The sequence below is a fragment of the Euprymna scolopes genome, chromosome 29 (assembly GCF_053919585.1).
Source record: "Euprymna scolopes isolate OS-2025 chromosome 29, ASM5391958v1, whole genome shotgun sequence".
NCBI lineage: Eukaryota > Metazoa > Mollusca > Cephalopoda > Sepiida > Sepiolidae > Euprymna > Euprymna scolopes.
This window is the reverse complement of record NC_136510.1, coordinates 59,534,465-60,111,180: the sequence shown is the minus strand read 5'-3', so window position 1 is coordinate 60,111,180 and position 576,716 is coordinate 59,534,465. Positions and strand designations below refer to the sequence as shown.

Here is a 576,716-nt window from a genome sequence, read left to right as displayed (position 1 = left end):
ACATATCAAAAAATTATGAAAAATGATGAAATGTGAGTTATTTGGATGACGTGTTTGTAATGAAAAACCAACCAATACAATGTCTTAAAGTTATTATTTTAGACAGGTGAGCGATAATGTGCATTAAATTGTCGAAATGTGTAACAATCCAAGAATTATGGGATTCAACGAGATACGTCAACATATATACTTACAGATTACCAGGAGTCACCCTGGATTCAATGAGATACATGCAAATGTATGCAAGCAGAATACATGGTCACCTGGGATGTAATGAGATAGATGCAAATATATACTAGCAGAATACTTGGCCTTTCTTTGGATTGAACTAGATTGATTGAAATATATACGAACAGAATACCTTGCGTCACCCAGGATTTCATGAGATTGATTGAGATATATACTAGCAAAACACCCAGCGTTGCCCGGGATTGAATAAATAGATGAGAATATCTATTAGCAAAATACATTGCATCGCTTGGAACTTGATGAGATAAATGTGTTGCATATTTTACTGTCCTTGCATATGCATGCTGTAAATTACCTACCCTAGGTAAGATACAATTATTTCATGTGTAATACCCGTCTTATGGAGGTAAAATATTCTTTTGCTCGAAATAGCAAATGATACATAAACGATAAACATACAAAATTCCTCTCTCATAAGAATAATAAATATATTACAAAACCAAATTCAATTTTTTCGTTGTGTATACGGTCCTGCGCAACACCGGGTTGCCCCGCTAGTATATATATAAAAGCGAAAATGTATGTATGTATGTATGTTTGTATGTCTGCTAAAAACTTTTGACCAATGGAACAAAAATTCACAAACTGGATTTCATATAAAAGCCCCACCCTCCGGACGACAAATATCGAAAAATTGGCCCAAAAGGATCATCAGAAGTGCGTCAGCTGATCAATTTTCTGCAGGGGTGGGGCAAAAAGTGATATTTTTATGTTAAACATTACATGTTTTTAAATCGATTTATAACTGCCCCCAAAAATACGGGCGCCCACTCTTCTACATAAAGTGTACACGGGGCCGTTTATTTTGGGTCAACTTGGGTTTAAAACCTGCTGAGTCATGTTACGTGATCTTGACGTCAGCAAGCTGTAATGGCAGTCTGAATTTAAAAACATTGTTGTTATCGATAAAAAACTTTTTAACCCTCACACAAGCTAAACTATGAACTTCTACGCTATGACAAAGTTACCAACGTTATTAGCACGTTAAAAATAGTTAGATACGATAGTTAAACGAAAAATAACAAGCCAAAAATATGAAGTAAAAAAAATACGCTTACAAAAAATATTAACAATCGAAGTTTTTACAAAAAAAACAGCCAGACGCCATTTTCTTTTTTAGTAACACTCTTTAGAGTAAGGAAGACGAAGTGAGAGAGAGAGAGAGAGACATACACAAACGCAAACAGAGAGAGAGAGAGAAAGAGAAAGAGACAGATAGAGAGGGATGTCGATAGGAAACGAAATACGTAAACGGTACACGCTGAATCATAAAAAATGTGAAGTAAAACAAAAAATAATACGCTTAAAAAATTATTAACGATCGATGTTTTTAGCATTACTTCATATTCTTTTTTTATCACTCATTAGAGTAAGGAAGACGGACATAAAGAGAGGGAGAGGGAGATAGAGAGAGAGACACACACACACACACACACAACAACAACAGATTGAGAGAGATAGAGAGAAAGAGAGAGAGAACGATCGATGTTTTTAGCATTACTTCATATTCTTTTTTATCACTCTTTAGAGTAAGGAAGACGAAGAGAGACAGACATAAAGAGAGGGAGAGGGAGAGAGAGAGGGAGAGAGAGAGACACACACACACACACAACAACAGATAGAGAGAGAGGGGGAGAGAGAGATGTCCAGACAGGAACTGTGTTTTAAAATGTAAACTAATAAGAGTGATTGTATTTGTTTTTCGAGTAACGTTTGTTTCTACGAAAGATGAGACCGCTGGAATTCTAAGAACATATACAACACTGATCTTAGCCAAAAGACCATGTAAACAGGTAATAAATGTTTTAGTTTCAAGAATTTATTTTTGTAAGACGAAAAGAGAGAGATAGAGAGACAGAGAAAGAGAGAGAATTCTAAGACAGGTTAATTCAATTTTCTCATTGTTTATATGGTCCCGAGCAACGCTGGGTAGCCCCGCTAGTCTATATATATAAAAGCGAAAATGTATGTATGTATGTATGTATGTATGTATTATGTGTGTTTGTATGTCCGCCCAAAACTTTCGACAGACAGAACAAACATTCACGAATTTGGTCTCATATTAAAGCCCAACCCTCCGGACGACAAATATCGAATTTTTAGCCCAAAAGATCAACTCTAAAGTATTCAACTGACCGTTTTTCTACATAGGGGCCCCTCAAAAAGGTGACATTTTAGCGTAATTTAATAAACGCTGAGTCATGTCACGTGACCTTGAAGTCAGCAAGCTGTAATGGCGGTCTGTATATAAAAACATTTTATATGATAAGAGATTGTTATCGCTAAAAAATGCAATCATATATATTACAATATTAACTTACACATTATGTAAACGTTACCAAATTTTTCAAATTGGATCTATACTGAACAAGCAACTTATAACTTTTTCAAATTGGACCTATACTGCAAAAGCACCGTCTAAATTTTTCAAATCAGACGTATACTGCACAAGGTCCTTCAAAATTGTCAAATGGGACCTTTACTGCACAAGCACCTTAAAAATTGTCAAATCGGCCTGTAATCCACAAACACCTTCAAAATTGTCAAATCGGACCTATAATGCACAGGCACCATCAAATATTTTCAAATCGGACCTATACTGCACAAGCACATTCAATATTGTCGAATCGAACTTATGCTTCATCTATATCATACAATCCCAGGCGACACTTGGTATTCTGCTAGTACACATCCACCTATGTCATACAATCCCGGGCGACGCCGAGATCACTTGCATATTATAGCAATGATTGTATATTAATCTAATGGAATTTGACAATGAATCTACTCCCAAGGGAGGTCACTTGCATATTATAATGATTGTATTATTCTAATAGAATTTGACAATGAAGCTACATCCATGGGAGGTGATTTACATATCATACCAATTATTTTATATTAATCTAATTGTATTCGACAATGAAGCTACATCCAAAGGAGGTCACTTACATATTATGAGAATGACTATATATATTAATCTAATGGTATTCAACAATGAAGTTACATCCAAGGGAGGTCAATTACATATTATGACAATGATTGTATATTATTCTAATGGTATTCGACAATGAAGCTACACCCAAGGGAGGTCACTTACATGTTATGACAATGATTGTATATTAATTTAATGGAATTCGACAATAAGGCTACACCCAAGGTAGTTCACTCGCATATTATAACAATGATTATATATTAATCTAATGGAATTCGACAATGAATCTACATCAAAGGGAGGTCACTTGCATATTACCCCAATGGTTGTATATTAATCTAATGGTATTCCATAATGATGCTTAATCCAAGGAAGGTAAGTTGAATATTATCACAATGATTGTATATTAATCTAATGGCATTTGACAATGACGCTACATCCAAGGGAGGTCACTTGCATATAATCACAATGATTGTATATAAATCTAAATGAATTCGACAATGAAGCTACACTCAAGGCAGGTCACTTATATATTGTAACAATGATTGTATATTAATCTAATGGAATTCGACAATGAAGCTACACTCAAGGGAGGTCACTTGCATAATATAACAATTATTGTATATTAATATAAAGAAATCCGACAATGAAGCTACACCCAAGGGAGGAAACTTGCATATTATAACAATGATTGTATATTAATCTAATTGTAACTGATAATGAAGCTACATCCAAGTGAGGTCACTTGCATATTGTAACATATATACTGCGCAAGCACCTTCTAATTTTTTCAAATTAAGCCTATAATGCACAAGCACCTTCTAAATTTTTCAAATTGGACCTATACTGCACAAGCACTTTATAAATGTTTCAACTTGGACCTAAACTGCACAAGCACCTTCTAAATTTTTCAAATCGGACCTATACTGCACAAGCACTTTTAAAATTGTTAAATGGGATCTATACTGCACAAGCACCTTCAAAATTGTCAAATCGGCCTATAATCCACAAGCAACTTCAAAATTGTCAAATCGGACCTATAATGCACAAGCACCATCAAAATTTTTCAAATCGGACCTATACTGCAGAAGCACCCTTAAAATTGTCGAATCGGACCTATACTTCACCTATATCATACAATCCCAGGCGACACGTGGTATTCTGCTAGTACACATCCACCTATGTCATACAATCCCGGGCGACGCCGGTTGTTCTGCTAGTGCACTACTTTATCCAATCTTGGGCTATGCTGGGTATTTTGCTAGTACATATATGAAGTTGCACTCAAAGGAGGTCACTTGCATATTATAACAATGATTGTATATTAATATAATGGAATTCGACAATGAAGCTGCATCCAAGGGAGGTCACTTGCATATTATAACAATGAGTGTATATTAATCTAATGGAATCTGATAATGAAACTATATCCAAGGGAGGTCACTTGCATATTGTAACATATATACTGCGCAAGCACCTTCTAAATTTTTCACATCAGACCTATAATGCACAAGCACCTTCTAAATTTTTCAAATTGGACCTATACTGCACAAGCACTTTATAAATTATTCAACTTGGACCTAAACTGCACAAACACCGTCTAAATTTTTCAAATCGGACCTATACTGCACAAGCACCTTCAAAATTGTCGAATGGACCTATAATGCACAAGCACCTTCAAAATTTTCACATCGGACATATACTGCACAAGCACCTTCTAAATTTTTCAAATCGGACCTATACTGCACAAGGTCCTTCAAAATTGTCAAATGGAACCTATACTGCACAAGCACCTTCAAAATTGTCAAATCGGCCTATAATCCACAAGCACCTTCAAAATTGTCAAATCAGACCTATAATGCACAAGCACCATCCAAATTTTTCCAGTCGGACCTATACTGCAGAAGCACCCTCAAAATTGTCGAATCGGACCTATACTTCACCTATATCATACAATCCCAGGCGACACTTGGTATTCTTCTAGTACACATCCACCTATGTCATACAATCCCGGGCGACGCCGGTTGTTCTGCTAGTGCATATACATCTATTTTATCCAATCCTGGGCTATGCCAGGTATTTTGCTAGTACAGATACCCACCTATGTAATCCATCCCGCGCGACACTGGGCATTTGGCTAGTACATACATTAACCAATTTTTTCCAATCCCAGGCGTCGCCGAGTGTTCTTCCAATCCCAGGCCATGCCGGGTAATCAGCTAGTATATATGTCATGCTAGTGCTATGTCATTCTATTACAGGCGACGCTGGGTATTTTGCTCCTACGTATATACCAACTCATGCCCTGTCCCTTCCTCCCTCTCTCCAATACGCATCTGTTTTTACTTGGTCGTTTGGCTAAGATCAAAGTGTAGCATCTGTTCCGACAGATACTGCAAGCTATGACTAGCTATGACTAGCTATGACTAGCAAAGACCAGATGTGGGGGCAACCCCACATGCCTGACCATTAACCAGCTCCCATTTCCCACCTCTCGGGAGCTGGTGCCCTTTTTCCCTTCCCCCTCCCTTCACTCCTCACATTAAAAATCGGCCTTGTGCCTAATTTGCTCGGTGGGGGAGCAAATAAATACCATCTGTTCCGGCAGATACTGCACTTAAGATAATTTGTACCAGTCAATGGAGGGGAAACCCTCTATACTGGGACAATTATTATTTTTGGTAACCAGAGTGACCCCTTTTAGGGGAGCTGGTTTTTACCTCACATTAAAAACGGCCTTGTGCCTAATTTGCTCAGTGGGGGAGCAAATAAATACCATCTGTTCCGGCAGATACTGCACTTAAGATAATTTGTACCAGTCAATGGAGGGGAAACCCTCTATATTGGGACAATTATTATTTTTGGTAACCAGAGTGACCCCTTTTAGGGGAGCTGGTTTTTACCTCACATTAAAAACGGCCTTGTGCCTAATTTGCTCAGTGGGGGAGCAAATAAATACCATCTGTTCCGGCAGATACTGCAAGCAAAGACAATATGTGGGGGCGACCCCACATATAAGACCTTGGTCAATGTAGGGGCAACCCTTCATACCAATTGTCACTATCCAGCTCCCCTACTCCCCGGGGAGTTGGTCCCCATTTCCCCTTCACTCCTCACTTTAAAAATCGGCCTTGTGCCTAATTTGCTCGGTGGGGGAGCAAATAAATACCATCTGTTCTTCAGTGCTCACTGCGGTCTGCCTTTAGTCCGAGTTTGTGAGCTCTTTAACCTTTGGTTAAGAGTTTTCTTGCTTGTCTTCTGCAAGGACCAGCCCCTTCTTTGGGGATTTGGACCCGCAAAGACCTTTTTGTTTACTGTTTTATTTGTTTTTTGTTATTGCCCATCCTGGGCAACTACTAACTGTTGTTTTCCTTCTTTTACAGATAGTCCGGGGTCCAGCTAGCACTTAAGCAGCCGGCAGGGCCAAGGGAAACCGACGTGCCTCTTTAGGCGAAGGTCCCCTTGGTTTCCGAATCGGCGGGTGTCTAGCCGGGCCTTGGGCCAACACATAGATGGAGCAGGCCTCTGCTCCTGCCACCTTGGGGGACGCCCCAGGTGTAGTGATCGAGATGGGTCCAGGGGGTGCCGTCCTGCAAGGCACCCCCAGTTCGAGAAGGGTTCCTGGGGTCGCCACCCCAGAGTGTTCGGTAGCGTCGGTAGAGTCGGTGTCCGGATCGCGAGCGGGGGTCGCCACCCCCAGTAGGGTCGAGTCGGTTTGTGGTACGGTTGTCGCCGCAAAAGGCAACCCCCGGTGGAGTCGGTTTTGCGTCGGTCGGTGCCCCAGCGGTCGGTAAGAAAAAGAGGCCAGTGAAGAAGTGGTGGGTCTTAGAGGAGGAGCCTAGAACCCCTCTGACAAGGTCCCAGTGGGCGAGGGGCAGTCCTAATAAGGATGTAGTGGAGGTCCTACGCAGAAGTAGATCGGAGGAGGTTATTGTAGTGGATGGGTGCTCCCCGGGGGTGGGGGTGTCCGCAAGTGAGACGCCAGGTAGTTTATTTGAGTGGCCAGCCCTCACGCAGAGTGATTGTTCACCAATACCACCTGGGCAGGAAAAGCAAGAAGTAAAGCAAGTTGTAGTAGCAGCAGCAGCCGAGACCAGCTTACCATCAACTGCGGCGAAGGTGACGAATGCGCGGGGTCAGAGGAAGGAAAACAAGAAGACCCCGGAATATTACCAGGAGTTGCTAGATGGGCGTTTTAAAGATTACGTCAGTGGTAATCAACTGGTGATGGTGCCAGGAGCTCTGGAAGAAATAAAGATGAGAACGGTCTCCCTAGTGACGCTGGATGCAAATGGGAAGGGGCTCATCGGCGTGCCCCTGGAAAGAATGTGTGATGTGCTGGGAGATTTGAAAATTCCTGCCCAGTACCTGGTAAGGAAGTTTCATGCTACGTGGGATCTCCTCCTGCCATCAAAGGAGGAAGCAGAGAAGCTAGCAGGAGGGGACCTCATTTGGAAAAACCTAAGACTCCGCCCCGAGTACTTGTCCAAAAGGAGAGCCGGAGTAACGGTGCTCGGGGTACCCTGTTTCGTCGGTGAGGATCAGCTAGGTGCCACGCTGGCCCAGTTTGGAGAAGTCGAGGAAATACACCCCACAAAGGGACCGCGGAATATCCAAACTGGGCCATACAAGATCCAGATGCGTGTCGACCGAGAGAATTTTCATAAGATCCCGGCGCAACTTTGCTGTGAGGGCTGGCAAATGGCAGTAATTGTCGAGGGAAGACGGCCATATTGCTGGCATTGTATTAAACCTGGACACGTGGCGCGTTTCTGCCCGCAAAAGAAGGAGAAAGACCAGCAGGGGACGAGTATGAAGCCAGCGGAAGAGGACAAAAGCCAGCAGAGGAACAAAAAGGAGAATGCCGAGGGTGGAGCGTGGAGCAAGGTCGTCGCCAAGAGGGGAAAAAAGAAAGAAGCAGAGGCCCCTTCAGCCCCAGCAAGATCGACGGCGGCAACCACAAAGAGAAAATTGAGATTGAGCTCCTCAGAATCCGAAGGCGAAGATGGCGAATCTCATGGCAGACATGTTGAAAAGAAGGAGCGCAAAGAAGCGGCCAAGGATTCTCCGAAGATGTCTCCCCCGCAAAAATCCCTGCAAGAGGTCCCAGCGATGGAAGAGATGCAAATATCAGTAGAGCAGCAGCATTCTGAGCCTCTAACATCAGTTTCCCCAGAGGACGCTCAGCCCACCCCTCCCCTATTCAATACCCCGGAGCAAGAAGCGATAGCTCCAGTCTCAGAAGATGTGGTAGCAGAAGGTCAGGACAAGGAGAAGACGGCCCCCAGGAAGGAAAAGACCAGAAAGTTTCCATTCTGGCCGGGGGTCCGTCTGTGTGAGGTGGATGAGGCGGTCAGTGACATAAGTGGGACGCAGAAAAAGTACCTGCGCGTCCTGGAGAGCCTCAAAATGGTGGAAGGAAAGGAGGTTACCGACCCCAGAAATTTTGCAGAGGCGCCACACCTAATAACGTTCGTGAGACCCAACAGGGGTGGGCGAGCGAAAGCCCTCTGGAGAATGTTGGAGGAGGGGAAGACCGCGTTTCCAGGACTGAAGCTAGTCGACGGGGAGCACCCATCCTTAGTTCAAATCGCAAAGCAATGCGAGGGGAGGGTCCCGTTATATGTTCACCCCTCCTTTTATAGGGCACTTAAGTTGACGTTCCCTCTGGACGTGGGAGGTCTGGCCAAAGACGGGCGGCTTACGCCTGTCCTGCTCACGGGCAGTCTTGGGCAGACCTTCGACGCCCTTACCCCCGAGGATTTCAGACCCTTGATAGAGGAATGTTACTAGTTATTTATGGTACCACATCTAAGACAGTAAACGAGCAAGTACTCTCCAATTCTCTCTCCTCTGATCTTGAGCATGTAGTACAATGGGGAAAGGAGTGGCTGGTTACTTTTAATGCATCTAAAACCAAGCTTCTCTCTTTACATCATCAACATTTTAATCCACATTTGTCATCAATTGAAATGAATGGCTCTCGTCTTCAGGAGGCCTCAAGTTTTGACAAGCTTCTGGGCTTGACCATTACTCCTGATCTTAAATGGAACACGTATATCAAATCTGTTGCCAAGGCCGCTGGAAAAATGGTGGGATCTTTCTATCGATGCAGTAGATATCTCACTGCTGATGCTATTCTCTATCTATATAAGAGCCAGGTACGTCCAAGGATGGAATACTGTTGCCACATCTGGGCAGGAGCTGCTAGAAAGGACTTGTCCTGCCTTGATAGAGTTCAAAATAGACTTCGTAGCCTCGTAGGAGATGTCCTTTTCTCCTCCTTACAACCTCTATCTCACAGAAGAGATGTTGCGAGTTTGTCTCTGATGTATCGTTATTTTCATGGAAAGTGTTCAACTGAGCTTCAATCTATGGTCCCCCCTCGCCAAACTTTCACAAGAAACACTCGTCTAGCTGTAAACACTATCAATAATTTCCCCCACTCTTTATCTGTGCCTAAACCTAAACATAGATTCCATGAACAAAGCTTCTTTCTTAGAACTGCACGCCTGTGGAATTGTCTTCCGTTTTCCTGCTTTCCGGCTGACTACAATATGGTTGTGTTGAAGTCTAAGGTAAATAAGTTCTTGATGAGCCGTTCCATATAAGTTATTAAATTTACCAAATTTTCATTACTAATGATTACTATATTGACCAACTTCTACTGTACACTCTTTAACCCTTATCCTTGAGTGGCCTCTGGGCCTTGATAATGTGGTGATGCCTTTGTAAAAAAAAAAAAAAAAAAAAAAAAAGTTAGGGAAACATGGCAACAAGCTTAAACCTAGCTCGTTTAAATGCGAGGGGCATGAGGTCTCGAAGCAAGGCTTCTCGCGTGCTGAGGGACCTCGTGGCCCTTGAGGTAGACATAGCTGCAATACAGGAGACCCACTTTGTTGGGGCTGGGGACTGCAATGTGCTGGTGAACGATTTTAATGTTTACTCAGCATATGACAGTATCCAGAGCCGGGGGGTTTCTGTGCTAGTAAGTCGCACCCTATCTGCGACGGTTACACTTGTTCATGCGGACGCTCATGGGAGGCTGGTCGTGGTCGATGTTGCCGTTAGCAGCGGCGCGTTCCTGATCATGGCAGTTTATGCGCCCAACATCCAAACCGAGAGGGTTTCCTTTTTTCGGCGGGTGGAGGTGTTTCTCTCTTCGGGTCCGGAGTGGGTAGTATTAATGGGGGACTGGAATGCCATCCTGGACCCCAAGTTAGATAAGGTCGGGGGGACTAGCGGGTCGGGTAGGTGTGATAGCAGCCTCTCTGACCTGATGGCCTCGTGCGATCTGGTCGACAGGTTCTGTCTGGATCACCCCGGGAGGGAGATGTGGACGCGGCATACTAGTGCGGCCGCCTGTCCAAGTACATACTTGGACAGGATGTTAATTAGAAGGGGCGACGTAGATTTTCTATCTTGTCCCACGTTCCACTGGTTAGGTCATTCGGACCACAAACTCGTGTTGGCCCGTTTGAAGTTAGGTAATAGGCCTAGGTTGGCTGGCTACTGGAAGCTGGAAGATGAACGCCTCCTTGTTGGAGTCGGTCGACTTCCGGGAGCAGCTGACGACACTAATTCAGAGGGAGTTAGTGGGGGCGGTTACCGGGAGTAGATGGTGGGTTAATCTTAAGGTCACCATTAGGCATTTTTGTGTACAATATAGCCAACGCCTCGCGTTAACTAGGGCTCGGACCAAAAAGCACCTAGAGGATAGATTGACCTGGGCAGTGGCAGGGGGGGATTCCCTAGATCTAGCACTAGTTAAGGGGGACCTCAGTCGCTTGGCTAGCGAGCGATATGAAGGTCAAGTAATTAGGGCTAGGTTAAATAGAGTCTCCAACGAAGTCGTGAACGTTGACGCTGTTGAGCGTGGGGCCGCTTTAAGACGCGGCTCGGATGGGTACATTCGGGAGGTGAAAAACCTGGAAGGACGTTCTCTCGTGTCGACACGGGAGATCTGCAATGGGTTTCGGCAACATTTGGAGGAGCGCTTCACCAAACTACCCAGACTCCGCAGCCAGGAGTTTGGCAGCTATTTAGCTGGCTCGCCCCGCCTTACTGCGGCCCGAGCGGCTAGTTGCGAGGGGGTGGTTACAGAGCGTGAGATCATTACTGCGTTGAAGCAGGTTGGCCACAACAAATCTCCGGGGCTCGATGGTTTGCCCTACGAACTGTACTTGAGGCTGTCGCCCATGTTTGTGCCCCTTTTGACGGGCGTGTTTAACCACTGGTTTGCCCAGGACTCGATCCCGAGGCAGGTAACCAAAGGAGTGGTCACGCTTCTGAAGAAGGGAAACCAACATGGAGGGGGGAACTTAGACGATTATAGGCCCATAACTCTGCTTAACCCAGATTTTAAGATTTTGGCCCGTATTCTTGCGAACCGACTGCAGGTCGTAATCGACGAGTTGGTTGAACCGGATCAGAACTACGCTGTGAAGGGTCGAACAATTCAAAACCATCTGCACTTGGTTCGCACGATAATAGAGGGGTTAGAAGACGACACAGAAGCCGCGCTGATCAATTTAGATCAGTCCAAGGCGTTCGATAGGGTGGACCATGGGTTCCTGAGGGCTGTTGTGGAAGCCGCCGGCTTTGGTCCGGACTTCCGCAAGTGGATCTTCGCCCTGTATCGTGATGCCGCGGTGGTGGTGCAAGTCAATGGTAGGTTGTCGGAGTCCTTTGGGGTCTCCCGGTCGGTGCGGCAGGGCTGTCCGCTGTCGCCTCTGCTCTATGTCCTGGCGTTGGAGCCCTTCCTTCGCAAATTAAGGGATGAGGCGGCGAGACCAGTCCTACGCGGCATTGCTCTACCTGGCGGCCGAGTTGCCAGGGTGTCCGTGTACGCTGATGACGTCACCGTTTTCGCAGCCAGTCGTAACGACATCGAAGCGGTGATAGAGGCGATCGCTGAGTACGAAGTTGTCACAGGGGCCGTGATCAATCGCAGCAAGTCTGTCGGCCTGCGGTTGAGCGCCTGGACCGGGGTAAACTCGCTTCCAGGTGCGTTCGGCTGGACTGATGGCCCGGTAAAAATCCTCGGTGTGTGGTTTGGGCCGGATCTCCAGCTGGACAAGAATTGGTCGGAGGTACAGCCTAAGGTCGAATCGTCTGTCGGGACTTGGATTCGGAGGAGATTGTCCTCGAAGGGTCGTGCGAAGGCATGCACCACTTACGTGTTTCCGTTGATCCTTTACCGTTTATCTGTTCTTCCCCTGCCTGCGGACCGCTGTAAGGCTTTAGAGCGCCTCCTTTTCAAACTGCTTTGGAAGGGAGGAAAGCCGTATGTCCGTAGACAGGTCTGTACGCAGAAGCTTAGCGAGGGAGGCTTGAGGATGCCTGATCTGCGCAGCCACCAACACGCAGAAAGATTGGCGTTCCTGAGTCGGATACTGATAGAGGAGGCACCCTGGGTACCAGCCGTGGAGCACGCTTTCCCACGGCTGTTAACCGACCCCGCCGCCGAAGGTCGACGAAGACCAGCGGGGCAGAGACGCTTCCTGACCGAATGCCGAGCCGCCCTTAGGGCATTGCTGGGGTCCAGTGACCTTGCACGGCCTAGGTGGAGGCTATATGAGGAGTTAGTAGAGGGTACCGCGAACGATCCGCTGATGGAGCGGCTACATCTGTCGAGGGGGGAAGTTCTCTCGCTTTGGAGTTGGGCGCCTGCCAGTAGCTACATTAATAATGCAGAATTTTCGATAACGTGGAGGCTAGTCCGGGATGCGTTGCCACTCTTCGACCGACTTGCCAGAGATTTTAGGGATGCTGATTATTACTATCCCCCGTGCCCACGCTGCAACGATGAGGACGAAGATGAAACGCGTGAACACGCGTTCTTTCTTTGCAGCGGGGTGCGGAGTCTCTGGAGGTATGTCGAAGAGGTAACGGCTCGCATCGACCCCGAGCAGTCGGTGCCACTTGATTTGGCATATGTGGTTGACAATGTGGACCCGCCGTTTATCAGGGAGAAACGGGCGGTGTTTCTGGCGATTCTGGCTGTAGCTGGGTTAGTGACGTGGGTTTCACGTCTGGGCATTGTCTATGAGGGGCGATCTGTTTCCGATCAGGATCTGGTTGTTTATTTTAAGCATCAACTTAAAATAAAAATCAGATGTGATTGGAGAAGATTGCCCCGCATAGACTTTGATAGGAGATGGGTGCACAACACTAGTTTGTGCATCCGACGAGGAGCTAGGTATGAGCTTGTGTTTCCACCCTAGTAGTATTCGTCTGGAGGTGCTGAAGTTTCGATTGTCGTGCACTCGGAACCCAGCCCCTCATATGTTAATACGGGGTTTACCCCGTAATCATGGGTAGGAGTAGGTTTGCTAGTTAGGCGGAGTAACCACCTAGAGTGGAAAGCATATATGTTATTTAGGGCCTAGACTAGGGTGTATGTGAGTTTGATCCTGTCCCCTATAGATCTTTGTTTTTTGATAGATTGGCACTAGGAGAGCTTCCAATGATGCCCAAAGTCCACCAGTTTTATTTTGTCCTCGGCCTGTTTTTTACCCCTTACGTACATTATCTTGGAAGACGCCATCCATCCCTGTTATCCCCGACCCTAATTTATTTTCCATACAAGTCCCTAGTTCCTCCACTCCCCCCTAGGGAACGACCTGCTTGCTTTCACCCTTTCCCCCCAGGGGAAGTGGACCGGAAGACAGTAGGCGTTTCATACGACAGACCAGCCGTTAGGTAGGGAGGGTCCCCTTACTAACCCGCCCCCATAGGCATTTTATTAAGTTGTTTTCTTTTTCTTTCTTTTTGGGTGTATTTTAGTTTGCCCCCCTCCCCATCATCTCACCCCCATTTATAAAAAAAAAAAAAAAAAAAAAAATTGCCTAAGTTTGTACATAAAATTTTGTTTTGTTTTGTATATAATCTCTTTTTTACAGAATGAATGTCGCCCGCCATCCCGTTAAGCTGGGGAGCTGTCATTTTAAGTAGGTCCTGGTAAGCATGTAGGCGGATGTGTTATGATAGGAACTAGTATAGGTTTTATTTTTCTAAATAAAATACTTGCTTTCCAACGCAAGTCTAGTTAGCAAATTTAGCAAAGTCCCGTTTTCTTCCCCACTTCCCCCTTACTGGCCTTGGTGCCTAAGTTTTATTGGACCCCAAATGAGGGCCTGGCAGTAGATAATGCCAGGTTCGGGGCCGGTACGACTAAATATCATCTGTTTTTTACTTGGTCGTTTGGCTAAGATCAAAGTGTAGTATCTGTTCCGGCAGATACTGCAAGCTATGACTAGCTATGACTAGCAAAGACCAGATGTGGGGGCAACCCCACATGCCTGACCATTAACCAGCTCCCATTTCCCACCTCTCGGGAGCTGGTCCCCTTTTTCCCTTCCCCCTCCCTTCACTCCTCACATTAAAAATGGCCTTGTGCCTAATTTGCTCGGTGGGGGAGCAAATAAACACCATCTGTTCCGGCAGATACTGCACTTAAGATAATTTGTACCAGTCAATGGAGGGGAAACCCTCTATACTGGGACAATTATTATTTTTGGTAACCAGAGTGCCCCCTTTTTGCCTACTTTTAGGGGAGCTGGTTTTTACCTCACATTAAAAACGGCCTTGTGCCTAATTTGCTCAGTGGGGGAGCAAATAAATACCATCTGTTCCGGCAGATACTGCAAGCAAAGACCATATGTGGGGGCGACCCCACATATAAGACCTTGGTCAATGAAGGGGCAACCCTTCATACCAATTGTCACTATCCAGCTCCCCTACTCCCCGGGGAGTTGGTCCCCATTTCCCCTTCAGACCTCACTTTAAAAATCGGCCTTGTGCCTAATTTGCTCGGTGGGGGAGCAAATAAATACCATCTGTTCCGACAGATACTGCAAGCTATGACTAGCTATGACTAGCTATGACTAGCAAAGACCAGATGTGGGGGCAACCCCACATGCCTGACCTTTAACCAGCTCCCATTTCCCACCTCTCGGGAGCTGGTCCCCTTTTCCCTTCCCCCTCCCTTCACTCCTCACATTAAAAATTGGCCTTGTGCCTAATTTGCTCGGCGGGGGAGCAAATAAATACCATCTGTTCCGGCAGATACTGCAAGCTATGACTAGCTCTGACTAGCAAAGACCAGATGTGGGGACAACCCCACATGTCTGACCTTTAACCAGCTCCCATTTCCCACCTCTCGGGAGCTGGTCCCCTTTTCCCCTTCCTCCTCCCTTCACTCCTCACATTAAAAATCGGCCTTGTGCCTAATTTGCTCGGTGGGGGAGCAAATAAATACCATCTGTTCCGGCAGATACTGCAAGCAAAGACCAGATGTGGGGGTAACCCCACATACCTGACCTTTAACCAGCTCCCATTTCCCACCTCTCGGGAGCTGGTCCCCTTTTTCCCTTCCCCCTCCCTTCACTCCTCACATTAAAAATTGGCCTTGTGCCTAATTTGCTCGGTGGGGGAGCAAATAAATACCATCTGTTCCGGCAGATACTGCAAGCTATGACTAGCAAAGACCAGATGTGGGGGCAACCCCACATTCTTGACCTTTAACCAGCTCCCATTTCCCTCCTCTCGGGAGCTGGTCCCCTTTTTCCCTTCCCCCTCCCTTCACTCCTCACTTTAAAAATTGGCCTTGTGCCTAATTTGCTCGGTGGGGGAGCAAATAAATCCAACCTGTTCCGGCAGATACTGCAAGCAAAGACCATATGTGGGGGAAACACCACATATAAGACCTTGGTCAATGTAGGGGCAACCCTTCATACCAATTGTCACTATCCAGCTCCCCTACTCCCCGGGGAGTTGGTCCCCATTTCCCCTTCACTCCTCACTTTAAAAATCGGCCTTGTGCCTAATTTGCTCGGTGGGGGAGCAAATAAATACCATCTGTTCCGGCAGATACTGCAAGCAAAGACCATATGTGGGGGCGACCCCACGTATAAGACCTTGGTCAATGTAGGGGCAACCCTTCATACCAATTGTCACTATCCAGCTCCCCCTACTCCCCGGGGAGTTGGTCCCTATTTCCCCTTCACTCCTCACATTAAAAATCGGCCTTGTGCCTAATTTGCCCAGTGGGGGAGCAATTAAATACCTCAAAGTGTAGTATCTGTTCTTAGAAATAAAGCGGTTTCATCTTTCGCCCCCTCCTCCCACTAACTCATAATATGCCTCTCACCTTCCTCAAAAATATATAATGCACATTTTATTTTTTACTTGGACTTTTGGCTAAGATCAAAGTGTAGTATCTATTCTTAGAATTAAAGCGGTTTCATCCTTCTCCCCCCCCCACTAAGAAAATAAGGAGAGAAAATATATAATACGCATTTTTTTTTAGTTGGTCTTTTGGCTAAGATCAAAGTGTAGTATCTGTTCTTAGAATTAAAGCGGTTTCATCCTCCCCCCACCCCCACTAATTTAATATAAATTATGCATCTTTTTTTTATAGGAGATAATGCTCGGGAGAAAATTAAGATGTATAAGACGGTTACTGTGTCTTTTGCCTAAGATGAAAGTGTAGTATCTGTTCCTAGGCCTATCACTCATGTTTGTTTATTTACATTTTAAAACGCAGTAAAACGAATCTCGTTTCCTGTCTAGACATCTCTCTCTCTCTCTCTCTCTCTCTCTCTCTCTCTGTGTCTCTCTCTCTTTTTCACACGCTCTCTCTCTCTTTTTGGGTCACTCTCTCTCTCTCTCTCTCTCTCTTCTCACTTCGTCTTCCTTATCCTGAAGTGTTACTAAAAAGGAAAATGGCGTCTCGCTTTGTTTTTTTTGTTTTTTTTAGTAAAAACATCGATGGTTAATATTTTTTGTAAGCGTATTTTTTCTTTTTACTTCACATTTTTTGCTTGCTATTTTTCGTTTAACTATCATATCTAATTATTTTTAACGTACTAAAACTTTGGTAACGTTCTCCTAACGTGAAATTTTTGTATTTTGATATGTATGATGTCTTTTTTACTGATAACAAAAGTCTCTATTCAATGTTTTCATAAACCTATCGCCATTACAGCTTGCATTACGTCAGGGTCACGTGACATGACTCAGCGTTTAATAAATTACGTATAAATATCATTAAAATGTCACGTTTTTGGGAAAATCGATCAGCTGACCCACTTCAGATGGTCCTTTTGGGCTAATTTTTCGATATTTGTCATGGAAAGGGTGGGGCTTTCATATGATACCAATTTGTTAATTTTTGTTGCGTCTGTCAAAAGTTTTTAAAAGACATACAAACACAGACACTCACACACATTTTGCCTTTTATATATTAGACTAGTGGGTGGTACCCGGTGATGCCCGGGTGTTTTGAGGTAAATCAAAACTCCGGGGGGTGTTAAATAATAAAAAAAAAAAAAAATGTTTTGGTAGGTTAGTATGAGAATCGAACCCGTACCCTTGAGTTGGAAATTAATGTGTGAAAAATAAAAAACGTGCCTTGTTAACCATTGAGCCACAGCGACAGACAACGTTAAGCAGGTTTTAATTTATTTATTTATTTAACTATAAAAATAGGCGTGTGCAATAAAAGTTAACTCTGCTGCTTCCATTTGACCTAATTAAGAAGGTCAAATAGAAGTCACGCAGTGTTTGGGTTTGTTTATCCAAATTTGACTGTTTCTTCCCCCAACAGATGTTGGGGAGGGGAAAGCAGCTCCCAATTGTCCAGATTGAATCTGATATACAAGATTGATCAAAGCTGATTGCTTCTGGACGTTTTTCTAGGCGCAATGTCGAGAATACGTCGTTTGAGTTTAGTTTACCTTTATTTATACTAAAAAGCCCGATCAACACGCGAGAAGCCAAAATAGTAATAATTTTGTAAAAATCGACATAAATAAATCTATACGCGCTTTTCTAATTCCTAGATATTATTATATAGGACCTATATAAACAGTTTTAAGCGATATTAACGAACCCGGGACTGTGTGCAATAAAAGCCTTTTGAAGACATACACAAAATGGTCACACATATTTTGCCTTTTATATATATATAGAAGAAAGACTAGCGAGGGGTACCCGGCATTGCCCGGGTGTTTGGTGGTGTGTGTGGAAACTCCAGGGTGGGGGGTGGGGGTTAAAAAAAGTAAGTATGAGGATCGAACCCGAACCCTTGAGGCAATATTGTAAATTAAAGTGTGAAAAATAAAGAAAAAAGTGCGACGTTAACCATTGCCCAACCGTGAGATGCTAACGGAAACACGTTTGAATTTATTTAATTACTTGGATTTGGCAGGTGCCTGTTTTAATGAGTTAATGAGGTCAAGTTTGACTGTGGGATAATATTCATTTACTGCGGAACGCTTTTTTTTATTTTTATTTTCCCAAGATGTTATAGAAAAAAACTAACCCACATGCGGCGAGCGACAAATGTTGAATATTTATCTTCCCGAAACCGAACAAATTAAATAGACAGGCAAATTTCGTTGTTAACTGTGAGATATTATGATTTATATGTGATATAAAAAGTTTTAAAAAGTTGTGAAGCGAGCGACCGCTTCTCTGAAAAAAGCCTTTTGTAGACATACAGAAAAAGCGAACACACATACATACATACATACATTTTCGCTTTTATATTTATAGACTAGCAGTGGGTACCCGGCGATGCCCGGGTGTCTTGAGGTAAATAAAAACTCCGGGGAGGGGGTTGTTAAATAATAAAAAATAATGTTTTGGTAAGTGAGAATGAGAATCGAACCCGTACCCTTGAGTTGGAAATTAATGTGTGAAAAAAAAATCTGGCGATGTTAACCATTACGCCACCGCAACATACAGCATACACAGGTTTGAATTTATTTATTTAACTATAAAAACAGGCGTGCGCAATAAAAGTTAACTCTGCTGCTACAATTTGACCTAATTAAGAAGGTCAAATATAAGTCACGCAGTGTTTGGGTTTGTTTATCCAAATTTGACTGTTTCTTCCCCCAACAGATGTTGTGGAGGGGAAAGCAGCTCCCAATTGTCCAGATTGAATCTGATATACAAGATTGATCAAAGCTGATTGCTTCTGGACGTTTTTCCAGGCGCGATATCGAGAATACGTCGTTTGAGTTTAGTTTACCTTTATTTATACTAAAAAGCCCGATCAACACGCGAGAAGCCAAAATAGTAATAATTTTGTAAAAAATCGACATAAATAAATCTATACGCGCTTTTCTAATTCCTAGATATTATTATATAGGACCTATATAAACAGTTTTAAGCGATATTAACGAACCCGGGACTGTGTGCAATAAAAGCCTTTTGAAGACATACACAAAATGGTCACACATATTTTGCCTTTTATATATATATAGAAGAAAGACTAGCGAGGGGTACCCGGCATTGCCCGGGTGTTTGGAGGTGTGTGTGGAAACTCCAGGGTGGGAGTGGGGGGGGTTAAAAAAAAAGTAAGTATGAGGATCGAACCCGAACCCTTGAGGCAATATTGTAAATTAAAGTTTGAAAAATAAAGAAAAAAGTGCGACGTTAACCATTACCCAACCGCGAGATGCTAACGGAAACACGTTTGAATTTATTTAATTACTTGGATTTGGCAGGTGCCCGTTTTAATGAGTTAATGAGGTCAAGTTTGACTGCCGGATAATATTCATTTACTGCGGAACGCTTTTTTTAATTTTTATTTTCCCAAGATGTTATAGAAAAAGACTAACCCACATGCGGCGAGCGACAAATGTTGAATATTTATCTTCCCGAAACTGAACAAATTAAATAGACAGGCAAATTTCGTTGTTAACTGTGAGATATTACGATTTATATGTGATATACAAAGTTTTAAAAAGTTGTGAAGCGAGCGACCGCTTCTCTGAAAAAAGCCTTTTGTAGACATACAGAAAAAGCGAACACACATACATACATACATACATATATACATTTTCGCTTTTATATTTATAGACTAGCGGTGGGTACCCGGCGATGCCCGGGTGTCTTGAGGTAAATAAAAACTCCAGGGAGGGAGTTTTTAAATAATAAAAAATAATGTTTTGGTAAGTGAGAATGAGAATCGAACCCGTACCCTAGAGTTGGAAATTAATGTGTGAAAACAAAAAAAAAAACTGGCGACGTTAACCATTAGGCCACCGCAACATACAGCATAAACAGGTTTGAATTTATTTATTTAACTATAGAAACAAGCGTGCGCAATAAAAGTTAACTCTGCTGCTTCCATTTGACCTAATTAAGAAAGTCAAATAGAAGTCACCCTGCGTTTGGGTTTGTTTACCCCAATTTGACTGTTTTTTCCCCCAACAGATGTTGGGGAGGGGAAAGCAGCTCCCAATTGTCCAGATTGAATAGTAACTGTCTTATATACAATATTGTTCAAAGCTGATTGCTTCTGGCCGTTTTTCCCGGTGAAATGCCAAGAACACTTCCGTTTGAGTTTAGTTTCAGTTTATTTATACTAAAAAGCCCAATCAACACGATGATTAGATTTCAAAAAGTCATTGAGTTTCTGAATATAGATTTATTCATGATTAGATATCAAAAAGTCATTGAGTTTCTGAATATAGATTTATTCACGATTATATTTCAAAAAGTTTTTGAGTTTTTGAATATAGATTTATTCATGATTAGATTTTAAAACGTTTTTGGGTTTTTATATATAGATTTATTCATGATTAGATTTCAAAAAGTTTTCGGGTTTCTCAATATAGATATATTAATGATTAGATTTCAAACAATTTTTGAGTTTCTGAATATAGATTTATTAATGATTAGATTTCAAAAATTTTTTGAGTTTCTGAATATAGATTTATTCATGATTAGATTTAAAAAATTTTTTGAGTTTCGTAATATAGATTTATTCAGGATTAGATTTCAAAAAATTTTTGAGTTTCTGAATATAGATTTATTCATGATTAGATTTCAACAAGTTTTTGAGTTTCTTAATATAGATTTATTCATGATTAGATTTCAAAAAGTTTTTGAGTTTCTGAATATAGATTTATTCATGATTAGATTTCAAAAAGTTTTTGAGTTTCTAAATATAGACTTATTCATGATTAGATTTCAAAAAATTTTTGATTTTCTGAATATAGATTTATTCATGATTACATTTCAAAAAGTTTTAAAATCTCTGAATATAGATTTATTCCTGATTAGATTTCAAAAAGTTTTTGAGTTTCTGAATATAGATTTATTCATGATTAGATTTCAAAAAAATTTTGAGTTTCTGAATATAGATTTATTCATGATTAGATTTCAAAACGTTTTTGAGTTTCTGAATATAGATTTATTCATGATTAGATTTCAAAATGTTTTTGAGTTTCTCAATATAGATATATTAATGATTAGATTTCAAACAATTTTTGAGTTTCTGAATATAGATTTATTCATGATTAGATTTCAAAAATTTTTTGAGTTTCGTAATATAGATTTATTCATGATTAGATTTCAAAAAATTTTTGAGTTTCTGAATATAGATTTATACATGATTAGATTTCAACAAGTTTTTGAGTTTCTTAATATAGATTTATTCATGATTAGATTTCAAAAAGTTTTTGAGTTTCTGATTATAGATTTATTCATGATTAGATTTCAAAAAGTTTTTGAGTTTCTAAATATAGATTTATTCCTGATTAGATTTCAAAAAGTTTTTAAGTTTCTGAATATAGATTTATTCATGATTAGATTTCAAAACGTTTTTGAGTTTCTGAATATAGATTTATTCATGATTAGATTTCAAAATGTTTTTGAGTTTCTGAATATAGATTTATTCATGATTAGATTTCAAAAAAATTTTTGAGTTTCTGAATATAGATTTATTCATGATTAGATTTCAAACAGTTATTGAGTTTCTGAATATAGATTTATTCATGATTAGATTTAAAAAAGTTTTTGAGTTTCTGAATATAGATTTATTCATGATTAGATTTCAAAAAGTTTTTGGGTTTCTGAATATAGATTTATTCATGATTAGATTTCAAAAAGTTTTTGAGTTTCTGAATATAGATTTATTCATGATTAGATTTCAAAAAGTTTTTGGGTTTCTGAATATAGATTTATTCATGATTAGATTTCAAAAAGTATTTGAGTTTTTGAATATAGATTTATTCATGATTAGATTTCAAAAAGTTTTTGGGTTTTTGAATATAGATTTATTCATGATTAGATTTCAAAAAGTCTTTGGGTTTTTGATATAGATTTATTCATGATAAGATTTCAAAAAGTTTTCGGGTTTCTTAATATAGATTTATTCATGATTAGATTTAAAAAAGTTTTCAGGTTTCTGAATATAGATTTATTCATGATTAGATTTCAAAAAGTGTCTGGGTTTCTGAATATCGATTGATTAATGGTTAGATTTCAAAAAGTTTTTGAGTTTCTGAATATAGATTTATTCATGATTAGATTTCAAAAAGTTTTCGGATTTCAGAATATCGATTTATTCATGATTAGATTTCAAAAAGTTTTTGAGATTTTGATATAGATTTGTTCATGATTAGATTTCAAAAAGTTTTGGTTTTTATTGAATATAGATTTATTCATGATTAGATTTCAAAAAATTTTTGATTTTCTGAATATAGATTTATTCATGATTACATTTCAAAAAGTTTTAAAATCTCTGAATATAGATTTATTCCTGATTAGATTTCAAAAAGTTTTTGAGTTTCTGAATATAGATTTATTCATGATTAGATTTCAAAAAAATTTTGAGTTTCTGAATATAGATTTATTCATGATTAGATTTCAAAACGTTTTTGAGTTTCTGAATATAGATTTATTCATGATTAGATTTCAAAATGTTTTTGAGTTTCTCAATATAGATATATTAATGATTAGATTTCAAACAATTTTTGAGTTTCTGAATATACATTTATTCATGATTAGATTTCAAAAAGTTTTTGAGTTTCTGAATATAGATTTATTCATGATTAGATTTCAAAAAATTTTTTGAGTTTCGTAATATAGATTTATTCATGATTAGATTTCAAAAAATTTTTGAGTTTCTGAATATAGATTTATACATGATTAGATTTCAAAAAGTTTTTGAGTTTCTGATTATAGATTTATTCATGATTAGATTTCAAAAAGTTTTTGAGTTTCTAAATATAGATTTATTCCTGATTAGATTTCAAAAAGTTTTTAAGTTTCTGAATATAGATTTATTCATGATTAGATTTCAAAACGTTTTTGAGTTTCTGAATATAGATTTATTCATGATTAGATTTCAAAATGTTTTTGAGTTTCTGAATATAGATTTATTCATGATTAGATTTCAAAAAAATTTTTGAGTTTCTGAATATAGATTTATTCATGATTAGATTTCAAACAGTTATTGAGTTTCTGAATATAGATTTATTCATGATTAGATTTAAAAAAGTTTTTGAGTTTCTGAATATAGATTTATTCATGATTAGATTTAAAAAAGTTTTTGAGTTTCTGAATATAGATTTATTCATGATTAGATTTCAAAAAGTTTTTGAGTTTCTGAATATAGATTTATTCATGATTAGATTTCAAAAAGTTTTTGGGTTTCTGAATATAGATTTATTCATGATTAGATTTCAAAAAGTATTTGAGTTTTTGAATATAGATTTATTCATGATTAGATTTCAAAAAGTTTTTGGGTTTTTGAATATAGATTTATTCATGATTAGATTTCAAAAAGTCTTTGGGTTTTTTATATAGATTTATTCATGATAAGATTTCAAAAAGTTTTCGGGTTTCTTAATATAGATTTATTCATGATTAGATTTCAAAAAGTCTTTGGGTTTCTGAATATAGATTTATTCATGATTAGATTTCAAAAAGTTTTTGAGTTTCTGAATATAGATTTATTCATGATTAGATTTCAAAAAGTTTTTGGGTTTCTGAATATCGATTGATTAATGGTTAGATTTAAAAATGTTTTTGAGTTTCTGAATATAGATTTATTCATGATTAGATTTCAAAAAGTTTTCGGATTTCAGAATATCGATTTATTCATGATTAGATTTCAAAAAGTTTTTGAGATTTTGATATAGATTTGTTCATGATTAGATTTCAAAAAGTTTTGGTTTTTATTGAATATAGATTTATTCATGATTAGATTTCAAAAAATTTTTGAGTGTTTGAATATAGATTTATACATGATTAGATTTCAAACAGTTTTTGAGTTTCTGAATATAGATTTATTCATGATTAGATTTCAAAAAGTTTTTGGGTTTCTGAATATAGATTTATTCATGATTAGATATCAAAAATTTTTTTGTGTTTCTGAATATAGATTTATTCATGATTAGATTTCAAAAAGGATTTGAGTTTCTGAATATAGATTTGTTCATGATTAGATTTCAAAAACATTTTTGAGTCTCTGAATATAGATTTATTCATGATTAGATTTCAAACAGTTATTGAGTTTCTGAATATAGATTTATTCATGATTAGATTTAAAAATTTTTTTGAGTTTCTGAATATAGACTTATTCATGATTAGATTTCAAAAAGTATTTGAGTTTTTGAATATAGATTTATTCATGATTAGATTTCAAAAAGTTTTTGGGTTTTTGAATATAGAATTTATTCATGATTAGATTTCAAAAAGTTTTTGGGTTTCTGAATATAGATTTATTCATGATAAGATTTCAAAAAGTTTCCGGGTTTCTGAATATAGATTTATTCATGATTAGGTTTCAAAAAGTTTTCGGGTTTCTGAATATGGATTTATTCATGATTAGATTTCAAAAAGTTTTCGGGTTTCAGAATACCGATTTATTCATGGTTAGATTTAAAAAAGTTTTTTAGGTTTTGATATAGATTTGTTCATGATTAGATTTAAAAAAGGTTTTGGGTTTATTGAATATAGATTTATTCATGATCAGATTTCTAAAAAGTTTTGAGTGTTTGAATATAGATTTATTCATGATTAGATTTCAAACAGTTTTTGAGTTTCTGAATATAGATTTATTAATGATTAGATTTCAAAAAGTTTTTGAGTTTCTGAATATAGATTTATTCATGATTAGATTTCAAAAATTTTTTTGTGTTTCTGAATATAGATGTATTCATGATTAGATTTCAAAAAGGATTTGAGTTTCTGAATATAGATTTATTCATGATTAGATTTAAAAAGTTTTCGGATTTCTGAATATAGATGTATTCATGATTAGATTTCCAAAAGAATTTGAGTTTCTGAATACAGATTTGTTCATGATTAGATGTCAAAAGCTTGTGGGTTTCTGAATATAGATTTATTCCTGATTAGATTTCAAAAAGTTTTTGAGTGTTTGAATAGAGATTTATTCATGATTAGATTTCAAACAGTTTTTGAGTTTCTGAATATAGATTTATTCATTATTAGATTTCAACTAGTTTTTGGGTTTCTGAATATAGATTTATTCATGATTAGATTTCAAAAATATTTTTGTGTTTTGAATATAGATTTATTCATGATTAGATTTCAAAAAGGATTTGAGTTTCTGAATATAGATTTATTCATGATTAGATTTAAAAAGTTTTCGGATTTCTGAATATAGATGTATTCATGATTAGATTTCAAAAAGTATTTGAGTTTCTGAATACAGATTTGTTCATGATAAGATTTCAAAAGGTTTTGGGTTTCTGAATATAGATTTATTCATGATTAGATTAAAAAAGTTTTCGGATTTCTGAATATAGATGTATTCATGATTAGATTTCAAACAGTTATTGAGTTTCTGAATACAGATTTGTTCATGATTAGATTTCAAAAGGTTTTGGGTTTTGAATATAGATTTATTCATGATTAGATTTCAAAAAGTTTTTGAGTTTTTTAATACAGATTTATTCATGATTAGATTTCAAAATATTTTCGGGTTTTTGAATACAGATTTGTTCATGATTAGATTGAAAAAGGTTTTTGGTTTCTGTATATAGATTTATTCATGATTAGATTTAAATAGTTTTTGGGTGTCTGAATATAGATTTATTCATGATTAGATTTCAAAAGATTTTTGAGTTTCTGAATATAGATTAATTCATGATTAGATTGAAAAAGGTTTTGGGTGTCTGAATATAGATTTATTCATGATTAGATTTAAAAAGGTTTTGTGTTTCTGAATAAAGATTTATTCATGATTAGATTTCAAAAAGTTTTTGGGTTTCTGAATATAGATTTATTCATGATTAGTTTTAAAAGTTTTTGAGTTTCTGAATATAGATTTATTCATGATTAGATTTCAAAAAATTTTTGAGTTTCTGAATATAGATTTATTCATGATTAGATTTCAAAAAGTTTTTGAGTTTCTGAATATAGATTTATTAATGATTAGATTCAAAATATATTCGGGTTTCTGAATATAGATTTATTCATGATTAGATTTCAAAAATTATTTGAGTTTCTAAATATAGATTTATTTATGACTAGATTTAAAAAAGTTTTTTATTTTCTGAATATAGATTTATTCATGATTAGATTTCAAACCTTTTTTGACTGTCTGAATACAGATTTCTTCATGAAAAGATTTCAAAAAACTTTTGAGTTTCGTAATATAGATTTATTAATTATTAGATTAAAAAGGTTTTTGAGTTTCTGAATATAGATTTATTCATTATTAGATTTTAAAAAGTTTTTGAGTTTCTGAATATAGATTTATTCATTATTAGATTTCAACAAGTTTTGGAGTTTCTGAATATAGATTTATTCATGATTAGATTTCAAAAAGTTTTTGAGTTTCTGAATATAGATTTATTCATGATTAGATTTCAACAAGTTTTTGAGTTTCTGAATATAGATTTATTCATGATTAGATTCCAAAAAGTATTTGAGTTTTTGAATATAGATTTATTCATGATTAGATTTCAAAAAGTTTTTGGGTTTTTGAATATAGATTTATTCATGATTAGATTTCAAAAAGTCTTTGGGTTTTTGATGTAGATTTATTCATGATAAGATTTCAAAAAGTTTTCGGGTTTCTGAATATAGATTTATTCATGATAAGATTTCAAAAAGTTTTCAGGTTTCTGAATATAGATTTATTCATGATTAGATTTCAAAAAGTTTTTGGGTTTCTGAATATCGATTGATTAATGGTTAGATTTCAAAAAGTTTTTGAGTTTCTGAATATAGATTTATTCATGATTAGATTTCAAAAAGTTTTCGGATTTCAGAATATACCTTTATTCATGATTAGATTTCAAAAAGTTTTCAGGTTTCTGAATATAGATTTATTCATGATTAGATTTCAAAAAGTGTCTGGGTTTCTGAATATCGATTGATTAATGGTTAGATTTCAAAAAGTTTTTGAGTTTCTGAATATAGATTTATTCATGATTAGATTTCAAAAAGTTTTCGGATTTCAGAATATCGATTTATTCATGATTAGATTTCAAAAAGTTTTTGAGATTTTGATATAGATTTGTTCATGATTAGATTTCAAAAAGTTTTGGTTTTTATTGAATATAGATTTATTCATGATTAGATTTCAAAAAATTTTTGAGTGTTTGAATATAGATTTATACATGATTAGATTTCAAACAGTTTTTGAGTTTCTGAATATAGATTTATTCATGATTAGATTTCAAAAAGTTTTTGGGTTTCTGAATATAGATTTATTCATGATTAGATTTCAAAAAGTTTTTGAGTTTCTGAATATAGATTTATTCATGATTAGATTTCAAAAAGTTTTTGGGTTTCTGAATATAGATTTATTCATGATTAGATTTCAAAAAGTATTTGAGTTTTTGAATATAGATTTATTCATGATTAGATTTCAAAAAGTTTTTGGGTTTTTGAATATAGATTTATTCATGATTAGATTTCAAAAAGTCTTTGGGTTTTTGATATAGATTTATTCATGATAAGATTTCAAAAAGTTTTCGGGTTTCTTAATATAGATTTATTCATGATTAGATTTCAAAAAGTTTTCAGGTTTCTGAATATAGATTTATTCATGATTAGATTTCAAAAAGTTTTTGGGTTTCTGAATATCGATTGATTAATGGTTAGATTTCAAAAAGTTTTTGAGTTTCTGAATATAGATTTATTCATGATTAGATTTCAAAACGTTTTCGGATTTCAGAATATACCTTTATTCATGATTAGATTTAAAAAAGTTTTCAGGTTTCTGAATATAGATTTATTCATGATTAGATTTCAAAAAGTGTCTGGGTTTCTGAATATCGATTGATTAATGGTTAGATTTCAAAAAGTTTTTGAGTTTCTGAATATAGATTTATTCATGATTAGATTTCAAAAAGTTTTCGGATTTCAGAATATCGATTTATTCATGATTAGATTTCAAAAAGTTTTTGAGATTTTGATATAGATTTGTTCATGATTAGATTTCAAAAAGTTTTGGTTTTTATTGAATATAGATTTATTCATGATTAGATTTCAAAAAATTTTTGATTTTCTGAATATAGATTTATTCATGATTACATTTCAAAAAGTTTTAAAATCTCTGAATATAGATTTATTCCTGATTAGATTTCAAAAAGTTTTTGAGTTTCTGAATATAGATTTATTCATGATTAGATTTCAAAAAAATTTTGAGTTTCTGAATATAGATTTATTCATGATTAGATTTCAAAACGTTTTTGACTTTCTGAATATAGATTTATTCATGATTAGATTTCAAAATGTTTTTGAGTTTCTCAATATAGATATATTAATGATTAGATTTCAAACAATTTTTGAGTTTCTGAATATACATTTATTCATGATTAGATTTCAAAAAGTTTTTGAGTTTCTGAATATAGATTTATTCATGATTAGATTTCAAAAAATTTTTTGAGTTTCGTAATATAGATTTATTCATGATTAGATTTCAAAAAATTTTTGAGTTTCTGAATATAGATTTATACATGATTAGATTTCAAAAAGTTTTTGAGTTTCTGATTATAGATTTATTCATGATTAGATTTCAAAAAGTTTTTGAGTTTCTAAATATAGATTTATTCCTGATTAGATTTCAAAAAGTTTTTAAGTTTCTGAATATAGATTTATTCATGATTAGATTTCAAAACGTTTTTGAGTTTCTGAATATAGATTTATTCATGATTAGATTTCAAAATGTTTTTGAGTTTCTGAATATAGATTTATTCATGATTAGATTTCAAAAAAATTTTTGAGTTTCTGAATATAGATTTATTCATGATTAGATTTCAAACAGTTATTGAGTTTCTGAATATAGATTTATTCATGATAAGATTTAAAAAAGTTTTTGAGTTTCTGAATATAGATTTATTCATGATTAGATTTCAAAAAGTTTTTGAGTTTCTGAATATAGATTTATTCATGATTAGATTTCAAAAAGTTTTTGAGTTTCTGAATATAGATTTATTCATGATTAGATTTCAAAAAGTTTTTGGGTTTCTGAATATAGATTTATTCATGATTAGATTTCAAAAAGTATTTGAGTTTTTGAATATAGATTTATTCATGATTAGATTTCAAAAAGTTTTTGGGTTTTTGAATATAGATTTATTCATGATTAGATTTCAAAAAGTCTTTGGGTTTTTGATATAGATTTATTCATGATAAGATTTCAAAAAGTTTTCGGGTTTCTTAATATAGATTTATTCATGATTAGATTTCAAAAAGTCTTTGGGTTTCTGAATATAGATTTATTCATGATTAGATTTCAAAAAGTTTTTGAGTTTCTGAATATAGATTTATTCATGATTAGATTTCAAAAAGTTTTTGGGTTTCTGAATATCGATTGATTAATGGTTAGATTTAAAAATGTTTTTGAGTTTCTGAATATAGATTTATTCATGATTAGATTTCAAAAAGTTTTCGGATTTAAGAATATACCTTTATTCATGATTAGATTTCAAAAAGTTTTCAGGTTTCTGAATATAGATTTATTCATGATTAGATTTCAAAAAGTGTCTGGGTTTCTGAATATCGATTGATTAATGGTTAGATTTCAAAAAGTTTTTGAGTTTCTGAATATAGATTTATTCATGATTAGATTTCAAAAAGTTTTCGGATTTCAGAATATCGATTTATTCATGATTAGATTTCAAAAAGTTTTTGAGATTTTGATATAGATTTGTTCATGATTAGATTTCAAAAAGTTTTGGTTTTTATTGAATATATATTTATTCATGATTAGATTTCAAAAAATTTTTGAGTGTTTGAATATAGATTTATACATGATTAGATTTCAAACAGTTTTTGAGTTTCTGAATATAGATTTATTCATGATTAGATTTCAAAAAGTTTTTGGGTTTCTGAATATAGATTTATTCATGATTAGATATCAAAAATTTTTTTGTGTTTCTGAATATAGATTTATTCATGATTAGATTTCAAAAAGGATTTGAGTTTCTGAATATAGATTTGTTCATGATTAGATTTCAAAAACATTTTTGAGTCTCTGAATATAGATTTATTCATGATTAGATTTCAAACAGTTATTGAGTTTCTGAATATAGATTTATTCATGATTAGATTTAAAAATTTTTTTGAGTTTCTGAATATAGACTTATTCATGATTAGATTTCAAAAAGTATTTGAGTTTTTGAATATAGATTTATTCATGATTAGATTTCAAAAAGTTTTTGGGTTTTTGAATATAGAATTTATTCATGATTAGATTTCAAAAAGTTTTTGGGTTTCTGAATATAGATTTATTCATGATAAGATTTCAAAAAGTTTCCGGGTTTCTGAATATAGATTTATTCATGATTAGGTTTCAAAAAGTTTTCGGGTTTCTGAATATGGATTTATTCATGATTAGATTTCAAAAAGTTTTCGGGTTTCAGAATACCGATTTATTCATGGTTAGATTTCAAAAAGTTTTTTAGGTTTTGATATAGATTTGTTCATGATTAGATTTCAAAAAGGTTTTGGGTTTATTGAATATAGATTTATTCATGATCAGATTTCTAAAAAGTTTTGAGTGTTTGAATATAGATTTATTCATGATTAGATTTCAAACAGTTTTTGAGTTTCTGAATATAGATTTATTAATGATTAGATTTCAAAAAGTTTTTGAGTTTCTGAATATAGATTTATTCATGATTAGATTTCAAAAAATTTTTTGTGTTTCTGAATATAGATGTATTCATGATTAGATTTCAAAAAGGATTTGAGTTTCTGAATATAGATTTATTCATGATTAGATTTAAAAAGTTTTCGGATTTCTGAATATAGATGTATTCATGATTAGATTTCCAAAAGAATTTGAGTTTCTGAATACAGATTTGTTCATGATTAGATGTCAAAAGCTTGTGGGTTTCTGAATATAGATTTATTCCTGATTAGATTTCAAAAAGTTTTTGAGTGTTTGAATAGAGATTTATTCATGATTAGATTTCAAACAGTTTTTGAGTTTCTGAATATAGATTTATTCATTATTAGATTTCAACTAGTTTTTGGGTTTCTGAATATAGATTTATTCATGATTAGATTTCAAAAATTTGTTTGTGTTTTGAATATAGATTTATTCATGATTAGATTTCAAAAAGGATTTGAGTTTCTGAATATAGATTTATTCATGATTAGATTTAAAAAGTTTTCGGATTTCTGAATATAGATGTATTCATGATTAGATTTCAAAAAGTATTTGAGTTTCTGAATACAGATTTGTTCATGATAAGATTTCAAAAGGTTTTGGGTTTCTGAATATAGATTTATTCATGATTAGATTAAAAAAGTTTTCGGATTTCTGAATATAGATGTATTCATGATTAGATTTCAAACAGTTATTGAGTTTCTGAATATAGATTTGTTCATGATTAGATTTCAAAAGGTTTTGGGTTTTGAATATAGATTTATTCATGATTAGATTTCAAAAAGTTTTTGAGTTTTTTAATACAGATTTATTCATGATTAGATTTCAAAATATTTTCGGGTTTTTGAATACAGATTTGTTCATGATTAGATTGAAAAAGGTTTTTGGTTTCTGTATATAGATTTATTCATGATTAGATTTAAATAGTTTTTGGGTGTCTGAATATAGATTTATTCATGATTAGATTTCAAAAAATTTTTGAGTTTCTGAATATAGATTAATTCATGATTAGATTGAAAAAGGTTTTGGGTGTCTGAATATAGATTTATTCATGATTAGATTTAAAAAGGTTTTGTGTTTCTGAATAAAGATTTATTCATGATTAGATTTCAAAAAGTTTTTGGGTTTCTGAATATAGATTTATTCATGATTAGTTTTAAAAGTTTTTGAGTTTCTGAATATAGATTTATTCATGATTAGATTTCAAAAAATTTTTGAGTTTCTGAATATAGATTTATTCATGATTAGATTTCAAAAAGTTTTTGAGTTTCTGAATATAGATTTATTAATGATTAGATTCAAAATATATTCGGGTTTCTGAATATAGATTTATTCATGATTAGATTTCAAAAATTATTTGAGTTTCTAAATATAGATTTATTTATGACTAGATTTAAAAAAGTTTTTTATTTTCTGAATATAGATTTATTCATGATTAGATTTCAAACCTTTTTTGACTGTCTGAATACAGATTTCTTCATGAAAAGATTTCAAAAAATTTTTGAGTTTCGTAATATAGATTTATTAATTATTAGATTAAAAAGGTTTTTGAGTTTCTGAATATAGATTTATTCATTATTAGATTTTAAAAAGTTTTTGAGTTTCTGAATATAGATTTATTCATTATTAGATTTCAACAAGTTTTGGAGTTTCTGAATATAGATTTATTCATGATTAGATTTCAAAAAGTTTTTGAGTTTCTGAATATAGATTTATTCATGATTAGATTTCAACAAGTTTTTGAGTTTCTGAATATAGATTTATTCATGATTAGATTCCAAAAAGTATTTGAGTTTTTGAATATAGATTTATTAATGATTAGATTTCAAAAAGTTTTTGGGTTTTTGAATATAGATTTATTCATGATTAGATTTCAAAAAGTCTTTGGGTTTTTGATATAGATTTATTCATGATAAGATTTCAAAAAGTTTTCGGGTTTCTGAATATAGATTTATTCATGATTAGATTTCAAAAAGTTTTCAGGTTTCTGAATATAGATTTATTCATGATTAGATTTCAAAAAGTTTTTGGGTTTCTGAATATCGATTGATTAATGGTTAGATTTCAAAAAGTTTTTGAGTTTCTGAATATAGATTTATTCATGATTAGATTTCAAAAAGTTTTCGGATTTCAGAATATACCTTTATTCATGATTAGATTTCAAAAAGTTTTCAGGTTTCTGAATATAGATTTATTCATGATTAGATTTCAAAAAGTGTCTGGGTTTCTGAATATCGATTGATTAATGGTTAGATTTCAAAAAGTTTTTGAGTTTCTGAATATAGATTTATTCATGATTAGATTTCAAAAAGTTTTCGGATTTCAGAATATCGATTTATTCATGATTAGATTTCAAAAAGTTTTTGAGATTTTGATATAGATTTGTTCATGATTAGATTTCAAAAAGTTTTGGTTTTTATTGAATATAGATTTATTCATGATTAGATTTCAAAAAATTTTTTAATGTTTGAATATAGATTTATACATGATTAGATTTCAAACAGTTTTTGAGTTTCTGAATATAGATTTATTCATGATTAGATTTCAAAAAGTTTTTGGGTTTCTGAATATAGATTTATTCATGATTAGATATCAAAAATTTTTTTGTGTTTCTGAATATAGATTTATTCATGATTAGATTTCAAAAAGGATTTAAGTTTCTGAATATAGATTTGTTCATGATTAGATTTAAAAAACATTTTTGAGTCTCTGAATATAGATTTATTCATGATTAGATTTCAAACAGTTATTGAGTTTCTGAATATAGATTTATTCATGATTAGATTTCAAACAGTTTTTGAGTTTCTGAATATAGACTTATTCATGATTAGATTTCAAAAAGTTTTTGGGTTTCTGAATATAGATTTATTCATGATTAGATTTCAAAAAGTATTTGAGTTTTTGAATATAGATTTATTCATGATTAGATTTCAAAAAGTTTTTGGGTTTTTGAATATAGAATTTATTCATGATTAGATTTCAAAAAGTTTTTGGGTTTCTGAATATAGATTTATTCATGATAAGATTTCAAAAAGTTTCCGGGTTTCTGAATATAGATTTATTCATGATTAGGTTTCAAAAAGTTTTCGGGTTTCTGAATATAGATTTATTCATGATTAGATTTCAAAAAGTTTTCGGGTTTCAGAATACCGATTTATTCATGGTTAGATTTCAAAAAGTTTTTTAGGTTTTGATATAGATTTGTTCATGATTAGATTTCAAAAAGGTTTTGGGTTTATTGAATATAGATTTATTCATGATCAGATTTCAAAAAGTTTTGAGTGTTTGAATATAGATTTATTCATGATTAGATTTCAAACAGTTTTTGAGTTTCTGAATATAGATTTATTCATGATTAGATTTAAAAAAGTTTTTGTGTTTCTGAATATAGATTTATTCATGATTAGATTTCAAAAAGGATTTGAGTTTCTGAATATAGATTTATTCATGATTAGATTTAAAAAGTTTTCGGATTTCTGAATATAGATGTATTCATGATTAGATTTCCAAAAGAATTTGAGTTTCTGAATACAGATTTGTTCATGATTAGATGTCAAAAGCTTGTGGGTTTCTGAATATAGATTTATTCCTGATTAGATTTCAAAAAGTTTTTGAGTGTTTGAATAGAGATTTATTTATGATTAGATTTCAAACAGTTTTTGAGTTTCTCAATATAGATTTATTCATTATTAGATTTCAAATAGTTTTTGGGTTTCTGAATATAGATTTATTCATGATAAGATTTCAAAAATTTTTTTGTGTTTCTGAATATAGATTTATTCATGATTAGATTTCAAAAAGGATTTGAGTTTCTGAATATAGATTTATTCATGATTAGATTTAAAAACTTTTCGGATTTCTGAATATAGATGTATTCATGATTAGATTTCAAAAAGAATTTGAGTTTCTGAATACAGATTTGTTCATGATAAGATTTCAAAAGGTTTTGGGTTTCTGAATACAGATTTATTCATGATTAGATTAAAAAAGTTTTCGGATTTCTGAATATAGATGTATTCATGATTAGATTTCAAAAAGTTATTGAGTTTCTGAATACAGATTTGTTCATGATTAGATTTCAAAAGGTTTTGGGTTCTGAATATAGATTTATTCATGATTAGATTTCAAAAAGTTTTTGAGTTTCTGAATATAGATTTATTCATGATTAGATTTCAAACAGTTTTTGAGTTTCTGAATATAGATTTATTAATGATTAGATTCAAAATATATTCGGGTTTCTGAATATAGATTTATTCATGATTAGATTTCAAAAATTATTTGAGTTTCTAAATATAGATTTATTTATGACTAGATTTCAAAAAGTTTTTGGGTTTCTGAATATAGATTTATTCATGATTAGATTTCAAAAAGTATTTGAGTTTTTGAATATAGATTTATTCATGATTAGATTTCAAAAAGTTTTTGGGTTTTTGAATATAGAATTTATTCATGATTAGATTTCAAAAAGTTTTTGGGTTTCTGAATATAGATTTATTCATGATAAGATTTCCAAAAGTTTCCGGGTTTCTGAATATAGATTTATTCATGATTAGGTTTCAAAAAGTGTTTGGGTTTCTGAATATAGATTTATTCATGATTAGATTTCAAAAAGTTTTCGGGTTTCAGAATACCGATTTATTCATGGTTAGATATCAAAAAGTTTTTTAGGTTTTGATATAGATTTGTTCATGATTAGATTTTAAAAAGGTATTGGGTTTATTGAATATAGATTTATTCATGATCAGATTTCAAAAAGTTTTGAGTGTTTGAATATAGATTTATTCATGATTAGATTTCAAACAATTTTTGAGTTTCTGAATATAGATTTATTAATGATTAGATTTCAAAAAGTTTTTGAGTTTCTGAATATAGATTTATTCATGATTAGATTTCAAAAATTTTTTTGTGTTTCTGAATATAGATTTATTCATGATTAGATTTCAAAAAGGATTTGAGTTTCTGAATATAGATTTATTCATGATTAGATTTAAAAAGGTTTTGTGTTTCTGAATAAAGATTTATTCATGATTAGATTTCAAAAAGTTTTTGGGTTTTTGAATATAGATTTATTCATGATTAGTTTTAAAAGTTTTTGAGTTTCTGAATATAGATTTATTCATGATTAGATTTCAAAAAATTTTTGAGTTTCTGAATATAGATTTATTCATGATCAGATTTCAAAATTTTTTGAGTTTCTGAATATAGATTTATTAATGATTAGATTCAAAATATATTCGGGTTTCTGAATATAGATTTATTCATGATTAGATTTCAAAAATTATTTGAGTTTCTAAATATAGATTTATTTATGACTAGATTTAAAAAAGTTTTTGGGTTTCTGAATATAGATTTATTCATGATTAGATTTCAAACCATTTTTGACTGTCTGAATACAGATTTCTTCATGAAAAGATTTCAAAAAATTTTTGAGTTTCGTAATATAGATTTATTAATTATTAGATTAAAAAGGTTTTTGAGTTTCTGAATATAGATTTATTCATTATTAGATTTTAAAAAGTTTTTGAGTTTCTGAATATAGATTTATTCATGATTAGATTTCAAAAAGTTTTTGAGTTTCTGAATATAGATTTATTCATGATTAGATTTCTAAACGTTTTTGAGTTTCTGAATATAGATTTATTCATGATTAGATTTAAAATGTTTTTGGGTTTCTGCATATAGATTTATTCCTGATTAGATTTTAAAAAGTATTTGGGTTTCTGAATATAGATTTATTCATGATTAGATTTCAAAAAGTTTTTGAGTTTCTGAATATAGATTTATTCATGATTAGATTTCAAAAAGTTTTTGAGTTTCTGAATATAGATTTATTCATGATTAGATTTCAAAAAGTTTTTGAGTTTCTGAATATAGATTTATTCATGATCAGATTTCAAAAAGTTGTTGAGTTTCTGAATATAGATTTATTCATGATAAGATTTCAAAAAGTTTTTGAGTTTCTGAATATAGATTTATTCATGACTAGATTTCAAAATGTTTTTGAGTTTCTGAATATAGATTTATTCATGATTAGATTTCAAAAAGTTTTGGGTTTCTGAATATAGATTTATTCATGATTAGATTTAAAACAGGTATGGGTTTCTGAATATAGATTTATTCATGATTAGATTTAAAAAAAGTTTTTGGGTTTCTGAATATAGATTTATTCATGATTAGATTTCAAAAAGTTTTGGGTTTCTGAATATAGATTTATTCATGATTAGATTTTAAAAGTTTTACAATTTCTGAATATAGATTTATTCATTACTAGATTTCAAAAAGTTTTTGAGTTTCTGAATATAGATTTATTCATGATTAGATTTCAAAAAATTTTTGAGTGTTTGAATATAGATTTATTCATGATTAGATTTAATAAGTTTTTGAGTTTCTGAATATAGATTTATTCATGATAAGATTTAATAAAGTTTTTGGGTTTCTGAATATAGATTTATTCATGATTAGATTTCAAAAAGTTTCCGGGTTTCTGAATATAGATTTATTCATGATTAGGTTTCAAAAAGTTTTCGGGTTTCTGAATATAGATTTATTCATGATTAGATTTCAAAAAGTTTTCGGGTTTCAGAATACCGATTTATTCATGGTTAGATTTCAAAAAGTTTTTTAGGTTTTGATATAGATTTGTTCATGATTAGATTTCAAAAAGGTTTTGGGTTTCTGAATATAGATTTATTCATGATCAGATTTCAAAAAGTTTTGAGTGTTTGAATATAGATTTATTCATGATTAGATTTCAAACAGTTTTTGAGTTTCTGAATATAGATTTATTCATGATTAGATTTAAAAAAGTTTTTGTGTTTCTGAATATAGATTTATTCATGATTAGATTTCAAAAAGGATTTGAGTTTCTGAATATAGATTTATTCATGATTAGATTTAAAAAGTTTTCGGATTTCTGAATATAGATGTATTCATGATTAGATTTCCAATAGAATTTGAGTTTCTGAATACAGATTTGTTCATGATTAGATGTCAAAAGCTTGTGGGTTTCTGAATATAGATTTATTCCTGATTAGATTTCAAAAAGTTTTTGAGTGTTTGAATAGAGATTTATTCGTGATTAGATTTCAAACAGTTTTTGAGTTTCTGAATATAGATTTATTCATTATTAGATTTCAAATAGTTTTTGGGTTTCTGAATATAGATTTATTCATGATTAGATTTCAAAAATTTTTTTGTGTTTCTGAATATAGATTTATTCATGATAAGATTTCAAAAAGGATTTGAGTTTCTGAATATAGATTTATTCATGATTAGATTTAAAAAGTTTTCGGATTTCTGAATATAGATGTATTCATGATTAGATTTCAAAAAGAATTTGAGTTTCTGAATACAGATTTGTTCATGATAAGATTTCAAAAGGTTTTGGGTTTCTGAATATAGATTAATTCATGATTAGATTAAAAAAGTTTTCGGATTTCTGAATATAGATGTATTCATGATTAGATTTCAAAAAGTTATTGAGTTTCTGAATACAGATTTGTTCATGATTAGATTTCAAAAGGTTTTGGGTTCTGAATATAGATTTATTCATGATTAGATTTCAAAAAGTTTTTGAGTTTTTGAATACAGATTTATTCATGATTAGATTTCAAAATATTTTCGGGTTTCTGAATATAGATTTATTCATGATTAGATTGAAAAAGGTTTTTGGTTTCTGTATATAGATTTATTCATGATTAGATTTAAATAGTTTTTGGGTGTCTGAATATAGATTTATTCATGATTAGATTTAAAAAGGTTTTGTGTTTCTGAATAAAGATTTATTCATGATTAGATTTCAAAAAGTTTTTGGGTTTCTGAATATAGATTTATTCATGATTAGATGTCAAAAAGTTTTTGAGTTTCTGAATATAGATTTATTAATGATTAGATTCAAAATATATTCGGGTTTCTGAATATAGATTTATTCATGATTAGATTTAAAAGTTTTTGAGTTTCTGAATATAGATTTATTCATGATTAGATTTCAAAAAATTTTTGAGTTTCTGAATATAGATTTATTCATGATTAGTTTTAAAAGTTTTTGAGTTTCAGAATATAGATTTATTCATGATTAGATTTCAAAAAATTTTTGAGTTCCTGAATATAGATTTATTCATGATTAGATTTCAAACAGTTTTTGAGTTTCTTAATATAGATTTATTAATGATTAGATTCAAAATATATTCGGGTTTCTGAATATAGATTTATTCATGATTAGATTTCAAAAATTATTTGAGTTTCTAAATATAGATTTATTTATGACTAGATTTCAAAAAGTTTTTGGGTTTCTGAATATAGATTTATTCATGATTAGATTTCAAAAAGTATTTGAGTTTTTGAATATAGATTTATTCATGATTAGATTTCAAAAAGTTTTTGGGTTTTTGAATATAGAATTTATTCATGATTAGATTTCAAAAAGTTTTTGGGTTTCTGAATATAGATTTATTCATGATAAGATTTCCAAAAGTTTCCGGGTTTCTGAATATACATTTATTCATGATTAGGTTTCAAAAAGTTTTCGGGTTTCTGAATATAGATTTATTCATGATTAGATTTCAAAAAGTTTTCGGGTTTCAGAATACCGATTTATTCATGGTTAGATTTCAAAAAGTTTTTTAGGTTTTGATATAGATTTGTTCATGATTAGATTTTAAAAAGGTTTTGGGTTTATTGAATATAGATTTATTCATGATCAGATTTTAAAAAGTTTTGAGTGTTTGAATATAGATTTATTCATGATTAGATTTCAAACAGTTTTTGAGTTTCTGAATATAGATTTATTAATGATTAGATTTCAAAAAGTTTTTGAGTTTCTGAATATAGATTTATTCATGATTAGATTTCAAAAATTTTTTTGTGTTTCTGAATATAGATTTATTCATGATTAGATTTCAAAAAGGATTTGAGTTTCTGAATATAGATTTATTCATGATTAGATTTAAAAAGGTTTTGTGTTTCTGAATAAAGATTTATTCATGATTAGATTTCAAAAAGTTTTTGGGTTTCTGAATATAGATTTATTCATGATTAGTTTTAAAAGTTTTTGAGTTTCTGAATATAGATTTATTCATGATTAGATTTCAAAAAATTTTTGAGTTTCTGAATATAGATTTATTCATGATTAGATTTCAAAAAGTTTTTGAGTTTCTGAATATAGATTTATTAATGATTAGATTCAAAATATATTCGGGTTTCTGAATATAGATTTATTCATGATTAGATTTCAAAAATTATTTGAGTTTCTAAATATAGATTTATTTATGACTAGATTTAAAAAAGTTTTTGGGTTTCTGAATATAGATTTATTCATGATTAGATTTCAAACCATTTTTGACTGTCTGAATACAGATTTCTTCATGAAAAGATTTCAAAAAATTTTTGAGTTTCGTAATATAGATTTATTAATTATTAGATTAAAAAGGTTTTTGAGTTTCTGAATATAGATTTATTCATTATTAGATTTTAAAAAGTTTTTGAGTTTCTGAATATAGATTTATTCATGATTAGATTTCAAAAAGTTTTTGAGTTTCTGAATATAGATTTATTCATGATTAGATTTCTAAAAGTTTTTGAGTTTCTGAATATAGATTTATTCATGATTAGATTTAAAATGTTTTTGGGTTTCTGCATATAGATTTATTCATGTTTAGATTTTAAAAAGTATTTGGGTTTCTGAATATAGATGTATTTATGATTAGATTTTAAAAAGTTTTTGAGTTTCTGAATATAGATTTATTCATGATTAGATTTCAAAAAGTTTTTGAGTTTCTGAATATAGATTTATTCATGATTAGATTTCAAAAAGTTTTTGAGTTTCTGAATATAGATTTATTCATGATTAGATTTCAAAAAGTTTTTGAGTTTCTGAATATAGATTTATTCATGATCAGATTTCAAAAAGTTGTTGAGTTTCTGAATATAGATTTATTCATGATAAGATTTCAAAAAGTTTTTGAGTTTCTGAATATAGATTTATTCATGACTAGATTTCAAAATGTTTTTGAGTTTCTGAATATAGATTTATTCATGATTAGATTTCAAAAAGTTTTGGGTTTCTGAATATAGATTTATTCATGATTAGATTTAAAACAGGTATGGGTTTCTGAATAAAGATTTATTCATGATTAGATTTCAAAAAGTTTTGGGTTTCTGAATATAGATTTATTCATGATTAGATTTTAAAAGTTTTACAATTTCTGAATATAGATTTATTCATTACTAGATTTCAAAAAGTTTTTGAGTTTCTGAATATAGATTTATTCATGATTAGATTTCAAAATATTTTTGAGTGTTTGAATATAGATTTATTCATGATTAGATTTAAAAAGTTTTTGAGTTTCTGAATATAGATTTATTCATGATAAGATTTAATAAAGTTTTTGGGTTTCTGAATATAGATTTATTCATGATTAGATTTCAAAACGTTTTTGGGTTTCTAAATATAAATTTATTCATGATTATATTTCAAAAAGTTTTTGGGTTTCGGACTATAGATTTATTCATGATTAGATTTCAAAAAGTTTTTGGGTGTCTGAATACAGATTTGTTCATGATTAGATTTCAAAATGTATTTAAGTTTCTGCATATAAATTTATTCATGATTAGATGTCAAAGAATTTTTGAGTTTCTGAATATAGATTTATTCATGATTGGATTTCAGAAAATTTTTGAGTTTCTGAATATAGATTTATTCATAATTAGATTTAAAAAGTTTTTGGGTTTCTGAATATAGATTTATCCATGATAAGATTTAAAACTGGTTTTGGGTTTCTGAATATAGATGTATTCATGATTAGATTTTAAAAAGTTTTTGGGTTTCTGAATATAGATTTATTCATGATTAGATGTCAAAAAGTTTTTGAGTTTCTGCATATAGATTTATTCATGATTAGATTTCAACACATTTTGGAGTTTCTGAATATTGATTTAGTCGTGATTAGATTTCCAAAAAATTTTGAGTTTCTTAATATAAATTTATTCATTAGTAGATTAAAAAGTTCGTGGGTTTCTGAATATAGATTTATTCATGATTAGATTTCAAAAAGTTTTTGAATTTCTGAATATAGATTTATTCATGATTAGATTTCAAAACGTTTTTGGGTTTCTGAATATAGATTTATTCATGATTAGATTTCTAAAAGTTGTTGAGTTTCTGAATATAGATTTTTTCATGTTTAGATTTCAAAAAGTATTTGAGTTTCTGCATATAAATTTATTCATGATTAGATGTAAAAAAATTTTTGAGTTTCTGAATATAGATTTATTCATGATAATATTTAAAAAAGTTTTTGGGTTTCTGAATATAGATTTATTCATGATTAGATTTAAACAGTTGTTGGTTTTCGTAATATAGATTTATTCATTATAAGATTTAAAACAGGTTTTGAGTTTCTGAATATAGATTTATTCATGATTAGATTTCAAAAAGTATTTGAGTTTCTGAATATTGATTTGTCATGATTAGATTTCAAAAAGTTCATGAGTTTTTAAATATAGATTTATTCATGATTAGATTTTAAAAAGTTTTTGGGTTTTTGAATATGGATTTATTCATGATTAGATTTCAAAAAGTTTTCGGGTTTCTCAATATAGATATATTAATGATTAGATTTTAAAAAGTTTTTGAGTTTCTGAATATAGATTTATTCATGATTAGATTTAAAAAGTTTTTGGGTTTGTGAATATAGATTTATTCATGATTAGATTTCAAAAAGCTTTTGAGTTTCTGAATATAGATTTATTCATGATTAGATTTAAAAAGTTTTTGAGTTTCTGAATATAGATTTTTTCATGACTAGATTTCAAAAAGTATTTGAGTTTCTGAATATAGATTTATTCATGAGTAGATGTCAAAAAGTTTATGAGTTTTGGAATATAGATTTATTCATGATTAGATTTTAAAAAGTTTTTGGGTTTTTGAATATGGATTTATTCATGATTAGATTTACAAAAGTGTTCGGGTTTCTCAATATAGATATATTAATGATTAGATTTCAAACAGTTTTTGGGTTTCTGAATATAGATTTATTCATGATTACATTTAAAAAAGTGTTTGAGTTTTTGAATATAGATTTATTCATTATTAGATTTCAAACAATTTTTGAGTTTCTGAATATAGATTTATTCATGATTAGATTTCAAAAAGTTTTTGAGTTTCTGAATATAGATTTATTCATGATTAGATTTCAAAAAGTTTTTGAGTTTCTGAATATAGATTTATTCATGATTAGATTTCAAAAAGTTTTTGAGTTTCTGAATAAAGATGTATTTATGATTAGATTTTAAAAAGTTTTTGAGTTTCTGAATATAGATTTATTCATGATTAGATTTCAAAAAGTTTTTGAGTTTCTGAATATAGATTTATTCATGATCAGATTTCAAAAGGTTGTTGAGTTTCTGAATATAGATTTATTCATGACTAGATTTCCAAATGTTTTTGAGTTTCTGAATATAGATTAATTCATGATTATATTTAAAACAGGTATGGGTTTCTGAATAAAGATTTATTCATGATTAGATTTAAAAAAATTTTTGGGTTTCTGAATATAGATTTATTCATGATTAGATTTCAAAAAGTTTTGGGTTGCGGAATATAGATTTATTCATGATTAGATTTTAAAAGTTTTTGAATTTCTTAATATAGATTTATTCATTACTAGATTTCAAAAAGTTTTTGAGTTTCTGAATATAGATTTATTCATGATTAGAGTTCAAAAAATTTTTGATAGATTTAAAAAGTTTTTGAGTTTCTGAATATAGATTTATTCATGATAAGATTTAATAAAGTTTTTGGGTTTCTGAATATAGATTTATTCATGATTAGATGTCAAAACGTTTTTGGGTTTCTAAATATAAATTTATTCATGATTATATTTCAAAAAGTTTTTGGGTTTCGGACTATAGATTTATTCATGATTAGATTTCAAAAAGCTTTTGGGTTTCTGAATACAGATTTGTTCATGATTAGATTTCAAAAAGTATTTAAGTTTCTGCATATAAATTTATTCATGATTAGATGTCAAAAAATTTTTGAGTGTCTGAGTATAGATTTATTCATGATTGGATTTCAGAAAATTTTTGAGTGTCTGAATATAGATTTATTCATAATTAGATTTACAAAGTTTTTGGGTTTCTGAATATAGATTTATCCATGATAACATTTAAAACAGGTTTTGGGTTTCTGAATATAGATTTATACATGATTAGATGTACAAAAGTTTTTGAGTTTCTAAATATAGATTTATTCATGATTAGATTTCAACACATTTTGGAGTTTCTGAATATTGATTTAGTCGTGATTAGATTTCCAAAAGATTTTGACTTTCGGAATATAAAATTATTCATTATTAGATTTAAAAAGTTTGTGGGTTTCTGAATATAGATTTATTCATGATTAAATTTCAAAAAGTTTTTGAATTTCTGAATATAGATTTATTTATGATTAGATTTCAAAAAGTTTTTGAGTTTCTGAATATAGATTTATTCATGATTAGATTTAAAAAGTTTTTGGGTTTGTGAATATAGATTTATTCATGATTAGATTTCAAAAAGCTTTTGAGTTTCTGAATATAGATTTATTCATTATTAGATTTAAAAAGTTTTTGAGTTTCTGAATATAGATTTTTTCATGACTAGATTTCAAAAAGTATTTGAGTTTCTGAATATAGATTTATTCATGAGTAGATGTCAAAAAGTTTATGAGTTTTGGAATATAGATTTATTCATGATTAGATTTTAAAAAGTTTTTGGGTTTTTGAATATGGATTTATTCATGATTAGATTTACAAAAGTGTTCGGGTTTCTCAATATAGATATATTAATGATTAGATTTCAAACAGTTTTTGGGTTTCTGAATATAGATTTATTCATGATTACATTTAAAAAAGTGTTTGAGTTTTTGAATATAGATTTATTCATTATTAGATTTCAAACAATTTTTGAGTTTCTGAATATAGATTTATTCATGATTAGATTTCAAAAAGTTTTTGAGTTTCTGAATATAGATTTATTCATGATTAGATTTCAAAAAGTTTTTGAGTTTCTGAATATAGATTTATTCATGATTAGATTTCAAAAAGTTTTTGAGTTTCTGAATATAGATGTATTTATGATTAGATTTTAAAAAGTTTTTGAGTTTCTGAATATAGATTTATTCATGATTAGATTTCAAAAAGTTTTTGAGTTTCTGAATATAGATTTATTCATGATCAGATTTCAAAAGGTTGTTGAGTTTCTGAATATAGATTTATTCATGACTAGATTTCCAAATGTTTTTGAGTTTCTGAATATAGATTTATTCATGATTATATTTAAAACAGGTATGGGTTTCTGAATAAAGATTTATTCATGATTAGATTTAAAAAAATTTTTGGGTTTCTGAATATAGATTTATTCATGATTAGATTTCAAAAAGTTTTGGGTTGCGGAATATAGATTTATTCATGATTAGATTTTAAAAGTTTTTGAATTTCTGAATATAGATTTATTCATTACTAGATTTCAAAAAGTTTTTGAGTTTCTGAATATAGATTTATTCATGATTAGAGTTCAAAAAATTTTTGAGTGTTTGAATATAGATTTATTCATGATTAGATTTAAAAAGTTTTTGAGTTTCTGAATATAGATTTATTCATGATAAGATTTAATAAAGTTTTTGGGTTTCTGAATATAGATTTATTCATGATTAGATGTCAAAACGTTTTTGGGTTTCTAAATATAAATTTATTCATGATTATATTTCAAAAAGTTTTTGGGTTTCGGACTATAGATTTATTCATGATTAGATTTCAAAAAGCTTTTGGGTTTCTGAATACAGATTTGTTCATGATTAGATTTCAAAAAGTATTTAAGTTTCTGCATATAAATTTATTCATGATTAGATGTCAAAAAATTTTTGAGTGTCTGAGTATAGATTTATTCATGATTGGATTTCAGAAAATTTTTGAGTGTCTGAATATAGATTTATTCATAATTAGATTTACAAAGTTTTTGGGTTTCTGAATATAGATTTATCCATGATAACATTTAAAACAGGTTTTGGGTTTCTGAATATAGATTTATACATGATTAGATGTACAAAAGTTTTTGAGTTTCTAAATATAGATTTATTCATGATTAGATTTCAACACATTTTGGAGTTTCTGAATATTGATTTAGTCGTGATTAGATTTCCAAAAGATTTTGACTTTCGGAATATAAAATTATTCATTATTAGATTTAAAATGTTTGTGGGTTTCTGAATATAGATTTATTCATGATTAAATTTCAAAAAGTTTTTGAATTTCTGAATATAGATTTATTTATGATTAGATTTCAAAAAGTTTTTGAGTTTCTGAATATAGATTTATTCATGATTAGATTTCTAAAAGTTTTTGAGTTTCTGAATATAGATTTATTCATGATTAGATTTCAAAAAGTATTTGAGTTTCTGCATATAAATTTATTCATGATTAGATGTCAAAAAATTTGTGAGGTTCTGAATATAGATTTATTCATGATAATATTTAAAAAAGTTTTTGGGTTTCTGAATATAGATTGATTCATGATTAGATTTAAACAGTTGTTGGCTTTCTGAATATAGATTTATTCATTATAAGATTGAAAACAGGTTTTGGGTTTCTGAATATAGATTTATTCATGATTAGATTTCAAAAAGTTTTTGGGTTTCTGAATATAGATTTAATCATGATTAGATTTCAAAAAATTTTTGAGTTTCTGAATATAGGTTTATTCATGATTAGATTAAAAAAGTTTTTGGGTTTCTGAATATATATTTACTAGCAAAGATACCCGTGCTTCGCACGGAGCTTTGTTGCGCACTCGGGTACCAAAATCTGTGGGCACCTTTCCAGTAAGTTGATGTTGTAAGAGCAACGATTGCATAAGGTGATTAACATTTTAACTACCTCTTGTAGTGACTGAAATTCAATCAGGAACTTCACAAAACATTTTCATCAAAAAGGAAGGTTACTTGATGTTACATAGTAAATTTTTCATTGAAGTAATTTTCAACTCTTGCTTAAATTTTATCTTGCACATTCAATACTAAAAACTTACCACAATCAGATCATGTCAGTTTTTCCTCATATCCATTTCTCGAACTTTTCACTGAAGAGCCTCAGGGTAAACTACATTTCTGCTGCTTTGATTTGGAGCCAGAATGTAGAGTTTTTCTGAACTTCCTGTCCGGCTGATGGAGACGTAGAACATACCGTGACTGAAGCAGTCTGATGTCAAGTCTACGCCAATGGTGTTAAATGTCTGACCTTGACTTTTGTTTATGCTCATTGCAAAACACACCTTCACAGGAAATTGGAGTCTCCGGAATTTAAATGAAAGTTCTGAGTCCGATGGAACTAAGGGGATCCTTGGCAGTAGAACGGTTTCGCCTTTGTAGGGACCACAGGAAATGGTGGCCTCAAGTACATTGGTGTGCAATCTGGTGATAACACATCTGGTTCCGTTTGTTGTTTTTGGCGGTTCCAAGGATCGAAGAATCATGATTGGCGATCCAATTTTGAGGTTTAAAATGTGTGGAGGCATTCCAGATATCTCCAAAGAGTTTAAAAACTCCACAGGGTAGTGAACAGCTTCATATTCATTAGTAGCCGAATCAACTGACTTGTATTGCTTTGTGTCTCCTGGAAATTCATCCATTATTGAATTGTTCAAATGATTCACATTGCTGTTTAATGGCGAAATAATAGCCCTCTCAGCAAGCCAATCCGGTGATTTTCCATTGTTTTGCAGGTCTGGGTACACTTTGTCTTTCAGTTGCTTCTGATTACCGACACATTTACCAAGCGCAGTTGGAATCTTAATTGTGTCAGGTGAAGAAGTGATAGGAAACTGACCATTACCGATTTGGAGAAGCAATTTTGAGAAGTCTGCTGCAGCTGTGTTATCAGAGATATAGGCTCTCATATTAGTAGTCAGTCTCTTCACTATAACGTGCCTCCAGAGATAGGATTGTTTCAAACTTGCATTGACAATGTTAGCCCTTGTGCCATTTTTAACCACTGGGAGGATTTGACGGAAATCACCGCAAAATAAGGTTGGAATGCCACCCATGGGATTCTTGTTTCCTGTGATGTCTTGCAGTGTTCGGTCAATTGCTTCATAAGCACTCTTGTGCGTCATTGGGGCTTCGTCTACAATGATTGCAGAGGTGTCTCTAATTACATTTGCCATGGCTGAGTTACCAGTAATTTTGCAAACTGGCTGATCCATTCGATGAGTATCCAAGGGTACTTTAAAAGTGCTGTGAAGAGTGCGGCCACCTTGTAGTAGAGTAGCAGCAATGCCACTGGATGCTGTTGCAAGCACAATCTTTCTCATGGATCTAATCTTTGCAAGGATCAAATTGATTACAAAAGTCTTGCCCGTACCACCTGGAGCATCAAGAAACATCATGTTTTTGTTCATTTCACCTTGTGCTTCCAACATTGCCATGAATGAATTGTAAACTTCTCTTTGAGAATCGGTCAGTTTTTCTTGCATATTTTCTGCTTGTAGGGAAAGTTCTTCAAGATTATAAGTAACTTCACGTTGATACTCTCTCGCGAGTCTTTCATCTCTCCCTTGCGTTGGTGCAGGTAATCCATAGCTTGCCAATGGTTGACCGCACATAAGGAGAACTTTTTTTTCAATTAGACAAAGAGTTTTATTGTAGATGTCCTCATTAAAATCTGCTTCTGGATTGTTAACTTCTTGCCTGTATCTGTGAAGAATGTCTTCAGATATTACATCACGAAAAGCCATCCAGATCTCAAGAGGATTGCTTGGCTCACAGGCTGTTAAAATTATCACAAATAGGCTTCGCAAATTTGAAGGTGATTGAGTGGCACTTGACTCTCCTACTGCTTGATGCAAGTGATGGTCATTTTCTAGAAGGCCTCGAGCAAGGCACGCTGCTCTGTATGTTTCAAACACCTGACCATTTTATGCTCGCAAATCTTGAAATGAAGTTGGACCAGCAACCTCATTGAGCAACAGGCGTAAGAAATAACACTCCCCTGCTTTTGGACTAATCGTGTAGATTCTCCCAATGCATGGTGCCTTCCATACATTTTCAGTACCTTCAACTTGTACCCCACGCATTCTTCTCATCCATTTCTTTGTCGATTTGTTCCAAGTTTAAAACTCAGGGACTTCTACGTATTTGAGACCCCTTGCAAAGTCATCCTCATGGCAGAGTTGAAAAAATGCTGTCAAAGTTGTGGCAGGCGGTGGACCTTGGGCTCGTTCCAGAGCAGTATCAGCTGAGAACATGACACGCTGCCCATTTTCAAGATGAACAGAAAGTTGTACAATTGGGGAGAAATGTTCATGGATGGGATGTTCCAATATCCTCCAGGCCGCCTCTGAACTGCCGACATACCTTGCATTCTGGAACTGCTGGATCTCATCCACAATGTGACTTTGTACTTGGCCTTGTTGGTTAGCTGCTCCATCAGTTCTTTGTAGTTCAAACACTGCTTGATCACATCCTTTATTCACGTATTTGAGGACATATTTGATGCTTTGGATCGAGCTGCAAATTTCTACGTTAATGTGAGCGTTGAACTGCTGAAGGAGGACCTTGTTGTATGGAACAATCCACTGGTTTGTTATTTCTTGATTAACATACCGACCATTTCTCTTCATCCTTATTGTACCAGTCTGGCCTCCATCTTCTGGTTTTCTTCGCCTGTACTTGGGGTAAGAGTCTTGGCCTTGCTCGGTACACTGAAGAAATTCTTTTGGGTATTTTTTGGAACATTTGTTGTCAATCATACATGGACAATTTGGATTAAATGGTCCACAAGGTCCATGCACCATATGTGCCATCACTTTAGCATGAAGATCAGGATCTTCCTCTTTGTCAGGGATCTCTGCAGATATGCAGAGATCCATTTTTTCTGGTAGAAGTTTGTCCTCTGGGGCCTGCCAGGTGAGGATGTGTGCATGCGGCAGTCCTCTTTTTTGATATTCAATACTGTACAGGAAAGCCCTCAACCTGCCAAATCCTCCCTTTTTAATAAATTCAAGTAACTTTTTTAGCTTCTGCCTGAAAACCCTGGCAACAATATCTGGACGATCCTGAGGGTCTTGCCCTTGAAGACAATTTTCTGTAATTTCTGTCCACTTTGGATTTGTTGTGAACGTGATGAAGAGGTCGGCTCGGCCCATTCGCCGAACATATGCCATGGCATCACTTTGACGCTCAAACATGTATCGAGGGCCTCCTGTATAAGTTGCCGGAAGTACAACTCGTTGACCAAACTGTTCTGGATTCCCATCCTCCCTAAGAATTGAATCTCTCAAGTTGCTATAATTGTCAGCTCTCAGGGTCTGTTGCTCACGCCTCAGGAACTGTAAACGTTCTGTTTCAATCTTGCAGTACACATCCACCAGCCATTGTTGAAATAGCCTTCGGTACCAGAGAAAATAGTTTCCAGGCCGAGTCATTAAATGGTACGAATAAAATTGCTGTTGGGTAACTTTTCGCCCATTGGATGCCTTCATGTAGATGTTGTAAGATGGAGAACCATAGGGGTACATTAACGGGTACATTAAAGTATCGTAGAGGGGATGTAGTTCGGAGATCCGTTTTAATGTATCATTTCTAAAACGCAAGACAATATCCCGGTTAGCTGTTGGTTCATTCTCCATTAATATTCCAATCTCATACGTTGTTGTTGGAGCATTGAATCGCCGTGGATGCTCTTCTTGCGGCCTTCGGTCTTCCCTTATGACAACTTTATGTTCTACCAAGTGTTCTTCTTCAATCCTCTCCTTTGTTGTTTTCAGTTGACAAATGAAGCTGTTGTTCTCATGTAAAAATTCAGTCAGACTTCGGAGAATGTCTCTATTGAGTCTACTGTCACGTCCCCGATTATGTAGTTCCTCTTCCAGACTATCCAAGAAGTAGACTTGAATAAACTTTGCTGTTTCATCTTCAGGTGGTAAAAGACTCCCAATCTGGTGGCAAACCTGGCCTCGAATTCTAAAAGAAGGATTCCACCCATGTACTGCCGCAATTTTGTGACCAAATGATGTCATTGCAAAACAATTGTTATAACTGCGTAGATTTTGCAGAAAATCTTTAGAGATGGGACCATTGCCGGAGAGCAAATCTTGAAGCAACTGAGGCAGTGGTGGAAAGCTATCAAGCACAACTTTGCCAGAAGAACAACAACAACCAGGGGTTTCTCCTTTAAATTTTACAGCTGAGCAATGTTGACATACTTTGTCCATTTTTCCTATATCAGCTGTAGTGAGAGAGTCATTTTTGTTGTAGAGCAATCCTTTTCTATTGCAGTGTTCTATTTCATGGTGTCTCAAAGCAGTCATTCGTTGTCTAGCTGCCTCGTTTTCTGTCAATTGCTGGGGCAAAGTCATACTCTCTCTCCATGCAGCCTCTCGTTGTTGCCCTTGGTATAGGCGAAAGCTTCGTTGGGTTTCCGATTCATTCTGATGTCGTTGAGCCACTCTCAACTGACCTTGTGTACGTCTACTTACCTCATATAATTCATTCGATCGTAATATTGCTTCTCTTTCCAGTGCATATCTTTGCCTTTCTTGAATTTCATCTTGTGATGAATTTAACCGCCTTACAGCATGTCTAGTTCTGTCAGCTTCACGTTGGGTTTCTCTTTCCAAATCTGACAGTCTTGCTCTCCGTTCTCTTTGACGTATCCTGTTAAGTTCTAGACGTCTTTCTCTATCTGAATTGTTTTCATTGGAGCGAATTGCAGCAACTCTTAGTCTATTAGCTTCCAATCTTTCCATTCTTTCTTCCTCACTTTCGTTTCTACTTCGTTTGGGTGGCATAATTTCGGTTTTAAATGGAATTGTTTAACGATATTAATGATTGTAAATTAATTAAGCGTAAAGGAAATGTATACTAACTGAAATGGACGAACTATAAATAATATTTCTGAATAGTACAATTATAAACAATTATATTGTAGCAAAAATGAATAAAAGCGACCTACTTGTGACTCATTACTTCCGGGTGTAAACGTCACAGTCTAAAAGTAATAATTAAAAAAAAAAGTAAATGTAAAATAAATGTAATACCAACTTAGGTTAACTAATATATGTAAACAGTACAATTAAAACAGTTCTATTAAAACAAATAATTACTAAGATCTAGGTAATTGTTAGTCTCATTGTTATGGTTTTAAAGAAAAAAATGTGTAAAAAAAATTCTGCTTTTGTGAGTACGTGTATTTCTTTTAAATTACATAACCTTTTTATTTTATTATTTATATCTCTTTTAAATTTATATATTTTGTTAGTAAACTGGAAGAAATTCAGTTGAATAAAACCTTGTTCGTGTTCTTTACGTTAAACTCATATTTTTATAAAAGGTTCATCCGGTTTAAAGAAAGCACTACGTTTAAATAAGACTGGAAATAACCAATTCAATATATAAATAGAAAAATGAAATAAATATAAGCTTTAAGTCTTAAGATAGTAATAATCAAAATGTAATAAATTATTTGTAGTTCAAATCTATGGTAAGACAGGCTTTCGAAATAGGCTCGACCAGAAAGATTAAATTGGAACGAAATTATAATCTCCGTGCCATTTTCAAAACAACCCCACAAAAGTAACGGTATCCTGCAGTTGGTTAAATGACAACGTTGGTTGTAAGAAAAATGTAAAAGAAAATGTGCTTATCTGTTTATTTTGAACTGTTTTATTTAATTAAAAAAAAATTGGCTATAACTGGAAGAGAGCGTTATGTTTTGGGGGTTGTTTAAAAAATAGAATGGAAATAAAGTTAGTTCCGTTTTAATTGTCTTTAATTGCGGCAAGCGCTAACAAAATCGAAAAATCACTGTTCACATTCGAAATGTTAACTTTTATAGGTTTACAGGTTTGCTGACAAGGCTGGGGGTGTTTATTTAGAAAGTCATACTTAACATGGGGAGGTTGAGATGTTTAATACAATTATTTTACTAAATTGATTTTTTTCATTTAAAAATAAAATTATTTCTTTTTTAATAAAGTTTTATTTTAAAATATTTGTTTTTGTTTATTTATATAAAATTACGATAGTTGAATTGTATTCTTTCAATTATATTGGCAAGTAAAATATAAAAGATTAAAACGGAACGAAATTGAAATTTCCATTACATTTTCAATACAATCCCAAAACATAAAGCTTTCCTCACCAAAAAATTGTTTTAGCAGTAGAAGAAATTGATAATTATGCACTGTAAGAACCAAGCTGTAATATGGGCATTAAAGTAAAATTTTATCCAACTTTTGTACTGGGAAAATAATATCTACGAAAGTATTCAGTTGCGAAGTGTTTGAATATCAGATTCGTTGTCGGCGATTATTCCGAAACCTTGTAAAAAAAATATTGGGGGGGGGGGCGTAATTCTTGTAATATGATGTTTTAAATATTTTTTTAGGTTAAATTAAGGTTTCACGATATTTTGTAAATAAGCAGATCATCTAAATAAAAAATATGAAAATTATTTGAAACTTTAAACTATTTTCAAGAGTTAACAATTTTTATTTATTTTAAACATTATTTTTTTTTAGCCAAAATTGAAGTTTCACGATATAATTTTTTTTTTTAATTGTTAGTTGGAAGCACAAAATAAGTTACAAAACATCTTTGCCTTCATGGCTTTCAAAATAGTAACGTTAATATTTCAGAACGGTACCACAAATACCGAAGGAACTGAACTGTCTATATTATTGGTAAGTGGTAAATTTTCACAATATAAATTTATAGGAATATAAACAGAACAGTGATATAAAAAATAATTTTGAAAGAAATATTGTTCACAAACCTTTTTTAATATTAATTTCAATTTTTTAATGTTGTATTAACTTAAAATCCAGCAGTTGATAGAGCAAACGTAGATATGTCTGTAGGTTTGGTAGCGCGCGGAAAGAATACGTTATTATTTCGAAAGGCATTCATAGTGTGAGGAGGGGGGTGGGAATTTAAATAAATATTGTGAAATTTCAAGTTTAGATAAAAAAAAAAATGTATTAATAAAGTTATGCTTAAAATAAATAAAAATTATTGTTTATTTTTGAAAATAGGTTTAAAAAAAGTGTGGTCGACCTAGACGAGAGGATCCAAAATGGCCGACCAGGACTGAGATATGACACGTGCCGTTGTTTCCTTAATAAATTATTTCAGTTAGGAAAAAAAAAAAATATCTGACAATTCATCGGCTCTAGCTGAAATAATTTATTAAGGAAACAACGGCTCGAGCTTATACTAATAAATAGCAACTTACACACAATTCATCGGCTCTAGCTGAAATAATTTATTAAGGAAACAACGGCTCGAGCTTATACTAATAAATAGCAACTTACACACAAATAAATGTTAAATAATAATGAAACCTTACCAAAACAAAACGAAGTAAAAAAAAAAAAAATATCTGACAATTCATCGGCTCTAACTGAAATAATTTATTAAGGAAACAACGGCACGTGTCATATCTCAGTCCTGGTCGGCCATTTTGGATCCTCTCGTCTAGGTCGACCAAAAGTGTTAATGCGTAAGCACCAGAAGTTAAAATTATAAACATTTTCATATTGTTATTTTTTTAAAAAGGTAAATTTAATAATAAAAATAAGTGGAAAAAAAAATCCAATAAAAAGAAAAATATCTATTACAGACAACATGTAATGACGTAAATCTCCGATTGCACAAACAGTAAACCTTTCAGATAATATACGTAAAGTGAAATAAATCGAATATAAAATTAAATGAAAATATATTAAATAATTAAATGTAAAATAGATTTTGTAAATAGTACAGTTGAAATGATTAGAATATTGCCAATATGTAATAAGGTTGAGGTAATTAGTTAAAGAGATTTAATATAATATGATATGCAAATGAGCATAAGTCATTCGATATGGGGGTGGTTTGTAGAATAGTATATAAAGAAATTAGGCAATGATTCTTACGTCTCCTATAACAGAAACATCCTAAAATGGGTTCTAATGTTTCTCTACCAGGAGAGATCTACCCTCTTACCTCCTTTATATTTCATTGATGATGGAGAACTGTACACACAGACAGAAACACACGAACCCTATTACTTTATAAAAATATAGATTCATGATTGGATTTCACAAAATTTTTGAGTTTCTGAATATAGATTTATTCATGATTAGATTTCAAAAAGTTTTTGACTTTCTGAATATAGATTTTGCATGATTAGATTTCAAGAAGTTTTTGAGTTTCTGAATATAGATTTATTCATGATTAGATTTAAAAAGTTTTTGAGTTTCTTAATATAGATTTATTCATGAAAAAATTTCAAATATTTTTGAGTTTCTGAATATAGATTTATTCATGATTATATTTAAAAAGTTTTTGGGTTTCTGAATACAGATTTATTCATGATTAGATTTAAAAAAGTTTTTGGGTTTGTGAATATAGATTAAATCATGATTAGATTTCAAAAAGTTTTTGGGTTTCTGCATATAGATTTATTCATGATTAGATTTCAAAAAGTTTTTGAGTTTCTGAATATAGATTTATTCATGATTAGATTTAAACAGTTTTGGGTTTCTGAATATAGATTTATTCATGATTAGATTTTAAAAGTTTTTGAGTTTCTGAATATAGATTTATACATTATTAGATTTCAGAAAGTTTTTGAGTTTCTGAATATAGATGTATTCATGATTAGATTTCAAAAAATTTTGGAGTTTCTGAATATAGATTTATTCATGATTAGATTTAAAAAGTTTTTGGGTTTCTGAATATAGATTTAAACACGATTTTATTTAAAAAGTTTTTGAGTTTCTTACTATAGATTTATTCATGATTAGATTTAAAAAGTTTTTGAGTTTCTGAATATAGATTTATTCATGATTAGATTTCAAAAAGTTATTGAGTTTCTGAATATAGATTAATTCATGATTAGATTTCTAAACATTTTTGAGTTTCTGAATATAGATTTTTTCATGATTAGATTTCAAAAAGTATCTGAGTTTCCGCATATAAATTTATTCATTATTAGATGTCAAAAAATTTTTGAGTTTCTGAATATTGATTTATTCATGATTGGATGTCACAAAATTTTTTAGTTTAAGAATATATATTTATTCATGATACGATTTCAAAAAGTTTTTGGGTTTCTGAATATAGATTTATTCATGATAAGATTTAAAACAGGTTTTGGGGTTCTGAATATAGATTTATTCATGATTAGATTTCAAAACAATTTTGAGTTTCTTAATATAAATTTATTCATGATTAGATTTAAAAAGTTTTTGAGTTTCTGAATATAGATTTATTCATGATTAGATTTGTAAAAGCTTTTGGGGTATTGAATATAGATTTATTCATGATTAGATTTCAAAAAGTTTTTGGGTTTCTGAATATAAGTTTCTTCATGACAAGATTTCAAAAGGTTTTTGCACTTCTGAATATAGATTTATTCATGATTAGATTTAAAAAAAGTTTTTGGGTTTCTGAATATAGATTTATTCATGATTCGATTTCAAAAAGTTTTTGGGTTTCTGAATATAGATTTATTCATGATTAGATTTAAAAAGTTTTTGAGTTTCTGAATATAGATGTATTCATGATTAGATGTCAAAAATATTTGAGTTTCTGAATATAGATTTATTCATGGTTAGATCTAAAAAGTTTTAGAGTTTCTGAATATAGATTTATTCATTATTATATTTAAAAAGTTTTTGGGTTTCTGAATATAGATTTATTCATGATTAGATTAAAAAAAGTTTTTGGGTTTGTGAATATAGATTTATTCATGATTAGATTTCAAAAAGTTTTTGGGTTTCTGCATATAGATTTATTCATGATTAGATTTCAAAAAGTTTTTGAGTTTCTGAATATAGATTTATTCATTATTATATTTAAAAAGTTTTTGGGTTTCTGAATATAGATTTATTCATGATTAGATTTAAAAAGTTTTGGGTTTCTGAATATAGATTTTATCACGATTAGATATAAAAAGTTATTGAGTTTCTGAATATAGATTTATTCATGATTAGAAGTAAAAAAGTTTTTGAGTTTCTGAATATAGATTTATTCATGATTAGATTTCAAAAAGTTTTTGAGTTTCTGAATATAGATTTATTCATGATTAGATTTCAAAAAGTTTTTGAGTTTCTGAATATAGATGTATTTATGATTAGATTTTAAAAAGTTTTTGAGTTTCTGAATATAGATTTATTCATGATTAGATTTCAAAAAGTTTTTGAGTTTCTGAATATAGATTTATTCATGATCAGATTTCAAAAGGTTGTTGAGTTTCTGAATATAGATTTATTCATGACTAGATTTCCAAATGTTTTTGAGTTTCTGAATATAGATTTATTCATGATTATATTTAAAACAGGTATGGGTTTCTGAATAAAGATTTATTCATGATTAGATTTAAAAAAATTTTTGGGTTTCTGAATATAGATTTATTCATGATTAGATTTCAAAAAGTTTTGGGTTGCGGAATATAGATTTATTCATGATTAGATTTTAAAAGTTTTTGAATTTCTGAATATAGATTTATTCATTACTAGATTTCAAAAAGTTTTTGAGTTTCTGAATATAGATTTATTCATGATTAGAGTTCAAAAAATTTTTGAGTGTTTGAATATAGATTTATTCATGATTAGATTTAAAAAGTTTTTGAGTTTCTGAATATAGATTTATTCATGATAAGATTTAATAAAGTTTTTGGGTTTCTGAATATAGATTTATTCATGATTAGATGTCAAAACGTTTTTGGGTTTCTAAATATAAATTTATTCATGATTATATTTCAAAAAGTTTTTGGGTTTCGGACTATAGATTTATTCATGATTAGATTTCAAAAAGCTTTTGGGTTTCTGAATACAGATTTGTTCATGATTAGATTTCAAAAAGTATTTAAGTTTCTGCATATAAATTTATTCATGATTAGATGTCAAAAAATTTTTGAGTGTCTGAGTATAGATTTATTCATGATTGGATTTCAGAAAATTTTTGAGTGTCTGAATATAGATTTATTCATAATTAGATTTACAAAGTTTTTGGGTTTCTGAATATAGATTTATCCATGATAACATTTAAAACAGGTTTTGGGTTTCTGAATATAGATTTATACATGATTAGATGTACAAAAGTTTTTGAGTTTCTAAATATAGATTTATTCATGATTAGATTTCAACACATTTTGGAGTTTCTGAATATTGATTTAGTCGTGATTAGATTTCCAAAAGATTTTGACTTTCGGAATATAAAATTATTCATTATTAGATTTAAAAAGTTTGTGGGTTTCTGAATATAGATTTATTCATGATTAAATTTCAAAAAGTTTTTGAATTTCTGAATATAGATTTATTTATGATTAGATTTCAAAAAGTTTTTGAGTTTCTGAATATAGATTTATTCATGATTAGATTTAAAAAGTTTTTGGGTTTGTGAATATAGATTTATTCATGATTAGATTTCAAAAAGCTTTTGAGTTTCTGAATATAGATTTATTCATTATTAGATTTAAAAAGTTTTTGAGTTTCTGAATATAGATTTTTTCATGACTAGATTTCAAAAAGTATTTGAGTTTCTGAATATAGATTTATTCATGAGTAGATGTCAAAAAGTTTATGAGTTTTGGAATATAGATTTATTCATGATTAGATTTTAAAAAGTTTTTGGGTTTTTGAATATGGATTTATTCATGATTAGATTTACAAAAGTGTTCGGGTTTCTCAATATAGATATATTAATGATTAGATTTCAAACAGTTTTTGGGTTTCTGAATATAGATTTATTCATGATTACATTTAAAAAAGTGTTTGAGTTTTTGAATATAGATTTATTCATTATTAGATTTCAAACAATTTTTGAGTTTCTGAATATAGATTTATTCATGATTAGATTTCAAAAAGTTTTTGAGTTTCTGAATATAGATTTATTCATGATTAGATTTCAAAAAGTTTTTGAGTTTCTGAATATAGATTTATTCATGATTAGATTTCAAAAAGTTTTTGAGTTTCTGAATATAGATGTATTTATGATTAGATTTTAAAAAGTTTTTGAGTTTCTGAATATAGATTTATTCATGATTAGATTTCAAAAAGTTTTTGAGTTTCTGAATATAGATTTATTCATGATCAGATTTCAAAAGGTTGTTGAGTTTCTGAATATAGATTTATTCATGACTAGATTTCCAAATGTTTTTGAGTTTCTGAATATAGATTTATTCATGATTATATTTAAAACAGGTATGGGTTTCTGAATAAAGATTTATTCATGATTAGATTTAAAAAAATTTTTGGGTTTCTGAATATAGATTTATTCATGATTAGATTTCAAAAAGTTTTGGGTTGCGGAATATAGATTTATTCATGATTAGATTTTAAAAGTTTTTGAATTTCTGAATATAGATTTATTCATTACTAGATTTCAAAAAGTTTTTGAGTTTCTGAATATAGATTTATTCATGATTAGAGTTCAAAAAATTTTTGAGTGTTTGAATATAGATTTATTCATGATTAGATTTAAAAAGTTTTTGAGTTTCTGAATATAGATTTATTCATGATAAGATTTAATAAAGTTTTTGGGTTTCTGAATATAGATTTATTCATGATTAGATGTCAAAACGTTTTTGGGTTTCTAAATATAAATTTATTCATGATTATATTTCAAAAAGTTTTTGGGTTTCGGACTATAGATTTATTCATGATTAGATTTCAAAAAGCTTTTGGGTTTCTGAATACAGATTTGTTCATGATTAGATTTCAAAAAGTATTTAAGTTTCTGCATATAAATTTATTCATGATTAGATGTCAAAAAATTTTTGAGTGTCTGAGTATAGATTTATTCATGATTGGATTTCAGAAAATTTTTGAGTGTCTGAATATAGATTTATTCATAATTAGATTTACAAAGTTTTTGGGTTTCTGAATATAGATTTATCCATGATAACATTTAAAACAGGTTTTGGGTTTCTGAATATAGATTTATACATGATTAGATGTACAAAAGTTTTTGAGTTTCTAAATATAGATTTATTCATGATTAGATTTCAACACATTTTGGAGTTTCTGAATATTGATTTAGTCGTGATTAGATTTCCAAAAGATTTTGACTTTCGGAATATAAAATTATTCATTATTAGATTTAAAAAGTTTGTGGGTTTCTGAATATAGATTTATTCATGATTAAATTTCAAAAAGTTTTTGAATTTCTGAATATAGATTTATTTATGATTAGATTTCAAAAAGTTTTTGAGTTTCTGAATATAGATTTATTCATGATTAGATTTCTAAAAGTTTTTGAGTTTCTGAATATAGATTTATTCATGATTAGATTTCAAAAAGTATTTGAGTTTCTGCATATAAATTTATTCATGATTAGATGTCAAAAAATTTGTGAGGTTCTGAATATAGATTTATTCATGATAATATTTAAAAAAGTTTTTGGGTTTCTGAATATAGATTGATTCATGATTAGATTTAAACAGTTGTTGGTTTTCTGAATATAGATTTATTCATTATAAGATTGAAAACAGGTTTTGGGTTTCTGAATATAGATTTATTCATGATTAGATTTCAAAAAGTTTTTGGGTTTCTGAATATAGATTTAATCATGATTAGATTTCAAAAAATTTTTGAGTTTCTGAATATAGGTTTATTCATGATTAGATTAAAAAAGTTTTTGGGTTTCTGAATATATATTTACTAGCAAAGATACCCGTGCTTCGCACGGAGCTTTGTTGCGCACTCGGGTACCAAAATCTGTGGGCACCTTTCCAGTAAGTTGATGTTGTAAGAGCAACGATTGCATAAGGTGATTAACATTTTAACTACCTCTTGTAGTGACTGAAATTCAATCAGGAACTTCACAAAACATTTTCATCAAAAAGGAAGGTTACTTGATGTTACATAGTAAATTTTTTTCTGAATATAGATTTATTCATGATTGGATTTGAAAAGTTTAATATAGATTTATTCATGATAAAATTTCAATATATTTTTGAGTTTCTGAATATAGATTTATTCATTATTATATTTACAAAGTTTTTGGGTTTCTGAATATAGATTTATTCATGATTAGATTTCAAATATTTTTTGGGTTTCTGAATATAGATTTATTACTGATTAGATTTAAAACGATTTTGAGTTTCTGAATATAGATTTATTAATGATTAGATGTAAAAAAGTAGTTGAGTTTCTGAATATAGATCTAGCCAAAAACTTTTTGAAATCTAATCATGAATACATCTATATTCAGAAACTCAAACACTGTTTGAAATCTTATCATGAATAAATCTATATTCAGAAACCCAAATAATTTTTTAAATCTAATCATGAATAAATCTATATCAAGAAACTCAAAAATTTTTTAAATGTAATCATGAATAAATCTGTATTCCGAAACCCAAAAACTTTTTTAAATCCAATCCTGACTAAATCTATATTCAGAACCCCAAAAACTTCTGGACATCTAATCATGAATAAATCTATATTCAGAACCCAAATACTTTTTGAAATCTAATCATGAATACATCTATATTCAGAAACCCAAAAACATTTGGTTAATCTAATCATGAATAAATCTATATTCAGAAACTCAAATAATTTTTTAAATCTAATAATGACTAAATCTATATTCAGAAACGAAAAAACTTTTTGAAATCTAATCATGAATACATCTATATTCAGAAACCCAAAAAATTTTGAAATCTAATCATGAATAAATCTATATTTAGAAACCCTAAAACTTTTTGAAATCTAATCATGAATACATCTATATTCAGAAACCCAAAAAAATTTTGAAATCTAATCATGAATAAATCTATATTTAGAAACCCTAAAACGTTTTGAAATCTAATCATGAATAAATCTATATTCAGAAACTAAAAAAAATTTGAAATCTAATCATGAATACATCTATATTCAGAAACCCAAAAACGTTTTGAAATCTAATCATGAATACATCTATATTCAGAAACCCAAAAACCTTTGAAATCTAATCATGAATAAATCTCTATTCAGAAATCCAAAAACTTTTTGACATCTACTCATGAATACATCTATATTCAGAAACCCAAAAACTTTTTTAAATCTAATCATGAATACATCTCCATTCAGAAACCCAAAACTTTTTGAAATCTAATCATGAATACATCTATATTCAGAAAACCTAAAACTTTTTGAAATCTAATCATTAATAAATCTATATTAAGAAACTCAAAAACTTTTTGCAATCTAATCATGAATAAACCTATATTCCGAAACCCAAAAACTTTTTGAAATCTAATCATGAATACATCTATATTCAGAAACCCAAAAACTTTTTAAAATCTAATCATGAATACACCTATATTCAGAAGCCCAAAAATTGTTAAAAACTAATCATGAATAAATCTATATTCAGAAACCCAAAAAATTTTGAAATCTAATCATGAATAAATTTATATTCAGAAACTCAAATACTTTTTGAAATCTAATCATGAATAAATCTATATTCAGAAACTGTAAAATTTCCGAAATCTGATCATGAATAAATCTATATTCAAAAACCCAAAAACTTTTTGTAATCTAATCATGAATAAATCTATATTCAGAAACTCAAAAACTTTTTGAAATCTAATCATGAATAAATCTATATTCAGAAACCCAAAAACCTTTTGAAATCTAATCATGAATAAATCTATATTTAGACACCCAAAAACTTTTTCGAAATCAAATCATGAATAAATCTATATTCAGAAACCCAAAAGCTTTTTGAAATCTAATCATGAATACATCTATATTCAGAAACTCAAAAACTTTTTGACATCTAATCATGAATAAATCTATATTCAGACACCCAAAAACTTTTTTAAATCTAATCATTAATAAATCTATATTCAGAAACCCAAAAACATGTTGTAAATCTAATCATGAATAAATCTGTATTCAAAAACTCAAAAACTTTTTGAAATCTAATCATGAATAAATGTATATTCAGAAACCCAAAAAGTTTTTTAAATCAAATCATGAATAAATCTATATTCAGAAACCCAAAAATTTTTAAATCTAATCATGAATACATCTATATTAAGAAACCCAAAAACTTTTTACAATCTAATCATGAATAAATCTATATTCAGAAACCCAAAAACTTTTTGAAATCTAATCGTGAATAAATCTATATTCAGAAACCCAAAAACTTTTTTGAAATCTAATCATGAATAAATCTATATTCAGAAACTCAAATACTTTTTTGAAATCTGATCCTTAATAAATCCATATTCAGAAACCCTAAAAACTTTTTTAAATCTAATCATGAATAAATCTATATTCAGAAACCCAAAAACTTTTTTAAATCTAATCATGAATAAATCTATATTCAGAAACCCAAAAACTTTTTTGAAATTACATCATGAATAAATCTATATTCAGAAACCCAAAAACTTGTTGTAAATCTAATCATGCATAAATCTGTATTCAAAAACTCAAAAACCTTTGTAAATCTAATCATGAATAAATCTATATTCAGAAACCCAAAAACTTTTTTAAATCTAATCATGAATAAATCTATATTCAGAAACCCAAAAACTTTATGAAATCTAATCATGAATAAATCTATATTCAGAAACCCAAAAACTTTTTGAAATCTAATCATGAAGAAATCTATATTCAGAAACTCAATAACTTTTTTAAATCTAATCATGAATAAATCTATATTCAGAAAACCAAAAACTTTTTGAAATGTAATCATGAATAAATCTATATTCAGAAACTCAAATACTTTTTGAAATCTAATAATGAATAAATCTATATCCAGAAACCCAAAAACTTTTTAAAATCTAATCATGAATAAATCTATATTCAGAAACTCCAAAACATTTTGATATCTAATCATGAATAAATCTATATTCAGAAACCCAAAAACTTTTTGACATGCAATCATGAATAAATCTATATTCAGAAACCCAAAACCTTTTTTGAAATCTAACCATGAGGAAATCTATATTAAGAAACTCAATTAATTTTTGAAATCTAATCATGAATAAATCTATATTCAGAAACCCAAAAACTTTTTGAAATCTTATCATGAACAAATCTATATTCAGAAACCCAAAAACTTTTTGAAATCTAATCATGAATACATCTATATTCAGAAACCCAAAAACCTTTTGCAATCTAATCATGAATAAACCTATATTCCGAAACCCAAAAACTTTTTGAAATCTAATCATGAATAAACCTATATTCAGAAACCCAAAAACTTTTTAAAATCTAATCATGAATACACCTATATTAAGAAGCCCAAAAATTGTTAAAAACTAATCATGAATAAATCTATATTCAGAAACCCAAAAAATTTTGAAATCTAATCATGAATAAATTTATATTCAGAAACTCAAATACTTTTTGAAATCTAATCATGAATAAATCTATATTCAGAAACTGTAAAACTTTCCGAAATCTGATCATGAATAAATCTATATTCAAAAACCAATCATGAATAAATCTATATTCAGAAACCCAAAAACTTTTTAAAATCTAATCATGAATAAACCTATATTCAGAAACCCAAAAACTTTTTGAAATCTAATCATGAATAAATCTATATTCAGAAACTCAAAAACTTTTTTGAAATCTGATCGTTCATAAATCTATATTCAGAAACCCAAAAACTTTTTGAAATCTAATCATGAATAAATCTATATTCAGAAACCCAAAAACTTTTTGAAATCTAATCATGAATAAATCTATATTCAGAAACTCAAAAACTTTTTGAAATCTAATCATGAAGAAATCTATATTAAAAAACCCAAAAACTTTTTGAAATCTTATCATGAATAAATCTATATTCAGAAACCCAAACACTTTTTGGAATCTAATCATGAATAAATCTATATTCAGAAACTCAAAAACCTTTTGAAATCTAATCATGAATAAATCTATATTCAGAAACTCAAAAACTTTTTGAAATCTAATCGTGAATAAATCTATATTCAGAAACCCAAACACTTTTTTGAAATCTAATCATGAATAAATCTATATTCAGAAACTCAAATACTTTTTTGAAATCTGATCCTTAATAAATCCATATTCAGAAACCTAAAAACTTTTTTAAATCTAATCATGAATAAATCTATATTCAGAAACCCAAAAACTTTTTTAAATCTAATAATGAACAAATCTATATTCAGAAACCCAAAAACTTTTTGAAATCTAATCATGAATACATCTATATTCAGAAACCCAAAAACCTTTTGAAATCTAATCATGAATAAATCTATATTCAGAAACCCAAAAACGTTTTGAAATCTAATCATGAATAAATCTATATTCAGAAACCCAAAAACTTTTTGAAATCTTATCATGAATACATCTATATTCAGAAACCCAAAAACTTTTTAAAATCTAATCATGAATAAACCTATATTCAGAAACCCAAAAACTTTTTAAAATCTAATCATTAATAAATCTATATTCAGAAACCCAAAAACTTTTTGAAATCTAATCATGAATAAATCTATATTCAGAAACTCAAAAACTTTTTGAAATCTAATCATGAATACATCTATATTAAAAAACCCAAAAACCTTTTGAAATCTTATCATGAATAAATCTATATTCAGAAACCCAAAAACTTTTTGAACTCTAATCATGAATAAATCTATATTCAGCCTTTTGAAATCTAATCATGAATAAATCTATATTCAGAAACTCAAAAACCTTTTGAAATCTAATCATGAATAAATCTATATTCAGAAACTCAATAACTTTTTTAAATCTAATCATGAATAAATCTATATTAAAAAACCCAAAAACTTTTTAAAATCTAATCATGAATAAATCTATATTCAGAAACCCAAAAACTTTTTTAAATCTAATCATGAATAAATCTATATTCAGAAACCCAAAAACTTTTTTGAAATTACATGATGAATAAATCTATATTCAGAAACCCCAAAACTTGTTGTAAATCTAATCATGAATAAATCTGTATTCAAAAACTCAAAAACCTTTGTAAATCTAATCATGAATACATCTATATTCAGAAACCCAAACATTTTTTTAAATCTAATCATGAATAAATCTATATTCAGAAACCCAAAAACTTTATGAAATCTAATCATGAATAAATCTATATTCAGAAACCCAAAAACTTTTTGAAATCTAATCATGAAGAAATCTATATTCAGAAACCCAAAAACTTTTTTAAATCTAATCATGAATAAATCTATATTCAGAAACCCAAAAACTTTTTGAAATCTAATCATGAATAAATCTATATTCAGAAACTCAAATACTTTTTGAAATCTAATAATGAATAAATCTATATCCAGAAACCAAAAACTTTTTTAAATCTAATCATGAATAAATCTATATTCAGAAACTCAAAAACATTTTGAAATCTTATCATGAATAAATCTATATTCAGAAACCCAAAAACTTTTTAAAATCTAATCATGAATAAATCTATATTCAGACACTCAAAAACTTTTTGAAATCTAATCATGAATAAATCTATATTCAGAAACCCAAAAACTTTTTTAAATCTAATCATGAATAAATCTATATTCAGAAACCCAAAAAATTTTTGAAATCACATCATGAATAAATCTATATTCAGAAACCCCAAAACTTGTTGTAAATCTAATCATGAATAAATCTGAATTCAAACACTCAAAAACTTTTTGAAAGCTAATCATGAATAAATCTATATTCAGAAACCCAAAAACTTTTTTAAATCTAATCATGAATAAATCTATATTCAGAAACTCAAAAACTTTTTAAATCTAATCATGAATAAATCTATATTCAGAAACCCAAAAACTTTTTACAATCGTATCATGAATTAATCTATATTAAGAAACCCAAAAACCTTTTGAAATCTAATCATGAATAAATCTATATTCAGAAACTCAAATATTTTTGAAATCGTATAATGAATAAATCTATATTCAGAAACTCTAAAACTTTTTGAAATCTTATCATAAATACATCTATATTCAGAAACCCAAAAACTTTTTGAAATCTAATCATGAATAAATTTATATTCAGAAACTCAAAAACTTTTTTGAAATCTGATCGTTAATAAATCTATATTCAGAAACCCAAAAACTTTTTGAAATCTAATCATGAAGAAATCTATATTCAGAAACTCAATAACTTTCTTACATCTAATCATGAATAAATCTATATTCAGAAACCCAAAAACTTTTTAAAATCTAATCATGAATAAATCTATATTCAGAAACCCAAAAACTTTTTGAAATCTAATCAAGAATAAATCTATATTCAGAAACTCAAATACTTTTTGAAATCTAATCATGAATAAATCTATATTCAGAAACCCAAACACTTTTTTAAATCTAATCATGAATAAATCTATATTCAGAAACTCAAAAAATTTTGAAATCTAATCATGAATAAATCTATATTCAGAAACCCAAAAACTTTTTGAAATCTAATCATGAATAAATCTATATTCAGAAACCCAAAATCTTGTTTAAATCTAATCATGAATAAATCGATATTAAGAAACCCAAAAACTTTTTTGAAATCTAATCATGAATTAATCTATATTCAGAAACTCAAATACTTTTTTGAAATCTGATCCTTAATAAATCTATATTCAGAAACCCAAAAACTTTTTAAAATCTAATCATGAATAAATCTATATTTAGAAACCCAAAAACTTTTTAAATCTACTCATGAATAAATCTATATTCAGAAACTCAATAACTTTCTTAAATCTAATCATGAATAAATCTATATTCAGAAACCCAAAAAATTTTTGAAATCTAATCATGAATAAATCTATATTCAGAAACCCAAAAACTTTTTGAAATCTAATCATTAATAAATCTATATTCAGAAACCCAAACACTTTTTGAAATCTAATCATGAAGAAATCTATATTCAGAAACTCAATAACTTTTTGAAATCTAATCATGAATAAATCTATATTCAGAAACTCAATAACTTTCTTACATCTAATCATGAATAAATCTAAATTAAGAAACCCAGATACTTTTTGAAATCTAATCATGAATAAATCTATATTCAGAAACCTAAAAACTTTTTGAAATCTAATCAAGAATAAATCCATATTCAGAAACTCAAATACTTTTTGAAATCTAATCATGAATAAATCTATATTCAGAAACCCAAAAACTTTTTGAAATCTAATCATGAATAAATCTATATTCAGAAACCTAAAAACTTTTTGAAATCTAATCATGAATAAATCTATATTCAGAAACCTAAAAAGTTTTTGAAATCTAATCATGATTAAATCTATATTCAGAAACCCAAACACTTTTTTAAATCTAATCATGAATAAATCTATATTCAGAAACTCAAAAACTTTTTGAAATCTAATCATGAATAAATCTATATTCAGAAACCCAAAAACTGTTTGAAATCTAATCATGAATAAATCTATATTCAGAAACCCAAAAACTTTTTGAAATCTAATCATGAATAAATCTATATTAAGAAACCCAAAAACTTTTCCGAAATCTAATCATGGATAAATCTATATTCAGAAACCCAAAAACTGATGGAAATCTTATCATGAATAAATCTATATTCAGAAACCTAAAAAGTTTTTGAAATCTAATCATGAATAAATCTATATTCAGAAACCCAAAAACATTTTGAAATCTAATCATTAATAAATCTATATTCAGAAACTCAAATACTTTTTGAAATCTAATCATGAATAAATCTATATTCAGAAACCCAAACACTTTTTTAAATCTAATCATGAAGAAATCTATATTCAGAAACTCAATAACTTTTTTAAATCTAATCATGAATAAATCTATATTCAGAAACCCAAAAACTTTTTGAAATCTAATCATGAATACATCTATATTCAGAAACCCAAAAACTTTTTAAAATCTAATCATGAATAAACCTATATTCAGAAACCAAAAACTTTTTGAAATCTAATCATGAATAAATCTATATTCAGAAACTCAAAAACTTTTTTGAAATCTGATCGTTCATAAATCTATATTCAGAAACCCAAAAACTTTTTGAAATCTAATCATGAATAAATCTATATTCAGAAACCCAAAAACTTTTTGAAATCTAATCATGAATAAATCTATATTCAGAAACTCAAAAACTTTTTGAAATCTAATCATGAAGAAATCTATATTAAAAAACCCAAAAACTTTTTGAAATCTTATCATGAATAAATCTATATTCAGAAACCCAAACACTTTTTGGAATCTAATCATGAATAAATCTATATTCAGAAACTCAAAAACCTTTTGAAATCTAATCATGAATAAATCTATATTCAGAAACTCAAAAACTTTTTGAAATCTAATCGTGAATAAATCTATATTCAGAAACCCAAACACTTTTTTGAAATCTAATCATGAATAAATCTATATTCAGAAACTCAAATACTTTTTTGAAATCTGATCCTTAATAAATCCATATTCAGAAACCTAAAAACTTTTTTAAATCTAATCATGAATAAATCTATATTCAGAAACCCAAAAACTTTTTTAAATCTAATAATGAACAAATCTATATTCAGAAACCCAAAAACTTTTTGAAATCTAATCATGAATACATCTATATTCAGAAACCCAAAAACCTTTTGAAATCTAATCATGAATAAATCTATATTCAGAAACCCAAAAACGTTTTGAAATCTAATCATGAATAAATCTATATTCAGAAACCCAAAAACTTTTTGAAATCTTATCATGAATACATCTATATTCAGAAACCCAAAAACTTTTTAAAATCTAATCATGAATAAACCTATATTCAGAAACCCAAAAACTTTTTAAAATCTAATCATTAATAAATCTATATTCAGAAACCCAAAAACTTTTTGAAATCTAATCATGAATAAATCTATATTCAGAGACTCAATAACTTTTTTAAATCTAATCATGAATACATCTATATTAAAAAACCCAAAAACCTTTTGAAATCTTATCATGAATAAATCTATATTCAGAAACCCAAAAACTTTTTGAACTCTAATCATGAATAAATCTATATTAAGCCTTTTGAAATCTAATCATGAATAAATCTATATTCAGAAACTCAAAAACCTTTTGAAATCTAATCATGAATAAATCTATATTCAGAAACTCAATAACTTTTTTAAATCTAATCATGAATAAATCTATATTAAAAAACCCAAAAACTTTTTAAAATCTAATCATGAATAAATCTATATTCAGAAACCCAAAAACTTTTTTAAATCTAATCATGAATAAATCTATATTCAGAAACCCAAAAACTTTTTTGAAATTACATGATGAATAAATCTATATTCAGAAACCCCAAAACTTGTTGTAAATCTAATCATGAATAAATCTGTATTCAAAAACTCAAAAACCTTTGTAAATCTAATCATGAATACATCTATATTCAGAAACCCAAACATTTTTTTAAATCTAATCATGAATAAATCTATATTCAGAAACCCAAAAACTTTATGAAATCTAATCATGAATAAATCTATATTCAGAAACCCAAAAACTTTTTGAAATCTAATCATGAAGAAATCTATATTCAGAAACCCAAAAACTTTTTTAAATCTAATCATGAATAAATCTATATTCAGAAAACCAAAAACTTTTTGAAATGTAATCATGAATAAATCTATATTCAGAAACTCAAATACTTTTTGAAATCTAATAATGAATAAATCTATATCCAGAAACCAAAAACTTTTTTAAATCTAATCATGAATAAATCTATATTCAGAAACTCAAAAACATTTTGAAATCTTATCATGAATAAATCTATATTCAGAAACCCAAAAACTTTTTAAAATCTAATCATGAATAAATCTATATTCAGACACTCAAAAACTTTTTGAAATCTAATCATGAATAAATCTATATTCAGAAACCCAAAAACTTTTTTAAATCTAATCATGAATAAATCTATATTCAGAAACCCAAAAAATTTTTGAAATCACATCATGAATAAATCTATATTCAGAAACCCCAAAACTTGTTGTAAATCTAATCATGAATAAATCTGAATTCAAACACTCAAAAACTTTTTGAAAGCTAATCATGAATAAATCTATATTCAGAAACCCAAAAACTTTTTTAAATCTAATCATGAATAAATCTATATTCAGAAACTCAAAAACTTTTTAAATCTAATCATGAATAAATCTATATTCAGAAACCCAAAAACTTTTTACAATCGTATCATGAATTAATCTATATTAAGAAACCCAAAAACCTTTTGAAATCTAATCATGAATAAATCTATATTCAGAAACTCAAATATTTTTGAAATCGTATAATGAATAAATCTATATTCAGAAACTCTAAAACTTTTTGAAATCTTATCATAAATACATCTATATTCAGAAACCCAAAAACTTTTTGAAATCTAATCATGAATAAATTTATATTCAGAAACTCAAAAACTTTTTTGAAATCTGATCGTTAATAAATCTATATTCAGAAACCCAAAAACTTTTTGAAATCTAATCATGAAGAAATCTATATTCAGAAACTCAATAACTTTCTTACATCTAATCATGAATAAATCTATATTCAGAAACCGAAAAACTTTTTAAAATCTAATCATGAATAAATCTATATTCAGAAACCCAAAAACTTTTTGAAATCTAATCAAGAATAAATCTATATTCAGAAACTCAAATACTTTTTGAAATCTAATCATGAATAAATCTATATTCAGAAACCCAAACACTTTTTTAAATCTAATCATGAATAAATCTATATTCAGAAACTCAAAAAATTTTGAAATCTGATCATGAATAAATCTATATTCAGAAACCCAAAAACTTTTTGAAATCTAATCATGAATAAATCTATATTCAGAAACCCAAAATCTTGTTTAAATCTAATCATGAATAAATCGATATTCAGAAACCCAAAAACTTTTTTGAAATCTAATCATGAATTAATCTATATTCAGAAACTCAAATACTTTTTTGAAATCTGATCCTTAATAAATCTATATTCAGAAACCCAAAAACTTTTTAAAATCTAATCATGAATAAATCTATATTTAGAAACCCAAAAACTTTTTAAATCTACTCATGAATAAATCTATATTCAGAAACCCAAACACTTTTTTAAATCTAATCATGAAGAAATCTATATTCAGAAACTCAATAATTTTTTAAATCTAATCATGAATAAATCTATATTCAGAAACCCAAAAACTTTTTGAAATCTAATCATGAATACATCTATATTCAGAAACCCAAAAACTTTTTAAAATCTAATCATGAATAAACCTATATTCAGACACCCAAAAACTTTTTTGAAATCTAATCATTAATAAATCTATATTCAGAAACCCAAAAACTTTTTGAAATCTAATCATGAATAAATCTATATTCAGAAACCCAAAAAATTTTTTAAATCACATCATGAATAAATCTATATTCAGAAACCCGAAAACTTTTTGAAATCTAATCATGAATAAATCTATATTCAGAAACCCAAAAACTTTTTGAAATCTAATCATGAATAAATCTATATTCAGAAACTCAATAACTTTCTTACATCTAATCATGAATAAATCTAAATTAAGAAACCCAGAAACTTTTTGAAATCTAATCATGAATAAATCTATATTCAGAAACCCAAAAACTTTTTTAAATCTAATCAAGAATAAATCTATATTCAGAAACTCAAATACTTTTTTAAATCTAATCATGAATAAATCTATATTCAGAAACCCAAACACTTTTTTAAATCTAATCATGAATAAATCTATATTCAGAAACTCAAAAACTTTTTGAAATCTAATAATGAATAAATCTATATTCAGAAACCCAAAAACTGTTTGAAATCTAATCATGAATAAATCTATATTCAGAAACCCAAAAACTTTTTGAAATCTAATCATGAATAAATCTATATTCAGAAACCCAAAAACTTTTCCGAAATCTAATCATGAATAAATCTATATTCAGAAACCCAAAAACTTATGGAAATCTTATCATGAATAAATCTATATTCAGAAACCCAAAAACCTTTTGACATCTAATCATGAATAAATCTATATTCAGAAACCCAAAAACTTTTGAAATCTAATCATGAATAAATCTATATTCAGAAACTCAAAAACTTTTTGAAATCTAATCATGAATAAATCTATATTCAGAAACCCAAAAACTTTTTGAAATCTAATCATGAATAAATCTATATTCAGAAACTCAAACACCTTTTTGAAATCTGATCCTTAATAAATCTATATTCAGAAACCCAAAAACTTTTTGAAATCTAATAATGAATAAATCTATATTCAGAAACCCAAAAAATTTTTGAAATCTTATCATGAATAAATCTATATTCAGAAACCTAAATACTTTTTGAAATCTAATAATGAATAAATCTCTATTCAGAAACTCAAATACTTTTCGAAATCTAATCATGAAAAAATCTATATTCAGAAACCCAAATACTGTTTGAAATCTAATCATGAATAAATCTATATTCAGAAACCCAAATACTGTTTAAAATCTGATCCTTAATAAATCTATATTCAGAAACCCAAAAACTTTTTGAAATCTAATCATGAATAAATCTATATTCAGAAACCCAAAAAATTTTTGAAATCTAATCATGAATAAATATATATTAAGAAACCTAAATACTTTTTAAAATCTAATAATGAATAAATCTATATTCAGAAACCCAAAAACTTTTTGAAATCTAATCATGAATAAATCTATATTCAGAAACCCAAAAACTTTTTGAAATCTAATCAAGAATAAATCTATATTCAGAAACTCAAATACTTTTTGAAATCTAATCATGAATAAATCTATATTCAGAAACCCAAACACTTTTTTAAATCTAATCATGAATAAATCTAAATTCAGAAACTCAAAAACTTTTTGAAATCTAATCATGAATAAATCTATATTCAGAAACCCAAAAACTTTTTGAAATCTAATCATGAATAAATCTATATTCAGAAACCCAAAATCTTTTTTAAATCTAATCATGAATAAATCGATATTCAGAAACCCAAAAACTTTTTTGAAATCTAATCATGAATTAATCTATATTCAGAAACTCAAATACTTTTTTGAAATCTGATCCTTAATCAATCTATATTCAGAAACCCAAAAACTTTTTTAAATCTAATCATGAATAAATCTATATTCAGAAACCCAAAAACTTTTTAAATCTACTCATGAATAAATCTATATTCAGAAACTCAATAACTTTCTTAAATCTAATCATGAATAAATCTATATTCAGAAACCCAAAAAGTTTTTGAAATCTAATCATGAATAAATCTATATTCAGAAACCCAAAAACTTTTTGAAATCTAATCATTAATAAATCTATATTCAGAAACTCAAATACTTTTTGAAATCTAATCATGAATAAATCTATATTCAGAAACCCAAACACTTTTTTAAATCTAATCATGAAGAAATCTATATTCAGAAACTCAATAACTTTTTTAAATCTAATCATGAATAAATCTATATTCAGAAACCCAAAAACTTTTTGAAATCTAATCATGAATACATCTATATTCAGAAACCCAAAAACTTTTTAAAATCTAATCATGAATAAACCTATATTCAGACACCCAAAAACTTTTTTGAAATCTAATCATGAATAAATCTATATTCAGAAACCCAAAAACTTTTTGAAATCTAATCATGAATAAATCTATATTCAGAAACCCAAAAAATTTTTTAAATCACATCATGAATAAATCTATATTCAGAAACCCGAAAACATTTTGAAATCTAATCATGAATAAATCTATATTCAGAAACCCAAAAACTTTTTGAAATCTAATCATGAATAAATCTATATTCAGAAACTCAATAACTTTCTTACATCTAATCATGAATAAACCTAAATTAAGAAACCCAGAAACTTTTTTAAATCTAATCATGAATAAATCTATATTCAGAAACCCAAAAACTTTTTGAAATCTAATCAAGAATAAATCTATATTCAGAAACTCAAATACTTTTTGAAATCTAATCATGAATAAATCTATATTCAGAAACCCAAACACTGTTTGAAATCTAATCATGAATAAATCTATATTCAGAAACCCAAAAACTTTTTGAAATCTAATCATAAATAAATCTATATTCAGAAACCCAAAAACTTTTCCGACATCTAATCATGAATAAATCTATATTCAGAAACCCAAAAACTTATGGAAATCTTATCATGAATAAATCTATATTCAGAAACCCAAAAACCTTTTGAAATCTAATCATGAATAAATCTATATTCAGAAACTCAATAACTTTCTTAAATCTAATCATGAATAAATCTATATTCAGAAACCCAAAAAGTTTTTGAAATCTAATCATGAATAAATATATATTCAGAAACCCAAAAACTTTTTTAAATCTAATCATTAATAAATCTATATTAAAAAACCCAAAAACTTTTTGAAATCTTATCATGAATAAATCTATATTCAGAAACCCAAACACTTTTTGGAATCTAATCATGAATAAATCTATATTCAGAAACTCAAAAACCTTTTGAAATCTAATCATGAATAAATCTATATTCAGAAACTCAAAAACTTTTTGAAATCTAATCGTGAATAAATCTATATTCAGAAACCCAAACACTTTTTTGAAATCTAATCATGAATAAATCTATATTCAGAAACTCAAATACTTTTTTGAAATCTGATCCTTAATAAATCCATATTCAGAAACCTAAAAACTTTTTTAAATCTAATCATGAATAAATCTATATTCAGAAACCCAAAAACTTTTTTAAATCTAATAATGAACAAATCTATATTCAGAAACCCAAAAACTTTTTGAAATCTAATCATGAATACATCTATATTCAGAAACCCAAAAACCTTTTGAAATCTAATCATGAATAAATCTATATTCAGAAACCCAAAAACGTTTTGAAATCTAATCATGAATAAATCTATATTCAGAAACCCAAAAACTTTTTGAAATCTTATCATGAATACATCTATATTCAGAAACCCAAAAACTTTTTAAAATCTAATCATGAATAAACCTATATTCAGAAACCCAAAAACTTTTTAAAATCTAATCATTAATAAATCTATATTCAGAAACCCAAAAACTTTTTGAAATCTAATCATGAATAAATCTATATTCAGAGACTCAATAACTTTTTAAAATCTAATCATGAATACATCTATATTAAAAAACCCAAAAACCTTTTGAAATCTTATCATGAATAAATCTATATTCAGAAACCCAAAAACTTTTTGAACTCTAATCATGAATAAATCTATATTAAGCCTTTTGAAATCTAATCATGAATAAATCTATATTCAGAAACTCAAAAACCTTTTGAAATCTAATCATGAATAAATCTATATTCAGAAACTCAATAACTTTTTTAAATCTAATCATGAATAAATCTATATTAAAAAACCCAAAAACTTTTTAAAATCTAATCATGAATAAATCTATATTCAGAAACCCAAAAACTTTTTTAAATCTAATCATGAATAAATCTATATTCAGAAACCCAAAAACTTTTTTGAAATTACATGATGAATAAATCTATATTCAGAAACCCCAAAACTTGTTGTAAATCTAATCATGAATAAATCTGTATTCAAAAACTCAAAAACCTTTGTAAATCTAATCATGAATACATCTATATTCAGAAACCCAAACATTTTTTTAAATCTAATCATGAATAAATCTATATTCAGAAACCCAAAAACTTTATGAAATCTAATCATGAATAAATCTATATTCAGAAACCCAAAAACTTTTTGAAATCTAATCATGAAGAAATCTATATTCAGAAACCCAAAAACTTTTTTAAATCTAATCATGAATAAATCTATATTCAGAAAACCAAAAACTTTTTGAAATGTAATCATGAATAAATCTATATTCAGAAACTCAAATACTTTTTGAAATCTAATAATGAATAAATCTATATCCAGAAACCAAAAACTTTTTTAAATCTAATCATGAATAAATCTATATTCAGAAACTCAAAAACATTTTGAAATCTTATCATGAATAAATCTATATTCAGAAACCCAAAAACTTTTTAAAATCTAATCATGAATAAATCTATATTCAGACACTCAAAAACTTTTTGAAATCTAATCATGAATAAATCTATATTCAGAAACCCAAAAACTTTTTTAAATCTAATCATGAATAAATCTATATTCAGAAACCCAAAAAATTTTTGAAATCACATCATGAATAAATCTATATTCAGAAACCCCAAAACTTGTTGTAAATCTAATCATGAATAAATCTGAATTCAAACACTCAAAAACTTTTTGAAAGCTAATCATGAATAAATCTATATTCAGAAACCCAAAAACTTTTTTAAATCTAATCATGAATAAATCTATATTCAGAAACTCAAAAACTTTTTAAATCTAATCATGAATAAATCTATATTCAGAAACCCAAAAACTTTTTACAATCGTATCATGAATTAATCTATATTAAGAAACCCAAAAACCTTTTGAAATCTAATCATGAATAAATCTATATTCAGAAACTCAAATATTTTTGAAATCGTATAATGAATAAATCTATATTCAGAAACTCTAAAACTTTTTGAAATCTTATCATAAATACATCTATATTCAGAAACCCAAAAACTTTTTGAAATCTAATCATGAATAAATTTATATTCAGAAACTCAAAAACTTTTTTGAAATCTGATCGTTAATAAATCTATATTCAGAAACCCAAAAACTTTTTGAAATCTAATCATGAAGAAATCTATATTCAGAAACTCAATAACTTTCTTACATCTAATCATGAATAAATCTATATTCAGAAACCGAAAAACTTTTTAAAATCTAATCATGAATAAATCTATATTCAGAAACCCAAAAACTTTTTGAAATCTAATCAAGAATAAATCTATATTCAGAAACTCAAATACTTTTTGAAATCTAATCATGAATAAATCTATATTCAGAAACCCAAACACTTTTTTAAATCTAATCATGAATAAATCTATATTCAGAAACTCAAAAAATTTTGAAATCTGATCATGAATAAATCTATATTCAGAAACCCAAAAACTTTTTGAAATCTAATCATGAATAAATCTATATTCAGAAACCCAAAATCTTGTTTAAATCTAATCATGAATAAATCGATATTCAGAAACCCAAAAACTTTTTTGAAATCTAATCATGAATTAATCTATATTCAGAAACTCAAATACTTTTTTGAAATCTGATCCTTAATAAATCTATATTCAGAAACCCAAAAACTTTTTAAAATCTAATCATGAATAAATCTATATTTAGAAACCCAAAAACTTTTTAAATCTACTCATGAATAAATCTATATTCAGAAACTCAATAACTTTCTTAAATCTAATCATGAATAAATCTATATTCAGAAACCCAAAAAGTTTTTGAAATCTAATCATGAATAAATCTATATTCAGAAACCCAAAAACTTTTTGAAATCTAATCATTAATAAATCTATATTCAGAAACTCAAATACTTTTTGAAATCTAATCATGAATAAATCTATATTCAGAAACCCAAACACTTTTTGAAATCTAATCATGAAGAAATCTATATTCAGAAACTCAATAACTTTTTGAAATCTAATCATGAATAAATCTATATTCAGAAACTCAATAACTTTCTTACATCTAATCATGAATAAATCTAAATTAAGAAACCCAGAAACTTTTTGAAATCTAATCATGAATAAATCTATATTCAGAAACCTAAAAACTTTTTGAAATCTAATCAAGAATAAATCCATATTCAGAAACTCAAATACTTTTTGAAATCTAATCATGAATAAATCTATATTCAGAAACCCAAACACTTTTTTAAATCTAATCATGAATAAATCTATATTCAGAAACTCAAAAACTTTTTGAAATCTAATCATGAATAAATCTATATTCAGAAACCCAAAAACTGTTTGAAATCTAATCATGAATAAATCTATATTCAGAAACCCAAAAACTTTTTGAAATCTAATCATGAATAAATCTATATTCAGAAACCCAAAAACTTTTCCGAAATCTAATCATGAATAAATCTATATTCAGAAACCCAAAAACTGATGGAAATCTTATCATGAATAAATCTATATTCAGAAACCTAAAAAGTTTTTGAAATCTAATCATGAATAAATCTATATTCAGAAACCCAAAAACTTTTTGAAATCTAATCATTAATAAATCTATATTCAGAAACTCAAATACTTTTTGAAATCTAATCATGAATAAATCTATATTCAGAAACCCAAACACTTTTTTAAATCTAATCATGAAGAAATCTATATTCAGAAACTCAATAATTTTTTAAATCTAATCATGAATAAATCTATATTCAGAAACCCAAAAACTTTTTGAAATCTAATCATGAATACATCTATATTCAGAAACCCAAAAACTTTTTAAAATCTAATCATGAATAAACCTATATTCAGACACCCAAAAACTTTTTTGAAATCTAATCATTAATAAATCTATATTCAGAAACCCAAAAACTTTTTGAAATCTAATCATGAATAAATCTATATTCAGAAACCCAAAAAATTTTTTAAATCACATCATGAATAAATCTATATTCAGAAACCCGAAAACTTTTTGAAATCTAATCATGAATAAATCTATATTCAGAAACCCAAAAACTTTTTGAAATCTAATCATGAATAAATCTATATTCAGAAACTCAATAACTTTCTTACATCTAATCATGAATAAATCTAAATTAAGAAACCCAGAAACTTTTTGAAATCTAATCATGAATAAATCTATATTCAGAAACCCAAAAACTTTTTTAAATCTAATCAAGAATAAATCTATATTCAGAAACTCAAATACTTTTTTAAATCTAATCATGAATAAATCTATATTCAGAAACCCAAACACTTTTTTAAATCTAATCATGAATAAATCTATATTCAGAAACTCAAAAACTTTTTGAAATCTAATAATGAATAAATCTATATTCAGAAACCCAAAAACTGTTTGAAATCTAATCATGAATAAATCTATATTCAGAAACCCAAAAACTTTTTGAAATCTAATCATGAATAAATCTATATTCAGAAACCCAAAAACTTTTCCGAAATCTAATCATGAATAAATCTATATTCAGAAACCCAAAAACTTATGGAAATCTTATCATAAATAAATCTATATTCAGAAACCCAAAAACCTTTTGACATCTAATCATGAATAAATCTATATTCAGAAACCCAAAAACTTTTGAAATCTAATCATGAATAAATCTATATTCAGAAACTCAAAAACTTTTTGAAATCTAATCATGAATAAATCTATATTCAGAAACCCAAAAACTTTTTGAAATCTAATCATGAATAAATCTATATTCAGAAACTCAAACACCTTTTTGAAATCTGATCCTTAATAAATCTATATTCAGAAACCCAAAAACTTTTTGAAATCTAATAATGAATAAATCTATATTCAGAAACCCAAAAAATTTTTGAAATCTTATCATGAATAAATCTATATTCAGAAACCTAAATACTTTTTGAAATCTAATAATGAATAAATCTCTATTCAGAAACTCAAATACTTTTCGAAATCTAATCATGAAAAAATCTATATTCAGAAACCCAAATACTGTTTGAAATCTAATCATGAATAAATCTATATTCAGAAACCCAAATACTGTTTAAAATCTGATCCTTAATAAATCTATATTCAGAAACCCAAAAACTTTTTGAAATCTAATCATGAATAAATCTATATTCAGAAACCCAAAAAATTTTTGAAATCTAATCATGAATAAATATATATTAAGAAACCTAAATACTTTTTAAAATCTAATAATGAATAAATCTATATTCAGAAACCCAAAAACTTTTTGAAATCTAATCATGAATAAATCTATATTCAGAAACCCAAAAACTTTTTGAAATCTAATCAAGAATAAATCTATATTCAGAAACTCAAATACTTTTTGAAATCTAATCATGAATAAATCTATATTCAGAAACCCAAACACTTTTTTAAATCTAATCATGAATAAATCTAAATTCAGAAACTCAAAAACTTTTTGAAATCTAATCATGAATAAATCTATATTCAGAAACCCAAAAACTTTTTGAAATCTAATCATGAATAAATCTATATTCAGAAACCCAAAATCTTTTTTAAATCTAATCATGAATAAATCGATATTCAGAAACCCAAAAACTTTTTTGAAATCTAATCATGAATTAATCTATATTCAGAAACTCAAATACTTTTTTGAAATCTGATCCTTAATCAATCTATATTCAGAAACCCAAAAACTTTTTAAAATCTAATCATGAATAAACCTATATTCAGACACCCAAAAACTTTTTTGAAATCTAATCATGAATAAATCTATATTCAGAAACCCAAAAACTTTTTGAAATCTAATCATGAATAAATCTATATTCAGAAACCCAAAAAATTTTTTAAATCACATCATGAATAAATCTATATTCAGAAACCCGAAAACATTTTGAAATCTAATCATGAATAAATCTATATTCAGAAACCCAAAAACTTTTTGAAATCTAATCATGAATAAATCTATATTCAGAAACTCAATAACTTTCTTACATCTAATCATGAATAAACCTAAATTAAGAAACCCAGAAACTTTTTTAAATCTAATCATGAATAAATCTATATTCAGAAACCCAAAAACTTTTTGAAATCTAATCAAGAATAAATCTATATTCAGAAACTCAAATACTTTTTGAAATCTAATCATGAATAAATCTATATTCAGAAACCCAAACACTGTTTGAAATCTAATCATGAATAAATCTATATTCAGAAACCCAAAAACTTTTTGAAATCTAATCATAAATAAATCTATATTCAGAAACCCAAAAACTTTTCCGAAATCTAATCATGAATAAATCTATATTCAGAAACCCAAAAACTTATGGAAATCTTATCATGAATAAATCTATATTCAGAAACCCAAAAACCTTTTGAAATCTAATCATGAATAAATCTATATTCAGAAACTCAATAACTTTCTTAAATCTAATCATGAATAAATCTATATTCAGAAACCCAAAAAGTTTTTGAAATCTAATCATGAATAAATATATATTCAGAAACCCAAAAACTTTTTTAAATCTAATCATTAATAAATCTATATTAAAAAACCCAAAAACTTTTTGAAATCTTATCATGAATAAATCTATATTCAGAAACCCAAACACTTTTTGGAATCTAATCATGAATAAATCTATATTCAGAAACTCAAAAACCTTTTGAAATCTAATCATGAATAAATCTATATTCAGAAACTCAAAAACTTTTTGAAATCTAATCGTGAATAAATCTATATTCAGAAACCCAAACACTTTTTTGAAATCTAATCATGAATAAATCTATATTCAGAAACTCAAATACTTTTTTGAAATCTGATCCTTAATAAATCCATATTCAGAAACCTAAAAACTTTTTAAATCTACTCATGAATAAATCTATATTCAGAAACTCAATAACTTTCTTAAATCTAATCATGAATAAATCTATATTCAGAAACCCAAAAAGTTTTTGAAATCTAATCATTAATAAATCTATATTCAGAAACCCAAAAACTTTTTGAAATCTAATCATTAATAAATCTATATTCAGAAACTCAAATACTTTTTGAAATCTAATCATGAATAAATCTATATTCAGAAACCCAAACACTTTTTTAAATCTAATCATGAAGAAATCTATATTCAGAAACTCAATAACTTTTTTAAATCTAATCATGAAATAATCTATATTCAGAAACCCAAAAACTTTTTGAAATCTAATCATGAATAAATCTATATCCAAAACCCAAAAACTTATGGAAATCTAATCATGAATAAATCTATATTCAGAAACCCAAAAACTTTTTGAAATCTAATCATGAATAAATCTATATTCAGAAACCCAAAAACTTTTTGAAATCTAATCATGAATAAATCTATATTCAGAAACCCAAAAACTTTTTGAAATCTAATCATGAATAAATCTATATTCAGAAACCCAAAAACTTTTCCGAAATCTAATCATGAATAAATCTATATTCAGGAACCCAAAAACTTATGGAAATCTTATCATGAATAAATCTATATTCAGAAACCCAAAAACTTTTTGAAATCTAATCATGAATAAATCTATATTCAGAAACCCAAAAACTTATGGAAATCTAATCATGAATAAATCTATATTCAGAAACCCAAAAACCTTTTGAAATCTAATCATGAATAAATCTATATTCAGAAACTCAATAACTTTCTTAAATCTTATCATGAATAAATCTATATTCAGAAACCCAAAAAGTTTTTGAAATCTAATCATGAATAAATCTATATTCAGAAACCCAAAAACTTTTTGAAATCTAATCATGAATAAATCTATATTCAGAAACCCAAAAACTTTTTTAAATCTAATCATGAAGAAATCTATATTCAGAAACTCAATAACTTTTTTAAATCTAATCATGAATAAATCTATATTCAGAAACCCAAAAACTTTTTGAAATCTAATCATGAATACATCTATATTAAGAAATCCAAAAACTTTTTAAAATCTAATCATGAATAAACATATATTCAGACACCCAAAAACGTTTTTGAAATCTAATCATTAATAAATCTATATTCAGAAACCCAAAAACTTTTTGAAATCTAATCATGAATAAATCTATATTCAGAAACCCAAAAAATTTTTTAAATCACATCATGAATAAATCTATATTCAGAAACCCGAAAACTTTTTGAAATCTAATCATGAATAAATCTATATTCAGAAACCCAAAAACTTTTTGAAATCTAATCATGAATAAATCTATATTCAGAAACTCAATAACTTTCTTACATCTAATCATGAATAAATCTAAATTAAGAAACCCAGAAACTTTTTGAAATCTAATCATGAATAAATCTATATTCAGAAACCCAAAAGCTTTTTGAAATCTAATCAAGAATAAATATATATTCAGAAACTCAAAAACTTTTTGAAATCTAATCATGAATAAATCTATATTCAGAAACCCAAAAACTGTTTGAAATCTAATCATGAATAAATCTATATTCAGAAACCCAAAAACTTTTTGAAATCTAATCATGAATAAATCTATATTCAGAAACCCAAAAACTTTTCCGAAATCTAATCATGAATAAATCTATATTCAGAAACCCAAAAACTTATGGAAATCTTATCATAAATAAATCTATATTCAGAAACCCAAAAACTTTTTGACATCTAATCATGAATAAATCTATATTCAGAAACCCAAAAACCTTTTGAAATCTAATCATGAATAAATCTATATTCAGAAACTCAAAAACTTTTTGAAATCTAATCGTGAATAAATCTATATTCAGAAACCCAAAAACTTTTTGAAATCTAATCATGAATAAATCTATATTCAGAAACTCAAAAACCTTTTTGAAATCTGATCCTTAATAAATCTATATTCAGAAACCCAAAAACTTTTTGAAATCTAATAATGAATAAATCTATATTCAGAAACCCAAAAAATTTTTGAAATCTTATCATGAATAAATCTATATTCAGAAACCTAAATAACTTTTGTAAATCTAATAATGAATAAATCTATATTCAGAAACCAAAAAAATTTTGAAATCTAATCATGAATACATCTATATTCAGAAACTCAAAAACTTTTTGAAATCTAATCATGAAGAAATCTATATTCAGAAACCCAAAAACTTTTTGAAATCTAATCATGAATACATCTATATTCAGAAACCCAAAAACTTTTTAAAATCTAATCATGAATAAACCTATATTCAGAAACCCAAAAACTTTTTAAAATCTAATCATTAATAAATCTATATTCAGAAACCCAAAAACTTTTGGAAATCTAATCATGAATAAATCTATATTCAAAAACCCAAAAACTTTTTTAAATCTAATCATGAATAAATCTATATTCAGAAACTCAAATACTTTTTGAAATCTAATCATGAATAAATCTATATTCAGAAACCCAAACACTTTTTTAAATCTAATCATGAATAAATCTATATTCAGAAACTCAATAACTTTTTTAAATCTAATCATGAATAAATCTATATTCAGAAACCCAAAAACTTTTTGAAATCTTATCATGAATAAATCTATATTCAGAAACCCAAAAACCTTTTGAAATCTTATCATGAATAAATCTATATTCAGAAACCCAAAAACCTTTTGAAATCTAATCATGAATATATCTTTATTCAGAAACTCAAAAACGTTTTGAAATCTAATCATGAATAAATCTATATTCAGAAACCCAAAAACTTTTTTTAAATCTAATCATGAATTAATCTATATTCAGAAACCCAAAAAATTTTTGAAATCTAATCATGAATAAATCTATATTCAGAAACCGAAAACTTTTTGAAATCTACTCATGAATAAATCTATATTCAGAAACTCACTAACTTCCTTAAATCTAATCATGAATAAATCTATATTCAGAAACCCAAAAACTTTTTGAAATCTAATCATGAATAAATCTATATTCAGAAACCCAAAAACTTTTTGAAATCTAACCATGGATTAATCTATATTCAGAAACTCAAATACTTTTTGAAATCTAATAATGAATAAATCTATATCCAGAACGCAAAATCTTTTTGAAATCTAATCATGAATAAATCTATATTCAGAAACTCAAAAACTTTTTGAAATCTAATCATGAATAAATCTATATTCAGAAACCCAAAAACTTTTTGAAATCTAATCATGAATAAATCTATATTCAGAAACCCAAAAAATTTTGAAATCTAATCATGAATAAATCTATATTCAGAAACCCAAAAACTTTTTTAAATCTAATCATTAATAAATCTATATTCAGAAACCCAAAAAATTTTTGAAATCTAATCATGAATAAATCTATATTCAGAAACCCAAAAACTTTTTGAAATCTTATCATGAATAAATCTATATTCAGAAACCCAAAAACTTTTTGAAATCTAATCATGAATAAATCTATATTCAGAAACCCAAAATCTTTTTCGAAATCTAATCATGAATAAATCTATATTTAGAAACCCAAAAAATTTTTGAAATGCAATCATGAATAAATCTATATTCAGAAACCCAAAACCTTTTTGGAAATCTAATCATGAGGAAATCTTTATTCAGAAACTCAATAACTTTTTTAAATCTAATCATGAATAAATCTATATTCAGAAACCCAAAAACTTTTTGAAATGTAATCATGAATAAATCTATATTCAGAAACCCAAAAACTTTTTGAAATCTAATCATGAATAAATCCATATTCAGAAACCCAAACACCTTTTGAAATCTAATCATGAATTAAAAAAAAGCTTCAACCAGAACTTGCTCCCATACTTACGAAACTATTTAAGCGCTGCCTTAAGGAGAAGTGCTTTCCGACCCCCTAGAAGACCTCATCAGTTTGCCCTGTATTTAAGAATTCAGGTGATAAGTCATCTCCCTCTCAATACAGACCAATAAGTCTTCTCTGTGTTATGAGTAAGTTACTGGAATCAATATTAAATAGAGAAATAGTCAACCACCTCAGCAGAAACAACCTTCTTAGTGACACACAATATGGTTTCCGCTCTGCAAGATCTACCGCAGATGTGCTGACGGTTATATCCCACAGGATTAGTGAATCTCTTGACAAAGGCTTCCTTTCTAGGGCAATTGCTCTTTACATATAAAAGGCCTTTGACAAGGTATGGCATAAGGGTCTACTTCACAAGATTTCCAGCTACGGTATAACTGGAAATGTTTTCTCAATCATTAAATCATTTCTCTCCGATAGGCTCATAAGAGTAGTGGTAGATGGACAAAAATCGGAGGCCTGCAATATAAATGCTGGAGTCCCTCAGGGGTCAATCCTCGGCCCAACTCTCTTCCTGATCTACATCAATGACCTCCCTAAACACATACTTAAATCATTTGTTGACATCTATGCTGATGACACGACCATCTACGGCAACACATCAAAGGCTGTAAATGACGAAGTTCTCTCGGATTCTTTCTCCTCTGATCTCGAGCGCGTGGTTCAGTGGGGGAAGATGTGGCTAGTTACCTTTAATGCATCTAAAACCAAACTCCTATCCTTACATCATCAACGCTCTGATCCCCAGCTGGCATCAATTGTGATGGATGGCTCTCGTCTGGGTGAGGCCCCGTGTTTTGACAAGCTTCTGGGTTTGACCTTTACTCCTGATCTGAAATGGAACACGTACATCAAGTCAAGGAAAGATGGTGGGATCCTTCTACCTCTCCAGAAGATACCTCACTACTGATGCAATTCTCTATCTATATAAAAGCCAAGTACGGCCAAGGATGGAATACTGTTGCCATATCTGGGCAGGAGCTGCCAAAAACAGCCTATCATGCCTTGACAGAGTACAAAATAGACTTCGTGGTTTAGTTGGGGATGCCCTTTTCTCTACCCTGCAACCCCTCTCCCACAGAAGAGACGTTGCAAGCCTATCCTTGTTTTATCGTTATTTTCATGGCAGGTGCTCGTCTGAACTCCAATCCCTGGTCCCCCCTCGCCAAACTTTCACGAAAAACACCCGTCTAGCTGAATCCACTGTGAAAAATTTCCCCCACTCTATATCTGTGCCTAAATCAAAACGCGGATTTCATGAGCAAAGCTTCTTTCTTAGAACTGCACGCCTGTGGAACTCTGTTCCGTCTGCCTGCTTCCCTCTGGACTACAACTTGGATGTCTTCAAGTCTAATGTTAACAAATTCCTAATGAACCGCCCCCCCTAATTAAACACTTCATAAAATCTCCTCACTAACGTGATGTACTTGCAATAACCCTTATCCCTGAGTGGCTTCCGGGCCTTGATAAGTGGTGATCACTGTGTAAAAAAAAAAAAAAAATAAAATAAATCTATATTCAGAAACTCAAAAACATTTTGAAATCTAATCATGAATAAATCTACATTCAGAAACCCAAAAGCTTTTTGAAATCTAATCATGAATAAATCTATATTCAGAAACTCAAAAACTTGTTTGAAATCTGATCCTTAATAAATCTATATTCAGAAACCCAAAAAGTTTTTGAAATCTAATCATGAATAAATCTATATTCAGAAACCCAAAAAATTTTTGAAATCTACTCATGAATAAATCTATATTCAGAAACCTAAATACTTTTTGAAATCTAACCATGAACAAATCTATATTCAGAAACCCAAAAAATTTTTGAAATCTAATCATGAATAAATCTATATTCAGAAACTCAAATAATTTTTTAAATCAAATCATGAATAAATCTCTATTCAGAAACCCAAAAACTTTTTGAAATCTAATCATGAATAAATCTATATTCAGAAACCCAAAAACTTTTTGCAATCTAATCATGAATAAATCTATATTTAGAAACCCAAAAACTTTTTGAAATCTAATCATGAATAAATCTATATTCAGAAACCCAAAAACTTTTTGCAATCTAATCATGAATAAATCTATATTCAGAAACCCAAAAACTTTTTGAAATCTAATCATGAATAAATCTATATTTAGAAACCCAAAAACTTTTTTAAATCTAATCATGACTAAATCTTTATTCAGAAACCCAAAAAATTTTGAAATGTAATCATGAATACATCTATATTCAGAAACCCAAAAACTTTTTTAAATCTAATCATGAATTAATCTATATTCAGAAACCCCAAAAATGTAGAAATGTAATCATGAATACATCTATAGTAAGAAACTCAAAAACTTTTGAAAATCTAATCATGAATAAATCTATATTCAGAACCCCAAAAAACTTTTTTAAATCTAATCATGAATAAATCTATATTCAGAAACCCAAAAACTTTTTTAAATCTAATCATGAATAAACCTATATTAAGAAACCCAAAAACTTTTTTAAATCTAATCATGAATAAATCTATATTCAGAAACTCAAAAACTTTTTGAAATCTAATCATGAATAAATCTATATTCAGAAAACCAAAAACTTTTTGAAATGCAATCATGAATAAATCTATATTCAGAAACCCAAAACCTTTTTTGAAATCTAATCATGAATACATCTATATTCAGAAACCCAAAAACTTTTTTAAATCTAATCATGAATAAATCTATATTCAGAAACTCAAAAACTTTTTAAAATCTAATCATGAATAAATCTATATTCAGAAACCCAAAAACTTTTTAAAATCTAATCATGAATAAATCTATATTCAGAAACGCAAAAACTTTTTAAAATCTAATCATGACTAAATCTATATTCAGAAACCCAAAAAAATTTGAAATGTAATCATGAATACATCTATAGTCAGAAACTCAAAAACTTTTTGAAATCTAATCATGAATAAATCTATATTCAGAAACCCAAAAACTTTTTGCAATCTAATCATGAATACATCTATATTCAGAAACCCAAAAACTTTTTTAAATCTAATCATGAATAAATATATATTCAGAAACCCAAAAAATTTTTTAAATCTAATCATGAATAAATCTATGTTTAGAAACTCAAATACTTTTTGAAATCTTATCATGAATAAATCTATATTCAGAAACTCTAAAATTTTTGAAATCTGATCCTGAATAAATCTATATTCAGAAACCCAAAAACATTTTGAAATCTAATCATGAATAAATCTATATTACGAAACCCGAACACTTTTTAAAAATCTAATCATGAATAAATCTATATTCAGAAACTGAAAAACTTTTTGAAATCTAATCATGAACAAATCTATATTCAGAAACCCAAAAAAATGTGAAATGTAATCATGAATACATCTATAGTCAGAAACTGAAAAACTTTTTGAAATCTAATCATGAATAAATCTATGTTTAGAAACTCAAATACTTTTTGAAATCTTATCATGAATAAATCTATATTCAGAAACACTAAAATTTTTGAAATCTGATCATGAATAAATCTATATTCAGAAACCCAAAAACATTTTGAAATCTAATCATGAATAAATCTATATTAAGAAACCCGAACACTTTTTTGAAATCTAATCATGAATAAATCTATATTCAGAAACTGAAAAACCTTTTGAAATCTAATCATGAATAAATCTATATTCAGAAACCCAAAAACTTTTTGAAATCTAATCATGAATAAATCTATATTCAGAAACTCAAAAACTTTTTGAAATCTAATCATGAATAAATCTATATTCAGAAACCCAAAAACTTTTTGAAATCTAATCATTAATAAATCTATATTCAGAAACCCAAAAACTTTTTCGAAATCCAATCATGAATAAATCTATATTCAGAAACCCAAAAAAAACTTTATGAAATGTAATCATGAATAAATCTATATTCAGAAACCCAAAACCTTTTTTGAAATCTTATCATGAATACATCTATATTCAGAAACCCAAAAAATTTTGAAATCTAATCATGAAGAAATCTATATTCAGAAACCCAAAAACCTTTTGAAATCTAATCATGAATAAATCTATATTCAGAAACTAAAAACCTTTTTGAAATCTAATCATGAATAAATCTATATTCAGAAACCCAAAAACTTTTTTCAAATCTAATCATGAATAAATCTATATTCAGAAACTCAAAAACTTTTTTGAAATCTGATCCTTAATAAATCTATATTCAGAAACCCAAAAACTTTTTGAAATCTAATCATGAATAAATCTATATTCAGAAACCCAAAAACCTTTTGAAATCTACTAATGAATAAATCTATATTCAGAAACTCAATAATTTTTTTAAATCTAATCATGAATAAATCTATATTCAGAAACCCAAAAACTTTTTGAAATCTAATAATGAATACATCTATATTCAGAAACCCAAAAACTTTTTGAAATCTAATCATGAGTAAATCTGTATTAAGAAACCCAAACACTTTTTTAAATCTAATCATGAATAAATCTATATTCAGAAACTCAAAAACTTTTTGAAATCTAATCATGAATTAATCTATATACAGAAACCCAAAAACTTTTTGACATCTAATCATGAATAAATCTATATTCAGAAACTCAAAAACTTTTTTAAATCTAATCATGAATTCAGAAACCCAAAAACTTGAATTCAGAAACCCAAAAACTTTTTGAAATCTAAGCATGAATAAATCTATATTCAGAAACCCAAAAACCTTTTCGAATCGATTCATGAATAAATCTATATTCAGAAACCCAAAAAATTTTGAAATCTAATCATGAATAAATCTATATTCAGAAACCCAAAAACTTTTTTGAAATCAAATCATGAATAAATCTATATTCAGAAACTCTAAAAACTTTTTTGAAATCTGATCCTTAATAAATCTATATTCAGAAACCCAAAAACTTTTGAAATCTAATCATGAATAAATCTATATTCAGAAACCCAAAAACCATTTGAAATCGAATCATGAATAAATCTATATTCAGAAACTCAATAACTTTTTGAAATCTAATCATGAATAAATCTATATTCAGAAACCCAAAAACTTTTTTGAAATCTGATCCTTAATAAATCTATATTCTGAAACCCAAAAACTTTTTGAAATCTAATCATGAATAAATCTATATTCAGAAACCCAAAAACTTTTTGAAATCTAATCATGAATAAATCTATATTCAGAAACTCAAATACTTTTTGAAATCTTATCATGAATAAATCTATATTCAGAAACCCAAACACTTTTTTAAATCTAATCATGAATAAATCTATATTCAGAAACCCAAAAAAAACTTTATGAAATGTAATCATGAATAAATCTATATTCAGAAACCCAAAACCTTTTTTGAAATCTTATCATGAATACATCTATATTCAGAAACCCAAAAAATTTTGAAATCTAATCATGAAGAAATCTATATTCAGAAACCCAAAAACCTTTTGAAATCTAATCATGAATAAATCTATATTCAGAAACTAAAAACCTTTTTGAAATCTAATCATGAATAAATCTATATTCAGAAACCCAAAAACTTTTTTCAAATCTAATCATAATTAAATCTATATTCAGAAACTCAAAAACTTTTTTGAAATCTGATCCTTAATAAATCTATATTCAGAAACCCAAAAACTTTTTGAAATCTAATCATGAATAAATCTATATTCAGAAACCCAAAAACCTTTTGAAATCTACTAATGAATAAATCTATATTCAGAAACTCAATAATTTTTTTAAATCTAATCATGAATAAATCTATATTCAGAAACCCAAAAACTTTTTGAAATCTAATAATGAATACATCTATATTCAGAAACCCAAAAACTTTTTGAAATCTAATCATGAGTAAATCTGTATTCAGAAACCCAAACACTTTTTTAAATCTAATCATGAATAAATCTATATTCAGAAACTCAAAAACTTTTTGAAATCTAATCATGAATAAATCTATATACAGAAACCCAAAAACTTTTTGACATCTAATCATGAATAAATCTATATTCAGAAACTCAAAAACTTTTTTAAATCTAATCATGAATTCAGAAACCCAAAAACTTGAATTCAGAAACCCAAAAACTTTTTGAAATCTAAGCATGAATAAATCTATATTCAGAAACCCAAAAACCTTTTCGAATCGATTCATGAATAAATCTATATTCAGAAACCCAAAAAATTTTGAAATCTAATCATGAATAAATCTATATTCAGAAACCCAAAAACTTTTTTGAAATCAAATCATGAATAAATCTATATTCAGAAACTCTAAAAACTTTTTTGAAATCTGATCCTTAATAAATCTATATTCAGAAACCCAAAAACTTTTTGAAATCTAATCATGAATAAATCTATATTCAGAAACCCAAAAACCATTTGAAATCGAATCATGAATAAATCTATATTCAGAAACTCAATAACTTTTTGAAATCTAATCATGAATAAATCTATATTCAGAAACCCAAAAACTTTTTTGAAATCTGATCCTTAATAAATCTATATTCTGAAACCCAAAAACTTTTTGAAATCTAATCATGAATAAATCTATATTCAGAAACCCAAAAACTTTTTGAAATCTAATCATGAATAAATCTATATTCAGAAACTCAAATACTTTTTGAAATCTTATCATGAATAAATCTATATTCAGAAACCCAAACACTTTTTTAAATCTAATCATGAATAAATCTATATTCAGAAACCCAAAAACTTTTTGAAATCTAATCATGAATAAATCTATATTCAGAAACCCAAAAGCTTTTTGAAATCTAATCATGAATAAATCTATATTCAGAAACCCAAAAACTTTTTTAAATCTAATCATGAATAAATCTATATTCAGAAACCCAAAAACTTTTTTGAAATCTAATCATAAGTAAATCTATATTCAGAAACCCAAAAACGTTTTGAAAGCTAATCATGAATAAATCTATATTCAGAAACCCAAAACCTTTTTTGAAATCTAATCATGAATAAATCTATATTCAGAAACTCAATAACATTTTTAAATCTAATCATGAATAAATCTATATTCAGAAACCCAAAAACTTTTTGAAATCTTATCATGAATACATCTATATTCAGAAACCCAAAAAATTTTGAAATCTAATCATGAAGAAATCTATATTCAGAAACCCAAAAACCTTTTGAAATCTAATCATGAATAAATCTATATTCAGAAACTAACAACCTTTTTGAAATCTGATCCTTAATAAATCTATATTCAGAAACCCAAAAACTTTTTGAAATCTAATCATGAATAAATCTATATTTAGAAACCCAAAAACTTTTTGAAATCTACTCATGAATAAATCTATATTCAGAAACTCAATAATTTTTTAAAATCTAATCATGAATAAATCTATATTCAGAAACCCAAAAACTTTTTGAAATCTAATAATGAATACATCTATATTCAGAAACCCAAAAACTTTTTGAAATCTAATCATGAGTAAATCTGTATTCAGAAACTCAAATACTTTTTGAAATCTAATCATGAATAAATCTATATTCAGAAACCCAAACACTTTTTTAAATCTAATCATGAAGAAATCTATATTCAGAAACTCAATAACTTTTTTAAATCTAATCATGACTAAATCTATATTCGGAAACCCAAAAACTTTTTGAAATCTTATCATGAATAAATCTATATTCAGAAACCCAAAAACTTTTTGAAATCTAATCATGAATAAATCTATATTCAGAAACCCAAAAACTTTTGAAATCTAATCATGAATAAATCTATATTCAGAAACCCAAAAACTTTTTTGAAATCTGATCCTTAATAAATCTATATTCAGAAACCCAAAAACTTTTTTAAATCTAATCATGAATAAATCTATATTCAGAAACCCAAAAACCGTTTGAAATCGAATCATGAATAAATCTATATTCAGAAACTCAATAACTTTTTGAAATCTAATCATGAATAAATCTATATTCAGAAACCCAAAAACTTTTTTGAAATCTAATCATGAATAAATCTATATTCAGAAACTCAAAAACTTTTTTGAAATCTGATCCTTAATAAATCAATATTCTGAAACCCAAAAACTTTTGGAAATCTAATCATGAATAAATCTATATTCAGAAACCCAAAAACTTTTTGAAATCTAATCATGAATAAATCTATATTCAGAAACTCAAATACTTTTTGAAATCTAATCATGAATAAATCTATATTCAGAAACTCAAACACTTTTTGAAATCTAATCATGAATAAATCTATATTCAGAAACCCAAAAGCTTTTTGAAATCTAATCATGAATACATCTATATTCAGAAACCCAAAAACTTTTTTAAATCTAATCATGAATAAATCTATATTCAGAAACCCAAAAACTTTTTTGAAATCTAATCATAAGTAAATCTATATTCAGAAACCAAAAAACTTTTTGAAAGCTAATCATGAATAAATCTATATTCAGAAACCCAAAACCTTTTTTGAAATCTAATCATGAAGAAATCTATATTCAGAAACTCAATAACATTTTAAAATCTAATCATGAATAAATCTATATTCAGAAACCCAAAAACTTTTTGAAATCTTATCATGAATACATCTATATTCAGAAACCCAAAAAATTTTGAAATCTAATCATGAAGAAATCTATATTCAGAAACCCAAAAACCTTTTGAAATCTAATCATGAATAAATCTATATTCAGAAACTAAAAACCTATTTGAAATCTAATCATGAATAAATCTATATTCAGAAACCCAAAAACTTTTTTCAAATCTAATCATGAATAAATCTATATTCAGAAACTCAAAAACCTTTTTGAAATCTGATCCTTAATAAATCTATATTCAGAAACCCAAAAACTTTTTGAAATCTAATCATGAATAAATCTATATTCAGAAACCCAAAAACTTTTTGAAATCTACTCATGAATAAATCTATATTCAGAAACTCAATAATTTTTTTAAATCTAATCATGAAGAAATCTATATTCAGAAACCCAAAAACTTTTTGAAATCTAATAATGAATACATCTATATTCAGAAACCCAAAAACTTTTTGAAATCTAATCATGAGTACATCTGTATTCAGAAACTCAAATACTTTTTGAAATCTAATCATGAATAAATCTATATTCAGAAACCCAAACACTTTTTTAAATCTAATCATGAAGAAATCTATATTCAGAAACTCAATAACTTTTTTAAATCTAATCATGAATAAATCTATATTCGGAAACCCAAAAACTTTTTGAAATCTTATCATGAATACATCTATATTCAGAAACCCAAAAAACTTTTGAAATCTAATCATGAATAAATCTATATTCAGAAACCCAAAAACCTTTTGAAATCTAATCATGAATAAATCTATATTCAGAAACCCAAAAACTTTTTGAAATCTTATCATGAATAAATCTATATTCAGAAACCCAAAAACTATTTAAAATCTAATCATGAATAAATCTATATTCAGAAACCCAAAAACCTTTTGAAATCTAATCATGAATAAATCTATATTCAGAAACCCAAAAACCTTTTGAAATCTAATAATGAATAAATCTATATTCAGAAACTCAAATACTGTTTTAAATCTAAACATAGATAAATCTATATTCAGAAACCCAAATACTTTTTGAAATCTAATCATGAAACAATCCATAGTAAGAAACTCAAAAACTTTTTGAAATGTAATCATAAATAAATCTATATTCAGAAACCCAAAAACTTTTTGAAATCTAATCATGAATAAATCTATATTCAGAAACCCAAAAACTTTTTTAAATCTTATCATGAATAAATCTATATTCAGAAACCCAAAAACTTTTTGAAATCTAATCATGAATAAATCTATATTCAGAAACCCAAAAACTTTGTGAAATCTAATCATTAATAAATCTATATTCAGAAACCCAAAAACATTTTGACATCTAATCATGAATAAATCTATATTCAGAAACCCAAAAACTTTTTTGAAATCTAATCATGAATAAATCTATATTCAGAAACTCAATAACTTTTGTAAATCTTATCATGAATAAATCTATATTCAGAAACCCAAAAACGTTTTTAAATCTAATCATGAATAAATCTTTAATCAGAAACCCAAAACTTTTTCGAAATCTAATCATGAATAAATCTATATTCAGAAACCGAAAACCTTTTTTGAAATCTAATCATGAGGAAATCTATATTCAGAAACTCAATAACTTTTTTAAATCTAATCATGAATAAATCTATATTCAGAAACCCAAAAACTTTTTGAAATCTTATCATGAATAAATCTATATTCAGAAACCCAAAAACTTTTTGAAAGCTTATCATGAATAAATCTATATTCAGAAACCCAAAAACCTTTTAAAATCTAATCATGAATAAATCTATATTCAAAAACCCAAAAACTTTTTGAAATCTAATCATGAATAAATCTATATTCAGAAACCCAAACACTTTTTTAAATCAAATCATGAATAAATCTCTATTCAGAAACCCAAAAACTTTTTGAAATCTAATCATGAATAAATCTATATTCAGAAACTCAAAAATTTTTGAAATCTAATCATGAAAACATCTATATTAAGAAACCCAAATACTGTTTGAAATCTAATCATGAATAAATCTATATTCAGAAACTCAAACACTTTTTAAATCTAATCATTAATAAATCTATATTCAGAAACCCAAAAACTTTTTGAAATCTAATCATGAATAAATCTATATTTAGAAACCCAAAAACTTTTTAAAATCTAATCATGACTAAATCTATATTCAGAAACCCAAAAAATTTTGAAATGTAATCATGAATACATCTATAGTCAGAAACTCAATAACATTTTTAAATCTAATCATGAATAAATCTATATTCAGAAACTCTAAAACCTTTTGAAATCTGATCATGAATAAATCTATATTCAGAAACCCAAAAACATTTTGAAATCTAATCATGAATAAATCTATATTCAGAAACCCAAAAACTTTTTTAAATCTACTCATGAATAAATCTATATTCAGAAACCCAAAAATTTTTTAAATCTAATCATGAATAAATCTATATTCAGAAACCCAAACACTTTTTTAAATCTACTCATGAATAAATCTATATTCAGAAACTCAGAACCTTCCTTAAATCTAATCATAAATAAACCTATATTCAGAAACCCAAAAACTTTTTGAAATCTAATCATGAATAAATCTATATTCAGAAACCCAAACACTTTTTTAAATCTAATCATGAACAAATCTATATTCAGAAACCCAAAAACTTTTTTAAATCTAATCATAAATAAATCTATATTCAGAAACCCAAAAACGTTTTGAAATCTAATCATGAATAAATCTATATTCAGAAACCCAAAACCTTTTTTGAAATCTAATCATGAAGAAATCTATTTTCAGAAACTCAAAAACTTTTTTAAATCTAATCATGAATAAATCTATATTCAGAAACCCAAAAACTTCTGGAAATCTTATCATGAATAAATCTATATTCAGAAACCCAAAAACTTTTTGAAATCTAATCATGAATAAATCTATATTCAGAAACTTAAAAACCTTTTGAAATCTAACTATCTATAAATCGATATTCAGAAACCCAAAAACTTTTTTAAATCTAATCATGAATAAATCTATAGTCAGAAACCCAAAAACTTTTTGAAATCTACTCATGAATAAATCTATATTCAGAACCTCAATAACTTTCTTAAATCTAATCATGAATAAATCTATATTCAGAAACCCATAAACTTTTTGAAATCGTATCATTAATAAATCTATATTCAGAAACCCAAAAACTTTTTGAAATCTAATCATGAATACATCTATATTCAGAAACTCAAATACTTTTTGAAATCTTATAATGAATAAATCTATATTCAGAAACCCAAAAACTTTTTGAAATCTAATCATGAATAAATCTATATTCAGAAACTCAAAAACTTTTTGAAATCTAATCATGAATAAATCTATATTCAGAAACCCAAAAACTTTTTGAAATTTTATCACGAATAAATCTATATTCAGAAACCCAAAAACTATTTGAAATCTAATCATGAATAAATCTATATTCAGAAACCCAAAAACTTTTTCGAAATCTAATCATGAATAAATCTATATTCAGAAACCCAAAAACTTTTTGAAATGTAATTATGAATAAATCTATATTCAGAAACCCAAAACCTTTTTTGAAATCTAATCATGAAGAAATCTATATTCAGAAACTCAATGACTTTTTGAAATCTAATCATGAATAAATCTATATTCAGAAACCCAAAAACCTTTTGAAATCTTATCATGAATAAATATATATTCAGAAACTCAAAAAATTTTGAAATCTAATCATGAATAAATCTATATTCAGAAACCCAAAAATATTTTGAAATATAATCATGAATAAATCTATATTCAGAAACTCAAAAACATTTTGAAATCTAATCATGAATAAATCTATATTCAGAAACCCAAAAACTTTTGGAAATCTAATCATGAATAAATCTATATTCAGAAACTCAAATACTTTTTTCACTTTAATCAGGACTAAATCTATATTCAGAAAGCCAAAAGCTTTTTAAAATCTAATCATGAATAAATCTATATTCAGAAACTCAAATACAGTTTTTAATCTAATCATAAATAAATCTATATTAAGAAACCCAAATACTTTTTGAAATCTAATCATGAAACAATCTATGTTTAGAAACTCAAAAACTTTTTGAAATGTAATCATGAATAAATCTATATTCAGAAACCCAAAAACTTTTTTGAAATCTAATCATGAATTAATCTATATTCAGAAACCCAAAAACTTTTTTAAATCTTATCATGAATAAATCTATATTCAGAAACCCAAAAACTTTTTGAAATCTAATCATGAATAAATCTATATTCAGAAACCCAAAAACTTGTTGTAAATCTAATCATGATTAAATCTATATTCAAAAACCCAAAAACTTTTTGAAATCTTATCATGAATAAATCTATATTCAGAAACCCAAAAACTTTTTTAAATCTAATCATGAATAAATCTATATTCAGAAACCCAAAAACCTTTTGAAATCTAATCATGAATATATCTTATATTCAGAAACACAAAAACTTTTTTAAATCTAATCATGAATAAATCTATATTCAGAAACCCAAAAACTTTTTGAAATCTAATCATGAATATATCTTATATTCAGAAACACAAAAACTTTTTTAAATCTTATCATGAATATATCTTATATTCAGAAACCCAAAAAATTTTGTAAATCTAATCATGACTAAATCTATATTCAGAAACCCTAAAAATTTTGAAATCTAATCATAAATACATCTATATTCAGAAACCCAAAAATATAGATTTATTCATGGTTAGATTTCAAAAAGTATTTGGGTTTCTGAATATAGATTTATTCATGATTAGATTTCAAAAAGTATTTGGGTTTCTGAATATAGATTTATTTATGATTAGATTTAAAACAGTATTTGAGTGTCTGAATATAGATTTATTCATGATAAGATTTCAAAAAGTTTTTGGGTTTCTGAATATAGATTTATTAATGATAAGATTTCAAAAATTTTTTGGGTTTCTGAATATAGATTTATTCATGAGTAGATTTACAAAACATTTTTGGGTGTCTGAATATAGATTTATTAATGATTAGATTTACAAAAAATTTTACGGTTTATGAATATAGATTTATTCATGATTAGATTTCAAAAAGTTTTTGAGTTTTGGAATACAGATTTATTCATGATTAGATTTACAACAAGTTTTTGGGTTTCTGAATATAGATTTATTCATGATTAGATTTCAAAATGTTTTTGAGTTTTTGAATACAGATTTATTCATGATTAGATTTAGAAAAAATTTTTGTTTTTCTGAATATAAATTTATTCATTATTAGATTTCAAACAGTATTTGAGTTTCTGAATATAGATGTTTTCATGATTAGATTTTAAAAGGTGTTTGGGTTTCTGAATATAGATTTATTCATGATTAGATTTCAAAATGTTTTTGGGTTTCTGAATATAGATTTATTCATGATTAGATGTCAAAAAGCTTTTGGGTTTCTGAATATAGATTTATTCATGATTAGATTTAAGAAAGTTATTGAGTTTCTGAATATAGATTAATTCATGAGTAGATTTCAAAAAGTTTTTGGGTTTCTGAATATAGATTTATTTATGATTAGATTTCAAAAAAGTTTTTGGGTTTCTGAATAGAAATTTATTCATGATTAGATTTCAAAAAGTTTTTGGGTTTCTGAATATAGATTTATTCATGATTAGATTTTTAAAGGTGTTTGGGTTTCTGAATATAGATTTATTCATGATTAGATTTCAAAAAGTTTTTGGGTTTCTGAATATAGATTTATTCATGATTAGATTTCAAAAAAGGTTTTGGGTTTCTGAATATAGATTTATTCATGATTAGATTTAAAAAAGTTTTTGGGTTTCTGAATATAGGTTTATTCATGATTAGATTTTAAAAAGTTTTTGGGTTTCTGAATATAGATTTATTCATGATTAGATTTCAAACAGTATTTGGGTTTCTGAATATAGATTTATTCATGATTAGATTTAAAAAAGTTTTTGGGTTTCTGAATATAGATTTCTTCATGATTAGATTTCAAAAAAGTTTTTGGGTTTCTGAATATAGATTTATTCATGATTAGATTTCAAAACGGTTATGAGTTTCTGAATATAGATTTATTCATGATTAGATTTAAAAAAGTGTTTGGGTTTCTTAATATAGATTTATTCATGATTCGATTTCAAAAAGTTTTTGGGTTTCTGAATATAGATTTATTCATGATTAGATTTAAAAAAGTTATTGAGTTTCTGAATATAGATTTATTCATGATTAGATTTCAAAAAGTTTTTGGGTTTCTGAATATAGATTTATTCATGATTAGATTTCAAAAAGTTTTTGGGTTTCTGAATATAGATGTATTCATGATCAGATTTCAAAATATTTTTGGGTTTCTGAATATAGATTTATTCATGATTAGATTTAAAAAAGTGTTTGGGTTTCTGAATATAGATTTATTCATGATTAGATTTCAAAAAGTTTGTGGGTTTCTGAATATAGATTTATTCATGGTTAGATTTCAAAAAGCTTTTGGGTTTCTGAATATAGATTTATTCATGATTAGATTTCAAAAAGTTTTTGGGTTTCTGAATATAGATTTATTCATGATCAGATTTCAAAAAGTTTTAGAGTTTCTGAATATAGATTTATTCATGATTAGATTTCAAAAAGTATTTGAGTTTCTAAATATAGATTTATTCATGATTAGATTTCAAAAAGTTTTTGGGTTTCTGAATATAGATTTCCTCATGATTAGATTTTAAAAAAGTTTTTGGGTTTCTGAATATAGGTTTATTCATGATTAGATTTCAAAAAGTTTTTGGGTTTCTGAATATAGATTTATTCATGATCAGATTTCAAAAAGTTTTAGAGTTTCTGAATATAGATTTATTCATGATTAGATTTCAAAAAGTATTTGAGTTTCTAAATATAGATTTATTCATGATTAGATTTCAAAAAGTTTTTGGGTTTCTGAATATAGATTTCCTCATGATTAGATTTTAAAAAAGTTTTTGGGTTTCTGAATATAGGTTTATTCATGATTAGATTTCAAAAAGTTTTTGGGTTTCTGAATATAGATGTATTCATGATTAGATTAAAAAAGTGTTTGAGTTTCTGAATATAGATGTATTCATGATTAGATTTCAAACAGTATTTGGGTTTCTGAATATAGATTTTTTCATGATTAGATTTCGAAAAGTATTTGAGTTTCTGAATATAGATTTAGTCATGATTAGATTTTTAAAAGTTTTTGGGTTTCTGAATACAGATTTATTCATGATTAGATTTAAAAAAGTTTTTGGGTTTCTGAATATAGATGTATTAATGATTAGATTAAAAAAGTGTTTGAGTTTCTGAATATAGATATGTATTCATGATTAGACTACTGCATGGTCCAGAGTCCATTCACCAAATGTCAATACAGTAGTCCCAGTACTTTGCACCTCCTGACAGAACAACCTTCTTAGTGGGTAATCCATTGTTCGGGTCCCTGACTATCAGGCGGATAACATCAGCCCAGACAAAACATTTACCTCCAGCAACCTTACTAGTGACATGGCCACAAGGATAGACATAGAGACAGAAAAATTTCCGACATCTCAGACTACTGTTCAGAAAGTACTACGGACCTTAAAAGTAGCTTTTTCTTCACCCTTTGTCAGAAAAGTCACTCCTTTGCATGAGGACTGAGGGACAAAAAAGCAAAAGCTAGAGTTACTGGAGCTGCCGATAACACATCCACTGTATTATCAACTCTCCATTAAAAAAATAGGGGGGGATAGGTATAAGGGACTTATTAATATCTACTTAGTAAAAGTCCGGGGCTCAATTATCAATTCAGGACGCTTTTGATGATTATCTCCCCCTGCCATATTAATGAGTGGATATTTTGGCATTATATATCTCGAGTTTGAATAATTCGAGCTTCACCTTATAATTAAAATCCAATAATTAACTTTTATCAATTTGTGAAGTCGGCTTAATATTAGTTTACATTTGAGTTTAGATAATTATTCAAGTTTTTAATTTGGGAGGTTCTCGTTTACATAGGTGACTTTTTTTTTCTTTTCGTTTTACATGTAACAAAACGATATTGATTAACAGCATATTTGATAAAGATTTCAGAACAGAACAAAAAAGCAAGACAAGATAGGTAAAATTTACTTACGAGTTTTTAAGTCAAAGCTGTAATAAGAAAACAGTTAGCGGTAATTAGTACAAATTAGGTTCAAAAGTTGGAAACATTTTTTAACCTTAGCTGAAGATTCTGGAAACAGCGACCTACTCTTTATTAGGGTCATATCGGAAGTGGGAACCTAGCAGACTCATTCTAGCTACATAAGGCGTTGTGTGTGTATTTTGGAGGCGGGGGGTAATGCTTTTATTTATTTTTTATTTTATTTCTTAGATTAGATTTCAAAAAGTTTTTGGGTTTCTGAATATAGATTTATTCATGATTAGATTTAAAAAAGTTATTGAGTTTCTGAATATAGATTTATTCATGATTAGATTTCAAAAAGTTTTTGGGTTTCTGAATATAGATTTATTCATGATTAGATTTCAAAAAGTTTTTGGGTTTCTGAATATAGATGTATTCATGATCAGATTTCAAAATGTTTTTGGGTTTCTGAATATAGATTTATTCATGATTCGATTTCAAAAAGTTTTTGGGTTTCTGAATATAGATTTATTCATGATTAGATTTAAAAAAGTTATTGAGTTTCTGAATATAGATTTATTCATGATTAGATTTCAAAAAGTTTTTGGGTTTCTGAATATAGATTTATTCATGATTAGATTTCAAAAAGTTTTTGGGTTTCTGAATATAGATGTATTCATGATCAGATTTCAAAATATTTTTGGGTTTCTGAATATAGATTTATTCATGATTAGATTTAAAAAAGTTATTGAGTTTCTGAATATAGATATCTTCATGATTAGATTTCAAAAAAGGTTTTGGGTTTCTGAATATAGATTTATTCATGATTAGATTTCAAAAAGGTTTTGGGCTTCTGAATATAGATGTATTCATGATTAGATTTAAAAAAGTTTTTGGGTATCTGAATATAGATTTATTCATGATTAGATTTCAAAAAGTTTTTGGGTTTCTGAATATAGATGTATTCATGATCAGATTTCAAAATATTTTTGGGTTTCTGAATATAGATTTATTCATGATTAGATTTAAAAAAGTGTTTGGGTTTCTGAATATAGATTTATTCATGATTAGATTTCAAAAAGTTTGTGGGTTTCTGAATATAGATTTATTCATGGTTAGATTTCAAAAAGCTTTTGGGTTTCTGAATATAGATTTATTCATGATTAGATTTCAAAAAGTTTTTGGGTTTCTGAATATAGATTTATTCATGATCAGATTTCAAAAAGTTTTAGAGTTTCTGAATATAGATTTATTCATGATTAGATTTCAAAAAGTATTTGAGTTTCTAAATATAGATTTATTCATGATTAGATTTCAAAAAGTTTTTGGGTTTCTGAATATAGATTTCCTCATGATTAGATTTTAAAAAAGTTTTTGGGTTTCTGAATATAGGTTTATTCATGATTAGATTTCAAAAAGTTTTTGGGTTTCTGAATATAGATTTATTCATGATCAGATTTCAAAAAGTTTTAGAGTTTCTGAATATAGATTTATTCATGATTAGATTTCAAAAAGTATTTGAGTTTCTAAATATAGATTTATTCATGATTAGATTTCAAAAAGTTTTTGGGTTTCTGAATATAGATTTCCTCATGATTAGATTTTAAAAAAGTTTTTGGGTTTCTGAATATAGGTTTATTCATGATTAGATTTCAAAAAGTTTTTGGGTTTCTGAATATAGATGTATTCATGATTAGATTAAAAAAGTGTTTGAGTTTCTGAATATAGATGTATTCATGATTAGATTTCAAACAGTATTTGGGTTTCTGAATATAGATTTTTTCATGATTAGATTTCGAAAAGTATTTGAGTTTCTGAATATAGATTTAGTCATGATTAGATTTTTAAAAGTTTTTGGGTTTCTGAATACAGATTTATTCATGATTAGATTTAAAAAAGTTTTTGGGTTTCTGAATATAGATGTATTAATGATTAGATTAAAAAAGTGTTTGAGTTTCTGAATATAGATATGTATTCATGATTAGACTACTGCATGGTCCAGAGTCCATTCACCAAATGTCAATACAGTAGTCCCAGTACTTTGCACCTCCTGACAGAACAACCTTCTTAGTGGGTAATCCATTGTTCGGGTCCCTGACTATCAGGCGGATAACATCAGCCCAGACAAAACATTTACCTCCAGCAACCTTACTAGTGACATGGCCACAAGGATAGACATAGAGACAGAAAAATTTCCGACATCTCAGACTACTGTTCAGAAAGTACTACGGACCTTAAAAGTAGCTTTTTCTTCACCCTTTGTCAGAAAAGTCACTCCTTTGCATGAGGACTGAGGGACAAAAAAGCAAAAGCTAGAGTTACTGGAGCTGCCGATAACACATCCACTGTATTATCAACTCTCCATTAAAAAAATAGGGGGGGATAGGTATAAGGGACTTATTAATATCTACTTAGTAAAAGTCCGGGGCTCAATTATCAATTCAGGACGCTTTTGATGATTATCTCCCCCTGCCATATTAATGAGTGGATATTTTGGCATTATATATCTCGAGTTTGAATAATTCGAGCTTCACCTTATAATTAAAATCCAATAATTAACTTTTATCAATTTGTGAAGTCGGCTTAATATTAGTTTACATTTGAGTTTAGATAATTATTCAAGTTTTTAATTTGGGAGGTTCTCGTTTACATAGGTGACTTTTTTTTTCTTTTCGTTTTACATGTAACAAAACGATATTGATTAACAGCATATTTGATAAAGATTTCAGAACAGAACAAAAAAGCAAGACAAGATAGGTAAAATTTACTTACGAGTTTTTAAGTCAAAGCTGTAATAAGAAAACAGTTAGCGGTAATTAGTACAAATTAGGTTCAAAAGTTGGAAACATTTTTTAACCTTAGCTGAAGATTCTGGAAACAGCGACCTACTCTTTATTAGGGTCATATCGGAAGTGGGAACCTAGCAGACTCATTCTAGCTACATAAGGCGTTGTGTGTGTATTTTGGAGGCGGGGGGTAATGCTTTTATTTATTTTTTATTTTATTTCTTAGATTAGATTTCAAAAAGTTTTTGGGTTTCTGAATATAGATTTATTCATGATTAGATTTAAAAAAGTTATTGAGTTTCTGAATATAGATTTATTCATGATTAGATTTCAAAAAGTTTTTGGGTTTCTGAATATAGATTTATTCATGATTAGATTTCAAAAAGTTTTTGGGTTTCTGAATATAGATGTATTCATGATCAGATTTCAAAATGTTTTTGGGTTTCTGAATATAGATTTATTCATGATTCGATTTCAAAAAGTTTTTGGGTTTCTGAATATAGATTTATTCATGATTAGATTTAAAAAAGTTATTGAGTTTCTGAATATAGATTTATTCATGATTAGATTTCAAAAAGTTTTTGGGTTTCTGAATATAGATTTATTCATGATTAGATTTCAAAAAGTTTTTGGGTTTCTGAATATAGATGTATTCATGATCAGATTTCAAAATATTTTTGGGTTTCTGAATATAGATTTATTCATGATTAGATTTAAAAAAGTTATTGAGTTTCTGAATATAGATATCTTCATGATTAGATTTCAAAAAAGGTTTTGGGTTTCTGAATATAGATTTATTCATGATTAGATTTCAAAAAGGTTTTGGGCTTCTGAATATAGATGTATTCATGATTAGATTTAAAAAAGTTTTTGGGTATCTGAATATAGATTTATTCATGATTAGATTTCAAAAAGGTTTTGAGTTTCTGAATATAGATTTATTCATGATTAGATTTAAAAAAGTGTTTGGGTTTCTGAATATAGATGTATTCATGATTAGATTTCAAAAAGGTTTTGGGTTTCTGAATATAGATTTATTCATGATTAGATTTCAAAAAAGTTTTTGGGTTTCTGAATATAGATTTATTCATGATTAGATTTCAAAAAGCTTTTGGGTTTCTGAATATAGATTTATTCATGATTAGATTTCAAAAAGTTTTTGGGTTTTTGAATATAGATGTATTCATGATTAGATTTCAAAAAGTTTTTGAGTTTCTGAATATAGATTTATTCATGATTAGATTTAAAAAAGTGTTTGGGTTTCTGAATATAGATTTATTCATGATTAGATTTCAAAAAGTTTGTGGGTTTCTGAATATAGATTTATTCATGGTTAGATTTCAAAAAGCTTTTGGGTTTCTGAATATAGATTTATTCATGATTAGATTTCAAAAAGTTTTTGGGTTTCTGAATATAGATTTATTCATGATCAGATTTCAAAAAGTTTTAGAGTTTCTGAATATAGATTTATTCATGATTAGATTTCAAAAAGTATTTGAGTTTCTAAATATAGATTTATTCATGATTAGATTTCAAAAAGTTTTTGGGTTTCTGAATATAGATTTCCTCATGATTAGATTTTAAAAAAGTTTTTGGGTTTCTGAATATAGGTTTATTCATGATTAGATTTCAAAAAGTTTTTGGGTTTCTGAATATAGATGTATTCATGATTAGATTAAAAAAGTGTTTGAGTTTCTGAATATAGATGTATTCATGATTAGATTTCAAACAGTATTTGGGTTTCTGAATATAGATTTTTTCATGATAAGATTTCGAAAAGTATTTGAGTTTCTGAATATAGATTTAGTCATGATTAGATTTTTAAAAGTTTTTGGGTTTCTGAATACAGATTTATTCATGATTAGATTTAAAAAAGTTTTTGGGTTTCTGAATATAGATGTATTAATGATTAGATTAAAAAAGTGTTTGAGTGTCTGAATATAGATATGTATTCATGATTAGACTACTGCATGGTCCAGAGTCCATTCACCAAATGTCAATACAGTAGTCCCAGTACTTTGCACCTCCTGACAGAACAACCTTCTTAGTGGGTAATCCATTGTTCGGGTCCCTGACTATCAGGCGGATAACATCAGCCCAGACAAAACATTTACCTCCAGCAACCTTACTAGTGACATGGCCACAAGGATAGACATAGAGACAGAAAAATTTCCGACATCTCAGACTACTGTTCAGAAAGTACTACGGACCTTAAAAGTAGCTTTTTCTTCACCCTTTGTCAGAAAAGTCACTCCTTTGCATGAGGACTGAGGGACAAAAAAGCAAAAGCTAGAGTTACTGGAGCTGCCGATAACACATCCACTGTATTATCAACTCTCCATTAAAAAAATAGGGGGGGATAGGTATAAGGGACTTATTAATATCTACTTAGTAAAAGTCCGGGGCTCAATTATCAATTCAGGACGCTTTTGATGATTATCTCCCCCTGCCATATTAATGAGTGGATATTTTGGCATTATATATCTCGAGTTTGAATAATTCGAGCTTCACCTTATAATTAAAATCCAATAATTAACTTTTATCAATTTGTGAAGTCGGCTTAATATTAGTTTACATTTGAGTTTAGATAATTATTCAAGTTTTTAATTTGGGAGGTTCTCGTTTACATAGGTGACTTTTTTTTTCTTTTCGTTTTACATGTAACAAAACGATATTGATTAACAGCATATTTGATAAAGATTTCAGAACAGAACAAAAAAGCAAGACAAGATAGGTAAAATTTACTTACGAGTTTTTAAGTCAAAGCTGTAATAAGAAAACAGTTAGCGGTAATTAGTACAAATTAGGTTCAAAAGTTGGAAACATTTTTTAACCTTAGCTGAAGATTCTGGAAACAGCGACCTACTCTTTATTAGGGTCATATCGGAAGTGGGAACCTAGCAGACTCATTCTAGCTACATAAGGCGTTGTGTGTGTATTTTGGAGGCGGGGGGTAATGCTTTTATTTATTTTTTATTTTATTTCTTAGATTAGATTTCAAAACGTTTTTGGGTTTCTGAATATAGATTTATTCATGATTAGATTTAAAAAAGTTCGGCTATAAAATATTTTAATTTTATCCTCTTTGTAAAATGTTTTAATTTCATCTTTTTATATGTTTATGTCGGCTACATAATGTTACATAACTAAGAGTAATAGATTTTTTTACTTATTTCATCCCTCATAAAATGATATCTGATATCAACATGCTTCGACCTTTGATGAATCATAAAATTATTTGCTAATAAGATACCACTCTGATTGTCACAATGAATTACTATAGATTTTTTTACTTGAATCTGGTTTTAAAATAGATTTTAGAAGGGTGTTTAGAAAAATTGCCTCCTGTACCGAATGGGTAAGGGCTACAAATTTTGTTTTACAAAGGCAACAATTTTTTTTCCAGAAGATCATAGATCTAGTCTTTGAAAGTCTAAAACAGTATCCCGTTATAATTTTTCTATTTTCAGAGTTACCCCAATCGGAATCTGAAAATGCTTCTAAATTTAGAGGATATGTTGACTTTTTAAATATTAAAGATTGTTCCTTGGTTCCTTTTAGATAACGAAGGACCTGTTTTGCACGAGTAAGGTCCTTAATTATCGGTTTTGATAAGTTTTAAGATAGCTTTGTTACAGTGTAACATATATCAGGCCTAGTGGCGGCCATCAAATAGATTCGATTTCCAATCATTTCTCTGTATAATCGATCGTCTATAAATTTAGTTTCGGTCTCTATATTTTTATTTATAGCCATCTCAATGGGAGTTGTACATGTTTGCAATCTTGCATTCCGAACTTGAGCAAAATTTTTCAATGTACCGTGATTGGCTCATTGTTATAGTTTCTTTTCACAGGTAAACCTTATACCGAGGAACCATGACAATTGTCCAAGATCGGCCATTTTAAATTTTTAAACATTGTATAATTAAGAGGGAAGGACTTCACTCATAAGGGAAAGACAACAAGACACAGTAGTTAGCCTCGATAAGCGACGTACGTGTGTACCTTTATTGGGTCCGCCATGACAGTCTCCTTTTCTCTCTCCTTCCTGGAGAGCTCGGGTTAAGGGTACATAACTCAGTGTTATGTTTACATGTTATTTTTATTTATTTATTTTTATTTTTATTTTTTTTATTTAAAGTCTTTTTTTTATTATCATTATTATTATTATTATTATTATTATTATTATTATTATCATCATCCAAGCTGGAAGTCCTTAAATCTAGACGGTAATCGTCTGTTACGGATAGGTCTAGACCTAGCTTCAGATCTTTCATTCTGCCCTGTATCTGTCATTTTCAGGAGTTCATTCTTTATTTGAGTACCTGGTGTGGAAGGTGGGGTTGGTGTTATTTGTATTTGAGGGTGTTGTTGGCCGTCTGGGCGTACTGGGTTTGAGTTTGTAGGTGACTGTGGGGAATGGATCCTGATTCTGTTTGGTAGGTCATCTGGTAGGGTGTAATCATGAGCCAGGTTGCGGCTATCCGTGCTTATTTTGCGAAGGTAACGGCGGTTTCGGAGTGTGGTTCTTCTGCTGCCATCAACTAATACACGGTATTGTCTGTGGGGGAGAGTTTCAACAATCGTGCCAGTGTTATCCCAGCGCAGTGGTTTGTGTCCATGTTGGTTTTGAATTGACACATGTTCCCCAATTCTTAGTGGATTGAGTTGTTGCCTGTTTTCAGTGTGTTTCATGTTGTTGAGGAAACGCTGGTTAATGGCCCTCTCGCGCATGTCGGCGAGTTCCAACCATTCACGGCGAAATTTTGTGGGGTTTGGTAAGTGGTCATTCAGGGGACGAGCGAATAGAAGTTCTGATGGTGACGCACCTATGTCAGGTGGTGGTGTGTTGCGATGGAGTAGCAGTGCTTTTGTCACTTCATCCGTATCCAGTGAACCGTTGGGGCTAACATTTGTTGTTAATATCCTCTTCATATGCTTGACAGCTGCCTCAGCTCTGCCATTGCTTTGTGGGTAATATGCCGACGAGACTCGGAGGGATATGCCCCATGTTTTGAGAAATGTCCTCCACTCATCAGAGTTGTATGGGGGTCCACCGTCACAAGCAATTTCCTCCGGCACACCATAATTCACAAAATATCTGCGTAAGATGTTGCATACTGTGGAGATCCTGGCGTCTTGTTGCATTGAAGATACCTCTGTCCAACCTGAATATCTGTCAGCATATATCATATATTTCCGTCCCGCCATGTTGAAAATATCTGTTACTGTCGACTGGAAAGGGTATTCTGGGTGGACAGGCTCAATTGCAGGTTCTTTATGGTTTGATGGGGCAATTTCGTTACAGCGCCTGCACTGATTGCGCTTTTCCTGCAATTGTGCTCCCATACCAGGCCAAAAAAAACGTTGTCTGGCGTTGCTTCTCATACTGTTGACCCCCTGGTGGCCAACGTGGAGTTGGTCGATGAGTTCGCGACGTAGGTTTTTTGGAATTAATATGCAGCCTTCCTTGAATACTAGAGACTGAACTGTGTATAGGTCGCTTCGCATATTCCAAAACTCTTTAATATTTGGCTGTAGAAGATCCTTGTGTTCAGGGAATCCTTGTTCTATTGTTTCCACGAGGTTCATGTATTGGTGATCCATCGCGGCTTCTTGCTGTATGCGCACCATCTTGATAGGAGATGTTTCTTGGTTGTATCGGGATTCTATTCTAGCTTGCAACGCTTCTTCCATGCTATCCAATTCCGCTGCTGTAACCTTGGTGGTATGTGTAGGGATACGGGACATGGCATTTGCTCCACCATTGGCGTCGCCTGGTATTGATATGGCCCTGAACTGGTACATCAGGGTCTGCTCTCTGATATCTAAAATCCTAGGATTTTTTATTTCGTCCAAGCTACGATCATTGAATATCGGCACAAGGGGTTTGTGATCAATAGCAAGTATCAGGTGGGGGCAGCCTAAAACAAACATTTTGCAGCTTTCCAATCCAAACTTTATAGCTAAAGCTTCCTCTTCAATTGGTGCATACCGGTTCTCAGCAGGTCTAGTGAATTGGGAGCCAGCATATACAACTTTCCAATGTCCTGGCCCACAACGGTGGTCCATTGTGGACGGGCATGCACAATGTTTTTGGAGTAGGGTTTGACTCCAGTCTGTAGTCAGACATGTTGGGCGATTTATTTCGAATGTTCGAACGCCATCCCGGATGTTTTCTAGGATTGTTTCCTTGGATTGCTGGAAGAATTGTTCCAATGTATCGTCCCAGTAAAACCTGCTGTTATGTTTCAGTAGTTCTCTGAAGAGTGACATGATGGGTGCTTGGGCAAACGCATATGAAACTTGGTTAATCAAACCAAAGAAAGATCTAACTCCTGTAATGTTTGTTGGTGATGGGAAGTTTCTGATGCCCTCAAGTAATTTTTGAGATGGTTTGTACCCTGTTAAGCTGATGTCGAAGCCAGCAAACTCTACATTGTCTTTTGCGAATTGGAATTTTTCTGGGTTCAATACTATTCCATTTTCAGCACATAGTATGATGTATCTAACGGTGTGCCAAAAGGATAGTGCCATATCATCATCCCACAAGATAGAGTCGTCCACACAGCGAGCAACACGAGGGAAACCTTCTGTAATGGTGTCGAATCTCTTTGTGTAACCATCATTGGACGCTTGGAAACCTTGGGGGGCTCGCAAATACCTGTATCTGCCCCATTCTGTTATGAAAGTGGTGGCATCCCGTGCCTTTACAGCCAGAGGAACACTGTGATATCCGTTCCAGGCATCCAGAATAGTTTTCTTTTTTCCTGGGGGTATCGTATTGACAAGATTGAATGGGGAGGATGTGTGGTGTGTTTCTCGTCTTGTCATTGCGTTTAAATTTTGGAGGTCGACCATTCTACGTGGGCTGCCATCTTTTTTGGGCACGGTGATCATTCTCGAACACCATGTCGTTGGTGTCCCTGCTGGCACTGGTTCAATGATGTTCAGTGCTACGTCTGCATCAAGCTGGGATTTGACAGCTTCTTTCCAGTGGTGAGGGACAGGGATTGGTTTGTGAACAGCCTTAGGTTGGTGGTTGTCGAGGAATGTGATAGTAAGCGGTTCTCCAGTCATGGTCTGCAATTTCTGGTGTGTACATGTATTAAATGCACTGCTGGCAAAATAGCATTTGATCCAGCTCTCTATCTCTCCTCGATATTCCGGTGTGGCAGGAAACGGGAGCTTGTCTGGCAGTGGTGGGCATGGTGATCTGTATGGGCATCCGCATGGGGCTAACATTCGGTCAGTTGGTTTGTGGTCCATCTTCGTTGTAGCTACCAGACTATTAATTTGTGCTGGAAAGTCGTCGTTGATAATTTTGAGTTTTTTCAGGGCCGTTTGTGATATATACAGGCCCTTAACCCTTGGGCTGATGTATATCACCTCCGAACATGTTGCCTTACCGAGTGACATCGTGGCAATTAAGGCCCCCTTAATGGGCAGGTTGTCATCATTAACGGCACGTAACCGATGTCTGGTGCGCAGCAGATGTTCAGAAGTGCACCCCAGATTGTTCAATAAGTCCACACCAGCTGTACTTGTCTGAGCTTCTGTGTCTGCCAAAGCGAGCAATTGGACGGGTTGGTGTTTCATATTTATATGTCTGAATCGTCCGAGATGTTGGTGGGCCTTTGTATCTAATGTGATAGTAACATTGAAAAATGGAGGTGGCTCTGGTCGGCTTGGTGTGAACTTGTTGTTGGTCCATGACCCATGCAGGATCCCCTCTTCTTCCTCTAGTCATTTAGGTTGCACAGTCATTGTCGATATGAACGAAGAATCTTCATCTTGGCTGTCATTTGGGTAGTCTCCCATTATGACATTTGACGATGCTGTGCCATGGCATGTGGTTGAGAAGTGGTTCTCTTTGCCACATTTGTGGCATGATTTGCCCCAAGCGGAGCATTGTCTTCGTCCTTTTGGGTGTGCCTTGTGTCCACAATCTTTGCATTTGCCATTATCATTTTTGGTCTTGTCTGGTGGTGGAAACTTTCTTGATGACGCAGATTTAAATTGGGCCACTTGTGTGATCTCTGCTGGTCGGAAGTGATTTGATGCTCTGGCGGTAGATTCTAGAGTCAAGAGACGTCTAGTTAAGTCATTTAGAGTTGGCAGGGACGTAATCTCTGCTAAAATTTTGCTCTGGTGGGAGGTGTCCCGTAATCCGGCAATGATTTGAGATTTGATCATGTCTTCGGAAAATGACATTGTACATTGCTGGTTGCCACAATTGAAAGCGCAGAGCATCGCTTGTGATTTCAACCGGGAAATAAAGGATGTGATAGTCTCCCCATCACTTTGCCTCATTACAAAGAACTGCTGACGGTATACCTCGGGATGGACGGTTTTCACGGCAACGGATTTAATATATTCCAGCAGCTGCTCCTCTGTAGCATTATGCAGGGCATCCGGACCAATAAAATTGAATAACATCTCATTGACAGATGAATTGCATGCAGATCGTAACTCATTCCGGATTTCTGTGGGGTCGTTAAGTTGTGTCATCTCCTTATAACGAAGCCATGCATCCTTAAAAATGATCCATTTATTGTCTGACGAGTCAGGTTCTATTACTGGTCGCTCGGGCTTCACCCGTGAATGGCGCGACAATGGGGTGGGGGCGTGTTGCCCGGTGGGCAGAAGGCGTGCCATGAGGTTCGTCATCTGTTCTTGCATGATGAGTTGTTGTTGTTGCATTTGTAACATGAAAGAAATTGGGTCGATTTCGGCATGTTTTGGTGAAGCTTCGTTTGGGTTAGACATATTTGTGTTTAACTAGAGTGTCAAAAAGTATTGAATATGTAGACTGACTGGATATTAAAAACAAAACAAACAAAGAAACCAAAAAAGTTTACCACGTGGTGAGGGTGCGTCCTTCATCGTTCATACGTATTTTCATGTTTTATTTTTTAGGATGGGTCGTTGTATTTTTCCTTTGTTTCGTTATTTTTCTTTTTATCCGACTCCTGACACCATGTATAATTAAAAGGGAAGGACTTCACTCATAAGGGAAAGACAACAAGACACAGTAGTTAGCCTCGATAAGCGACGTACGTGTGTACCTTTATTGGGTCCGCCATGACAGTCTCCTTTTCTCTCTCCTTCCTGGAGAGCTCGGGTTAAGGGTACATAACTCAGTGTTATGTTTACAAACATCTTTTAAAGTGTTGTCACAATTTCAGGCGAGTCATATATCGTCAACCCAAAAAACCAAAATCAACAATTTATTGTTGTTAGTTTAAGTTTGTTGTTATAAATAATTGATAACCAAGTTATGGTTTTATTTAATATAGAACTTTATTGACATATTTACATAAGAAGAAAGATTGAATGTACGTGTGTAGAGGTCTACGCCATGTTGTCGAATAGGTATGTATTAAGCGGTTGACATCAATATTCATACGCCATGATTTACTTGTTACGCGTATGAAAGTAGTTCTATGATAACACTACATCCCCCTTACCAGAAGGAAGAAAAGTAAGTACACATTGTTCAGATGTTTATTGTTTAAATCTGTTTGGTCTTTGGATTTCACGGCCATGTCTTGTTATGTTTGGTGCGTGTTTCTTAGTGTTTATTTGGTTTGAGATGCTTGTGTTAGGGAGTCCAGATTGAGATTGGGTTTGGTCACTGAAGTGAACATGTTTATGGGTGGCTTTTCCATCTGCTCTGATATGGACTCTGTTACGTCTATTTGACGATCCATCTGGCAATTTGAGGATGTACGATCTAGGTTCTGTACATTTGCTGAGAATAGTTGCTGGTTTCCATTTTCCAGTTTAGTTATCCCACATACGTACGTGTTGTCCAGGGACAAGTGCTGGTAAGTCATGGGCTGTTTTGTCGTGATAGGTTTTTGTATATCCTGTCTGTGCTTTAGTTCTTCGTGGATATGGTCACGGTTGGGAAATCTGTGATTCGTGATTTTTGCAATCAGGTTCGATTTCATGATGCGACTGTTTAGAAGTTCAGCTGGGCTTGGAAGTTTGTGGCTAATAGGCGTTGTTCTTAAATACAGCATTGTAAGGTTAACATCTCTTCTTGCTTGCTTTGCTTTGACTATTGTTCTTTTAATGGTTTGAATCTGTCGTTCAATAAAACCATTTGATTTAGGAAACCTTGGAGATGATGTGATATGATCGAATTGCCATTGTTGAGCAAATTCTTTAAATGCTTCACTGGAGTACTGTGGTCCGTTATCACTAATAACTCTGGTGGGAATACCATGTTTTGAAAATATCTGCTTCATTGTTGATATGACCATGTTGCTTGTGGCCATGCCAATCATTTTCCGTATGATTGGGAATTTACTATAATAATCGGCAATTATGAGGTATTCCTAATTGTTACAGCGGAACAAGTCAGTGGCAACAACTTCCCATGCTCTGCTAGGGATGTCGTGTGGTTGTGACGTTTCCTTTGGTTGTGCTGGGAGGTTTTCCTGGCATATTGAACACTTTTTGATCATGTTCTCAATATCAGTGTTAATTCTCTCCCAGTAGACAGTATCTCTAGCTTGCAGACGTGTCTTTTCGATACCTTGATGGCTGTAATGTAGTTGGTCCAGGATAGTTTTCTGCTGGTTTTCAGGGATAATAATCCTTGAGCCTTTCATGATTATGCCATCACTGACAGATAACTCATTTCTGTATGACGAGTATGACCGAATTGTCGGTGGTATTTCCTTAATTGAGTCTGGCCATCCTGTTGTTATGGTTTCATGTAATTGGTTGAGTATTGGATCATCCTTTGTTTCCTTTTTTTATTTCATTCAGGCGTTCGCTCCTGAATCTCACCAAGTCAACTCGAATATCTAAGTCGATCATGTTAGTGTTTTGAGTACTGGGGAGGCAACTTAGTGTATCAGCTACAGTCATTTCTTTGCCTGGTATGTATTCTATTTGTATCTGGTATCCCTATAATTTGGTCATCATTTGTTGTAGACTAGGAGGTGCACTAGTCAGTGGTTTCTGTAGTATCATGACCAAGGGTTTATGATCGGTGTGTACCTTGAACTTCTGTCCATATAGGTAGACATGATATCTGTGGACACCAAATACAATTGCTAGAAGTTCCCTTTCTATGCATGCATACCGTTGCTCAGCGTCTGTTAGAAACTTTGATGCATATGCAATAGGTTTTTTGTTTTGCATTAATGCTGCTCCAAGTCCTTTTAAACTCGCATCAGTTTGCAGTATTGGTACTTCATTCGTGTTGAAGTACGTTAATGTGGAGTCTTTGGTGATTATTGTTTTAAGTGTTTATGACCTTCACCGAGGTGCACGACTTATATGATCTTCACCGAGATGCGTGACTTGACACACAAAAAAAAACAGCCTCTTAATCACCTGCTAACGCACGCGTCACTGTAACGTCCAATGACAACAACAACAACAACCTTCTCACTCGACCTGCCTTTTATACCACTATCTCAATCCTTCTCTTGCACATGCGCCTGTAGATTCCTGACAACCTCGAGACTTCCGCTTATAAAAACCCAAGTTTTGTTGTCGTGCATGCCTATACAAGGCACAAACACGTGGGCGTTTGTTTTGTTGGTAAGTACTACACTCCCCCCTGATCTGATGATCACATAGAGTGCACTCCGGGGGTGGCCTCTTAGTTCGTTGGCTTCTGCGAAGGGTGGTATTTACAATCTCGGATTCAGGTTCTGGTTCTGGTTCTGGGTGTGGTTCTGGTTCTGGTTCTGATCCTGCCTGATCAGACGAACTACAACTACCACTCTCTTGCTCGGTGACCTCACTCATCAGAAGCTCATCATTTGATGATTCATCGCTCTCTGTAGTTGTGGGATGTACTTCACTAGCTGGGCGAAGATCGTGCACATGGCGTGGGGTTCCATCAACAAGGACCGACTGCTGGCTGACCACTTCAGATCAGATATTCGTCCTCGCTTGAACTTGGTGGTGCACCGGTTTCCAGGGGGTCTAACCCAAACTGGATCCCCTACCTTGTATTTGTCATGTCTCTCCTCGTCGATTGGCTGGACAGTGTCAATGCCCTTTATCCTAACACGGTATGTGTGTATGGCATTGGCCGGTGCTGTTGTTAGTGTCTTCCCATCCTTTGGTGTGATGTTATACCAATATGTGGCCTCCGTAATGGTGCATTGCTTTCTGGCAGCAATTCTCTTGATGTTGTGATGGCTCCTCTCAGCAATGCCATTCCCTGATGGCACATGAGCACATCGCAGTCATAGTCGGACACCCCACTCATTCAACAACTGCCGAACTTGGTGGCTACAAAAAGCAGCATCGTTGTCCGTCAATATCTCTTCCGGCGCACCTCGCTCAGAAAAGATAGATGACAGTTGGCGGACAACATTCGCTGAGTCCTGCCTGGTCATTTGCCGCCACACTGCAAAACGAATAGGTCCACAGTCGATAAGGGTTAGAAAGGGCTTACCACTGTAATGGGTAATATCCATCGCTAATCGTTGCCACACATGCTCAACCTCCAATCGCCCCTTCTGCCATTGCTCAGGTGCAGGATCGATAGACTGGCATGCCTCACAGTGCTTGATGATCTGCCTGACATCCGCCCTTGTCACTGCCGGGTCCACATGCCTCGCAAAATAAGAGTTCTTTTGATACTTGGATGTCCACTCTGCACATGAATTCTTTGTATTTGGCATGAGCTAATCGCGCCAACTGCACAAGATTGAGCAGCGAACTCCACGCCTGTTTTCACAGCTTCATACCATTTGTGAGGCACACGGGTTAGTTGGTCTGCACAATTACAGTGTGATGCTACGAGCGTTACACTCACCGACAGGTCATACTCTGATACCAGACTCTTCAGGGTGTTTAGCCTCCGCCGGATTAACATCTCACTGGCTGCCTTAGTGCGGACTCTCGTTCATCCCGAAAGAGTGTCGGACACCCAGTGGTAGACGCAGAGAGAATCCGTGTACAAGTGTAACTTCTTTGACTGCCATTGCAGTGCCAGATTAAACCCCTTCACAACAGCATCCAGTTCCGCCAGGTTGATGTGTTGAGCATCATTCACGGGTCGCAGCCAGCACGCGTCTTCAATTACGTTTCCACGTTGCTCCAATAACACTCCCAATGCCAAAGAACTAGCGTCAACCCACACATTCACAGTATCCCCATCGACACACCATTCTCCACGGGCAGGGTCCTCCTTGTTAACTCTCTCTAGGGTTTCTGTCATCATCAGAGTTAGAAGAGCATCATCAGATACATCATCCCAACCTGTAGTTACTAAACTTGCCCTGCGTTTGATGACGCCCACAGCTGCTTGGAGCCAGCCACACACTGGTAACTGACCAATAAGTTTCCCACATAAAGAAAAAATAGTCCGCCGCGTAATAACATCAGGGATGTTTGGAATCTCACTGCCACGCCTCCATCGTAAGGTACCGTCTTTCCCGCAAACGTCCAATCCTAATACCCGTGCTCCATCCCTCAGACGTTCGGGATCCTTGCACTCCAACCCGAATTGAGCTAACTTTTCTCTGACGTGCGACGCAGATTGTACATCTTCATTGACGTACACATCGTCAATATAGGCCGATGTTGCGTCCTCAGTGGTCTTTTCCTGGGACAACACTGCATTAACGATGGTCTTCATGATTTGCGGTGCCACATTCAGCCCAAAACCAAGCCGAGTAAGGCAGTATCTCTGACCTCGGAACCACACTGTCTGGAATGGCCACAATGTCTCATCCACTCGCACTTGCAAATAAGCCTTCCGCAAGTCTACTATAGACACATTGGAGTCCTTCTGGCGCCATTCTCTCAGCTTGCTGGCGCACACGTCAGCATCGGCAGTGTACATTTCAATGTATCTATTGAGTTCACGATAGTCCAGCACCGGACGAACTTTTGATTTGTTATGCTGGACTACTGCCATTAAGGGAATCAGACCCTTGGGTGGTCCCAGCTTGTTGGGGTAGGGGAGCAGCCATCCATCCTGGATCCATGCCTCAAGTTCCTTCTCGTATTTATTACGGGCCTTGTCGGGTATCGAGTACTCTGCAATGCTATTCTTGAGTTCGGTTGGTGCCCTTCCTTCTGTCCACTTCCACGATGCAGTCCATGTTTTTGGTGAGGGTCGTAGTCCACCTTAAAATCAGGCCGATCAATGTGAACTGCAACATACACTGGGGTTTCCAAAAATCGCACAGTCCCATCTCTTCCGATAACCACTCCCCCCAGTGCCTTAATAGCATCATATCCCAACAGTACATCGAATCCCAGCAAATCCCCTCGCATCACCAGCACATTAATGTCTGCGGCCACACCAGAGTCTGTGTGGACTCTGACAGTTCCGGCTCCACAGCAAGCTTGCGTATTGCCACCTATTGTGGTTACTTTGATGTTCTGCTTTGTCCAATTTCGACACAACTTGCCACTCATGTGTGTGAGCACCCGGAGTCGAGAAGAGCTGAACAAGGCACTTGGTCCACGTACACATTTACTGTCTGTTGCGCCTCAATTAAATCTTGTCCGGGGAACAGGGCGGCGCTGACGTCCTGCCCCCTGATGCATTTCCCGCACAATTTTGGGATAAATATCCATAACTACCACATTGGAAACAGCACGGGCGCCCCCGCCCCTTGTTAGTATAACTTCTTGTGAATTGGCCTCGCTGGCTGCAGCAGAAACATCTCCCATTGGTCGTGGGTCTCAAACTGGGACTCTTTTCAGCATTAGTCGTGGCTGCCTGCGCCATCATTACAACCGGTTCCCTCAGGTCCTCCTCATCTCTGATGATGGCTCAAGCGCGTTCTAACAAATGTTCCATGGGCGTTACAGATACGCTGGTGGAAGCCCTCATCAGTTGCTTAATATGGGTGGGAAGGCCGGCCACAAACGCATACGCCAGTGTTTGCTCTGACACTCCATTGCCAAATAGAACTGCAAGTTTCCTCAGCTCCGCGAAGAAAACGTCCACGGTTTCTCCTGGCATGAGCTTCCTAGAGGCAAATGTTTTGTAGGCCATGCAGGGATCCATGGCAAATGCCTTGTATAAAGCATTTTTTATACAGGTAACATCAGCCTTCTCCACGGCACTAAGTTTTTGATATACACTTAGGGCGCCTCCAGCCAATCTCCGGGGAATCACGGTATGCACCCTCTTTACTTCACAGAGGTTGCAGGTCAGCTCAACCCTTTCGACCCAGTTGACAACAGAAGTGGATCCATCGAATTCGAGTATCAGTTTTAAATCAAACTTTGCCCCAGCCATAGTTGTTCAGGAAAAGAGACAAAACCAAATGGCCGAAATAGCTTATGACCTTCACCTTCACCGTGGTGCACGACTTATATGATCTTCACCGAGGTGCGCGACTTGACACACAAAAAAAACAGCCTCTTAATCACCTGCTAACGCACGCGTCACTGTAACGTCCAATGACAACAACAACAACAACAACAACAACAACCTTCTCACTTGACCTGCCTTTTATACAACTATTTCAATCCCTCCTCTTGCGCATGCGCCTGTAGATTCCTGACAACCTCGAGACTTCCGCTTATAAAAACCTAAGTTTTCTTGTCGCGCATGCCTATACAAGGCACAAACACGTGGGCGTTGGTTTTGTTGGTAAGTACTACAGTGTTTCAAAGCATACCTTGTGATGCTCTTCCCAGAGAAAAGGTACGTCTTTCTTCAATAAGCCTCTTAATGTATGTGTCTTGTCAGACAAATTTGGGATGAATGGTGATAAATATGTGACAAGGCCTAAGAATTCTTGTAGTTCTTTTTTGCATGTTGGATATGGCATGTCTTGTAAGTCTTTAAGTTTTTCTGGGTCTAGGCTAACACCATTTTCACTATATATCATTCCAAAGAAAGATGTATTTTTTGATTTTATTTTGCATTTTGCTGAATTAAACACAAGACCATTTTTTGCAGCTACTTGCATGAGCCTGTACAAGATCTTATGCTCTTTGTCCGTTTTAATATAGACAACAATGTCGTCTGTAATTCCAATTGCTCCGTCACCTTGTTCGAGTATCTGGTCCATTTTCATTTGAAAAATGTCCTGGGATACACTTAACCCAAATGGTAATCTCTGAAAACAGTATCTGCCAAAAGGGGATTGGAATGTCGTTAGCAGCTGAGATTCCTGATCCAAATGTATGGACCAATAACCAGCTTTGGCATCAAGTTTAGAGAACAGCTTGGCACCTGCAAAGTGGTGTTTTAGCTCCTCCACTGTAGGGGTTGCATGGGGTGGTCTTTTTAGCGCAATGTTAAGGCGTTTTGGGTCTAGACAGATTCTCAGGCTTCCATCTTTCTTGTGTGAATAAGCTAGGCTGGAAACCCAGTCTGTTGGCTCTGTGACTTTTCTAATGATCTTGTTGCTGACCATTTTGTCTAGTTCCTGTTTTATCTTGTCCTTTAGGGCAATTGGGGTTTTTCTTGGTGGGTCAATGTGAGGTTGTACGTTTTTGCTCGTTGTTAATTTGACATGTCCAGGCATAGAGCCTATTTTGTCGAATTGATCTGGATAGATCTGTACCAAGTCTTCGATTTTGTTGATTGGTTTGACTATATTTTGTTCTTTCACCGTGCAGTGAAGAGTGACCATTTTAAGTATTTCCAGTGATGGTCGTCCTAGAATTGCTGGTCCATTTACATCTACTATATAGAAGGTGGTTTCGTGCCAATCAGAGGTTTGGTAGTTGCATGGTATACTGATATTGCCATAGCACTTTATCGGTGTTCCATTGTAGGCTATTCATTTTTTGTCCTTACTTTGTTTTTTAAGTTTTGGGAAGTGTAAGAGTATCTTGTGTAGGAGACGGTGAGACTCGTCGTGGGCGACGAAGCGTTTCACTGAAGAACCACGGCAACACACAGCAAACCAACAAACAATGACAGCCACGGCGCGAAGGTAACTAACAAAGCTCAACTGACTGCACGAATAGAAACGGAACCCAACGGTCACTGTACTGATCGCCACGAACGTCAGAACCCGACTGCCTCGCACCTCCAATGGACCGATTTTTATTACTCAAGATGGCCTAGCTAATTTGCATCCCCGCGAGATCTCGCGCGATCCTGCGAGATTCCGTCTCTAATAAAAGCAGGCAGGCGCCATCTTGAAACTCTTTCTTCCGCTGCCCCGACCACAGGATCAGCCACCACCCCACACGCCAGGCACACACGGACCCTCTTGCGCCGAGGGCTACGGTTAGTCTCACACTCCCCCCTGGTCTCCAGATCACATACGTGACACGGCGGACGTGGCCGTTTGATTCGAGCACTCCTGCGGAGGGGTATTGCCGGGACTTCCTCATCGGAGCTCTCAGAAGTGGCATCGGAAGCATCAGCATCAGCATTAGAGCTCGCAGTTGAGTCATCAGGTTCGTGGGGCACAGGTTGGATCCATCGCTCATCGTCGGATGACTCGCTCCTTCCACTGCTCGCAGTTGAGTCACCAGGTTCGTGGGGCACGGGTTGGATCCATCGCTCATCGTCGGATGACTCGCTACTTCCACTGCTTGCTGATTGGTCAGCGCTTAGAGCGGGCCGGACATCCCTTACGTGGCGCGGAGTATCATCGACTAGTATGGCCTGTTCACTGATGACGCCGGTGACCCGCCCCCTCCAAAAGCTGCTGGTGCACCGGCCGCCGGGTGGCTTCACCCAGACGGTGTCTCCCACTTGGTACGTCCCCTGGGGTTCTCGTTGGTCGGGTAGACACACTTCAACGTCCTTGACGCGCACGTGGTAGTGATGAATCGCATCAGTGGGCGCACTGCCGCCAGTCACGGTGTCCTTAGGCGTTGTGTTGTATCTGTAAACCGCCTCCACGATCGTACACTTCTTCCTGGCCGCGATCCTCTTCACAGTTCGGTGGCATCGCTCCGCTATGCCGTTGCCGCTCGGCACATACGCGCATCGGTGTCGAAGGCGGATCCCCCAGTTGTCCATAAAATGCCTAAATTCCCTGCTGCAGAACGCCGTGTCGTTATCCGTGAGGATCTCCTCAGGCAGCCCCCTTTCGTAGAATATGGATTCCAATTCGTGGATGACACTGGTGGAATCCTGCCTTGCCAATTGGCGCCAAATCGCGAACCTCGTTGGCCCGCAGTCTATCAGCGTGAGGAAGTGTTGGCTGCCGTAGTGGGTTATATCCATACCCAACCGACTCTAAGTCGCGTCCACTCCCAGCTGTCCTTTCCGCCATCTGGCTGGGGCGGGGTCGATGGACTGGCACGTTTGGCACTCCCTGACCACTGCTCTTACTGCGCTTTTTGGTATTGATGGTCTAGCCAACTTCACAAAGTAGTAGGTCCGTTGTACTCCGGGGTGCCCACTGTCGTGATGTATCTTCCTGATTTCGTCCTCCTCGACGGAGGCAGCACACAGAGGCAATGGCTTAGCTTCTTTCTTCATAGCCTCATACCATCTCCGTGGTACCCGAGTGAGCTTGTCGGCGAGGTTGTAGTCCGAGGTGATGAGCACTACGTCTATGGACAGGTTGTACTCCATCACCAGTTTTTTCACAGTCTCGAGCCTCCGTCTTATCAGCATTTCGCTGGCTGCCTTGGTGCGTGCCCTGGCCTTGCTCGTGAGTGTGTCTGACACCCAGTGGTGCACGCAAAGTGAGTCAGTGTGCACACGCAGTTTCTTCACTTCCCATTGAAGTGCCAGGTTAATGCCCTTTATTACAGCGTCGAGTTCTGCCAGGTTGATATGGGCAGCATCATTCGCCGGTCGCAGCCAGCAGGCATCCTCAACTACGGCCCCATCTTTCTCCAAAACTACACCGATTGCTAGAGAACTTGCGTCCACCCACACGCTCAGTTCGTCTCCCTGCACGCACCAGTCCCCTGTGGCGGGGTCATTCTTTTTCACACTAGCGACGGTCTCCTTTAACATTCGAACCAATAGTTCGTCGGTTATTTCATCGTCCCAGCCTTTGGTGACCGCATTTGCCCTCCTTTTTATGACGCCTGTCGCTGCACGAACCCATCCGCATACTGGAAGGTGCCCCACAAGTTTCCCGCACAGAGAGAACACGGCACGTCTTGTGTAAACGTCGGGTACGTCAGGAACTGCGGTTCCACGCCTCCACTTCAGGATCCCTCGCTCCTCTTGAACGCTCAAGCCCAATACGCGGGCACCATCCTCAAGCCGCTCAGAGTCCTTGCAGTTTAGACCAAACTCGGCAAGTTTGGATCTTACGCGCGAAGAGGACACTATATCTTCATTCACGTATATATCGTCAATATACGCCGATGTTCCCTTTCTGATCCATTCTTCTTGTGACAACACGGCATTGACGATAGCCTTCATTATCTGGGGTGCTACGTTTAGCCCAAATCCGAGTCGCGTAAGACAGTATCTCTTCCCGGAAAACATCACTGTCTGGAAAGGCCACATCGCCTCGCTGATCCGGACCTGCAAGTATGCTTTTCTCAAGTCCAGTAGGGACACATTGGACCCCTGCCGGCGCCACTCTCGCAGCTTGCTGGCACAGACGTCGGCGTCCACTGTGAACGCATCAACGTGCGCATTCAACTCACGGTAGTCCATTACCGGCCTCACCTTTGACTTGTTAGGTTGGGCAACTGCCATCAGCGGTATCAGGCCCTTGGGGGGTCCAAGTTTGTCGTAGGGGTATGGAATCAGCCAACCGTTCTTAATCCATTCACGGAGCTCGCTTTCGTATACAGGCCTTATCTGGTCGGGCATACAGTACTCTGCCACTTTGTTTTGTAGTTTGGCCGGTTCCTTGTCTTCTGACCACCTCCAAGTGGCGGTCCACGCCTTCTGTTGGTCGTCGAATTCCGCACTGAAGTCCGGCTGGTCGACTCTTAGTGCTGCGCACACCGGGGGCCTATCCTGAAACTCTACAACGCCAGCGCGCGTTATGCGCACGCCGCCCAGGGCTTTGATGGCATCGTAGCCTAGCAACAGGTCGAAACTCAGCGGCTTTTTGCGTGTCACCAGCGCTTCGACGTTGGCCGAGTTCCCAGTTCTCGTGCGAATGTGTACCACACCCACGCCGCAACACATTCGTATTTTTCCAGTGATGGTAGTTATCCTGACGTTCTTCTTTTTCCACGCCCGACAGAAGTCCGCACACACTATGGTGCGGGAGCAACCGGAATCAAGGAGGGCTGAACATAACGTGTCATTAACTCGGACCTGAATGACAGGGAGCGCCTTGTTTATTTTCTGTTCGGGGAAGAGGTCGGCACTGGCACCTTGTCCCCGTCCCCGTTTCCCGCACAGTCTCGGGCCATGTGCCCAATCTTGTTACAGCGGTAGCAGCGAACAGCCGTCGACCGCCTTCTACAATTTCTTGCCATGTGGCCCCGCCCGTTGCATCTGTAGCAGATGACATCACCTTGCGGGCTGGGTCCCTGAGACGGTCCTTCGCCACTTGGTGGGGCCTGTGCGACGGCGACTACCGGTTCCTGCACCGTCGAGTCATCCTTCATTATTGTCCTGGCTCTGTCCACTAGGTCACTCAGCGGTAGTGAGGACATGGTAGAGGTTGCTCGCAGGAGCTGCTTTGCTCCAGCGGGGAGTCCTGACAGGAATTTGTAGGCTAGGGCCCTCTCGGGAAGACCGCCGAACAACACCGTCAGCTTCTTAAGTTCGGCGAGATACACGTCCATAGTTTCGCCCAAGCGTATAGACCTCGTCTCAAACTGCTCCCATGCAGTGGCGGGGTCAGTGGCGAACGCCCTGTACAACGCCGCCTTGATACTCGAGTAGTCACACTTCTCCTCAGCGCTGAGTTGCTGATATACAGCGAAGGCCCCGCCGGTCAGCCGCAGAGGAATCACGCGCTCGACATTTTTCACGCCGGACAACTGACAATGTAACTCGACCTTCTCAACCCAGCTGAGTACCGGGTCGGATCCGTCGAATTCCGGTATCAACTTTAGATCGAACCTATCCGCCATTGAAGAAAAGAAAACCAAGTTCGGAGTGGGGGGGGCCGAAATAGCTTGTAAGAGTATCTTGTGTAGGAGACGGTAAGACTCGTCGTGGGCGACGAAGCGTTTCACTGAAGAACCACGGCAACACACAGCAAACCAACAAACAATGACAGCCACGGCGCGAAGGTAACTAACAAAGCTCAACTGACTGCATGAATAGAAACGGAACCCAACGGTCACTGTACTGATCGCCACGAACGTCAGAACCCGACTGCCTCGCACCTCCAATGGACCGATTTTTATTACTCAAGATGGCCTAGCTAATTTGCATCCCCGCGAGATCTCGCGCGATCCTGCGAGATTCCGTCTCTAATAAAAGCAGGCAGGCGCCATCTTGAAAGTCTTTCTTCCGCTGCCCCGACCACAGGATCAGCCACCACCCCACACGCTAGGCACACACGGACTCTCTTGCGCCGAGGGCTACGGTTAGTCTCACATCAGTGGTTAATTTCTCAGGACACATCCTACGGAATGTAGAAATTAGTAATGTATTACCTTGGGCTCCAGTATCGACTTTAATTCGTAGTCTGTGAGTTCTGTTTCGATTAGGTAATTTATATTTATATAAGCGAAGGCTTCATCTCTCTGTGTTTGAGAGGGTGTGTTAATGGTGGAAAAAGTTAAATTTTCAAATTGTTCATTTAGTTCCTGGCTGTTGTTCCTGGATAATATATCAGTTTGGATGAAGTGTTTTTTCTTGGTCTGGTTCATGTTTAATGGTTTTTGTTTCCCACGGTCTGTTTTGCGACCTTGACCTTGATCTTCTGTTATATAAACATACTGTTGCCCAATGGTTATATTTTCCACACGTTTTGCATTTGGAACCAAATGCTGGGCATGCTTCACGTCGACGTTCGTGACTTTTTCCGCAATTAAGGCAGTTGTTTGTCTTTCTATTTTGTTTATATTTTCTAATTGCTTGTATGTCAGTATTGGCGCTATTGTCCTCCTCGTTATTGGTGTTTAACATCTCTCTAAGCTGTTTAATATGTGCATTTGTTGTTTCGTACATTTTACCAATTCAGATGGTTTCACCCAGTGTTAGCGTATTATCTTTTCGTAGTAGTTCTTTCTGAAATTCGACAATTGGGGTACTCGCAATAATTAGTTCTATAATTCGCTGTTCTTGTTCAGTGTCGGTTAGTGAGCATTTTAACGTAAGTTGACGACATCTATTGACAAAGTCGTCTAATGTCTCATTTTGTTTTTGTTTATAAGACATTAGTTTTAGTCTGTTAATCCTAAAGTTTTCTTTAGGTCCTAAATGCTCCAAGAATCTATTAAAAATGGTGTCGGGAGAACGTTTTTCCTCATCTGTAAATTTCCAAGTGTTAAATTTTTTGAGATCTTCCTTGCCGGTCTTTAGCAGTATGTAATTCACTTGGTCGGTTTTTATTTCATGTATAGCAAGATATAGTTTTAGCCTCTGTTTAAAAAGTTTAAATGTTTCCACTGGATTTGGCATTTCCCAGTCCATAAACGGAATAATGTCATTATTGGTAGACATTATTATTAACGGCTATGTATTTTTTTTCGATACACAGAAAATTCAATATGTCTGCCGGTGTGCAAAAATCCACACGTGTTTACGGGAACATATACGATAACAACAGTTGACAAAAATTCAAAATGTCTGTTATTGTGCCAAAATTCACACGTGTTTATAGCATATACGAGAATGACAGCAAAATTTTATAAAATGCACAGGTGGGTAAATTAATGAAAATCGGTTTACATGTCTTGTTTTGTCTTTTGTAAACGTATTTTTCCTCTCGTGTCTGTTGCCGAAGTTTTGTCTTTTGTGAAAGAAATGTTTTACCTTTCTGGTCTGTTTTTTTTTCTTTTTTTTTCTGTTGTCGGTTGCGACTAGTCAATCCAACTGTGTGAGTTTTTTTTTTAATTGTTTTAAATGTTCAGTATCCATTTCGCTGCCACCATGTCGTTAGTTTAAGTTTGTTGTTATAAGTAATTGATAACCAAGTTGTGGTTTTATTTAATATAGAACTTTATTGACATATTTACATAAGAAGAGAGATTGAATGTACGTGTGTAGAGGTCTTCGCCATGTTGTCGAATAGGTATGTATTAGGCGGTTGACATCAATATTCATACGGCATGATTTACTTGTTATGCGTATGAAAGTAGTTCTATGATAACACTACATTTATTACCTATATTTTTGGTATATATGCACGCGTCTCTGGGCATTGCACGAAAGCGCGACTTCTTGTTCTATTAAATAATTATGGAGTGTTAGATTTCAATTGTGAGCGCTTTATTTTAGTCTATATAACGATTTATTCAGTTTCCATACGAAATTTTTATTTTTCATTTTAAATCCCTCTGGAGGGTAAATATAGATTTCACAGTCAATCGGAGCATTTAAATAAGTATTTTGTACATTCATTTGATCTATTTTTAAATTGTATTAAGCGGCAAATTGTAATAAAATTTTAATTGTCGTTAAATTTGTCGTTGGTGAAAATGTGGCAAAATATTCCACTACAGAAATTTGTGAAAAACCTTTTGCAACAAATCTTGCTTTAAAAGTTTCACTGCCAGAAGCTGTGATTTTTTTTGGGAAAAACCAGTGAGAAGAAATTATATTCTTATCTTTTGGTTTTGTCACTATTTCGTATGTGATAAAGCTTTCAATTCTGATTTCATAGCTTTTTTCCATTCTTGGTGATTTTCTAAATTATAACTTTCTGGTGCGCTTTTCAATGAGTAACAGTAATCCACTGTGTAGTCTTGCATCTTTTCAATTTTTAAGAAGTCTGGCATTTTTTGCTCCCTTATCGGGTATCGACGTGTCGGGTTAATATTTACGTCAGCAGTTTGACTGCAATTGTCAGTATTAATATTTTTGTGATGATCAAGTAAGATACTAGGTAATATTTCCTCACGTTTTTCGTCCACTGGTTCGTTATTTTTTAAATTCTAAAATTTAAAATTTTAAAGCTTTTTTATGGAATTTTGTTCTGGAAAGTAGATTTAATATGCTGGACTGCCTTTATCGTAACCTACGAGATTACTTTTTCCACTTTTAATATTTAATTTACGGGCATTTTCAAAGCAATTTGAACCAAATATATGCATTCGGTTCAATTTTAGTTTTACACTGCAATATGCTCCATACGGGGGTTTGCCCAATCTTCTATCAAACGGTCTATTTCTGATATATGCTGCTGCCATTAAAGAGTACGTCCATAAACTATGCGCTAATTTTGATTCGATAAGTAGACATCTTGCCATCTCAAAAATGGTCCACCATGCTCTTTCAGCGGTGTCATTTGAAATGCCGATTTCTCGTGTTTAATACGATGGTAAATTAATAGAAGTTCAAAGCCTTTACTAGTAAATTCAGTCCCATTGTTTAAGCAAATACATTTTACCGAGCCGTACGGGGCAATACCAGCTAAATATTTCTTAGTTTTCTTAGTAGTGAGGCTAGTGTCGGATTTGTTTTTTAGAAAATAAACTATAATTAAACCTCAATAAAGTTCAAAACACCTTAAATTGTTCCTTTCCATCGAGCTTATCGGGCCTGCCAAGTTACAGTGCACAAGTGAGAGAATTTTAGTGGCCTTTTTGTCTGGTGTTTTGCTTATATATTTTGTCATTTTCCCCTGTAGGAGATTGTCTGAAGGTATTATTTTCATGCCTTCAACTACATTTGATAATTTTTTAATATCAGATGTATTGTAGTGTCCTAGAATTTTATGCTAGGTTTCTAAGTCGTGACAGGCAGTTTTTGAGGGAACCATACTTTTTAAATAATATAGCCGGCCATTTTCTTTAATATCAAATTAGAGTATATCAATTTTGACTTGTGTTGGCCAAACTTTATGTTCGCACCTTGTTTAATGGCAACCTGCACGGAAAATGTCTTGCTTAAATGTAGGTATGAAAAGAGCAATTTTTAGAATACAGTTACAAATTTCGCCTTTATTATTTTTTAGTCATATTTTTATGATAGAGATATCGACATTGGAAACTTTTGTGGTTGGGTCATCCACAATTATAGCAGATCATTTTATTTTTTGGGGGAGGAAAATTACTTTTGGAGAAAACATTGTGGTGAGATGTGTAATTTAGTTGTGTCTGTTTTTGAGAAGCATTTTTGAAATTCATGATATTGCTGGAATTATTATTGTCTACGACCATCCAGTTCGTCTCTTCGTAACTGCGCAATGCCACTTTAAATTCACTGAAATTTATGGGGTTGTCTTTTTGCGTTATAACAGTTCTAAATGGTTTAAAATCGGCTGGAAGTTCCTTGAGAGCCATTGATATTAACAGGCTATCGCTTATTATTTCACCCAAGTGTTTTAAGGCATTGGCGATTGTTTCTGCCTTTATAACATAGTCGGTAATAGTTTCATCTTCGTTACGTTTTAGAGACGTTAGTTCTGTATATAGATATATCATTTTCGGTTTCTCTTTTGACAAATAATGCTCTCTTCTCTGTTCAATTCTTTCCATCCATCATCCAAGGCATTTATAATAAAAAAATAGACTTCTATCATCTAAGCATTGAATCAATTTTGCAAAAACAGTCGCATTCTTTTCTAAAAATTCAGGGTCGTTAGGATTCTCTGTTGGAGATTGTATAACTTTGTGTAGTTTCAGAATGCTTAAATACTCCAGAAATTTCATCTGCCACAATTTGAATTTAGATTCCGAACCGTCAAAGAAAAGACGATGGCTGGGCCCATAACCTGTTAAGTTTTGAGACATTGTGTTTGTTGATATATATTCAATTGCTATAGGGTTATCTGCCCCTTTCCAAAACCCTTTTACTGTGGGGATTCTCTCCCATTTTATTGTAACTCTTCGGTTCTCCATGTTGTAAATAAAATACACACACATTGTGTGCGTCTTAGTATTTCGTCAAACAAAATGTGTTCATAGTAATTTTTAAAACCTTTCTGGATGTCGCAGGCTCCGGTGATGAGGTAATGAGGTATGTGTCCACACATTTTTATTAAATGACTTCCACTCATTTTCAACATTGGTTATGGGCCCAGTCTACGTGATAACGTCTTGAAAATAATAGTGAAGCAAACACGTGTGGTAATTTTTCGCCATCTTGGATTTTTTTTTTTTCTTGTCGTCGAAGTTTTGTATTGTTTTTTTTTTTTCTTTTAAGTTAAATAACAATGGAAACAAAACTAAGCAACTTGGTTCAACTAAATGATTCAAACTATAATACTTGGAAGGTCCAATGCAAAATGGCATTAATTAAGGATGGACTATGGAATATAGTTAATGAAACAGAAATTGTTCCGGACAAACGAAATGAGCCAGCATCCCACGTGAAATATTTATCGAGAAGAGACCGGGCTTTAGCGACTATTGTGCTCTTAGTAGAAACCTCACTACTGTATTTAATTGGAGCCCTGACGACCCTGCAGTTGTGTGGAAGAAATTGGCAGACCAATTTCAAAAGAAAACATGGGCAAATAAACTAGCGATGAGAAGAAAATTATACTCCCTTAGATTAAAAGATGGCGACTCTGTCCATGAACACATAAAGACTATGATGGAATTATTTGACGAATTGGCTGTCATTGGCGATTCCATTGACGAGGAGGATAGAGTTGTTCACCTTCTGGCTACTCTCCCAGACGATTATAATATGTTGGTAACAGCACTTGAAGCAAGTCAGGACGTTCCTAAATGGGTGTTAGTGACTGAAGGATTGTTGCATGAAGAAAGCATAATTAAAGAGAGGGAAATTAACAGTACGGAATTGAAAGCCATGACATCAAAACATCATGTCAACAAACGGGGACCTAAATGTTTTCACTGTGGAAAAAATGGACATATTAAACGTGACTGCCGTTTACTTGAAACAAAGAATGTTAAGTCGAACCCTCCAAGAAAGAAAGTTTTCTTTACTAAGAAAATACAGGACAACTCCAGCGACTCTGGTGAGGGTGAGTGTATTGGACTTTTTACACATCATGCATTATTGTCTAATGGAAAAAGGAGTGACTGGATTGTGGACTCTGGAGCCACATGTCATATGTGTAATGATATTGAAAAATTTTCTAACTTTCGAAAATTGGATGTAGCTGAGGAAATAACCCTTGGTGATGGATTCTCAGTTGAGGCAATAGGAACAGGGAACAATAGAGCTAAAAGTGGGTGTACCGGACGGGAAACACCAGAAATGCAGGTTGTATGAGACCTTATATGTTCCTAAATTGTCCTACAATCTTTTGAGTGTGTCCAGAGCCACTAAATCTGGAAAAACCTGTATCTTCAGTGACTCAAATTGTCAATTTTTAGATAACAAGCCAAAGGTGGTGGCTACAGGTTCCAAAATTGGGAACCTTTATTATTTAAACTGTTCTGATATAAATGAATCAACCCATGCAGCAAACTCCTGTTTAGATGGTAACACAAAGGAGGAGATTTGGCATAGACGCTTTGGCCACCTTGGAGAAAAGAACTTGCAAAAACTAGTAAAGGACCAACTAGTTACTGGCCTTGACTATAATATAAACAAGGAAATTAAGTTTTGTGAGCCTTGCTTGGATGGAAAACATCATCGTTCATCGTTTCCAAAATCTGGAGGAAAGCGAGCAACTCAGCTTCTTGAAATTGTGCATAGCGATGTTTGTGGAAGGATAGAGGCAAAATCGCTTGGTGGTGCCGAATATTTTGTCACGTTCATTGATGACAAATCCAGATTTGTGTGGATATATGTGCTCAAAAACAAACGAGATGTCCCTCAAAAATTCAGTGAATGGAAAACTATGGTGGAAAAGTTCACTGGTAAAAATATAAAGGTTTTACGAACCGACAATGGAGGAGAGTATACTTCAAAAGAATTTGAAAACTACCTGAAGAAGGAGGGGATTAAGTACGAGTATACTGTTCCAAAAACGCCAGAACAAAATGGTGTTGCAGAGAGGATGAACCGAACATTGATGGAGATGGTTCGATCAATGCTATCGGATTCTAAGCTGCCTAAGAAATTTTGGGTTGAGGCATTATCAACGGCTTCGTATATCAGAAATTGGAGCCCAACAAATGCAGTAGAAGGTATGACACCATATGAAGTGCTGAAGGGACGTAAGCCTAATGTGAAACACCTACGCATTTTTGGATGTGATGCTTTTGTCCATGTACCGAAGGATGAAAGATTCAAAATGGACTCAAAAGCAAAGAAGTGCAAATTCCTTGGTTACGGGATTGGTATAAAAGGGTATCGACTCTTTGATACCAGAAAATCCAGAGTGTTCCATAGCAGAGATGTCATCTTCAATGAATCAAGTTCAATAGCTGAACAGGAGAAAGAAGAAATTGTAAATCCATCTCTGGTAGAAATTGGACACCAAGATAGCTCCGATGATGAAGACAACCCACAAGAGCTAACAGGACCCCGAAGATCATCAAGGCTAAAGAAAACCCCAGATCCGTATGGCGAATGGGTTTACATGGCTCATAACTTAAATGACCCATTGACCATGAAGGAAGCACTTTCTGGTCCTGAAAAGAATGAATGGTTGAAGGCAATGAATAACGAAATTTCTTCCTTACATTCTAATACAGTATGGGACCTGACGGAATTGCCCAGTGGACGAAAAACTATTGGTAGCAAGTGGGTGTTCAAGCGAAAATACGATGCTGATGGTAATATGGAACACTATAAAGCTCGACTTGTAGCTCAAGGTTTTCTTCAGAAGCAAGGAATCGATTATGACGAGACTTTCTGCCCAGTTGTGAGATTTGAATCTGTGCGAACAGTTATTGCACTAGCAGCACAGCATGATCTGAAGCTGCATCAATTGAACATAGCCACTGCTTTCCTGAATGGAGAGCTGAAGGAGGAAATCTACATGAGGCAGCCAGAGGGTTTCAAAGTTAAAGGCAAGGAACATCTTGTCTGTAAATTGAAGCGAAGTATTTATGGCTTGAAGCAGTCCCCAAGATATTGGAATGATGCACTGCATGGTCAGCTGAAGAAAATGGACTTCAAACAGTTGGAAAGTGATCCTTGCATCTACATAAAATCTTCAGGAGGAGACATTTTCATAACAGCTGTTTATGTTGATGACATCATTGTGGTATGTAAATCCACAAGTCTTATTGAAGATTTCATGAAAGCGATATCAAAGATTTTCAAAATAAAAGATTTGGGAAAACTACACCATTTTTTGGGTGTGAAGATTATTTATCCCAAAGCAGGAAAAATATGGATTGGACAGCCTACATACACAGCAGATGTCTTGAGAAAGTTCCAGATGGAGAATTCCAAACCTGTGTCTACTCCAATTGATCCCGGAACAAAATTGACGAAGGCAACGGAAACAAGTAAACTGGTCAACAAAGAGTTGTATCAGTCTGCAGTTGGGAGCCTATTGTACCTGTCGACAAGGACACGACTGGAGATTGCTCATGCCGTTGGAAATGTTTCGAGATTCTGCTCTCAACCTACAATGGAACACTGGAAGGCTGTGAAACATATCCTCCGGTACTTAAACGGTACACAAGGATATGGTTTACTTTATGACAAGAAGAAAGCCACCAATCTCCTGAGGTACTCCAATGCTGACTGGGCTGGTAATTTGGATGATCGCAGATCAACATCTGGATATGTTTTTAAGCTGAGTGGTGCGGCAGTCAGCTGGAGAAGCAAAAGGCAAACCTGTGTTGCTCTATCAACAGCCGAAGCTGAGTACATGGCATTGGCAAGTACAGCGCAGGAGGCTGGATGCAGAATCTTCAAAGTGCCTTGCTAGGATCCCCAGTAACACCAACCCTTATATATGAGGACAACCAGTCAACCATATGTATGGCAAGGAGTCCACAGTATCATGGAAGGGCCAAACATGTGGACATAAAGTTCCACTATGTTCGAGAACTGGTCGAGCGGGAAACTGTTAAGCTCGAATACTGTCCAAGTAAAGAGATGGTAGCCGACCTGCTAACTAAAGGACTTGGAAGCACACAGTTTGTAAGGCTCAGGGAACTTTTGGGAATCCATAAACTATAATGCAGACTGTCAGCAATTGAGGAGGAGTGTTGATATATATTCAATTGCTATAGGGTTATCTGCCCCTTTCCAAAACCCTTTTACTGTGGGGATTCTCTCCCCTTTTATTGTAACTCTTCGGTTCTCCATGTTGTAAATAAAATACACACACATTGTGTGTATCTTAGTATTTCGTCAAACAAAATGTGTTCATAGTAATTTTTAAAACCTTTCTGGATGTCGCAGGCTCCGGTGATGAGGTATGTGTCCACACATTTTTATTAAATGACTTCCACTCATTTTCAACAGTGTTGAACAACGATGGCGGCAGTAAATCAAATCGACGAAGAATCAATGTAGTCCCGAGCTTGAGTGTTAAGTAATTCCTAGTAACAAAGATGGCGGCGTAGAATCAAATGCAGTTTCGATCTTGAGTGTTAAGTAATTCCTAGTAACAAAGATGGTGACGAAGAATCAAATGCAGGTTCGTGACAGAGACGACGGAAAACTAATTGAATCTAAAAACGATATTTTTTATAGTAACTTTTGAAGCTTCTGATTGGTTGGTTATTATAATTTATGGTTATAAAAACGAGCGTCGAAATCATTGGAGTCATACCCCCCAATCATGAGTCCAAAACATTTTAACAGTAATTCTGTGTACTATTAATTTGCTAAATGCAATACTGGACAATATTTATTTGCTGAATGTAATGCATGACACTACTAATTTGCTAAATATTATACTGGGCACTATTAATTTGCTCAATGTAAAACTGTGTATAATCAATTTGCTAAATGTAATAGTAGGCATTTTTAATTTGCTGAATGTCATACTGGTTATTTTGAATTTTCAAAATCTAATTCTAATTTTATAATACTGAGCACTATTAATTTTTAAAATGTATTACTGGGGATTATACATTTGCCGAATATATCACTGGGTACTATTATTTTGCAAAATGTAATACTGGCTAGTTTGAATTTGTTGTATAGGGATGGGGTTATATTTAAGATGACGGGTACATATATACGATGGTGATTGAGAGAAACATTTATACATATTACAGTTCTGGGATGCTTGGGACTTCATATGTACTGACTGGAGATATATACAAGTTCTTTTAACACAGGAGGGGATAATCATTACTTATGATGGAGGAGGGGGACAAATTACTTGGAAGGAGGTTATACAATGCTCATATAAAGGTGATTACCTTCAATCGTTGAATGACGACAACAGTTACAAAAATCGTTGAATGACGACAACAGTTACAAAAATCGATGGTGATTCTTTATTTAATTTGACCGGTCGAAATGATAATGACGTCAGGAATTCAAATTCGGGATCTACATCGTTTAATGTTCTTTTCTTTGCTTCAAAAGGACCCTGACTCCAACTCTCTCTCTGCCTAGCAGACTCAACTGTTCTGCCTCCTCTGCTCGACTGCCGACTCTCCTAATCTGCTAATCCTAGCTCCTATTATTGAGAATTCCCGTTTTGCTATGACTTTAGATGTGTGGTCCCAAACGTGACCAACTCACGTTGCTCAGCACATGTTCTCCAAATACACTTTCGACAACAAAGAATTCTCAACTAACCTATTTTTTAATTCAGTTTTCACAACAGAACGAACCATTAAATTCTTTTTACAATACAAACAATATCTAACTATTTTATTATTTTCTACAAACAATATTTATTTCCAAAACAATAGCTAAATTCTAACATTCCATTTTCTGAATCTATTTCTGAACCTTGCTTACAAGGTTCGAGTCTCGGCTCATCCTAATCTCATTTTCCACTTATCTAATATTCTTCTTATTTACAGGAAAAGGGGGCAGCCTTTTCTTGTAACAAATTTGCTACATGTAATACTTGGTCTCATTAATTTGCTGAATGTAATACTGAGTACTATGTATTTGCTAAATGACTTTATTGCTTTCAGAACTCCGGATTTCTATGCCAATGGGATAAATAAACAGAATTTTTGTGTATTAAAACTTTAAGTTCTTTGCGATGCTATTTAGTGCTACGGGTAGCATTATTTGACCTACAAAATGGATTCTGTCTCCTATTACTGCATAGGCTGTTTTGTTTGTCTTTTTCGGTGTTTTTTTTGTGTCCGTGTGTGAAGATTAATTAATAATCAAGATGTTTGAACCCGTCCAGTTGCAGTTTATTTCAAATGTTGACTAAGATGTATTTTCATACATTATTTTTCTTTTGATCCAGCTTGTCTGTTTCCATTTTCTTTTTGTTTCTACAGAATCAATTTACATGTCTAGTTTCATGTCTGTCACCTAATGTTGTCCCCCATAATGACTGCATGGGTTTAGAAGTAATTTTTGTTTTTGAAACTAATTTTTTTCTTGTGAATGGACATGCTTTTTGCTTTCTCTACTTTCCCGGAGGTGATTTTTTGACTTGCACTTAATTTTTCTAACATATAATACACTAAACTCCTTGATATTTCTGGAATCACTTTTAACAGTGCCATCTTTGGCCAGTTTTGTAGCATGAGACCTGGTTCATTTCTTGATATAATAGAACTTTATGTCTTATCCCTGAATTTTTAGTGGATACAAATCCTTGAGTGAATATTAAGCATTTGAAGTCATCATCTGATAATTCTGAAAATCGAAGTCGTCTTAATTTACAATGGATACAAATGTCAGATAATCCTCATCATCTCATTTTGGCCAGTTGTAACATTTCCATGTTTTGTGAAATAGACTTTTTTTTGGGCTAAATAATTTCGACAAAAGTTTTATTGCTTCAGGGAATTATATTTCACTTGTTAGAGAACAGGTCGCCTGTTCTTGTAAGTAAAAATTGTAGTACTTACCAACACAACAAATGCCCTCGTGTTTGTGCCTTGTATAGGCATGCGCGACAAGAAAACTTGGGTTTTTATAAGCGGAAGTCTCGAGGTTGTCAGGAATCTACAGGCGCATGCGCAAGAGAAGGGATTGAGATAGTGGTATAAAGGCAGGTCGAGTGAGAAGGTTGTTGTTGTTGTCATTGGACGTTACAGTGACGCGTGCGTTAGCAGGTGATTAAGAGGCTGTTTTTTTTGTGTGTCAAGTCGCGCACCTCGGTGAAGATCATATAAGTCGTGCACCACGGTGGAGGTGAAGGTCATAAGCTATTTCGGCCATTTGGTTTTGTCTCTTTTCCTGGACAACTATGGCTGGGGCAAAGTTTGATTTAAAACTGATACTCGAATTCGATGGATCCACTTCTGTTGTCAACTGGGTCGAAAGGGTTGAGCTGACCTGCAACCTCTGTGAAGTAAAGAGGGTGCATACCGTGATTCCCCGGAGATTGGCTGGAGGCGCCCTAAGTGTATATCAAAAACTTAGTGCCGTGGAGAAGGCTGATGTTACCTGTATAAAAAATGCTTTATACAAGGCATTTGCCATGGATCCCTGCATGGCCTACAAAACATTTGCCTCTAGGAAGCTCATGCCAGGAGAAACCGTGGACGTCTTCTTCGCGGAGCTGAGGAAACTTGCAGTTCTATTTGGCAATGGAGTGTCAGAGCAAACACTGGCGTATGCGTTTGTGGCCGGCCTTCCCACCCATATTAAGCAACTGATGAGGGCTTCCACCAGCGTATCTGTAATGCCCATGGAACATTTGTTAGAACGCGCTTGAGCCATTATCAGAGATGAGGAGAACCTGAGGGAACCGGTTGTAATGATGGCGCAGGCAGCCACGACTAATGCTGAAAAGAGTCCCAGTTTGAGACCCACGACCAATGGGAGATGTTTCTGCTGCAGCCAGCGAGGCCAATTCACAAGAAGTTGTACTAACAAGGGGCGGGGGCGCCCGTGCTGTTTCCAATGTGGTAGTTATGGACATTTATCCCAAAATTGTGCGGGAAATGCATCAGGGGGCAGGACGTCAGCGCCGCCCTGTTCCCCGGACAAGATTTAATTGAGGCGCAACCGACAATAAATGTGTACGTGGACCAAGTGCTTTGTTCAGCTCTTCTCGACTCCGGGTGCTCACACACCATCATGAGTGCCAAGTTGTGTCGAAACTGGACAAAGCAGAACATCAAAGTAACCACAATAGGTGGCAATACGCAAGCTTGCTGTGGAGCCGGAACTGTCAAAGTCCACACAGACTCTGGTGTGGCCGCAAACATTAATGTACTAGTGATGCGAGGGGATTTGCTGGGATTCGATGTACTGTTGGGATATGATGCTATTAAGGCACTGGGGGGGGGGAGTGGTTATCGGAAGGGATGGGACTGTGCGATTTTTGGAAACCCCAGTGTGTGCTGCAGTTCACATTGATCGGCCTGATTTTAAGGTGGACTACGACCCTCACCAAAAAGCATGGACTGCATCGTGGAAGTGGATAGAAGGAAGGGCACCAACCGAACTCAAGAATAGCATTGCAGAGTACTCGATACCCGACGAGGCCCGTAATGAATACGAGAAGGAACTTGAGGCATGGATCCAGGATGGATGGCTGCTCCCCTACCCCAACAAGCTGAGACCACCCAAGGGTCTGATTCCCTTAATGGCAGTAGTTCAGCATAACAAATCAAAAGTTCGTCCGGTGCTGGACTATCGTGAACTCAATAGATACATTGAGACGTACACTGCCGATGCTGACGTGTGCGCCAGCAAGCTGAGAGAATGGCGCCAGAAGGACTCCAATGTGTCTATAGTAGACTTGCGGAAGGCTTATTTGCAGGTGCGAGTGGATGAGGCATTGTGGCCGTTCCAGACAGTGTGGTTCCGAGGTCAGAGATACTGCCTTACTCGGCTTGGTTTTGGGCTGAATGTGGCACCGCAAATCATGAAGACCATCATAAATGCAGTGTTGTCCCAGGAAAAGACCATTGAGGACGCAACATCGGCCTATATTGATGATGTGTACGTCAATGAAGACGTACAATCTGCGTCGCACATCAGAGAAAAGTTAGCTCAATTCGGGTTGGAGTGCAAGGATCCCGAACGTCTGAGGGATGGAGCACGGGTATTAGGATTGGACGTTTGCGGGAAAGACGGTACCTTACAGGCGTGGCAGTGAGATTCCAAACATCCCTGATGTTATTACGCGGTGGACTATTTTTTCCTTGTGTGGGAAACTTATTGGTCACTTACCAGCGTTTTTTTTCCTTTCCAATTACTTTTGGCAATTCTATGAGAAACACTGTTTTTTTTTGTGTGCCATTTGTTATTGAAACACTAAGGTATTTTCAATTCGAATTTCTGTTGTGATTCTTGAATCAACACATTATTATTTGATTTTTCCTTGCGGTTTTATTTTTTTGTACATTGTCTTTTTTTGTTTTCCTTTTAACTGATAGGTCTGCGCTTACCAATGCTTGGAGGGCCAACAGAAAATAAGGATTAAATAGATTGCTGGATAACAATCGACACCACAAGAGCATTAGACACAATAGGTGATAATCAATTTTCTGAAATAATCCTATTAGATTATTTCAGAAAATTGATTATCGAAGTATTTCACTTCAACAAGTATTTGTTTACAGTAGACTTGAAGATAAACTTGTTATAGTCAGTTGGGAAGCAGCTTCATAAAGTTTTGTTCCAAAAGTGCAATATTCTAGGAAAACAATTTTGTTTATGAAAATTCTGTTTGGGTTTTGGTACAGAAAGGAAAGTTCTTTGTTACTGTTGTAGCATGTATCTGTCTCGGCAAATCTCAAACTGTACCATCTGTGATGCTGGTGTGTTGCACGCCACCAGCATCACAGAAACTCTTCTTAAAAGTTTGGTCACATGTGCTTTAATGTCCTGCTGAGAAAGAATTCATCTGCAAGCTGATAGCTCCATTTGCACCCGTAGAGAGGCAGCCAACTGAAAATTGGATAGAAACTGAGGACAGATGTAGAACGGGTGGCTGGCCACTGCAATTTTGGTGTTCATCATTAAAACCAGGAATGGCTGATGTATGGAGAGGACTCAGCTGCTCATTGGCAGAGGTGAACTGCTTTGGTGTGAGATGAGGTGAATTCATTTTTTGCTGGTTGAATGCCATCACAGTTACAGTTCTAGTTAGGAGAGTTCTTGCTGTAAAGGTTTTATAAGGGAGGGACTGGGATTGGAACTCAGTCGAGCACCTACGATGAACATAACGATACAGTAAGGAGAAGTAACATTTAATCTGTGTGAAAGCAACTATAGGATAGAGAAATTGATCATTCTGAACTAGATTGCAAAGTCAGTTTTGTCAATTCAAGAAAAAATCATCTGAGCAGTACATCCCCGGGAAGGACAGCATTACTCTGTCTAAGCAGGGTTGCAGAGTCGGATTCGGAGGTTTTAGCCGGAGTCGGAATCGGATTTCTAAGAGTAGTAGGAGTCGGAATTTTTTATTTGACTCCGACTCCTTAAGTCTAATAAATTTATTTTTTTACATAGTTTTCCTGTTTGGTTTTAGCAGTTGCACAGTTAAGCAGTTTTTGTATGGTTTTGATTTTAGTTTTGGTGATATATCATATTTTGTACTGTACTGCAATGCTTCCACTTCATCAAGATATTTCAGTCCATCGGATCACTGCAAATCCTGTTTTTGTTTTGGTTGTGACATCACACAGGATCAATGAAAATTCTTACTTTGAGTGAAATCACTGTGGATTACATTGGATAACAATCAGATTGTAATCAGAATCTAGTTCCTAAATCAAATAGAATTTTGCAAGTGGATTATTCCGGGATGGAGCCGGCATTACAATCTTATCCGAAAAAAAACAAGCAAAAAAAAAAAAGAGGCAAAAATCAATAAGAAGCAACCCATGCTAATATAGCTCTTTAAAAATTTTTATTTAAAAATTTTTTTTTTTACATAGGAGTCACTATTTATCAAGGCCTGGAAAATACTCGAAGATATGGGTTAATGAGTCTACAGAAGTCAACGGGATAATATTGTAGTAATCATTAGTAGTGGAAATTTGGTAAATTGCATTACTTAAGGTGACAGCTCATCAAGAATTTGTTTACATTAGACTTGAAGATGACTAAATTGCAGTCAGCTGGAAAGTAGGAAAATGGAAGAGAGTTCCACAGGTGTGCAGTTCTAAGAAAGAAGCCTATTCATGGCATCTACTTTAGGTTTAGGCACAGATAAAGTGTGGGGGAAATTATTGATAGTTGTTTCAGCTTGACGAGTGTTTTTCATGAAAGTTTGGTGAGGGGGGGGATCATAGATTGGAACTCAGATGAGCACCTGCCATGAAAATAATGATAAAGCAGAGAAAGGCTCATAATGTCTCTCCTGTGGGAAAGAGGTTGCAGAGAAGAGAAAAGGGCATCCCTCACTAGGCTACAAAGTCTATTTTGAACTTTGTTGAGGCGGGATAAGACTTTTCTAGCAGCTCCTGCCCAGATATGGCAACAATACTCCATCATTGGACGTATCTGGCTCTTATATAGATAGAGAATTGCATCAGCACTACTGGAGTGGTAGAAAGATCCCACCATTCTTCCAGCGACCTTGGCAATGGATTTGATGTACGTGTTCCATTCTAGATCAGGAGTAAAGATCAGACCTAGAAGCTTGTCAAAACATGGAGCCTCCTCAAGACGAGAGCCATTCGTTTCAATTGATGCCAGATGAGAGTCAAAGCGGTGTTAATGTAAAGATAGAAGCTTGGTTTTAGATGCACTAAAAGTAACCAGCCACCTACATGTGCTCAAGATCAGAGGAGATAGAATCAGGGAGAACTTGGTCATTTACAGCCTTTGATGTGCTGCCATAGATAGTAGTGTCATTAGTATAAATGTTTACAAATGATATAAGGGTGTAATTTGGAAGATCATTGATGTAGACCAGGAAGAGAGTTGGGCTGAGGGACTCTGGCATTAATACTGTGAGCTTCTGATTTCTGCCCATCAACCACTACTCTGATGAACCTATCAGAGAGAAATGATTTAATAATTGAGAAGACATTTCCAGCTATACCATAGCTGGAGATCTTGTGAAGTAGGCTTTTATGCCATACCCTATCAAAGGCCTTTGATATTTCAAGAGCAACTGCCCTAGAAAGGAAGCCTCCATCAAGAGATTCACTAATCCTATGAGATATAACCGTTAGCACATCTGCTGTAAATCTAGCAGACTGGAAGCCGTATTGCATGTCACTAAGAAGGTTATTTTCTCTGAGGTGGTTGACTACTTTTCTATTTAACACAGGTTCCAGCAACTTACTCATGACGCACTGGAAATTTATTGATCTGTACTGAAAGGGAGATGACCGATCACTTGAATTCTTAAATAAAGGGCATACTGATGAGGTTTTCCAGGGTGTTGGGAAGCAATTCTCCTTTAGACAATGCTTAAACAGCTTTGTGAATATAGGAGCTAGTTCTGGTGAAATGCTGTCAGGACCAGTTGCTCTACTGGAATCAAGATAATGGACTGAACATACAACTCTCTTGCATTCTTTATTATATTGTTCTATTCTTTATTTTATTATTCTATTACAGTGATTGCTGGTGGTCCTGGAAGCGGCTTTAGTCTCAGTACAGTTTCCTGCTTTTGCTTTGATCCTCTTTCCATAAAGGCAATATTATCTTTTAGAAAATTTCAACTCTGTATAATATGTGTCTTTACTCCCTTCTTTGATGAGAAGTGTTTGGCTTCGAAATACTATGGCCTAAATAAATCCCTATTCTTAAATATTGTATTCCCTTTTGAACTGACAGCATAATAAAATTTAATGGTAAATTTTTTATTCCTTTGTTATCTTAATTAATTCGACAAAACTGGTTGAGTATATATGTGAGTATATTTACGAGGGGCGTGCAATAAGTAATGCCCCTGACCCAATTCCAGTCGTCTGATTAAGCTGAAATTTTGCATGTGCAATGATTTATATATCTACGGGTTATGTGGCAAATTATAGCTCTGAACTAATTGTGGTTTCTGTTTTATAGGTGTTCGAACTGAGTCAGGTGTGAAATGGAGCCTGTTGAATGTCGAGCAGTGATCCGGTTTTTGTATTTGAAAGGACGCACACCACAGGAGACTTTTGATGAAATGAAAGAAACTAATGGTGATAATGCCCCATCATATGACCTTGTAAAACGCTGGCATCATGAATTCAAACATGGCCAGAAGTCTGTGGAAACAGCTCCGTCAAGTTGAGGCTGCCATTTTGGAAGATCGGCGCATTACTATTCGCCAAATAGCCCAAGATGTCAAGATTAATACAAGGTCTGTGGAAACTATCATTCATGACCATTTGCATATGCATAAGGTGTCTGCCGGATGGATTTTCAGGTTGCTCATACCATTCCAGAAGCGAGAACGTGTCAAGTGCTCAAGGATGAATTTGGAGATGTGCCAAGAAGATGAGTCAAAGTTTTTCAAAAGACTGATTACACAGGATGAAACCTGGGTCCATCACTATGATTCAGAGACCAAAGCCCAGTCAATGCAGTGGAATCACTTGGACTCACCACCTACAAAGAAGGCAAGGGTGCAGCCCTCCGCTGGCAAGGTCATGCTCACAGTCTTCTGGGACCGGGACGGAGTAGTGATAACAGATTTCCTGGCAAAGGGTACCACAATTACAGGAGCCTTACTTATGCTTTACTTTTGAGGAAATTAAGGGAAGCTATCAAAATCAAGAGGCGGGGCAAGATCAGCAAAGGTACCCTCCTCCTGCAGGACAACACTCTGGTCCACAACTCGCATGGCGCCAAATTAGAAGCACAGGTGTGTGGTTATGAAATCCTTCTCCATCCTACCTACTCTCCTGACCTTGCACCCTCTGACTTTCACCTCTTCCCAGCCATGAAGTTGTTTTTGAAAGGAAAGCGTTTCCCAGATGATGCAGCCTTGATTTCTGAAGTCACGTTGTGGTTGGAGGACTAACTTGGGGTGTTCTACAAAAATGGTTTCAGAGCTGCATCAAACGATGGGAGAAATGCATAACTCTATGTAGAGAAAGACTAATAACTGTGCCAAGTTCCGTTGCTCTACTTCTATGGGAAGTGGGTCAGGGGCATTACTTATTGCATGCCCCTCGTATTATACAAGTGAATGTAAAACGTAAAAAATAATATGCATAAAAAGTAATTATAAAATGCTTGTTGAATAGGTGTGGAAGACTACTATAAGGATCTGCAGAATAGATTTCACATAAAGGTTAAGGAGTCAAGAATCTGGAGTTGGAGTCGGGAGTCGGATTCAAAGATATCAAAGGAGTCAACATTCTAGGAATTCTAGGAGTCTGATTCGGAGTCAGACCGTCACCATCCCACTCCACAACTCTGTCTTAGGATATATCTGACTTTTATAGAAGTAGGGAACTGCATCATGCGTGAGGTGCTTTCTAGAGTGGTGGAATGATCTAGCCATTTTTGAAGCAACCATAGCAACAGATTTGATGTGTCTTATTTCAGGTCTTGAATAAAAGTCAGTTTTTCAAAGAAGTGAGCTCATCAAAGGAGAGAGTTATTCATTTTTACTCAGGAAAAATGAGAAGATTAGCATTGATAATGAAATGAGAGAAGCTAGTTGTTAATGGTGTTAAAAGTATGAAGACAGGTTTTCTCCTATTGCATTATGTGCTCCAAGTTGAAACAAAGAAAGAGAGAGAGAGAGAGAGAGTGTGTGTGTGTCAAAGATATTTTTGTCATCAATACTATTCAAAGTTCTGTTAAAAATAGCTGTGTCGTTTGCATAGATATGAACGAGCGACCATGTTTTTGGAAGATTATTAGTGAAGATCAGGAAATGTTTTCATTGAGGCATGCTACATGCTTAAGATCTTCAACAACTATTATTTCAAATTGCAATTTCTTGAGTACTGAAATATTGTTTGAGCCAGTTGTCTTGTTAGCATCAAGGTTCTAGTAGATAAGTTTGACAATATCCCAAATAATTATTTGGATGTCGCTTAGAGTTTCTTTCGTCATAGCTTAAGGGTGATTAGCCTTATCATAAAGGATGAAATTTCCTGCAAAGGTGTCTGCAAAAACTTTGGCTCTATCTGATCCATTAATAATGATTGGGGTAAAAGCTTTGCATCTGCTCTGGACTGCTTGCTATTCTCTAAAATGCATGAGAGCCAAACTTTTGATTGATCATATTAGATTTAACAGATTGAGCATATAACTGACATTTTCTATAACCCCTTTGGTCAATTTTAAAAGAGATTTTGGCTTCAAAACACCCATTTCGTTAAAAATAATTGAAAGAGTAATTTCTAGTGACAGCACATTTATGACTGGCTGTTTGTTTTCTGTTGGAATTATTTGAAGGGTAAACATCTCTCAATGCAAATGATTGAAGTCACTCAGATGTATCAGAATGTGATGCAGGACATTCTTTTTGAAAATGGATTTCTGAAGTATTTCAGATATGAAGAGTCATAAATTGTTCCAATCAACTCTTGAATATCGATAAACTCTGCAATGGAAAGAGACATCAGAGTTGATACAACTGAATGATTGGTGGATTCCAGAAGAGACAAGACAGTAGATATGCAATATTCTGGACAAGTTTTCAGAAAAAAGTGAATAAGGAGGTTGTAAAGGTGTCTATATCAACATCAGACACACATGTGGACTTGTCAACAATTTGAGTAAACTAATATTCAAGGAAAAAGTTATGACAAAACTTCCCTCATTATCACTTGTGTGAATAGATTAGCAACTTAACCTTGTCAACATTGAAATCACCATAACTATGCATGCTAGTAAAAGAATGAACAGAGTATGGTCACTTGTTTCATAGATAATCTCTAAGATAGTAACACTATCATTGTCAAGATGAAAAAGGATGAAGATGAATGTGGTTGTATAAGCAAGTGCATATAGAGCAAATCAATGTGTTCATACGAAGTGTCCTCATCACATAGAAAACTGTCTCTGCTTTAGGTGCAGATTCCATGACGATCTTGGGAGTTTGGTTTTAAGTCTTAAGTTTGAATAATCTGTGATCATGGAGTCATTGATAGAAACTGAGGCGCTAATGTACGTTTTGCACAGAAACAACAGTTCAAGTTTGACCTTTTGTAAATGTATTCCAATCTGTTTAAAAAGAAAACCTAATAGCAGGGATCTATGCTAAGAGCTCTTAGTTTACACTTTTGTTATATTTTATGGCTTATGTTAAGATTAATTTGTGGAAGACATAAGCAGAGGAGTTAAGAAAATGAATAAACAAGATTATTTTTGTAAATCATTGAAACAACAAAAAAAGCTTTAGCAGTTCCCACTAATACCAACAAAAACTACTGCATGGTCCAGATTATTCACCAAATGGCAATAAAGCAACCCTAGTATTTTGCATCTGCCCACAGGACAGTCTCCTTAAAAGTTGATCCAAGGTTGGGGTCTTTTGGCAGATAATATCAGCCCAGGAAAAACATTTATTTTTAGTACACTAATTAGTGACATGACAACAAAAATAAAGAAGTTTCTCAAGTCATCTCCAAATACCAACTTACATAAAAAACTACCCCCCTTTGACAGAAACATCGTACATGGAAAATGAAGACTGCAACAAATAAGGAGTGGGGAAAAAGATGGTTTAAGCTTGCAACAAAGCCAAATATACTGGTTTTGTACCAGTAACAATGCAAGTTTTTACCTTCCTTTAGAAAAAAAAATGATTATGATCCTTTTCAGACACTAGGTGAATCATCAGAAAGGTATTTCTGATGTAAGCCAGCGAGACATATTGGTTTGTTCTGAATCGAATCATTAGTTCCAATATGTCGACCATAAGATTTACTCCGGGATAAGCTGCTTTGTTTAACGAGACAGAGTGTTTATGTTTATATGAACAATTAAACACAGACATAATACTAGTGGGGTCGATCAGCTTTACTACTGTTCAGTTCAGGGGCCACAATTATTTCTTTGATAATACTGTTGTTGTCGTGTTGTTCGAAAACTTGCAAGTTTTTCTTCTCCAGGTCTTTAATCACCTTCTCTAGGATCCTGAGAGCAGCATTGTACTTAGAAGGTATTGCTTTTACTTTATCTTCATACTATTGAAGCTGCACATAATAGAAACCATCCTTGTATGTAATGGAATTTCTGAACTGCCTTACCTTCTCTTCTGGAGAATTCTTAAGCAGCAGAATTCAAGGTTAGGCATGTTCTCCAACCCTTGTTAAAAAATACTCTCTTTAAATCAATTTCTCAGAGGGTCTGGGTGTCATTCCTCTAAGGGAACTATGTAGTTGATTCTAGAAGGTCAACAAAGCAACATAATAAACTTGTGACCTTTTCGGTTTTTGATCTGATCTTTGTATAGAAAACAGCAATCCTTTACAAAAGGGATTAATCTCTTTTGTATCTCAAATACCGCTTCATACTGAGGTTAAAGCATCAAGTGTTAACTCTGTCACACTTTCAACTGACAATTTCCTGGGGTTAAATGCAATACGTTTCTGTCAAGACTTACTCATCCAACATCCAACTCGCAAATCAACTCTGAAATCAATCTCTGAAAAGTTAGCCTTTTTTTTATATTTAAACAAGAAGTATCTCATTTGCATAACAAGATCGTCAGCACATGAAGAGAAACAGCAGTCATTTTTTTTCTTTTCTTCATTTTTGTTGTTTGCACTGGACACTATGAGCTGCTGGAAAAACAGGTTTATACCTAATTTTTAAGGCATTTAATTACATGCCTCTCTGATCTCTTGGATCATTCACGTCAAGGAGTCATCTAACCATCTCAGCAGACATTGCAGTATTTCTTGCTCGACTTCCTGTTGCTCATTATCCCATAGCTCTCTGGATCTCCCCCAATCAGCTTAATGTCAAGAAGGTGTCTTGGTATAAAGTTCACCTCAATATTGTCAAGCGATTGTGTCTTAGTAAGTGTCTTCGTAAGTGTCTTAGTAAGTGTACCTCTTGTCCATTTTGTTGTACAGTGGGCCAAAAGCGTTTTAACCCACACTTCCTCTCTGGCTCATCAGATCCTGACTTGTCAAATTTTTCTGCAAACACTGTAACTCTAAGGTGTCACCAATGGTACTTAAAGATCACCTAATGCGGTACTGTTTCTTCAAGCTGCCCAGATTTAGGTTTCATATTGAACCAAAACACTGCTTCTACATATGATATTCCTCCTCTCTCTGTAATGGCTTTTATAATTCTGTGGTTTTGTTCTACAATATCATTTTTGCTTGGCTGATAATCTGCTCAATAATACTGCCACTTATCCAACACACTTCGAAATATCTTCAAATGGAACACCACCCCATTGACTGGTCCATGGATAAATGCTTTCCATCCTATTAGAAGATTTAATTAGTCTGGCCAGTATTTAAAAATATTTTCCAATTCTTTTGCAATAATGCCCGATGTTTCTGCTTGAATCTCTCTCCAAATAGCAAATCCCCCATGAGCCATAATCTTATGGTAAATTGTGACTCATGGAGGATTGTGATTTAGAGAAAGATGCAGAAACAGCGGACGTATATTCCTCCTTTACAGTGTGTGACATTAATAGACAACTGCATCTAATCAGTCACTTGAACCTCTCCTGGATCATGAATGGTTGTTGAGTCGATCATCTGACATCGATCACAGTTTCTCACTATCTTTTGTACACTATCCCTCATCACCTCCGGGTAAACCTTCTGTACTGGATAAAGCATTCTTTCTACTCCTACATCGCGTAGCTTGTGCAATTTCTTTACTGTATCTAGTTTGACACAGCACGTTGCCATAATTGTTCTCTCTGGTTTAAGACAACTTTTTCCACTCTAGTTAGTATGTTGACCTTATTTTTGCTAGAGGGCACAAATGCTACAATTAACTTTAAGTTGAACTCATCAATCATTTCCCTTAGAATCCCTAAACTTCGTAAAATTCTGTTGATCCTTTTTTTTTTTAATCATTTTCTCATCAGCTATCATAGAATTAACCCAGCTATGAACAGTAACTGAATCAGTTCGGACCTCGATTTCTTTCAGACCCGATTTCAATGCCAGGTTCACACCTTTTATCGCTGCTTCCAATTCAACGACATTGATGTGATTATAATCATATTTCTTTCTTAATGTGGCTACATTCTCAACTATCACACCATCAATTTCAACACATGCGCCATGCTGCTTGCATCACACCATACAGTGTCTTTTTCTAATTTGGGAACATGCCATCTCTGTTGAACCTGGTCTCTTTGTAGAATCTCTTCCACAACTTCTTGTAACACACCAAGTGTCTTGCTATCCACTATATCTTCTGAATCAATTCCTTCTGCTTTTCTTTTTAAATAGCTGCAGATGGGTTTAAGCGATTCAGATATTAGGTAGTGGCCAACCAGTTTTTCCCAAGCAAGAAAACAGTTCACGTCTGCTTGTTTCATCATGTATCTCTGGCAGGTCTTTTCCTCTCATAAATATCTTCTTGCACTGCCTGTATTGAACCAGAGACTCAACGCTGTTCTTCACTTAAATGACTCTGGTAGTTATGCCGTTAGGTTAAACTGATCAGAATGATATACACGTTCCACTCTTAGCATTACTCTTTCATTAACCAGAATGCCATCTATATACAAATCTATGTTCTTTCTGATGAGGTCCTCTTTATTCAGCATACTTTTCTCAATTTCTTTGGTGGGGAGGACTTTGAATGTGAATATAATTTCTGTTTAATTTGACAAACTTCTAAATATTTTTCTCTTTTCTCTTTTCATATCTCCGGATGTGGCAGCAACGTTTTGATAAACTCATTATGAAATTTTTTTCTGTATTTTTCACTTGTGCCAAAACCGAAAAAGAAAAGGATGAGCATGTGAACTTTAGAATATCATAATTTAACAATAAAAATAAAAATTACATTAGAGTACTCAGAGCCAATATTATGCTTAGGAATGAGATTCCTCACTTTCACCCTTAGTCTTCTAATACATACTTGTTTTATTTTTTTGTATCAAGAAAAATTGTTAAATCTTCCAAAGTATTTAATGCATTTTGTTTAAAATATCTGTTGAGTGCGTAAAGTGGATTTGAATGTGTACCGCGTCTGAGGCAAGTGCTGAATTTATAACACCGCATGACGACTGGTGTTCCACTTTTTCCCGATCCGTCGGTCGTTCCCATTCTCTACATGCCCCCCCCCACCACCTTATCAACGAAACACCCGTGTTTTATGGTCACTTGTTGAGAAAGTTCTATGCAGTTGGGAGTTGGTCCTCGCATTTGTGAAGACAATGGACTTGGTGGTTGTGTTACTTTCATGCTGCGTAGTGGGATCGGATTCGTTGGTTTGTGCCTGATCGGGTCTTGGTTATCCATCTCCATATCTGCATCAGATTTGTCGTCTGCCATCACTACATCATCATCCGTCTTTTCCACGTCCATTCCCTCGTGTATGTCATACGGGAATATGCTGTCTTCCATTCTTGACCTTCGAGGAGGTGATTAAAGAGGTGGTTGTATGAGTGAACAATCTGGCGTATCTATGATAAGTTGGTTTTTCCAGAGAAAATGATGATTGCATAGTGTGATCCTGCCACTTCCATCCAACCATATCTGGTATTGTCTATTACCCATGGTCTCAACAACTCTTTCTGTTTTTGTGCATCGTCGCGGATATGGCCTCTCCTGATTCTGCATTTGAACGGATTCACCAACCTGAAGCTGTTGCAGTGGACGGCTGTGCATGTTATACTGTTCTTTGTTTAGCACATACCTTTTTGCCATCGCCCTTTCTCTTAATTCTTTAGTTCTGTCCACTGATCGTGAATATGGTGCTTCTTGATCCCTTATTGTTCGACCATATAACATTTCAGTTGGTGATAATCCGATGTCCTGATGGGGGTATGTTCCTATGAGTCATCGCCTGTGCTGCTCGATCGTGATGTAGGTGGCCGTGGCCACCAATGCAGTCCATGAGCATTCTTTTGGCCATAACTTTGGAGATAATGTGCAGATGATATACGTCTCTTTATACCCCTGTCTCCTAGGAACGATTTATACTTCAATGAGTCGAATGGTGGCCCTCCCTCGGATGATATCTCCTCCGGTGCACCATACAAGCAGAACCAACCCCTCTATGCATCGCATACTGCAGCTTTCCCTGATGGTAGTGGGACAACTTCAATGCAGCTGATGTATTGGTCTGCATATACCATGTAACTCTTTCCATGAGAGCCTTTTGGAATGAGAATTCTAGATTTGAGGTGGCATTAATGGTTCTCTTGGTTGGGACAGGACAATTGAATTGCATTTTCTACATTGTGCCCTTGTTTGTCAGATACTAGCGTCTAGACCGGGCTAAAATAATCTTTGTCTAGCTAGCAGTGCCTCTAGTATCTCAGCTCTAAGCTGCTTTGGTATGAGAATTTTATCCCCTTTTATACGTACCCCTTCCAAGCAATATAGTTGGTCTGCTATCACCCTGAATTGCTCGTGATTTTGGGATCGCTAATGTTCAGCATTCTTTGTCAGTGGCCACAGCTCCCACGATACTATCCCAGATTATAGCTTGAAATTTGGGTCCCTGTGCGTATGTAGCTGTGATTAATGCTTGCATTGCCCCCTCGATCTACTGAGTAATATCAGTGGTCCTTAATCTGCTATGTCTTGGAAGTGCCAAGTATTGAGAAGGGCAGTCTGGTGTGGTGTTAAAGTTTCCAGGAATGTGCTTAATCTGGAACCTGTATATCAATGACAGTTCTTTGAAAGAAAATAAGTAAGGGTTCTTTATGTTTTTCAGGACTTGAGCTGAGAATATTTTTACCAGTGGCTGGTGGTCTACTGTAATCAATAAATCTGTGCACCCCAAACCGAACATCTTACAAGACTCCAACCCGTATATCAATGCAAATGCCTCACCCTCTATGAGGGAGTACCGAGATTCTGCATCTTTTGTAAACTGGGATCCGGCCAAAATCATTTTCCAGTGGTCCTTACCACAGTCAGATCCTAATTCTGTTGGCATTGGCAGTGTTTCTGAAATAGAAAATAACCAACGCCAACCTTGCTATAGTCCGTTTATAGACAAGTTGCCCTGTTCATCTCAAATATTTTGACCCCCCTCCTCAGTCTTCCGAACAATGTTTTTTTTTTTTTTTTTGACTCTTCGAAAACTTGTTTAGAGTAGCATCTCAATAAAATTTGCGGTCACTTCGTTGGCAACAATTCTTGAAAGGGGGACATGATATCGGCCTGTGAAAATGCATATGATACCTGGTTAACCATTCCAAACCATGATCTGACACCGATGATGTTCGTTGGTGTCGGGAAATTGAGAATGGCTTCAGTCATTTTTTTAGTTGGCCTTATACCGTCAACTATTATTAAAAAGCCGGCAAATTCAACTTCCTCACCTGCAAATTGAAACTTATCAGTATTGAAGACGGTTCCATTTTTGCCACAATGGGTGATATGGTCCACTGTGTACCAGAAAGCAGATTCCATAGTTTTATCCCAGAGAAGAGTATCATCAATGCAACGAGTCCTTTGGGGCATGTCATCAAACCAGCAAGTGTATCAGAGGCATGGAAACCTTGAAGTACTCTAAGGTACCGATAATGGCGCCACTCTGTTATGAATGTGGTTGTCTCTCGAGTGGTTGGAGAGAGCAGTAAATTGTGATATCCGTTCCATGCATCTAAGACTGTTTTCTTGGTTCACATGGGCACAAGAGACACTTGATTAAATGGGGACGGTGTGTGATGAGTTTCCCTCATCATTGCGGCATTCAATTTTTATAGGTCCATCATCCTTCACGGTGACCTGTCCTTTTTTTGGTGAAACCACCATCCTCGAACACCAGACCGTAGTTGTACCTACTGTTACTGGCTCGATGATGCCCAATGCAACATCCTCATCTAAATCTTCTTTCACCTTCTTTTTCCAATGATGGGAGACAGGAATGTGAGGGGGGGGGGTGTACAGCTGATGGTTTCACTCCCAGCGTGAACGTTATATCCACTGAACGTTATATCCTGAGATAATATATCGTTATATCCTGTGAACGTTATATCCTGACATCACTTATAATAGTTGATGGAGGCAGGTATTAAATGAACTTGATTTAAAGTGCTCCCGTAACCATTGCTCCAAACGTTCCCTACTATTTTCAATAGGGGCAAACAGTATTTTTGTAAGTTTGTTCAGAACCGTTTCTCTTTGGGAACATCCACATGGTGCTATCACATTATTTGAGGTTGACATGTCAACTTTCAATATCTGGTGTGGAAAGTCGTGAGGGATTTATTCTAAGTCTTTCAGTGCCGACTCGGATAAATAAAATCCTGACGTGTTCTCTGATACAGAAATGACTTGTTTGATTTCTTTAAGGCCAACTTTAATACATGTAAAAATTATTCTCTTGATGTGTAGTATGTCGTCCGTCATCCCATGTATCCTAGTGCATCCCAATCCTTTCAATATTTAAGAGCCACTGGAGCATCAGCATCTGTAACCACCTGGATATAGTGTATTCGATTGCAAGTCCCAATATCTATGGCACACCCAAATTTGGAATGGGATTCTGGTTTCAAACGTACCTCAACTTTTATGGAGGGTGACGGTTTGGGGAGGGGGGTTCTTTTGAATCTACCTCTGCTTCATTGCAAGATGTGGTACTGCTGCTAATTTCTGTCTTCGTTCATCTCTGCTGCTAAGTATTTTTGACCGATGTCGTGTTGAATCACTCGACTCCATTGTCACTCTCTCTGGTTTTTGACACACTTTTTGTAAGCGTTCAGTAATTCCGCAATTATGGCATCTGAGCTCCCTCGCCAACAATTCTTCCGTCTGTTGCGGTGTGATGTCCTCCTACACCCTTCACAGGGTTTATTTCGAGGGGTTCTGAGTTCCTTCCTCTCCCAAGACAGTTTCTTTTCGGACCTCATTGAGCCAAACGTCGAATGCTCATTTAGGCTGCTTTGCATATGAGGAGTCGACATATCTGTTGTCTCTAGATTAACAAGTCTGTAGAATTTCTGTTCCACTGTTGTCAAAATATTAGCTTCGGCTAACAACTATTTGCAAGTCCAGCTGCGACTTGGCCAGCCAACATGTCCTCCAAATAGTTTATAGTTAGTGGCAGTTCTCGTTAGGACACTGGATAGTAAAATTGCAGAACTTCACTTGGGACGGAAGCTTTGCTAAAAACTGTGTGGGACACTCCCCTTCTTGCTGTCTCATATTGTTGAATCTATGTCTGTGCACCTCTTGATGTAGACCTTTCATCGCAATGAGTCATATACGGTGTAGGATCTGTTCTGTGCAGTTGAGAGTTTTATTAGTTCGAACAAAAGTCTGTTTACTTTGTTCGAACAAGCCGTTCTTAATTCATTGTGCAATTCCACAGGATCGGTTAAATTGCACATTTGTTTGCACCAGATCCATGTGTCGATGAATAACGCCCAGTCCCTGTCGTAAACATCTTCAATACCAGGTCTATCTAGTTTTTTAATGTGCGGTTGATTTGATAATTTTTTCCTTACCGGCACGAAGCTCATTGTTTTCTTTCTGTAAATTTATCAACTGATGGACTAGTTGCAAGTAATGTTTGTCGTCGTGCTGTCCTAACACCATTACTATTCCAATTTCAGTAAGAAAATAATCCAGTAAAAATAAATCCTGTAGAAATAGATCCTGTTCTTAGCACCATGTAAAGTGGACTTAAAAATCTATCGCATCATGACGACGGGTGTTTCGCTTTTTCCCGACCCGTCTCATCGGTCGTTCCCATTCTCTACAGAGTGGACCCAGATTTCATTGATCTGGTCATATCAAATCTCGAGTAGAAACAGATCGACTTTTTAGCAAGGTTTAGAGATAAGAAATTTAAAAAAGATAAAATATCTTTCTCGTAAAATACTTCATATTACATCTTGTAAAACCTATAGCTGAGCATTTTATTGTTTTTTTTATATGAACTTTAGAAAAAAAAACTATTTTGCGATGTGAATCATCTGGGGGGGGTTCAATTACGACGAAAATAATTAAATGAAAGACTTGTGTACTTAAAGTAATTAAAAAGTAAATTAATAAAAACATAATAAACATGTATGCATATATTTGTGTGAATATTGTTGGCAGATGCACACACACACACACACACACACACACACACACACACACACACACACACACACACACACAAAAAAATCTCTTCTAGCTGCCTCCCCAATCCCACTTCCAGTGGATTGTGCATCTGTTCTAAGTGCTGGCTATGTGAAGAATCATTTTTGAAAATCTTTTTGTTACCTCGTGGCCTTTGTCTTTTCCGTTTTTCGTTATAAAAAAGGGTTTAGAATAGAATGGGGGAGATCAACTGTCTGTAAGCTCAAACCAATGGGGTAGTTGACTGGCTATTAACACCAGCCCAGTTATGATTTCTCATTAAAATGTGCATATGCATAGATCCATGCATATGTATACTGTAGCTGCCAGAGATTGCATATAAATGCACAGATCAGTTGTAAAATCTCTATCGGTTTGCTGTGGTTTGGTGTCTGTTGTTAGACTTGGAATCATTTATTTGTTGATTTGAGTAATGTTCACTGAAGATGTTGATTCTTTATTATGGAAACAAAGGAAATGCTTGCGAGCCAGCTGTTGAGGTGTACATAGGTGAACATGCAAGTATATATGCAATGACCTACAATCACAGTGCATATGCAGTGTACATGTGTACTATAGAATTGTCATTGGTGTGTGACAAAGAGCGGATTTTACACAATCTTTCCAACAGAGAGGGATTATGGGTAAACATACATAGACATGTACATACTATATATGTATACATACACATGTACCCATATATATATATATATATATATATATATATATATATATATATATATATATATATATACTAGCATTTCAGCCCGACGTTGCCCGGGTGTTGTGAAGTGTGTGTTGAGCAAAAAAAAAAAGTGGTAGTAGGAAGGCAGGCTCGAACCCGTACCATGAAGGAGGAAAAGAACGGGGAAAAAACGTGACGTATTTGCTGTTACGACCACCGTAAAACCGGGAGTGATGTAGGCTTTAATTAAGGCTAGACAATCGAAAAGAGGGAATGACTTTCGAAAATATCGGCGAAAAAAGCGACCCCTCCCTGTAGAAAAGTGCCTAGTTGAGGGTGAAGTAATTAATGTTTTCAGCCAATTTTTCGGTATTTTTCGTCTGAAGGGCCGAGCTTCAAGCGATACTGATCTTGTGAAAATCCGTCGCCTCTGTCGAAATTTTTAGGCATACATACATACATACATACATACATACATACATTTATATATTGATAGCTCAAATTTTCGATCCAAACCGAATAAAAAAGCTTGCCCTATTTCTGAATACCCTTTATGTAAAATTTCAAATGTTTAGACCAGAAATTGAGTAATTTGGAAGAAACCGCAGAGATCAATTTTTTTTTTTAACTTTGACCCCTATTATGACACCTTAAAATTTATTGTTTTTGGCTCAAATCAAGTTATTAAGTTAGATCCATGTCCAAGTAACCTATATCTAAAATTTCAATTGTTTATACCCAAAATTGGCGGAGGAGTTTGGTAGAATTCTCAAAGGTCAAATCGTTAAACTAACTCGCATAGGGTTTTTTTCTGATGTTTTTATAATTTCACTTATAATAGCTCTACACATGAATTGAGCACTTTTGAAAAATATGTTGTTGTTTTTTAGTTCAATACATTTAAAGTTATTTAATTTATATATGTTTTGACAAAACCAAGAAAATAAAAAGAAAATAAAAACATTTTTGTGCTAATTGTTAGTAACCACAGTAAAATAGCGGGTACTGGCGGCTGTAGACAAAATTAATGTACCGTGCCAAAATAACAACGTTAGTATCTATAAATCCACTCTTAAAATGGGGATTTGATTATGTGCTGTCATTAATCTGTGCTTTCACCTAACTTCACATTGATTCACGTGAAAAAGAAACAATAAAAAGAAACACTGCTGTAGACCTAAACAATGATTCCCATAGCCTTTAATTTTTCCTTTTAACTTTGTCGTAATTTTTTCCGGCGATTATCATCAAGTACAGGGTTAAATTTCAAATATAAAAAGAAATTTAAGGTAGCGTTTTTAATGACTGTAATAGTCAGTGCTCAATTTGTCATGATAACGTTTTAATAAATGGAACGCACACTTTGTTTTCCACGTCAGTTGTTAACGCTGCGCTGCACCTAACCTTTAAATGTTTCCCTTTACTGTTGGTGAGATGTATTCAATTTTTTCCAAGATATTTTGGTAATGTGAAAGGTTGTGAAAAAATTGAAAAGGAAAAATCTCAATGGCAGCATTAACAACGGAAGTGTCCCAAAAGTGTGTGCTTCGTTGTTAATTTTATGATAAGTGCTTGCCTGAACTCCAATCTATGCTTGTAAAACGTTTGCAACAAATATTTGTCTATCTACAGCAACCGTCAACAACTTCCTTCACTCTTTGTGCCTAAAACTAAATTAAAATGCCATGAGTAGAGTTTCTTTTCTAGAAATGTCTGTCTGTGTAATACAATACTGCTTCCCGGCTGACTATAACATGCTTATTTTCAAATCTAATATGAGTAAGTTCCTTATGAGCCGTAATTTTAAATAATTAAGTTTTACCCAAGTTCCTTATGAGCCGTAATTTTAAATAATTAAGCCTTACCCAAGTTCCTTATGAGCCGTAATTTTAAATAATTAAGCCTTACCCAAGTTCCTTATGAGCCGTAATTTTAAATAATTAAGCCTTACCCAAGTTCCTTATGAGCCGTAATTTTAAATAATTAAGCCTTACCCAAGTTCCTTATGAGCCGTAATTTTAAATAATTAAGCCTTACCCAAGTTCCTTATGAGCCGTAATTTTAAATAATTAAGCCTTACCCAAGTTCCACCATTACTGATGGGGCGGGCCTTGATAAGTAGTGACCCCCCCCCTTCATTAAAAATAAAAATTAAAAATTAACATGTATTCATATGTGTACATACATGTATATGTAATATGTTGCTCAGACAAAGCATTAGTAATATAGATTCTGTGTTTAATATTAATCATCGGGAATTATCAGAGATGTAAATACCTATACTGTACATAGTTCAGCATTAATGCATAAGAAAAAGCAGAAGGTATGTTTTCTTTAAAGAGCACAAAGCAAATGTCAATGTTTTCACTATAGCTATATCAATCCTATATTATTTATCTAATAATTTATATGTGAATATATGATCGTATATTTGTCTAATTAAAATTATATCGTTGCTTTTAGTGTTTGTGAGTTTGTTTTAATTTTTATTTTCCGAATACATCCTGGTTCTTCATAATAGTTTTTCGTCCTCTTTTCCTTTCTACCTGATTCAAAGAAAGAATGAAAATCCCAAACGGATTTGATTCATTTGCCTGAACATGTTTTGCTTTTAAAATTTAATCACCGCAGCAGCTGGGTTTGGGTTTATATTATAGGGTGTCATTTGAGAATAAAGAAATATATTGTTTTAAAGTCTTTAATTTCTGTCAATAAAATAAAACATGGAAAATCAATATTTACCAATTAACAGACGAGACAAGATCCGCTATCTTCAGATTGTAGCGTTCTGTCTGGGCCAGTAAATTGTCCATAGCTTTTGAGATAGATTATATAAAGATTTGTGTAGAATTACAACTAATGTTGAGACTAAAGTTTACTAACCCACTCCCTTCTCTCTCTCTCTCTCTCTCTCTCTCTCTCTCTTTCTCTCTCCCTCTCTCTCTTGCGCACTTTCTGCATAACGTCAACGTAGCCCCCCACACACACTCACTTCTAACCAACTGACGGCTTTACCCAATAGGATGCTTCATTGATTTGTCAATAAAATGTCTGACAACGTGATAACAACGTTTCTATAGTTGCTAAGATCTTATATATCATTCATTCAATCATTTAGCACAGAATAACCAAAAACTAAATACAACATAAATGCGATCGAAATTAAAGAAAAACAAAAACTAAATATGAAGATTGTTTAAATAAAGAAACTATTTTTTCTGTCACTAGGTAAACAAAAATCACTTCAACAACAAGGTCATTTGATGTTAAAGTTTCTCCTACTTGTTGACAAGTATATCTCCTTGATAATTTGCACAGTTAGAAACCCACTTCACATACGTTATATAGCAAAGTTGCCTCTGACTAGCTTTTTTGCCATACTTGAACACTAAGCTCTATTTTTGCATTGAACAGTGCTGAGAAAATACTGAAAATATATACAAAAAATAAAATGATTTGTAAGTTTTAAACAACGAATTTATTATTTGTTTAAAATCTACTTAGTTTCAACAATATAACGTCTTCTCAGGTATCGAAATATTTTTCTTTTTACAACTTACAATTTTCACAATGCTTACACTGAAGAACACTTTCTAAAAATAACAACAATAATAATAGTAATAATACTATATTAAGTGTGTACTGATTAATCAGCCGGTAATCGGTAATCGGTCTAATCAGCCACTTTGCTGATTAATCGGTAATCGACCGAGTAATTACTTTTCTCTTTCCTATTATATTTAACCACCCCATCACTGCTAAGTGACTCAGCAAATAGCTTTGACGCATTAACATAGTAACTGGTAATTTAACTTAACATTCGTTAAGTGTCTAGCCACCATTATGTTTTTTTTTTGCCTTTATTAAATAAAATTACAAAATACAATTTCTAATTCTTAAATGAATATAATTAAACAATTAGATAAGAAAAAAAATTATCAACCAATTACAAAGCACAAATTGTAATTCTTTAAGTGAATAACTATAAGCTGAAGTTTTGCACCTGTTGCTGCTCTATTTCCTCTTCTATTCTTGCTGCCTGCCCCCTCTGCTCTCATAGTCTCCTCAGTATTTAAAGTTGAATACTTTTAAGTTGTAATGTAGAAACATTAGAGTTTATTCTCAGGACACAGCCTGTTCCTCATAGGCTCATACATACTACCACCTGCATTAAAGAACCTATCACTCTCCACAATTGAAGGTGGCGCAATAAAATATTTCGAAGCCAGTTTACTCAACAGTGGTAAGGTCTCCTGTGTCTTCTTCCAACCCTGAAATGGATCATCACCTCTTGCGAGTAGTTGTAAAGCTACATAATGATCAAGTTCTTTTGTGCACTTAAGCATAAGGGATTTACTCCTTTTGAGTTTAGATTGTGATTTTGTATTTCTGTTGTAGTTGCAGTCTCCAGGTTTGATTCAGCTTCTACCTGCTCTAAGTTTTGATTTGTTACTGTAGGCTTATTCGAAGCTAATTCATAAAACAGGCTTAAAAGAGATACAGTTTTGCTTTCACTTTGATCTTCTTGACCCTCAACAAAGCTCGGAGTGTATCTTGCTGATTCTGCTTCATTATCATCAGTAGAAGATGCAAAAGATGTAGAATCTAATTCTTAATAGTGCTTTCCATGTCATTCTTTTGAAATTTAAATTTAAATCTTGAATCTAGGAAAGTAGACACACAAGTTTTTATAATTTAGATAGGATGAAAATCTTGTTTCCATTGATTCATTGAATTGTTCAACAGTGGTAAGGATTCCACTAAAGTCAGAAATATCAAAATTAGATTGGACAGCTTTTGAAAGAAATAACCTCAAATCTAAAATTGTAGATATTATCATTGATATTGGTGAAGCTCTGTGACTTTGTTGATTTTTTTTTAAATTGACTCAGTAACAAGACAACTTTTTAACAAGTCCCCGTTGTTAAGTTGTTAAGGTAGAAATCTTATTATCATCAGTATATATTACAAGAGCTTTTCATCGTTATAAATTTATTTTCAGCATATAATATGTTGAATCTACCAAGTGGTCACATCTTAAATGAGTTTATGTTTTTCCAAATTAAGCTAATCCTATATTTGTTGAAGATTTTATATTCATCCAGAACATTGTGCAAGGGAGCATTATCTGTTGTAGTTGTCCAAATGTCTGTAATCCATGAAATGCTGCTAATTTCAACAAGAGACAGTTTAATTTTTGTTTTACTTTTGTAAATATATTGGGAATTATTTTTAAGTGAAGTACTTTTTTAATGGAATTTGAACAAAGATTTGCAATAAGCCTATTAAATCCAATGTTATATGTTACAGAATATGGTTGAATATCAACAACAATCATTTTCTTATCAGATAATGGATCTCTTGTGACTAAACTTTCTTTTTCTGCCAATATTGATTATATAGTAGTTTGTTGTTTCGCTAGAAGCTCGTACTTGCTGTCACTTGTTTTTAGAATGTCTGTCCTTGAACTTTTTGTGATATTTATCAAAGAAGCAAGCGGCCACGCATTTGAGCGCTTTGTGTGGCATTACAAACAGTAAATAAATAATCAACACTCACCTCAGAAATGTCCTGATGTCTGTCCTCTGGGTTGAAAAGAAAGAAAAATCAAAAAGATCCAAAATGGCGTCTGTGATCTTTTAAAAACCTCGATCTTGCACAATTCTTGCATGGTCACATGACATATTTGCGAATATGGCATGCCCAGACAGGATAAAAGCAGATTGCTGGGAGGAGTTGGAAAAAGCGTTCAGACCTGCATACAGTGAACAGTCAGACTTTTGAATACAACCCGTTTAGCAAAATTTGCTTTGCGTCTCATTAGACGTTTTCTTTTTGTTTTGTTTCTTTTTGTTTTGTTTCTTATAAGCTATTTTCGGTCATTTTTTTCAGTTAAGTGGTGTTGGAAGATAAAAAGACAATGACTGAATCAAAGTTTGATTTGAAACTGAATTTGATGGGTCCACATCTGTTACTGATTGGGTCGAATAGGTCGAGTTGACATGCAACCTTTGTGAAGTAAAGAAGATACACACGATGATTCCCTTGAGATTGGCTGGAGGCCCCTTGAGTGTACATAAACAACTTGGTGTTGCTGAGAAGACTGACTTGACAGCAATTAAAAAGGCACTGTACAACGCATTTGTCATGGATCCGCGTACAGCTTATGAGAAATTTGCTTCAAGGAGACTCATGCCAGGAGAGACTGTGGATGTTTTTTTGCAGAGCTGAAAAGACTTGCTTGAGCCATCATCAGATATGAGGAGGACCTAAGAAAATCAGTCATTGTTTGGCAGCACAGACAGCCCACAATAGTACAGGGGATACTCCAAGTCTGAGCCGCACAACCAATGGGAGATGTTTTCGGTGGGATCATTTTGCGAAAAGGTGTACTGACAATCACACTTACCTTGGAAACGTCCTTATATCTATCTGTACTGCAGATTGAGAAGAAAGCAAAATCAAAAAGATCCAAGATGGCCTCGATCTCGCGCAGTTCTCGCATGGTCACATGACACACCTGCTAATGAGGCATGCTCGGAAATGATAAAAGTAGGTCGCTGGGAGGAGTTAGGAAAGCGTTCAGACTTGTGTACAGTGAATAGTGCTCTGAGTCTCGTCAGACTTTTTGATACAACCTGTGTTGTGAAATTTGCTTTGCATCTTGTTAGACCTTTTTGTTTTGCTACACATTTATTGTGCTTCCTTTTCTTATCTGCAACCTTTGCTCCTTTTGAATGAACCTTTCTAAGATAGTTTAAAGTATTAGTAATAATATAAAAGATTTTGTTGATGTGATGATTTGACATAACTTACAAGCAGTTGTATTTTTATTCTTAGTATTGACATCCAAATATTTTTATTTTTATTCTTAGTATTGACATCCAAATATTTTTATTTTTATTCTTAGTATTGATATCCAAATATTTCTAGCAGAAATTGGTTGCCATAATAGTTGAAGATTGTTTTCAATATTTAGTTATATTTTTAACTTATTTGTGATATTATTATTATTAGTAGTAATTTATCTTAATAAAATATACATGATCTAAACCAGAAAAATATATATGTAATAGTAGCAAGAGTCCAAAAATGAGGAACAAGAGTATGACTGATGAAGAATGCTTTAGTTTCGGTTCGCATATCGTTGCAATTTACTATATAATTCCTCAACATGAAAACTGAAAGATGAATTAATAATTTCCTGTGACAATGATTTAAAGTAAAAAAAAAATGTTAATTCGATAAGAAGAAAAAGAAGGGAAGCTTTTCACATGTTTACATCTATTTGCCTCAAATTCAGTGAAGTTGTAAAAGTCTACATGTTAACAGCATATCATACCTGTTATTTAATAATATTTTAATAATAATAATTTTAATAATATTATTTGATAATATGGTGTAGACGATGCATGTTTCTTTAATAAATTTTCACTGGCATGCAAAAAAAAACGAGTTAACTTGTCTTTGTTTACAATATAATTTCATTAATATTAGTATAATTTATGACAAAATTTGCTAATAAATTAGCATTAGAAAACCTATTAATCGGTAATTAGTCGATTATTAAAGGCCAACTAATCGGTAATCGGTCAATGTGCTAATCGGGACATCCCTAATATATATATATATATATATATATATATATATATATATATATATATATATATATATATATATGTAACATTTTTATTTATTCATTATTTTTTAAAAACAGTAATTTGGAGTTGATCCCCATTTCCCCTTCATTCCTCACTTTAAAAATTGGCCTTGTGCCTAATTTGCTCGGTGGGGGAGCAAATAAATACCCTTTTGGCCAAGATCAAAGTGTAGTATCTGTTCTCCCAGCTACCTCATTTTTTATTTTTTTCAAAAGGTCCGCCACTTGACCCACCAGTCAAGTTTAACTTTGGTCACTTTTGTGACTTTACTAACCTTTGTTAGTGGGACCGACCCCCTCTTTGGGGAGTATGGACCCTATTCGCGCCCCCAGGACCGACGCCATTGTGTGGTAGTCTGCACCCAAAAACCGATCCCTTCTTTGGGAGTTTGCTGTTCTCGGGACCGACAACACTTTCTTTGGTAGACGCGACCTGGTCGGGTTAGCTTTAGTTTGTTGGGTACTTTGTTTCCTCCTCTCCTCTGAGGTTGAAATGGTTTATTCTCTGCTCTCAATTGCCTGAGCAGCACTCTGACCTGCCAGGCCCAAAACTTTGTCTTCCGTCGCTGCTCTCCCAGTGAATTGAGCAGACTGGGTTCACTTTCTCGCTTCCTTGGGGTTGTTTGTGGGTAGGGTGACGTGGGTAGAGCAGGTGTTTTGTTTCTGCTCCCCTCTCTGGGCAGAGATGTCTATAACCTCTCTCTCTCTTAATTGTGACGCGGCACTCTGACCCGCTAGCGCCGACTGTGTCTTGCTTTGCGGGGGATCTGAGCTGACTAATTCGGCATCCCCGTGAGGGGAAGTCAATCCACTTTCTCTCTTCTGATCTCACCCACTCCCATTTCCCTGCATTTTCTTTTCTCTCCCGCTACACTTTGGTCCGCGTCAGCGGCCGGTTCAGTTTTGTCCGCACGAGGCCGGGAAAAAGGCGTGTACCACCCCAGATGCACCACATCGACCCACTCGAGTACTCCCCATCAGAGGGAGAACCCACCACGAACGACGTAGAGGAGGAGAAGGCAAGGGTAGGGCCACAGCCCGCAGTGACCCAGGCAGGTCCAACCTCAGGAGGGCAACCAACCCCGTCCCCAGCTTCCCACGAGGGCCACTCCCCAGACCAGGGAGTCAAAGAAGTGGCTGATGAGGGAACGGGGTGCGATCTGGGTGGTACACATCCTGTGCCACCCCTTCCACCTCAATCCTCGTCGGTCGGAGATAGTACTCCCACCCAGGCTCCCCAAGATGACCAGTCCCAGATGGAAGCTTCCATGCCTGTGGCGGATGAGGGAACGAGGTACTGCTCAAGTGGTCCGCAACTAGTGGCACGCTCTGAATCTCAATCCTCGTCTGCCGAGGGTAACCTAGTCACCCCGGCTCCCCAAGAGGGCAACACCCAAATGAACAGGGCTAAGAGGAATGAAGAGACCAGAAAAACGGAAGTGTACCACGGCCAGTGTCACCCACGGCTCCTCAGCCACTGTTCACCTTGAACAGCCCACAGCTTCCTCGAGGAGAGGATCCACCAACCTTGAATGGAGAGGACAAAAGCAGCATAGCAGAGAGAACCCAAAGGCACATAGAAGAAGCGCTAGCTGCCCTAAGGAGTCTCAGCAGGAAAATCCAAAAGACTACCCCAAAAGTTTCACCCAAGAAGGACCAACAATCCAGAAGGAGCGAATCCCCAGCACCAGCCAGGGGAGCTCCGACTCCAGGGAAATCAACGGCCGTGGAGAAACCTAATGCAGAAAACTCCCTCATAGGTGACTCGGCAACAAGGTCACTGACGAAAAAGAAGGTGACCAGGGAGTCAGACAAAGTCAGGAAGCAACATCCGACGCTGACTGGCCAGCTCTGACCCCCAATAAGGCCAATACCAAGCCACAGCAACAATCAAACGCAGTGCCAGCAGATCCACGTCCAGGGCCATCCAACCCACCACAAGAGCCGGCAACAGCATGGGGCGCAAAGACACAGCAGGAGAACCTGACTCCGGAGGGATATAGGGAACTATTCAACTCCACGTACAAGGAGTACACGGTGGGCAACATTATCCAACCCTTCCCCAGCCAGATCGAGGAGTTGGAGAAAAGAGTTCTCTCGCAAATTATGTCAGACCTCAGGACCTGGTGTTTGACTGCGGTCGACAGGGACAGCGTGGTGGCACTCCTCCTGGAGCTAAATATTCCAGCCAGCTATATCAGCAGGAGGAGCTACGCCATGTTGGACGTGCTGCTACCAAGACCAGAAGTCACAGTAAGGCTCGCAAGCACTGACCACCGTGGTAAAAGAATAAGACTCCTACCGGAGTACTTAAGCAAGAGGAAGGCCAACGTCTCCGTGCTGAACGTTCCAGTCTACATGGGCGCCAAGCAGGTCGGAGCAATCCTAAGTCAGTACGGAGATGTGGAAACTGTAACACCAGTCTGCGGCCAACGAAACGTCATGACCAGAGAACACAAGGTCAGAATGGCTATGGACAAGGCCGAATTTGAAAAAATCCCAGCCATGTTGAAATTCGGGGATTGGACCATGACCCTCATAGTGGAGGGCAGGAAACCCCACTGCTGGTACTGCCAAAAACGAGGACACATGGCCAAGGACTGCCCCAAAAGACTCCTGGCCACAGTCCCTCCAAAACTGCAAGGGTTGGCCCCAACCATAAAGCCAACCCTAACCCTGGCTGCAGCCCAACCAACAACTTCCGCCACAGCCAAACCGGGTCAAGCAGCAGAGGCTGGATCGTTGACGGTCAGTAAGAGGGGAAGACATCCCCGAAGGGTTCCCGAACAAACAGTGACCATCGACGAACCAGACCACACACTCATGGACATCCTGGCGTCCTCTTCCTCGAACAAGAGGAAACTTCAAGACTCAGAGGAAGAGATTGCGTCGGAAGAAGAGGAAACCACAGCATCAGCAGTGGCAGACACAGAAAAGGCAGTAGAGACAGGTGAGAGAACGATGACAAAGAGGAGGAATAGCAGGAAGACGAAGGGAAACACCCCCACCCAAAAGACAAAGTTTCAAACACCGAGGCTGATCTCCCCACAACCCCAACCCCCAAACAGCCAGAGCAAAAGGCCCCCCCATCCCCAAACCCTCCAGAACTCTAGCACACAACTCATCCCCAGAAAGGACAAATAACGCCCCCAAAAAAGCAACACCTCCAGCACAAACACCCTTTTTGGCCTCATGCCACATTTGGAAAGTTTTATTTCCACATTTTATACTATTTTTCTTGTAAAAATTTTGTAAAGTTTGGAATATTCTTTTTGAATAAATACTTAAACCGAAAAGGCCGGTCTCCTGTCTTTTCTGTTTACCTTTGGCTGTCCCCGACATCCAAAGACCAGCTACCAGCCCCTCTTGGGCTGGTTAAAGCTTTGTTTTGCATTGTTTTTGATTTTTTCGCCTCCTGTTGAGGCCATTAACTGTTTTACATTTCTATTTTTTCCAGGTTTGTCTCTCTCCCCGGGCTCGACTTAAATAGCTGGCTGGTCTGTGTCTGAGGTGGTTCGGAGTCAAATCCAACAGAATCCTCAGCCAGGCCAAATCGGCGGGTCTGAGCCAGGGAGAAGACGCAGAGGGGGAGGGTAGCTGGTCCGGGCTCCAGTGCAGAAATGCCTAGCCCGGGGTCCAGTTCCCAGAGGGGGCTTCGGCCCAATCTGGGGGCCGCATCAGGCCCGGAAAAAGTTCCACCCCCACCGCCACGTGGTTCGGGCTCCGCTCCTTTGCCTAGCCCGGGTTCTGGTGGTCGTGTCCCTGACACGCCCACTGGTTCAGGCTCGATTGATAGACGCACAGGTACGGTCGGTGCTGCCCCCCGCACTGGACCCGGTGCTGGCCCCCGCACCATCACTGTAGAGGAGTCCGTCGCACTAGGCGGCGGCTCCTGGAGTATTACTAACACTGCTGTCCCCGGCAGTGGTAGATTTAGGCCAGCTGGGAGAGGTGATCCAGCTCGGTGGGATCGGCAGAGGAAGAGGGCTTTAACTGTTAGCCCTCTCGCCCATAGCAGGACAGAACTCCTAGGGACGGGATTAAGACCTTCCACCTCTGCCGATTTCTCCACTTTGAGAAGCACCGGGTTGGATCAGGGGTTTAAGAACGACTGGGAAGAGGCCATTAATATGCTCTCGCTGCTGGACTCTCAGCTTAATTTCACGGTGAGCCGGGATTTGCAGTGCAGCAGCGATGAGAGCAGCCAGGAAGAGGATCCAATGGCAAGAAAAGAAGTAGTGAGAGTATCCCGTCCCGGGAGGAAGAAGGGGGCCGCTCGCTCAGACCAAAAGAGTGGGGCGGTTGGTGTCACATCAACCCCAAAACTATCGTTCCCGGCTGAGAGCCCGGCAGATTGGCCTACACTGCCGGGAACCAGCACGCAGTCAACTTGCTCAATGATCCCGCCGGGGCAAAGAACACCACCCTCACCAAAATCGCCGATGCCAACAACACCAACACCAACACCCTCGGCAGCAGAGAAAGAGTGGGGTCCCCAGTCCCAACTGACACCAGACGATTATCGGCAGTTGTTTGACTCCAAATATAAGGAATACACTGCCGGTAATATTATTAAACCCCTGCCAGGCGTAGTTGAAAAGTTATCCAAAAGGATAGTGTCCGTAATAACCACGGACTGGAAGAAAAAAGGCCTGACAGGGGTTCCAAAAGATATCATGGCGGGGGACCTCCAAATACCTGCGACATACATTTGTCGTCGCAGCTATGCCATGTGGGACCTGCTGCTGCCGACTGACGATGACGCGATCAAATTGTCCAAGTCCGACTTGACATTGAAAAATCTGCGTTTCAAGCCGGAATATCTGAGCAGGAGGCAAACAAAAGTTAGCATTTTAGGCGTCCCCTGGTTCCTTGACTCTATGCAACTAGGAGCCATCATGAGTCAATATGGGGACGTCGAAGCTGTCCTCCCAGCACGTGGTCCCCGTAGCCTTATGGTAGGGGACTATACGATCAAAATGCGGGTAAACCAGGAGGGCTTTAGAAAAAAAAAAGTGACACTTGGACAATGAGTGTCATCGTCGAGGGGCGGAAACCGCAATGTTGGCATTGCCAACAGATAGGACACATGATGAGGGAGTGCCCTAAGCGGGTCAATCAAATGACAGCAGCAGAAAAGCCAAAGGGTGTGACACCAGCAGCCCCCGAGAAGCTAGCCGGAGGGGGCACAACAACAACACTTGAGGGCTGGAACACCATGGTCGGAAAAAAAGGGAAGACCGTGAAGACCCCCTCCACAAGAGAGCAGCCCCCTGATGAACAAGGTCCGCCAGTTCCCAAAGGGTCGTCCACGAGTTCTTCCACCAGTAAGACAAAAGTAGATACTGTGAGCGGCCTAAAGAGGAAAAATCCAGTCTCCTCATCTGAGTCGGACGGGGAGCAGGAGAAAGACAAAGTAGCAGCAGAAAAGAACGACGGCAGCAGTGAGGCTTTTGTGGCACAGTGCCAAGGCCGCAAAAACAACAAAAAGAAGCTGCAAAAAGCTAAAAAGACCAAGGAGGCTGGGTCCCGTTCCCCACCCCCCATGAATGTAGAGAAGACTGTCTCTACGGTTCAGTCACCTAAAACCCCAACCCAAACCCCATCAGCTGAACCAAAATCCCCACCCCTTTTTATTCCCCCCCCCAGCGGTCGCTAGATCTTTGTCCCGGGAGAGGCCAGAGACACCCTGCAACAGAAGAGCTGCCTCTGCTTCTCCTATATGGAGAGACAAGACGAAGAAGCTCCCCTATCTTCCAGGAGATCGGATATGCGACGTAGACCCCCTTCACGCTGATAGTTATATCATGCAGCGTCATAGGGGTCTACTTAGGCCGCTCTGAAACCTAGATAAAATTGGAGGAAAGAAAATTTCCAACCCCAAGAATTTCCCAAACGCCCCCTTAATCATGACCTTTGTGCGCCACACAAAAGTTGGTCGCACAAAGGCCATGTGGAATATGATTGAGGAGGCGAAGGGGGCGATCCCAAATATTAAACTGGTGGAAGAGGGGCACGACTCCCTTAACCAGCTGGCACCAAGATGTGAAGGACGGGTCCCTATTTACGTCCACCCTTGTTTTTATAGGGCCTGAAGTTAACCTTTCCACTGGATGTCGAGGGTATTGCGCAAGACGGACGATAAACGTCCGAGTTGCTTTCGGGCAACCTCGCCCAATCCTGCGGCACCCTTGGCACAAAAGACTTTAGGCTGGTGGTTGTCGATGCTTAGGAATAATGGCCACGTCATTAAGCCTGTGTAGTTTGAAAGTAAGGAGCATGAGGTGCCAAAGCAAAGCCGCTAGGGTACTGAGGGACCTCATGTCCATGAATATAGATGTGGCTGCGTTACAGGAGACTCACTACAATTCCGTTGATGATCATCGGGTGCTGGAGGGGCATTATGATGTCTTTTCAACATACGGTGATAGTCAAAGTAGGGGGGTTTCTTTGTTAGTTAGGCGCACCCTTTCTGCAACGGTTAGCGTTGTTCACGCGGATGCTGAAGGTAGACTTATCGTGGCCGATGTTGCCGTGGCAAATAGAGCATTTCGAGTCGTCGTGGTGTATGTGCCTAATTGCGTATGGGAGTGTGTTTCCTTTTTCCGGTGGTTGGAGGTGTTTCTTGGGGGTTCGGAACAGTTAGTCCTAGTGGGTGATTGGAATGCCATCCTTGATCCCAGGGTAGATAAGGTGGGCGGGACTAGAGGGACGGATGGGTGTGAAACCAGTCTGTTGGACCGGATGGCTAGATGCGATCTGGTAGACAGGTATCGGGTGGATCATCCAGGGTGGCAGATGTGGACGTGGCTCTCTAGCGGGCCTTCCGTTTCAAGTACTTACTTGGATCGGTTGTTAGTTAGAAGAGGCAATATAGAATACATATCTTGTCCCATGTTCCACTGGTTAGGCCACTCTGACCACAAACTACTTGTGGCCAGATCAGATTTAGATAGAAACCCCAAGTTAGCCGGGTACTGGAAGTTAAATACCTCCTAACTGGAGATAGATGACTTCCGGGAAAGACTAACTGAACACATCAAGAAGGGATTAGTAGGGGCGGTTATCGGGAGTAGGTGGTGGGTAAATGCCAAATCTAGTATTAGAGACTTCTCTGTCAAATATGGCCAACGCCTCGCCCTAGATAGGGCCAAGGCAGAGAAACGACTAGAGGATAGACTATCCCAGGCGGTGGCAGGGGGGGGGGTTCCCTAGAGATAGGCCTAGCTAAGGCGGACCTTAGTCGCTTGGCTAGTGAGCGATATCAGGGCTAGGTAGTTAGGGATAGAATTAAAAAGATGCCCAACAAAGCTTTGAATGTTGACAAATCAGAACGAGTCCATTCACTCGGGTGCAAATCGGATAATTATATTCGTAAGATTCAGAGCCCGGAAGGAGACTCCTTAGTGTCGGCTGGGGGAGATTTGCGAGCGGTTTCGAGTGCACTTTGAACATCGTTTCGCACAATTGACCAGACTCCGCGTCCAGGAGTTTGGCAAATATTTGGCTGGCTCGCCACGCCTGGAGGCGGCCGGAGCGGCTAGTTAAGATGGTCAGCTTACAGAGTGTGAGGTCGTAGCTGCTATGAAGCAGGTCGCCTATAATAGATCACCAGGACTCGATGGACTGCCCTATGAGCTGTACTTGAGGTTGTCGCACAAGTTGTTTCTGATTCTGACGGGTGTGTTTAACCACTGCTTTGTCACGGGATCTATCCCAAGTCAGGTTACCAAAGGTGTTGTCACACTTCTGAAGAAGAAGGACACACATGTTGGGGGTTGGATGGATTTAGGCCCATCAGATTGTTGAGTACAGATGTGGAAATCCTGGCCCGAGTTCTTGCGAATTGTTATCACTGACTTGATCGAACCAGATCAGATCTATGCTGTGAAGGGGAGATCAATTCAAAACAATTTGCATTTGATTCGTACAGTCCTAGAAAACTTAGAAGACGACAGCAAAGCCGCGTGGATCAATTTAGATCAGTCCAAGGCGTTTGATAGGGTTTATCATCGTTTGCTGATGACTGTTTTAGAGACTGCCAGCTTTTGGTCCGGTGTCTGCAGATGGATCTCCATTTTGTATGCTCGGCCGATGGCAGTTGTGCAGGTCAACGGGGTGCGGTCGGCGTCGTTCGCGGTTTCTCGGTCAGTGCGACAGGGGTGTCCACTTTCGCCCATGTTATATGTCCTCGCGTTGGAACCATTCCATAGGAACGTGAGGTACAGGGTGTCTGGACCGGCCCTGTGCTGTATTGCTCTTCCTGGCGGTGCACGAGCCAGGGTTTCCGCATATGCCGATGATGTCACCGTATTTGTTTCGAGCATCGTTGATATTATTACGGTGATTAAGGCTCTCAAGAGTAATGAAAAAGTTACAGGGGCCGTAGTCAATCTCAGCAAATCCGTTGGCCTGAGGTTGGCCGGTTGGTGGGGATCGAATTCTCTGCCTGGTGCATTTGTCTGGACGGATAGCCTGGTATGGATTCTTGGTGTTTTGTTTGGACCCAGTCTCTGTCTAGATAAGAATTGGTCGGAGGTACAGACCAAAGTCGAAGCGTCTGTGAGGGTTTGGCTTCGAAGGGGATTGTCCCTTAAAGGTAGAGCGAAGACATGTGCTACTTACGTGTTTCCGCTGATCCTTAACCGGCTGGCTGTACTTCCTCTGACTGCAGTCCATATGGTGGCCTTAATGCGTTCACTATTTTTACTGTTGTGGAATGAGTGACGGCCGCTTGTTCGCAGACAGGTCTGTACACAACGTCTTGTAGATGGGGGCCTGGGGATGCCTGACCTGGCAAGTCATAAAAATGCCGAAAGGTTGGTGTTCCTTGGTAGAACTCTGATTGAGGATTCTGATTGGGGTCCGCGGTTGGTGAAGCATTTCCCAACCTTATCCCCAATCACTTAATTGAATGCCAGAGAAGACCTAGAGGGCAATCAAAATTCCTCAACGAATGCTGAAATGCGCTTAGAGTGATGCCAGGATCCCTTGACCTTGCATGGCCTAGAAGGGCATTGTATCGGGGTTTAGCGGTGAGGACCGCTTCAGACCTGCTTGGGGAAGTGCTGCAGCTGTCGGAGGGGGAGGTCAGCTTTCTATGGAATTGGGCCCCATGTCGGGGATATCTTAACAATTCCGAATTTTCCCTGACCTGGTGATTGGTTAAAAACGCTTTACCCCTCAATGACATACTGTTCAGAATTGGTAGGACATTTAGTCCTTTTTGACCACAGTGGAAGGAAGACAGCTTAGAAACTGTAGAACATGCATTTTTTACTTGTTCCAAGCTCCGTGAATTCTGGGGGTATGTCGGCGAGGTCACGGCACGCATCGTCCCCGATCAGGTGACGATCCTGGATTTAGCATCCGTATAACGCAGATCCTTTGTGGCCTAGGGAGGAACGAATGGTGTTACTAGCGATCTTGGCTGTAGCTAGACTAGTAGTGTGGGTTTCACGCATAGAGATAGGGCGTGGTTGGGGGGAGCCGCCTTCTCATCGGGATCTGATTTTGTATTTAAACACCAACTTAAAATCAAAATCAGATGCGATAGAAGGAGGTTATCTCGCTCACAGTTTAGTAGGAAGTGGATTCACACCGCTAGTTTATGTGCATTCGTGTGAAACAGGCTTGAGTACGTGTTCCCTGCCTAGGCATGGCACACGCCGACTGAAAAAGCAATTCCCAGACCAGATAAAGACTATACCGTAGTGGATCAGTCCCTTAGCTAGTTGGTATAAATGAGCTCCATGTCCCCAATCTTTATTTTAGGTGTTAGAATATCTCCAAAGAAGCCCAGTCCTCATTAATTTATTTTAGTCCAAACCTGTCCCAATGGTATTTTTGTTGGAGGTCACTGAATATCCCCCCCCCCTTTATTTTGTCCGTAGTTGTGCCCATTTCCTCTTAGGAAGTGCTCCCTTGTTTTCGGCTAATACCGGAAAACAGGAAGCATTTCAAAATTAAATAGGTAAGGGTGGGTCCTTGCTAACATACTCACCACTTAACGTTTTATTTGGTTCATTTATTTTTTATTACTGTTATTTTTCTTTACTGTGGGGTGTTTTAAGGCTCTTATTACCCCCGCCCATCACCTGCATATATCATATGCATCACAATTTCATCCTTCATATATCATACGCATCACCTTCATTGTTTCATCGTAAATAAAATCATTACCAAAAAAAAAAAGAAAAGAAAAGTGATTGTTCATGTCATCTGGGGCTTTAAGTAGATCCAACCCCTAGAGTGCATGTGGTATTGTGGTGATTGCAGCTAGTTATAGGGAATAGACCAAGTGGACGACCCCCGACTCCCATTTTTCCCCCCACACCCTTTTTGGCCTCATGCAACATTTAAAAAGATTACTTACATATTTAATATAACTTTAATTTAAAAAATTTTGTAAAATCTGTGATTTTTCTTCTTAAATAAATATTTAAATAAACCGAAAAGACCGATCTCCTGTCTTTTCTGTTTAGCCCTTTGGCAGTCCGCGACATACAAACACCAGCTACCAGACCCTTTGGGGTCTGGTACAAACTTTGTTTTTTATTGTTCTTGTTTTTTCGTCCCTGTTGAGGCCACTAACTGTTTTTTACCTTTCGATTTCTTTCAGGTTTGTCTTTCTTCCCAGGCTCGACTTAAGTAGCTGGTCGGTGTGTCTGAGGTGGTTGGAGTCAAATCCAATATAATCCTCAGCCAGGCCAAATCAGTGGGTCTGAGCTGGGGAGAAGACGCAGAGGGGGAGGGTAGCTGCTCCGGTCTCCAGTGCAGAAATGTTTAGCCCGGGGTCCAGTTCCCAGAGGGGGCTTCGCCCCAATCTGGAGTCCAGATCAGGCCCTGAGAAAGTCCCACCCTCACCGCCACGCGGTCCAGGCTCCGCTCCTTTGCCTGGCCCAGGTTCTGGTGGTCGTGTCCCTGACATAGCCACTGGTTCAAGCCCAGTAGATAGACCATGTGGTTTGGTTGGTGCTGCCCCCCGCACTAGACCCGGTGCTGGCCCCCCGCACCGTCACTGTAGAGGAGTTTGTCACACTAGGCGGCGGCTCCTGGAATAAATACCTCAAAGTGTAGTATCTGTTCCGGCAGATACTGCAAGCAAAGACCATATGTGGGGGAAACCCCACATATAAGACCTTGGTCAATGTAGGGGCAACCCTTCATACCAATTGTCACTATCCAGCTCCCCTACTCCCCAGAGAGTTGGTCCCCATTTTCCCATCACTCCTCACTTTAAAAATCGGCCTTGTGCCTAATTTGCTCATTGGGGGGAGCAAATAAATACCTCAAAGTGTAGTATCTGTCGGAACAGATACTGCAAGCAAAGACCATATGTGGGGGAAACCCCACATATAAGACCTTGGTCAATGTAGGGGCAACCCTTCATACCAATTGTCACTATCCAGCTCCCCTACTCCCCGGGAAGTTGGTCCCCATTTTCCCGTCACTCCTCACATTAAAAATCGGCCTTGTGCCTAATTTTCTCAGTGGGGGAGCAAATAAATACTTGGCCTTCAGGCCGGGATCAAAGTGTAATAACTGTTCTGCAGATGCTGCACTTAAGATAATTTGTACAAGTCAATGGAGAGAAACCCTCTATACTGGTACAATTATTATTTTTGGTCACAACCAGAGTGGCCCCTTTTTACCCTACTTTTAAAACAACATTAAAAACGACCTCGTGTCACATTTTACTTTCGTGGGGAAGGAAATAAATACATTAAATAATTAGAAAAGAGGGTTGCCTTTTTTCTGTTGTTCTTGGCCTTTGTAGTATCTGTTCTCCCAGCTACCTCATTTTTTGATATTCCAAGACACCCACCACCGGGTTCTCAGGCTAGCTTTAAGGCACTTAACTTTTTGTCACTTTGACTTACTAACCTTGGTTAGTGGGACCGGCCCCCTTTTGGGGAGTCAGGACCCTTTTTGCTCCCTCAGGACCGACGCCATTGTGTGGTAGTTTGGACCCAAAACCGATCCCTTCTTTGGTGTTTTCGGGACTGACAACACTTTCTTTGGTAGATGCGACCTGGTCGGTTAGCTTTAGTCTTTGTGTTTTTTGGGAACTTCGTTTCCTCCTCCCCTCTGAGGTTGAAATGGTCTATTCTCTCCACAATTCACCCTAGAAGCACTCTGACCTGCTAGGCAACCACTGTTCTTCCTTCGCTGCTCCCCCTCTAGCGGGGGATTGAGCTGATAACCGGGGTACCTTTTTCGCTTCCGTGTTGGGGTATTTTGTGGGAAGGGTTTGTTTTTATTAACCTTCTTCGTTTCCACTCTCCTCTCAGGGGCGAAAATGGCTATCCCCTCTTTGTCTTAATTGTGACGCGGCACTCTGACCCGGTAGCACCATTCAAAAGATTTGACCTTTGCAGTCTCTAGCACAATATTCAGCCAATTTTGGGTCTAAACATTTTAAATTTCATATAAATGATATTCAGAATGCAGCAAGCTTTTTAATCAGTTTTTGGATGGAAATTGGCTGCCAAGAAGTTAAAGTTGAAAGAGTTGACCTTTGCAGACTCTACCAAACTCCTCCGCCAATTTTGGGTCTAAACACTTGAAATTTTAGATGTAGGTTACTAGGACATGTGTCAAACTTTGTAATATATATATATATATATATATATATATATATATATATATATATATATATATATATATATATATATAGTCCATCTATGAATTCTGACGAAGCTGGTTGGATCTCTCCTCATCTTCAGAGGATATCTTCCTAGCAGAAACAATATGTAAATTTATTCTGAACTAACTACTGTGGTTATCTTGAGTGTGATTTTTACAATGCTTCGGTCGATATAACCTCCGACCTTCTTCAGGTGTATCTTGTAGAACTTTGGAATGTTTCTGTCGAACTCGGAATTTGGATGGAATTTCGAGCAAATAACAAATAACCCTAATCTCATCTCAAAAATTTAGAAATATCACAATACTATTTTCATAGGAATGTTAAACTCATATTTGATGTGTGTTATTGGTCTTTCTGCCAAAAAACTCATTTTTCTTACTATCCAGAAAAATAGCTGCTTTATCAAAGCATTTTTGTTGATTAAATATATATCCCATTCCGTGGAATTTCCACAGGTTCTGCTAGTTTTTACTAATTCTGTAAGCGACTGGAGCTGTTTAGATGATGCCTCTATTCTATATAAATAGCTGAAAAACTGATTCAAATTATGTTTAGTGTAGGGAACATGCTAAAAGGACGAAGCGGAAGAAAGCATAGGCAAATATAGAATCCAACTAATTTTTCTGTACATTTACATAAGATTTCATGGATTTTAAATGCATTTTCTAATATCCGTTTTATTGTCTTTTCTATGTTTTTGTTTGTTGGAAGTATGAATAAAGCCAAAACCGTCCCAGGCAAATAAAATAAATCTAAATTGGTTGAATTTATAATGATGATAGAGCAAAAGAAACTTATCTTTTATGGTAAGCGAACGTGAGAAGAAGACAACTGCTATTTTCATCTTTCAATCAGGATTTCATGTAGATACGATTCTCGTCTTACCGGCCACAAAGAAAAAAATTAAAAATAAACAACAAAAATTACTATTAAGAAATGAAAAACGTTACTGAGTCTCATTTCTATGAGACGCTTAAGTGGCGTCATTAAGAATTCGTCCCCAGATAAAAAGAATCCTGGCAATAAGATGGACATATTCTCTATGTATTCAATAATTGTGACCCTCTTCTTTCTGAGCGGTAAGTTTCTTTGTAAATCTTTCCATTCATAATTAGGAATTTCTGTGAATGAAAGTAAATGATTATGAAACAACCATCTCCATTTATTCACTTAATTTGCCCCCCAAAAAATGTATTTTACACTTAGTTCCTCTCCCTCAAGACACAGGAATGGGTATGTTTGATCTGGCAGAACGGTGGTTCATTAAAATTGTGGGGTGTGCGTTCGCGCCTGGTCCACAAAGTATGGAAATAAAAAATTTAAAAATTAAAAAAAAAAAAAACGTTTACAAGTGTTTTTGATATAGATGTACATAAGAATTCTTTGATAAGTATGTTTTAACTTAAATAGGGATGGTAAAATAAAATTGTGGGGGCTGCGTTCGCGCCTGGCCTCCATATAATTGAAATAAGCACAAACTTTAATAAAGACTTTTCATATCTATCTGCATAAGTATACTTTGATAATTATGTTTCAGTTTGAAGAAATATGGTATAATAAAATTTTGGGATGTTCGTTCGCACCTGACCGCCATAGAATGGAAATATGTCACAAAGTTTAACAAGTTTCTTTTAATATAGATCTATAGAATATTGTGATAAGTGTTTCAGTGTGAACAGGTATGGTATAATAAATTATGGGGGTTTTCTATTTTATTTTTACTTTCATCATATTTTGCTTTGGTTTTGATACCCCCAAATTCGAAGCTATCTTTTTACAACCCTTTCTTTTCATAACCTATCATACTTTCATAAATCAGAGTCCATTTTCTGTAGGCTGTTTTTGAACCCAGTCAACGACGGGTACTTTTGCTAGTATATATATATATATATATATATATATATATATATATATATATATATATATATATATATATATATATATGCTTCACTATTTGTTACCAAGTAAGATCTATCATTTACTTGTAGTTTCATTAAATACTTTTGCGAGCAAAATCCGATCCCGCATTTTGCTAAATTCTACCCTCTGATGAGAAGTAAAGTATTTCTTCGAAACTCTGCGGATTAAGGACTATTCACTTATTTTGTGCTTCCTTTTTAAAATTAAATATGTTTTTAACTCTTTTTCAAAGTGTTTTTTAACATGTTTCATTAACTACTTGTTCTTATATATATATATATATATATATATATATATATATATATATATATATATATATATATATATATATATATATATTTACCAATGGTGAAAAAACCGGACTAGAGTGCTCAATGTGTAGTCAGAGCAGTATATAGGAAATTTATTACTGTGAGTCCAGAATGAGTTTACAAATTGTTTCAGCTAGAGGAAAATCCTCAAAGAGAGGAAAAAATCCAACTAGCATCGTCAGAATTCATAGATGGACTAAGTTATAAAGTCAAATAAGAATGGATAAATCATAGATAAAGGGGAGTTAGAAAAGAAGGGAGGAGTGGTGGGGAGAGGACGTTGGAGTTTAAAGTAGTAGGAGTGTATTAAAAAAAAGAGAGGGGTTTATAATTAAATATTAATTATGTGTAAATTCTTATATACGTTTTTTTTTGTTTTTTTTTATTATTTAATTAACTTACTGATATCCTTACTTTTTTACTTTATTAAATAAACCTATAACGTATAATTCACCTATTTACCCTTCTATTTCCCCTTTCTTTCTTTCAACTTAACGCCCGACAATTCAAAAAATTATAAATAATAAATTAAAAACAAAAAATTAATTTTTTCAATCTCTCCCTGCCCAGCTAATTTATATATATATATATATATATATATATATATATATATATATATATATATATATGTATGTGTGTGTGTATGTGTGTATATATGTATGTATATGTGTGTATGTATGTATTTATATGTGTATATATATATATGTATATGTATGTATATATATAGTTATTTGTATTTGTGTGCGTATCTTCTACATGTGTGTATATGTATGTGTTTATATATATATGTTTTTGTATTTGTGTGCGTATCTTCTACATGTGTATTTGTGTGTGTGTGTTTGTTTCTCTGTGTGTATGTGTTTTATTCACTTATTATAAATATGTCCCTAATAATTTTATGAATTTATTATTATTTGATTAAATTACTGATATTCTTACCTATTCCTATATTAGTAAAATAAACTTGTAACTTATAATTCATTAATTTATATTTTTTCCTTCTCTCTTTCCTTCAACTACAACGCCCGAAAATTTAAAAATTATTTATAAAATATTTTTCAATTTCCCCCCCTCCCAGCTAATTTATATTTATATATATATATATGTATGTATATGTATATATATGTATATGTATGTGTAAGTGTCTGGATGTATGTGTATTTGCATATATGTTTATATATGTATATATGCGTGTATTTTTATGTATCTGTGTATGTGTGCATTATGTGTTTGTGTATGTATGTTTTTTTATATATATATGTGTATATGTATATATATATATATATATATATATATATATATATATATATATATATATATATATATATATATATATATATGTATGTGTAATCACGCATGTGCTTTTCCCCCATTTACGTATGTGCATTTGCTGTACACATTTATGCGTGTGCTTGTATTTGTGTGTTACTTATTAAAAATGTTTTTTTTTGTTTTTGTTTTTTTCCTATTATTTAAGTTACTTACTTAAGCTTTCACCTATTTTATTTTATTTCATTAAAATAAACCTGTAACGCATAATTTCTGCCTGCCCGGCTAATTTATTTATATATATGTTATATTTAATTATATATATATATCATTACACTATCAAAATAAACCTGTAAAGTATAATTCATTAACTTATTTTTCCTTTTCTTTTTCTTTCCATTTTATAAACAATAAATATCTTTCAATCTCTCCCCGCCCCGCTAAATTACTTTAAACCCCATTTTCAACACGTTCCTTCACTAACTTTAACTCTCCAACCTGTTGCCATGTTACTTATGCCGTTATCAACCAAAAGTAGCGTCTTTTAAGTTTAAACCGTTAAAAAAAAAAAAAAAAAAAAAAACGTATATAAGAATTTACACATAATTAATATTTAATTATAAACCCCTCTGTTTTTTTAATACACTCCTACTACTTTAAACTCCAACGTCCTCTCCCCACCACTCCTCCCTTCTTTTCTAACTCCCCTTTATCTATGATTTATCCATTCTTATTTGACTTTATAACTTAGTCCATCTATGAATTCTGACGATGCTAGTTGGATTTTTTCCTCTCTTTGAGGATTTTCCTCTAGCTGAAACAATTTGTAAACTCATTCTGGACTCACAGTAATAAATTTCCTCTATATATATATATATATATATATATATATATATATATATATATATATATATATATATATATATATGTAATTGACATTCTCTGTCTGTCTAAGGCATGGTCCTATCAAACTCCTCCTTCAATTTTTGCTTACAGACTTGAAACTTGACATATAGAAGATTAAGACCTTTGGGACAAATTCGATTTGTTTTTTTCAGCTGGTAAAAATAGCTGCTAAAGAGTCAAAATTGAAAAAAAAATTGAAACTTCACATGCGTAAGTCGACTTAAATGCTCTTGTACACATGCGTAAATAGACATTTATATGTTATAGTCTGTTCATTTTTAACTATTTCGTATCCATCTGATGATAACTCAGACGGTAATGGAACACTATATGGTTTGATTTTGAGTTTAACTGATGGCACCCAAGTCATTTTTTTAACGTTTGAAATCACTTCCATATATTAAATACAATAGATTAATCAAAAGCATATTGGTTCTATAATAATAAATATGAAATCTATATAAATTAAAACATATTTAAGCCTATTTTACGACCAGGTCACACCAAACGGCACCATATTTTGGGTCTAAACACATGAAATTTTAGATGTAAGTTACTTAGACAAGGATCAAATTTTTGAAGTTGATCTGAGCACAAAGCAATAAATGTTAAGGGGTCAAAATTGGGGTCAAAGTTTAAAAAAATTGAACCTCTGCGGTCTCTACCAAATTACTCAGCCAATTTTTTGTCTAAGCATCTAAAAATTTACATAAAGTGTATTCAGATATAGGGCAAGCTTTTTAATCGTTTTTTCGGCGAAAATTTGGCTGCCAATGGGTCAAAGTTCAAAAGATTTTACCTTTGAGGTCTCTAGCAAACTATTTAACCAATTTTGGGTCTAAACATTTTAAATTTTACATAAATGGTATTCAGAATGTAGCAAGCTTTTTAATCAGATTTGAGCCAAAATTAGGCTGGCAAGAGGTAAAAATTAAAAGAGTTGACTTTTGCAGAATCTACCATACTCCTCCACCAATTTTTGGTCTAAACACTTGAAATTTTAGATATAGCTTACCTGGACATGAGTCAAACTTTTTAATATATATATAAACATATGCATAAAGTAATGAACAGTACATAGGGCCAGAGCAAAGCCGGGTTTAACTGCTACTATATATATATATATATATATATATATATATATATATATATATATATATATATATATATATATATATATATTATACGAAAATATTCATCTAAAGAGTCGATAGCCTGTTTCATAACCTTAAACAACTGTAAACAAGTTTCCTACCTTTCATACCTTGGGTTATAGTCTGATTTGAAATATTATCTGAAAATGACTTAAATCGTCAAATATATATATATATATATATATATATATATATATATATATATATATATATATATATATATATATATATATATATATAATTTTGCCAACCCTGGTAATTAGTAAAAACATGAAGAAGATGCTCAATAATATTGCAGAGCAAATATATTTTTTATTACCGTTTTATATGTTTTAGTTACACATGTTTCTCTTACCTGATCGTATTCACGATCCAGCAACTTCGTCAGACTTGAACAGAAGTGGTTATTATGATTTGAAAAGACAATATTAGAAGAAGACGGTGAAAAAGGGGGGAATCTCAATTTTGATCTGACAGCATGTAAGTTTTAAGATTTAATAATTAAATAAATAAATAGAACAACATCGAACACAGGTGAAGTTGAGTTTAAAAACTTTAGCTAGATAGACACGGATTTCGAGTATATATATATATAGAGAGAGAGAGAGAGAGAGGAAGAGGGGTAGGTGGAGAGAGAGGATACTGGAGAGGTAATGTTGTCGTAGTGCCATATGTAATTTGACACATTAATTGTTTACGCGAATTTGTGGTGGACCTTGTTTGGAGTAACTAAGATGCGTCCTCTTAAGGTAAGCAAAAGTTACAACCAATTTAAGTGAATTACCTATTTAAATACATTTGCTTTAAAGGTCTTTACGAAATCAAATGATTTAAATTAAATTAAAAATCGCCGGGCATGGATTGTATAGGTATAAAATTATAAAATATGCATGTAGATAGGTACACTAAACCGACTTTAGAAAATAAAAATAGGTGTAGAAAAGTCATTTCGTTTTACCCCCCTTCAATATAATGGTCAAAACCAACTAGGCAAAAAAAATTTCAAATTATAAACACCCACTTCCCACCTAATCACACACTACACAAAATCTTTAATAAAAACACAATTAAACTTAGCTACAGCTTGGAAAAAATAATCAAGAAACATAATAGGAAGATACTTAACATGGATAAAAATACAAATAACACTAACAATACTAATTGTAATTGCACGAATAAATCGGAATGCCCAATTAAACAACAATGTCTACTAACAGAAGTAGTATATAAAACTACTATTGCTTCCACAGAAAACCCAAACGACAAAAAAATACTATATTGGCCTGGCCGGCACCTCTTTTAAAGACAGATTTAGAGTACATGAATGCTCCTTTACAAACCCCAACAATCCTAACAAAATCTCACTAACTTCCCACTGTCTACATCTAATCCAAAATATTCGTACACTAACCATTGCTTGGAAAATCTTCAAAAAATCTAGCATATGTAAATCTTTAAATTCTCCATGCCTATCTCTAATTTCTAATTTTAAAGATCAATTACTTAACAGAAAATACAAAACTACCATAAACTGTCGTCATTACAAATCCCACCTTCTTAGCAACTATGCACCTTTTTGAAACATCCCCCAGACAAGGTTTTTAATCTACCAAACCATACATCCGGTACAACCATCTACCACATACAACTAATTACTGTAACATCTACACACTTAAACCCTCTAACCCTATTTTCCCTATACCAGATCCTATTCTACACTGTTATCCCGCCCCTAAATCCAGCAAAATAACCTATACTTCCGAATATTATCAATTGAAACCCCACTTAACTTTTTACCATACAATTACCTAGTAATCTACGTCCATTGATCTCTGAGTTAAATTTATACACCTATTTCCAAAACAATTCCCCAGTTTGTTGGAGAATATTACATTTATATACATATATATATATATATATATATATATATATATATATATATATATATATATATATATATATATATATATATATATCTTATATAGATATCTCCATATAAGTACGGGCATGTAATAGTTTATAATGTATATTAGAATATAGTTCAAATCAAATACCTCAACCTAGGGCCATAAGTGAAATATTTAACCTCCATAAAACTATCCTAGACCTCTCCACAAACTCTATAATGATACATTCCCGGGACCACCATCCCACCCAACTATTAACCATATAATCATCTAGAACCCACACTCCCTCCCTACTAGCTACGACAATAGCCTAAAATACTCATGAATACTCATAAATTAATTACATTACCAAGTCACCTACTTATTTATGCATGTATATGAGTATACTCAGAACACCATTATTAATATGCCTTACTCGATTTTTTCTTTCTTTTTTTTTACTAAGTTCAGGTTACTTACTTAGTCCCAAAATCTACGAGTATGCGTGTGTTTGTACGTTTATATTCTCCTGTATGTTCTGTATGTGTATGTATATATGTGGGTGTTGGTATATGTGTGTGTATATATTTATATATATGTATTTATTTGTATTTATATCGGTGATTGTATGCATGGGTCATATTTATATGTATATGTGTATGTGTGTCCATGTGTGTGTATGCACTTGTATATGCGTGCCGGTATACATGTATATGTATTTATGTATGTGCATGTGTGTGCGTGTATTTGTGTGTCCTTGCGTATATGTTTGTGCAGATATATATTTATGTATGCATACATACATATATGTACTTGTGTACACATGGATACATGTGATATATTTGGCACTAAACTCGCCTAATTAATTAGACTTACTGATATAGAACACTTTTATCTTCCTTCTTTTTTGCATATATTTATTCATATATATATTTTTCTATATTTAAAAATTTTTTTTTTAGATTTGTGTATATGTATTTATATTTCTGTATGTGTATGCATATGTTTGTATATGTATGCGTATATGTATGTGTATATGCTTGTATATATATATATATATATATATATATATATATATATATATGAACAAATGATTAATAAAACATGTTAAAAACATCTTGAAAAAGAGATAAAACCATATTTAATTTTAAAAAGGAAGTGTGTGTGTGTGTGTGTGTGTTTATATGCATATATATTTTTGTTTGCTTCTGTGTACAATGTATGTATATGTACTGCATTTGGCACTAAACTCGCCTAGTTAATTATAGTTAATTATACTTATATATATATATATATATATATATATATATATATATATATATATATATATGCACACACACATAAACCTATATACATAAATGTATACATACATACACATACAAATACATCGATATATATAAAAATAGAGATGGGATATATATATATATATATATATATATATATATATATATATATATATATATATATGTATGTATATATGTTTATGTGTATGTGTATATATGTATATGCATATGTATATATCTACCCAATTTCCTTTACTTTCATTTTTACTATTATTTTTACTTTTATCATTGTATTATTAGTATCGTCTCTGTTACTATTATTATATATTTTTGTTATCATTATGTTATCATTATCATTATGTTATCATTATTTCTTTCATTATTATCATTATTAGTGTTATTTTATTTCATTATAAATATACAAGTTATATTTTTTAGCTTTTATTATTATTATTATTATTATTATTATTATTATTATTATTATTATTATTATTATTATTACCTATATCTACCTAACTTTTATTTTATAATTTTATACCTAATTTTTAATTTAATTTAAATCATTTAATTTCGTAAAGACCTTTACAGCAAATGCATTTAAATAGGTAATTCACTTAAATTGGTTGCAACTTTTGCTTACCTTATGAGGACGCAACTTAGTTACTTCGAACAAGGTCCCCCTAACAATCCGCGTAAATCATTAACATGTCAAATTACATGACACCACGACAATATTACATATCCCGTCTTCTCTCTCCACCTACCCATCTTCCTCTCTACATCTCTCTCTCTCTCTCTCCTTTCTCCATATACTCGAAATCCGTGTCTATCTGACTAAAGTTTTTAGACTCAACTTCACCCCTGTTCGATGTCTTTCTATTCATTTATTTAATTATTAAATCTTAAAACTTACATGCTGTCAGATCAAAATTGAGCCCCCCCCCCTTTTTGTCATCGTCTTCTTCTAATATTGTCTTTCCAAATCATAATAACCACTTCTGTTCAAGTCTGACGAAGTTGTTGGATCGTGAATACGATCCGGTAACAGAAACGTGTAACTAAAACATATAAAACGGTAGTAGTAGTAGTAGTAGTAGTAGTAGTTATAATAATAATAATAATAATAATAATAATAATAATATATATATATATATATATATATATATATATATATATATATATATATATATATATATTCTTTATTTCAATTGTTATCTGGGAATGGGACATTTAACCGCTTCTTCAAGCACTCCAATATGTGTGTTCACGAGCGTACATTCATACATGTGTATAGCAACTTTGAAAGTTTAAAGCTACAGTTTTAAACTTTCAAAGTTGTTGCACACGTGATGAATGTTTGTGAACACACAAAGAAATACAGTTTTAAAGAAATGCAATTGTAAAATTATTACAGTCAAATATTTTTTGTTAATGGTCAAACTGTCTTTAGCATTTTAAAAACAATTGTTAGAATTATTACAGGTTGAAGAAATAACATTGCTACTGTTAAAATCAGTGACATGCAGGGATATTGGACGAAGGTGACGACTCCGGTTATTTACTTCTGTGGAAGATTCCAATTTTTTGAAGCATCGCCTGCACACTTGTTCGATTATCATACATCTACAATCGATGGAAATTATTACACACGTAAAATTTATCCTTTTTTCAAATTTCTGCTAATTATCAGTTTTTAAATTACTAAAATATATTGATGCATAAAAATGGCGAAAATGTGTTACGTTTGAAATATTTTATGTTGCCAAAATTTGCACACGAAATTTTACAGGGTCTTCTCATTGAAAGACATGCTGATTGAGATAATAAAAAAAAGTTCTTTTCATCCGCTTTTATATTTTTTAATGTTTTTCTCATATTTCTAAGGATTGGTTTATTTATTTAAAAGCAGGCTTAAAATGAAGAGAGGTCAACCCATGAGCGCCGCCAAACATTTGGACATCTTGGGGGAAAAAGATGACTTTTATTTGATAATTTTCAATTGTTATAAAGATTTTACTACTTGATTGGAAAATGATTCGCTTTTATCGATTTCTTCCTTTTTTTTATAATCACTAAATTTGTAAAAGATGTTCGGAGTAAGGTGTCTATGGGGTATTATTTTGCCCTTGTTTGACATAGAGCAAATCAATTTCATACAAATGAAAAGAATAAAGAATTGTACATTTTAAATAATTTTTACAATAGATTTATGCTTGGTATACATCATTTAGATAATTTTTGTTTTATATTATTACTATATTATTTTACATTATATTCTTACACAGTCTAAACATAAAGACAAACAATATATTTTTTAAGTAAGAAGGCAATATTAGTATACAGTACTGCAGGTTAGGAAATTATTTTCAATAGAATCTATTCAAAGCAGGTTAGCAAATTATTTTCAATAGAATCTATTCAAAGCAGGTTAGCAAATTATTTTCAATAGAATCTATTCAAAGAAGGTTAGGAAATTATTTTCAATAGAATCTATTCAAAGAAGGTTAGCAAATTATTTTCAATAGAATCTATTCAAAGAAGGTTAGCAAATTATTTTCAATAGAATCTATTCAAAGAAGGTTAGGAAATTATTTTCAATAGAATCTATTCAAAGAAGGTTAGCAAATTATTTTCAATAGAATCTATTCAAAGAAGGTTAGCAAATTATTTTCAATAGAATCTATTCAAAGAAGGTTAGGAACTTATTTTCAATAGAATCTATTCAAAGAAGGTTAGGAAATTATTTTCAATAGAATCTATTCAAAGAAGGTTAGCAAATTATTTTCAATAGAATCTATTCAAAGAAGGTTGGCAAATTATTTTCAATAGAATCTATTCAAAGAAGGTTAGCAAATTATTTTCAATAGAATCTATTCAAAGAAGGTTAGCAAATTATTTTCAATAGAATCTATTCAAAGAAGGTTAGCAAATTATTTTCAATAGAATCTATTCAAAGAAGGTTAGGAAATTATTTTCAATAGAATCTATTCAAAGAAGGTTAGGAAATTATTTTCAATAGAATCTATTCAAAGAAGGTTAGCAAATTATTTTCAATAGAATCTATTCAAAGCAGGTTAGGAAATTATTTTCAATAGAATCTATTCAAAGAAGGTTAGCAAATTATTTTCAATAGAATCTATTCAAAGAAGGTTAGGAAATTATTTTCAATAGAATCTATTCAAAGAAGGTTAGCAAATTATTTTCAATAGAATCTATTCAAAGAAGGTTAGCAAATTATTTTCAATAGAATCTATTCAAAGAAGGTTAGCAAATTATTTCCAATAGAATCTATTCAAAGAAGGTTAGCAAATTATTTTCAATAGAATCTATTCAAAGAAGGTTAGCAAATTATTTTCAATAGAATCTATTCAAAGAAGGTTAGCAAATTATTTTCAATAGAATCTATTCAAAGAAGGTTAGCAAATTATTTTCAATAGAATCTATTCAAAGAAGGTTAGCAAATTATTTTCAATAGAATCTATTCAAAGAAGGTTAGCAAATTATTTTCAATAGAATCTATTCAAAGAAGGTTAGGAAATTATTTTCGATAGAATCTATTCAAAGAAGGTTAGCAAATTATTTTCAATAGAATCTATTCAAAGAAGGTTAGGAAATTATTTTCAATAGAATCTATTCAAAGAAGGTAAGGAAATTATTTTCAATAGAATCTATTCAAAGAAGGTTAGCAAATTATTTTCAATAGAATCTATTCAAAGAAGGTTAGCAAATTATTTTCAATAGAATCTATTCAAAGAAGGTTAGCAAATTATTTTCAATAGAATCTATTCAAAGAAGGTTAGGAAATTATTTTCAATAGAATCTATTCAAAGAAGGTTAGCAAATTATTTTCAATAGAATCTATTCAAAGAAGGTTAGCAAATTATTTTCAATAGAATCTATTCAAAGAAGGTTAGCAAATTATTTTCAATAGAATCTATTCAAAGAAGGTTAGGAAATTATTTTCAATAGAATCTATTCAAAGAAGGTTAGCAAATTATTTTCAATAGAATCTATTCAAAGAAGGTTAGCAAATTATTTTCAATAGAATCTATTCAAAGAAGGTTAGCAAATTATTTTCAGTAGAATCTATTCAAAGAAGGTTAGCAAATTATTTTCAATAGAATCTATTCAAAGAAGGTTAGCAAATTATTTTCAATAGAATCTATTCAAAGAAGGTTAGCAAATTATTTTCAATAGAATCTATTCAAAGAAGGTTAGCAAATTATTTTCAATAGAATCTATTCAAAGCAGGTTAGCAAATTATTTTCAATAGAATCTATTCAAAGAAGGTTAGCAAATTATTTTCAATAGAATCTATTCAAAGAAGGTTAGCAAATTATTTTCAATAGAATCTATTCAAAGCAGGTTAGCAAATTATTTTCAATAGAATCTATTCAAAGAAGGTTAGCAAATTATTTTCAATAGAATCTATTCAAAGCAGGTTAGCAAATTATTTTCAATAGAATCTATTCAAAGAAGGTTAGCAAATTATTTTCAATAGAATCTATTCAAAGAAGGTTAGCAAATTATTTTCAATAGAATCTATTCAAAGCAGGTTAGCAAATTATTTTCAATAGAATCTATTCAAAGAAGGTTAGCAAATTATTTTCAATAGAATCTATTCAAAGCAGGTTAGGAAATTATTTTCAATAGAATCTATTCAAAGAAGGTTAGCAAATTATTTTCAATAGAATCTATTCAAAGAAGGTTAGCAAATTATTTTCAATATAATCTATTCAAAGAAGGTTAGCAAATTATTTTCAATAGAATCTATTCAAAGAAGGTTAGCAAATTATTTTCGATAGAATCTATTCAAAGCAGGTTAGCAAATTATTTTCAATAGAATCTATTCAAAGAAGGTTAGCAAATTATTTTCAATAGAATCTATTCAAAGAAGGTTAGCAAATTATTTTCAGTAGAATCTATTCAAAGAAGGTTAGGAAATTATTTTCAATAGAATCTATTCAAAGAAGGTTAGGAAATTATTTTCAATAGAATCTATTCAAAGAAGGTTAGCAAATTATTTTCAATAGAATCTATTCAAAGCAGGTTAGCAAATTATTTTCAATAGAATCTATTCAAAGCAGGTTAGCAAATTATTTTCAATAGAATCTATTCAAAGAAGGTTAGCAAATTATTTTCAGTAGAATCTATTCAAAGAAGGGTAGCAAATTATTTTCAATAGAATCTATTCAAAGAAGGTTAGCAAATTATTTTCAATAGAATCTATTCAAAGAAGGTTAGCAAATTATTTTCAATAGAATCTATTCAAAGCAGGTTAGCAAATTATTTTCAATAGAATCTATTCAAAGCAGGTTAGCAAATTATTTTCAATAGAATCTATTCAAAGAAGGTTAGCAAATTATTTTCAGTAGAATCTATTCAAAGAAGGTTAGCAAATTATTTTCAATAGAATCTATTCAAAGAAGGTTAGCAAATTATTTTCAATAGAATCTATTCAAAGAAGGTTAGCAAATTATTTTCAATAGAATCTATTCAAAGAAGGTTAGCAAATTATTTTCAATAGAATCTATTCAAAGAAGGTTAGCAAATTATTTTCAGTAGAATCTATTCAAAGAAGGTTAGGAAATTATTTTCGATAGAATCTATTCAAAGAAGGTTAGCAAATTATTTTCAATAGAATCTATTCAAAGAAGGTTAGGAAATTATTTTCAATAGAATCTATTCAAAGAAGGTTAGCAAATTATTTTCAATAGAATCTATTCAAAGAAGGTTAGCAAATTATTTTCAATAGAATCTATTCAAAGAAGGTTAGCAAATTATTTTCAATAGAATCTATTCAAAGCAGGTTAGCAAATTATTTTCAATAGAATCTATTCAAAGCAGGTTAGCAAATTATTTTCAATAGAATCTATTCAAAGAAGGTTAGCAAATTATTTTCAATAGAATCTATTCAAAGAAGGTTAGCAAATTATTTTCAATAGAATCTATTCAAAGAAGGTTAGCAAATTATTTTCAGTAGAATCTATTCAAAGAAGGTTAGGAAATTATTTTCAATAGAATCTATTCAAAGCAGGTTAGCAAATTATTTTCAATAGAATCTATTCAAAGAAGGTTAGCAAATTATTTTCAATATAATCTATTCAAAGAAGGTTAGCAAATTATTTTCAATAGAATCTATTCAAAGAAGGTTAGCAAATTATTTTCAGTAGAATCTATTCAAAGAAGGTTAGGAAATTATTTTCAATAGAATCTATTCAAAGAAGGTTAGCAAATTATTTTCAATAGAATCTATTCAAAGCAGGTTAGCAAATTATTTTCAATAGAATCTATTCAAAGAAGGTTAGCAAATTATTTTCAATAGAATCTATTCAAAGAAGGTTAGCAAATTATTTTCAATAGAATCTATTCAAAGAAGGTTAGCGAATTATTTTCAATAGCATCTATTCAAAAAAGGTTAGCAAATTATTTTCAGTAGAATCTATTCAAAGAAGGTTAGCAAATTATTTTCAATAGAATCTATTCAAAGAAGGTTAGCAAATTATTTTCAATAGAATCTATTCAAAGAAGGTTAGCAAATTATTTTCAGTAGAATCTATTCAAAGAAGGTTAGCAAATTATTTTCAATAGAATCTATTCAAAGAAGCCTCAATATTTACAAATAGTCAAAATAATTACATCACTAGATTTGTTTACTTACTTGTTTGCAGTTGTGTAAACAATTCTAAACATTTAAAGTCTATAGTTTATACAGATATAAAATAGATTTGGCACATTTTATCAACAATTACATTTTTACATTATGTATGCTACTAATCTCAGATGAAATTTCTAAATAAAAATTACAACGATTTAATACTTAATTTCACAGCAAAGATGAACATAGTATTTTAGGGTAGATCTTAAGTTTGAAGACATTATTTTGTTAAAATATATTGTTTTTTTTTATACATTTAAAGAATATTTACTCGTTATTAGATTATTGTGTTATTTTATGAAATAAGTTTATAATATATACATAAGTACATCTAATAAACTAAACATCATTATTTAAAAAAAATTATGTATATATCATCAATTATCCACAGCAAGAATGTAATATTTTAATCATTGTATATTTATTTGTTTATTTGTTATTTGTCTTTATTTATTAATTTTTTACACAAAATAATAAAATGGCTTGATTTTTACCAAAGCTGTGTCTTGGTCCAAGGAAGTTCTCATTAGATTCTAGATGTGATATCTGGATTCAGGATTCTTCCTTTTGATTTGGAAAATCGTTGTCTTTCATCATTGTCAATTTTTCAAAAAACTCATATCTCAACTTAATGCAGGTTCAAGATTTACCAACACTTTTCGTTTAAACATGGAACATTTAACATTTTACAACTTCAAAGGAATCTAAGTAAATATGAATTTCTCAGTGAATCAGTATAAACTTTCTTATGTTTATATAGGCCCTGATAACACAATAAGCTTCAGTGGAGGTTTGTGTTTTCCAAGTAATTTCGTTATTCAATTATTCAACTGACGAATTAGCACAAACTGTAGTACGACATTCTCCACATGCTGTTAACCTCATGCTTTTGACAGATACATCATATTGCAATTTACTTGGCAGTTTTACTGGATAAAGTTGAGAAGACTTTCTGGTATTACGACACCATTGGTCATCCCTCCTCCCAATCTATGAGATTTAGAAAACGAGTTCCTAATCATAGCTGTACTTGGTAGCATACACATTTTGTAGAAGTTGAAGACGTTCGAATCCACTGGGATTATGTCTTTAGCTATTTTTTTGACAAAACAGGCAATAGTGTAATTTTTCATTTTTCCTTTTAACATTCCTCCATATACAATCAGTAGCAAATTATATTAAATGCAATAATGCTTCACACTGACAGACCTCTGCAAAATGCTGAATATATTTTATAGCAACCACTTTTCCTACATTAAATAAACGCGTGAAATTGTATCATGACACCCAATTCCGACTTCTTTGATTTTGACGAGAGAGTGTGAACCACCAGGTGTAAATGGGCTCAAAAAGACTTGCCAATTCAACTCCACAACAAGGTTGCAGTGTACAAGATTCCTGATAACGTCAGAGGAGAGTACGAGAACGAGCTGAAATTTTGGATTACAAATAGATGTGATGCTTGTACAGTCTTGTCAGAATCATGCAGATTGCTTTGCCAGAGTAAAACGCAGGTGGCTGGATCTGCTAAAGGAAGAAGGAGGACTGGCACTTGAAAGCTTGCACAGTGGTGGGAGGACGACTCGAGCAAGACCAGTTGTCAAAGTCGACATCCAGGCATGAAGTGAACTCTGTACTTGTCAGATTAATCAAATTGCAAGTTTTCAAATAAAATGTGAAATCTGTTGTAAAAGCATGCATAACCTGCCATTCGAACAATCTGGCACCTGTTTGCTGAATTATAGGGAAACTGAGTGCAAAAGAAGTGTCCGACACATTCGAACAAAGTAGTGATGGATATAACTCACCACAATGGTGAGAATTTTTTAGGCTTATCAATCGCATCTCATCTAGGTTTGCAGCATGGCAGCTGTTGCTTCAGCAAGATGCAACCACCATCATCCAACAGTTAAAAAGTGTTTTCCTTGAGTGAGGCCTACCAATGGAGATACTAACCGACAATGGCACTGTGTTTACTAGTGAGGAGTTCAAGAAATTTGTGAATCGTTAAGACGTGCGTCTTCTATTTTGATGTACCTGTTTGCTGGGTGGGAACAGGATCATTGGACAAAACCACAGAACCGTCAAGACCATCACAGCCAAAAAGGACTCTGCTGAGGCAGTCTACTGGTACAACATCACCCCAAAAGATAACATTTCACTTACCACAGCACTGGACGATGTATTGCACAGGTACCATGTCGGGGTAAAGGGTAATGAAGCCAACCTGCTGCCCAAATTGGAAATGACCAGAGAGAATTTTAAGAAGAGATATGTCGTTTGGGTCAAAAACCTGCACAGCAGGTGTATGACAAGATACGGTACCAAATGCGTCACTAAGGTAACAAGCCCACAATCAGTTTTCCTCTTTTTCCTGTTTCAACTTTTCATGGATTGCAATTTAATCAATTAGGTTTCATTGCCAGATACAGAATTATTTGGCAGAAGGAGTTCCAATGTAATATTCCAACTTAAAAGTAATTATTTTTTTTATTATTAAATAGCCCAAGAAAACACATGCCCATGTGTAATCCTCTAATTATCATCACTACAGATTTCAGACAGCTACTAGATGGCTCATTAGATATAATAGTTTTAGCTTTTGAATGCAGTGGATGGTCCAATGTAATAATGAGTCATTATAATTTTCTTTTTCAAGCAGTAGAATGATCTATTTTTGCGGGACTGACATCGACACCCGTTCCCGGCGCAACAAGTGGTTGACTTGATGTGAGTTGTTCAGTCAATCAAGATGGCTAGCGATAACATCGACTACGATTTCTCCATCAGCGTCACTGTGCCCCTGACGCCCTTACTAACGTTCAGTGAACGTGGCCCAGGCATTACTTCCCACCATGGTCGACGAAGTAACCGGTACATTCGAACACGTCTCTCAACATGAACCGACACCAAGTTCTTGACTCCATGCAAGTTGTAAAAAGTCAAGCTTCACAAACAACACTTTTCAAACTTTCTCCGACTTATTCAACAAACCCGAACCCTCATGGATTTTCGACATGTGCATAAAATCCACAGACATTGATAACAACCACCAATAGAACTCACGCCAGTTTAAAACGAGTTAGCTGCGACACGCATAGTGAAAAACTCAACAACTGGACGTCCTGGAAGAATTCATACCAGTTCAAAACGAATTAGTTGCCACATGCACATTAAAAACTTGATGACATGCACATTAAAAACTTGATGACATGCACATTAAAAACTTGATGACTGGTCGTTTGTTGAGAAAAGAAAGAAAGAAAGAGTCTATCATGGCGGCCGTGACATTTTGTAGTGAACGAAGTCTCGCGAGATCACGTGCGCGTGCTTTATAAAAACAGGTCACTTGTCAGTAGGAAAGGAGGGAGAAATCATTTGACATTTGAGAAGCGGCAAAATCAGTTAAAAGAATTTGTGTCAGCAGTGATTTTTGCCTGTTGATTGACTGCACAACCAACGCATAGGAACCCGATCAACACGAACGATGCACACCGACCTCTGTACAGACTTGCTTGTACAGGCACTGCAAACTCGCTTGTAAGCCTTCGTGCAACTGACTTCAACCTTACTTCGTTAGACTCTGCAGACGCAATTGCAGGCTAAGATTGTGCAGATTCATTTGCACTCGTTTTTAATCTATGAACAAACAATCGTGCAAACCCGGTCATTCTCAACCAACCATGTCGAAATTATATACACCCTTTCTCATCGACAGGAAGCTTCAACATATTTTATTCATTTTCCAGACATTATAAATACGTGCATTTATTACGGAATTGATTTTTCCAATCAATTTTCTAAGGAGGGGGCCATATTGTAGCCTTGCCCCCTTCACGGTGAGACTACTCAAATAGAATAATGATACGCAGCCCCAACTGTAAAACCCTGTTGCGCGCGGCTGCACACACATCGCCTTTCCACACCCACACAAATTCTCTGGGTATATAAACGCAACTCTGTCTTTTCACGCGGACGTCTTGGAAAGCACCTTACATCATAAAGATGTTGTTTATTCATCCAATCGGATTACGAAGAAAACATATTTCCAAAATATTTTTTCAGACAATGTTCATGGAGCCGGTTGGAAATCAATAAATAGTGAATTTTGCACCAATCAGTCAACCTCCAACCAGCTGTAAACATCGACGTTGATCTCTGACCACAGGACGTTAAATGCTTGCACGTCCAATAACTAATTCTCCTCGTGGAGACAAACTTTTTTCCGTAATGGATTTTTACCCTTTTCTATTTGCTGAAGTAAGCGATGGACTTTTATGTTGTTTATTTCTTCCTAAAAATGGCTGGTTATGTCTAATCGAGAACTTTTACTTTTCTACTTCATTTCATTCTATTACCTCAGTCGCAGGAAGAGACTTTCAATTAAGAAGTCACTTTTCTGTCTGCTCTGTTCACTTATTTACAACTTACAAAAAAAAAAAATTTGTATTAAATTTATTCATCCGCCTCAGTCATCTTTGCTTGATTGTTCAACTCCATTTTACACACTTTATTTTCATTTTTATTATTATTATTTTTTGAGTTTGCGGGCTAACAACGACACCCGTTAGTCCTGCAACAGATCTAAGTAAATGAGAGACAAAAACATTATAATCGCCCTACTGAATTATGTTATTTGTGAACCATTTGTATAAATCTTGAACATTCTGGCGTGACCATTGCAGAAACACGAGATATCAATTAAATATAAGGATTAAGGAAAATGCTCACATAGGCATGATTACCAAAATCATATGTATATATATATATTGCCATCCATATACAGTACTGTTTCGTTGTATCACAACTCATCAGTGCAGCTAGACAAACACCTTTCCCCAGCCGTGGATTGAACCTACAACCGTCGCATTGACAGTCGGCAGCTCTCACCATTCGACTATGAATCAGTGCCGTAAATATTGCCCCTAGAGTGTGTATTAAATCCACACCCTCCCGTCGCAAAGTGCTTGAACCATCAGCTTGTTTACAAACAAATTAATAGTGGGCTTCGCTTAATCGCTTTAAATATGCGCCGGGTGAAAATATATTTACAAAGTGCTCAACCCAAAGATGGGGGGGGGGCTTTAATTGTCATCCACATACAGTACTGTTTCGTTGTATCACAACTCATCAGTGCGGCTAGACAAACACCTTTCCCCAGCCGTGGATTGTAACCTACAACCGTCGCATTGACAGTCGGCAGCTCGCACCATATATATATATATATATATATATATATATATATATATATATATATATATATATATATATATATATGTGTGTGTGTGTGTGTGTGTGTGTGTGTGTGTGTGCATGTGATGTCCCATAATACATGAAGTAGTTCAACCACTAACACCACCACTTTCTTCAACTTTTGCTGGATGCCCAGATACATACTGATTAATGTTGGGACGATTGATCGGAATCAGGAATTGGAAAAATCAGAACATTTTGGGGCTATTTTCTAATATCAAAACCGATTCTTTTAAGTGTTAGTTTTATTTGATTTGTTTAAAACAACATCTAAAACTCTTAGTAATAATGTTAAAATAATAAATATTCGTTGATTTTAAACTACCAGTGAAACTAAAACAGATCATCACCCACAAATATTTTTACATTTGAAAAATATTTGCACAATTAACATGTGTTTTTTCGGTAATCGACGGAAAATAGCAACTTTACTGTTATAAATTTAGAGATTTATAAAGAATTGGAATCGGTAATTGTATTGGAATCGAGAAATTAGTACAGAATCGGTAATTGTATCGGTATTGGGAAAAAATGTTGAAATCATCGCATCACTAGTAGTGATAGCATATCCAGTGCCAAATTCAATCTCTAGCTACTGGACTAACAGACAGTTACACCTATACCATGGTTTCATTCCTTGCATTAATACACTATTAATGGCTACAATGAAAGGCTGGTCCGTCACACCTAAGTATTGATGACAAATTCTTTGTGCATCCGGATAAAATGCACTGTGCTTTGATGAAAAGAACAAGAAAATCCTTCTTTATTGCCTGCACAATTAACGACAAAATGTTTCTCGTTTGCATGAGAGGGCATAATTTAAATACTGAGCATTTTCTCTTTCCTGGTAAGCAACGCATCTCACGCAATCATTCCCCCAGAGTTCAGCTGTTGCACAAAATATATGATGCTTAACAGGTCACTTGCCCAGCTTTGTCTTTACTCTTTTTTCCTCCCAACTTCTGGAGTTTGCAAGACAAACCATAGTTCTGACGTTTCTGAAGTTTTGAGATGAGGATTGGTTATTCGTATTATTTGGATTCACCAGACTACTGCTTTCATCTTGAGAAGGTGAGAACAGTAGTCCGATGAATCTAAATAATTCGAATAACCATAGATCATCCAACTTCTCTAGGCGATATACGACATAGCTACTTTCTAATATTTGTTAATGTTCCATGAACACACCTTCCTTTAGGTTGCTCAAACCTTCTATATGCTTTTGTATTTGAATGAAAAGGGAGAAATTAAATGAAAAAATATTTGTTTGAACTCCTACTTTCCCATGACTAAATTCAATTGCAATTTCCACCGTCGGTTCTCTCTCTTAGCTGTCGAAAAACTAATTGCTCGCCGTGCTACCAACTCATTCTTTTCATAACATTTTCTATCCTCTTCTGCAAATTTATGGCATATTTATGGCCTTCTACAAACCAAGATCTTTCTTTCTCTTTCCTTCCCTCATTCCGTCACCCGATAGGAAAGAGAGGGGCGCAGTCATTTGCATAAGACAATTTCTTCATTACTTTCACTACGTGATAAATTTCCCAAATGTTGTTGTTCAATTCTTCTACAGTATCTTTAATTTCGATCTAGTTTGTTACCAAAACAATCTTTTGAAGATTTTTAACAAAGCAAAAGATAAACGTCTTTCAAGTCTAACACAATTTCAAGTCTATAAAAGAGTCCAAATAAATAACTAAATTTTACCCAACCAGGAAAACAAAATGTAATTCAGAACGAATGTTTTTACTTACTAAGGCCTGAAGGCCACTCAAATCTAAGGGTTAATAAATGTAAGGTGGCAGTTGTTGCAACAACTACAAATATATTTAACAACTAAAAATAATATTTCATATTCAATCGATTCATCCAACAAATTATTTTTAACAAAATAAGAATGAAATCTATTTAAATGGTGTCGGAATTTATCTTGCTTCCAGATAAATTCGACGCTAAAGTAACTAAGCTGAAAGAAAAAAGTATGAAACAAAATAGGGGGAGGGGTAAAGAATAAAATATAAATGTCTTGATTTAAAACGAAGAAGAAGCTTTATTTACAATAAGTTGCAAATTTTTCCCTTTTAAACGCCAAGGTAACATATGAAAAAAGTAACATGTAATGAAAAAATAACAACACTGCTGGTTCTTATAAAGAAGTTGGTGTGTATCCATTAACGAAAACAACAAGAATATACAAAATAGTAGTATCTCCTAATCACACTCGCATATGAAATTAATTTTAGGAGCGTACTCACAATTGAAAGGCAGTTAGGCACGTGCCTTGTTCTTTTTTTTGTTTAAAGTTCTTTTAGAATTTTCCTTCCCTCCATGTTGCATGAAAACCGTAAACACACATGTATTACAGGAGCAAGACCTCGTTGCTTGTCCGGATAGGAAATTCCATAATACCTTGTCACGTAAAAGGTATTTTCTTTAATTCCACTCCTCCTAAAATACGTGCAGAACCGTAGTCACGTAAATAGTTTCCAGAAGCCTGTCTCGTCACAGCCGGGTATTAATTTCTTGCTGGGTTTACTTCTTTGAAGGAGGCTCATCAAAATTCCATTTTCAGCGCCAGGCAATGAACACGTTCACTCTCCAGGTCAGCAGAATTTCAAAAGAGCCTGAAATATGCGCTGAGCTTGTGACGTCATTACAGAGCTAGCATTTCCCTTTTCTCCAATTAAAGGGAGTTCCGTACAAACCGAAAATATACGAAACTAAAAATCATAATGGGTACAAAATACAAAAAATCATATATAAGAACCAGATAAACAATAATAAATGTAAACAGGAGGGATGCACCATTATCGGTACAAAAAAAATTCCAACATTCTCCCCCAACAGGAAATGGCAGTCAACCTACAGTTGGATGACACCTGTAAAATTTACAATACAAAAAGTTTTTTCTTTATATATACATATACTACACAATGTATGGTCAGGAGCTCTCCAGGAAACACATATTAGAACAAAAAGGCAGAAAAATTCAAATGGGCTTATTCTACAAAAATTCACATGAAAACATTCATGTTTTAGGTTAGAACAGAGGAGTACATAACTAAATTCAAAAATTTAAAACTAATGCTACGATGCTAGGCTGCAACAGAAGTTTGAACAGAGAATATTATGCCAGGTAATTAACTATTTGCATATAAGAGTATAAAGGCTTGAGAAGTTCACTTACCATCCAACCTCCTCATCCTTCTATTATCTCTGGCGAACACCAAAATATCTCAGCTCCCTCGTAACCACAAGAGCTCAGTGAGATCAACACCGGTGCTACAAGAGGGACGAATCCAATCAACCCTATCCTTTAATGAGTTCTTCAACTCGGTGGAATGAAATAAAACTGCAACCCAAATTTTGCACAAATTATTCAAGGCAATTACAGTTTTAAACGTTTGCATAGCCATATACATGTAGCCAAGCAAACAAAGTTGAATATAGGTGTCAGAAACACCTAGGTAGCTGTAGATGTAATACTTATGGAAGACCCCTATCAAGGAGAGATCCAATCTTCTTGTGTTCAGCACTGAAACGAACATCTCAGCATTAGAAAAATCATTTCTAACTAAGTATAGGATGGTTCTGAGCGCCTCAGAAACACCCCTGGACAAATCAAGCTTGACTTCGATAGCTCTTGCAATACTGCAGTAGGCTACGTCAAGGCAGATCTCCACAAAATATTAAAAAACAATAACACCTGCATGTGACCCCAAAGCAGGAAACGTCCTACTTAAAGGAGCAACTTCATAGAATGAAGGTTCTGCAAGCGTTCTCTGCCCAACATATCCTACACTCTCGTAGGAACTCGGAGAAGCTGAACTACACACCATGTAGTCAGCAAATTCAACAGGATCCCTCATAGGATTCTTTATCGAGTTACACTCAACCTGAATGTGGACGCCCCAGTCCAACTTGAGTTCACGCAACTCTTCAAAAACCATTCTCCTCTTGGTTTTTACACCTTCACAGGTGGATATAGTGCTTTCTGCCCTATACCCTTGATGGAGAATTTCTCTCTCAGTGCTAACATTAGCACTTAAAGTGCACAAAACTTGCACTTTCACACAGGATAGACTCTTTAACCACTGAGCATTGTCAGAACCACATGAACGGAGTAATATCCCACCGTCATGATTAAATTCCTCTGTATTCTGACAAGGTTGTGGAAGATAACCACACATGAGAGTTTTCGAACTCACATGGTTAGAGGGCAAAACAATTCCAAAATCCCATGGAAATCCCTCAATAAATGTCCCAATATTCATGCCCACACTTAACAAGTCGTGGACACGAGTGGTATCATTCATGATACCTGGGAATCTCACTCCCAATACCTTCTTTAAAATACTACAGGCAAACTGCCCGCCAGAAAAATCAAACTTCAGCGCCTGACTACGCAGATCCTCTAAAGTGGCACTTGCAACACTGCTTTCATACTGTGATGCAACATTTTCCAAGCCAAACTTGCCAGCACTCAGCAAACAGTTTTCTGAGTCTGGACATTCGGGCTTAGTAGTCGGAAACTCGCCAAGCATCTCCCTAGGGGTTTCAAATATCTCAGGGTTGCACAAGGAATCACACTCTACACCATCTGCCAACCCCGAAAGAATGAATCGAACCTGGGACGAGAACACTACAACATTAACAGCATCCGCTTCTACAAGCGAACAGTCCACGCCCTCACGTAAGGAATGATCACCCAACAACTCTGTAATATTATCTACCGATGACAACCATTCATCGACATCGGCCTTCATCGTCATAAAATAAGGCTGACGTAATTCCCTCTGCAACCGCAACAAATCCAAGACGGCGATAATTTTCCCCAAATAAAATTTTCGCTTCTTTACAAGGAATCCGGAAGAACGAGTGACCAACATCGTGCAGTGTTTTTTTTCTTTTCTCAAAAATATGGTATAAATCCAAACAAATACAAAAAATAGGCGTTCGAGAATTATACACAAAAAAAATGCGCACACAAAGGTTACAAAGGTATTCGCATTAAATTCCTTCCTCATAGCAGAAATAAAACAAGACCAATACAGCATATGGAGCTGTGAAAATATCAAGGGATACAATCCCCAGTTACAAATTAAAAGAGTCACTATGATTCAAAATTAAAATTAAGTGAATTTAAAATTCAAACTTCTATACGGAAGTTAATTCACTGGAAAATGAATAATAGCGTTTAACACTCTTATAGCAATATCCCCACTGAAATGTAACCTAGAAAAAAAGTGGAAAGAGAGTTTAAATATACAACTACGTCGGGGGAGGTTACGTACCACTATGTCACATGTGTATCTTCAAAGGAATTCAAATAATCAAATGCAAATACGAGCTAAGAAAGAAAAAGGGGCTTGTCATTTCACAAACTCTTAGAATAACAGTCTGCAAAGCAAATGGGTATAAACTCGCAATAGAAAATTATAATAAATATCTTCAACGAATAATATAATATTTCTAATAATGTTGTCTGGTTAATTCACAACCCGGAAACATTTAACACATGTGAGAGAACGCACGTGTTTATTAAATCAAATAATGGGGTATATACTTATTCCTTTTTTTCTAATATATTGAGGAAAAATACCAACATATAACTAACACCGGTTTTGGACACAGCGTCTCTATTTACTAGGCTCCCCACGAGGGTATAATTAGACAAAAGTCGTTTCTTAAAGTGGGGAAAATCCAGCTTCCGAAAAATATCGAACACGCTGAATTAGGACGAAAAATAAAATTACCTGTCTAGTAGGATTTCTTATTCGCTGACTAGGGACAGAAAATGCTATAGTTTCTCCCAACGTAACTCGCAATACCCGTGGAAATTCAACTAAAATTAAAATGTGTAATGAAAAATAAAGACCTTTTAAGATATTAGAAAGATTTTATTCAACATAAAATTCAGCAGGTACAACAACATGGTCGGTAACGAATGACTAAGCTGGGAAAAGGCGCCAATTTCGTTCTATTTGTAAACATCTGGTGCGCATGCGCACTAGCGCTCTAAACTCACAACACTCTCCACCACATTTTATTTATATTTCGGGTTGCAGGTGATCTTCCTTCCCCTTTTTGTTGCTTCTGGAAGAAATTTGAAAACGCCCTTCTTCGAGTCAGACTGTTGCTGCTGCTCTTCTATTTCTAAACACTTTGTTTTGTCGGCTGAAGAGAAAGATTCTCCATTTGGTGAGGTATTATTCTTTGGGGTCTCCTGTTGATCAATCAACTCTGGTTCGCGGATGTTTGATGGGGTAGTCGAATCTGGTGATGTACCATGATCAGGGGAGACAGGAGATTCCAAGTTTGTAGAGGAGGGGTCAGTGACAGGAGTGGGGGCTAGGTCTTCTGTTGAGACTGTTGACTGACGGCCGTCAGGGAAACGAATTCTAGCAAAGTTGGGAGTTGCAGATATTATATCTACTGGTTCCACTAGGGGATCTGACTTGTGTTGGCGGACAAACTTCCTAAGGAGGGCCGGTCCTCCTTGCAGCCACTCAGGTAAGGTATATCCGGTGCCCGACCTTCTGGAAAAGTTAAACATTCTCTCGTGTGGGGTTGAGTTAGTTGCTGTACAAAGTAGCGATCGAATAGAGTGCAAAGCTATGTCGAGTACTTCATGCCAGTGACGTTCGTCCAATTGCCTGGTTTTTAGTGCAAGTTTGATCATTTTCCAAATTGTGCCATTTACTCTCTCGCATTGTCCATTGCCGATTGGATGGTATGGAGTTGAGTGGGTAATCACAACTCCATGTTGCCAGAGAAACTCTTTTAGTTCACATGAAATAAACTGACTTCCTCGATCACTATGGATGGAATCTGGGCAGCCAAAAAAGGTAAATAAATTCTGGAGACAATTTATAACAGTTTTTGTTGATATGTCCTGACATGGATAGACAAAAGGATAGCGTGAATCTTCATCTACAATCACGAGTAGGTATTTGAGATTATTCGTAGATGGTTTCGGTCCCATGAAATCTATTGAAAGACGTTCAAAGGGGGATCGGGAATGGATTAATCGACCTGATGGAGGTTTGAAGAACCTTGGTTTTAGTTCAGCGCATATTTGACATTCAGCGCAGGTGCGCTTAGCATCTTCCATGGAGAATGGTAGATTCTTCTGCCTCACAAAGTGATAGAGTCTAGCTACTCCAGGATGACAAAGTGCTGCGTGCAAGTCCTTTAGTGATAATGAGCGCGAAGCAGAGCATGATCGAGAAAGGGTATCTGCAGAGTTATTAAGAGAACCTGGTCTATATACTATCTCATAAGAATAGTTTGAAACTTCAAGTCTCCACCGAAGCAGCTTATCGTTTTTAATACGATTTGGTGTCTGCGTGTTGAACATAAATGATGCAGCCTGTTGGTCAGTAATAATGGTAAAGTGTCGACCGAGTAAGAGGTCACGCCATATACGCACAGATTCTACAATGGCTGCCGATTCACGTTCCACTGCTGAATGTCGACGCTCTGACTGCGTTAGGGTTCTGGAAAAATATGCTACTGGACGTCCATTCTGGGAAAGGCAGGCTGCTAATGCTGTCGCAGATACATCAGTTTCTATCGTAAAAGGAACTTCATTCTCAATGGCTGCAACCGAAGCCTTGCAAATTTCATCTTTCATGGCTTGAAATTGATTTTTGAGTTTCTCAGTGATAGGAAAGGACGTAATGTTTAATAAAGGTGAAATCCGATCTGAGAAATTCTCTATCCATGGTGAATAGTATGAGAAGAGACCTCGAGCCCGCCTGAGTGACTTACTGCAGTTCGGAATCGGTAATTCTTTTAGTGGTGTAAGTCTGTCTGGATCAGGACTGATTGTTCCGTTTTCCAATAAGTGCCCTAGAAACTTTAGTTTGGTTATACCATATTCACATTTTACAGGGTTTAGTTGCAAGTTAAGACGGTTGATAACCTTTCTAAAAGCTTCCATATTTTCGTTTAATTCTTTATTAGTTTTTCCTCCGATGACAATGTCATCAATGTAGGCAAATGTACCTTGGAGTTCATGTTCTTGAATCAGATTATGCATAATATGTTGAAACACAGCTACTGAGTTCGTTAGCCCAAAAGGTAACCTAGAAAACTCGTATAGTCCTCCGTCAGCTTCAAATGCTGTGTAAATTTTCTCGTCTCTACGTATAGGGCATTGATAATATGCAGACTTCAGGTCCAACTTATTGAAAATTTTGTACTGTGATAGTTGGCGTATGATATCCGAAATTTTGGGAAGCGGAAAAGCATCCAAAAGTGTAAACCGATTTATAGTTGCAGAATAGTCAACGACCATGCGACGCTTATGTCTTTCATTTCTAGTTACTAGTACTTGGGCTCTCCATGGGGAATTCGATTTGATTATGATACCTTCTTTTAATAATTTTTGTATCTCATTCCGGATAAATTCGCAGTCCGATGCTGAGTAGTTTCTGCTTTTTGTTGCGATGGGTTTACAATTCTTTGCTAAATTAGCAAAAAGAGACGGTGGCTCGATTTTCATCTGAGTGACGTTACAAATCTGTAAAGATGGTATCTTTCCGTTATAACGGAATTCCACCCGGTTATGCAATTGCATGAACTCTTGTCCTAGTATAATTGGAGCACACAAGTTGGGAAGGATAGATAGACGCATATTAGTGTAGATTTGTCCATTAACAGCGATGGACGCAACACAGTGTCCTAAGGTTTTGCTCGTGAGATTCGAGGAAGCCATGCTTACCGTATCATTAGAAGGTAATATACTAAGGCCGAGTGATCACACGATGTTCATTCGTATAAAGTTATGAGTGCTTCCACTGTCTACCATAGCTTTCAAACAGGTACTATTAATTGTTGCATTTACTACAGAATATTGTGTGCATGGAGTGCATTGGGATGACGCAGTGAGGGCAATATATGCAGAACTAGTCCTGCTATTATAGGTTGTTTGTTTTATTTTAGATCGGCAGAAGTGGCCCCTCTTTCCACATTTAAGGCAGTCAGCATTCCGAGCTGGGCAAATATTTCGAGAATGATTTTCTCGTCCACAGAATTGGCATCTGGCGAAGTGAGTCGCCTGATTATTTCTGGAAACAGCAGCACATTCATTAGTTAGTTCCAAACTAGAGTTATTTTCAGATTCATCTGCATGAATAGATGCCTTTGCTACAATTGATGTGTCATAAGCTGCTGCATTATGTTGGGCCATTTCTAGACTTCGTGCAGTTGCTACGGCATGATCTAGGTTAATTTCAAAACTTTCAAGTAATCTCTGCCTAATAGTTGAGAAAGTGAGACCTGTGATAAATGCGTCACGTATCGCTAGCTCCGCATGTTGAGAGGCAGTAACATCTTCAAATTTACAATCCTTAGAAAGATTCTTTAGTTTTAGGAGAAACTGATCAATAGATTCACCTTGATTTTGTTTCCTAGTGGCGAGAAGGTGACGAGCAAACACAGAATTTACCGGTTTTACATAGTTTGCTTGAAGGATGCTAATAGCCCTCTCGAATGTTGAACAGTGAGATATAAGAGAATAGACCTTCGGTGAGATGAAATTAATCAGAATACTTAACTTATTCGGAGGATTTTGAGGATGAGCGACTGTGAGAGAGTCGATGCAGTTGATGAGGGTACGATACCAATGATTCCATTCGTCAGCGGTTGTATCTGACGATCCTTCGAATTTACCAGGTCTCAGTATAGCATCCATTGTTGCTGTTAATTTTTAATTTTATGTTGAATAAATTGTAATGAAAAATAAAGACCTTTTAAGATATTAGAAAGGTTTTATTCAACATAAAATTCAGCAGGTACAACAACATGGTCGGTAACGAACGACTAAGCTGGGAAAAGGCGCCAATTTCGTTCTATTTGTAAACATCTGGTGCGCATGCGCACTAGCGCTCTATCTCACAATAAAATGTAAATTATATTCTGAAATAGGGCTACGAAAGTTACAACGCCAAATTCTAAAGAATAGAAAAAAAAGAAAAGTGTATACGTATCACTTAATCTTTTTATTGAGAAAAATATTTATGAAAAGTTGTGCGTAAAATATTACTCAGATATAAATAAAGACACTAGACGCACATAAATGCTAAATTCGGGAATTTTTATTAAGCGAAAGTCAAACGTTGGAAACACTAAATTACATTACACGTTTCCCAAATTCCGGACATAGCAGTCGTCGAATATTTTAGGGGGACGTTGAGAGACGCGCTAAGTTACAAGTGGGAAGGGAACGCAGGTAATTAGACGGTCGTTGTGGACGAGGAAGTAACAGAAACGTGTCTCGAAATTGAAAGGGTAGGGCGCACGCTTCGTATCATAGTAACTTAGTTCGCCAAATTATTTGAGATAACTGACCACTTAGTTTGAAAAGTATTCTGAAATAAAGGAATACGAGTTTGTACAATGCCTTTAAATAACGGAAGCAATTTACAGTGGTCGAACGAATCTAAGTGACGTTGAAGTGTCCGGTAGCGAAGTTAACAGAAATTTCAAGAGGTTAAATTCAATCCTAACTTGAACGAAAATGAATTAAAGCGTATCTATTAGAAAAGGGTACACAATAACGGACAAAAAATGGCTAAATGTATTTAATATAGACAAAGTTTTCAAGATGCATTTACCGAAAGAGAATTAGCGTATCTCGATGAAAAAGGGGATATAATAACGGACAAAAAATGACTAAATGTATTTAATATAGACAAAGTTTGCAAAATGCATTTACCGAAAGTGAATTAGCGTATCTCGATGAAAAAGGGAATATAATAACGGGCAAAAAATGGCTAAATGTATTTAATATAGACAAAGTTTGCCTAATGCTTTCAAATAAAAGCAGAAATTTCCCAAACTACTTTTAAATAAACGAAAAAATTTGCAAAATGTCGGAATTTATCTTGCTTCCAGATAAATTCGACACTAAAGTAACTAAGCTGAAAAAGAAGCATGAAACAAAAGAGGGGAAGGAGGGTAAAGAATGAAATATAAAGGTCTTGATTTGAAACGAAGAAGAAGCTTTATTTACAATAAGTTGCAAATTTTTCCCTTTGCGGACATTAAACTTAAACGCCAAGGTAGCATATGAAAAAAGTAACATGTAATGAAAAAATAACAACACTGCTGGTTCTTATAAAGAAGTTGTGTGTATCCATTAACGAATACAACAAGAATATACAAAATAGTAGTATCTCCTAATCACACTCGCATATGAAATTAATTTTAGGAGCGTACTCACAATTGAAAGGCAGTTAGGCATGTGCCTTGTTCTTTTTTTGTTTAAAGTTCTTTTAGAATTTTCCTTCCCTCCATGTTGCATGAAAACCGTAAACACACATGTATTACAGGAGCAATTATTATTATTGCTTGCCCGGATAGGAAATTCCATAATACCTTGTCACGTGAAAGGTATTTTCTTTAAATTCCACTCCTTGTAAAATAAATACGTGCAAAATCGTAGTCACGTAAACTGTTTCCAGAAGCCTGTCTCGTCACAGCCGGGTATTAATTTCTTGCCGGGTTTACTTCTTTGAAGGAGGCTCATCAAAATTCCATTTTCAGCGCCGGGCAATGAACACGTTCACTCTCCAGGTCAGCAGAATTTCAAAAGAGCCCGAAATACGCGCTGAGCTCGTGACGTGATTACAGAGCTAGCATTTCCCTTTTCTCCAATTAAAGGGAGTTCCGTACAAACCGAAAATATACGAAACTAAAAATCATAATGGGTACTAAATACAAAAAATCATATATAAGAAAAATTCCAACAATGGTGACATTGGAAAGGAAAAAAGACGAAGTGAAATATCATTTATCCTTTATTGTCATGTGGTATCCTAGAACTCAGCCGCCAATTTCACGTGCTGTCAGAAAGATAAGTGAATGATTAAGCGTAACAACACTTTCTGACAACAAGCATGGGAATTGCTGGTTACACCAGAAAATATTTTTCTCATGAAAAATTCCCACCATCTGAAAACATGTTTGAAAGCTTGAATTTTCTGTGGATATTAGTTTTAATTTAAAAATAAAAATGAGTTGGTTGCTACATTCAATAGTTGCTATAATAACAATAGCATCATGACTGGTAAACAAGGGGTATTCAGATCAGTGGCGTAGCTAGAGTAAACGTCACCCGGGGCGGTCCGCTCAAATGTCACCCCACTGACGCCTACTTCACTCTATTCTAAAGGGGGGCGACCCCCCCCATGTAAACAGAATTTTTAAGAAATATTAAACGGTTTTCTCCTCGGTTAATGTCGGCGTGTTACTTACGGAATACGATTAATTAAACTGCAGAATCACATGTGTAGTAAAAAAAAAAAATCGTGCAAACCTTTTACCACTGGCAACGCCCGCTTCAGAGAGTGAAAGAAGAAAGAAGAAGAAGAGAATGGCCACTGCGTCTATTTATAGACTAGAGATCATGGGAAGAGTATGCAAATAACTTTGGACGGTTTTGTCCTATAAAAAGCCTGTATTTGGGAGAGAGGGTGTCTTTTTTGTTTGGCAGAAGCAATTGCTGTCAGAAGTGCATTGGACTGCAGGATTGAAGAGTGAAGATTGAGTTGTGGGGTCATTGTATTTAACCACAAGCTATTTCGGCTAAGAACAGATCATGGAATCTGGGATGCTGAGATTGGGAAAGATGTGATACCACCTTTTAGTAGAGGAGGTGATGTAGTCGGATGGATAAAGAAAGTAAAACTGGTGGCTAAGCTTCAACATGTGCCAAACCTTGCCAGTTTTATTCCATTTTTTTTGCAGGGAGATGCACTCGCTCTCTATCTTGAGATGAATAATGCAGAACAAGAAGATGCAGAACTGATAGAGATGAGACTCGTTACCGCCTTCACTGAGGGGCTTTTTGAGGCATACGAAAAACTGCAACGATTCAAGTGGACAGGAGAATCGGTGGATGTTTATGCTAATAAAATCAAAAGATTGGCTGGACTGGCGGGATATCTGGGAAGAGGGCTGGAACATACAGCCAAACTGGCATTCATAACTGGATTCCCAGACGATGTATCTGTGGCATTACAGCAGCTACCAAACATAGAGAGAATGGATGTCAGCAAACTGATACCGACTGCACGGCTTTTAGTCAGCAAAAGAGTCGTAGAAACTCGGACATTGGCCGCAAGTGCGCAAACTAATGAGACTAATAAGGGAAAGAAAGAATCAAGCCTTCAGTGCTTTAGATGTCAAGGACCGCACCTAAAAAAAGATTGCACAGAGATCCCTAGGGCCAGGGCAACATGCTACAATTGTGGAAAATTTGGCCACATTGCGAGATATTGTCCTCAGATTCAGGGAAACGGGCAAGGGGGAGCTTCTGCGCCGCAAGCTACCCTAGCAATGAAATGAAGGCGCGATACTGGCCTCTTCCTATAATAGAAGTAGAGGTGAATGATTCTGTAATGACTGCACTTGTCGATACTGGGTGCACCACTACTTTAATCAATTCCAAACTTTTGAAGGGATATGGAAGGAGCGGTACAGTGAAAGCAGTTGATGGGAGGAATATAGAATGTAAAGGAGCCAGACAAGTGGAGAGAAAAGTCTGTGGAATGCACGTAAAGGTGAGGGCAATCTTGATGAATCACATCGTTGATGGGATCGACGTCATAATTGGAATGGACGTGATTAATGAGCTGGGAGGTGTAACTATAAAGAAAGCCAAAGTGAAGTTTGGAGATATACAATGTGCCGTGGCTGCCCATCAGCTGAATGTTTGCAAAATCGAGGATAAAGACTTTGAAGCAAACTTCGATGGAGATAAATGGACATTAAGATGGACATGGAAGGGAGAGCCTCCAGTATTGCAGAACAAAGTCCAATATTATAAAAACTCTACTGTGGAGGAAAGTGGCAGAATACGAACAAAGGGCGCCGGAGAAGTGATAATAAAGCGGAGATTAGGGATGCTTAGAGAGTTGATGTCTGAATTGAAACTGCAAATAAAAGCAGTGTTTGTGCCTTCTGAAAGAAACAAGGCAGATGCGCTAACACGGATAAAAAAACAGTGGTTAATTGAGAAAGGCGCCGATATACTGTCTTGGAATTGGAGAAATTAAAGAGTTGCATGACATGCATCACATGGGAGTGGAGAGAACATTATATTTGGTGAGGCAAGTGGATCCGAATGTAAAACGGGAAGAAATTCAGATGATAGTAAAGAACTGTATTCGGTGTCAATCGATCGATCCTGCCCCAAATATACATAGTCCTGGGGAAATTGGAGTTTTAACGAACTGGACGAGACTAGCTATTGACATAGCACACTACCGATGGGGGAGCGTACTTATCAATAATTGATTGTGGGCCAAGTAGACTGGCGATATGGAAGGAACTGCGAGTGGAAGCCGCATCTGCAGTTGCAACTTAATTAGAAAAGGTGATGCTTGAACGAGGTCTAGTAAGGGAGGTGATAATGGACAACGGCACTGTTTTTCGCTCAGAAATCTTTCAGACGATGGAAAGATTAAAAGTTATTACAGGGCAGCCTACAGACCTGGAGGAAATGGCATTGTGGAGCGACATCATCGGACCGTGAAAGCAATAGCTGAGAGAGGAAGAAAATTGCCTGAAGAGGCCACATTTTGGTACAACATGTCCCCTAAGGTCGGGCAAAGAGATGACACAGTACCACATAGAGCAATCTTTAATTACGAATGGAGACATCCTAAAGACATGTCACCGGAAATTAATGATCAAGGACCAGCCAGAATCCAAATAGGAGAAGAAGTTTGGGTGAAACCGCCTAATGCCCGATGCACAACGCAGTGGGGAAGAGGAGTGATAACAGGAGTGCAATCCCCAAACAACTTAAGTGTCAATGGAATGCCACGACATGTTTTAGATTTAAGGCGTGTGGTCCATTTAGGTGATGAGGATGGTGGTACTGAGCCAGGGAGTGATGAAGATGAACCGGTGCCGATGCAGAGACCGCAAAGAGAACGCAATGCGCCGATCTGGACACGGGATTATGAGATGTGAATGATCTTTAATGATCATGGGGGCGTGTAGTAAAAAAAAAAAAATCGTGCAAACCTTTTACCACTGGCAACGCCCGCTTCAGAGAGTGAAAGAAGAAAGAAGAAGAAGAGAATGGCCACTGCGTCTATTTATAGACTAGAGATCATGGGAAGAGTATGCAAATAACTTTGGACGGTTTTGTCCTATAAAAAGCCTGTATTTGGGAGAGAGGGTGTCTTTTTTGTTTGGCAGAAGCAATTGCTGTCAGAAGTGCATTGGACTGCAGGATTGAAGAGTGAAGATTGAGTTGTGGGGTCATTGTATTTAACCACAACATGTTAAATGCTTCACAAGTTCTATAATTGAATATCCCCTCCCAAAAAAGAACGAAAGACATAAAAGTATGTTTTTGTGAACCGCTCGTGAAAACTTACTGATAGCATTATTGGAGTCCTAAATTATGGGATAAAAAAATGAACGAATCTCTTAGTAAAAGAAAGTTGTCTCTCTCAGAACAATGACAAATTCTAAAACAACGCCATTGTATACTATGACGAGTCACTTAGTAAATGGATGAATAAATGAATGAATTAATTGTTTTTATGAAGAAGAAAAGGGGACGTTAGAAACGCAGGCAAATAGAAACGCCGAAAAAGGAAAAATCAGTTAGTAATTAAAATCGGAAAAGATGATTTGAAAACAAAAAGACACGTAACAGCCGATCTGTTTTATCAACTCACAAAACAAAGCGTATAAAATAAATTAGAAGATGATCAACTGATGATAATAAATAAATGGGTGGAAAAACAAAATTACGAAGAAAAGAAGAAATAAGACACTTAAAAGAGAATAGAAAAAAGAAACTGTGAGTTAATGATCTTTTTGTTTTATATTTAAATCTACCCTAGAAAGAAAAACGGTACTTATGCAGTTTTATTACAGCGATTTTTCCGAAACTTCACAAGCGTTTCCGGGCAGATATCGAGAAGAAGTGGAATATGTCGAGCCACTTAGCCAATTGAATTCAAGTTAGCAGACGATAAAAAATTCAATTAATTTTTTTTATTTAATTATCTGTTTTTCACAATTCACACTTTAATAAAGTTCTTTTTACCAAAGTTTCCAGATGATTAAGATAATGAATCTATAAACTTTGTTGACCTTACTACACACACGACAACGAACCATGTCGAAAGAATGTGGAGGGAAGCAAAGCAATGAAACAAAATCAAATGTGAGACCAATAGGGAACTATTAGAAAGCTACCTGACAGACTTCATGTGGAGACAGAAATTCAAAGATCCTTTCGCCTGCATAATGAACCAGGTAGCTCAATATTACTCTCAGCTTCCCTCGACTTTCTCTGCGTACTCTTCTCTACTTTCGCGGTTATCGTCTGTTCTTGCAACAAAAGAAAATTTGCCAACCATCCTATCCTCTATATTTTAAAAATAAAAAAAAAATCAAACAAAACCTAAACATGACCATCGGCAAAAAATTAAAACTAACAAGAAAAAATTCATAACAATGTTCCCCCAGGAAAAAAAACAAAACAAAACAAAACAACAATAAATAAATTAATTAATTAAAAGTTTTCATAAAAAGACATCTACAATTTTTTTTCCATATCTTGTTTTACTTCGTTTTCGTATTCTTGTTAAAATAAAAGTTTAACATTACCAATAGTATTTTAATTTTCTCTTTAAGATATATAAGTAACTAATTTTCGTAATTTGGGGGTTTTACTCTTCTCAGAAACGCCCATGAAAATCGCGGTAACAAAACTAAGTACCAAAAAAAAAAAACGTTTATACTATTTTTTGTGTGATCATATAAAATTTGAAATAGACAAGTGCAAAAGAAAAATAAATTTTGGTTTCTTCCATTTTATATTCTGATTTGTAGTTGTATTTATATAAAACAAAAACAAAAAATAAATAGAATAGGGTTACAAATCGTGGACAAAACAAATCCCAATAAATATTTCATTAAATATCGGAACAATGCTTGTACTTTGATCTTGAAAAGCAAATATTCACTTTTAGAACATTTAAATTCAAAACACGGCAATTCACAAAAGGATGTACCTTCGATAGTATAGTCCTACAATGAATGTTTTCTTGTTTTCCTTGTAGCAAACTGGTCAATGGCATTGTCAAAATCTATTTGTCGTGTAAGTTCGTTAACTGGTGTAGGGGACTAGGATATATAAATCCCAATCCCGTTACAAAAGAATAATGAAACGAATGGAATTGAAGGAAACAAAGACTCAGTTGATGGATAAGATAAACGTGTCGTTTATTTACTGTTGAAAGAATGAATGTTTTAGATATAACATGTGTTCATATCCGCGCGGGTGTAACCATCGTTCGTTGCAGGACTGGTGTTGTAGAAAGAAAAGGAAATGTGTGTTCATCTCAAGTTCGGGTCACTATCGTTTGTTTGCGCGTGGGAAGAGAAGTGAGTAATGTAATGAGAAATGGCAGTCCATCGTGTAGACAAAGAAAAGGATAGAGGGTTGACGTCAGTTAGCAGTCAGCTACGCGAAGGTGTTCTCAGGGACCAGTAGTAGATAGAGATAGAAAGAGTGAGAATGTGTACGTACGGTCTGTTAGCTTTTTGTCCCACATAGTAGCAAGTAGTGTGAGGTACGCGCCTCCCTTTTGGGAGGCGGCGGTTCGTCGAACCTCTCAGCCCGAGAGCTGGTCCTAAAAGGAAGAAGCCGCTTGTTGCTCTTTCTTTTATAGGTGTTTCCGGTGGTCTTTTGTGCACGTGTGTATTTCCTTTGAAAAGGGAAGTGACTCCTAGGGGGGAATATATGCAGTTTATATATATTTATATATATTTTGTAAGTAATGTTTTCGACAATCGACTTTTCGTCCCGTTGTTTTTTTTTTTTTGCTGTTTGTGTGGTTGTTTAAAAAAAACGTCAAAAATGGAATGTCCAAAAACGGAGTGTGTTCGTAAAAAAAGTATTTACTTACGCATGGAAAAGCGTTTACTCTTTTTTTTTTAGGCTGACATTTTTTTTTTTTGTGCTGACATGTGCAAAGACTTGCTTGGACAGAGAAGTGAATTGTTCGTTTGGAAGGAAAATTTTTGTTTCGTTGACGGTGTCTTTGCAAGTGAGTCTGCGGTAATGTGTGCATTGTTTGGACGGTCGCTAGTTGCGCATTCGTTCTTGTTGAACGAGGTGTTTGGTTGCCGTTGTCTTCACATGTGAGTCTGCGGTACTGTGTGCACATTGTCTGTACAGGAGTTTGTTGTGCATTCGTTCGTGGTTGAACGATAGTGTCCGGTTGCCGGCTGTCAACGAAACTTCCAAGTTGTGAGTTTATCAGCGTGCATGGTGCATCTCAACTCGTATTGTTGATTCAACTTCTTCCTATGTGTTGATAGGGATGTCCTGTAATTGTTTCTTTGTTGTTGCGTCTGCTGTGTGGGAGAGAATGTGTATAGGCCTATGTGATTTTGCTCCTCGTGTTTGTTGCAGGGTAATGTCAGGAAACCGTGAAAAATGTTTGCCGAGCTCAAATTTTTTTTTTTTTTCTGCCGAGTCTGACGAGGGGTTTCGTCATTGTACTTCTTTGAGGTTCTTGTCGGTAGGAGGTTATTTGTCTTTCTTTGTTGAAAAGTTTGTTTTTTTCTTTATCAAATGAAATGCGCGTCTCGCTCAAAACAATTAATTTTAAAAAGGTAGGGTCGCCATGCTTGTTCGTTTTACGTCTCGTCGTGGTCGGTGGTTTGTTGTGAACTTGTGGCATAGGAGGAAATGCGTGTTCCTCTCGCGTTCGTGTCACCATTTTGTTGAGGTGGTGCAAATTAGGAATAATGAATTGAATTGAGAAAGAGACGAACTACGTGTTAAATTGAATTAAACGAACATGAATTTGTTTTGTGAAGAAACAAATGAAAGAAAAGGGTACCGCACGTGTTTAGTTTGGCGTGCGTCTCTCGTTGTTTACTGGTGAGAAGAAAAGTGCATTGTTGGGCGTGCGTCTCTCATTGTTAGCTGGTGAGAAAGAGTCTATAGTTTGCCGTGCGTCTCTCGCTGTTAGCTGGTGAGAGGGAAAGTATATTGTTGGTGAGAGAGAGAGAGAGTCTGTGTGTGTATGAGTGTTTCGTTCAAACACATCTATTCCACTTTTAAACAAAGATGTCACCATTTCATGTAGAGAGAATGGATGTTTTAAGTATAACACGTGTTCATGTCCGCGCGGGTGTAACCATCGTTTGTTGCGGGGTTGGTAGTATAGAAGGAAAAAGGAAATGTGTGTACATCTCACGTGCGGGTCACTATCATTTGTTCGCGCGTGGGAAGAGAAGTGAGCAATGTAGCTGAACGAGAAATGGCCGTCCGGCACGTAGAAAGAGAAAGAGAGAGAGAGTGAGAGAGTCAATCCAGGTTATGGAGATAAAAAGCGTATAAAGTGTACGTACGGTCTGTTAGCTTTTTGTCCCACATAGTAGCAAGTGGTGTGAGGCACGCAGTCGGTCCGTAGACCGACCAGCTCGAAAGCTGGTCCTAAAAAAGGAAGAAGCCGCTTATTGCTCTTTCTTTTATACTTGTTACCGGTGGTCTTTTGCGCACGTGTGTATTTCCTTTGAAAGGGGAAGTGACGTGTCCATGTCGTACGTGTGCGCGTGTGTGAGTACATGTGTGTACGTTAGCGTGTGTGTATATACACGTGAATGTGGGTGTATGTACGCGAACGTAAATATATGTGCATGTGTGGATGTGGGCGCGTATGTTTCTGTGCGCGTATGTATATGACAAGTAATATAGCTTGAAATGTGAATGTGTGTTTTTATGTGAAACTAGAAAAAGGCTCGCACACTGGTTAAACTTCTGTTTCACCGGCTTCCCTGCATCAGCATGTGTACTCCAGCGAGTTGTAGATAATCTCTTCACTGTAAGACCTGTGTACTTTACTAACACATTCCAGCGATGGGTTGACAGAGCGAAAAAGTGTACAGCGCTTCAAGACTGCCAAAAACTGTTACACAAGGGAGATTAATAGAAAACGACCGTTTCCCACAAAGTTTCAAAGAATGATTAGAACAAGGTACAAAAACAGCCCTTGGAATAATGTCCTTGATCTTTTTTTGCACACCACCATGGATTCTGGCCAAGATGGCAGCATTATCGTACCCTTAACCGCGACAGAACTTAATATCTAGTCTTTCGTTTTCTAATTTTTGAAGATATCGTAAGTCAATGCAGATGTAAAAATCCCAGGAATGACTCACGCACTTCAACTATACAATCGCTGATATGTACATATCTAATTACTGTTGAAATTTCATCTGCATGCGAAACGTCTGGTGTGCTATGAAAAAGTATACCAATTTACTTTGCATTCTTGATGTCAGCAACGAGTTTTCCAATCACATGTTTTGCCAAAAGAGAAATAAACTCGCTATGTGTTTCAGGCGACATGCATGAACATATTGCTTGTGTGTCCGCGCTTTGCTGCAGGCTGAACAGATGCTCTTTTAACACTACATCATAGTGAGATAACGATTCGACAAGTTCGAAGAAGTTACCTTCGTTTAATCGTTCGTATTCTCGCGATGTCCTCTAAATGCCAGGTTCTGTCATGCAAGAAAAAGTATCACGTCTAACACTCTGTGCAAAATGTGTCTGAACTTCATTTTCTCTTTTTCCATAAGAAAAATCTGCGCTGCATCAATAGTTTTTGCAGCTGGAGTCGTGAAGCCAGCGTTTTCCAATTCTCACAGCATAACAGATGGTCCTAAGACTGTTCCTGTTCATATATATATAAACTTCATTGGCTGTATCAGTTCTTCTGCTGCACCGAAGATGACCGAAGGATCGGTCGAAAATTTTGAGCTTTTGGGAAAAACGTTTTTGTTTGTTTTTTTTCTGTACGATTTTTGTATTTCTACTCGTCAACAAATAAGGTATAAATACAAAAAAGATATAAACATTTATATAGTTTTCGTATCGATTATATATATATATATATATATATATATATATATATATATATATATATATATAAGTGAACGTGTCTGCCTGTGTGTCTGTGTGTGCGTCTGTGTACATTTTCCTACTCAATAACTCTGTCAATTTTTAGACTACAGACTCGAAATTTGATATACAAGCTACTGAGATTTGGAAAAAAATCTTTGTAATCGGTTTTCAGCCAGAAATTTGGCTGTTAAGGGGTCAAAGTTCAACGATTTGACCTTTGAGAACCCTACCAAACTCCTCCGATAACTTTGGGTTTAAACACTTGAAATTCTAGATATAGGTTCCTTGGACATGGATCTAACTGAATCACTTGATTTGAGCCCAAAACTATAAATGTTAAGGGGTCATAATAGGGGTCAAAGTTTAAAAAAAATAGGACCTCTGCGTTCTCTATCAAATTACTCAGATAATTTCTGGCCTAAACATTTGAAATTTTACATGAAGGGTATTTAGAGATAGAGCAAGCTTTTTCATCGGTTTGGATCGAAAATTTTTAGTTACTAATATATAAATGTATGTATGTATGTATGTTTGTATGTCTGCCTAAAACTTTCGACAGAGGCAACGGATTCTACCAAGATCAGTATCGTTTTAAAGTTCGACCTTTCATACGACAAATATCGGAAAATTGGCTAAAAACATTAATATCTTCACCTTCAACTAGGCACTTTTCTACAGGGGGCGGGTCACTTTTTCGCCGATATTTTTTAAAGTTATCCTCTCCTTTAGATTGTCTAGCCTTAATTTTAAAAAATACCGCTTCCGTTTTGGCTGTGGTCGTAACAGCAGAGACGTCAGTTTTTTACCTCGTTCTTTTCCTCCTTCGCAGTTCGGGTTCGAGTCTGCTTTCCTACTACGATTTTTTTAAAAACTTTTTATTTGTTCAACAGAAACATCCAAACACCCGGGCAACGCCGGGCACCCATTCTAGTATATCTATAAAAGTAAACGTGTATGTGTGTCTCTCGGTGTGTATGTCTGTGGGTGTGTCTGTGTACATTTCCCACTTTTCTACAGAGTGGTCGCTTTTTTCTCCGATATTTTTTAAAGTTATCCCCTCCTTTCGATTTGTCTAGCCTAAATGTTCACATAATTCTTCTCAGGTTTGGCGGTGGTCGTAACCGCAAAGACGTCAGGGTTTTTTCCCCCGTTCTTTTCCTCCTTCGCGGTACGGGTTCGAGCCTGCCTTCCTACTACATTTTTTTTTTTTGCTCAACCGACACATCCAAACACCCGTGCAACGCCGGGCTGAAATGCTTGAATATCTATATATCTATAAAAGTGAACGTGTCTGTGTGTGTGTGTGTGTGTGTGTGTACATTTCTCTACGCAATAAATCTGTCAATTTTTAGTCTACAGACTCGAAATTTGATATACAGAGTACTGAGATGTGCGGAAATCTATGTGATCGGTTTTCGGCCAGAAATATGGCGAATAGGGAGTCAAAGTTCAACGATTTTACCTTTGAGAACTCTACCAAACTCCTCTGACAATTTGGAGTCTAAATACTTGAAATTTTAGATATAAGTTCCTTGGACATGGATCTAACTTAATAACTTGATTTGAGCCCAAAACAATAAAAGTTATTATAGGTGTCAAAGTTTAAAAAATTGACCATTTTCTTCTTTTATTTATTTATTGTTTTGTGCAGCATACACCTCCAAACACCCGGGCAACGCCGGGCACCCATGCTAGTATATATATATATATATATATATATATATATATATATATATATATATATATATATAAAAAATAACTATTATTATTATTATTATTATTATTAACTATTTGTTCTTATATATATATATATATATATATATATATATATATATATATATATATATTTTACACAGTGATCACCACTTATCAAGGCTTGGAAGCCACTCAGGGATAAGGGTTATTGCAAGTACATTACGTTAGTGTGGAGATTTGATGAAGTGTTTACTTAAGGGGGCGGCTCATTAGGAATTTGCTAACGTTGGACTTGAAGACATCCAAGTTGTAGTCCGGTGGGAAGCAGGCAGACGGAACAGAGTTCCACAGGCGTGCAGTTCTAAGAAAGAAGCTTTGTTCATGGAATCCGCGTTTTGATTTAGGCACAGATATAGAGCGAGGGAAATTTTTCACAGTGGATTCAGCTAGACGGGTGTTTTTCGTGAAAGATTGGCGAGGGGGGACCAGAGATTGGAGTTCAGACGAGCACCTGCCATGGAAATAACGATAAAACAAGGATAGGCTCGCAACGTCTCTTCTGTGGGAGAGAGGTTGCAGGGTAGAGAAAAAGGCATCCCCCACTAAGCCACGAAGTCTATTTTGTTCTCTGTCAAGGCAGGATAGGCTATTTTTAGCAGCTCCTGCCCATATATGGCAACAGTATTCCATCCTTGGACGTACTTGGCTTTTATATAGATAGAGAATTGCATCAGTAGTGAGATATCTTCTGGAGCGGTAGAAGGATCCCACCATCTTTCCAGCGACCTTGGCAACAGACTTGATGTACGTGTTCCATTTCAGATCAGGAGTAAAGGTCAAACCCAGAAGCTTGTCAAAACACGGGGCCTCACCCAGACGAGAGCCATCCATCACAATTGATGCCAGATGGGGATCAGAGCGTTGATGATGTAAGGATAGGAGTTTGGTTTTAGATGCATTAAAGATATATATATAAAGTGAACGTGTCCGTCTGTCTGTCTGTCTGTGTACATTTCTCTACGCAATAACTGTAAATTTTTAGTCTACAGACTCGAAATTTAATATACAGGGTACTGAGATTTGGGAAAATCTATGTAATCGGTTGTCGATCAGAAATTTGGCTGTTAAGGGGTCAAAATTCAACGATTTTACCTTTGAGAACTGTACAAAACATCTCCGACAATCTTGGGTCTAAACATTTGAAATTCTACATATAGGTTCCTTGGACATGGATTTAACTTAATAACTGAGTTTAATCCCAAAACAATAAAGGTTAAGGGGTCATAACAGGGGTCAATTTTAAAAAATTTACCTTTTCTTTTTTTTTTTTTGCTCAACATACACCCCAACACACTCGTGCAACGCCAGGCAACCATGCTAGTATATATATAAAGGTGAACGTGTCTGTCTGTGTGTCTGTGTGTACATTTCTCTACGTTATAACTCTGTCAATTTTTAGAGTACAGACTCGAAATTTGATATACACGGTACTGAGATTTTGGAAAATCGATGTGATCGGTTTTCAGCCAGAAAATTGGCTGTTAAGAGGTCAAAGTTCAACGATTTGACTTTTGAGAACTCTACCAAACTCCTCCGTCAATTTTGATTCTAAACACTTGAAATTTTAGATACAAGTTCCTTGGACAGGGATCTGACTTATTAACTTGATTTGAGCCCAAAATAATAAATGTTAAGGGGTAATAATAGGGGTCAAATTAAAAAAAATTGATCGCCTTTTTTTTTTTTTTTTGCTTAACATACACCTCTAAATACCCAGGCAACGCCAGGCATCCATTCTAGTATATCTTTAAAAGTGAACGTGTCTGTGTGTCTGTGTACGCAACTCTGTCAATTTTTAGTCTACAGACTCGAAATTTGATATACACGGTACTGAGATTTGGGAAAATCTGTGATCGGTTTTCCGCCAGAAATTTGTCTGTTAAGAGGTCAAAGTTCAACGATTTGACTTTTGAGAATTCTACCAAACTCCTCCGACAATTTTGGGTCTAAATACTTGAAATTTTAGATATAGGTTCCTTGGACATGGATCTAACTTAATAACTTGATTTGAGCCCAAAACAATAAATTTTAAGGGGTCATAATAGGGGTAAAAGTTAAAGAAATTTACGGGTTTTTTTGTTGTTTTTTTTTGTTTTTTTTGCTCAACACACACCCCAAAACACCGGGGCAACGCCGGGCTGAAATGCTAGTATATCTATAAAAGTGAACGTGTCTGTGTATCTGTCTGTCTGTGTGTCTGTCTGTGTGTACAGTTCCCTATGCAATAACTCTGTCAATTTTAAGTCTACAGACTCAAAATTTGATATACAAGGTACTGAGATTTGGAAAAATCGATGTGATCTGTTTGCGGCCAGAAATTTGGCGATTAACGTGTCAAAGTTCAACGATTTGACCTATGAGAACTCTACCAAACTCCTCCGACAATTTTAGGTCCAAACACTTGAAATTTTAGATATAGGTTCTTAGACATGGATCTAACTTAATAACTTGATTTGACCCCAAAACGATAAATTTTTAAGGGTATAGGGGTAAAATTTAAAAAATTGACCTTTTTTTTTTTTTTTGGCTCAGCATGCACCTCCAAATACCTGAGCAACGCGGGGCACCCATGGTAGTATATCTATAAAAGTGAACGTATCTGTGTGTCTGTCTGTCTGTCTATCTGTCTGTCTGTCTGTCTGTCTTTGTTTCTATGTACATTTTCCTACGCAATAACTTTGTCAATTTTAAGTCTACACTCGAAATTTGATATACAGGGTACTGAGATTTGGGAAAATATTTGTCATTGGTTTTCGGTTAGAAATTTGGCTGTTAAGGGGTCAAAGTTCAACGATTTGACTTTTGGGAACTCTACCAAACCCCTCCGAGAATTTTGGGTTTAAACACTTTAAATTTTAGATGTAGGTTCCTTTGACATGGATCTAACTTAATAACTCGATTTGAGCCCAAAGCAATAAATTTTAAGGGGTCATAATAGGGGTCAGAGTTAAAAAATTGACCGTTTTTTCTTTTTTTGCTCAACATGCACCTCCAAACACCCGGGCAACGCCGGGCACCCGTGCTATTATATCTATAAAAGTGAAAATGTCTGTGTATCTGTCTGTGTATCAGTCCGTTATGATTAATTCGTTATTACCATGAATGAGATGTATCATTTAACCTGTAAATGCATCTTTTCAGCTTCACCACACCTGTGATTCTGGTGGTCTAAGGAATACTTCTCTCTCCAACATATTACTTTGCAGAAATGCTGAAATAAAATCAAGAGTCTCTGCCATATCATAACCGAGGCTGCTACCAATACGAAATGGCCTCATGGTTGCACATTGGAGAGTTTTTAAGTTATGAGACTCTTCTTCTTAACCATGTGCAACAGGACGAGCCTTCATTATGGTTTTGTCATTCATAAATGTTTATGTTATCATTCATCTTGTTGATATACATTTTTGCCGCATGTCAGTGACACATTCATATACTTCATGTACGTTCATATTTTTCAGTTCCTTTTCCTTGCATCACATCTTGTTGTTCTTGTTCAGAAGTAAGCAAAACTGCATGTCCACAATTACTTGAGAAAGTTTTCTATATTGATCAACATGATCCCTATTAATACAAAAAGGCTTTCATTCCCTGCTTCTGCTTTTATATTTCATCGTTTACTTTGGTTGTGTACTCATGAGCATTCCTTTCTTCCACTCCCACTCAATTTATATTCCACAACTTCGTTTGTACTTGGCTTCATACTGTTATCTTTAACTTCCTTTCTATTTGTAGCAGAATTAGCAATGACCGAAATGAGGGGAAATAGAGAGCTTACCTCAGATACGTCTGTTGTGGTTCGGGCTGAGCGGAAGAGAGAGTTCCAAGATGGCATCCATGGGTTTTTATTAGCGTTGACCCCAGGCAATTCTCATAGAATCGCGTCTGCTCTCATGCGATTATGCAAATATATAATTCCCAACCGCTATAAAGGCATGACACTGGAAAGCAGTCAGGGGGTCGTCCTGCAGATTGTGTGTAGGTGGTTCTGGCGATTGGATTGTTCTTTGTGATGAACCATGTGTCTGCGAGAAGTGAGTTTTATTTTTCTTGTTTGTGTCTCCTTCTTTCCCTACAGTTATTACAGCCAAGAAATCCCTCTATTGGGCGATACTGACTATTTCCTATCTGTGTTCCTTATTTTTTTTTTTTTTTTGCCTACTACATTTTGCTTCAAGCTATTTCGGCCTTACTATGGCGAAGGTGCGGATAAGCGGCGATATTATCAAGCCGTTTTCTGGGGAGGGAGACGTTGTAGCGTGGCTGAAAAAAGTGAGACTTGTTGCACAATTTCAGCAGGTGGATGATGTAGCGAGTCTGCTACCTTTATATCTGGAAGGGATGCACTGGCCCTCTACATGGAAATGGAGGAGGACGATCAAAGAGAAATAGACTAGATTGAGGCCCAATTAAAGGAGGCATTTACTGGCGATACGTTTGCAGCATACAGAAAAATTACTATGGTTTGATGGGCTGGCGAATGTGTGGATATTTACACCAACAAAATCAGGCAGTTGATTGGATTGGCCGGATTCACAGGAGATGGCTTAAAGAGACTCACAAAATTGACTTTCGTCACTGGGTTCCCTGACGCCATCTCCATTGCTCTTCAACAGGTGCCGAACAGTGAGGCCTTGACCATGGGGGAGCAAATGTTGAGAGCGAGAATTTTCACAATGACCGGGGAACAAAATCAGGATGTGGTTGTGGCCACATGCTCACCCAACAACAACAGGGCCCAGAATATTCCTGTTAGTGTGACCTATTTCAAATGCAATGTTAAAGGCCACCTTGCAAAGGACTGTTCAAAACGCAGAACACAGTGTTACCGGTGCAGTGAGAGTGGACACTGGGCTCAGAACTGCTTGGAAAACGAGCAAGGGGAGGACGCATAAGTGCCTTTTTCCTTCCCAACCAAGATGCGAACACGACGCTCCCAATGATAAGCATTCATGTTGACGGGACGCAATGTTTGGCACTTATTGATACAGGATGCTCTAGGACGATTTTACATGCAAAACGAATGTGAATGTCGAAACGATTTTACATGCAAAACGAACGTGAATGTCGAAACGATTTTACATGCAAAACGAACGTGAATGTCGAAACGATTGGTGGAATATTCCATGTGTGCTGTGGTGTTGGAGCTGTCTCTGTATCCACTGTTGAAGGTGTGTCTGCCAGAATCGATGTGTTGCTGGTACGTGGCAAACCGCAGGGGTTTGACTTACTTCTAGGGATCGATGCCATAAAAGCTCTGGGAGATGTCGTTGTCAAGCCTACAGAATCAGTGCGGCTGGGTGACAGGAAAAATATTAAATGCGCAGCCATTTCTATTAATGAACCGGATTTCGCCACCACCTTTGACCATCAAAACCAAACATGGACCGCATCGTGGAAGTGGTCTGAGGACCACCCCCTGAAAGTCTACACAATCCAGTGTCTGAATACCCAGTGCTGGCAGAAATCCATGAAGAATACACGCAGGAGCTCCGCACCTGGATAGGTAATGGTTGGCTCGTGCCGAAACCTGTGATTGAACCAGGGACCTTTAGATGCCATTCCTGGCTGGAGCGTATGCCCAATGGAATCGCAAGTGAACTCCCCATTTTTGTACAAATGCGTGGAATGCATTGCTGCTGAAAGCCGTGTCATTGTCTAAAAGGATTTCATGTGGCGAACCATGCTCGAGGAACACTGCCTCCAATTGATGAATCACGCTTGCCAAGTCCTGCCTCACCAATTTCCTCCAAATGGAGAAACACGATGGACCACAAGCTTCGACAAGGTTGAGGTGACCAAGGTAATCAGCCCTCAATCGATTTTGGTGGATAGTGTGCCTCGCCACATGAAAGATCTGCGTCTCGCCATTATGTTGTTACATCAGAGAGGATTTTGAGTCATATAATGCACATACTGAAGAAGCAGAAGAGGGACCACCCATCTTGTCTTTATGAAGGAGTACCCGACAAAGACAGATACTGCCCTCCTACCCTGATTGTAAAACACTGCCTATGGAACAGACTTGTGGCAATAATGGTGGTAAGGAGGAAGTGCTGCCTCCGGTTCTTCAAAGAAGTACCCGACAAATATTAGCAATAACCGAAATGAGGGGAAATAGAGAGCTTACCTCAGATACGTCTGTTGTGGTTCGGGCTGAGCAAAAGAGAGAGTTCCAAGATGGCGTCCATGGGTTTTTATTAGCGTTGACTCCATGCAATTCTCATAGAATCACGTCTGCTCTCATGCAATTATGCAAATATATAATTCCCAGCTGCTATAAAGGCATGACGTTGGAAAGCAGTCAGGCAGTGTCCTGCAGATTGTGTGTAGGTGGCTCTGGCGATTGGATTGTTCTTTGTGACGAACCATGTGCCTGCGAGAAGCAAGTTTTTTTTTTCTTGTTTGTGTCTTCTTCTTTCCCTACGGTTATTACAGTCAAGAAATCTCTCTATTATAGAGGTGGGCAATACTGACTATTTCCTATCTGTGTTTCTTATTGTTTTTTAGCCTACTACATTTTGCTTCACTATTGCTTTTGTTATTATATCATCCTTCATCTTCCTCCTTCAACACTTCATTCATCTCATTTGAAGAATTTGTATTTTCTTCATTCCTTGAACTTTTCAATTCCTTGTCTACCTTTATCAAATGACATGGATGCATCCTGAAAAATGCTCCTTCGTGTCTGATCAATACAAATTGACCTTCTTTCCCCAAAACTTCAACAGGGCATGCCATCTGTTGCACTTTTCTCTTCTTTAGTAGATATGGTCTCTTGTCAAAAATCCTTTATCTGTATAAGTCTTTGCATTATATCTCAAGGCTCTTTGAATTCTTTCACTTGATTCGGTTTCCATGAAGATTTTCCTCACTGCCTGTAGGACAATTAGATTAGATTTATTCTAACTATATCACTGGTTGTTGCAGTTTCCAATGCAGGTAACCGATCATTCAAAACTGATTGAGTGTTAATATTTGATCCAAATACAAGCTCATTTGTACTATAATCAGATTTTGAAGTGCATTTTTGGTACTCAAGCTAAAACTATTTCTGGCTGACATTTTTTATCATCTAATGTTTTTACATTGTGAAAATACTATCTTAAAAAAAAAGGGGGGATACGGTCTGCAGTGCGCCTCCCGAGGGGGGTGGTCACCTCAAACACACAAAAGGGAATAAATCCGAGAAAGTAGAATCTCCACTGCCGTTGCACCTACTCTCCTGCCAGATCTGGAATCTCTCCAGCACCGAAAAATACAGCTCGTTTTGTAGTTTCCAGCTTCACGCACACACGAGATAAAATGCTGGTCGCCATCTTTGTTATCCTTTTCTCAGCCTGAACTCACTCACTGCACACCTACGATAAGACTTCTGTTTTTCTTAGCTTTTGACCACACGCCCCCCTGATCTCAAGATCATATTTCGTAGTCTCTCATCCACTGTGGTGGTCGCCTCTCTCTACTTGGACTCTGAGGTGTCTCGTCCTCCTCCTGTTGCTGCACATTCCCCTCCATTGCTTCGCCTTCCACTGGTCTGATGTCGAGAATATGCCTTGGTACTCCATCCACCACAATGTTGCTTCTGATGTTCCTCCCAGTCACGTGACCTCTACTCCATTGTGTGGTGCAGCGCTCCCCCGGTGGCTTCATCCATACCTCATCTCCGAGTTTAATGGTCCCTGTGGCCTCTGCCTCTCTGCTTGCCGGCTCAACCCTGGGATGTCTCCAGGAATATGCGAACGTTGACAGTTGCGGAACCGTCTCTGGTACTTGTCCCAATCTAGGCAACATATTATACCACAAGACAGCTTGCACTTTCCACAACTGCCTTTATGGTGTGGTGGTTTCTCTCCACAGTCCCGTTGCCACTGGGTCTGTAGGCAGCTCTGAAAAATTGTTGGATATTCTATTTCTTCGTTACTTCCATCACTGCTACTGACTTGAATGTGGTCCCCTTGTTGGTTAACAGCTCTTCCACGGGACCTCGCTCCAAAAACACCTCATCAAGTATTGCCACTATTTCATTGCCTGTTCCTCCACGTAGCTTCTTCCATAGGGCAAATCGCCCGGGCCCGCAGTCAATCATGGTCAGGTAAAGTCCACCCCTGTAATGGGTGACATTGCATACCAGTCTCTCCCAGGTCCCACTCATGCTCAATTGACCAGCTTCATGCGTGCTTGGAGCAGGATCAATCGACTGACATTTGTCGTATGTCCTGACCACTTGCCTCACTTGCTCCTTGGTGACACTCGGATCGATTTTCTTCACCAAGTATCACATCCTCTCTACCCCCATATGGTGCAGATTGTGCAGCTCTCGCATGCCAACATCATCTAGATCCGATGCAGCAACAACATCTTTCTTTGGCACAAGACAGCTCTTCTTCACTCGTGAGAGCATCTGCTTGGTTCTTCTCAGAAGCCACCATGTCTATGCGAAGCTTCAAACAAAACTCCTGCATCAGCTCAGCTAGCATCCCAAGCCTGCGCTTCACTAACATCTCTGCTGCCCCTTTCGTTCTTATTCTTTTTTTCGCTTGAAATGAGGGACTTTAGCCAAGCAAACACAGTGGTAGAGTCTGTTTTGATACAGATGTCACGCAGTCCCCACTTCAGGCAGATTGACCCCTTTGATTATCGCATCTAATTCTGCTACATTGATGTGGCTGACATTATTCTTCTTCCTTAACCAGGCCGCATCTTCTGCAACCACTCTTTCAACTTCCAAGACGACCCCTGGTGCAATGCTGCTTGCATCACACCACACGACTCCATCCAATATTTGCAGTACATTCCAGGTTCCCCGGACTGGGTCTTGCCGTTCTGCTTCTTTCAGGAGCTCTTCTATCATGGCGACCGTTCTTCCTCCCACTTTATACTCCCATCCTTTTCCTTCGGCATGCCTCTTTATGTAGCTGCATGCTGGTCTAGGCCAGCCAGCAACAGGTTAATGTCCGATCAACTTCCCGCATATGGAAAAAAGTTCCCATCTGTTGAGCTCCTGCTTCAGTTGCTGGATCTTGTTCCCCCTTCGAAACTCTAGGCTGTCCAACGCACCTCATTTCAGTCTTGGCCCCAAAGCAGCCCCTCCGTCTAATTTTTCCGGCGCTTTGGCGACCAACCCAAACCTCTTCAAATGAGCCACCACCTCCTTGGCAGTTACCAGAGTCTCATTCACAAGAATGTCGTCTATGTATGAACTCACTGCCCTATCTCCTTTTCCCATTGTTTCCAGAATCTTCCTGAGGATGGCTGACATGATCTTGGGTGCCGAATTGAACCCGAACCCCACTCGCGTAAGGCAGTAGGTTTTGCCTTTGTACCTGACTAACTGGTATTTCCAGAGATTCTTGGCGATGCAGAGTTGCAAATAGGCAGATTTTAGATCTACCAATGTAGACACCACATTCATCTGCCTCCATTCTCTAATGGTCTCACTGCACACATCTACGGTGTCGCCTCAAGTATGGCACTCAACATGTTGGTTCAGCTCTCAGAAATTCAGGAACAGTCTTACTTTCCCTTTAGTTGGTTGCAGAACGGCCATCAATGGCAAAATGCCCAACTCAATGTCATCCGTCCAAGGCAGCAGTATACCCTCTCCAATCCATCGGTCCACTTCTTGTTCAAACTCCTTTCTCGCCCTTCCTCTGAGCGAATTAGTGTAGCACGCCACCCTGTTTGTCAGCAATGGCGCTTGATGTTTCCATGCCATCTCCACCGTCCACTGCTCTCCATCGAATTCGGCTCGGAAGTCCTGATCTTTGATCGACATTTTTCTTTCCTCCCCGGCCATGTTGGTCCCTCCGGGAGCTTGCTCTGTCTCTGCGCACTAAGCTACTCCGAACCTTACGTTGTTGCAAGTCGGCATATCACATCCATTCCAATGATGGCTTGGATGCCAGGCACCAGATGATCAGTGACAATTGCATGGACCCTCATCCAGTGTTTAGCAATATCAATAGTGACGGTCTTCCTCCCTTGACACTTCACTCACGACCCATCGAATGCCACTACATCACCCTTCGCTTTCCATCTTCTGACCAGGGTTGTGTGCACCATGGTAGTGGTACAGCCAGTGTCGATCAGGGCCATAACTCCCCATCTTTCCACCACAGTCTTCTGCTTGGGCATCTGCTGTGAATCAGGGCGACCGCTGGCGCTTCGGCTTCCCCTTGCCAGTTTCCCAAACTCGTGCATTTCACTGCTAAATGGCCTCTCTGATTGCATTTATAACACACTATCTGTTACAAGAACTTCCTGCAGTTTCTTCTCATGTGTGGTCCTCCACATTCGAAGCATGCCACCCTTGGGTTCAGCGGACTCCTGCTCACATCCTGCTGTACCGTTGCTGTTGTCCCTCCAGACTCCGTGGGCTGGGTGCTCACCAAGATCTTTGCAGTTTTGAGCAGCTCACTCACATCCAATGTCTCCACTCCCGGAACCTGCTGCAAACGTTTCGGAACCCGGTAATGAATTTCATTTTGACTATGTGACTCGTGGCGTGTCTCCTGATGCCCGACAACTCAATCAATCTCCTTATCTCATTCGCGTAGACATCAACAGATTCACCAGTCCACCTCTTCTCCTTCAACTTATTAAAGGCCTCGAAAGGCCCCTCTGCAAAAGCTTTGATCAGTCGACCGTTGATGGCGTCCGCATCACCCTGATCTCTCTCGCTGAGCTCCAAATAGAGGGCCAGCATGTCCCCTTCTTGAAACGGTGGTATTACTGCGGCCACATCGTCCAACTTTTGAATCCTTGCCACAAGGTCTACTTTTTTAAGCCCCGCCACCATATAACCGTCACCATTAAAAGGCTTAATGTTGCTTAACCCAGCATTGGCCATCGCCGAAATAGCTTGAAAATACTATCTTTAAAAAAAAAGGGGGGGGCACGGTCCTTAAACTGCAGTGCGCCTCCCGAGTGGGGGGGGGAGCACCTCAAACACACAAAAGGGAATAAATCCGAGAAAGTAGAATCTCTACGCCCATTGCACCTACTCTCCTGCTAGATCTGAAATCGTTCTAGCACTGAAAAATGAAGCTCGCACACAAGATTTTATGAGAACACACATAATAAAATGCTGGTCGCCATCTTTGTTTTTCCTCTTCTCGGCCTGAACTCACTCGCTGCACACCGACGGTAAGACTTCTGTTTTTCTTAGCTTCTGACCACACATTGTTTTAGTAATTATTAGATCATGAGGTTCTACAGTGTCATTGCTAAATGAACTTTCTGCAGCTGTTGTGTATGTTTCAATGTTTAATTTTTCGTTTATCTGTTGTTGGCCCTCATTATTAAACTCGCCTCCATTATCACATAAAAACCGTTTTGGCGCTCCAAAATAAAATATCTACATTAAAATTATCCTGCAAACAATTTCTTGACTTTTCTTAGTCTTTATTCATTTGGCAGCCGAGTATTTAGTGGATGTATCAATTAGGTACAGAATCCAGCATTGGTTATGTTGATATTCCTTTAAATCCAAACATACAATGTCATTAAACCTGTTACCAGGAGCCAAACCTACAACTGGTCAAGGTGGGGGGGGGGTCTTCTAAACTAAATTGAACAAGAATCACAAATATCTTTTATCTGATTTAGAAATTCCTTGTCACGAAATATCTTTACTACCTATTAATTTTCCTTTAGATACATGAGCACGCCATGTAATTTCTTAGCCTTTCTTCTTTTTCCACTCAAGAACATCCTTTTAAAGTCTCACAATGTAAAATTATGCTTGATGCATTTTTAACCACCCAAAGCCTATGAGTTAATGGCAGACAATCATGTCCAGAAGTTGTTTGCAATTAAATATATCTCCCAAAAATATGACTGTTGTGCGTTTTTAAAATTTAGTAGTATTCCTGCAATTTCCCTAGATTTATGACTTAACAACATAGGTGTATCATTTTTGACGATGTCAGCCTCAATATAACCTCTGATACCTCTTATACCCCTTATTATCACAGGAAATATAACTGTTTTAATAAATATTATCTCGACTTTATCTCCAAAACAAAATATTCTGTTTAACTTAACAGTTTCCACCGATCGCTTATCTCGGTCATTTAATGTATCAAAGAATACATTAACCCAAATTTCCAGCAACAGTTTGTGAGCAGAATTCAACACTGCCATATCCAATGTCTCTTTCACAAGATTGGACATTTTTACATTAGAATAAGAATTATTTAGCAATGTCCGATAACATGAATCGACATTAAACAAAGTAGAGTTCACAAAAGTGTTGCTAATATTTCTAGAATTCGACTTCTTCCTTGATAGCAGGGATAGTTTTAGATTCTGAAATATCAGAAAACACTTTCTTCAGTGTATCTTTCATTGTTGCCTATGTTAGCTTGAACACGTGGTTCTTACTTATGGTAGATTAATTCCAAATTTCTGTAATTTTTTATACAGAAATTCATATCGTATTAAAAATTCATTTATATTAACTCTGGCCATTCTTTCGTAGGAATAAAATTCCTTACATGACATGTATGCCATTGTATTTTAGTCCATTACGTAAATATTGTCTAATATGCCAATTATTATATTCAATCCATTTGATCCACCGATATCCATTATTGCCAAGTGTCAACCGCATTCTCTTATATTTTATAGTAATGACAAAAAAACACAGCACGGTCCTGTTTCTCATTAGGTAAATCTATAAATATATAGATGATATGTCTATATCTTGCTTCCATTCTGTATATACTTCTTCATTCACCAAAATAGGTGGGTGCTTTGTGAAGGAAGTCATCTTTCTTTTAAATGTATTTCAGCGTTTGCTGAACAAGACAGTTTCTTATCACACAAAAGAGAACACCTTCTGCTACCTCCAAACCCACTTCCACAACAACAACAATCAAGAGCAGGTCACTGTAAACAAACTTTCACTTCTCTGTAGACAAGGGGAGATAACTTAACTGTTTTAATTCAAAGATTAACATTTTCAGCCCCAATACACATTTGAGAGGAATGTAATCGGAAACTGCAAGCATGGATCGATAATAGTTGGCTGTTGAGGAGGAACTCAATCTCCTAAAAGATTTAATACTCCTCATATGGCTGTTCTGCAGGAAAACAAACAGAATGTTCAGCCCATTATGGATTATCAGGAGCTAAATGAGTAAGTGGAAATGTATACAGCCAATACGGATGTTTATTTGCAAAAATTAAAGAAATGGCGACAGCAAGGAACCAAATGTTGCAGTGCTCGACTTAGCCAAACATATTTGCAAGTACATGTCAAAGATTCTTTTTGGCCATTCCAAACAGTAGAAATCAAGGAACAACGATATTGTATTACCGGCCTAGAATTTAGGCTCAATGTCATCCCTTTAATAATGCTGGCTATTGTTAATGCCATCTGTGCCTAGCATGTGCAGAAGCGCACAAGTATCAGAGTTGGGCTTACTTGTGGCAAAAAGCGAACCCGGGACCTTTCAATTGCAAATCAAGTCTAATAATAAGCTCCATCCATCTTACCCCAAAGCGACGATTTCGTTTCATAGAACAGCTATAAAAAACAAGCCGATAAATCATTTGGGAGCAGTTGAAAAATATTGCTCTCATAACGTCTTGCATTACTGTATTTCCTATCATGGTGTGTCGATTTGACAAGATTGTTCAATGTTACTCAGGAACGTGGCATGTTGATTCAACGATATTGTTTGGTAGCATATTGATTTGACAGTATTATTCAGTGGCGTGTTGTGTCGGTCGATGGTGTTGCTCAGGAACGTGTGTGTTGATTCAATGATATTGTTTGGTGGTGTGGTGTGTTGATTCGGTGGTATTGTTTGGTGGTGTGGTGTGGTGTGTTGATTCGGTGGTATTGTTTGGTGGTGTGGTGTGTTGATTCAATGATATTGTTTGGTGGTGTGGTGTGTTGATTCGGTGGTATTGTTTGGTGGTGTGGTGTGTTGATTCGGTGGTATTGTTTGGTGGTGTGGTGTGTTGATTCAATGATATTGTTTGGTGGTGTGGTGTGTTGATTCGGTGGTATTGTTTGGTGGTGTGGTGTGTTGATTCGGTGGTATTGTTTGGGGTTGCATGGACGAATTTGTTTAGGACCGTGCTGTAACTTGTGATATGAATATATATATATATATATATATATTTTTGGCACTCTCTTGTCCTTCGTGAAGCAACAAAGTATTTTGGCCGTCATGGCCTTTGATCCAAACCAGTATTTGACGGCAATGAATCTAAACAGTCAATAGTGGAGTTGTTGGAGAAAACTGAACTAATATGTCAGTTGAGTGGGGTGAAGTGCATCGAGTGCATCATTCCGATGTACTTGTTCGTTGGCACATATGCTGTGTATCAGCAATTAAGTGAGGAAAAGCAGGCCAATTTTGAGTGTATAAAGAAAACACTGTACACAGCGTTTGCTTTGGATCCTTTTGCTGCATGGAAGCAATTTGCAGCATGCTGTCTCCAACCAGGTGAAACAGTTGATTTATTTTTGGCAGAACTACGCAGGTTTGTGGTCCTGTTTGGCGGTGTATTGGATTAATGCCTGCAATGTGCATTCATTGCTGGATTGCCTGAACATGCGGAAGACTTGTTACAAGCATTCTCCAAGATGGATAACCTAGATTTGAGACTGGGCTCATGCTTATTGGGATTACATGTCCAGGAGGAGCACAGCAAATTGTTATGGTGACGTGGAAGTGACCTTCCAGCAATGCCCGATAGACTTACTCGCCAAATTATATTTTCATTGTGTGAGAAACTGACTAGTCATTTCCTGGTGTGTGGGTAGTTATGCGTTGCCACGGCATTTGTAAAATGAAGAGCAAATATGATGAAAACTGGAAGTGCGAGACCCTATTCTAGCACAGATGAAGACATTTGTTTGGGAGTAACCCAGAACGATATAGTAAAAGGTGACTGATGTATCTGTGGAGAAGATTTTACAGTGTGGGTGGATGCTAGTTCCATTGCTACAGGCATTGTTGTGGTTCCATGGCAGAGAACACAAGCTGGCTCTGAGCAGTGCATGAAGGCAAGCACATAAATTTGGCTGAGCTTGATGCTGTGCTGCAATGCGTCAAGCTTACATTAAAGTGGAAAGCCAAAACTATACATCTATGAACAAACTCTGCCTGTGTGTATCGGTGGATAATTGACACTTTGTCCGAAAAGACGAGAGTGCACACAAAAGCAGCCTCGGAAATGTTAATTAAGCGTCGCCCCTCCATGCTCCGAGATTTGGACTTGGAATATGCACTAACAATTGCACGATAACAGAGCTGACCAACTTACTCGATTACCACAGCAGTGGTTAAATGAGATCCGTAAAGCGACAGAACCCAGAGAACTTGTGTGTGCTGTGGCCGCTGGACATGAGCACGTGTCTCGATCTAGTGAACATCCCGGTGTGAAAAGAACATGATACTTTGTTAAGTTAGTCAACTCACCAATAACTGAAACTGAAGTGTAGTTGGTGGTTGGGAATTGTAAAGAATGCCAGTCCATAGATCCAGCCCCGGTGCATTTGAAGCCAGGTAGGCTTGATGTCTCGGAAACCTGGAGCAAGTTGCTATGTATATAACCTATCTATAGTGTGTATTGATTCATTGATATTGTTCGGTGGTGTAGCATGTTAATTCAGCAGTATTGTTCGGGATTGCATGGACGAATTTGTTCAGGACCGTGCCATCACGTGATAGAAATATACATATATATTTTTGGCACTCTCGCCTCTTTCATGAAGCGACACCATCCTAAACTAGATGAGATCATAAACGTGGCTATGTCTTCTTATCTTGACAACATTTTTGTGAATGAGAATGTGTGTTCTGTGACCCGTGTTAAGAAACATTTGGATAAGTTTGATTTGGCAAGCAAGCCCCCAGAACAGCTGAAACTGGGCTCATGCATGTTGGATATTATGTGTCCAGGAGGATTAAGGAAAACTGCTATGGTGGCATGAAAGTAAACTTCTCTGATAGACTTACACATCAAATTGTCTTTTTAGCATGTGGGAAATTGACAGACCATTTCTCAGTGCGTTGCTGGTTACATGTTCCCATGGTGTTTGTGAAGGGTAAATATTTTGAAAACTGAATGGGATGATGAAATGCAAGACCCTCTTCTAGCAAAGATGATCAAAGACATTTGTTCGAGTGTAGCTCAGGACAATTTGGTGAAAGATGACTGGTTACAGTTTGGGGAAATGCTAGTTCCTTAGCCATCGGCATGGTTGTGGAAAGCAATTGTTCCATGGTGGAAGATGCAAGTGGCTCTGAGCGGTGCTTGAGGACAAGCATATAAATTTGGGGGATGAGCTTGATGCTACGAAGTGTCAACCTTGGATTGCAAAGCCAAAATTATTCATTTACAAACAGATTCTGCATGTGTATATCGGTGGATAATTTAAACTTTGTCCAGACAGTTGAGAGTGTACACCAAAGCAGCCTCTGAAAGGTTAATTACGCTTCACCTGCCCATACTCCAAGAGTTGGTTTTGAAATATGCACTGAAGATTGAAGTGGGCTCATTAAGTCTCATGAAAACCGAGTTGATCAACTTACATGGGGACCACAGCGATAGTTAAATAAAATCCGTAAAATGATAGAACCCAGATAATCTGTGTGTGCCATAGTCACAGAATATAATGTTTCTCAAGTACAGGCAATACATCAGTCCAGCAAACATTCTGGTGTAAAGAGGACGTTGTACTTTGTAAAGTTAATCAACCTAGGAATAACTGAATCTAAGGTGAAGATGGTGGTTGAGGATTGCAAAGAATGTCAAACTATAAATCCAGCTCCAGTGTATTGAAATTTGAAGCAGGGTTGCAATGGATATAACCCATTTTAGCACTCAGCCGTTTTGCAATCTTAAAGCAGTGCATTGAAAAAAACTTTGCTAGCGTCATCAAGCAGTTGAAGACTGTGTTCTGTGAAAGGGGGCCGCAAATTGAGTTACTTACAGACAATCGTGCAGCATTTTGTGGAAAGAGATTTACTGAATTTGCATGGATGTGAAGTGTGCACATATGATTTTGGTGCGCCTATGTACTCTCAGGAAACAGAATAATCGAGAGGTCTCATCACACTAGGACTGCACCTGCGAACATAATATGCACCTATAGAATCCATATTAAGGATATCAGCGAAGTGTTAGTACCCAGCAATGCAATTACTAGTTCGTATAAGGAGAGAGATGCTGTTTGAGTGAAGAACCCACAGGGAATATGTATAACACAGTTCAGCAGCATGGGTACAGTGATGGAATTGATAGCCCACACTCAATCTTAGTTAGTGAAATGCCATGTCAAATAAAAGATGTGCTCCCAGTATACCGAAAAGATTGCTCCATCTGTGACGACATTGCCATTTGTGTGATCAAGGATTGGCATGTGTGAAAGTGCTCAAGAATTGTGTCAGTGTTTCACTCAGGCCCATCTACAGCGAAAATGAAATCGTCCAATTGCTAGAAAAAGACTAGTTGCTGTGATAGTGGATATTTAAAATGCACAAAAACAGATGACGCCAATTTTATTGTTGCCTCCAAGATGTGAATCACAACACTCTTAAGTAAAGCTATATCTTTAGTTTTAAATTCATTATTAATCAAATAAATAATTTCTATCTAAAAATAAAATTTTATAGTAATATAAACTTATTTTGTAAATAATTGATAAAGGATAAAATAAAATAAAAATTAAATAGCATAAATTCTAGTAAAAAGGTCGACTCAATCGTCATCTATGATTTTAGTATTTTATATAGAAAAATAACAGATAAAAAACGTATTAAAAATTAGATAATACTGTACATTTGGCTTAAGGACTCTTCTTATAAAACCAGGAAAATGAAACAGTGATTCCAAAACTGGTTTTATTAACTAAGGAACCATATTAAAGACAATTATTTTCAAATAGGAAATAAAATACTACTAAGCATTCCAATGGGTTTGGATCTACACAGGTGTGAATAAACGTATATGTTATTACTAATAAAATATGTTATTACTAAAATATATTATTACTAATACAATAAATGATATATATCTGGAACTTATTGCTATCATAATTGCATACGATTTATTGACAATCGTGTATGTTATTAATGTGTTAATGATAACAATTATGTTATTAATGTGTTAATGATAACAATTATGTTATTAATGTGTTAATGATAACAATTATGTTATTAATGTGTTAATGATAACAATTATGTTATTAATGTGTATTAATTATAACAAAGAGCTTGAAAATATAAAGCGTTTAATTAGAAAGTAATTAGAATTAAATTGTGATCACACAGAAACGCAAGCTATATTTTGTAGTGCCACAAACAATGTTACCTGAAAGAAACAGAAGGTGTGCTGTTTCTGCTACCAGCACATGGAAACCAAAGAAGAAAAAAACGTAAGAAGCGTGGCTTGTTTTATGGAGAAGAACGTGATAAACCCATGAAAAGTGGCGTTTATCACGCATAAAAAGAGGAAAAATATTTTGTCTATGACTGATTGGTGAACATCCATCAGCGTGTGTGAAAACTTGACTACATATATATTGATTCCACTTTGACAAAAATTCTAAACACGACCGAAGAAGCTATTTTGGTTAATCAATAACCAAACGCAACGCAAATGGCAGGCAAAACATTTGACATTCGGCTGATTCCCAAATTTGATAGATCACACAATATCCGAATAAGTGCAAAATGTGTTGACAACATTGAGCATGGTCTACGACTCAGGCCAAGAGATAAGGCTGCGTCAGTATAACCCGTGACTAGAGAGAGAATTGTGGCATGGGCTCTTAGTCGGTTTGAGGAAGGTCGGTAAGCATGTTGTGGAGAGAGATATTCGTCACCGATCTTGTATACACCAGATATACGTGTTCGTACGAATCCAGATAAAAAGGAATGGCAACATTAAGGGATGTACATTAAAAGGAGAGACGTCAAAAAGGAGGACGTTAAAGTTGAAGTATATTATATAAATATTATATAAATATTATGTAAATATTATATAAATATTAGATAAAAGTAAACATTTAACAAGTAAATTAATATTCGTATATTATATTCTCGGTATGTCGACATACGAACATGTGTAAGTTTTTATAAGTTTTTCGATGTTATCACGTAGAAATCATGAGTCAGTTCGTTGCATATAAATGCACGCAAACAGGTGAAGTTATGTGTACTAAGTGTTCAGATAGGTTCATTAATGTTGTTGTAGACATATGTGGTCTTACCTTGAGAAAAGATGTACCTTCGTTCTATCTTAAAACGAAGGCATCGCCTACTGAGGCGAAAGGAATGTATGTCTGATTAGATCTGCAATTCGAGTAAAAGAGAGCGAGGCAGATAGAGAAATACAAAGTGGAAATAGAGACGCCATCTGTTGAACAAATCGAAAACTATTACAAGGGAAAATAACCGGTGCATTATCACTGAATGTTTGTTTATGTGTGTGTGTGTATGTGTGTGTGTGTGTGTGTGTGCGCGCGTGTGCGAGATGTACCTATTCACATATCAGTCTGAAAAGCGTATCCTCAACAATACTCCCTGCCGGAAGCTAAGGAGAAAAGAGATAGCAACAGAAAAGGATATAAACAAGGAGAGTTCATGACTTGTCGAAGCTATGTACCTGTGTAGAAAAGTTACAAGACGACCGTTCTGAATTGTTGGACAGAGTTGGTCATCCATGGTCGCAAGTGATTCTGAGGGAAAAATGAGTCCATTCCGTTGAAGCGCATTATAGAAATTTGGCACACACGATCACAAGTGAGTTTGCAGGAAAATTAATCCATTCAGTGAAAGTGCATTATCGAAGTTGGGCACACACAGTTGCAAGTGAGTCTGCAGGAAAAGTAGTCCATTCTGTGAAAGCACATTGTTGAAATTCAGCGCGTGCAGTTGCAAGTGAGTCTGCAGGAAAAGTAGTCCATTCTGTGAAAGCACATTGTTGAAATTCAGCGTGTGCAGTTGCAAGTGAGTCTGCAGGAAAAGTAGTCCATTCTGTGAAAGCACATTGTTGAAATTCAGCGCGTGCAGTTGCAAGTGAGTCTGCAGGAAAAGTAGTCCATTCTGTGAAAGCACATTGTTGAAATTCTGCGCGTGCAGTTGCAAGTGAGTCTGCAGCAAAAGTAGTCCATTCTGTGAAAGCACATTATTGAAATTCAGCGCGTGCAGTTGCAAGTGAGTCTGCAGGAAAAGTAGTCCATTCTGTGAAAGCACATTGTTGAAATTCTGCGCGTGCAGTTGCAAGTGGGTCTGCAGGAAAAGTAGTCCATTCTGTGAAAGCACATTGTTGAAATTCAGCGCGTGCAGTTGCAAGTGAGTCTGCAGGAAAAGTAGTCCATTCTGTGAAAGCACATTGTTGAAATTCAGCGCGTGCAGTTGCAAGTGAGTCTGCAGGAAAAGTAGTCCATTCTGTGAAAGCACATTGTTGAAATTCAGCGCGTGCAGTTGCAAGTGAGTCTGCAGGAAAAGTAGTCCATTCTGTGAAAGCACATTGTTGAAATTCAGCGCGTGCAGTTGCAAGTGAGTCTGCAGGAAAAGTAGTCCATTCTGTGAAAGCACATTGTTGAAATTCTGCGCGTGCAGTTGCAAGTGGGTCTGCAGGAAAAGTAGTCCATTCTGTGAAAGCACATTGTTGAAATTCTGCGCGTGCAGTTGCAAGTGGGTCTGCAGGAAAAGTAGTCCATTCTGTGAAAGCACATTGTTGAAATTCAGCGCGTGCAGTTGCAAGTGAGTCTGCAGGAAAAGTAGTCCATTCTGTGAAAGCACATTGTTGAAATTCTGCGCGTGCAGTTGCAAGTGGGTCTGCAGGAAAAGTAGTCCATTCTGTGAAAGCACATTGTTGAAATTCAGCGCGTGCAGTTGCAAGTGAGTCTGCAGGAAAAGTAGTCCATTCTGTGAAAGCACATTGTTGAAATTCAGCGCGTGCAGTTGCAAGTGAGTCTGCAGGAAAAGTAGTCCATTCTGTGAAAGCACATTGTTGAAATTCAGCGCGTGCAGTTGCAAGTGAGTCTGCAGAGAAATAACAAAGAACGTATTAAAAATTCGATAATACTATAGATTTGACTTAAGGCCGCTTCTTGTAAAACCAAATCTGTTCTGTGGAAGCACGTTGTCAATGTTGTTCAAATGATTGATGTAACCAGTGTGGTGTTTCTCACTGAGAACGCAAACGCCGAGTTTGTTTTAAGACTTTATTCAGCCGAGAGCCGACCGCAAGTGTCTACATGCTATCTCTTTCTGCACCGCCCGTTTTTGCCGGTGTTCCCCCTGTTATCGTCCCCTGTGTACCTACGTACATTATATCTCGCCCCCCCCCCAAAAAAAAAGAAAGGTCCATTTATCATGGAAAAAGGTCAGGGTAGACTGCCCTTGTGACCCTTTTGTGGTCGAGGATTATTCTGCCTCAGTATGTTACCATTGAAATCCCCCCCCTTTTTTTTTTTTTTTAAAGTTAAGAAAAAATAAAAGAAGGTAATTGTTCAATCTTTAGTCAATCCGGACTAAAACAATTCGGTGGTCTTATTGTACGGCCCGATCGTCATGGCAGGGCTAGTGGGGTGTGCTCACTCACTTCTCTATCTGGCTGCTCATAATCGGGCGAATTCTCATGTGTCAATGGAGTCTGTGGATGTGTGTTATTTTCTGTTGTCATATCTGGAGGCATGTTTAGTTCCGTGAAAATGCGTTCTGGATTGTTTTCACTTGGGGATTGAGGCTTGGTGATACAACGGCGAGACCTGATGTGATCCTGATGACGACGAACCAACCGGCCATCCTGCAATCTGATTAGAAAGGATAAAGGAGATACTCTTTCCAGAATGTGACCAGCCAACCACATGGATCCGGAACCAAAGTTCTGTGCAAATACTGCTTGGTCTTCATCAAATGAACGCATCTGGGCAGATTTGTCATGGTGAAACTTTTGACATTCTTGGTTGTTATATACAACACTTGAGGTGGCGGGCTTCATACGATCCAGATTGGTGCACAATCTTCACTTCATCAACAACTCTGCCGGGGTAGATCCCGTTGTTGTGTGAGGCGTTGTCCGGTATGTCAGCAGAAAACGGGATATCTTTGTTTCCAGAGTTCCTCCCGACATTTTTTTAATACCGTTTTTAACCAGCCCAACTGAGCGTTCGGCTAGACCATTTGATGCCTGATGATGTGGACTGACAAATTTGTGTCTGATACCATTCCGTTTCATGAACTCTGCAAATTCTGAACTGGTGAAGCATGGGCCATTATCACTGACAACAATGTGCGGGAGACCATGAGTAGCAAAACAGCGCCTCAACCTTTCAATTGTAGTAGCTGAAGTAGCTGCACTTGTGGTATAGACGTCAACCCATTTTGAGTGTGCATCCGTAATGACAAGCAGGTAGTGGCCATTGTAATCAACATGAACTCGTTGCCAAGGTTCAGCTGGCCATTCCCAGGGGTGTAGTGGTGCCTTAGCAGGTAGGCTTCTGGAGCACTGGCAAGGGTAACAGTTGTTCACCTTTTTTTCGATGTCAGCATCTATCCCAGGCCACCATACATAGGTCCGGGCGAGGGCCTTCATCTTGACTATGCCAGGGTGGCATTGGTGAAGCTCGTCCAACGCTCTCTGCCTGAGATAGTGGGGAATTAGCACTCATGAACCCAACAGCAGGCACCCCCTTTCAACACTTAGTTCGTTTTTACGAGTGTGAAATGGTAAATACGGAGCATCATGTGGGAGATTGCACCCTCCATGTTGTGTGGCTTGAACAACCTTAGAGAGGATGGGGTCTTTGCGTGTATGAGCACAAATGTCAGTCGAGTCAACGGTGGAATTGTCCAGGTGATCCATGAGATGTATAATGCAGCCTGTTGTTGGGACATCTAACGCTTCCTGCAGGAGGAGACAACTCATTGCGTCGGCAATGACGATGTGTGAACCAGGCCTATATTCTATCGTGTAATCATAAGCACTCATCAACAGTGACCAACGTATTATTCTTGGTGGTAGGGTGTCCAATGTTGGCTTTGTTGGGCTAAAGAGGCTGATAAGTGGCTTATGATCCGTAATGATACGGAATGCACGAAACTTTTTAACCCCAAAGATAATACTCAGTCCCTCCTTGTCCAACTGACTATAATTTTTCTCAGCCGGTGACATTGTTCTCGAAGCAAAAGCAACAGGTTTCTCTGAACCGTCGGCAAAGATGTGCGACAAAACAGCTCCGACACCATATTGACTGGCGTCACAGGTCAGTACCAGTTCCTTCTTCGGGTCATAGTGAACCAGGATATTTGTGGTCTGCAATGCATCTTTGGCTCGCTGAAAAGTTGTTAATTGGGGGGGTGCCCCACGTCCAAGAGACACCTTTCCGCAGTAGATAATAGAGGGGGCCCAACTTAACTGCAACGTTGGGGACGTACCTAGCGTAGAACTGGAATAAGCCCAAGAAAGCCTTAAGTTCGGTCACATTGCATGGGGCTGGTGCATCCCAGATGGCACGGATCTTTTCTGCTGTAGGGTGAAGGCCTTCGGAGTCAATCCAATGACCTAAGTAAGTTACGGAGGGTGCCATGAACTTTCACTTGTCCAGACGATCGCGGAGACCAGCTTCTGAGAGTTTCCCTAACACTCGGTCAAGGGTGATCAAGTGTTCCACGTCTGATGATCCTGTAATTAGTATGTCGTCCTGATAGCATACAACATGTGGTTCATTTGCCAACAAATTGTCCATACAGCGTTGATAGATACCAGGAGCTGATTTTACTCCAAAACTGAGGCGGTTGAACCTGTAGAGACCCCGTGGTGTATTGATTGTAAGGTACTGCTTTGAGTTTTCCTCTAACGGAACCTGCAGGAACGCTGATCTCAAGTCAAGCTTGGTGAATTTCTTTCCCTGCACCAATTTTGCATACAAATCATCAATCCTGGGGATAGGGTACTGGTCGAGATTCAAACATTTGTTTATTGTAGTTTTATAATCTCCACACAACCGTATTGTTTGGTCAGTTTTGACAACTGCTACTATAGGGGCAGCCCATTCTGAATATTGTACTGGTTTGATAATACCCAGAGACTCTAGTCGATCCAGCTCCTTGTCAACCTTTTCACACAATGCAAAGGGCATGTGTCGAGCCTTGCAGAATATGGGCTTTGTTTTCGGGTCAACACTAAATTTTGCTGTGAAACCCTTCAGTGCGCCCAATTCATCCTTGAAAATATTGGGTTATTTTGCAATAATGTCTTCAATTGCAGATGTAGCATTTACTGCTTTCAGCTGATGGATGCGTTTCCAGCTGAGTTGCACTACTCGTAACCAGTTTCTACCAAGAAGTGCAGGGCCAGAACCAGGAACAATCACTAATGGCAGACGAAACTGTCAGCCATCATAGTCTACCGACACTTGACACGTACCACACGGCATGATACTTTCTCCCGTGTAGGTTGCTAGTTTCTGTGACATAGGCTTAAGTACCAGCTTATCAGGTTCACACCATAGTTTTTTAAATACATTGTGGCTGATCAATGAAACAGCAGCTCCAGTCTCGATCTCCATCTCGACATTGCGACCATTTATGCCCACCAACACCATCAGGGGCTCGGTTTTGCTATTTGCTGGCAGGTTAAACAGCCTATGCACCGAGGCGCAGTCGCTGCCTGTATCTTCGTCTACTGGTTCTTCACTGGTGACCTTGTGGGTTTTATGATTTCCAGCTCTGTCGTTGTACTTCCGGGTCAAACAGGCTGGCGAAATGTGACCGGTTTTGTGACAAAAATTACACGTTGCCTCTTTGAAACGACAGGAGTCGGGGTAATGTTTTCCGTTACATCGGAAACATGGTCTTTGTTTTTGTCTCCATAGTGGAGTAGGCCGTTCAACCTGGTTGACTTTCGTCTGTATTGTAAAATTGGACGTTGAACAGGCTGCCATGTCACTAACATTCCTGTCTGCACTTTCCATAGCAAGAGCTATCTGTTGGGCATAAGGAAATGTTAGTTTCCTCTCGGAAAGCAGTCGCCGACGGATTCAGTCATCCATCAATCCAACGACGAGCAAATCTCTCAACATCTCTTCTATCGTATTTCCAAACTCACAAAACTATGTCATTTTTTTTAAATGAGCAATAAAATCCGAAATGGACTGACCTGGTTGTTGGCGGCACATGTAAAAGTTGAATTGCTCAACAATTACGGATGGTGTTGGGTTGCAGTGCTCTTTTAACGAGAGCGAGAGTTCCTCATAAATTTTGTCTCTTAAGCTGTGCGGCGTAACGAGATCCTTCAGCAGAGTAAATGTTTCACCACCACAAACAGAAAGAAGGACGGCCTTTTTCTTTCCTGGATCTTGTATTCCGTTAGCCTCGAAATAATACTCCAATCTTTCTGAGTATGTGTCCCAATCACCTGCACTCAGCGAGAATTCATCGATTTTACCATAAGACGTCATGTTTTTAAAATGCGTGTGTGCAGGTAGAAATATGTCGCTATTTAATTTCTATTAAACGCGATGTTTTTCGGAGAAAAAGTTTAAATAACTTTCCCCTTTACGAGAAATGATCTCATCCTCGTCGCCATGTGGTGTTTCTCACTGATAACGCAAACGCCGAGTTTGTTTTAAGATTTTATTCAGCTGAGAGCCGACCGCAAGTGTCTACATGCTGTCTCTTTCTGCACCACCCGTTTTTGCCGGTGTTCCCCCTGTTATCGTCCCCTGTTTACCTACGTACATTACAACCAGCGAGTCGGTTGAATCATTGAATGAATTTTGTAGTGTGGATTTTGCAGATTAACTCTTGTTGGTTGGGGAAACTTCTGTCGGTGTGAATTCTTGTGGGTTTGCCTGCCGCATTTGTTGCTGGAAAGGGTTGGTATGTTGTAAGATGTTGCTGAGCTTGACTTTCTTAACATTGATATGAAGGTAAAACTCGGTGTAGTTGAGATAATGTGTTGTACATGAGATAACACGAGTTGTGTATGTCTGCACACATTTTATTATTTCTGTTTTTTTGTTTGTGTGCACACATTTTATTATTTTTGTTTTTTTTTTGTTTGTGGGCATACGTGGAAAGTGTGGGTGTCAGGTTGTTGCTTGTTCTCTTCCATATTGATGTTGTTCTCTTCCATATTGATGTTGAAACAGCATTTGAGTCACTATTTGTAGCTTTCGGTGAGCTTGTTGTCGTTCGTTTTCCATGACGATATAGAAAGCTGAGTGTTGAGGGTAAGGAAACTTGGTTGTGCAGACCAAGCTTTACTCAAGTTAAACCCAAGGTACAGCCTGCAATACAAAAGAACATAACGCTCCTGAGACATATTGTAAAGACAGTGACATATGAACACTGTACATATACAACAGTAAATAGTGAGGTAAAGTAAGTAATGAAAGCGAGACACCCATATGTCTGCACCGATGCTGAGCTTGTTTCCCGCCAGTCTCCAAAACATAAACAAATATGAAAACGCTCGTTAACGAAGTATGAAAATGTCACAGTAACAACAAAGTTAACCTACAAAACCAATATAACACTGAGATATTATTTTTTACTGATGTGTATATGGCGAAAAAATATAAAGATAGTGAGGAAAGATTAAAGTTTTTGACATATAGCTAAAACACATGTGATGGAATGTTTGCACTTCGTCATCACAGAGAAATTATAAATAAATTCTGACATTTCAGATGTAAGTGGAAATTAGAAATCAAAGAAAATTTCTATAGTTGATGTTGTGATAGACATAGAGAGGACCTACCCCAGAAACGGGCGAGAATCTGTCTCGGCAACAGGCTGAAAGACAGAAAAAGAAAAAAAGAAACCAAGATGGCGGCTGTTGTCTTTTAAAGCCTCCGGTCACGTGTAGATCTCGAGCAGTCTCGTGTGGTATGTGCTAATTGGGTGTGACCGAAACATTATAAAAGATGAGTCGCTGGGAGGAGTGGGAGAAGCGTTTAAGACATGCGAATAGAGAACGTCGATGTGTATCTCGTGTTGTGAACAACGAACTCTACTTGACTCAACTTGTGATTAGCGAAGTTTTGTTGCTTTGCATTAGACAAACACTTCTGATACAGATGCGTTCAACATTTTGCTTGTGAAAATGTACCCTGTTGTTGTGCGAGAAAATAAACAAAGTCGCTGTCAAGGGTCACCATTTGTGGCGTGCAAACTAATAAATTACTGAATAGGTTCTTACTAGGACACGATCTCCTATGACAGAAGAATTAAAGGTGGATAGGCCTGTTCCATGGCGGTCAGACGATGCAGAATTCTTCCTCTTGTGCCTGTGAACCCACTTTCAACTCCTTGCCAGTAAGATACAGTCTGTGTAATGCAGTGCCACAAGTGTGGAGGTTCCGATCACATTGGTAGAGACTGCTTGCAAAACAAGAAGAGTACTCCTGGAAACACACTGTTATTGGTGCCAGTAACAAAGACATGTCGCATTGAGATGTTTGGGAAACAAAGTAAGTGATTCAACCTTCTGCTGGAAATGGACACCATTAAGAAATTTGGTGGTGTGCATATCGACAAAAGAGCCAAGGTACATTTTGCTGATGTAGCTCTCACTCTAGGTGTGACACTAGGGCTGAAACAGCCTAACTTTCGCACACATCAAATGCTTCAAATCCTGAATGGAGTCATGAAAGTGATCCAGTGATTAGCTGCCAGAATAATTATGTATCAGAGTATTGGAGTATAATATCCCTGCAAAGGCTCGTTCAGAATATAATAAAGAGCTACAAGCCTGGATTAATAATGTGTGGTTGGTAAGATGAGCATGTAGATCCATTTACCAGCATATCATTGCTTAATGATGGAGCTGTATTAGAGGATGCGTTCTGGTTAAATCCAAAAAAAGGACTCCCAACATATTAATCTTAATCAATGCCGTTATTAAAGGAATAAAATTAGCAATCCTCAGAGTATGAACCAAAGCTACGAGTGAGATGCTTATTTGATGGCAAGTTGACACAATAATAAAATTAATGAAGGAAATCGCACAGTTAATAGATTTGTCTTTGGTTATATCTATCCAAAACAAGGGAAAATCGATTGATGAGAGTGCCTCAGAGGGAGTTTGATGCAATAAGAGGAACACTGAGACTGTGCAACCTGCCTGCATTGCATCCATAAGCTCATCCCAATTTGATCAGATCAATATTGTTCATTGACAACGCGGTCATCTCGATATAAGATGGACACTCTACTTACTTTATGAAACAGATTGATCCTAGGGTTTCTAGAGCCACTATGAAAACTGTCATCACAGAATGGGAAGTGTCAGTCGATCGATCTGTCACCCATGCGCTGGTCAGAGGATGTTTTGAATGTTAAACAAATATGACACCAGGTAAGGATAGATATTTTTTTTTTTTTTTTACATGGAGGTCACCACTTATCAAGGCCCAGAAGCCACTCGGGGATAAGTGTTATTGCGTGTACAGTAATCAATGGGATAGTGTTGTAGTATTCGCTAGTATTGGAGATTTGATAAAGTGTCATTACTTAAGGGGGCGGTTCATCAGGAATTTGTTTATGTTGGACTTGAAGACATCCAAGTTGAAGTCAGGTGGGAAACAGGCAAGCGGTAGAGAGTTCCACAGGCGTGCAGTTCTAAGAAAAAAACTTTGTTCATGAAATCTACGTTTTGATTTAGGCACAGATAAAGAGTGGGGAAATTACTGATTGGTTTCAGCTAGACGGGTACTGGAGGATGGCCCTAGTTGGCAGCTGGTTTACACATGCAGCAGAATCATGTTACACACTGACAGAAGACAAGGCACTAGCAGTTGCAGATGCCTTAGAAAAAGCTGCATACTTTGTCCTAGGTTGTTTAAACCTGATCGTTGCAGTGGACCACAAACTGCTGCTGAAAATATTCTTTGATAGATCATTTGAAGATATTTCCAACACCCGCTTAAGAAAAAACACTACAATACAGATTTACTATGATCCACATTCCCGGAGTAACGCATCGCGCCACTGACTGTTTGTCTGACGAGTGAACCTATAAAGTTTATACTACCTGACGACCTGTCATCCCTGTTCTTAGACAACAAATTTCTCGAACGGTGAATCCAAATACTATCTGACCTCAGAACCTACAACGCTATCGAATGTGACATTGAAGAAAGTAGCATTGCAACGGCAACTGCATCACTGGATGCACTAAAACTCAAAGCCATCACATGGGACAGAGTGCATACGGCCACCACTAGTGACGAACATATGCTTGAACTGGCCAACCTTATAGAATCTGGCATACCTGAGTTCACCACAAAATGCCACACCACATTCGCGAGTATTTCCCATTCCATAATGATCTCTATACTAAGAACCATATCCTCATCCCATCATCATAACAAGATGAGATACTCACTACTCTACACTTGCCTCACTAAGGTGTAACATCTATGATTGTATGGGCTGAAGTAAGGATTTACGTCAGCCATCACAACACACTGTACAAACTGCATTGCAATGTAACCAGAATGTACCATCAAACCCGAGAGCTCCACCAATTTCCCCAATGAGCCTGGAATACCCTTTCAGTGCTTCTGCACAGATTTCTTCACCTATCAAGGACGCCACTACTTAGTTGTGGGTGACTGCTATTCCAATTGGCCCATAGTTGAGAGATCCTTAGATGATGCCCAGGGACTAAGACGGATCTTCATAACCTATGGCATAGCTGTGAGGTTAGCTTCCGACGGTGGACCTGAGTTTATCGCTAGGCAATTCCTCACCAATTGGAGTGTTTACCACAGATTATCCTCGGTAGCATTCCACCACAGCAATTGCAGAGTAGAGATTAGCGTCAAGATTGTAAAACGGCTCCTCATGGACAACACAGGCCCCAATGGAACCATCGATGCAGATTCATCCCAACATGTTATGTTGCAGTGCAGAAATATGCCAGATCGTGATATGAAGCTGTCATCAGCCATGTGTATCTTCGGTTGTTTTATTTGTGACTTTAAACTCATTATACCTGGAAATTATTGATTGCAGTTACTTGCCCCTGGATCTTGTGAACTCTCTAACATTAAAACATATGATGAAATTCTATAAGTCGCTAAGCTTGATAATTTTTATTTTTTACTTGTAATTACTTTTCTGTTAGATTTTTTTTTCGTAATTTTTGGAATTTATATCAATTTCGACATGACATGTCTTGTTCATGGATAAGAGTGTACTCTATTTGTCCAGCAGCTGTTTATTGTCTACTGACGATGAACAAGACCTGAAAGAGGTAAAGACAAAACAGTTAGAATTACACAATTATAATTCTCAAGAGAATGGAAAGGCCAAGGAGAGAAAGCACTAGCCAGATCTCCACTGGATGAGTGCAAAGAGGACTAAGACCTTGGCGAGGCTTTTTGCCACTGAAATTTCAGTGAAGACTAATGGTCGCTGCCAACGATAAATCAATGGTAGGCAGCTGTTATGATAATGCAAATCCATCTGCTGACCACAGGATAAATATCGAAGAAAAGGAGAAGCAGAACAAATACACCGAGCTGGCCAGAGAACTGAAAAGGATATGTATTATAAAAAAAATCAAGATAGTACCTATAATAGTAGAAGCACACAGGAACAATTCCGAAAACTTTGAAAAAAGAATTGGAGAAATTGGAATCAGAGGAATGACTGGAAAGATACAACAAATAACAGTAATGAAAACAGCTGAAATACTAAGCAAAACCCTTGAATGCAGGGACACATGAGCCACATGTGCGGACCAGACGAGACAAAACATGAAGAAGCGTTACATGGAACCAAGAACATTGAAGATACATATCTATAAGTTCTCTATCCTTCCCCATCCTCTCTCATTACCCAATCACTGCTCCCACAAAAGAATGATGCCAAATAGCCGAAAAGGGTCAAGGAGGATGGAAAGACCAAGGAGAGAGCACTGACCAGACCTCTGCTGGACAAGTGCAAAGAGAACTATGACCTTGGGGAGGCTTATCATCACTCAAATTCCAGTGGAGACTAATGGCCACTGCTAGCGAGAAATTGATGGTAAGTAACTGTTGTGATTATGCAAATTCATTTGCAAATGTTATCAGAAGAGGTGGAGAGCACTGGAAAACTAGGGAGACTTGTTGTCACTCACCTTCCAGAGAACACCCCAGGCTGTTTTCAAGGAGTGATCCTTTATGACCTGTGTGAAAACTTCTTGTGAACCAATAATAATAATAAACAATGTACTAAGAAAATGCCAAGCGTGATACAAGTTCACTAATACAGATGAAAGAATGAACCACCTAATGTAAATGGAGCTGAAGCTGTTTGCAAAAACTAAGAAGGGTTTAGAGACGCTAATAAACACAACCAGAATCTTCAACAGGGATATCCGAATGGAAAAGTGTGCACTGCTGATCATGAAAAGAGGAAAACTGGAAGCAACTGAAGGTAGAATACTATTCAACCAAACGGAGCTGAGGGCACTAGGTGAACATGATAGCTACAAATATTTGGGCGTTCTGGAAGCAGGCACCATCAAAGCAACAGAAATAAAAGAAAAAACTGGAAAGGAATGTCTCAGAAAACCAAAAAAATTCCTTGAAACTAAACTATATAATAGAAACCTAATTAGCGATATAAACACATAGGCAGTGTCGTTAGTAAGATACTCTGGACCATTTATAGGTTGGACCAAAGAAAAACTGAGGCATCTTGACCAGAAGACATGCACAAATCACTACACACAAAGGATAATACTGATCGACTATGTAAAACGGAAAGAAGTTTAGTTAGTATAGAAGACTGTATAAATGACACAAGAACAGAGTTAGAGAAATACATAATGCAGAACACCAAAGGAACAATTATTGTAACAAAAGATACGGAAGAAACAAACAAGACAGTAATAGAAAAAAGAAGGATAAGACTTGAAAAGAAAAACAGGGAGAGAAACGACTACATGGACAATTCATAATAATAATAAAAATGAAACTAACGAAAACACTTGGATATGGCTACAAAAAAGAAAGCTTAACAAGGAAACTGAATCCCTAGTAACAGCTGCACAAAATAATGCAATTAGAACCAACTATATAAAGGCAAGAATTGACAAGACACCAGGAAACGGCAAATACAGACTCTTTGGACAAAGAGACAAAGCCATAAACAACATAATAAGCGAATACAACAAACTAGCCCAAAAAGAATATAAGAAGAGACACGATCAAGTCGGGAAGGAATTATGCAGACAACCGAATCTTGAACACACAGAAAAATGGCTACAAGTTGAGAGATCTTTTATAATGGCCTGTGTGACTACTTTCAATGAGTAAATAATAATAATAAAAAAGACAACAAAAACTATCAAGATATCTTTCAGTTGGCCCCATTTCAAGGTAGCTGTCAACAGCGAGGGAAATATCAATTAGAAAAAAAATTATCACGAGGAAAAAAGGAGAAAAAGGTGAAAGAGGCATTATTAACATGCGCATGTAAGTTCTATATTGTGTGTGTACTTTTTTGTTTGCACAGTTAAAATTGCCACAAGTTGATGGCAATCGCTTCAAGAATCGAGTCTTTGTTCAAAATAAAGAATACCTCACCCACAAATGCAAACTTGACAATAATTGATCACCAATGCCTGACTCGAATGCTTATGAATGCCCGGATGTTGACCACTGTCTGTGTCTGCATATCAAAAGGTGGATCTGTTGGGGAATTCTCACCTCCAAACGTTATGGATGGTACCGTAGACGTAGTCAGTCTTGCACTGAACATTAAAATGATAAAAATATCATATATCATATTGAGTGGAGGGGTATCATATTTCCGAAAAGAAGGGAAAGTATCCTCTGCAAAGTCCCTATGTCACATATGCATATAGACACCACAATGCCCCTACCTTCGACTCACAAACGGGGAGGAAAAAGACATTCTTCCCCCCTGGAAGAGATAAGCAAACCACAAATTGATAATGCTATCTATTTTAAAAATGCTCATCTCATGAAATTGATAAACTTTAGGGAGGTGGCTGGCAAGCCAGTAGAAGATCCCTCCCCAATTTCCCCATTAGTGAAAAAAGTACTTACTGGAATTTGAAAGGGGACGGAAAAAGATTTATCGCTAGCAGAAGCAAATAAAATGTTTGAACTCTTACTTCCTCTAGCAATCTTCAAAGATACACACATAAAACATTGATAAAGTTCTGTGTTGAACGGGTCCCTCAAAAATTGCACTCCTCCCTGTATGTAGTGAAACTAATCTAATGTGTGTATATATATATCTCATGATTGACTCATCGATACTCAAGTAAGCGCCTATTTGATTAGGTGAGTCAATGGCACACTAACAACTGCTACGTTTCTTTCTGAATCTCAACCTGAAAGCAACATAATGGCTTGCTAGTTTGAATGTCTAGGGGCTGAGGGCCGACTTGTGCAAATTTTGTTTGAGCTTGGATCTGCAACACCTCAGAGTAGTTGTATATAAGAAACCTACACATATGCACATACGGCACATACGCACATTGGTGTCTGAGCTGGATCCCTCACTCATCTACGAAACACCTGAACTCCCCACTGCAGAAGGCCATGGTGTTCTCCGTAAGGATCTCTTCAGGCAGCCCCCTTGTGTAAAATATGGACCAATTCATGAATGACACTGGAGGATGGGGTTTGGGTGGCAGATTGTGAAACTCGTCTGTCCACAATTAATCAGGGTAAGGAAGTGCTGGACGCCGTAATGGGTTATATCCATGCCCAAATTCTGTCTACTTCCAGCCAACTTTTCTCACATGTAGCTGGGGCAGGGTCGTTTGACTGGCATGTTTGGCATTCCTTGACCACCACTTTCACTGCACTGTTGAGCATCGACAGATTAGTCAACTTCACAGACAGGATGTACTCTGTTATCAGCTTTCTTATGGCCTCCAACCTCAGTCTGATAAGCATCTCGGTGGCTGCCTTTATGTGCACCCTGGTCTTGTCTGTCGGTGTGTCCAATATCCAGTGGTACATCCATAGCAAATCAATGTGGATGCATAATTTCCTGACTTTAGAGTGCCAAGTTGATGCCTTTTATTACTGCATAGATCTCTGCCAGGTTGATAGGAGCAGCAGCATCCTCAATTGCAGCCCCATTCTTCTCCAACAGTACACTGATCCCCAGAGAGCTCGCATCAACCCACACGTTCAGTTCATATCCTTGCACACACCAGTCTCCTTTGGCAAGATCATCCTTGCGGGATTGCGATGGTCATGCAAACCAACAGATCGTCTGCTGTTTCATCATCCCAGTCTTTGGTGACTGTGCTTGCCCTCCTCTTTATGATGCCTGTTACTGCACAAGTCCATCCACACACTGGTAAGTGTCCCACAAATTTTTTTATACAGGGAGAATACAGCTTGCCTAGTAAAGGTCTCTTGCTTTTGTTGACCGTTCAGGCCCTAGACACGGGCGCTATCCTCCAAACATTGTGGGTCAAATCAAACCAAACTCTGCCAGTTTGAACCTTAAGTGTGATGATGACATAACGTCTTCATTCACATATATATCATCAAGGTACGCCAATATCCTCTCTTTTATTGTTTCTTCCCGTGAGAACACAGCATTGATGATGGTCTTCATTATTTGGGGGTGCCACGTTCAGCCCGAGCCTAGTCTGAGAAGGCAGTACCTCCTGCCGGCAAACACCACCATCTGAAATAGCAACATCGCTTTGCTTATCCGGACCTACAGGTACGCTTTTCTTAGATCCAGCAGGGACACATTGGAACTCTGCTGGCACCATTCTTGTAGCTTGCTGGCACAAATGTCAGCATCTGCCATGAATGTATCAACATGCGCACTTAGTTTGCGGTAGTCCATCATGGCCTTACCTTTGTTGTGCTGAGCAACTACCTTCAGCGGGATCAGGCCTTTGGGAGGTCCAAGTTTCTCATAGGAGTAGAGAATTAACCAGCCATCCTTAATCCATTCATGGAGTTCCTCTTCGTATGCCTCATTTCGTTGGACACATGGTACTCGGCTACCTCATTCTGTAGTTTGGTGGTTCCTAGTTTTCTGACCACTTCCATGAGGCAATCCAAGCCTTCTGCTGCTGGTCAAATTCGATAATAAAGTCTGGCTGGTCAATCAGCGCACACTAAAGCATTCTTCTGAAACTGTACCGTCTCCATCTACGTTATGTGAACATCACCTAGGGCTCTGATGGCGTCATAGCCAAGAAGCAGGTCAAAGCTCAGCATTTTTTCGAGTGCTAATGACATTAGCCGAATTTCCAGTTCTTGTGTGAATGTTCACAGCGCCCACCCACAATATGTCTGTGTCTCTCTACTGATGGTGGTCACCCTGACATACTTCTTTTTCCAAGTGCGGCAGAGGTCTGTACACACTATGGTGTGAGAGCATGCGGAATCAAGGAGTGCTGAGCACAATGTCTCGTTGAATGGTTGGAGGTACGTCATCTAATTTCTGCTTGGGGAAGAGGTCGATGCTGGTACCTTGTACCCGACCCCTATTTCCCGTACATATGACCAGTATCATAAAACTAGTAGCAGCAAACAACTGTCAGTCGCTTCCGGTAGTAACTTGCAATGTGGGCCTGGCCATTACACCTATAACACATGACTTCACCATGTGGGCCAGGCTCCTGAGATGGTCTCTCATCACTCAGTGTGGACTGTGCAGCAGCGACTACCAGTTCTCTCATCTCATAGGTATTCTTCATCACGATTCTGGCCCGGTCTAACCAGGTCACTAAGAAACAATGAAGTTATGCTTGAGCTAGCTCACAGGAGTTGTTTTGCTTCAGTTGCCAGAAATTTGCATGCCAAGGTTCGCTCAGGCAGCCCATTGAACAACACTGTCAACTTTGTCAGCTCGGCCAGGTCGACAGTTTTGCGTAAAGTTCTTGCCTCAAATTTCTCCCAAGCAGTGGCAGGGTCGATAGCAAACGCCTTGCATATTGCTGCCTTGATCCTCTCATAATTATGTTTTTTCTCAGGACTAAGCTGTTGATACACCACGAAAGCCTAGCCGGACAGGCGTAGAGGAATCACGTGTTGAATGCTCTTCATGCTAGACAACAGGCAATGTAGTTCCACCTTCTCCACCCAGTCAAGTACCGGGGTCGAGCCATCGAATTCTGGTATTAATTTAAGGTCGAACTTGTCCCCCATTATGCTGAAATAGCTTGCAGTTAAATGAGCTGCTATTTTGGGAGAAAAAAAAACAAAAAAAAAACAGAAGTTCACAGATAGAATTCGTCACTGTATTTCCTCCTCCTCACAATTTTCTCTCTCAACTTCCAGCATGTGTCTGTCCCCCTCACCTCTGGCAATAGGCGTTTTATTAAAAACACTGAGTGCATTTCATCTACATATGTGTGTGGTAAGCGGTGTGATCTTGTGCGAGACCACACCTTAGAAAGCTATGCCTGCCATCTTTAATCTCTCTCTCGTTGTCTTTCTCTCTCTCTCTCTCTCTCTCTCTCTCTCTCTCTCTCTCTCTCTCTCTCTCAGATCCCACCTGAAGTTAAGTCGTATAGCCACACAAGGCACACACGTGGGTGCTTGCTTTTTTAATTATTACATTCAACTCTACCTGGTGGAAGCTTAACACATCATTGTTTGATGTGAAGGGTTATCATGAAAGACTATTACTAAACTTACAAAGGGAATTGAGGGGGGCATACTTGAGAATAAGGAATCAATTAGGTCATTTTTTGCTGACTTTAGCAGACGATTCAATCTAAAATCGGACAGTGGAGAAGGAGAAAACTGCTAATGTTAATATAATTAGGGCACAGCTTGCCTCCTTAGCTGAAAAGGAGCATCAAGCTCTAGCGATTAGAACTTGGCTAAAAAGAATGCCCCTGGAGGCGACAAGCATAGTTGTTGATCTTCATGTAGAGGAGTTTTGACACGTGGCATATTGTCACATTGCATATGTCACATTTGTATGTGTCACATTGCACATGTAACATTACATATTGTCACATTGCACATGTAACATTACATATTGTCACATTGCACATGTAACATTACATATTGTCACATTGCACATGTAACATTACATATTGCCACATTGCATCTTGTCACATTGCGTATGTCACATTGCATGATGGACGTGCTGTGACTACAAACGAAAGTATTCTAAAGACATTCTGGTCTCACTTTCAGGATCTTTTTTCTAGGAAACCTGGTCTATAATTTGAACAGTTCAACGTCTATTTGACTAACCTTTCTTCCCTTTTAGTGACTGATGTGGCTAGGGGCAAAGGTAGTATAATGGAGGATAAAGTCATTGAAGCCTTAAAACAGGTTGGCCTTAACGAGTCTCCAGCGATCGATGGTCTACCTTACGAAGAGTATTGAAAGATGTCACACATCTTTATTCCTTTGCTAATATTTTTATTTCATCTTTTGTTTAGGAACGTCTCAATCCCCAAATACTTTATCATGGGCATCCTGCAACTAGTATGCAAAAAGAAAGATAGCAGTGATGAGTAAGATAATTAGTGATGATTAATGCAAAATTAATGCAAAATTCTTGTCAATCGTCTACAGCTTGTTTTGGCTTGATTAGCCCCGGGCAACGTTGTGTTATGAAAAGCAGGCAATTCAGGATAATCTGCAGTTGATATGGTGATCATAGAAAAAATCGACACTGAGGTTGGGCTGATCAATTTAGATCAGTGCAAAGCCTTCGATAGGGTGGACCATTCTTACTAGGGAACTGTGTTATTGGTAGTTTTCGAGTGCAATTTTGCTCGTTGATTCTTGCGCTCATATTGGATACACTGTTTTATTGGCTCTTTTAGAATTCTTATGGCTTGGGAAAATTCCCATGGTATGTCATGAGTATTGTTATCTTCATCTTTCTGAAAGTGATCTGGGTATGCAATGTATTGAAACGCATCAACACATGCTTTCACTTAATTAATAATTAATTAAGGGAAACGCTGGCTTCTAGAAAGAAGACACTAAGAAAGCCTTTCCAGCTTTGAGAAGTGTGCACTAGGGTGAGGTTGAGGCTCACAGGTGGTCCTGATGCAAATGCCTCTCTATCGCGAGTATCATTGCCCTGTGAAGCTCCTTCTAAGGGTGCCAAAAGGCCTCTTTAACACTCTGTTGTGGTCCCGAAAAGCCTTATACTGAGTGTTAGTGAGGGAATCCATTAGTGATTATATGATTGAGGGGTTCACTAAGATATGAGGGCAGCATCACTCACTCTGACCATGAGCACATGGGCCAGAGTGTCTCACTACCAACAAATTCTTTGAATATTGGGCCTTACTGATAATCTGAAATGTGTTCTGGATTGGAAAGAGACTTCATTTAGCTGGCTTGGTAAATTTATAAACGTTTGAGTGATGTGGACAAGACTTTATCTGACACCTTCTTCTATTAAGTTCGATGCAGATTCATGATTTGTATGCTGAGCATGTCATTTTTCAATCTGGAACTCATCAATGTTTGTAGCAACTGGGCTCCAACAATTAATGGGATTAGAAGACAATTGTTTCTGACCTTGCAAGCGGTGATTCATTTAAGTTTATAATGTAGCTAGTATGTGAAAGCGATTATTAGTCACCATTTTTAGGATGTCCCATCTTATTTTTTAAATTCCTCTTCTTGCCCCAGATTATGTGACAGATCGCTTGATCTACCAGAGATGCGGGTCTCCTTTCAATGATTTCTTAAGAGGTGTAGCGTCACCCTTTTGACTGGCAAAACAGTGTATCAGTCACAGTTTAGTAAGCCACTGTCTTTTTTCTAACCCCATTTTCTTTCATCCATAATGTCATCTTTATTTTGTATATAAAATGTTTATACCCGTAATTAATAACAACTACATACGACTAACCTATTTCATTTTGTCAATGGAACGTGCATAGTAAACAATGACAGCATCAATACAATCAGGAGAAGGAATAGTCACACAACAATTCAAACTTTGAGAGCAAAACGAGTGAAACGTGTGGTTATAGTTCATAATAAGAGTCTGTTTTAATTAAACAGTTGTATTGGCTTAAAATTGAATGATACCTCCACAACTGATTGTAGCTGACATAACAAAAGGATGACATTGATACAAGAGATTGCTTGGTTTATAGGCAACAGAGGCATAGATAGTGGTAGGAAAGAAAGAAAGTCTCAAGGGTAGCATAGTTTTTAATTTAATTTATATTTTATTTATTTTATTTAAAAATAGATTTTCTTGTCCAAGGATGTACTGATATCTAACAATTTGATTTTAAATAAAGATTCGATGATTCTATTCTCTTTACACCTCCTCTTCACTGTTTCTTGTATTCCTTATACGTAACTACTCCAACTTTTGGAACAAGATCACGTTCCGACGGTTAATTAAAAAAAAAATTCTTAGAACGCTGAACATATTTAAAGCGATTAGTTGCGCTGGAACCAGAAGACTTTAGCAGTTATTTTTTTACACTATTTATTGTTATTTTTTATAAAATGCAAATGTTAATATTACCTATTTTATTTCAGTTTTTAATTTAATTTATATTTGAGTTGTTTTATTTAATAATAGATTTTCTCGTCCAAGGATGTACTTATATCTAGCAAGTTGATTTTAAATATTGCATAATGATTCGACAGTTCTATTTATTTTCAGTTAGTGAGAGGGGTATCTTTCTCCATACTTTCCCTTAAACATGTCAATTGGACTTTTAGGGCACGATCTAAGAAAATAAATAATTCAATACAAGCTTCTGAAATGACGAACGCAACAACTTCATAAAATGTAACACAGAAAAGGTTTATTAAGGAGAATGTTCACCGGGTGATATGTTCCTGGTCAAAAGCTGGACTCCGGCTATCTGGTGCTATCACGGTAGTTATTCCCAGTGGAATCGTCAATACCAGTAGAAATAACACCGAGGTGGAGAGAGTGAAGAAAAGGGGTCCATTCTGTTTGGTGTCTCTCTCAGTAAGGAAGAGTTCTTATCCTCCAAACCAGATACTGGCCGATTTCCTTAGGGGATAGAAAGGATCAATGCACCACACCCCTGATAAAGAAAAAAGTTCCATTTGTTTCTGCTACATACTTATATTAAGTATAATACTTAATGTTATTTATTTTTTAAATGGAGAGTAGAAAACGTATTGTGGATGCGCTATCGGCAGCTCCTGGTACTCTTACATATCCTAATTTGTCCTTCAGTCCTCATTTTAATGAATGATTTTCTGATTATCCTTCAGCTAACATTCACGTATGTGGTGACTTCAATGTTCACAACGTCGAATGGTTGACCCACTCTAACAAGACCGATGATGAGGGGAGGTTCTGTTATGATTTCTCCATTGCCTATGACCTCACTCAGATTGTTCAGGAACCCATCCGTGTGCCCGACAATGACGGCCAGTATGCAAGCCTACTAGACCTTTTTCTCACAACTTACCCTGAACTATGTTCAGTTTCTGTTCTGTCGCCTCTTGGATCTTCTGACCACTCTGTTGTATCAATTAAGATAAAAATGAAATGTAATAAGTCTTCAGATGTACCTCTCCATCGTACAGTATATCGATACACTAAGGCTGACTGGGATAGCTTCCGTACATTTATATCTGATCTACCTCTGCATTCCATGTTTAAAAAGGATGTGTCCTCTATAGTATTAGACCTGACGGAATGGTTAATTGTAGGTATTGACCGTTTCATACCCTCGAAAAAGTTTCAGCAAAAACCTAACAGCCAGCCATGGTTCTCTCCAGAATGTGCTGCTGCCATTGCGCACAGAAATCACTTTTTCCACTGTTTCCAACGTAATAGATGTATGAAAACTAAAGCCGCTTTCAGGACTGCCAGCAACCATTGTAAGAAAGTAATAAAGAATGCAAGAGAGTTGTATGCTCAATCTGTTAAGTCCAAAGTAGCTGAGCAGCGGCTGGGTTCCCACCAGTTTTAGCAAATAGCAAACAGGACCCTAAACAGAAGTGTGTGCTCTATCTCTACTATAATCAATGGACCCAAGGTAATCTTGTCAGCCTCAGACAAAGCCAAACTCTTTGTCAAGAACTTTGCAGCTAATTCGACCCTTTGCGATCAAGGCCGCCAACCCCCAATATTTCCTCCTGTATCAGAAAACACGCTATGTGATATACGTATATCTGTATGTGATGTTGCCAAGCTAATCAAAAACCTTGATTCCAGTAAAGCAACTGGCCCTGACGGTATTCCAATTATAGTACTCAAAAGACTTCAACCTGAGCTAGCACCCATACTTACAAAACTGTTTAAACGTTGTCTTAAGGAGAATAGTTTCCCATCTCCCTGGAAAATTTCATCAGTATGCCCTGTATTTAAGAATTCAGGTGATCGCTCATCCCCCTCTCAGTACAGGCCAATAAGTCTCCTGTGCGTCATGAGTAAGTTGCTAGAATCTGTGTTAAATACAGAAGTAATCAACCATCTCAACAAAAATAACCTTCTTAGTGACACTCAATATGGTTTCCGTTCTGCTAGATCTACAGCAGATATGCTTACAGTTATATCTCATAGGATTAGCAAATCTCTCGATGGAGGCAACCTTTCTAAGGCCTTTGATAGGGTATGGCATAAAGGTTTACTTCATAAGATCTCTAGCTATGGTATTGCTGGAAATGTCTTCTCAATTATTAAATCATTTCTTTCTGATAGGTTCATAAGAGTAGTAGTTGAGGGGCAAAAATCAGAAGCTCACAGTATTAATGCCGGTGTCCCTCAGGGGTCCATCCTGGGCCCAACTCTTTTCCTGATCTACATTAATGATCTTCCAAATCACATCCTTACATCATTTGTAGACATCTATGCTGACGGCACTACCATTTATGGTAGCACATCTAAGACAGTAAACGACCAAGTTCTCTCCAATTCTCTCTCCTCTGATCTTGAGCACATAGTACAATGGGGGAAGGAGTGGCTGGTTACTTTTAATGCATCTAAAACCAAGCTTCTCTCTTTACATCATCAACATTCTGATCCACATCTGGCATCAATTGAAATGAATGGCTCTCGTCTTCAGGAGGCCTCAAGTTTTGACAAGCATTTTGGCTTGACCATTATTCCTGATCTTAAATGGAACACGTACATCAAATCTGTTGCCAAGGCCGCTGGAAAAATAGTGGGATCTTTCTATCGATCCGGTAGATATCTCACTGCTGATGCTATTCTCTATCTATATAAGAGCCAGGTACGTCCAAGGATGGAATACTGTTGCCACATCTGGGCAGGAGCTGCTAGAAAGGACTTGGCCTGCCTTGATAGAGTTCAAAATAGATTTGTAGCCTCGTAGGAGATGTCCTTTTCTCTTCCTTGCAACCTCTATCTCACAGAAGAGATGTTGCGAGTTTGTCTCTGATGTATCGTTATTTTCATGGAAAGTGTTCGAGTGAGCTTCAATCTATGGTCCCCCTCGCCAAACTTTCACAAGAAACACTCGTCTAGCTGTAAACACTATCAATAATTCCCCCCACTCTTTATCTGTGCCTAAACCTAAACGTAGATTCCATGAACAAAGCTTCTTTCTTAGAACTGCACGCCTGTGGAATTGTCTTCCGTTTTCCTGCTTTCCGGCTGACTACAATATGGTTGTCTTCAAGTCTAACGTAAATAAGTTCTTGATGAGCCGTTCCATATAAGTTATCAAATTTACCAAATTTTCATTACTAATTATTACTATATTGTCCAATTTCTACTGTACACTCTTTAGCCCTTATCCTTGAGTGGCCTCTTGGCCTTGATAATGTGGTGATGCCTATGTAAAAAAAAAAAAAAAAAAAGAAAAAGCTGTATTCTAGGTTGGCAGCATTTTGCATGAACAGTCACCAGAGTTGTCGGAAATTTTCTGTTACTGTTCTATGTTTATCCTTGTGGCCATGTCACTAGTAAGGGTGTTGGAGGTAAACGTTTTATCTGACGTTATCCGCCAGATAGTCAAGGACCAGAACCTTGGATTAACCACTAAGGAGGCTGTCCTATCAGCAGGTTCAAAGTACTGGGGTTGCTGTATTGCCATTTGGTGAATGGATTCTGAACCATGTAGTAGCTTCTGGTGGGGCTTCTCGATGCCATATTAGTAGGTAATTGTTATGGCTTTATCTTATCATGTGCTACAAAAAATATTTATTTCTTCATTTCTTTTTCTCTCTGCACTGCTCTAAGCAAGTCTGTTGACCTATTCCACAAATCCCAAAGCACCACCATTAAAAGTTTCTAGAAAAAATATTCGATTAAACCTGGATCTCCAATATCCAATGCAGAGCCCCACTACCATGTCTCTTTCTCAAACATCAGGTGGACTACATTCTAACCTTCCAGATGTTGAAACCCAATTACAGGTGACTAAACCTGACCTATTATTCCTAAGTGAAACTGGCATTGGACCGACTATTTTCCTAGATGAGTTAGTAGTTAAAGGATACTCTAACTTAACATCCAAGATCGCCATGGGCATGAAATATGTGTTTACATTAGAGATGGCTTTCCATATGGCAGGGACTTCTTCAGAGAAGATCCTAACTTATCTATATGTGTTTCCGAGTTGCACTTGCTCACACTACTGCGTTTATATTTGCTCTCTATCGCCCCCACAACAGCAGAGTTACTATATTTAAAAGCATATCTGAGAAAATTGACCACATTCTGTCTGTTCATTCTTCGGCTAATATTCACGTCTGTGGAGACTTCAATGTTCAAAATGAGGAATGGTTAACTCACTCAAACAAGATAGATGATGACGGGAGGTTCTACCATGATTTCTCCATTGATTATGACCTCACTCAGATTGTTCACAAACCCACTCGTGTTCCTGACACTGATGGCCAGTATGCAAGTCTCCTAGACCTTTTCCTCACAACTTACCATTTGTTCATCTTTTGTTCTATCTCCACTGGAATCTTCTGACTACTCGGTTACAACTCGGTTGTATCAGTTAAGATAAAAACAAAATGTAATAAGTCCTCTCCATCATACGGTATACTGATACACTATGGCTGACTGGGATAGCTTCCATATATTTATATCAGATTTTCCTCTGTGTTCCATGTTTTAAAAGGATGTGTCCTCTGTAGTATCAGACCTAACAGAATGGTTAATTATAGATATAGATCATTTTACCCCTCGAAAAAATTCTAGCAAAAACCTAACAGCCAACTGTGGTTCTCTCCAAAATGTGCTGCAGCTATTGCGTACAGAAAGCACTTTTTCCACTGCTTTCAACGTAATAGATGTACTGAGACTAAAGCCGCTTTCAGGACTGCCAGCAATCACTTTAAAAGAGTAATAAAGAACGCAAAAGAGTTGTATGCTCAGTTTGTCAAGTCCAAAGTAGCTGAGCAGTGACTTGGTTCCCACCAGTTTTAGCAAATAGCAAACAGGACCCTAAACAGAAGTGTGTGCTCTATCCCTATTATCATCAATGGACCCAAGGTAATCTCGTCAGCATCAGACAAAGCCAAACTCTTTGCCAAGAACTTTGCAGCTAATTCTACCCTAAGCGACCAAGGCCGTCAACTCCCAGTATTTCCTCCTGTATCACAAAACACTCTATGCGACATGCAAATATCTGTGCGTGATGTTGCCAAGCTAATCAAAAACCTTGATTCCAGTAAAGCAACTGGCCTTGACGCCATTCCTATTATAGTGCTAAAAAAGCTTCAACCAGAACTAGTGCCCATACTTACAAAGCTGTTTAAGCGTTGTCTTAACGAGAATTGCTTCCCAACACCTTGGAAAACCTCTGCCCTGTATTTAAGAATTCAAGTGATCGGTCATCTCTCTCTCAGTACAGACCGAAGTCTCCTGTGTGTCATGAGTAAGTTGCTAGAATCTGTGTTAAATAGAGAAGTAGTAAACCACCTCAGCAAAAATAAACTTCTTAGTGACATGTAATATGGTTTCCGTTCTGCTAGATCTGCAGCAGATGTGCTTATGGTTATATCTCATAGGTTTAGCAAATCTCTTGACAGTGACTTCCTTTCTAGGACAGTTGCTCTTGACATATCAAAGGCCTTTGATAGGGTATGGCATAAAGGTCTATTTAACAAGATCTCCAGTTACTGTATAGCTAGAAAAGTCTTCTCAATTATTAAATCATTTCTGTCTGATAGATTCATAAGAGTAGTGGTTGCTGGGCAGAAACCAGAAGCTCAGAATATTAATGTTGGAATCGCAGGGCTCCATCCTGGGCCCAACTCTCTTCCTAATCTACATCAATGATCTTCCAAATCACATTCTTAGATCATTCGTAGACATTTATGCTGACGGCACTACCATCTATGGCAGTTCATCAAAGACCGTAAATTGCTAAGTTCTCTCTGATTCTCTTTCTCTCTGATCTTGAGGATGTGGTACAATGGGGAAAGAGGTTACTTTTAATGCATCTAAAACCAAGCTTCTGTCTTTACATCATCAATCCTCTGATCTCCATCTGGCATCAATTGAAATGAATGGCTCTCGTCTTAATGAGGCTCCATGTTTTGACAAGCTTCTGGGCTTGACCATTACTCCTGATCTGAAATGGAACACGTACATCAAATCTGTTGCCAAGGTCGCTGGTAAAATGGTAGGATCCTTCTATCGATCCAGTAGATATCTCACTGCTGATGCAGTTCTCGATCTATATAAGAGCCAGGTACGTCCAAGGATGGAGTACTGTTGCCACATCTTGGCAGGAGCTATTAGAAAGAACTTATCCTGCCTTGACAGAGTTCAAAATAGATTTGTAGCCTAGTGGGGGATGCTGTTTTCTCTTCCCTGCAATCTCTTTCTCTCAGAAGAGACATTGCGAGCCTGTCTCTGCTTTATCGTTATTTTCATGGCAAATGCTCGTCTGAGCTCCAATCTATGGTCCCCCTCGCCAAACTTTCACAAGAAACACTCGTTTAGCTGAAAACACTATCAATAATTTCCCCCACTCTTTATCTGTGCCTAAACCTAAACGTAGATTCCATGATCAAAGCTTCTTTCTTAGAACTGCTTTCCCACTGACTATAATATGGTCGTCTTCAAGTCCAATGTAAACAAGTTCTTGATGAGCCGTTCCCCTTAAGTAATCCAATTTACCAAATTTCCACTACTAAAAATTACTGCGACATTGTCCCATTGACCACTGTACGCTTAGTAACCCTTACCCTCGAGTGGCCTTTTGGCCTTGATAAGTTGTGACTCCTTTGTAAAAAAAAAATAGAGACTATTGGAATAGTATTGTATTATTGAATTGTGAGGGTTCAAAATGGGAACAGATAACAGAGACGAGAAGACATTTATAGTAGAGGTACTAGTTCATATTATTAATAGGGATGTGAAATAGACAGTTTTTAACACTGAAGGGAGATACATTATTGATGATAGCAAGAGGTTTATTATAAAGTTCTTTTGCACAGACGAAGACAAAAACACATTACCTTATGGTTGAAATGAAGACAATGACAAAAGCTTACAAATAACATGAAGACGTTTGTTCCAGCTGGTGATAAGAATGATCAGGTATTTGATTCTGCGTTCAGTTCCTACATTTTGTTCTCCCTTTCTGCCTCGCTTCCAAAAAAGGCTTTCGCTAACTCTCCTCCTTTGACTGTTCTGAACTCAACTTCTAAAATCTCAATGTAACTCACTTCCAACTCTAACTTTACTGAATCTATTGAATCTTTCTTTGTGACAACATGTGAATGTCTTTTCATGTGTATTTTACATATTACATATGACTCCAACACATTTTTGATGACACAAAAACATTCTTTAATTTAGATTGTTCAATTCTACCTCACTGGTTGTATAGTTATTTCTAATATAATGGACACATTGTTAGCAACGCATTTAATAGCAGTATGTGTTCTTTTTAACTATTAATCACTGAGTTCGATTCTCCTTTAATAAATATTATTTTTGATCCTATTTACTTCATTTCTCGAATTACTGTTCCCTTCAATGGAAGTATATAAGTATATAACAACAGTATTTCATGTTATTTGTTTCATGTTATTCATTTGTTGATCATTTTGCCAGAAATCGGTTTGTAGTATCTATTTGCTTGTCACGAATGAAAAAGGTACAATGAAAACAAAAGTAGAATAATGAAATTGAACATGCTGAAACCATTTCTTTTTCTTTTCTGTACTCGGTCTGAAAAGGAGAACTCGTTGTAGGCATAGGCAATTTTTTCTTTCAGTCCCAAGTGAGTTTTTTTTTTTTTCAGAGTAAAAATGATAATCAAAAATAATATTAAGAAAAATAATTCAAAACAAACAAAAATAAGAGACAAACTCGAAGGTTAATTGTTTTATTTGGATTGATCGGACTACTGTTCTCATTTTGAGTGTGATTTTCACGTTTCGGTCGATGTAACCTCGGACCTTCTTCAGGTGTATCTTGCCAAATTCGGGAATTTTTGTGTCAGACTCGGGAATTTCGAATAGAACCCTTTATTTAATTCACGAGGGTAGCGTGTTCTTGTTCCGTCAGCCATGACTGGATAGAGGTCACCCACATGAAGAATTGAACCTTCAAGAGAATGTCACTTTTACAATTGATTTTTCCAAATACTCTAACCACTGCGCCACGGGTCCTTGTGAACAATTCTAGTACGAATTTTAGGAGACTTAAACCACCTGCAAAATACAGACAGCTAGTACAGCATTACAGCAAGCTACCACAGCCTCCCTAAGATTCATAAGGTTGGTATTCCATTAAGGCCCATTGTCAGTACCTGAGGTTCAGCATGCCATCCATTGAGTCGATTCCTGGTAGATATAATCACCCCAATCATCAGCAAATCTCCATCATATGTCAAGAATTCAGCTCACTTCGTGGAAATGATAAACAATGCCATTCATTCCAACCAATAGTGCATCTAGATGTACTGAGTCTGTTCATGAAAGTTTTTTTTTTTTTCAATTTCACCCCAAACAAGGCACAGTGCCACTTTGAAATAGGGGGCTACTATCGGGGACATAAGTTGCAGGTGCATTATGAAGGGAGATGAGTAGCAAGATGTTTATCCACATTATACTTGAACTTCTGCATGTCAGTAGTTGGGAAAGCAGAATCCCGGAAGAGAGTTCCAAAGTCTAGCAGTTCTGGGTAAAAAACTATTAGAGTAGAAAGCTTTCTTAGACCTAGGGATTTCTATTGTGAAGGGGAGGGACTTAGCTGCTTGTCGGGTTTGTCAAGGGTAGTAATGTCGAGGGGGTACAAGTGCTTGTAGTTCGTCAGAGCATTCACCATCAAAATACTTGTAAAACAGGCAGAGGGATGCAACATTTTGTCGATGGGACAGAGGCTGAAGCCTAGATGACAGCTTAGGACCTATCAGGTTGGCGACTCTCTTTTGAACCCTGTCCAGGAGTGAGAGACAAGCAATAGGTGTATCAGAAACTTTGTGAAAAATATTGAATAATTCGACCCCCCCTGTCTTTCCAAGCTTATAACTACTCGAAAAATGTAATTCAAACCCTAATTTGTTTTTCAATTAAAGGAGCAAGGACTAAGGTTTCATTTAAAAAAAACAAAAAACAAAAAAAAAACAATGTGGTTTAAAAAAAACGGTTTTATACTTCGGACTTTACAGGTAAATTTCTAAAAAACACTACTCACGGGTTCTTAATTTCTGTTCTTCAATGCGTTTTCTTGTAGTTTCAGTGTATTCTGTCTTAGCTGTCGCTATTTCTATCTTACAATTACTTCTAGCTTCTATATACTTCTGTCTGTTTGAACTGAACATATGTCCGTTGAATATGTGGTATGCATGCTGCCTTTGAGCAATGGCAGCTGCACAAGTAGAAGTAAACCATTGGGGAGAGTGGGGCTTGCTATAGAATTTCCGTGTGGGAACATATGCTTCAATTGCACTTTTGAACCATTCAGCTGGAAGAGAAAAGATCTTTCGCCATGGGGCCTCTCTGATTAGTTCCCTGATGGCTTCCCAGACAGTTTTTTTGTAATACCTCGTTGTTTTGAACAGTGGGTCTTCAGTTTTACAGCGAGAATTTAGGGCGATTTCTACTATTATCAGAGCGTGATCTGCATTCCCGAGTGGGCTGTGGGCATTTGTTGTACAATCCTCGGGAACTGTGGTCAGAAATAGATCTAGAAGTGAGATATGTTGATCTTGCTGGTCTGGGAAACGTGTCAGAAATGTAACTGTCTGTGATAAGGAAGCTATGTGTTGTGCTACCAGCTACGTCTGTGTAAGTAGAGAATCCAAACCAGTTACTGTGGTGGACATTGAAGTCATCAAATATATGTACTTGTGTGCTAGGAAGAGTGCTATAGAGACTTTGTTTATTAGAGTACAGTCTGGGATTGAGGGAGAGCGGTAGAGTAGCTAATATTATGTTGAATGTTTAGCCTGAAGCACATAAAGGCATGGTCGTCTGATTCTAGTTTTGTTTCTCTAGTCAGGGGGAGGGTGTTACGAATATAGACTCCAAGCCCATGCATATGTCTGTCCGAGTCCTTACAGCAGAGTGGGAGATAACCAGGCATGTTAAAGTGGTTAGACAGAATGGAGGAGCGTAGGTTAGTTTCACTTAATCTGGAGGAAATGATTCAACGTCATCTAAGTTAGTTCTAAGCCCATGGATATTCGATATGGGCTTATCTATGGGATAAGAGTATAATCTAAAGAATGCCTTAGTAGAAATCTTGTTAATGTGTATCGATTACGAAAAGTCAGTCTACTAAGGTTAAGGGTTGAGAGCTAAGTTACGTGCAATGGATTAGATTTAATGGCAACTTGGGAAATAGGGCAGTTGGTTAGTGATCAGGAGAGAGGATTTATATAACAGTACAGTATAATTACATGTTAGGATATAGAGTTTAGGGTAGAGTTAAAAAAAAAAAAAAAGTTTGTCATGCAAAACAGACAAAGGCAGTCATCTTGGAGGTAAAGTATTATAAGATATACTAGCATACTAGCAGCGGTATTTTTACAGTTTTGAGAGAAATCATAGGTACATAGTGTCGTGGTTTATTGTTCTAGTTCGTAAACTAGGTCAGACACAAAGCACCTCAAGGGAGTCTCTGATATTGTAACTGCGTCTATCTGATTTTGTTTTTAAAGTAGTTGAATAGAGTAAGGTGTTCCTCTTAGCATAAGGATAGCATGAAAGTTTAAGGTAAAATTCAAAGTGATATAAGGAATTAAATAAGGATTAGATGTATGATCACTGGATGTGGAGCTGATTGGGAAAAATTTTTGTATCTATTCAGAAAATGTCTTAGTGATATAAGATTTTAGAAATTAACAGCACGAGGATACTGAAAGTAAGTAGTGAGCTGTTGAGGATCCAGTCTAGGCGATTAGATATAGGTAGCAAGATGGTCATAGTTTAGTACAAATTGTACATATTAATAAGTTCTTCTACTCTCTGTCGTAAAAGGAAATCCGTTTGTAATGGGGTTGGCTAATTTGACAAGAAAAAATGAAAGTTGTTGCAATGCTTATCTACTTATTTAACGATATTAATTTACAGACAATTAAACGAATTGATGAATTGTTGATTAAGACATAGGACCCCCTTTTCCTAGTGTTTCAATGAAGTGACAGATCAAAAGCATAAGCTTTATAACTAGGAAAACTCACATCCAGAATAGGTGTCCAAAAAGGAGATGGCAGAGCGCGAGGAGGGGATCACTTTAAATTTTTTATTTATTATTAAAAGATTTTTTTTCTTAGCGCCTTACTATGGCTGATTATATCATAAATAAAGTTTTTCCCTCATCTAAATAAGCTAGCATAAACTTTCGGGATTTCCCCTCTAACACATCATTATACTATCAACTTAGCATGGCAAAAGTTTAGTCAGGAAATTGTTTCAAAATAAGTGAAGAATAAAATGGTTAAAATATCTCTGAGAAATAACAAAAAATAAAATAAAACTGTAGAGAATGATATATATATACAAGAAAATAGTGTTAAATTTAGATTTGGTTTTTTAAGAAATGAGCGGATAAAATATACCCACTGATGAGACTCTAACAGTGATGCAGGACAAGCTGACTTTTGATGACTCACGGAAGGAACACACTTGCATCCTAATTGACAATATGATGAAGATGTTGACCTTCTACGTAGAAACTACATACTTTATGATGGGATCTGATATATACTAGCAGGAAGAAAATTTGGCGATGTGATCACCATTGTCCCCAGTACTGGCCAATGTATACATGGAATACTTTGAGGATCAACACCACTAAAGCCAACAATGTGGTTGCGATATGGTAATCACACGTTCATACTCTGGTCCGATCAGAAAGATGTTCAAACATTACTAAACCATGTGAAATTGATCCATCCAACTATGATGGAAAAAGAACATAACAACAAATTATCGTTCCTAGATGTGCTGATTACCTACACTGATCATGGGTTTATGTCATCCGTATATCGAGAGCCATCTTTCACTGCACAGTATCTAAACTTCAATTCTCATCATCCATATGTAAAGAAAGGAATCGCCTGTTGCCGACAACATCGAGCAAAAGGAATATGTACTAACAGCAATGCATATTAAGAGAAGGTGGACAGTTTAAGAGAAACCCTCCACCAAAACAAGTATCCAGAGAGCATGACATCAGCTCCAAGAAATCTGAACCAGACACAAAAGGACACCTCTCAGAAACTCACCAAATTTTGTATACCATATATGAAGAGCTTGTCTGAAAAACTTCAATGAATTTGTAATCCATATGACATCAGGACAGTATTCAGAAATGATTCAACTCTCCAGAAACAGTTTGTGAGGGTCAATCGCTCTACAGAAAAAAATCATGACTCAGAATTGTATACATGAGATTCCATGTAAATGTGGAAAACTATACAGAATTATACAGAGGTCCACTAAAAGTACTGTTAGAAGAACATCGAAAAGCCGTAGTATGTGAAGAGATTGAAAAATCAGGTATAGCTGATCATATCTGGAGGAAAAAGGAAATCTACCATTATGGGATGAAGTAAAAATTATAGACAAGAGAAGAACGGTGAAGAGTAAGACGACTGAAAGACGCAGCACATATACTGGAAGACAAAAAAGTTACTAAGTAGGCCTAGTATAGAATTTAACACACTATAAGGATGGTTAATTATAATTAATAGATAATATATAAAAGCCACTTGTGTGTGTGTGTGTGTGTGTGTGTGTGTTCCTTCCTCATAGATTCCCAAACGACTGAGCTTATCTTTTGCAAATTTCACACAAAGGTAATTTATATGTCTGACAGTGATCTTAGTCATGTTTCATACAGAAATTCATCCAATAACTATCGAAAGTCGAAAAAAATCCGATCATAAAATTTCCTTGTAGTTAAAAAAGAATAATTTTTACAGGGGAATTTTTATACATCACACCGGCAAGGGAGATAATAAAATCTTAGCAATGATTTCTTCTTAAGAAAAATAATTATTAACATCTGGTCATATAGCTCAGTTGTAGAACATTCAATCGCAGATTGAATGATACCGTGTCCAAGCCAGGATGTATCTCACCGTTTTATTTTATTTTTTCCTCATTAATGAGTTAAATTTACAAGAAAAGAAGAGGTATCAGTCAAAATCACTGCAAATCATTCCTTCGTTTGCATATTTTAAAACTAAACATTAATCAGAAGTGACTTTTCCAGAGCATTCATCATCAAGCCCAAATATCTGCGGACGTATTATTGTAAACAAACACAGACGAAATTCGATGAATCACATTATTATTATTATTATTATTATTATTATTTATTTATTTATTTATTTTTTTTGCGAATTCGTCCACAGAGCAAATTATTCCTTGTAATATGTTGTGGACCAGGATATAAAATACCTTAAACTCGCTACACGAAAGAAATAATGAAACAAATTGAATGAAGGAAACAAAAACTCAATTGATGGATAAGATAAACGTCGTTTATTTAGAATTTAGAAAGAATGAATGTTTTAGATATAACATGTGTTCATGTCTGCGAGGGTGTAACCATCGTTTGTTGCGGGATTGGTGTTGTAGAAAGAAAAGGAAATGTGTGTTCATCTCACTATCGTTTGTTCGCGCGTGGGAAGAGAAGTGAGTAGTAGAAATGAGAATGATAGTCCAGCGTGTAGACAAAGACAAAGGACAGAGGGTTGATATCAGTTAAACTGTGCGCCATGTTAGCCGTCAGCTATGCGGTGGTGTTCTCTGGCACAAGTAGTAGATAGAGAGAGAAAGAGTGTACGTACGGTCTGTTAGCTTTTTGTCTCACATAGTAGCAAGTGGTGTGAGGCATGCGGTCGGTCCGTAGACCGACCAGCTCGAAAGCTGGTCCTAAAAAGGAAGAAGCCGCTTATTGCTCTTTCTTTTATACTTGTTTCGGGTGGTCTTTTGCGCATGTGTGGATTTCCTTTGAAAGGGGAAGTGAAGTTGTCCATGCGTGCGTGTATGTGCACGTGTGAGAGTACATGTGTGTACGTTAGCGTGTGTGTATATACACGTGAATGTGAGTGTATGTACATGAACGTGAGTATATGTACGTGTGTGGACGTGGGCGCGTATGTTTGTGTGCACGTATGTATATGACAAGTAATATAGCTTGAAATGTGAACGTGTGTTTTTGTGTGAGACTAGAAAATGCTTGCGCAAATATATAATAATCATTAGAGGATTGATTATATATATATATATATATATATATATATGTATATATATATATATATATATATATATATATATATATATATATATATATATATATATATATATCAGGTTTGAGGTGTTCAAAAGTCGGGACTAATGAAGACAACGAGCTCAATAAAAAGAGCAAAATATTTTTTTTTATTATTATTTGAGGGTAAACAGTTATATATGGTCGCTAGATATAGCCATCTGTTTCAGTCAAAGAGACTACCTCAGGCGACCCAGACACTTTCGACGCCAAAAAGAAAAATGGGAAAGATATTAGAAAGAAATTGAAAAAGAAAAAAATGGAGCTTTCCAAAAAAATATAAAAAGATCATAAAAAGTTGCGAGCTCTCTAAAATAAAGGGGGGGGGGATAAAAAAGGGAAAGATCGCATTAGAATCTATTGGAAGATTATTCAAAATTATTTTAACAACAGGATATAAAACCGAAATGATTAAAGTGGGTCATAATTTTACTGGAACTTTAAATTGTATAGGAAAGTGGGTGGGGGGTCTGTTTGTATCAGGAAAAAGCTTTTACGTGAAGTTTTTGACGTCAGGAGTGTCGTTATAAGTTAAGTAAGGCGTGGGGTTATAGACTAATGCAGACATATTCATACCGAGTCATACATCTGTATATATACATACAAAATATACACATACATTACATATGTGTGCAATAGCAACACACACACACACGTAAATATATACATACAAGAAAATACGCACACACAAGATTACACAATGTATAGATACATAGATAATCACAGGTATAGATACATATACATATACATACAAATATACACACCTACACATGCATATACTTATACACACACACATATATATATACACACATACATATACATATACAAATATATATATACATATACAAATATATATATATATATATATATATATATATACTTATATACACACATACATATACATATACAAATATATATATATACATATACAAATATATATATACAAATATATATATACATACAAATATATATATACATATACAAATATATATATACATATACAAATATATATATACATATACAAATATATATATATATATATATATATATATATATATATATATATATATATATATATATATATATACAAAAATGTGGTCAATGTCATATTTCTTTCCAACTCCCCCAAAAGCTTAAAAATGACGACTTTTTTGTTTTCGGTGGTACTAAAAACAAATATCACATTTAAATTTGGGGCAGATAAGTAGTTTTCATGATATGAAGACATTACTTTTTCAAAAAATGGGGGATCACTTTCCTCTATAAATGTAACGTAAAATGAGCACCCACTTTCTGGTCACCTAGTAATTTCTTTATGTCATGAAGCAAATTATAGAACTTGTATAGTTTTTAACAGGTGCTTTTATAATTATAAGGCCGTCGTCTCTATATAGACCGATGTTTCCTACTTCGATGATACTAGTTAGGTTATATAAGATATACAAACCTACTAGGTCAGTCAATTCAGCTGCACCCAAAGAGCCCATCGACACGTTAATTGGCCTAATTTCTGCTTAACAGCGCAGTATTTCTGCAGAAATATTGTGCTGCTAAGCGGAAATGAACAGTGGGCCAAGGCAGACTAAATAGGTCAATTTAGATTCAGCTGAATTGATGACCTAGTAGGTTTGTATATCTTATATAACCTAATTAGGATCATCGAAGTAGAAAACATTGGTCTATATAGAACCGACAGCCTTATGATTATAAAAAAAGCTAACGAAAGCGAGAGAACGAAAAAATAATTCTCATTGAGTTTAGGAGGATAAAGCAAAAAAGTGGAAATTGTTTCTGATGTCAGAATAGTAATTTTTTTGGATGTAGAATTACATTTAAAGAAGGGTGTTATGAACCTTATAAGAAGGATAACGCTAATTCCATCTGAATAAAAAGTATGCCAGATTTTAATCTGTCATTTTAGTTTGCATAAAAAATATGCCAGTATGCCAGATTTCAATCTGTCATCTAAGTTTGCATAAAGGTGTGCCAGTATGCCAGATTTCAATCCGTCATTTTAGTTTGCATAAACAGTATGACAGTATACCAGATTTTAATCCGTCATTTTAGTTTGCATAAAAAGTATGTAAGCATGCCAGATTTCAATCCGTCATTTTAGCTTGGATAAAAAGTATGCCAGTATGCCAGATTCCAATCGGTCATTTTATGTTGCATAAAAAGTATGTCAGCATGCCAGATTTCAATCTGTTATTTTAGTTTGCATAAAAAGTATGCCAGTACATCAGATTTTAATCTGTCATTTTATTTTGCATAAAAAGTGTGCCAGTATGCCAGATTTTAATCTGTCACTTTAGTTTGCATAAAGGTGTGCCAGTATGTCAGATTTCAATCTGTCATTTTAGTTTGCATAAAAAGTACGCCATTATGCCCAATTTTGCATAAAAAGTATGCCAGTATGCCAGATCCCCATCCGTCATTTCGGTTTGCATAAAAAGTATGCCAGCATGCCAGATTCCAATCCGTCATTTCGGTTTGCATAAAAAGTATGCCAGTAGCCTAGATTCCAATCTGTCATTTTTATTTTGAGTAAAAAGTATGCCAGTATGCAAGATTGTAATCCGTAATTTTCGTTTGCATAAAAAGTGTCGCAGTATGCAAAATTTCAATCTGTCATTTTAGTTTGGATAAAAAGTATGCCAGATATTTATTTGTCATGTTATTTGGATAAATACTATATCAGAATGCCAGATTATAATATGTAATTTTAGTTTGCATAAAAAGAATGCCAGTATGCCAAATTTTACATTGTCATTTTATTTTTACCAAAAAGTACGTCAGCATGCCAGATTTCAATCGGTCATTTTAGTTTGCATAAAAAGTATGCCAGTATGCCAGAATTTAATCCGTCATTTTTTTTTGCATAAAAAGTTTGCCAGTGTGCCAAATTTAATCCGCCATTTAAGTTTCCAAAAAAGTATGCCAGTATGCCAGATTTTGATCTGTAATTTTATTTTGCATAAACAGTGTGCCAGTATGCATGATTTTAATCTGTCATTTTACTTTGCATAAAGGTGTGCCAGTATGCCAGATTTCAATCTGCCATTTTAGTTTGCATAAAAAGTATGACTCTGTGCCAGATTCTCATCTGTCATTTTAGTTTGCGTTAAAAGTATGCCAGTATGGCAGATTTAAATCTGTCATTTAAGTTTGAAAAAAAAGTATACCAGTATGCCAGATTCCCATCCATCATTTCAGTTTGCATAAAAAGTATGCCAGTATGCCAGATTCTAAGCCGTCATTTTAGTTGGCATAAAAAGTATTCTAGTATGCCAGATTCCCATCCGTCATTTTAGTTTACATGAAAAGTATTCCAGTATTCCAGATTCCAATCCGTCTGTTTTTAGTTTGCATAAAAGTAAGCCAGTATACCCGATTCCAATTTGTCATTTTAGTTTGCATTAAATGTATGCCAGCATGCCAGATTTTAATCTGTCATTTTAGTGTGCATAAAAAGTATGCCACTATGCCAGACTCCAATCGGTCATTTTAGTTTGCATAAAAAGTATGCCAGTATGTCAGATTCAAATCTTACATTTTAGTTTGCATAAAAAGTATTCCAGTATGCCAGATAATAATCCGTCATTTTAGTTTGAATAAAAGGTATGCGAGTATGCCAGATTCCAATATGTATTTTTGGTTGCATTAAAAGTATGACAGTGTGCTAGAGTCCAATCCTTCAGTTTAGTTTGGATAAAAATATGCCAGTATGCCAGATTCCAATCTGTCATTTTAATTTGCATAAAAGATATGCCAATATGCCAAATTCCAATCCGTCGTTTTATTTTGCATAAAAATTAGGCCAGTATGCCAGATTCCAATCCGTCAGTTTAGTTTGCATAAAAAGTATGGCAGTATGCCAGATTCCAGTCCGTTATTTTAATTTGCATTAAAAGTATGCCAGCATGCCAGATTCCAATCCGTCATTTTAGTTTGCATTAAAAGTATGCCAGCATGCCAGATTCCAATCCGTCATTTTAGTTTGCATGGAAAGTATGCCAGTATGCCAGATTCTAATCCGTCATTTTAGTTTGAATAAGAGGTATGCAAGTATGCCAGATTTCGAATCTGTCATTTTAATTTGCATAAAAGATATGCCAATATGCCAAATTCCAATCCGTCGTTTTAATTTGCATAAAAGATATGCCAATATGCCAAATTCCAATCCGTCGTTTTATTTTGCATAAAAAGTAGGCCAGTATGCCAGATTCCAATCCGTCAGTTTGGTTTTCATAAAAAGTATGGCAGTATGCCAGATTCCAGTCCGTCATTTTAATTTGCATAAAAAGTATGCCAGTATGCCAGATTCTAATCCGTCATTTTAGTTTGAATAAGAGGTATGCAAGTAGGCCAGATTTCGAATATATGCCAGTATGCCAGATTCCAATCTGTCATTTTAGTTTGCATAAAAGATATGCCAATATGCCAAATTCCAATCCGTCGTTTTATTTTGCATAAAAAGTAGGCCAGTATGCCAGATTCCAATCCGTCAGTTTAGTTTTCATAAAAAGTATGGCAGTATGCCAGATACCAGTCCGTCATTTTAATTTGCATTTAAAGTATGCCAGCATGCCAGATTCCAATCCGTCATTTTAGTTTGCATTAAAAGTATGCCAGCATGCCAGATTCCAATCCGTCATTTTAGTTTGCATGAAAAGTATGCCAGTATGCCAGATTCTAATCCGTCATTTTAGTTTGAATAAGAGGTATGCAAGTATGCCAGATTTCGAATCTGTCATTTTAATTTGCATAAAAGATATGCTGATATGCCAAATTCCAATCCGTCGTTTTAATTTGCATAAAAGTTATGCCAATATGCCAAATTCCAATCCGTCGTTTTATTTTGCATAAAAAGTAGGCCAGTATGCCAGATTCCAATCCGTCAGTTTAGTTTTCATAAAAAGTATGGCAGTATGCCAGATTCCAGTCCGTCATTTTAATTTGCATAAAAAGTATGCCAGCATGCCAGATTCCAATCCGTCATTTTATTTTGCATTAAAAGTATGCCAGTATGCCAGATTCTAATCCGTCATTTTAGTTTGAATAAGAGGTATGCAAGTAGGCCAGATTTCGAATATATGCCAGTATGCCAGATTCCAATCTGTCATTTTAGTTTGCATAAAAGATATGCCAATATGCCAAATTCCAATCCGTCGTTTTATTTTGCATAAAAAGTAGGCCAGTATGCCAGATTCCAATCCGTCAGTTTAGTTTTCATAAAAAGTATGGCAGTATGCCGGATTCCAGTCCGTCATTTTAATTTGCATAAAAAGTATGCCAGCATGCCAGATTCCAATCCGTCATTTTATTTTGTATTAAAAGTATGCCAGTATGCCAGATTCTAATCCGTCATTTTAGTTTGAATAAGAGGTATGCAAGTAGGCCAGATTTCGAATATATGCCAGTATGCCAGATTCCAATCTGTCATTTTAGTTTGCATAAAAGATATGCCAATATGCCAAATTCCAATCCGTCGTTTTATTTTGCATAAAAAGTAGGCCAGTATGCCAGATTCCAATCCGTCAGTTTAGTTTGCATAAAAAGTATGCCAGCATGCCAGAGCCTAATCCATCATTTTAGTGTGCATAAAATATATACGAGTATGCCAGATTAAAATCTGTCATTTTGTTTGCATAAAAAGTATGCCAGTATGCCAGATTCCAATCCGTCATTTTTGTTTGCATAAAAAGTATGCCAGTATGCCAGATTCCAATCCGTCATTTTTGTTTGCATAAAAAGTATGCCAGTATGCCAGATTCCAATCTGTCATTTTAGTTTGCATAAAAAGTATAGGATATGCCAGGTTCGAATCCGTCATGTTAGTTTGAATAAAAGGTATGCGAATATGCCAGATTCAAATCCGTCATTTTAGTTTGCATCAAAAGTATGCGAGTATGCCAGATTCTAATCCGTCATTTTAGTTTGCATAAAAAATATGCGAGTATGCCAGATTTCAATCCATCAGTTTTGTTTGCATCAAAAGTATGCCAGTATGCCAGATTCCAATACGTCATTTTAGTTTGCATAAAAAGTATGCGAGTATGCCAGATTCCAATCTGTCATTTTAGTTTGCATAAAAAGTATGCGAGTATGCCAGATTCCAATCTGTCTTTTTAGTTTGCATAAAAAGTATGCGAGTATGCCAGATTCCAATCAGTCTTTTTAGTATGCCAGCAATCCAGATTTCAAACTGTAATTTTAGTTTGCGTTAAAAGTATGCCAGTATGCCAAATTTTACATTGTCATTTTATTTTTACCAAAAAGTACGTCAGCATGCCAGATTTCAATCGGTCATTTTAGTTTGCATAAAAAGTATGCCAGTATGCCAGAATTTAATCCGTCATTTTTTTTTGCATAAAAAGTTTGCCAGTGTGCCAAATTTAATCCGCCATTTAAGTTTCCAAAAAAGTATGCCAGTATGCCAGATTTTGATCTGTAATTTTATTTTGCATAAACAGTGTGCCAGTATGCATGATTTTAATCTGTCATTTTACTTTGCATAAAGGTGTGCCAGTATGCCAGATTTCAATCTGCCATTTTAGTTTGCATAAAAAGTATGACTCTGTGCCAGATTCTCATCCGTCATTTTAGTTTGCGTTAAAAGTATGCCAGTATGGCAGATTTAAATCTGTCATTTAAGTTTGAAAAAAAAGTATACCAGTATGCCAGATTCCCATCCATCATTTCAGTTTGCATAAAAAGTATGCCAGTATGCCAGATTCTAAGCTGTCATTTTAGTTGGCATAAAACGTATTCTAGTATGCCAGATTCCAATCCGTCATTTTAGTTTACATGAAAAGTATTCCAGTATTCCAGATTCCAATCCGTCTGTTTTTAGTTTGCATAAAAGTAAGCCAGTATACCCGATTCCAATTTGTCATTTTAGTTTGCATTAAATGTATGCCAGCATGCCAGATTTTAATCTGTCATTTTAGTGTGCATAAAAAGTATGCCACTATGCCAGACTCCAATCGGTCATTTTAGTTTGCATAAAAAGTATGCCAGTATGCCAGATTCAAATCTTACATTTTAGTTTGCATAAAAAGTATTCCAGTATGCCAGATAATAATCCGTCATTTTAGTTTGAATAAAAGGTATGCGAGTATGCCAGATTCCAATATGTATTTTTGGTTGCATTAAAAGTATGACAGTGTGCCAGAGTCCAATCCTTCAGTTTAGTTTGGATAAAAATATGCCAGTATGCCAGATTCCAATCTGTCATTTTAATTTGCATAAAAGATATGCCAATATGCCAAATTCCAATCCGTCGTTTTATTTTGCATAAAAAGTAGGCCAGTATGCCAGATTCCAATCCGTCAGTTTAGTTTGCATAAAAAGTATGGCAGTATGCCAGATTCCAGCCCGTTATTTTAATTTGCATTAAAAGTATGCCAGCATGCCAGATTCCAATCCGTCATTTTAGTTTGCATTAAAAGTATGCCAGCATGCCAGATTCCAATCCGTCATTTTAGTTTGCATGGAAAGTATGCCAGTATGCCAGATTCTAATCCGTCATTTTAGTTTGAATAAGAGGTATGCAAGTATGCCAGATTTCGAATCTGTCATTTTAATTTGCGTAAAAGATATGCCAATATGCCAAATTCCAATCCGTCGTTTTAATTTGCATAAAAGATATGCCAATATGCCAAATTCCAATCCGTCGTTTTATTTTGCATAAAAAGTAGGCCAGTATGCCAGATTCCAATCCGTCAGTTTAGTTTTCATAAAAAGTATGGCAGTATGCCAGATTCCAGTCCGTCATTTTAATTTGCATAAAAAGTATGCCAGCATGCCAGATTCCAATCCGTCATTTTATTTTGCATTAAAAGTATGCCAGTATGCCAGATTCTAATCCGTCATTTTAGTTTGAATAAGAGGTATGCAAGTAGGCCAGATTTCGAATATATGCCAGTATGCCAGATTCCAATCTGTCATTTTAGTTTGCATAAAAGATATGCCAATATGCCAAATTCCAATCCGTCGTTTTATTTTGCATAAAAAGTAGGCCAGTATGCCAGATTCCAATCCGTCAGTTTAGTTTTCATAAAAAGTATGGCAGTATGCCAGATACCAGTCCGTCATTTTAATTTGCATTTAAAGTATGCCAGCATGCCAGATTCCAATCCGTCATTTTAGTTTGCATTAAAAGTATGCCAGCATGCCAGATTCCAATCCGTCATTTTAGTTTGCATGAAAAGTATGCCAGTATGCCAGATTCTAATCCGTCATTTTAGTTTGAATAAGAGGTATGCAAGTATGCCAGATTTCGAATCTGTCATTTTAATTTGCATAAAAGATATGCTGATATGCCAAATTCCAATCCGTCGTTTTAATTTGCATAAAAGTTATGCCAATATGCCAAATTCCAATCCGTCGTTTTATTTTGCATAAAAAGTAGGCCAGTATGCCAGATTCCAATCCGTCAGTTTAGTTTTCATAAAAAGTATGGCAGTATGCCAGATTCCAGTCCGTCATTTTAATTTGCATAAAAAGTATGCCAGCATGCCAGATTCCAATCCGTCATTTTATTTTGCATTAAAAGTATGCCAGTATGCCAGATTCTAATCCGTCATTTTAGTTTGAATAAGAGGTATGCAAGTAGGCCAGATTTCGAATATATGCCAGTATGCCAGATTCCAATCTGTCATTTTAGTTTGCATAAAAGATATGCCAATATGCCAAATTCCAATCCGTCGTTTTATTTTGCATAAAAAGTAGGCCAGTATGCCAGATTCCAATCCGTCAGTTTAGTTTTCATAAAAAGTATGGCAGTATGCCAGATTCCAGTCCGTCATTTTAATTTGCATAAAAAGTATGCCAGCATGCCAGATTCCAATCCGTCATTTTATTTTGTATTAAAAGTATGCCAGTATGCCAGATTCTAATCCGTCATTTTAGTTTGAATAAGAGGTATGCAAGTAGGCCAGATTTCGAATATATGCCAGTATGCCAGATTCCAATCTGTCATTTTAGTTTGCATAAAAGATATGCCAATATGCCAAATTCCAATCCGTCGTTTTATTTTGCATAAAAAGTAGGCCAGTATGCCAGATTCCAATCCGTCAGTTTAGTTTGCATAAAAAGTATGCCAGCATGCCAGAGCCTAATCCATCATTTTAGTGTGCATAAAATATATACGAGTATGCCAGATTAAAATCTGTCATTTTGTTTGCATAAAAAGTATGCCAGTATGCCAGATTCCAATCCGTCATTTTTGTTTGCATAAAAAGTATGCCAGTATGCCAGATTCCAATCCGTCATTTTTGTTTGCATAAAAAGTATGCCAGTATGCCAGATTCCAATCTGTCATTTTAGTTTGCATAAAAAGTATAGGATATGCCAGGTTCGAATCCGTCATGTTAGTTTGAATAAAAGGTATGCGAATATGCCAGATTCAAATCCGTCATTTTAGTTTGCATCAAAAGTATGCGAGTATGCCAGATTCTAATCCGTCATTTTAGTTTGCATAAAAAATATGCGAGTATGCCAGATTTCAATCCATCAGTTTTGTTTGCATCAAAAGTATGCCAGTATGCCAGATTCCAATACGTCATTTTAGTTTGCATAAAAAGTATGCCAGTATGCCAGATTCCAATCTGTCATTTTAGTTTGCATAAAAAGTATGCGAGTATGCCAGATTCCAATCTGTCTTTTTAGTTTGCATAAAAAGTATGCGAGTATGCCAGATTCCAATCAGTCTTTTTAGTATGCCAGCAATCCAGATTTCAAACTGTAATTTTAGTTTGCGTTAAAAGTATGCCAGTATGCCAAATTTTACATTGTCATTTTATTTTTACCAAAAAGTACGTCAGCATGCCAGATTTCAATCGGTCATTTTAGTTTGCATAAAAAGTATGCCAGTATGCCAGAATTTAATCCGTCATTTTTTTTTGCATAAAAAGTTTGCCAGTGTGCCAAATTTAATCCGCCATTTAAGTTTCCAAAAAAGTATGCCAGTATGCCAGATTTTGATCTGTAATTTTATTTTGCATAAACAGTGTGCCAGTATGCATGATTTTAATCTGTCATTTTACTTTGCATAAAGGTGTGCCAGTATGCCAGATTTCAATCTGCCATTTTAGTTTGCATAAAAAGTATGACTCTGTGCCAGATTCTCATCCGTCATTTTAGTTTGCGTTAAAAGTATGCCAGTATGGCAGATTTAAATCTGTCATTTAAGTTTGAAAAAAAAGTATACCAGTATGCCAGATTCCCATCCATCATTTCAGTTTGCATAAAAAGTATGCCAGTATGCCAGATTCTAAGCTGTCATTTTAGTTGGCATAAAAAGTATTCTAGTATGCCAGATTCCAATCCGTCATTTTAGTTTACATGAAAAGTATTCCAGTATTCCAGATTCCAATCCGTCTGTTTTTAGTTTGCATAAAAGTAAGCCAGTATACCCGATTCCAATTTGTCATTTTAGTTTGCATTAAATGTATGCCAGCATGCCAGATTTTAATCTGTCATTTTAGTGTGCATAAAAAGTATGCCACTATGCCAGACTCCAATCGGTCATTTTAGTTTGCATAAAAAGTATGCCAGTATGCCAGATTCAAATCTTACATTTTAGTTTGCATAAAAAGTATTCCAGTATGCCAGATAATAATCCGTCATTTTAGTTTGAATAAAAGGTATGCGAGTATGCCAGATTCCAATATGTATTTTTGGTTGCATTAAAAGTATGACAGTGTGCCAGAGTCCAATCCTTCAGTTTAGTTTGGATAAAAATATGCCAGTATGCCAGATTCCAATCTGTCATTTTAATTTGCATAAAAGATATGCCAATATGCCAAATTCCAATCCGTCGTTTTATTTTGCATAAAAAGTAGGCCAGTATGCCAGATTCCAATCCGTCAGTTTAGTTTGCATAAAAAGTATGGCAGTATGCCAGATTCCAGTCCGTTATTTTAATTTGCATTAAAAGTATGCCAGCATGCCAGATTCCAATCCGTCATTTTAGTTTGCATTAAAAGTATGCCAGCATGCCAGATTCCAATCCGTCATTTTAGTTTGCATGGAAAGTATGCCAGTATGCCAGATTCTAATCCGTCATTTTAGTTTGAATAAGAGGTATGCAAGTATGCCAGATTTCGAATCTGTCATTTTAATTTGCGTAAAAGATATGCCAATATGCCAAATTCCAATCCGTCGTTTTAATTTGCATAAAAGATATGCCAATATGCCAAATTCCAATCCGTCGTTTTATTTTGCATAAAAAGTAGGCCAGTATGCCAGATTCCAATCCGTCAGTTTAGTTTTCATAAAAAGTATGGCAGTATGCCAGATTCCAGTCCGTCATTTTAATTTGCATAAAAAGTATGCCAGCATGCCAGATTCCAATCCGTCATTTTATTTTGCATTAAAAGTATGCCAGTATGCCAGATTCTAATCCGTCATTTTAGTTTGAATAAGAGGTATGCAAGTAGGCCAGATTTCGAATATATGCCAGTATGCCAGATTCCAATCTGTCATTTTAGTTTGCATAAAAGATATGCCAATATGCCAAATTCCAATCCGTCGTTTTATTTTGCATAAAAAGTAGGCCAGTATGCCAGATTCCAATCCGTCAGTTTAGTTTGCATAAAAAGTATGCCAGCATGCCAGAGCCTAATCCATCATTTTAGTGTGCATAAAATATATATGAGTATGCCAGATTAAAATCTGTCATTTTGTTTGCATAAAAAGTATGCCAGTATGTCAGATTCCAATCCGTCATTTTTGTTTGCATAAAAAGTATGCCAGTATGCCAGATTCCAATCCGTCATTTTTGTTTGCATAAAAAGTATGCCAGTATGCCAGATTCCAATCTGTCATTTTAATTTGCATAAAAAGTATAGGATATGCCAGGTTCGAATCCGTCATGTTAGTTTGAATAAAAGGTATGCGAATATGCCAGATTCAAATCCGTCATTTTAGTTTGCATCAAAAGTATGCGAGTATGCCAGATTCTAATCCGTCATTTTAGTTTGCATAAAAAATATGCGAGTATGCCAGATTTCAATCCATCAGTTTTGTTTGCATCAAAAGTATGCCAGTATGCCAGATTCCAATCTGTCATTTTAGTTTGCATAAAAAGTATGCGAGTATGCCAGATTCCAATCTGTCATTTTAGTTTGCATAAAAAGTATGCGAGTATGCCAGATTCCAATCTGTCTTTTTAGTTTGCATAAAAAGTATGCGAGTATGCCAGATTCCAATCTGTCTTTTTAGTCTGCATAAAAAGTATGCGAGTATGCCAGATTCCAATCTGTCTTTTTAGTTTGCATAAAAAGTATGCGAGTATGCCAGATTCCAATCTGTCTTTTTAGTTTGCATAAAATGTATGCCAGTGCGCCAATTTTCATTTCATCATTAGAGAATTTTTTACAGAAAAAAAACTGGTTTGTACATTTCTAACCCTACACCTCCGGGCATATTTGTCGCAATTCTGGTTCACGGGACCATAAATATAACCCAGCAGGGGTCAGATTGTACACTTGGGTAAGAAAATGTGTACAGACCCCAAGTCCCTGTGGCAGCATCTTTATCTTTGTCTAGTGGTGGACTCTTCAAGATTGACCAGACGCTCACTGGTCACCGGAAAATACCAGTCAGATGGTCGGGACCTTCAAAATATGCATGACCCTAAGTCTGTGTGGCTACACTAGTTACTTCAACTGCTGTAGGTCGCCTCGACTTCATGTGTAGTTCTTTTCTCACAATGGCTTAGTCGTGGTTTTTCATACATAACTTTATGTTTATTGGCTAGATAGATGTATAAAGATTCTTGTAAAATAACTTTTATTCAATTTTAGTCACAAGAAAAGATATTTTCCCTGTACGCCACACAGAGATTTATCAAATTTTGTTTTTGAAGCAAAACATCGATTTCAGCAGCGTTGTTAGATTTTGACAAAAATAATAAACATGGTTTTTCATATGTACTTCTATGATTATTCACTAGATAAAAATGTAAAAAGTTTTTTTTTTGTAGAAATTTATTTCATATTTCATATTTTTTTCTCACAATTGTACACATTTGGTCGATTATTAGATTGATTTTTGTTACTGTAAAAGAAAAATAAATTATAGATACTACTACTACTACTACTACTACTACTACTACTACTAATAATAATAATAATAATAGCAGCAGCACATATATTTATCCCATTAGCTAAATCACTTCCCCAAAATGGGATTCTACATTTTTAAATGATTATGTGATGAAAAGAAAAAAACCCAATTATTTTAAAATTTCACAGAGGAAAACTGTTTCGCACATAAAATCAATCCAAAATGATACTTATTTCTGGCCCATGCTTGATTAATCACTCAAAAATCGAAAATTAAACAAAATACTCATACAACATAACATTTTCGATCGATTGTTAACATTTATGTGTCTCTACCAGCCAGCGTTTGTTTCATTTTCAATTTTGAGCGGTTATCAATGGTTCTTCTGGTGGGGTTATTGGGCAGCCATTTTTTAAATTTTAACTCAAAGAAGAGATATTATGTTTTGAACTAAAAACACATTTTAAAAGACGCTTAAACACAAATAAATGCAGGTATGTAGACGAGTCTTGCCTTTGGTAATATTTATTTGTTGCATATTTGTTTATCAATTCTTTTTATCCCTGTTAATTACAGTAATAAATGCCCCAATCCCACTCTTCTTTTTGGGGTAAAAGTTTAAATGTAGATATAGTTTCCTTTTTAATAAAGAAAATCTTCAAAACTTTTTTCTCTTTATGTATCTTATCCAAGATTTTGATAAACTCATCAAAGATTTTCATCTGTAGTTTTCACTTGCATCCAAAGAGAAGTGCCATAAAACTTGAATTATTTAAGAAGAAGCCAATAACAGACACCGCCAATGTACAGCTAGCGCTAACGAAATTTGAAAACCCCATCCAGAGCATTTAAAACGTTTTAATGATCAAATGAACTCCCTCGGATGAGGGCATATAGACATTTAGTAAATACATGCGAAAAGTTTACAAAAGAAATAGGCAAGTTATCTCTCGATAAATGACTAATAAATAAAATAAATTGAAATCTGCAAACCAATGTTAAATCTGTAAATGAGATGTATAACCCATTCTGTGGCCCTTTGCAGTCCTGTGTTGTAAATGAACAACTTCTAATAAAAGCACGTTGTGCTTGTTTCATTTTTGATTCTCAAGAAAAATTAAAAGAATCATTTTGGAATCGGAAATTTTGCTATCATTTTTCTGATTCTGATGCTGATTCCGATACCCCAAAAAGTTCTGCTTTTTCCAATTCCCAATTTCGATTCCGATTATAATTGTCCCAACACTAGTGTGTGTGTGTGAGTGAGAGAGAGAGAGAGAGAGAGAGAGAGAGAGAGAGAGAGAGAAAGAAAGAGAATTCCTTATAGATTCCAAAACAGCGTAGCTAATTTTGAAAAATATGTATACAAAGGTACTGCATGTGTCAGAAATGGTCTTAGATGTTTTGTATAGGAAATGCCCCTGAAAAGTATAAAAAATCAATAATCGAAAGTTTGGGATGAAAGAAGGAACAGTTTTGTTTTAATAAAATTTAACACCTTTATACAGCCTAACATTACAAGTGCATTTTAGAGCTTTTATCACTGTGCAAGTGAAAGAGCGCGGCAGATAAAATCAATAGTAGGTTCTTTGATAAGATAAATACACATTCGAAATGAATGTTTCTGTTTAGAGCCCAACTAAATCATGATACAATTTTGGCCATGAAAACAATTTGGAACACCGGATTTCAGTAGAAAAGAATATATTGTACAAGAAACTTAGAACTGCACGCCTGTGGAACTCTGTTTCGTCTGCCTGCTTCCCTCCGGACTACAACTTGGATGTCTTCAAGTCCAATGTTAACAAATTCCTAATGAACCGCCCCCTTAATTAAACACTTCATCAAATCTCCACACTAACGTAATGTACTTGCAATGACCCTTATCCCTGAGTGGCTTCCGGGCCTTGATAAGTGGTGATCACTGTGTAAAAAAAAAAAAAAAAAAAAAAAAAAAAAGAAAGTGAATACAAAGAAAGGTTGTTGATATTTTCTTGGATTGCAAGAATTCCCCAAGAGAGTATTAAACTCAGGATTTTATAATGATTAGAAGTCCATTACAGGTGAATGGGTAAGTCCCCTGTAGTCTAAAATGCTACCAAAGGCAAAATAAGTTACTCTTATGTGATTAAACATCTTTAAAATTGGTACATGTTTGTTTTTGTGCAGCCTGTATGGACTTATGCAGCCAGAAAATGTAGAAAAAAAAAAAATAGCCACTTTTTTTCTTTATATACTTGCGATATTGTCATCTAATATGCAAATGAGACACTTCCGGTTTGAAATAAAAAGCCTGATTTTTAGGAGACTGAAATGATTTTGGATTTAAATGTTAGAGTAGCAATTTTTGTCAGCGGTGTATTATGTTTTGGAGTTGAGAGTTTTTGACAGCAGCATGTTGAGTAATGGAGTTGAGTTTTTGATAGCAGAGCGTTGGGATTGAGGTAGCAAGTTTTTGGCAGCAGTGTATCAAATTTTGAGTATTGAATTTTGACAGCAGTGTATCCCATTAAACCTCAGAAATTGTTACGAAGAAGTGTAGAACAAGTAAAACGTGATTGTTTTAACCACAAGCTATTTCGGCATGACAAGATCATGGAATCAGATCTACTGAGATTGGGAAAGCATACGATACCGCTTTTGAGTGAAGAAAGTGATGTGTTCATGTGGATCAAAAAGATAAAATTGGTAGCTAAGCTACAAATAGTGCAAGAACTATTGAGTTTTATTCCCTTCTTTCCCCATGGAGATTACCTTGAGATAAGCAAAGACCAATTAGATGTGGAACACATAGAAATAAGACTAGTGACGGCATTCACTAAAGAACCTTTTGGAGCATATGAAAAATTAAAACGATTGAAGTGGGCAATGCAATCAAAAGATAGGGATAGGGCTGCATCATACAGTTAAACTTGCTTTTATTACGGGATTCTAAGATGATGTACCTGTAGCACTAAAACATTTACTTTAGGAAGAGAGAATTGTTAGCGTTAGCAATCTAATACCTATTGCACAGCTTTTAGTCAGTTAAAGAATTTGAGAGACTGGAACAGTGGCAGGAGTGTGCAAAGCAATACACAGAGATAAAGAATCAACACTCATTCAGTATTTTAGATGTGGAGGATCACACTTTATAAAAGATTGTAAGGAGATAGCTAGAATAAGGTGCTACAATTATGAAAGGTTTGGCCACATTGGTAGATATTGTCCTCAGAATCAGGGAAACAGGCTTCTGTGCCAGTAACTACCCTGGCAACAGAATAAAAATGCAGTACTAGCCTCTTCCTATAATAGAAATGATGATGAACAATATAGCAATGATTGCATTTGGGTGCACCACTACTTTATTCAAATCCAAACTCATGCACAAATGTGGAAGGAGTGACAAGGACATAAAATATAAAGAAGCCTGGCAAGTGGAGATCAAAGTACGAGTAAAAGTGGAAATGATATTAATCACATCATTGACGGATTGATGTCATAACTGAAATGGATGTAATCAATGAGATATGTAGCGGTAAACTATATATCCCATTGATTACATACGGCAATATACATCTCTAAACTTTATGTCAGCTTTCTTTATAGAGAGACAAAATTGGGACATGTATGCTGCCATAGCTGCCCATATATCGAATGTTTGTAAAAATGAGGATAAAAACTTTCAGGCAAATTTCGAGGGAGAGAAATGGATATGGAAGGAAGAGCCTCCAGTGTCATGAAATAGAGTGACAGATTATAAAATTTCACTTCAAGTGAGAAAAACTCAGAGTTTTAGAAGGGGGGGGGGAAGAAGGATAGCAGAAGGTATTTATTTGCCATGGAAGAGAGAAGGAAAAGATTTGTTATCATTGATGGCAGTATTCCAGGCCACAAAAGGGAAAGTCAGGCTAGTGTTAGACTTCCGTGAAGTGAACTGTTTTGTGGCATAGGGAGCAATATAATAGATGCGTGTGATGAAAAAATGACGAAGTGGAGACAGAGGTGGGTGGAATTGTGATTAAGTCTGCATACTTGCAGCTACATGTGGCAGAGGGATTATGGCAACTAGTCTGTTATAAAGGAAAAACTTATTGCATAATACGGCTTGGATTCAGGCTGAATGCTGCACCAAAGATTATGGCAGCTGTTTTAAAAACAGTGTTAAAGAAAGGAAGTAAAGCAAAAGAAGCCACCGATTCGTATATTGATGACATAATAGAACGATATAACGAAGATATCAACAAAAGAAGTTGTGGAACATGTAATGTGCATCCAGGAGACAAGCGCCCGCGTGTTTGTGTGTTGTGTGGATGCGTAAGAGAGACGGACGAAAAGGAAAGACTTACCTCAGGGCCGGCTCGGCGTTGCCGACCGAAAATAGAGAAAGAAAGATCAAGATGGCGGCCGCCGTCTTTTGTAAAGGATGATATCTCGCAAAGTCACATGAATTCTCGCAATATGCAAATTTAGCCAGCCTGCAACGGCCATAAAAGCGGGTGATTGAAAGACGTTGGGAGGGCGATGATTGACTTGGTCGGGAATTGTGTTGCTGTTGCTTCTCGTGCCGTGTGAGTGTGAGCATATCTTACCGTTGTTGGGACCGTTGTGAGTAACCGATTGTTGGGTCCATTCTGAGTAACCGTTCGCGTCCGTCTAGGTACCTTGCTAGTTGGATTCCGTGCAGAACCGGTGTTTACTGGTTATTGAATTGCTTTACGTTGCTGCAACATTATACATCTACAGAGGGCGCAGTACTTTTAAAGGATTTTCCTTATACATCTACAGAGGGCACAGTAATTTTAAAGGACTTTCCTTACACACTGTGATTCCCCTGAGATTGGCTGGGGGTGCCTTGAGTGTGTATCAGCAACTCAGTGCTGCCGAAAAGGGAGATGTCACCGCAATTAAAGCTGCACTGTACAAGGCATTCGCCATGGATCCTTGTACGGCCTATGAAAAATTTGCTTCCCGAAAACTTCTACCGGAGGAAAGCGTGGACGTTTTCTTCATGGAGTTAAAGAAACTCGCAGTCCTATTCGGTGGAGGGGTGTTGGAGCGGATGCTTGCGTACGCGTTTGTGGCGGGCCTTCCCACTCGGGTGAAGCAGCTATTGAGAGCCTCAACCAGCGTTTCAACAACGGGCATGGAACACTTGATGGAACGTGCTCGAGCCATCATAAAAGATGAGGAGGACCTGGGGGAACCAGTTGTGATGGCGACACAGGGAAGCCAGATTGGCGTTCGGGAGATTCCGAATCAGAACCCTGCAGGCAATGGGAAATGTTTTCGCTGCGGCCGACGTGGACATTTTGCAAGGAATTGCACCAACAGGGGGCGTGTGCGCTGTTTTAATTGTGGCGGTTTGGGGCATCTAGCCCAAAACTGTGCGGGAAATGTATCAGGGGAGAGGACGTCAGCGCCACCCTGCTCCCCGAGCAAAATTTGAACAAGGCGCAACCAGTGATGACCGTCTACATAAACAGGATACCCTGCTCAGCACTTCTCGACTCAGGATATTCACATACTATAGTGTGCGCCAGGCTGTGTCCAAGTTGGACTAAGAGAAAGATCAAAGTCACCACGATAGGAGGCGAGACCCAGACATGCTGTGGAGCTGGAACTGTCGAGGTCTACACGGACACCGGTGCAGCCACTAAGATCAATGTGCTCGTGACCCAAGGAAATCTCTTGGGGTTTGACCTGTTGCTCGGATACGATGCCATCAAGATACTAGGGGGAGTCGCAATTCATCGGGATGGAAAAGTGCGATTCTTGGAGGCCCCAGTGTGTGCAGCGCTCCACATCGATCGGACAGATTTTACAGTAGACTACGACTCTCGCAAGAGGGCCTGGATTGCATCTTGGAAGTGGACCGAGGGAAGGGCACTGACTAAACTCAAGAATGGGGTTGCAGAGTACCCTATACCCAGTGAGGCCCGAGCAGAATACGAAAGGGAACTAAAGGCGTGGATCCAAGATGGCTGGTTAATCCCCTACCCTGAGGACAAGCTTGGGCCTCCCAAGGGTCTAATACCCTTGATGGCAGTAGTCCAGCATAACAAGTCGAAAGTACGGCCCGTGCTGGACTATAGGGAGCTTAACAAGCATATTGAAGCCTACACTGCCAGTGCTGACGTATGCGCCAGCAAGTTGAGGGAATGGCGTCAAAAAGGCACTAATATCTTGATATTGGATTTGCGAAAAGCCTATTTACAGGTGCGAGTTGATGAGACGTTGTGGCCGTTCCAGACAGTTTGGTTCCAGGGGCAGAGGTACTGCCTTACACGCCTCGGCTTTGGCCTAAATGTGGCACCACAGATCATGAAGACTATTGTCAACACAGTATTGTCCCAAGAAAAGCCCATGAGGGACTCAATGTCAGCTTACATTGATGACGTATACGTCAATGAAGATGTATAGTCTGCGTCGTGTGTCAAAGAAAACCTGGCTCAGTTTCGTCTGGAATGCAAGAATCCCGAACGTTTGAGGGAAGGAGCACATGTATTGGGATTGGATGTTTATGAGGAAGATGGCACCCTACAATGGAGGCGTGGCAGTGAAATTCCAAGCATCCTCAACATCGTTACAAGGCAGACCGTTTTTTCTTGGTGTGGAAAACTTGTTGGTTACTTACTGGCCTGTGGCTGGCTCCGCGCAGCTGTTGGTGTAATTAAACGCAGAGCAAATTTAACAACCATGGGTTGGGATGACATATCCGATGATATCCTACTAACTCTGATGATTAAAGAGACACTGGAGAGAGTGAACAAGAAGGACCTTGCCTGTGGGCGGTGGTGTGTTAACGGAGACAACGTAGGTGTGTGGGTTGATGCCAGCTCTTTGGCGTTGGGAGTATCGTTGGAGCAAGGAGGAAACGTGTTCGAAGATGCATGTTGGCTGTGGCCCGTAACAGATTCTCAGCATATCAACCTGGTAGAGCTGGACGCTGTTGTAAAGGGGATAAATCTGGCCCTGCAGTGGCAGTCTAAGAAGTTTACCTTGTACACAGATTCTCTTTGTGTCTACCACTGGGTGTCTGACACACTTTCAGGACAGACACGAATCCGTACCAAGGCAGCAAGCGAAATGTTAATACGGAGAAGGCTAGACACGCTAAAAAGCCCGGTATCTGAGTATGGGCTATCACTGAGCGTCACTCTGGTGCCATCACATTGTAATCGTGCTGACCAACTGACCCGAGTACCTCACAAATGGTATGAAGCCGCAAAGATGGGAATGGAGATTACTGCTCGATCTTGTGCAGTTGCAATCGACCCATGTCAAATACAAAAAATTCATGCACAGAGCGGACATCCGGGTATCAAGAGGACCCTTTATTTTGTGAGGTGCGTATACTCAGCAGTGACCAAGATGGATGTCAGACAGATCATCAGAAATTGTGAGGCTTGCCAGTCTATTGAACCTGCACCAGAGCGATGGCAGAAGGGTCGATTGGAAGTTGAGGGTGTGTGGCAGCGGCTGGCCATGGATATTACCCATTACAGTGGCAAGCCCTTTCTAACTCTCATTGATTGTGGGCCTACGAGATTTGCGGTGTGGCGGCAGATGACCAGACAGGATTCGGCAAATGTTGTTCGCCACCTATCATCCATTTTTTCTGAGCGAGGTGCGCCGGAAGAGCTCCTGACTGACAATGATGCAGCGTTTTGTAGCCAGCAAGTCCAACAGTTGTTAGATGAGTGGAGCATCCAACTATGGTTGCGATGTGCGCATGTGCCGTCAGGAAATGGCATTGCTGAAAGAAGCCATCGCAGCATCAAGAGAATTGCTGCCAGGAAGCGATGTACTATTACGGAAGCCACATATTGGTATAACATTACGCCAAAGGACGGGACGTCTCCTTCAACCGCACCTGCGAATGCTATTTACATATACCGAGTCAAAGTGAAGGGAATCAACACTCCGCATCCAGCCGACAAGGGAACATGTAACAGATATGAAGTGGGAGATCCAGTGTGGGTGCGGCCCCCAGGAAATCGGTGCACCGACGTTTAAGCGAGGACAAATATCTGGAGTGCTTAGTCTGTTTTGGTCGATGGAACCCCACGACATGTGCGAGATCTTTGCCCAGCTACCGAGGGGCGTCACACAACTACAGAAGAAAGCAGTGAAGCGTCCAGTGATGAGCTGCCGATACACGGATTCAGTGAGCCCCCTCCAGAGACTGATAGTGATACTTCGTCTGATGAGGCGGAACCAGATCCAGAGCCCGAATCTGAAACAGTGAATGTACCTCTTCGCAGAAGCACACGCACTAAAAGGCCACCCCCACAATGCTCCCTATGTGATCATCAGATCAGGGGGGAGTGTAATGTGCATCATGGAGGCAAGCGCCCACGTATTTGTGTGTTGTGTGGGTGCGTAAGAGAGATGGACGAAAAGGAAAGACTTACCTCAGGGCCGGCTCGGCGTTGCCGACCGAAAATAGAGAAAGAAAGATCAAGATGGCGGCCGCCGTCTTTTGTAAAGGATGATATCTCGCAAAGTCACATGAATTCTCGCAATATGCAAATTTAGCCGGCCTGCAACGGCCATAAAAGCGAGTGATTGAAAGACGTTGGGAGGGCGATGATTGACTTGGTCGGGAATCGTGTTGCTGTTGCTTCTTGTGCCGTGTGGGTGTGAGCATATCTTACCGTTGTTGGGACCGTTCTGAGTAACCGATTGTTGGGTCCATTCTGAGTAACTGTTTGCGTCCATCTAGGTACCTTGCTAGTTGGATTCCATGCAGAACCGGTGTTTACTGGTTATTGAATTGCTTTACGTTGCTGCAACATTATACATCTACAGAGGGTGCAGTACTTTTAAAGGATTTTCCTTATACATCTACAGAGGGTGCAGTACTTTTAAAGGATTTTCCTTATACATCTACAGAGGGCGCAGTAATTTTAAAGGATTTTCCTTACACATTTTCTACAGAAAATTTGAAAGGATTTGGGCTGATAGCAAAAGAGGAGAAATTAGTATACAGAAATTATTTTCTATCTCTCGTAAATTGTTGGGATTTCTTCATGGAGAGATGCTGGTTCTCTACCTTGAGATGAGCAAAGAAGACCAGTTAGATGCAGAACAGATAGAAATAAGAGGGATGACGGCATTCACTGAAGAACCACTCGAAGCAAATGAAAAACTAAAACGATTCAAGTGGACAATGCAATCAAAAGATTGGCTGGACTAGCAGGATACATAGGGATAATGCTGGATCATACAACCAAACTTGCTTTCATTACGAGATTTCCAGATGATGTATCTATGGCACTACAACAGCTACCTCACGTAGAGAGAATGGACATCAGCAAACTGATAATAATAGCATGGCTTGTAGTCAGCAAAAGAGTTTGAGACGCTGAGATATTGGCAGCGAGTGCACAAAGTAATATGCTGAGGAAGAACATTGAAAAAAAAAGAATCATCAAGCCTTCAGTGCTTTAGATGTCAAGGACCAAACTTGAAAAAAGATTGCACAGATACCTAGAGCCAGAGTAACTTGGTAATGTGGAAAGTTTGGCCACATTCTAGGTATTGTCCTTAGATTCAGGGTAAGAGGTAACTTCTGCATCACAAGCTACCCCGACAATAAAATGAAATAAATGGGCCTCTTCCTATAATAGAAGTGGTGGTGGATGATTCCGTTATAACCGCACTTGTTGATACTGAGTGCACTACCACTTTAATCAGCTCAAAACTCATGAGTGGATATGGTAGGAGTGGTACAGTGAAAGCAGTTGATGGGGGGGGACATAGAATGTAAAGGAACGAGGCAAGTGGAGATAAAAGTATGTCGAGTACAAGTAAAAGTGGAGGCGATCTTGATAAATCAGATCATTGATGGGATCGACGTCATAATTGGAATGGCGTAATCAATGAGATGGGAGGTGTAACTATAAAGAAAGATGAGATAAAGTTTGGAAATGTACATTGTGCTGCAACTGCCCATCAGCTGAATGCTTGCAAAATTGATGAAATGTGAAGCAAATTTCGATGGAAATGGAAAAGAAAGTCTCCAGTGTTACAGAATAGAGTGCAGTATTATAAGAATTGCCTGGAAAGTGAGAAAAATTTAGAATTTCAGAAAGAGGTGAAAAGATGGATATCAGACGGTATTCTTTTACCATGGAAGGGAGAAAGAAAAGGTGTGTTACCATTGATCCCAGTGTTTCAGACCACAAAAGGGAAAGTCAGTTTGTGAGTTGAGCCGTTTTGTGGCGTGTCATACAGGGAGCGACATAACAGATGTGTGTGATGAAAAGATGACAAAATGAAGACAGTTGGTAGGAGGAACCGCGATTGTGGGCCTTAAGTCTGCCTACCTGCAGCTACATGTGGCAAAGGAACTATGCCAGTACCAGCTGGTCTGTTATAAAGGAAAAACATATTGCCTAACACAGTTAGGATTCAGACTTAATGTTGCACCGAAAATCATGGCAGCCATTTTAAAAACGGTGTTAAAGAAAAGAAGCAAAACGAAAGAAGCCACAGATTCATACATCGATGATATAATTTACATCGATGATATAATGGTGGATGCAACGAAGATATCGATAAAAGAAGTTGTGCAACATTTGAAAGGATTTGAGCTAGAAGCTAAATCACCAGAATCCTTGGATGAAGGAATGGCATTGGGTCGTAAGCTTATGAAAAAATAGGGTGGGAGCGCTGAGGTTCAGGAAAGGCAACGATGGTGATGTAGTCGGGTGGATAAAAAAGGTCAAATTGGTAGCTAAACTGCAACTTTGACAGTTTTATTCCACTTCTTCTACATGATGATGCACTCGCCCTCCATCTTGAGATGAGTAATGAAGAACAAGAAAATGCAGAACTGACGTAGAAAATCAGACTAGTGATGGCATCACTAAAGAACCATTTGAAGCAAATGAAAAACTAAAACGATTCAAGTTGACAGGTGAATCAGTTGATGTTTACGACAATGCAATCAAAAGATTGACTGGACTAGCAGGATACATAGGGAGAGGGCTGGATCATACAACCAAACTTGCTTTCATTACGGGATTTCCAGATAATATATCTGTAACATCATCTGGGAATCTGTAACATCCGTTCCTGGATGGCTATAATCAGCATGTAGTTATTTTAAAGAGGAGCAAGTGGATTAGAATGGGAGGGCAGAATTGATTGTAAAGTTGTCAAAGTAATACAGGATATTCCAGTTGATTAGGAAAAATAACCCTATTACTGGAGTTTGGCACATACCTGAAACAGAAATAGGAGTGGTGTTGTGTGATGCAATCAATATTGTAACAGGTGTGGTCGTAGAGATTGGAGCTTTGGTGACGGAAGATGCAGCATGGTTGAGGACTATAATCATATTAAGATGGTCGAATAAGATGATGCATAAATTTAGCTATAAAATGGAGGTTGAGAGAAATCAAAACTAGAACCAATTCAGCTATGGTACTAAAACAATGAACTTTACAGTGGAAAAAAAACGGAAGAGAGTGGAAAAATATGAACAAAAGGTGGTGGAGAAATGATTGTAAAACGGAGATTTGGGATACTTGGAAGTTAGTATCTGAATTTGAACTGCGAATAAAGACAGTGTTTGTGCCTTCAGAGAGAAACTAAACATGCATTAACACGGATAAAAAAATATGTTGTCTGGAATTGGTGAACTAGAAAACTTGCATGGCATGCACCATATGGGAGTGAAAAGAATATTATATTTGGCGTAAAAAGTTAATCCACACATAAAATAGGAAGAAGTTCAGAAAGCTAAGAATTGTGTTTGATATCAATCAATTTATCCCGTTCCAAATATACATAATCCTAGGGCCATTGGGACTTTGAATAATTGGACAAGCTTAGTTATAGATATAACACACTATTGTGAAGGAGCATACTTGTCAATGATTGACTGCGATTACTGAGGTGCAATTCCCTAACTGTTACTTCACTTAGTACATCCCATGATATAGGATAAACACGTGTTACTGTTGGTCGGATACCATATTGAATATCCACTTGAGACAAGGGACATAACTAAATATATAAACGAAGACCACCAAGTTCGATAAGTCCAACTTTAACATTGCTGGTGTCTTTGGTGTTAGGTGTAAGTCAGTTCCAACAAAAAGAAAAAAAAACAAAAAACAAAGGAAACGGCTTATAAACTGAAACAAAAATGTAGTAGGCAAAAAAAATAAATGTTCTGTCAGCAACAGTACAACTTGAAAATAGTCAATATCGCCCACCTCCAGAAGAGAGGGAATTCCTGTCCGTGATAACCGTGGTAAAAGAAGACACACTCCAATCGCCAGAAACACCCACACACACAATTTGCAGGACACTGCCGACTCGTCTCTAGCCTCCTGCTTTTATAGTGGCCGGGAATTATCCATTTGCATAATCACATGAGAAAGAAATGTGATTTTCCGAGAGTTACATGGGGTAAACGCTAATAAAAACCCCCAGACGCCATCTTGGAATTCTCTTTTCCCCCCAACTGGTGACACAACAGACGTACCCGAGGTAAGCTCTTTTTCCCCTCATTTTAGTTATTGCTACTTCTGCTACACTCCCCCCTGATCTCATGATCACAAATGGGGCAGGGGGGCAGTCGTCTCTGTCTGGTACTTCTCCGAAGAACCGGAGGCAGCACTTCCTCCCTGCCATCCTCCTCATCGCCATTATTGCCACCAGTCTGCTCCATAGGCGGTGTTTCACAATCAGGGCAGGGGAGCAGTATTCGTCTCTGTCGGGTACTCCTTCGTAAAGGCAAGACGGGTGGTCCTTCCTCCGCTTCTTCAGTATGTACATTATATGGCTCAAAATCCTCTCCATCATCCTGCATCATACTCTCTGTCTTTTCAGAAGACATCATACTGTCTGAGTCTCCCTCTTCCTCCGATGTAACAACATAATGGCGAGGGTGCAAATCCTTCACGTGACGAGGCACACCGTCCACCAAAATCGACTGAGGGCTGATCACCTTGGTCACCTCACCCTTGCCGAACCTTGCAGTCTTTTGACCCATACGCGATCTCCAACCTGGTAAAAGCTGTTCTTGGGACCTGGGGACACAGTTGCGAGATTGGTCTCCTTTACTCGAACTTCGTATTGATAAATCCTGTTGGCAGGCGCAGTGGAGGGAGATGTGTCATCTCTTGGTGTGATGTTATACCAGTAGACAGCCTCCTGTATGGGACAACACATTCTAGCCGCTATTCGTTTCACTGTACGGTGACATCGCTCCGCTATGCCATTCCCGGCTGGAGCGTATGCACAATGGAATCGCAAGTGAACTCCCCATTTACATGCAAATGCTTGGAACATATTGCTGCATTAAGCTGTGTCATTGTCTAAAAGGAGTTCATGCGGCGCGCCACGCTCGAGGAACACTGCCTCCAACTGATGAATCATGCTTGCCGAGTCCTGCCTTGCCAATTTCCTCCAAATGGAGAAACGCGATGGACCACAGTCTGTCAAAGTTAAAAAATGGAAGGTGCTATAATGCGTGATATCCATTCCAATTCTCTGCCAATTCTCGTTAACTTCCAGCTTTCCCTTTTCCCACCTGACTGGCGCTGGGTCAATGGACTGACATTCCTCGCATTTCTGTATGACCGTTCTGACAGTTGCTTTTGTTGTGGTTGGACATCTTCTCCTGACAAAGTAGGTAGTACGTCGCACCCCCGGATGTCCACTATCTTTGTGAATAGCCATGATTTGACTCTCATCCAGCTCGTCTGTGTGGACCGCGCATATCACTGGGTCAAGACCGTTTTTCTTTTTCATTGCCTCAAACCACCGCTGTGGCACTCGTGTCAGTCGGTCAGCAATGTTTCGTGCTGATGGAACCAGCGTCACATCCACTGTCAGCCCGTACTCTTTCACGAGCTCCTTAAGAGTGCTTAATCGCCTCCTAATAAGCATCTCGCTTGCTGCTTTGGTGCGTACTCGCGCCTTTCCAGTTAGCGTGTCCGAGACCCAGTGGTATACACAAACAGAATCTGTCTTTATGTGTAGCACCTTGCTCTGCCACTGGAGAGCCAAATTGATGCCTTTCAATACGGCATCCAGTTCAGCCAAGTTGATATGTTGAGAGTCATCTTCAGGTCGCAGCCAACATGCATCTTCCAACACAGTTTCACACATCTCCAAGGCTGCCCCAATTGCTAGGGAGCTAGCATCGACCCATACATTCAGCTCTTTGCCGTCCACACACCAATTTCCCTGTGCCGGATCATTCAGCTGCGCAGATTTTAAGGTTTCGAACATCATACGATGTAGTACAGCGTCCCTTGCTTCATCATCCCAGCTCTTCGTTACCGAACTTACTCTCCTTCTGAGTATTCCGCAAGCCACACGAAGCCAACCGCACACCGGAAAGTGCCCGACAAGTCGACCACACAGGGAAAAGATTGTTCGTCGCGTAACAATACTGGGAGCCTCCGGAATTGCATTTCCTCGCTTCCACCACAGTTCATTGCATTCCATCCTGACTACCAATCCCAGCACCCGCGCACCGTCCTTCAACTGCTCCGGGTTCTTGCACTCCAACCCGAACTGCGCGAGGTGTTCTCTCACACTGGTCGCGGGCACCACGTCTTCATTGACAAAAATGTCATCAATGTAAGCAGATGCTGCGCGGCTTATAACTTCTTCCTGAGATATTACTTCGCTGACAATTGCTCTCATTATCAAGGGAGCCACATTCAAACCAAACCCCAGACGGGTCAGACAGTATTTTTTCCCATCGATTTCCACAGTCTGGTATGGCCACAGTGTCTTATGGACACAGACTTGTAGGTATGCTCTTCTGAGGTCCAGTAGAGACACGTTAGCACCTTTTTGTTTCCACTCACGCAGCTTAGCCGCACAAATATCTGCGTTGGCCGTAAATGCATCTACGTAATGATTTAGCTCCCGGTAGTCCATCACCGGGCTCACTTTGGCTTTGTTCTGCTGTATCACAGCCATCAGGGGAATTAGACCTTTGGGGGGTCCCAATTTATCCTCTGGGTATGGCACGAGCCAACCATTATCTATCCAGGTGTGGAGCTCCTGCGTGTATTCTTCACGAATTTCTGCTGGCACTGGGTACTCTGACACTCGATTATGCAGCCTTTCAGGGGGGTGGTCCACAGACCATTTCCACGATGCGGTCCACGTTCGGTTTAGATGCTCAAAGGTAGCAGTGAAATCTGATTCATCGATAGAAATGGCTGCGCATTTAATACTTTTCCTGGCGCCCAGCCGCACTGATCCTGTAGGCTTGACAACGACACCTCCTAGAGCTTTTATGGCGTCGATCCCTAGAAGCAAGTCAAATCCCAGTGGCTTGCCATGCACCACCAACACATCGACTCTGGCAGACACACCTTCATCAGTGGATACAGAGACCGTTCCAACACCACAGCACGCATGGGACATTCCACCAATTGTGTTGACATTTACGTTTGTTTTTCTCCAAGACCGGCACCGGTCTGCATGTAAAATTGTCCCGGAGCATCCTGTATCAATAAGCGCCAAACATTGCGTCCCGTCAACATGGATGCTTATCACCGGGAGCGTCGTGTTCACATCTTGGTTGAGAAGGAGACTGGCGCTTATGCGTCCTCCCCTTGCTCATTTCCCGAGCAGTTCCGAGCCCAGTGTCCACTCTCACCGCAACGGTAACACCGTGTTCCACGTTTTCAACAGTCCCTTGCAAGGTGGCCTTTAACATTGCATTTGAAACAGGTCACGTTAACAGGATTATTCTGGGCCCTGTTGTTGGGTGAGCGTGTGGCCGCAACCACATCCTGATTTTGTTCACCAGTCGTCGTCAAAATTCTCGCTCTCGACATTAGCTCCCCCATGGTCAGGGCTTTGATGTTCGGCACCTGTTGAAGATCAATTGAGATGGCATCAGGGAATCCAGTGACAAAAATTAATTTTGTGAGTCTCTCTAAGCTTTCTCCTGTGAATCCGGCCAATCCAACCAACTGCCTGATTTTGTTGGCGTACACATCCACACGTTCACCAGCCCATCTAACCATAGTTATTTTTCTATATGCTGCAAACGTGTCATCAGTAAATGCCTCCTTTAATCGAGCCTCAATCTGGTCTATTTTCTTTTGATCGTCCTCCTCCATTTCCATGTAGAGGGCCAGCGCATCGCCTTTCAGGTATAAAGGTAGCAGACTCGCTACGTCATCCACCTGCTAAAGTTGTGCGACAAGTCTCACTTTTTTCAGCCATGCTACAACGTCTCCCTCACCAGAGAACGGCTTGATAATATCACTGCTTATCCGCACCTTCGCCATATTCGGGCCGAAATAGCTTGAAACAAAAATGTAGTAGGCAAAAAAAATAAATGTTCTGTCAGCAACAGTACAACTTGAAAATAGTCAATATCGCCCACCTCCAGAAGAGAGGGAATTCCTGTCCGTGATAACCGTGGTAAAAGAAGACACACTCCAATCGCCAGAAACACCCACACACACAATTTGCAGGACACTGCCGACTCGTCTCTAGCCTCCTGCTTTTATAGTGGCCGGGAATTATCCATTTGCATAATCACATGAGAAAGAAACGTGATTTTCCGAGAGTTGCATGGGGTAAACGCTAATAAAAAACCCCGGACGCCATCTTGGAATTCTCTTTTCCCCCCAACCGGTGACACAACAGACGTACCCGAGGTAAGCTCTTTTTCCCCTCATTTTAGTTATTCTTCTGCTACATAAACACAAAAAATCTCTTAGAATTTCAGTAGAGGCTCATATCTTTGTTAAACGGTTTACGACCTGTTCCTGTCCCTGATCCATTCAATTTGAATTTCTTCCTTTACCAACATTTCCTTTACTCTGGCCACATCAACTCTCAAATATCTGCTACTTACAGGATTGGGTGGTTTTAAGATCTCTACCAAAGATGCGTTATCTGTTTTGCAAAGTACTTCACACAACTTGGGTAATCTGAAAATTTCTTGCAGCATGGCAGCTATCAATACACCTGCATCAGCAGCTTCACTGAGTGCTAGAGTCTCGGACGCCAATCGGCTCTTTGTGACTCGATTTAGTTTTTTTGATGACCAGCATATAGGAGCCAGTCTATTCATCTTAGCATAAACAAAGATGATAAACTCCAAGCTGGCATAGGTAGCATCAGAATAGCAAACCACACTCAAATCTAAAGGATTTCCCAGCTGTGGAAAGGATATGAAACCTGTCTTTGATCTTAGCTTTAATAGTGACTTGTTGGCTTCAAAAAGTAACTTCACTTTAGGAGATTTTCCGGTACTACTCATCCTACACACATCAAAGGATACATCAGATCGAGTCTGGATAGATACCCACATCATTTGACATCATTTAGTCTTTTTAAATCTGTCTTCTCCTCTTTACTCAGCTCATCATTTTTCCTTAAGGATCTTCTTTTCTTTATATCTATTGGAGAAATAGATGACACATTACTGTTTTGGTTTATAATGATCCCATCTTCCGTTTGTCTAACGCACAATCCCAGAAAAGGCTCCATTTTCATGCATTCCAACCTTGATTATTTTCTTTAATTCTGAAATCACTATTTTTTTAAATAATCATTTTCACACAATATAAATGTCATCTACATGCATTGCCGAAAACCCATCAAATTTTCGGATAAATCATGCCAACGAAACATTGTCATATGCACTTACCATTCCTTTCAGTTTAGTTAATTCCTGAGTAAATCTCTTGTACCATGAACGGGACGCATCATTCAATCGATAAATATAGCTTTACAGCTGTAGCAGAAGTAGCAATAACTAAAATGACGGGAAAAAGAGCTTACCTCGGGTACATCTGTTGTGTCACCAGTTGGGGGGAAAAAGAGAATTCCAAGATGGCGTACGGGGGTTTTTATTAGCGTTTACCCCATGCAACTCTCGGAAAATCACGTTTCTGTCTCATGTGATTATGCAAATGGATAATTCCCGGCCACTATAAAAGCAGGAGGCTAGAGACGAGTCGGCAGTGTCCTGCAAACTGTGTGTGTGGGTGTTTCTGGCGATTGGAGTGTGTCTTCTTTTACCACGGTTATCACGGACAGGAATTCCCTCTCTTCTGGAGGTGGGCGATATTGACTATTTTCAAGTTGTACTGTTGCTGACAGAACATTTATTTATTTTTTTTTTTTTTGCCTACTACATTTTTGTTTCAAGCTATTTCGGCCCGAATATGGCGAAGGTGCGGATAACCAATGATATTATCAAGCCGTTCTCTGGCGAGGGAGACGTTGTAGCGTGGCTGAAAAAAGTGAGACTTGTCGCACAACTTCAGCAGGTGGATGACGTAGCGAGTCTGCTACCTTTATACCTGTAAGGTGATGCACTGGCCCTCTACATGGAAATGGAGGAGGACGATCAAAAGAAAATAGACCAGATTGAGGCTCGATTAAAGGAGGCATTTACTGATGACGCATTTGCAGCATATAGAAAAATAACTATGGTTAGATGGGCTGGTGAACGTGTGGATGTGTACGCCAACAAAATCAGGCAGTTGGTTGGATTGGCCGGATTCACAGGAAAAAGCTCAGAGAGACTCACAAAATTAATTTTTGTCACTGGATTCCCTGACACCATCTCAATTGATCTTCAACAGGTGCCGAACATCAAAGCCCTGACCATGGGGGAGCTAATGTCGAGAGCGAGAATTTTGACGACGACTGGTGAACAAAATCAGGATGTGGTTGCGGCCACACGCTCACCCAACAACAGGGCCCAGAATAATCCTGTTAACGTGACCTGTTTCAAATGCAATGTTAAAGGCCACCTTGCAAGGGACTGTCGAAAACGTGGAACACGGTGTTACCGTTGCGGTGAGAGTGGACACTGGGCTCGGAACTGCTCGGGAAACGAGCAAAGGGAGGACGCATAAGCGCCAGTCTCCTTCCCAACCAAGATGTGAACACGACGCTCCCGGTGATAAGCATCCATGTTGACGGGACGCGATGTTTGGCGCTTATTGATACAGGATGCTCCAGGACAAATTTACATGCAGACCGGTGCCGGTCTTGGAGAAAAACAAACGTAAATGTCAACACAATTGGTGGAATGTCCCATGCGTGCTGCGGTGTTGGAACGGTCTCTGTATCCACTGATGAAGGTGTGTCTGCCAGAGTCGATGTGTTGGTGGTGCATGGCAAGCCACTGGGATTTGACTTGCTTCTAGGGATCGACGCCATAAAAGCTCTAGGAGGTGTCGTTGTCAAGCCTACAGGATCAGTGCGGCTGGGCGCCAGGAAAAGTATTAAATGCGCAGCCATTTCTATCGATGAACCAGATTTCACTGCTACCTTTGACCATCAAAACCGAACGTGGACCGCATCGTGGAAATGGTCTGTGGACCACCCCCCTGAAAGGCTGCATAATCGAGTGTCAGAGTACCCAGTGCCAGCAGAAATTCGTGAAGAATACACGCAGGAGCTCCACACCTGGATAGATAATGGTTGGCTCGTGCCATACCCAGAGGATAAATTGGGACCCCCCAAAGGTCTAATTCCCCTGATGGCTGTGATACAGCAGAACAAAGCCAAAGTGCGCCCGGTAATGGACTACCGGGAGCTAAATCATTACGTAGACGCATTTACGGCCAACGCAGATGTTTGTGCGGCTAAGCTGCGTGAGTGGAGACAAAAAGGTGCTAACGTGTCTCTACTGGACCTCAGAAGAGCATACCTACAAGTCCGGGTCCATGAGACACTGTGGCCATACTAGACTGTGGAAATCGATGGGAAAAAATACTGTCTGACCCGTCTGGGGTTTGGTTTGAATGTGGCTCCCTTGATAATGAGAGCAATTGTCAGCGAAGTACTATCTCAGGAAGAAGTTATAAGCCGCGCAGCATCTGCTTACATTGATGACATTTTTGTCAATGAAGACGTGGTGCCCGCGACCAGTGTGAGAGAACACCTCGCGCAGTTCGGGTTGGAGTGCAAGAACCCGGAGCAGTTGAAGGACGGTGCATGGGTGCTGGGATTGGCAGTCAGGATGGAACGCAATGAACTGCGGTGGAAGCGAGGAAATGCAATTCCGGAGGCTCCCAGTATTGTTACGCGACGAACAATCTTTTCCCTGTGTGGTCGACTTGTCGGGCACTTTCCGGTGTGCGGTTGGCTTCGTGTGGCTTGCGGAATACTCAGAAGGAGAGTAAGTTCGGTAACGAAGGGCTGGGATGATGAAGCAAGGGACGCCACGCCGTACTACATCGTATGATGTTCGAAACCTTAAAATCTGCACAGCAGAACGATCCGGCACAGGGAAATTGGTGTGTGGACGGCAAAGAGCTGAATGTATGGGTCGATGCTAGCTCCCTAGCAATTGGGGCAGCCTTAGAGATGTGTGAAACTGTGCTGGAAGATGCATGTTGGCTGCGACCTGAAGATGACTCCCAACATATCAACTTGGCTGAACTGGATGCCGTATTGAAAGGCATCAATTTGGCTCTCCAGTGGCAGAGCAAGGTGCTACACATAAAGACAGATTCTGTTTGCGTATACCATTGGGTCTCGGACACGCTAACTGGAAAGGCGCGAGTACGCACCAAAGCAGCAAGCGAGATGCTTATTAGGAGGCGATTAAGCACTCTTAAGGAGCTCGTGAAAGAGTACGGGCTGACAGTGGATGTGACGCTGGTTCCATCAGCACGAAACATTGCTGACCGACTGACACGAGTGCCACAGCGGTGGTTTGGAGCAATGAAAAAGAAAAACGGTCTTTACCCAGTGATAGGCGCGGTCCACACAGACGAGCTGGATGAGAGTCAAATCATGGCTATTCACAAAGATAGTGGACATCCGGGGGTGCGACGCACTACCTACTTTGTCAGGAGAAGATGTCTAACCACAACAAAAGCAACTGTCAGAACGGTCATACAGAAATGCAAGGAATGTCAGTCCATTGACCCAGCACCAGTCAGGTGGGAAAAGGGAAAGCTGGAAGTTAACGAGAATTGGCAGAGAATTGGAATGGATATCACGCATTATAGCACCTTCCATTTTTTAACTTTAACAGACTGTGGTCCATCGCGTTTCTCCATTTGGAGGAAATTGGCAAGGCAGGACTCGGCAAGCGTGATTCATCAGTTGGAGGCAGTGTTCCTCGAGCGTGGGGCGCCGCATGAACTCCTTTTAGACAATGACACAGCTTTCTGCAGCAATATGTTCCAAGCATTTGCATGTAAATGGGGAGTTCACTTGCGATTCTGTTGTGCATACGCTCCAGCCGGGAATGGCATAGCGGAGCGATGTTATCGTACAGTGAAACGAATAGCGGCTAGAATGTGTTGTCCCATACAGGAGGCTGTCTACTGGTATAACATCACACCAAGAGACGACACATCTCCCTCCACTGCGCCTGCCAACAGGATTTATCAATACGAAGTTCGAGTAAAGGAGACCAATCTCGCAACTGCGTCCCCAGGTCCCAAGAACAGCTTTTACCAGGTTGGAGATCGCGTATGGGTCAGAAGACCGCAAAATCGATGTACCACGAGGTTCGGCAAGGGTGAGGTGACCAAGGTGATCAGCCCTCAGTCGATTTTGGTGGACGGTGTGCCTCGTCACGTGAAGGATTTGCACCCTCGCCATTATGTTGTTACATCGGAGGAAGAGGGAGACTCAGACAGTATGATGTCTTCTGAAAAGACAGAGAGTATGATGCAGGACGACGAAGAGGATTTTGAGCCATATAATGTACATACTGAAGAAGCGGAGGAAGGACCACCCGTCTTGCCTCTACTAAGGAGTACCCGACAGAAACGAATACTGCTCCCCTGCCCTGATTGTGAAACACCGCCTATGGAGCAGACTGGTGGCAATAATGGCGATGAGGAGGATGGCAGGGAGGAAGTGCTGCCTCCGGTTCTTCGGAGAAGTACCAGACAGAGACGACTGCCCCCCTGCCCCATTTGTGATCATGAGATCAGGGGGGAGTGTAGCAGAAGTAGCAATAACTAAAATGAGGGGAAAAAGAGCTTACCTCGGGTACGTCTGTTGTATCACCAGTTGGGGGGAAAAAGAGAATTCCAAGATGGCTTCCGGGGGTTTTTATTAGCTTTTACCCCATGCAACTCTCGGAAAATCACGTTTCTGTCTCATGTGATTATGCAAATGGATAATTCCCGGCCACTATAAAAACAGGAGGCTAGAGACGAGTCGGCAGTGTCCTGCAAACTGTGTGTGTGGGTGTTTCTGGCGATTGGAGTGTGTCTTCTCTTACCACGGTTATCACGGACAGGAATTCCCTCTCTTCTGGAGGTGGGCGATATTGACTATTTTCAAGTTGTACTGTTGCTGACAGAACATTTATTTATTTATTTTTTTTTTGCCTACTACATTTTTGTTTCAACAGCTTTCACACTTGTGATTCTTGACATGCTTCAGATGGTTGTCTGAGAACTACTTCTCTCTCTAGCATATCACCTTGCAAAAATGCTGAGGTGAAATCAAGGTCTCCGCCTGCCAATTCTTAACTGAGGCTGTTAACATTTCAAGACGCATAGCTTCACGACTGCATATTGCAGAGTCTTCATAGCTACATGCTACAAATCGAGCCTTCATTATCTTTTTGTTATAACCCATCTTGTTGATATGCATTTTTGACTTATGTTAGGGACACATTCATACACTTAAGTTTTCATGTTTTTATTTCTTTCTCCTTTGCATCAATCACATCTTTTGCTTGTTCAGTTGTGAGGAAAACAATTTATTCTTCATGATCTTCTTCTGTTGGGGAAGTTCTCACCACTGATCAACCTTATTCCAATTGATACACACTGGACATTCATTTTCTGCAGCTCATTCTATATTCCGCCAATGACCATAATTTCCAGTTGAATTTGGTTGTGTAGCCGGCATAAAACTAGCCGGCAAATCTCTTCTTCTTCTACGATATGAACTGAAGAACACAAGGTCACACTGTCTGGACAAAACGTTAAGCAATTTTTCTATTTATTTAACTTTTGAAATCTATTTGTCTTAATATCGCAAAGAGTTGTGTATTGAAATCATTTTTTCTTATTTCAGCTTTGAACGTTTCAATTTGTACTCATCTTGTAGTTGTTGTTTTTTTATAAATCTTTCTTGTATTTTTTTGTCAAATATGATATTATTAGTCAGTACTACTTCTCTTCTCTTATATCTAAAAAGAACAAAAGTCACCGATGAAAACGAGAATTTTCCAAATTAAAACTTGCACTGTCACCTAAACTCGGAAAACGCGGCTTTTTCTCTGCAGTATGCATTATTTTTAACTAGTCTAAACTGAATACTAACCTAAACTGTATTACTTTTAACCAGTTTTTAAATGAGTTCTTCTAATCTAAATTAATACAAAATAATCCGACTACTCAAATCGATGAAAGATCCATTACCATATTTTAATTATAAGGTAAAGCCGGCCTTAATCTAGAAGAAGCTAGAACATTCTAACTCGAGGTAGATAAAGCCAAAAACTAAAGAAAAAAACCCTAGGCAAAGTTAATTTTTGAATTTATCACAAACCCGGATTTTATTTTTCCTACATTAGAAGAAGATAGGACTTTATTTAAGTAATATACTTAATATCTACAATTACTATAAGCTTGTTTGTATTGAAAATGTGGCTTCCTTGCTATCTTTATCAAACCACTAAATATATTTTTCTTACTTTCAATTATATTTGTACCGGCAATATATAGTTATCTTAGATACGTCACTAAGACTATTTCTGAATTGATACACAATGCTTTGTGCCTGACCTAATTGACTATCTTTAACTACGAATTCCGACACGCCATGTACTAATAGTTTATCTCATTACGGTACAAACACCCCTGCTTGCTTGCTATGTATATTCAATATATACTTTACCTCCAAGACGACTGCCTTTGTCTGATTTGCATGGTAAATTAAAAAAAAAATGTTCTCTTTCTCTAACTAAACTTTACTTGACACTATAAATTCTAATAATTAATTCTACTGAATTCTGTAAGTTTAATCCTCTCCTGAAAACTAATGATCTGCTCTACTCTCCAAGCTGCCACTAATACTCATACATTACACACGCTGTGGAGGGAGGTTCTTAGCTCTCAGCCTTCGCATGCTGACCGATTGTCATCATCATTAAACATCTATCCATTTCTACCTCATAGGCATGCATTAGTTTATTCTTATCCAGGTAGACACTTACAAGCTATTGTCTGTACTTAGATTTAGTGCTATCTGCAATAGCTGTCTCTTCCTTAGTTTTGCAATGATAAATACAAAAACTGAACCGATACTCTGTAATGCAAAACATAACTTCCTGATTCTTTAAACGAAAGCTAAAGTAGAAGTGGAAACATATTTAATACCTACAACCTGCATATATTCGCATCTGCTGGAAATCTGCCCATATATCTATTTACTTTATTATACATACTGAATACACCATGGCTTATAATTTTCTTCCAATTACACCTGTACTGTCTTATACTTCATATCAAAAATGACGTCACTTGTATCTACCTTGAATATACATCTTAACCCTCCTGCCATCTAAAATACCCAGAGCTTGAGCAACAAAATTTTTAGTTTTTAAAAAAATTTTTTTTTTATTATATTTTCACCCCAAATAAGGCAAATTGCCACTTTGGTGTAAGGGGCTACTATCAGGGGCAAAAACTACTGGGGTACTATGTAGGGATTTGGGCAGCAAGATGTCGGTTCACGTTACACTTGGACTTCTGCACGTCAGTACTGTTGGGGAAGCAGGGACCTGGAATGGAATTCCAGAGTCTAGCGGTTCTGGGGAAGAAACTATTGGAGTAAAAAGATCTTTTACATCTAGAGATCTCTACAGTGTGGGGATGGAATTTAGCAGCCTGTCGGGTTTGTTGAAGGTGCTCACGTCGTGGGGGGACAAATGATTGCAGTTCGTCAGAGCATTCACCACTAAAATACTTGTAGAAAAGGCAGAGGGATGCAACATTTCGTCGATGGGGCAGAGGCTGAAGCTTAGATGCCAGTTCAGGGCCTATCAGGTTTGCGACTCTCTTTTGAACATTGTCAAGGAGCGAGAGACTAGTAGCAGATGCACCAGCCCAGATGTGACAGCAATACTCCATACATGGCCGAATGGTGGCCTTATAGAGGTACAGGATACTTTCGGGTGTTAGTAGTTTTCTAGCACAGTAGAGAGAGCCCACCTTCTTTGTGTGACCTTGACACGTGGCCTTACACGACCTTGAACCTCTGATCGCGGCCCAGTTATGATCTTAACCCTGGGTCGATGCCCAATTATGACTATACTAGTCACCGGGTAATTAATTATGTCGACTGGGCAACCAGGTCTGCCAACCGTTGGTACGTCGCGTCACCCAGTCATCAAGGCGTTGGAGGACTCTTCTCGGTTGCATGGTCCTCAAGGCCTGTTCTTCTTGATCGTCTAGTTGGTCGTCCTATTGACTGGGTGTTCGTTGACGGGAACAGGGTCACAAGTGGCAAGTAAAAGAATTAAAATTACATGGAACAACAGCACATCAGCAAACAAACTCCGGAGGTTGGTTGATATATAATGTATTTAGGAAATTCATAAATGATTATCTACAGACATATGTAAAATTGAATATTAAATGGAAGCAAGCAATTAGATTTGTGAATGAGCTTCTTGTTGTTGAAATACTTGGTCGGAGTCGCGGACCGTTGTAATTATCGTTAAGGTGTTCTGGCTGGTCTCTTCCTAGGTCCTCTGGATTCTATTAAGTTGCAAATTGAGCTCTCTGGCGACCAGCGAGGGGGGAGAGAGAAGTTGGGTGGCTGGAGTCCTCTACCGAGACCTTTATCTTTGTCTTCTCTCTTCTTCTAACTCTGCTCCTATCTGATTAAATCGAGTTTTACAGATCTTATATAGTAAAACCCTTGAATAATGACGACGCCTACGTTCGTCTTCGACCAATCAAATTGATGGATAACAATCCACCTGATTCCTTCTCATTGGTCAATTTGGCCTGTGGCAGGTATTATTTTTCGCCCACAATTTCCAAAATCAAATTGACTCCTCCCCAACTTGTCTGACTCCGCCTTCTTTATAATGGTTTTTTCCATATTATCAACTGATAATCAGAGGAAATATTATTGTTTAGCTTGTAATAGATCACCAGCTTTCATCTATTTAAAAATATCCGTTTGATATTCTTTCCCCTTTGAATTTTTTTGTTCTGTCAACATCCCGACGAAATATGTTATGGAAAACCGAAAAATCTCTTGATCTAAATTTCAAATGGCTTTATCATAGTCACCTGAATCAGTTAATATTTGATTCGAAAAAAAACATTCTTTGAAACCGACAAATGCGTGTGTTAAATTTTAACTCCAAAGAATTTATTTATCTTTTGTTTTGATCTTGTCACAAATATATTTTGTGAGGCCAACAATTATGTGTGTGTGTGTGTGTGTGTGTGTGTGTGTGTGTGTGTGGTTTTTTTAGTTCAAAGCAATCAAAGGGAAAAAATATTTCCCTTTTTTTTTTGCGCTGGATATGACTATCGGAATTTGTCACCATCACTCGACTTGAAACAAAACGTATGTTTTTTTTTAAGTTATCATTCTGTCCATTTTGGCTAAAGCATTTATTATTGTTTTAAGTGATCTTTTGCTTTGAAGTTTAGCAGGCGACCTCCACTTCTATCCCCCGACCATATGGTATCTCAACAACAAGATTTTGATACATAAAAATATCAACAAAAAAAATTATTATTTTTTTTTTGTAACCGGTGTTCGCCCGGGATTGATTATCACCTTTAACAAAAACGTCACCTCGACCCTACTGATCTGATGTGGCGCCTCTTTGGTGTTACAATCGCCCCCCATGGGGCGGCGCACTCAACAGGAGGACGACGCCCCATGTCTCTAACACCCAAAGAGATTCTCCCAACTAATAATACAATTATGGCCTACTTTGAAAGCGAGAATTAATTGCAGAATTACATGCAAAACAAACAACAAAAGATTCATGTCATGCAGAAGTGGAAAGTTCATAGTTTCGGATAAATGGCTACTGCCTTAACTCAGAGTGTTCAATAACACAGTTCGTGGTGGTGGTTTCATAAGCACAAAGTTCGTTTGTAAAATAAAATAAAAAATTAGTAAAAAAAAAAAAATGTTTTTTTTCCTTTTTGGGGTATTAAGCATGCAAGTAAGTCCTACATTTGAAATCACTAAATAATGTTAAAAATATTCAGTAGGTTCAAATTCTTGACGTAAGGGTGGAGTTGGGGCAGGTTCCTCGTCGCTCGTCTGTAGCTTCGCCAGGTTAATGCGAACCCTTTGTGATTCCTGACCAGGGCTGCTCCCTTCAGGGCCATGGGCTACCAAGAGGCATCTTGAACACTCACTTCCACTCATCCACTTCTTCAAACAACACATCACTACCATCACTAATACTACTATAACCCCCACTCCACCCGTCAAACCCCCCACCATTACCCACTTAGGAGGGTCACTCGTTGATTCTTGCTGAATTATGTGGTCCAACTGACGTTGTAAGCTATCTATATTGACGTCCTCAGTGGCTTTTAACAACTTGGGAAGTTTTACCCTTGTTTGTAATTTAGCCTTCCTAATTAGGGGGTCCCATAAACTGGTGAGATTAGCGAAATAGGTGTTCACCCGTTCTAGCCCTGGTATCTCGTTAAGGCACCTCTGTTCCGATTGATAGAAGGCAGGCAATACCACACTCTTACCATAAGCTCCACACGCCTTCTCCAAATCCACTAATATCATAGGGGGAGACACCCTAACGGATCCAGAGGGCGCATTCCCACACACCCTCGACATCTGGAATTCTCTCTGGGTGGCCACTGCCCAAGTGCCGTCTGTCACTCATATGGCCAGGGGCAATAAGTTCTTAGTCGCGATTTCGACCCGGCACACCTGGTTGATTTTATTGTCTTCCCACTGGTACAACGCCAGCACACACAACTCGTGATCTCCTGTTACATATATCGGGCTCGCTGATTGACAAGTGCCCAGCCCATTACTCTGGCATTTCTCAGCCTCCTCTTTATCCAATAGCATGAACCTGTCCCTAGCCATATTAAAAGCTATAATTTCTGACTCTACACGATATTTGGCCACCACACTCAATTTAAGAGCGGCCATCGGATAGGGAACAGGTAGGGGGATGGCTTGGTAGATTTCATATTTGCTATTTCTATCCCACAGAGGGAGAGAAACAAACACTAAGATCTTCTTATCTTCTAATCGCGCACTACAGCCGAGTGACTGATAGTATTTCCATAGTTCCGTCTCGGGGTCCATAGGCAGCCCCAGATGGCTGGGCAACTTCCGTTCTATGTCCTCCAACACTTCCTTCAAGTGCTCTGGAGTTATAACGCTGGGAGCCAGATGTCCCAACGCCAGTGCATCCAACTGCACTCTGAGGTGTGCCGTCCACAAGGTTAATGCTTGCTCTGTCTGCTTTAGGTGACTCAAGAAATTTGATACCCGGAGATAGTGTTGCAAAAACATCTCCCCCATAGACACCTCAGACTCTATCTTCCGGGAGACGTTAACCACTTCTTCCTGTAAGAGTTCAAATTGTTCGATAATGGTGTTCACTGCCACTCAGTTTTTGGTTACTGCCCTTCTCGTTATGTTGAGTATGGAGAGCCCTTCTTTATTCGCTTGGGCTAATGTCTTCTGCCCGTTTTCCACGGCTCTCAGCCTCTGTCGGATACGGTCGACATCTTCCTCAGCGACCACACCGAACAGAGCTCCCAGGGCCTTACCTATGATGGGTATTACTGCCCGTCTATATCGCCTCCCAAGTCTACTTATTCTTCCTAGATAATTTCGGTGATTCGTCCACCCGCGTTTTAAGTACCGTACTTCCTCTTCCAAAGGCTGTAAGATTCCAAGATACTCCTCCTGGTTCCCATAAGTAGCCACCAGACGTTGTCTCACCGAATCGAACTGCTCAATCCCTCTCATGAATTCTTGGCCCACTCGCTCCCCAGGTCCTAATTCGCTAACTAGCGTCACTAACCACTTCGACTGGGAGATCATCACCTCGCTAGTCTTTTTGAAGATAACACCTTTTCCGATTCTAAGGGCTCTTGCCGTCATCACCAGTATCGTCATTGTCATCAGGTACGTCATCCCGAGTCGAGTCATACCTGAAAATAGAGGAAACAGATCCTCTTTAGGTTACCGTATTCTACCAGATTGATATGTCTAACATTAAAGTCAAGGGCGATTTCGGTAACTTCTTTTCTTTTTCCCTACCACTTCTCCATCACATTAACTCGCCCCCAACTCTATTCCCTACACTGGCTTTGTGATACGTCTTTGAGGAAGCTCCGTCTCACACAGATGTCCGAACATCACGGAGTCCGGCGCCGGAACGCCCCATCCATCGGCAGCGACCTAGCCAGACAGGGCCCTTGCCCAGCCACGCCGCCTCACCGACAACGCAGACGGTCCAACCCCGAACAACCCCCGATGCCGATCGCCTTCCTCGTAGTTGCACTGCTAGCCAAGGGGCACCCTCTTATCAGAGGTCCCCCCTGTATTCAGCCACCGCCGCGGACATAGGGGCCGGTAACAACAGGCCCCCTTGGGACCCGTCCGTTCTCAGCACTTTCTCTCTGGGAACCGCCCAGGGCGGCGCCCCCCACCTGGTGGGACACCCTTTCGTTACGTGTCCATCAGGGTGGTAGGTGAAGCATAACCACTCACCTCTGCCGGGAGTCGGTTGAGAGCGGCCATGTTGGGGCTCCTTAGCTCCCTTGTTTGGCCTTGTACCTCTCTTCTGGGGCTGCACTGAAAGATTTTCTGCATTGCTCCCCAGCTCCGCGTCTCCCGCTGCTCTGCACCATCTGGTCTTATGACCGAACTGCCCGCATTTACTACAGCTCAGTCCCAACGAGCGAGATGGTCTCCCATACCTCGTGGGGCACTCTACAGCTCGGTGCCCTTCAACCTGGCAGGTCCAACAGACCAAGCCATATCTGCCAGGAGTGGGTTTGTAAAACCCATGCGCAAGACTCCAATCCCTTCGGTTGGGGTCAGCCTCCGCCTCCCAATCCTCCACGTCCTCCCCCCATGGTTGGACGTCTGGGACTTCCTTCTTCCGACCTTCTTCTGGGTCGAGTGTGAGCTGGGGTGGGGCTTCGGTGCTGACCTCTCCTAGCACCTCGGCCAGTTCTACCACCTCCTCAGCCACCTTCTGTAGGAGTCTGAGCAACTCCCTCATTGACAGTCCCGACACTCTCTCAGTCACAGTCGCCACCCTCTCTGGTTGGACGTCTGGGACTTCCTTCTTCCGTCTTTCTTCCAGGGCGCCAACCGAAACTGCCCCAGTCTCCGTTGCCACCCTCTCTACTCCCCCTAAAGCCTCACTCTTCCTCTCGCCCGTTTCAGACATTCTTTGTTTTTAAAATTAATGCCTCCAGGCGCCCCCAAACCACTGCGAGAAAACCCAAGTAAAAAAATCACAAGAAAAATAAGAGGGTCTCACCTATATTCCGCTTCGCTACAGGTTCCGAGGGTCGAGTTCCCGTAGTTCGAGGTCTGTAGATATATGCTCAAAAAGTTTCTAATGTTCAATGTCGTAGTTTGCGATTTTTTCTTCAAGACGTTGTGCCGTGGTAGTTTTTCGTGTTGATTAGTTCTCTCCTCCTAAGATGCTGTGTGGTCGTAGTTTTTTTTTTCTGGGTTGATTCACTCCTTCAATTTCGATGACTTGTGTCGTAGTTTATGATTTCCTCTCCTTAACAGACGTTGTGCCGTGGTTTTTTTCTTCTGATCCTTCTCTCCGGTTGATGTGCCGTAGAAACCTTTCAGGGTCAAGATCCTGGTCACGGCACCAGATGTGACCTTGACACGTGGCCTTACACGACCTTGAACCTCTGATCGCGGCCCAGTTATGATCTTAACCCTGGGTCGATGCCCAATTATGACTATACTAGTTACCGGGTAATTAATTATGTTGACTGGGCAACCAGGTCTGCCAACCGTTGGTACGTCGCGTCACCCAGTGAGTCCTCGTCAAATCGTTGGAGGACTCTTCTCGGTTGCACGGTCCTCAAGGCCTGTTCTTCTTGATCGTCTAGTTGGTCGTGCTGTTGACTGGGTGTTTGTTGACGGGAACGGGGTCACAAGTGGCAAGTAAAAGAATTAAAATTACATGGAACAACAGCACATCAGCAAACAAACTCCGGAGGTTGGTTGATATATAATGTATTTAGGAAATTCATAAATGATTATCTACAGACATATGTAAAATTGAATATTAAATGGAAGCAAGCAATTAGATTTGTGAATGAGCTTCTTGTTGTTGAAATACTTGGTCGGAGTCGCGGACCGTTGTAATTATCGTTAAGGTGTTCTGGCTGGTCTCTTCCTAGGTCCTCTGGATTCTATTAAGTTGCAAATTGAGCTCTCTGGCGACCAGCGAGGGGGGAGAGAGAAGTTGGATGGCTGGAGTCCTCTACCGAGACCTTTATCTTTGTCTTCTCTCTTCTTCTAACTCTGCTCCTATCTGATTAAATCGAGTTTTACAGATCTTATATAGTAAAACCCTTGAATAATGACGACGCCTACGTTCGTCTTCGACATATCAAATTGATGGATAACAATCCACCTGATTCCTTCTCATTGGTCAATTGGGCCTGTTGCAGGTATTATTTTTCCGCCCACAATTTCCAAAATCAAATTGACTCCTCCCCAACTTGTCTGACTCCGCCTTCTTTATAATGGTTTTTTCCATAATATCAACTGATAATCAGAGGAAATATTATTGTTTAGCTTGTAATAGATCACCAGCTTTCATCTATTTAAAAATATCCGTTTGATATTCTTTCCCCTTTGAATTTTTTTGTTCTGTCAACATCCCGACAAAATATGTTATGGAAAACCGAAAAATCTCTTGATCTAAATTTCAAATGGCTTTATCATAGTCACCCGAATCAGTTAATATTTGATTCGAAAAAAAAACATTCTTTGAAACCGACAAATGCGTGTGTTAAATTTTAACTCCAAAGAATTTATTTATCTTTTGTTTTGATCTTGTCACAAATATATTTTGTGAGGCCAACAATTACGTGTGTGTGTGTGTGTGTGTGTGTGTGTGGTTTTTTTAGTTCAAAGCAATCAAAGGGAAAAAATATTTCCCTTTTTTTTTTGCGCTGGATATGACTATCGGAATTTGTCACCATCACTCGACTTGAAACAAAACGTATGTTTTTTTTTAAGTTATCATTCTGTCCATTTTGGCTAAAGCATTTATTATTTACTACACTGTTGTAGATTTTCCAGAAGTCTCGAGTTCCTAGTTTTTGTGCTTCAATGTGTTTTTTAGTGGTTTCCGTAAATTCTCTCTTAGCTGTCGCTATTTCTTTCTTAACGTTATTTCTAGCTTCTATATACTTCAGTCTGTTTGAACTGGACTTATGTCGGTTAAACCTACCGTATGCATGCTGCTTTTGAGCCATGGTAGTTGCACAAGTCGACGTAAACCATTGGAGAGAGTGGGGCTTACTATAAAATTTCCGCATGGGAACATGCGCTTCGATTGCAGTTTTGAATCAGTCAGTGGCCTCGTTTGCACATTGTTCAGCAGGGAGAGAAAAAATATTTCTCCATGGGGCATCTCTGATTAGTTCCCGGATGGCTTCCCAGTCAGCCTTTTTATAATATCTCGTTGTTTTGAGCACTGGCTCTTCAGTTTTGGCTCCAGAGTTTAGGGCGATTTCAACCATTATCACTGCATGATCAGCATTCCCGAGTGGGCTGTGGGCCTTCGTTATGCAGTCATCGGGAACTGTGGTCAAAAACAGATCTAGAAGTGATGCATGTTGTTCTTCCTGGTCAGGGAAACGGGTTGGAAACGTAACAATTTTTGATAGGGAGTGAGATATAGTGAAGCTATGAGTTGTGCTGCCCGCTGCATCTGTGTAAGTAGAGAATCCAAGCCAGTTTTTGTGGTGGACATTAAAGTCACCAAATACATGTATTTGTGTGCTAGTGTCGAGGGACAGTGCCGTGTCTATGTTGTCAGAGACTTTGTTTATTATGGTGCAGTCCTGAGTCGAGGGAGAGCTGTAGAGAAAATAATAGTAGCTAATATTGTGTTGCATGTTTAGTTTAAGCACATAAAGGCTTGATTATCTGTTTCTAGGTTTGTTTCTCTAGTCAGGGGAAGGGTATTACGAATGTAAACTCCAAGTCCGTGCATATGTCTGTCAGAGTCCTTACGGCAGAGTGGGAGATATCCAGGCATGTTAAAGTGGTTAGAGGGGATGGAGGAGTGTAGGTTAGTCTCACTTAGTGCTAAGATATCCGGGGTTTTGTTAAGAGAAATGCTTCAACATCAGCTAAATTAGTTCTAAGCCCACGGATATTTGTGAATGCGAGCCTCAAGGGAGGAGGCAAGTTGAATTTGTTTGTCCCTAAGCCTGGTTTAAGCTTATATTTAGATTGTACTGTCGTCATATTTTTTTTTAAAGAGTTTCGGTTTAGGTAAGGGGGAGCTAAACAAGAGGTTATGCAGAGCTTCAGACATGCATCACAAGTACACCATCAGCTGACCTTTCTCCAATTAGGATTGTGGCCTTAGGAAGCCCACCGGGGATGAGTGCAGGGTCCCTTTCCATGCGCGTCATGGCACTACAAACAACCCGATATTATTCAACTGTTGATGGAGCAGCCGCTCTAAGCGCTACCAAAGAGTTTGGGTTCCTGTACTATCAGTCGGGAACAGCAGCCAGGAACTGTCAATCCGGTACCCTCAACCCATTAAAAGAAGGTCAACCCAATCTAATTGCTCAGGCATATCTCATACTCAAGCACTCCCAAATGTTCAGTTTTAGGGGTGGGGCGTGCTGTGAATGGGGAAAAACGGTGTTCGTTGGCCTAGCCAGGAAACAAAATCTACCGCTGGGTGTTTCTGTTGAATCACTGAGATAGTGTCTCTGCGCTTGACTAATAGGCAAAGAAGCCTATCTACTCCTTAAGCAATTTAGGTTTGTAAACCGGTGAATTTGTTTGAGTCACCAGCTCTAGGAAGGTTGTCATCCAAGACTGAAGAGGCCTCCCTCCCCTTTGGTTTAGTTTCAGAGTTTTCCTTCTCCTAGACGGATGATCTGGGAAGACCTACTGGGTCCGTCAGCACTGAGAGGGTTTTCTCCGCGCCTAGGTTCTAATCCAGGTATTTCTGCTACCCCGCGTGGTTAGTTAGTGTTACTGGGTTAGTTTGTGGGGGTTATATCTCTGCTGATTAGTTACACTCCTCAAAGGGATTTAGGGACATTGCTATTTAATTGTTAATGGATAAAGGGTGTGAGTGAAGTTCATGCAGTGTAAGCATCTATGATTGTAAGAAGGCTTGTTAGGGAGGAGATAATGTGGTTTTAGTCTTACCCTTTTTATTTATTTTATTTATGTTAGCTTTGGTCTAGGATAATGTTACAGTATGAGTAGGTATTAAGAATTGAGCTACGAGTTGTGCTCAAACTATTTTAGATGATAGGAGGGTTAAGATGTAAGTGCAATATAGTATGGATAAGACAGCAAGTTTTGAGTCATGCGTAATTAGTAGGGGTAGGCTATAGAAACAAAATTTTTCAAATAAATGCCAAAAGTGGCTTATTACCTTCATTTATATGTAAATAGATGGGAACAAGTGATTTTTTTCAAAACGGGTCAAAATTAGAGGGTCGCTGGCCCCAAATGTGATTTGACCGCGTCGACGCGTGAAAATGGCCCAAATTTCGCCCCCGAACACACTTAATCACTTATTGAAAACCACAGGGTGCATTTTTTGACTATAAATGCATTTGTATCATTAAATCTAACATTTCCGACCATTTTTGGCTAATTTTGGGGTATTTTTGACCCATTTTGGACTCTGAGATACCCTAAAAAACCCTATACGTGTGGGATAGCCAATGGGAATGTTAGATTTAATGATACAAATGCCTTTATAGTCAAAAAATGCACCCTGTGGCTTTCAATAAGTGATTAAGTGTGTTCGGGGGCGAAATTTGGGTCATTTTCACGCGTCGACGCGGTCAAATCACGTTTGGGGCCAGCGACCCTCCAATTTTGACCCGTTTTGAAAAAAATCACTTGTTCCCATCTATTTACATATAAATGAAGGTAATAAGCCACTTTTGGCATTTATTTGAAAAATTTTGTTTCTATAGCCTACCCCTATAATTAGGTGAATAGATATATGGGCAGGTTTTCAGTAGGTGCGAATAGAGTTGAAGTTGTAGGTATTTTCAAGTAAGAGTCATGGGACATTTTGCATAACAAGGAGTGTCGTTTCATTAACGTATTAATCGTTGCAAAACTCTCGAGGAGACAGTTATGTAGTGCAGATCGCTTTGATTCTTAGTACTTTAGCTGTGAAGTAGCTGCCTCTGTGTGCTTAGGCTGTTAAATCCCTTACGGGATAGGAATGAGCTGTAATGCATGCGTTAGAGGTAGAAATGTATAGATGTTTAGTGATGGCTATTAAAACAGTTTGCATGTGAGGGATTAGGGGCTGGAAGTTAGCGATTCCACTACAAATGCGGTGCAATGTGGGAGTTTAGTGGCGGATAGGTTGGAAGGAGTAGATTGTTAGCGTTCAAGAGAAAGGGGGTTATTTACAGATATCTATCCATTAGGATTTTTGAGTTATAGGTAGGTTTAGTTTGAAGAAAGGAGGAAAAAAAAAATTTTTTTTTTTTTTTTTGCATGCAGGTAAGACAAACGCAATCGTCTTGGAGGTAAAATGTATAAGATTTCGTGGCTAGCTATTAAGTTTTTCCCTCCCAGTTATAGGAACAACTAGTTCATTGGGATCCGGAATTGTAGTCATTAGGGTCAGGCAGAGTGTTGCATCTACTCAGAAAATTAGCCCTAGTATCACAGCTATTATGTATATTGCAGTTACAAATATAGTGATAGTTAAATTATAAGCCAAGTTCACTGGTTTGGTATGGATATTATGGAGGACACTTTAATACAAGCAAGCGTACGGTGATTGTAGATATTAAGTATACTATTTAAATAAAGTTCTTCTGTCTTCTATAGTAGAAAGAAAGATAAATCCTCGCTCTGTTCGGTATTCTTGCCTAGACTATTCGTTTTTCGAGTCGAGTTCTAACCACAAATGGCTCGCATGGAAATAAAGAGTTAAAGACCATTTATACGCATATGTAATTAAAATGCATCAAATAAATAAATTTAAAGAGAAGGTATAAACAGTTGGTTAAAAGCTAAAAAAAAAAACATTAAAAAAAATAAATAAATAAAAAAATAAAAATAGAAAACGGCTCGCATGGAAGCAAAGAGTTAAAGACAATATATGCGCATATAGTTAAAATACATTAAATAAATAAAGTTTAAAAAAGCAGTTGCCATTTTGGTAAGATTAGGATTGATTAATTTCACTTAGCTTAATTTCTTTGGCCATCTACAATTTGACGCGTCTGCCAGCGAGCGTAACTATGTTCTAAGTGAGAGGGTAGGTGGGGGGCTTCACTTCCTTTCCCGGATTTTGTATCTATTTATAGAGCGCACATGTGTATGATAATTTTACTTTTTTTTTTTTTAGGTTATAGTTCTGTCTTCTATAGTAGAAAGAAAGATAAATCCTCGCTCTGTTCGGTATTCTTGCCTAGACTATTCGTTTTTCGAGTCGAGTTCTAATCACAAACGGCTCGCATGGAAATAAGGAGTTAAAGACCATTTATACGCATATGTAATTAAAATGCATTAAATAAATAAATTTAGTTAAATTTAAACAAGTTAGTTAATTAATAATTTATAAATTTAAATAATTATAAATATTATAAATAATTTAGTTAAATTTAAATAAGTTAATTCTTAATTTAAATAAGTTAATTCTTAATATCAAGTCACTCTGTGACACGTTATCCTATTCCTACGCCAACATAAAAAAAAAGAAATTTTTTAACTATAGATTTAAAGGAAAAATATTAAACCATATTAACTCCTTCCAACAAACCTGTTGCAAATATAGCTACTTCCACTGCATGAACTTTTCCTCACCCCCTCCTCCCGTAACAATGAAATAGCAATGTCCCTTAATCACTTTGAGAGTGTAATTTTTCAGTAGATATATAACCTTTACAAACTAACCCAGTAACATTAACTACCCATGCGGGGTCGCAGAAATACCGGGATTAGGACCCAGGCAAACCCTCTCGGTGCTGATGGACCTGTAGATCTTCTCAGATCATCCGTCTAGGAGGAGGAAAACTCTGAAGCATAACCTAAGGGGAGGGAAGCCTGTCCAATCTTCCTAGAACTGGTGACTCAAACAAATTACCGGTCTGCAAACCTAAACTGCTTAAGGAGTAGATAGGCACTGTCTATTGCCCGGCTTCTATACTCCTTCTTTGCCTATTAGCCAGGCATAGAGGTTAAATCACAGGAGTTCGACAGAAACACTCAGTGGTCGATCTTGTTTTCTAACTAGGGCAATGAACACCATTTCCCCCACTTCCGACACATCCCATCTTGGGAGTGCCTGAATGACATAATGCCAATGCAAGTGGATTGGGTTGACCATCGTTTTATGAATTGAGGGTACCGGATTGACAGTTCCTGGCTGCTGTTCCCAACTGGTAGTGCATGAGCCCTAACTCTTTGGTAACGCCTCGAGCGGCTGCTCCATCCACAGTTGAATAATATCGGAATGTTTATAGTACCATATCGTGCATGGAAAGGGACCCTGCGCTCATCCCCTAAGGCCACAATCCTAGTAGATGGAGGGTCAACTGATGGTGTACTTGTGTTGCATGTCTGGTATTCTGCATAACCACTTGTTCAGCACCCCTTAGCTAAACTGAAACTCTTAAAAAAATGACAGTACAATCTAAAATTACGCTTAAATCAGGACAAAACTCAAACAAAACGAAATTGCCACCTCCCTTGAGGCTTGCATTTACGAACACCCATGGGCTTAGAACTAGTTTAAATGATGTTGAAGCATTTCTCCTAACAAAACCCCCAGATATCTTAGCACTAAGTGAGACTAACCTACACTCCTCCATCTCCTCTAGCTACCCAGATATCTCCCACTCTGCCATTAGGACTCCGACAGACATATGCACAGGCTTGGAGTCTATATTCAAAACACCCTCCCCTTGACGAAACTAGGATTGGACGATCAAGCCTTTATGTGCTTTAGACTTAACATGCAACATAACATTAGTTACTTTTATTTTCTCTACCGCTCTCCCTCAACCCAGGACTGTACCCTAATAAACAAAGTCTCTGACAGCATAGATACAGCACTCTCCCTCAACAATAGTGCACAAGTGCATGTATTTGGTGATTGCAATGGATTTTCTACTTACACAGACGCAGCTGGTAGCACAACACATAGCTTCTCTATAACTCATTCCCTATCACAGATGGTTATGTTTCCAACCCGTTTCCCAGACCAGCAAGAAAAACACGCATCACTTCTAGATCTGTTTCTGACAATAGTTCCCGATGATTGTATTACGAATGCCAACAGCCCACTTGGGAATGCTGATCATGCAGTGATAATGGTTGAAATCGCCCTAAAATCTAAAGCCAAAACTGAAGAGCCATTGCTCAAAACAACGAGATATTATAAAAAGGCTGACTGGGAAGCCATAAGGAATCTCATCAGAGACGCCCCATGGTGAAATATCTTTTCACTTCCTGCTGAACAGTGTGCAAATGAGACCACTGAATGGTTCAAAACGGCAATTGGGGCACATGTTCCCATGTGAAAATTTTATAGCAAGCTCCACTCTCTCTAATGATTTACTTCTACTTGTGCAGCTGCCATTGTACAAAGGCAGCATGCGTACCACAGATTTAACCGACATAAGTCCAGTTCAAACAGACTGAAGTATATAGAAGCCAGAAGTAACTGTAAGAAAGAATTAGAGACAGCTAAGAGAGAATTTACTGAAACCACTAAAAAACGCATCAAAGCACAGAAATTAGGAATCTGTGACTTCTGGAAAATCTAATAATGGGCAATCAACAATTCCCTCACTATCCAACAATCATGAGGTTGTTTGCTCAGCAACCAAGAAGGCTAACGTGCTTACCAGTCGATTTGCCTCCAACTCCACACTGGATCCTGCTAACCACCCCTTCCCTGACGTTCCTTTGCAGACAGATGCCACACTAGACGATATGAAAACCACCCTTGCTCAGGTGCATGCTATCATAAAAAACCTTGACACTTCAAAAGCATTTGGATCTGACCTCATCCCGACTGTGCTATTAAAAAAGTGCTCCGCTGAAGTAGCTCCAGTTCTCTCCAAACTTTACAACAAATGCCTTAATGAAGCTTGCTTTCCTGACTGCTGGAAAACTGCTTCTGTGGAACCAGTTTTCAAGAATTCTGGCAAAAGAAATGACCCAGTAAATTATCGCCCCATTAGCCTCTTTCCACTTTTCGCAAAAATATTTGAGACCATAATTAACCAAGCTCTAGTCCATCACCTTACAGATGCTAAACTTCTGACCAACCGACAATATGGATTTAGGCAAGCCCGTTCCACAGCAGACATCCTAATTGTAATCTCTGAACATATATACCATTCACTGGACAAAGGAGGGGCGGGTAGAGCAGTAGCTCTAGATATATCTAAGGCTTTTGAAAGGGTATGGCATGAAGGTCTTCTCAGGAAAATCAGATCATACGGTATCACTGGAAGAATACTCAACATAATTAAATCCTTCTTAGAGAAGAGAAAAATCCAGGTTGTCCTCAATAGTCGTACATCTAAACAATATGATATAAATGCAGGAGTGCCTCAAGGGTCTATTATTGGACCTCTGTTATTCCTAATATTCATAAATGACCTCCCTGATAAAATTATCTGTGAGATGGGTATATATGCTGATGACATTACGCTCTATAATAGACATGACAGGAAAACAAATGAACACATATCTAAAGAAATGGCAGAAACACTAAAGGATGACCTCCGATCTGTAGTGGAATGGGGACAAAAATGGACGGTCATATTCAATGCTGCCAAGACAAAACTTGTTTCCTTAAATAATTACAAGAAGCCTTCTCTACCACGAATAGCAATGGCCAATGACACTTTATCTGAAAGTACATCTTTTAAACTCCTGTGTCTAACGTTCACAGGAAACATGAGTTGGAACAATTACATTGAGAGCATTGCCATGACCGCTGTGAAGAAGGTAGGCTCTCTCTACCTTGCTAGAAAGCTACTATCGCCTGAAAGTATCCACCATTCGCCCATGTATGGAGTATTGTTGTCATATTTGGGCTGGTGTATCTGCTACTAGTCTTTCGCTCCTAGACAAGGTTCAAAAGAGAGTGGCCAACCTGATAGGTCCTGAACTGTCATCTAAGCTTAAGCCTCTGTCCCACCGACGAAATGTTGCATCCCTCTGCCAGTTCTACAAGAACTTTAACAGTGAATGCTCTGATGAACTGCAAGCACTTGTACCCCCTCAACGTAAATACCCCAACAAAACCGACAAGCAGCTAAATCGCACCCCTTCACAGTAGAAACCCCTAGATGTAAGAGAGCCTTCTACTCCAGTAGTTTTTTCCCCAGGACTGCTAGACTTTGGAATTCCTTTCCGGGTTCCTGCTTCTCCAACTGTACTGACATGCAGAAGTTCAAGTGTAACGTGAACCGATACCTTGCTACCCAACTCCCCACATAGTACCCCTGGAGCTTATGTCCCTGATAGTAGCCCCCTACATCAAAGTGGCAATGTGTCTTGTTTGAAAAAAAAAAAAAAGTGAAAATGTAATAAAAAAAAATCTTTTCATTTTCCACTCATTACTCCCAATAATTTTATATTCCACTATTTTCCCTCTACTCGGCCTTGTAGTATTTTCTTTCAGAAATTTCATCATGATTTCATTCATCTTATTTAAAGAAATTGTCATTAAGGGACATGGATGCATCCTGTAAAATGCTCCTGTAGAATACTCCATCAATACACATTGACCCTCTTTACCCAAAAATTTGGCAGGGCCACGCCATTATAATTTTGTCTTCTATAGTAAATGTTGTCCCCTGTCACCACATCCCTGTTTTAAATTTAGAGTGCTCCCTAAATTTTTTCACTTGATTCACCCTACATGATCCTTTTTCTCCCAGAATGTAAGACATTTAAATTTATTCTAACCATATCATTGGTTGTTGAAGCATCTAATGTGGGTAATGGTCTATCGAAACTCACAGCATATTTATGTTGGAACCAAAAACAAGCTCATTTGGGCTATGTCCAGAATGATTCTGAAGAGCATTTGGGCACTAACAGCCGAATCCAAAGCTATTTTTGGCTCACATTTCTTATCTTACAATGTTTTTCCTTTGCTTCAGCCAATATTAGATTGTAATGTTCCACAGTGCCATTACTGAATGGACTTAGTGCAGGTTTTCAATTTTTCATTCATTCCTTCATAACCACCGTTATTAAATTCTACCTCAATATCACCCAAGAAGTTTTTGGGAGCTCCAAAATATTCTATCCACATTAAAAATATATTGCGAATAATTTCTTTACTTTTCTTGGTTGTTGTTTAAATTTAAGAAAAAGGAAAACAAAAGTCTCACCGCATGTGTGCATTGAGCGGGTTCGGGTGAGAAAGAGAGAGATCAAAGATGGCCTCCTTAGTTTTATGAACTGTAGTTTCGTAAAGTCTTAAACAATTTATCTTACTGAAATGCATCAAATTTATAGAAATTTTGTTCAAATGAAAAAGAAATAAATTTGAAAACTTAAGAAAACCGAGTAATGCTGATAATTTTTATTATTAAATGAAACAAAATGAATAATTTGCTAGATTCCCACATTAATTCCTATTTTACTCACATCAATTCTTTAGAGTGAAATGATTTTGGTACTTCTTCCAAACAAATTATCTCTACTTAAACGCTGTTTGTAATAATAATAAAAATGATATCTTAAAAAGAGTAAACTATAGCGGGTTTGGCACTTCTGTATGACACAGGCCGAGATACATAATTGTCAGACTATGATTATTTTTTGAAGCCAAATGTTTAAGAAAAAAAGGCCAAATTCAAAAAAGAAGCCACACGTTTTACGGTAAACAGGCAATTGGTGTTTCTATATTATCGGAGCGAACGAAATATTGAATTTCACATGAAACAAATAATACCTACGTAATTGTCCTGGCGAAACTACTAACATATCCAAAAATTACTAAAAACGAGGTGGTAGAAAATAAATTAATAAAAAAGAAATTTGTTAAATTGGTGTTGAAATGCAACAAAATAACATTTACTTGTGCATTTAACAACCCGTGCGGAAATAATAACGTTAATATTAAAAAAACCTATTATTTAACATGGAGAGGGGAGGTTGTTTTGTAACTATTTCTGTACTTTCACTTTACAATTTAATAAAAATGATATTGTAAAACTTGAATTTAACTTGTAAATACTAGTACGGGTCGTTAAATGCAAAAGCACCAAACAACATGTATTTTATCAAAATAAAATTGTACAAACATTTATTGTATCAAAATTTGATGCATTTATGCATTATATGGGCCATTTTGTTTTGTTGCGTTTCATTGTACGACAGATAGGGGGCGCAATTTTTCAACCTAATTCAACAATTGAGGCACTTATGTATTGCAAGGGCGAGGCCATTTTGTTTTGTTGGGTTTCATTGAACAACCGATATGGGGCGCAACTTTTCAACCTTATTCAACAGTGAAAATAATTAAAACTATATCTTGTTATAGTTTTACTTTAATTCAAACAATTTTTTTATTAAAATTCTCTTTTTTTTTGTGCCGAGTTTTTTCTGTTAAATTGTTAGAAAAAAGTCCAATGATGCTTCAATTCAAAAAATGTTTTAAAATTGTTTGAAAAAATATAATGTTACTTTAATTTTTATTAATTATTATTATTGGCCGTGCCTACTTAAACAACACTGGCGTTGGCTTTTTATAATCCTTGAACGAACTTAGCTTCGCCGTAGACTAAGTCATGCTCATCACACTTCTCCCTTAATCTCAAGATCATGCAAATGGCAATGTTGAGCAGGCCGCTTTTTCCTAGTACTTCGCATTAATACTACAAATTGAAGAACTTCCTGAGTGACGCTTTCGTCTGTCGCATCATTGCAATCCTGCTCTAGATCATTGGGTGTATTACTGTCTGAGGAGCTTTTCTCATGTGGTTGTTTGTATAGTAGTGGGAGTTTGTCATCTGAAGAGGTAGCATTATGACGGATGGAGCAATCATTTTTGCAAGCTGGATCCACATCTTTTATATGATATTCCATTAACTGACACTGAGTATTGGCTATTGGTTTAGGTCACTGTATCCGTGATGAACTGTATAGTACATCTCCCTCTTTGTATGGACTAGCAACTGCATTGTCGGGCACCACGATTTCATTGATACCCTTGACACAGATCCTAAAGGTGTATATTATATTCGTAGCTGTCATCGTTAGGCGTAACGTTGTGCCAGTACACTGTCTCCAAGATCGTGCATCGTGTTCTTGCTCAATGTGCTTTATTATGCGATGGGACCCCTTGATTATTCCGTTGCCCGATGGTATCTTTCCACAAAATCTCTTTCCACAAAACACCACACTATTGTCTGTAAATAACTTAATTGGCAGCCTCCTTTCACAGAACACAATTTCCAACTGTTTGATGACGCTAGCAGTCTTGTCGGTGAAACTGCTTTCAAATATCAAAACGGCTAGGGCCACAGTCTATCAATGTCAAGTACAGTTGAGTGCCAAAATGGGTTATATCCATTGCAAATCTGCTCAAATTTTCTATAATATCAAGCCTACCTGGTTTCTAATGCACTTGGGTTGGATCTATGGATTGACATTCTTTGCAATCTCCAACCATAAGTTTCAGTTATTACTGGGTTGATTACCTTTACAAAGTACAACATCCTCTTCACACCTGGATGTCCGGTAGACTTATGGATTGCCTGTACTTGAGAAACGTTATATTTTGTGACTATAGCACACACAGGTTATCTGAGTTATGTCATTTTACGGATTTCATTTAACCATCACTGAGGTATCTTTGTAAGTTGGTCAGCTCGGTTATCGTTTGACTTAACGAGCTCCACATCAATTTTCAGTGCATATTCCAAGAACGTGAAAAGGCGACACCAAATTAATATTTCAGAGACTGCTTTGGTGTGCACTTTCGTCTGTCTGAACACTGTCAATTATCCACCACTATACACATGCAGAGTCCGCTCACAAATAAATAGTGTTGGCTTTCCACTGCATTGCAAAGTTGACACCTTGCAGCAGGACATCAAGCTCAGTCAAGTTTATATGCTTGTCGTTATGCATCGCTCATAGCCAGCTTGCATTTTCTGTCATGGAACCATTGCTTTCCAGAAACACACTGATGACACCAGAACTAGCGCTTACCCACTCTGTAACATAGATACATCAATGACCTCCAATGGATCATCCTGAGCTACTCTCAAACAAATTTCTTCAGTCATCTGTGCTAGAAAAGGACTGGCACTTCGTCATTCCATCCAGTTGTCACAATATTTGTCCTTTGTTTTACAAATACCATGGCGACACGTAACCAACGACATACCAGGACCTGTCCATTTCCTGCACACTGAAAAAATATATATCAATGAGTAAGTCTACCGAGGATTACCGTGTGATCACTTCCACACTGCTATAACGGTTTTCCTTGCTCCTCCTGGATACATAATTCCAACATGCATGAGTCCAGTTTCAGCTGTTCTAGGGTTTTGCTTGCCAGACCAAACATCTCCAAATTTTCCTTGACATGGGTGGCAGAACCTACACTCTCATTCACAAAAATGTCAATATATATAGATGTAGCCACGTTTATGATCTTTTCTTGGCTGAAAACGCCATTAACAATGTCTCCCCATTATTAAAGAGGTGACATTGAGCCCAAATCCGAGGCGAGTAAGCCAATGTTATTGTCCCTTGATTTCCACTGTTTGGAATGGCCAAAAAGATTTATCGATAAGTATTTGTAAATAGGCTGTGCATAGGTCTAGCACTGCAATGTTTGACCCTTGCTATCACCATTCCTTTCATTTTTGCAAGCAGATATCCACATTAGTCGTATGCATGCCCACCTACTCTTTTAGCTTCTGATTATGCATAACGGGCTGAACCTTCTCTTTGTTTATCTGCACAACAGCCATGAGGGGAATTAGGCCCTTTAGGGGACCGAATTCATCCTCCAGATATGGCAGTAGCCAGAGATTATTGATCCACATTTGAAGTTAACGATCATATTCCTCACTAATTCGTGCTGGGGCTGGATATTCGGCAAGTCTATTTTTCAATGTAATTGGAGGTTGGTCACCAGCCCATTTCCAAGATATAGTCCACTTTCGAGTGTTCTTTTTATACTCTGCAGTGAAATCAGGCTCGATAATGGTGATAGCAGCATAATTTGGTTTGTTGAATCGTGAACTCACCAGCACAAAATACAGTTACTTTTACATCCAGCCCAAGCAACAAATCATATCCAAGTGTCCATCCACAACTAAAACTTCTATGTTAATACTAATCTTTGCACCAATCATAACTTGCACCATTCCCATTCCATAGCAATTAAGTGTGCTTCTATCTATTGTGAGCACAGTGGTCACTTTTTTTTGTCCATTCCTTAGAACATCAGAAGCGTATGTGGTATTCTATTTATGCAAACAGTTACAACTGGCACTGCACCATTTACAAGAGTTCGTGGAATTAGATTGGTGCTAAATTTTCGCCCCCTGCTCATTTCCCAGGCAAAATCAAGTAATGTACCCATGCCACTGACATCAATAACACGTGATATTTCTTTTGGGCTTGAGACCAACACGTCTGACTGTCTCACTATTCAGTAGACAATCGCTTACCCTATGATTGGGTCCATTACATTTATAACACCGTGGGGGAGGTATCCATCGCCTTAGATGTGCTTTGTGCCAACCGTGCAGCAACTGTAGCCTACTCTGTAACTCCAGTGCAGATCTTTAAAATGAAGCATGTGACAGCACATGTGACAGCACATGTGATCTAGGTTTTCCATCTGAGAAGATGCGTGCAATAGTTCTTCTGCATGTTCAAGTAATCCAGCAATTAATAAACATTGCACTGATCTGATATACCACCAAACAAGATTGTAAGCCTGTGTAGTTCTGCCAAAAATCCGTCAACCATTTAACCTGGTTGAAGGCACTATGCTGCGAACTATTTCCATGCAGTGTAGGGATCCAAGGCAAAGGTTGTGTACAGAATTTTCTTTACACAATTAAAATCTGCACGTTTTTCTTCACTTCATTGCTGGTACACAGCAAACGTACCGCTTGACAAGCACATCAGGATGACGCACTCAATACGCTTCACTCTGCTCAGTTGACATATCAGCTCAGTTTTCTCCAATCATTCCACTATTGACTGTCCAGAGTAACTGCCACCAAACACTGGTATAAGCTGGGTTGAAGGCCATAATAGTTGAAATAGTTGCTGGCTTCATGAGGGAAGAGAGAAATAAAATTGTTATCACACACGTCAGTATAACTGTGACAACTGTCAAGTTAACTGGACAATAAACATAAACTGAACACCTCCATTTACACGATTCAACACAGAAAATACCGTTGATAGGACTCGACACAGTAGCAAACACTTCCATCGGCATGAACCGGGTGATCCCAAACAATTCCGTCAACACAATCTGGTGCAATCCTGAACAGTTTCATTGACACGACCGGATATGATCTTGAACAATTTTGTTGATACGATCCCAAACATAATCCAGAACATACTCTGTTAGCAGTTTTTTTAAGGTCTCCAACATCTGTATGATCAGCATCTCGGTGGCTGCCTCTGGTGCACACCCTGGTTTTGTCTGTCAGTGTTTCCGATATCAAGTAGTACATGCATAGCAAATCAGTGTGTATGCATAATTTCCTGACTTTCCACTGAAGTGCCAGGTTGATGCCTTTTATCATCACATCAAGTTCTGCCAGGTTGATATGAGTAGTACCATTTATTGGTCACAATTGCAGCCCCATTCTTCTCCAAAAGTACACTGATCCCCAGAGAGCTCGCATCAACCCACACATTCAGTTCATCTCTCTGCACACACCAGTCACCCTTGGCAGGGTCATCCTGCTTTACCCTTGCAACGGTCTCCCTCACCATGCAAACCAACAGATCGTCTGCTGTTTCATCATCCAAACCTTTGGTGACTGCGCTTGCCCTCCTCTTTATGGTGCCTGTTGCTACACCAGTCCATTCACACACTGGTAAGTGCCCCACAAGTTTTCCACGCAGTGAGAATACTGCTCGCCTTGTGAAGACATCGAGCACTTCAGGAACTGCAGTTCTGCACCTCCACTTCACAGTCCCTTGCTCCTGTCGAACGTTCAGCCCCAAGACATAGGCGCCATCCTCCAAACGTTCTGGGTCCTTACAAATAAAACCAAACTGGGCCAGTTTGGACCTTATGCGTGATGATGACACAATATCTTCATTCACATGTGTCATCAAGGTATACCGATGTCCCGTCTTTTATTGTTTTTTCCTATAACAACACAGCATTGACGATGGTCTTCATTATTTGGCTAATTTGGTAAGGCAGTACCTCCTACCGGCAAACACCACCATCTGAAATGGCAACATCCTCTTACTGATCTGGATCTGCAGGTATGCTTTTCTTAGATCAAGCAGGAACACATTTGAACCCAGCTGGCGCCACTCTTGTAGCTTGCTGACATAAGCATCTGCCGTGAATGCATTAACATGCATGTTTGGTTCGTGGTAGTCCATCACTGGCCTCACCTTTGTTTTGTTGTGCTGAGCAACCACCATCAGCAGGATCGGGCTTTGGGAGGTCCAAGTTTCTCGTAGGAGTAGGGAATTAACCAATCATCATTGATCCATTCACAGAGTTCCTCTTCATATGCAGGCCTCATTTGTTCGTGCACATGGTACTTGGTCACTCCATTTCACAGCTACCAGCGGCTCAATGTTAGCTGAGTTTCTAGTTCTTGGGCTAGTTTCCAGTTCACACTGCAACATGTCCGCATCTCTCCACTGATAATGGTCACTCTGACATTCTTCTTCTTCCAAGTGTGGGAGAGGTCTGTACACACTATGGGGTGGGAACACTCGGAATCAAGGAGTGCTGAGCACAATGTCTCATTGATTGACCTGAATGGCTGGAAGCACCTCGTCTAATTTCTGCTTGGGGAAGAGATTGATGCTGGCACCTTGTCCCCGATCCCGTTTCCTGCGCAATCCTGGGTCATATGACGAGTCTCATTACACCAGTAGCAGTGAACAGTTGTTAGTCACCGTCGGCAGTTCCTTGCAATGTGGCCCTGGCCATTGCACCTATAACACACGACTTACCACACGGGCTGGGCCCCTGAGATGGTCTATCATTGTTCAGTGTAGACTGTGCAGCAGTGACTACCGGTTCTCCCATCTCATGGGTATTCTTACACGGTCCTGGCCCAGTCTACCAGGTCATTAAGGGACAATGAAGCTATACTTGAGCTAGCTCACAGGAGGTTGCTTTGTTCCGGTTGTGACCCCTGCCAGAAATTTGCATGCCAAGGCCCGTTTAGTCAGCCCATCAAACAAAACTCTCAACTTCATCAGCTTGGCCAGATACATGTCGACAGTTTCGCCTGGACATAAGGTTCTTACCTCAAATTGCTCTCAAATAGTGGCGGGGTTGATAGCAAACGCCTTGTATAATGCTGCCTTGATCCTCTCATAATCCTGCTTTTCCTCAGGACTAAGCTGTTGATACATTGTGAAAGTTCCACCTGACAGACGTAGAAGAATCACGTGTTCAATGCTGTTCACGTCAGACATCTTTTCCATCTTTTCCACCCAGTCAAGTACCGGGGTCGAGTCATCGAATTCTGGTATTAATTTTAAGTTGAACATGTCCCCCATTATGCCAAAATAGTTTGCAGTTAAATGGGCTGGCATTTTGGGGAAAAAACCCACAAAATTCGTCACTGTATTTTCTCCCCCTTACAATTTTCTCTCTCAACTTCTGGCATGCGTCTGTCACTCTCACCTCTGCCAACAGGTTTTTTATTAAAAAAAACTGACTGCATTTCAGTTGCATATGTGTGCAGTGGGCGGTGTGATCTCATGCGATTCCACAGGACAACATCTTATAAAGCCATGGCCGCCATCTTTAATCTGTCTCTCCCTCATATCCCACCTGAAGGTAAGTCATACAGCCACACAAAGCACACACATGGGGGTGTTTACTTCTTTGACTATTACTTTCAACTCCACAGTCACTTTATTGTATTTTCTGGAATTTCCTATAATATTACCAGCAACGAATGCGTCTTATTTTCCAGTGAACTATCCACTATTGTATCGCCAATGATTTTAGCATGTTTTGTAGGATCTGCTAAAACTATTGTTTTTTGTTTTTTTTTGTTTCGTAATAATAAAGAGATTTAATTATTTAGTAATATTTTTCCTAACGAAAATCCCTACACGACTATGACATTAACAATATAGTTATTTATTTCACATTTCGCTAATGTAATGTCTTTCGTTTTTGTTCTAAATCTTGTGAAACAGGGAGGGAAGAGTATAATTCGTAAATTGAAGGTTTGCATACCTTAGCCCAATGTCATTTTCATTTTTTTTTTTAAATGTTTTGCATTCTGTGTTACGGACATAATAGCCGCAAATGGTGTGGCTTTCTACAAAAGAAACAAACACTGAAGGGTTGCATATTTTTCTGAATAGAAGCTACATTGTAATCTTCCGGAGGACTTGTAGTAGTAGCCATTGTATTAATACTGTTCTGTTATATATATATATGTTATATATGTATGTTATATATATAATGTTATATATATATCATTCAACCACGAAATTGAATGAATCGAGACACATTCAAACCCCCACCACTAATTCCGTTCGCAACCAAATTTCAAACAGGTTATATAGTTGGATAGAACATCTCATTAGCTACATTTTGAAAAAAGAATTTCGAAAATTGGTTCAGTAGAAAAAAAGTTACAACAAAATATGTGGGTTCACAAACAGGAGAGTAAGTACATACATAAGTGACTAACGCTTTTTTTTTATTTTGCATAAATTTTTTTTTGTATATAAATATTTTTTACTGCGATTTTGCCAATATGACATGTTAGCGTAACGGTTAGAGTACCGGGGGTTGGTGGAAAGATTTTAGGTTCAATCTCGTGTATCGGTTTTTTTTATAATTAAAAAACCGAACTTTTTTTTAATAACTAATTTTTTTTAACTCTCCTTATGAAATAGACATGCGGTTTTCTTTTCCTAGATGATTTAGATTTTCAATGCAGCACAGTACGGTTTGGGATCTTACCGTACTATTCTCCAATGCTTTAATAGCTGCATGAGTGCATGACTATCTGAAAGGATAGCTATTTCCTGTTACTGAACCTCTTCCATGATCAGAACCTCAGATTCAAAAGCCTTAAACATGCACTATCTCTCCTTCTTCTTCGGTTTTTGTCGTGATGTTTACCGAATGTTAGAGCTGACTTGTCAGACTTAGGTCTGAGATCCTGCTCTTCGGTGAAGGCAGGGGTGGTGTTTGGTACCGCATCCAATGGTGCCAGCTCATGACTGGTGTTTGGTGTTGTATCCTATGATACCTGTATGGTGAAGACTTCTGCCTGGAAGACCGTCCTCAGTTTACCAAGATAATAAGATTTTTAACAGGTGAGGTGGTTTGAGTATTCTATATAAACACTCGCACCAATCCTATCATTCATTTTAGATCCATCAGTATAGCATTTGATTACGTTGCTTTCCAGCTCTTTTTCGTAATCTCTTGCGCCTGTTCTGTCATAAACCATACATGTGAAATGCTTTTCAAATGATCTGGTTTTAGTCATAAGGTCACCCGGCACATGCAAGAGCGGTAGTTCCTTCCTAGCCTCATTACACAAATCGACGTGACTCTTTGTTTTTCCAGTAGTCCCAACAGATCTTGATCACCACAGACCCATGAGATCTATTCTATAGGATCCCCGTATCGCTTCTGCCTTCAGGAATTCTTTTATTGGAGGGATATTCAACAGCATCTTCGATGCTCCAGTAGGTGTGCTCGGATATGCTGAAGAAGTTATTAAACAAGCAAGTCTTTGTACCTTCTGGAGTTTCTTCCTCAAGTACAGTTTCTCTGTCCCACGGATCCAGGAAACACATGCATACGACAAAATGGGACATACCATAGCAATGTATATCCACCTCATTACATGCGGGTTAACTGCCCAGGTTTTCCTCACAATTTGTTGGCATTGCATAAGGGCTGCAGTTGCCTTGGAGGAAATCTTTTCTATGTGGCTTTTCCTGGTTAGCTTACTGTCCAGGATTACCCCTAACAGCTTTGCCTCCTGCGAAAGTTTCAATTTCTGTCCACTCAGAAAAAGGTCACAAAGTTGGCAATTCCTTTTATATGTAAACAAGACCATTTCTGTTTTACGGCTACTGAATTCTAATTCATTTCGATTAGACCATTTATTAGGAATATTTAATGCCATTTTGGCAATGCGTCTGACCAATGATGCTTTTGAACCCGCGACCAGCACTGCGATGTCATCAGTATCAGCCTGGGCATAAATATTCCTATTTTTAAACTCCTTTAAAAGAGGATTCAGCATACAGTTCCATAGTAAAGGTGATAAAATCCCACTTTGGGGGTTTCATTTAACTACTTCCCTTTTAACAGTTGCACTCAGTAGTTCTACTTGAACTGTTCTGTGCCTCACCATATACTCAATCCATCGGATGAGTACTGGTGGAACATTGAGTTCTCGTAGCGACTTGAACATACTACTGAAGAGTATGTTGTCAAAAGCTCTAACGATATCTAAAAAGACACCGAGTGCCATCTTCTTTTTTGTTAGTTTACGCTCTATACAGATCACGAATTCATGAACCGCAGTCTCGGTAGAGACCCTGGCTCGGAACTACTGTGATTGAATGATAAATATTGCATAAATGTGTGTTTGAGAGCTAATTTTTTTGACAATCATTAATAAATATTATAAATTTATATATTAATACAATAGCAATGCCTGGAAAAATCATGGATTATATGAAAAAATGCGCGCATGAAAAGTAATATTCTTAAGATTTTATTAAACCTGGACTTTACTTAAAGGACAAGAAATTCAACCTGGAAAAGTAAAGAACAAGATATTCTAGTAAAGTAAAAAATAAGAATTTTTTAGACTTAAAATATTGCAGCTAAAAATAAAATTTGAATATTGATAAATATTTTATTTATTATTTGCATATGTTGTTGTTTATTGTTGAGTTAGAAAGGGTGTCCGTCGCTGGATTGAACTTATTTCCCCCCCCCATTATTTGCATATATTTATGTAGTGAAAATTGTTTGAATAAAATTAATTCATTAGTTAGTTAGTTAGTAGATGGAATTAATAATTTTATAATTTACATAAAAATGAATTAAATGATCCTAATTATGATATAAAAAAATTATTAATTTTTAGCTGCAATATTTTAAGTCTAAAAAACTCTTATTTTTTACTTTACTAGAATATCTTGTTCTTTACTTTTCCAGGTTGAATTTCTTGTCCTTTACTTTTCCAGGTTTAATAAAATCTTAAGAATTCTCTTTTCATGCGCGCATTTTTCCATATAATATATATATGTTATATATAATGTTATATATATATAATGTTATATATATAATGTTATATATGTATGTTATATATATATATGTTATATATGTATGTTATATATAATATATATATAATGTTATATATATAATGTTATATATAATGTTATATATATAATGTTATATATATAATGTTATATATAATGTTATATATATGATATATATATAATGTTATATTTATGTTATATACATAATGTTATATATATAATGTTATATATAATGTTATATATATGATATATATATAATGTTATATTTATGTTATATACATAATGTTATATATATATATATATGTAATGTTATATATATATAATGTTATATATATGTTATATATAATGTTATATATATAATGTTATGTATATAATGTTATATATATGCTATATATATAATGTTATATATATAATGTTATATATATGTTATATATATAATGTTATATATATAATGTTATATATATAATGTTATATATATAATGTTATATATAATGTTATATATATAATGTTATATATATATGTTATATATAATGTTATATATATAATGTTATATATATATAATGTTATATATATAATGTTGTATATATAATGTTATATATATGTTATATATATAATGTTATATATATAATGGTTTATATATAATGTTATATATATATATGTTATATATATAATGTTATATATATAATGTTATATATATAATGTTATATATATAATGTTGTATATATAATGTTGTATATATAATGTTATATCTATGTTATATATATAATGTTATATATATAATGTTATATATATATGTTATATATATAATGTTATATATACATGTTATATATAATGTTATATATGTATGTTATATATAATGTGATATATATATGTTATATATATAATGTTATATATAAAATGTTATATATATATGTTATATATATAATGTTATATATAAAATGTTATATATATATGTTATATATAATGTTATATATATAATGTTATATATAAGTTGATATATATAATGTTATATATATATGTTATATATATGTTATATATATAATGTTATATATACATGTTATATATATAATGTTATATATGTATGTTATATATAATGTGATATATATATGTTATATATATAATGTTATATATAAAATGTTATATATATATGTTATATATAATGTTATATATAAAATGTTATATATAATGTTATATATATAATGTTATATATAATTTGATATATATAATGTTATATATATATGTTATATATATAATGTTATATATATAATGTTATATATAATGTTATATATACGTTATATATTTAATGTTATATATGTATGTTATATATAATGTGATATATATATGTTATATATAATGTTATATATAAAATGTTATATATATAATGTTATATATATATGTTATATATAATGTTATATATATAATGTTATATATATAATATTATGTATATAATGTTATATATATATAATGTTATATATATATGTTATATATATAATGTTATATATATAGTGTTATATATATATAATGTTATATATATAATGTTATATATATAATATAGCCACTGTATTACTACTATTCTCATAACATATGAAGTATTTTACCGATTGTTCTAGAGATTTAGTCGTAGCGTAGGTTTCTTGGAGAGTGAGTAAGGTTTTATCAAGTTAGAGTTGGTGAATAGAAAAGGAGTTGTTGATTAAAAATTGGGCTAGGCATTGTTAGTGCACACGGTTCTATTCCTTCGGAACTCTTCAGTGAATTTGAAGGCGTGTGTACGACAACGTCCATTTAAAAATAATCCGACTTGAATTGTATTTTAATTGTTCAGTTTCACAACGACGACTGTTTTCATAAATTCCAACCGAATCGTATTTTAATTCTTATTTAACAGTAACGACGTTTTCCTCGCAGCTTTATATTTTTGCCGAAATAGCTTGTGGTCTAATAAGGAAACAAAAGTAATAATAAATAACTGCTAGTATGAGCCCGACTACTTAGCACATCCCATAGTATTCATGCCAAGTACTTCTCTCCCTGTTCTCTCGCCTTTGGTCTTTTATAACGTCTTTTTAGGAGTACTAATTTATTGATATGCAAATTAATGTAGATCAAACTACAGAAAAATGAAACTAGACGAGAAAAAGAATGCATCTTGGTTTCCAATCTTACTGCATAATACTCCTTTTTTTTTCATACTAAAATAATTGAAGATTTATTTCTCATCAAAGCCAGTGCGGAGATAACTTGAAACTGATTCAAGGGACATAACTTTTGAAAAGTAAAACTTTGGAATGCAAGACGGAAACGCTAACAGTTTAAAGAATTTGTAATTATTTACTTTTCTACAGGTATCAATGGCCATTGTTCTGACAGCGACATTCAATTCAAAAGTTCAAGGTGTGCAAACCTCTTAAAGCCAGCAAAATTCAAATTAGAAGATGTAATGAAAAAAAATATACATGCATGGTCAAAATATGAACTCGATGCCATATGTCGGTGAGCATAACGTTTTTATTTTCTCAATTCTTATTATGTGTCAGAGTGGATAGTTTTTAGTGCTACTTATTTCTGCAAATTTCATATTCGTTGCTAGATTACATTTTTGATATAATATATCAAATTTTCTGAAGCTAACATTTATCACATAGTGAAACAGATTTCAAATGGCTAATACCGTTCACAGCTATACAATATAAAGGAACATTTCATCTGATTGACGCTGTCGACATCTCTACTTTTTAGCTACTTTAATCTATTCTGCATGTAACAAAATGTGCCACTAAATTTTACTGTTTAAAGCAAATGGTGAAACAACAAAACAGTGAATGATAACAAAGAATGTGTAGGATTGTGTTTGAGAAAATACATTTTAGTTACTACCAGCAGGGTGACTCGACGTTGCCCGGATTTGAATGTTTCACACTTCCAATATTTTTATTTGTATTTGAAATCGGTGAAATCGACCACTTTTCAATCAAATCGGTTGATTACCTGCTCTAATTGGGAACCCATCGCAGTGCACCCCCACACACGATACACAATATTATTGTAGCTCATTTGATCGAAATGAAACTTATCCAAATGCTGCAGGTAATGTAATCACAAAAACATTAGGAGGAGTTTCTGACATTTTCTTTTTTATAAATGACCAACAGGGTCGTGAATCTCACAATAATGTTGAACTAATTTGATTAAAATTAATGTAGTTTCAGAATATGGATATGGTTGGAGTGGGGTGAGAGGAGTCAAAATATAGGTCATCATTTTAAAACTGATATAATTGGAGGATATCAAGCTTATGGTGAATATCACATTTTTGGTTATTCATCATAGAAATTCGTTGTCAATAAAGTTCCACATATTATATGACCTTGATCTTATACCTTGATTTTGATAGTTTTTGTGAAGGTTAAAATCAATGTTTCTGCGGCATAACTTTAGGAATACAATATGGAGAAGTAAAGTCCGGATAAGAGTTTGGTTCATCCTTATGTCGTTAAATGGAAGCATACAGTCTCAGACTGATGTTCTTGTATTTTAATGTTACCATTATATGATTTGCAGTTTGTGAATATAAACTTCGCAGTGATAATTTACAGTACTTTTCTTGAGTATAGCCTAAATGGGATCACACTGAATACAATAATTTAAGGTTTGTAAGTGTATCTTCTATGATTTCTGACATTTACACACACACACACACACACACACACACACACACACACACACACACACACACAGAAAATACAACTTTTATAGATTTAAAACAGAATATACGACAAAATAAATCCTAGACAAATCCAGTTTCTTGAAATTAATATTTTTTAAATATATAATCATTAACTATGGTGATTTGTTAAAATCATACTACGAACTGTAAATAGTAGATTGTAAATATGCAAAAAATTTTCAAGAGAAATCACGCAATTATTAATGAATCAAATGAACCAATAAATTTACTAAACAATCGTAATTCATAAATTTTTAAACACTCAAAATATCTACATACATACACAGCAACAAACATTTAAATTTCATGAAAATACAATTTTAGTTTTATGTTGCGCATTTATAGTCTCAAATCGTGTTTAACATATGAATGTGGAAGAAAATATATGAAAGAATTTATTAGTAAATACTTTCATGTGTTTTTCGCATCATTTATTTGCCATAAAGTAAACTTACTATGCATGATATGCATAAGAAAAAACCTGTAAAATATAATTTCATTTCAGAAATAAAGAAGATTTTGAAATCTGTTATCAGCTGATGCTGTATGATTGTAGAGAAAAGCGGAAAGAAACAAGAGCTGTGTTGGAATACTTTCATGATACATTCGATTATCTTTGTAATCGAGGCCACAAAAGTGAGTAGAATATTTTTCAGTTTTAAATTGTTCACAATCGTAAATGACAAAGAGAGACAGCCTCCATTTTGTTTTGTTTTTAAATTAAAGATATTATTTTGGTTTGAAATATGATTCTAAGGGTTTGGTTTATTATTACATTATTATTTGGTCATTTTTAAATATTATTTCACCGTAAACAATGCACAGTAATACTTTGTCGTAAGGGCCTTCTATTTGAAACCAAATTGACAGGGATACTATGTAGGGAGTTGGGCAGCGAGATATCTGTTCACATTACACTTGAACTTCTGCATGTCCGTACAGTCGGGGAAACAGGGATTTGGGAGGTAATTTCAAAGTCTAGCAGCTCAAGGGAAGAAGCTATTTGAGCAGAAGATTTTACGACATCTAGAGATCTTTACAGTGAAGGATGTAATTTTGCTGCTTGATAGGTTTGTCGGGGATATCTATGTTGACTGGGTACAAGTGCTTTGAGTTCGCCATATTTCAATAAGGGGCAAAGATTGGAGTTTGATTGCTAGTGCAAGACCTATTAGGTTGGCGACTCTTTTTTATACCATTGAACAAAATTGTTATAAATGATTGAAACTGGGATCTTTATATTTTCAATCTGATGCTCCACCAAACGAGCTATTTTGGCTGGCTATATCTCTTGTAATGTTAAGCATGCATATTTGACCTGACTTAAGCGCAGACAACTATTACATAAATCATTTTTGAAAAATGTTTAACATGGCATCCATTTGAATAATATTCCAAGGCGGATAAATCATTTTTTGAAAGAACTTAGATTGAAATACATGTTTTGTTGTGCAAACGGTGTTAAGTACAATTAATCCTAGTTGTCATTCTTCTGTTAAGTACAATTAATCCTAGTTGTCATTCTTCTGGAAGTTGAAGGTTGAATCATCACTGCATAATAAATTTGAAAACAAAATGTTCAATAAAAATTAGGTATATCTTCTTACTCTATTTTATCATGATTGACATGAAATAATTTTAAACACTGAATCAGTTGTATATTTCAATATCTCTTTCAAACTAAATTATCCTCACCAGGATTTTTATAATTCTAAAGTCTTGAGAAATATTTAAATCAAAACCGTCAGTAACAACCTCAAATGTGAGCCGAAAGCTTTACATATGTAAAAAAAGAAACAAAAATATTTAAAAAAAAAAAAAACTTCTCCAATCGTTCACTTTAACCTGTGCAGCTGCTACTGTGCATAGGCAGTAATCATTAAGCCAATTCAACCGTCATTTAGCTACAGTTACATATAAACAAAATATTATAGCATTAAGAAACCGTTCGAAGTGTGTAATAGCTGCAGTTAAAAGTTGGACGCGTGGAATCACAGAAATGAGGAATTTGTGATTTCTAGTAAATCTATAATAGTGTGGTGAACAATTCACCCATTCTGTTGCATAGCAACAGATAAAGATGAACTTCTTGCTCAGTGAGTTCATCCAAAACTCGACCTTAGACTCCACAAACCACTCCTTGCGAAATTTCCTATTAGCAACAAAAGCCACACTTGATAATGTGATCACATCTCCCACCCATGTTCTGGATATCATAAAACCCTTGACACCTTCTGTTCTGTAGAGTTTAGAGAATTATGTCTTCCAGCAAGGGGGACTTTTTCCTTGATCACCGTTATGTTCTATATGTATGAGCGTCTTTTGCTGATGGAGGTTTACTCATCAAGTCTGAGCAAAATACTGATTTCTTTCCCTTAGAGTTTGGTCATTCATGTTAAGCAATTTTCACAACTTCACATGGATTATCTCGTCCTTCTCCATAAAACACGCCATTTTTGTGTCTTCATTTTCACTGGTAGAAAAGAGAGCATAACTTTTGCTTCTTTGAAGTGGAGTTTTTTGTAGTATTACTACTACACTCTCCCCTGATTCTATGCTTATATATGAAACATTTGGGAGTTTATCTTGTCTACCGTACAATTACTCAAAATGTCATTGAAAAAGGCATCACCTGCTTTTATGCGTGGTATCTCTCTCCACAACTGTCGCAAATCTTTCACTTGCATTCTTTGAAGACATGTCAGAACAGACCGTTAGTGGGCCTGGTTCCACTATGGGGTGCAAATCTTTTGTATGGCATGCCATTCCATCAGCCGATATGTTCTGTGTACTGGTAATACCGGTAACACATCCCACTCCATACTTTGTGGTAAATCGTTCATGTGGGACCTTTACCCACACTCGGTACCCATTTTAAAGACATTCTGCTGTTGATTTTGTGTTGACATTGATGTTCCATTGATTCCTTTCAGCTGTTTTTTGCAGGTTTTTAATGGATTCAGCTTTTAGAAGATTGCGTAAACCGGGATGATTTTGTTGTCCACTTCAAGTTGTGTAATGTTTTCATATAATAGGTTGATGTGGTGATGTGTATGGTTTGGGAGTGCGAGGGTTCCTTTGTACAGGGAGCTTAATTTTTTATGAATTTTAATTGGATGGGAGTGTTCGAAGTTGGTGATGATATCAATGAGTCAGTGCTGGAGTTCTGTATTTTGTTCTTCAGTGACACAGGGCTTGAGTTTTTGTTCAAGTTCATCAAGTTCACTGGTCTGTTTCCAAATTTTTTCTTGAATGATGGTAATTTGCCTTTTGATTAAGTTGAATCGGAACTCCTGGGTTGTGTTATCTTGTTGCGCTGCTAGGTCATGTAGTTTGAATTGTGTGTATTTAGGTATTTAGCAAATGGATTAATTAATCAATTCAAAGGCAATCAAAAAGATTTTTAAAAAAATATATCTATATATATAAAAGCGAAAATGTATGTATGTATGTATGTATTATGTATGTTTGGATGTCTGCTAAAAACTTTTGATAGACAGAACAAAAATTCACAAACTTGATCTCATATGAATGCCCCACCCTCCGGACGACAAATATCGAAAAATTGGCCCAAAAGGACCCTCAGAAGTGGGTCAGCTGACCGATTTTCTGCAGGGGGGGGGGCCCAAAAAAGTGACATTTTAATGTTAAACATTACATATTTTTAAATCGATTTATAAGTACCCCCCTAAAACGGGCCCCAACTCTACTACATAAAGTGACACGGGGCCCGTTTATTTTGGGTCGCCTTGTATTTAAAACCCGCTGAGTCATGTCACGTGATCTTGACGTCAGCAAGCTGTAATGGCAGTCTGTATATAAAAACATTGTTATCGGTAAAAAAAAAATGTAACACTCATACAAATTAAACTATGAACTTCTACGCTATGACAACATTACCAAAGTTATTAGCAAGTTAAAATTAGTAAAATCCGAGACTTAAACCAAAAATAATACGCAAAAATGATAAGTAAATAAAAAAAATTACGCTTAAAAATATTTGGCTTGAGACGATCGATGCCTCTTTGCACAACAAAACAAAACAAAAAAAACTGCCATTTTCTTTTTTATATTAGTAACACTACGACTTAATTCTATTGAGAGGGAGGAAGGTGGGAGGCATGAGTTAATCAGCGTTTTGTTTCTCTAAAGATTGACATGCAAAGCATGACCTCCTCCTTATTTTCTTAGTGGGGGTGGGGGGAGAAGGATGAAACCGCTTTAATTCTAAGAACAGATACTACACTTTTATCTTATTTATCTATTTTATTGTTCATGAAAAAATTAAAAATACAAGGTACAATTAAAAAATTCTAAACAACAAAATTAGGCACAAGGCCTTATAAGAAATTGGGAGGGGGAGGGTACAGGGTCTTTGTGACTAGTAATAAACAATGATGACTTGGAGTCTTACTCTTGACTGGCAACATTTACCATAATACCTCATTCACTCTATGGAGCCTAATCTAACTAGTGAATCCCAAGCGTTAAAATTAAAGAAAAAACATGTACAGTTTGTAAAAACTTATCTGTGTGTCTGTGTATGCATATTTTTTTTTTTTTTTAAACAAATATAGTGTGCGTATGTGCATTTGTGAGGTGACGAAAAAGTCCGATTTCATTGGTAAAATAAAGTTTTTGAATTAATAGTAAGTAAGCTCGTGGAGTGGGGAAAGCTAATGAAAAAAGTTCAAATACAACATAAAATAAAAATCCTACTGGGTTGTTAGTATTGACCCCCCTGTACTATTCTAGCGGCTAGATCCCCCGCTGTTTTCCGGGGAACCGAAAACAAGCAGGGCGATCCCTAAGGGGGGGGGCCTTACTAGGAGTGGGAGAAAATAAAGCAGTGGGTGGAGGGGTCGGTCGGTGACCTCTGAGTGGTGGGGGAGGATCGGGATTTATTCAAAACAAATATGTGACAAAGGGGAGCGGGTAGACTCAGAGGTTCTCTAGCACCAAAAATAATATCAGGAGTGGGATCTCGTTTGTACCACCAGTCAAGAGTCTCTTTACTTAACTATGCTAAAACCTAGGCAGGATGGGTTCCGAAGGACCCAGCACCGCCCGTGCCATGCTTAAGGAGGGAACACGTATTGAAACTTGGCTCCTCGACGGATGCACAGACTAGTGCTGTGCACCCACCTCTTGTCAAATTCCACTCTAGGCAACCTCCTCCAATCGCATCTGATCTTTACTTTAAGCAAATGTTTAAAGCAAACGATCAGATCCCGATCCGGAACAGATGTCCCTTCGCGGACCAACTTGAGGCGCGTGATCCAGATTACCATACACGCTACTGCTAGGATCGCCAGGAAAACCATTCTTTCCTCCCTGGGGAACGGCGGCTCCATGTTGTAGATAAAAATCCTTTGTCGAGATCGAGCGGACACTCGGCATCGATGCGAGCTGTCAGCCCCTCGACACTTTGATCTTAGCCAAAAGACTAAGTAATAAAAAAAGATGCGCAGTATATATTTTTCGTATATTAAATTAGTACAAGATGTCATATTCCAAACATCACAAACGCTAAACTGCTGATTCAAAATTCTGAAATAAAAACATTATTCAGAAAGCCATTCTTAGTATTGGGAGGTTATGTTTTTTAGTGGGGGTTGGGGTGAAAGATGAGACCACTTGAATTCTAAGAAAAGATACTACACTTTGATCTTAGCCAAAAGACCAAGTAACCGTCTTATACAGCTTAATTTTCTGCCGAGCATTATCTGCTATTAAAAAAATATGCATAATTTATATTTATCGATAACAAGATGTCATATTCCAAATATCACAGCTGAACTAAAAACATCATTATTTAGAAGGCCATCCTTATTTACGATTGATGTTTGTTTCTCTAAAGATTGCCATGCAAAGCATGACCTCCTCCTTATTTTCTTATTGGGGGTGGGGGGAGAAAGATGAAACCGCTTTAATTCTAAGAACAGATACTACACTTTGATCTTAGCCAAAAGACCAAGTAAAAAAAAGATGCGTATTATATATTTTTCGTATATTAAATTAGTACAAGATATCATATTCCAAACATCACAAACGCTAAATTGCTGATTCTAAATTCTGAAATAAAAACATTATTCAGAAAACCATTCTTAGTATTGGGAGGTTATCTTTTTTAGTGGGGGTTGGGGCGAAAGATGAGACCACTTGAATTCTAAGAAAAGATACTACACTTTGATCTTAGCCAAAAGACCAAGTAAAAATAACATGTGTATTATATATTTTTCGTATATTAACTAATTCTATTTAGAGGAAGGAAGGTGAGAGGCATATTATGAGTGAGTGGGAGGAGGGGGGCGAAAGATGAAACCGCTTTATTACTCAAAACAGATAATACACTTTGATCTTAGCCAAAAGACCAAGTAAAAAAAGAAGATGCATATTGGATAAAATTGGTGTATATGTACGAGCAAAATACCCAGCGTCGCCCGGAATAGTATGACATAGCACTAGCACGAGATATATACTAGCTGATTACCCGGCATGGCCTGGGATTGGAAGAACACTCGGCGACACCTGGGATTGGAAAAAATTGGTTGATATATGTACTAGCCAAATGCCCAGCGTCGCCCGGGATGGATTACATAGGTTGATATCTGTACTAGCAAAATACCCGGCATAGCCCAGGATTGGATAAAGTAGTTGTATATGCACTAGCAGAACAACCGGCGTCGCTCCGGATTGTATGACATAGGTAGATGTGTACTAGCAGAATACCAAGCGTCGCCTGGGATTGTATGACATAGGTGAACTATAGGTCCGATTCGACAATTTTGAAGGTGCTTGTGCATTATAGGTCCGATTTGACAATTTTGAAGGTACTTGTGCATTATAGGCCGATTTGACAATTTTGAAGGTGCTTGTGATGTATAGGTCTCATTTGACAATTTTTAAGGTGCTTGTGCAGTATAGGTCCGATTTGAAAAATTTAGACGGTGCTTGTGCAGTATAGGTCCAATTTGAAAAATTAAGAAGGTGCTTCTGCAGTATAGGTCCGATGTGAATATTTTGAAGGTGCTTGTGCATTATAGGTCCGATTTGAAAAATTTAGAAGGTGCTTGCGCTGTATATATGTTATAATATTCAAGTGACCTCCCTTGGATGTAGCTTCATTATCAGATTCCATTCGATTAATATACAATCATTGTTACAATATGCAAGTGACCTCCCTTGGATGAAGCTTCATTGTGAAATTCCATTATATTAATATACAATCATTGTTACAATATGCAAATGACCTCCCTTGAGTGTAGCTTCATTGTCGAATTCCATTAGATTAATATACAATCATTGTTATAATAGCCAACTGACCTCCCTTGGATGTAGCTTCATTGTCGAATTCATTTAGATTAATATACAATCATTGTTATAATATGCAAGTGACCTCCCTTGGATGTAGCTTCATTCTCGAATACCATTAGATTTATATACAATCATTGTTATTATATGCAAGTGACCTACCTTGGATGTAGCTTCGTTGTTGAATACCATTAGATTAATATACAATCATTGTTATAATATTCAACTTACCTCCCTTGGATGTAGCGTCGTTGTCGAATACCATTAGATTAATATAAAATCATTGGGGTAATTTGCAAGTGACCTCCCTTTAGTGTAGCTTCATTGTCGAATTCCATTAGATTAATGTACAATCATTGTTATAATATGCAAGTGAACTGCCTTGGGTGTAGCCTTATGGTCGAATTCCATTAAATCAATATACAATCATTGTCAAAATATGTAAGTGACCTCCCTTGGGTGTAGCTTCATTGTTGATTACCATTAGAATAACATACAATCATTGTCATAATATATAAGTGACCTCCCTTAGATGTAGCTTCGTTGTGAAATACCATGAGATTAATATACAATCATTCTCATAATATGTAAGTGACCTCCCTTGGATGTAGCTTCATTGTTGAATACAATTAGATTAATATAAAATAATTGTTATGATATGTAAGTTACCTCCCTTGGATGTAGCTTCATTGTCAAATTCTATTAGAATAATACAATCATTATAATATGCAAGTGACTTCCCTTGGATGTAGCTTCATTGTCGAATTCCATTAGATTAATATACAATCATTGTTACAATATGCAAGTGATCTCCCTTAGATGTATAGTCATTGTCGAATTTCATTAGAATAATATACAATCATTGCTATAATATGTAAGTGACCTCCCTTGGATGTAGCATCTTTGTCGAATACTATTAGAATAATATAAAATCAATGGTGTAATATGCAAGTGATCTCCAAAAAGTGTAGCTTCATTGTCGAATACCATTAGATTAATATGCAATTGTTGTCATAATATGTAAGTGTCCTCCATTGAGTGTAGCTTCATTCTAGAATTCCATTATATTAATATACAATTATTGTCATAATATGCAAGTGACCTCCCTTAGATGTAGCTTCATTCTTGAATACCATTAGATTAATATACATTCGTTGTCATAATATGTAAGTGACCCCCCCCCCTTGGATGTAGCTTCATTCTAGAATGCCATTACATTTATATACAATCATTGTTATAATATGCAAGTGACCTCCCTTGGATGTAGCTTCACTGTCAGATTCCATTAGAATAATATACAATCATTGTTATAATATGCAAGTGACTTCCTTTGGATGTAGCTTTATTGTCGAATACCATTAGAATAATATACAATCATTGTTATAATATGCAAATGACCTCCTTTGGATGTAGCTTTATTGTTGAATACCATTAGAACAATATACAATCATTGTTATAAGATGCAAGTGACCTCCTTTGGATGTAGCTTTATTGTCGAATACCATTAGAATAATATACAATCATTGTTATAATATGCAAATGACCTCCCTTGAATGTAGCTTTGTTGTAGAATTCCATTAGATTAATATACAATCATTGTTATAACATGCAAGTGACCTCCCTTTGATGTAACTTCATTGTCGACTACCATTAGATTACGCAAGTGGCCTCTCTTGGATGTAGTTTCATTTTCGAATACAATTAGATTAATATACAATCATTGTTATAATATGCATGTGACCTCCCTTTGATATAGCCTCATTGTCGAATACCATTAGATTAATATGCAATCAATGTAATATTATGCCAGTGAACGCTCTTGGATACGGTTTCATAGCTGGGTATTTGTACTAGCATAATACCCAGCGTTGCCGGGGATTGTATAAGAAAGATGGATATATGTACTAGCAAAATACCCAACGTTGCCTGGGATTGGATGTAATAGATGGGATGTTTCCTAGGAGATCAGATAGGTGGATATTTGTGCCAACAGAATACCCCATATAGGAAGATGTTGTGATTATGTTGTAAAATCATGCAAAATTATTGTCCAAATTAGTAACCTATCCAAGAATTATGAAAAATGATGAAATGCGAGTTATTTGTTGGTGTGTTTATAATGAAATAACACACCAGACAATGTCACAAATAATTATTTTAGCAAAAGGAAAGGATATTATGTGGGTTAAATTATAAAAAACGATTGTCGAAATTAGTAACATGTCCAAGAATTATGAAAAGTGATTAAATGTAAGTTATTGGATTAGTGTGTTTATAATGAAATGAACAGCCCAGATATAGCCTTAAAGTTAATATTTTAGTAAGACGTGGTCGATCATGTTGGTTACATCATTAAAAATTATTGTAGAAATTAGTAACATATCCAAGAAAAGTGAAAAAGGATGAAATGTGAGTTATGTGATTGGTGTGTTTGTAATGAAATTACCAGCACAGACAATGTCTCAAATGTATTATTTTAGCAAGAGGAAGGGGATTATGTGGGTTAACTCATGAAACATGATTGTCGAAATTAGTAACATATCCAAGAATTATGACAAATGATGAAATGTTAGTTATTTGATGTCATGTTTGTAATGAAATAGACACCCTAGACAATGTCGCATGGTTGTTATTTAAGTAAGAGAGGGGCGATTATGTGTGTTAAATCATGGAAAATGGTTGTCGAAATTAGTAACATATCCAAGAATTATGAACAATGATAAAATGTGAGTTATTTGATTGGTGTGTTTATAATGAAATAACCAGAGACAATGTCTCAAAGTTATTATTTTAGCAAGAGGAGAGGGGATTATGTGGATTAAATCATGAAAAACGATTGTCGAAATTAGTAACATATCCAAGAACTATGAAAAGTTATTAAATGTAAGTTATTTGATTGGTGTGTTTATAATGAAATAAACAGACCAGATATTGTCTCCAAGTTAGTATTTTCGTAAGATGGGGTCGATTATGTGGCTTAAATCATAAACAATGATTGTCGAAATTAGTAACATATCCAAGAATTATGAAAAATGATTAAATGTGAGTTATTTGATTGGTGTGTTCGTAATGAAATAGACAGGCTAGAAGATGTATCAAAGTTGTTATTTTTGTAAGAGGAAGGGGATCGTGTCAGTTAAAGAGGGGGGGGGGCGATTATTTGGGTTACTTCATTAAAAATAATTGTCGAAATTAATAACATATCCAAGAATTATGAGAAATGGTCAATGTGAGTAACATGATAGGTGTATTTTTAATGGAAAAAACAGCCATACAATGTCTGAAAGTTATTATTTTAGTGTTAGGAGGTGGTGATAATGTGGATTAACTCATGAAAAATTATTGTCGAAATTAGTAACATATCCAAGAATTATGAAAAATGAAGTTTTAGTTATTTGATTGGTGTGTTTATAATGAAATAAACAGCCCAGTCAATGTAGCAAATTTATGATTTTAGTAAGAATTGGGCGATTAGATGTGCGCACTCATTAAATTTGATTGTCGAAATTCATAACATATCCAAGAATTATAAAAAATGATGAAATGTGAGGTATTTTATTGATGTGTTTCTAATGAAATAAACAGCCCAGAAATGTCTCAAAAGTATTACTTTAGTAAGAGGAGAGGGATTATGTGATTGAACTCAGAAAAATGACGTTTAGCAACATATCCAAAAATTATGAAGAATGATGAAATGTGAGTTATTTGATTGGTGTATTCATAATGAAGTAGACAGACCAGACAATGTATGGAAGTTATTATTTTAGTAAGAAGTCGCGATTATTTTGGTTACTTCATTAAAAATAAGTGTCGAAATTAGTAACATATCCAAGAATTATGAAAAATGATATAATGTGATTTACTTCTTTGGTGGGTTTGTAATGAAATAACCAGCCATACCATGTCTAAAAGTTATTATTTTAGTGATAGAAGGGGGCGATAATGTGGATTTACTCATGAAAAGTGATAGTCGAAATTAGTAACATACCATAGCCTATGTATCAAAGTTTTTATTTTAGTAAGAGTGGTGGCGATAATGTAAGTTAAATCATCTGACATGGTTGTTGAAATTAGTAACATATCCAAAAATGATAAAAAATGATGAAATGTGAGTTATTTGGATGATGTGTTTGTAATGAAAAACCAGCCAAGACAATGTCTCAAAGTTATTATTTTAGACAGGTGAGCGATAATGTGGGTTAAATTGTCGAAATTTGTAACAATCCAAGAATTATGGGATTCAACGAGATACGTCAACATATATACTTACAGATTACCAGGAGTCACCCTGGATTCAATGAGATACATGCAAATGTATGCAAACAGAATACACTGTCGCCTGGGATGTAATGAGATAGATGCAAATAAATACTAGCAGAATACTTGGTGTTGCCTTGGATTGAATTAGATTGATTGAAATATATACTAACAGAATACCTTGCGTCACCCAGGATTTAATGAGATTGATTGAGATATATACTAGCAAAACACCCAGCGTTGCCCGGGATTGAATGAAATAGGCGAGAATATATATTAGTAAAATACCTGACATCGCTTGGGATTTGATGAGATAAATGTGTTGTATATTATCCGTCCTTTCATATAAATGCTATAAATGACCTACCCTAGGTAAGATACAATTATTTCATATGTGTAATACCCATCTTATGTAGGTAAAATATTCTTTTGTCCGAAATAACAAATGATACATAAACATACAAAATTCCTCTCTCATAAGAATAACAAATATATTACAAAACCAAATTCAATTTTCTCATTGTTTATACGGCCCCGAGCAACGCCGAGTAGCCCCGCTAGTATATATATAAATAGTGAGCCCAACTGCTTACTCCCTTAAAATAGGGATTGTAAATGTATCATATATGTATAACAAATGTATTTCGCCATCTGAAAGTAGCTGTTTTGGAATATTTTAAATGATATAATATCTGAATTTGTCCAAGTGTAACGAATAAGTAAATACACTATATGTTTTAATTTTATATTTGGTTGTCTTAATTTTGCAAAAAAATTACATGCACGATTACGAAAACTGATAATCATGAAGTTTAAATAATTGAGTCAATTAATTTTGACTTTGATTTTATTAGTATGTGAACATTACTGGAATTTTAATATATTAAAACTTTTGGTTTAAAAAATATTAAATATATATATATATATATATATATATATATATATATATATATATATATATATATATATATATATATATATATATATAAATAAGGTGACCCCCCCCAAAAAAAAAACGGGCCCCAACTCTAATTAGACACCGTTTCTTAGTGTTTTGTCCAAATGAAATGAAACTTTGGTCATAACTAGTTTATTATATTCAAAACATCACATCAAAACACTAGAGTCTTTGGCCTTTTTTTCTCCGTTGAGAAATGCTCAGAAAAACAATTGAATGTCCTCTGTTTTTTTTGGTCACCCTGTATATATATATATATATATATATATATATATATATATGTGTGTGTGTGTGTGTGGTTAATTATAGTTGAAGAAGTTGTCTATTGTGTATAAATGGGTAAGTATACGTTTGAATATATGTATACATGTATATATATATATAACATAAGTATATATGTTGTTATATTTATGAGAGATTTGTTACTAGAGATCTCTTCCATTGACCATAATGATATGAGTATGAGAGGCACCAATATAAAGATAAAAAGATTAAAAGGTCATGAAGAAATCACGCCACGTGTCTTTACCAAAAATGATAAAAGAAATAAAATGAAAAAATAATGATTTAAAACATACTTTCAATTTCAAACTGACTAACATATACATACCCTCTCATTTTCCCTCCTTTTTCTTCTTGTTCCTATCTTTTATTACCTCTCTTTTTTTCTATATGTTGTCTCGCCTTGGTTTCTCTTTTCTTTATTATGCAGTGTGGAACGATAAAATTGTTGTCATAGAAAAGCCGACATTATTCCATTTCCATTTGATGGAAACCGGGTTTTCTTTTTTGTTTCAGACCATCTACTAGTTGGCAAATCACAAAGCCTTCTTTCATGTCTGAAAGTGACACAATGTTCCACAAGCGAGATACGCTGCTGTACAATTTATGTTCTCAACCGATCCAAGTTATTATTACTGGACCATTGCCAGCACCCTCAAAATGCAAATACAGACGGTTCAACACTTGAGGGCACAGCTCAATGAAATTTCTGGCCACAGTTATGGTCTTTAGTGTGGTTTCAAGTAAGAGCAACATTCATGCCACCTTATACCTTCGAAGTCGGCTTGAAAGTCAACACCAAAGTATACCTGGATGTGCTGTCAGGTGGCCACTAGGAGACCTTGGGTGTGGTGGCAGGATTTGGCGCCGGGCCACGTCCAAAGAAACCCAAGCTTGCCTTAAGAAGACTTCGTACCCTTCTCTCACTGCCCCCCCCCACTTCTCCCCTGACTTGAACCTGTTGGACTACTTCGTTTGACTATATATCAAGAACATTTCCCACAACAATAAAGCCAGCCTGATTGCTGCCATCTGTTGAGTATTCGCCAGTATGCTTCCAGTTCTGGGCCTGTATCGAGCTGATGATTGAGGCTGAAGTAGGCTATATTGATTAGATGTCAGCTTGACTACAAAATCAAGTTACTTGAATTGATTTTTTCAACAAAAGTTTTAAAATAAATCTGTATTGTGTTTTTTAAGGCGACAATTTCATCGCTCCACCTTTTGTATAAAAAAAATGTATAGTCTTGAGTTTGGTCTTAAGAAAAACGTTGGTCTGATCATATAGTTTCTCCGAAAGGAGTCACTGCAGAAGCATGTATACCAACGCTCTATTTGTTCATCGAGCACTTTTTGATAAACATAAAAGTTTCAGTTGATTCACATCTAGGAAACTACAGGTATACAAACATAAGTGATATACAAATTACCATTAGTGTATTAAGCGATGCTCTTGGTGTAAACAAATTGAGTTTAGGTATTTGGACAATGTCAAAACATTGTTAATTCACTGCCCACATAGCAGCAGCTGAATAGCGCAACGATTAAAAGCTCTGACTGTCATTTGGGCAGTCGCGTTTCGATCCTGGCTTCAAGTAGTTGCTTGTCTAGCCACACTGATGAGCTGTGAAACAGCGAAACAGTTCTGTATGTGGATGACATACATATATATATATATATGTATATATATATATATATATATATATATGTATATATATATATATATATATATACTATTATATAAAAGTCACTTTGAGTGTGTGTGTGTGTATGGGTTCCTACCTCATCGGTTCTGAAACAGCTGAGTGTATCTTATGCAAATATTACACAAAGTTAATTTATATTTCTGACAATGTTCTTAGACATGTTTTGCACAGAAGTTAATCCGATAAGTATCGAACATCAAAAAAATCCAATTAAAAATAAGTTTATCTTTTCTTATAGATAGAAATGAATTTTTCCAGGGGAATATTGATGTTACACCGGTGTTACATTGGCTGGTGAAATGTAAGATATTCCCATACAAAATTCCTTCTTTTTTATCAGAGACGGAAGACTATTTTTAAGATCGTCAAGGCCAAATATCAGCTGACATGATATTGTAAACAAATTCAGACGGAATTTGATGAATGATGTCATCAATATCACTTTCTAAATTTTTTTTTGCAAATTAGTCCACCGGGAAAATTATTCCTCCTAATATATAATAATCGATAATAGAGGATTGATTCTATAATAATTCATATGCAATCTGCATAAATTGAAATATCATGTTTAAGTGTATTGTAGGTCTGGGCAAAGCCGGGCGTCGCCGTCCAGCTAATATATATATATATATATATATATATATATATATATATATATATATATATATATATATATATATATATAACACTAATACAGCCTAAACAACTTTTTGTTCGGTGTTTTCTGGGTGTTTGCATAAATATTTAGAAGATTTTGAAGTGCTTATCCAATAAAAAACCGAGCAAATAACAAGTTAAATTTTAAATTGCTTACATCATAAATTAATGATTGTAAAAAATTTCCAACAAATAAAACGTAGTGGAAAATAAATTATAGTCAAATAACTGTTACCAAAGTCATTAAAAGTAGGTTAAAGTTATTTTAAAATTAACTTAGGGTTAGAGTCTGGTTGGAAAGCTGGGCTAATAATGAAAAAAATTACTTTATGCGCAAAAGAAAAAATTATTTTTAACGAAACAACTTTATATATATATATATATATATATATATATATATATATATATATATATATATATATGATGATGATGGACTCTCCGTCGATTTTCGACGTATGAGACTCCGACAATTGACCTGAAGGTCTAGAACTCAGCGTGTTGACATTCACTTAGACGTATGTGACACTTTAGTCCTGCTAGAGACTTGCAATGGCGACCGCAGTGGTGACAGCCATATAAATGCGAGAATTTAGCTCCACACTGCTCAGTATTATTTTTGGACTTGACTCTCGCTTCTTTTAGTTTTTCGATGCAAAACGCCGAGAACTCCTTGATTTTTCTGTCACACATTTCTATCCACTTCCTTCTGTCTTTTGCAGTTAGCTCAATGTTGTTATATTCAATATTTAGAACCTGCAAATTAGACTTTATTTTGTCTTTGTAACGCAACCATGGTCGTCCCACGTTTCGACGGCCTCTGTCTAATTGGCCATACAGGAGTTGCTTCGGTATCCTATCATCATCCATTCGCATCACATGACCCGCCCATCGAAGCTGCGACTGGATTAAGAAGCTTTCGATGTTGCTGATTTTACAAAGTATGAATAATTTAGCATTTGATATTTTGTCTTTCAAAGTAAAACCGCAAATGGCACGTAGATATCTCTTATGGAAGACGTCAAGTTGTGAAATTTGTTTTCGGTACGGGGTCCACGTCTCCGAGGCATACAAAAGTGTGGACAGTACCACAGCCTTATATACATGAATTTTTGTCTTCAGGCTTAAACCCCGAACATTCCATAATCTTGTGTGCAGCTTGCCAAAGGCGCTGCTTGCTCGGGAGATACGGTTGATAACTTCATAGTCAAGAGATGCACTTGAATCAACCACACTTTCCAAGTATGTAAACTTGTTAACATACTTCAGGTTTTTCCCATCTACCTGAATCGACATCTGAGGAAAATTGTGCACGGTTTGTTTCTGTTTTACACCCTGTACTTGTTTTGGTGTAGGTGGTGGCTGGTAGATGACTTCCGTTTTCTTTATACTGATTGTCAAGCCAAAGGCTTTACATGCGGTAGAAAACCGATTTACAAGATGTTGAGCCTCCTTCCGAGAAGTCGCGACAAGGGCAGCATCAGCTGCAAACAGCAAATCTCTTATAATGGTTCTTCGGAGAAGTGTTTTCGCTTTGAAGCGTTGTTGATTAAAAATTCCACCATCTGTACGGAATTGGAAATGAACGCCAGTGTCAACATCTGCAAATGCATATTTCAGCATAACAGAGAAGTAAAGGGCGAATAGTACTGGAGCCATTACACAACCTTGTTTTGTTCCATTGGTCACATTGAAAGGCTCAGAAGAGTCTCCATTGGACATCACTGAAGCCTTCATGCCATCATGGAAGGATGTTATAACTTTGAGCATATTGTCAGGTATACCAATTTTCTTAAGGATTTTCCATAGGGCAGTTCGGTTGACAGTGTCAAAGGCTTTAGTAAGATCAATGAACACTATGTATAGCTCTTGGTTCTTTTCTCGAACTTTCTCAGAGACCTGTCGCAGAGAAAAGATCATATCTGTTGTACCCCGAAGAGAGCGGAAACCACACTGCGATTCGGGATATATCTCATCTACAAGATGTCTGATTAATCTGTTGATTATTAGTCTGGCCATGATTTTTCCAGCAATTGAGAGCAGAGATATGCCACGATGATTGTCACAGGAATTCCTCAAGCCTTTATTTTTATAAAGATGGTAAATTGATGCATCATTAAAGTCCTGTGGGACTTTTCCAGATGTCCAAATGGACACGAAAAGTGCATGTAGCTTTCTGGCCAGTTTATGGCCACCATATCTGTAGACTTCCGGTGGTATACCGTCATTTCCTGGTGCTTTACCCAATGATATCTGTTCAACTGCTGGGAGAGTTGGTAACATGGATAGTTCTGATCTCTCGGGAACCTGCTCAATTGAGTTTATAATCTCATCGTCTGTTACCGAAGAAGAATTTAACACTGTTTCAAAATGTTCCGTCCAGCATCTCAAGATACCGTCCTTGTCTGTCAGTAATGTCCCGTCTTCTGCTAAAATTGGCGAAACTCCTGATTCTTGAAGACCGAAAACCTTCCTTATACCTTCATAAAAGGCTTTTGTGTCCTTTCTGTTGAATGCTGACTGAACAGCTTCTGCATGTGCGGTCCACCATTTCTCTTTCATCTGTCGTAGTGTCCTCTGCACTTTCCCTTTGCAGGTTTTGTATGCCAATCTTTTTTCAGTAGAGTTTTGGTCGTCAATCCATGCTTTGTGAGCTTGATGCATTTTCTGAATTTGATCCTGGGCTTCTATATCCTGGTCATCAAACCAATCCTGGTGCTTCCGTATGGGTAAGCCCAGCACTTCCAGGGCAGTGGAATGGGTGATATTTCGTAGCGCTTCCCAGGACGCTTCTATGTTGTCAGTTATTTCTACACCATCTAAATTTTCATCCAACTTGTCAGAAAGTATTGTTCGAGTTTCAGTATTCTTAAGCGACAATACATTAATACGTTTTGGAATAGATGACTTCTTTACCTGTCTGCGCCAAAGACTCAGAGACACCTTGCTACGTAGCAGGGCATGATCTGATAGGTAACAGCTTGTATGGAAGAAGCGCGTTATTTTGAAGTCACGAAAATCACGTTTCTTAGTGATGACATAGTCAATGATATGCCAGCTGTTTGAACGAGGGTGCATCCATGTGGTTTTGCGACAATTTTTCTGTTGAAAAACTGTGTTTGTGATGGTCATATTGAATTCTTTGCAGAGGGAGAGAAAATGAAGACCATTTTCATTCATTCTACCAACGCTATGATGCTCCAGAACCCCTTTCCATGATTGGAAGTCAAAACCGACCCGAGCATTAAAGTCACCCATCAAAATGAGTTTGTCCTTATGGCGAATACCACCGATTACTTCTCGTAGTTGTTGGTAGAATTCATCTCTCTCCTCATCCGGTCTGCTCATTGTTGGTGCATAGCAGCTTACAAGTGTAACCCGAGTTTCAAGTTCCAACTCAAGGGTCAAAATCATAATGCGGTCCGATAGACCTTTGGGAAGAGATTTCAGTGATTTGGCTAATTCTGATTTTACGGCAAATCCCACACCAGAGAGTCGAGACTAATGAGGCCCTCTACCCTTGGAGAAAAAGACATAGCCACCCTTTTCCTCCTTAAATTGAGAGACACCAGCAAGGTGTGTTTCACTGAGTGCCGCAATATCGATCTTATATTTCTTAAGTTCACGAGATATCAACGCTGTTTTACATTCTGGTGCATTAGGATTGTCCTGGAGGGTGCGAATATTCCACAATCCAATATTAAATTTCTTACTTAATTTATAATTATTTCGACTGCACACTGGATACCCAGACAGCTACAGTTCACTGTTAAGCAAATGTGTACGAGCAATGTTTAGGGCTCCTTTTATTGCCCCTTCCCCATACACGGGGAAAGCAGTGCTATCCCTAAATAGGGCTGCTTTGCCACCAATGGAGGACACGAGCTGCGCAATTGCACACATATTTGCACAGAACGGCCATCACCCATTGGCCGCCACAGTGAAGACATTCGGCTAAGGACTTCCAGTGATACCCTTCACCTATCCCCGTCACCTTCAACCTTACGCCCATGGACTTTGTTGGTGCAGGACCATGTAAAACTTAGACCCCATCAAAGTTGTCAGAGAACCAACACATAGGACTTGATTATAGTGGTGAAAGCCCGTGTACAATTATGCACACTTTTTGGTGCTGCTGATAGCACTAAATCGGTGCAAAGATTTGCCACAGAGGAAGTGAACAACAGACCTCAGGTTTTATATCAGAGTTTCCCTCTCCTAGATGCATGTCTTAACAAAGACTAAGGGTGCATCTCTCCTTGTGGTCAGGTATAATCCCACCAGTTTTCTGGATCACTCTTCGTCTGGACTCTACCCTTTGACCTGTCTGGCTTGGGTGGCCCTACCAGGAGTACATGACTCCTGCCGGCATAGCTCTAGGGGTCATAGAGACTCGCAAAATGCCCCACCACGGTAAGGTGGTGATCCACGGGGCATATATATATATAATTATCCACGGGGCATATATATATATATATATATATATATTGATCACTATATATATATAGTGATCCACGGGGCATATATATATATATATATATATATATATATATATATATATATATATATATATATATATATATATAATGTTTGGTTCGTTAAAAGCGAATAAAACCATATTTCTATATTACCAATTTAATTGAAATTTTCAGAAATTCTATTTTTAAAGTCAAGGAATGTTTGCATGTTATTAAAGTAATCTAACATTGCGAATTATAAAAATATTAAATTAAATAAAAAATATTTTTTGTAACTGCGAGATTATCGCCATTTTATTTCCGGTAGAAATTAGCCTGTCACTTATTGAGATAAGTATTATTTGTATTAATTTTTATGATACTCATGCAGAGAGTGATCCGTGCTGAAATAATGTTATTATTTAAAAAGTCATTCTTAACATGGGGAGGGAAGGATGTTTTGTACCTATTCTGTACTTTAACCTTACAATTGAATAAAAAAAACATATCGTAAAACTTTAATTAAACGTGGAAATATGATTTAAAAAATAGCGCGGATCGCTCTCTGCATTAGCACCATTTTTATTTATTGCGGACTATTATTCTCATCTTTATTAGTTGTTGTTTCACGACTTTTCGGCCAACTATTCCTCTGGCCTTCATGAAAAGAAGTAAGTACGTGAGGAATTATTTTTTCCTTTTATAAATGTTTAGTAACTTTTTCCTTGTATTATTCTTAAAGTGTAAAACTTTTCTTATTCATGAAAAGAGTTAAGCCTACGTAAATAAATAAATGTTTGTACACGTGACAAATTATCAATAAATGGTTTAGTTACTTTTTAAAAAAATTATTTATGAAAAGAGTTAACATAAATAATGTTTGTAAAAGTGCGAAAGGCGACGTTGTACAACCATCACTCCCATGCTTAATTTCTATACTTATAGGTTTTGGGAATTTTTTTTCACTGGATTATTATTGATTGGACACTAATTAAACAGATTATTAAAAAAAAAAAATAAAACGAAATCATTATTTCGACATTTGAAAGTGGTGCTCATTTTTTAGTTACAACGTTCTTATAAATCAGTCACCCATTTTGTAACCAATAAAAACGCGGTATATCAAAACCATAGAAAGTAAAAATAATATGAGTCTCTACCACATTTGTAAGTCAGAAATATATTTGTTTCTGAAAGAAAAATAAATAGATTGAACATGACTTTTTTTATTGTTTTTATGAAAATAAAGTTTCGAGTTTTTTAATTTTTTTTTTTTTACTTATTTAGTTAAAAGTCAGTTTGTGGTTTTTTGTTTTTTTTAAATTGTTTTTATGAAAGGTGAGATTTTAGTTTTTTTCAAAACTTTTTTTTTTTTAATTTTTTTAAAGTATTATAAATTTCACTAACATGCTGGAGAAATGTTTAATAATTTGGTATTTTTTTAGATTAGGTCCACCTCCACAATTTTCCTTTCAATGACGACATTTATAGGTTTCCGAGTTGCTGAACATGCAAATCGCATTGAAATTTTGCGGAAATAAATAGTTGTATTATGTATTGTATTCTTTGGCGGCCATCTTTTTACGTGCACACGCGCCATAAACAAATACACACACGTAAAAAAGATGGCTGCCAAAGATTACAATGCATAATACAACTTTTTATATCTTGATAACTACTTATTTCTGCAAAATTTCAATGCGATTTTCGTATTCAGCATAGTCGAAAACCATTTCAAGTCGTCATTTAAAAGAAAATTGAGGAGGTGGACCTAATCTAAAAATTTACCAATAATTTTTCATCCCGTACGCCTCCCGATACATTGCTTCGTCAACATGCGACCATTTTATATCTCCCGAAGACACTTTCGTATTTAGAAAAAAAAAAAATAATGAGTGACCGATTTACCAGAATGTGGTAACTAAAAAGTGAGTACCCCTTTCAAATGTTGAAATAATTTTTTTTTTTTTTCAATTTTTTTTCATAATCTGGTTAGTGTTCAATCAATAATAATCCAGTGAAAAAATTTCAAAAAACCTATCAGTATAGAAACTCCATCACGTAAGTAAATAAATAAAAAATGTTATGTGCGCATGCGTTAGCCTTGACTAGGGGGGGTACTAAGGGTACGACCATTAAATAATTCTGCAGGTCGCCATGGAACTCAACGCCCAATGAGTACCAAAATAGTTTTCATGATCTGAAGAAATTTTTTTTCGAAAAGTGTGTGATCACTTTTCCATGTAAATTTAACTTAAAATGAGCACCCACTTTCTGGCCATCTGAGGAAGGGGCATTTATTTTCGTGTTTATTGGCTTAAAGGTTTTTTGACAAGGCAGCCTGGTACGCGAATACATATTTAACAGTTTTCGTTTATGCTCACGCATAGCATAAACAAAGACTACGTCTGTGAAATGGAAAATAGTCCCAGAGTTCAGGGGTTAATACCATGCAAAAGAAATCAAACAAAAAACTTTTTAGCCAAGAAACACACAGAAAAAAGAAAAAAAAATAGCATCCATTTTTTTCTATCGAATTCATTTGCTGTTTTTATTGAAAACTATTTTCCCCCGGATTTTTGATATAATTTTCCATTAAGGGCCGTGCGTCTGACGTTCGTAAATAACAAAATTTTTTTTGTAAATTTTGGTTTGCTAAAAACGAATCTGCAAACCGTTTCCGTCGCAAAAAAATAGTTTTTATGATATGAAGAAATTACTTTTTCGAAAAAGTGGCGATCACTTTTCCATGTAAATTTAACTTAAAATGAGCACCCACTTTCTAGCCACCTGAGAGAGGGGGGATTTTTTCCCATGTTTATTGGCTAAACAGCTTTCGTTTATGCTCACGCATAGCGTAAACGAAAGCTACGGCTGTGAAATGGAAAATAATCCCAGAGTTCAGGGGTTATTACCATGCAAAAGAAATCAAACAAAAAAACTTTTTAGCCAAGAAACACAGAAAAATGCTCCTCTCTCAGGTGGCAAGAAAGTGGGTGCTCATTCTAAGTTAAATTGACATTGAAAAGTGATCACCCACTTTTCGAAAAAGTAATTTCATGAATATCATGAAAACTTTTTTTTTGCTACGGAAACAGTTTGCAGATTCGTTTTTAGCACACCAAAATCTACAATAAAATATTTCGTTATATATGAACGTGAAACGGGCCTTAAAGTAAAATAATACCGGAGTTTTGGAGCAGATTTGCCGTTTAGTTGTACAAATATCCTCAAACCAGGTAATCACTAAAAGGGACTTTTAAAAGTCGTCACCTGCATCGAGCAAAAGTTTAAAACCACCAATTATATGCCAGCCTACGTCATGGTAACATATATTGAGTGAGTTCATAACAGTATTTTGTATAGTTTTTTAGTTTAAACTCATTTTCCCAAAATTTCCCCAAACTTAACGTGTTCGATACAGTCTGCCACCATTTTTATTTTTCAGATATACCGATAAACATTGAATGTTTTTTACATAAAAACATTAAAATCTTATCCAGTTAGGTAGAACATTTACTTTTCTTGCCTTTGATAACATTTATTTATATAATATAAATATATATTATTATAAATATATATTATATATATTTATTTTTTGATAACTTCTTTGTATCTGTGTTTAGTAATACAAACCCTTTTCATTTAATGTAACGTTTAGTCGACTCGAAAAACAGTGTTTATCGGGGTATTTTAAAGCTACAAATGGTGGTGGACACTGTTGATTACTTTAAGTTAGAGAAAGTGAGTTAAAACTAAAAAAAAACTATACAAAATACTGTCAGAAACCCACCGATTATGCCAGCCTATATCATGGTAACATATATTCGATGAGTTTCAGACACTGTTTTGTATAGTTTTTAGTTTTCAACTTACTTTCCCAAACTGAACGTATTCAACAGAGTCCGCGACCATTTCTGTTTTTTGAGCCGATTAAACATTTTACATTACATAAAAACACTAAACAATTATCCAATTAGGTAGAAACGTAACACCATACCTTTGCTTTAATTTATTTGTTTTTGGACAACTTTTTCGAATCTGTGTATAGTAACCCCCCTCCCCCCACCATCAACCAAATATTAATTACTAACTCACATTTTTGTAAAACAACAACAACAACAAAAAAAAGCATTTAGCGTTTCAACATTTTCGCTATGTTCGGCTTCATCCACTGATTGTTGGTCGAGTCCAAACCATGAATGATTGACAGAAACTCCCGAGGATCCAGATCAAATTCTGCAAGAGTCCCATTTTTTTTCATTTTCGCCTTCTTTTTCACTTTTTGCAGTGGATTGCTGTACTAATATAAGAAACATGCATTTTCTCTTTTTATTAAATTTTTCCATTACACAAAATTGAGCCACTGCAACGCGTGGCAGGGTACAGCTAGTATATATATATATATATATATATATATATATATAAAGTTGTTTCGTTAAAAAAATATTTTTCATAGAAATAAACACACAGAAAGTGTTTTCTTGGGTTTTATTTTTTTTTTTGTTGGAACGCTACCTCGTTTTGATTTTAACGCCGGTTCGTTTTCATTCAGCCTTTTCCAGTTGTTTACATAATTCTACATCGGCAAAAATCGATTGTATCCGATTCAAAAGCTATAATAATACCCAATTATTCAAGATAAAATTTATTAAATGCTTTTTTTGCTTCCCACCAGTTTTGGCAAATAGCAAACAGAATCCTGAACAGAAGCGTGTGCTCTATCCCAACTATCAACAATGGACCTGAAGTAATCTCGTTAGCATCAGACAAAGCTAAACTCTTTGCCAAGAATTTTACAGCTAACGACCAAGGCCGCCAACCTCCAATATTTCCTCCTGTATTAGAAAACACGCTATGTGATATACAAATATATGTAAATGTTTACTTTAAATACAACAGAACACTGACCAATAACATTTGGTTATTTATAAATTTTCGGTGTCACTGACAACGAATCTGATATTCAAACCCGTCGCAAATTTACCCCTGAACCCTCGCACTATTTTGTACCAACTCACCGCCATCGTTTATGCTATTCTTACATGATGCATTCGCGCATGGACGCGCGTAGTAAGGTGATTTGTGACATCACGGAAGAATTTTTTAGCAGACATTTGAAATAACAAGAAAGTTTTCAAAAACCACAAAATGTGGTTCATTTTTCTGTGTAGCGACAGCGTAGTTTTTGATGCTTTTTAATTGATCTAAAAAAATTAAGTTTTCACGAGCGATTTACAAAAACATTTTTATTTTTCGTTTTTTATTTTTATTTTTGGAGGGGGGTTATTCAATTATAAAACTTGTACATTTAAGAGATGCTTCTGCAGTTTAATTTACCGTTTTACCGTAAGGAACGCGCCGACATGCACCAATCAGGAGAACTGTTTCATTTTTCACAAAAATTCTGTTTACATTGGGGAGGGGCGGTGTAGGGGCAAGGGGGACGGGTGGTGTTGCACGCGTGAAAAATTAAACAGTTCTGCTTGGTGCATGTCGGCGCGTTACTTACGGTAAAACGGTGGGGGGGGCGTTACTTACGGAAAAACGGTAAATTATACTGCAAAAGCACCTCATATCAGATTCGTTGTCAGCGACACCGAAAACCTATAAAAAAAACAAAACAAATTTTATTGGTCGGTGTTCTGTTATAGTTAAAGTAAACATTTACCCAAATATTTGTACGTGATGTTGCCAAGCTAATTGAAAACATTGATTCCAGTAAAACAACCGGCCCTGACGGTATTCCAATTATAGTATTCAAAAAACTTCAACCGGAACTAGTGCCCATATTTACAAAACTGTTTAAACGTTGTCTTAAGGAGAATTGCTTCCCATCACCCTGGAAAATCTCATCGGTATGCCCTGTAGTTAAGAATTCAGGTGATCGCTCATCTTCCTCTCAGTACAGGCCAATAAATCTCCTGTGCGCCATGAGTAAGTTGCTGGAATCTGTGTTAAATAGAGAAGTAATCAACCATCTCAGCAAAAATAACCTTCTTAGTGACACACAATGTGGTTTCCGTTCTGCTAGATCTACAGCAGATGTGCTTACAGTTATATCTCATAGGATTAGCAAATCTCTCGACAGAGGCAACTTTTCTAAGGCAGTTGCTCTTGATATATCAAAGGCCTTTGATAGGGTGTGGCATAAAGATTTACTTCACAAGATCTCCAGCTATGGTATAGATGGAAATGTCTTCTCAATTATTAACTCATTTCTCTCTGATAGGTTCATAAGAGTAATAGTTGATGGACAAAAATCAGAAGCTCACAGTATTAATGCTGGAGTCCTTCAGGAGCCCAACTCTCTTCCTGATCTACATTAATGATCTTCCAAATCACATCCTTACATTATTTGTAGACATTTATGCTGAAGACACTACCATCTATGGTAGCACATCTAAGACCACAAATGACCAAGTTCTCTCCGATTCTCTCTTCTCTCATCTTGAGCATGTGGTACAATGGGGAAAGGAGTGGCTGGTTACTTTTAATGCATCTAAAACCAAACTTTTATCTTTACATCATCAACGCTCTGGTCCCCACCTGGCATCAATTGAAATGAATGGCTCTCGTCTTGGGTAGGCCTCATGTTTTGACAAGCTTCTGGGCTTGACATTTACTCCTGATCTCAAATGGAACACGTACATCAAATCTGTTGCCAAGGCTGCTGGAAAAATGGTGAGATCCTTCTATCGATCAAGTAGATATTTCACTGCTGATGCAATTCTCTATCTATATAAGAGCCAGGTACCTCCAAGGATGGAGTACTGTTGCCACATCTGGGCTAGTTGGTTGGTTGGTTGTTTTTGTCTTACGGCATATCAACCCTTTTCAGGTTATTTAATGCCGAATCCAAAGATTTTGAAGAAAAATATTTTTAATAGAATATATTTGTTGTTTTCACGTCAGTTTCTATTTAACCCATAGTTGGAACCTTAACAGGTACTACCACTCCGGGTCAGAGTGGACCTGGGAGCAATGGTAATTAAAGGGTGGCTCCACACTCCCCAAAGCTCACAAGCTGGGGCCTCACCACTGGATATAGTTTAAGATCATATCCAGGACCCCCATTGAGGGACTTTTACCCTCTGCAGGGGTAGTCGGTATATTCTAATGCCCCACCGACAGGGCCACATCTGGGCAGGGGCTGCTAGAAAGGACTTGTCCTGCCTTGATAAAGTTCAAAATAGACTTCATAGCCTCGTAGGAGATGTCCTTTTCTCGTTGCAAGTTTGTCTCTGCTTTATCGTTATTTTCATGGCAACTGAGCTTCAATCTATGGTCCCCCCTCGCCAAACTTTCACAAGAAACACTCGTCTAGCTGAAAACACTATTAATAATTCCCCCCACTCTTTATCGGTGCCTAAACCTAAACATAGATTCCATGAACAAAGCTTCTTTCTTAGAACTGCACGCCTGTGGAATTCTCTTCCGTTTTCCTGCTTTCCAGCTGACTACAATATGATTGTCCAATGTAAACAAGTTCTTCATGAGCCGTTCCACGGTACAAATTTACCGAATTTCCATTACTAACGATTACTATATTGTCCAATTGACTACTGTACACTCTTAACCCTTATCCTCGAGTGGTCTCTGACCTTGATAAGTGGTGATGCCTATGTAAAAAAAAAAGCATTCTCTAGTCCAATCTACTAAAAAATGTTCTTTTTTAAATCATATTATTTAGGCTACCATTCTCATCCTGCTTGCTATCTTCACAAGATTTCAGCCAGTGCAACCTCCGACTTGTTTCAGGTGCATATTTGCAAACTTAATGATTCTACTCAAACATGGCTGACCCACATAAGAAATAAAGGGTTCATTTCAACATTCCATATACCTTCCCAAGTTCTACGTAAAAATTCCCAGATTCAAAAAGAAAATGTTGGAGGTTACTTCAGCAGAAACGTTGTGAAAATAACATCCAAAATGAAAATAATCCAAATTACAGATGTTTTATTGTAATAAATGATAATATCTGTTTCATTGTAATACATTTAAACCATTCATTTGAAAAAAAAAAAAAATGCGTTTTATAAATATACTCCGGTTTTCTAAATAATTATTATCATATATATATATATATATATATATATATATATATATATATATATATATATATATATATATATATATCTTTTCTTTTGCTTTAATAACAGTTTATTTTGAAGTGATGCCATGTCTTATTCGGATGGGAGTAAATGCAGCAATTTCACAATGTACAGATTATGGAGACCATTCAACACATTTGTGTCGGTAAGTAATTGAGTCAACACTGATATTCTAATACTTCCCTCAACTAGGACCACCGGGAGAGAGATCAAGTAGAAATGACAAATAACACCCGACCTGAAGACCCATCTTTCAAACTCCTCGACTTAACATTCATGAGCAATATGATTTGGAACAAATACATTGGGGATATTGCTAAGGCTGCTGCAAAGAAGGCGGGTTCTTTCTACTGTGCTAGAAAATTACTCATGTCAGAGAGCAGCCTATATCTTTACAAAGGCACTCTTCGTCCATGTTTGGAGTATTGGTGCCACATCTGGACTGGTGCATCTACAATCAGTCTCTGATGCTTAGACAGAGGCCAAAAAATCTCATATCTAATAGATTCTGGACTCTTGGCCAAGCTCCAACCTCTGTCCTATTGCTGGAATGTTTCATCCCTATGCCTGCTTTATTTTAATGGAATGTGCTTTAATGACTTCAGTCAACAATATTTTAACAGAATTCAAGAGATATGAAAATAGTGACAATGATATATTTCCTATCTAGGAATTCCAAGTAAAAAATCTAAGTGGATAAATCAAAATTGTCATCTGAAATGGATTATCACTTATTACCTGCTAACATGATTCTCAAAATAAATCATCTTCAAGATTTAGTATCAACACTTAAGACACTTTTCCTGTTTACATGGTTAGTTTGTTCTTTTGCAAACTTTCGATAACATTAAAACTCTGAATATTTATCCTGTCAGTATCTATATTATTATGGAGAACTAGCAGGGAGATCCAATGTTGTCCATGATTGAATGAGGATCAAAAAATTTTCCACTTTTCCATACTTTTATTGTCATTGAAATCGGTGAAATCGCCCATTTTTCAATCAAATCGATTGGTTGCCTGCTCTAGTTAGGAACCTCCTCCTGCAGTGTATTGAAAGGAAACTTCACATGCATCCCCACAGTGAGTTAATCCACAATACATTGTAGTTTACATTGCACTGTAGAGAATTTTGTAAAATACTCTGTAAACACTGGCTTCACATAAAGTTTAAAATGCAAAACTCAAATATCATGGTTCAATTGTGCATTTCAAATGTGTTCCTGTTTTATCAAAGAACCAACTGTTCATTTTTTGAAAATATTTTTACATAATGATTTGAATTAAAGTTAAACGTACAAAAGTCAAGTATCATTGTTCAATTGTGCTCTAAAAACATTCACTTTGAACATTCCCCTGTCTTATAACAGAATCTGCAGTTGCTTTTATAGGCTAGGCCTTTCTGCTTGTGCAGTGATAAAAATTCTCAAAAGAGATGTGATGTGTAAAATTGTTAACTTTGGTCAAAATTGGACTTCCTTCTTTAATCAGATTTTTTCGATTATCGATTTTCGATACTTATCAAATGCATTCAGACCCAAAACTGACATAAGAACACTTCTAGACACATCAAGTAGCTTTGTGTGAAATTTTTAAAAAATCAGCCTAGCCGTTTCCGAGGGAATGAAACACACACACACGTGCACGCACACACACACATACACAGACAAGGTGTTTTTTATATATAAGTAGATATCCTTCCTCTTCAAAAAGTCCATCACCTTACAGCTGCTAAATTCCTGACTGACAAACAATATGGATTTAGGCAAGCCCGTTCCACAGCAGATATCCTAACTGTACTCTCTGAACGTATATATCGTCCACTGGACAAAACAGGGGAGGGTAGAGTGGTAGTCCTCGATATATGTAAAGCTTTTGACACGATTGTGGCACGATGGTCTTCTAAGGAAAATTAGATCATATGGTATCACTAGAAGAATACATAATGTAATTAAATCCTTCTTAAGTAAGAAAAAAAAACAGGTTGTCCTCGACGGTCGTACATCTAAACAATATGATATAAATGCAGGAGTACCTCAGGGGTCTATCCTTGGACCTTTATTATTCATGATATTCATAAATGACCTCCCTGATTAAATCTGATTAAATTGTTTCTGAGATGGGTATATTTGCTGATGACACCACTCTCTATAACAGGCAATGAACACATATCTAAGAAAATAGCAGAAACACTAGCGGATGACCTCAAATCTGTAGTGGAATGAGGACAAAAAGTGATGGTTACATTCAATGCTGCCAAGACTAAGCTTGTTTCCTTCAATAATTACAAGAAACCTCCTCTACCACAAATAGCAATGACCAAGAACACATTACCCAAAAGTACTTCCTTTAAACTTCTCGGCCTAACGTTTACAGCAAACATTGCCAAAGCTGCTGCGAAGAAGGTGGGATCTCTCTACCGTGCTAGAAAACCACTTACGCCTGAAAGTACCCTGTACCTCTATAAGGCCACCGTTCGCCCATGTATGAAGTACCGTTGGGCTGGTGCGCCTGCAACTTGTCTCTCACTCCTGGACAGGGTTCAAAAGAGAGTCGCCAACCTGATAGGTCCTGAACCTTCAGCCTCTGTCCCATTGACGAAATGTTGCATCCCTCTGCCTGTTCTACAAGTACTTTAATTGTGAATGCTCTGACGAACTACAAGCACTTGTACCCCCTCGACGTGAATACCCTTGACAAACCCGACAAGCAGATAAATCCCACCCCTTCACAGTAGAGATACCTAGGTGTAAGAAAGCCTTCTACTTCAATAGTTTCTTCCAGAGAACTGCTAGACTTTGGAACTTCCTTCCGGAATTCTATTTTCCCAACTGTACTGACATGCAGAAGTTCAAGTGCAATGTGAACAGACATCTTGCTACTCATCTCCCTTCATAATATCCCTGCAACTTATGTCTCCGATAGTAGCCCCCCACTTCAAAGTGGCACTGTGTCTTGCTTGGGGGCAAAATTGAATAAAAAAATAAAAGAGTTAAACAACTGGGATTGACGACAAATTCAAAATCGACAAAAACGAGATGACTTGAAAAATTGATGCGACGCAAAACATGTTTCAAAAAAGCCAACTTCAAATAATGCCATACAAATAACTTATACGGTCTTAATTATGAAATTTTCCAAACCTTTACACGAAAAAGAATTTTTGTTGAGATTTCTTTGGAATTTTGCAGAAGGAAATCTCGATGCAAACATAAGAAAGAAAACCTTCAAACCATTTAGTAAACATTTTGTAAATCCATCAATTAAACAACCTAAATATTTCGAAGAAAAATATATTCCTGATTTTATACAACTTCTAATTTAATATTTTCAAGTAGATTTAATGGAATGTAGCGTCATAAAGAAGCCATCAGAGAACGGTTACAAAAAATGAATATGCATAAAAGACAGCGCGTGATTGGCGTTTTCAATCTTTCTCACACATCAATGGAATTTCCGTTTTGTGCTTTGTGTGATGCTTACATAAATCAATAGAGACAACTTGTGTCTTTCTCACAGTCGACGACAAACGTGGAGAAACATTTTAGCTTCATTCCCACTTCTTTTTAAGAATACCAATTAATACATGCGCATATATATGAATCAGCGCTTATCGCAAATTCAAGCACAATTAAACAACGTGCAGGTTTCGATAATGTAGCGCCATTAATAATTAAACTTTTATTAAAAGAACAGGTTAACCTTCTCACATCATAGACCCCCCTCCTGTAATAATTAATATGTATAATCTCAATCAATAAATAATATGACAAACCACACTCATTTGATTTCTGTTACACACCTCTTTTTGAATTTTAACAGACATATTCTTTCCAGAAAGAATATTAACTGCGTTCATATGTTTCAAACACATATTATCGACTATATGACGTTATTAAAAAAATCTCCCTGGCTAACAACGCATGCTCACTTCCTTTTTTGAATTTCCAACGTCTTTCTCCGTTTCTTAAACAGAACAACGTCACACTTTGCACGTGAAACATTTTCAAATATTTGTAATGGTGTTTTTATTTTTAATCTCATTCATCCAGAGGAAGCTTCGAAATAAAGACGAAACGTTGATGAACACATAACACGGTTTGTTCCTTTATATATATATATATATATATATATATATATATAGTCATCTACACACAGTGCTGTTTCGTTGTATCACAACTCATCAGTGTGGCTGGACAAGCACTTTTCTCCAACCGTGGATCGAACCTAAAACCATCAAGTTGACAATCGGCAGCCCTACCCACGAGGCTACAAATCAGTGCCCGCAAATGTCCCTTATATTATATAGTTATTTATTATTGTTTGACTGTGGAAATTATTTATCATTGTTTGACTGTGGAAATAATTATATATATATATATATATATATATATATATATATATATATAATTATTTCCACAGTCAAACAATGATAAATAATTTCCAGTCAATATAAAATGGGTTAAGAAATTCCAACGAAAAAAAGATGTATATTTAAATAAGGGGGTAGTCACCAACAATGTGTATTTTTTAACATTATTTTATTATTCCGTGTCTTGGTTTTTCATTGAGAATTATGTTTAGATCATTGTAATAATGTTTTTAAATCATTGAAATCGTTTTTAACGCGTTTCAGACGTTCTGTGAAGCGTCCTCTTCAGAAATTATTTGTTGGAGATGTAAAAATAGCATTTTCGTAGTTCATTTGAAGTGTTTCCAAGGGGTGGAAACGTGTAAGTGTCTACTATTCATTGGAATGTATATATATATATGTTAATATTTAATTAAATATAAGGAATATGAAATAAATATAAGGATTATGAAATAAAGGTGAAAGGTTCCTTATTTCATGGAGTTTCAAAGAAAGGCTTCTCTCTTCAGAGAAAAAAAAGATTAGCAAACGGTAAGTAGAGATAAGTAGCTCACTTTTTGAAAACATTGAAGAAAGAAAACTGAAAGAAAGTATAAATTTATCGATAAAATAAAAAGGAAACCCAGCAAATATACAAAAGTTCGCAATACTTAGGGCGATTAGTTAGCCCCTAAAGACTTCCGTAAAGTATCGTTTAGAATCTCTTTTAAAATATCTGTGATGAAATGAAAAGTCCGTGTAGAAAAATCCCGTTGTGAAATGCGGGAGTAAAATCCAATCCATGGAAATAATAGTTTCTGTGCAGAGAGGCATTTTTTACCATAAATATTGGATAAAATCAGAAATAGGAATGATTCTATGAAACATACTGAATATTTTCGAATTTGGCATATCCTGTTTTCTTCACATGATTAGAAACTGTATTCTTTGTCTCAAAATTTGTATGGATTGGCTACCCACCGAAAACTCTATTCTTCATTTCAGAACATATATAACATAGCACAGACGCGCATAAAAAATGCATGCGAAATGACGTCACCAGTAGGGAAAATAAAGACTTTAAAAAGGAGATCACGTTAGAGACGAGAATAACGTTCAAGATCATGTGAAGGGTTGATGACATTCGAGGAGACGGTCTTATGAGGGACGTTACAGCAGTAACGAGTGAATGAAGAAATAAATGCTATGGTACAAAAAAAAAAAGCGAATTGAAGTTTTTCTATTCTTTGTCAACATAGTGATTGAAGCTACAACGTGTTGGTTCGCGGACAACATTACAGAAGATAAATTGGCACCGTAAAGACTAGACCTTTTTTACACAAAAAAGAAATGAAGAAACGAAAGAAGCAAAAGGGTTTCCACAAAACTATATGGTAGCAATGAAAAGGAAACAAGAACTAACCAAACTCATAGAGAAAACTTGAAAAAATAGAATTGTAAGCTGTAAGCCATGTTGTAAGTGATATTTTTTGTTTTGTTTTCTTATGACCGATAAACAGAAGAAATCCGAGTCCTTTCACTCGAATTTCTTCTGTTTGCCGGTCATACTTTTGGTTGCTAAAGCGTGTGGTGACCGTTGGGTCGACATGAATTGTTCTAGAGTTATGACTCGGTTATTTCATTTATTTATAGGCGACAAAGTTCCATGCTCAGTTAATGAAGCAGTAGCTTATTAGGTTTTAAGTAGAAAGTTAGAATGAAACATGTGGAAATATTTTGTTCTTGTAAATCGGTATCCGAGCTGTTCAACTCTGTTCAAGTGGTTTCCTACCAGAAATTCTATTCTTTGTCTAAGAACTTGTTCGGATTGACTACTCACTGGAAACTCTATTTTTTGTCTAAGAACTTGTAAGAATTGGCTACCCACCTACTTTGTCTGATAACTTATACAGATTGATTACCCACTGAGAACTATTCTTTGTCTAAAAACTTGTACGTACGTACGAGGCTTGAAATGCTGTAAGCATGTAATAATTGATCTCAATGACAGTCTTCAGTGTCATGCCTGCTTCAGTGTGTGAATTCACCGGTAGGACTAAAAAAAAAAAAAAAAAAAGTCATTTTTAGGCTCATGGACTTTAAGTGTCTGAGGGATTGGCGCTCGTCTGACAAGACGTTGCAATCATCATATATATATGTATATGTATGTATACATATATATATATAAATATACGCACACACACACATGTGTGTGTGTGTGCGTGTGTGTGTGTGTGTGTGTGTATATGTATGCAGCCGCTCTGATGGGTCGTGAACGACGAGGCATGTGTCAGTGGATGGTTGCATTTTAAAAATAATATATATACCGCTCCCCATGTGGGGGTGCCGGGTTGGTTAAAAGGGGAGAGTTGTTCCCAGCTCGCATTTAGGTAAAAATGCACTTTCGTAAATAATTGAATTCATTTATTTAAAACATATCGCTAAAACCAAAACAGGACAGCATCTGGGTAAATCGCGATATATCCAGACGGTTGACGAGATGGTCCCGGGGTGGGGGTTTGGGCTCATTGCCGTTGGGTTCCGGTTTCGAGTCTCGCTGGATGCAGCCGCTCTGATGGGTTGTGGACGACGAGGCGCATGTCAGTGGATGGTTGCATTTTGAAAATAATATATATATATATATATATATATATATATACAGGGTGACCCCCCCCCCAAAAGAAGCTAAATGAAGGCCATCTAGAACATATACTGTAGAACAGAAAAAAAAAAAAGGCCAAAGACCCTCGTGTTTTGATGTGATGTTTTGAATATAATAAACTAGTTATGACCAAAGTTTCATTTCATTCGGACAAAACACTAAAAAACGGGGCCTAACTAGAGTTGGGGCTCGTTTTGTTTTGTCACCCTGTATATGCATATTTAGAAATATGCATGCATATATGGATACAAGGGGAGGTTCTCTAAAATAATGCCTCCTATTTTTTAGCCTGGATAAATCAGAAGGTTGCAAATTGAATTGTTATTATGATTGAAATTATGCATTTATCTCTCTGTTGCAAATATCGATGGTGTAAGTCTCTAAGAAAGCAACTACTTTCATGGATGCGCTTCAGAAGCAGAGATGCGCCATTAAATTCCTGGCAAAGTGCATTTAGAATGGTTATGACTACATAGAAAAATACATTCTGCAGCACAAAAGGTCGCTTGTTTTAATGGTACCACTCCCATCTTTGTAGTTCTTCAACTGTTTTAGTAAAAAAAAAATTACAAAACTTTTCTTTCGGAATGACCCTCGAATGACAAAGGGTGCTGTGGACAAAATAACCCACAGAAGAGACGTTGCTTTGTTTTTATTTCCATAGCAAGTGCTCGTCTCTGGTCCCCCCTCGCCAATCTTTCACAAAACCTACCTGAAATCACTGTCAATAATTTTCCCCACTGATTATCTGTGCCTTAATCAAAACGTAGATTCCATTAGGAAAACTTCTTTCTTAGAACTGCATGCCTGTGGAACTCTCTTCCATTTACTTGTTTTTAATCTGACTACAACTTGGTTGTCTTCAAGTCCAACAAAACAAATTCTTGATGAACGCCCCCTTAAGTAATCCAATCTACCAAATTTCCATCACTAACAATTACTACGATATTATCCAATTGATTACTGTACACTCAATAACCCTTATTCTCGAGTGACCACCGGGCCTTGATAAGTCATGACTCCTATGTAAAAAAATGAAATAAATAAAATGTCTCTTTATACAATTATGGGATGGAAAGAGTTAGCAAAATATTCATCTTAAATCATGAGCTTTGTAAGTTCTTTACATCAAGTGTCTTCATGATTTGTCAGAAGTGATTTCTATGTCTGACCATGAATAATCAGCCGACAGCTGCCAATAAACGTGCTCACAAACAAGTTGTAGCTGAGTGCCAAAAAAGAATCTGAGAAGCCCAAAACACCTGGTGGCAAAGGAAAGCTGAGGAAATACAAAGGTACGCTGACCAACGAGACCTGCGAAATTTCTCTACAGCAACAAAAGAAATTTTCGGCCCCATTCGGTCACCAGTGGGTGGTTTAAAAGACCTAGATGGGACCACGACTATCACCAAAACTGAGGCAATTCTATTAAGATGAAGGTCCCACTTTGGGAAACTTCTCAACGACCAGACTGTTACCCCAAACAACCTCTTGCGAGCGACCCTGCAATACCCTGTCTGATACTGGATGGCGTTGCCACCTTCCATCCAGGATTTTAACAAAGCCCTAAAATGCATGAGACGTGGAAAAGCCCCTTGACCTAACAACATCCCACTGGAGCTACTCACATATGGTGACCCAGAGCTGAGGAACGGTCTCATGCACCTCATACTGAAAATATGGGAGACAAAGACCCTCCCTAGTGATTTTTGCAATGCAACAATCATAACAATATTCAAAAAAGGAGATACTGCCAGATATGCCATCAATCAATCTCCGCTTTTGCATGGATGGGGGAATTTCAACCTAGCATGACTCCATGCTAGAACTAAGACCTCCACATGCTTAGTGCAAGAGCTGCAGTATGCTAATAATAATGCCACCCAGATCAGACTGCACAGGACCTTCAATCAGTAGCCGATGCATACAATGCAGCCTATGAACGTTTTGGGATGCAAGTCAATATAGAAAAGACCAAAATACTAGTCCAACACCCACCTGGACTCCTGCTACCTAATACCAACACTATTATAAATGGAAGTTGACTAGTTTCCTTGCCTAGGAAGCATCATTACATCTACTTCCACATGCACAAAAGATGTGGAAAACAGGATCAGGACAACCCACTCCACCTTTGGTCGCCTCCACAACTGCATATTTAATAACTACACACTGAAATTGACTACGAGCCTCATGGTCTTCAAGGCAGTAGTACTCTCCACTCTTCTTTATGCTTGTGAAACATGGACATTATAAAGAAGCAGCAGCACAATCATCGTGTTTTCATCAGGAATTGTCTTCATCCAGAATGATATCCTCTTCATCTACACTGCGTATCTGGTCACCCAGCGTCTAACTGATGGTTACAAATCTCTCATTTCCACTCTCCAAAGGCATATCAGAGCAGGCAATTGGCGGGCCCTGTCCCACTATGAGTTGCACGTCTTTCACATGACGTGACATTTCATCAACTGATATATTCTGTGTACTGGTACACCCAGTCAAATGCTCCACTCCATAGTAGTACATCGTTTGTGTGGAGCCTTTACTCACACTTAGTCACCCGTTTTGTAGACAGTTTTCTCTTGATTGTCTATTGATGCTGCTATTTCGGTAATTCGACTCGAAATATTGGAAAACATAGGCAATAGACATTTCTTAACAGAAGCGAGGATTTACTTTTTATCTCCTACAGAATTTAGAAGTTTAGAGCAGCAAAAAAATAAAAAATAAATAAATAAAAGTAAATTAACACATACGCATGTGCGCCCACTATAAATAGATACAAAGACTGGGTATGGAGGGGTAGTACCTTCCACCTAAAACATGGTTACACGTGCTGGTAGGCAAGTCAAGAACTGAAGATGTCCAAATCAAGTTAAGTGTACCTAACCCATCCTTATCCTAACAAAATACCAACTGTTTTTTTTTTTTTTTACTTTCTTGCCAACTGTTGCTTATACTTTTTCTCTTTCAAATTCTACCTTATTTTTAAAGTTTAATGCATTATAATTATATACGCATATATTGTCTTTATCTCTTTGAGTTCCTTGTGAGCCTCATTATGTAGTTCCTAAAATTCGACTCAAAATACTGGAAAACATAGACATTTCTTAACTTAGCAGAAGCGAGGATTTTTTTTTCCTACCGTAGAAGTCAGAAGAACTTATTTAAGTAATTATACTTAATATCGGCAATTACCACATGCTTGCTTGTATTAATAAAATGGCCTCCAGGATATCCATATCGGGCGCTAGAGCACTTACTGATCCGCTCCGTTTTTTTTTGTTTTTATTTTAAAGCGTATTTCCAGGGTTAATTGGATTTTTGTGTTCTTTTATTGAATTTTAAGGGTGAAGTGTGGAGTAGTTGCGGGGCACCCTCCCCTCCCCGTGTTGAGAATGGCTTTTGGAATAATAACATTATGTACGTCTGGATCACTCTCTGCACTAGTATCCTATAGCAAACCACCGAATATAGCTTATACTTAACTTTCACTATATAGTTATCTTAGCTTTTTTTCTAAATAGATACAATGCTTTAAGCCTGACCTAAATGACTGCCTATAAATACAGAATAAGAATTCTGAATCACCGTGAACCATCTGTTTCTCTTATAACTGAAAAAAAAACTGACAGCTAGCTAAGAAATTCCAACATACATTTTACCTCCATGGCGACTGCGTTTGTCTAACTTGCATGCTTAAAAAAAACCCAAAAAACAACCTTACTTGAAACCCTACATCCTAATGGAAATCTACTGTTATTTCCCGTCTCTTGAAAGCTAACAATCTGCCCTATCCCCCCCAAGGTGCCACTAAACTCCTACATTGCACACACTTTTGTTGTGGAATTTAACTTCCAGCCCTTAATCTTCACATGCTAACTGCTTAATAGTCATCACTAAACATCTATACATCTCTACCTCTAAGACATCCCATGACTCTTAACTGAAAGCCGAAATTATCTTCCTTTAATTAATAGACGCATAATTAATACCTCCAACTTCAACTTATTCGCATCTATTGAAAACCTGCCCATATATCTATTTACCTAATTACGCATGACGCAAAACTTACTTACTGTTTTATCCGTACTGTATTGCACTTACATCTTATAGTTCAATTTTTAATACCTACTTATACTGTAAAGTTATCGGATACCTAAGCTAACATATAAATAAAATAAAATAAAGAAAAAGCCTCAAATCACATTAACTCCTAACAAGCCTGCTTACAAACTTAGTTGCTTACACTGCATGAGTTTTACTTACCCCCTTTATCGAGTAAAAATGAAATAGTAATGTCCCTTAATCACTTTGAGGAGTGTAACTAATCAGCAGATATATAATCTCTACAAACTAACCCAGTAGCACTAACTAACCATGCGGGTCGCAAAAATATCTGGATTAGGACCCAGGCGCAGAGCAAACCCTCTCAGTGCTGATGGACCCAGTAGATCTTCCCAGATCATCCGTCTAGGAGAAGGAAAACTCTGAAACTAAACCAAAGGAGAGGGAGGCCTCTTCAGTCTTGGATGACAACCTTTCTAGAGCTGGTGACTAAAACAAATTACCAGTTTGCAAACCTAAACTGCTTAAAGAGTAGATAGGCTCTGTCTATCGCCCGGCTTCCATACTCCTTCTTTGCCTATTAGTCAGGTGCAGAGACGATATCATAGTGGTAGATCTTGTTTCTTGTCTAGGGCAATGAATGCCGTTTTCCAAACTCCTGACACATCCCACTCATCAAAACTGGGCACTTGAGAGTGCTTGAGTACCACATATGCCTGTGCAATTAGATTGGGTTGACCTTCTTCTGATGTGTTGCGGGTACCAGATTGACAGTTCCTGGCTGCTGTTTCCGACTGGTAGTACAGGAGCCCTAACTCTTTGGTAGCACTTAGAGCGGCTGCTCCATCAACAGTTGTATAATATCAGGATGTTTGTAGTGCCATGTCGTGCACGGAAAGGGACCCTGCACTCATCCCCGGTGGGCTTTCCTGAGGCCACAATCCTAGTTGAAGAAAGGTCAGCTGATGGTCTACTTGTGTTGCATGTGTGATACTCTGCATAACCTCCTGTTCAGCTCCCTTTTACCTAAACTGAAACTCCTTAAAAAATATGAAGACAGTACAATCTAAAAATAAGCTTAAACCAGGCTTAGGGTCAAACAAATCAAATTTGCGTCCTCCCTTGAGGCTTGCATTCACGAATATCCGTGGGCTTAGAACTAACTTAGCTGATGCTGAAGCATTTCTTCTAACAAATACCCCGGATATCTTAGCACTAAGTGAGACTAACTTACACTCCTCCATCCCCTCTAACTACTTTAACATGACTGGATATCTCCCACTCTGCCGTAAGGACTCTGATAGACATATGCACGGACTTGGAGTTTACATTCCCTTAACTAGAGAAACAAACCTAGAATCGGACGATCAAGCCTTTATGTGCTTTAGAATTAACATGCAACACAATATTAGCTAATTATTTTCTCTACCGCTCTCCCTCGACCCAGGACTGCACCATAATAAACAAAGTCTCTGACAGCATAGACACAGCATTCTCCCTAGACACTAGCGCACAAGTACATGTATTTGGTGACTTTAATGTCAACCACAAAAACTGGCCTGAATTCTCTAATTACACAGACGCAGTGGGCAGCACAACACATTGCTTCTCTATATCTCACTCCCTATCACAAACGGTTAGGTTTCCAACCCGTTTCCCTCACCAGCAAGAACAATATGCATCACTTCTAGATCTGTTTTTGACCACAGCTCTTGATGATTGTAAAACAAATGCCGACAGCCCACTTGGGAACGCTGATCATGCAGTGATAATAGTTGAAATCACCCTAAACTCTAGAGCCAAAACTGAAGAGCCAGTGCTCAAAACAACGAGATATTATAAAAAGTCTGACTGGGAAGCCATCAGAGATCTTATCAGAGATGCCCCATGGGAAAATATTTTTCCTCTTCCTGCTGAACAGTGCGCAAATGAGACCACTGAATGGTTCAAAACTGCAATAGAAGCACATGTTCCCATGCGGAAATTTTATAGCAAGCCCCGCTCTCACCAATGGTTTACTTCGACTTGTGCAACTGCCATTGCTCAAAGGCAGCATGCATACCGCAGACTTAACCGACATAAGTCCAGTTCAAACAGACAGAAGTATATAGAGACTAGAAATAACGTTAAGAAAGAAATAGCGACGGCTAAAAGAGAATTTACTGAAACCACTAAAAAACGCATCGAAGCACAAAAATTAGGAACTCGTAACTTCTGGAAAATCTACAACAGTGTAGTAAATAATGGGCAATCAACAATTCCCCCACTAACCAACAATCACGAGGTTGTTTGCTCAGCAACCGAGAAGGCTAACATGCTTGCCAGTTGGTTTGCCTCAAACTCCACACTGGACCCTCTCAACCACCCCTTCCTGACTTTCCTATGCGGACAGATACCACGCTAGACGATCTGAAAATCACCTCTGCTCAGGTGCATGCTATCATAAAAACCTTGACACTTCAAAGGCATGTGAACCCGATCTCATCCCAGCTGTGCTATTAAAAAAGTGCTCAGCTGAAGTAGATCCAGTTGTCTCCAAACTCTACAACAAATGCCTTAATGAATCTTGCTTTCCGGGCTGTTGGAAAACTGCTTCTGTGGTACCAGTATTCAAGAATTCTGGAGAAAGAACGGACCCAGTAAATTATCGCCCCATTAGCCTCCTCCCACTTTTTCCAAAATATTTGAGACCTTAATTAACCATGCTCTAGTCCATCACCTTACAAATGCTAAACTTCTGACTGACCAACAATATGGATTTAGTCAAGCCCGTTCCACAGCAGACGTCCTCACTGTAATCTCTGAACGTATATACCAATCACTGGACAAAGCCGAGGAGGGCAGAGCGGTAGCTCTAGATATATCTAAGGCTTTTGACAGGGTATGGCATGAGGGTCTCCTCAGGAAAATTAGATCATACGGTATCACTGGTAGAATACTAAACATAATTAAATTCTTCTTAGATAAGAGAAAAATCCAGGTTGTCCTCGACGGTCGTACATCTAAACAATATGATATAAATGCGGGAGTGCCCCAAAGGTCCATCCTTGGGCCTCTGTTGTTCCTAATATTCATAAATGACCTCCCCGACAAAATTTCCTCTGAGATGGGTATATATGCTGATGACACCACACTCTATAACAGGCATGACAGGAAAACAAATGAACACATATCTAAAGAAATGGCAGAAACACTAGAGGATGACCTCCGATCTGTAGTGGAATGGGGACAAAAATGGATGGTCACATTCAATGCCGCCAAGACTAAACTAGTTTCCTTCAATAATTACAAGAAACCTTCTCTACCACCAATAGCAATGGCCAACGACACTTTATCTGAGAGTACATCTTTCAAACTCCTTGGCCTAATGTTCACAGGAAACATGAGTTGGAACAATTACATTGAAAGCATTGCCAGGGCCGCTGCAAAGAAGGTAGGCTCTCTCTACCATGCTAGAAAATTACTAACACCCGAAAGTATCCTGTACCTTTATAAAGCCACCATTCGCCCATGTATGGAGTATTGCTGTCATATTTGGGCTGGTGCATCTGCTACTAGTCTCTCGCTCCTAGACAAGGTTCAAAAGAGAGTCACCAATCTTAACTGGCATCTAAGCTTCAGCCTCTGTCCCATTGACGAAATGTTGCATCCCTTTGCCTGTTCTACAAGTATTTTAATGGAGAATGCTCTGACGAACTGCAGACACTTGTGCCCCCACAACGTAAACATCCTCAACAAACCCGACAGGAAGCTAAATCTCACCCCCACACAGTAGAGATCCCTAGATGTAAAAGATCTTTCTACTCCACTAGTTTCTTCCCCAGAACCGCTAGACTTTGGAATTCCATTCCGGGTCCCTGTTTCCTCAACTATACTGACGTGCAGAAGTTCAAGTGTAACGTGAACAGACATCTTGCTGCCCAAATCCCTACATAGTACCCCAGTAGATGTTACTCCTGATAGTAGCCCCCTACACCAAAGTGGCAATGTGCCTTGTTTGGGGTGAAAATGTAATAAAAAATAAAAAAAATTTCCTTTGAGCTATATGCAGTACCGATAGACCATATTGGCAGGTACTGTAGCAGAAGACAAGTCATCCTTCAGCATGACGTTGTACCAGTATACTGCTTCTGGTATAGTACATCGTTTTCTGGCTGCAATCCTTTTCTTACTTCTATGACATCGTTTGGTGATACTAGAAGGAACATATGCATAACAAAATCAAAGTCTGGTTCTTCATTCATCCCTGAAGGCTTTAAATAAGCTTCTCCGAAAAGCAGTGTCATTTTCGGTTAAAATTTCTGATAGCAAATCTCGTTCATAGAAAAGAGTCTTTAGCTGGTTGATTATACTTTTCGCATCTTGCCAAGTAAGGCATTGCCAGACTGCAAACCGAGTGGGTTACAGTTCATCAATGTAAAATAGTTGTCCCTATCATAATGAGTGATATCCATTGCTATTCTATCCCACGTTTGTTTAATATTTAAAGTCCCCTTTGACCAGTGTACGGAAGACGGATCGATTGCGATACTCTTTGCATTCTTTGACTACGGTTCTGACGGCAGGTTTGGAAACCCAAGGGTAATTTCGTTTCACAAATTAGAGTGTCCACACACCATAATGACCACTTTGCTAGAAAACAATTTTAATCTGCTCAACCGAGCTCACAGATGCAGTGCAGGCAGTTTGCACAGGCTCAGTGTTCCTCTTAATTGCATCAAACCACTGCTGAGGTACTTTTGTCAATTGATCCACATTGTTTTTGGCTAGATTTAACCAAGACTACATCTATCGGCAGAACATATTCCTTCACCAGTTATTGTGTCAAGACGCCGTTGGGTGAGCATCTCACTCATAGCTTTGGTCTGTACCCTGGCTCTGCCGGTAAGGGTATTTGAGACTCATTTATGGACACATGCAGAATCGGCAAATAAGTGCAGGGAGGTCATTTTCTAGAAGATTACCAAGTTCATTCCTTTAATGATGGTATCGAGTTCTGCTGGATTAATATGTTGGGAGTCCTTTTCTGGATGTAAGCAGCATGCATCCTCTATCACAGTCCTATTATATATCGATGACACACCGGTAGCGAGAGAACTTGCATCGACCCAAATGTTAAGATCTTTGCCTTTGATGCACCATTTGTCTTGCGCTGGGTCTTCTTTGTGAACTCTGGTGAGGATCTCCTTCATCATGGTGTCATTTACTATGACGTCCCACACTGTAGTGATGTCGAATGCTCTCCTCTTGATGAATGCGACGGCAACATAAAGCCTACGGGAAGGGGTCCAACCAACTTGCTACATATTGAAAATATATTTCGTCGCATGACAACATGAGGTATGGCTGGGATCTTGTTACCTCTTCTCAAATGCAGAGCATCCGTGCACCATCCTGCCCTCTCTTTGGTTCTTTGCTGAGAAGTCCAAAGTTGTAGAAGTGCTCCTTCGCATGTGCTGAAGGCAGAACACTTCCGTCTGCATACACATCATCAATTTAAGTGGATGTTGCCTGCAGTATGCAGTATCCACTTGTCCTTCTAACAGGATAACATCAATAATTGTTTGCATGATGGACGGTTTCACATTGGGTCCAAACCCCATGCAGGTAACTACATTTTGATATGACCATAGTGATTTATGGACACTTACTTAAAGGTATGTCTTGCTAAGGTTTAACACTGATACATTCGATCCTGCTCATCACCATTCTCTTAATTTTTGGTGCCATATATGGGTCCACATACTCATTTAATTCCCGATAGTCAAGCACCAGCCTCACCTTTTGTTGGCTCCGCTGAATGACTGCCATTAGTAGGATCAGGCCCCTTGGGGACCTCAGTTCCTTCTCTGGGTACAGAACCAACTACCTATTATCAATGCAGGCTTGTAACTCGGTATCATTTTCTGCATGGACTTTTTTCATAACATGGTCCAGGTTCTGGTGCGTTGATCAAACTCTACTCAAAAGTCAGGCTGTTCCAGTTCTATTGTTGCACCTAGCAAAAGACATCTCAACAAAATGTACCTTGCCCGCTACAAAATTTCTTGATGTCCATCCACAAAGGAGGTCACCACTAGTACAGCAGCCTTCAGGGGGATTTCTGCTGGCTAATGTTAATGTTATACTGCCAATACTATGGCTTAATATGCATTCTACTCCATTCTGTTAGAATTGCAGTATTCTTCCGTACTCTGGGGTGACACAACGACCCACATACAACAGATAATGAGCAGCCAGAGTCCACCAACGCTATTCGATCCAGCCCATCAATCTTTACCTTTATCACGGGGAGCACCTCTCCTAGTTTTTGTGGGGAGAGACTGGTGCAAGCCTCTTGCCTCTTTTGCTGGACATCTTGATGTCACATATCCTTGCTTCTTGCATTGATAACAGTGTATCTTTGGAAACACCCTGCCTGCTTTGCTTCCGGGCTGCCAGCAATCTCTGGCAAAGTACTTGAGACCTTCACACTTGTGGCACCACACTGTTACTGAACCCTGCTGGTCAGAGGTGGAAGGTTGCCCCATAGGCACATGAGGAAGAATTCTGTATCTCCTGACTGCTGCAGCAACAGGCTCCTCTACTTCTTCCCCCTCTGTCATGCATTCTTGTGAGTGCCCGGCCACTTGCAAAAATTTGCTCTAGGATCATCAAGGACCCCGTAATTGTTGCCTGACAGAACTAGAGAGTCCTGACACAAAGCACAACTGAGCCTTGGATCAGAGGACTTCTCTTCTAATTAACCATGCAGGTCACCCAAGTATTTGTCGACAGTTTCCCCAGGGAAAACAAACTTGTCATATACCACAAAGGGGTCTGGCACGAAAGCCATGTGGAGGGCTCGTTTTACTTACTTCAAATATGCCCCCTGGTCATGGGTTAATGTCCGGTATACAGAGTACACCACTTTTTAGCCTGAGTGGTAAAACACACTCAACATTGTTAACTCCACACATCTCACACACCAACTCCACCTGCTCCAACCATTTGGACACTCTGTGATCAGGTGAGATGCCATGAAATTCAGGAATCAGATGAATATCGAATGCTTTGCCTGCCATTTGTAAGCCTAAATAGCTTGAAAACTGCTGGGTCCTGCAGCCTCACACCCCAGAACTTTTTTTTCAAAAAGAACTTTTCTCCTCTATCACTGGTTTTCTGCTTTGAGCAAAAGCACAGCCACCTAGCTGTTCGGATTTAGTTTGTTATCCTCCTGAAGTTTCGGGAATTCTCGCAGTTAATCTCGCCCTTTTCCCAACGATAAAACTAACCATGCCTTCTTCTTCTTCTTCTTCTCCCAACCCCTGTGTATCGACAGCAGACAATGCAGACTTTCTGTCTTTTAGAAGTGCATTAGAAGAATTGCTACTACACTAAATAGTTGTTAGACTCCTTGAGAGTCTGGGCAATTGTGTGAGGTACTCCTGTAGTGCTTCTAAAGCCTCCTACAAATCTTCTGACTTTAACAAGGCTACGTCTTTTCATTGACTAGACATTCAAAGGCACAACTTTTCTTTATACTCGTTTACATAGAAGTTATCCGGCATCACTGGAAACTCTCTTTAATCTAAACATAACAACGATTTTACTTTGATAACGCTCCCTAGCTTCGGGTTGCAGATCCCCCTGAGCTAGTCCTATGATTAGGATGACTAACCACTATATAAGCCATTTTATCTTTAAAATGCGTCTTTGTCTTAGCCCTATTAAATGTGAAACGCTTCTACTACTTATCGAAGAATCTTCTAATCCTATCTTTTAAATTAACTCACCTGTTACTTCTCCTCCTAAAGCAAGAAGAATAAATGACTCTGATCTTTCTTGAAATCCCCATAAGGAGGTGCTGATCTTCTAGTACCCGGCCATATTTGAGCTATTACATAGCTACAAATGAGCAGTCAACAATTATGATCCGAATACCTTACTCAGTGAAACTCAGGACAGATTAAAATCTACTTTGCCTTTTCTAACATTTTATCCAAGTATGTACTTGCACAAGAAGGGTCACTATGGATCCATATCAATATCTTCAATCCTGAGTGACTGAGTTAAAATCTGCTGACCAGATCAAATTTTGTGATCAGATCAGACAACTAAATAGATTCTTAAATAGATTCTTATTTTTCGATATCTTTCTGTAATTTTAACACAATCTGATTAAGACATTGAGGAAATTTCTTTTAAATGCAAAATTCAAACAATCTTTATGAAAAATAATGTCCTTTAGATGTTGCTCATTTTTAGCTTTGCATATTTGTGCTTTTTCCAAAACATTATTCATGACAGATTGCAGAATCTCTGGATTGCAATTTAACTCCCTTATTTCGTTTCTGATGTTTTCCTTTAATTTATGCAGGGTTTGGGGTTTTGGCGCACAATGTTTTGAATTGTGTTGTGACTTGGGCGATTTCTTACATGAAAATGTCGATAATCTCTTTGAATCAAAACAATTGACTCCTGATTTTGCTAAAAAAAATTACAACTTGCCTATGTTGTTCAATGCTATACTTATCCATAATTAATTTCGAAAATATTATGTCATATATCTGAAATAGAGAAAAAAATAATCATCAATGATAAAATGACAAAGATTTTAAACCCTTAAATGACTTTTTGGGCATCCTGTATTAGCATCTCTGTTATCCTTATCTATTTTGGATCAAGGTTGGCATTCCAATTAAGACTAGTCGGGTTATGGTTCATCAAAAACATTGAAAACCTGAAAAAATGCAGAAAAAAGCAAAGCCTCTCGTGAGCAGTTTTGGTAAATTAACCATCAACTTTTTATTGTAACATTTACTACGGCTATCCTGCTGCATGCATATAGACAATCTCTTGAACAAAAAATAAAGCACAATCTTTACAAATATCATGATCTAATTGTCAATTAACTAGAAACCAGATTTTACATAATATCTCATATGCAAAATATTTAATGATTATTATCTCAAGTGATTCTAAAAAATAGTGAAGTCTAGTTAAAATGCCAACTGTAACACAAAAAAAGAAAATAATTAATAAAAAAAGGCAGCAAAGTGACTCAATAACATGCAACAACAGTCTCCAAGTATTCATGTACAACAGTCTGTCTGGGTTCTTTCTGCGACCTCCTTTTATGCAGTCAAGCAGTGAGATTTTGCACATGAGCAGAAATATGTTGCGTCGCTTTGTGAGACCAGTAGTTATAAGTGGGCACCATCATCTTCGCACCCATCCCCCGGCAGATTGATTTCCACATGACACACACACATATGCACACATTAATGGTAAGCCATTTTCTTGGTTTCCACAATTTTCCCTTCACTTCTCCCTCTCATGATCACAAACAGAGCAGGTAAGTGGCGATCGTCTTCACCAGGCACTTTTTTAAAGAGGTAAGACACAGACGTCATCCTTACATGTGCTTTCGTCCGCAGTCTGAGGGTCGAGATCACTGACTAGGAGGCTGCTAATATCCGAATCACTGCCTGATAAAGCTGGGGTAAACCAGAGTGATAGCTCACTGGTCTCAGAATTCGATTTGCTTTTGTCATCAAATAGTAGTTGTGATTGCATCACCGGTGGTAAGTCTTTAATATGACGAGAGACACCACCAACCTGCACTGATTGTGGGCTGGTTATCTCAGTGATGCATCCGTACTATATCTTGTTGTAAACCTGCTGCATGGGGTTTGACCTGTTGTGGGGGAACCAACCTCTGAAAGGACTCAATCACCATCCATATATACCAGAACTCTTAACGTCCCAGGTAAGGCTCTAGTTCCAGAGTTAATCTTGCATGCTCGATTAGGGTTAGGGTTAGGGTAAGTTCCAGAGTTAATCTTGCATGCTCGGTGCAACGCAAACATTCTTTTCATTCTGTAACCCTTTGTTTGTCTTTTATTAATACACGTCTTGACTTACACCGTTGTTCTGTTTTTATTGTGGCTAATTCAGAACCATAACACTGGCGACAGAAGGATTCAAAAACTCACATAAGGAAAAGTAATTCAAGAAACCAGTGTTTCCATAACATAACTTGTTACGTCCATGTGAAGACAACACAGAGTTAAGATGTAATAGCAGCTTTATTGAGCGCCATGTTTTTTCATACAGGCAGTCTTCCTCCTTTTTCGGAGAGTTCATAGAAAGGGCAGGTGGGGGCAGTGGTGGGGGTTTAGCTATACGCAACATGATTTTTACTCCTTCTTCGGCAGCACCATTTGCTTGGCTGTTGCCTGGCGATATTGTCTCATGTATGAATAGCCATTTACTTGCAAACCTTCGGAATGCATAAGACAAAAATGGAGGACCATTGTCGGATGTCAGCACCTCTGGAATTCCATGGCGTGCAAAATGCGCTTTCATGCATTCAATCATGGCTTCTGATGTGGGCGTATCCAGTTAGTCAATTTCAAGGAAATTGCTATGTCTGTCTACTGTGATCAGATAGTTGTTCATTCCCCATGATAGAAGGTCTGCTGCTACTTGTTGCCAAGCTCTTTCTAGCACTGGTGCTATGATCTGTGCTTCTGCTGGCTGGCGGTCTGCATAGGTTGCACAGGTGCCACAGGCTTCGATGTATTGTCTAATCTCTTTAGACATTCCTGGCCAAAATATGAGGTCCCTCGCTCGTCGCAGACATGTATTTATGCCGAGGTGGCCGGCATGTGCTTTTTGTTTCATCTCACTCCGCATAGCATGTGGTATGACTATTCTTTGTCTTCGCAGTACTAGTCCATCTTGTACCGTGAGTTCATCTCTGTAATCAAAAAACAGTTTGACAGAGTTGGGTAAGCTTTCCTTATTATGCGGCCACTCCGAAGCGATTACTTCTGCCAGTACTCTCATGTCTTTTGGCGAATCTCTGCAAGCCTGTGGTCTTGTATCGGTTGCATTGTCAGATTATTCACTGACATTATTTCTTCCAACTCTGGTTTGCTTGTTGGTGCTCGCGACAGCGTATCTGCTAATGGGATATCTTTCCCTGGTTTATATCGTAGTGTGTAGTTGTATTGCTGCGCCTGTAGCAGGAAGTTCTGCAGCCGTTTTGGTGCCTTCGATAAGGGCTTTTTGCTGATTAAGACAAGCGGCTTGTGGTCAGTCAAAACTACTACTTCTCTTCCATGTGTGTGATGGTGAAATTTCTCTAGGCCGTATACAACTGCCAGCATCTCCTTCTCAATTTGTGCATATCTTTGTTTGGCATCTGATTGTGATCTACTTGCAAATGCAATTGGTTTGTCCACCTGCATTAGCGCTGCTTCTAACCCGTACTCACATGCATCATTCTCGAGAATCAGTTCCTTGTGGGGGTCGTAGTATGTAAGGACGGGTGAGTTCACAATTCCTTCTTTGACAGTGTCGAAAACTGCTTGTTGGGAATCTAACCATGACCACGGAACATCTTTTTTAGTCAGGTTCTGGAGGGGTTTTGTCACTGTTGCCAGATTGGGAATAAACTTCCCTATGTAGTTCGCCATAACTAGGAATCTGCGGAGAGTCCCAATGTTTCCTGGTGCTGGCATGTCAGTGATAGCCCTTACTTTTTCTGGGTCGACTCCAATGCCGTCTTTAGTGATGCGATGCCCCATGAAAGTGATCGCGTCTAGTCCGGTCTCCAGTTTTTCTGGATTGAGTTTAACTCCTATTGTTTGGCATTTCTGGAGTAGCTTGTGGAGCCGTCTGTCATGTTCTTCTTGGTCTTTCCCATAGATTACCAAGTTATCTACAATGATAACAACTCCATGCATGCCCTGGAATTGTTCATTCAGCTTTCTTTGGAATATCTCGGCTGAAGAGTTCAGGCCAAATGGTATTCGACGCCAGCAATATTGGCCAAAATATGTCTGAAAGGTGGTCAAGTCACTGGATGCATCATCGAGCTCAACGTGCCAATATCCTGATAAGAGGTCCACTTTTGTGAATACTTTTGCATCTCTCATGTCATGAAGGACATCCTCGAGAATTGGTATCGTGTAGTGCTCTCGCATGAGTGCTTTGTTGAGCTCATGAGGATCCAAGCATATTCTCATTGTCCCGTTTTTTTTTCTTGTTATGACAAGTTGGCTAACCCATGAAGTGGGTTTATCTACTGGTTTGATCACTCCTAATGTGGTCAGTCGACTTAACTCCTTCTTCAGTTCAGAGTGTGTAGCTATAGGGACTCTCCGATTGGTCTTTATAGTTGGTATTGCATCTGGCTTGAGCTGGAGAGTGGCAACGCCCGGCAGTTTGCCCAATTGATCATCGAACACTTCCTTGTAGCTTTCCTCTATGTTGACTGCTGTGACATGGTGGAAGTTCTTCTGCTTTATCTCCACAAGGCCCATTTTTACGCTTGCCCGCAGGCCAAGCAGTGGCTGGCAATCATCTCCATCCCTAAACACTACAAATTTCACTGAGTAGGTTTGCTGCGTTTTGGGTTTTTTTTATCTTTCTTTGGCATACACCAAGTGGCTTCATCAAAGACCCATTCCACATTGACAAAACCCCTTTGTATGGTTGCATCCTTTTTGCAAACCTTTCAGGGAGAGTATTAATGGATGCCCTGTGTCAATCTGGAAAATAATTTCTTTCTTGTTCAAAACATGAAGGCACTTGGCATCTTTTGCCTGTTTTGTTTTCTGGGGTTTTATCGCATTTACCCAGTGGGTGTATTCTTCATCCTCTTCTGTTGAGGATGTATCAAGTTGGTTTACCTATAGTGGGGGTGCAATACGTTTCTTGCTTCCATACATCCGTGTGCTCTGTCTCTGTTTTCGTGTCCTTCTGTCTTTGTTGGGACATTTGGATTCGAAACGTTCTTTCTTATTACATGCATGGCATAATTTGCCATGGGCTGGGCATCTGTTGCACTTTGGCATGTGTGTGTAGCCGCAGAATTGGCATTCTCTTTTGGAGACGGGTTCCTTTATTTGACTGGTTTCATATACTCTCATTACCTGGGCTGTATCCAGTCCCATTCCTTGGCTGTGGATTGAGGCCATTTCAGCTGCTCTGCATATGTCAACACTCTTCTGTAGAGTCAGGTGCTGTATCTTTAGTAGCTCCTGCTTGGTTAATTGGTCACGTACACCTTCTACAATTTGGTCCTGCAGAAGTAAGTCACTATATCGGGTACAGAAATTGCAAGTCTTCGACAGTACCCTTAAATCATTGTAGAACTTGTTGAAAGCCTCTCCCTCACCCTGTTTCCTCTGACGGAACGCAAATCTCTCATGTGTTTTGTTGAGAATTCCGACGGAATACTTCTCCAGAGCTTGTAGTATGTAATCAACAGTGTGCTCAGTCTCCGGGGTGTCGAACTGCATGCCCTGGTATATTTTCATGGCGTCATCGCCCAAACAGTTCTCCAGAAGGGCAACCTGAATTTCTCGTGGTTTATGGTCCAGACATGTCAATAACGAGTAGTTGGACCATCGTTTATGGAATACTTTCCACGAGTCTGCCTTATTCCCACTAAATACGAGTCGTTCTGGTGGCCTTATGTGTAAGGCGGACATATCGTTAGTCAATGATACGGTATCATTTGCAGCAGTCATATTCTCTTCGGCGGACATCGCCGTCAAGCAGAAGTGTTTTGATTTGAACGTTAATTAATGCAAAGAGGCAGGAAAAAAAAAGTTTTGGCAAGAATCACTTGCGACAGCAACTCGATATCAATAATAACGATCGTAAAAATAACAGACTGCCGGGACCACGAGGCGCCATTACTGGAGCGACCGACTAATAAAAGAAAAACATAGCAGAGTTAAAACCAAAAGTAATACTGTTTACAAGTTCTTTGATGATTTGTCGGTCTCCTTGGATGTCATTAATTCCATAAACACCGCTGCTTTGCTACCATGTTACGTCCACGGGTTAATATCAGAGTGAAGACGACACGGAGTTAGGATGTAATAGCAGCTTTATTGAGCGCCATGTTTTTTCATACAGAAAGTCTTCCTCCTTTTTCGGAGAGTTCATAGAAAGGGCAGGTGGGGGCAGTGGTGGGGGTTTAGCTATATGCAACATAACTGGTCACAGAGGATCGAAAACTCATGAAAGAAAAATGAATTTAATAAGCTGGTGTTCCCATAAGACTGGTGAGGATTCGAGGAAGATTTTTTCTCACATGGTAACTAATTAATCGAGTAAAACTCAATTTCCTGAATTAAAAAAAAAAGAAAATTAGAACAGATAAGCACGAGACGAAAAATCTTTTTACAAAAAAAAACAAATTGTATCGATCTATCCTACCGGAAAAGTACATTTAAAAAGCTCCAAAAGAACAAAAATAGGATTAAATTCTTAATCTTCTTATTGCGTTGAGTGTTAAACAAAATCGTCGCTGTTGTTCTCTATACATGATTAAAAAGAAAAAAAAAAATACTTCATTGTTTTTTCCCCTGGAAAAAATATACGTAATTTTTGCTTTTTGACTGTTAACTGCTCTCTTTGTTCGACTTTTTTTATGCTAAAGGAAAAAATACAAACAATTGTTACACCTGTTGGTACGGGTTTAGGTTCTTCCAAGTCCCAAAACTACCGACCAGCTTTAATAATTACTAAACGTACAACAAGTATAAACGACAAGAATTTATTAACAAACATGAAAACATGACAACACTGCAATTCAGAACATTAAGGTAAAAAGATTACTCACTTCAATAGTGGGGTTTACGGGAGGAGTGAGGACTGTATTCTAGAGTTGTACTCTGCCTGTCCAACATTGTCTTTTAGGAGAAGAACTTTTTGCGTCCGTGCCTCATGTGTACGGACTCTCCTCTTCTTTTTTCAAGGGACCTCACTCCTCACCCTACACCGGTAATCCGGTGCTCTTATTTATTCCCCTACAGTACTCCCCACAAAAATACGGAGTACCTGAAATAAATGGGCAACATTTTTAATTTTATTTAAACCGTCACAAAATTTTTTAAATGTGCTGGCCATCTGACATGTCTACCTGACCGTGTCTTTTTCTTTTCTACTTTCTGAAGCGTCATATCTACCGGCATGGCGTTTGGAGGTGATACTTTCAGATATGTCTCTTCCAGTGCTGCGGGTTTTAACCTGTCTACCAAAATGTTTTGTTCCTCATTCTTGATAAGCACCTTGAAAAACTTATTTTGTCTCTCCACAACCTTAAAGGGGCCACGATACAGCGGTTGCAGGGAATGCCTCCTTTCCGTATCATGGATAAAGACGTGCGTGCAAGTCTCTAAACCCTTAGGTACATATGGGACCATGTTCCTATTCGAGCCTGAGGGAGAATATGCCATCTTGGCCATTTTTGTTGTTAGCTGGTCGACAAACGCTGTCATGTCCATAACTTTTTTTGGTGCTTCAAAAAAATATTGTGCTGGCAACCGCAATGTGGTTCCATATAGAGCCTCCGCTGCTGAGCACTCTATATCTCTTTTCACCGTTGTCCGCAGTCCCAACAATATTAGTGGCAGATGTTCTAACCACCTTATATTGTCCATAAGCTGTGCCCGTAAGGAGGCTTTCAGACTGCGATGTAGTCGCTCGACCATGCCGTTTGCCTGGGGGTGATAAGCCGTGGTGTGTATACTCTTGGTGCCCAAAAGTTTTGCAAGTTTATGAAAAAGGTCTGACTCAAACTGTCGACCTCTGTCTGATGTAACATTTTGTGGTACACCGAATCTGGCCACCCAGCCAGCAAGGAATGTCCTGGCAGTTGTGTATGCCGTCATGTCTGGCATCGGTAGAGCTTCAAACCATCATGAGAATTTGTCGATACATGTCAGCAGATAGCACTGACCTTCACATGTCGGAAATGGTCCGGTGATGTCGATATGAATGTGCTGAAATCTCTTATCTGGAACTGGAAACGTGCCTAGAGGAGTCCGCGTGTGACGACCGACCTTGGCTTTTTGACACTCCACACACGTTTTCGTCCACACTCTTGTATCAGCTTTTATTCGCGGCCAGACATATCGGTCTGTTAGTAGCCTTACAGAGGCATTGGCCCCTGGATGCGATAGACCGTGTACTGCCTTAAATATGTCTTTGCGTAGTGATGCTGGAACGTATGGTCGTAGTTTGTTTGTGCTTGTGTCACAGTCACACACCACTTTTGTGTGGCTGGTAGGGTTGGTAATTGTTACTAGGTTCAATGAAGTTGGATTATTCTGCAGGAGATTTTGTAAATGTTCATCCTTCTGTTGTTCTTTAGACAAGGTGTCGACGTCAATTGCTGGCTGCAACAGGAAGGAATTAATTCCCCGCGATAAGGTGTCTGCTGGGATGTTGTCTGCTCCCTTGATTTGCCGGATATCCGATGTCAATTGAAGGATATAATCCATCTGGCGAATCTCTCTGGGAGAATATTTGTCCAAGGAAGACTGTAAAGCGCCTAACAGGGCTTTGTGGTCCGTGAGGATATGGAACTGTTGACCTTCCAAGAGCTGCCGGAAATGGCGTATCGCGGAGAATGCAGCTAACAGCTCTCTGGAAAATGTACTATAGTGTTTCTCAGTCTCTGTTAATTTTTTTGAGAAAAAGGAAATGGGTTTCCAGTCCGCATCACATTTTTGTTGTAGGACCACTCCAATTCCAATTGCGGATGCATCCACTGCTAGGCACAGCTTCTGGTTGGGTTGGATGTGAGACAATTTTGCAGTCTCCTGCAACATAGCCTTGATCTTGTTGAATGCTTCTACCGCGTGCTCTGAAAATACAATGTCACACTTCCTCACATTTGTCAACAAACTTGTCAATGGTAAAAGTACTTGTGCACAGTGAGGTAAGAACCTACGATAAAAGTTTATCAGCCCCAAGAATTGACGCAGCTGCCTCATTGTGGCAGGGATAGGGAAATTTGGAATGGACTTGACCATCTCTGGTGATGGGGATATTCCCCCCTCTGAAATATGGTGTCCTAAAAAAATTACTTCGGATTGACCAAAAGCACATTTTAATGGGTTTAGGACTATCCCATATTGCTTCAAACGTTCGAAGACCTGTCGCACATGACCGATGTGTTCCTTTCTAGTTTGGCTAGCAATAAGTACATCGTCAATATATGCACAGACAAATGGCAAATCTGACAACACCTGGTCTATGAACCGTTGGAATGTTTGTGCTGCATTCCGCAACCCAAAAGGAACTCGCATGAACTCGAACATCCCGAATGGGGTGATGATAGCCGTTTTAGGAATGTGTTCGGGCTCCACCAGTATTTGGTGATATGCTCGAATTAAATCCAATTTTGTAAAAAAAACGGTTATTTTGAGCCACTGCTGTCACGTCCTGGACATGTGGTACTGGGTATCTATCTGGTTTAGTGACTGCATTCAGTGCTCTGTAGTCCCCACATGCCCGCCATGTGTTAACACCTTTGTTGACAAGATGAAGAGGTGAAGCCCATTCGCTCTTTGAAGGGCAAACTATGCCTAACTTCATCATTTGCTGAAATTCAGCCTTGGCCGCTGTTACCTTTTCTGGTGCTAAGCACCTAGCTTTGCTATGAACAGGCGGACCATTTGTTTCAATATAGTGTGTGGTGGAGTGTGGCAAAACGTCCCTATGGAAAGAAGGCACTGAAATTGAAGGGTATTCCTTCAAGAGACTCAGAAAATCGTTATCCTGGTTTGCATGTGCGACTGCTGGACACAATGGAGTACCAGTCCTAACTACCCCACACGCTGTGAGATGCGTTTCTGGATCTTTCAGACACTGGCCTGTTATATCCACCACCAAACCGAACGCCTGTAAAAAATCGGTACCTAAAATAGCACTGTCTACATCCGCCACTATAAAAATGTGGGTAAATGTTCTATGCAGGCCTAAATTAAGGTCCATACACTTCTCCCCATATGTGTGTATTAACGAGCCATTCACAGCTCGTAGTGTGAATTTACAGGGAGGGGATTTCTTGTCGGCTGCAGTCGCAGGAATGAGAGACACCTGTGCCCCGCTGTCCACCAAAAAGGACGTACCTGAGTTTTTGTCCACCACATACAATAGGCGGCCTGAACGAGATGCACCGACAGTTGATGCCGCATTCTTCTGTCGGTTTAAGCTTTTCCCGAACTCTTGTAACTACACGGTGGGATACAGGAGTTTGCCTTCTCCCCATATCTCTTTTGCTTCCAGCAAATGGTCCTATCCTGCCTCCGTTCTCTGGAGTGGCTGCGCGCACCCCCACCGCCTTTGCTTATTCTCGAGGGTAAGTCTCGCGATGTCCTCCGCCATTTTGTCCATGTGAGCTTCCAATCTGGTCTGTCCCTCCATTAGTTTGGAGAGTAGCTCGTCTTTCTCCGATGTCTGAACGCCAGCCACCGTTGACGACCGTGTCGACATTATATCGGCAATATGGTCGGCTATCTCAGCCACTCGTTCCACTGGCATAGATTCATCTTGTGCAGCTATTACCACCTTATACTCGGTTGGTATGCGCTGTAGGAAGATGTGTTTGACAATATTATTGTCCATTGTCCCTTCAGCCAACTTCTGCAGGCGTTTTAGAAACTGTGACGACGTGCTATCCCCCATCGTTTCCTGTTCTAATAATTGTGAGATTCGCCTGTGTGCTGAAACTGACACAGCAGTTGTCACTCTTTCTCGTAGGGTGTCATATGGTTTCTCCGTGGGAGGAGATATAATTAGGTCTCTCACCTCGACGATAACATCCTGAGGTAATATAGTCGCCACATGGCAAAACTTTTCCGTCTGTCCTGATATCGTTTTCTGCCGAAAATATAAATCTAGCTGTGTGAAAAACAAAGCAGGGTCATTCCGTACATCCGTTGGAATCAGACTGAATGTGGGCGATGCCATTTCACATTTATTTATGATTATTATTATTATTATTATTATTATTCTTTATTTTATCTTATTTATTTATTTATAGCGACAGTTAGCTAGATGACACCGTATAGTAGTAATAGTAGGGACAGAGCAAGAGGAAGACGAAGTGTGATGTAGTGTTCACATCAGCCAATCACGAGACTGGCGTTGCGTGCAAATTGAAGAAGACGCGGTCGGCCATATTTGTTGTACGAGAAAAATGTGAATATCCTGATGAAAGGGTAACGATACTTGTATAAAATAAATCTCGGCACAAAAACGTAACTAGTCATTATTTTTTTATTTTTAACTTATGTACGTAAATGTTTTGTTTATTTATTTTTAACCACTCTGACGCCGGGATTCATGTTATGGATTATTTTTATTTAAAAATAAACTTTAATTTTACGCATTTTCCTTTTGTTATTAAAACATAAAAAAAACGTTGCTTTGCGTATTCTATGTTGCTAGTTGGGGTCACCACTGTTGGTACGGGTTTAGGTTCTTCCAAGTCACAAAACTACCGACCAGCTTTAATAATTACTAAACGTACAACAAGTATAAACAACAAGAATTTATTCACAAACATGAAAACATGACAACACTGCAATTCAGAACATTAAGGTAAAAAGATTACTCACTTCAATAGTGGGGTTTACGGGAGGAGTGAGGACTGTATTCTAGAGTTGTACTCTGCCTGTCCAACATTGTCTTTTAGGAGAAGAACTTTTTGCGTCCGTGCCTCATGTGTACGGACTCTCCTCTTTTTTCTCAAGGGACCTCACTCCTTACCCTACACCGGTAATCCGGTGCTCTTATTTATTCCCCTACACACCTCTAAGAGCATTTATGTTTGTGTCAGTTAAACGGCATGATTAAAAGTAAACACGCGGTTATATATATATATATATATATTGAATAGCTCTGTCTCCTTTTTTGTCCAAAGAAAGGAAACTCAAACCTCTTAAAATTGTTAAGTGCAACGAACATTTTATTTCGAAACGTATTTTCCCAACTCTGGGCAGGGGCTGCTAGAAAGGACTTATCCTGCCTTGATAGAGTTAAAAATAGACTTCATAGCCTCGTAGATGTCCTTTTCAATTCCCTACAACCTCTTTCTCACTGGAGATGTTGTGAGTTTGTCTCTGCTTTATCGTTATTTTCATGGTAAGTGCTCGGCTGAGCTCCAATCTATGGTCCCCCCTCTCCAAATTTTCATAAGAAACACCCATCTAGCAGAAAACACTATCAATAATTTCCCCCACTCTTTATCTGTGCCTAAATCTAAACGTAGATTCCATGAACAAAGCTTCTTTATTAGAACTGCACGCCTATGGAATTGTCTTCTGTTTTCCTGTTTTCCAGCTGACTACAATATGGTTGTCTTCAAGTCTAACATAAACAAGTTTTTGATGAGTCATTCCATATAAGTTAACAAATTTACCGAATTTCCATTACTAACGTTTACTATATCGTCCAATTGTCTACTGTAAACTCTTTAACTCTTATCCTTGAGTGGCATATTGGCCTTGATAAGTGGTTATGTCTATGTAAAAAAACAAACTGTTTCAAATAATGTGAAAATAATCATTATCTCCGGCCTGGCATTTGCAAAAAAAAAAAAAAAAATGGTAAAAAAGGGGGCGAACTGCTAAATTCTCTTTCCTAACGGACGGGATGAAAAAAAGACAAAATCTGTACTTTTTTTTTTCTAAATTAACCAACCAGAGAAGATGGAGGAGCTAAGGTCAGCTCTGGCTCAGTTAACGAAACTGCAAATTTGACAAAAAAAAGAGCCAATTGAACAAAAAAGATGCAAAAAGACTTATTGGAGAAATAGAAAGAAAAACAGGAAATGATAGCACACCATCAACAAAAGCTAGAATAAACAGAGAAACTACTATGCTAAGAACCCATAGAATGGCAAAAGCTGTCAACGGCACTAAAATTAATTTTGAGGGTAAATTAATCACCAACGCCACCTTGCTGGGAAAAACTATAAAGCTCAAAATGCATGTATTAAAAATAGTGAAAACCTGTTCGGCTCTGATGGATGGATGAGTTTAACCTGTGGGACTTACCTATCTCCACATTTTGTACAACATTAAAAGCGCGCCCAGCAGAAATTAAGACATTAATAACTAGCTTCAAGGAAGAATTCCTAGATGTATTTATTTCTGGCCTTTTTTAAATGACATCATTATACTGAGCAAAAGGGGAACACGCAAACTATATCAAACAAGTATTCAGCTGAATACAAAATTATGGGTCAAAGAATACAAGTGTGAATTCTTCTTACAAAACATCGAGTATCTAGGACATATCATTGATAAAGATGGCAGGCGCCCAGATCCGGACAGAACAACTGCTATTAGAGAGATGCCAGCACCGAAAAACATAGCACAACTACAAAGTTTTTAGGCTTGGCAAATTATTACCAAGGGTTTATCCCCAATATTCACAAAGTATGCGCACCACTTAACCAATCACTAAAGAAGGATACACCTTGGGAATGAACATCGGATTGGATTGCCTGCCATCATTTCATGAAATAAAAAAAAAATCCTTACCTACAAATGTTCCTAACTCATTTTAACCAGGATTTGGATATAATAGTATGATATTGGTGTATGCATGTTACATGCCGGATGACTCAAAACAGCCAATCACTTTCGCATCTCAAATCCTACTTCCAGTGGAGAAAAATTATTCTCAGATTAGAAAGTAAGGACTAGGCATCATTTTCGCAGTTTCAGAATTCCAGTTTCTTGTACGGAAGACATTTTTTTCTGCAAACCGATCATAAGCCTTTGATATCTATTTTTGGATCAAAAAAGGGACTTCCCAGATACACGGTGAACCGGCTATTAAAATAGGGAACGATTCTTCTGAATTACGATTTTACACTAGAATTTCTCTCCTCGAAACAACTTGCATATGCAGACGGTCTGTCGAGACTAATTCCTGCCCAAATGGAACCTCTCAAAGACTCGGTAATCGCAGCACTACGTCTTAAAAGCGAATTGAAAACCATGATTAATAATATTATCCGCAAACTGCCGGTAACACTCCAAGAAATTAAGGCAGAGGCAATGACAATTTCATCCAAACCACTAAGCAAAAGTTAATACTGGGGGATACCATTGCAGACATTTTTTCTGTTTGCGACAAAGTGCTGCTAAACAGTGAAAGGGTTGTCATCCCTAAAACCTTGCAAAAAAAGATACTCAAAGATTTTCACATGGGTCATCCAGGAACAACGGACAGGCCGAACGCTTTGCCAATATACTAAAAAAGGGCATTAAAGAAGATGTATGGCACACCAATGGAACAGGATTTCCAACAATTTCTCCAAGTATCACAAAAAATCATAAATATCAGATGCTGGATCCACAGCTGAAATTATGTTTGGGTGAAAAATCAAATCAGTTTTTAATAAACTACTTCCCAAACATGCAATGCAACACAGAACATCTACCATGCCAGCAAAACGATTTAACTTGGGCGATAAAGTCTATTTTAGACATTTCAAGAACAATGTTTCCTTTTGGGAACAGGGCACAATCTCACAAAGAATCGACAATGTAACATACATCATTCAAGACCCAAAATTTGAACATGAAAATCACCTGAAAAAAAAATAAGGAAACGCACTCTTGAGGATCAAACAGAACCATCACAGGAAGGTGTAGAGGCAATCAAGACAGTATATGACGTTTTTCACATAGAACTTCCACAAATCATGCCAGAACCAAGACGTTCCCACAAATAGAGAAAGTGCACAGACCCTTGCTAAGGTTTAACACCGATACATTCGATCCTACTAATCGCCATTCTCAGTTTTTTGGTGCATATGTCTGCGTGTGCCATATATGGGTCCACATGCTCATTTAATTCCCAATAGTCAAGCACCGTCCTCACCTTTTGTTGGCTCTGCTGAATGCCTGCCATTAGTAGGATCAATTCCTTCACCAACTACCCATTATCAATCCAGGCTTGTAGGTTGAAAAAATTCTGATTTCACGCCTGGAAAAATCAGCTTGAATGAACTCAACTACCGTACATAATACCAGCAGTCTCTGAACGTCCCAGGTAATGCTCTAGTTCCGGAGTTTACCTCACATGCTCGGTGCAATGCAAATACTTTTTTCATTCTGTAACCCTTTGTTTGTCTTTAATTAATACACGTCTTGTCTTACACCGTTGTTCTGGTTTTATTGTAGCTAATTCAGAACCATAACATGGCTCAAACGACATCTCTCTTCTTAAACTTCTCTCTAGTCACTTCCAGCTCAGATAGCAGGTTGGCTTCAATACCCTTCACTCTGACATGGTACCTATGCAATGCGTCAGTCCTGGCTGTGGAGGGTGAAACGTCATTTTTTGGGGTAATACACAAATTTCTTGAACTCCTTATTAGTAAACATAGTAACATTGTCGGTCAATATCTTCATTGGTGGGCTTCACTCAAGGAAGGCACCCTCTGTCAGATGATGGCATTGACCACCATAGTGCCAACCTAGATGAGCAACAATCGATAAGTGTAAAAATATTCTCATCATTGTAGTGAGTTATATCCATCGCCAGTCTGTTCCAGTTGTCTTTTGCATTCATTTTCCCTGTTGTTCAGCAAACAGATTCCGGATTTATTGACTGGAAGATTTTGCAGGCTTTTACGACAGATTTTACATTCACTTTGAACACTTGCGCATCAATTAATCTGGCAAAGTACAGAGTTTGCTTCACACCTAGAAGTCTGCTTTGACAATTGGTCTAGTCGTCCCCTTACTACTGCACAGCTTTCAAACACCAGCTCTCCTTCCTTTAGCAGATCCAGCTACCAAATTCATTAACAACTCCATGTCCAGCATCGATTTGCACTAAGTACTGACCGGGAACATCTAGTGTCGATGAGCACAGAACCCCGTATGACGTCAACTTCCACGTTAATCACAAGCAATGCCGCTTTTATTGACCGACATGGGACAAGGGTAGCGACGATACCTTGTGCCCACACTCGTTTTCTGAACAATTCTGCACTATGTGGCCTAGCTTGTTGTAATAACAGCATATTCGTCCTCATGTTTTTTGGTTATTTGTGTCCCCTGTATTGCTCCAGCTTCAGCAATCTCTGAAGAAATGGTTGAGTTCACAACATCTGCAGCATCTTGGCCTTCTGTTGTTGGTTCAACTGATTTTATAGCTGCTGCAACCACTCCCGAGTCTTTCAAAATGTTTTGGGCTCTGGCTGCTAATTTGTCCAGTCCAGGCTTATAAAGCCTTGAAGACACTTTCAGTAACCGACTGGTGTCATCTGGAGACCTACCAAAAAGGGGCATCCTAGTATGCAGTCGTTTGCTCCACCAAACTGTACGACCAGGTAAACGCCCACTGTTTTGCCTGGTTTGAGCTATTGTTCAGTAAATTGTTATAATGCCCACTTAATTTCTCCCAGGTCCATGTCATCCCCAAGTTCCTGGTACATGCTGTAGGCTCCTTTTGTGAGTCTCAGTGGGATGACCAGTGTGGGCTCTGTAATTTTGGACAGCCTGCGAAAAAGTTGTGGGCACCCTCGATTCTCCCCCCTCCCCCGACAGCTTGATTTCTACATGATGCACATCTGCGTGAACGCTTTAACAATAAGCTATTTTCTTGGTTTCCAATATTTTCCCTACACCAATTTAATATTCTTATTAATGCTTCAAGAGTAACTTTGAAAGTGTGTTCAAATTTAGTAATAACTTCCAAAAGGAACTTCATATAAGAGTGATGATTAAATAATCCCCTCTTGAATGTTTGATCTTGATCTGCCTGTTACAAGTTAACAAATCAAATAGTGCCAAATCTTGTAATTGAGCTGCAGCTGCTTTTAATGCTTAAATATGTTTCTACTACAGAACTTTGCAAAACTGAAGCCCATTAAATATTATTTGTGATCCAGCATGTTGTAAGTATTAAAATTAGTAGTCGATGTCCAATCATCTAACCAGCTGAGCTACAAAATGCAAACTGAAAAGAACACCAGAAAGACGTTTTATAAGAAGACTGGAATGTTCCAAGTCCATTCTTTAAGTTCTGCTAGTCTGCTAGTCCATGAATAAATAATTTATTTGAAAAACTCTTACTTAAGCAATGTTTTCACATTAACTATTAAAGTATTTTATGTTTGTATAAAGTGTCAATTTGATTCTACAAAAATATCATCTTTCGAATTTTCCCGTATTCCAATTGAACATGATACATTGATCGAATTTCGATTGATAATTTCTGAAAAAGAGAACACGTGAAACATTTAAGCGAACTTTATTAAGCTATTTGTTGTTGTTGTTGTTGTTGTTGTTGTTGTTAAGCACTAATCAACACGAATATGAGTGTTTCCTTTATTTACATGATGAATATAAGAACTGTGCACTCAGTATATCACTACATATAATAACTGTCATAATACAATGAACACTAGTAAATTTTAATGTTTATTTTTAAAACATAATTATAAAATAACCACCAAGAAATTGCCATCAAATATTCATGGAACAAGTATTTCTGTAAAATGCATAGCAAATGACATTTTTTATATTTTGAAATGTTCTTTTTGTATACTAAGTCATTTCTTGTATATTCTATAAAAATCATGTCAATTAAATAAAACATATATTTTTTTATCTATATATTTAGCTCTATTACATTTTTCACACCTTTTTTTTTTTTTTACGATTTTAGACATTTACAGCAACTAATTTCTTGCACTGGAAAATGGGCGCAAAACAATTGTGGTAAAAAAGCTGCAGATTTCACAGAGACGATCTTGGAATCAGGATTGACATTTGTTCGTGACCATATACATTGTCAAAACCAAACGGGTATACTTCATCTATTATATAAAAGAAATATGTGTGCGGTGTGTATGAGTGGGTGTATGAGTGTGTGTCTGCCTAAAAACCAGAAACTGTGAAAAATATTCTTAAAATCATAAGATTCAGTGTGAGTTATGGTAAAGTTGGTTCCGTTGACTCCATGTTCATATGCATCGAGTCAACAGAACTAAATTAGTGCATGAAATGTCACAAGAAAAACGTTCTTTCATTGGTACTGAACATTCTAAATAAAAAAATACGTTATTTAGATGAAATTTTCGCTGATGAAATGTTTCTTTCTATCATATTAAAACTGCAACAAAGGAGTGTGGAAGAGATTAAGAGCGAGAGATAGTGAAAAAGATAAGTAAAACTATGGTGTTGACTTCTATATATTTTTTAATTTACTTCAATATTTTTTTCTTTAATTTATCCAAATGGGCAAGAAAATTAAACTTTCATTCAATTTAAACAATGTTAAGTGTATATTACTTTAAGTAAAATTTTTCAAATGCATAAAAATGGTTTCGTACAATCATTACATAATTTCATTTGTCGTCTGCTTTACTTTGAGTTTAGTTTCCTGTTTGTAAGTTTGCACTTGAATGAAAGCGGTGGAGAAAATCAAATGGAGAAGAATGTTGTGCTATCCAAAGAAAGAATGGAGAGAAGAAGAGAGAAGAAGAGAAGGAGCCGCTTCAAAAGGAGAAAAATGTCTATATTATCGTTTTTAAGATCGTTTTGTTAACGGGTAGAAGGATTCAAAACTGGATTGGAAAAATTTAGTTTGTCATTCCATTGTATGGCAAGCTTTAAATAAGAAAAGAAATCTGTACGGTCTCGTTGAAACTCCTATATCAGGGAGTCACATGGCACTAACAATGAATCCATCAAGAAGCTGTATTTATTTGGAAAATATTAGCCACGGTTCTTTTATACATTTTATATACTTTATTTAGATAAAAAGGGAGAACAATAATATTATGAACGGGATGTCTATAAATTGGAAATATCATAACAACTAAAGTTTCCAAGAAAGACTTACATAAGTATATAATATATTCTGAAAGTACATCTCTCAGAATAAATATATTTCATTTTGTTAAAAGAGAATATTGTAGAGTCCGCATTCGTGCCATAACATAAAGCCAAATTCAAACCAACTCTTCCTAGGTTCTTGCAAGCAGAACCTGTCCCCAATAACAATGCATATTCTGAAACTACAGCGTTAGGGGCAAGATTATACATGGGCCTATATTTATTTCTATAAAACGCCAATTGTGCTTAAAGACTTAAAATTTGTAGAAAAAGATTTTCATAAATCTCAGTGAACTAACCTTAACACCACGGCATCCAATCAACGTTAAGTATGTTGAGCCTCAACCGAAAAATGAATATCATAAAATATTAAAAAAGCAAAATAGGTAATCAGTAATCTTTAGTTTTTTCGGTTCTTTCTTGCTTTCTCTACACAAATGAAAACGGATATACATTAGACTAGAGAGAGGAGCCGAGGGAAGGATGTGTCCCAAAATTGAGATGATAGAAAGTGAAAGATGTTTTAAAAGAAAGATGATAGGTTTTTTGTTTTACCTATTTGGTTTTATTTTTCTAGGAACAATGGCAACGCCAGGTATGCTGCTAATCTTATATAAGTGGGCATTATTTAACACATGCAGTCTGCTGTCATGACTCCAGAAAAAACACATTCGGATATATGTATATTTGAAATACCGCATTCACTCAATCTGTGTATACTGTTTTCTTTTGCTTTGTTTCTGAACACTTGCACACACACATTTGCATCAACATAAAATTACATTGACATACATGAATAATCACGCATGTGTACACGAACATTTAATGATCTAGTATCTTTCATTCTCTTCTAGTCGGCACAACACGTGAGTAAATGATTATATTCTCATTGTGAAAGTAGAATAACCTGTTTTATAAGCAGGGCATCCATATATTGCAGAATATCCATATATTGACTAAATTTCACACCTACTTTTCATTTCACACCTACTTTTCATTTCACACCTACTTTTCATTTCACACCTACTTTTCATTTCACACCTACTTTTCATTTCACACCTACTTTTCATTTCACACCTACTTTTCATTTCACACCTACTTTTCATTTCACACCTACTTTTCATTTCACACCTACTTTTAACATTTCACACCTACTTTTCATTTCACACCTACTTTTCATTTCACACCTACTTTTCATTTCACACCTACTTTTCATTTCACACCTACTTTTCATTTCACACCTACTTTTCATTTCACACCTACTTTTAACATTTTCATTAAATAATAATAGATTCCAGTATAAGTTCTGATATCTTTTCACATTGATTTTCTAATCATATGAATTACAATGCGCATTTAAATCGTAAAACGCCATTGTAATTTTACAATAGGCTGACCTTGCTTAAATTGTTACAGCGTCAAAATCCTATGCAATCTTATGTTATTCCAAATCACCTGTTAATCTCTTGTGCTATCCATAACCTTGAATTGTTTTATATAGCTAGTCATTTATAGCTACATTTTAAAATTTACATCTGCGTTTGAATTTCACACTTATTCTTGTACATCATTTTTCATGCTTTTACGACAATATATATATATATATATATATATATATATATATATATATAGTCATCCACATACAGTACTGTTTCGCTGTTTCACAGCTCATCTGTGCGGCTAGATATATATATTAACCGTATTGGTCCATTATTTTATTAGTAAATTATAGTCACACGCCTTAGTAATAGAATACATATATACATAGTTTCTAACAGAAAAAAACTTTTCAGAAAAATAATACATTTTTCAGCTCTCTTTTTATCAAATCTAATTTGAACATGCTTGGCATGATCGGAACCATATAAAGAACATTTTGTTTGTCAGATTATGATTCATGACTAAAACACCCAACTATAGCTATAATTAAAACCAAATACATGAAAATTACTGCATATCTTTATAGAGCTTTACTAAACGGATTACGGAACTTAGTAGTAATACAGTACAAGGCTATATAAGACTTTCCTGTAAACTATAAAAAGAATTCTGAAAAATGTAAATGATCAGAAAGCAATGATAACTGTAAAAGATAATTGTAAAAATACAAGAACCTGCACAGTTTGAAAATGGAGTAAACTGATACATTTACTCGACAAATTACTGATAGGACAAAATGATAACAGATAACTGACAGTAAGGAGCAGTCTTTTTTAACAATTTGATAGATATCTGCTGTGAAAATTTCTAACACACTGGACAATATCCTTCATAAACTTCCACACTAAAACATAGGTATCCAGATTCTCAATTAGAAGTGATGGTCAAGAGCCTAAATATGTTTAATCATTTCATTGCTTCATTGTTTTTTGCAGGTAATCCGCACGTACTTTCAGACATCTTTCCACTTATATCCTTTCTTATATTGTAGTTTATTGTTTTTCTACTTCTTGAAAAAAAAAAACTTTGTAAGTAATATTAGATAATTATAATCTAATGAGATTTAATAAGAAAAAGGATTGACAGGACTTCTTACATTCCGACGAGTGTTTTTCGGTGCAAAATACTCAACTTGAATTCTTTTTTTCTACATAGACAGTTGATTCATATTGTTTTTTTTTTGTTTTTTTTTTCAAAATACATGGCCTCATGAGCCTTAAAGATCATTTCTAATACAAATTTGTGATCAGATCGGCATCGACATCTCTAGAGTTTCTTATATGACACCAGAAACAGCTGGCTCTCAATATACGACACCACACCGGACACAGTGGAATCACTCTACAAGAGCCCAGGCACAGCTAGATCACTCTACACGACTCCAAACACAGCTGGAACTCTCTACACAACTCTAGACACAGCTGGCTTACTCTCACAGCTGGGTCATTCTACACGACTCTAGACACCATTGAATCACTCTACACAACCCCGGACACAAGTGGATCACTCTATACGACCTCAAACACAGCTGGATCACTCTGCACGACCCCAGACACAGCACAATCACTCTGCACGACTCCAGACACCACTGAATCATTCTACATGACTCCAAACACAGCTGGATCAGTCTACACGACCCCAGACACCTGGTTTATTCTACACAACTCCACACACGGCTAGCCTTCTGTACAAGGGCAGACACAGCTAGCACACATTATACAATCAGACTAACCTAGCCCTTCATATAAGACTAGATACTACTAGCCAGCTACATTTTTGTTGACTTCCAAACATAAAACAACGTCAAAGACGAATTGCAATTATCTTCTACATCATACAACGATGGCAATATTTAAAAAAATCGATTCGAAACCTAATTTAATTTCTCAATTTCATACCGACGACAAATTTCTAAAATTCGACTCTTGACGATTTACTTAAAATTCTACATCGCACGACTCCAATTCTTAGAAAGTTCGACTTTCAAATACGTATTTAAAATTCCTCATAGCACGACGACAATTTTCACATATTCTGACTTTCTAATGCTTATTTAAAATTCTCCAGAATATGCCGACACCAATTAAAAAAAAATTTCACTTTCGACTTGTAATTAAACTCCTTCATTTCTTGCCGAAAATAGCTTGTAATCTAATAAGATCTAGTAATACAAAAGGATTGGCAATGCATACGATTTCTTACATTCTGTTGTGTTCGCTTTAATGCCAAACACTCGACCTTCACCCCTTTCCAAAATTTGTTATTCTTACCGTAATACATATGCAAATGAATGCATTTCAAAGCACAATAATTATTAACAAAAGATGGAAAATCTGAAGCAAAAATCAACCAAAAAAGTAATTATATTTACTTACAACATTTATTCACTGTAAGTTATCATTGCTTTCCGGACGTTTCTGTAAAAGTCACCGTTGTAGCTGCTCTGTATTATTAATGTTCTTTATTTTAGTGAAAGCAGCAAATATAGAAATAACTCTCATTTGCAAATAATACACAAAATACAAATAATCAAGAACACTATATTGAATAACCACTGGTTATTAATAACTAATTTGATATTAGCAGTGCCCCCCCCCCTGTTGAGGCATTCCAAACTTTATAGACTGCATAACAAATGTACAAAAGGAATAATTATAGTATCTTAATCTAATGTTGTTTTTAACGGATTTGCATCTGATGTATCACTTCCGTTACACCTCACATTAAACTGTTTGGAATTGTTTGTTTCTCTTACAGAGCTAATTATACAGTTGATAATTTCTGGTCAGTCCCAAGCTGGCTTATCAGTTGACACAACGTGCCTGAAATTAATCTTCTTAGTTCCAATCCACACAAATCGAAGCATCACACCTTCTTTTGACGGTTCTCCTTTTAGATCCGTGTATATTTTTCTTTTCTTTTTTTTTTCAGACCGGCACTTATATGTACTATCAGTTTTACTAAGATACTGTTTTCCACTTATGACTAGCAGGATAAATATAATGCCGCCACACTTTGCTATACATTATAAAAATATTTGGACTGGGTACCGACCGTCTACTTAGAACTGACCTCTGGCCCTTACCTCAGCTATAAACTGAGGTTAAAATAGCTGCTCCAGGCTTTATCTGTTAAAATATTTTTCTGGCTGGTCGTCCTGTATCCCATTATGAATTTACATCATCGTCTATTAACAATAACCAAGAACATACTCCATTGTTTTAGGATCTCTTTGCATTAATGTCATTCATAAACCATTTTTTTTCGAGTTCATGTGACTTTCATGCTCTCCTCACTCCTTAATGATCAGCTTTCTGAACTCTTTGATCGCAACCTTTGAAGGCTGTTCATTTCAAAATATTTCTTCCAGTATGCAAGAGTCTATGACATATTTGGACACTAGATTTTCTTTTAGTTTTAGCAGCATTACTGACCTTCCACTTACTTAGAGTTATGATAACTTTATAACTTCGTCATTTGAATAATCCAACATCATCTGGAACCATATTTTTAACTTTGGATTCCATTGCAATGAACATGTAATTTAAATTTGCAGTGGCAGACAATCCTGGAATCAAATCCATCTATATTCTTTCATTTTTGTTTTTATTACTCAACTTTCGTATATGAGAAGGGTTCAAATGATATGTGTTGCAAATATCATACCTTATACTATTCTCAAAGTGAACAGTACTTGGTTGTTGTGGTGGTGGTGGTGGTGGTCGTCGTCGTCGTCGTCATCATCATCATCATCATCATCATCATTTTACACAGACTTTTTATTAGTTGTCATGCCACATTTGAAATTATCTAACCACTTACTACAAAACAAATATCCCCATTTATTTCCCTTTTTTAGTTAAATTTCCCGACATTTTAGTTTTTAAAATCATTTAGAGAATACCTGCTTATCCATTAGACTATCGTATGTATCTCATGTGCTCGATGAAAAAATCCATGAGAAATGTTAACATTTGAAATTTTCTCTTAATAATAAAAAATGATAGTAAAAACAAAAAGCAAGTCATAAACCTTGATATTTTTTCGAAAGATTTTCTATGTTGTAGTAAATAACGTTTGTTTTTAAAGTACTTAAATATATTTAGATACAAAACCAGTTTAAGAAAGCAACAATGTACCGTCGAATGCAAAGTTTGTGCAGAAACAATAGACTGTACTCAGCAGAGTTGAAATGGGTTCTGCACAAAACGAGAAATTGTTTTATTCCTTGATTTGGTCACTTTGGCCCAAAACATACATTTTTTTTTTCTTTCTTTTTTGAAATTCTTAGACCATTTATCCAAGAAAATTCAATATTTCAGATAATGAATATGCATGCTCTTTGAGCAACATTGAAAGAAGAATCGATCATTGTGCCTCCAATCTGGAATTGTCTGAACTTGATTTGGCCACATTTATTATTGACCCAGTTCCTGACTGGACAGAACATAAGTTAACAGTCGTATGCAGGTAAACTTACTTTTAAAATCTATTTTTCTTGCATTTATTTACATAACAACGTATTGTTACACAATATGTTTTATTCATGAGCACGGAAGGTAATAGTAGCAATAACAAATCTAATCTAAAGTAATTTAATTTCTTAAGATTTAAAAGACTGGTCACAAAACAACTAAAGAATGTATTATCGCTTATATAACACACTGTATGGATTAATAAAATGATACCTACATAAGATGTATATCTATATATCAGGTTGACAAGAAAGTTCTTGAGGTTTTTGACTTTTAAATTCAGATAAATATATCTCGGCTCAAACAAAAATTTATTGATCGAAATAAGCACCATCAAAATCAACTCACGTTTGCCAATGCAAAACAAGTGTATTGATGACTGTAACGTAAAAATCTTGTGTTTTAGTGGCGAGGAAGTCGTTAAAGTCGCTGAAGACGTTTTAGATATCGCTTAGGTTTTTGTAGCCCACAGAAAAAAGTGGTAGTCAATAGGTGAAAAGGCCAGAGAGTATAGCGAATGAGGTAGAGTTTCGTAGCCCAATTCTTTCAATTTCTGCAGGGTCAGTTTAGCAATGTGCAGTCAGGCATTGTTGTGGAGGAGAATTAGGCCTTTTCTGTTAACTAATGCTGAGTGTTGTTGTCGAAGTTTCTGATGCGTTTCATCCATTTGTCGACAGTACTTCCCCCATCATAATGGTTTCACCTGCATTCAAAAAAGTCTGTAATGGAAGAGACCAGTTGCAGATCACCAAACAGTCAGCATGATTTTCTTTTGGTACAACTCTGGCTTCAGGAAGTGTCGTGGAGCTTCGTTGGCATCCAACCACTGAGCTGAGCGTCGCTGGTTGTCATAAATAACCCACTTTTCATCGCAAGTCACAACCTGGTTGAGAAACAGGTCGTTCTTGTTGCGTAAAAGAAGGAAAGATGGCATTTCATAATGGCGTTTCTTTTAGTTTTGTTCAATTTGTGAGGCACCCATTTATCAAGTTTTTGTTGTCTTTCTAGTCTCTCTCAAGTGGTTGGAAATTGTCGTAATTATGTACAGTTGTGCGTGGATTGGCTTTGACGAAGGCTGTTAATTGATTGGGGGTCAATATCCGATGGCCGACCACTATGATCCTTTAAGACTCGTCGCTACCACACAATTTCTTAAACCATTATTGTGCTGTGCAATCAGTAGTGGTACCTGGACCAAACACTTCATTGATATCACGAGCTGTTTCAGCATCTTTTCGGCCTAGCTTGAATTGAAATTAAAAAATGTGCTCATTTGCTTTTTTTTTTCTATTTTCTTTTTTTCAACATTATATAAAGAAAACAATTGCTTTAAAACGATTGTAATTTTAACAATTAGATAGAGCGAAAAAACGCTCTTTAAAATGATATACAAAGTAAACCTTCATCATTTGAAATGAAAATTAAATAAAATTAGGAAAGAACTTTCTTCTCAACCTAATAATTAATACCTTTAACGTACGTACCTGTGTCATCATTTATTAAAAAAAAATAATAGATTTGGAGTAATTAAATGTCTTTTATTACTATAAAAAATCGATCATAGTGCTCCCTTACGCCAACTGAAGACGCCTTACAATTATTCAGTAAAATTATTTTTTTTGGGGGGGGGGGTACTCTTGTACATGTTCACCAAAACAAATTTTGTTGAATTAAAATAATTTGCAAAAAAAAACAAAAAAAAATATAAAATTTAATAAATAATACAAAATGCAACTTTTCTTTTAAAATAAATAATAAAAAATATATATTCAGTACATTTACGGTAGGTTTTGTTATATTTTATTTGGTGCATTTCTATTCCCCGCCCCCGGCTTGTTTGTTTTGAAATTTGTCTGTGTCTGTTACTTCACTCGATCGAGCCTGAACCAGGATTGACGGAAAATCTTAAAGATAAATACTAGAAGAGTTACCCAAAACTGAGAATTATTTCTACTTTTTCCTCTCTTGGCTTGTGTACGCTTCCGGCGTCTTAAATTCTTTGTTCAAAAGAAATTAATTTTCGATTTGTAGTGTTAGCATTACATTGTCATTTATTTCTTTTAATATAAAGAGACGTTATTCTATACGATTATTTGATTTTTAGCTTTTTTTTTTACATGGAGGTTACCACTTATCAAGGCCCGGAAGCCACTCGGGGATAAGGGTTATTGCGTGTACAGTAATCAATGGCATAGTATCGTAGTAATCGTTACTAGTGGAGAGTTGATAAAGTGTTTTACTTAAGGGGGGGGCGATTCATCAGGAATTTGTTCATGTTGGACTTGAAGACACCCAAGTTGTAGTCAGGTAGGAAACAGGCAAACAGAAGAGAGTTCGACAGGCATGCACTTCTAAGAAAGAAGCTTTATTCACGGAATCTACGTTTTGATGTAGGCACAGATAGAGTGGGGAAAATTACTGACAGTGGTTTCAGCTAGACGGTTTTTTTTGTGAAAGATTGGCGGGGGGCAGAGATTGGAGCTTGGACGAGCACTTACCATGGAAATAACGATAAAACAAAGACATGCTCGCAACGTCTCTCATGAAGAAGAGAAGGGAATAGAAAAAGGCATCCCCCACTAAGCCTCGAAATCTATTTTGTACTCTGTCAAGGCAGGATAGGCTGTTTTCAGCAGCTCCTTCCCAGATGTGGCAGAAGTGCTCCATCCTTGGGCGTACTAGGCTTTTATACAGATAGAGAATTGCATCAGTAGTGAGATATCTTCTGGAACGGTAGAAGGATCCCACCATTTTCCCAGCAACCTGGGCAATAGACTTGATGTACGTGTTCCATTTCAGATCAGGGGTAAAGGTAAAGCCCAGAAGCTTGTCAAAACATGGAGCCTCCCCAAGACGAGAGCCATCCATTTCAATTGATGCCAGATGGGGATCAGAGCGTTGATGATGTATAGATAGGAGCTTGGTTTTAGATGCATTAAAAGTAACCAGCCACCTCTTCCCCCACTGTACCATGCGCTCAAGATCAGAGGAGAGAGAACTTTGTCATGTACGGCCTTAGATGTGTTGCTATAGATGGTAGTGTCATCAGCATAGAGGTCAAGGAATGATTTAAGTATGTGTTTTGGGAGATCATTGATGTAGATCAGGAAGTGAGTTGGGCCAAGGATGGATCCTTGAGGGACTCCAGCATTAATACTGTGGGCCGCTAATTTCTGCCCATCAACCACTACTCTTATGAGCCTATTAGAGAGAAATGATTTAATAATTGAGAAAACATTTCCAGTTATATCGTAGCTGGAAATCTTGTGAAGTAAGCCTTTATGCCATACCTTATTGAATGCCTTTGAAATGTCAAGAGCAATTGTTCTAGAAAGGAAGCTTTAAAGTTACATCGTTTTATCGGCTAATGCCAGATTACTTAAGTACTTTAACGATTTGGTAAAATTACACCTGAAAGATGCCACTGTGGAATTTCCACAAGTCTCGCTAGTATATAAGTCATATAAAAAGAACAAATACAAACGAGATCTCACGGAACAGCATATAGATTGTTAAATTATTCTATTCAACGTTTCTGAATTTTTGAGATGAGGATTAGTTATGCATATTATTTGGATTCATCGGACTTCTGTTCTTATCTTGTGTCATTTTCACAAGATTTCGGCTGATGTAATCTCCGACTTTCTTCAAGTATATCAGGCATATCTTATCCACAAAATACCCATGGCACAGTGGTTGATGTATTTGGAAAAATCAATTGTAAAAGTGATATTCTCCTGAAGGTTGAAGGTTCAATTCTCAGTGTGGGTGACCAAAAAATGCAAATGTGAATTACTTAGGACCTTTATCCAATCTTGTCCTACAGAACAAGTGTATGCTATCTCGTGAAGTAAATAAAGAGTTCTGTTCAATATTCTGTCCAAACTCCCGAGTTCGACAGAAACATTCCCGAGTTCAATAAGATACACCTGAAGAAGGTCGAAGGTTACATCGAGCAAAACGTTGTGAAAATGACACTGAAGATGAGAACAGGTCCGATGTATTCAAATCATGCTTACTCTGTTCAATTTGTATCTTTTAATGAACACTTTTCTATTTTTAGTAGCTTGTAAAAAAAAATTATTGATCACTTTTTCCAGAAATTTACCCAAATTCAAATTTTGTTACGATAAATTAATATCCGAATGTGATAACAAAGGACAAGAGCTGAGGGCACAGCTCCTCTTCATCATGGACACTTTGCAGTTTCTTTGCAATGAAGGCCGAATACGTAAGTATTATTATGGCATTTTGGTATTTAACACATTCATTTTGTGACAATAGAAATGAGAACTTGCCGATTTGAAAGTGATGACGTTGTTTCATTAGGCAGGCATTGAAAATAGGATCAAGGCGCATGCTCAGAGTTGTTGGTGGTGTGTAAAATTTGCATGCATGCGCCGATCAATCTGTTTTTAAAAACAAGATGCGATGACAGTGAGACAAATGGAAAAACATGGTGGACCTGAGTAGAGAACAAAGAGTTGAAAAAGTTTTTTTAGAATTTCTGTTGGTGTTTGTTAAGTAGCGAGAAGCAGAGAGAACATAAAGCCGATATTGAGTTAAGAATATGGCGCAGCTTTATTGCCTAGAAATGGTGGCCTGTGAAGCTAATCGTATTTTCACACATATAGTTTCGCAGGAGGTTGTAGTTGTAGCTACATACTTTGTTGTAATCGTAGATACATACTTCATAACATCCCCCTTTTTTCCCCATTGGTTCTTGGTTTGACTGAACGAGATGTGTAGTGTGTAATAGTCGGTGTGTGTGCGTGTGTGTGTGTGTGTGTGTATGTGTGTGTGTGTGCGCGTGTGTGCATGAGGGTGTGTAGTCTCTCAGTTGTGCAGGGGGTTTGATCACCCGGTTAGACCTACAACGTTGTTTCTCATATGTTAGGGATCGTTGTGATCCTGGGTTTACCTGATAATCTTTGTCTCAGATGCTGTGGCATGGAGGCATATTGTGGTATGGAGTCTACACCAGTTGGGAGAGTGGTTGGTTGACAGATGTGGTTGGTTGACGGATGTGGATTCTGTTTCTTCTATAAAATCTTCCATTTACTTTGACCCCATAACTGTGTGGTGCTACTTTACTAATGACTGTGCCCGATTCCCAGTAGCTGTTAGGGCTTTGTGGGTGGCATTTCACCCTTACAGGTTGTCCTATGATGAGATTGGGTAGTGGCTTGCTATGATGGTCAAAATATGTTTTTGCCATTTGTCGCTTTTTTATGAGGCTATCTTGTACCTCTGCTTGCACTTGTGGTGTGTAATCTGTGGTTTTGCAGGGTAGCATGGAGCAAGTGCGCCTGGAAAATAATCTTTGTGCTGGTGAGCTGTGCAAACCAGGTGTTGTAGCATTACGCCATTCCAGTATGGCTTTCCACATGTCCGTGCATTTCTTTGTAGATTTCATCAATTTCACTGCCGCTTCGGCCCATTTGTTCGATTGATCATGGTGAGGGCTAGAAGTTATATGTTCAATGTCCCATGATTCCAGAAATCTACGGAAGCCACTGCTCGTGTAGTTGGTTGCATTATCAGTTATCATTGCTGTTGGTGTGCCATATACAGCAAAGATAGGTTTGAGAACTTTGACAAGGGAATTCCCACTTAGGTGTGGGAGCAGGCTGACCGCCACAAAATTTGAGTATATGTCAACCAATACCACAAAGTATTTACCATTTAGTTCAAAGCAGTCACTGGCCACATACTGCTATGGGTGTACTGGTATAAAGTGGGCCATCAGAGGTTGTCACTGTTGTTAAGGTTGGGTCAGTTGACAGCTTTCACACCCTTGGACTATCTCGGTGATCTCTGCATACATTCGTGGCCAGAACATTATGTCGTGGGCTATGTTCAGTGTGTACTGAATGCCCAGGTGAGATCTGTGTGCCATAGTCATCATCTCGGGTCTGAGTTTGGTTGGAATCATAAGCCGTGTGCCTCGGTAGGCTAGACCATTTTCATAACACAGTTCATTGTGGTATGGCCAGTATTCTCTGATGTTTAATGGGCTGTCGTTTTTGTCCTTGGGCCAGCCCTTTTTTGTTTTTGTAATCTTTATTTGTGTCTGTAGTCTTATGTCATGACTGGTATCTTCTCGAATTTGTAAGAGGTGGTGGTCTGTGACAAAGAGGCTGTCTTCCATATTGATGTTTTCCAAGTTTCTTGCGAGTTCCTGTTCTTGTAGTTGGAATATGGTGCAGTTATCTTCTGTTGTGGCTTCAGGAGTAGGTAGTGATGCATGAGACAGGGTATCGCTAATGTACATTTGGAGTCCTGGCTTGTATTTCATGTCTAAGGAGTATTTTTAGAGCCTTAGCTGCATCCGCTGGAGTCTCTTTGGGCTCACATGAATAGGTTTTGTGAGTATTGTTTTCAATGGTTTATGGTCGGAGAATACTTTCTCTTTACCGAGAATGTATTGTTCAAAACGTTCTGTGGCAAATACGATGACAAGACACTCTTTCTCAATATGGGCATAGTTTTGCTCAGTTTTTGTGAGTGCTCGGGATGCATATGCAACGGGATGCCCTTCCTGTGTTAGGACTGCCCCGAGACCGACTTCCGAGCTGTCACATTCAAGTGAGACCTCCTTATTGATAATAGTGAAGAAGAGGGGCTTCGGTGATGAGCTTTTTAATCTGAATAAATGCTGTTTCGTGTTGTGGCAGTCAGTCAAAGACAGATTCTTTGTCCAGTAAGTGTCGCAGTGGTTCACATACTGTACTGAGTTTGGATGCAAACTTGGCGAGGTAGTTTATGACTCCTAGTAATCACTGAATGCTTTGGATGTCCGTAGGGCATTGCATCTCTGATATTGCTTTGACTTGCATACTGAAAGCATGTCCCATGTTGCTAACAGTTTTTTTTAAAGTTGAATTTATTAAGATTGAGTTTTACTCCTTTGCGGCACCTTTCTAGACGTGCCATAAGGGCAGCATCATGGCTTTTTTCAGCTTCTGCATCGCTATCACCTGACCCGTAGAGTATGGTATCGTCTGCCATCACTTGTATGTTATGGAGTCCTTCAAACTAGCAGTCGAGTCGGCGCTGTCATTCTTCGGGGGCTGAGCTGATTCCCCTTGGCATTCAAAGCCACCGTATCCTGCCAAAACGGGTCCAGCATATCGTTAAATATGAGGATGGCTCGTCGAGAATGACCTTTTTGGCATCTACAACTGAGAAGAGTCTGACGTTCTTCATTTTCGTTGCGATTTCATCGACTGTTGGGGTTGGGTAATGGTTGTGCCTGATCGCCTTATTCAATTGATATGGGTCAATGCATATTCGCAATTTATTAGGTTTCTGTATGACAACTAGGTTATTGATCCCTGAAGGTAGCTCAGCGACCCAGGCTATTATTCCTTCGTTGACCATCTCGTCAAGTTTTCTTTTTAACTCAGCTTTAAGTGGAGAGGGACTCAGCGAGGACTATTTTGCATAGGCTTGATGTTTGGGTCAATTTCAATTTTATATTCACCTGGTAGCCTTCCCAATCCAGAGAAAATGTCGCTGTAGTTGTTGAGGATTTCTTCTTTTATCATTGGTTTTGCCTCCTTTACTTCACTCAGCTGTCGCACACATTCTGTATTAAAAGCTATGAGCTTCAGTGCAGAGCTAGCCCGTCCAGAAAGTAATGATGTTGGAAGGTGATCTTTTTTTATTCCCTTTATTTCACAGTGGAGTGTTATTGACCCCAAAGGTTGAAGTATAGAGTTGTCATACAGCTTCAACTTTGTGAGAGACGGTTGTAACAGTGCGTTTGTAGTCAGCAAAGGCTAAGGTACTGCAGCTGGCCCCAGTGTCAATTTGGAATTTGCATAAGATTTTTGTGCTGTCTCCCAGGGTCGATATAAGAATGTCTGTCTGATAGTGTTTGCGATCTGTGAGACTTCTCAGCGCATATTATGCTTTTGTCACTGCTGACTACTTCTGTTTCCATGTAGCACACTTTTGCAGTTCGCTCTGTTAAAGATTTTTTTACCGTTGTGATGGGGTGGGTTGCGCCTGTGATTGGCATACTCTGGCTGGCAATATGGTTGTGCTTTAAGCAGATAGTACATGTGACTCCATAAGTTTGATACTCTCCTTTGTCATGGCTCTGTTCTCAGAATTTACAGTCCTTTATGAATTTTCATGGCTTTTTTTATCTCCCTTGGTGTAGTGGATAGTTTCTGTTGGGTTGTTCAGTTTGCTGAGCTGTTGTTTAGCCTGTTCAATCCTTCTGCAAATGTCTATCGCCCTGTCTAGGGTGAGCTCAGATTCACTGAGGAGCCTGGCCTGAACCTTATTATTACTGGTGCCTGTTACTATTTGATCACACAGTAGCTCATCCTCAATGACACCAGTCACACGTTTTGATTAAGTGTCTTAGTTTGATCAAATACACGTCAAATGTTCCTGTGTACAGGAATTAAACATATACCGTTGGTATATGATGTTCTGTTTGGGTTCAAAGTACTCTGTCAGTCTTTCCAAAATTTTTTTTGTGTCTGCTCCATCCTCTGTCGACATTGGCAGGATTTTGTAGATTTGCAGACATTCCTTGCTTGAAAGAAGTGTGCCTACTTGTATGTTTGCTGCATTTTCCCAATTGCCGTTGTGACCGCATAGTTCTCCCATGTTAGTTTGAAAAGTGCCCATTTTTCTCGCAAATCGACATCCATTTCCATTTTTGCTGGTGGTGGAATTGCATACACCATGGTTATTGATGAATAGGCTTTGTCAAAATTCCGAGCTTGTTTAAATCCACGTTAAATGTCTCTTCCATACGGAGGCGAGAGTGTACATAAGACTAGAATCTAGAGTATTATACTGCGTGGGTTTTTGCCGAACATATGTTGGAAGTGTTCACTGAGTGTATATGGGGTCATTCTGAAGAGAGAAATCCCGCTGACACCATGTTAAGTAGCGAGAAGCATAGAGAACACAAAGCTGATATTGAGTTAAGAATATGCCGCAGCTTTATTGGCTAAAAATGGTGGCCTGCAAAGCTAGTCGTGTTTTCACATGCATAGTTTTGTAGGAGGTTGTAGTCGTAGCTACGTACTTTGTTGTAGTCGTAGATACATACTTCATAACAGTGTTGTTCTGGTGTTGTCTGAACAAAAGTTTCTCCATCATATTAAACCATCATAAAGAGCTTGCATTTCAACGAATTTTTCAAGGTCACATTTCAAGCTATTTCTCATACTTCATTTTAAACTAATTTATAAATAAAAACAAACACCATGAAGTTAGTATGTTGATGATTTTGTCAATAATTTTGATCTAATGAATGAAACTAAGATATAATAATAATAATAATAATAATAATAATAATAATAATAATAATAATTGAAACAAAAATGTAGTAGGCAAAACAAACAAAAAAATACAACTAAAAACAGACGGAACAAAAACTCTCATCTCGCAGACACATGGGTCGTAACAAGCACAATCTACTCGCCAGAATCACCTACACACAATCTGCAGAACGCCCCCTCTCCTTTCCAGTGTCCTGCCTTTATAGCGGCCAGGAACGGTGTATTTGCATAATCGCGCAAGAGCAGACGTGATTCAACGATAATTACATTGGGTAAACGCTAATAAAAGCCCATGGACGCCATCTTGGAACTCTCTCTTCCGCTCAGCCCAAAACAGACATATCCGAGGTAAGCTCTCTATTTCTCATTTTGGTTACTGCTAATTCTGCTACACTCCCCCCTGATCTCATGATCACAAACGGGGCAGGGGGGGCAGTCGTTTTTGTCGGGTACTTCTTCGAAGAACCGGAGGCAGCACTTCCTCCTGTCATCTTCCTCATTACCACCGTTATTGCCGCCAGTCTATTTCATAGGCGGTGTTTCACAATCAGGGCAGGGACAGGGGGGCAGTATCTGTCTTTGTCGGGTACTTCTTCGTAAAGGCAAGACGGGTGGTCCCTCTTCCGCTTCTTCAGTATGTGCATTATATGGCTCTCCATCGTCCTGCATTATACTCTCTGCTCGTTCAGAAGACATTGTACTGTCTTCCTCTTCCTCCTATGTAACAACATAATGGCGAGGGTGCAGATCTTTCACGTGGCAAGGCACACCATCCACCAAAATCGATTGAGGGCTGATTACCTTGGTCACCTCACCCTTGCCGAACCTTGTGGTACATCGATTTTGCAGTCTTTTGACCCACACGCGCGCTCCAACCTGGTAAGAGCTTTCCTTGGGATCTGCGGACGCAGTTGCGAGATTGGTCTCCTTTACTCAAACTTTGTATCGATAAATCCTGTTGGCAGGCACAGTGAAGGAAGATTTGTCGTCTCTTGGTGTGATGTTATACCAGTAGATAGCTTCCTGTATGGGACAGCGCATTCTAGCCGCTATTCGTTTCACTGTACGGTGACATCGCTCCGCTATGCCATTCGCACAATGCACAATGGAATCGTAAGTGAACTCCCCATTTATGTGCAAATGCTTGGAATGCGTTGCTGCAGAAAGCCGTGTCATTGTCTAAAAGGATTTCATGCGGCGAGCCACGCTCGAGGAACACTGCTTCCAACTGATGGATCATGCTTGCCGAGTCCTGCCTTGCCAATTTCCTCCAAATGGAGAAACGCGATGGACCACAGTCTGTTAGAGTTAAAAAATGGAAGGTGCCATAATGCATGATATCCATTCCAATTCTTTGCCAATTCTCGTTAACTTCCAGCTTTCCCTTTTCCCACCTGACTGGCGCTGGGTCAATGGACTGACATTCCTCACATTTTCGTATAACCGTTTTAACGGTTGCTTTTGTCGCGGTTGGGCAACTTTTCCTGACAAAGTAGGTAGTGCGTCACACCCCCTGATGTCCACTACCTTTGTGAATAGCCATGATTTGACTCTCATCCAGCTCGTCTGTGTGAACCGCGCCTTTCACCGGGTTAAGCCCGTTTTTCTTTTTCATTGCCTCAAACCATGTCTGTGGAACTCGTGTCAATCAGTCAGCAATGTTTCGTACTGATGGAACCAGTATTACATCCACTGTCAACCCGTACTCTTTCACGAGCTCCTTTAGAGTGCTTAGTCGCCTCCTAATAAGCATCTCGCTTGCTGCTTTGGTGCGCTCTCGCGCCTTTCCAGTTAGCGTGTCCGATGTCCCAATGGTATATGCAGACAGAATCTGTCTTTATGTGTAGCACTTTGCTCTGCCACTGTAGAGCCAAATTGATACCTTTCAATACGGCATCCAGCTTGGCTAAGTTGATATGTTGAGAGTCACCTTCAGGTCGCAGCCAACATGCATCCTCCAACACTGTTTCGCGCATCTCCAAGGCTGCACCAATTGCTAGGGAGCTAGCATCGACCCATACATTCAGCTCTTTACCATCCACACACCAATTTCCCCGGACCGGATCGTTCCACTGCACAGATTCCAAGGTTTCGAACATCATACGATGCAGTACGGCGTCCCTTGCTTCATCATCCCAGCCCTTCATTACCGAACTTACTCTCCTTCTAAATATTCCACAAGCCACACGAAGCCAACCGCACACCGGAAAATGCCCGACAAGTCGACCACATAGGGAAAACATTGTTCGTCGCGTAACAATGCTGGGAGCTTCTGGAATTGCATTTCCTCGCTTCCACCATAGTTCACTGCGTTCCATCCAGATCACCAATCCCAGCACCCGTGCACCGTCCTTCAACCGCTCCAGGTTCTTGCACTCCAACCCGAACTGCGCTAGGTGTTCTCTTACATGGGTCGCGGGCACCACGTCCTCGTTGACAAAAATGTCATCGATGTAAGCACAATAATAATAATAATAATAAATAAATAAATATCTGAACTCCTTGCTAACTTCCGACTTCAACTGTAACCTTCACCGTCTACTCTTTCTCTCTCTCTCTCTCTCTCTCTCTCGCAGCTGTCCAAAAAAAAAAAAAAAGATTGATCTGTGCTTTCCCATACGTCCTTTTCACAGCTGTCATTGTCATTGTCAGCAAATTTCCTCCACGGGAAAATTATGCCCAAGGCTATTTTTGTGTGACTTATCATCATCATTGTTGTCGGCAGTCAATCATTTTTGTTATCATCAGGGGTTTCCGAGCTACTTGCATCGGAAACATCATCTATCAATACAGACCTTGGCCTGTTCAGTTGTTTGCTTTCTTCCAACAAGCACTAGTGGTATCAAATGGTGTGCAAGCTCCTTGATAAGGGCATAAATTCTTTATACGATAATGGATTCCATCAACCGTGACTGAGTGTGGACTGTTGATGTCAGTCACCCAAACTATTCTGGATTGCTTGTACACTTGTTGCAAGGGATTCTAACTCAAACAATCTCTCCCACTTGGTGCTGGTCCTAGGCACCTTGCAGGTCAGGGAGTACCATGGAGTCAACACCTTGTACGCAGACGTTGTTGGTGTATCTAGTTGGCTGGTGCTGTAGATGTTGAAGCACTGTCTTTGGTGTTCTGTTATATCAGTAAACCACATCTGGTATCAAACATTGTTGTTGCAATGGCTTTCACACTTCTGTGACTTCTCTCAACCATTTCATCCTGATTTGTAGGCACACCATAATTGGAGACGCCCACCTCAGTCTTGCAGGAACTGCAGAATGTGTTGGCTGGTAAATGCGGTGCCATTGTCTGTTAATATTTTGATTGGTGGGCCTTGCTCATGAAATATGGACTCCAGCTGGTGTACAATGCCTGGCGAATCTTGCTCTCATAATCAAAGCATGTAAGATAGTAGTCATTGTCTTAATGAGTAATGTCCACACCCAACCTGTACCAATTGTCCTCCAAATCAAGCCTCTCTTTGCACCAGTCTACAGGCACAGGATCAATAGACTGACGTGCCTCACATGTTTTAACCACCATTTGTACATCATCTTTCGACACAGTTGGGTCCTTCCGTGTGGCAAAATATAATGTGCGTTTTATGCTGCAGGGTTCACTGATGATGGATGTATGCGATTTGCTTAATGTTTAACTGATGTCTATTCACAAGGTAAGTACGTTGAATGAGCTCAAGTTCAGTGGTTCTCTTGTCAATTTGTCAGCTTTATTGTCACCTGGCTTGACTAGTGCAACATCTACTGTTAGCCCATACTCTTTAACCACGTCTATGAGCATCATGCTGAGCCGTCTTCATAGCAGCATTTCGCTAGCTGCTTTTGTGGTGAATCGTGACTTTCCTGTCAGAGTATTTGTTGCTCATCGGTAAACGTTGCAGTGACGTATCCTGAGAAATTGCTGTGTTCATAATTGATTGCATTATTATCAGTGCGACATTCAGGCAAAACTCAAGTCGTGCAAGGCAATAGCTTTGCCCCTTCAACATCTGTAAAGTATTTATAATGTCTGAAAGGGTCGTGATGATTTGTGTATAAACATCTGAACATAAGCCTTCTTCATGTCCAATATGGCAACATCAGAGCCTTCACGCTGCCATTCTGGTAACTTCTGTGCACATACATTTACTGTAAATGCATTGACAAAGTCATTGAGCTCCCTGTAGTCAATCACAGATCTCACTTTGTTTTTATTTCTGCACTACTGCCATTAACAGAATCAAGATATTAGCTGAACATAGCTATTCTTCTGGATATGGCATCGGCCATCCCTTTTTCAGCCAGAAATCTAGTTTTTTTCATATTCGGCTTGAATATACTTGGCCACGGGGTACTTTGGTATTCTATTCTTTAGTTGCCCCAGTGTTTGTCCACCAGTCTATTTCCATGCAGCAGTTCATTCTTTAATTTTTTGGTCAAATATGGCACTAAAGCCTGGCTTATGGATGTTAATCAGGGTTTTCAAACAGCTAGTGTCATTTAGGGTCATGCATTGTTGTCCGTCAACTAGTGTATAGACGACTGGATGTACCTAGTTATTCACTTACTGATGCTGACGTCTTTCCTTCCGAGTCATTTTCCTGCCATTCTGCAGTAGAAAGGGCTTTATTATATTACTGCTGAGCTTGACTTTGGCCAGGACCAGAAACTCAACAACAAAGTGAAAAAAATCAATAATAAAAAAAATCAATAAAAATGATAAAAAAGAGGCTGAAATAGCTTAAATAAAAGTAACATTTAATAATAATAATAATAATAATAAATATTCGTCCAAACTCTTTGTCAACTCCCAACTGCAACTATAATCTTCACTGCTCGTCCTCTCTCTCTCTCTCACACACAGCTGCCTAAAATAGACTGCTCTGTGATTTCCCATTCGCCCTTTTAATAGCCGTAAGTATCCTCATATGCAGATTAATGCAATATAAATATTAATAATCCGTCTATAGACGAAAGATTTTCTTTTCGTTTTCCTTCCTTAGTTACATCACCCGACGGGATACACAGAGGCGCCGTCGCATGTGTAAGTCATATTTTGCAATAATTTCGCCACTTACGTCTAATTTAATTTTTCACGTGGTCCGTTTATATTGTAATCAGTGGCGGCTCGTGCCTAAGATTAGTGGGGGTGCTGTTTTAAAGAAAATACCTATTGTTTTAATATTGTGTAAAAATAAAACAAACATAAAAAATATAATTTATACGTATGCACACGTATAAAAATACAATAACTTAAAGGAATCCTAAATAGATGTAAATATTTTACTTATTACATTCATTTGAAAGTAAACTCCATTCTTCTTGTTTTAATTTGTGAGAAAAGATTGATAATTTTCTCCTTAACTTCTGAATGATTGCTGAAGAACTTTTTTTCAATTGAAAGCACTGCAAGTGCATTTAGTCTTTCGCAACCCATGGTGTTCCTTAGAAAAGTTTTTATTCTTTCCAGGGTTGAAAAACAACGTTCTATCTCTTATGTAGTCATGGGAATTGTCAGGATAATTTTTATGACTTTTGTGATTTCACTAAGAACATCGTTTAAATTGTTTTCCAAAATAAATTTCAGAAGATCAATTACTTTTCAATATTCATGGATATCTGACCTACTATAAAATATTTCTAGCTCAGTTTCAAACTTTTCTTTGTCAATCATGGGATATGCTTCAGTTGTCAAGGATATCTCTTCTGTAGGTAGTTTTTTCTTAAAACTAGCAAAGCTTATCTTGTAAAACAATTTAGCAAGTATTAAATGTTTAGTTGAAGAATATCTGTCCGTTATATCAACAGATATATAGTCACACAGTTCTTTAGCTTCGCCCTTGAGTGTTTGTGAAGGATTTTCACAGTATTTGGTGTTTCTTATCTCTAAAATAGCAGTTTTGAAATTTGTTATGTATTCATTGACTTTATATATGCTAATTTCCCGAGAATTAATTTCAACATGAGACATAATTTTATGAAATAGCTTAAACCAAAATATGAAATTTTCATCGTTCAAATATTTCAGAATTCCTGTCGCTTCTGCAACGGTCTCATCTACATATGATGTTGACTGAATTTCAGTGACAGTTTTTTTTATGCTTGAACATTTTCATGAACTCTATTTATGGATGTTAAAGTTCCACTTTGTGGCGGATACACGTAGAATGCTTACATCTAGATGCTTCTTGAAAAATGGACAGACGCTGTGGTGATCTAGAAAAGAAAGTCGGAATAGCCAAAATGTTAGAGATAAATATTCTAGCATTTCGTGTAATGCTTGCTGCATTCCTCATTATTAAATTAAGTTGATGCGCACAACAATGAGTGAAATGTGCATTACTATAATCTGCTTTTATTTTTGCCTGAGCACCAGCTTTTTTGCCTTTCATGACATTTGCATCATCAAATGTCTGAGCTATCAGTTTTTGGCGATTCCCTTGAAGGATTATATCTAATTGTTGTAGAATACCTTTTGATATCCCATCAGCGGTTTGGTTTTCTGGAATAAAAAATCCCCAAATGCGTTCAAGTATTTTTTCACCCAATACGTACCGTAAAACAATGATCATTTGTGTATGTTCAGACATATCTGTTGTATCATCAGCCATGACAACTACAAAGGAAGATTTGCTAATTTCTGCCCTTATTTCATCACGGTATATTTGTAAAAGACAATCAAGTATGTCATTCTGAATAGTCTTGGAAACTCCTTTGAAGACATTACTGGTTTCTAAGTGATTCTTTAAATCTGGATCTAATTAAGATGCAAAATTTAAAAATCCTCTAAATACACTTCGCTTTACTGAATCATCTTTTTCATCATGCCCTTGTAAGGGAGTTTCAAAGTTCCCACAAAAGAAAATACAATCTATTATTTTAGATAAAATTTCACGGTTCTTCTTAACATTCGTGTTATGATGATTGATTGAAAGTCTGTAGGCCTCACTAAGTTTTTCTTTAATATTTATGGTCCCCAAAACTGATAGGGAAACTACATAGTCAACGTGCTTCTCATGCTTTTCAGTTCTATCTTTCATTTTGCTAATAGTTCTGAAACTATCTTGTCCATGATACATCACCTCCTATCAACAAACAAGGAAAGCAGAACAATGCCTTTTTTAGTTCACAGCCGCAAAGCCAACTTTTCCGTTGGTACCATTAAAGCTACGAATATGCACTTTGTTGTTGCTAATGCCTGGCTGAGATATTTGAATATCAGGCGTTGAACGGCTTCTTTTCTTAATTTCAACTTTATCATGGAGAGACAGCTGTGAAAACTCAATCTGTTGAAGTTCATTTACCGTCGCAGAAGTTATTTCTTGGGATGCAAGGAGACCATGGTCAAATTCTTTTGATATCAATTGTATTGGGAAAGGTAAGTACTAGGTAGTCTATTAGTAGAATATCAATTATGGTAGAAGGAATACAATGTTTACGTGATCCTCTTGCGATTCAACGGAACCAGAAGTTCTAACTGAGTTGAATCATACTTTTATAACTTTTAGGTCACAGATTTTTATTAACGGAAAAAGTTTTACTATTTAACAACGGTTTTATTTATAAAAAGCTTGTTGTTAATTAAAAATAGGCATATAACAAAATAAGCTTGTCATTAAAATTGCTTTTTTTAATATAAATATTTTTAACTTTGCCATTATAAACCGTCGAAAAAGGGGTAATACGCAAAAACATTTTAATCAAAAAACACTATTTTAAATTGTATACACTTTACAGAGTAATAAAAAATATACAAATATATTTCTTTTAAACTTTACAGATTAAATAAAATTTTACCGCAGGCAAACAAACGAAAAACATTGTTTAAATACATTTTATTTACAATTTTTTAATAATTTATTTTTTCATAAAAACAAAATCTTTGCCTGCAAAGGATGGTAAAGTTAGGAGATTACCATTTAAAAATGGTTTTATTGGATAACAGTTTTATTTAAAATTTAAAAATGTGTGTTTATAACAAAACTTTGTAAATAAAATATAGAATAAAAAAGTTTACATGCTTGTACTATGAGCAAACAAAAAAAAATTAAAGATACATAATTTGATTTACAAATTTTTTTACAACTTTTTATATAAAAATAAAAACAAACTTTGCAATTTACTATTTGCTTATAATAAAAACGGTTTTACATACTCGTCTTGTTATTGCACATTTTAATTAAAAAAACTTTGTTCAAAGTGTAAAACTTCTTGCTTTGTCCTCGTGTGATGTAAATAAATGCTAAAGCTTTATATATATATATATATATATATATATATATATAATGTGTGTGCATGTATATATGTGTGTGTGTGTATATATATAATGTGTGTATATATATATGTGTGTGTGTGTATATATATATGTGTGTGTGTGTATATATATGCGTGTATATATATATGTGTGTGTATATATATGTGCGTGTATATATATGTGTATATATATATATCGTGTGTGTATATATATATGTATATATATATGTGTGTGTATATATATGTGTGTTTATATATATGTGTGCATATATATGTGTGTGTGTATATATATGTGTGTGGGTGTATATATGTGTGTATATATGTGTGTATATATATGTGTGTGAATATATATGTGTGTAAATATATGTGTGTAAATATATATGTGTGTAAATATATATGTGTGTAAATATATATATATATATATATATATATATATAAGGCAAAAACATTTCTAACTAAAATGTATTTTAAAAAATAAACTTTTCTTCGCTTTTCTATAAAAAAATGTAAATATTTTTTATTCTGCAAAGTTAAACTACTACAAAATAAATAAATTTCAAACTACTTAAGAATACAAATAAAATAAGCCATATAGGTAAAATAAAAAATAACATTAATTGCGTTGGTAACTTCAAGGCTAAAAGACCGAACACTTTTAATTTAAAAAAAAAGTTTGGCATATTATATATTTTTGTCTGCTTAAATCGCATTTAAAAGTGTGGGAATTTTTTTTTTAAGGTGGAGATTTTATTTACAAGAACACGTTACACTTTTTAATAATAATAAAAAGAAAACATTTGTAAACAAAGCCTCTTAAAAAAAAAAAAAAAAAAGCGAAAACGCGCAAACACCACGTTTGGAACGGCGAAAACTACAGTTCCAAATTGACTCATATTAACCGTTCTAGATCGGGCATGCGCACAAGCGAATTTCGCTAAAAATGTGTAACTGTGAATTTTGCAGCTCCAAGCAAAGTTTTGCTTTTATGCTTATATGAGTATGGGGACAATTATCGACATTAAGCTTCAGGATTGTGTATATATATATATATATATATATATATATATATATATATATAATTGATATGATATATTATCACATAGAAAGGAAAAAAATAAACGTATTCTTTTTAACGTGTATAGTAGAAATGACTTGGGGGTGCTGCTGCAGTTCCACAGCTCCAGGCACGAGCCGCCACTGCTATCGACGATAAGGTGCTATCGTACATACAAAATACACACATTTCATTCATGGATTTTGACCACTCACAGCTCCATGGATCAACAACTTTTCCATTTTTTTTTTTTAATCTCTTAAAGAAATACATGAATTCTTGATTTAATATATTTAAATTCTTATTTAGCGACTGGCATTTTTTTTTTTTTTAATATCGAAAAAAAAAAACATTGGATAAAATAGGAAAAAATGTTGTCATCGGCCAATATTAAGTGAATTATGTAAAAAATAAAATAAGCTTCCACACACGCAAAAAAAAAAAAAAAAAAAAAAAACGCGAAAATCAACGTGGTTTTTGAAATAAAAAAGTTTTAAAATTTGAACTTTACGGGTAAATTTCTAAAAAACACTTTTTCTTTTTGTTTTAAATTTGAATATTTTATTTATTGATCTTTTATCTTCAATTTGTGATGTATAAAACTTTGGTGAGTCAATCAATTATATGAATTATGAGCTGGCCTGGGCGTGGCTTATCACTCGCTCGGATTTCTCCGTAAAATGACGTCACATGCTGCCATCTGACAGAGAAAATGGACGAGGGGTGGGGGGCTTACAGAGAGAGAAAACGCGAAAAAATAAATGGCCGACAGGGGGGGCTAGCAGCGCCAAATACAAGTTTCCAGAATATTTCAACACGAAATTGCTTGAAAAGTTAATTCTAGCATTTTCTTTAATTACTATAAAATTAATATAGTGGTAAAATTATTTAAAAAAAAAAAAAAAAGAAAACAGAAGCCAAACCATTTCCAAAAAGGTCAAATTCACGAAATTAGCCATTAAAAGAATAATAAATGGTAACAATAACATTATGAATAAAAGTTACTTTCCAACTTATCTGCATCATTCGTTGGTATTTTTAAGTAGTTTTAAGTGCTTTTTATTTCATATCGAATGTTAGAGCGGAAATGCCAAGTTCTAAAATGCCGTAAAACATACCCTATTTTTTTTGTTTTTTTAAATAATTACTACTTTTTTAAATAGAAAAATGAATGGTGCAGGTAAGTTGCAAAGTAATTTTTATTGTCAAATAATAACAGAAAAACTTACCGTAATTATTTTTCACATGCATGGGAGTCAAATAGAAGAAAACTTGTCGTAATGTTTCCAAGGAAAAAAGCTAAACAAAAAAAAAAAAAAAATGGACGACTCTAGCAGCAGCAGAAGCGCCAAATACAAGTTTCCAGTGCTTGAAAAATGAATTGACGAATAACACCGACCACTCTAATTTTTTTTTTTTTTTTTATAGGTAATTGAGGTCGCTGACAACGAATCTGATAGTCAAACTTGGGGCAAATTTACCGTTTGCATGGTATTTACCCCTGAACCCACGAACTACTTTTGACCATTTTGCAGCTTCCGTTTATGCTACGCGCATACAGGGGGGGGTGTTTTCTTAGTTAGAAACGACTTGTAGGAGTACGGCGTACTCCTACAAGTCGTTTCTAACTAAGAGTGGAGACGGCTTAAACCAGAAATAAACGCGAGGAGTTAAAAACATTATACGCACCTCCAAGAAGAAAAGAAAAAAGTACTAAATATATTATTCACTTATGCAAACCACGCAGTAAAAAAAAAAAAAAAAAAAAAAAAATCACTTGTTTGCGAGAGCCACGCAGTAAGTTGCAAACAAACATTATATTAAAAACAGAAAACAACGTGAACGTGGTGGATGGTCGTAACGAAGGAAAAAACGATATAAAATATTCGAATTATAGCCATCAATATCCCCAGATAAAAATTTAAATGTACTTTCATTCTACTTAAAAAGAGAATCATTTGTTCATTTTCTTGCTAATCTAGAAGTCTAGGCACCGCCAAAACTGGGGGGGGGGGAGGTCAGTACTTTTTGACGGACCGTCTTTTTAAAAATCTACCAAAAATCAGGTAATTATCCGATTAATACGAAATTTTCAGCGATTATTAGGAGAAGAATGAACTTTATAACAGTGTACTTATTTTTCATAAACGATGTTTATATATATATATATTTTTTGCTTACAACCCCCCCTTGTTTTGAAGTGGGAACAAATATGCTTAAAATAATCATCTGAAACTGAACAAAACATATTGTGTTGTTGTAAGGGACAGAATTATAGATTAAAAAAAAAAAAAAAAAATTGTTTGCATACCTTATTTTGACGTCTGAATACCAGAACTTCGATTGTGTTTAATTATCCCACTTTTGAGTTTTGAAGTATTAAATTCGGTGAATATGTTGAGTAAAGTAATTAATTTAAGTTAAGCAAAACAAAAAAAAAAATTTTTTAAATATTTATACAAAAAAAGCCATTTTAAAATTTTTGATAAATAAATTAACAATTTTTTTTTAGCGAGCCGTTTTTTTTTGTGTTAAAAATAGCATAATTTTTTTCGATCCCGTTTGAAAACGTTTGCCGCCTTTCTACTACGGTGGACCAAACGCGCTGAAATAATTTTTTTTTATTCTGCTTTAAATTGCCCCCCCCCCCCATTTTGGGGAGCCTGGCCCCCACACACATACACATTAAAAACCAAACTCATACAAATGGTCACCCATCTGGTACTGGCCAGCCTCAGCTTAATAATACATTGAAATTTTCGTCACTGAAAAATAAGTTTTTTTGGCCTGTTTGGTCTTCCATAGTTTTCTTATTATATTTTTTGCTTACAACCTCCCCCTTGTTTTGAAGTGGGAACAAATATGCTTAAAATAATCATCTGAAACTGAACAAAACATATTGTGTTGTTGTAAGGGACAGAATTATAGATTAAAAAAAAAAAAAAAATTGTTTGCATACCTTATTTTGACGTCTGAATACCAGAACTTCGATTGTGTTTAATTATCCCACTTTTGAGTTTTGAAGTATTAAATTCGGTGAATATGTTGAGTAAAGTAATTAATTTAAGTTAAGCAAAACAAAAAAAAAATTTTTTTAAATATTTATACAAAAAAAGCCATTTTAAAATTTTTGATAAATAAATTAACAATTTTTTTTTAGCGAGCCGTTTTTTTTTGTGTTAAAAATAGCATAATTTTTTTCGATCCCGTTTGAAAACGTTTGCCGCCTTTCTACTACGGTGGACCAAACGCGCTGAAATAATTTTTTTTTATTCTGCTTTAAATTGCCCCCCCCCCCATTTTGGGGAGCCTGGCCCCCACACACATACACATTAAAAACCAAACTCATACAAATGGTCACCCATCTGGTACTGGCCAGCCTCAGCTTAATAATACATTGAAATTTTCGTCACTGAAAAATAAGTTTTTTTGGCCTGTTTGGTCTTCCATAGTTTTCTTATTATAAACCGCAAACGTAAACAGAGTCGATCTCGACTCTGCATCGACGCGAAATATCTGGTTACCTATATGAATAAGTGGAATTATTTTAAATTCAGGTACTTATATTATAATATTTTTGCATATTCTCTTAGAAAATCATCCTAAATCTTAGTTAGACAATAAATAAATAAATTAATTATTTCAAAAACCTTTTTTTTTAAATATTTAAGTACGTTTTTTGTGCAAGACAAAAAATGTCAATTGTTAACTTTTTGGGAAAATTTAACATTTAAAATTTAATTAAAAATAGTAGAAAAAGTTTTACATTATTCTGTTTTCTATATGATAAAATTCAGGGTTTTATGTTTCTGGAAAAAAAAAGTTACTCAGAAATAATGGATTTTAATAAATGTAATTTAGTTTTAAAAAACAACAACTTGATTTTGCGGCCATTTTTGGCGGTGCCTATAAGAAACTGTATGCAGGTTTAAACCAACAGTTCCCTTTGAAAGTGACAATATAACCAGTTTTCTGAAGTTTGCGCGAGCCTTTTCTAGTCTCACACAAAAACACGCGTTCACATCTCAAGATATATTACGTGTCATCATCATCATCATCATCATCATCATCGGCGGTCACTCGTGTCCGAGTAAGACTGTCCTCCGTTGTGGCTTCTGTGGGTCCTCAGGTGAGCATAGGGCCCAGTCCTAGACCCAATTTTTCTTGTGCAATTTGGGCAGATAAACGTAGTGCTGGTGGGGTGGGGTTGGGTGTGTCTAGTTGATAATCTGTCCTTTCTGTGCTTGCATTTATCCTCAGCAGCTTGATTTAGGTCACTGCTATAAAGCGCAGCACCTTCATGGACAGCGCTCCTCCATGCCAACCTGCTCCCAGCCACGTCCTCCCATGTCTCAAGGTCCATGTTAAACCGCTTTAGATTTACTTTGATGTTGTCCTTATACCTCGTCTCTTGGCCACCCTGGGCACGCTTTCCCTCAACAAGCTGAGAGTAGAAAATCTGTTTTGGGAGGCGGAGATCCAGCATTCGGACAACATGACAAGTCCATCTGAGCTGGCGTTGAGCAACAGTAGCAGTGATAGTAGGAATGTCAGCCTCACTCAGGACGCTGGCATTGGTACGTCGGTCCTTCTAACTGACTCTGAGGATTTTTCGGAGGCATCTTTGGTGGTACGTCTCCAGGATTTTTACGTGCCTCCTGTATGTGATCCAGGTCTCCGATCCATAGAGAAGAGTGGGCAGCAAGACAGCTTTGTATACCATGATTTTGGTCTTTGCCAGAAGGTCACGGTTCTCAAATACTCTCTTCCTTAGCCTTGAGAAAGCCCCACTGGCACAGCTGAGACGGTGTTGTATTTCATCATCTATGTTGGCTTTTGATGATAGGATGCTGCCTAGGTATGGGAAGTGGTCTACATTTTCCAGTCTAGCGTTGTCGATGGAGATGTTTGGGGGTGAGACTGGAATACTGTTTGGTGGTGGAGTTTTTTTTATATTGATTGTTAGTCCTAGCTGTTTGTACGCCCTCATGAAGGCAACCAGTGTACACTGTAAGTCCTCTTCTGAGAGGGCTACAAGGGCGTTATCGTCTGCATACTGTAGCTCCATAATGGATATGGTGTTCGTTCGACCTTTGGCCCTAAATCTGTTGATGTTAAAAAAGTCGCCCGTCAGTTCTGTACGTAATCCGAACTCCACGGGGAAGATGTTTGTCCGTGAGATGGAGGATAGCAGTAATGAAGATGGAGAACAGGGTTGGGGCAATGACACATCCCTGTTTCACTCCCATGTCAACCCTGAAGGGCTCTGTTTCATCTCCACTACTACTGAGGACTGTAGCTGACATATTGTCATGTAGCAGTCTCAGTACCCGAATGTACCTCTCTGGGCATCCAAACCTTGCAAGAACCAGCCAAAGGGCTTGACGGTTCACCGAGTCAAAGGCTTTAGTAAGGTCTATAAAAGCCATGTATAATGGTAAATTTTGCTCCCTGCACTTTTCTTGGAGTTGACGAGCAGTGAAGATCATGTCCATTGTGCCTCTATTTGAGCGAAAGCCACTTTGGGACTCGGGAAGGATGGTTTCTGCAAGGGGTGTAAGCCTGTTGGCCAAAACCCGAGTTAGGGCTTTCCCTGTGGTAGAGAGGAGAGAAATGCCCCGGTAGTTCCCACAGTTTGCCTTGTCTCCCTTCTTAAAGATGGAGACAACTAGGGCATCTCTAAGTTATGCAGGGATTTTTTCTTGTTCCCATATTTTGAGAAGCAGGGCATGGATGTGTCTGAGAAGATCAGGTCCGCCTTTCTTCAGGATTTCTGCTGGGATGCCATCAGAACCAGCCGCCTTGTTGTTTTTCATCTTCCTAATTGCATCCCGCACCTCTTCCAGACTGGGTGGTTCTCCCATGCTCTCAATTATGGGCTGTTGAAGGAGTTTTTCAAGGGCCTCCATCTCTGGAGTGGTGTCCCTGTTCAGAAGATCCTCCTAATGCTCTTTCCATCTATTTGTTATTTCTCCCTTTCCTTTCAGCAGCGTGAGCCCATCCTTAGACCGAAGGGGGGTCAGAGAATGGTAGCTGGGGCCGTATACCACTTTTGTGGCTTCAAAGAATCCTCTGGTGTCCCCAGAGTCAGCAAACTGCTGGATCTCCTGAGCCTTCTTCATCCACCAGAGGTTCTTTAGCTTCCTGACTCTCGATTGGACAGCCGCTTTAGCCTTGGCTTGGGCAGCTCTTTTAACCTTGCAATTGATGTTATTCTGCCAGGTGATAAAAGTTTGCCTCTTGATGTTTATAAGCTGTTGGATTTCGGTATCGTTTTCATCGTACCAATCCTGATGTTTCCGCTTTTTCTGTCCTAAGATGCTTATACTGGAGTCCATGATGGCAGAGGACAGCTTGTCCCAGTGCTCTTCAGCGTCATACGGATACTGCTTTGGCAGATCCGCGCTAAGAGCCGCCTGGAGGTGTTGTTGGTAGGAGATATCGCCCAGCTGCTCGATGTTGAGCTTTGGTCGACTCTGTCTTTTTTGCATCCTTTGCTTCCGCATTAAATGGATAGACATGATGGAGCGAATAAGACAGTGGTTAGTCCAACAACTGTCTGTACTGGTCATTGCCCTGGTGTTCAGCACATCAAAGCGGTCTTTGGCACGGACAATGACATAGTCAATGAGGTGCCTGATTTTACTTCGAGGGTGCATCCATGATGTTTTGAATGCATTTTTTTGTCGGAAAAGTGTGTTCGTGATGAGCAGGTTATGTTCTGAGCACTTTGTCAGTAGGAGTGTACCATTTGAGTTAATATTTCCAACCCCCTCTCTTCCAAGCGTTCCTCTCCAGTGCTGATGGTCTCGTCACACTCTGGCATTGAAGTCTCCAAGTAGGATTATCTTGTCCCCCTTGGGGGCCCCGGATAAAATGGTGTCAAAGTCAGCATAAAAGGTTTCCTTTATTTTATCATGTGCATCAAGCGTTAGAGCATACGCACTAATCACAGTTGCCATTTGGCTGCCCGCAAGCATCAGGCGCATGGTCATTAGGCATTTGTTGATGCCCACAGGGGGCTCATTGAGGTGGCAGATGGGGCTGTTCTTTATAGCAAAGCCCACGCCATGGATACGTGACTCTTCTGCAGGCCTTCCTTTCTAAAAGAAGGTGTACCCGCCTTTCTCCTCCCTCAGCAGCCCATCGTCAGCCAGTCGGGTTTCAGAGAGCGCAGCTATGTCAATCTGGAACCTCCTTAGCTCTCTTGAGATAATGGCAGTTCTTCTTTCGGGTCGTTCACTTGTTTTGTTGTCCATGAAGGTCCTCACATTCCAGGTTCCAAAATATAGGCGTAGGTTTTCTTTCTTTTTCTGACCGCATGGTGGTGATTCCTCTGGGTGCGGTAGTCCAGACACAGGTTTTTTTGAGGCAGGCTATTTTTAGGGGTACCTTTTCTAACCCCCCTCCCCTACTGGGGTGAGCAGAGTGGATCCTAAACAGGGCTGCTCAGTCATGGATGCAGCTGCCAAAAAACTCTTTCTGCCTCGGTCCGTGAGGTTAGCGACTGAATCTGGCACCCACCGCCTATGTGCCAGGTTGTAGCTAGGAGCTGCCAGACAACACTGTCCTGTTCCTGTCACCACTTCCTGGTCGCCACAGGACTTTTTCTATCCGGGAATTAAGGGAGAGCTTCTCTGCCTCAGTCTGGGAGCTTAATGACTAAAACTGTCATAAGACTTTTCCATCCATGATGTAGAGTAGAATGTGTTCCCTTTCGGGACAACGCCTGCATGTGATGTTTTTTAACGTGGGGAGACTGATGCACCTGCAGCCACCACACGGCCCCTTGGCAGAGGAGGGCCTGATTCCAATGGCATGGAGAACCACGACGACTGGAGACCCTCTTCTGTTGCAGCCTTCATCCGCCTTCAGTGCCGTTGTGTCATTATTCTCATCATCCGCCGCATCAGCCTTTGAGGTCTTTTGGATCACTCTTTGTCTGGAACCTCCCCTTCAACCTTACCGCCATGGGTGGCCCTACCAGGAGTCTAGGCTCCGGACGGCATCGCTCTCAGGTTCATCGGAACACACAAGGTTCTCCACCACGACAAGGTGGCGATCCAGGGAGAACTACGTGCCATATACATAGGCGCACACAAACATATGCGCCCACATCCACACACGTACATATATTCATGTTCGCGTACATACACTCACATTCACGTGTATATAGACACACGCTAACGTACACACATGTACTCACATACACACACGCATGGACAATGTCACTTCCCCTTTCAAAGGAAATCCACACATGCGCAAAAGACCACCGGAAACAAGTATAAAAGCAAGAGACAAGCTATTTCCAGCCCTTTCGACTTAGCTCTCGAGCTGAGCGGTCGTCGGACCATTCGCCCCCCTTTCGGGGCGCCTACATGCGTCACGTCCCCCATTACTATGTAGAGGGCACGCGCTAACAGGCAGTATGTACACTTTATATGCTTTCTCTCTCCATGAACTCGATTGACATTCTCACTCTTTCTCTCTATATATATACAACTTGTCCCTGAGAATACCTTCGCGTAGCTGACTGCTAACTGATGTAAACCCTCTATCCTTTGTCTTTGTCTACACGATGGACTATCAGTCTCATTTCTACTATATTACTCACTTCTCTTCCCACGCACGAACAAACGATAGTGAGATGCACACACATTTCCTTTTCTTTCTACACCACCAGTCCTGCAACAAACGATGGTTACACCCGCGCAGACATGAACACATGTTATACTTAAAACATCCATTCTTCCTACAAACGATGATGACCCCATTATTTTAAAATGAAATGGATGAGTTTGGACGACACACTCTCTCTCGCTCCACAACAATAGACTTTCCTTCTCACCAGCTAACAACGAGAGACGCACGCCAAACTAAACACGTGCTGTACCCTTTTCTTTCATTTGTTTCTTCACAAAATAAATTCTAGTTCATTTAATTCAATTTAACACGTACTTCCTCTCTTTCTCAATTCAATTCAGTTTCCCTATTTTTCACCACCACCACAAAATTGGTGACATGCGAACGCGAGAGGAACACGCATTTCCTTCTATACCCTAGACTGCTAAAAGTTGTTTTACTGCGATACAGGGACACGACAATCGCATGACATAATTTTATATTAATACATTTATGTGTATTCTCATATCTACGTACCACACATTAGTTTGTTTTAATCTATTATTGAAATCAACGTGCAGATTCAGAATCTGAACCGGACCAAATAGACCTTCACTGAAGTCAAAAAAAAAGAAGAAAACGGGAACCACGCAGTAAGCCACATACGCTACATAGTATGCTTATCTCTTTCTGTGGGGAAAATGGCTTACCGTACAAACGTGTTTATGTCTGTCTGTCCTGTGAGTCGCACGCATCGAGAAAGAAAGAAAGTGTCCATCATGGCAGCCGTGACGTTTTGTAGTGAACGAAGTCTCGCAGGATCACGTGTGTGTGCCTCATAAAAACAGGTCACTTATGGCTGGGAGAGAAAAGAGAAATCATTTGACGTTTGAAAAGCGGCAAAGTCAGTTGGAAGAATTTGTGTGAGCAATGATTTTTGCCTGTTGATTGACTGCCAGCTATTTAGGCCCATTTTTTTGCAATGGACAAGTTTGATCTAGGATTGATACCAGAGTTCGACGGCTCGTCTGCCGGACCCTCGGTAGTTGAGTGGTGGGAAAAGGCTGAGCTGGTCTGCCAGCTTTGCAAAATAAAGGATCCCATGCTTGTCATCCCATTGCGGCTGACCAAAGGGGCATACTCCGTTTATCAACAGCCCGGGGATGAACCAACTCTGGAGGAGGTTAAGGAGGCACAGACCCTTTTATTGCCTGCAGGCAGTTCACTGAACGGCGGCTTGCATTGGATGAGACCATGGACGTCTACTTGGTGGATTTAAAGAGATTAGCTGCGCCGTTTAGTGGAGTGACTGAACGCATATTAAATTGTGCCTTTCTCACAGGACTCCCGGACGACACCAGCCGACTGCTGCAAGCATCGTCAAGGCTTAGCGAGATTGGGCTTCAGGAATTGTTGGCTAGAGCCCGCAATATTTTAAAAGAAAAAGATGCGAAGCCAGTGCTAGCAGCCGCAGAAGCATCTACTTGATTAGAAGATGTCGTAAACTGTTATAAATGTGGCGGGCCAAACCACTTTTCTAGGTACTGCTGAAGCCGAAGCAGTGTAAAGGCACATTTGCTCAGGAAACACCAAGACGCATGCGTTGCTACCTGTGCAGCAAGCTAGGTCATGTAGCAAGGAGTTGTCCGGGAAATGGACAAGGGGAGTAAACTATAGAGCCAGTATTCTCCCCAGATCATTGACAAATAGAGCGCTACCCGCAGTAAGGTGCATGCAGACTCTCATGCGCAAGGCATGCTGTGACGCATGGGACAAGAAGAGGATTCCAGTACTGACAGTCAGCAGGGGCATGCTAGCCTCTTGTGGAGTTAGTGTCATTCATACACGTGTCGGTGATGGGCCTACAATAACCGTACGAGCCCTGGTTGTGAGCGGGGACCTTCTTGGTTATGACCTGCTGTTAGGAATGGACGTTATCAAAGAATTAGGTGGTGTCCGTATTGATGGTGAGAGTAGGGCACATTTGCATCCATGAAACTGGAACAGCCTTACTTTCATGTGGAATTCGACCAGCATATGAGATCCTAAACAGTTTCTTGGAAATGGTCGGATGAGCAGCCACCCGGGAAGTTGTACAATAGGCTTCCGGAATATAAAATTCCCCCGGGAGTTCATGCAGGATACGATAAGGAACTACAGACTTGGATAAAAAATTGATGGCTAGTTCCCTATCCAGAGAAGGAATTGGGCCCCCCAAAGTGTCTGATCCTGTTAATGGCAGTTATCCAGCATAATAAACAGAAGGTGAGGCCAGTATTCGATTATCGGAAACTAAACGAGCACGTTAATCCTTTTACGACCCGCGCACATGTATGTACCGAGAAGTTGAGGGAATGGCGGCAAGCAGGATCTAATGTATGTGTTCTGGATTTTCGTAAAGCATACCTTCAAGTGCATGTTCATCAGTCACTATGGCCCTATCAAACAGTGCTCATCAAGGGAGAAAGGTATTGCTTAACCCGCATGGGTTAAGACTTAATGTGGCGCCATCAATTATGCAAAGGATTTTTAATGCTATATTGACTAAGGATGAGCACATTCAGTGGGCAACATCTACATATATTGACGATGTGTATGTGGATGAAGAAATTGTGCCTTCACAACTTTGGCCTTCTCAGCAAGGAACCAGAAAGGCTAAGGGACGGTGCAAGAGTGCTCGGTTTGCAGGTCTGGGAAGAAGATAATGTCCTGTGTTGGAAACGAGGCAATGAAATTTCAAGCATGTCCTGTGTTTTCACGGGACGGAATGTATTTTCATTGTGCGGAAAGTTGGTTCATATTGCAGTGGCATTCATCAAACGGAGAGCCTCTAACGTCACCACCAGATGGGATGACAAAATTTATGACGCCCCTCTCAATACAATGGTCAGAGAGGTCCTTACAAGAGTGCACAAAGAAGATCCAGCACAGGGCATAGGGTGTATTGACAGCACAGGGCAGATGGTGTGTGGCCATAGCATATGGGTTGATGCAAGCTCTCTTGCCATTGGCGTGTCGTTAGAGAAGTAGCCGTAGTGGAAGACGCTTGCTGGTTGCGCCCAGAAAAGGACTCCCAACTCATAAACCTGGCAGAACTTGATGCAGTGATCAAGGGAATAAACTTGGCAATCCTTTGGAAGACAACTACCTTGCGACTATTCACAGATTCTGCTTGCGTCCATAAGTGGATTTCAGACACTCTTACCGAACGGGCTAGAGTGCGAACCAAAGCAACGAGCGAGATGCTCATCCATCGGTGGCTCAACACGATCCTGAGCCTGGTGAACGAATATGCACTATCAATGGAGGTGTCCCTGGTCAGATCCAGCATAAACAAGGCAGATTGTTTAACAAGGGTGCCTCAAAGATGGTTTGATGCCATAAAAAGAACTGTGGAACCTACGCAACCTTCCTCTGCCGCATCTATGATCTCTGGTCAATCTAATCAGATTAAGGAAATCCACCAACAAAGCGGGCATCCTGGAGTCAAGCGGACCCTATATTTTGCTAAGTTGGTTGAACCAGGAGTGCAAAGAGCATACGTCATGGAAGTGGTCAAAAACTGCGTGGAATGCCAGTCCATTGACCCAGCACATGTTCCTTGGGAAAAGGGGAAGTTGGAAGTTAGGAGCCACTGGAGCCGGCTAGTGATAGACATTACTCACCACAATGGTGAGGATTTCCTGACTCATTGATTGTGGTCCATCAAGGTTTGCCATATAGTGTATGCTGCATCAACAAGATACAGTCACTATTGTCCGTCAACTAAACAATATTTTCCTTGAATGTGGACCTCCAACAGAGATATTGTTTGGCAATGGTGCTGCATTTACCAGTGAGCAATTTAGGAAGTTTACTGACAGCTGGGGAATACATCTGAGGTTTCGATGCGCCCATATACCTAGTGGAAATGGGATCATTGAATGGAATCATTGGACCGTCAAAACAATCGCGGCTAGATCAAGCTGCACAGTGTTTGAGGCACTGGAATAATCAGCCCACAAGCGGTGTGGGTCGACGGCGTGCCCTGTCATGTTAAAGATATAGGGTTAGTAACGCAACCATCACTAGACAACATGAGTGAATCAGAGTCAGAATCTAGCGAGGCATCTCTCTGGATTGCAGCACCGCCATCAGACAGTGACTTTGAGATTAGTAGCCTCCCAGAAGAGACAGAGATGCTCGACCCTCAGACTGTAGACAAAAGCAAAAGTGAAGATGAGGTGTGTGTCTTCCCTCCTTGAAGAAGCACCCGGCGAAAACGATCACCACCCCCTTGCCATCTCTGTGATCATGAGATCAGGGGGGAGTGTGGGGAAAATGGCTTACCGTACAAAAGTGCTTGTGTCTGTCTGTCCTCTGAGTCGCATGCGTCGAGAAAGAAAGAAAGAGTCCATCATGGCAGCCATGACGTTTTGTAGTGAACGAAGTCTCACGGGATCACGTGTGCGTGCCTCATAAAAACAAGTCACTTGTGGGTTGGAGAGGAAGGAGAAATCATTTAACGTTTGAGAAGCGACAAAGTCAGTTGGAAGAATTTGTGTGAGCAGTGATTTTTGCCTGTTGATTAACTGCACTTTCCATCGACGTTTTAAAACATTGTAAATGGTGCGTACAATAGAATTTTGAAATTTGGTAAAAACACATGTATTACAAGAAGATCTAAAAATGTATGTTCTATTTTATATACCACACAAATAGATCAAAACGAGATTGCAAATTGCTTTCTTATGTTGACTGAACGTATGCATTCATGTCCTAAAAGTTTTATTTGCAGATATTAACCTTGTGAGACTGGAAAAGAACTAACCCTGGTCATGAATGTTGATGTTAAATTTGAACTCAACCTCAGATCAAAAGTCTCAAACAAAAGTCCAGCTGTTCTCTTGTCTCTGTACTTTCCACACTGACGCCCAAAATAAAGAAGACGGCTCTTTTATCGAGAGACCCAACCACATCTCATTTGCATACCCCCTTCCGTCACATCACGTGATCATCAGTCTATAAATACCAGGGGGTGGCCATTTTTATTTTCTCTTTTTTTTCTTTCCTAACACGAGCTGCACGATGCATGAGGTAAGGTTCTTTGCTTTTAACCACACGCCCTCTTGATCTCTAAGATCGATAATTAGTATCATAGTCCGCCATCCATGTTGGGCATCTTCGTTCACAGTGCGATCGTCGAAGAGGCTCTTCTTCAGACACTTCAACATCAGCATCAACCTCCCCTTCCTCTGATGGCAAGGAGACTCTCCGTATATCTAAAATGTGACATTCTGTCAATCGCTACCTTGTTTTTTGGAGAGTACTTCAGTCACTGTACCTTTTCCCCAGTGAGTCGTGCAACGAGAATTGGGTGGTTTCACCCACACCTCTTCACCAACTGCGATGTCCACGCAGGCCTGTTCTTCTCTCTGTGTTACAGCCAATGGATGTCGCCATTCATAAGAAAAAATAGACCGGTGTAGCACTGAATTTTCGTCTTGACCAGCCTTTGGCGCCATATTGTACCAAAAAACTGCTTCTTGGGGCGAAATCTGGATTCTTGATGCCACAGCTTTTAGAGTGCAATGGTACCTCTCTATAATTCCATTTCCACTTAGATGGTATGCAGCTCTAAAATATAGCCCCACATTCCACTTCGCACATAAGTCTCTAAAAACTTCCAAGCGGAAAGACGTACCATTATCCACCAACACCTCTTCTACTAGCCCTCTTTCCATAAAAACCTCCTCAACAACTCTTTTTACCTCTTTTGCTGTTTCATTCTTGATTTTCCGCCATATCGCTACTCTCCCAGGCCCACAATCAATCATAGTTACATGCGGTTCATGTTGATAATGTGTGATGTCAATAGCCAATCTCCGCCAATTCACTTCAACATGCAGTTCCCCTTTTTCATGTCGAGCCGGTGCAGGGTCGATTGATTGGCATTCCCTACATTGCTCCACCACCTTTTGGACGTCTTGCATTGTGACGTGCGGGTTTACTTTTCTTGCCAGGTAAAGGGTCCGTTCCTTCCCAAAATGATGCAGGTTATGCAGGTCTTTTAAATTCTCTACTGCACAACATGCTGGAGCCCCGTCTCTTTCCTTGTGTAGCCAGGCTTTCTTGACTCTTGTCAGCCCATCTGCTTTATTTTTTTGTGACGGAACTAAAGTAATAGTTACCTTTACTTCGAATTCTTGAACCAAGTCTCCCAGCTTGATAAGCATCTCCGCTGCTCCTTTTGTTTTGATCCGCTTATCACCAGACAGCTCCGATTTAATCCATGACACCACTGTTGCAGAGTCTGTTTTAACGTTCACTATCTGTAGCCCCCATTTTAGAGCTAGGTTGATGCCTTTCATCACAACATTGAGTTCCGCAACATTGATATGGGCGCTATCATCCTTTTTGCGTAGCCAAGCAGCATCTTCAACAGCCATTTCTCTTATTTCCAATAATACCCCTAATGCTACACTGCTAGCATCAGTCCATATCACCTCTTCATGGCCCTCCTTTACATGCCATTCTCCTCTCACAGGGTCCATTTTTTTCACTTCTGCAATGACTTCTTGTATCATGAGAAGCACTTTTTGATCAACTGCATCTTCCCAACTGTCTGTCCCAGTCTGCCTTTAAATAAAACTGCATGCAGTTCGCAGCCATCCAGCTATTGGGTAGTGGCCAACCAGCTTTCCACATATAGAGAAAAGCTCTCTCTTGGCTAGGTCAACCTTGGCTTCAGGGATCTCATTTCCTCACCCAAACATCAATTTTCCTGCCTTATTGTTCTGTAGTCGAAATCCCAAAGCTATTCCGTTTTCCAGTGACTCAGGCGGGTTTGTCGTCAGTCCATATGCTTTGATATGCTCTCTCACCCTTTCCACAGTCACCTCTGTTTCGTCCACTAGTACATCGTCGATGTAAGAGCAGGTTCCTCCCTCCACTGCATCGTCTTTGGCCAGCACTGTTTTAAGAACTGCCGTCATTATCTTTGGTGTTGAGTTCAGACCAAATCCTAATCTGGTCAGACAATAAACTTGACTTTTGTACTCTACCAATTGATATTTCCACAATTTCTCATCCACATGAAGTTGGAGGTTGGCTGACTTCAGATCCACAATTTTAGTTGCCTGCTTCATCCTCCTCCATTTCCTTACGACTTCTTCACACACGTCGATTCCGTCCTTTGTGTGACAAGCGACAAACTTGTTCAGCTCACGGAAATCCAACACTGGCCTAACTTTCTTCTTAATAGGTTGGACCACAGCCATGAGTGGCAAAATTCCTTCAACTTTCCCTGACCACGGCATTAATATTCCTTCATCTATCCATCTCTCAACTTCTTTTTCAAACTGCGGCTCCGCAGCTCCTTTCAGTGTGCTTTTGTAGCAGCTGACCCGATTCGTCAATACAGGTGGCTCCGCAGTCCATCGCCATTCTACCATCCATTTTTCGCCATCGAAGCAGGCTCGAAAGTCATCATCCTCAATCAGACATGGTTGGGGTTTCGACGGTTGGTTGGTATCACCCCTGGTTACAATTCCTGTTATTCCCGGTGCACTTTGATTGCCAAACTTCACCTGGCCTTTAGCAATAGTAGCTCCTCCCAGTCAGTCTATTGCATCCAAGCCCAGCACCACATCAATTCCTGCAACCAGGCTATCCAACACGATCACTCTTAGCCGCAATGGCATATTCCTTACTACAATTTCCGCATCGGCCTCTCCACAGCATTCCACTTCTCTGCCATCCACCGCTCTAACGTTGCTGGTTCCATTCCAAGAGTTGGCGACGCTCGTAGCAATAAGTGTTGTTGTACATCCAGTATCCATAAGAGCTCTAGCCCTCTTTCCATTGATGGTGATCACTAACTTTGGCAACAAACTCTCATATTCCTGTTCAGTATAAAAGGGCTGACTACTGGCTCAATAGCACCCCTTTACTCGTTTCCTGGAAGCGAAGGACAATTGCTGCTAATGTGCCCTACTTGGCCACACCAAAAACAGATAATGTCTGGCCGTGGCTCCCTACAGTCTCTCATCAGGTGTGGTCCTTGACATCGAAAGCATTTACTGGTAAATCGACGGCCTTGCTTCATCACTGGTCACTCCTTTCTGCTTGCCACAGTGGCCGCGACCGCCCCCAGGTCACCGGACTGTTTCGCCAAAACTCTAGCATGCCTTAGAATCTCCTCCACCTCCATGGTTTCAATATCAGTAAGTCGTTGCAGTTCCATCGAGATGCGGTCATGGAAACCAGTTACAAGCGCCAGCTTTACAGTCTTCTCAAGGGTGCGTCCCCCATATCCAGCCAATCCTGCTAGTCGCCTTATCTCTGCCACGTACACATCCACAGACTCCCCAGTTCAGGTGTCTCTTTTGAGCTTGTTGTAAGCCTCAAACGCGCTCTCAGAAAATGCGGTCTTTAACCGGTTTTCAATGCTCTCAGCAATGGCCTGATCTGTCTCTCCCATTTCTAGATAGACCGCTAGAGCACTTCCTTCCAAATACATTGGTATTAACGTGGCTACATCCTCGATCTTCTGCAGCCTTGCCACCAACTTCAGCTTGTTAAGTCACGCAACCACGTCACCTTCTCCAGTAAATGGCCTCAGGATATCGCTACTCAATCTTACTCGGTCACCCATTTTTGTCATTGCGCCGAAATAGCTTGACGTTAAATTTGAACTCAACCTCAGATCAAAAGTCTCAAATACAAATCCAGCTGTTCTCTTGTCTCTGCACTTTCCACACTGACGCCCAAAATAAAGAAGACGGCTCTTTTATCGAGCGACCCAACCATATCTTATTTGCATACCCCCTCCCCCCTCTCGTCACATCGCGTGATCATCAGTCCATAAATACCCGGGGGCGGCCATTTTTATTTTCTCTATTTTTTTCTTTCCTAACACAAGCCGCACGATGCATGAGGTAAGGTTCTTTACTTTTAACCAAATAAAAAGGAGACATGCGTCATAATTTGCTGGAAAGAATTGCACTGAAAATAGTGTTGAATTTGTAGTAAAATTAATTTTTAGGCGCAAATTGGTGCTCGTTTTAATGGTCTTCGTAACTCTTAAAATTTTGGAGTTAAAAACTCAGAGTCTCTTTTTTTGTAACGGACCTCGTCTCTAATATTTATGTACATCAATAGAATTCTTTCATTTACCAAAAAAAAAAAAAAAATTAAATAATAAAAAAAAAAAACGTAAATCCTGTTTTAAGGAAAATAATACGTCCTGAAGTAATACCAGAAATCTCATATGTCGAAAGTGTCTGGATTATGAAAATTTTTTCATCGTTTTGAAGCTAATTATTAAATGTTTCTGATGTGTTATCTAAATTTCTGAAAGTTTAAAACATACATAAATTAAAATATCCATTAGAATTCTCTGAGATTTAAACTGAGGTCGTCATATTGTAAATCTACTGCATTTATTATATGTACGCTGCTATTCTTGCTTAAAAAAGCAACCACGTGGATTTGCGAATGAACATGCACACATCAAGTCCAACATGTAAAGATTTATCATTTATAATAAACTGTTACCGAAGTGAATATATGAAGTGCAATAGATATTCAGCAAGATAATTATATTTTTTATGTGCATGGTCCCTTACATTGACTGATCTATCATGAATCAGAGAAAGCAATAAAATAATTACGAACTTTACTCCTCCTGATAAAGAATAATCATACAGAAAACTGCATCTTTAATTCATGTGTATAGAAATGAACTAGCATGTAAATATATATGTGCATTATAATGTTTATATATTCATAACAATCCACATGTTCGGACAAGAAAAGCAAACGATATCCATTGCATTTCTACCAGGATTTTTACAATTAAATACAACGATAATTGATTGTTTGGGGATAAATGCATTCTTCATCAAAACAAAATGAAACCAGCAGCCCCCAAAGCACTAAAAAAGAAGAAGAAAAGAAAAGAAAAGAAATACTTACTTACGAGAACCAAGCAGGTTGACTAGCCTGTGAGTTGGAAGCTCTGGGGATTGCTTCAGCTCTCAAGCACTTCAGTCCATATATAATTCAATCGGAACACGTTACCGAAGTGCTCACAGACAGCCTGTGAGAAACTCCAACGTGGTGCATTCTCTGCAAGCTCTAGAGTCACAACGTTCTTCGGTGTTATTTCTCGATATTTTGTTAAATTATCCCATATACCAGGGGAAAATAATATATCAGATTATGTTAGACGGAACGCTATTCATTGTAAAGAAAAATGCCAAATTTGTAAATTTATCAACGGTCTGGAGACATCAGTAATTAGAGAAATCACTGTAAAAGATATATTAGCTGGCCATTGTCCGATTCCATACATGACACGTAACGCATGGATCCAGGCTCAACAAGACTGTCCGGACTTACAAGTGTATAGACTATTATGCGATGGCAGAACTCCATCTAAGAAGAAGAAAGGTTTAACCACTATTAAAAGGTATTTACAACATTGTAAAACCTCATCAACCCCGGCAGATGGGTTAATCATAGTTACACAGGAGGAAGCCTTGCGCCAAGCTAGACAGAAAATCGTCATTTCCCAAGGAGTATTAGACGGACTTTTAGTCGCTCTACACTTACAACTTCACCATGCCAGTAAACACCAGTTAAAGCAGATTTTTAATATGGGATTCTATGCACTGGATGTGGACAAGGCCATCCGCCGTACCATAGATAGTTGCCACACCTGCATGTCACTAAAGCGGATACCAAGCCAATTCAAGAAACAATCCTCAACAAAACCACCAGATAAAATTAGGAGTTGTTACGCTGGTGATGTAAAACGTGAAGGACAACTTGTGTTCGTTACAACTCTACTTTCAACCGAGTCGTTGTTTGTTTCGTTCACCACACTCTTTTCTTCTACCTCTTCTTTTACACACGTCCGTTCGTTTTCGTGACTCAAAATCGTCTCTCTTCCCGCTTTCCTGTCCTCGTTATTTATGGAATCAGGGTATGAGATTCTCCGAGATTCCACGAGACTTCTTTCTACATAAACGCATGCGGGTGCCATCTTGATTCTTAGTTTGTGCTCTGCAGGCACAAACGCGCAATCTCTTTAACGCTAAGCCACTTTCTCCACACTCCCCCCTGATCTCATGATCACAGAGACGACAGGGGGGTGGTGATCGCCGCCGTCGGGTGCTTCTATGAAGGGAGACAGTGCTGCTCTCGTCTTTGCGTGGGCTCTCATCCACCGCCTGATGGTCGGGGAAGGTTTCATCTCCGTGGAGGGTGCTGATATCAGAGTCACTGCTTGATAGGGATGGTGCAAACCAAAGCGATGGCCCACTCGTCTCAGAGTCAGAATCACTCTCATCGTCCACTGGAGGTGGTGCATGTGTTGCCGGCCGTAGCTCCCTAATGTGACGGGGTACGCCATCAACCTGGACACACTGCTGACTCACCACATCGGTCACTGTGCCTCGTTTATACTTGTCAGTACATCGGTTTCCTGGCGGCTTCACCCAGACAGCATCCCCTTTGGCATATCGATTCCGTTCTATCTCAGTGACCACAGTTGTATCGGGGTGGATTCCTTTTTCTCGGACACGGTACTGATAGATTGCGTTTGCAGGCGCCGTTCCTGGAGAGACACCATCCTTTGGCATGAGATTATACCAGTACACAGCTTCTGCGATGGTGCACTGCTTCCTGGCTGCAATTGTTTTGATGCTGTGATGGCTTCCCTCAGCTATACCATTGCCAGAAGGCACATAAGCGCATCTAAGCCGCAGCCGCACACCCCATTCTTGTAAGAACTGCCTCATCTGATGGCTGCAAAAGGCTGGGTCATTGTCCGTCAGCACTTCATCGGGCGCACCTCTTTCACAGCACATGGATGACAGCTGGCGAATAATGTTGCAAGAGTCCTGGCGCCCGAGGAGTCTCCAGACTGTGAAACGTGTAGGCCCACAATCGATGAGGGTAAGGAAGTGGTTGCCACCATAGTGTGTGATGTCCATGCCCACTCTCTGCCACTTACCACTCACTCCTAACTCCCCTTTCTTCCATTGTGCTGGAGCTGGGTCGATGGATTGGCAGGCCTCGCAACTTTCCACCACTCTTCGGATATCTTTTTTTCTTACTCCTGGATCAATCATCTTGACAAAGTACAGTGTCCGCTTGATGCCAGGATGTCCACACTGTCGATGAATGTCCATGATACGCGCTGCATCCACATTACACACAACTGCTGCACATGTGTTTTGCAGATTATCAGCATCTCTCCGAGCACCAGCCAGAAGCCATCGTTGAGGGACTCTTGTCAAAGCATCTGCTCTGTTGAGCGCAGACCTGATCAACACTACGTCCACGGTCAGGTCGTACTCTGTGATGGTGTCGACCAAGGTGGCAAACTGTCTTCAAATTAACATCTCACTCGATGCTCGTGTCATCAGCTGTGCTCTTCCACTTAATGCATCGGTTATCCACCGATGAGTGCATGCCGAGTCAGTCATGATATGTAGAACCTTGGCATGCCATTGAAGCACGAAGTTAACGCCCTTCAATGTGGCATCAAGTCCGGCCAGATTTATGTGCCTCGAATCATTCTCTGGCCGAAGCCAACAGGCATCTTCAATAATGGAATCATTAACTGCAAGGGCAACTCCAAGGGCCAGTAAACTAGCATCCACCCAGACCGTGAACTCATTCCCGCTGACGCACCACTTTCCCTGAACGGGGTCATCACTGGTCACTCTGGACACAGTCTCTGTCAACATGCTCCTTAGGGTGACATCGTGTACTGCATCGTCCCATCCCGACGACACGGCTGTTGCACGTCTCTTTATGGCTGCCACGGCCACCCTGAGCCAACCGCACACAGGGAAATGGCCTACCATTTTTCCACAAAGCGAAAACACTGTTCGTCGAGTGATGTCTGCTGGGACCTTGGGAACGTGACTTCCTCTTCTCCAGCAAAGTCCCTCCGTGCTATTGCGCACGTGCAGGCCGAGAACTTTTGCTCCATCACACAGACGCTCTGGTTCCTTACATGTCAGTCCAAAGCTTTCAAAGTGCATTCTAACCGATTGCGCTGACATAAAGTTCTCATTGAAGAATATATCATCGATGTATGAGGATGTTGCTTGTTGCACTGCCTCATCTTACTGCCGGATAGCATGCATGATTGCTGTCATAATGCTTGGGGCCACATTTAGACTGAACCCTAGCCTGGTTAGACAATATCGGGTTCCTCTAATTTCCACAGTCTGAAATGGCCACAATTTCTTCTCAATGCGTACTTGCAGATAGGCCCTGCATAGGTCCAGAGTTGCCACGTTCGATCTCTGCTGTCGCCACTCCCTTAATTTGAGTGCACACACATCAGCCCTTGCTGTATATGGGTCGACATGCTCATTGAGCTCACGGTAGTCTAGGACGGGGTGGACCTTTTGTTTGGTCTCTTGTACGACGGCCATCAAGGGAATCAGCCCTCGCGGGGGGCCAAGCTCATCCTCTGGGTATGGAAGAATCCAGCCATTGTCGATCCACGTTTGCAGTTCTTCTTCATACTGTTCCCTTAGCCACATGGGTGGGGGATATTCCGATAACCGGTTTCGCAACGATATTGGTGGCTGATCGTTTGACCACTTCCAAGACGCCGTCCATGCATTGGTGTTTCTATCATACTCTGCATGAAAGTCAGGCTCGTCGAGAGTTATGGCAGCACAAACATGTTCCTCACATCGGGAGAACTGTACCTTGCCGGTTCTGTCCACGGTAATTCCACCCAGTTGTGTAATCAAGTCCATACCCAAGAGTAGGTCGTACCCGAGAAGCTCTCCCTCCATCACCAGGGCTCGCACGGCTACTGCAGGCCCATCGTTGATGCTTGCGCGGATAATGCTCGCCCCACAAGAGGCTAGTGAACCTCCACCTACAGTTAGTACCGGAATTCTCTCTGCTTTCCAAGTGGCACAGCATGTCTTTCTTATGAGAGTCTGGGTGCACCCAGTGTCCACAAGCGCGAGGCGCTCGCTTCCATTAATGTGTATGCTTACAGTGGGTAGCGCCCTGCTCAATGACGATCTGGGGAGAAGACTGGCGCTGTAGCTTCTTCCCCTTGCCCATTTCCTGGACAGGTGCGGGCCAGGTGTCTGCGTTTTTTGCACTTGTAGCACTGCGGCCCGTCAAGTTTCCGAGTTGGTTGACGTGACGAAAGACAATCACGGGCCAAATGGTTGGGTCCTCCACACTTATAGCAGGTTGTAGCTGCGCCCAGGTCCTGCAATCCAACCTGTGATGGTTGTACAGCTGCCACTTGGTCTATAGTGTTAGGGCTTTTCTTTAGTATTGCTCGTGCCCGCTCCAATACTTCCGATATGTCCATCTCGTCCACTTGTGATGAGGCACGGAGCAGATCTTCCACACTCTTAGGTAATCCTGCAACAAAGGCGCACACCAAGCCTTTGTCTGGCATCCCTCCAAAAAGGACTGATAGCTTTTTTAGCTCAGCCAGATACACATCCACCGTTTCCTCGGGATGTAATTTTCGGGCCATGAATTCCTTCCATGCAGTAATTGGATCTAATGCAAATGCTGTAAAAAGGGCGCGCTTGATGCAGGCAAAATCTGTTTTCTTCTCATCAGCCAACTGCTGGTATACTGCATATGCTCCCCCAGTGAGGCGCATTGGAACCACGCATTCTATACGCTTCACCCCACTGAGCTGACATATTAATTCTGCTTTTTCCACCCATTCCTGCACTGAGTGATCAGTGCTACTGCCATCAAACAGGGGAATTAGCTTGGGGTCAAATCCTGACGTCATGCCGAAATAGCTTGTGTTCGTTACAACTCTACTTTCAACCGAGTCGTTGTTTGTTTTGTTCACCACACTCTTTTCTTCTACCTCTTCTTTTACACACGTCCGTTCGTTTTCGTGACTCAAAATCGTCTCTCATCCCGCTTTCCTGTCCTTGTTATTTATGGAATCAGGGTACAAGATTCTCCGAGATTCTCCGAGATTCCACGAGACTTCTTTCCACATAAACGCATGCGGACGCCATCTTGATTCTTAGTTTGTGCTCTGCAGGCACAAACGTGCAGTTTCTTTAACGCTAAGCCACTTTCTCCACACAACTAGTATTATTGGTTCGAGAAAATGTTTCTGCCCTAACACATGCAACATTACTATTATCAGAAAGCAGCCAATTTCTAATAGATGCTTTTATCGCAACCATATCAAGGTTCCGTACCCCGTCGGGTGATGAAGTAAAGATCAGGGTTGATGCCCCTTCTGGATATCAAGCCCTACTTACAGATAGTTTACTAAAATAGAGATTGGAGACATAAAGAACTGTAACAAAAATCCAATTAGTGAACGCTCAGTATCAGAATTTCATATGGAATTATGCAAATTAAAACCATCCGGCGGTAAGATAACGGATACTAAGTTGGCCATAATAATATCTAATATGAATAGTAGAGTTAGAGAAAACGGCTACTCTTCTCTAGAAGTTTGGACAATGAGAGACCAAACCACTGGAGAGAAACTACCGATAGAAGACAAACATCTGATTAAAGAAAAATACCAAAATAGGTTAAAAAGTCACGAGGCATCGGCTAAATATAAAGGCCGAGGCAAAACTACTGAGATAAAGATCGACGTCAAAGTTGGGGAAATTGTCTATCTATACAAAGATAGGGTGAAAACAAACGCCCGCAGTAGATATATGGTGATGGAAGTTGGAGATCATTATTGTACTGTGCAGAAGTTTACGGATATACAGTTTAGGGGGGAAAGATAAAAAGTGAAGAAATGTGATATCAAAGTTTAACAATACCCTAACCATTCCACCACCGATCAAAACGGAAGTGAAAATGAAATAAATATCCCTAAATATATCGAACCCAATTCATCATTCAATGAACAATCGGACTCTACTAAACAAAACATGCAAGATGACAGTACAAACAGTATGGACCCGATAGAAGAAAGCTCCCAGAGTATAGTTCCTGATGAAATTAGTGATCTGCGTCGGTCTTCACGAATCCGAAGACGTGCGAGATTTTTAGATTTGGTTGGTTGGTTGTTTTACGGCATATCAACCCTTTTTAGGTCATTTAATGCCAAACCCAGTGATTCAGAAAAAAAGTTTAATAGAATATATTTGTTTTTTTTAAGTCACTTGCTATTTAACCCATAGTTGAGACCCTAACAGGTACTACCACTCCGGGTCAGAGTGGACCTGGGAGAAATGGCAATTAATGGGTGGCTCCACACTCCCCAAAGCCTGCAACCTGGGGCCTCACCATCGAATATAGTTTAAGGTCATATCTAGGACCCAAGATTTTTAGAAGAGACCTATGTGATATATAGTAACTGATTAAGTTCTATTCAGAAATCGTACCCACACAACTTGGGGGGGGGGAGAAAATTGAGAAAAAGGACCCCGTCACTGCTTAGTGACCATTCGGCGTAGGAATATGTATCCTGTTGAGATGCTCTCTGGTTACATACGAACTACATACTTATATAAGGCCGTCAACACTACCTACGAGCAGGGTTTTTATTCAAGTCTGTTAACTATTCGGCGCTTTGTCTCTGGCAGGATCGTTTTCTCACGGGGATTATTGTTGTCATCTACCTTTTCCCAGAAAAGGCACCTTAAAGCTACACACGTTTTTCCAACGTTTTTCATGATTAAATAAAACCCCAAAATTTATTATGTTCGGCAATCTTCAATTCACGTAATAGCAAACAAACTTTTTTTTTTTAGTGGGACTAAGACTAACAGTCTATGCTAAAAAGTCTTTGTATAGTCTGTAATAAGCTGAAAATGGCTTATCTTCTGGTGCATAGCAGAAATTATCAATCGCATTCCATATCAAATCTTGTCAAAATATGGTATTCTTCTCAGTGGTCGCATTAAATTTTTGGTACTTGAGCAAGCAATTTTTCTATGTAAGGAAATACGTGACTTGCTTGACTAGCACGTGTGCATAATTCAAAGGGTCGGTAGTAGAACGAAATGAAAGAGAAAGAAAGGAAAACTAACATAGCGAGACAGTTTGTTTTATGATGAATAATCACGTGATTGTGAATGTTTATGCAAATGAGACTGGTCTATAAAAGCGGACGTGAAGCGAGCATGAGGCGAGTTGAGAGAAGGTGCGTTACTTATGCAGACATGTTAAAGTCAGCTGGAAAGATCGTTGCGTTTGGAAGTCTGAAGTTTTGACAGTGTCGAATTTAACTGAGAAATTGGTGATTTGAAGTGCAAAATAAATAACGCTTGAGTTATTTAATTAGAAGCTATTGATAAGCGGTGACACAAAAACAGAAAAAGAAAAATATGGACAAATTCGACTTTCACTTGATACCTGAGTTTGATGGATCTACAACTGGATTGTCTGTCGTTGGATGGGTTGAGAAGGCTGAGAAAATCTGTAAACTGTGTAAAATTGAAGAACCAGCCACGGTCATCCCATTGAGTTTAATTGGAGGGGCCTGTGCAGTCTACCAGCAACTTGTGGATGAACCAGACTGGGGTGAAATAAAGCAGAGCCTGTATACAGTGTTTGGTACGGATCCGTTTGTTATATGGAAACAGTTCATGAACCGGCAACTTCACTCCAAGGAAACGGTTGATGTGGACCTAGTCAACTTACGAAAGTTATATGTACCATTTGATCGGGTCAACGACAAGATATTAAGCTGTGCCTTTTTAGTAGGCTTATCTGAGGAGATCAATAAACTGTTGTGTGCATCGTCACGAATTGATGAATTGACAACAGATGAGTTATTTGCCCGAGTTCGAAACATTTATAAAGAACAGGAACCAATTGCAGCAGCAGCTAGTATTCAACATGCAGCATTTGAACCGCATAGAGGTGATGTGGATTTTTTCCCAGGTAGCAATAAGCATGCAAACCTGGTGTACTATAAATGTGGGGAGGTCAATCATTTTGCTAAGAGGTGCTGGAGTCGAAGTGATATGAGGGGTGTATATCCATGAGTGCAGAGAGCAGTATAATGCTATCGCTGCAATAAGTTTGGGCACATATCTCGCAACTGTTTGGGATCGAAGTTGGGAGCAAAGTACTACCGCCATCCTTGCCCCTCTGCCAACCAATAAGCACAGGATTGCCTGTCATTGGCGTTAAAATTGACGATGTGCAGTGTTTAGCACTCGTAGACATGGGGTGTTCCTGGTCTATAGTTAGTGCACAGCGCTGTCAGATGTGGCAGAAGCAACCAGTCAGCGTTATGACCACCAATGGCTTATCCCAAGCATGTTGTGGTGTAGGGACTGTTACGAGCTGTACTGAGAAGGGTGACATAGCCGAAGTTGGCGTTTGGGTGATGCAACATGAGCGAGGCACCAGATCGGCTGTGCAACACTATTCCAGAGTATGCAGTTTCTACCAAGAATAGGGCCACATATGAAGAAGAACTTCAGATGTGGATTGATAACAGTTGGTTAATACCATACCCACAGGAACGTCTGGGATCACCCAAAGGATTAATTTTGCTCATGGCTGTTGAATAACTTACTGAAGACAAAATTCGACCTGTAATGAATTACTTAATTGAAATTGAATCAACGGATTGATGCTTTCACCAGAAACGCAGATGTGTGCGCTGCTAAACTAAGAGAGTGGCATAAAAAGGGAGTAATTGTAAAGGTTACAATCAGGATTCGGTTCTGGGGTTCGTATAGGAGTTAGTCACTCGCTCGACAACAGCACATTTCTGCCCTCTTCTTTTCCAGTCGACCACACCTGGCCTCTCGCCACCAATGTCACACCGTACAATCTGAACGTCAGCAACACGAAATACTTTAAGAGAAGATGTTCACGGCTCTTTTCTTTTTCTGCCTTCCAGGGAATTTTTCCCAGCTTTTATATCCTCCTATCTATAAAAGAAGGAAGAGATAGGAAAAAAATAGCTTCTCCCATCATGCCCTGCCTTCCCAAGGTGCCCTTCATATACATAAATGAGCTAGCCATCCTTTTCTTCTTCTTTCCCAAAGAGCGATGCAGATGCGCCCGGTACGTCTTTTTTTTCCTTTCGTATATACCCCACAGTAATGTTGCACTGCTGGATTTGAAGAGAGCGTACCTGCAGATACCTGCAGATACGTGTCCATTTTTTTTTACAAGGTATCAAGGCCCGGAAGCCACTCTGGGAAAAGGGTTATTGCGTGTACAGAACGTTAGTATTGGAGAGTTGATAAAGTGTCTTACTTAAGGGGGCGGTTTACCAGGAATTTGTTTATGTTGGACTTGAAGACATCCAGGTTGTAGTCAGGTGGGAAACAGGAAAACGGAACAGAGTTCCACAGGCGTGCACTTCTAAGAAAGAAGCTTTGTTGATGGAATCTACGTTTTGGTTTTGGCACAGATAAAGAGTGGGGAAAATTTTTGACAGTGGTTTCAGCTAGACGGGTGTTTATCGTGAAAGATTGGCGAGGGGGGGACCAGAGATTGGAGCTCGGACGAGCACTTGCCATGGTAGTAACGATTAAACAAAGACAGGCTCGCAACGTCTCTCCTGTGGGAGAGAGGTTGCAGTGTAATATGAATCGTGTTTCCTTCCTGGGTTTTCTGAATTCTTATCTCGCTAATGTTATACAAATACTTCTTCAAATCCAACATCGCCACTTGTTATGAGCCTGTTTAAGGGCCACAAGGAAAATAGAGCACAGGAATAAACAAAATGCATTGACAGAGACATACAAAAGTGAGGGTTGTTTGTCCAGCCGATCAACACCCTTGCTTGGTCCACCAGATATCGACTCCCGCCTTACGGCTTTGTCTTCCGCTATTTATTGTATATGGATTAGTTCATTCGTAGATAATACAAATAGTCCGCCATAACAATCACATTTACATTAAAAAAAAAAATTGGACAAGTACTGCGATATGGGAACAAGATATATTTTTATATATTTTATATATATATATATATATATATATATATATATATATATATATATATATATATATAAAATACAAACGGTTTATATATATATTATTCCTTAATTGGAATTCATTTTTGAAATGAGCATTATATATTAATTTATTTTTATTTTGGACTATTATTCTCATCTTTATTAGTTGTTGTTTTTGATCTTTTATTGGTTTTGTTTATTCACAACGTTTCGGCCAACTATTCCTCTGGCCTTCGAGAATTGAGAATGTAGTTAGGAGATTCGAAGTTCCTATCCGTCGCAGTTACCACCTGAAGAAAGTCAGAGGAATAGTTGGCCGAAACGTTGTGAATAAACAAAACCAATAAAAGATCAAAAACAACAACTAATAAAGATGAGAATAATAGTCCGAAATAAAAATAAATTAAAATACAAACGGTAGTTGACGTTATGTGAAGGAAAAAGAAAAACCTAAAATAAATAAATGGTAATCAACATTTCGTCCCTATTTTCAAAGGAAATCATTGGGTTTGGGTTAAAAAATGCTGAAAAAACAGGTTACAGATCTTTTGTGACGACGACGACGACGAAGAAAAAGAAAAGTTGAGAAATCAAGAGAAGCTTGCTTTACACAATTGGAGGTATTTTTGTACGCTTTAATACAAGCGATAGATTTTTTTCTTTTTTATTCGCCGAGTTAAAACATTAATTTCAACTCTTCAAGCTATTTCGGCAATTTCTTGCTATGTGACCTTTGCGACTGCATTTGAAGCAATTTTCTCCTGTGCCTTGGCTATCCCAGGCAGGAACAGCAGATTTACAGTTTGATGGACTCATGGCTGCAACCATGTGAAGGCTTTGGTCTCTAGTTGATGTCAACACCCTTGCTCTTGCTCCTAATACTCCCACGGTTAGGGTCTCAATTGTTGATGCCTGCTGGAGTTCAATGGATATGGCATCATGGAATCCTGTGACAAACGTCAGTTAGGCAAGTTGTTCTAGTCCGACTCCCTTCAAACCAGCCAGTCCAACTAATCTTCTGATATTGTTCACATACACTTCCATCTGCTCGCCAACCCATTTAATCATGGTTAACTTCCTGTAGGTTGTAAATTCGCCATCTGTGAATGCCTCCTTTAATCGAGTCTATTTGCTCGACGTCCAGTTGGTCAATCTCGCAATGTTTCTAAGTAGAAGGCCAGTGCGTCTCCCTCCAAGTAAAATGGCAATTGGTAACAATGCGTTCCACATATGGAATCCGTCAAGTACAAGGAAAAGAGAAAGGAAGAAAGATATGCAAATCGCGGTACTGTCGCAATTAAAAGTCTGTATATAAAGACTTTTTTTTGCAAATGGGTCGGAATGTAACCATGATCTTGTGACCTCAGTATTGTTCAGTTCCGCTACCCCCACCCCGTGATCTGATGATCACATAGGCTACATCCTGGCAGTGGTCGTCTTTGTTGAGTGTTTCTTCGCAATTGTGGGGCCGCTACAGGCCCGTGGGCTTTCTCAAGAACACGTGCGTCTTCTACTTCTCAGCGGGAAAGTGCAAGTTCATACAAAGGCTGCCAGCGAGATGCTCATTAGAAGATGACTGAGTACCCTCAAAGAATTAGTGAGGGAATATGAGCTCTCTGTAGACGTGACATTGGTTGTGTCAATTCACAACATTGGCCGATCGATTGACACACATACCACAATGATGGGTCAATGCCATGAAGAAGGATACAGGAGCCGAGCCACTGATTGGTGCATTGCATGTTGCTGAGCTGGACGTGACCCAGATCATGTTCATTCACAGGTACAGTAGACATCCAGGAGTGTATTTCGCCTGGAAAGTTTGTCCTGCAACAACAAAAGCAGCAGTTAGATTGATAATATGAATGTGCATTGAATGCCAATCTATAGATGCAGCGCCAGTTCACTGGAAGAAAGGAAAGCTGGAGGTGAGCAGTGATTGGCAACAGTTGGGAATGGACATTACGCACTACAGTGCTTACTATTTCCTAACTATCACTGATTGTGGGCCGTCACAGTTTTCAGTGTGGAGGCAATTAGCACGGCAGGACTCGGCAACTATAATTCACCAACTGGAAGTAGTCTTTTTTTTAACGTGGCCCACCTCACAAACTACTGACAGATAATGACACAGCTTTCTACAGCAAGGAATTCAAGACGTTTGCAGATGAATGGGGCATGAAGTTAAGATTTCACTGTGCATATGTCCCAGCCAGGAATGGCATAGCAGAGCGATGATATTGCACTGTGAAATGGATCGCAGCTAGAATACACTGTTCAGTACCAGAGGCGGTCTACTGGCACAACGTCACTCCAAAAGATGACAAGTAATCTTTGACCTCACCAGCCAATGCCATATAACAATGCAGTGTCCGAGTGAAAGGAATCGATATTATGCCACCAGTAGCAGGTCCCGAGCATAGTCCATACCAAATTGGAGACTATGTGTGGGTGAAGGCACCAAAGAATCGGTGTACCACGAGGTTTAACCAAGGTCGAGTCAGTCCACAATTCGTCTTGGTGAACATGTGAAGGAATTGCGCCCCGATACTGTATACTCTCGTCAGGGGATTCTGACAGCTTCCTCAGAGAGCATGTCGGAAAGTCTGATATCCAATGAGGAAACAGACTCAGCAGATGGTCATGAGACAGGAGTAGAAGATGCACGTGCGCCTGAGGAAACCCACGGTTCTGAAGAGGCCTCATAATTGCGAAGAAGCACCCGACAAAGACAACCACCGATAGGATGTAGCCTATGTGATCATCAAATCACAGGGGGTGTAGCAGAACTGAACAACACTGAGGTTACAAAATTATGTGCACAAGAACCGTCATTCGCACCCGGAATCAGTCCAGTACAAGGAAAAGAGAAGAGAAAAAAGATATGCAAATCGTGGTACTGTCGCAATTAAAAGTATATAAAGACGTTTTTTTGCGAGAGGGTCGGAATGTAATCGTGACGACGACGACGACGACGAAGAGGAGGAAGAAGAAAAAGGAGAGGAGTTGAGAAATCTTTATGCAATTGGAGTTATTTTTGTACGCGTTAGTACGAGCGACGGATTTCTTTTCTTTTTTATTCGCAGAGTTAAAACATTAATTTAAACTCTTCACATGCGAGTGAAGTAGGAAAGAACCTAAAGTTCTTTCCTACTCTGGAAAAGAATTTGTAAATGTGGGTGTAGGGAGGTTGGATTATTCTATGTATATATAGATTTAAATGTCACTTATATACAAATATACATGCATATTTACTGAACCGTTAAATATATATTTTTGTTTAATGTATATTTATATTTATTTGTTAGTTGGTTAATACCTCATTACTTTTGTTACAATCATATAAGAAGAAACGGTTAAGGATATATAAAATAACTACCTAGAATCTACATTCATGTTTTGCTCTTGGATTTTTATAGTTTAAGGGCTAAATTGTAGAATCGTTTTTTATGCATGATGGTACTAGTATTTGAATGAGTGATAACGCTAGAAGTTTTCATTTAGCTCTATCTGGAACGAATTTGATGTTTTTTTTTGCATATGAAAAGCTTAACGAGTGGCCACGAGTGGGAGAAAAGTCCGTTTAATGGGTTGCCGTTCTTTTACGTCTCTTCTATGTTCTCTCAACTTGGGAAGTGGGTGTACATTACAATAGTGGATTTTCGTAAATATTTTTCTAATATTTTCCTTGTAATTGATTGCAAATTGTGAGACAAGCTTTGTTTGTCTTTTAAAACAAATCTCATTTAGTATTAATAAGGTCCACTTTTAAGAAGCACGGAAAAAGGAACTTAAAATGTAGGGTTAGAAAAGGCGATACCGTGCAGAATTGTGTTTTTAAATAAACAGACATTTATTTATTTAAAATTTAAAATTTCCGGCTTAAAAAGCCTTCATCAGGATATTTTTAAAAACAATACAATATATATTTTTTCTTTTCTTATGCTCCGTGCTTCTTAAAAGTGGATCTTATTACATGCACGTTTCGACAACGCTCGCCATTCGATTTACAATATTCAAGCACACAGCAAGACGACACCATGGCACATAAGAAAATAAAAAATAAAAAATATATATATATTGTATTGTTTTTTAAAAAATATCCTGATGAAGGCTTTTTAAGCCGAAAATTTGAAATTTGAAATAAATAAATATATGTTTATTTAAAAACACAACTCCGCACGGTATCGTCCTTTCTAACCCTACATTTTAAATCTCATTTACATTTGGTCATTAATGTCATTTGAAATTTTCATAAACGATTAAAAAGAATCGACGATTGGAACGCAAAATAAGGAAACATTTTACGAACATCATATTTAAAAAAACAGTCTATGTCAAGAATGAGTTTTTACATAATAATGTTACTGTTTAGAAAATCATTCTTAACATTGTGTAAAGTCCCTGTTAATTATTCTCTATTATTCCTCTTGCAAGAAATGTTCATGTTTTTTTTTCACAATTATAAAGATTTGGTCGGTTATTAGATGGATGTGCGTTACTGTAAAATGTAATAACATAATAATAATAATAATGATAATAATAATAATAATAATAATAATAATAATAACAATAATAATAACAATAATAATAATAATAACAACAATAATAATAATAACAACAATAATAATAATAATAACAATAATAATAATAATAACAATAATAATAAAAATAATAATAATAATAATAAAATAATAATAATAATAACAATAATAATAACAATAATAATAATAACAATAATAATAATAATAAAAATAATAATAACAATAATAATAATAATAATAATAATAATAATAAAAACAACAACAATAATAATAATAATAATAATAATGGAAGAGGACTAGTTTGTATAGAAGACTGTGTAAATAACACAAAAAAGAATTCGAAAAATACATAATACAAAAAGAAATACCGAATACAAAAAGAAATACCGAATACAAAAAGAAATACCGAATACAAAAAGAAATACCGAATACAAAAATACCGAATACAAAAAGAAATAGCGAATACAAAAAGAAATAGCGAATACAAAAAATAATACCGAATACAAAAAGAAATACCGAATACAAAAAGAAATACCGAATACAAAAAGAAATACCGAATACCAAAAAGAAATACCGAATACAAAAAGAAATACCGAATACAAAAAGAATAATTACTGCAGCAAGAGACATTGAAAAAAAAAAACAAATAGAAAAAGAAGAGATAAGGGATAACACAAAAAAATAAAAATGGGAAGAGAAAAAGTAACCCGGACGATTCATAAGGATGACAAAGGTTGAGACTAACACTTGGGCATGGCTGCAGAAAAGGAAACCTAAACAGAGAAATTGAACCCCTAATAAAATGCAATTAGAACCACATCAAAGCAAAGATCGACAAGACACAAGAAAACAGCAAATGTGACAAAAAGGCGAAACAATAAACCACATAATAAGGGAATGCGGCAAACTATCCCCAAAAAGAATATGAAAATAGTCAAGTGGGGGAAGGTAGTACACTGGAAATTATTTGTTTGTGTTATTCCATCGGTTATTGACACAGCTGCACTCAGGCTGTCCACTTCCTACAGAGGTACAGTCCACTAGACGATTAAAGTTGGGACAAGGGTAGCCTGGTGTTATACAAACAACTGCATCTTGAACACCCAGGCAAATGATACTAGCATAAACCAGCAGTAGTATTTGAAAATGAAAGTCACAAACTCCTATGAGACATGGATATACAAACGGATAAACCCATTCAAGCAAGAAGACCAGATGTCATCCTAGTTAACATGAATGAAAAAGCTTGCCAGATTGTAGATTTTGCCGAAGATTAAGGAGACAGAGAAGCAGAGCAAATACTGGCCAAAGAGTAGGATAGGAACAATCCCTTTAAAACTTAAAAAAAAAGGATGGCAGAGATTGGAATCAGGGGAATGGTTGATAAGATACTACGGATAACGATAATGAAAACGGCTGAAATATTAAGGAGAACCCTTGAATACGGAGACTAACACACATGAGCTACAGGCACAATCTGGACACACAGAAACTGCTACTGAGGTAAACCACAAAGGGACATCACATGGAATCATGAAAACTGAAACTGTATAATTATAAGTTAACACCCCCTCCCTGCACCTCTGCCACCCTCTTTTTGTGTGTGCGGAACCATAAAGTGGTGCCACACGAAATACGTGAGGAGAGTCAAGGAGGATGGAATGACTGAAGAGAGAAAGCACTAGCCAGATCTCTGCTGAATGAGTGCAAAAAGGACTGGGGTCTTATGGAGACTTATTGCCACCCATATTCGAGTGAATACCAATGGTTGCTGTCAACGAGAAATCAATGGTAAACGGATGTTGCGATAATGCAAATTCAACTGCAAAAGTTATCAAAAGAGGTTGAGAGTACTGGAAATCTGAAAACTGCTGAATCCTTCAGCCTCACACCCCGGAATTTTCTTTAGATAGTTACTTTTTCTCCTGTCACCGTTTTTCTGCTTTGAGCAAAAGCACAGATGCCTAATCGTCCAAGTTTGGTCTTTTATCTCTTTTATCTCTCTGAAGTCTTGGGAATTCTTTCCAATAAAACCAACCACGCCTACCGCTCCTTCTTTTTCCTCTCCAAGCCCCCATGTATTGACAGCAAACAGCACAGACCTTCTGTCTTTTAGAGTGCATTAGAAGATAATTCTACTACAGAATCTGAGGAGACTTATTGTTATTCTGACTCCAGAAAACGCCACAAATTGTTCTCAAAGAGATATTTTTCATGATGGCCTATGACTCTGCTGAAACCTTGCTCGAATCTGATTCCGTTAAAACACTTCCAGAAATATCTCAACTGTGCAAAAAGACAGAAGAAGACAGTACAAATGACACTAAAGGAATGATAAATAATGATACGGTTCAAAAGGAGGGGGGATAGCTTATTTAATAATAGTGAGATTTCGAGTGCGGAAATGATGAATTAAATTTGCTGAATAGACTGAAAGAATTAATATGAAGTAGTGAAAAAGGAAAGATTTTTAATAGTAAGAATTTTGACCAGACAAAGTTAAGGAATGTGAGAAGTAAAGTGAACAGGATAATGAATAAGGTGTCACTGGAGAGCATGAAAGATATCAGAGACATTTTGCAGGCAGGAATGGTGAGATAGTATGGGCGAAAGAACCAAAAATGAAACAGAAAAGAAAACATATTGGAGAAGTGAAAGCGACTTAAAAAGATTAACGAAAATTATAGGTCGAATTCAGGCATGGTTAAAAGGACAGTGGAAAATGCAAACAATGAGAAAAAGAAGAACTGGATAGACAATACAAACTGGAAGTCAATGTGTTTAATATTACTATGGAAGAAATAAAGCAGGTAAAAAACTTCCAAGATTAAGTATAATAACAGAATTCAGCAGTTTAACGACAACAAATTATTCAAAACAAACCAGTCAAGGTTTTTAGAAATCTGGAAAGAGGTGAAACCAAAACTTTAAGAAGCTACAAAGTTTTGATCAAGTACATGGTCAAGAGAGATTTCCCACAAGGTTGATGCTGACTGGGTCGCTAGAGTAAGTGAAAGACTTGAAGAACATATTAACAATTCTGTTGAAGATTGGAGCAAACAAATAAGTGGAAAGGACCCGGACCTGATGGAATTCATGGGTACTGGTTGCGATCTTTCACAGGAATCCATGAGAAATTTGCTGTTTCTCTGGATGATTGTGTTAGATTGTGTCAGAATGGCTTGTAGTGGGAAGGTCTATTTTTATAATGAAAGATCCTGCTAAAGGACCAGATGTTGAAAATTATAGATCAATTGATTGCTTTATAAGAAACTGACTGGGATAATCAGCTCAAAAGAATATGACTACCTTGAAGTAAATGGTTCACTATCAGTGGAACAAAAGGGCGAGAGAGAGAGAAAAGGTGTTTAGAAACAAAAGATCAACTATCGATTTTTTTTTTTTACATGGGGATAACCACTTATCAAGGCCCGAAAGCCACTCGAGGATAAGGGGTATTTTGTATACAATAATCAATGGGATAATATTGTAGTAATAGTTGGTATTGGAGATTTGATAAAGTGTCTTACTTAAGGGGGCGATTAATCAGGAATTTGTTTATGTTGAACTTGAAGACGTCCAAGCTGTAGTCAGGTGAGAAACAGGAAAATGGAAGAGAATTCCACAGGCGTGCACTTCTCAGAAAAAAGCTATGTTCATAGAATCTACTTTTTGATTTAGGCACAGATAAAGAGTGAGGAAATTATTGACAGTGGTTTTAGATAGACAGGTGTTTATCATGAAGGATTGGCGAGGGGGGACCAGAGATTGGAGCTCGAACGAGCACTTGCCATGGAAATAACGATAAAACAAAGATAGGCTCGCAACGTCTCTTCTGTGGGAGAGAGGTTGCAGAAGAGAAGAGAGCATCCCCCCACTAAATCACAAAGTATGGCAGGATAGGCTGTTTTTTGAAGCTCCAATCCAGATGTGGCAGCCGTACTCCATCTTTGGACGTACTTGGCTTTTATAGAGATAGAGAATTGGATCAGTAGTGAGATATCTTCTGGAGCGGTAGAAGGATCCTACCATTTTCCCAGCGGCCCGGGCAACAGACTTTATATACGTGTTCCATTTAAGACCAGGAGTAAAGGTCAAACCCAGGAGGTTGTCAAAACATGAAGCCTCCCCAAGACGAGAGCCATCCATTTCAATTGATGTTAGATGAGGAACAGAGCGTCGATGATGTAAAGTTAGGAGCTTGGTTTTAGATACATTAAAAGTGACCAGCCATCTCTTCCCCCACTGAACCACGGGCTCAAGATCAGAGGAGAGGGAATCAGAGAGAACTTTGTCATTTACGGCCTTTGATGTGTTGCCGTAGATGATCGTGTCATCAGCATAGATGTCAACGAATGAATTAAGTATGTGTTTTGGGAGATCATTGATGTAGATCAGGAAGAGAGTTGGGCCCAGGATTGAACCCTGGGAGACTCCAGCATTAATTCTGTGGGCCTCTGATTGCTGCCCATCAACCACTACTCTTATGGACCTATCAGAGAGAAATGATTTAGTTATTGAGAAAACATTTCCAGTTATACCGTAGCTGAAAATCTTGTGAAGTAGGCCCTTATGTCATACCTTATCGAAGGCCTTTGATATGTACAGAGCAATTGCCCTAGAAAGGAAGCCTTTGTCGAGAGATTCACTAATCCTATGGGGTATAAGTGTTAGCACATCAGCTGTAGATCTAGCAGAACCGAAACCATATTGCATGTCACTAAGGGGGTTATTTCTGCTGAGGTGGTTGACTACTTCTTTATTTAATATGGATTCCAGTAACTTACTCATGACACACAGGAGACTCATTGGTCTGTACTAAGAGAGGGATGACTTATCACCTGAGTTCTTAAATACAGGGCATACTGACAAGGTTTTCCAGGGTGTTGGAAAGCACTTCTCCTTAAGGCAATGCTTAAACAGTTTTGTAAGTATGTGAGCAAGTTCTGGTCGAAGCTTTTTCAACATTATAATTGGAATGCCGTCTGGGCCAGTTGCCTTACTGAAATCAAGGTTCTTGGTTAGTTTGGCCACCTCGTGCACAGATATTTGTATGTTGGATAAGGTGTTGTCTTATGTAGGAGGAAATACGGGGAGTTGATGCCCTTGTCGCAGAGGGTAGAGTTAGCTGCAAAGTTCTTGGCGAATAGTTTGGCCTTGTCTGATGCTGATGAGATGACCTCAGGTCCATTGATAATGGTTGGGATGGAACGCACGCATCTGTTCAGGATCCTGTTTGCTATTTGCCAAAACTGGTGGGGACCAAGCTGCTGATCAGCTACTTTGGATTTGACGGACTGAGCATATAGCTCTCTTACTTTTTTTATTACTCTTTTACAGTGGTTGCTGGCAGTCCTGAAAGCAGCTTTAGTCAGCGGCACATTCAGAGGAGAACCATGGCTGGCTGTTAGGTTTTTGTTGGAATTTTTTGGATGGTATGAATCGGTCTATGCCTACAATTAACCATTCGGAAAGGTCTGATACTATAGAGGATACATCCTTTTTAAACATAGAATGCAGAGATAGATCACATATGAATGTATGGAAGCTATCCCAGTCAGCCATAGAGTATCGATATGCAGTACAGTGGAGAGGTACATCTGAAGACTTATTGAATTTCATTTTTATCTTAACTGATACAACTGTGTGATCGGAGGATCCCAGGGGAGATAGAACGGAACATGAACATAGCTCAGGGGAGTTGTGAAAAAAAGGTCTAGAAGGCTTGCATACTGACCAGTAGTACAGGGCACATGGGTGGGCTCGCAAACAATGAGTGAGGTCATAGGCGATGGCAAAATCATGACAGAACCTCCCCTCATCATCGTCCTTGTTTGAGTTGGTCAGCCATTCTACATTATGGACATTGAAGTCACCACAAATATTAATGGTAGCTGAAGGATGAGCAGATAAGATGAGGTCAATTTTTTCAGATATACTCTTAAGGACAGTAACCCCGCTGTTGTGGGGGCGATAGAGAGCAAATATGAATGCGGTGGTGTAAGCAAGTGCAACCCGGAAGCACATATAAGGTAAATTAGGGTCTTCTCTTGAGATATCTCTACCACAGGGGAAGCCATCTTTAATGTAGGCACATATTCCATGCCCATGGTGATCTTGGGGGTCAGATGTAGATGTTAAGTTAGAGTATCCTTTTATTATGAACTCATCTAGGGAAGTGGTCGGCCCTATTCCAGTTTCGCTTAGAAAGAGTATTTCCGGTTTCGTCTCCTGTAATTGGGTTTCAACCTCTGGAAGGTTGGAACCTAGATCTCTGATGTTAGAGAAGGAGATATGGTAGTAGGGGTCTACGATGGAGGATGGGGTTCTAGGTTTATTTGTGTTTTTTTTTTTTTTTTGGAGATTTCATGTTGAGTTTTTGGGGTTTGTGGAACAGGTTGACAGACTTGGTTAGAATAGTACAGAGAGGGAAAGTAAGAGAGATAAAGAGAGGAAATTTTTTTTTTTGTAGCACATGATAAGGTAAAGCCGTAACAATTACCCACTAGTATGGCATCGAGATGCCCCACCAGAAACCACTGCATGGTTCAGAATCCATTCACCAAATGGCAATACAGCAGCCCCAGTACTTTACACCTACTGATAGGACAGCCTCCTTAGTGGTTAACCAAGGTTCGGGTCCCTGACTATCAGGCGGGTAACGTCAGCCCAGATGAAACGTTTACCTTCAGCACCCTTACTAATGACGTGGCCATGAGGATAGACATAGAAATAGAAAAATTTCCGACATCTCGGGCTACTGTTCACAAAGTATTACCGACCTGGAAAGCAGCTTTTTCTTCACCCTTTGTCAGAAAAATCACTCATTGGAAATGAGGACTGATGGACAAAAAAGGAGAAGCAAGAGTTACTGGAGCTGCCGATAACACAACCACAGTGTATTATCTACTCTCTATTAAAAAAAAAAGTACTGTGTACCAAGGATGGCGGAAAATATAATTGAGTTCATAGGGAAAATGTGAGCAGTTGTAAAACTAACCTTTTTTCAGATTAAAAGTATCAGACGTGGTATCTTCCAAGGAGATTCCTTTTCACCACCTCTATTCATGGAGGCACTAAACCATTAACACGTGTATTAAGATAAAGATGATACATTAAGAAGTTTAATAACAGAATTTAGCAGTTAAACGATAAGTTATTAAAAACAAACCAGTCAAGGTTCTTTAGAAATCTGAAAGGAGGTGAAACCAAAACAGTGACTCCTAACCCTCAAGAAGCTACAGTTTTGGTCAAGTCCTAGAGTAAGTGAAAGACTGGAAGGGCATAAACAATAGGATATCCGCATTTTTGTTGAAGATTTGAGAAAACAAATGAAGTTCATGCCGAAGTGGAAATGACCTGGACCTGATTGAATTCATGCGTACTGGTTGCAATCTTTCATAGGAATCCATTAGCGGCTGGCTGTTTCTCTGGATGATTGTGTAAGATTGTGCCAGATACCAGAATGGTTTATCAATAATCAATTCAAAAGTATATGACCATCTTGAACTAAATGGTTCACTACCAGTGGAACAAAAAGACGGGAGGAAAAGATGTTTAGGAACAAAAGACTGTGGCCTGACTCCCGTGCTGAGGTCAAGCAACTGACCTCTGATCTTCTTCGGAAACAGTGGCTCGTGATGTCTAGTTTTCTGGGAGTCTCCACATGGAATTCTAAACGCCTCTCTGTCGAATTATTCTGAAAGCAAGCAGCGAAGCTCGCATACTCCAAAAAGAAGAAAGACAGACAAATCAAGATTGTATTTACTAAAAATTAAATTCACAAAAATATATACACACGTTCAGTTCTTAGAACATTTTAAATTCACAAATCTCTCTTCTTCGTGGATGGTACTCAGGCGGATGGAGAGGGGGTCATGGAGCGTTTTTGGGGAGCTGATTTTTTCTCGAGATTCCGACACAAAATCTGTTTAATTTTGAGCGGCATTTTGGTCACGGGTCGGGGTGGATAATCCACCCAACCAATCAGTGTATCTGAGGATTTCCAGATCTAAATTGCACGTGTGCATTTCAGCCATAGTCTAGAGTTTTGTGAATCTAAGACCAAAATGAAATCAAATTCACACGACCTGGGGGGGGGGGTCAACCTATGTCAATTTTCCTGCCTAGAACTCAGAACACCTGGGCCTGTGTTCTTCAGGCCAGACGAATGTCATTGTCCCTTATTCTAACATTTTCTGTCATTTGTTTTTCAATAAAATATATATCTGCTTTTCAAACAATAAAATATATATCCGACTTTGGCAATAACACAAAATATATATATATCGGTATATTTTAATTCAAGTATTTTTTATATTTGCTGTTATCTGGGATTCAATTAAACAATCTTAGCATATTTACCCGGTCTACCTCAGGTCTCAGTGGGGTCTCAATCTCCCCAATGGGGAGCAAGTCCCCCCTCACGTCAATCATGTCACAGAGCAATTATTGATTGATAAATATTATTTTAAAAACTGCGAAAAACGGAAAAATAAACTTGAATGTAGCTTAGATAGATTACAAGAAAGCCTATAATATGTTACCTCAGGACGTTGAAAATGGTAGGGTGGCTGAAAATATTGAGTTCATATGAGCAGTTGGTAAACCAACCTTTTTTCAGATGGGAAGCTATTAGGGACAGTCAACATTAGACACGGTATCTTTCAAGGAGATTCCTTTTCGCCATTTATCTTCATAATAGCACTCATACCATTGACACATATACTAAGAAAGATTAAGATGGGATACGAACTAGAGAAGAATGGACCAAAGATCAGCCACATGTTATTTATGGACGATCTGAAATTGTTTGGCAAAATAGGAAAGGAAAATAACTTTCTGGTTCACACTGTACAGCCGTGGAGTGAAGACATAAATATGTAATTTGAAATTTCCAAATGTGAAGTAGTTAGTCTTAAACGAGAGAAAAAAAGAGTCATGAAATGCATCATTTTGCCAAATGGTAAAAGATTAGAAGATCCTAATGCAAAAGGCTACAAGTAAATTGAATGCTTTGCAATGAAATAAAAGATGAGAGAGGTGTATATGAGGAGACTCAAATTGCTCCTGAAATTTAGGCTGAATGTTAGTAATCTGTTCTTAGCTATCAATTCATAAATTCGATATAGTTATTCGATACAGTGCAGCTTTTATAGGGTGGACACAGGAAGAAATAAAAAAGCTTGATAGAGACAGAAACTGTTAATCAAGTATAGAGCACTACACCCAAATTCTAATATGTTTAGACTGTATATCACAAGGAAGAGGGCTGATTGCGATTGAAGAATATGTTCAAGTGTTCACCACTACTTGGCTAACAGTTATGAAGTGTTACTCGCAACAGTGGCAAAAGACGAAGAGCTAGATAAAGATTCATTGGGAGATAAGCACAAGTACAAGGAAAGAATCGAAGCAGAAAAGTTGACTGAGTTGGTAAGAATGAAACTTCAGAGTCAGTTTGAGCAAGATATTAAGGCACAAAAATTACAGGACGTATGGAATTTTCTGTCTAAATTTTATCACAGGCACAAATGTAATAAACAAAAACATCTATAGGAAGGACTATTTTGATAAGTGCAGGTTGTATGGTATATCTCTTAAAACAGTATCACACATTGTTAGTGTGTGTTCTATACTTGCTCAATGATAAAGTTTGTACAAATCTGCACTGCAGTTTGTGGCAAAAGATTGAAATCCAAGTGACGGATAAACAGTATCCATATCATGCAGAAGGGTGGATAATGAGGACGTTAAGATTTTCTGGGATTTCATGATTCAGTGTGACCGAGAGATAACTCAGAGAAAATCGGATATTGTAGTTGTGAACAAAAAGACTAACGAATGCCAAATTATTGATGTGGCTTGCCTAAACAATTACCACTTAACAGGCAAAACGAATGAGAAACTATGGAACTATCAGAAACTGAGGGTGGAGATGGTTATATTGTAGATTAAAAAAACTTCTATCATGCCAATCATCATAGGTGCGCTTGGTTCAATTCTTAATGATTTTATGAAACAGCTGAACTTCTTTAAACAGGTCGGTAGAAGAATCTTGCCTTTAGTAACATTTATTTGTTTTTCATCATTTTTTGGTTCTGTTGGTTACAGTAAGAAATTCCCGAATCTCATTCTTTTTTTTTTTTTTTTTTTGTGGGTAGAGGGTCAAAGTTTGAATGTAAATATAATTTCCTTTTTAATTTGAAAAACTTCTAATGGTTTTCCCTTAATGCATTTTATCCAAGATTTTGAGAAATGCATCATGGGATTTTTATCTATATATTTTACACTCAATCCAGAGTGTAGAAGTACCATAAACATTAATTATTTCAGAAGTCGATGACAGACAACGACAGTGCTCAGACGATGCCAACGAAATTGAAAAACCTTGTCCAGAGAATTTTAAATCTTTTAATATAAAGTGTTAACTCCCTGAAACATTTAGCGAATATTTGCAAAAAGGTTTACAAAGGAATGTACAAACAAAATAAATAAATTCTGAAAATCAGGGATAAATCTAGTTGTGAAGTTTATAAGTCATTTTGTAGCTGTAAGTCTTATGTTGTAAATGAACAACTAATAAACAAATAAATTTGTATTTGTTGCATTTTTTATGGTCAAGCAAAAATTAAATGAACCGTTTTGGAATCGTAAATTAGACTAAAACTTTTCTGACACTGATTCCAATGCCCCAAAATGTTGCAATTTTTCTGATTCCAACTAATCGTCCCATCACTAATATATATATATTCTTGCAGCATTTAAAATTTTGATTTAAAATGATATAGTTTCAAATAAGTTTTTTATAATGCCTTTACTTTATATATCATATTTAAGAGCGTTTTTCGCATTATCTAATCGTTTAGATTACAATCGTTTAAATCAATTATGTCTTTATTTCAGAATGTTGAATACAAGATAGAACAAAAGCAAATTTGCACAATTTTCTTATTTCAAATCAAGCTAGGCCGAATAGCTGCTGAAAGAGCTTGCGATATCAACAAAGCATTTGGCCCAGATACCACTACTGATTGTACAGCACAATGGTGATTTAAGAAATTTTATGGTGGCGACTGGAGTCTAGAAGATGATGAGCATTGTGATCAGCCACTGGATGTTGATAACAATCAATTAAGAGCCTTGCTCCTGAATTAGACGTAACGTTTCCGTCGATTTCCCAATTGAAAAACAAAGAACATGATAAATGGGTGCCTCATGAATTTAACAACAACCAAAGCAACGCCGTTATGAATTGTCATCTTCCCTTATTATACACAAGAACAACCCATTTCTCGATCAGGCCATGAAAAGTGGGTTCTTTATGACAACTGGCGATGCTCAGCTCAGTGGTTAGATGCCGACAAAGCTTCACAATGCTTCCCAAAGCCAGAGTTGTATCAATAGAATGTAATGCTGACTGTTTCGTGGTTGGCAATTGGTCTTATTCATTAAAGTTTTTGAATCCAGGTGAAACCATTACGGTGGGAGAAGTACTGTCAACAAATGGACAACAACACTCAGCATTAGTCAACAGAAAAGATCCAATTCTCCTACATACAATGCCCAACCGCATGTTGTTAAACTAACCCTGTAGTAGTTGAATGAAACTCTACCGCATCCGCCATACTCTCCACACCTCTCACCTATTAACTACCACTTTTTCAAGCATCTCAACAATTTTCTGCATGAGAAATGCTTAAAAAACTAAGCGATTTAAAAAACGCCTTGATTAACTTCATCACTACGAGAACGCAAGATTTTTACTGGCATCAAAATACACTTATCTTTTGTTGGCAAAAGTGTGTTGATTCTGATGGTGCTTATTTCGATCAAGAAATTTTTATTTGAGCCGGAATATGTTCATCTGAATTTAAAAGTTAAAAACCGCAAGAATTTTCTTGTTAAACTTTATTTGTGAATACTAAAAAAAACTTCAAAATGTATTTGAGTATTTATTTTCGTAGACTATCTAATACACAATAGATGTCTGATCCAGTATCCATTGTCCACGGTCCGGAGTCAGTGTTTGATCCAAGGAAGAATGAATATTCTGGGAGCCTTAGACAAAGCACATGCCTGTCGGTGAGTATTTATTTAGTTGAAGAGCAATAAAAGCAAAATAGAGAACAATGTTTATTCACACTAATGCCATAAACTATTGCTAGGTTTTTAAAGCTTTATAAAACATATGAATAGTAAAAAGTACATTCAAGTGTAAAACAGGTTTGCAATTTACTCATGAGAAGTTATTTTTATTTCAACCGGTTCGATTACTTTCGATGTGTGTTTAGGATGTTTTCACCCCCCCCCCCCACACACACACATGTGAAAATAAGTGTGAGAGAGTGCAGTTATTATCAGCATTAAAAGCCGAGGATTTCAATTCATGATTGGGGTCAGAATAGGGTGGTTGTTCTATAATTATTAATTGCATTGTCTATATAAGATAAAGTTGTTTTTTCCCCCCTACGCATTTTTTCGTTTTTTACGATCTAAGTAGCAATATTCCTTATTCAAGGTAAAAAAATATTTCATTTAAACAAGAATATTGCTATTTGGAGCGTAAGAAACTATTATTTGGGATCATGTCTAATAGGAAACTGTGGGGAGTTGAGCAGTGAGATGTCTGTTCATATTATATTTAAACTTCTGCAGTCAGGGAAGCAGAAAACAGGGAGGGAATTCCAAAATCTATCTGTTTGAGGGAGGAAACTGTTAGAGTAGAAGGCTTTCCGGCATCTAGAGTAAACAGTAAAGGGGTAGGATTTTTGCTTCCTGTTTGGTTAGTCAGGAGTATGTATGTTGAGGGAGCACTAGTGCTATGAGCTCATTAGAACATATTCCGTATAAGTACTTGTAAAAAAGAGCACAGGAACATGATATTGTGGTAATGATGCAGAGTTTGGAGTTTGCCTGGTAGTGCAGGATCTATTAGATTTGAGACTCTTTTTTGAACCATGGTCTAAGAGTTAAAGACTAGTGATTGATGCATCGGTTGCAACAATATATTTATTAATTCTGGTTTTGTAAAGATATTTATTATTCCTGGTTTTGTAAAGATATTTATTAAATCTGGTATTGTAAAGATATTTATTATTTCTGGTTTCGTAAAGATATTTATTATTTCTGGTTTTGTAAAGATATTTATTATTTCTAGTTTTGTAAAGATATTTATTAATTCTGGTATTGTAAAGATATTTATTAATTCTGGTTTTGTAAAGATATTTATTAATTCTGGTATTGTAAAGATATTTATTAATTCTGGTATTGTAAAGATATTTATTATTTCTGCTTTTGTAAAGATATTTATTATTTCTGATTTTGTAAAGATATTTATTATTTCTGCTTTTGTAAAGATATTTATTAATTCTGGTATTGTAAAGATATTTATTATTTCTGGTTTCGTAAAGATATTTATTATTTCTGGTTTTGTAAAGATATTTATTATTTCTGGTTTCGTAAAGATATTTATTAATTCTGGTTTTGTAAAGATATTTATTAATTCTGGTTTTGTAAAGACATTTATTAATTCTAGTTTTGTAAAGATTATTATTAATTCTGGTTTTGTAAAGATATTTATTATTTCTGGTTTCAGAAAGATATTTATTATTTCTGGTTTCAGAAAGATATTTATTATTTCCAGTATTGTAAAGATATTTATTAATTCTGGTTTTGTAAAGATATTTATTAATTCTGGTAAGTAAAGGTTTAGTAAGATCCGGTATTGTAAAGATATTTATTAATTGTGGTTTTGTAAAGATATTTATTAATTCTGGTTTCGTAAAGATATTTATTATTTCTGGTATTGTAAAGATATTTATTAATTCTGGCATTGTAAAGATATTTATTAATTCTGGTGTTGTAAAGATATTTATCAATTCTGGCATTGTAAAGATATTTATTAATTCTGGTGTTGTAAAGATATTTATTATTTCTGGTATTGTAAAGATATTTATTATTTCTGGTTTTGTAAAGATATTTATTAATTCTGGTATTGTAAAGATATTTATTAATTCTAGCATTGTAAAGATATTTATTATTTCTGGTATTGTAAAGATATTTATTAATTCTGGTATTGTAAAGATATTTATTAATTCTGATTTTGTAAAGATATTTATTATTTCTGGTATTTAAAGATATTTATTAATTCTGGTTTTGTAAAGTTATTTATTATTTCTGTTTTTTGAAAGATATTTATTAATTCTGGGATTGTAAAGATATTTAATATTTGTGATTTTGTAAAGATATTTATTATTTCTGGTATTTAAAGATATTTATTAATTCTGGTTTTGTAAAGATATTTATTATTTCTGCTTTTGTAAAGATATTTATTAATTCTGGTATTGTAAAGATATTTATTAATTCTGGTTTTGTAAAGATATTTATTATTTCTGGTTTTGTAAAGATATTTATTAATTCTGGTATTGTAAAGATATTTATTAATTCTGGTTTTGTAAAGATATTTATTATTTCTGCTTTTGTAAAGATATTTATTAATTCTGGTATTGTAAAGATATTTATTAATTCTGGTTTTGTAAAGATATTTATTATTTCTGGTTTTGTAAAGATATTTATTATTTCTGGTATTGTAAAGATATTTATTAATTCTGGTTTTGTAAAGATATTTAATTATTCTGGTATTGTAAAGATATTTATTAATTCTGGTTTAGTAAAGATATTTATTATTTCTGGTATTGTAAAGATATTTATTAATTCTGGTATTGTAAAGATATTTATTAATTCTGGTGTTGTAAAGATATTTATCAATTCTGGCATTGTAAAGATATTTATTAATTCTGGTGTTGTAAAGATATTTATTATTTCTGGTTTCGTAAAGATATTTATTATTTCTGGTTTCGTAAAGATATTTATTATTTCTGGTTTCGTAAAGATATTTATTATTTCTGGTTTCGTAAAGATATTTATTATTTCTGATTTTGTAAAGATATTTATTATTTCTGGTTTTGTAAAGATATTTATTAATTCTGGTTTTGTAAAGATATTTATTAATTCTGGTTTTGTAAAGATATTTATTAATTCTGGTTTTGTAAAGATATTTATTATTTCTGCTTTTGTAAAGATATTTATTATTTCTGGTTTCGTAAAGATATTTATTAATTCTGGTTTTGTAAAGACATTTATTAATTCTAGTTTTGTAAAGATATTTATTAATTCTGGTATTGAAAAGATTATTATTAATTCTGGTTTTGTAAAGATATTTATTATTTCTGGTTTCAGAAAAATATTTATTATTTCCAGTATTGTAAAGATATTTATTAATTCTGGTTTTGTAAAGATATTTATTAATTCTGGTTTAGTAAAGATATTTATTAATTCTGGTATTGTAAAGATATTTATTATTTCTGGTATTGTAAAGATATTTATTATTTCTGCTTTTGTAAAGATATTTATAAATTCTGGTATTGTAAAGATATTTATTAATTCTGATTTTGTAAACATATTTATTATTTCTGGTTTTGTAAAGATATTTATTATTTCTGGTATTGTAAAGATATTTATTAATTCTGGTTTTGTAAAGATATTTATTATTTCTGGTTTTGTAAAGATATTTATTAATTCTGGTATTGTAAAGATATTTATTAATTCTGGTTTTGTAAAGATATTTATTATTTCTGCTTTTGTAAAGATATTTATTAATTCTGGTATTGTAAAGATATTTATTAATTCTGGTTTTGTAAAGATATTTATTATTTCTGGTTTTGTAAAGATATTTATTATTTCTGGTATTGTAAAGATATTTATTAATTCTGGTTTTGTAAAGATATTTAATTATTCTGGTATTGTAAAGATATTTATTAATTCTGGTTTAGTAAAGATATTTATTATTTCTGGTTTCGTAAAGATATTTATTATTTCTGGTTTAGTAAAGATATTTATTATTTCTGGTTTCGTAAAGATATTTATTATTTCTGGTTTCGTAAAGATATTTATTATTTCTGATTTTGTAAAGATATTTATTATTTCTGGTTTTGTAAAGATATTTATTAATTCTGGTTTTGTAAAGATATTTATTAATTCTGGTTTTGTAAAGATATTTATTAATTCTGGTTTTGTAAAGATATTTATTATTTCTGCTTTTGTAAAGATATTTATTATTTCTGGTTTCGTAAAGATATTTATTAATTCTGGTTTTGTAAAGACATTTATTAATTCTAGTTTTGTAAAGATATTTATTAATTCTGGTATTGAAAAGATTATTATTAATTCTGGTTTTGTAAAGATATTTATTATTTCTGGTTTCAGAAAAATATTTATTATTTCCAGTATTGTAAAGATATTTATTAATTCTGGTTTTGTAAAGATATTTATTAATTCTGGTTTAGTAAAGATATTTATTAATTCTGGTATTGTAAAGATATTTATTATTTCTGGTATTGTAAAGATATTTATTATTTCTGCTTTTGTAAAGATATTTATTAATTCTGGTATTGTAAAGATATTTATTAATTCTGATTTTGTAAAGATATTTATTATTTCTGGTTTTGTAAAGATATTTATTATTTCTGGTATTGTAAAGATATTTATTAATTCTGGTTTTGTAAAGATATTTATTAATTCTGGTTTTGTAAAGATATTTATTAATTCTGGTTTAGTAAAGATATTTATTATTTCTGGTATTGTAAAGATATTTATTAATTCTGGTATTGTAAAGATATTTATTAATTCTGGTGTTGTAAAGATATTTATCAATTCTGGCATTGTAAATATATTTATTAATTCTGGTGTTGTAAAGATATTTATTATTTCTGGTTTTGTAAAGATATTTATTATTTCTGGTTTTGTAAAGATATTTATTAATTCTGGTATTGTAAAGATATTTATTATTTCTGGTATTGTAAAGATATTTATTATTTCTGGTATTGTAAAGATATTTATTAATTCTGGTTTTGTAAAGATATTTATTAATTCTGGTTTTGTAAAGATATTTATTAATTCTGGTTTTGTAAAGATATTTATTATTTCTGGTTTTGTAAAGATGTTTATTATTTCTGGTATTGTAAAGATATTTATTAATTGTGGTTTTCTAAAGATATTTATTATTTCTGGTTTTGTAAAGATACTTATTAATTCTGGTTTTGTAAAGATATTTATTAATTCTGGTTTTGTAAAGATATTTATTAATTCTGGTTTTGTAAAGATATTTATTAATTCTGGTATTGTAAAGATATTTATTAATTCTGGTGTTGTAAAGATATTTATCAATTCTGACATTGTAAAGATATTTATTAATTCTGGTGTTGTAAAGATATTTATTATTTCTGGTATTGTAACGATATTTATTAATTCTGGTTTTTTAAAGATATTTATTATTTCTGGTTTTGTTAAGATATTTATTATTTCTGGTTTTGTAAAGATATTTATTAATTCTGGTATTGTAAAGATATTTATTAATTCTGGTATTGTAAAGATATTTATTATTTCTGGTTTTGTAAAGATATTTATTAATTCTGGTATTGTAAAGATATTTATTAATTCTGGTTTTGTAAAGATATTTATTATTTCTGCTTTTGTAAAGATATTTATTAATTCTGGTATTGTAAAGATATTTATTAATTCTGGTTTTGTAAAGATATTTATTATTTCTGGTTTTGTAAAGATATTTATTATTTCTGGTATTGTAAAGATATTTATTAATTCTGGTTTTGTAAAGATATTTAATTATTCTGGTATTGTAAAGATATTTATTAATTCTGGTTTAGTAAAGATATTTATTATTTCTGGTATTGTAAAGATATTTATTAATTCTGGTATTGTAAAGATATTTATTAATTCTGGTGTTGTAAAGATATTTATCAATTCTGGCATTGTAAAGATATTTATTAATTCTGGTGTTGTAAAGATATTTATTATTTCTGGTTTTGTAAAGATATTTATTATTTCTGGTATTGTAAAGATATTTATTAATTCTGGTTTTGTAAAGATATTTATTAATTCTGGTTTTGTAAAGATATTTATTATTTCTGGTATTGTAAAGATATTTATTATTTCTGCTTTTGTAAAGATATTTATTAATTCTGGTATTGTAAAGATATTTATTAATTCTGGTTTTGTAAAGATATTTATTAATTCTGGTATTGTAAAGATATTTATTATTTCTGCTTTTCTAAAGATATTTATTATTTCTGCTTTTGTAAAGATATTTATTAATTCTGGTATTGTAAAGATATTTATTAATTCTGGTATTGTAAAGATATTTATTAATTCTGCTTTTGTAAAGATATTTATTCATTCTGGTATTGTAAAGATATTTATTATTTCTGGTTTTGTGAAGATATTTATTAATTCCAGTATTGTAAAGATATTTATTATTTCTGGTATTGTAAAGATATTTATTATTTCTGCTTTTGTAAAGATATTTATTAATTCTGGTTTTGTAAAGATATTTATTAATTCTGGTTTTGTAAAGATATTTATTAATTCTGGTTTTGTAAAGATACTTATTAATTCTGGTTTTGTAAAGATACTTATTAATTCTGGTTTTGTAAAGATATTTATTATTTCTGGTATTGTAAAGATATTTATTAATTCTGGTATTGTAAAGATATTTATTAATTCTGGTGTTGTAAAGATATTTATCAATTCTGACATTGTAAAGATATTTATTAATTCTGGTGTTGTAAAGATATTTATTATTTCTGGTATTGTAACGATATTTATTAATTCTGGTTTTTTAAAGATATTTATTATTTCTGGTATTGTAAAGATATTTATTAATTCTGGTATTGTAAAGATATTTACTATTTCCGGTATTGTAAATATATTTATTAATTCTGGTATTGTAAAGATATATATTATTTCTGGTTTTGTAAAGATATTTATTATTTCTGGTTTCGTAAAGATATTTATTATTTCTGGTATTGTGAAGATATTTATTAATACTGGTTTTGTAAAGATATTTATTATTTCTGGTTTTGTAAAGACATTTATTATTTCCGGTATTGTAACGATATTTATTAATTCTGGTATTGTAAAGATATTTATTAATTCTGGTTTTGTAAAGATATTTAGTATTTCTGGTTTAGTAAAGATATTTATTATTTCTTGTATTGTAAAGATATTTATTAATTCTGGTATTGTAAAGATATTTAATATTTCCGGTATTGTAACGATATTTATTAATTCTGGTATTGTAAAGATATTTATTATTTCTGGTTTTGTAAAGATATTAAATATTTGTGATTTTGTAAAGATATTTATTATTTCTGGTATTGTAAAGATATTTATTAATTCTGGTATTGTAAAGATATTTATTAATTCTGGTGTTGTAAAGATATTTATCAATTCTGACATTGTAAAGATATTTATTAATTCTGGTGTTGTAAAGATATTTATTATTTCTGGTATTGTAAAGATATTTATTATTTCTGGTTTTTTAAAGATATTTATTATTTCTGGTATTGTAAAGATATTTATTAATTCTGGTATTGTAAAGATATTTATTATTTCTGCTTTTGTAAAGATATTTATTAATTCTGGTTTTGTAAAGATATTTATTAATTCTGGTTTTGTAAAGATATTTATTATTTCTGGTTTTGTAAAGATGTTTATTATTTCTGGTATTGTAAAGATATTTATTAATTCTGGTTTTTTAAAGATATTTATTAATTCTGGTTTTGTAAAGATACTTATTAATTCTGGTTTTGTAAAGATACTTATTAATTCTGGTTTTGTAAAGATATTTATTATTTCTGGTATTGTAAAGATATTTATTAATTCTGGTATTGTAAAGATATTTATTAATTCTGGTGTTGTAAAGATATTAATCAATTCTGACATTGTAAAGATATTTATTAATTCTGGTGTTGTAAAGATATTTATTATTTCTGGTATTGTAACGATATTTATTAATTCTGGTTTTTTAAAGATATTTATTATTTCTGGTATTGTAAAGATATTTATTAATTCTGGTATTGTAAAGATATTTATTATTTCCGGTATTTTAACGATATTTATTAATTCTGGTATTGTAAAGATATTTATTATTTCTGGTTTTGTAAAGATATTTATTATTTCTGGTATTGTGAAGATATTTATTAATTCTGGTTTTGTAAAGATATTTATTAATACTGGTTTTGTAAAGATATTTATTATTTCTGGTTTTGTAAAGACATTTATTATTTCCGGTATTGTAACGATATTTATTAATTCTGGTATTGTAAAGATATTTATTAATTCTGCTTTTGTAAAGATATTTAGTATTTCTGGTTTAGTAAAGATATTTATTATTTCTTGTATTGTAAAGATATTTATTAATTCTGGTATTGTAAAGATATTTATTATTTCCGGTATTGTAACGATATTTATTAATTCTGGTATTGTAAAGATATTTATTATTTCTGGTTTTGTAAAGATATTAAATATTTGTGATTTTGTAAAGATATTTATTATTTCTGGTATTGTAAAGATATTTATTAATTCTGGTATTGTAAAGATATTTATTAATTCTGGTGTTGTAAAGATATTTATCAATTCTGACATTGTAAAGATATTTATTAATTCTGGTGTTGTAAAGATATTTATTATTTCTGGTATTGTAAAGATATTTATTATTTCTGGTTTTTTAAAGATATTTATTATTTCTGGTATTGTAAAGATATTTATTAATTCTGGTATTGTAAAGATATTTATTATTTCCGGTATTGTAAAGATATTTATTAATTCTGGTTTTGTAAAGATATTTATTAATTCTGGTTTTGTAAAGATATTTATTAATTCTGGTATTGTAAAGATATTTATTATTTCTGGTTTTGTAAAGATATTTATTATTTCTGGTATTGTGAAGATATTTATTATTTCTGGTATTGTGAAGATATTTATTAATTCTGGTTTTGTAAAGATATTTATTAATACTGGTTTTGTAAAGATATTTATTATTTCTGGTTTTGTAAAGACATTTATCATTTCCGGTATTGTAACGATATTTATTAATTCTGGTATTGTAAAGATATTTATTTATTCTGGTTTAGTAAAGATATTTAGTATTTCTGGTTTAGTAAAGATATTTATTATTTCTTGTATTGTAAAGATATTTATTAATTCTGGTATTGTAAAGATATTTATTAATTCTGGTGTTGTAAAGATATTTATCAATTCTGGCATTGTAAAGATATTTTTTAATTCTGGTGTTGTAAAGATATTTATTAATTCTGGTATTGTAAAGATATTTATTATTTCTGGTATTGTAAAGATATTTATTAATTCTGGTATTGTAAAGATATTTATTATTTCTGGTATTGTAAAGATATTTATTATTTCTGCTTTCGTAAAGATATTTATTAATTCTGGTTTTGTAAAGATATTTATTAATTCTGGTTTTGTAAAGATATTTATTAATTCTGGTTTTGTAAAGATGTTTATTATTTCTGGTATTGTAAAGATATTTATTAATTCTGGTTTTGTAAAGATATTTATTAATTCTGGTTTTGTAAAGATATTTATTAATTCTGGTGTTGTAAAGATATTTATCAATTCTGACATTGTAAAGATATTTATTAATTCTGGTGTTGTAAAGATATTTATTATTTCTGGTATTGTAACGATATTTATTAATTCTGGTTTTTTAAAGATATTTATTATTTCTGGTATTGTAAAGATATTTATTAATTCTGGTATTGTAAAGATATTTATTATTTCCGGTATTGTAACGATATTTATTAATTCTGGTATTGTAAAGATATTTATTATTTCTGGTTTTGTAAAGATATTTATTATTTCCGGTTTTGTAAAGATATTTATTATTTCTGGTATTGTGAAGATATTTATTAATTCTGGTTTTGTAAAGATATTTATTAATACTGGTTTTGTAAAGATATTTATTATTTCTGGTTTTGTAAAGACATTTATCATTTCCGGTATTGTAACGAAATTTATTAATTCTGGTATTGTAAAGATATTTATTAATTCTGGTTTAGTAAAGATATTTAGTATTTCTGGTTTAGTAAAGATATTTATTATTTCTTGTATTGTAAAGATATTTATTAATTCTGGTATTGTAAAGATATTTATTAATTCTGGTGTTGTAAAGATATTTATCAATTCTGGCATTGTAAAGATATTTTTTAATTCTGGTGTTGTAAAGATATTTATTAATTCTGGTATTGTAAAGATATTTATTATTTCTGGTATTGTAAAGATATTTATTATTTCTGGTTTTGTAAAGATATTTATTAATTCTGGTTTTGTAAAGATATTTATTATTTCTGGTTTTGTAAAGATGTTTATTATTTCTGGTATTGTAAAGATATTTATTAATTCTGGTTTTGTAAAGATATTTATTAATTCTGGTTTTGTAAAGATACTTATTAATTCTGGTTTTGTAAAGATATTTATTAATTCTGGTTTAGTAAAGATATTTATTATTTCTGGTATTGTAAAGATATTTATTAATTCTGGTATTGTAAAGATATTTATTAATTCTGGTGTTGTAAAGATATTTATCAATTCTGGCATTGTAAAGATATTTATTAATTCTGGTGTTGTAAAGATATTTATTATTTCTGGTTTTGTAAAGATATTTATTATTTCTGGTTTTGTAAAGATATTTATTAATTCTGGTATTGTAAAGATATTTATTATTTCTGGTATTGTAAAGATATTTATTATTTCTGGTATTGTAAAGATATTTATTAATTCTGGTTTTGTAAAGATATTTATTAATTCTGGTTTTGTAAAGATATTTATTAATTCTGGTTTTGTAAAGATATTTATTATTTCTGGTTTTGTAAAGATGTTTATTATTTCTGGTATTGTAAAGATATTTATTAATTGTTGTTTTCTAAAGATATTTATTAATTCTGGTTTTGTAAAGATACTTATTAATTCTGGTTTTGTAAAGATATTTATTAATTCTGGTTTTGTAAAGATATTTATTAATTCTGGTTTTGTAAAGATATTTATTAATTCTGGTATTGTAAAGATATTTATTAATTCTGGTGTTGTAAAGATATTTATCAATTCTGACATTGTAAAGATATTTATTAATTCTGGTGTTGTAAAGATATTTATTATTTCTGGTATTGTAACGATATTTATTAATTCTGGTTTTTTAAAGATATTTATTATTTCTGGTTTTGTTAAGATATTTATTATTTCTGGTTTTGTAAAGATATTTATTAATTCTGGTATTGTAAAGATATTTATTAATTCTGGTATTGTAAAGATATTTATTATTTCTGGTTTTGTAAAGATATTTATTAATTCTGGTATTGTAAAGATATTTATTAATTCTGGTTTTGTAAAGATATTTATTATTTCTGCTTTTGTAAAGATATTTATTAATTCTGGTATTGTAAAGATATTTATTAATTCTGGTTTTGTAAAGATATTTATTATTTCTGGTTTTGTAAAGATATTTATTATTTCTGGTATTGTAAAGATATTTATTAATTCTGGTTTTGTAAAGATATTTAATTATTCTGGTATTGTAAAGATATTTATTAATTCTGGTTTAGTAAAGATATTTATTATTTCTGGTATTGTAAAGATATTTATTAATTCTGGTATTGTAAAGATATTTATTATTTCTGGTGTTGTAAAGATATTTATCAATTCTGGCATTGTAAAGATATTTATTAATTCTGGTGTTGTAAAGATATTTATTATTTCTGGTTTTGTAAAGATATTTATTATTTCTGGTATTGTAAAGATATTTATTAATTCTGGTTTTGTAAAGATATTTATTAATTCTGGTTTTGTAAAGATATTTATTATTTCTGGTATTGTAAAGATATTTATTATTTCTGCTTTTGTAAAGATATTTATTAATTCTGGTATTGTAAAGATATTTATTAATTCTGGTTTTGTAAAGATATTTATTAATTCTGGTATTGTAAAGATATTTATTATTTCTGCTTTTCTAAAGATATTTATTATTTCTGCTTTTGTAAAGATATTTATTAATTCTGGTATTGTAAAGATATTTATTAATTTTTGTTTTGTAAAGATATTTATTAATTCTGGTTTTGTAAAGATACTTATTAATTCTGGTATTGTAAAGATACTTATTAATTCTGGTTTTGTAAAGATATTTATTATTTCTGGTATTGTAAAGATATTTATTAATTCTGGTATTGTAAAGATATTTATTAATTCCTGTGTTGTAAAGATATTTATCAATTCTGACATTGTAAAGATATTTATTAATTCTGGTGTTGTAAAGATATTTATTATTTCTGGTATTGTAACGATATTTATTAATTCTGGTTTTTTAAAGATATTTATTGTTTCTGGTATTGTAAAGATATTTATTAATTCTGGTATTGTAAAGATATTTATTATTTCCGGTATTGTAACGATATTTATTAATTCTGGTATTGTAAAGATATTTATTATTTCTGGTTTTGTAAAGATATTTATTATTTCTGGTTTCGTAAAGATATTTATTATTTCTGGTATTGTGAAGATATTTATTAATTCTGGTTTTGTAAAGATATTTATTAATACTGGTTTTGTAAAGATATTTATTAATTCTGGTATTGTAAAGATATTTATTATTTCCGGTATTGTAACGATATTTATTAATTCTGGTATTGTAAAGATATTTATTATTTCTGGTTTTGTAAAGATATTTATTATTTCTGGTTTCGTAAAGATATTTATTATTTCTGGTATTGTGAAGATATTTATTAATTCTGGTTTTGTAAAGATATTTATTAATACTGGTTTTGTAAAGATATTTATTATTTCTGGTTTTGTAAAGACATTTATTATTTCCGGTATTGTAACGATATTTATTAATTCTGGTATTGTAAAGATATTTATTAATTCTGGTTTTGTAAAGATATTTAGTATTTCTGGTTTAGTAAAGATATTTATTATTTCTTGTATTGTAAAGATATTTATTAATTCTGGTATTGTAAAGATATTTATTATTTCCGGTATTGTAACGATATTTATTAATTCTGGTATTGTAAAGATATTTATTATTTCTGGTTTTGTAAAGATATTAAATATTTGTGATTTTGTAAAGATATTTATTATTTCTGGTATTGTAAAGATATTTATTAATTCTGGTATTGTAAAGATATTTATTAATTCTGGTGTTGTAAAGATATTTATCAATTCTGACATTGTAAAGATATTTATTAATTCTGGTGTTGTAAAGATATTTATTATTTCTGGTATTGTAAAGATATTTATTATTTCTGTTTTTTTAAAGATATTTATTATTTCTGGTATTGTAAAGATATTTATTAATTCTGGTATTGTAAAGATATTTATTATTTCTGCTTTTGTAAAGATATTTATTAATTCTGGTTTTGTAAAGATATTTATTAATTCTGGTTTTGTAAAGATATTTATTATTTCTGGTTTTGTAAAGATGTTTATTATTTCTGGTATTGTAAAGATATTTATTAATTCTGGTTTTGTAAAGATATTTATTAATTCTGGTTTTGTAAAGATACTTATTAATTCTGGTTTTGTAAAGATACTTATTAATTCTGGTTTTGTAAAGATATTTATTATTTCTGGTATTGTAAAGATATTTATTAATTCTGGTATTGTAAAGATATTTATTAATTCTGGTATTGTAAAGATATTTATTAATTCTGGTGTTGTAAAGATATTTATCAATTCTGACATTGTAAAGATATTTATTAATTCTGGTGTTGTAAAGATATTTATTATTTCTGGTATTGTAACGATATTTATTAATTCTGGTTTTTTAAAGATATTTATTATTTCTGGTATTGTAAAGATATTTATTAATTCTGGTATTGTAAAGATATTTATTATTTCCGGTATTTTAACGATATTTATTAATTCTGGTATTGTAAAGATATTTATTATTTCTGGTTTTGTAAAGATATTTATTATTTCTGGTATTGTGAAGATATTTATTAATTCTGGTTTTGTAAAGATATTTATTAATACTGGTTTTGTAAAGATATTTATTATTTCTGGTTTTGTAAAGACATTTATTATTTCCGGTATTGTAACGATATTTATTAATTCTGGTATTGTAAAGATATTTATTAATTCTGCTTTTGTAAAGATATTTAGTATTTCTGGTTTAGTAAAGATATTTATTATTTCTTGTATTGTAAAGATATTTATTAATTCTGGTATTGTAAAGATATTTATTATTTCCGGTATTGTAACGATATTTATTAATTCTGGTATTGTAAAGATATTTATTATTTCTGGTTTTGTAAAGATATTAAATATTTGTGATTTTGTAAAGATATTTATTATTTCTGGTATTGTAAAGATATTTATTAATTCTGGTATTGTAAAGATATTTATTAATTCTGGTGTTATAAAGATATTTATCAATTCTGACATTGTAAAGATATTTATTAATTCTGGTGTTGTAAAGATATTTATTATTTCTGGTATTGTAAAGATATTTATTATTTCTGGTTTTTTAAAGATATTTATTATTTCTGGTATTGTAAAGATATTTATTAATTCTGGTATTGTAAAGATATTTATTATTTCCGGTATTGTAAAGATATTTATTAATTCTGGTTTTGTAAAGATATTTATTAATTCTGGTTTTGTAAAGATATTTATTAATTCTGGTATTGTAAAGATATTTATTATTTCTGGTTTTGTAAAGATATTTATTATTTCTGGTATTGTGAAGATATTTATTATTTCTGGTATTGTGAAGATATTTATTAATTCTGGTTTTGTAAAGATATTTATTAATACTGGTTTTGTAAAGATATTTATTATTTCTGGTTTTGTAAAGACATTTATCATTTCCGGTATTGTAACGATATTTATTAATTCTGGTATTGTAAAGATATTTATTTATTCTGGTTTAGTAAAGATATTTAGTATTTCTGGTTTAGTAAAGATATTTATTATTTCTTGTATTGTAAAGATATTTATTAATTCTGGTATTGTAAAGATATTTATTAATTCTGGTGTTGTAAAGATATTTATCAATTCTGGCATTGTAAAGATATTTTTTAATTCTGGTGTTGTAAAGATATTTATTAATTCGGGTATTGTAAAGATATTTATTATTTCTGGTATTGTAAAGATATTTATTAATTCTGGTATTGTAAAGATATTTATTATTTCTGGTATTGTAAAGATATTTATTATTTCTGCTTTCGTAAAGATATTTATTAATTCTGGTTTTGTAAAGATATTTATTAATTCTGGTTTTGTAAAGATATTTATTAATTCTGGTTTTGTAAAGATGTTTATTATTTCTGGTATTGTAAAGATATTTATTAATTCTGGTTTTGTAAAGATATTTATTAATTCTGGTTTTGTAAAGATATTTATTAATTCTGGTGTTGTAAAGATATTTATCAATTCTGACATTGTAAAGATATTTATTAATTCTGGTGTTGTAAAGATATTTATTATTTCTGGTATTGTAACGATATTTATTAATTCTGGTTTTTTAAAGATATTTATTATTTCTGGTATTGTAAAGATATTTATTAATTCTGGTATTGTAAAGATATTTATTATTTCCGGTATTGTAACGATATTTATTAATTCTGGTATTGTAAAGATATTTATTATTTCTGGTTTTGTAAAGATATTTATTATTTCCGGTTTTGTAAAGATATTTATTATTTCTGGTATTGTGAAGATATTTATTAATTCTGGTTTTGTAAAGATATTTATTAATACTGGTTTTGTAAAGATATTTATTATTTCTGGTTTTGTAAAGACATTTATCATTTCCGGTATTGTAACGATATTTATTAATTCTGGTATTGTAAAGATATTTATTAATTCTGGTTTAGTAAAGATATTTAGTATTTCTGGTTTAGTAAAGATATTTATTATTTCTTGTATTGTAAAGATATTTATTAATTCTGGTATTGTAAAGATATTTATTAATTCTGGTGTTGTAAAGATATTTATCAATTCTGGCATTGTAAAGATATTTTTTAATTCTGGTGTTGTAAAGATATTTATTAATTCTGGTATTGTAAAGATATTTATTATTTCTGGTATTGTAAAGATATTTATTATTTCTGGTTTTGTAAAGATATTTATTAATTCTGGTTTTGTAAAGATATTTATTATTTCTGGTTTTGTAAAGATGTTTATTATTTCTGGTATTGTAAAGATATTTATTAATTCTGGTTTTGTAAAGATATTTATTAATTCTGGTTTTGTAAAGATACTTATTAATTCTGGTTTTGTAAAGATATTTATTAATTCTGGTTTAGTAAAGATATTTATTATTTCTGGTATTGTAAAGATATTTATTAATTCTGGTATTGTAAAGATATTTATTAATTCTGGTGTTGTAAAGATATTTATCAATTCTGGCATTGTAAAGATATTTTTTAATTCTGGTGTTGTAAAGATATTTATTATTTCTGGTATTGTAAAGATATTTATTATTTCTGGTATTGTAAAGATACGTATTATTTCTGGTATTGTAAAGATATTTATTATTTCTGGTATTGTAAAGATATTTATTAATTCTGGTATTGTAAAGATATTTATTATTTCCGGTATTGTAAAGATATTTATTAATTCTGGTATTGTAAAGATATTTATTATTTCTGGTTTTGTAAAGATATTTAATATTTGTGATTTTGTAAAGATATTTATTATTTCTGGTATTTAAAGATATTTATTAATTCTGGTATTGTAAAGATATTTATTAATTCTGGTATTGTAAAGATATTTGTTATTTCTGGTATTGTAAAGATATTTATTATTTCTGGTTTTGTAAAGATATTTATTAATTCTGGTTTTGTAAAGATATTTATCAATTCTGGTTTTGTAAAGATATTTATTAATTCTGGTATTGTAAAGATATTTGTTATTTCTGGTATTGTAAAGATATTTATTATTTCTGGTTTTGTAAAGATATTTATTAATTCTGGTTTTGTAAAGATATTTATTAATTCTGGTATTGTAAAGATATTTATTAATTCTGGTTTTGTAAAGATATTTATTAATTCTGGTATTGTAAAGATATTTAATATTTCTGATTTTGTAAAGATATTTATTATTTCTGGTATTTAAAGATATTTATTAAGTCTGGTTTTGTAAAGATATTTATTAATTCTGGTATTGCAAAGATATTTATTAATTCTGGTATTGTAAAGATATTTATTATTTCTGGTATTGTAAAGATATTTATTAATTCTGGTATTGTAAAGATATTTATTAATTCTGGTATTTTAAAGATATTTATTAATTCTGGTTTAGTAAAGATATTTATTAATTCTGGTATTGTAAAGATATTTATTAATTCTGGTTTTTTAAAGATATTTATTAATTCTGGTATTGTAAAAATATTTAATATCTCTGATTTTGTAAAGATATTTATTATTTCTGGAATTTGAAGATATTTATTATTTCTGGTTTTGTAAAGATATTTATTTATTCTGGTGTAATTTTCTTGCATAGCAGAGGGAACAATCTTCTTTGCAGTAGACTTGCCAATGTCCTCAATGTATTTATTCCAATTTATGTTGCCTGTGAATATTTGGCTGAAGAATTTGAAAAATGGACTCTCAGGTATTGTATTATTTGTAATGGTAATTAGGATAAGAAAGTTTATTGTAGTTGTTTAATGAAAGAAGACTAGGCATTTAATATTACCAATCTGTTACGATCTCATTCGGACATCATAGGAAAATAACCGACCACTTCATCTGCTAGCCTGTTCTGCACTTCAATTTTTTTAACACGTATGAGTGTTTCCAGAAATATTGCATTTAATTCCTCCTCATTCTGTATGTATTATATTTTAATTGTCATCCTGGACTTTTCCAAAGAAACCATCCAAGAAGTAGGTAGCATTTTACTATTTATCTAATTCAAAACTAAACAAAAGCCGGTTACTCCCAAATACTTAATGAATGTTTTTAAAAAGTATTGAATGTCAAACAAGCAGCAACATGTCATGTGAACGCATCAGGGAAGGAAAAAGAAGAAAAGAAAAACTTAAGTTTGTAGATGGATTCTTTATATACATTAATTTGCATATGTTGGGAATGGTAGCTATAAGGAAGACGAATTGGTGAGGACAGGGAATCGAGCTTTTAACAGCCGAAAGACAACGTAAACATTGAGTATTTATGTTAAGAGAAGTTGGTATGAATTGCAACGTTGGTGAGAAGGAGTTCAAACAAGTTTTTTCATTGCAATTTTCGGCCATCATTGTTATTTAGCATGTTGTTTCAACCTTTTGTTACCACTCGTCTTTTTAGTAGCTCAGTTGCCGCAGTCATCCAGTCATCCACAGACAGACAAATCTCATATTAATTTACCTCAAGCAGAAAACGTGATGCGTCATGCAAACATGAGATCTACCAATACGAACAACAGATTAAAAATATGGATGTCATATTGTCACTGTTTAAAGTTGTCGTGTCTGATTAAAACACCTAAATGCTCAGTGTAGTATGGTAGTGGAAAAATAGATTAAATACTAAATCTCCATGTTGGTTGATGGTGATGAAAAATGTCCGCTTCAGAAATTTTGCCTACAGAACCAAAGGAGACGACGATTAGCAGTATCAGAATTTTGGGGGAATTTTTGACACCCCTAACAGAAAACTGCGAATAAAATATAGAAAACTCGTAATTTCTCTTTCTAAAGTGGGTTATTTATTTTCTTTATAGAATATGCTTCCAAAATAAACTATTTAAGTTGTTTAAAAAATAATAGAAATATTATTTTTCATTGTTTAAAAAACAGTGTTTACAAAGTGCGTGCATGCGCTCTGGGAGCCATTTTGTTACGTAATGAAATCAATTGATTTTTATGAGATGAATATTTTTCAATTTTTAAACTTTAAAAATCTATCAAAATTTTCCTATTCGTTCAATTGTTACGTTTTTTTCAGGGTGAATGTAAAATTTTATGCTCTTTCCGATAAACTAAATATAATATTTTAGACAAACGTTGTTTTATAAATTCACCCCCCCCATTTTGGAATGTCTATGAGAATTTTAATAATTAATTTTGGTCGGCACGTTTTATATATCACAAATTGAAGATAAAACATGAATAAATAAAATACTCAAATTTAAAACAACAAAAAAATATCACTTATCTGTAAATTTACCGGTAAAGTCCAAAATGTAAATCCTTCTTTTTTCGATAACCACGTGTTTTTTTTGTTTTGTTTTTTTTACGTGGAAGCTTAATTTTTGTTTAGAATTTTCCAGTCATTAATGGTCGATCAGTTTATATTTTTATATTTAATTCCTGGTTTCCTTTTTTTCGATATAAAAAAAAAAGACGAAACCCGATAATGCAGATTTATAGTATAATAAATAAAAAATTCAGGTATTTCTTTAAGATATTAAAAAAAAAAAATAACATTGCATATCTTCGTCATTTCGTAATCCGTGTAAATGCAAAAATGAAAAATCCCAGTTTTCATGTACGATAGCGTAAAGGCGCAAAAATAAAAAAAGGACAAGTTATCTCCCTTTATTCATATAGGGTCAATATGAAGCCACCCTCGAAAATTCCTTTAAAATTACGGCCAAATCTGTTCATTGCAATGTGGCCATAAAGTGGGTGCCCATTTGACGTCACATCATTATAGAAAAGTGACCCCCCACTTTGTGACCATTTGTAAAATTTTTTTATCTTGGAAACTACTAGTTTCGTTTGCCGTATATATAAATGGTTATTTCCGTTTTCAGCGCCTCCGAAAACCTTTAAAAGTGGAAAATTTGAAGGAATATAATCCAATATCGAGATTATTAAGGTTTCTGAATTAGTGTTTTTTTACAGGCTTCCGTACATAAGTAAGTTATAATTTGCACTTCCGGTGTCTTCACAACTTTCTTGAAAGACACGCGTTGTCGCGATGTGTGTTGGAAAAATCCTTCCATTTAAAAAATACATGGATTATAATACATAAATATGAATAAATTCTCATACAGGAAGATTAAAAGAAAGCATATCTTACTCATTAACCAGGTAAGTTCTTTATTTTGCCGTTAAAATATATATCGTAAGATTCAGCTGTGTTATTTGTTCGACATTCCGTGAAATGTTAAGTGAAGAAATCGAAGGAAAAATAAATAAAATTGTTTATTTCTCTATTAAAGCTTTTATGATATTAAAATTTGGTCTTTGCTCGTTTTATTGAAATAAAATTTACGGGTTTAAATTACGTTTTCATATTATTAAAATCTGATAGAAATATAGGTGTCTATTCAAAATGGCGACTCGGCTGAAAATTCCCCCAAAATTCTGATACTGCTAGACGACGATTGAATCAGCAAGTGGCAATGGCGGTGGTGGTGAGGAATGGAAGCGAAGCGACTACTTAAGTTTTCTTTATATAATGTGGCATTCATTTGCATATGAGGGGAATAGTGACTATAAGAAAGACAAATTGGAGAGAGCAGGGAGTCAAGATTTTAGAGCCAAGAAAGAATATAGACGTTGAGTCTTATTGTAGTGAAGTATGGCTTAAGTAGGAGGAGTGGGTACGACCTGCGGCGTTGGTGAGAAGGAGTTCAGACAACTTTTTTCTTTCATTGCAATTTCTGCATCGGTAAACTTTAGAAATACTTGAACATCTTTCTTTCTCTAAATTGACGCTCTAATATTTATTTTAAAATGATTATTTACTTTTGTAAACATAGAATGCTCGCGCAAGTTATAACTTAGTGCAGAATTCAGAGATATCAGATTGAATATCATTTTGAACTGCCATCGTTAGTGATTTAAATTATTTCTTCTCTTTCCACCTCACAGCACTGATGCACTTTTATACATTGTCGTGATATAAAAGAATATTGGATTAAATGTCAAGTATTCCAAACCGTCGGTAGTAGTGAGCTAAATTAGATTATAACTTCTCTTACCTAATTGTCTCAAATAAAACGGTTTCATCTTCTCTGTTTGAGGACAGAACATATCATATTTACGTTATCACTAAACTAGAAAATAACATTATCTTCATATATTAAATTTTACATTAAAAGTCTTTGACTTCATCATATATAATTAAAAATGTTTTGCACTGGTACAGTTGTTAAACGAGACATCTAACTAATGCAGAAATATGTAAACAGACAGAAAAGGCTGAATGAAAACGAATCGCTCAAGTCCATGTGTCAAAATACAATCTCTGCTTGAATACAATTTTATTAACAAACGTTATAAAACTAATGAAACTAAGAATAAAAGTTCAAGGTGGATTTTTGTCCTTTCATCAATGTCAGACTATTGTTGAATTCCATTTTAATCACATAAATTACTTACATTGAAACAACAACATAACAATACGTTATAAATCGACAGGTCAGAAAAATATCGACAAAAATTTTGAATATAACAAACAATTAATACAAATTAGTTACATTAAAACAGCAGCTTAATGCAAATAGGTCATGAATGAATAGGTTAAGAGAAAAAGTTTCTGATCAATACTCCAAGTGTATTTGCATTAAAATGAATTCTGTGCTTTTCAGTAAGTCATGTGAAAAAAATTGACATAAACTCAAGTTCGTGTGGCAAAATAAACAAACTTTTTTTGTTTGTTTATTTTTCCACACGAACATGCATGAATACAATTTGATCCAAAAATTTCATTAAACAACTTGGTATTAATGATACTAATTGTAATTACAATTCGTATCATTAATACCAAGGTGTTTAATGAAATTTTTGGATCAAATTGTATTATTTATGTTATGTCATGCTATTATATATTATGTAATGGACTATTCGACAGATTTGTGGCTTATTTATGTTAACACAATATTGAGTCTATTATTTATGAAAAAATTCTATTTTAATCACTGAAATTATTTACAGTTTAACGGAAACTTTATGAAACATGTGAATAAAATTGCATTCATGAAGATATTATTTTTCTGCAACACGAATTTAGAAAATAATTATTTTCAGCCTATTTCATCTGGGACCTGTATGTATACATGGTAGTCATAAAATGAATAAATATATACTTTTGAAATATTTAAAAAAATATATTTATTCTATATAAGAGTTCTTTCTATATAATAAAGTTATAAAATCGATTTGGATTCTGACTAACCGATCCATCTTGTGTGACGTGTCACCATATACAATGTAATTATATTTTCTCTTTAAAGATATACTTGATCCTGCTTGGAATATTTTCATAGGGAAACCAGCTTTGTTAACACCAGCAAATGTAAATAAACATAGTTGCCATCTTTTTTTCTCAGCCGAACATCTTTCTATTAATAGTAAAGTCGTTAAAATTTTTTTACTACCAAATAACTCTTACATAGTATTAGATTTGCATTCATATAGAAACCTGTTTATAAAATAAATCTAGGAAAACTTTTACAGCCTCTTCAAATGACGTCACACATCATTCATAACCATAACTATAAAGTAACCCTGGGTGGGATTAACCCATATACTCATAGTAAAAATAAATGTTATTATATACTTTGGCTAAGCTTCAATACAGTAGTTAAAAATAAATATTATTACATAGCTAGGTTATGCTCTAATACTGCACTTAAAAATAAGCTCAATAATTAAGCTATATCAGCCGGGCTTTCATAGAGTAGATTAAAAATAAACTATAATTTTATTAGCTTGGTGCAAAAACAATATCGTTTTCTCACATATGTTACTTTTATATATGATTTCTGAATTAATTAATTGATATAAAATATAGCCATGCTATATATCATTTTGAAGCTCAGTTTTCTGCTCTATCGAACCGTGTTATTCGTCACCATTCTCAATTTCTTCATTCTTTTTTTTTTTTTTGCAGGCTTTTCGACAGCATGGACAAAATTAAAATCTGCACGATTTTCTTGTTACAGTTCAAACTAGGTTTAAAAGCTGCCGAGAATGATGCGTTTGGCCCAGGAACCACTGTGTTACAACAGTGGTCCAAGAAATTTCACAATGGTGACGAGGGCGCTGAGGATAAAGACGCTCGCTGTAGTTAATGACGAACGGTTGATAATAAACATTTGAAAGCCTTAATTGAAGCCGATCCTCGCAAAACCACACGGGAAGTTGCTGTTGAACTCGAAATTGACTGCTCAACATTCTTTCACCATTTAAAGCAAATAGGGAAGTCAAAAAAGTTGTATAAATGGGTGCCACATGAATTCAACAATAAAAAATAATTGTCGTTTTGAGGTGTGTTCTATGCTCCTTCTGCGCAACAAAAACGGCCCATTTCTCGAGCGGATTGTGACGTGTGATGAGAAGTGGATCCTCTATAACAACTGACTACATTCAGCATTCTGTGGTTGGATGCAAGAGAAGCTCCACAACACTTCCCAAAGCCGAAATTCCACAAAAAAAAAAAGATTATGGTGACTGTTTGGTGGTCTACGGCCGGTCTCATCCATTACAGCTTCTTTAATCCCGACGAAACGATTACGACGGAGAAGTACTGCCGACAAATTGACGACATGCACCAGAAACTCCAACATATATGCCCGATATTGGTCAATATGAAGGGACCAATGACAACGCTCGCCCGCATGTTGCTCGACTGACCCTACAGAAGCTGAACGAATTGGGCTACGAGACTCTGCCTCATCCACCATATTGACCGGACCTCTCGCCCGAGATTATCACTTTTTCAAGCATCTCCTGTGCGAAAAATGCTTCAAAAGCCGAGATGATGCCGAATCAGCCTTTAATGACTTCATCGCTTCCAGACGTCCAGATTTCTATGCTAATGGGATAAATAAACTTGTTTCTCATTGGCTAAAATGTGTCGATTCTAATGGTTCTTATTTCGATTAATAAAGTTTATAATGAAAGGAGTTATGATCTTTTGAAGTTGAATGTCAAAAACCGATATTATTTTTGCACCAACCTAATAAATATTCCAATCTAGTTAACAGAAATTTATCAGTTTATATGTATGGGCGTTCCATTAACATTTTAAAATATACTGTGTTTTCTTCATCAACATATCAAAACTTATCAATTACAATCTCACGAAACACCAGAAATCATTAAAGCACATTCTAAAGTAAAAAGTCGTTCTTATAATATACATGGTCAATTAGAATTAAATATCAATTCATACTTAGTTCTTATAATATACATGGTCAATTAGAATTAAATATCAATTCATACTTAGTTCTTATAATATACATGGTCAATTAGAATTAAATATCAATTCATACTTAGTTCTTATAATATACATGGTCAATTAGAATTAAATATCAATTCATACTTAGTTCTTATAATATACATGGTCAATTAGAATTAAATATCAATTCATACTTAGTTCTTATAATATACATGGTCAATTAGAATTAAATATCAATTCATACTTAGTTCTTATAATATACATGGTCAATTAGAATTAAATATCAATTCATACTTAGTTCTTATAATATACATGGTCAATTAGAATTAAATATCAATTCATACTTAGTTCTTATAATATACATGGTCAATTAGAATTAAATATCAATTCATACTTAGTTCTTATAATATACATGGTCAATTAGAATTAAATATCAATTCATACTTAGTTCTTATAATATACATGGTCAATTAGAATTAAATATCAATTCATACTTAGTTCTTATAATATACATGGTCAATTAGAATTAAATATCAATTCATACTTAGTTCTTATAATATACATGGTCAATTAGAATTAAATATCAATTCATACTTAGTTCTTATAATATACATGGTCAATTAGAATTAAATATCAATTCATACTTAGTTCTTATAATATACATGGTCAATTAGAATTAAATATCAATTCATACTTAGTTCTTATAATATACATGGTCAATTAGAATTAAATATCAATTCATACTTAGTTCTTATAATATACATGGTCAATTAGAATTAAATATCAATTCATACTTAGTTCTTATAATATACATGGTCAATTAGAATTAAATATCAATTCATACTTAGTTCTTATAATATACATGGTCAATTAGAATTAAACATCAATTCATACTTAGTTTTGCGGTCGAAAATCTGGCTGAATTAATTTCATACCTTAGATAATCTTAATATTACGCCAGTTTCTGCAATTTATAAGCAATTATTTTAACCAATTATATTGTTTTTTTGTTTATGACAGTGATGTGACTGAAACGATTAACTGTGCGGCTGATGCTGCGCAGCACGAATGCAATGCGAATGCGAAGCAATTTACGAAGATGCTTTATCAGCGAAGTTTGCATAGAATTTCAGAAAAAAATGATTGTTCTGAGCAGATTTCGGATATTGAGGTTGCATATGATGTGACTTCGACGGAGAATATTCCAAATATAATCAACTCCAAAAAACAGTCATCAACTAAGTTAGGAAGCGGTAAGTTTGATTTTTCCGTAATCCAATTTTTATAGATATGTACTCGCAGGATTATCAGGCGTTGCCCGGTGCCTCTAAAAACAAAATAGAAGAGTTTAAAACGAGCAACATATTTCTATTAAACATTCTCTCTTTCGTTATGTCCTTCTCTCTTTTTCTAGCCCCACCGCCATTTTCCCCTATGTCTTTTCAAATTCTTTTCCTCCTCCGCTCACATAAAGTAAAAAGAAATAAAATAAAATTGAGTGTGCCTCCAGAGCGCTTCTGAAACCATTCAAACAAAATTAGGGAGGTCTCCAGGGCAACTTTTGTGAATACAACTAAGATAAGGCAAATTGATAGAAAAATGCTCAGCAAGCAAATTACGTCGTATTTATTTGTAAGAAACTGATAGTAGAGGGAAAAATCAAGAAAATGCTAGAAAATGATATCGAAAGAGTGGAAGGACGCATTCCGTGGCTCATACTGCTTAAGCATTGTAAACACAAGCTAACGAAGAGGCGAATCTCCAATTATAACATGAGCTGGCAAACTGATTTTATGACACACATCCACATCACAAATGAAAAGAATCATCGAAGACAGGACTCGCCAACAACCAAGGGGCGACAACTTCCTTTTCGACGAGGACCTGGAGGGGGGGGCAGAAATATATAGAACATGACAGAGAAAACGAGGAAGAGGAAAAAGGAGCGGATATCCCCATAACCCTACGACGAACAAAACGCTACATAAGAAAACCTCGAAGGTATGCAAGCAGCATTTTTGGAAGAATAAAAAACAATGTGAATACAAACGAGGGAGCAAATGTGATGTACGTGCGAGTATAAATAGAACCAACTCGCTTTAGGTGTTAGCATTAGACAACTGTAATCTCGATAATATCTGATAAATGTTTAAAAGCATTGGCAAATGGAAATAAGAATGTGTGTAAAAGAGCTCAATGTGTTCTAATTCTATCAAATTCGAGTGAAGGGGGAAAGAAAAAAGAAGAAATTGGCAGCACTCTCACGACATTCGCGTTCTTAGTACGATTTCTGAACTTTGTTTTCTTGTCTGCTAAATATTATTCTGATTCTTTCCTATAATTCTTCCTTATCGCAGCAGCCACTCCTCTCATATGTATGCTTTTGAACCATATGCCCTATGATCTTTAAAGATCATTTCACATCATACAGACCGTGCCCAGATCGCTACTTACATCTATAGTTATACACAGCCCTCGATATTCTGGATGATTTTTCAACACAAAAAAACTTTTTCAAGTCTGATCTGAATTGTAATTATCACTTCTCCATAACATAACAACTCTAAGTTTCAAATAGTTCGACTCTCCACATGGTCGCCTCAACTTTATTTTTCTTGCCGAAATGACGTGTAATCTATAAAGAAAAAAAAAAGAAGAAATTTAAAGCACTCTCACGGCATTGGCGTTATTAGCACGACTTCTTAAGTTCACTGTGTTCTCTTCTCTGCTAAATACTAGGCTGGCTCTCTCCCACAATTTACACTTATCGCAACCCTAACTCCTCTCATATGTAAATTATATTTTGAAACCACAACAACTTAGACATAAGCATCTTACTTATTGTAAATGAACATATTTTTTTTTTTACAAGGAGGTCACCACTTATCAAGGCCCGGTAGCCACTCAGGGATAAGGGTTATTGCATGTACAGTACGTTGTATGTAAGTGTTGAGATTTCATAAAGCGTCTATTTAAGGGGGCAGCCCATCAGGAACTTGTTTACGTTGGACTTGAAGACATCCAAGTTGAAGTCAGGTGGGAAACAGGCAGACGAAATAGAGTTCCACTGGCGTGCTGTTCTAAAAAACAAGCTGTGTTCATGAAATCTACGTTTTGATTTAGGCACAGATAGAGAGTGGGGAATATTTTTGACAGTGGATTCAGCTAGACGGGTGTTTTTCGTAAAAGATTGGCGGGGGGGGGACCAGAGATTGGAGCTCAGACGAGCACTTGCCATGGAAATAACGGTAAAACAAAGACAGTCTCTCAACGTCTCTTCTGTGGGAGAGAGGTTGCAGGGAAGAGAAAAGGGCACCCCCCACTACGCCATGAAGTCTATTTTGTACTCTGTCAAGGCAGGATAGGCTATTTTAGCAGTTCCTGCCCAGATATGGCAGCAGTATTCTATCCTTGGACGTACTTGGCTTTTATATAGATAGAGAATTGCATCAGTAGTGAGATATCTTCTGGAGCGGTAGAAGGAACCCACCATCTTTCCAGCGACCCTGGCAACAGATTTGATGTACGTGTTCCATTTCAGATCAGGAGTACAGGTCAAGCCCAGAAGCTTGTCAAAACATTGAGCTTCACCTAGGCGAGAGCCATCCATTACAATTGATGCCAGATGAGGATCAGAGCGTTGATGGTGTACAGATAGGAGCTTGGTTTTAGACGCATTAAAGGTAACCAGCCACGTCTTCCCCCACTGAACTACATGCTCGAGATCAGAGGAGAGAGAATCAGAGAGAACTTTGTCATTTACAGCCTTTAATGTGTTGCCGTAGATGATCGTGTCATCAGCATAGATGTCAACAAATGATTAAAGTATGTGTTTAGGGAGATCATTGATGTAGATCAGGAAGAGAGTTGGGCCCAGGATGGACCTCTGAGGGACTCCAGCATTAATACTGCAGGCCGCTGATTTTTGTCAATCGACCACTACTCTTATGAGCCTATGAGAGAGAAATGATTTAATGATTGAGAAAATATTTCCAGTTATACCGTAGCTGAAAATCTTGTGAAGTAGACCCTTATGCCATACCTTGTCGAAGGCCTTTGATATTTCAAGAGCAATTGCCCTAGAAAGGTAGCCTTTGTCAAGAGATTCGCAAATCCTATGGGATATAACCATTAGCATATCTGTGGTAGATCTTGCAGAGCGGAAACCATATTGTGTGTCACTAAGGAGGTTATTTCTGTTGAGGTGGTTGACTATTTCTCTATTTAGTATGGATTCCAGCAACTTACTCATAACACACAGGAGACTTATTGGTCTGTGCTGAGAGGGAGAGGACTTGTCACCTGAATTCTTCAATACAGGGCAAACTGATGAGGTTTTCCAGGGTGTTGGAAAGCACTTCTCCTTAAGGCAACGCTTAAACAGTTTTGTGAGTATGGGAGCAAGTTCAAGTTGAAGCTTTTTTAACACTATAATTGGGATGCCATCAGGGCCAGTTGCTTTACTGGAATCAAGGTTTTTGATTAGCTTGGCGACCTCACGCACAGATATTTGTATATTACTTAGCATGTTTTGTGTTATAGGAGGAAATATGAGGAGTTGATGGCCTTCGTCGCATAGGGTAGAATTAGCTGCAAAGTTCTTTGCAAATAGTTTGGCCTTGTCTGATGCTGACGAGATGACCTCTGGTCCATTGATAATGGTTGGGATAGAACACTCACTTCTGTTCAGGATCCTATTTGTTATTTGCCAAAACTGGTGGGAACCAAGCTATTTTGGATTTAACAGACTGGGCATATAGCTCTCTTGCTTTTTTTATTACTCTTTTACAGTGGTTGCTGGCAGTCCTGAAAGCAGCTTTAGTCTCAGTGCATCTATTACGTTGGTAGTCATGGAAAATGTGATTTCTGTGCACAATGGCAGCAGCACATTCTGGGGAAAACCATGGCTGGCTGTTAGGTTTTTGTTGGAATTTTTTGGATGGCATGAATCGGTCTATGCCTACAATTAACCATTCGGTTGGGTCTGATACTATAGAAGACACATCCTTTTTAAACATGGAATGCAGCGGTAGATCAGATATGAATATACGGAAGCTATCCCAGTCAGCCATCGAGTATCGGTATACAGTACGGTGGAGGGGTATGTCTGGAGACTTATTACATTTCATTTTTATCTTAACTGATACACTAACTAGTGGTCGGAAGATCCTAGAGGAGAAATAACAGTGCATGAACATAGCTCAGGGGAGTTGTGAAAAAAAGGTCTAGAAGGCTTGCAAACTGACCGGTAGTATCTGGCACTCGGGTGGGCTCGCGAACAATATGAGTGAGCTCATAGGCAATAGCAAAATCATGACAAAACCTCCCCTCGTCATCTGTCTTATTTGAGTGCGTCAGCCATTCAACATTATGGACATTGAAGGCACCACAAATGTGAATGTTAGCCAAGGGATGTGCAGACACGATGTGGTCTATTTTCTCAGATATACTCTTAAAGATAGTAACTCCGCTGTTGTGGGGGCGATAGAGGGCAAATACAAATGCAGTGGTGTAAGCTAGTGCAACCCGGAAGCACATATAAGGTAAATTAGGGTCTTTTCTGGAGATATCCCTGGCACACGGAAAGCCATCTTTAATGTAGGCACATATTCCATGCCCATGGCGATCTTGGGGGTCAGATGTAGATGTTAAGTTAGAGTATCCTTTTATTATGAACTCATCTAGGGAAGAGGTCGGCCCTATTCCTGTTTCGCTTAGAAAGAGTATTTCCGGTTTCGTCTCCTGTAATTGGGTTTTAACCTCTGGAAGATTGGCACGTAGACCCCTGATGTTTGAGAAGGAGACATGGTAGTAGAGGTCTACGTTAGAAGATGGGGGTCTAGGTTTATTCGAGTTTTTGTTTTTGAGATGTTTCATGTTGAGATTTTAGGGTTGAGCAAGAATGAGAGGGAACGAGAGAGAGAAAAGGATAGGAATTTTTTTTTTTTTTGTGGCACATGAAAAGGTAAAGCCATAACAATTACCCACTAGTATGGCATCGAGAGGCCCCACCAGAGACTATTGCAAGGTCCAGAATCCATTCACCAAATGGCAATACAGCAGCCTCAGTACTTTGCACCTGCTGATAGGACAGCCTCCTTAGTGGTTAATCTAAGGTTCGGGTCCCTGACTATCAGGCGGATAACGTCAGCCCAGACAAACGTTTACCTCCAGCAACCTTACTTACTTTTTCTTCACCCTTTGTCAGAAAAATCACTCATTTGAATGAGGACTGAGCCACAAAAAAAGGAGAAGCGAGAGTTACTGGAGCTGCCCATAACACATCCACCGCATTATCTACCCTCCATTAAAAAAAAAAAAGGAATGGGTACGAGGGACACATTAATATCTACTTAGTACAAGTCCGGTGCTAAATTATCAATTTAGGATGCTCTTTGAAGATAATCTCCCCTCCCATATTTATTATTTCCATTCGTTGGATATAACAAGAAACATTATAAGAAAAATATAGTTCTTTGTAAATTCTTATAAACAGGTCTATATTTTTTTTTTTTTTTTTATGACACTAGTTTGAGGGATGAAAATCCTCACTCATCTTTTAATTAAAGATTTTATTTAGATTCTGTTGTATTAACAAATCCCTTAATGTCCGTTAACTAATCTAATCTTAATATTATGATTCTCCGCCCCGTCATTCGTTGTGTGCTTCCTATAATGTTTGTTCGTTTATAAACAATATGCTGATACAGCTCCCCATTCAATCCAATCCTTCAATCCAAGTCATTTAACCGATGAACCATGCACGGAATATTGTAACAAATTCCTCACTCGATTGTTATAAAGCCCCCTAAAAGAAAATCTCAAAACAATTTACACTTCAGGCATCTTTACTCGAATTTGATAGAACTAGAACATCTTTACTCGAATTTGATCGAACTAGAACATCTTTTACACAATGTTAGACCTTATTTTCGTTTGTCTATGCGTGTAAACATTTATCATATATTATCGAGATTGGAAATTAAGCCGCTTTCTTTAAAAGATTACCCATTTCTTAATTTAGCAATGACCATTAAAAGTTGACTTAATTTTCCGTTTTGTTTCTTCTCAGGTGCCATTGCAGGAATTGTTATTGGATGTCTTTTAATGTGTACAGTCGGTATCGGATTAATGGTCTTCTACAGGAAAAAGGAGAAAGCAAAACCTGAACGTGTTATTAATATGCGATCGACAACAACGTCAACATCAGGAGTTAGTGAATTTGTATCTTGTGATCCTTTCCGGCCACCACGACCATTCAGTGCTGTAGACGGTGAATTAGTTGATTCTGCCCCACCCAGCTACGAACAAGCGATACGAAGTAATTACAAAGTGTCAGAGCCTTTCTAACTATTGCAAGACACAATAAATAATTATTGAATTCAAATTTACGGGTGTATTTTCACTTGCATACTAACAGCATTCATATTTTAACAATCAAATATAAACGTTATACTATTTACATAGAAAAATCGATAGGCGTTCATTCTGCTGAGTAAAATCACAATCACAATATAAAACTTTTGCCAGCTGATATTGTTTGTATAAGCATTAAGATTTCCTCCTCGTTTACTGATAGTGTGTATATATATATATATACACACTATATATATATATATATTATTTTGGTCGTCTCCTACTTCCTCCTCCTCTCCTTCTTCTGAAATGAACAATGCGTGAGAATCTATCTGACTGAAAGAAAATTTTCTTTTATAAACCCGAGGCTCACACAAATTGGCACAGGCTTCACTTTCAGTCCTGTCACGTACATGCAGTGCCATTTCTACACGCCTCGTCACGCATTATCTATCCACCCCTCCCAATCCCTGGTAACAACGTGTGCAAGGTTGAGCTGGCCATCTCCAGTGTGTACTTTGTTGCACGGGTGGTTTTGAGGTTTCCCCATTTCTGTTGGCCAGGCAGTGTCATCTGAAGTTTCATTATCTGCTTTGTCCAGTGTCACACGCCCTTCACATGGCGCAGGACGCCATTGACTATTGTGGACCTCTGTTACTGTTCCTTCTTGGAACTTGGATGTGTATCGATAACGAGGGAGCTTGACTAGTGGCGTAGCAGCCGTAGCACCAGTTTTTGTGGCGGTTGTAACATTTGCCCCCCTCCCCGGCATATAGCTACATTTTTTGCCCCCCTCCCGCTGGTATATAATTACCTGTTTTGCCCCCCCCCCGCTGGCATATAATTACATGTTTTGCACTCTCTTCGGCTGGATTACCTCCTTTGCCCACCCCCACCCCGCTGACATATGATTACCTCTTCCCCCCCCCTCATTGCTGGCATATAACAACCTGTTAAAACCTTCAAAATTCCAAAAAGCTCTAAAAATATTTATTTTCATTGAACTAATGTTTACACAGTTCTCTTCAGATTAATGTTTACACAATTCCCCTTTTTTATTTTAATTAATTTAACATTTTCTTTTTAAATAAATAATAAGTATGTAAACATTAATCTGAAGGGAATTATGTAAACGTTAATATGAAACAAAAAAAAAATATTTTTCCAAACAAAAACGTATAATTCAAATTATAAAAAAAATGTTAAATTAAATTAATTGGCTACACAAACAAATATAATAATAAATTTATATGAGAAAATTTGGAAACTTGAAAATATTATGAAATGATAAAATCATTTTTATTTACTTTTTTTTTGTTGTTAAAGTCCGAATTTTCACTAAAACACATGGCTGTATCAAAGTGATGTAGTTTTCTTTTTTTTTTCTTTGTAATGTCAAGCTTCCCAAAGAGAAAAAAAAACATCTTGTATCGGTGCTTTTTTTATTATTCTTGTGTGTAATCGCTCAGTTTAAGCGCAAAATTTAATAAATGGAAAGTCACACATTTTAGAAAATATTTTTTATAAATTTAAATGAGAATATTTGAAATTTGAATTTATAAATTTGAATGAGAACATTTGAAAACATGAAAAAGTTAAGAAATGATAAAATCATTTTATTTACTTTTTATTGTTGTTATTTCCGAATTTTCACAAAAACATGGCTGTATTAAGGAGAGGATAGTCCGATGTAGTTTTTTTCTTTTTTTTATAATGTTATTATTAAGAGATCGAGCCTCCCGAAGAGAAAAAAAAGTTTTTGAAATCCGTGTGTGTAATCACTCAGTTTAAACGCAAAATTTAAGAAATTTGTTGTTGTTAATAATGTTTCAACCCTTTGAAAAATAGTTTTAATTTTTTTTTTAAATAAATGTATTTATGAATTGAAAATAAGGCTATAAATTTATTTTTGTGAAAGAAGTATCACAAGGCATCAAGCCGGGTGAAAATGTACATACATACTTTCCGCGCTTTTTTCGGCAAAGTTATTTATAACTCTATCAAAATTCACTCTATCGATAAGTTTCCTCTCTATGGAAAGGATTGCCAAGTCTGTAAGCCTTGCTTGGATCATTTTTGATAGAAGGTAACTTCAGTTTCGAGAAAGAGCGCTCACAGCTGGCAATGCTAATAGCTCGGGTAAGGAAAATACGCAGTAAGATCACAATATTCGGGACGGAATTCTCAAGGTGGTATATCTGTATAAAGTTCAAAAGTTTAAGAGGTCAATTGATTTTGTCTTTTCCTGAAGCTTTCACAAATACTGTAATCTCTTCCTTTAAGCAAAGAATTTATCTTGATATCTTCGTCAACTTCACCAAGCTGACAATCATAATTATCATCAAGCAGATTTGACGATGTAAGAAAAGCGTATTTACTTGCAAGATTGTGAACTTGTTGAAATCTGCAAGATATTTCTTCAGTCAACCTGTCTATGACAGACAACATTTCCCGTCTCAACTCAGTATGAAACCCCAGTGCTGCATTAGTCAATCGTTCGCCACCCATTCGTTTCTTTTTGCGGATACGATGCCCCATTTCAGAGCAAAGTTTTTGACTCGACTATTGCAGTATCCACCATCTTTTCTTTATTCTCAAGAAGGCAACCTCTCAAGCCGTCAGCATGACAGCACTTTGTTGCAGATGCATCATTTCTGGGAGAATAGTTTTCCAAAGGCTCAGAAATAAAAGAAACGAAAACGACAATACCGAGTTGAGAATTAAAGATGCATCTGATCTTGTGGTTCCAGTTTCTCCTTCTGCGGGCTGTTTTTTTTTTTTTACACGGTGGTCACCACTTATCAAGGCCCGGAAGCCACTCAGGGATAAGGGTTATTGCAAGTACAGTACGTTAGTGTGGAGATTTGAAAGTGTTTACTCAAGGTGGCGGTTCAGTAGGAATTTGACGATTCCAATAATTTTTTACTACAACATTTACAGCATCTGCTCGACTACTCCATCTACTTTCCACAGTCCGCTTGATACACCAGTCAACTGAATCAAGACATTCCAGCGACGTGTAGATGCAGAAAAGAACGAGAATAACCGGTCCAGTATGCAAAAAAAAAAAAAAATGTAACAGAGTGAACCGCTACAGAAGCGGCATGTACGCAAGCCAGATTTAATGAATGATTAGTGCATGGCACAAATAGAGCTTGTGGGTTGATTTTGGAGATTCGATTCTGCACACCCGATTGGTGGCCTGATTTTAAAATTAAGCTTAGCTGGTCATAGAACAATAACATCGAGACTACTAGTAAATTCTTGAAACCTTTGGGTGGTTTGTTTCCACTGAAACCATTTTGCCGACATTAAAATGTAAGTGTATTTCTAAAAATCTATTCTAAATACATTTAAACTGTTTTATAGATTAAAAAAATAATTTCTATTTGTATAACGTTTTATTATTTTTTCATATTTAAACTTATAATATATAAGAACTTACAAGTAGTAGTAGTATATTGAGTCTCTTGGCTAGGTTATCCTTCTAAAAGAAAACAAGATTCTATTTTTTAGTCGATTACGCATTAACGCCTTAAAAAACTTGGCGGAAAGATATACAAACAACACTTATTTAAAAATTTAGGGTGGAGATCCACTTCAATATTAATTGGACGTAAAATGATTTTTCATTTCAGTGACATTGTAGCATTTTAGAAAACTAACCGAAAATTATTTTCCTCATGGAAATAAATTCTGTAAGATTTATTTTTTGAGGGGGGGGGGTCTAGCCGATTACGCATAGTTTTACAAGCTTGCCTGTCAGACTTACTTAGGGTTAGTGAACATTTCTACAATGTTAGAGTAGCCTGTTAGCTTTTATTTATTTTTTCTATTTTCTATTTTTACCCTCTCAAAATGTCGCCCCTGACATGTAAAATAGGGACACGATACTTCTAAACGTTCCGATTTTTTTACAACATTTTCGGTATAAAATTTCAGATTTAACTTAATTTATTTAATTTAATTTATGCTGCTCGTAAATAGGAACACATTTTTTCGATTCCAATACCTCCAAAAGTTCCAATTTAAAAGAAACAAAACTTTTCGGTATAAAATTTAAGGTATTTAGTTAGCTTTTATTTATTTTTATTTATTTTTTCTATTTTCTATTTTTACCCTCTCAAAATGCCGCCCCCTTACATGGGCCGCTTGTAAAATAGGGACACATTTTTCTGATTCCGATATCTCCAAAACTTAGGCACTGGGTCAATATTCCTATATTCTCATATATGTAGATCCCATTGGCAAGTGCAGTCAACAATGATATATAGTCTTTGGGAACGACATTGTACCAATACACTGCTTCACTTGCTCTGCAGGCACCATGCTGTTGTCAATATATATGTCGCCAATGTATGCTGACAAAGCCTATTGAACAGCCACATCCATGGACATAACAGCTTCTATGATGGCCTGCATAATGAAGCCCAAATCCCATCATAGTCAAGCAGGATCTCTACTTCTTCGCCACCATGGTTGTGAACGGCCATGAAGAATTGTGCATATGCATCTGAAGGTTTTTCTCAAGTCTAACACAAATATCTTTGATTCCTTCCTACACTTCAGTTTTTGTGAGCACACATCTGTGCATTTGCGTATGTTCCACATGATTGTTCAGTTTGCATTAGTCCATAACAAGTTCACTTTTCCTTTGTTATGCTGAACAATCACCATTTGGGGGACAGAGTTCTTTCTTCGCGTATGGTATCGGCGATCTATTGTGAATTAAAAACTGCAATTCGCAATTATAGTCCTTTTGAACATGTTCAGGCATGGTGTATTCAAGTGTCAAATTGATCAGCTGTTCCAGTGGCTGCTCGCCAGTCACAGTCCAATTTTATCTTCCTTACATCTATATCTTATTTACCTCTGCACTCCATGTTTAAAAAGGAAGTGTCCTCTATAGTATCAGATCTGACCGAATGGTTAATTGTAGGCATAGACCAATTCATACCATCTAAAAAATTCCCACAAAAACCTAACAGCCAAGCCATGGTTCTCCCCAGAATGTGCTGCTGCTATCGCGCACAGAAATCACTTTTTCCATAGCTACCAACGTAATAGATGCACTGAGACTAAAGCTGCTTTCAGGACTGCCAGCAACCACTGTAAAAGAGTAATAAAAAATGCAAGAAGCTATATGCCCAGTCTGTTAAATCCAAAATAGCTTGGTTCCCACCAGTTTTGGCAAATAACAAATAGGATCCTGAACAGAAGTGTGCGTTCTATCCCAACCATTATCAATGGACCAGAGGTCATCTCGTCAGCGTCAGACAAGGCCAAACTATTTACAAAGAACTTTGCAGCTAATTCTACCCTATGCAACGAAGGCCATCAACTCCCCATATTTCCTCCTATAACACAGAACAAGCTAGGTAACATACAAATATCTGTGCATGAGGTCGCCAAGCTAATCAAGAACCTAGATTCCAGTAAAGCAACTGGCCCTGATGGCATCCCAATTATAGTGTTAAAAAAGCTTCAACCAGACTAGCTCCCATACTTACGAAACTATTTAAGCGCTGCCTTAAGGAGAAGTGCTTTCCGACTCCCTGGAAAACCTCATCAGTTTGCCCTGTATTTAAGAATTCAGGTGATAAGTCCTCTCCCTCTCAGTACAGACCAATAAGTCTCCTGTGTGTTATGAGTAAGTTGCTGGAATCCATATTAAATAGAGAAATCGTCAACCACCTCAGCAGGAATAACCTTCTTAGTGACACACAATATGGTTTCCGCTCTGCAAGATCTACTGCAGATGTGCTGACGGTTATATCCCACAGGATTAGTGAATCTCTCGACAAAGGCTTCCTTTCTAGGGCAATTAGTCTTGACATATCAAAGGCCTTCGACAAGGTATGGCATAAGGGTCTACTTCACAAGATTTCCAGCTACGGTATAACTGGAAATGTTTTCTCAATCATTAAATTATTTCTCTCCGATAGGCTCATAAGAGTAGTGGTAGATGGACAAAAATCGGAGGCCTGCAATATAAATGCTGGAGTTCCTCAGGGGGTCAATCCTGGGCCCAACTCTCTTCCTGATCTACATCAATGACCTCCCTAAACACATACTTAAATCATTTGTTGAAATCTATGCTGATGACACGACCATCTACGGCAACACATCAAAGGCTGTAAATGACAAAGTTCTCTCTGATTCCCTCTCCTCTGATCTCGAGCGTGTAGTTCAGTGGGGGAAGACGTGGCTGGTTACCTTTAATGCATCTCAAACCAAACTCCTATCCTTACATCATCAACGCTCTGATCCCAATCTGGCATCAATTGTGATGGATGGCTCTCGTCTTTTGAGGCCCCGTGTTTTGACAAGCTTCTGGGCTTGACCTTTACTCCTGATCTGAAATGGAACACGTACATCAAGTCTGTTGCCAAGGTCGCTGGAAAGATGGTGGGATCCTTCTACCGCTCGAGAAAATATCTCACTACTGATGAAATTCTCTATCTATATAAAAGCCAAGTACGTCCAAGGATAGAATACTGCTGCCATATCTGGGCAGGAGCTGCTAAAATAGCCTATCCTGCCTTGATAGAGTACAAAATAGACTTTGTGGCGTAGTGGGGGATGCCCTTTTCTCTACCCTGCAACCTCTCTCCCACAGAAGAGACGTTGCGAGCCTATCCTTGTTTTATCGTTATTTCCATGGCAGGTGCTCGTCTGAACTCCAATCTCTGGTCCCCCCTCGCCAATCTTTCACGAAAAACACCCGTCTAGCTGAATCCACTGTGAAAAATGTCTCAAACTCTATATCTGTGCTTAAATCAAAACGCGGATTCCATGAACAAAGCTTCTTTCTTAGAACTGCACGCCTGTGGAACTCTGTTCCGTCTGCCTGCTTCCCACCTGACTACAACTTGGATCTCTTCAAGTCCGACGTTAACAAATTCCTAATGAACCGCCCCCTTAAGTAAACACTTCATCAAATCTCCACACTAACGTAATGTACTTGCAATAACCCTTATCCCTGAGTGGCTTCCGGGCTTGATAAGTGGTGATCACTGTGTAAAAAAAAAAAAAAAAGATATGACATCAAAGTTGGATCGTTCTATTTTCACTGCGACAGCAGTGCTGACACTGGTATCTCCATTCATGAAATTGATATCACCTTGTTAATTTATCTGAACACTGCCCAACAACACCGAGCAAGTGATCGAGCCTAAATAGATCTCCATCCATGGCCAGCATCTCTACCACTATGAAGATCCTCTTATTTACTTGAACATTGACCTCGGTCACTTCTCTGCTGGTTATGCTCTTTTCATCCACAGTCAGCACCTTTGTCCTGTCCATTCAGTGGACCACAATAGACCGTATGCACTCTGATTTAATCAATAGGTAACATATCACTGGCAGGTTGGTGTTCATTTTTTTTTTTTGCATGAAGGTCACCGCTTATCAAGGCCCAGAAGCCACTCGGGGATAAGAGGTATTTTGTGTATAGTAATCAATGGGATAGTGTTGCAGTATTCATTAGTATTGGAGATTGATAAAGTGTCATTACTTAGGGGAGCGTTTCAACAGGAATTTGTTTATGTTGGACTTGAAGACATCCATGTTGAAGTCAGGAGGGAAACAGGCAAGCAGTAGAGAGTTCCACAGGCGTGCAGTTCTAAGAAAGAAGCTTTGTGGATGGAATCTACGTTTTGGTTTTGGCACAGATAAAGAGTGGGGAAAAATTTTGACAGTGGTTTCAACTAGACGGGTGTTTATCATGAAAGATTGGCGAGGGGGGACCAGAGATTGGAGCTCAGACGAGCACCTGCCATGGAAACGTCTCTTCTGTGTAAGAGAGGTTGCAGGAAAGAGAAAAGGGCATCCCCCACTAAACCACAAAGTCTATTTTGTACTCTGTCAAGGCAGGATAGGCTATTTTTAGCAGCTCGTGCCCAGATGTGGCAGCAGTACTCCATCCTTGGACGTACTTGGCTTTTATATAGATAGAAAATTGCATCAGTAGTGAGATATCTTCTGGAGCGGTAGAAGAATTCCACCATTTTTCCAACAACCTTGGCAACAGACCTGATGTACGTGTTCCATTTCAGATCAGGGGTAAAGGTCAAGCCCAGAAGCTTGTCAAAACATGGGGCCTCAAAAGACGAGAGCCATCCATCACAATTGATGCCAGATTGGGATCAGAGCGTTGATGATGTAAAGATAGGAGCTTGCTTTTAGATACATTAAAGGTAACCAGCAACCTCTTCCCCACTCTACTACGCGCTCAAGATCAGAGGAGAGAGAATCCAAGAGAACTTTGTCATTTACGGCCTTTGATGTGTTGCCGTAGATGGGCATGTCATCAGCATAGATGTCAACGAATGATTTAAGTATGTGTTTTGATGTAGATCAGGAAGAGAGTTGGGCCTAGGATGAACCCATGACTGCTGCGGGCCTCTGATTTTTGTCCATCAACCACTATTCTTATGAGCCTATGAGAGAGAAATGATTTAATGATTGTGAAAACATTTCCGGTTATACCGTAGCTGGAAATCTTGTGAAGCAGGCCTTTATGCCATACCTTGTCGAAGGCCTTTGATATGTCAAGAGCAATTGCCCTAGAAAGGAAGCCTTTGTCGAGAGATTCACTAATCCTATGAGATATAACCGTTAGCACATCTGCAGTAGATCTTGCAGGACGGAAACCATATTGTGTGTCACTAAAAGGTTATTTCTGCAGTGGTGGTTGACTACTTCTCTATTTAATATGGATTCCAGCAACTTACTCATGACACTCAAGAGAATTATTGGTCTGTACTGAGAGGGAGATGACTTATTACCTGAATTCTTAAATACAGGGCATACTGAAGAGGTTTTCCAAGGTGTTGGAAAGCACTTCTCCTTAAGGCAACGCTTAAACAGTTTTGTAAGTATGGGAGCAAGTTCAAGTTGAAGCTTTTTTAACACTATAATTGGGATGTCATTACTGGAATCAAGGTTCTTGATTAGCTTGGCGCACAGATGTTATCTAGCGTTTTTGTGCTATAGGAGGAAATATGGGGAGTTGATGGCCTTCGTCGCATAGGGTAGAATTAGCTGCAAAGTTCTTTGTAAATAGTTTGGCCTTGTCTGATGCTGACGAGACGACCTCTGGTCCATTGATAATGGTTGGAATAGAACGCACGCTTCTGTTCAGGATCCTATTTGTTATTTGCCAAAACTGGTGGGAACCAAGCTATTTTGGATTTAACAGACTGGGCATATAGCTCTCTTGCATTTTTTATTACTCTTTTACAGTGGTTGCTGGCGGTCCTGAAAGTAGCTTTAGTCTCAGTGCAGTTCTTAGAACTGCACGCCTGTGGAACTCTGTTCTGTCTGCCTGCTTCCCACCGGACTACAACTTGGATGTCTTCAGGTCCAACGTTAACAAATTCCTAAAAAACCGCCCCCTTAAGTAAACACTTCATCAAATCTCCACACTAACGTAATGTACTTGCAATAACCCTTATCCCTGAGTGGCTTCCGGGCCTTGATAAGTGGTGATCACTGTGTAAAAAAAAAATCTATTACATTGGTAGCTCTGGAAAAAGTGATATGCAGACAAGATGTGGTCTATTTTCTCTTAAAGATAGTAACTCCACTGTTGTGGGGGCAATAGAGGGCAGATAAATGCGGTGGTGTAAGCAAGTGCAACCTAGAAGTACCATATAAGGTAAATTAGGGTCTTCTCTAGAGATATCCCTGCCACACGGAAAGCCATCTTTAATGTAGGCACATATTCCATGACCATGGTGATCTTGGGGGTCAGATTTAGATGTTAAGTTAGAGTATCCGTTAATTATGAACTCATCTAGGGAGGTGGTCGGCCCTATTCCAGTTTCGCTTAGAAAGAATATGTCCGGTTTCATTTCCTATAATTGGGCTTTAATCTCTGGAAGATTGGCACGTAGACCCCTGATGTTGGAGAAGGAGACGTGGTAGTAGAGGTCTACATTGGAGGATGAGGTTCTAGGTTTATTCGTGTTTTTTTTCTGGAGATGTTTCATGTTGAGGTTTTGGGATTTGTGGAACAGGTCGGCATACTTGGTTAGAGCAGTACAGAGAGGGAAAGTAAGAGATAAAAAGACAGGATTTTTTTTTGTAGCACATGAAAAGGTAAAGCTGTAACAATTACCCACTAGTATGGCATCGAGAGGCCCCACCAGAGACTACTGCATGGTCCCGAATCCATTCACCAAATGGCAATACAGCAGCCTCAGTACTTTGCACCTGCTGATAGGACAGCTTCCTTAGTGGTTAATCTAAGGTTCGGGTCCCTGACTATCAGGCGGATAACGTCAGCCCAGATGAAACGTTTACCTCCAGCACCCTTACTATTAACATGGCCACAAGGATAGACATAACAGAAAAATTTCCGACATCTCAGACTACTGTTCACAAAGTACTACCGACCTGGAAAGCAGCTTTTTCTTCACCCTTTGTCATAAAAATCATTTATTTGAATGAGGACTGAGGCACAAAGAAGGAGAAGCGAGAGTTACTGGAGCTGCCGATAACACATCCATTGCATTATCTACTCTCCATTTAAAAGGGAAAAAATGGAATAGGTACGAGGGACTTATTAATATCTACTTAGTATAAGTCCGGTGCTCAATTACTAATTTAGGACGCTGTTTGAAGATAGTCTTCCCTTCCATATTACTGTAGGGATGTTTTTGGCATTATCTATCTCGAGTTTGAATCTTCGAGCTTCACCTTATAATTAATATCCAATAATGAACTTTTATCAATTTGTGAAGTCGGGTTATTTTCCTGGGGTGAGAGTGACACTCACATTTCGCTCCTGTCTCAATTTTCCGGACATTTTGATATGATGTGGCTCCTCCTCTGGCATCTGTTACATCAGATAATTGACTCATGGTGCTACTTAGGAAATTTAAATTGGCAGCGCTTAGCTACATTATTAAGCCTAGAGCAATTAAAGAAATGCAGCAAGTTCTCTGGCTTGAGTAACGGTACTTTTTCTGTGACTGATCTGTTCACAATGGCAGCAATCCTTTTCATTGTTTTGAGCATGTTTTCCATCTGGATGTGGCCAATGTCGGCAGATGCACGCGAAAAATCCTGGGTATGGTCTGACAGTCCAGCCATGAATGCATACTCCAGTGTCTGGCTGGGGACTTCCCTAAATAGGCTGGAGGGTTTTGTCAATGCTGTGTAGAACTCACCTACCAACTCATTGAAATATAAGGTAAATCTATAAGTTGCTTGTACGCCTTGCATAGGTTAAGTGCAAAAGTCTAGCACAGCACATCTTTTATCTATGTCACATAGGTCTTATCTGCATCCAACAGTTGCTTGTAAATATTGAAGGTTTCTCTGACTTTTCGGAAAGAGGATTACTTGATGTCCCTGTCAACTCCCAAGAATGTTCAAATCAAGTCAACTCTTTCCAACCAATCTACAATAGATGTTACACCATCACATTTATATATAGCATCAAAATAGTCTGTTTGATGTTTTTCTTCGTTCGTTTACTTCTTCTGAAACAAATGATACACAGGAATTTGTCTGACACTGAAACAAATACTACTCATATAAAAAAATTCACAGTTTTTATGCCCCTGAAACATACATGTATGCTGTTGGTCTAATCACACATGCACAGTGTCATGCATGCCATCTGGTCATAATGGATTTAGGATAAAATACATCTGATTTTTGCAGAAAGATTCGTCTTTGGTATTGAAGGTATAGTATTTGAATAATATATATATCTTGCAGTTTATTGTAGCCAAATGGATTAGGTCCTTGCTAATGAAGCCAGAGATGACTTCTGTTGCTGGGTTTGAATCTATTGACTGGTGTCAATCGTGACAACATGCACTGATGATTCCTGAAAGGATGAAACACTAGTGTCTGTAGGTATTTAATGATTATCATAGTAAATAATTATGTCACCACCTTTAAGAAACTCGTTTCTTATTGTTGAGAACTTTCTGTTGAAATAAAAAGTCGTCAATTTAGCTCTTATGCATAGATCATCATATAATGATTAGGTCAATTTGACAAACGTTATAAAGCGTTTAAAAAATAATTCAATACAAGCTTCTGAAATGACGAACTCAACAACTTCATAAAATGTAACACAGAAAAGGTTTATTAAGGAGAATGTGATATGTTCCTGGTCAAAAGCTGGACTCTGGCTACCTGGTGCTATCGCGGGAGTTATTCCCAGTGGAATCGTTGATATCATTAGAAATCACCAAGGTGGAGAGAGAGAAGAAAAAGGAGGTCCGTTCTGTTTGGTGTCTCTCTCAGTAAGGACGAGTTCTTATTCCTCAAACCGGATGCTGGCCGATTTCCTTAGGGGATAGGAAGGATTAATGCGCCGTGCACCTGATTGGTCAGTATGTGGCCAAATAGCACAGGGGAGAGGCATTGATTCGTTAAAAGAAAAAAAGTTCCATTTGTTTCTGCTACATGTTCCTTCAAAATGACCATGAGTTGGTCTTCGTCTATCTTGATTGGTCTTCCAGAACGAGGAGCGTTATTGAGGTCAAAATTACCGTGTTTGAATCTGATAAACCAATCTCGAACAGTTCATTCAGCTATAGCGTTTTCTCCATATACGGCACAAATATCCTTGGTCACTTCACTCGCTTTTTGACCTCGATTGAAGGCGAAAAGGAGGTGTAAAAAATGCGATTTTTATGTACCTGACAATTTATTTGACACGTGTGAAACACGAGAAAAAATTATATGAGCAAAAAACGATGACCATTATGTTGTAGAACAGAATACGTGTTTTCTAATAATATATAACATTTTGCCAAATATCAAAACATATTTTAGAACAAAACTTTTTATGGAATGGCGGGAAATACCGGTACCGATGTTGTTGGGACTTGTATTATATATATATATAGCGGGTAGCGGAAACAATAATGTAACTTAACAGAAAGATACGGTAATAAAAAATAATATATATATATATATATATATATATATATATATATATATATATATATATATATATATATATATATATATAAACTGTGTCAATCTTTTTATTGCAGATTAGTAAAATATCAATATTTCACTAAATATACGTTACAAAAAATGAAAATTGTATCATCAAATGACTGGATCAAGGTTTCAAATCCATGCGATATTCACAGAGTTACGACATTTTATTTATTATCATCGCCATCGCGTTATTGCAGGTCTTTAAAAATGCCAAAAAAGGGTCGATTAACAGTTATTGAAAAGGAAAGGATTTTTGCTGGACTCGCAGAAGGATTGTTCATCAAAGATTTAGCTGTGGAGCTGGAAAGGGATCCAAGAACTTTGTGCTTCATTCATTATCACCAAATCCAGAAAGGATAAGGGCACCAAGAGAAACTTTTCACACTGTGATATTCAGAAAATTCGTAGGGAAGTCAACCGAACCCCAAACAGCACCAGTACTTCCACATTTGCAAGAGCTGGAATCGCTCCAAAATTTAGGCAGGCCCGATGTAATGTATTGAATAAGATGGCAAGGAGGATCTAAATTATTCCAAGGCCTCCATTGAGCAAACAACATAGGGAAAAACGAATGGTTTGGGCACAGAATTACATAAAAATGGATTTCCAACGTGTCCTATTTACAGATGAAACCCTGGCTACTCTGACGGTCTGGATAGATGGGCCAAAGTTTGGAACTCCAACTCCTTACTGTGTTCATCGCCAACAAGGAAGAGAAGGCATCATGTTTTGGGCGGAAATCATTAGGGATAAGTTGGTTGGACCATTCCGAATTCCAGAGGGTGTAAAACTTACCAACAATGCGTACACAGCCTTTTTGGATAAACATTTGTCACCATGGCTAGATGACCTACCATTGCCACGTTGCTTTCAGATGATTTTTATGCATGACTATGCAAAATACCATTCTGCTAGGGCGACTGCATCTTTCCTTGAATCTATGGGCTTCTTTGGAGAAACTCTCATGAGCTGGCCACCGTGTTCTCTGGATCTTAACCCCATTGAACATCTCTGGTTAATATTGAAAAGAGGTGCTTATGAGAGAGGAGAGCAATTTACTTCAAAGGATGCCCTGTCGAGGAAAGTAATTTATGTCGCCAGAACCATAACTCCTTTTCAGATCAAACAATTGACTTCTTCGGTGGACAAAAGGTTGTTTAAAGTTATTTTAAAAAATGGTGGATATGACGAGAAATAATTCATTTACTTGAGGCTTAGCACCAAGGATGTGCTTTTGTTTATTATTCTTTAACAGACAAATATAATAAAAAGTAAAATTTTCCTGATTAGACATTGTATTTTTGCCCTAATACACAATTTTAAGAGACCTGCAATAAAGCGATGGACAGTGGAAATTCCTTAATAAAGAACAATATGTCATAACTTTGTGAATATCGCATGAATTTGAATAAAAGTTTGGGAAATAACTTACCTTAAAGCAGTCATTTGATTATACAATTTTTTTTTGTGACATTTATTTAGTGAAATATAATTATTTTACTAATCAGCAATAAAGCGATTGATGCAGTATGTATGTATGTATGTATATTGCTCGGCCCTGTATACTGTTCATAAGGTTATGTGGATATGTATATATTAAAAAGTGGGAATATGTAAAGTAATACCTTTTTGTATAATAGTCTTCCTAGAGAAAAGACAAACATATTTTCACCTTTATAGATAGATAGATAAATTGGATGCAATATATAGTAATGATTTAAAAAGTATAAAAAAAAGTCTCATGCGCCACCACCGAGAATTGAAATGAAAATGTTCACGATTTATTTTTCCTCTGCCGTCAATGACTTGGATATGAAAACATGTTTACTGCAAGGCTAAAAATTAAAACATGAACCAATAGCTACTACGTTGCATTCGTAATGCCGGCATTCGACCTTCACCTGGTAAATTTCATTTTTTTTTGATGTTTACACTTTTGCACCGATTTTTCCGGGCTAAAACACAAATATAAAGTTTTGCATGGATTCAAATACCTTATATATGAAGTTTCATTTCTGCAGACCAAAAACTCTAGGAAGAGTTTGGTAGGCAAAATTTGTTAAACAAAAATATATACGTATACATAAATACATATGGAAACAATTTTGTGTTTACTATAAACTTTTTATGCAAATATTATGCAAATATAAATTATGTAGAATATCTGCATGAATATAATTACACGTAATAGTTAACTAAAGATGATTATATCATTAGAAAACCGAAGCAACTAATAGAGAATTAATTAAAATGAATGTCTAAAAGAATACGCAAATTAGCTAGATCTTTTGCTAGTGGATGCAATTCCACAACCCATATATAAGAAAATTGTATTATCTTTTTAATTAAACCTAAAAGACTGGTCTCCTGTCTTTTCTGTTTGCCCTTTGGCTGTCCCCGACATCCAAAGACCAGCTACCAGACCTTTGGGGTCTGGTTCAAAGCTTTGTTTTCTTTTATTGTTTTTGTTTTTTCGCTCCTGTTGAGGCCATTAACTGTTTTTACCTTTCGATTTCTTTCAGGTTGTCTCTCTTCCTGGGCTCGACTTAAGCAGCTGGCCGGTCTGTGTCTGAGGTGGTTGGAGTCAAATCCAACAGAATCCTAAGCCAGGGTCTGGGCCGGGGAGAAGACGCAGAGTGGGAGGGTAGCTGGTCCAGGTTCCAGTGCAGAAATGCCTAGCCCGGGGTCCAGTTCCCAGAGGGGACTTCGGTCCAATCTGGGGGCCGGATCAGGCCCTGAAAAAGTCGATTTCTCCACTTTGAGAACCATCGACCCGGATCAGGCGTTTACGAACGATGTGCCAGACGATTGGAAAAAGACCATCAACATGTTCTCGCCGCTGGACTCTCAGCTTAACATCACGTTGGGAAACGATCTACGGTGCAGCAGCGATGAAAGCAGTCAGGATGAAAGTGAGTCCAGACTGCCTGGACAAGTGAGAGCATCCCGTTCCAGGAGGAAGAGGGAAGCTGCTCAGCCAGACAACAAGAGTGGGGCAGCGGGTACAACAGCCATGAAGAAACGCCACCTGTCCCCAAGCCATCCTCCCCAAAGGAGAAACCAGCCGAGTGGCCAGCATTGCCAGGGAGTTCGCAGGCGCTGGACACTTCTGGCTCAACTATTCCCCCTGGTCACAGGACCCCTCCATCCCACGAGTCGCCGGTAATATCAACACCACAGACGGGTTCGGCAGCAGTAAAGGAATGGGGCCCCCAGCCTCAACTCACCCCCGAAGATTACCGGCGGTTATTCAACTCCAAATACAAGGAGTTGACCGACGGTAATGTCATTAAAGCAGAGCCAGGAGCTGTGGAAAGACTATCGAAAAGGATAGTATCGCTAGTTTCCATAGACTCCAAAAAGAGAGCCTTGACTGGGCTTTCCAAAGACAGCGTGGCAGAAATTCTGAGAGAACTCAACATCCTTGATTCCAGGGTAGACAAGGTGGGCGGGACTAGAGGGATGGATGTGTGTGAAACCAGTCTGTCGGACCCGATGGCTAGATGCGATCTAGTAGACAGATATCGGGTGGATCATCCGGGGCGGGAGATGTGGATGTGGCTCTCTAGCAGGCCTTCCGTTTCAAGTACTTACTTGGATCGGTTGTTAGTTAGAAGAGGCAATGTAGAATACATATCTTGTCCCACGTTCCACTGGTTAGGCCACTCTGACCACAAACTATTTGTGGCCAGGTTAGATTTAGATAGGAACCCCAAGTTAGCCGGGTACTGGAAGTTAAATACCTCCTTACTGGAGATAAATGACTTCCGGGAAAGACTAACTGAACACATCAAGAAGGGATTAGTAGGCGCGGTTACCGGGTGTAGGTGATGGGTAAACGCCAAATCTAGTTTTAGAGACTTCTCTGTCAAATATGGCCAACACCTCGCCCTAGATAGGGCCAAGGCAGAGAAGCGTCTAGAGGATAGACTATCCCGGGCGGTTGCTGGGGGATTCCCTAGAAATAGGCCTAGCTACGGTGGACCTGAGTCGTTTGGTTAGCAAGCGATATCAGGGCCAGGTAGTTAGGGCTAGAATTAAAAAGATGCCCAATGAAGCTGTGAATGTTGACAAATAAGAACGAGACTATTCGCTCGGGCACAAATCGGATAGATACATTTGTAAGATTCAGAGCCCGGAAGGAGACTCCTTAGTGTCGACTCGGGAGATTTGTGAGCGGTTTTGAGTGCACTTTGAAGATTGTTTCATGCAGCTGTTCAGACTCTGCATCCAGGAGTTTGGCAACTATTTGGCTGGCTCACCCCGCCTGGAGCTGGCCCGAGTGGTTACAGAGTGTGAGGTTGTAGATGCTATGAAGCAGGTCGCATATAATAGATCAACAGGACTCGATGGACTGCCCTACGAGCTGTTCTTGAGGTTGTCGCACATGTTTTTTTCCGATTCTGACGGGTGTGTTTAACCACTGGTTTTACACGGGATCTATCCCGAATCAGGTTACCAAAGGCATGGTCACACTTCTGAAGAAGAAGGACACACATGTTGGGGGGGGGGTGGATGATTTTAGGCCCATCACATTGTTGAATATGGATTTGAAAATCCTGGCCCGAGTTCTGGCGAATCGTTTGCAGGTTGTTATCACTGACTTGATCAAACCGGATCAGAACTACTCTGTGAAGGGGAGATCAATTCAAAACAATTTGCATTTGATTCGTACAGTCCTAGAAAACATAGAAGACGACACCGAAGCCGTGCTGATAAATTTAGATCAGTCGAAAGCATTTGATAGGGTTGATCATCGTTTCCTGATGGCTGTTTTAGAGACTGCCGGCTGTGGGTCCGGCTTCTGCAGATGGATCTCCATTTTGTATGCTCGGCCAATGGCAGTTGTGCAAGTCAACGGGGTGCGGTCAGCGCCGTTCGCGGTTTCTTGGTCGGTGTGACAGGGGTGTCCGCTGTCGCCCATGTTATATGTCCTCACGTTGGAACCATTCTTTAGGAACATGAGGTCCAGGGAGGCTGGACCGGCCCTGCGCGGTATTGCTCTCCCTGGCGGTGCGCGAGCATGGGTTTCCTCGTTTGCCAATGATGTCACCGTATTTGTTTCGAGCATCGTTGATATTATTACGGTGATTAAGGCTCTGAAGCGTTATGAAAAAGTTACAAGGACTGTAGTCAATCTCAGCAAATCAATTGGCCTGAGGTTGGCCACTTGACAAGGGTCGAATGCTCTGCCAGGCACAATTGTCTGGACGGATGGCCCGGTCTGGATCCTTGGTGTTTGGTTTGGACCCAGTCTCTATCTTAATAAGAATTGGTCGGAGGTACAGACCAAGGTCGAAGCATCTGTGAGTGTTTGGCTTCGAAGGGTATTGTCCCTTAAAGGGCAGAGCGGAGGCATGTGCTACGTGTTTCTGCTGATTCTTTACCAGCTGGCCGTACGTCCTCTGCCTGCGGTCCGAATGGCGGCCTTAACACGTGCGCTCTTTTTCACTGTTGTGAAATGAGCAACGGCCACTTGTCCGTAGACAGGTCTGCACTCAACGTCTTGTAGATGGGGGCCTGGGGATGACTCAATGACATACTGTTCAGAATTGGTAGGACGTTTAGTCCTTTTTGTCCACGGTGCGAGGAAGATAGCTTAGAAACTGTAGAGCACGCAGTTTTTACTTGTTCCAAGCTCCGTGAATTCTGGGGGTATGTCGGCGTGGTCACGGCTCACATCATCCCCGATTAGGTGACGATCCTGTATTTAGCATCCGTAGTCTATAATGCAGATCCCTTGTGGCCTAGGGAGGAACGAATGGTGTTCCTAGCAATCTTGGCCATAGCCATGTGGGTTTCATGCATAGAGATAGGGCGTTTGGGGGGAGCTGCCTTCTCATCGGGATCTGATTTTGTATTTTAAACACCAACTTAAAATCAAAATCAGATGCGATAGAAGGAGGTTATCTCACTCACAGTTTAGTAGGAGGTGGATTCACACCACTAGTTTATGTGCGTTCGTGTGAAACAGGCTTGAATACGTGTTCCCTGCCTAGGCATGGCACACGTCGATCGAAAAAGCAATCCCCTGACCAGATCAAGACTATCCCGTAGTGGATCAGACCCTTAGCTAGTTGGTATAAATTAGCTCCATGTCACCAATCTTTATTTTAGGTGTTAGAATACCTCGAAAGAAGCCCAGTCCTGATTCATTTATTTTAGTCCAAACCTGTCCCAATGGTATTTTTCTTGGAGGTCACCAAGTATCCCCATGCCCCCCTCTTTTATTTTGTCCGTAGCTGTGCCCATTCCCTCTTAGGAAGTGCTCCCTTGTTTTTGGTTGAAACCGGAAAACAGGAAGCATTTCAAAATTAAATAGTTAAGGGTGGGTCCTCATCAACACATTCATCGCGTAACGTTTTATTTGGTTCATTTATTTTTTATTACTGTTATTTTTCTTTATTTTGGGGTGTTTTAAGGCTCTCATTATCCCCGCATATCACCCGCATATATCATATGCATCACCATTTCCATCTTTCGTTGTTTCATTATAAATAAAAAATCATTATATGAATAATAAAAAAAAAATTAAAAAAACAAACAAAAAAAAACTTATAAATATTGTCATCTGGGGCTTTAAGTAGATCCAACACCTGGAGTGAATGCGGTTTTGTAGTGACTGCAACTAATTATAGGGAATAGACCAAGTGGACGACCCCCGACCCCCATTTTCCCCCCACACCCTTTTTGGCCTCATGCCATATTTAAAAAGAATTATTTGCACATTTTATATAATTTTCTTTCCAAATTTTGTAAATTATGTAATTTGTCTTTCTGAATAAATAGATAAACCGAAAAGACCGGTCTCCTTTCTTTTCTGTTTGCACTTTGGCTGTCCCCGACATCCAAAGACCAGCTACCAGACCCCTTGGGTCTGGTTCAAAGATTTGTTTTTTTATTGCTTGTTTTTCTCGCCTCCTGTTGAGGCCATTAACTGTTTTTCATTTTCGATCTTTTTTAGGTTTGTCTTTCTTCCCAGGCTCGACTTAAGCAGCTGGCCGGTCTACATCTGAGGTGGTTGGAGTCAAATCCAACAGAATCCTCAGCCAAGCCAAATCGGCAGGTCTGAGCCAGGGAGAAGACGCAGATGAGGAGGGTAGCTGGTTCGGGCTCCAGTGCAGAAATGCCTAGCCCGGGGTCCAGTTCCCAGAGGAGGCTTCGGCTCAATCTGGGGGCCGGATCAAGTCCACCCACCACTGCCATGCAGTCCGGGCTCCGCTCCTTTGCCTAGCCCGGGTTCTGGTGGCCCTGTCCCTGACACGGCCACTGGTTCAGGCCCAGTAGATAGAACATTCGGTTTGGTCGGTGCTGCCCCCACACTAGACCTAGTGCTGGCCCCTGCACCGTCACTGTAGAGGAGTTTCTCGCATTAGGTGGCAGCTCCTGGACAATTGACGATACTGCTGTCCCCACAGTGGTAGGTTTAGGCCAGCTGGGAGAGGTGATCCGGCTTGGTGGGATCGGCAGAGGAAGAGGGCTTCAACTGTTAGCCCTCCCGCCTATAGGAGGACAGAACTCCTGGGGACGGGAATAAGTCTTTCTAACTCTGCCGATTTCTCCACTTTGAGAACCACCAACCCGGATCAGGCATTTACGAACGATGTGCCAGACGACCGGGAAGAGGCCATCAACATGCTTGAACTGCTGGACTCTCAACTTAATATCACGTTGGGAAACGACGGTGCAGCAGCGATGAAAGCAGTCAGGATGAAAGTGAGACCAGACTGCTAGGACAAGTGAGAGCATCCCGTTCCAGGAGGAAGAGGGGGGCTGCTCAGCCAGACAACATGAATGGGGCAGCGGGTACCACAGCCATGAAAAAGCTGGCACCTGTCCCCAAGCCATCCTCCCCAAAGGAGAAACCAGCAGAGTGGTCAGCATTGCCAGGGAGTTCGCAGGCGCTGGACTCTTCTGGCTCAACTATTCCCCCTGGTCACAGGACCCCTCCATCCCACGAGTCGCCGGTAATATCAACACCACAGACGGGTTCGGCAGCAGTAAAGGAATGGGGCCCCCAGTCTCAACTCACCCCCGAAGATTACCGGCGGTTATTCGACTCCAAATACAAGGAGTTGACCGACGGTAATGTCATTAAAGCAGAACCAGGAGCTGTGGAAAGACTATCGAAAAGGATAGTATCACTAGTCTTCATAGACTCCAAAAAAAGAGCCTTGACTGGGCTTTCCAAAGACAGCATGGCGGAAATTCTGGGAGAACTCAACATCCCCGCAACCTACATTTGTTGTCGTTTCGAAATCTACCTGGCGAATGTACTCGGCCATTTAAGTGCAAAAGAGATATAAACAATTACACTTACAAGGACGATTAGGGTTCTAAGTACCCTAAAAATATCTTTCGTTTGGAGTCTGAAATCCGGTGGCAAAAGCAAAAAGAAAAAATGAAATAAAAAAGAGAGATAGTTTGAATGCCTTGAATGTTTTATGTCTGTATGAAATAGTTAACATATTTCAATAGTAAATAGGAGAAGAGGAAAATTAGTTTTCTTCTCTCTTTTACTCAGTATTTGAGAGATGGAAGAGAATATTGATTAACCACTTGTGTCTCAGAATTCAAGTGTTAGCTCCAAGGGGCCCAGGACAATTTACACTTAGGAAAAATCAAATTAATTTTTCTATCGGTTAAATAATGTGATTTTAAGAATTCAAAGTTACTTTGGAGTTTATCCTTCCCCTCATTTTCTGCTAATTTCTTTTCCATGCTCTTTTTAAGCAAATCAATTTGAAGCACTTTACTTGTAATTTCCTTAAGAGCACCGGCTCTTGCTGCTCCCTTTTTTTTGTCAGCGGTTTGCAAAATGACTAACCAGCAAAACCCTGCAACTAATCTCTATAGGGTCAAAGTGGATCGTCTGTTCATTTTCCTGATTGTTTGATCAATTCCTGGTATTCTTTTGGTGTCCTTTATTTCTCTCCTTCATTAATGTGATGGGTTCCTCCCATCAGACAAAGCAGATTGTTTTAGGGGTGAGTGCGTTAGAAGAATTGCTACTACATTCCCCTTTGATCCTATGATCACACATGGAACATTCGGCGGGTGGTCTTTTGCTTCGTGTGCTTCTTTACAGTGGCACAATCATTGTGTCTTTATTAGGAATAGTACCTACACTCATGTGTCTTTACTCAGATGTCATTGGGTGAGCCATCATCTATATGCACACTGGGTGTCCGCTCATCCAGTATCTTATTGATAGTCACAAATCTCCAAAGATGTATCAGTGCAGGCCATTGGCGGGCCCAGTACCACTATAGGTTGTGGGTCTCTCACATGGTGTGTCATTCCATTAACTGATATATTCTGCATATTGGTACTCCCAGTAACACGTCTCACTCAATACTTTGTGGTACATCGTCCATGTGGAGCCTTTATCCACACTTGGTCACATGTTTTGAAGACAGTTGCTGTTGACTGTCTATCGGAGCCGCTATTTCGTCAATTTCTGTAAGCCATATGTGGTACCAATGCATCATATTGGCAGGTGCTACAGCACCTGCCAATATGATTGTCTCCTGTCGTTTGTAAGTTTGTCTCCTGTCGCTTGTGCCCTGGAGAAACTGTCAACAAATACTTCAGTGACCTGTAGGATCTTGCACAGTTTATAGAAGAGAACTCCTCTGATTGATGGATGCACTTTCATGTTAGGACTCCCCAGTTCCATTAGGCAACAGTTGTGGGGATCCTTCAGAATGGAACAGATGAACCAGGAGCAGATTCCTGTAAGGCTCTCATGGCAGAAGCGAAGAAACATGTTGTTACAGCAGTATTCTTCCTCATGTGCCTGTGGATCAACCTTTAACCTCTGGCCAGCAGAATGCAGTTGCAGTGCGGTGACTCAAGTGTGGAGGTCCCAATCATTTTGCCAGAGACTGCCAGAAGCCCGGGGACAAAGCAGGCAGGGTGCTTCTAAAAATATACTGTTATCAATGCAAGAAGCAAGGACATGTGGCATCAAGGTGTCCGGGAAATGAGGTAAGGGGCGAGTAGTCAGCACTACTCTCTCCCCACATAAACTAAAAGAGATGCTCTCCATGATAAAGTTAAAGAGCGACTGAAGATTCACGTACTGGTGGTAAACAGCAAACCATTGGGATTTTACTTCCTTCTGGGGATAGATTTCATCAAAAAATTTGGTGGTGTGCATACCGATAAGGGAGACAAGGTACATTTTGCTGGGACAGCTTTTGCTCTGGGTGCGACAATAGAGCTGGAACAGTCTGATAATGTACCAGAGTTTGGACCATGTCATGGAAGTGATCAGCAACAGAGAACCAGAGCATAACATCCCTGCAAAAACCCGTGCAGATTATAACACCGAGCTACAAGCATGGATTGATAATGGGTGGTTTGTTTCATACTCAGAGAAGGAATTAGTGGGATCAGGCCCTAATGGCAGTTATTTAGCAGAACCAACAAAATTATGCACCTCTCAGCCTGAGTGGTAGAACACGCTCAACGACGTCAGTTCCACCTGTTCCAACCATTCGGACACTGTGTAATTGGGTGAGATGCCATGAAATCCTGGAATCAGACGAATATCGAATGCTTTGTATGCCATTTCTAAGCCGAAATAGCTTGGAAACTGCTGGGTCTTTCTGCCTAGAACTCTTTTTTGAAAGGAACTTTTATCTTCTGTCACCGGTTTTCTATTTTGAGCAAAAGCACGTCCGAGTTTGGTCTTTTATCCCTTTGAAGTTTCGGTAATTCTCACGATTATTCTCGCCTTTTTCTCAATAAATCAACCACGCCTAACGCTGCCGCTGCTGCCGCTGCTGCTCTTCTTCTTCTCCCATCCCATGTATCGACGGCAGACAAAGCAGACTTTCTGTCTTTTAGAGGTGACTGCGTTAGAAAAATTACTACTACAGGCAGTTACCAGATTATGCATTGTTTTGTTCTTTCTGTTATATTGCATATCCCCCCATATTTACGTAAATAAAACGGAAACCAGCAGGAGCAGCGACGGTGACAACAATACGGACGCTAAGACCAACCCCGTTCGCTGACACAACATAAATGACCACACCAAACATACACAACATCAAAGCCTATTTTGTTATATGCCCACATCAACTTTTATGATCGTTTTAACTTTAAATAAAGGTTTGAACTAAACTTTTTAGTTTGTCCTTTCTTACTTTCATACGCTCAGTTTTGCTATATAACATTTCTGAATGAATATCAAATCGAACCGTAACATTGTTTTTGCTATGTATCTAAAAAATATCAGTTCCATGCCTTCACCGGCTGATGTTTATGAACTTGATGTGGACCTGATCATGTCGCCGATGGTATCGACCATCACCCAAAGCTTTGATACAGCTATTTAGGATATGCTGGAAGGTACTTTTTTTGTACATGGTTTACAATTTGGATTTTCATTCTTCTTATTTGGACTTGGCTGAACGTCGTACACTGATTGACTGAAAAAAAGGAATCTCATTTAAATCTGTTCGCCACCACTATAACTAGGTAATTATCTTCTTGTCCAAGTTCTCTCATTTTGTCCAGGCTTCCTGCTGACCAAAACTAATCATTTTAAGATAACGATTTTCTTCTATGACCATGTGAACTTCATGTTAGATAAAGTGGTGTCTTTCTTTCCCTTTGGAATTGTTGATTTGAGGAAAAGAGATAACAAACTCCCATTTTTGTATTTAGCTGCTGACCCTAATATAGCTTTATGTCTAAGCCTCTCTTTTGTCATTTGCAACTCCCCGTACGCACTCCATTTCCTGTCTGTTCTTGTCTAAATTCCAGCTGCCATCATTTTGGGGTCCTTGGATTCAGCATAATGCAGTCTATTTCTTGCCTTTGATACTTTGAATTCTTCAGTTAGACTGTTGTAATGAAGTTAGTCAAATAAGCCTCAATTTTTACAAAATGTATGTAAAAATATTGTAAAGTAATACAACGCTCTTAAAGCCGATGTTTCTTATGGCTTACTGTATTGCAATATATCCTAAAGCTGAACCGAATCAAGTTGAATTTCTGGTGCTGGTATCATTCTGGTGTTGGAATCATTCTGGTGCTAGTATCATTCTGGTATTGGTACATTCTGGTGATGGTATCATTCTGGTGTTGGTATCATTCTGGTGTTAGCATCATTCTGGTGTTGATATAATTCTGGTGCTGGTATCATTCTGATGCTGGTATCATTCTGGTGATGGTATCAATCTGGTGTTGGTATCATTCTGGTGCTGGTATAATTCCGGTGCTGTTATCATTCTGGTGCTGGTATCATTCTGGTGCTGGTATCATTCTGGTGTTGGTATCATTCTGGTGTTGGTATCATTCTGGTGTTGGAATCATTCTGGTGCTAGTATCATTCTGGTATTGGTACATTCTGGTGATGGTATCATTCTGGTGTTGGTATCATTCCGGTGTTAGCATCATTCTGGTGTTGATATCATTCTGGTGCTGGTATCATTCTGATGCTGGTATCATTCTGGTGATGGTATCAATCTGGTGTTGGTATCATTCTGGTGCTTGTATCATTCCGGTGCTGGTAGCATTCTGGTGCTGGTATCATTCTGGTGCTGGTATCATTCTGGTGTTGGTATCATTCTGGTGTTGGTATCATTCTGGTGTTGGAATCATTCTGGTGCTAGTATCATTCTGGTATTGGTACATTCTGGTGATGGTATCATTCTGGTGTTGGTATCATTCTGGTGTTAGCATCATTCTGGTGTTGATATCATTCTGGAGCTGGTATCATTCTGATGCTGGTATCATTCTGGTGATGGTATCAATCTGGTGTTGGTATCATTCTGGTGCTGGTATCATTCCGGTGCCTGTATCATTCTGGTGCTGGTATCATTCTGGTGCTAATATCATTCTGGTGTTGGTATCATTCTGGTGTTGGTATCATTCTGGTGCTAGTATCATTCTGACGCTGGTATCATGCTGGTGCTGGTATCATTCTGGTGTTGGTATCATTCTGGTGGTGGTATCATTCTGGTGTGTATCATTCTGGTGCTGGTATCATTCTGGTGATGGTATCATTCTGGTGTTGATATCATTCTGGTGCTGGTATCATTCTGGTGTGTATCATTCTGGTGATGGTATCATTCTGGTGTTGGTATCATTCTGGTGCTGGTATCATTCTGGTGCTGGTATCATTCTGGTGTTTGTATAATTCTGGTGTTGGTATGATTCTGGTGTTGGAATGTTTCTGGTGCTGGTATGATTCTGGTGTTGGTATCATTCTGGTGCTGGTATCATTCTGGTGTTGGTATCATTCTGGTGCTGGTATCATTCTGGTGCTGGTATCATTCTGGTGTTGATATCATTCTGGTGTTGGTATCATTCTGGTGGTGGAATACTTCTGATGCTGATATCATTCTGGTGCTGGTATCATTCTGGTGCTGGTATCATTCTGGTGTTGGTATCATTCTGGTGTTGGCATCATTCTGGTGGTGGTATACTTCTGATGCTGATATCATTCTGGTGCTGGTATCATTCTGGTGCTGGTATCATTCTGGTGCTTGTATAATTCTGGTGCAGGTATCATTCTGGTGTTGGTATCATTCTGGTGTTGGTATCATTTTGGTGTTGGTATCATTCTGGTGCTGGTATCATTCTGGTGCTGGTATCATTCTGGTGCTGGTATCATTCTGGTGTTGGTATCATTCTGGTGGTGGTATCATTCTGGTGCTGGCAACATTCTGTAGTTTGTATCATTCTGGTGCTGGTATCATTCTGGTGCTGGTATCATTCTGGTGCTGGTATTATTCTGTAGTTTGTATCATTCTGGTGATGGTATCATCCTGGTGTTGGTATCATTCTGGTGCTGGTATCATTCTGGTGCTGGTATCATTCTGGTGTTGGTATCATTCTGGTGTTGGTATCATTCTGGTGCTGGTATCATTCTTGTGTTGGTATCATTCTGGTGTTGGTATCATTCTGGTGCTGGTATCATTCTGGTGCTGGTATCATTCTGGTGCTGGTATCATTCTTGTGTTGGTATCATTCTGGTGTTGGTATCATTCTGGTGTTGGTATCATTCTGGTGGTGGTATACTTCTGATGCTGATATAATTCTGGTGCTGGTATCATTCTGGTGCTGGTATCATTCTGGTGCTTGTATAATTCTGGTGCTGGTATCATTCTGGTGTTGGTATCATTCTGGTGTTGGTATCATTCGTGTGCTGGTATCATTCTGTTGCTGGTATCATTCTGGTGCTGGTATCATTCTGGTGTTGGTATCATTCTGGTGCTGGTATCATTCTGGTGCTGGCAACATTCTGTAGTTTGTATCATTCTGGTGCTGGTATAATTCTGGTGTTGGTATCATTCTGGTGTTGGTATCAATCTGGTGCTGGTATCATTCTGGTGATGGTATCATTCCGGTGCTGGTATCATTCTGGTGCTGGTATCATTCTGGTGCTGGTATCTTTCTGGTGTTGGTATAATTCTGATGCTGGTATCATTCTGGTGTTGGTATCATTCTGATGCTGGTATCATTCTGGTGCTGGGATCATCCTGGTGCTGGTATCATTCTGGTGTTTGTATCCTTCTGGTGCTGGTATCATTCTGGTGTTGGTATCATTCTGGTGCTGGTATCATTCTGGTGCTGGTATCCTTCTGTAGTTGGTATTATTCTGTAATTGGTATCATTCTGGTGCTGGTATCATTCTGGTGCTGGTATCATTCTGGTGCTCGTATCATTCGTGTTCTGGTATCATTCTGGTGCTGGTATCATTCTGGTGCTGGTATCATTCTGATGCTGGTGTCATTCTGGTGATGGTATCATTCTCGTGTTGGTATATTCTGATGCTGGTATCATTCTGGTGTTGGTATCATTCTGGTGCTGGTATCATTCTGGTACTGGTATCATTCTTGTGGTTGTATCATTCTGGTGCTGGTATCATTCTGGTGTTGGTATCATTCTGTTGCTGGTATCATTCTGGTGTTGATATAATTCTGGTGTTGGTATCATTCTGGTGGTGGTATAATTCTGGTGCTGGTATCATTCTGCTGCTGGTATCATTATGTATTTGGCATGATTCTGGTGCTGGTATCATTCTGGTGCTGGTATCATTCTGGTGTTGGTATCATTCTGGTGTTGGTATCATTCTGGTGCTGGTATCATTCTGGTGCTGGTATCATTCTGGTGCTGGTCTCATTCTGGTGTTGGATTCATTCTGTTGTTGGTATCATTCTGGTGGTGGTATCATTCTGATGCTGGTATCATTCTGGTGATGGTATCATTCTGGTGCTGGTATCATTCTGATGCTGGTATCATTCTGTAGTTGGTATCATTCTGGTGCTGGTATCATTCTGGTGCTGGTACTATTCTGGTGCTTGTATCATTCTGGTGCTGGTATCATTCTGGTGTTGATATCATTCTGGTGTTGGTATCATTTTGGTGTTGGTATCATTCTGGTGATGGTATCATTCTAGTGTTGGTATCATTCTGGTGCTGGTATCATTCTGGTGCTGGTATCATTCTAGTGTTGGTATCATTCTGGTGCTGGTATCATTCTGGTGATGGTATCATTCTGGTGATGGTATCATTCTGGTACGGTATAATTCTGGTGTTGGTATCATTCTTGTGCTGTTATCATTCTGGTGTTGGTATCATTCTGGTGATGGTATCATTCTGGTGTTGGTATCATTCTAATGGTGATATCATTCTGGTGTTGGTATCATTCTGGTGCTGGTATGATTCTGGTGTTGGTATCATTCTGGTGCTGGTATAATTCTGGTGTTGGTATCATTCTGGTGCTGGTATCATTCTGGTGTTGTATCATTCTGGAGTCTGGTATCATTCTGATGCTGATATCATTCGGGTGTTGATATCATTCTGGTGTTGGTATCATTCTGGTGTTGGAATCATTCTGGTTCTGGTATCATTCTGGTGCTGGTATCATTCTGGTGCTGGTATTATTCTGTAGTTGGTATCATTCTGGTGCTGGTATCTTTCTGGTGTTTGTATCATTCTGGTGTTGGTATCATTCTGGTGGTGGTATCATTCTGGTGTTGTATCATTCTGGTGTTGGTATCATTCTGGTGAGGTTTCATTCTGGTGCTGGTATCATTCTGGTGCTGGTATCATTCTGGTGCTTGTATAATTCTGCTGTTGGTATCATTCTGGTGCTGGTATCATTCTGGTGTTAGTATCATTCTGGTGCTGGTATAATTCTGGTGTTGGTATCATTCTGGTGATGGTATCATTCTGGTGGTGGTATCATTCTGGTGTTGGTATCATTCTGGTGCTGGTATCATTTTGGTGTTGGTATCATTCTGGTGTTGGTATCATTCTGGTGCTGGTATCATTCTGGTGCTGGTATCATTCTGGTGCTGGTATTATTCTGGTGTTGTATCATTCTGGTGCTGGTATCATTCTGGTGTTGATATCATTCTGGTGTTGGTATCATTCGGTGTTGGTATCATTCTGGTGCTGGTATCATTCTGGTGCTGGTATCATTCTGGTACTGGTATCATTCTTGTTCTGGTATCATTCTGTAGTTAGTATCATTCTGGTGCTGGTATCATTCTGGTGTTGTATCATTCTGGTGTTGGTATCATGCTGTTGCTGGTATAATTCTCGTATTGGTATCATTCTGGTGATGGTATCATTCTGGTGCTGGTATCATTCTGGTGTTGATATCATTCTGGTGTTTGTATCATTCTGGTGTTGGTATCATTCTGGTGCTGTTATCAGTCTGGTGTTGGTATCATTCTGGTGCTGGTATCATTCTGGTGCTGGTATTATTCTGTAGTTTGTATCATTCTGGTGATGGTATCATCCTGGTGTTGGTATCATTCTGGTGCTGGTATCATTCTGGTGCTGGTATCATTCTGGTGTTGGTATCATTCTGGTGTTGGTATCATTCTGGTGCTGGTATCATTCTTGTGTTGGTATCATTCTGGTGTTGGTATCATTCTGGTGCTGGTATCATTCTGGTGCTGGTATCATTCTGGTGCTGGTATCATTCTTGTGTTTTTATCATTCTGGTGTTGGTATCATTCTGGTGTTGGTATCATTCTGGTGGTGGTATACTTCTGATGCTGATATCATTCTTGTGCTGGTATCATTCTGGTGTTGGTATCATTCTGGTGCTGGTATCATTCTGGTGTTGGTATCATTCTGGTGTTGGTATCATTCTGGTGCTGGTATCATTCTGGTGCTGGTATCATTCTGGTGATGGTATCATTCTGGTGTTGGTATCATTCTGGTGCTGGTATAATTCTGGTGTTGTATCATTCTGGTGTTGGTATCATTCTGGTGATGCTATCATTCTGGTGTTGGTATCATTCTGGCGCTGGTATCATTCTGGTGATTGTATCATTCTGGTGTTGGTATCATTCTGGTGGTGGTATCATTCTGGTGTTGGTATCATTCTGGTGCTGGTATCATTCTGGCGCTGGTATCATTCTGGTGTTGGTATCATTCTGGTGATGGTATCATTCTGGTGATGGTATCATTCTGGTGCTGGTATCATTCTGGTGTTGGTATCATTCTGGTGCTAGTATCATTCTGGTGCTGGTATGATTCTGGTGCTGGTATCATTCTAGTGTTGGTATCATTCTGGTGCTGGTATTATTCTGGTGTTGGTAGCATTCTGGTGCTGGTATCATTCTGGTGCTTGTATCATTCTGGTGATGGTATAATTCTGGTGCTGGTATCTTTTTGGTGCTGGTATCATTCTGGTGTTGGTACCATTCTGTTGCTGGTATCATTCTGGTGTTGGTATCATTCTGGTGTATGTATCATTCTGGTGATGGTATCATTTTCGTAGTGGTATCATTCTGGTGCTGGTATCATTCTGGTGTTGGTATCATTCTGGTGCTGGTATTATTCTGTAGTTGGTATCATTCTAGTGCTGGTATGATTCTGGTGCTGGTATCATTCTAATGTTGGTATAATTCTGGTGCTGGTATCATTCTGGTGTTGATATCATTCTGGTGTTGGTATCATTCTGGTGTTGGTATCATTCTGGTGCTGGTATCATTCTGGTGCTGGTATCATTCTGGTACTGGTATCATTCTGGTTCTGGTATCATTCTGTAGTTAGTATCATTCTGGTGCTGGTATCATTCTGGTGTTGTATCATTCTGGTGTTGGTATCATGCTGTTGCTTGTATAATTCTCGTATTGGTATCATTCTGATGATGGTATCATTCTGGTGTTGGTATCATTCTGGTGCTGGTATCATTCTGGTGCTGGTATCATTCTGGTGTTGGTATCATTCTGGTGTTGGTATCATTCTGGTGTTGGTATCATTCTGGTGCTGGTATCATTCTGGTGTTGATATCATTCTGGTGTTTGTATCATTCTGGTGTTGGTATCATTCTGGTGCTGTTATCATTCTGGTGCTGGTATCATTCTGGTGCTTGTATCAGTCTGGTGTTGGTATCATTCTGGTGCTTGTATCATTCTGGTGCTGGTATCATTCTGGTGTTGGTATCATTCTGATGTTGGTATCATTCTGGTGATGGTACCATTCTGGTGCTGGTATCATTCTGGTGCTGGTATCATTCTGGTGTTGATATCATTCTGGTGTTGGTATCATTCTGGTGCTGGTATCATTCTGGTGCTTGTATCATTCTGGTGTCGTATCATTCTGGTGTTCGTATCATTCTGTTGCTGGTATAATTCTGGTGTTGGTATCATTCTGGTGTTGGTATCATTCTGGTGATGGTATAATTCTGGTGTTGGTATCATTCTGGTGCTGGTATCATTCCGGTGTTTTATCATTCTGGTGCTTGTATCATTCTGGTGCTGCTATCATTTTGGTGCTTGTATCATTCTGGTGTTGATATCATTCTGGCGTTGGTATCATTCTGGTGTTGGTATTATTCTGGCGCTGGTATCATTCTGGTGCTGGTATCATTTTGGTGCTGGTATCATTTTGTAGTTGGTTTCATTCTGGTGCTGGTATCATTCTGGTGATGGTATCATTCTGGTGTTGGTATCATTCTGGTGCTGGTATAATTCTGGTGTTGTATCATTCTGGTGTTGGTATCATTCTGGTGATGCTATCATTCTGGTGTTGGTATCATTCTGGTGCTGGTATCATTCTGGTGCTGTTATCAGTCTGGTGTTGGTATCATTCTGGTGGTGGTATCATTCTGGTGTTGGTGTCATTCTGGTGCTGGTATCATTCTGGCGCTGGTATCATTCTGGTGTTGGTATCATTCTGGCGATGGTATCATTCTGGTGATGGTATCATTCTGGTGCTGGTATCATTCTGGTGCTGGTATCATTCTGGTGCTAGTATGATTCTGGTGCTGGTATGATTCTGGTGCTGGTATCATTCTAGTGTTGGTATCATTCTGGTGCTGGTATTATTCTGGTGTTGGTAGCATTCTGGTGCTGGTATCATTCTGGTGCTTGTATCATTCTGGTGATGGTATAATTCTGGTGCTGGTATCTTTCTGGTGCTGGTATCATTCTGGTGTTGGTACCATTCTGGTGCTGGTATCATTCTGGTGTTGGTACCATTCTGGTGTATGTATCATTCTGGTGATGGTATCATTTTGGTGGTGGTATCATTCTGGTGCTGGTATCATTCTGGTGTTGGTATCATTCTGGTGCTGGTATCATTCTGGTGTTGATATCATTCTGGTGCTGGTATAATTCTTGTGCTTGTATCATTTTGGTGCTGGTATCATTCTGGTGCTGGTATCATTCTGGTGGTGGTATCATTCTGGTGCTGGTATCATTCTGGTGCTGGTATCATTCTGGTGTTGTATCATTCTGGTGTTGGTATCATTCTGTTGCTGGTATCATTCTGGTGCTGGTATCATTCTGGTGTTGGTATCATTCTGGTGTTGGTATCATTCTGGTGCTGGTATCATTCTGGTGTTGTATCATTCTGGTGCTTGTATCATTCTGGTTCTGCTATCATTTTGGTGCTTGTATCATTCTGGTGTTGATATAATTCTGGCGTTGGTATCATTCTGGTGTTTGTATTATTCTGGTGCTGGTATCATTCTGGTGCTGGTATCATTCTGGTGCTGGTATCATTCTGGTGCTGGTATCATTCTGGTGTTGGTATCATTCTGGTGTTTGTATTATTCTGGTGCTGGTATCATTCTGGTGCTGGTATCATTCTGGTGCTGGTATCATTCTGGTGTGGGTATCATTCTGGTGCTGGTATCATTCTGGTGCTGGTATCATTCTGGTGTGGGTATCATTCTGGTGCTGGTATCATTCTGGTGTTGGTACCATTCTGGTGCTGGTATCATTCTGGTGCTGGTATCATTCTGGTGTTGTTATCATTATGGTGATGGTATCATTCTGGTGGTGGTATCATTCTGGTGCTGGTATCATTCTTGTGTTGGTATCATTCTGGTGCTGGTATTATTCTGTAGTTTGTATCATTCTAGTGCTGGTATGATTCTGGTGCTTGTATCATTCTAGTGTTGGTATCATTCTGGTGCTGGTATCATTTTGGTGCTTGTATCATTCTGGTGCTGGTATCATTCTGTTGCTGGTATAATTCTGGTGCTTGTATCATTCTGGTGTTGGTATCATTCTTGTGCTGGTATCATTCTGGTGCTGGTATCATTCTGGTGTTGTATCATTCTGGTGTTGGTATCATTCTGTTGCTGGTATAATTCTGGTGCTTGTATCATTCTGGTGTTGGTATCATTCTGTTGCTTGTATCCTTCTGGTGCTGCTATCATTTTGGTGCTTGTATCATTCTGGTGTTGATATAATTCTGGCGTTGGTATCATTCTGGTGCTGGTATCATGTTGGTGCTTGTATCATTCTGGTGTTGGTATCATTCTGTTGCTGGTATAATTCTGGTGCTTGTATCATTCTGGTGTTGGTATCATTCTGGTGCTGGTATCATTTTGGTGTTGGTACCATTCTGGTGCTGCTATCATTCTGGTTCTGGTATACTTCTGGTGTTGGTATCATTCTGGTGATGGTATCATTCTGATGGTGGTATCATTCTGGTGCTGGTATCATTTTGGTGTTGGTACCATTCTGGTGCTGCTATCATTCTGGTTCTGGTATACTTCTGGTGTTGGTATAATTCTGGTGATGGTATCATTCTGGTGCTGGTATCATTCTGGTGTTGGTATCATTCTGGTGCTGGTATCATTTTGGTGTTGGTACCATTCTTGTGCTGCTATCATTCTAGTTCTGGTATACTTCTGGTGTTGGTATCATTCTGGTGATGGTATCATTCTGATGGTGGTATCATTCTGGTGCTGGTATCATTCTGGTGTTGGTATCAGTCATTTATGGCATCATATCAGCTATTGATCATCAGCCATTTCTAACTGATTAGATTTAGAAAAAATATCCTAATAATAAATGTACATGCATAAAATCGAAGTTGGCATCAGTTTATGTTGAAAGCAAGACATTTTAAATTATGTTTTAGCTATTTTTTTCGGAAAACCAATGATATTTCAATTTGTTCAACTTCTCTTCTTGTATTCATCCATATACAACATCTATAGAAGAACACCTGCATTATATGCAATACGTTTTCAACTTCATTACGACTTCTGAACAATGCTTTTTATTTCTTATAGCAACTCTTTTGAATCCATTGAATAGGTGTATACTTTAAATTAGTTGGTTCATTTATATAATATTGAATTTAGCATATATGAACACTGTGCTGTAAAACTAGACTAGTTTTCAGTTTGATATACATTGTTGCATCTTTTTATTTGCCGTCAGCATCAAATAACAAAAATACCTTCTTTTACCTTTCTACACTTACTCACAGTGAAATTCAGATCATATACACACGAATTAAAAAAAATATTTCAGCTGTTTTCATCAATGTGCACCGTATTTTATGTATCTTCTCAATTACATTTTAATTATTTTATGTATCTTCTCAATTACATTTTAATTATTTTATGTATCTTCTCAATTACATTTTAATTATTTTATGTTTCTGCTCAATTAAATTTTAATTATTTTATGTCTCTTCTCAATTACATTTTAATTATTTTATGTATCTTCTCAATTACATTTTAATTATTTTATGTATCTTCTCAATTACATTTTAATTATTTTATGTATCTTCTGAATTAAATTTTAATTATTTTATGTATCTTCTCAATTAAATTTTAATTATTTTATGTATCTTCTCAATTACATTTTAATTATTTTATGTATCTTCTCAATTACATTTTAATTATTTTATGTATCTTCTCAATTACATTTTAATTATTTTATGTATCTTCTCAATTACATTTTAATTATTTTATGTATCTTCTCAATAAAATTTTAATTATTTTATGTATCTTCTCAATTACATTTTAATTATTTTATGTATCTTCTCAATTACATTTTAATTATTTTATGTATCTTCTCAATTACATTTTAATTATTTTATGTATCTTCTCAATTACATTTTAATTATTTTATGTATCTTCTCAATTAAATTTTAATTATTTTATGTATCTTCTAATTACATTTTAATTATTTTATGTATCTTCTCAATTACATTTTTATTATTTTATGTATCTTCTCAATCAAATTTTTATTATTTTATGTATCTTCTCTATTAAATTTTAATTATTTTATGTATCTTCTCAATTACATTTTAATTATTTGATGTATCTTCTCAATCAAATTTTTATTATTTTATGTATCTTCTCTATTAAATTTTAATTATTTTATGTATCTTCTCAATTACATTTTAATTATTTTATTTATCTTCTCAATTACATTTTAATTATTTTATGTATCTTCTCTATTAAATTTTCATTATTTTATGTATCTTCTCAATTAAATTTTAATTATTTTATGTATCTTCTCAATTAAATTTTAATTATTTTATGTATCTTCTCAATTACATTTTTATTATTTTATGTATCTTCTCAATCAAATTTTAATTATTTTATGTATCTTCTCTATAAAATTTTAATTATTTTATGTATCTTCTCAATTAAATTTTAATTATTTTATGTATCTTCTCAATTACATTTTAATTATTTTATGTATCTTCTCAATTACATTTTAATTATTTTATGTATCTTCTCAATCAAATTTGTATTATTTTATGTATCTTCTCAATTAAATTTTAATTATTTTATGTATCTTCTAAATTACATTTTTATTATTTTATGTATCTTCTCAATTACATTTTTATTATTTTATGTATCTTCTCAATCAAATTTTTATTATTTTATGTATCTTCTCAATTACATTTTAATTATTTTATGTGTCTTCTCAATTACATTTAATTATTTTATGTATCTTCTCAATTACATTTTAATTATTTTATGTATCTTCTCAATTAAATTTTAATTATTTTATGTATCTTCTCAATTACATTTTAATTATTTTATGTATCTTCTCAATTACATTTTAATTATTTTATGTATCTTCTCAATCAAATTTTAATTATTTTATGTATCTTATCTATTAAATTTTAATTATTTTATGTATCTTCTCAATTACATTTTAATTATTTTATGTATCTTCTCAATTAAATTTTAATTATTTTATGTATCTTCTCAATTACATTTTTATTATTTTATGTATCTTCTCAATTACATTTTAATTATTTCATGTATCTTCTCTATTAAATTTTAATTATTTTATGTATCTTCTCAATTAAATTTCAATTATTTTATGTATCTTCTCAATTACATTTTAATTATTTTATGTATCTTCTCAATTACATTTTAATTATTTTATGTATCTTCTCAATTACATTTTAATTATTTTATGTATCTTCTCAATTACATTTTAATTATTTTATGTATCTTCTCAATCAAATTTTAATTATTTTATGTATCTTCTCTATTAAATTTTAATTATTTTATGTATCTTCTCAATTAAATTTTTATTATTTTATGCATCTTCTAAATTACATTTGAATTATTTTATGCATCTTCTCAATTAAATTTTAATTATTTTATGTATCTTCTCAATTACATTTTAATTATTTTATGTATCTTCTCAATTAAATTTTAATTATTTTATGTATCTTCTCAATTACATTTTAATTATTTTATGTATCTTCTCAATTACATTTTAATTATTTTATGTAACTTCTCAATAAAATTTTAATTATTGTATGTATCTTCTCTATTAACTTTTAATTATTTTATGTATCTTCTCTATTAAATTTTAATTATTTTATGTATCTTCTCAATTACATTTTAATTATTTGATGTATCTTCTCAATCAAATTTTTATTATTTTATGTATCTTCTCTATTAAATTTTAATTATTTTATGTATCTTCTCAATTACATTTTAATTATTTTATTTATCTTCTCAATTACATTTTAATTATTTTATGTATCTTCTCTATTAAATTTTCATTATTTTATGTATCTTCTCAATTAAATTTTAATTATTTTGTGTATCTTCTCAATTAAATTTTAATTATTTTATGTATCTTCTCAATTACATTTTTATTATTTTATGTATCTTCTCAATCAAATTTTAATTATTTTATGTATCTTCTCTATTAAATTTTAATTATTTTATGTATCTTCTAAATTAAATTTTAATTATTTTATGTATCTTCTCAATTACATTTTAATTATTTTATGTATCTTCTCAATTACATTTTAATTATTTTATGTATCTTCTCAATCAAATTTGTATTATTTTATGTATCTTCTCAATTAAATTTTAATTATTTTATGTATCTTCTCAATTACATTTTTATTATTTTATGTATCTTCTCAATTACATTTTTATTATTTTATGTATCTTCTCAATTACATTTTAATTATTTTATGTGTCTTCTCAATTACATTTAATTATTTTATGTATCTTCTCAATTACATTTTAATAATTTTATGTATAATCTCAATTAAATTTTAATTATTTTATGTATCTTCTTAATTACAGTTTAATTATTTTATGTATCTTCTCAATTAAATTTTAATAATTTTATGTATCTTCTCAATTACATTTTAATTATTTTATGTATCTTCTCAATTACATTTAAATTATTTTATGTATCTTCTCAATCAAATTTTAATTATTTTATGTATCTTCTCTATTAACTTTTAATTATTATATGTATCTTCTCAATTACATTTTTATTATTTTATGTATCTTCTCAATTACATTTTAATTATTTTATGTATCTTCTCAATTACATTTTAATTATTTTATGTATCTTCTCAATTAAATTTTAATTATTTTATGTATCTTCTCAATTACATTTTTATTATTTTATGTATCTTCTTAATTACATTTTAATTATTTTATGTATCTTCTCAATTACATTTTAATTATTTTATGTATCTTCTCAATTACATTTTAATTATTTTATGTATCTTCTCAATCAAATTATAATTATTTTATGTATCTTCTCTATTAAATTTTAATTATTTTATGTATCTTCTCAATTACATTTTAATTATTTTATGTATCTTCTCTATTAAATTTTAATTATTTTATGTATCTTCTCAATTAAATTTCAATTATTTTATGTATCTTCTCAATTACATTTTAATTATTTTATGTATCTTCTCAATTACATTTTAATTATTTTATGTATCTTCTAAATTACATTTTAATTATTTTATGTATCTTCTCAATTACATTTTAATTATTTTATGTATCTTCTCAATCAAATTTTTATTATTTTATGTATCTTCTCTATTAAATTTTAATTATTTTATGTATCTTCTCAATTACATTTTAATTATTTTATTTATCTTCTCAATTACATTTTAATTATTTTATGTATATTCTCTATTAAATTTTCATTATTTTATGTATCTTCTCAATTAAATTTTAATTATTTTGTGTATCTTCTCAATTAAATTTTAATTATTTTATGTATCTTCTCAATTACATTTTTATTATTTTATGTATCTTCTCAATCAAATTTTAATTATTTTATGTATCTTCTCTATTAAATTTTAATTATTTTATGTATCTTCTCAATTAAATTTTAATTATTTTATGTATCTTCTCAATTACATTTTAATTATTTTATGTATCTTCTCAATTACATTTTAATTATTTTATGTATCTTCTCAATCAAATTTGTATTATTTTATGTATCTTCTCAATTAAATTTTAATTATTTTATGTATCTTCTCAATTACATTTTTATTATTTTATGTATCTTCTCAATTACATTTTAATTATTTTATGTATCTTCTCAATCAAATTTTTATTATTTTATGTATCTTCTCAATTACATGTTAATTATTTTATGTGTCTTCTCAATTACATTTAATTATTGTATGTATCTTCTCAATTACATTTTAATTATTTTATGTATCTTCTCAATTAAATTTTAATTATTTTATGTATCTTCTCAATTACATTTTAATTATTTTATGTATCTTCTCAATTTCATTTTAATTATTTTATGTATCTTCTCAATCAAATTTTAATTATTTTATGTATCTTCTCTATTAAATTTTAATTATTTTATGTATCTTCTCAATTACATTTTAATTATTTTATGTATCTTTTCAATTAAATTTTAATTATTTTATGTATCTTCTCAATTACATTTTTATTATTTTATGTATCTTCTCAATTACATTTTAATTATTTCATGTATCTTCTCTATTAAATTTTAATTATTTTATGTATCTTCTCAATTAAATTTCAATTATTTTATGTATCTTCTCAATTACATTTTAATTATTTTATGTATCTTCTCAATTACATTTTAATTATTTTATGTATCTTCTCAATTACATTTTAATTATTTTATGTATCTTCTCAATTACATTTTAATTATTTTATGTATCTTCTCAATCAAATTTTAATTATTTTATGTATCTTCTCTATTAAATTTTAATTATTTTATGTATCTTCTCAATTAAATTTTTATTATTTTATGCATCTTCTAAATTACATTTTAATTATTTTATGTATCTTCTCAATTAAATTTTAATTATTTTATGTATCTTCTCAATTACATTTTAATTATTTTATGTATCTTCTCAATTAAATTTTAATTATTTTATGTATCTTCTCAATTACATTTTAATTATTTTATGTATCTTCTCAATTACATTTTAATTTTTTTATGTAACTTCTCAATAAAATTTTAATTATTGTATGTATCTTCTCTATTAACTTTTAATTATTTTATGTATCTTCTCTATTAAATTTTAATTATTTTATGTATCTTCTCAATTACATTTTAATTATTTTATGTATCTTCTCAATCAAATTTTTATTATTTTATGTATCTTCTCTATCAAATTTTAATTATTTTATGTATCTTCTCAATTACATTTTAATTATTTTATTTATCTTCTCAATTACATTTTAATTATTTTATGTATCTTCTCTATTAAATTTTCATTATTTTATGTATCTTCTCAATTAAATTTTAATTATTTTGTGTATCTTCTCAATTACATTTTAATTATTTTATGTATCTTCTCAATTACATTTTTATTATTTTATGTATCTTCTCAATCAAATTTTAATTATTTTATGTATCTTCTCTATTAAATTTTAATTATTTTATGTATCTTCTCAATTAAATTTTAATTATTTTATGTATCTTCTCAATTACATTTTAATTATTTTATGTATCTTCTCAATTACATTTTAATTATTTTATGTATCTTCTCAATCAAATTTGTATTATTTTATGTATCTTCTCAATTAAATTTTAATTATTTTATGTATCTTCTCAATTACATTTTTATTATTTTATGTATCTTCTCAATTACATTTTTATTATTTTATGTATCTTCTCAATCAAATTTTTATTATTTTATGTATCTTCTCAATTACATTTTAATTATTTTATGTGTCTTCTCAATTACATTTAATTATTTTATGTATCTTCTCAATTACATTTTAATAATTTTATGTATCGTCTCAATTAAATTTTAATTATTTTATGTATCTTCTTAATTACAGTTTAATTATTTTATGTATCTTCTCAATTAAATTTTAATAATTTTATGTATCTTCTCAATTACATTTTAATTATTTTATGTATCTTCTCAATTACATTTTAATTGTTTTATGTATCTTCTCAATCAAATTTTAATTATTTTATGTATCTTCTCTATTAACTTTTAATTATTTTATGTATCTTCTCAATTACATTTTTATTATTTTATGTATCTTCTCAATTACATTTTAATTATTTTATGTATCTTCTCAATTACATTTTAATTATTTTATGTATCTTCTCAATTAAATTTTAATTATTTTATGTATCTTCTCAATTACATTTTTATTATTTTATGTATCTTCTTGATTACATTTTAATTATTTTATGTATCTTCTCAATTACATTTTAATTATTTTATGTATCTTCTCAATTACATTTTAATTATTTTATGTATCTTCTCAATCAAATTATAATTATTTTATGTATCTTCTCTATTAAATTTTAATTATTTTATGTATCTTCTCAATTACATTTTAATTATTTTATGTATCTTCTCAATTAAATTTTAATTATTTTATGTATCTTCTCAATTACATTTTTATTATTTTATGTATCTTCTCAATTACATTTTAATTATTTCATGTATCTTCTCTATTAAATTTTAATTATTTTATGTATCTTCTCAATTAAATTTCAATTATTTTATGTATCTTCTCAATTACATTTTAATTATTTTATGTATCTTCTCAATTACATTTTAATTATTTTATGTATCTTCTCAATTACATTTTAATTATTTTATGTATCTTCTCAATTACATTTTAATTATTTTATGTATCTTCTCAATCAAATTTTAATTATTTTATGTATCTTCTCTATTAAATTTTAATTCTTTTATGTATCTTCTCAATTAAATTTTTATTATTTTATGCATCTTCTAAATTACATTTGAATTATTTTATGTATCTTCTCAATTAAATTTTAATTATTTTATGTATCTTCTCAATTACATTTTAATTATTTTATGTATCTTCTCAATTAAATTTTAATTATTTTATGTATCTTCTCAATTACATTTTAATTATTTTATGTATCTTCTCAATTACATTTTAATTATTTTATGTAACTTCTCAATAAAATTTTAATTATTGTATGTATCTTCTCTATTAAATTTTAATTATTTTATGTATCTTCTCAATTAAATTTTTATTATTTTATGTATCTTCTCAATTAAATTTTAATTATTTTATGTATCTTCTCAATTACATTTTAATTATTTTATGTATCTTCACAATTAAATTTTAATTATTTTATGTATCTTCTCAATTAATTTTTAATTATTTTATGTATCTTCTCAATTACATTTTAATTATTTTATGTATCTTCTCAATTACATTTTAATTATTTTATGTATCTTCTCAATTAAATTTTTATTATTTTATGTATCTTCTCAATTACATTTTAATTATTTTATATATCTTCTCAATTACATTTTAATTATTTTATGCATCTTTTCAATCAAATGTTTATTATTTTATATATCTTCTCAATTAAATTTTAATTATTTTATGTATCTTCTCAATAAAATTTTAATTATTTTATATATCTTCTCAATTAAATTTTAATTATTTTATGTATCTTCTCAATTAAATTTTAATTATTTTATGTATCTTCTCAATTAAATTTTAATTATTTTATGTATCTTCTCAATTACATTTTAATTATTTGATGGATCTTCTCAATCAAATTTTTATTATTTTATGTATCTTCTCTATTAAATTTTAATTATTTTATGTATCTTCTCAATTACATTTTAATTATTTTATTGATCTTCTCAATTACATTTTAATTATTTTATGTAACTTCTCAATAAAATTTTAATTATTGTATGTATCTTCTCTATTAACTTTTAATTATTTTATGTATCTTCTCTATTAAATTTTAATTATTTTATGTATCTTCTCAATTACATTTTAATTATTTGATGTATCTTCTCAATCAAATTTTTATTATTTTATGTATCTTCTCTATTAAATTTTAATTATTTTATGTATCTTCTCAATTACATTTTAATTATTTTATTTATCTTCTCAATTACATTTTAATTATTTTATGTATCTTCTCTATTAAATTTTCATTATTTTATGTATCTTCTCAATTAAATTTTAATTATTTTGTGTATCTTCTCAATTAAATTTTAATTATTTTATGTATCTTCTCAATTACATTTTTATTATTTTATGTATCTTCTCAATCAAATTTTAATTATTTTATGTATCTTCTCTATTAAATTTTAATTATTTTATGTATCTTCTAAATTAAATTTTAATTATTTTATGTATCTTCTCAATTACATTTTAATTATTTTATGTATCTTCTCAATTACATTTTAATTATTTTATGTATCTTCTCAATCAAATTTGTATTATTTTATGTATCTTCTCAATTAAATTTTAATTATTTTATGTATCTTCTCAATTACATTTTTATTATTTTATGTATCTTCTCAATTACATTTTTATTATTTTATGTATCTTCTCAATTACATTTTAATTATTTTATGTGTCTTCTCAATTACATTTAATTATTTTATGTATCTTCTCAATTACATTTTAATAATTTTATGTATAATCTCAATTAAATTTTAATTATTTTATGTATCTTCTTAATTACAGTTTAATTATTTTATGTATCTTCTCAATTAAATTTTAATAATTTTATGTATCTTCTCAATTACATTTTAATTATTTTATGTATCTTCTCAATTACATTTAAATTATTTTATGTATCTTCTCAATCAAATTTTAATTATTTTATGTATCTTCTCTATTAACTTTTAATTATTATATGTATCTTCTCAATTACATTTTTATTATTTTATGTATCTTCTCAATTACATTTTAATTATTTTATGTATCTTCTCAATTACATTTTAATTATTTTATGTATCTTCTCAATTAAATTTTAATTATTTTATGTATCTTCTCAATTACATTTTTATTATTTTATGTATCTTCTTAATTACATTTTAATTATTTTATGTATCTTCTCAATTACATTTTAATTATTTTATGTATCTTCTCAATTACATTTTAATTATTTTATGTATCTTCTCAATCAAATTATAATTATTTTATGTATCTTCTCTATTAAATTTTAATTATTTTATGTATCTTCTCAATTACATTTTAATTATTTTATGTATCTTCTCTATTAAATTTTAATTATTTTATGTATCTTCTCAATTAAATTTCAATTATTTTATGTATCTTCTCAATTACATTTTAATTATTTTATGTATCTTCTCAATTACATTTTAATTATTTTATGTATCTTCTAAATTACATTTTAATTATTTTATGTATCTTCTCAATTACATTTTAATTATTTTATGTATCTTCTCAATCAAATTTTTATTATTTTATGTATCTTCTCTATTAAATTTTAATTATTTTATGTATCTTCTCAATTACATTTTAATTATTTTATTTATCTTCTCAATTACATTTTAATTATTTTATGTATATTCTCTATTAAATTTTCATTATTTTATGTATCTTCTCAATTAAATTTTAATTATTTTGTGTATCTTCTCAATTAAATTTTAATTATTTTATGTATCTTCTCAATTACATTTTTATTATTTTATGTATCTTCTCAATCAAATTTTAATTATTTTATGTATCTTCTCTATTAAATTTTAATTATTTTATGTATCTTCTCAATTAAATTTTAATTATTTTATGTATCTTCTCAATTACATTTTAATTATTTTATGTATCTTCTCAATTACATTTTAATTATTTTATGTATCTTCTCAATCAAATTTGTATTATTTTATGTATCTTCTCAATTAAATTTTAATTATTTTATGTATCTTCTCAATTACATTTTTATTATTTTATGTATCTTCTCAATTACATTTTAATTATTTTATGTATCTTCTCAATCAAATTTTTATTATTTTATGTATCTTCTCAATTACATGTTAATTATTTTATGTGTCTTCTCAATTACATTTAATTATTGTATGTATCTTCTCAATTACATTTTAATTATTTTATGTATCTTCTCAATTAAATTTTAATTATTTTATGTATCTTCTCAATTACATTTTAATTATTTTATGTATCTTCTCAATTTCATTTTAATTATTTTATGTATCTTCTCAATCAAATTTTAATTATTTTATGTATCTTCTCTATTAAATTTTAATTATTTTATGTATCTTCTCAATTACATTTTAATTATTTTATGTATCTTTTCAATTAAATTTTAATTATTTTATGTATCTTCTCAATTACATTTTTATTATTTTATGTATCTTCTCAATTACATTTTAATTATTTCATGTATCTTCTCTATTAAATTTTAATTATTTTATGTATCTTCTCAATTAAATTTCAATTATTTTATGTATCTTCTCAATTACATTTTAATTATTTTATGTATCTTCTCAATTACATTTTAATTATTTTATGTATCTTCTCAATTACATTTTAATTATTTTATGTATCTTCTCAATTACATTTTAATTATTTTATGTATCTTCTCAATCAAATTTTAATTATTTTATGTATCTTCTCTATTAAATTTTAATTATTTTATGTATCTTCTCAATTAAATTTTTATTATTTTATGCATCTTCTAAATTACATTTTAATTATTTTATGTATCTTCTCAATTAAATTTTAATTATTTTATGTATCTTCTCAATTACATTTTAATTATTTTATGTATCTTCTCAATTAAATTTTAATTATTTTATGTATCTTCTCAATTACATTTTAATTATTTTATGTATCTTCTCAATTACATTTTAATTTTTTTATGTAACTTCTCAATAAAATTTTAATTATTGTATGTATCTTCTCTATTAACTTTTAATTATTTTATGTATCTTCTCTATTAAATTTTAATTATTTTATGTATCTTCTCAATTACATTTTAATTATTTTATGTATCTTCTCAATCAAATTTTTATTATTTTATGTATCTTCTCTATCAAATTTTAATTATTTTATGTATCTTCTCAATTACATTTTAATTATTTTATTTATCTTCTCAATTACATTTTAATTATTTTATGTATCTTCTCTATTAAATTTTCATTATTTTATGTATCTTCTCAATTAAATTTTAATTATTTTGTGTATCTTCTCAATTACATTTTAATTATTTTATGTATCTTCTCAATTACATTTTTATTATTTTATGTATCTTCTCAATCAAATTTTAATTATTTTATGTATCTTCTCTATTAAATTTTAATTATTTTATGTATCTTCTCAATTAAATTTTAATTATTTTATGTATCTTCTCAATTACATTTTAATTATTTTATGTATCTTCTCAATTACATTTTAATTATTTTATGTATCTTCTCAATCAAATTTGTATTATTTTATGTATCTTCTCAATTAAATTTTAATTATTTTATGTATCTTCTCAATTACATTTTTATTATTTTATGTATCTTCTCAATTACATTTTTATTATTTTATGTATCTTCTCAATCAAATTTTTATTATTTTATGTATCTTCTCAATTACATTTTAATTATTTTATGTGTCTTCTCAATTACATTTAATTATTTTATGTATCTTCTCAATTACATTTTAATAATTTTATGTATCGTCTCAATTAAATTTTAATTATTTTATGTATCTTCTTAATTACAGTTTAATTATTTTATGTATCTTCTCAATTAAATTTTAATAATTTTATGTATCTTCTCAATTACATTTTAATTATTTTATGTATCTTCTCAATTACATTTTAATTGTTTTATGTATCTTCTCAATCAAATTTTAATTATTTTATGTATCTTCTCTATTAACTTTTAATTATTTTATGTATCTTCTCAATTACATTTTTATTATTTTATGTATCTTCTCAATTACATTTTAATTATTTTATGTATCTTCTCAATTACATTTTAATTATTTTATGTATCTTCTCAATTAAATTTTAATTATTTTATGTATCTTCTCAATTACATTTTTATTATTTTATGTATCTTCTTGATTACATTTTAATTATTTTATGTATCTTCTCAATTACATTTTAATTATTTTATGTATCTTCTCAATTACATTTTAATTATTTTATGTATCTTCTCAATCAAATTATAATTATTTTATGTATCTTCTCTATTAAATTTTAATTATTTTATGTATCTTCTCAATTACATTTTAATTATTTTATGTATCTTCTCAATTAAATTTTAATTATTTTATGTATCTTCTCAATTACATTTTTATTATTTTATGTATCTTCTCAATTACATTTTAATTATTTCATGTATCTTCTCTATTAAATTTTAATTATTTTATGTATCTTCTCAATTAAATTTCAATTATTTTATGTATCTTCTCAATTACATTTTAATTATTTTATGTATCTTCTCAATTACATTTTAATTATTTTATGTATCTTCTCAATTACATTTTAATTATTTTATGTATCTTCTCAATTACATTTTAATTATTTTATGTATCTTCTCAATCAAATTTTAATTATTTTATGTATCTTCTCTATTAAATTTTAATTCTTTTATGTATCTTCTCAATTAAATTTTTATTATTTTATGCATCTTCTAAATTACATTTGAATTATTTTATGTATCTTCTCAATTAAATTTTAATTATTTTATGTATCTTCTCAATTACATTTTAATTATTTTATGTATCTTCTCAATTAAATTTTAATTATTTTATGTATCTTCTCAATTACATTTTAATTATTTTATGTATCTTCTCAATTACATTTTAATTATTTTATGTAACTTCTCAATAAAATTTTAATTATTGTATGTATCTTCTCTATTAAATTTTAATTATTTTATGTATCTTCTCAATTAAATTTTTATTATTTTATGTATCTTCTCAATTAAATTTTAATTATTTTATGTATCTTCTCAATTACATTTTAATTATTTTATGTATCTTCACAATTAAATTTTAATTATTTTATGTATCTTCTCAATTAATTTTTAATTATTTTATGTATCTTCTCAATTACATTTTAATTATTTTATGTATCTTCTCAATTACATTTTAATTATTTTATGTATCTTCTCAATTAAATTTTTATTATTTTATGTATCTTCTCAATTACATTTTAATTATTTTATATATCTTCTCAATTACATTTTAATTATTTTATGCATCTTTTCAATCAAATGTTTATTATTTTATATATCTTCTCAATTAAATTTTAATTATTTTATGTATCTTCTCAATAAAATTTTAATTATTTTATATATCTTCTCAATTAAATTTTAATTATTTTATGTATCTTCTCAATTAAATTTTAATTATTTTATGTATCTTCTCAATTAAATTTTAATTATTTTATGTATCTTCTCAATTACATTTTAATTATTTGATGGATCTTCTCAATCAAATTTTTATTATTTTATGTATCTTCTCTATTAAATTTTAATTATTTTATGTATCTTCTCAATTACATTTTAATTATTTTATTGATCTTCTCAATTACATTTTAATTATTTTATGTATCTTCTCTATTAAATTTTCATTATTTTATGTATCTTCTCAATTAAATTTTAATTATTTTGTGTATCTTCTCAATTACATTTTAATTATTTTATGTATCTTCTCAATTACATTTTTATTATTTTATGTATCTTCTCAATCAAATTTTAATTATTTTATGTATCTTCTCTATTAAATTTTAATTATTTTATGTATCTTCTCAATTAAATTTTAATAATTTTATGTATCTTCTCAATTACATTTTAATTATTTTATGTATCTTCTCAATTACATTTTAATTATTTTATGTATCTTCTCAATCAAATTTGTATTATTTTATGTATCTTCTCAATTAAATTTCAATTATTTTAGGTATCTTCTCAATTACATTTTTATTATTTTATGTATCTTCTCAATTACATTTTTATTATTTTATGTATCTTCTCAATCAAATTTTTATTATTTTATGTATCTTCTCAATAAAATTTTAATTATTGTATGTATCTTCTCTATTAACTTTTAATTATTTTATGTATCTTCTCTATAAAATTTTTATTATTTTATGTATCTTCTCAATTACATTTTAATTATTTTATATATCTTCTCAATTACATTTTAATTATTTTATGCATCTTTTCAATCAAATGTTTATTATTTTATATATCTTCTCAATTAAATTTTAATTATTTTATGTATCTTCTCAATCAAATTTTAATTATTTTATATATCTTCTCAATTACATTTTTATTATTTTATGTATCTTCTCAATTAAATTTTAATTATTTTATGTATCTTTTCAATTAAATTTTTATTATTTTATGTATCTTCTCAATTAAATTTTAATTATTTTATGTATCTTCTCAATTACATTTAAATTATTTTATGTATCTTCTCAGTTACATTTTAATTATTTTATGTATCTTCTCAATTACATTTTAATTATTTTATGTATCTTCTCAATTACATTTAAATTATTTTATGTATCTTCTCAATTACATTTTAATTATTTTATGTATCTTCTCAATTACATTTTAATTATTTTATGTATCTTTTCAATTAAATTTTAATTATTTTATGTATCTTCTCAATTACATTTTTATTATTTTATGTATCTTCTAAATCAAATTATAATTATTTTATGTATCTTCTCAATTAAATTTTAATTATTTTATGTATTTCTAAATCAAATTTTAATTATTTTATGTATCTTCTCAATTACATTTTAATTATTTTATGTATCTTCTCAATTACATTTTTATTATTTTATGTATCTTCTCAATTACATTTTTATTATTTTATGTATCTGCTCAATCAAATTTTTATTATTTTATGTATCTTCTCAATTACATTTTAATTATTTTATGTATCTTCTCAATTACATTTAATTATTTTATGTATCTTCTCAATTACATTTTAATTATTTTATGTATCTTCTCAATCAAATTTTAATTATTTTATGTATCTTCTCTATTAAATTTTTATTATTTTATGTATCTTCTTAATTACATTTTAATTATTTTATGTATCTTCTCAATCAAATTTTAATTATTTTATGTATCTTCTCTATTAAATTTTAATTATTTTATGTATCTTCTCAATTACATTTTTATTATTTTATGTATCTTCTCAATTAAATTTTAATTATTTTATGTATCTTCTCAATTACATTTTTATTATTTTATGTATCTTCTCAATTACATTTTAATTATTTCATGTATCTTCTCTATTAAATTTTAATTATTTTATGTATCTTCTCAATAAAATTTCAATTATTTTATGTATCTTCTCAATTACATTTTAATTATTTTATGTATCTTCTCAATTACATTTTAATTATTTTATGTATCTTCTCAATTACATTTGAATTATTTTATGTATCTTCTCAATTACATTTTAATTATTTTATGTATCTTCTCAATTACATTTTAATTATTTTATGTATCTTCTCAATTAAATTTTAATTATTTTATGTATCTTCTCAATTACATTTTAATTATTTTATGTATATTCTCAATTACATTTTAATTATTTTATGTAACTTCTCAATAAAATTTTAATTATTGTATGTATCTTCTCTATTAAATTTTAATTATTTTATGTATCTTCTCTATTAAATTTTAATTATTTTATGTATCTTCTCAATTACATTTTAATTATTTGATGTATCTTCTCAATCAAATTTTTATTATTTTATGTATCTTCTCTATTAAATTTTAATTATTTTATGTATCTTCTCAATTACATTTGCATGATTTTATTTATCTTCTCAATTACATTTTAATTATTTTATGTATCTTCTCTATTAAATTTTAATTATTTTATGTATCTTCTCAATAAAATTTTAATTATTGTATGTATCTTCTCAATTAAATTTTAATTATTTTATGTATCTTCTCAATTACATTTTTATTATTTTATGTATCTTCTCAATCAAATTTTAATTATTTTGGGTATCTTCTCAATCAAATTTGTATAATTTTATGTATCTTCTCAATTAAATTTTAATTATTTTATGTATCTTCTCAATTACATTTTTATTATTTTATGTATCTTCTCAATTACATTTTAATTATTTTATGTATCTTCTCAATTACATTTTTATTATTTTATGTATCTTCTCAATTACATTTTAATTATTTTATGTATCTTCTCAATTACATTTTTATTATTTTATGTATCTTCTCAATTACATTTTAATTATTTTATGTGTCTTCTCAATTACATTTAATTATTTTATGTATCTTCTCAATTACATTTTAATAATTTTATGTATCGTCTCAATTAAATTTTAATTATTTTATGTTTCTTCTTAATTACAGTTTAATTATTTTATGTATCTTCTCAATTAAATTTTAATAATTTTATGTATCTTCTCAATTACATTTTAATTATTTTATGTATCTTCTCAATTACATTTTTATTATTTTATGTATCTTCTCAATTACATTTTAATTATTTTATGTATCTTCTCAATTACATTTTAATTATTTTATGTATCTTCTCAATTAAATTTTAATTATTTTATGTATCTTCTTAATTACATTTTTATTATTTTATGTATCTTCTTAATTACATTTTAATTATTTTATGTATCTTCTCAATTACATTTTAATTATTTTATGTATCTTCTCAATTACATTTTAATTATTTTATGTATCTTTTCAATCAAATTATAATTATTTTATGTATCTTCTCTATTAAATTTTAATTATTTTATGTATCTTCTCAATTACATTTTAATTATTTTATGTATCTTCTCAATTAAATTTTAATTATTTTATGTATCTTCTCAATTACATTTTTATTATTTTATGTATCTTCTCAATTACATTTTAATTATTTCATGTATCTTCTCTATTAAATTTTAATTATTTTATGTATCTTCTCAATTAAATTTCAATTATTTTATGTATCTTCTCAATTACATTTTAATTATTTTATGTATCTTCTCAATTACATTTTAATTATTTTATGTATCTTCTCAATTACATTTTAATTATTTTATGTATCTTCTCAATTACATTTTAATTATTTTATGTATCTTCTCAATCAAATTTTAATTATTTTATGTATCTTCTCTATTAAATTTTAATTATTTTATGTATCTTCTCAATTAAATTTTTATTATTATATGCATCTTCTCTATTACATTTGAATTATTTTATGTATCTTCTCAATTAAATTTTAATTATTTTATGTATCTTCTCAATTACATTTTTATTATTTTATGTATCTTCTCAATTAAATTTTAATAATTTTATGTATCTTCTCAATTACATTTTCATTATTTTATGTATCTTCTCAATTACATTTTAATTATTTTATGTAACTTCTCAATAAAATTTTAATTATTGTATGTATCTTCTCTATTACATTTTAATTATTTTATGTATCTTCTCAATTAAATTTTAATTATTTTATGTATCTTCTCAATTAAATTTTAATTATTTTATGTATGTTCTCAATTACATTTTAATTATTTTATGTATCTTCACAATTAAATTTTAATTATTTCATGTATCTTCTCAATTACATTTTAATTATTTTATGTATCTTCTCAATTACATTTTAATTATTTTATGTATCTTCTCAATTACATTTTAATTTTTTTATGTATCTTCTCAATGAAATTTTTATTATTTTATGTATCTTCTCAATTATATTTTAATTATTTTATATATCTTCTCAATTACATTTTAATTATTTTATGCATCTTCTCAATCAAATGTTTATTATTTTATATATCTTCTCAATTAAATTTTAATTATTTTATGTATCTTCTCAATCAAATTTTAATTATTTTATATATCTTCTCAATTAAATTTTTATTATTTTATGTATCTTCTCAATTAAATTGGAATTATTTTATGTATCTTCTCAATTAAATTTTTATTATTTTATGTATCTTCTCAATTAAATTTTAATTTTTTTATGTATCTTCTCAATTACATTTTAATTATTTTATGTATCTTCTCAGTTACATTTTAATTATTTTATGTATCTTCTCAATTACATTTTAATTATTTTATGTATCTTCTCAATTACATTTTAATTATTTTATGTATCTTCTAAATCAAATCATAATTATTTTATGTATCTTCTCAATTAAATTTTAATTATTTTATGTATCTTCTCAATCAAATTTTAATTATTTTATGTATCTTCTCAATTACATTTTAATTATTTTATGTATCTTCTCAATTACATTTTTATTATTTTATGTATCTTCTCAATTACATTTTTATTATTTTATGTATCTTCTCAATCAAATTTTTATTATTTTATGTATCTTCTCAATTACATTTTAATTATTTTATGTATCTTCTCAATTACATTTAATTATTTTATGTATCTTCTCAATTACATTTTAATTATTTTATGTATCTTCTCAATTACATTTTAATTATTTTATGTATCTTTACAATTACATTTTAATTATTTTATGTATCTTCTCAATTACATTTTAATTATTTTATGTATCTTCTCAATCAAATTTTAATTATTTTATGTATCTTCTCAATTACATTTTAATTATTTTATGTATCTTCTCAATTACATTTTAATTATTTTATGTATCTTCTCAATTAAATTTTAATTATTTTATTTATCTTCTCAATTACATTTTAATTATTTTATGTATCTTCTCAATTAAATTGTAATTATTTTATGTATCTTCTCAATTACATTTTAATTATTTTATGTATCTTCTCAATTACATTTTAATTATTTTATGTATCGTCTCAATAAAATTTTAATTATTTTATGTATCTTCTCTATTAAATTTTAATTATTTTATGTATCTTCTCAATTACATTTTAATTATTTTATGTATCTTGTCAATTAAATTTTAATTATTTTATGTATCTTCTCAATTACATTTTAATTATTTTATGTATCTTCTCAATTACATTTTAATTATTTTATGTATCTTCTCAATCAAATTTTTATTATTTTATGTATCTTCTCTATCAAATTTTAATTATTTTATGTATCTTCTCAATTACATTTTAATTATTTTATTTATCTTCTCAATTACATTTTAATTATTTTATGTATCTTCTCTATTAAATTTTAATTATTTTATGTATCTTCTCAATTACATTTTAATTATTTTATGTATCTTCTCAATTAAATTTTAATTATTTTATGTATCTTCTCAATTACATTTTAATTATTTTATGTATCTTCTCAATAAAATTTTAATTATTTTATGTATCTTCTCTATTTAATTTTAATTATTTTATGTATCTTCTCAATTAAATTTTAATTATTGTATGTATCTTCTCTATTAAATTTTAATTATTTTATGTATCCTCTCAATTGAATTTTACTTATTTTATGTATCTTCTCAATCACATTTTAATTATTTTATGTATCTTCTCAATTACATTTTAATTATTTTCTGTATCTTCTCAATTACATTTTAATTTTTTTTATGTATCTTCTCAATTACATTTTAATTATTTTATGTATCTTCTCAATTACATTTTAATTATTTTATGTATCTTCTCAATTACATTTGGATTATTTTATGTATCTTCTCAATTACATTTTTATTATTTTATGTATCTTCTCAATTACATTTTAACTATTTTATGTATCTTCTCAATTAAATTTTAATTATTTTATGTATCTTCTCAATCAAATTTTAATTATTTTATGTATCTTCTCAATTACATTTTAATTATTTTATGTATCTTCTCAATTACATTTTTATTATTTTATGTATCTTCTCAATTACATGTTTATTATTTTATGTATCTTCTCAATCAAATTTTTATTATTTTATGTATCTTCTCAATTACATTTTAATTATTTTATGTATCTTCTCAATTACATTTAATTATTTTATGTATCTTCTCAATTACATTTTAATTATTTTATGTATCTTCTCAATTAAATTTTAATTATTTTATGTATCTTCTCAATTACATTTTAATTATTTTATGTATCTTCTCAATTACATTTTAATTATTTTATGTATCTTCTCAATTACATTTTAATTATTTTATGTATCTTCTCAATTAAATTTTAATTATTTTATTTATCTTCTCAATTACATTTTAATTATTTTATGTATCTTCTCAATTAAATTGTAATTATTTTATGTATCTTCTCAATTACATTTTAATTATTTTATGTATCTTCTCAATTACATTTTAATTATTTTATGTATCGTCTCAATAAAATTTTAATTATTTTATGTATCTTCTCTATTAAATTTTAATTATTTTATGTATCTTCTCAATTACATTTTAATTATTTTATGTATCTTCTCAATTAAATTTTAATTATTTTATGTATCTTCTCAATTACATTTTAATTATTTTATGTATCTTCTCAATTACATTTTAATTATTTTATGTATCTTCTCAATCAAATTTTTATTATTTTATGTATCTTCTCTATCAAATTTTAATTATTTTATGTATCTTCTCAATTACATTTTAATTATTTTATTTATCTTCTCAATTACATTTTAATTATTTTATGTATCTTCTCTATTAAATTTTAATTATTTTATGTATCTTCTCAATTACATTTTAATTATTTTATGTATCTTCTCAATTAAATTTTAATTATTTTATGTATCTTCTCAATTACATTTTAATTATTTTATGTATCTTCTCAATAAAATTTTAATTATTTTATGTATCTTCTCTATTTAATTTTAATTATTTTATGTATCTTCTCAATTAAATTTTTATTATTTTATGTATCTTCTCTATCAAATTTTAATTATTTTATGTATCTTCTCAATTACATTTTAATTATTTTATGTATCTTCTCAATTACATTTTAATTATTTTATGTATCTTCTCAATTACATTTTAATTATTTTATGTATCTTCTCAATCGAATTTTAATGATTTTATGTATCTTCTCTATTAAATTTTAATTATTTTATGTATCTTCTCAATCAAATTTTAATTATTTTATGTATCTTCTCAATTAAATTTTAATTATTTTATGTATCTTCTCAATTACATTTTAATTATTTTATGTGTCTTCTCAATTAAATTTTAATTATTTTATGTATCTTTTAATTACATTTTAATTATTTTATGTATCTTCTCAATTACATTTTTATTATTTTATGTATCTTCTCAATCAAATTTTTATTATTTTATGTATCTTCTCTATTAAATTTTAATTATTTTATGTATCTTCTCAATTACATTTTAATTATTTTATGTATCTTCTCAATTACATTTTAATTATTTTATGTATCTTCTCAATTACATTTTAATTATTTTATGTATCTTCTCAATTAAATTTTAATTTTTTTATTTATCTTCTCAATTACATTTTAATTATTTTATGTATCTTCTCAATTACATTTTAATTATTTTATGTATCGTCTCAATTACATTTTAATTATTTTATGTATCTTCTCTATTAAATTTTAATTATTTTATGTATCTTCTCAATTAAATTTTAATTATTTTATGTATCTTCTCAATTAAATTTTAATTATTTTATGTATCTTCTCAATTACATTTTAATTATTTTATGTATCTTCTCAATTACATTTTAATTATTTTATGTATCTTCTCAATCAAATTTTTATTATTTTATGTATCTTCTCTATCAAATTTTAATTATTTTATGTATCTTCTCAATTACATTTTCATTATTTTATTTATCTTCTCAATTACATTTTAATTATTTTATGTATCTTCTCTATTAAATTTTAATTATTTTATGTATCTTCTCAATGAAATTTTAATTATTTTATGTATCTTCTCAATTAAATTTTAATTATTTTATGTATCTTCTCAATTACATTTTAATTATTTTATGTATCTTCTCAATCAAATTTTAACTATTTTATGTATCTTCTCTATTTAATTTTAATTATTTTATGTATCTTCTCAATTAAATTTTAATTATTGTATGTATCTTCTCTATTAAATTTTTATTATTTTATGTATCCTCTCAATTAAATTTTACTTATTTTATGTATCTTCTCAATCACATTTTAATTATTTTATGTATCTTCTCAATTACATGTGAATTATTTTATGTATCTTCTCAATTACATTTTTATTATTTTATGTATCTTCTCAATTAAATTTTAATTATTTTATGTATCTTCTCAATTACATTTTAATTATTTTATGTATCTTCTCAATTACATTTTAATTATTTTATGTATCTTCTCAATTACATTTTAATTATTTTATGTATCTTCTCAATCAAATTTGTATTATTTTATGTATCTTCTCAATTAAATTTTAATTATTTTATGTATCTTCTCAATTACATTTTTATTATTTTATGTATCTTCTCAATTACATTTTTATTATTTTATGTATCTTCTCAATTACATTTTTATTATTTTATGTATCTTCTCAATTAAATTTTTATTATTTTATGTATCTTCTCAATTACATTTTAATAATTTTTGTGTCTTCTCAATTACATTTAATTATTTTATGTATCTTCTCAATTACATTTTAATTATTTTATGTATCGTCTCAATTAAATTTTAATTATTTTATGTATATCTTAATAACAGTTTAATTATTTTATGTATCTTCTCAATTAAATTTTAATAATTTTATGTATCTTCTCAATTACATTTTAATTATTTTATGTATCTTCTCAATTACATTTTAATTCTTTTATGTATCTTCTCAATCAAATTTACTTATTTTATGTATCTTCTCTATTAACTTTTAATTATTTTATGTATCTTCTCAATTAAATTTTAATTATTTTATGTATCTTCTCAATTACATTTTAATTATTTTATGTATCTTCTCTATTGAATTTTAATTATTTTATGTATCTTCTCAATTACATTTGAATTATTTTATGTATCTTCTCAATTACATTTTAATTATTTTATGTATCTTCTCAATCAAATTTTAATTATTTTATGTATCTTCTCTATTAAATTTTAATTATTTTATGTATCTTCTCAATTACATTTTAATTATTTTATGTATCTTCTAAATTAAATTTTAATTATTGTATGTATCTTCTCAATTACATTTTTATTATTTTATGTATCTTCTCAATTACATTTTAATTATTTCATGTATCTTCTCTATTAAATTTTAATTATGTTTTGTATCTTCTCAATCAAATTTCAATTATTTTATGTATCTTCTCAATTACATTTTAATTATTTTATGTATCTTCTCAATTACATTTTAATTATTTTATGTATGTTCTCAATTACATTTTTATTATTTTATGTATCTTCTCAATTAAATTTTAATTATTGTATGTATCTTCTCAATTACAGTTTAATTATTTTATGTATCTTCTCAATTAAATTTTAATAATTTTATGTATCTTCTCAATTACATTTTAATTATTTTATGTATCTTCTCAATTACATTTTAATTATTTTATGTATCTTCTCAATTACATTTTAATTATTTTATGTATCTTCTCAATCAAATTTGTATTATTTTATGTATCTTCTCTATTAACTTTTAATTATTTTATGTATCTTCTCAATTACATTTTAATTATTTTATGTATCTTCTCAATCAAATTTTAATTATTTTATGTATCTTTTCAATTAAATTTTAATTATTTTATGTATCTTCTCAATTACATTTTAATTATTTTATGTATCTTCTCAATTAAATTTTAATTATTGTATGCATCTTTTAATTACATTTAAATTATTTTATGTATCTTCTCAATTACATTTTTATTATTTTATGTATCTTCTCAATCAAATTTTTGTTATTTTATGTATCTTCTCTATAAACTTTTAATTATTTTATGTATCTTCTCAATTACATTTTAATTATTTTATGTATCTTCTCAATTACATTTTAATTATTTTATGTATCTTCTCAATTACATTTTAATTATTTTATGTATCTTCTCAATTAAATTTTAATTATTTTATTTATCTTCTCAATTACATTTTAATTATTTTATGTATCTTCTCAATTAAATTGTAATGTTTTTATGTATCTTCTCAATTACATTTTTATTATTTTATGTATCTTCTCAATTACATTTTAATTATTTTATGTATCGTCTCAATAAAATTTTAATTATTTTATGTATCTTCTCTATTAAATTTTAATTATTTTATGTATCTTCTCAATTACATTTTAATTATTTTATGTATCTTCTCAATTAAATTTTAATTATTTTATGTATCTTCTCAATTACATTTTAATTATTTTATGTATCTTCTCAATTACATTTTAATTATTTTATGTATCTTCTCAATCAAATTTTTATTATTTTATGTATCTTCTCTATCAAATTTTAATTATTTTATGTATCTTCTCAATTACATTTTAATTATTTTATTTATCTTCTCAATTACATTTTAATTATTTTATGTATCTTCTCTATTAAATTTTAATTATTTTATGTATCTTCTCAATTACATTTTAATTATTTTATGTATCTTCTCAATCAAATTTGTATTATTTTATGTATCTTCTCTATTTAATTTTAATTATTTTATGTATCTTCTCAATTAAATTTTAATTATTGTATGTATCTTCTCTATTAAATTTTAATTATTTTATGTATCCTCTCAATTGAATTTTACTTATTTTATGTATCTTCTCAATCACATTTTAATTATTTTATGTATCTTCTCAATTACATTTTAATTATTTTCTGTATCTTCTCAATTACATTTTAATTTTTTTTATGTATCTTCTCAATTACATTTTAATTATTTTATGTATCTTCTCAATTACATTTTAATTATTTTATGTATCTTCTCAATTACATTTTGATTATTTTATGTATCTTCTCAATTACATTTTTATTATTTTATGTATCTTCTCAATTACATTTTAACTATTTTATGTATCTTCTCAATTAAATTTTAATTATTTTATGTATCTTCTCAATCAAATTTTAATTATTTTATGTATCTTCTCAATTACATTTTAATTATTTTATGTATCTTCTCAATTACATTTTTATTATTTTATGTATCTTCTCAATTACATTTTTATTATTTTATGTATCTTCTCAATCAAATTTTTATTATTTTATGTATCTTCTCAATTACATTTTAATTATTTTATGTATCTTCTCAATTACATTTAATTATTTTATGTATCTTCTCAATTACATTTTAATTATTTTATGTATCTTCTCAATTAAATTTTAATTATTTTATGTATCTTCTCAATTACATTTTAATTATTTTATGTATCTTCTCAATTACATTTTAATTATTTTATGTATCTTCTCAATTACATTTTAATTATTTTATGTATCTTCTCAATTACATTTTAATTATTTTATGTATCTTCTCAATAAAATTTTAATTATTTTATGTATCTTCTCAATTACATTTTTATTATTTTATGTATCTTCTTGATTACATTTTAATTATTTTATGTATCTTCTCAATTACATTTTAATTATTTTATGTATCTTCTCAATTACATTTTAATTATTTTATGTATCTTCTCAATCAAATTATAATTATTTTATGTATCTTCTCTATTAAATTTTAATTATTTTATGTATCTTCTCAATTACATTTTAATTATTTTATGTATCTTCTCAATTAAATTTTAATTATTTTATGTATCTTCTCAATTACATTTTTATTATTTTATGTATCTTCTCAATTACATTTTAATTATTTCATGTATCTTCTCTATTAAATTTTAATTATTTTATGTATCTTCTCAATTAAATTTCAATTATTTTATGTATCTTCTCAATTACATTTTAATTATTTTATGTATCTTCTCAATTACATTTTAATTATTTTATGTATCTTCTCAATTACATTTTAATTATTTTATGTATCTTCTCAATTACATTTTAATTATTTTATGTATCTTCTCAATCAAATTTTAATTATTTTATGTATCTTCTCTATTAAATTTTAATTCTTTTATGTATCTTCTCAATTAAATTTTTATTATTTTATGCATCTTCTAAATTACATTTGAATTATTTTATGTATCTTCTCAATTAAATTTTAATTATTTTATGTATCTTCTCAATTACATTTTAATTATTTTATGTATCTTCTCAATTAAATTTTAATTATTTTATGTATCTTCTCAATTACATTTTAATTATTTTATGTATCTTCTCAATTACATTTTAATTATTTTATGTAACTTCTCAATAAAATTTTAATTATTGTATGTATCTTCTCTATTAAATTTTAATTATTTTATGTATCTTCTCAATTAAATTTTTATTATTTTATGTATCTTCTCAATTAAATTTTAATTATTTTATGTATCTTCTCAATTACATTTTAATTATTTTATGTATCTTCACAATTAAATTTTAATTATTTTATGTATCTTCTCAATTACATTTTAATTATTTTATGTATCTTCTCAATTACATTTTAATTATTTTATGTATCTTCTCAATTACATTTTAATTATTTTATGTATCTTCTCAATTAAATTTTTATTATTTTATGTATCTTCTCAATTACATTTTAATTATTTTATATATCTTCTCAATTACATTTTAATTATTTTATGCATCTTTTCAATCAAATGTTTATTATTTTATATATCTTCTCAATTAAATTTTAATTATTTTATGTATCTTCTCAATAAAATTTTAATTATTTTATATATCTTCTCAATTAAATTTTAATTATTTTATGTATCTTCTCAATTAAATTTTAATTATTTTATGTATCTTCTCAATTAAATTTTAATTATTTTATGTATCTTCTCAATTACATTTTAATTATTTGATGGATCTTCTCAATCAAATTTTTATTATTTTATGTATCTTCTCTATTAAATTTTAATTATTTTATGTATCTTCTCAATTACATTTTAATTATTTTATTGATCTTCTCAATTACATTTTAATTATTTTATGTATCTTCTCTATTAAATTTTCATTATTTTATGTATCTTCTCAATTAAATTTTAATTATTTTGTGTATCTTCTCAATTACATTTTAATTATTTTATGTATCTTCTCAATTACATTTTTATTATTTTATGTATCTTCTCAATCAAATTTTAATTATTTTATGTATCTTCTCTATTAAATTTTAATTATTTTATGTATCTTCTCAATTAAATTTTAATTATTTTATGTATCTTCTCAATTACATTTTAATTATTTTATGTATCTTCTCAATTACATTTTAATTATTTTATGTATCTTCTCAATCAAATTTGTACTATTTTATGTATCTTCTCAATTAAATTTCAATTATTTTAGGTATCTTCTCAATTACATTTTTATTATTTTATGTATCTTCTCAATTACATTTTTATTATTTTATGTATCTTCTCAATCAAATTTTTATTATTTTATGTATCTTCTCAATAAAATTTTAATTATTGTATGTATCTTCTCTATTAACTTTTAATTATTTTATGTATCTTCTCTATTAAATTTTTATTATTTTATGTATCTTCTCAATTACATTTTAATTATTTTATATATCTTCTCAATTACATTTTAATTATTTTATGCATCTTTTCAATCAAATGTTTATTATTTTATATATCTTCTCAATTAAATTTTAATTATTTTATGTATCTTCTCAATCAAATTTTAATTATTTTATATATCTTCTCAATTACATTTTTATTATTTTATGTATCTTCTCAATTAAATTTTAATTATTTTATGTATCTTCTCAATTAAATTTTTATTATTTTATGTATCTTCTCAATTAAATTTTAATTATTTTATGTATCTTCTCAATTACATTTAAATTATTTTATGTATCTTCTCAGTTACATTTTAATTATTTTATGTATCTTCTCAATTACATTTTAATTATTTTATGTATCTTCTCAATTACATTTAAATTATTTTATGTATCTTCTCAATTACATTTTAATTATTTTATGTATCTTCTCAATTACATTTTAATTATTTTATGTATCTTCTCAATTACATTTTAATTATTTTATGTATCTTCTCAATTACATTTTAATTATTTTATGTATCTTCTCAATAACATTTTAATTATTTTATGTATCTTCTCAATTACATTTTAATTATTTTATGTATCTTCTAAATCAAATTATAATTATTTTATGTATCTTCTCAATTAAATTTTAATTATTTTATGTATTTCTAAATCAAATTTTAATTATTTTATGTATCTTCTCAATTACATTTTAATTATTTTATGTATCTTCTCAATTACATTTTAATTATTTTATGTATCTTCTCAATCAAATTTGTATTATTTTATGTATCTTCTCAATTAAATTTTAATTATTTTATGTATTTCTAAATCAAATTTTAATTATTTTATGTATCTTCTCAATTACATTTTAATTATTTTATGTATCTTCTCAATTACATTTTTATTATTTTATGTATCTTCTCAATTACATTTTTATTATTTTATGTATCTGCTCAATCAAATTTTTATTATTTTATGTATCTTCTCAATTACATTTTAATTATTTTATGTATCTTCTCAATTACATTTAATTATTTTATGTATCTTCTCAATTACATTTTAATTATTTTATGTATCTTCTCAATCAAATTTTAATTATTTTATGTATCTTCTCTATTAAATTTTTATTATTTTATGTATCTTCTTAATTAAATTTTTATTATTTTATGTATCTTCTCAATCAAATTTTAATTATTTTATGTATCTTCTCTATTAAATTTTAATTATTTTATGTATCTTCTCAATTACATTTTTATTATTTTATGTATCTTCTCAATTAAATTTTAATTATTTTATGTATCTTCTCAATTACATTTTTATTATTTTATGTATCTTCTCAATTACATTTTAATTATTTCATGTATCTTCTCTATTAAATTTTAATTATTTTATGTATCTTCTCAATTAAATTTCAATTATTTTATGTATCTTCTCAATTACATTTTAATTATTTTATGTATCTTCTCAATTACATTTTAATTATTTTATGTATCTTCTCAATTACATTTGAATTATTTTATGTATCTTCTCAATTACATTTTAATTATTTTATGTATCTTCTCAATTACATTTTAATTATTTTATGTATCTTCTCAATTAAATTTTAATTATTTTATGTATCTTCTCAATTACATTTTAATTATTTTATGTATATTGTCAATTACATTTTAATTATTTTATGTAACTTCTCAATAAAATTTTAATTATTGTATGTATCTTCTCTATTAAATTTTAATTATTTTATGTATCTTCTCTATTAAATTTTAATTATTTTATGTATCTTCTCAATTACATTTTAATTATTTGATGTATCTTCTCAATCAAATTTTTATTATTTTATGTATCTTCTCTATTAAATTTTAATTATTTTATGTATCTTCTCAATTACATTTGCATTATTTTATTTATCTTCTCAATTACATTTTAATTATTTTATGTATCTTCTCTATTAAATTTTAATTATTTTATGTATCTTCTCAATAAAATTTTAATTATTGTATGTATCTTCTCAATTAAATTTTAATTATTTTATGTATCTTCTCAATTACATTTTTATTATTTTATGTATCTTCTCAATTACATTTTAATTATTTTATGTATCTTCTCAATTACATTTTTATTATTTTATGTATCTTCTCAATTACATTTTAATTATTTTATGTATCTTCTCAATTACATTTTTATTATTTTATGTATCTTCTCAATTACATTTTAATTATTTTATGTGTCTTCTCAATTACATTTAATTATTTTATGTATCTTCTCAATTACATTTTAATAATTTTATGTATCGTCTCAATTAAATTTTAATTATTTTATGTTTCTTCTTAATTACAGTTTAATTATTTTATGTATCTTCTCAATTAAATTTTAATAATTTTATGTATCTTCTCAATTACATTTTAATTATTTTATGTATCTTCTCAATTACATTTTTATTATTTTATGTATCTTCTCAATTACATTTTAATTATTTTATGTATCTTCTCAATTACATTTTAATTATTTTATGTATCTTCTCAATTAAATTTTAATTATTTTATGTATCTTCTTAATTACATTTTTATTATTTTATGTATCTTCTTAATTACATTTTAATTATTTTATGTATCTTCTCAATTACATTTTAATTATTTTATGTATCTTCTCAATTACATTTTAATTATTTTATGTATCTTTTCAATCAAATTATAATTATTTTATGTATCTTCTCTATTAAATTTTAATTATTTTATGTATCTTCTCAATTACATTTTAATTATTTTATGTATCTTCTCAATTAAATTTTAATTATTTTATGTATCTTCTCAATTACATTTTTATTATTTTATGTATCTTCTCAATTACATTTTAATTATTTCATGTATCTTCTCTATTAAATTTTAATTATTTTATGTATCTTCTCAATTAAATTTCAATTATTTTATGTATCTTCTCAATTACATTTTAATTATTTTATGTATCTTCTCAATTACATTTTAATTATTTTATGTATCTTCTCAATTACATTTTAATTATTTTATGTATCTTTTCAATTACATTTTAATTATTTTATGTATCTTCTCAATCAAATTTTAATTATTTTATGTATCTTCTCTATTAAATTTTAATTATTTTATGTATCTTCTCAATTAAATTTTTATTATTATATGCATCTTCTCTATTACATTTGAATTATTTTATGTATCTTCTCAATTAAATTTTAATTATTTTATGTATCTTCTCAATTACATTTTTATTATTTTATGTATCTTCTCAATTAAATTTTAATAATTTTATGTATCTTCTCAATTACATTTTCATTATTTTATGTATCTTCTCAATTACATTTTAATTATTTTATGTAACTTCTCAATAAAATTTTAATTATTGTATGTATCTTCTCTATTACATTTTAATTATTTTATGTATCTTCTCAATTAAATTTTAATTATTTTATGTATCTTCTCAATTAAATTTTAATTATTTTATGTATGTTCTCAATTACATTTTAATTATTTTATGTATCTTCACAATTAAATTTTAATTATTTCATGTATCTTCTCAATTACATTTTAATTATTTTATGTATCTTCTCAATTACATTTTAATTATTTTATGTATCTTCTCAATTACATTTTAATTTTTTTATGTATCTTCTCAATGAAATTTTTATTATTTTATGTATCTTCTCAATTATATTTTAATTATTTTATATATCTTCTCAATTA

General features: G+C 35.2%; 1 protein-coding gene across 1 annotated transcript; it reads left to right on the top strand.

Annotated features, from left to right (window-relative positions):
* The first annotated feature begins 178,715 nt into the window (after window positions 1-178,715).
* LOC145252327 (uncharacterized) lies at window positions 178,716-510,838 on the top strand. Its single transcript, XM_080111736.1, has 10 exons — window positions 178,716-178,943; window positions 342,993-343,140; window positions 344,880-345,010; window positions 372,168-372,264; window positions 408,701-408,840; window positions 415,635-415,782; window positions 419,888-420,018; window positions 479,450-479,567; window positions 504,509-504,741; window positions 510,561-510,838. The coding sequence occupies exons 1-10, from the start codon at window positions 178,829-178,831 to the stop codon at window positions 510,836-510,838; spliced, it is 1,539 nt and encodes a 512-aa protein (XP_079967862.1). The 5' UTR covers window positions 178,716-178,828.
* Window positions 510,839-576,716: the final 65,878 nt, after the last annotated feature.

Bases quoted from the DNA above. Each gene is read 5' to 3' on its own strand.
- LOC145252327 (XM_080111736.1), top strand. From the start codon at position 178,829: ATGAGACGCTTAAGTGGCGTCATTAAGAATTCGTCCCCAGATAAAAAG. The intron at 345,011-372,167 runs GTGAGTAGAATA...CTTTAATAACAG, and splicing joins TTGTAATCGAGGCCACAAAA to TTTATTTTGAAGTGATGCCA. The intron at 420,019-479,449 runs GTAAGTATTATT...TTATTTTCGTAG, and splicing joins TTGCAATGAAGGCCGAATAC to ACTATCTAATACACAATAGA.